Consider the following 576716-nt stretch of genomic DNA (forward strand, 5'->3'; position numbering starts at 1 on the left):
ACTGGACTTGTGTTGCTATTGCACTTTGGTTGCTCGGGGACAGTCCACCAATCGGCAGTTAGGGTCAATTTATGTAAAGTTAGAGCCGGACAGGCAGATTTTATTTTGACTAGAGAAGCACAAAAAGTGTATTTTGATTTAGAAGTGGACTCAGTCCACAACTATGCCACCTTGAAGGCTGAGGTCATGGTTTGTTTAGGTGGTGATAGGAGCGGTTAGAGCCCAGTGTGTTTACCAGTAGACCTACTGATCAAACAGACCACCACATTCATAAATGTACTACCTCACCCATCTGGCGAAAAAATGGCTACCGGAAGCTTTTATGGCCACCGAAATTATGCCAAGAGTAATCCTCAATCGATACCTGAGAGCAGTACCGCCGGCGCTGAAAAAGTGTGTCAGTCATGCAGACCCTAAAATGGCAGTATTCAGCGTCTGAAGGACTGATAGGGAACCCACTTAGCAGTTTTTCTCTGGCCCCCACAAGATTAGGACCTTGAGTTGATAAGTCTTTAAGTGATGAGGATGAGATTGGCGGCTCAGTAAGGCCTCAAAGACATACCACTATGCCAAATAAGAGTCCAATCAGGTGTTACTATTGCCAGGACTTCAGCTCTATGGTGACAGAATGTCCTATCTCTGCTCAGAGAGAGTACTAGATCTATATACCATCATGTGTACATTGTGATGCTCACCAATACCTTACTGCCATTGTGTGTATTCAATTTCCCAGGGGACTGTACATCATAAAATGGGATTGGTACTAGTTCTGAAGTATGGTGTTATCCTGGAAATAAACTTTTCACATTTTTGGGACTTATGGGAGAGCAATGATGGAATAAAGAATAAGGCTACTGTGACATCCCGAATAAACCTGGAATAATCTGAAATATCTTCTTGACGAGGGAGATAGACATGTCAGAGAAAGAAATAGATCCTCTTCCCATGTCTATTACATTTGAAGAAACTTACATACATATTGAATCAGTTTATGAGCTTGATATTTAAATTGCGGAGGGTGGTCCTGCAGTAGGAATACTGTAGAGGATTTGGGAATCGGACCCACAAACAGTTGGTTGAGAAGGTTGTGAACCTGTGACCATAGCCTGTCAACCACCGAGCATGTCCACCATGTGAGAAGCATATACCCTCCTTTCTTGGCATCCCCAGAAGCATAATGGGTAGGAGGATGGGTAGAGATGGTGCAATCTCTGTGGAACTAAATGTGTCCTATGTAGAATTTTAATTGAAGTTTCTATAAGGGAGACTTAGTGTCTACCTTTGGAGATCGTGGTACAGCAATGCTGCCATCTGTCAGAAGTCATCCCAAGCTGTAGGTCTGCTTCCCATCTCCTCATAAACGTAAGCTTCTCCCCAGGCAGAGGTTGGTTTAGCGTATTATATACATACGAAAGCGATCCCCTCTGAGAAGGGTTGCTGGCACAGGTGGCTTCAAATGAGGTGGGTATAAGTGGCATGGAGGGGGGAGCTATGGAGTGGATAAAGTGGAATATTTAATTGATTCTCAGGTATTCCTGCATAGGTGGTTTAAATGTAGCTATAAACTGCTGTATAGTTTTGATTTATTATAGAAGTGTTGTAGGGTGGTTATCCGGTTTCAACTCCACCATTTAAAGCAAGATAAGTCTTGGCTTGGTGGAAATTGCAGGCAGGGGAGTATTGGTAGCATTGAAGAGATCCTGGAGGACAAATTGTACTTAAACCGGGCGCTTCTCCATAGCAGGAGGGAGTAGTACGAGAGTGGGCTCATTTGCTGTAACCCTGGGGTGAGTGGCCCTGCAGACCAAATTAGATAGGGTATGTTGTGTGGATAAATGCAATTTTTCTCTATAGCTATCCATAGACTGCCTTTTGAGTCATCAGACCCCACTACCCATTGGGCTATCAGGGCTGCCTTATAGTATTTGACTATATTGGGCACTGACAGGCCTCCCAGTCGTTTATGATTAAAGTTTAGTGCATTACTGTGTGTTTAATCCTCGCTCTTTTGTTGGCCCATATAACTCTAAATATGTTGCGCTGTAAGCCTCTGTCTTTACCAAAGATGGAGGTCAGAAAGGATGGTTTCCAGTCAGAGCAACTGAGGGACCCTACCCTTTCTTCCATGGCAAGGAATAATATAAAAGAGTAATTAATGGTGTACCTGTAGAATTTAAGGTAACTAGAGATGAGCGAACGTACGCGGATAAGCACTACTCGCTCGAGTAATTGGCTTTATCCGAGTATCGCTGTGCTCGGGTCTAAAGATTCGGGTGCCGGCACGGAGCGGGGAGCTGCAGGGGAGAGCGGGGAGGAACGGAGGTAAGATCTTTCTCTCCTTCTCTCCCGCCCGCTCTCCCCTGCTCCCCGCTGCTACTCACCTGTCAGCCGCAGCGGCACCCGAATCTTTAGACCTGAGCACAGCGATACTCGGATAAAGCCAATTACTCGAGCGAGTAGTGCTTATCCGAGTACGCTCGCTCATCTCTAATGTTAACCCCTTGAGTGGCACGCCCGGAAATTTTCCGGGACGAGGTCCTCTGCCATATGTATCACTATGGGAGCTGCAGAGCACAATGCCACAAGCTGTGGCAGTGTGCTCTGCCTGCACAGACCCACAGAGAACAAAGCAGGACATTGAGAAGCAGGAAGATATTGCCGATATGCCGGCAATCTCCTGCTTCTAAGTCTCCTGCTTTGTTTACAGGTTGCTATAGAGACCATCGGCTTGTCAGAAGCAAGCCGATGATCTCTGTGGCAGGGAGAGCTGGTGCTTGGCTGTCAGAGGACATCTAGGCACCAGCTCTTACAGCAGAGATCAGAGAAAACCTCTGATCTCTGCTGTGTTAACCCTTTACATGCTGCAGTCTATGTGACTGCAGCATGTAAAGGGCTATCACTGTAGCATGTAAAGGGCTGTCACCATCAGACCCCCGGAAAGTGATCAGGGGGTCCTGATAGGTCCCTGTGGAAGTCCCCTAAAGGGACAAAAATTAAAAAAAAAGTAAAAAAAAAAAAAAAAAGTAAAAAAATTATAAAAAAATAAAAATAAAAACACTTGTCTCCCTTTACTTTGTAAAAAATGTAAAATAAAATCACACATGTGGTATCCCTGCATCGTAATGACCCAGAGAAGGAAGTTGGTACATTATTTAACCCCTTAATGACATGGCCCTTTTTTTTCTTTTTTCCCCATTTCTTTTTTTCCTCCCCGAAACATAAAAACTGCATAAACTTGGTGTCGCCAGAATTGTACTGACTCAGAGAATAATGATATCACATTATTTATTCTGCATGTTGAACGCCGTAAAAATTAAATCCAAAAAACAAATAGCAGAATTTCTTTTTTTCCCCCCAATCTCCCTACAAATGTTTTTACAAAAGTTATGCAATACATTACATATACCCAAAAATGATGCCATCAAAAAGTACAACTTGTCCCACAAAAAACAAGCCCTCATATGGCCATGTCAATGGAAAAATGAAAAAGTTATGGCTCTTGGAACGCAATTGCAAAATTAGTTGAAATTCAATGATTAGACCATTTAAAAAACCTGCCCTGGTGGGTACGACAGGGTGGTAGGAAACCCGCCACTCAAGGGGTTAAAGGGGTTCTGTCACTAAAAAAAAAAAATGCTCTACTTATCTATTCCTCCCCCATCAGTCTACTTACAAGATCTTCACCTCACCTATCTTCTCCTGTCTCCTGCAGTCCAGGGTTTCACTTTACCTCCAGCTGCCTGATTCTTCTCCTTCCTGTGAGATTACGTACATTAGATTGGCAGTCTGCCAATGTACATTACGTCACAGCTCACAGGCCAGCAGGAGGAGTGCCTATCTTCTGCAGAGATTGCTCATGCGAGCTATCTCTGAAATAGATTACAATTCCTTCCCATGCAGTGAAGCTACAGCACAGGGATGTGACCTTCACTGACCCAGCAGAAAGGAGTTTGTGATGAGCAGCCTTCATAACAAGCTGGGCCCAGCCTGCAGTGAGCTGATCTGGGGCACTGGAGAAGCTCAACCAGGAGAAGATGTGATAAGGAGAATGACAGGGAAGGAATAGGTAAGTTTAGATAATTTTTTTTTTTAATGACAAAACCCCTTTAATCTGGCTTTCCCGTATATAATATTTGAAGATGATTTTCTCTATCATGTGAATAACAAAGTGGATGACTCAGTACAACAATTAATTGTCCCAAGATCCTATCAGAAAACCATTCTGAATCTGGCTCATGGTCATATTTTAAGTATCTATTTGGAGGTCCAGAAAACCTCCAAGAGGATATTACAGATACTCTTTTCACCAGGTGTACATGAGGATGTCAAGAAATATTGTAAGTCATGCCCAGAGTGTCAAATTTTAGGCCCAAAGCCTCATTATCGTAGTGCCCTGATACCAGCCAATCACAGCCGGCACTCGATGAACCAGTCACAGCCATTCATTGATGTCATTCACTGAATTGCTGCGAATGATCGAGAGTCAGCTGTGATTGGCTGGCACTCGATCTAATCACAGCGCTTACTTGCTGAAGGCGGGGGAATTCAAAGCCCTGTTTGCCAGAGAGAGACGACAGTGGTGAGGATTACAAAGCAGCCTGCCACACCGCCGGGGACACAGATGCCGGCTGCGAGGTGAGTATTGCCTTTTGGTTTTTTTTACCTAGTGTGGCTAAAGCTTATTTTCCAGAGAGGGCTTATATTTCAAGCACGTTACAGCTGCAACCAATCAGTGGCTCACGTCTGCCAGTGATCAGCTGCATTGGTCACATATCCTGTAGTTGGGATGTTGGTGCCGCTGTAGCAGGAGTTGGAGAGCAGTGGGGAACTTGGCACCATCAGAACTGGAGCAACAAAGGATTGCATGAGATGTCTAGGACTTCTTGTTTGTTTTTCCACCCTCTTCAACAGGTTTGGGGTGACCAAATAACCCCTTTAATAAGTTGGCCTAGGTAAAGGCATCATATGACAACTACAGGTCCATATTGCGAATAGCCAAAACTACAGAAAAAATGATAAAGTCAATTGGGAGAAGAAGTCCTGTGATTTGTGGGAGAGCCTGCAGATAATACACAGAGATAAAGGAGGCGAGTACTGATTACTTGATGAAACGGTTTGTGAAGTCACTTAAATGAGGATGTAATTCTTTATAAAAAGATGAAGAATGTGACAAAAATCTTTTACACTGCTCTGTATAATTATCCAGTGTTCAGAAAATGTGAACTTACTCTTGAATTCTCTTCAGCGTTAAAGAGATGGACGAGCTCAGATAATTCCGGAAAGCACAAATCATCTGTCACAATGAAACAATCTGACTTGTTGGTCTGGTTATCAACATGCAGTGCGGGCGGCTGTGCAAATGTAATGTACAGATGGGACACATTTTATCTTGCATGTGATAGCACAGTGCAGAAAGTTACCTTATCTTAACCCCATAAAAAGCCTTTGTTCTCTCATGTTCACACAACAGAACCCATGGTAAAGTAATTCAAAGTATAAATACCCCCCCCTAATAGAACACCATCACATTACCTTAAAAGCCCATTTACATGCAACGATTATCGCTTTTTGTTTGTGGATTCATTTATTCATTGTGAGTAGCTTATTACTTATCTAGGGACACTGGCATCACGACAATAATCCAGGACTGATCTGTGGTTATGAAGTCTGCTAAAATCTTATCTCCCTTGCTAGGGACTGAGTTAGGGCATACATCAGCCTATGGGAAAGGAAACTGTAGTGCCACCGTGAACGGCTGCCATCATGTACCCCGCTGTCTCCTCGGCTGAAGGCCTGGTTCCTGGTCGCTGCACAAGACATACAGCCATTTTGTTGGATTAAATGGAAAGGTTTTCTGTGGCTTCGTCCCCTTCGGTTGGCTACATCAGTCCTGGGCAAATCTCCTAACTGGTGGCTTCACTTATGCTTTTAACTTGAGCTCTGGTTGCCGTTCTGCTCAGTTTTTGCTGCGTGGATTGCTGGCCGTTCCTTGGGACTTTGCCTCTTTTCTTTTACCTTATCCACTCTTATTCTCTTTTTCTCCTATCTCTCTTTTCCCCATTCCTCTCTTCTCATTTCTATTTTTTCTTCTATTCTTAATTTTCTCCTCCTAATGTGGAGGGGACCTCTTTACGGGATGCAACATGTGAGGTTATTTTATTTAATTTTTTTTTGCATCTTGTGGCTGGCTAAGTAGGAAGGGGAAATTTTTTAACTATATTTGTGATGATATGATAACTGCAAGGATGATTGTAAAAAGGAACTTGATCCCGGCACTTGCCAATCCTTGCCTGCCCCAAGGCAGTCCTTCCCCCCGAAGTGCTTTCTTGAGCTGCTCCACAATCCCTCCCCTCTCAGTGAAGGCTATATGAGTCTACTGATTGGATGCTTCATTCCATGACCAACACATAGTCCATGTTATCAGAGACATCCCAACCCATATGTAGCCTATACAATAATATAACGTGTAGGTCCTGTATTACGCAATTCCTAATTTAGAATTCTTAGGCTTAGTCATTAAACAATTCCCTTTTCCTGCTCTGTAGATATTATTAGAATCTGTAGCTAAACAAGCCAATCTGGAAATGCTACGGAAAAGTAGATGGTAGGCAGACTGACTGTAATCTGAAACAAGTGAATAATCTTGTGCTGTCAATGTGACATTATCACCTTCATTATTTCTCTCATGTAATCATATAAAAGTCACTGAATGTTTGACATTTTAAAAAGTAAAGCATTTCAGATCTGCAAGTTTATTGAAACTATGCAAAAATAGAAAATACAGTGACATTTTATGTCTTGTTTCTGGATATATTTGCTCAAGCAACTTTAGAGGAACTTTTAATATTGCCATGGAACCCTTAGCCTGGTATTAATTGGAGACATCTCACATATCAGGCATTAAAGTAGGAAAGGCAGAGGTTGGTTCATCTGGAGTTGTTCCTTGAGTCCCCAGAATTGCAGTATATTCTCTTGCTAGGAAACACAAATATCTGAAGAGGATGGCCAAGGTGGTGGTTGGGGTATGTCCTTTGCCACCAAGAGGGCCAATGGTATGGAGACTCCTGACTCATCTTGGATGTTTCTAACTTTTATTAATAAGTGAGTCCATGAAAATTAAAGCGCTTCCGTGCTAAATTGGAGTCCTAGAATAATCATTAGTCCGTTTCCCACCAGGTTATAAAGCCTCACTTTAGCCTCCAATCAAGTACCTGAAGATTGTGCTAAGTCGCATTGTTACCTTCACAGGGCTCTCAAAATATATTCTGACTGAAGTCCTTTCCTTTTCAGCAAGATATCCACAACCACGCAGTTCAATCCAGAGGTGAATGAAGGTATTTAGGAAGCCAAGCTACCAGCCAAGCGAGAGAAGAGATGCTGTAAGTGGGTGCCACTTAGAAGATCATGCCAGAAGCGTAATCACAACTGGGCAGGTGGCACTGGTGTCCTGTAGAGGTCAGGCCGTAGCAGCAGAATCCCAGTCTGCATTCTCACTAACTGACCGCTCAACTCACTCTAGCCTGTGGCCGGAAACCGCCCAGAGAAATCAGGCCACTCACAGCAACCTCTACTGTTTTCCAGTCCGCCACACTCTCTGGTATTCTTAAAGTCACACCTCTAATTGGTCCCCCCCCCCCCCCTCCTACACATCCATCAAGAACTTTGTAGGGTTTTTCCTATTCCTTATAAACATTGATCTGTCTTTATCTTGCGTGTTGCAAAAACAAGGTGCACCTAGAGCATTTGCTGAGAAATGTGGCCCAGGCCTCAATCCTCCAATGGGCAATGTACCAGACTGGAAGCCAGCTGGAAGTTCCCTAGATAGGCTCCCACGTGGCATTGAATTAATGGGTTTATGTCAGGATTTAACCCCCTAGAGAGCTTGATCTCTTGGCACTGCTGGGTGAAAGGGGAGTTACAGAATATCCTGAAGCAGGACCAATGTAGTGACCCAGAGGCATCACTACATAATAATATTGACATTTCTGGTACAGTATAGTATGTTGGTGTCTTTAAAAATGTTATGCACTTTATTGCTGGTTTGGCTTCTGCCTCATTGTTTTTTGTTTTTTTTTTGCCTTCCTCTGGATCAACAAGGGGGGTGGAAACAGGCTGAAATAGGTGGAAATGGTCTTTTTTCAGCCTAACATACTATGGTACGAAGGTGGTGACCTGACAGTGTACAGTACAAAGAGAGATAGTCTCAGTTCCTCCGTTAAAGCCAATCGGCATTGAGCTTCTATTCTAAATTCTAAAAAGTTTATGTATTTATCTAGAGAGTTGTAAAGAAAATAGAATTTAAACAAGTAAGCTGATTTAAGGAACAGTAGATCTCAGCCATTTCTACACCCAGTCCTCGAGGAGAAGTGGTATACAGTGGGAGCTGCAGTCTCCAGGGTCATATTAAAAAACCCACATCAGCAGCATGGAGCTACAGCCAGGCTACAGTCTCCATGGCTGTGGTGAGAAACTCATATAAACAGTATGAAGCAGCATAGCAGGGACTAAGGACACCATCCTCAGTACAGGGCACTGACTTGGACTGTAAAGCTTTGTGCCTTCATTGTTTGGATGTTTACTCTACAGGCTTCTGAACTAAGCAAAACTTAAGTTGGACTGGTTCCCCCTGTCTCCTTGGTATTTTTTATTGGGGTATGCACCACACTTCACTATCATGCCAGAAGCAGAGACCAACCTTCACCATTACCCCCATATGACTCGTGCAGCAGGCAAGGAGCGGGCCCACGGTCGAGGAGATGGCGGGGATAAAGATGTCACTTGTCACGGTGGCTCTACCATCTCCTCCCCTACAAGGGAAGAACGAGACCCGTCCAGGCCACCGCTAGGGAAGACGTCAAGGGTAGAACAACTCAAGGGGTGATGGAGAACTTACAGTTCAATGTCACGTGACGCCACCATTTCTTCCTCTGTGGTGAAGCTGGTTGATATAAATGAGAGTCCACACACACAGAGTATACTTGAAAAAAAGCCGGGAATGGATGGCAATGTTGCTTTACTGGAAAACCTCCAACAAAGTAGGTAGTGAAACAGGGAGGCAGAACACAGGATGAATATCGGGCCCACAGTCCAAGTTATCTGTGTAGCTCCGCTCCTGGACAAATACCACACTCTTCTAATCTCCGGACTCTCAACCTGTTGACACACACTCTTTCCAGCCGCCTCGCAGTGCTGCTTGCCAATCTCCTCTCCTTGGCTTAGTGGGAAGCACCCCTGGGGGAAGTAGACCCAGGGAAACTCTCAAGAAACTGCTCAGCTTCTTCCATTCTCCAACTCCTCTTTCAGACTCACTCTGACTGAATGCACGAACTGAAAAAGACTCTGACCAAGACTCACTTGCAGACACCTTGCAAACACATATAACAAGCATGGTCAGGTGACCACCAACTCACAACATAAAAAGATACATTCGTCAGACAGTCATCTCACATACCAGACAGTTAACCCTTTCAGTGCTGCAGCTATGCAAGTCACATCACTCATGCAACACAGAAGACACTGACAATACAGTTAGACAAATGTATGAACACTTATATGGAGGGGCCCCATTGTTCTGGGCCACTACACTCACTCTATAACGGCCACCCTGGCTTACTATAACAAGATGCTGTTGTAACCATGAATCAAGCCTTAGGGCCATAGCTCCATCTGTTAAGTCATTGACCAAGAACAACCACTCCTGATATACTGTCACGTAAAATTATAATACTATGTCAATATGAGGAAAAGGGTTAAAACAACCAAAATGGTTCATTTATTGTATCAGGACATGAATGTAGAGAGCATAAGCAAAGTTTTAAGAGTCGTCTACTATACTGCTCACATATTGTTTATGAATCAATTATGCTGATCCATGAACCATACCCAGCAATCTATTTGGGACCAATTTGTGCATCTCAGGTTATTGCTCAGAAGACAATAACTTTACCTGAGTGCACGGGAGACTCAGCAACACTGCCCCAGCTGGTATCCACTGAGATATTGAAGGGAATATGGTAATTACATGATATTTGATAAAATTCTATTTTAATTTAAATTAGTATACAGAACAAATACATCTCATCCCGTGAGAAAACTGGATATTCTGCTAATACGACCATGTTGCTACAGATACTAATGTTAGAAATACTGTACTTTCTTGTTATAAATCACCATGGCTATGCTGAGTCTGCAGCCTGCAACTCTAAATAAAGACACTGTGTCTCAAGGATAATATATTGTCGGCTATACCTATAATACAGTATCGACTATATCTTAGCAGTTCAAGCTGTGACTCTTCTTCTGTCTTTTATCTGTTAAATTATACGACAGCGCTCCATTATTGGGAAAAATACACCTCTTTTTAATTTTTGGCACGGCCCTATCCTACAGATTTGCTTTGAGTTCTTCGTGGCTGCATTCGGTCTCAAGATACTCCTGAAAAAGATCATAAAAAACACCGCTTCCACTTTGTGATTGCAGAAATACTTGGCGCTGCAGCACTTACTTATACATAAGTGCAACACTTTTATGGGTACCCAGATATGGAAAGTCAATGTTAGCAACAGCAAGAGGTACTTGAATAATGGGCTTCCATTTTTATATCATTTTAGGGTGTTTTATTAGTATTTAATAGTTTAAAGCAATAGTACCATTTTGTTTATGGGATGTCTTTTTAAAGAAAGCTGGAAACTGATGTGTATTATCAGTACTCCCAACTAGACATTTCTGTATCCTTAAACTGTTGGCATGCTTGTTCACTGTGTATTGCACTGCTATGGGCAGGGGCATAGCTGAAGGCTCATTGGCCCAGGTTTATCTTGGGGCCCCCCAACTTCTCTTAAACCCTTAACGCAGAGGCGTAACTTGAAGCTTCTGGGCCCAAATGCAAAACCTGTAACAGGGCCCTCAACTATAATGCTTTATTCATAGTACTGGGCTCTCTAAATGGAGAAGAGAGGCCTCATGGGCCCCCTAAGTCTCCTGGACCCGGGTGCAACTGTATCCTCTGAATCCCCTATAGTTACACCAGTGGCTATGGGCCTTTTACACGGGCCAATCATCAGGCCCAAATGTTTCTCCAAACACTTGTTCACCTGAAAATTGGACCATGTAACTAGACCAACGATCAGCCAAAGAATGAGCAAATGTTCATTGGCTGATCATGCAGTTTCAGGGAGCATGAAATACTCACTGATCGGCGATACATCTTCCCCTTTGGGAACGGGGAGATATATTGCCGGCCTATGGGGATAAATAATAACAGTAGTAATCATGTATTCCCATAAGCCGATTTCCGGACCATGTAAAAGACAATGAAATGACCACTGTTTGACATGCATGGTGATTGGCACTCCTTACATCATGCTGCGAACTCAACCCATCTAAAAGGACTTTTTAAGTTGTCGTTGCTATCAAACTTCTACTTTATTCACGGGCTGTTGGAAGAAAAATGCATATTTGATATAGACTGCAATAATTATTGTCGTACACTGTGACTTTAATGTGTTCGGTGAGCATCCTGGCTGGGTAGTTGTTGATACGTGCTGTTTTATGGTGAGTTCCACAGCAAGAACAAATAGGCTCACATACAGGGGCTAAATATTAATAAAGTTTTCTTCAGTGATAAAAAGTGGATATACATACAAGATAATATAAAAACATTCAAGATTTCAAGAAAGATATTAGCAAAAGAGACCTATAAGATCAAAGAATACAAACAGCATATACAAATTATATATCAGCAAGATACGGAAAAGCAAAGCAATATCATACTCAGCATCCATGACCTGCGGTGAGCAATCTGGGGTAGAGCTGCTTTGATTTCTATCAACCACCGAGGTGAAGAGTAGACTTCACCAACACCAGTTCATGGTGACCCTTCTTTGTCTGAAGCAGATTTATATACCATGGATGATGCTACATGATAGTGTTATAAATTATCCAATGAGGGATTATGCAGCCATTCTCTCATCACTTGTCAGGTGAAGTCTCTTCTTATCTGTTAGAGAGGCACAGTGTATGTCCAAATATCTTATTCTTAAGGAATATGAGCAATGTTCAAGTTAGGCTCCTTTTAGGTCGGTCTCACACGAATGAGTTGGATTCCGCATGCGGGGAATCTGGCTTTGACTTTGGCCGGCGACCCCGCGTACCTGTGTTTCCTGTACTGCAGATGAGCGTGGATGCTCATCGTTGGTCATGCGCAGTACAGACGTAAAACAAAAAATTTGTATTCCCTGTACTGTCACAGGCTGTACAGAGTAAATGAACATCCAGAACCTGCGGTTGGCATAGCAACACAGCTCACATGAGCTGGATCCGGTCATGGGATCTGCGTTACTATGCCAACCACGGGTCCTGGACATTAATTTCCTCAGTACAGCCTATCGAGAGACCGCTACAGTGGTGAATAGAGCGGGGACCAATGACGGATTATAATAGGCGAGATTGGTGTAACCGCCCTGGGCCCAAGACTCTAACAGGGCTCACAGCCGTCCCAATCATCCCTATTGTAATCTGCACTGCTAAACCTCAAACTTCAGATAGATGAAGGGGTCAGCAGTGCAGCAGAGACAGGAAAGGCTGTGTGTAGTAAGTAATTTAACCCCTTCCTCTTCCTGCATTTGAAGATCATAGCAACAATGGGGGACCCTATCACTACTGGGGCGGCAATGGGGGAACCTAATACTACCAGGGCAGCAATGGGGAGTGCTATAACTATTGGGGCTTCAGTGGGGGAGCCTATTACTACTGGAGCCACAATTGGGAACATTATTACTACTGGGGCCCCTATAGGGCGTCACTATTACTACTGGGGCCAATATAGGGGATGCTATTACTACTGGAGCCACCATTAAGGGAGTCACTATTACTACTGGGGCCACCAGCATAGAGGTTAACTATTACTACATGGGGCGGATTTGATTTGGAATTTACAGTAGCACTAGCAGCAAAGTGGATGAGATTTTGAAAATCTCATCTACACACTGTGGAAAAATTCTGCAGAAAACCCGTGTGGATATTGACATGTGGTGCGGGATTTAATTCTGCAGCATGTTAATTTCAAATATAATGTATATCAGTAGCCCATTCAGTGCTACAGTGTTCCTCCCTGTCTTTTTTAACTGCAACCACTACTATCCGTGTACCAACCTCCTGACTACAGGCTTCCCCTGACTACACTATCTGCCTGCTCCTCTGTACTGCAACAGATACAACCCATGTACCGACCCTAGCTTCCCTTGACCATGCTGTGCCCGCATTTGGTACAATATTAAGGCTCCAAACCCGAACCGGACTGTTACATATGCTGTTGTTGGTGTTTAGCGTGTATGTACATTACCCTAACTCCTTCCTTTTCCCCCAGCCCTTATTTGTATTGTGTCCATATAGGTCGTTGTCCCCATGGTCTGCTTGGATGTGACACCCATCCTACTGTGGATGAGTAGCACACAGAAAACTGCTGCACCACTGTAAACAAGTTATAGTGAGCTACAAGAAGGCCTTTGAGACTGTGAAAATTAGGCACGTTTTACTGAGCAGGGGCCCTGGAAAGTGCAACTTGTGGGAGACCAAATCATTTGAAAAGAGACAGATCAAGGGACCCACACCCAGAAGGGTTTCTGTGAGTGGTTGTGGACTACCACCTAGAGAGTTCTTGGGTGATCTATCAAAGATGGCCTTTAAGTTTGACCTGAATTGCTTAATAGCCTATTTGGTGCTCTGAAAACACCTGTGGGGCTGAACTGCATGGAACAACAGACTGTGTTCTGTGGGGAGTATACCGAGGCCTGCTGGATTGCAAAGACTAGAGAAAAATCGTCAGACACACATGAGAGTGAAAAAGACTTGCACTAAGATAAAACCACATCAGAGTGTGTACGAGACTCTGTAGCTAACCACTAGTTAGCCTAAAGTGTTAGAGAATGTGTTGCTACAAACTGTCAAGTAGTGTTTTCTCTATAAAGAAACATAACTGCCAAGTTATTTGCCTCTGCAAAGATGTGTAACTGCCAAGTAGTGTTCCTTTGTAAAGAACTGTAACTTCAAAGCTATTTGACTATGTTAAAATATGTAACCATTATACCTGTTACCCTCATTTAGAGATCCTAACCACTATGCTCATTGATGCTAGGGTCCTAGGTTCAAATCTGACCATGGACGACATTTGCATGGAGTTTCTATTATCTCCCTGTGTTTTTGTGTGTTTCCTCCCACACTTCAAAAACATACTAAATGGGTGAATTTAAAAGTTGTGAGCCCCAATGGGGGCAGAACCTATAATGTCAAGTGATGTAAAGTGCTCGTTATATAAATAAAGACTTGCTATTATTATAAAATGAATAATGATATTTTTGATTGAATTTGGGTCTGTTTGGTGCATTGTAGACAAGAATCAGGTATTAGACCGCATCAGGTATTAAAATAGAATTTTTCAGCAAGTGACACTATTGTGACAATGACAAGAAATAAAGTGGCTGTGGAAAAATAGTTCTCTTCGTTTTCAATACGAATGATACCTAGCCATGTGGCTTTATAGCAATTACTTTATGTGTGAGGCTCACTGTGCATAATAATAAGCTATTCAAAGTGGATATCAAAGAACAGTATCCCAGTGGGTGATCAGACATGAAAAGGTAGTGGGGGCTCCTGGCGTGAGCCATGCCCAGAGTCCACAGAGGTTTTAATTTGCCAGTCTTCACAACAAAAAATTATATGGACCAAAATAACTACCTTCTGTTAGTTATATACTGATGTAGCGGAGCTGAAATTTCTCAAACCAGTAATATTGGGTTTGTTTTTTGTTTTTTTTGCATAACTCAGTGTGCTATCTGTGGTTCTTCATACCTCAAAGCACTGAGATACCACAAAAAGAAATGTACTGTAGTTAATTAACATTCTTACTTCTGCTACATCTCTATATACCCAGCTGGTGGGAGTAGTTTTCTGTATATGGATGACTTGGCATGGGTTATACATTGTGAGTATGCTATGATACTCCATGTAGTGATGTTTAATAAAGTATCAAAGTGATGCATTTCTGATAAATGGGAAGGTAGCGGGATAATCAATGATACATGAAATGGTTATCCTTTCTGTAGCCAATTAATTGAATACTGGAAAGAGGTTCTGCTTGAAAATGTAGATTAAAAAAATATCAGTTTACAGGTTACATTCATTACAACAAGGATTCAAGAAAATTACAGCCCCGGGCAGTGGCATAGCTATAGAGGTCACAGGGGTCGCATTGCAACCTGAACCCCAAGCCAGGGGGGTTTAGAGGTCTCCTTTGCCACAATAACTGAAGCTGGAAGTTCCAGTTCATCCCAAAAATGTTCAGTAGGGTTCAGGTCAGGACTTTGTGCAGGCCAGTCCAATCGTGGAACATCCTTATCCTCAAACCAACGTAAAACGGTGTTGGATTAGTAACAAGGCATGTTGTCCTATTGGAAGCATTGCTGACCACTTCCAGAGTATTGCCACATTGTCTGCAGCACATTATTGTCTAGGATGTCATGGTATACCTTTTTGTTCATGGTTCATGCCACTACAACCAACAGACTGAGACCATGCCCTGTAAAACATCCCCAGACCATAATGGGAGCCTCTGCCGTACTTAACTGTTGGCGTTCCCCAAGATCCTCCACACCCGGTACATCCATCTGATTTGAAGGTTAGAGTAGTGTGATTTGTCACTCCACAGAACATTCTTTCATTGCTCAACTGTGAATGACAACTTTCCTTGCACCATTGTAGATGAGCTGATGGATCTTCTTTGAGAGAAGACATTTGTAAGATGAATGGAGGGAAATGCCAGCTTAAGTGTATCAGACATTAGTAGAAAGTATTCCATGGAGAGTATTCAATGTTATTAGGGTTAAAGGACACTCCACTAAGAATTAACATGTAAATAAATACTACTTTTTAGTCTTGCTCAGAAGTCCAATTTCTTTTGGTAGGATAGTGTATGCACCCATGCCTGATTGTCAGGTTGAAATTTTTGTCATCCTTGCAGAAATGCGTTCAGTTTAATATTTCTTTCTCGCTATATTAACACTGTTCTGTGTAAAGTGCTATAAGCCGAGCAGCTTGTGGGTTTACACATGAGGAATACTTTAGAAAAAGCCAAATTTTAGCATGAACTTCTTATTGACCTCATTGATGCAATATACGAGACTCCTACATTCTTTATGGACCTTCTGTTCTCGTTTGCATCTTTTTCTTAGTTTTGGATACTTATTGTCATCTACATCTATTGTTGAATTGGATGAATCATAACTTGCGCCTTTACTGTTTTAAATGTGGTATATAGTAAGCATGACTATTGAAATAGAAATATAATTTAATTTGGTACTACATAGGGAATATATAGCATCCGGTCTCATCTTGCAGCCAGAAGCATGTTCTATCTGTCGAATGTTAGTATAGGGGATATAAACTATGGGCTATAGTAACATCACTATGACCTGAGGGCACGATTTCTGTGGTTTTGCAAGCCGTTTGCTACCATAAAAACCTCACCAGAGGATTCCTTTTAGAATCTCTTAGCTAAATGGAAGCGTCATTTCTTCCTATTGTGTAATCCACTGTTTTGTGGGGTTTGTAGAAGGAAATCTTGCCTGTTATACTCTAATATTAAAGCTATCTGTCTTTATTCATTTAGACCCTTTATGGATCAGCCCTCTCGACGCGGTTCTGTCTTATACGGCTCCTTTCAGTTTGATCATTTGCTTGTTGGTGTCAGCTTTGATAGTGTCAACCCAGCCCGTTCTTTGGCAGCCAGGTCTTTTGCAGCTGATCACTCCAAGCACGATCAATGTTTCTAATGAATTAGTGAGCATTATGTGAGTATGAGAGTCTTTATTTCGTAATTTTGCCCTCCAATGAAAACTGGGTTTGATGTGGTCTAGGACTGTTTTGTTCAAGATCTTAGTGGTCCAAGGATTTCATAGGAGTTTCCTCCAGCACCAATGTTCGAAGGCATCAATCTTCCTCCGATCTGTTTTCTTCAGTGTCCAACTTTTGCCGCCATAAGTTGTGATTGGGAAGATGATTGTGTTGTATTGCAATGCTTAGGTCTTGGTTCTTCCAGATCTTATCCATACCTAACATTGCGCTGCGACCTAACACGATTATTATTTCAGGCCCTGATTCTTCATTGTGGTTGATTTTCAATCTGAGGAAGATGAAGTGTTGAACTGCTTCGATTTCTTCATTGTTGACTTTGATTTTTCCTGTACCGTTACTGGCTGTGGTCATGATCTTAGTTTTTTTGATATTCAAGTATAGGCCTGCTTTTTCACTTCCCTCTTTAAGTTAACGTATCAGTTGTTCAAGATCTTTCTGACTTTCTGCCAGCAAGCTTGTACCATCTGCATATCTGAGCTTGTTGATGTTTCTTCCACCGATCTTGACTCTGATGTTGGAATCGTCTAAATCGCATTGCCTGAAGATCGCCTCTGCATACAGATTGAACAATGCAGGGGATATGATGCAGCCTTGGTGTATGCCTTTCCCAATCTTGAATCATTCCACGTTACCGTTCAAGGTCCTGACTGTAGCCTCTTGGTTCGCATATGATCATTGTATGAGTTGCCCCAGATGTCCCAGGACTCCCATTTGTCTTAAGTATGGCCACAGCTTGCCATTTTAAATGCAATTGAAGGCTTTGCTATAAACGATAAAGCATACATATACCTTCTTCTGGTGTTACCGGGTCTTTTCCATGATCCATCGGAGATTTGCAATTTGACCTCTTGTTCCTTCTCCTTTGTGAAAACCAGCTTTTGCATCAGGGAATTCCTATTCCACTATCACGGTCATGCATTTTTGTATCATCTTCAGTAGGATTTGCTTGCATGCGAGATCAGGGCTTGCATGAGATAGTTTAAGCATGTACTCTCGTTGCATTTTTTGGGAAGCGGCACACAAACTGACCTTGCCCAATCTTTTGGCCACGATTGGGTTTCCCAAATCTTGCCACAGAGTGCTGTTAGCCTCTGAACTAGCAGGGGCATTAGCAGCTCATCAGTTATGCAATTGATTCCAGGGGCTTTCCAACTTGGTAGATAATTCAATACCCACTCAACTTCATCCTCTAGGATATCTGTTAGTTCTTCTGTTTGTAATTCGTGGTTTCTGTGATTGTTTGCGTACAGTTCTTCTGTATATTCCTGCCATCTATGCTTGATTTTTTCAGGATCATGTAATTCTTTGCCATTCTGGTCAAAAAATGAGGTTGCATTGCACGTTTTTCTTGTTGCTTTTTTGCATGGTATATTTGAAGCAACTTTCCAGTCCTAGACAAACAAGGATGACCACACGGCTTCTCTGACTACCTGATACACACTGTGTATTAGTATGCATCATTAGTCCAAGTCAATACACATTGCTGTGATTGGCCAGCGCTGCCCACGTGAGCTGGCCAGTCAGAGCAGCATCTGGTGTCTTAGACTACCCATGCATATTAATGTACAGCGTGCACCAGGTAGTCAGAGAAGCCGTGTGGTCATCCTTGTTTGTCCAGAACTAGATGGTCACTTTTAGATGAAGTTTACTGTTTTTATATTAGCGTATAACAGGCAAGGCTTCCTTCTACAACCATATGAAACAGAGAATTAGATTACACAATGGGAAATAATCAAGTATCTATCTTGCTATGCTTTATATATAAGTTATGAGATCAAAAAATTTTTTAAAAATCACCAAAAATTCTTAAAAACTATGTTTAACATAAAACTTGATTTATACAATAGGCGTTTTCTGATAACAAAATCTCTTTAAATCGATACTTGACAACTTTTATCTAATATGTATACTCAACGTAAAGGGAAGCTGTCATGACCTTTGAGCCCCATAAACTATCTTATGGGGCTCAGAGGTGAGGGAATGGGGGGTCTAGGGAGCTGTGTTACATACTCTTTGAGCACACCGTTCCAACGCTGTGTCCCCTTGAAATTGGCAAGAACCAGTGACTCTTTCTGTGTGTGCATCTCCCATTCTTCTCTATGGGAGGTATGCATGCAGAGAGAGTCAAGCTGCTACTGCACACCAACTTCCAGGGTACACAGTGCTGAAATGAGGAGCCTAGTGAGTACAAAGCAGAGTTCTGCAAACTTCATGTTCCCTCACCCTTGAGCCCCATGATGTACTTTATGGGGCTCAAAGGTTATGACAGGTTCCCTTTAATACTAATGGACAGCTCTTCAAAGTGACCATACCTTCAAGTTGAACAAAGAGATGAGATTTTGTCAGCACAGCCTGATAATCTCAGTAAGATCTGTGGAGAATCGCATGTATATGATGACCAGCAGACCTCCTACTAATGTCTGATATTGGAGTATACAGGAATCAAGCTTAACCTTGCTCCTACCATAGAAATCAGGTACCAGATCAGAGGAAATGAACAAGTTTATGCTGGAGTCAGAAGAGATTTCTGTCTATTGCAGCTTTATGTTCTAAGTATAAAAGCCCGGCGGTGGTGATTAATGGCTGGATGCTGTATGGTATATCTACATATACAACAGCCCTTCAATCACTGTGAGGAGAGCAAGCAAAGTTGGAGAGATGTGGAGAGGGGTTCATATACAGCGGATTCATAAAATGTGTGTCTGGTGTACTCTCTGGTCTCTCCCATTACCCAAAAAATACAATGTATTTTTGTGCCCTTTTAGTTAATAAGAGAGCTCACCTGTCTTTATACTATGCTGCTCATACATAGGGCAGCAAAGTCTGATGACAGATTTACTTTAAGGATCTATGTTACGATAGTCAATTTGGGATTTCTGTTGCAAAGAAATCCAAAATCAAGAAAGCACATTATGAAATCAACTGAAATGGCTTTCTTTCTTTTTGCAGCAAACATGAGCACCTGTAATTATCACATCGCTACAGCCATGCTGCCTTCTGTTGGGCTCCTAGTTCTTGCTAGGTTCCCGCTCTCATATGGCAGATTTCGCAGTTGATGTGGAGGCTGTGTAGATTCTGCAACAGATCCATAGCGAAATCCAAGAAAAAAAGTGTCCCATTCAGTTGACTACGATTCTGCACTGTAATATAAACATCATGGATTTTACCATGCGTGGATTTGAAATCCGCGTCATAAAAAAAAAAAATTGACATCATTTAACATAGTAGCATAGTATGTAAGGCTGAAAAAAGACATACCGTATATACTCGAGTATTAGCCGACCTGAGTATAAGCCGAGTCAATACGTTTTACCACAAAAAAACTGGTAAAACTTATTGACTCGAATATAAGCCTAGCTACACTCGAGTATATACTAGGTAAAGAAAAAATGCACTACTCACCTCCCAGCTGGCGTCTGTGTCCCGGGTGCAATGGTCTCCCCGGCGGTGTGGCAAGCTGCTTGAGAATTCTCCCCGCTGTCATCTCCCTGCTCGGTTTTAAATTTCCCGCTGTCAGCGCTGTGTAAGTAAGCGCTTTGATTGGATCGAGCGCCAGCCAATCACAGCCGGCGCTCGATAAACCAATCACAACCATTCAGTGATGTCATTCACTGAATGGCTGTGAATGACCGAGCGCCAGTTGTGATTGGCTGGTCCTCAATCCAATCACAGCGCTGACGGCGGGGGAATTCAAAGCTGAGCATGGAGATGACAGCGGGAAGAATTCTCAAGCAGCTTGCCGCATCGCGGGGAGGCCATCGCGCCAGTGACACAGACGCAGGCTGAGAGATGAGTGTTGCGGGGGGGAGGGGGTTGTTGTTGTTTTTTTTACCTCACTCGAGTATAAGCCGAGGGGGGCTTTTTCAGCATAAAAAATGTGCTGAAAAACTAGGCTTATACTCGAGTATATATGGTATGTCCATCCAGTTCATCCTATAAATCCCCAATGTTGATCCAGAGGAAGGCAAATAAAACCAATGAGGTAGAAGCCAATTTTCCCTGTTTAAGGAAAAAAATTCCTTTCCGACTCCAATCTGGCAATTGGAATAATCTCTGGATCACCGCCCCTTTTGAGGTTATTAATGATTATAACATATAATGATTAGAACATATAATATTGTATCACTGAAGAGAGATGTCCAGACCCCTCTTGAACTCTTTTAGTGAATTCACCATCAGCACGTCCTCAGGCAGAAAGTTCCATCTTTCCTCTAGATATATAGGGCGCCCCCTTGTTACAGTTCTGGGTATAAATAGATTGTGGGAGAGATCTCTGTATTGTCTCCTGATTTCTTGATATGTAATCCACTTTGAGCAATCTTCACCCAGATTTACTCCATTGAACTTGGCTAAAGCCACGTGCAGATCCACGGCGGATATCCACAGTTCATGTGAGCTGGTCAGTCTGAAGGCAGTGTGATGTGTGTCAGACTACTGATGCATAGTGTGCATTGGGTAGTGAGAGGAGCCCTGCGGCAATCTTGGAAGACTGAAAAGGGGCTTGGGAACCATTGTATCTACAGGCTGAAGGCTACAAACAGGGGATGTCATCTAATAGTATTGCCCTCTGCATTCCTGGGACAATGTTTTTCCAGAGGACCGAAGGGCCACTTTATATTATTAGATGTAGTCTACAATCAACTTGCCATCAGACCAGTACTAAAAAGAATTCAGAGCTCTGGGTTTATTCTGCATGTTCATAGTCTAATCTGCTGAGATTTACCACGGCTATTTATATGGGGAGGAAATAGATGCGTCTGAGAGCTAACAGCAGACTATGATGGCTATTGGTTTTCACATAGATGAGATTTATTTACTTGTAATATAATTGACAAGATGTATTACCATGCAATTTACTACGATGGAAGTAGGAATAAACTCCGAAAACTGTTTAACGTGTAATAATAGAGAATAGGATATTTTGTTTTACCTCTCCTAGATTGGAATTCCTACTTACTAATTAGGTAGGGCTTGGATGAATTAATGTTCTGCGTTTTTTAAAGTCATCAGTTAGGAAACATTAAAACACAAAAAGTGATTTTACAGATATTAAATAATTGTATTGTGGTATATTATGTTAGGGCCTGTTTCACACAAGCGACAAAGTTGCGTGATTTCCTCACTTTGCGACAATGCTAAAAATCACATGTGTGTGAAGCCTATGCTTTCCTATTGGTTAATCCACATGTGGGATGTTTTGTAGCCTGCGACATCCCGACACAAAAACCTTGCAGGTCCCACGATATGCACGCGACTTGTGATGTTTTATAGTCCATGTTTCCCTATGAAACCTTCCTCTCTGTTGCATCGCATCACACGAAAATGAGATTATCGTGCGGTGCGATGCAACTTTGCCAGTAGGAAATCCTACTGTCAAAGCCCTAAACTAGGACAAAAATGAAAAAAAAAAAAAGAATACATAACCTCTCCGTGAGTCTCCCCTGAAGCTCCCCGACACTTGCTTGAAGTTCTCTGGCAGAGCTTCCTGGCCAGGATTTCGAAAATCCCCGCCTCCAGTATGCTCTGCCTCTGATTGGTTCCCGAGTTCGCAGCTCAACCAATCAGAGCCAGCGCTCAAGGAACCAATCACAGCCATTCATTGAATCGCTGTGATTGGTTCCTCAAGCACTGGCTCTGATTGGCTGATCCATCATTTTTGGGCCCATATGCACCTTGCATTAACTTCTATGGGGACCTTTACTATGCAAATACGCACAAAAAAAAAACAGAAAATGTGTACAAACCCATTGATATCAATAGGTTCTCTTCTCTGCATATTGTGTGTGCAAATCAGTTGCAATACCCATGGAGTGTGTGACATTCGGTAGTTTCTATGTGTGCTTCACTGTATATGTCATCATCCAGCTCTCTCTCAACCCCAAGGATGAAAAAGAAACTAATATATATATATTGTGGGGGGTCTCAAACAGGAATATGGGAAATACACCTTTAATATTCCATAAACAGGTGTAGTGCACTGTGGATTAAAGATTGCATCAACTACCTTGGACAGCTTAAAACAGGACCTGAAACCAGAAGATCAGAGGGGCGTCATAGAAGACCAAGTGCAGGTAACAGAACTATACTCCAGGCGATGTTATTGATAGCTCTGATCTAAAAGTAGAAATCTGTCATCAGTCCCCCACGTTTCATTGGCTAATTGATAGTGTGGTCGTGTTGCCAAAAGGGAAACAAACAAGCATTGGCTGTATGTTTGGGGTTCTTGTCTTGTTGCGGAAAAATTTTGGAGTCAGACACCTTCTAGTTTTGAAAAAAAAAACAGCAACTTACTTTACAGCATTTTTTCCACATCTGCCTAAAACTTTTGCACAGTACTGTAGTGTCCAATCCACCTGACCATAAGATGCCTCCATAGCGCTGCCCATTTAGGAACTGTAATTAGATCCAGTGCAGTGGTCTCTCCGTGGTTTCAGACATTACATTTAAGATCAGGAGTGCAAGGTCTGGGTACCAAGGCCATTAAGGCCCTTTAAGACCCCTAATTTTGGATATACACCTGAGTAGAAGTTGTAGTGCTTTTTCCCATAAAAGAGTAAGCCACAGAAAGTTCTCGCTTGCACAGTGGTTTACTCAGAAGATTCCACAATACTTAAATGTTCCAAACTAGTAAATAATTTGACCATGGTGGCTGTAGTGGTTTCCTGTCAATTTAGCATTGTCTCATTGTACACAGTTTCCACCCTGCTCTGCAACTTGTTCTATCTACCTCCCATTGTAGGTGAATAACTGCCCCTTGCTTCCTCACCATTCCCACAAGTGCTTTCTCAACTGTGTCACAACTCTTGACCTGGTCCTTAATGGAGAATCCTCTCAACTACCACATGCATAGGTATACCCAATGGCGTTTGGCACCAAATACACTTACTTGTGTTCCCATCTTAACTCCACCATGAAAAGGTCCTCACACCTCTATATTCTCACGTGAGCCTACATGACTCCATTATGGAGAAGGCCCATAACTACCTTGACCATCCCCCTTCAGCACCCAGTAGCGTAACTATAGGTGATGCAGTGGACCCTGGCCCAGCAGCTATAGTGGGCCCATAAGGCCTCTCTTCTCTATATAGGGAGCCTAGTACTATGAATAAACCATTATAGTTGGTGGCCCTGTTACAGGTTTTGCCGAGGAGCTTCAAGTTACGCCTCTTCAGTAATGGTGCCTGGGACCATCCATTCCTGTCGGAACTGCTAGCCAAAATATCACCAAGCCGAACTATGAAGGAAAACCACCATGTGCCAACCACACAATAAGTGCAATAACAGCTCTGTAAATGCTCTACATGAACAAAATAAAGTGAATCCGAAATCTTGTGGAACAAGTGACCTTCATAAAACCCTAATAGCATACACAGAATCACAAGGAACTTCCATAACATTCAGCAAGCCTAAAAGTGCAATAAAGCCTTCAGCTACAAAAAAAGCCCAATAATTACAAGTAACTATAAGGTAAAACACAACACAAAGTATGCTGTAGAAGGTTTCATAACCTTACCCCCTTCAGTAGTGACAAGTCATGCACCTTGTGAGACTCCACAGGTCACGCACTCCAAGGACAGCCACCAGCCACACATTTATAGCGGAACCATAATGAAGTCGATATATAAGACAGGGTGATTCAAAAAGAATGATGCAAAAGTAACGCTGACTTATTCAAACATGAATTGACATACAACAGATGGAATGACACGAAAAGACAGGTTCCGAGCTTGGTGACATGGCAGATGTCAAGTCAGTAGCCCTGCTCTGCCCTAACATATCCCATCATATTCCCTGTTATCTATTCCACTGCATCGGAGATGCCTTGTTTTAGGTCATGTAGTGTCACCCACGGAGCCCTCATCAAACATTTGCATTGAAAACTCGAAGAGTTCTTCTATTTTTCATGTAACACTGGCTGTTGTATGCTAATTCATGTATGAATAAATCAGTTTTACTTTTGCATCATTCTTTTTGAATCACCCTGTAGTGTATAGTCAGTAGAGTGACAAGAGTGAACCCTTCTTGATAGATAGGAGGGGAGTACCGGGCCAGCATGAAGAAAGACCCTTTGAGAGGAGCATGTGAGCCTCGGGCTGCTGGTTGCCCACTACTGGGATAAAGAACTGTTTATCTATGCATCCCCATTATGACACAGAGTGCTTTTGGGGGGTTTTGTTAAGCTTTATGGCTCACTAGTACTTTGACAACCCCTTCAAATGACTATCTCTCAGCCAGAGGCGCAATTTGAAGCTCCTGGGCCCCAATGCAAAACCTGTAACAGGGCCCCCAACTATAATGCTTTATTCATAGTACTGGGCTCCCTATCTGGAGAAGAGTTGCCTTATGGGCTCCCCAAGGCTCCTGGGCCCGGGTGCAACCGCATCCCCTGCATCCTCTATAGTTATGCCCCTGCTCTCAGCATCGTCCCCAATCCAGCAATACGCAATGTATGACTAGAAAGGGTAGAGAGAAGGTTACCTTGTAAACGAACATTATTCTGTCTTATTTTAGGTTGAATGTGCGTAATAAAAAGACATACACAGAAAATAAGTGCAGATGGTGCTTGAAAAATGTGCAATATTTCTTTCCACAACTCACTCTTATGTGCTCATTTGCAATCTTCTAATATTTATTAGAGCAATCACTGAATCTGTGGGAGCAGCCATTGTGCTTGATTATAAACCGCAATAAGAAGATGGCTTATTTGTTGTAAGTGAAGAATACATTTAATAATTAATTTTCTTGTTTACAAATACAGTATATTACAAATGCAACCATCATTATATAAACTATTGTACCAATTATTTCTTTGTTTATGCAGCAGTTTAAAAATCGCAATTTACGTCTGCAATGAAGTGAAAATAAAAGAGCTTTACAACAGGGATTTTGGTAATAAATAGCCCCCCTGTTTATACCACCTGCTGTATGGCTCCTAAATGCAATGCAATCAGATGTGTTTATTGGCTGTGTGCATTGCTGTCTAATACAAACACATTTTGGGGGGATTTAGAAGAATCATATGTCTCACTAATTGCATTGTGACTATGAAAATTAAAAGAGATCCCTTGTGGAGGGGGAGATGACTCCTCATTGCACTAGGAAAAGAGATGGCTCTGATTAACTTAAAGGTCCCTCGCTGAACAAAACTACAGGAGTCAATGTTGTTTTCAACTTAGACAAGAAATGGATCATTTTAAATCTCTGTACACTCAATGACAAAAGAAAATGCACCCAGAAGTTGTTGGAATGGAATGAAACGCCATATGGGTGATTGTAATGATGATATATGGAAGTGATTACAGGATTAGAGCGAAAGGATAATGTTTATTGAGGGAAACTCTACAATTCAAAGGAAGCTCTAGTACCCTGTTGGGCCGCCTCTAGCTTGGACACAAGATGTGATACAGGTGGACATGGAAGCTCTAGTACCCTGTTGGGCCGCCTCTAGCCTGGATACATGATTATATACAGTCTGGTAAGGATATATACAGGCTCCGTATGTTATCCTGCAGCACATTTATCCATGGAAGTTGCAACTGGGCTTCTAGATCTGCAGGCTGCTGAAGCTGGAGTCCTAGCTGGCTCCATAAAAGCTTGATTCATGATAAGTCTACTGACCTGTCAGGCTAAGGAAGTCTGTCAACATGACAGAGACATACCTGGGAAACCCTTTCTGTGTGTGAGGGAGCATTATCCTACTGAAAAATGTCTGTTGGAAGCCCCGCCATGAGAGGAACACACGTGGCCGTAGGATTTCCGGCATATATCGCTGAGCTGTCATGGTCCCTTGTGCCACTGCCAGGGGTGACTGACTGTTATATGCGATGGCCTCCCACACCAGCAGTTGGGCAGTGTGTTACTCCACAGCAAAGGCAGGATTGAAATGCTTACTACAAGACCGCCATACTCGAACACAACCGTCGTCAGCTCCCAAACAGAATTTGGATAGATTGCTAAAAACAATATGGTTCCAGTCTGCACCAGTCCACATTTGTCATTCACGACACCTCCTCAAATTAAGGCAATGGTGTTGGGGTGCTAATGGGCGCTGTGATGCCAAATTTGCTTCTGCTAAGTATCTTGAAATGGTCTGGGCAGTGACGGGGTTCTGTAATGACGTTGCCACCTGTGTCTAGATTGTGGACAATGGAACTGTTGGACCTGCTTATGCTTGTTAGTGGAACAAATGATCCTCTCTACTAGTGGTCTGTCTGGACTGTCCAGTCTGTTTGTCTATGCCCACACGTAACCACATCTCTCAATATCTCCTAACAGCTTGGTCAGAATGGCCTAAGTGGAAGGCAATTAGTCTAAACAACCATCCTATATAGTAACATAGTATGTTAGGCTGAATGAAGACAATGTCCAATGATGCGCCCCCTCTCAAAGTTTGTTAACGGGGTAAATTGAGTCTCTCAGAGACAAGTCTAGCAGTCAATGATCTCTCCACAAGAGGTATTCTACACAGAAGTAGCCTCCGATAGCCATTTTATAGGGAAACACTTTTACAGCATCTGGCGTCAAGACCCAGTGTCCAATCAGACCACAACTGTAATCACATATTTGTCCGAAATATAACTGCAAGCCGAGTTATACAGCAATCCGACTGTTCTATCTGGGTGCATTATTTTTTTGTCAATGAGTATATTATCTAAATACATAGACTTATATGTGTACAGCTCGTCCATAGACCTACACTCAACCAAAGATGTAACATGGAGGAGAGAATCTCTTTTCTGCACTTTCCATGCTCACACTAAGAAAAACTATTTCTATGTCCAGTGAACTTTTTACATACACATAACATGATCCCGCTACAGTCACAAAAACTAATATTAATCGTAATGTTAATACGTGTACACTGTATAGGTTGAAAGGCTTGTCCAGTTCAGACAACTCCTTTTTTCATTGTGGTTTAATCAAGACTCTCCGATTTAGCACTTGGTCTTATCGGTTTTGTACAAAGCCATCATAGGGCTTCTATAGAGGTGCATCAACCCTCTACTGTACCGTTATATGTTCTGATTTTTCATACTCATTTTTTCCTGTCACATTTCCTACATGTTGGACACAAAAATATTATCCCATGCTCCATTTGACTATATATGTATGGAGGTATCGTCCTGTAGAAGATTGCTTCTGGGAGAGAATGTTTCCATACAGAGGAAGTTTGATGAAGACTATACGGCAGCGCATGGAGGCTGTACGGCTCCAAACTAATGGAAGTCCACAGTTTCTTTCCATTGCATGCCCCCCCACCCCTGGCCTTGACTTCTATGGGAACTTTTGGTTTGCAAATATGCAGAAAAAAAAAAAAGAGTATGTTCTATTTATTTATTTTTTTGTTTGACCGAAATGTGCGTGCAAAATATGAACAAACCCATTGTGATCAGCTAGGTCTATTCTCTGTGTACTGCGCTCACAAATACACATCTAAATATGTCCGCGTGAAGCTGGCCTAAGGCCTCATGTCCATGGGGAAAATCAGGCCCGCCGCGGATTCTTCATGCAGAATCTCGCAGCGGCTCCCTCTTTTCCACGGGGACAGATCAGCAGCAGGTCACCCGCACGCGTGATCCGCACCCCATAGGGATGCATTGGACACCCGCAGGTAATTAAATACATGCGGATGTCATTTTTCCCTGAGGCGCGGAATGCGTGTGCGGGAAAACACCCGCAGCATGCTCCATTTTAGTGCGGGTCTCCCGCGGGGATGGCTCCCGCAGGCTTCTATTGAAGCCTATGGAAGCCATCCAGATCCGCGGCACACCCGCAGCTAAATTCCTGCGGGAGCGCGGGAGAGCAGGAGTTAAAAAAAAAATGGAGTGCACGGCACATGCGCGCGGCACACTGCCGGCGTGCCGAGCACACCCGCCAGGCCGAAGAAAGAAGATCCGTCCGCGACGGAGGGAAGATCCGCAGCATCCGGACAGGTAGATAATGCTTACTTTTTAGCCTCATGTCCGCGGGAAAGGAGGGACCCGCTGCGGGATTCTGCATGAAGAATCTGCAGCGGGCCTGATTTTCCCCGTGGACATCAGGCCTAAGGATGCATTTGCATCTGATTTGACAGCTGTGATAAAATACAACCATTGCCTGAACCGGAGTTTCCATATATAGCGGCTGATATATTCTCATGGTATGCAACAGATAGTGCTTGGATAGAGGTACCTGATAAAGTTCCGATCTACTATGTGTCATGATTCTTTATTCTGTGGTTGTATACATGGAGGACTGCATACTATGGCGCGTTTTACCCTGCTAGGTCTCCAAGTCTCTGGGACACTCTCAGTAATATGTTCTCTGATAACCAAGCAGAGTGATGTCATTTATCATTGTATTTGCCAAAGTGACCTCGTTAAAAGGCGAGGAAATGAAGGCCTGTGCTCGGTCTCCGATGCTGGACGTGTGCCATAGAAGTTACTAATTACTGGCAGTGAGAGGATGGCACACAGTTGGATCTTGTGTTACACACAGGGAGATGGTTTATCTCAGTCTGTGCTGGAGAGACTGGCACAGGCAGGATGGATGCTTCAATCTGTACTGGCATCACACATACTGGGAAGGAGGGTCCCTTGGAGTAGAATGATATTTGTATAATGATGATGTTTACAGCGGCCGGTATAGCTTTGTTATGTGTGATGCATCACAATACACCGTAGCATATTCTGACCATCAGATACAGTATTAAGGTCAACAAGGAGCAGAAATGGAACTGGTGCAGATTTTCCAACATGCTCCACTAAAAGAACACAGATTCCGAGTTGGACTCTAAAACACTCTGCCCGGATCGGATGTAATAGTTGTTCTAAGAGGATGAACACATGCAATTTATAACACGGAGAACAAAAGGTATCAATAACAAAACTAAAGAGGGGAATAGGGGAAACCAATCCTACCGTACTAATATTAGGAGACACTAATTAAACGCCCCCCGATGACGGCAGCCCCACATAAAGAACCTGGGGCAGCCTTGACTGATGACAAGGGGGGTGGCAGATGGTAAACATGATTGAAACAACAGTTCAAGATAAGGGTGCATTGAGACAACCTATATCGGCCGGGTATTCACGCCGGCTGATATATGACGTCTCTCTCTGTGGGGGGAGGAGACTGGAAGAGGCGGGAGCAGTGCTCTGAGCTCCCTCCCCCTCTCTGCCTCCTCTCCGCCCCTCTGCACTATTTGCAATGAGAGGAGGTGGGATGGGGGTGGGGCTAAGTTTTGGGAATTAGCTCCGCCCCATACCGCCTCTCCTCTTTGAAAATAGTGCAGGGGGGTGGAGGGGAGGCAGAGAGGGTGCGGGAGCTCAGAGCACTGCTCCTGGCTCTTCCCCCTGCAGAGAGAGACGCCGTATATAAGCCGGAGTGAATACCTGGCCGATATACGGTCGTCTGAATGCACCCTAAAGATGTTACAATGCAAACCAGTAAATAAAAGCACCAAAAACTTATTTGATAGTATAAAGTGACCATGAAGCAAGCTGGGTACTCATTTTACTGACCTCAGAAGGATGAGTCAACCATGAGCCGCTACCTGAACCATGTGTGGATTGAACTTGCACCTCTGAAAGGAGGGGCTTGAATACATACACTACAATAAGGATTGATTGGAAGGCTGGAGACACCACCTCTCCACCGATCAATCAAGGCCACGTGAGCAGATAATGCTGTCATGTCAGCGCCTAGCGCAGAACGACTCGGCGCGCCCGTGCATGGTCTCTGGGTCAAGGTTGGCATGACACAAAACTCTAATAGTCTGGATGAAAAATATTGTTATTAAAGGGTTTAGAAAAGGGTCTTTTGAGGAACAGACAAACATCTGTCTATGTGTCTGGCATTGCAGTTCATTCACATTCACATAAATGGAGCTAAACTACAATACCAGACATAACTTATGGAATTATGAAAGATGATAACATTTCAGCCACTAGGTTACCCACCTGCATTAAAGTATATACAGATAGTCTCAGTTGTGGATTTTGTTTCTATTTTTCTTTAGGCTTCCAACATTACTGTGCCCCACAGTCACCTAGCTTGCAGGCAACAGATGATGAATACGGACTGTCACAGCAGCACCTTGTATGTAAAAGCAGCAGGCCAAATGACAGCTCTGATCCTGACGCTTCTGTATGTGTAGTAAAATATAAGCACTGTTCAAGTGTTGTGCTCTACATAATATATGCTGACCTCAGGAACTCCAAGGCACCATCATAATAGAGTAAACATTTTCCGTCACACTGCTGCACCTAGACGTTCACCTCCTTAAAGTGATCCATGAAGCAAGATGGGGCTCCACCATTGCAACCAAGTTTTTGAAAATGGCATCAGAATTTTTCAGTCTTTTTGCCATTTGCATCTATTCCCGCCGCTGCACAGCTAGGCTGCAAGTTAAGAAAAATTCACTAGCAGACGTTCCACACACTAGACACATCTGGTAGAGGACCATACTCCCTGATGCACACAATGCCTGGCAGGAGCTATAAAGCCTATATCTCAGTGCTGCCTGTTGATGTGTCTGCCTCAGTGCTCCTTACCTGCTTAATAACAAACATATAATATAAATCGCACCACCAGCAGCTCTTGTGAATATGATTACTGCGGGCCAGGGTGAGTAAATGTAGCTCCTGCGAATGTCAATATAAAGAGGGGCATGTGTGCAGCTGGGAGGTGGAATCACCTGCCTCCTGTAAATGTGATTAGGTAAAGGCTCATTGGTCCTGGTGCAAAAGTTAATCTTGGGGCTCCCCAACTTCTCTCACTCCCTCAACGCAGAGGTGTAACTTTAAGATCCTGGGCCCCAAAGCAAAACCTGTAACAGGGCCCCCAACTATAATGCTTTATTCATAGTACTGGGCTCCCTATATGGAGAAGAGAGGCCTTATGGGATCCCTAAGGCTCCGGGGCCCGGGTGCAACCGCATCACCTATAGTTACGCCAGTGGGGGATAATTGAGAAGACACATCTGCCATGAATGAAGGGGGGAGCTCTTAGTATGACTATAGAGCAGGGGGAGGAGAAGAAGCTCTGGATGTAATTATTATACTATGAGGGGGGCTCTGAATATGATTATTATAGTACAATACAGTATAATACTTAAGTCTTTTTATTTCAACATTAATTATATATGTATTTAAATTTGACGACTAAAAATTTGTCAGTTTAGGAGCCAAAGCCTTCTAGATCATTTTTGGAGTGGAACACTGCGATATCTGGAAATCCAAGTTTTTTGCCTGAAGTGAAGGCAACTACCCCACCCACAAAGTTATAGTTAGATGGTTCCCTTTGATTTGGAGATGCATGGGGTCTACTTGCAGGCTGCTTCTTAAACTTACTAACCAGCTCAGTTCCCCGGCATTGGCTGTCATAACCTGCCCAGGAATCTGTACAAGAAATAACCCATTGCCTATGCAATAAGTAAAGTGTAGAATGCATAAAGGATTTCAGGTACAGAAGTCACTTTTGATGTAGAGACATTAGTTTTGTGACATTTAGATGATGAAGGCTTAGACACAGGATTTAGCTTTAAGGAGGTTTCCACACGTTTTTATGGTTCAAAGAAGGAAATGAAAAATAAACAGGAAAATAAGTTTTTCTTTTCTCCTTAATTCTCTCAATTACAGCTGCTCCTAAAGTTGAAATATAAAGCACTTGTGTAAGGCTTCACAGACTCAAAAACTCCGTTTTTATATTTTGTCTGCTGCTGAAATTTTTCAAAATGTCATCAGAGGGACTCCAGCTGGCAAACCCAGAGTCTTCACTGTGAGTGATGACATTATTGTATATGAGACCGCTCAAAAGGAACACAATAACACAGAACAAGTTTTTTGAAGATTACGAAACTGTTACCTTAATGGAGTAAAAAGTCTTTGAATTTCTTTGACTATATTTCCTCTGAATGCAAGTGACTGGCAGACCTTCCACAATATAAGACATCCCATCAGCCCAGAAACCACAGACTATTTCAGATATACACAATCATCCAGAAACCCATTATCCAGAAGGTGATGAAAAGTGGAAACAAAATGAGAGGGCATTTTTGCTGCTACTTAGTGATAATGTCATACATAGAAATATGAGCCCCAGACTAAAAGCAACTTGGCTATACAGTAGAATTCAACAAGGAGATTAATTATTGTTTTTATGACTGTTTAATACATTAAATATAAAAATAGGGCTTCTTTTTTATCTTCTCTCTGTATGTAAAAAAACTGTTTTCTTAGACCAGTGTCTCCTCATCCAAGGAAGCCTTCATGGTCCTGTTTTGAGGATATCCTTTTACAGCAAACCATTGGGCCAATTATATAGAGAAACCAATTAAATCGCCTTTGTAGTATTAAGGAAATCCTTTTGGTGTTCCTTAAGGACTGGATTTAAGAAACACGGTCTTAGACGCAATGAGTTTGTAGGTGAAAAGCAGGGTGGATTTGGAGGTCAATGCAGTTTCCATCCTTTTCATCGCTCTAAACAAATGTTTAATACAAAGCATGTGCGGGTAATACCAATCCCATTTTGGGTCAATACTTCTAGAAAGTGTGATGTGCACATTTTGAGCTCTCAAGCAGCTGAGATAATAGATCATATACAAGTTTGACTCTTTATGTGTTCTGTATGCTTTACCATAAACCTCCCTTAACTGTTACATTCGTGCAGATGCAACTACAGCGCCTCTTAGAGACATCGCCAATACGTCAGATTAGGCGTAATTTATATCCACCATGGACCAATATACGTATTTATGTATTTTATCACAAACATGAGGGAAACAAAATGGGGTAAATAGCTGTAACATAAACACAGGAGAATGAACGTTATCCCTAACCAACTTTGGTGTGGTAGACCCTCAAGCGGGGAGATTGTCCTAATAGGGATGGCCCCACGTTTCGAACCTAAGGGGTCTAGTCTGTTTTTAGATGGATGATAAAGAAGAAATTTAAAGAGAATAGGCCCCATACAGAGACTATAGACACAGGAAATTAGCAGACAGGAGTATGATGCTCAACCAAACACCACAGACAGAGCAACATTCAGATTATGATTATGATTCCAGTGTGCTACAACCAATTGGACGTAGGGTTCAGGCATCTGAATACCCAATAGACGGATGGTTCAGGTTACCAACAGCCCATTGCACGGTGGATACAGGTATCTCACAAACCTTCGGATGGAGGGAACAGACAAGACAAGACTGAAACATGGACAAAACCTCCCTGTTGGCCAATTAGTCTGTAAGCCATAGGAGTAGCTGAAGCCGGGTAGAGAAGAAGGGAGCATTAAACACTAAGGGATTCCTGACAGACAACATCTAAGTGCCTTCTGCAGTGACCATTGCCCAGCACTGAATGACAGCACACATGCATTGAAGGCACAATCACATGGACCAATCACTGTTTCAGTCTCACCTAAACACTGCAGTCTGAGGTTCTGTTCCTATCTGCATAGGGGGGTCCATGCAGAGCCTCCATCGCAGATACCATCAAATTTGACAGGCAAAATAGTGCTGTCTAGAGCCCTATTTTTCCTGTCGAAACAACAGACAATAGAGTTTATCGGGCGTCACTGGTGTCCATCCTGCAACTGATCCATGTCACCATTATGGCTTCTATTATACATGGAAGCTACAATGCAAATGTAAACAAAGCCTTAAAAAAAAAAGGTTGACCCTTATGTTCTTCTTTTAGAAAATTTGGGACTTATCTTTGATATGTGTAATCATCCATATATCGGTTATGATGTCTATTACTACAAGAGATGCATTCAGTAATGGTAACGATTCCGGCACTTCCTAAAATTATTCCAACCACTTTAAACAGTCTATACAGTTGCTTCTCCTGGAATATCCACGTTAGAGAACATCAGTCTCATCTGGCTTCCGTCTCTTCATTTTATACATAATCCTGAAGTATATAACAATTCTAAAAGTATATAAAAAGAAAACAAATGATTATACAACGTGTGAACAATTAGTTTCGCTTTAGCGCCAATCTGATTGTTGTTTTTTTAATTAATCTGGAAAATGACAGAATCTATTTGGTTGTTATCAACTTAATTCATGATTATTTTCTTTTGTATGAACTAGTGGTTTCTGAAAATCAGTAGAATCGATTTCTTTTAATCACAAAGAAAAAATATAATATAGAAATTCTTGGGCCTGGCTCCCACACTTCCGGCCATCTTGCTTTTTATCCTCTGGCATTATAGCAAAATTTTGTAGGGAAACTGATGCCAAAACTCATCTCATTGTTTTCCAAGGGATTATTCTTTGCATCCAATGCATCGGTTCTGATGTTGGATGCCTTCTTGCACCCAACAGAAAAATGTTGCATGTCGTCTATGTTTGTGTTACATTCGTGTGGGCAAATACCCAGGGTATCCACATGAACGTGCCCAAACAGAGGTTAGGGACCACAAACAATGGAACCTAAAACGGTTTTCAGACTGGACAAGCTGACGGAAACACCAACTGGACAGAGAACTGCATACTGCGGACTGGACTGATGGACAGACATAACATAGTGACTGACAAATGACCAAAACACTCACCTTGCATACCTGTACATATAAACAGATGTTATAGCTATAAAAGTACGAGGTATTGGTTCGCACATTGGCCAATGAACTTAAGCCGCAAGGCCACGACAAGGCTCCTTGTGTCTTGTGGTCCCTACACTAGCAAGACACATCTACTAGAGGACCCTAAGGGACACCCTAGCCCAGAAATGGGAAATGACTCAGCAGGACAAACCAGAGACAAACTGACAAAAAAAATGTCAGAAAATAAGCAAAGGAACAGACATGAACCAACAAGATACCAAACACAGCAAGCTGCAATGGACAAGGATGACTGCTCACCCTGAACACCAAACAGACACTGACAGGCGCTGGGTATATATGTGAGCAAAGACCGGGGGATTGGCTAGCAGGAGATCACCACACCCAGCGAGATTAAATCATTCCACACCTGTGGGGCTGTGCTGCTAGAAACCATAGTACTACAGGTCCCAGCAGTACAACCTAATGATTTGGCTATGGATTCTGGACCAGTGAACAAAGTGTACCAATATATCATCAATTCTGGCCTGCTCCACTGACTGGACATAAGTGATAGATTAGAACCCAGCCTAAGTTTCATGTGTGTTTAAGGAGGCAATGATCAGATGACCGTTCATGTAAGATAGTCATCTTCTTTTCTCCATCGCCATGTTTGCTTAGCTCAGCTAAACATGGATGTTACCTTTATGGAGGGACGAGAGGACCAACAGCCAAATCTCTCTGGTGCTATTCATTTTGGAAGAGAACGAATGATCATCAAGTCAAAAACTCAACAGTCTCTTTTATCTCAAGAATGAGTGATCAGTGGGATATGCTGTGACAAAAACGACACCACCTGATGGCAAAACCCTGATATGTATGGACTAGAGATGAGCGAACGCGTTCGTCCGAGCTTGATATTCGTGCGAATATTAGGGTGTTCGGGATGTTCGTTATTCGTGACGAACACCATGCGGTGTTCTGGTTACTTTCACTTCCTTCCCTGAGACGTTAGCGCGCTTTTCTGGCCAATTGAAAGACAGGGAAGGCATTACAACTTCCCCCTGCAACGTTTAAGCCCTATACCACCCCCCTGCTGTGAGTGGCTGGCGAGATCAGGTGTTCGCCTAATATAAAAGTCGGCCCCTCCCGCGGCTCGCCTCAGATGCGGTGTGAGTTAGATGAGGGACAGTGCTGTTTATACCGGAGCTGCTGTAGGGAAAGAATTGGTAGTTAGTGTAGGCTTCAAGACCCCCCAAAGGTCCTTATTAGGGCCACTGATAGCTGTGTGTTGGCTGCTGTTAGCAGTGGGATTTTTTTTTTTCTCAAAATCGCCTCTGCAGACCGTTGCACCTGGCATTAGGGACAGAAGTGCTGCATAGGCAGGGAGAGTGTTAGGAGTGAGTGTAGCCTTCAAGAACCTCAACGGTCCTTTCTAGGGCCATATTTATCCGTGTGCAGTACTGTCCAGAGTAGTAATACGTAGATATAACTCGTCAAACTGAAAAGTGACAGGTACCACGCCCCCTGTCACTTTCCGCCCCTTATGTTGCTGTGTCAGCTGTGCTCCTTCTGGTGTATAACAGTGTATAACTCGTCAAAATCAGCCTAAGTTATTATGCCGTCCCTTTCGTTCAGTGAAACTTAGATTTCTGTCCCTTATCTTAATGCGGTATCAGCTTCCCTTCTGGAAGCTGGGAGCTGAACTTTCGTTCAGTGAAACTTAGCATGGGGTAGCAGAATTGTCAGGTACTTGTTACTTTCCGCCCCGTATGTTGCTGTGTCAGCTGTGCTCCTTCTGGTTCAGTCTAAGTTATTATGCCGTCCCTTTCGTTCAGTGAAACTTAGATTTCTGTCCCTTATCTTAATGCGGTATCAGCTTCCCTTCTGGAAGCTGGGAGCTGAACTTTCGTTCAGTGAAACTTAGCATGGGGTAGCAGAATTGTCAGGTACTTGTTACTTTCCGCCCCGTATGTTGCTGTGTCAGCTGTGCTCCTTCTGGTTCAGTCTAAGTTATTATGCCGTCCCTTTCGTTCAGTGAAACTTAGATTTCTGTCCCTTATCTTAATGCGGTATCAGCTTCCCTTCTGGAAGCTGGGAGCTGAACTTTCGTTCAGTGAAACTTAGCATGGGATAGCAGAATTGTCAGTCCTATGACGTGTCAATCATGATATACTCTGCGGAGCAGAGTATATTCTGAATATGTCCGGATTTATCTACATCCGAAGCCTATTACGATTATGTCCGGCTTTACCTACAGCTGATATTGAGTATATTATGAGACTTTATCTACAGTCTCTTATTTCATGAAGTTATCTATCTCCATACATCCCCAGCCTTTTAGCCCCCCACCTTTTTTTGTTTTCACAACAAGAGAGAGAGAACGCAGGAGACTGATGCAAAGTTTTAAAAAGCTTTATTGAGTACACGTGCGAATACATAAAATATTATAACTGCAATGTACAGAGTCCTCAGCCAGCAAGGCTCCTTTTTCATCAAATAATGCATGTATGAAGTAAAAGTATCTTTTTTCTTACAATTTCAGAGCGGCCAAAGCAGTGATCAAATAATCCATTTTTAATTCATCCAGGTCCTCTCGTAGTCGGGGGTCAACAATGACCGTAGAAGGCATATTAATCTCAGCCAAAGCGTGCATGAAGGTGGTCCACCCCAGAGGGTGACTTTTCTTGGTAGTACTGTGGTTTTGCGTAGCATGACGGATCAAACTCTGGATACTGGACCCTCTGATAGCGTTTTCTTTGTAGACGAACTCCCCTTTAGTGTTCCACGCTATAACTTTCCTGTTCAGCGTGAGTCTGTGTAGCAAAAGCACAGCGCCATGCTTGAATCCTGGGGTCAAATCACTTCGCTGTAAAATAACAGCCACATCAGCATCGTGGCGCTCTTTATCCGCCTTTCGCGGTGCGGTGTCCATAGCTTCATACATCATGGCTTAGTAGTTGTGAGCTCGTCAGAGTTGCGAAGCAGGCTGACATATTCTTACTGCGCTGGAAGCCAGCGAAAAGCGATGGGCTTTCTCATCATCACACAAGATAATTAGTACCCAGTGACGACCTGGATGGCTGGAATCGTCTGTGTTTACAACATAGGCGGCCGGTTTTTGAGATACAACATCACGGGGTAAGAAGTCACAGGGATATACACCCGCAAATAGCTGATCGGTATAAGGATCTGCCTTGAGAAGATTTGTAATCTGTAGAGTGTTCATGATTAGTTGTGATCATACAGGACTTCTCTTCTGTGGTTTATCTCCAGAATAGCTGGGTTGAGGGCGTACACTATCATGTTTATAGTGTGCGGCGTAGGGATGGCAAATCTGATTTCTGCCCGCAGGTTCCCCGTTTTAATGAGGGAGTAGTGTAATCCTGGTTCCTGATCCGGAGAAAGATCAAAAGAAAAAAATGTATAACCGCGAATGTATTCTTCTCGGTCAATAGCGATCGCGCTGTCTGATTTGTCCTTTCCGGAAATATGCACAAGAGCCATGTACTCTCTAATGGCTAATTCGGCATCGAAATTAGGCTGAAAAGGCCTGGCGGGTATCTGTTGTCCGTCCAGATACAGAGAAGCAAAATTGATGTCGTAATGATTAAAGCAGATAGGATTCTTCTGATACGATCCGCTAAAGGCCTCATTATCGACAAATCCTAATATCACTGTTTTAGGAATCTGCCCGAGGAACAGATTTTCATGGTTCGTAATTCGGGCCCCTGCAGGCACGCTATAGACTTTTAGGCAGGCTCTTTCTAGTCCATATTTAGCCGTGGATGAAAGAAGTGCTTGGCTGTGACCTATTCTGACAGCCGGTGACACTTGCACGCGTTTTATGAACAGGGACGCTCGCGTGATTTGAACTTTATACGGCTCGGGATCGGAAGACATCAGGCAGAAAGAGTCTTTATTTCTAGTCATTTTAACCTTAAGATCCAATCCATTTAATATGAGCTTTGGCTGGTTAAATATATCCCCATAAATAGGCCCCAAAAGTTCCACAGATTTAGAACGGCGTGAGGCCTGGGCTCTTTTGATGAAGCCTAAGTTGGGGCCATCAAGAGTCCTATCATGATGATGACCAGACGTGTCTTTGTAGAACAGTCCAGCCGTAAGCTGTGATGCCAGCGCTTGAGAACCATAATTCAAAATAGTTTCAATATACGCTCTATAGCTATAAAGATTATCTGATTGCGAGATAATACGATCCCCCAGCGTGATGTCCACTTGGTTGAAAAGCGTCGCTATAGGATAATTAATAAATGCAACGCGAGCACCGTCTGGGATGTCCGAGTTATCTTGTTTAACTATACGGCAGGTTAGATGTAGGAGGGTATTATTTAAGTCATAATAATATTCACCGCTGCCCGATATGAAGAATTCCAATGGTGCGTTCTCGGTGAGTGCCGCTATAGGCTGTACTTCAACAAATAGCGATTTTTCAATACTCGTTTGTGTGGGCGGTATGGCGAAAATATCCAATTCAGATTTGGTGCATTCTATGGACCCGTCGTGTATGAAAGCCATGTTGGAGAGTTAGAAGATGTCGTCCGCTGAGCGTCTAACCTGTTTCTGACGTCGTCGTCTTTTACGCAAAGCGCTCTTATCCATGAGCATCGGGGGCATTGCGAGACGCCTTTTTCTTTTACGAGTATTTTTGGTGACATAAACAAGGCCTGAACCGCTTTGAGCTTGCTGGGGCTGATTGATCCGATCCATAACAGCTGTGGAGATAGTTGTGACTGCGTCTTTAGCGATGTTTTTGACAGCCGTCTTTACATGCGGTTTTACTAATTCTAGGCCTTTTCTGAAAAGAGGAACGGCTCTTCTAAAAAGCCCACGGAACAATCCAGCAAGCCCCGCCCCATACATATACTCATCACCCCGGAAGCTTTCCAGGCCACGACCCGACTGAGCCACGTAATAATTCACGTACACTTGGGGGTCGCCATACAACCTCTGAGACAGCATTTTAACGTGACGATTCGTTGCGCGGCCTAAAGTGTAATCGTACTAAGCTTTTTCCGTACTTGAATTTAACAGGACTGCCCTGATCGGATAAAATTGTAATTGTGATAGAGTCAAAATGATGTTTGCACAAGGGTATGTAATCCGGGCGGACGTAGTGCAACGTGACAATATCGGCATTTTTACCGCTGATTTCAACGTTTTTTAATAATTGGACATAGCTATCTCCCACAATCTGATGCTGAACAATATCTGAGTAAATAAATAATGTATAAAATCCTGCGTTTATATCGGCGTATTGTTTTCGTCTTTCAGGTATAGTACCGGCAGATGCTTCGCTATATTCTGGCAGGCCTAACAGAACCGACAACTTATGTCCCGGGGCAAACTGTATGGTTGGCGAATCGGAAACTGTGACAATTCTTCTCACAGCGTCATAACGCAGTTTAAATACGTCGTTTGTTATCTTCAAGACTTCAATTCGTTCGTTGATGGCTCTTACCAAATCCGCAATGTTAGAATAAAATCCAGGCTTCATATAATACTCGTTAAAGATACCCCCCTGTTTAGCGATGAAAAAGTTGCCTTCGTACGGATCAAGCGTGTCCCACGTATGGGGGTACTGTATCTCCGTTAATGCCACTTCATAAGGTCCCGAGAGATGAACAGGCTTAGCCAATTTCGTAGTATAAGTAGAAATTGTGTTTTCAGGGTAAATTTTAGAGGACGCGTTACTAGGGAGAGTTATATAAAACGAGCCAGACTCCATGATCTATGCGGTCGTCAACTGATTTTCAGTGATCCAGCTGTTAAATTTTGAAGGGTATCCGAGCCACTTTACAAAATAATGCGTAGTACCGCGTCGCCGTCTTTTCTTCAGTATTTTTTCAATTCTGTAAATACGGTTAGCGTCAGCCGGTACGCGCTGTATCTCCTCTTTATAAAATGTTCCCTCTATAGGATCACCGCTCAGGTCGGCTAGTTTATAGAGTGGTTTTTGAAACCGCGTATTAATAGATTTGACTACAAAAATTTCATCCGTGAATGATTGCTCATAACCTTTCGCAAATGTTCCTTTATATTGAGAAATTCGTACATGATCTCCAATATTTAATGAAGGGTTGTCATGCCTCGAGTTCAGAATATCGCTGTAGACATTTCGCCATATTCTTAAAGAGTTATTTTTCGTTACATCCACTGGACGGCACTGAATAGTACGATGATAAGTTCGGTTATAACTGAATACAAGATCAGGTAATATGTCGATATAACGAAAAGTGTTACGCTGTGTGAGGTATCGCCACATTCGTGTTTTTAAAGTCCGGTTAAAACGTTCAATCAATGCGGCCTTTACGGAGTTAGTCGTATAGAAATGATGTATACTGTAGGAACTACAAAGCTGTTTCATGGGGCGGTTCACAAATTCCCTTCCGAGGTCTGTATGAAGTTTTTGGGGGACACGGCCATCATTTTCAAATATCAGCTCGAAGGCTTTCGCGACACTGCTTCCTGATTTGTCTGATAAACCTACGCACCACGCATATTTTGATAGCGCATCTATAACTGTTAAAATATATTTTAAGCCATTGTTTTCTTTAGAATATTGTATTAAGCTTACGAGGTCAGCTTGCCACTGATAGTCGATATCTGATACAATTATTTTATTTCTTACAAATTTCTTTCTGGCCGCTCTATGAAGACTGTAAGTATTTTGCGCTGTTAGCCACTGGGCAACATGTCGGCGTTTCACACCATTAATATGCTTGCATAGCTTATCAATTCCACCGAATGAGCCAGGCTTTGTGGGATTAAAATATCTTCTGCGTAAAATGTCTTCAGAGCTTCTAGAATCCATACTGGTTTAGGGTAATAAATCTAAAGAAAGTCCAGCTTTTCAAAAGTCCAGGGAAAAACACAGGGTCAGAGGAAAAAAACAGATGCCCTGTGTGTGATAAACATCAAGAGGAACTTTACCACATGAATTGGAAGTTAATCAAGCTACACCAAAGAAGGCTTCTATGAAATCCTCCTCTACAAATGTCTTTAGTGGATAAAAACGAATAACATAGCAGGTTACTGATAGCTAACAAGTCGAGTCTACAAATGTCATTAGTGGCTAAAAACGAATGACATAGCAGGTTTTTGGCAGCTAACAACTCGACTCTACAAATTTCTTTAGTGGCTAAAAACTAATGACATAGCAGGTTTTTGGCAGATTGACACAGCTGTTACTAGTTAGCATAGATAGCTAGGTGGTTGACCATTTTCCCGCGCGAAGCTCTTTAAAAGGACAATTGAAACAGCGATGTCATAACAGCATCTAACAGCCTCACACAGAAGCTCTCTGATATCTCTCTCTCTCCCTCAGCTCAAAGGTAAATATCTCCTGTATTTTTTTATTTGTTTATATTTCTTTTATTTTAATATAACTAAAGAGATTTTGACGTGCATTATAGAAATATTCACAGAAAGTTCTTTTTTAATTTCAGATGGACGCTCAAGGTAACGATACGCAACATCTTCTGGCAAATCTGTATACTGAAGCCGAACAAGGTAAAACTGTATTTAATTTTTTCTTTTTATAAATCACGTTATTTATACGCATTTCTGATCATTTTCACTTTTTTTTTTTTTCAATGTTTAAGCGGATCTATACGATATCCAGAATTTGGGCGCTGACGTTCTGGCTGAACTGTTTCCTACGAGTTCTGAAGAATGTTCTGCAGTTGCTGACATTCTAGATATCACACTCGGGGGTATGATTTATATAATTAAGGCCTTTGTCCATATTTGCAAACGTGTAGATGTAGAAACTAAATTGCTTTTTTCTACAGAGATGTCAATTGCACCAGAAGATGCTAAAGACACCCAAGTCTCTAAAGCCTGTGAAATGTCGGACCATGTGAAAAATTGGATGAATCCTGGAACGCAGGCGAATAAAGAAAATATCCCGGCAAAAAAGCACAGGCCTGACGCCCCTAGCATTATACCGCAATGGCGTAAGTTAAGCGATTAAACATATTTAAATACTTGTAAATACACACGTTAATACGCATAGATGTAGTCTGATTAGCTTTTTAGTACATCGCTGCGTAAATATACATGCTGCCATGCATTGCTGTAGTCTGGGTAACTTTTAGTACGCGTTAGCTGTGTTAAGCGGCATCAAACATGGCTCTGCTGCGCATTATTAACCCTTGTTTAGCGATGTAATCTATGGCGTTGAGTCAGGCTATACGCTTGTTGCTAATACGCTGCGTAATAGGTAACTTAGAACGTATATTGACGGATTATGTTTTACTCATTCCGACACTTTTTCTTTTTTTTTTTTATATATAGATACTGCATCGCTGATGAACTATAATCCAACACCCGCATCTGAGTTAATACAGCCAGTGCCTAGATATGCCAATCCTTCAGCGACGCGTGTCAACCCGGAGCTCAGCGTGTTTAAGCCTCAAAATGGCCGGCCAAGATACGACTCGCTATTACCGATTTCAGAGCTAGATGAAGACCAATCTCTATCTGTGGAATACAACACAACTTCTGCTGGTCGCTGCAAACCGAGACCACCTCCATTAAAGCCGCAAAATGGAGGTGTCAGAGAGGATTATAATACAGCTTCTTTTGCACGCATAAATCTTGGACTAGGACCGTTAACCCGTCAAGATGGGAGTGGTGGATACGAAGCTCTCTCAGCAGTTTCTGCGATGGTTGAATGCCCGAATAGCGACAGAAGCGTTGGTAAGCCGCATGCCTTAAATTCAAACGATATACGGGACTGTCATAGCATACCTACATGTGATACACAACAAACACTAGACACAGCACCCACTGCCCCTAAAACACGTAGAAAGAGAAGCATAGCTCCCAAAAACATCACAGCAATAGGTGCAAATATGCTGCCCGGTCATAGCGCTGTGGGGCCTGATACACCGCAAAATCTATCTGGATCACTCACTAACACTGTTAGTCGTAGAAAGAGGGGGGCAGCTCTTGAAAACACAGAGGGTAAAAGACAAAAAACGCACGATGATAAAACCATTGTCAATTCAGAGAGGTATTGGTCTGCAGCTATAGGGAATGAATTTGCTAGCATACACCATATGGCCTTTCAGATTGGTGGGATAGCAGCATCCTTGAAAGCTGTACACGAAAGGGCTCAGAAGCTTTTGACCTCCGAGCCAGACTCTCGCAGAGGTCCAGAAATATTTGCTTTAAAGCGAGAATTGACTGAATTAGTGAGAAAGCACGCAAGTGGCTCCTCATGACTGTCAATGACAGGCTCTGGATTGAAAAAATGTAACAAAAACAAACGTCTTGGCTTTCACAGATCACGGGTTGTTAAAAAAGCTATAAAAATGCTCCACACAGCTAGGATGTCCATAGACCGTAGAAAAAGTAGAAAGTCTACACGACACAACACAACACAGAGACAGGATGCAGACACTCTGCAACATTCACAACTGCCTGAACATCATGAGCCCGATGTAGTTGTTGATCAGCCTGGTGCTGCGTCGGTTTTTTTAGAGTCTTTTTTTCATAGACGCCGCGAACTTTCAAGGTTCAGGGGCATTGAGCATGTAGAGCATTTCAGGTTTGTGAATTTAGACCGTATACAGTCATTTACCGATGCTATGAGGGCCATTCATGGTGCTGTTGAGTCTTTGTTCAATAGAATACGGACTGATATTCAGCCCGGCGACTACATACATCTAAGTCTGAATGGTGGCAGTTCTCTGGATACGGTTTATTCCAAAAAGCAGCTCAGGGATGATTTTAATGTGGAGAGCTTTTTAAGCGCTGTGGCTTCAGCACTTCAAAGTAATGCAGAATGTTTATCCGGCGATTGTTTGCATCTGGTTGTCACAATAATAAAAAATAGGAGAGGTGGTGTGACTCGTCGCAGGCGCTTGAATTCGATACTTTACACAAAGATCATCAAACAGAAAAAGCGCTGGTTGTATGACTTTAACAATTATGATTCAAACCTATGTTTGGCTGCTAGTCTGTACGCAATGCTGGAGGTGGGGGCAGCTGCTCCTGCTGCTGATGGTGATTTATTGGCACGTGCTAAGCAGCTACACGCTGCTCTTGGAATCCCTGAAAACCAGCTGGTCAGTTTTAGTGATGTAGATGCTTTTGAGAGATACCTGAACATATCTATCAAAATTCTGTATCATAGCGATGGTGATTGGCGCTATTATCACACAGGCTCCGTGTCCGCGGGTAAAACTGTGTATATTTTGTATCATGATAAACATTACTACGGAATTACAAACATCAAAAGCTTTATTGGGGAACAATATTTTTGTGATCATTGTAATTCAGTTTACCACCACAAGAATAACCATTCTTGCCAGCATTTTTGTACAGCATGCCAAAAAAATGATTGCGCTGACAGTATCGGGCAACAGTATCGCTGTCCCAACTGTCGTGTATTTTGTCGCTCGAGCGAATGTTTATTACGGCATGAGAAGTTGGCCGCGATTGATTTTACGTTTTGCAGAGTTAAAACATTTTGTGATCGTTGTTATCGATTTGTGCCCAACAGTGATGATGGTCATAAATGTAAGGGGCTGTGCTGCCACGTTTGTCGTGCCCCGTTGCAAAAATTTGATAGACATCTGTGCTACATGCAGCGCTACAAACCGCCTAAGAAAAACGAACGGTATATTTTTTACGATTTTGAATGTTCACAGGATACGGGTTTGCATATAGCGAATTTCATTTTTGCGACGACCTTGTACGGTCAGAACTCTTGGGAGTTCGAGGGTAAAACGTGCACTCGTGACTTTGTCCAGTTCTTTGCCAGTGGCAAGTTTGCAGGCTACACCTTTATCGCCCACAATGCTGGTAGATATGATGCATATTTTATCGTTAAGCAGTTGATCCGAGAACGAATACGTGTAAAGCTGATTAGTCAAGGAGGTCGGCTTTTGTGTGTGACAGTGCCTGATATGAACTTGAGGTTCATAGACTCGCTGAGTTTCATACCCATGAAACTTAGCAAGTTGCCGCAAGCTATGGGCTTTTCTGATTCCAAGGGACACTTCCCACACTTTTTCAACACTGAGGAAAATCAAAATTATGTCGGACCCCTACCTGGTGTTAAATATTATGGGGTAGAATACATGATGTCTGATGAGAAAAAGGAGTTTATGGAATGGTATGAGTCGCAAAAAGATGTTGTTTTTGATTTTAAAGCAGAGCTAAAGAATTATTGCAAAAAAGATGTTGCTGTTTTGAGACAAGCATGCGAACTTTTCAGAGATCGAGTCATGGAAATGACTAAAAAGACTGTTTTAAAATACTGTACGGAGCGGCGCAAAAAGGTTCCGACGACGATATGTGTTGATCCTTTTCAGCTCATCACTCTGGCATCTGTGTGTATGGCTATGTACATGTTTAAATTCCTTCCAAAAGACACTATAGCCATTGTACCTGCTGATAATTATCACAAAACAAAAAAACGTTACTCGACACCCGCTATTCAGTGGCTCATGTACGTGTCTCACACAGAAAACATTGACATTCAACACGCTCTGAGAGGAGGTGAAAAACAGGTGGGCCGCTATTTTTTGGACGGCTATGCGTTTGTTAACGGTCAGCACGTCGCTTTTGAATTTGAGGGGTGTCATTTTCACGGATGCCCCTCTTGTTACAATGAAAAGGATGTAAACAAACTCACTAAGACCACATACAGCCAGCTGTATCACACTTTTCTAGCCAAGAAACGTTTCTTACAACAATGCGGTTTTACAGTGCGCGTCTTGTGGGAGCATGAGTGGAAGGAAATGGTTGAAAAGGAACCACAGCTTCAATCATTTCTTCTCAAAATGCAGTTCCCAGTTCCGCTAGAACCGCGTGATGCCCTCTATGGCGGGAGAACTAACGCCATAAAGCTCTATCACAAGCAGGCTGCTGGGGAGATGATAAATTACTACGATTTCACCAGTCTGTACCCCTTTGTCAACAAAACAAAAACATATCCTGTAGGACACCCTGAGATCATTTATAAAGATTTTGGTTACATCAAAAATTACTTTGGCCTTGCAAAAGTTAAAGTATATCCGCCCAGAGATTTATTTTTCCCGGTATTGCCTGTGAAAATGAACAAGAAGTTGATGTTCCCCCTCTGTTACAGATGCGCTCTAAACACACAGGTAGAACCCTGCACACACAGTGAGGAGGACCGCGCTATTGTCGGTACTTGGTGTACGATAGAGCTAGAGATGGCCGTAGAGAAAGGGTACAGGATAGTACACATCTACGAAATCTGGCATTTTCCTAGAACCTCGGATGATCTGTTTGCACCCTACATTAAGTTACATCTTAGGGACAAACAGGAGGCCTCTGGTTACCCAAGCTGGTGTACGGATGATGTCAAGAAAAGCGAATACATCGCCGCCTTTCTTGAAAAAGAAGGTGTACAATTACAGCCTGACAATGTGGTTGTGAATTCCGCTAAAAGGCAAATCTCCAAACTTTTCCTTAACTCCTTGTGGGGTAAATTTGCCCAGAAACCTGACCTTCCGTGTACCAGCATCGTGACTAATCCCAACGAGCTTTTTGAGTACGTGTTTCTCCCCTACTATGAGATTTCAGGTTTGAATTTTATTGATGACGAGACAGCCAACATCACCTGGAAATACACAAAAGAACATCACAAAATCAACAAAAACACAAACATTTTTATAGCTTGTTTCACAACCGCTTACGCCAGACTAGAATTGTACTCTATTCTGGACCGACTGCAGGAGAGGTGTCTTTATCACGACACAGACTCGGTCATTTTTGTGCATCGAGAAGGCGAGTGGAATCCGCCGTTAGGCGATTACCTGGGTGAGCTAACCAGCGAGATACCCGATGACACATACATCACAGAGTTTGTGTCTGCGGGGCCTAAAACCTACGGCTACAAGCTGAACACGGGTAAAACCGTCTTAAAAGTTAAAGGCATAACTCTAAACGTTGCTAACACGCAACATGTAAATTTTGACAGCCTAAAAGATCTAGTTTTGGATTATCAGCACAATTCCTCCCCTGAAACGCAGAAATCTATTCACATAGAACAGCCTGGGATTGTGAGAAATAAGAAATACTGGGATATTGAAACAAGGCCGTTGCGCAAAACACAAAGATGTGTTTACACAAAGAGATACTTGTTAGATGATTTTACGACATTGCCTTTCGGCTATTAGCTCATATGTCAGACGGACGTCTGACACATTCTATTCAGTTCCTGTAATATCGTTTGAATTTATGTATGTTGGCTGAATCTGTATCATGACTCGTCTGCTTCTTTTCCTGACCAGGCTTTGTAAGAAATAAGAAGCATCGGGTCTCTGGCGCAGGTGCACTACACAAAGTACAAAACCGAGTGAGGAGGCGATTATTAGACGAATTTACAATATAACATCTCGGTTATTAGCGCTGAAATAATGGATACACGTTTGCAACACCCCTTCTCGTGTATTTTAGCCGGACCCTCTAACTCTGGGAAAAGTTACTTTGTAAAGCAGTTGTTACATAATGCCGAAACACATATATCACACAAGCCCCAAAACATTGTGTGGTATTACTCCTGCTGGCAAAAACTGTATGATGAACTGTCTGCTTCTTTCCCTATCATCAGATTTATCGAGGGCCTTCCGAAGACATTTATAGATGATGACTTATTTCCGCCCGACAAGGTAAATTTGACCGTTGTTGATGATCTTATGGAGATCGCTAGTGAAAACAGCGAAATAGAAAAAGCATTTACCAAGTATGTACATCACAGAAATCTCAGCATTTTATATCTTGTGCAGAATGTGTTCTGTCAAGGTAAGAAAAGCCGAACGATAAATTTAAATGCAAAGTATTTGATTCTCTTCAGATCCCCTCGTGATGTATTGCAAATTGTCACACTAGCGAGACAGATGTACCCCGGAAAGACGCGCTTCTTCTTAGAAGCCTTTGAGGATGCGACACGCGAGCCTTATGGGTATTTGCTGGTAGATTTAAGGGGTAATACGCCGGAGGAGCTGCGCTTGAGAACGGGCTTGTTTCCACCAGCCTTACCAGCTGTGTATATTCACAAAAAAATCACCTCTAAAAAGTGAGTACACCGTCTTGCACCCTATTTTATCCCCCGTGCATTCTGGTGAAAAGATGTCTGAGAGAATCCGTCGTAATTGGAGTCTCTTAAAAAGGCTGGTGAAAGCTAAACCCAACGTCAGAAAATCTATTTTACGCAACGCTAGCAATGATTTAGTTACAGCCATAGCGGAGATCGCTTTAAACATTTTAAAAGGTCGTATACCCCTAAAAGAACGCCAAAGAAGCGCGTTAAAAAAATGGCGCAGCGCTATAAGACGTTTGGGTGATAAAACCCTGACCGTAAAGAAAAAGAGGCGTATAGTCAATCAGGCCGGCGGTTTTATAGGTTCACTCTTGGGTTTTGCAATACCGATAATTACGAGTCTACTTGCCAACCGATAATGGAGCATGCGGAGAAAATGTATTTGGTTCCTAAACACGAACTGAACAAAATAAGGCAAAGTGTTCCTACAACCCCTGACATACGACAGGCTGCTATTCATCGCCTTGATGACGAGATTAACTCAGTTTTACAGCGTAGCGACCTACCGGATGATGTGAAAATTAAAAAATACACCGCTGTTTTACAAAGATACTTGGTTCATGCTAAACAGGCTGCAAAAGAGCTAACAACGTTAAACATTGTAACTCCGAGTGATACTGGTCATCAGCAATTGTCAAATGCCGAACCTGTTAATAGAAATGCTGTTCATGAAATTGTAAATCATGTCAATCCCCGTTTCAGAAAAAATGCAGAACTTTTGCTAAACAGGTTATCGCAGAATGGCGATATTACAGCGTGGAATGCTAAGGAGGAGTTCGTATACAAAGGGCAACCCGTTCAAGGGTCCAACATATTGGACCTGATCCGTCATGCTACGCAGAGCCATAGCGCTACCAAGAAAAATCACCCTCTGGGTTGGGACGCTTTTATGCGATCGATGGCCGAGATTAATATGCCTTCTACGGTCATTGGCAGCCACGGCACTAGAGAAATTCTCCAGGCGCTGAAAATGGACCTGAACGTCGATTCCCCACACGCTACCCTGCAGAGGAAAAGCCTCCCTTATCCTTCCACACCGCCAAGTGGGACACAGGCCACCTTGCTGCCTAAAAAGAGGAGTCTACCAATGCTTCAAACTGCTTGGTTAAATTTGTAAATCACTGTAAAAAATGCGACTATATCCGTGTTAAAGCTCATTGTGTAATAATTATATATATTATTTCTATAACTTTTTTTCATTTATGTATTCGCACGTGTACTCAATAAAGCTTTTTAAAACTTTGCATCAGTCTCCTGCGTTCTCTCTCTCTTGTTGTGAAAACAAAAAAAGGTGGGGGGCTAAAAGGCTGGGGATGTAGGTGGGGGGCTAAAAGGCTGGGGATGTATGGAGATAGATAACTTCATGAAATAAGAGACTGTAGATAAAGTCTCATAATATACTCAATATCAGCTGTAGGTAAAGCCGGACATAATCGTAATAGGCTTCGGATGTAGATAAATCCGGACATATTCAGAATATACTCTGCTCCGCAGAGTATATCATGATTGACACGTCATAGGACTGACAATTCTGCTATCCCATGCTAAGTTTCACTGAACGAAAGTTCAGCTCCCAGCTTCCAGAAGGGAAGCTGATACCGCATTAAGATAAGGGACAGAAATCTAAGTTTCACTGAACGAAAGGGACGGCATAATAACTTAGGCTGATTTTGACGAGTTATACACTGTTATACACCAGAAGGAGCACAGCTGACACAGCAACATAAGGGGCGGAAAGTGACAGGGGGCGTGGTACCTGTCACTTTTCAGTTTGACGAGTTATATCTACGTATTACTACTGTCCAGGCTGCTGTTGGCTGTGCTGCATTTTTTTTGGGCTTCTCAAAATCGCCTCTGCAGAGCATTCCACCCTCCATTGATACTGCAGGGAAAGAATTGTATAGGCAGGGCCACAACACAGTTATTATTCATAGAATATACGCAGTGCTGCCTGTTGGTGGGAAAAAACTGAAAACAAATCTATTTGTCCAGCCTGTGTCCGTCCTTACGCCTGTGGAGACGTGTGAGCTGCGTGAAAAACATTGCTAAATCATACGCAGCCAGCTACGCTTTACTGCTGGGTTCGCCATTTGCTTTCCTTAATTGGGAAAAAAAATACCTGCTCTCCAAGAGTTATAATAACTCTGCTACCCTCACGTTCTGTGACACATAAGCAGGGACACAGCACAGTTATTAAACTTCTCAGGTTCATTGAATATACGCAGTGCTGCCTGTTGGTGGGAAAAAACTGAAAACAAATCTATTTGTCCAGCCTGTGTCCGTCCTTACGCCTGTGGAGACGTGTGAGCTGCGTGAAAAACATTGCTAAATCATACGCAGCCAGCTACGCTTTACTGCTGGGTTCGCCATTTGCTTTCCTTAATTGGGAAAAAAAATACCTGCTCTCCAAGAGTTATAATAACTCTGCTACCCTCACGTTCTGTGACACATAAGCAGGGACACAGCACAGTTATTAAACTTAGATAATTCATTCACTAGAGGCAGTGGGGCCTTTCGTTTTCCAAAAAGGGCAAAAATTATATTTGGCCTGCAGTCTTGCGCCAATTTATTTCCTGCCTGTGAAATCAAATCACTGGTAATACAGCATGCTGAGGGGTAGGGGTAGGCCTAGAGGACGTGGACGCGGCCGAGGACGCGGAGGGCCAAGTCAGGGTGTGGGCACAGGCCAAGCTCCTGATCCAGGTGTGTCGCAGCCGACTGCTGCGCGATTAGGAGAGAGGCACATTTCTGGCGTCCCCACATTCATCGCCCAATTAATGGGTCCACGCGGGAGACGGTTATTAGAAAATGAGCAGTGTGAGCAGGTCCTGTCCTGGATGGCAGAAAGTGCTTCGAGCAACCTATCGTCTACCCGCAGTTCTGCGCCGTCCACTGCTGCCAATCCGAATCCTCTGTCTGCTGCTCCTCCTTCCTCCCAGCCTCCTCACTCCACTACAATGACACCTGCTCAGGAGCGGGAACACTCCCAGGAACTGTTCTCGGGCCCCTGCTTAGATTGGGCAGCAGCGGTTCCTCTCCCACCAGAGGAGTTTATCGTCACTGATGCCCAACCATTCGAAAGTTCCCGGGGTCCGGGGGAAGAGGCTGGGGACTTCCGCCAACTGTCTCAACAACTTTCTGTGGGTGAGGAGGACGATGACGATCAGACACAGTTGTCTTGCAGTGAGGTAGTAGTAAGGGCAGTAAGTCCCAGGGAGCAGCGCACAGAGGATTCGGAGGAAGAGCAGCAGGACGATGAGGTGACTGACCCCACCTGGTGTGCAACGCTTACTCAGGAGGACAGGTCTTCAGAGGGGGAGTCAAGGGCATCAGCAGGGCAGGTTGCAAGAGGCAGTGCAGTGGCCAGGGGTAGAGGCAGGGCCAGACCGAATAATCCACCAAGTGTTTCCCAAAGCGCCCCCTCGCGCCATGCCACCCTGCGGAGGCCGAGGTGCTCTAAGGTCTGGCAGTTTTTCACAGAGACGCCTGACGACCGACGAACAGTGGTGTGCAACCTTTGTCGCGCAAAGCTCAGCCGGGGAGCCAACACCAACAGCCTCACCACCATGCGCAGACATATGATGGCCAAGCACCCCGCAAGGTGGGACAAAGGCCGTTCACCGCCTCCGGTTTGCACCCCTGCCTCTCCCCCTGTGCCCCAACCTGCCACTGAGATGCAACCCCCCTCTCAGGACACAGGCACTACCGCCTCATGGCCTGCACCCACACCCTCATCTCCGCTGTCCTCGGCCCCATCCAGCAGTGTAGTTCAGCGCACCGTTCAGCCGTCGCTTGCGCAAGTGTTCGAGCGCAAGCGCAAGTACGCCGCCACGCACCCGCACGCTCAAACGTTAACCGTCCGCATCGCAAAATTCATCAGCCTTGAGATGCTGCCGTATAGGGTTGTGGAAACGGAGTCCTTCAAAAGTATCATGGAGGCGGCGGCCCCGCGCTACTCAGTTCCCAGTCGCCACTACTTTTCCCGATGTGCCGTCCCAGCCCTGCACGACCACGTCTCCCGCAACATTGTGCGCGCCCTCACCAACGCGGTTACTGCCACGGTCCACTTAACTACGGACACGTGGACAAGCACAGGCGGGCAGGGCCACTACATCTCCCTGACGGCACATTGGGTGAATTTAGTGGAGGCTGGGACAGAGTCAGAGCCTGGGACCGCTCACGTCCTACCCACCCCCAGAATTGCGGGCCCCAGCTCGGTGCTGGTATCTGCGGAGGTGTATGCTTCCTCCACTAAAGCACCCTCCTCCTCCTCCTCCTCCTCTGTCTCACAATCAAGATGTGTTAGCAGCAGCATGTCGCCAGCAGTCGGTGTCGCGCGGTGTGGCAGCACAGCGGTGGGCAAGCGTCAGCAGGCCGTGCTGAAACTACTCAGCTTAGGCGATAAGAGGCACACGGCCCACGAACTGCTGCAGGGTCTGACACAGCAGACCGACCGCTGGCTTGCGCCGCTGAGCCTCCAACCGGGCATGGTCGTGTGTGACAACGGCCGTAACCTGGTGGCGGCTCTGCAGCTCGGCAGCCTCACGCACGTGCCATGCCTGGCCCACGTCTTTAATTTGGTGGTTCAGCGGTTTCTGAAAAGCTACCCACGCTTGTCAGACCTGCTCGTAAAGGCGCGCCGGCTCTGCGCACATTTCCGCAAGTCCCACACGGACGCTGCCACCCTGCGCACCCTGCAACATCACTTTAAGCTGCCAGTGCACCGACTGCTGTGCGACGTGCCCACACGGTGGAACTCTACGCTCCACATGTTGGCCAGGCTCTATGAACAGCGTAGAGCTATAGTCGAATACCAACTCCAACATGGGCGGCGCAGTGGGAGTCAGCCTCCTCAATTCCTTTCAGAAGAGTGGGCCTGGTTGGCAGACATCTGCCATGTCCTTGGTAATTTTGAGGAGTCTACCCAGGTGGTGAGCGGCGATGCTACAATCATTAGCGTCACCATTCCTCTGCTATGCATCTTGAGAAATTCCCTGCAAACCATAAAGGCAGCTGCTTTGCGCTCGGAAACGGGGGCGGGGGAAGACAGTATGCCGCTGGATAGTCAGGGCACCCTCCTGTCTATTTCTCAGCGCGTACAGGAGGAGGAGGAGGAGCATGAGGAGGATGAGGAGGAGGGGGAAGAGACAGCTTGGCCCGCTGCTGACGGTACACCGGCTGATTGCCTGTCATCCTTTCAGCGTGTATGGCCTGAGGAGGAGGAGGAGGAGGAGGAGGAGGAGGATCCTGATAGTGATCTTCCTAGTGAAGACAGCCATGTGTTGCGTACAGGTACCCTGGCACACATGGCTGACTTCATGTTAGGATGCCTTTCTCGTGACCCTCGCGTTGCACGCATTCTGGCCACTACGGATTACTGGGTGTACACACTGCTCGATCCACGGTATAAGGAGAACCTGCCCACTCTGATTCCCGAAGAGGAAAGGGGTTCGAGAGTGTTGCTATACCACAGGACCCTTGCGGACAAGCTGATGGTAAAATTCCCAGCCGACAGCGCTAGTGGCAGAAGGCGCAGTACCGAGGGCAAGGTAGCAGGGGATGTGCGTAGATCGAGCAGCATGTACATCCCAGGCAGTGCAACAGTCTTTAAGGGCCTGGCCAGCTTTATGGCTCCCCACCAAGACTGTGTCACCGCTCCCCAGTCACGGCTGAGTCGGCGGGAGCACTGCAAAAGGATGGTGAGGGAGTACGTAGCGGATCGCACGACCATCCTTGGTGACGCCTCTGCCCCCTACAACTACTGGGTGTCGAAGCTGGACACGTGGCCTGAACTAGCCCTGTATGCCCTTGAGGTGCTTGCTTGTCCTGCGGCTAGCGTCTTGTCGGAGAGGGTGTTTAGTGCGGCTGGGGGAATCATCACAGATAAGCGTAGCCGCTTGTCAACCGACAGTGCCGACAGGCTAACACTCATCAAGATGAACAAAGGCTGGATTTCCCCAGACTTCTGTTCTCCACCAGCGGACAGCAGCGATACGTAAGCAATACGTAGGCTGCACCCGCGGATGGAAGCTACGTTCTCTCTCACCATCCAAAACGGGGACATTTCTGCTTCATCAATCTGTGTCTAATATTCCTCCTCCTCCTCCTCCTGCTCCACCTCCTGAAACCTCACGTAATCACGCTGAACGGGCAATTTTTCTTAGGGCCACAAGGCTCACTCAAATAATTTTTCAGAACAATTTTTATAAGTTTCAATGCGCTTAAAAGCATTGGAACTTTAACTTGAACCAATTTTTCGTTACACTGGGCTGCCTCCAGGCCTAGTTACCACTTAAGCCACATTAACCAAAGCGATTAATGGGTTTCACCTGCCCTCTTGGCTGGCCATGGCCAATTTTTGGGATGTACATTAGTACTGTTGATACAGCAATTTTTGTGGGCCCTCGCCTACAGTGTAATCAAATTAATTTTTAGCCCACCTGCATTACAGCTGACGTTACCTCAGCTGTGTTGGGCAATGCAATGGGATATTTCTATGTACCGCCGGTGGCTTCCTGGCACCCACCCAGGCAGTGGGTCCACAGGGAGTTAAACCTACATGTGTCCACTTGTAAAGAATCCCAGTCTGACTGGGGCATGCAGTGTGGGCCGAAGCCCACCTGTATTACGCACGACATTACTACCTCAGCTGTGTTGGGCAATGCAATGGGATATTTTTGTGTACCGCCGGTGGGTTCCAGGGAGCCACCCATGCTGTAGGTGCACACTGAGTTTTTAATACATCTGTACACTTCTAAAGAACCCGTCTGACTGGGGCATGCAGTGTGGGCCGAAGCCCACCTGTATTACGCACGACATTACTACCTCAGCTGTGTTGGGCAATGCAATGGGATATTTCTATGTACCGCCGGTGGCTTCCTGGCACCCACCCAGGCAGTGGGTCCACAGGGAGTTAAACCTACATGTGTCCACTTGTAAAGAACCCCAGTCTGACTGGGGCATGCAGTGTGGGCCGAAGCCCACCTGCATTAAGCACGACATTACTACCTCAGCTGTGTTGGGCAATGCAATGGGATATTTCTGTGTACCGCCGGTGGGTTCCAGGGAGCCACCCATGCTGTGGGTCGACAGGGACTTCACAATAGGGAGTTGTACCTGCCTGTGTCTATGAATTAAAAAGCCCGGTCTGACTGGGGCATGCAGACACCTTGACAGAATGAATAGTGTGTCGCACATAGGTTCCCCATTGCTATGCCCACGTGTGCAGCTCCTGATGGCGGTGGCACAGGATTCTATTTCTCATTGCTTCTGTACAGCATTGTGGGCTATCGCTCCGCCACTTTTAAAGAGGGTCGCTGCCTAGCCGTGCCAACCTCTGCAGTGTATGCCTGCGGTCCCTCGTCATGGCAGACGCAATTCTAAATAGACATGAGGGTGGTGTGGCATGAGGGCAGCTGAAGGCTGCGCAGGGACACTTTGGTGTGCGCTGTGGGGGGGAGGGGGTGCGGTTGGGCAGCATGTAACTCAGGAGAAGTGGCAGTGGAGTGTCATGCAGGCAGTGATTGTGCTTTGTTGGAGGTAGTGTGGTGCTTAGCAAAGGTATGCCATGCTAATGAGCGCTTTTCAGAAGTAAAAGTTGTTGGGAGGGGGGGGGGGCCCACTCTTGCCGCTATTGTGGCTTAATAGTGGGACCTGTGAACTTAGGATGCAGCCCAACATGTAGCCCCTCGCCTGCCCTATCCGTCACTGTGTCATTCCCATCACTTTCCTGAATTGCCCAGATTTTCACACATGAAAACCTTAGCGAGCATCGGCGAAATACAAAAATGTTCTGGTCGCCCATTGACTTCAATGGGGTTCGTTGTTCGAAACGAACCCTCGAGCATCACGGGAAGTTCGTTACGAATAACGAACACCCGAACATTTTGGTGTTCGCTCATCTCTAGTATGGACTTAATGTATAGACCAATAAGTCAGAACATTAAAACCGCAGATGGATGAAATGAATGACAGTTTATCTCATAATAATGGATATTGGACAGAAAGTGAAAAGTCAGTTCTTGAAGTTGATTTCTCTTTTGCTCATTCACTTTGCATTTTGGTAATGGACAAAAATGAAATATTAACACTACTATTTTTGAAAGTATTTTTCCACACTTTCTAAACTTTTGCACAGTGCTGTATATTGGGTATATGCTCCCTCACATCATGTATTATTTATGCGGGCATAACCCTGTAAGATTTTGAAAAAAGTATTCAATTTGTAGCCTCTGTAATTTTTTGACTAAGGCCAGGCTTATACTACTGACTTTTTGTTGCATATTATGCCTGCAATGTTCTGTTTTATGGAAGAGCCCTATTGTTGTCTATTGGTGTGTACAGAATGCAGTGCAAATGCAACTACTATGCGTATTTGCCACACTTTTTTGCGCATTTGGAAGAAGTTAACCCTTTGCAATTCAATTTTGGATACAGGGTTTCCTAGGGGTTTTTCTCTTTCTGCCATTATACAATTGCGCCATCTGCTGGCTGGAGCCAGTACTGCGGTATGTGACATACTGGAGAGGCCCCCGACAATAGAGAGGCCTTCGATCAGAATGTCTTTAGACGTCAGACACTGGATTGGAAAGGGTTAAAAAAGAAACCAGAAAATTGTAAGCAGACAATGAAGGACCTCTTCTAAGGACCCCCATACCCATCCAACCTCTTCTGTGGTAATATTATAAAGCCCTGAAAATGCCAACATTTGACTTTGGGAAACTGATTGCCTTAATGCAAGACCACCCTGTGATCTTGGACACAAGTCATCCTGATTACCAGGAAAGAAATGCAAAGGATAGGATTTGGGATGTGCTGGTGTCACGTCCGTGCGACACACAAGCACCAGGCTCAGCACGGATGCAGGGTGACGTTCACAACAACTGCAGTTGACAATACCATGCGCTGTAGAACAGTGTGCACTACACTATGCTGAATAGTAGCATCACTCCAGGGAGAAGGAAGCCAGGCCATAACTTAGCAGGGGGGGTGAACGGTCCCTGCCTAGAAGTGGAGTAATCACCTCGATAGAGGCGGACCCCCAGTCTTCATGCTGGACCCTGATTGTCCCTATAGAGGCCCCTGGAGAGACAAAACGAACAGCAAAGCAAAACAGAAATGAAAACAAAAATACAACTGAAAAGTAAACCACAGCAACTTATCTGGACATAGCAGTACACCCAGCACAGAAGAACTCCAATCTCCACTGCTCCTCTATGGAGCAGAATAAGCAGCATTTAGCAGGGGGAGAGGTTAGAATATAAAGCTACTCCACACCTGAGGACTGGCAGAGCAATTAGAGAACCCCACCTTCAACCTTCTATGACTAATCAAGCATGCATCCATGCAGCAAAGAGAGACAGCACCCAAGAGTCTCTGCACATGGTGTATAACAAGGAGACAGGTCTTGGCCTGCATCGAGGCCACCATGCCACAACGCTGTCACAACTGACAAGCCGTGACACTTGGCATCCCAAAAGATACAGGCAGCAATCGATGTCCGCCTCCACTCTGCAGAAAAATGGTGTGAGTATTGTTTTCCTTTATTTTTGTGCATAAAACACTGTATGCGGGCTGTGTTGTCAGTACTGTTACGTTTTTTTGTTGGAGACATGAAATGGAAATAAGAGTGAAAAACATTTTTTATCTTTACATTATTTAAATTGTAATAGTTTGGGAAATAAAGGAAAGGGTTACGTATACTTTTGTTCTGTTATCTTTTACCAGAACAAATATTACACTTTGTTGCACTATTTCTTTTGTTCAAAGAATGGAAGCAAACGGGAACCTTTCTGTGTTGTTACAGCCTATAGATTTGGGGGAAAAGCAAACTTTTTCGATTTTCTGCCACCAAAACAAAACAGACAGGTTGTAGCAATACTGCGAGCAGAGCCTACATACGAGACTTTATGTATAAAAGTAAGAAGCAACATGAAAAAATATAGGTCTGATTTTGTTTGTTATATTGCACTAGATGAACTTAAAACAAAGTGGCGCGGAACACAGGACCAGTACACAGCTAAGGGGAAGAGCGGAGCCAGAGGAAGAAGAAAGAGATCCTATATCTTCAGCAGCTGATGTACTTAGCGCCAACCATGGACCCGCATCCCGGAGTAGGATTTTACATAACAAATGCGCCAGGAAATATGACGGCCTGCAGTTTTAAAGAAAATTACGCCTGCCATAGAGACATGCCACAAGCAGTGGGGTGCTGCTGCTCAGATACACGCAGTTCAGTACAAAAATGAGGCAAAATTGAATGTGCAAAATTAAACATTTTTGCTCGTTGTTAACAGGACTCGTGAAAACACGGACAGTTTACAGCAGGTGGAGGAAGAGGCAGATGTATCAGTGGGAAATCTGCTGAGCTTGTCGTCAACTCCTGTTACCATCCGTTCACAGATGACAGATGAAGGCCCAAGCCCTAATCATGGCCACTGCACAAGGGTCTCTGCACATGGACCCTGCACACCCACCACCCCGAAAAAGGCGCAGGGCAGCAGCTGCTCAAATGCAGCACTCAGCTGCAGAGATGGGTGCTAGAAGTTACAGAACAAAGACCAAGGACTGAGCGAAAAGTTTTTGGTTGCATTATCTCACGCAATATCTGGTGGGTTCCGGATCAACTGCGATGACAACATAAACATACACGATGTGTGTTGGAGGCCTCAATACTATCATTCACACTACATGATTTGCATGCATTGATAGATCAAAGGCGATACTTTCGCCACCAACACCACATCCCCCACCCCAAAGAAGCCATCTTGATAGACCCATGTATAGTTATGGGCTTCCTGAGCAGTCCACTATGGGGTACAATGACTCTATCTATATGTTTAAAATTCCAGAATATATACTCCCCCCCATCCCGTATTCTCCACCTCTACTTTATCGCAGGGTCCCCATTCCATGCTGGCTTTTACTGCTATGTGTCGGGAGCTGGTGATGACATCGCCAACAAAAGGCACATGTGAATGGTGCAGCTAATCGACAGCTATCTTCAGCGGGTGAATAGTTGCAATGTTCATGTAAACGCTTGTCATGTCATCAACAATGGTCTCCTGGAAGTGTAGTTTAGGGGTGAACAGAGATACACCAGAGGTGGCGGAGCTACTAAAGTTCACACTATTTCACACTACAGTTCACACTATTTTTTCTTTAAAGACTTTCTTTTTCTGAGTGCCCCAAAAGAGGTAATGAGGTATTAGTTTATAATATGGCCAAATTATGTGAAAAAAAATTTAAAAAAAGGCTTTCAAATAACATTATTAAGAAAAATTCAGAGCAATTAGGCCACATTATACATATAAGCTTGCAACTCACGTCAAGGGTCCTCATTGTTTAGGGAAATGCACAAATACGCAAGGGGATCCGTGAAATACTGCTCAAAACCACGAAAAAAACAAATCTGGAACTCATTGGACTAATAGCCTTTTATTCCATGGAAAGGGTGTGTCTGGCCCTGCATGTGCAAAAAGTACAGTACTATGCGCAAAAAAGCGTGTGAATGTACTTCATCCAACTTCGTTCATGTGCAACTATATTGCCCTGCGCGAGGGTAATTGCGCATACAGGTGTCTGAAGAAGCCCTTAGAAGTTTGAACTGCCGGCGAAGGGGAAGGAATTCCCTTCATTGTAGTGCAACTACGTTCAGTGCCGCCGAGCGTAGTTTTACCTATGGCAGTCTGCATTAGCCCTTGGTTTGTTGAATTCCTTGCTTTCTTAGGACTCATTCACACGTACATATTTTTTATGCATGTAATACGGACAGCATAGACCCCATTGCCTCATGTTGGGGTATTCAGACGTGCGTTTTTCACATGCATATTTTGCACACATGGCGTACCGGACAGTTTGCACTATTGCCTTATGTGTGCTCCGCATTGAAGTGTATGACATCTTCCAAGGTGTCGATCATTCTTTCTCACCAGATAGGTTCTATTTATAAAGCAGTTAGACTTTTTTCCCCAATCATTTTCTTTTATGTAAAGATGACATTGTTTTTGTAGCAGAACTTTATAACATTACTTTAGACAATGAAATGTTTTATGTCTGGCGGCTCCCTGTGTCCAGGCCTTTGTGAGTTAGGTATTTCATAGTATCTAATTATATCATGCAGAGATCATAAATGTCTAATAAAATATGATGTTGCACTGAAACTTCTGTCATGAAACTGAGATTAATTTGACAGGGTTTTGACAAGGTAAGAAAATGTTGCTATTGTTATTTTACAATATCACAGATGCCATAAAGTGCGGATATTTATCTCTCTATGAGGACAACACTTCACGGCAAGAGATCATCAGGCACATCTAGAGGACACAGCCAGATACAATTGGACAGATTTACTATTTCTGTTACACCAGAATTCGACCATTAATTAAACCACAATTTTGGTGCAAATCATTTTAGACAAATTTATGAAACAATTGCACCAAGAAGAACGGGTGTTGACCCCTTGCCAGACCCTTTAAGGCCTCATGTCCACGGGGGAAAATCAGGCCCGCTACGGATTCTCCATGGAGAATCTGTAGCGGGTCCCTCCTGCCCCGCGGACATAAGGGCTGAAAATAAGAATAAACTTACCCGCAGCGGACCGTGCAGGTCTTCTCTTTTTCGCAGCTGGATCTTCTTTCTTCGGTCGGCAGATGTGCTCGGCACGCCGGCTGAGTGCCGTGCGCATGCGCCGGGGACATCCGCCGGACCGAAGAAAGAAGATCCTGCCGCGAAGGAAGGAAAATCTGCACCGCCCGGAGGAGGTGAGTTTAATTTAGGCGCTGGTCTCCTGCGGATCCGGACGGCTTCCACAGGCTTCAATAGACGCCTGCGGGAGACCCGCGCCTGAATGGAGCATGTCCATTTTTTTTCATGCTCCTGGATTTTTTAAATTCACTTTTATTGACCATCCGCAGGTATTTATCTACCCGCGGGTGGTCAATGCATCCCTATGGGATGCGGATCCGAGTGCGGGTGATCTGCTGCGGATTTAAAATCTTCTTTTCCCCGTGGACATGAGGCCTAAGGCCTAAGGCCTCATGTCCACTTGAAAAATACAATCCGCGCAAAATCTGCTGCGGATTCCGCGCGGATTTACTTTAAATGGTATTTTTTTTGCCTGCAGATATCCGCACACATTGCTATCAATGTGATAGCAATGTTGCCGATCCGCGTGGAATCCGCGGCAGAATGGAGCATGCCGAGTTTTTTCTCCCGCGTGTGAAAAATGTAATTCTTTTAAAATGCCATCCGCGGGTGCAAAAATCAATTTAATGGACCGCGGATGGCCAATGATTCCCTATGTGCAAAATCCGCTGTGGATTCTGCGGCGGAATCCGCAATTCCATGTAGCTAGTGGACATGAGGCCTTAGTTGCAAAAACTGGTCAAAACTATTCCGCCCGAGAGGTGGTATAACATAGGAAACCGAGTCAGATGTGTGCCAAAAATGCATCAAATCTGCCAAACGTAGTGCGCCATTGATAGATTTTGCACATCTTTGGACTGCCTTACTACCTTTACATTGCTCACAGCATGTATTAGGCAGACTTAAAGGGGTTTTATCACTTAAAAAAATAACAACTGGGTATGGCATAAAATAACAAAAGAAGCAATACTTCTCTTCAGCCCCCTTTGGAAACAGCTGAGCTGCTCCAGATCCCAGTATGTACATCCGGCGGAAGTCATTCTGCTGCTGCAGCCAATCAGAGGCCGCAGCATCATCACCCATTATCCTGGCATCAGCACTCACATCTTGGGCGCCATGATGCCAGGAGTTTGGGTGCAGCGATCGCGTGATTTCTACCAGATGTACATACTGGCAGCTGGAGACGCTCAGTTGTTTCCTGGGAGTATAGGGGTGGGGAGGGGGGCAGGAATGAACTGAGGTGAATATTGCCTCTTTTGTTATTTTATGCCATGCCCAGCTGTTAATTTTTTTTAAAGTCGGAAAACCCCTTTAATGAATCTGTTCACATATGTTTTATCAAGTAACATATAAAAACATATCAACCGATTTATGTGTTTTAGGCACCTTGAATTTTGCTTTCATGATACTGGTGGTTTAATAGTTAAAAAACCCCATGCCTAGAGCACAGCTGCCTCTCCACCTATGAGGCATATCACACTTCCCCCACCCCCTTCAGTACAATAGATATGGACTCACATTGCATGACAGAAAGATATGGCTGTGACAAAAAGAATGCCTCCACAATATGTATGGGACCATCTCGGACACCAGCTTTGGCAGCCTACGATTTTGCAGGATCTAGAGGCTCAGTTATAGCAACTATGAACCAATATGCTGCATGATACCATACAGAACCTATATGCCTCCATACCCACCCGTATCACATCTTGCATCCAGGCTAGAGGCGGTACAACAGAGTACTAGAACCTCCATGCCTGCCTATATCACACCTTGCATCTAAGCTAGAGGCAGTACAACAGGGTACTAGAGCCTCCATGCTCGCTTGTATCACACCTTGCATCCAAGCTAGAGGCGGTACAACAGGGTACTAGAACCTCCATGCCTGCCTGTATCACATCTTGTATCCAAGCTAGAGGTGGTACAACAGGGTACTAGAGCCTCCATGCCTGCCTGTACTACACCTTGCATCCAAGCTAGAGGCGGTACAACAGGGTACTAGAGCCTCCATGCCTGCCTGTATCACACCTTGCATCCAAGCTAGAGGCGGTACAACAGGGTACTAGAGCCTCCATGCCTGCCTGTATCACATCTTGTATCCAAGCTAGAGGTGGTACAACAGGGTACTAGAGCCTCCATACCTGCCTGTATCACATCTTGTATCCAAGCTAGAGGCAGAACAACAGGGTACTAGAGCCTCCATGCCTGCCTGTATCACATCTTGTATCCAAGCTAAAGGTGGTACAACAGGGTCCTAGAGCCTCCCTTCAAGTGTTCAGTTTTTCTGCAATAAATTCTCCTTTTGCTCTGATATTGTAATCACTTACTGATATCAACCTTATAATCACACAGAGAAAGTTTCATTCGATTCCGACAACTCCTTCTAGGGGGCTCAATGTTTTCGACAATGAGTGTGAGATATATATATATAGATATATATATTTTGGAATGAAATACATAAATGCATGCTGAGAGGACCTTGCCTAATACATGGCCATCGTGTCTTGGAAGGGGGCCCACTCCATGACGCCTTTGCATTGGGCCCACCAATATGTTAAAATGACTCTCGCTGGAATCACTTTGTTGGATATTCTTGTATGGGTACTCTAGCTCTCACCTTTATTAGGTAATTGAGTTTATCGCTCTGGGCTCAGTGGCTAGAACTGTAACAGAACATCACGGTTGGCACTTCTCTGTCAGCAGTGTGACGGGTATTGTGATGAGCTACAAGATTTCTGTTGACAGTTTGACTGCAGGGACCCCCCAATGATGCAAAACACATGGGTGCCTGGGTAAAGAACATGCACCACTACTTCTCCAGGAGAACAAGACTAGACAGCTCTCAAGATTGGTGGGTTTTTCATTGGTTGGACACCCACTGATGTTTCTATATATAGTTGATGTGCCATTAAAGTCTACTGTAGGAAAACTTTTTTAATGACAGGGGTGTATTGCTGGCAGCCAGCACTAATGTGACAACTCTTTCCATTTGCATAAATGTTCATTGAGGGGAATATTACTGGGTGATAGGACAGTTTGACCCATAAATGTGTTAGTCATGTCAGTATTGTTGCAAGTATGAACAATTTAGAAGAAAGGCATAGTAGTTGTGTCATTTCTTCCTGCACTACTTCTAGATGCACACAAATGTGTTTTATCACCCAGAAATAGGTCTTCTTTATAAGATAACATAAAAGGAAATATAAACACATGCATATCTTTGCTCTAAGCGCCTCGCAATTCAGCAGACACCGGTTAAAGAGCTGCATAAGACTGTTATAAAAATATGTTTCCTGTGAAATCTGGAGCTAAATAGCAATTACACTTTGGCCTTCTATTATGTGATGTTATTACAATATACAATTATCATATCTTGTACTGTAGCAGAGCTGAAAGTACCTATTTGCATTATTTCTGCACACTAGTATCTCTCCAATACAGGGGCGTAAGTAAAGGCTCAGGGGCCCTGATGCAAAAGGTGAGCTGCCCCCCCCCCCCCCTATCTGTATCTGTACCCGTACCCATACCTAGACCATGCTGCCCAGAGGCGTAACTGGAAGCTTCTGAGCCCCAATGCAAAACGTGTAACAGGGCCCCCAACTATAATGCTTTATTCATAGTACTGGGTTCCCTATATGGAGAAGAGAGGCCTTATGGGCCCCAAAAGGCTCCTGGGCCCGGGTGCAACTGCAACCCCTGCACCCTCTATAGTTTCGCCCCTGCTCCAATATTAGATAACGTAGTACATAACTTGCAGTTCTGTCTGAAGCCTTTGCATTGAGGACTACTTTTCAGTAATTTTATTTGAAACACCCGACTATTTTATGATTGAGGCTTCCCCGTGTGGAAATTAAACACGTGACCCTGAAATGCAGCATAAATTCAAGTGAGGGAATTTTACGTAAATAATTTTCAGTATGAATTTACATTAGATTGGGAAAATTGAGTAATCTGATTGATTTTCAACGAAGCATGGTCATCGGTGCTAGACTACTCGAGGCCATTGTTTGAAAAACTGCCAACCAAGTGGGGTTTTCTCATATAACAGTGTTGAGATTGTAATAGAATGGTGGACTAACGTCCAGCGAAATTTAATCCTGTAGAAGTAAGCAACTTGTCGCCAAAAGGAGTCAAAGGAGGATGTCAAGAATCATTCTTACGAAAAGACGGTCAAGCAAACTGCGCCAATGAATGTGTCCGAACACACAACTCGTCCTTCCTTAGTGTGGATGGGGTAAAACAGTAGGCAACTAGTTTGAATGCCATTGCTGTCTAAGAGAAACAAAAAGGCAAGACTCCAATGGGTAAAAGAGCACAAAAATGTGATTACTTAACAGTAGAAAAACAGATTAATCCAAGTTTCTGTTGCACCATATTAATGGAAGGGTCAAAATTTAGTGCAAGCAGCATAAATCGATGAACTCTTCCTGTAAGGTGTCGAAAGTTCCGGCTGGTGAAGGTGGAGGAATGGTGTGGGGAATGTGTTCTTGGCACATTCCGAGTCCTCTGATACCTGTGGATGGATGCTATGACAAATTTTTGCAGTTCTGAAGGTATGGGTGTCACGGCGCAGCAGGATCTGATTGGCGGACATGGGTCTGGGGTGATGTCACCGCATCGGCCCTGGCACATGTGACGTGCCTGCTGGTGCATGATTGGTGTTGTTCGGCACTGCATGTCGAGTAAGTAATTTTTACCTTTAGTCTTTAGGCTGCCTGTCTGGTTGGAGTAATGGGCAGCCCAGGGAGCCAGTGAGTAACTTTCTTTGGAGATTTATCCCGATTCCTCTGAGCAGATGATGCTGGTTATACTAATTTGTTTCCTGGTTCTTTGTGGTCAGCAGTGAAATGCTTATTCTGGTCAGAGTGTTGTGCAGTGTTTATTTAGTGTCAGTATGTATTGTTATCCACTTGTTCGGTTTAGCTCCTTTCATGTATCTTCTATCAAGTGTTTCCCGTTTGCTACTGGATATTTCCTATTTGGCCATATTTGGAAACTATCTCCATCACTTACTCCATCTAGGGACAATTCAGGGAAGCCCCGTGTTCCTGTTGCGGGGTTGCCCTTTTCAGGGCAGGTGCTCCACTTGTTAAGCGGGTTCAGCCACTTTTAGTTCAGGGATAGGACTCGACCTCTCCTTGTTTTTTGCCCAAGTGTACATCCTATCCTCCTGGCCCTTTTAGTGACTGTGGACTCTGTGTTAACTTTCTTGGACGTAACAATGACGCACCATACATTATTATGGGTGAAACAGATAAAATAAATGAGGTGAGTTTTCAATATAACAGCCTATGATAGCAAAAGAAGAATTCCTTTTCAAAATCACAAAATAAATTGAGTTTATAAAGGTAGTGAGTGAGAGACTTGTCATAATGTATGACGCGCTTCAAGTCGTGTGTGGCTATGATTCCCAAACACACCGGGAAACCTTCCAATGCAAGCTACAGCCTGCAACGTCGTTCTGTAACTTAACACCCCCTGCATGGTGCACAGAGGAGAGAGAGATAAGCAGGTACATCAGTGAAGGAGAGAATACAAGATCCTGGGAATATGTCCCATTTATGGACCTAGTGGGATCTGGGGTGAATATTACTCAAGGGATGATTAATGTGTGCCAAGGAAACAGATTTTGTGGGGTGCGCTGAGCATCTGTGTGTGGGGGATACAGTGACGCTCCTTTAATTAGCTGGCAATAAAATGTCACTAGAGAAAGGTCCTATTGCAGAAACCCGTGCGTACGAGATTTTCTATTTCAGTGCGTCTGTTTATAAATGTGTGAGCTCACAGGATATATATATATATATATATCTTTTTTTTTTAAACAGATTTTCAATGCAGATATTCACTTACTGTAAACTACATAGGGGACACAAGATGCACTGGTGGAATGAACTGGTTAATCTCTGTTTGTTTCCATGGTTAATGTTTCCAGGAATAATATCTTTCGGAATGTAGCCAAATGGTCATTGCTCTTAGATTTCACTAGTTAATAAGCAATTAGCAGATATTATGTAGCAGAGAAACTATTTCACATGTATTCTGCCAAACTATAAAGCTATAAAGCATTAAACAAACCCGAAAAACATTATGTACGAAGCCCAGAATGACGTATTCTCGCTGTATCAGGGCGGCTTACAGGACCCCTGTCTGTCTGAACTGGGAAAGTTTGTGTTCTACTTCTTGGCTGTATCCCTGGCAATGAGCTGCTCTAGCTTTCTGCTATGCTATAGATAGTGTAAAAATAGATAACAAGTTCTTTGGGTCACCCAAGCAGAAAGAGATGGGAATAAAAATGACTGTTTTACAAGTTAAAGTATTAAACACCGATAGTTAAGGCAGAATAGTTGTCAGAATGTGGTTGCTATGTCGCGGGTGGTGGTATGACAACAGGTTCAGGATGGCGCAGCAGCTGGCAGACGGTGGGCAAACTTTTACTGAACTAAAACTGGTATACTATTTTCGCTCCATAGGAGGGCTTGGTACTTGAGCGTTGCGTACGTTTTTAACCAGCATTCCCCATAAATAAAATATTTCAGCTCTTGTAAAGGCAAGGCACTTCCATCTCTCTGGTTATTCATAATAATATTCGTTATTTATATAGCGCCAACATATTCCGCAGCGCTTACAAAAACGGGAATACAGAATGACAAATGTAGAAAAATACAAAAACCACAGTTATATGTAGTAATCCGTTGATGGAAACAAAAGGGGTGAGGGTCCTGCTCCAATGAGCTTACATACTACAAATAATGGGGTGATATAGAAGGTAAAGGGGCTGGAGATAGGCACAGGATGGCGAGGTGGAAAGTGAGGGATGCTATACTTGTAGATAATGGTCAGACATAAGCAGTGTGGTGGCTGAATCGATATGGCTGCAGGGGTGGTTGATGGCGGCTAGCAAGGATTGCAGTCAGTAGGACAGGAAGCATGTTATTAGGCAGAGTACAGAGGGGTTTGGTTTAGGAGATGTGGTATGCCTCGCTGAAGAAGTGCTTTTTTAGAGCACACCTGAAGTTTTGTGTGTCAGGGATTGCCGAGTAGTTTGGGGTAGTGCGTTCCAGAGGACTGGTGCTGCTCTGGAGAAGTCTTGGAGGTGGGAATGAGAGGTTCAAATTGAAAAGGTACTCAGTCTAATTTCGTTAGCGGAGCAGAGGGCATGGGCTGGGTGATGGATTGAGATGAGGGAGGCAATGTAGAGAGCTTTGTGGGTGAAGGTAATGAGTTTAAATTGAATTCTGTATTTGATGGGCAGCCAGTGCAGTGACTGGCACAGGGCAGAGGCGTCCAAGAAAGTAGCTGGACAGGTTGATAAGCCTGGCTGACGCATTCAGCATGGATTGGACAGGGGAGAGTCTGGTGCAGGGGAGGCCAATCAGCAGCGAGTGGCAGCAATCGAGTCGACAGTGGATGAGGGTAACTGAGCATTTTTAGTGTCTCCACAGTGAGAAAAGGGCAGATTCTTGTTCTTGAGGTGCAGGTGGCATGTTCGGGCCAGAGATTGGATGTAGGGGGTAAAGGAGAGATTATATAACCCCAAAGGCAGTGGGCGTGCTGTCTGGGAGTTATGGTGGTGCCACACACTGAGATGGAGATGTCAGGATGAGGTCTGTTAGTAAAGGGGGGAAACACCAGTAGGTCAGTTTTTGAGAGGTTCCGTTTTAGGTAGAGAGAGGACATAGTGTTAGAGACAATGGACAGACAGTCAGTGATGTTTTGGAGGAAAGGTGCAGAGTAGAGATGAGCGAACGTACTCGTAATGAGTACTTACGCACCCGAGTACCGCCATTTTCGAGTACTTCAGTAATCGGGCGTAAAGATTCGGGGGGCGCCGGGGGGCGGGGAGAGGCGCGGCGGTGCGGGGGGTAGCAGCGGGGAACAGGGGGGAGCCCTCTCTCTCTCCCTCCCCCCCCCCCACTCCCCACTGCTACCCCCCGTGCCGCCACGGCGCCCCCCGAATCTTTACGCGCGAGTACCGCTGTACTCGAAAATGGCGGTGCTCGGGTGCGTAAGTACTCGTAACGAGTACGTTCGCTCATCTTTAGTGCAGAGATGTCATGGGAAGAGATGAATAACTGGGTGTCGTCAACAAAGAGATGGTATTGGAGGGCAAATCTCTTGATGGTTTGTTCAATAGAGGCTGTGTAGATGGAGAAAAGGAGGGGGCCGAGGACCGAGCCCTGGGGGACCCCAATAGCAAGGGGAAGAGGAGGGGAGGTAGAGCCAGCAAAGGAGACACTGAATGAGCATACTGAGGAGGAGTTTATGGTCAGCAGTGTCAAATGCTGTGGAGAAGTCGACGAGGATCAGTAAGGAGTAGTTGCCCCTCGATTTGGCAGTCAGGAGGTTGTTTGACACCTTTGTAAGGGCGGTTTCTGTCGAGTGTAGGGGGCGGAAGCTGGACTGTAGGGGGTCGAGTAGAGAGTTTTCTGATAGACAGCTCATAAGGCGGGACTAAACCAGGCGTTCTAGTAGTTTGGAGATGAAGGGTAGATTTGAGATGGGTCGTAGTTGGCGGCATCATTCGAGTCAAGAGTCGGTTTCTTCATCAGTGGGGATATGATAGCATGTTTAAAAGAGGAGGGGGAGATGCCAAAGGTCAGAGAGAGGTTGAATATAGTGGTGAGATGGGAGATAACTACTGGGGAAAGGGATCGGAGAAGGTGTGAGGGGAACGGGTTGCTAGCGCAGGTGGTGGGGGCAAGCAGAGGCAAGCAATCTGGAAACTTCTTCCTCTGTTGTTGCAACAATATGAAAACAGCGCTCACCTTCACCTTAGGTATATACTGTCCCCTGTGTTCCTTGGCAATGATTATACTCCTTCAGATACGAAAGTTTTCTTCTGTCCACCGCCATTCGGTCCAGCTGGCTTTTCACTTAAGAATAAACAATTCCAGGGAGCTTGGACTGCGTGAAAAACTTCTGTGCTTTATTAAAACTTGTGCTTAATACATCATGGCTCGCAGAGTACGCGTTTCAACCTTGATACAGGAGCTAGATGCAGTACTGAAGAGACTAGGGTCGGGGCTAGTCTGGGATTGGAAGGTTATTTCCTGATGGATGTCGTTGATCTTCTTTTTCAAGTAAGCAGCCAATCATCACAGGGGCTGCAGTTTAAGGCTGAGAAGGGAGTGAAATGTATCAAAGAGTCATTTAGAGTTGTGAGATAGTAAGGAGACGAGATAGGTGAAGTAGACTTGTTTGATATGGTGGAGGACTAGGTTGTAGGTTCTGAACATGAATTTGTAGTGGAGAAAGTCTACAGACGTTTGCATCTTTCTTCATAGCCATACAGCACACCCAGAGCACTGCTGGATGAAGCACTTTTGAGGCGTGAGCCAGGGTTTCCGAGGTCTGCATCGGATGACTTGGGTCAGGGGGGGGGGGCGCCACTTCATTCAGGGCATGTTTGTCAGTGGTGTTGTAGTTTACTGCAGCCAGGTTGGGGCAGGAGAAGAGAGAGATAGGAGACAGAGAAGACTATAGGGACTCAGCAAAGTTTTGGGTGTGAATGTCCTCAAGGTTCCTGTATGTACAATAGGTAGGAGGGTCTGGGGAGATGCTAGGAAGATTGACAGAGAAAGAGAGGAGGTTATGATCTGAGAGTGGGAGAGGGGAGTTAGTGAAGTGGGAAGCAGAGCAGAGATGGAGGAAGATCACATCAAGAGTATTGCCATCCTTGAGAGTGGGAGAGGCTGTGAGTTGTGAGAGACCAAGGGAGGATGTGGACGATAGAACTGAGAGGCAGATGAGGAGATGGGGTCAATTGTGGGGATGTTAAAATCACCTAAGATGAGGGTTGGAATTTTGCAGGACAGTTAGTGGGGGAGCCAGGCAGCAAAGTGGTCCAAAAACAGGCGAGGAGAACCTGGGGGGGGGGGGGTGGTAGATGACTGCTACTCGCATGTACAGTGGACGGAAAAAATGTAGCATATGTATCTTAAATGATGGAAAAGTGAGTGAGGGGACGGGGGGGAATGACCTGGTAGGTACATTTCAGGGGGAGAAGAGCTTTTACTCCTCCACCACACCTGTTTACCGGTTTTGGGATATGGGAGAACTGCAGGCCATTGTAAGACATCACTTTCAAATTATAGCTTCTCTATTGCGTGAAGCGCTTTCACAAAGTGCCTTGCATACCAGTAAATACACAGCATTAACTCCCGCATAGCCTCCACATTACCAGTGTACTTGTCAACACCTAATCACTAGTCAAGTTCATCTGTCACAGTCCATAAAGTCTATCAAGTATGCACAGACTTAGTCACTGTAGGCCTGCCTCACATATCTGGCAGCTTTCGATGCTGCGGATCCATTTTGCTGTCATCTACTTTGAGATCTAGTCCCTGTGCGAATAATCCTCTTCTACTGGGACCCTCTCTGTGAGATATGGCTTAGGGATCCCAGAGCAAAGACCAAATCCCAATTGGAGTGTCAAAAGTGAAAACTGGGGTTCCCCAAGTGCTGTCTCTTTAGAAAACAAATACGTGGCAAGGCGGATCCACATCAGTCTGCCTGACAAATATAAATTAAATCCTGAAATCCTGCAGTTTACCTTCTGCCCACTGAGCCTCATAAAGGACAGAAACTTCCTGGTCTACATAGAATACTTCCCAGTAGTCATCTCATTATCATCATAGGCAAGATTACAATGAAAGGTAACACCCAAGGGTGTACATATCATAGAGGCAGACGTTATGACTGCTAAGGGCCCATGGAGAGAGGAGGCCCCAGCTCTGATTGCACCATCCTTTTTGCTAGAGGGTAGCAAGGATATATATACGGTATATAGGACCTGGACCTTGCTCCAAAGTAGAACTATATTATTAGCAAACAGGAGGTAAATTTGAAAATTTAGCCCAAGAGTCATTTTAAAGGGCATGGAATGGAAAACAAACCTCAGGCCCTTCTATCCTAGGTGGGCGGGCAAAAATGGGCATCGTAATGGGGGGAGGTCTATTTAAGTTTTTGCTATGGGCCCCCAACTCAATGTCAATGGTAACACCTATATAGCTAACACAGGACAAGTTATGCCTCTGACTTGTTTAGTAGGTTGGAGATGAACTACCAAAGGACGATGGGCTGTAAATAACATTTTTTTAGCTTTTCCTTAATTTTGCACTAACTGTCCAACTTGGAAGGTTACTATGTATGCAATTCTGTCATTGCATTAACATTAAAGGGGTTTTCCAACATATAACATCATTGGTGCACTGTGAGAAAATAAGGTATGAAAAAAAAAATACTGACCTGCTGCTGCTCCAGTCCAGTTCTCCGGTGATTTGCTTATACTTGCAGAGGTCATGTGATTGTTTATCCACATAACTGTTACAGCCAATAGGAGGCCGGACACGGACGTCATTAGTGATGTTCCTTAAACAACCTCAAGGTTTCTACAATATAAGCTAACATGACATCTTTATGGGATGTTCCTGGGCCAGAAGACTCAGTGGCGTAACCAGTTATACACCGAAAAAAGGCACTCCGGCACCACAATACGTATATTAATCAAACACAGCTTGGGGCGGGGGTGTGGGGAGTTTAAAAGTAAAATAAAGAATTTACTCCAATAACCCTTTTAACAGTTCATAAATGCATAAAAATGTATGGGATGCCTTCTATAATTTAGGCGTGAGGCCCAGAGTGCAAAAGATGCAATATACTGCAGAGATTCCGATCAATACAGTCCTTTTAAAACCTGAACCTGTTACTAAAAAAATTATGGCCAGTCAGCAATGAGTTGTGCTGCGAAGACATGACATCTTGTATAAATAAGGCAGCAGATTCTGTTTAATTTCTCAGAAGAAATATATTATACTCTTCCAAACACGAAGGGCTTATTTCTAATGCCTGAGCTGAGAGCGCTGACATTCACTCTTCCATAACTATCTCTCAGCCTCTCCTCTAGAATTCGTGACCTAGTTTTGTGCTTGGAAGGTGCAGGGACCTGGATTCTGAGTTCACCTGGCACATCTGCTCAGTGCCTTTCCTTGAAGCTGTATGGAGAAGTATTGGATGAAAGCTTCACACATTATCACTCGCACACACCCTGCCCCCTACATAATGCCATCACTATTTCAGAGAGCATTCTCTGCAACCTATTCACCACAGTGGAAAGGATAAGAAACGGTTAAACAACCTTAGATCAGAAAACACAAGGTATCCAAAAAAAATCACTCGGTGCACATGAATCAGTATGAGAAGGTAATGTAATGTAAGGTCTATGGGTTAGAGTCATAATATCATGTACAAAGGCCTCCGGTTGTAGAATACAATGTCTATTGTTATGCTGTCATTGCTCTCAGTGAGAGAAACTAAATAGTCTTGGAGATATGATACCTTTCCGATGGCTAACAAAGAGAAATGATGTTACAGCAAGTTTTTGGGGCTACTTAGGGTTCTTCATCAGGGCTGATGAAGAGGCCTAAGTAGCTATTAGAAGGTATCACAGCTACAGATTATTTTGTTTCTCTTACTGGGAACAAATCACATATTTTGTTCTGCTGGGTAACACAGTACCAAACTTTCTTCTTAATGTTTTACTGCAGCATCAATTAACTAGAAAATCACACAACCCCCGCAGAAATGCAACATAACAGCAGGACCACATGTATATATCACTGTATATATATATATAATATATGTGTGTATATATATATATATATATATATATATATATATATATATATAATTTATTTACATGTATATAAATATATATATTTATCTATTGATAGAGATATCGTGAAAGTATTGAATTATATTTTACGCAGTAGTGTCTTGTGGTTAATATGTGTGCCGTGTGCATAGCAAGAAGTATATGTGCAAAAGATGCGCTTTGTAGGTGAAGTTTTACTAACAGGATTTCAGATGCTGAGCATGCAGCTTTGTCATAATTAACCTTTGTAATGTTTTACTAAGAGATGTATCCCACATGTTGTAGACTTTGAATTGTTTACTCTGTGGGGGTTGTTACACTACATAACTACTTGCATTGAAACAATAACATAGAAGAGCTTGGAAACATCACTTGAGGGTTTTTCATTGCATTCTTCTCTGAAGCATTGAATAATAATTAGGCATATCTGATTGATAAGGCCATGATTCGCCTTGAGTATCTCCTACATTTAGTAATTACTTCAACATTTATCTATCTAGCTATGTTTACTAACATTTTTTCATTATTAAAAAATAAAAATTTTTTTTAAATAATAAAAAAAATATATATAAGTGGCATCATCACGTCTATAAAAGTCAAGACTATTAAAACTATCCCAGGGAAGTCCCGGGACACAACAGGAGTGGGGAGAGGTGAGTATATCACTGTTACTTTACTGCATGTGGGGCTGGATTTACAGAAATTGTAGTACTTGGAAAACCCCTTTAATATTGGCATACCGTATACACAGTATTTGGGGAGCGGACTTGTCAAGAATTGCACCTAATCTATTAAAAAGAGCCGCCTGCTGATAAATTTGCTCTCGTCTGTTTGAATTTCTTTTTACGCTGCTATGATACAACTTCTATCAAGCTTATGAGCAGCGATACTTTTGTGCTACTAATTTGTGCAACTTTTGCTTTTTGATGAAGGAGTCTAAAAAGTACATTTACAGCTTGATCATGCCCACTTCTGTCATTTGGTTTTGGGGAGAAGAGAAGTATCAAAAGTATTTGCACAAACATAGCACTATTTTAAGTGTAGCTTTCTTTTACCTGTGTAATTTCTGACCAAATCAGTTGTCATCTGAATAATAGCTATGTGACAAATATTTTTACCGCGTTTCCGGTCATATTCTTCAGAGTTCAGGTGGCTCAGAATACACAATAGGATATATAAATAATTAGTAATCTTCTCACTATTAACCTTAGAAAATACAGTGAATTATAATGATCAATTACATACTTCTAGGCAACAGCGTTGTTTCTAAACTCCTAATTATGAAGAGTTGAGCACCAGTGATGTCTCTGCCAGGAAGTCAGGGCATCACTCCAGGCAGGCATGAACAAATTTCCAGTAGTGAAATCAGCATTTGGGAGAGGGGTGCTTTTAAGGGTGCTTTTACATGGGGCGACTATTGGGCGCTTAAGCACCTAACTGCTATCCCAACCATTATCTCTACTGTGCTTTTACACAGGAGCGATAATCGCTTACTGAATGGAAATGAAGCATGGCGGAGATGTCTTCAGGCCACCCACCTTCATTCAGAGGAAACAGGCAGTCGTTCATAGATGAACAACTGCTTCTTTACGCGGACTGATAATCGCTTGGTTTTTAGGTGAGCTAAAAACCAAATGACTCCGACAAGTGAGCAATTCTCTGTTACTTGCCCTGCTGGGTCCCGTGTTTACACGGGATGACAGTCATCTGTAATCACTGTGAACTGATAAAGGAGTTATCCCCAAAATGCATTTTCATATGCTGATCACGTATTTTATTAAATAAAAGGAAAAGTTTTCCACAACTTTGGTCACTTCCTACATGCTTTAACCTGGAGTGTTGCGCCTTTTTCACTGCCAGTTTTTAGTCCTATTCTCTTGTACTATTACTACTGGGGCCTCTGTGGGGAGGTCACTATTACTGCTGGGGCTGCTGAGGGGGTCACTATTACTGCTGAGGCTGCTGTTGGGGACACTATCACTACTGTGGCAAGTGTGGGGGTCACTATTACTAATGGAGCCACTGTGGAGGACACTATTTCTACTGAGGCCGCTATGGGGGGTCACTATTAGTACTGAGGCAAGTGTGGGGGTCACTATTACTACTGGGGCCAGTGTGGAGGACACTATTACTACTGAGGCCACTGTGGGGGATCACTATTACTACTGAGGCTACTGTGGGGGGTCACTATTACTACTGAGGGTTCTGTGGAGGTTAATATTACTACTGAGAGGGATCACTTATTATTGAGGCCACTGTGGAGGGCACTATTACTACTGAAGCCACTGTGGGGGTCACTATTACTACTGAGGCCACTGTGGGGGTCACTATTACTATTGAGGCCACTGTGGTGTCACTATTACTACTGAGGCCACTGTGGGGGACGCTATTACTACTGGGGCTAATATAGGAGTCACTATTACTACTGAGGCCACTGTGGGGGACGCTATTACTACTGGGGCCACTGTGGGAGTCACTATTACTACTGAGGCCACTGTGGCGGTCACTGCTATTACTGAGGCTAATGTGGGGGTCACTATTACTGCTGGGGTATGTTTACACATGGCAGAAATGCCTTCAGAATGTCCTCAGCAGAAATTTCTGTGGCAAATTCCACCGCATTTCCGCATCCAAAAAAGCAGTCAAAATCTGCTCCTTGTCTATTTTGAAACAGCCCTGTCCTTTTTATAAGGACGGAGGTAAAAATCATACATTATGATAAGCCCTGCCCCCTGGCGTGTTGGCACTTTGCAATAAATAAGTGGGTTTTTGGTTGCAGTTTGGGCACTCAGTCTCTAAAAGATTCATATTATTGTCCTATAGCCTTATTATTAAAAAGAACTCTGCTCTATGGTCAATACCCCACGGTCAACCCTAATATTTAAGCACTCATTTAATCATTGCCACTGTATCGCCCAACATGGTGACCCCAATATTTACTGCTCATCCTGTTTACTGGACCAGAGGAGACACTCATCACCACTAGAGTAAATGGGGCAGAATGGCTCTAACAGATACAACTCATAACCAAGAGTGGCTTTTTTTCTGTAAACAAGTTTCTTGCAGGAACAAACCCACGTAATCTCATTTGCATAACTAAATCTGAGGTCTAGATTCCCCTTTGAAGGTATTTATTTAAAAACAAAAGTATTGGACACATGCAAGTAGAAAATTGTCGTCTTTATCGCTTCACCAAAACCAATATGTACTTTTAGATGCAGAAGTTTATGAGCCTCAAAATGAATCTGTAGGCTCGTATCTCAATAGGATAATAACTTTTAGCAAAAAAAAAAAAAAACCTGAAGTCTGTACTGCACGGAGGCAAGTGAGTACGATTTGTGAAGATTGTTTGTGTTTCAGACAGGTGTCCGGTGGTAATTGTATGCAGACGCTCCGCGCTCCATTTCAACAATGGCAACATAACATTTACATCGGAAATAAATATATGGAACATTTCCTTCATTGTAGTTCTGCTGAATGTAACACTCAGGAGATCCTGTATCTCCGCAAACATAAAAGCATCTGAAATGATTCGTGATTGTGGGTTTGAAGTAAAGGTGACTTGCACAGTATCACATACGCTAGGTTTCAGAAGATGGAAAGTGTTCAGGCCAGGCAACAATCTTTGTAGTATTTCAGAACTGTAATTCCATCGAGATAGTATGGAATTTGTGTCTCATCGCTGCTTTGTATAAAAACTGGTAATGATAAGGTCTTAAAGTACACAAAGTACACTGGTCGCCTTATTAAAGACACCTAATTAGTAGTGCGTTGGACCTCTCTTGGCCTTTCTGTAGCATTTCGTAATGGCATAGGTTCCCCCAATTGTTTTGCAGGAATATTGGTCCATGTGGACAGAACAACTTCTTGCAGTTGTTGCAGATTACATTGAGGCACTGACTATAGATGAGCGAGCATACTCGCTAAGGACAATTACTCGATCGAGCATTGTCCTTAGCGAGTATCTCCCCGCTCAGGAAAAAAGGTTCGGCTGCCGACACAGGTGAGAGGTGAGTTGCGGCAGTCAGCAGGGGGGAGAGAGAGATCTCCCTTCCGTTCCTCCCCGCTTTCCCCCGCAACTCCCTGCTCACCGCCAGCAGCCGAATGTTTGCTCCCAAGCGGGCAGGTACTCGCTAAGGGCAATGCTCAATCAAACAATTGCCCTTAGCGAGTATGCTTGCTCATCACTAGTACTGACATGTTCTAAACAGCTGAAGTACCAAAAAAACATGTATAGTGGAGGAATAAAGATGATTTTTATTAAAGAAAATACACCTAGGATGCTGTCTTGGAGAGTTTTCTGGACTCTGCTCTGACCAGCTGACAGGAAGGGTTCATCGATTCCTGCTGCTTGTGCCAAATTGTGACCCTCCCATCTGCATGGTGCAGCCAAAAATTGGATTTATCTGACCAGACAATGTTTTTCCACTGCTCAATGATATAATTTTTGTGCTTATTTTTTTTCTACTGGAGTTTTGCCTTTCTGCTTCTCTTACACGGGAATAGTACTCAAGTTATCGCACATCCATGCTAAGGAACGAAGAGTTTTGTGTTAAGGTCCATTTACACGGAACGATGATCATTCAAAATTTGAGTGACAGTTTTGAGCGATCAATTTGCATAACTCTAAGTAGCTAATTAGCTACTTAACAGTAAATGCAGGTGGAGCGGGGTACCATTGTGATAGCTCGGAGAACAATGCAGCTGTTTTGTATATGCAAACAGCTGCTTTGTTCTTGGTGCTTTCAGCTGGTGTGCTGCTGAGAACTCGCAGAGGGATACCAGCTGAAAAAAGGCTATCAGCACCGCCCTCTGAGATATCAGTGTGTGGCGCTAATAAGGCTCATTGCTCATTTCTAGCTGGCTAGAAATGAGCGATTAACAAATAGTGCACCAATAGTGCGCAATGGCCGCACGTTTAGACACAACGATTATCGGTCAAAAGATGGCTTTTGAGCAATAATCGTTGTATCTAAATGGGCTTTTAGTTGAAGCATCTGTATTGTATTCGGCTGCAATGAACATGACTGCAACACACAATACAGCATTTGGGCGAATTTTTCACAGTTCCCAATTTAACACATTAAAGCAAACCTGTCATGTCCCCATATCACCATAAATTAAGTTATAGCACTGTTAGGGAAGCCAAGTGATATTTTTTTTTTATCCTGTGCTGTCATCACCAAAGATTGTGCATCGCTCGAAAATCTAAGTCTTTTCAGATTTCCGTGCGCATGCTCTCTCACGGACTTGCATAGGAGGGTGCGCACAAGAACTTGAAAAGAGTCCGATTTTCGAGGGCCATGTGGGTGACAGAGCTGGATCGCGGCAGCGGGTGAGTATAAAAAAAATACAACACCCGGCTCCCTGTCACCTCCTCTGACAGCACTATAACTTAGTTTATGGTGCTGCAGGGACCTGAGAAGTTCCCTTTAACTGCCATGTGAGCTGTATGTAACTCACACTAGTTTTGAACTCTTGTGAAACATATAACTCACACTCCACAATGTAGGAAAAAAATAAATAAAAAAGCTATGTTACATTAAAGGGGTTGTCTCGCGGCAGCAAGTTGGGTTATGCACTTCTGTATGGCCATATTAATGCACTTTGTAATGTACATCGTGCATTAATTATGAGCCATACAGAAGTTATTCACTTACCTGCTCTGTTGCTAGCGTCCCCGTCTCCATGGCTCCGTCTAATTTCGCTGGCTTCTTGCTTTTTTAGACGCGCTTGCGCTGTGCGGTCTTCTGCCTGGTGAATGGGGCCGCTTGTGCCGGAGAGCTGCTCCTCGTAGCTCCGCCCGTCACGTGTGCCGATTCCAGCCAATCAGGAGGCTGGAATCGGCAATGGACCGCACAGAGCCCACGGTGCACCATGGGAGAAGACCCGCGGTGCACCATGGGAGAAAACCGCAGTGCATCCCTGGGAAAGGACTTCATATTTCGTCGGATCGGTGAGTAGCAAGCGGTTTAAAAACCGCTTTAAATTGCTATTTTATGCCAGGGGGGTGACAGGGGGAATGGGGTAAAGTAAAATTTTGATGTTTGCCGCGAGACAACCCCTTTAATGTATTAATTGGTTGAAGGAAGGGGGGTGCCAAACAGCCGTTACACTTCCTGCTACTCTGAAGTTTCTGCAGCGGCCCCACTAAGTAGTAACATATGTAAATAAGTACCACTTCTGATTCTTGCTCAGGTGTCCAGTTACCTTTGAGATAGTGTAGAAGAGAGAAGGCCTCATAGGTGCTCGGTTTTGTTTTACACCTCCGCACCTTTCCAGGACCCGTGGGCTAATCCTTCACCTTTTTGATTGCAGTTCCTCTGGAGAAAGGAGTTCTTCACAGGTTCTTTCCACCTGGTAACAAACAGGGTTGGACCACCTGTCTTTATGGGTCCAATAGAAGCCAATGCTCTGCGTCTATGGTATGATTATGCTTTAGCAAAAATTGCAGCAGAACGCACCCTTAGGGCTAAAAGGAAAATATTCCTTTTCTCTTAATATGCAGTGGATAGGATGTTTTTTTTCAGCTTTTTCTCAGACGTCCAGTAAAGTCATAAGACTTGAGATATACAGACGTAGACCCATTATATCCTGCATCAAATGGCATATTTAGTTATAAATACTACAGTTACATTGAGTTCCTGTATTACAAAGAGTCATCTTGAATAATCCCACATAAAGAGAAATGTGCATGAGCCAATAGGTCAGACATCATGAAATGGTTTGCCCAGATTAACTGAGCAAGTTCTAAATTATGTTTACCATCTTCAAAAGCAATATACCTCTAACCCGCTTCTTAAACTCATCAAGAGTCAGGGCGCCGATAATACAAAATGAGACCAGTTTATATTGCAAAACATATGCTTCACTAGCTACTTTCATTAGAAGCTGCTTATTGGGCTTATGTTGAACTGAATAGAGATGAGAGACCAATTTCAATGTGGTCATAAAACACTTAATAGTCAAGATGTCAGCCAGTATTAAGGTCTCCAAACAATATACAGCAGCAACCTTTACCATTAGTGTAGCGCTAAATATACCCATGTTATCTACCTCATCTATTCCTCTAATGCTGGGACCCAGTCCAGGAGAAGAAGTTAAAGAGGTATTCCAGGGAAAATACTATTGATGACCTATCCTCAGGATACGTTATCAATTGTTGATTAGCTGATTGTGCGCCCACTAGCAGCGCCGCAATTTACACAAGTCTCTGCTGCGAGCCGTGTGTAGTGGCCGGTGCTGTCAGCAGGCGCATAATCAGCTGACTGGTCGGGTATCCCAAGTAATGGACACCAGCTCATCCTGAGGATGTCATTAATAGTATTTTCCTTTGAATACCCCTTTAATGCAGTTATGTGATCAGTCCATGTCTGTTAAGAGAAACTTCATTAAATGTTTTACTCTATAACCGTTGTGAAAAGATCATTGATGCTGTTTCGTCTTACCAATACTGGATTGAAGCCACAAGTGTAGTTGCCAAGCCGGTCACTGGAGAGTAGTCAGAATAGCCAGGAGTCGTTATCGGGATGTCACGGTATGCAGTACAAATGGATTAGACAGAAGTGTAGTTAATGGAAGCCAAAGGTTAACAGCAGGAGGTATCGGCATGCAGTACAAATGGATAAGACAGAAGCGTAGTCAATGGAAGCCAAAGGTCAGCAGCAGTAGGTATCAGTATGCTTGTAGAGGAGCCGGGGATAGAGGAGCTTGATCAAGGTGGTGGAACACAATAATCATGCACTGAAGGAGTGGCAGGGCCAGGCTTATATAGGATGCGCAATCAAGAACAGGGGTGGGGTCAGGACCAGGAGGCAGGAACTAGGCAACAGAGCACAAGAGGTTGTGGGTTCGAGCCCTGACATATGCCTTAATTCATTATGGAGGAATGCAGAATTTTTCAATCATGTACAGTGAAATTTCTTTAATCCGACACATCATCAGAAAGTCTTATAATTTGGCACTTGTTTCTAGAATAGATCTGCAACATAATGTGGAATTGTCAAACATCATAAGCATTATACCAGTGATTCCCAACTGGGGTGCTGCAAGAACATGCTAGGGGTGCTGTGGCAGCCCTCTAGCTAGAGAGTCAGTATGAGTCACATTAGGGGTTAATTAGCCGCTGGCCATTAGCTATGTAAGTGGGATAAGAGAAAGCACTGCAGGCAAGCATTGCTCATGCCACACAGTCATGCTGCCTTGCCTACTGCCATGCTCGAGAGGAGCGCTCCCACTCAGGAAGCTGCATGTTGGACACCTACAGACATACTCAAAAATAAGTGTAAAAGTAAGTTCAAACCTCTCTCTGGGCGGTGAGAGAGGTTTTAACAAACTATATTATGACAGGGGTGTCGCAGGTAGTGATATTGGGATGCATATTCAAGATACAGAAGAAGGAGTTACAAAAATATGCAATATTTATTTAAGAACACAGTAATGCAAGTGAATAATGGTGTGATAACAAATAAGCAATTATCTATTATTGTAGACTTCCCTGATGCTAGCTATGGCTAACTAAATCCTAGATTACTAATTTTGAATGTAACATCAATGAACAGCAATGACAGGACAATAGTAACAAAGATGCTATACAGTGATCAGTCCCATTGCAGAAGCACAGATGAGTAACATAACACTACTTTCAAACATTAACACTCCAATAAGGTATGCTTCTACAATGTCCCTTTAAGAAATGAGCCATGTTTGTGTACCTGAAAATAGTAATGTCAGGCTTAATACCTATAGCAGGCCTGCTTACTAACAACTGTGTCCCTTACTGGTGTGCACACCTAGTGTCTGTGTTAAGGCCAGCCTCACTTACGGTTCTATTGTGCAGAAGTCAACACTAGAGATGAGCGAATATACTCGTTTCGAGTAATTACTCGATCGAGCACCGCGATTTCTGAGTACTTCCGTACTCGGGTGAAAAGATTCGGGGGGCGGGGGGAGGCGTGGCGGAGCGGGGGTAGCAGCGGGGAACAGGGGGGAACCCTCTCTCCCTCCCTCTCCCCCCCACTCCCCGCTGCAACCCCCCACTCACCCACAGCGCCCCCTGAATCTTTTCGCCCGAGTACGGAAGTACTCAAAAATCGCAGCGCTCTGGTGAAAAAGGGGCGTGGCCGAGTAGGTTCGCTCATCTCTAGTCAACACTACTACTGATCTTGGATCAAGAGAGTTACTCTACTGCAGTTTCCTTTGCTTAGTCTTCCCACTGTATAAAAGTCAGCTCTCTCCAATTAGACAGACCAATTTGGTTCCTAAGCACAGCGTCCCAGATTCTGTCATAATGGTACCTTCATCCACCACACTGTTCTGTGGGGTGGGAGAGGCTTGAGGGATGTTGAATTACTGGATGTGATTGAACTGTGATAAGGCGGAATGGTGAAGCTCTGGATGTGATTAAACTGTGATGGGGAGGGATGGTGAAGCTCTGGATGTGATTATACTGCAATAGAGGAAAAAAAATATTTGGTGGGGGTCCCCTAAGATAAGAGAAATTTCCAGTGTTGCTCCAAGGCTTGAAAGGTTAGGCAACACTGCATTATACCTTTTGAAACAGGATGCAAAAGGTAACAAAATGATGTAGACTGCTCTTTCCTGCCCTGCTGAAAAGCAAGATCCAGACAGAGATCCAGCTACTTACAATAGAAGTCAGTGGCAATGAATAAGATGCAACTGTATAGCCATCCTGTTGCATCTTGCTTTAAAGGTGCAGTACCCATTGACATAATGCAAAAATGTGGCGTAAACCTTGCCTTTATACAGAGTGGCCAAATAACATGATTTATTGCAGTGTGGATATAAGGAATTACTACTATCACTTGGGTCCATGATTTGTCTCATGGTCCAAGTTGTACAAGGAGTTAACACAGCCCAGCATTCTAGCAAAGCATTGTGCGCGGGATGCTATATAAAATGCATAAGAAATTAATGTATAAACATCAGTCTTCGTTCAAGGGGGGGTGACGCTGGCATTTTCTTTGTCTCTATAGCGTGAGATGTTGCCCTACTTTGCTTGTAACTGGAGGGATGGTGTTTGTGGTGAATGTAATTGGTGTTGGCACCTGTCTTATGTCTTGTTCTGCATACAGTTGTGCCTTGGTGAAGACACGCAAGCATGCATGAGAAAAGCAGCATTCGTGTATCTCCTGCTGCGATTCTGCAATGTGTGGCATGTCACGCTTTCAGAGGGAGATCTACCATACATGCCCCACACATGTCATTGTCTAAGAGACAAGGCTTCATCCTTGTACCCCCTCCAAGTTCAAGGATCACTATACAGTTGTCATCCGAGAACATGCGTCATGGATGGATCCATCATGAGCATCACTTTTCTCAGCAGACACATTTAGGATGCTGTTATTTAGGCTCCATCTCGGTAGGAATGCTTATAGAACTCTTCCTCCCCAGAATTCACTTACTCGGAGACAGATGTGTCTGCTTTTTTGTTTTACCAGATAGACATTTAGTTCTCTTTATGTGCTCCCCAAATAGTCAACAATCACCTGAAGCATCACTCTTGCTCTGCGGCTCGGTATTGCAAGGAGATGGAAGATCGCTGACAGCTCAAGCATTTATTTTATTGAATGGGTCAAGCTATAGCAGCCAACTGATGGAGTGAATTTTCTTGCAAAGCAGCCGAGTTGTTTTACTTATCATCAAGGCGATATTATGTTGGAATCAGTAGGGGGTCATTTCTGAACAGCAAGGTAGACCAGCAAAGCGAAGGTAGTTAGGCAGTGCTTTATGAGGAAAAGGCCTTTTATGCATCATTGTCTCTGGTTTTACAAACACACTGATGACTTACTATAAAAAATATCCATTAAGAGATAAGCACACAGGAAGATGAGTGCATCTGAATTGACCCAATAGCATTAGTGCTGTCTGGAGGTAATTTGATGTCTTTGAATCTTGTACCCCTTTTGTAAGAAATGCCCATTTGTTTACTTCCATGCCATCCTTTAAGCTTATGATCTAATATTTACATGCTTACCACATTTCACTGACTGTCACTATGAAATACTGAATTGCATTTACCTCTATTGCATCATTTACGTGATTTATACTGGCCATGTTAAAGATGTCACTACTGCGGGTAGTAATAATGCCCTACCCACAGAATAGGGGATAAGTAGCTGATAGGTTGGGGTCTGACTACTAGGACCCCCACCATTCACAAAAACTGTAGTTTCGAATGCCATCGAATGAATGCAGTGCTATGAATGGATTAGATGGGGATAGGTTTAGGGAGCCCGCAGTGGCCTTTTAACCCTTTGCAATCCATTTTTGGCTTCAGGGTTTCCTAGGGGGTTTTCTCTTTCTGCCATTATACAATAGCGCCATCTGCTGGCTGGAGCCAGTACTGCGGTATGGGACATGTTGGAGAGGCCCCCCGACAACAAAGCGGCCAGTAATCTACAGTAAAAATACCCTGCCAGACAGCTTCCGACATTGGAGCTGTACAGCTTTCAATCAGAATGTCTTTAGATGTCAGACAGTGGATTGGAAAGGGTTAAGAGAGTGGGTGGGAGCCAGCAGAGCCCGACCGCAGCCCCAGCAGCAGGTAAGCAAGGTGGGCAACATTAGGGTGCCATGACACATGCTCAACCTCTGTTGATCAATTATACATAATTAATAAAGCAAGATTTAGGGTATCTGGACATGGAACATATCGTCCACAATGGAAAATCTGCAAAAAACATGGATTTTGGAGCAGATATGCAGCAGACTTCACCCCTCGTTTAAAGGGGTAAAATCTGTAGAGAAACTTTGCAGCATAAATTGACTGGTTAATTGACATTGTGGATTTATTCTGCAGCATGTAAATGGGATTTTTTAAAATATCATCCAATCAACCTGTTTGTGACTGTAAGGCCTCATGTCCACGGGGAAAATCAGGCCTGCCGCGGATTCTCCATGCAGAATCCCGCAGCGGGTCCATCCTTTCCCACGGACATGAGGCCTAAAAAGAAGATTAAACTTACCTGTCCGGACACTGCGGATCTTCCCTCCATCGCAGCCGGATCTTCTTTCTTCGGCCCGGCGAATGTACTCAGCACGCCGGCAGCGTGCCACGCGCATGCGCCGGGCACTCCAATTTTTTTTTTAAACTCCTGCTCTCCCGCGCTACCACGCCAGAGAGCAGAAATTCTGGTACGGGTGTTCCGCAAATCCGGGCAGCTTCCATAGGCTTCAATAGAAGCCTGCGGGAGCCGACCCGTACTAAAAATGGAGCATGCCGCGGGAAAATGACATCCGCAGGTATTTAACTACCTACAATGCATCCCTATGGGGCGCGGATCATGCTGCAGGAAAAACGCTGCGGATTCTTAATTTTATTTTACCAGTGGACATGAGGCCTAAGAATTAGGCCTCGTTCACATGGGCGACAAAGTCGCACGATTTTATCGCATTGCTACAATGCTACAAATCGCATGTATGAGAAGCCCATGCTTTCCTATGGGTTCCTTCACACATGAAATGTTTTGTAGCATGCGTCAACTCGACACAAAAACCTTGCGGGTGCCACGATATGCACGTAGCTCGTGAGGTTTTGTAACCCATGTTTCCCTATGGAGCCTTCCTCTCTGTTGCATCGCATTGCACGAAAACGCGATTTTAATGCGGTGTGATGCAACTTTGACAGTAGGAAATCCTACTGTCAAAGCCATAATCTAAGCCCTAGCTGCAGAAATAAAATACACATACAGTACCTAAGAAGCGCTGTCAGAGCGGCCGCGTCTTCTTCCCAGGTCCCTGACACTTGTCTTCTTCTTTTCTTCTGGCCAAAGATTGAAAATTCCCCGCCTCCTGTAAGCTCCTGTTGGCTAAGCGTCAGGTATATTGGCTGATGCTTAGCCAATCACAGCCAGTGCTCAATGAACCAATCACAGCCGTTCATAGAGTGCTGGCTCTGATTGGCTAAGCGTCAGAAACATTAGGAGGATCTTATAATTAAGCGACCGCGGTGTGAGTTATTCTTGGGGCTGTAAATTGGCGCAGTAATGTATATACGGCATTATAAGACCTGAGGAGCGCTACGACTTTATTTATTATATGGAGCCCCATAAATACTTTATCAAATGTCCGAGTGTCCAATCTGCAGCTGGGGTATGAGAGGTTGTGTACGAGATATAGCGGGTTTATAGTTGGGTTTTATCCATATGGCGGACCATGCGGCTGCAGCGTCACTGGTTTCCATGCTGCAGAATGTAACTTGTAGCTGCTGGACCCTAATGCAAAACCTGCCACAGGGCCCCCTAAGGGCTGCTACCCTCTAGTGTTTTATTAATACACGGGTGAGGGCGATATCAGTCCGAGAAACTCTGTCCATTATCGCACTCTTAAACCGGCGATTTATATGCAAGTGCGATGTGTTTTTGTTAGAAAATTGCATTGTATTTCATACAGTCTTCTCTCTCGTAAGAATATCGCATGTACATGCAAGTGAGATGCAATTTTTGGCCTCCTATATAGAGAATAATCTGAGATTTTTAGGCCGGAATCACCAAAAAATGGAACATTCTCCAGTTTTTCTGCTTGAAACGAAACCGCCATGTAAATGAACCTACTGGAAACAATGGGTTAATACATCGCATGAGTTCTGTGCAGCGTGCAAAAACACAGAATGAGTAAGAATTTCTCGCTAGTGTAAATAAGCCCTCCAGCGGAGAAATACTGCAATTTTTAGATGATTTTTTTCTATTTTATTGACTATAAATGAAAAAAATATAATTTCCATAATAATAATTTCCAGTAAAGGCCGGCTGCCCACGACCGAGTCGGATTCTGCATGCAGGTGCCCGCAGTGGAATCTGACCCGGTGCCCGGCCGGCGTTCCAACGTACCTGTTATTTCTCCTTAGTACTGCGGAAGGTCCATACGGCACAGTACACTTTTTTTTAAATTAAACGCCAGCTTTTCCCACGCTGATTCTGCAATTCAAACCCGGTGGTGTGCAGCCGGCCTAAGTGTCCCCAGCCTAGTGCAGGAGCCGCAGTCGTCGCTGTGCTGATCCCAGCTATGGTGGTCACGTGCCGTTCTTCATACAAGCCTGTTGCTTCAGTGGTCATAGTGTCATGAATGGAACGGGACCCCTGAAGCCCATGATTGGCTGAATGGTCACATGTACAATAAATGCCACGTGACTACTGCAGATTCTTTTGGGACTGGATTAGCGGGTTCCAGGACTACTGTGCTGGACCCGGTGGGCACCTAACAAGTATTACGTAATTTTTTAAAAATTTTAGCCCGTTTCCTGCCTAGAATTTTGTCAGTCTGAGAGTTCTGCATCACTGGAAGAGGCTCATCTTGTCTTCAGATATACACACTGGGCCCTCCAGCCAATCACTGGTTTTGTTTGGCTTGTAAAAGAAAAAACCCTTAAAATTCATGTTTTGATTTGTGGCATTTTTTGGTTCACAGATTTTTTCATGTTTTTTGTATTTTTTCTTCCTATAGAGCGGCATGTGGAAAAAAAAGCCTAAAATAGACAGCGCACATACAGTCTGCTATGTTTACAAAAAAATTACGCTGACCCAAAAAAACGCAAGTGGAGAAAAAAAACAGCACCAAAAAAACTTAGGGGTATATTTACTTAGAGCAGCATTTCATATGTTTGTCTAGGTAAACTTTGCAGTTAATAATACATTTGTCGCGTCTGACATTTCCACGAGCTGATCAACTGTGTTCCCCCGAAAATAGGTCCTACCCCGATAGTAAGACCTACCGGGTTTTCGTGGGAGGCTTGAAATATAAGGCCTCCCCCGAAAATAGGACCTAGCTAACATGCCCCCCCCCCTTCCCCCGCAAAAAAATCAATACTTACCTGGTCCGTGGCGCCCCGATGGTCTCCGGCGACGCTGCAGCAAACTGATGGTCTCCCCGTCTACTATCTCAGCTTCTGCTGGTGACGGCTTTGAATACCCCGCCTCCAGCAAATCGAACACTGTGATTGGCCAATCGAGCACCAGCAGCCAATCACAGCCATTGGAAAATAAGACGCTGTGTCCTTTTTGGGACAAAAATTAATATAAGTCCGTGTCTTATTTTCGGTGGAACACGGTAGGTATCGGTTATAATTTATGCCAGTTTCTAGAGTGAATTATAGTAAATCTGATGAGGCATACAGGGCGTAACTAAAGGCTCGGGAGCCCGGGTGCAAAAGTTCAGCTGGGGCCCCCGCTTCATCTGTACCCGTACCCATACCTAAACCATGCTAATTTACATACATGATCTAGCCCCTTGGTGCAGGGCTTTAAGTATGGCCTGATATCAGACTGCCTGTGTGAAATTCTCCTTAGGCCGGCTGCACACTGCCAGATTTGCATCACGGAATCTACAGCGGGCATCTGCCTTCTGATTCCGCAGCAAATACCACCCATAGCATACAATGGAAAAACAGGTTTTTCCTGCGGACGAGTGGAAATCAAGTGCGATTTTCTATTCTCAAAGGAAAAATCGCAGCATACTCTATTTTAGTTCGGATTCTGCATGGACGGCCTCCATTCAAGTCAATGTAAGCTGCCCGACCCATGACCCACTCGCAATGACATTGCTGAAAGGTCGCGGGCACCCGTGTCACTGCCTAGCAGCGGTGCGGGAGGCCCTTCCACACAAGCGAATGTGCCACAATCCTCACATAAACAATGCATTTGTGTGCGCATTACTGTACTTTTTGTGCTCACGGGTCCAGTTCACATGGGCGCAGGGCACACCCCCACTATGATTTTAAAGGTTATTTACCCTAATGAGCTCCAGATGTGGTGTTTTTCCAGCAGAACTGAGCAGCATATTGCGCAATTGTACACGTATTTTGTGTGCATTTGCGTACTTCCCATAGACTTCTATGGGGGCCTTTGGTGTGCAAATGTGCATAAAAATAGAGCATGCTGCATCCATGGCGACGGGGACGCTAGCAACGGAGCAGGTAAGTGAATAACTTCTGTATGGCTCATATTTAATGCACGATGTACATTACAAAGTGCATTAATATGGCCATACAGAAGTGTATAACCCCACTTGCTGCCGCGAGACAACCCCTTTAACCCCTTAGTGACCAAGCCTATTTTGTTTGCACCTTAATGACCAGGCCAAATTTTAGAAATCTGACATGAGTCACTTTAACATAGAATAACTCCATAAAGGTTTTGCATATCCAAGTGATTCTGACATAGTTTTTCGCCACATGTTGTACCTCACTTAGGAGGTAAAAATAGACCGATAGAATTTGTAAATATTTATTAAAAGCGCCAAAATTGGGAACATTTTTTAAAAAATGTCATTTTTTTCACATTTTCAATTGTAATATATCAAATATGTGCAAACCTATTGTACACATTTTTGAGACAATATATATTTCCATCTGTTTAGTTTATTCTTGGCGCACATTTGAAAAGCTTTTGTTTTTTGTTTTTTTTTAACCATTTAGGAGACGTACAAATTTAACATCATTTTGAGGAACACTTTGTTTTCTCACACCAAGCCAAGATTGCAAAGGCTCATACATGTCATAATGATAGATAGCCCCACAAATGATCCCATTTTAAAAACTACACCCCTTAATATATCCACTGAGGGAGGTCAGGAGTATTTTGACCGCACAGTTTTTTCTTTCATGAATTAATGCAATTGAGATGAGAAAAAACAAAATTTCATATTTTTGCAAATATGTCATTTTAATGGCCGTTTTTTTTTTTTTTCAAGATTGCACATGAAAATGAGAATTTACACCCCAAAATGGTTCCCCTGGTTTGTACCGTGTTCAGAAACATACCCGTTAAGGCCCTAATTTTATGTCTGTATGCACAACGGGGTCCAAAATAAAAGGAGCAGCCGGTGGCTTTCAGAAAAGAGATTTTACTTGAAGGTGTTTTAGGCCCCATTGCACATTGGTAGAGCCCTTGAGCGGCCAAAGCGATGGAGAACCCCACAAATGACCCCCATCTTGAAAACTAGACCCCTTATCAAATTCATCTAGGAGTGTACTGTGTATGTTGATTCTATGTAAATTCAGTGTATTTTGAATCTAAGCAAAGCATAAGGAAATAATTACGATTTTCATTTTTTGTGCATTATGTCAATTTAAAAGACTTGCACCCCAAAATGGATCTCCCTGTTTGTCCCGTGTTCAGAAACATAACCATTGTGGCCCTAGTCTACTTACAGGACCCATGGCAAGGCCTATAATGGAGGGAACACCTGTTGGATTTCAGGGCACAACTGAATAATTTCCAGGCCCCATTGCACAAAAAATTGACTCCCTAAAAGTTCACTGAGGTGCAGCGGTCTCACACAGAAGGCGCTCAACAAGCTGCTCCTGGAACTGCAGGAAGGCGAGCGTTCCTGGGGCTTCTTGTAAATTACGTATTACAGGTATCAGTCTGAATAATGCCGGGCTCACACGGCCGTATGTGGGATCCGCTTGTGGAGGCCCGCAGCATATCCCAGCTATGGTCCTGCATACGGCTGTGTACTGCGCATAACTTCATACTCACACAGGCGGTCATGCGCATATATTTCCCCCGCCGTTGTTTAGCGATTACACGAGTACCTGCAGCCCGTACACAATGTGGTTGCATATGGGCTGTGGGTATATCTGTAACCATGGAGCACAATAGGTTCTATGCTGTGGATATCCGCGGTAAAATAGAACATGCTGCGCTCTGTTTTCTGCGAGTGGATTACGTAATTCCAACCCACTAATGTGAGCAGAATTGTGTAATCCATGCATTTGATTGATCTGTGTATTACCGCAGATCAAACGCATGCGGAATCCGTAATTCCGATCCGGTCATGTAAGACAGGCCTAAGGTAGAGAGCTACCTTTTTATCATGTGACTAGGGACCGTTTATCAAGGCCACCGGTCGCTGCTCCAGGCTCTCAGCGACTGTTGGTCACAGGGTGCAAGGAGAGCTTAAATTTCCTGGACTCCCTGGCTCCAGCGAAGGTGTCCGGCATTTTTCTGGTGAACGCATGCGCAGAAGCTGGAATGGTCCATGGAGGATGATTGCATCAGGGTTCAAATACGGAGGCCTCCGGGAAGATGTTTCATTCTCTCTCACATTGGTGAGGGGAGATGAAACTTCCACTTTTTAAAAAACTTTTACGTGATCGCAATTATCCATTGGATAACAGCAATCATGTGACCAGTAACCGCATACCGCGGGCCTTCGTGACATCTCCAGACTCTTGGCCACCTTTGGTCACTGGTAGCAGGGAGATTTTAAATTTCCCGGGCAATCCTTGACTTTTGCGCATGTGTCTGCCATTATGCTGACGGGCGCATGCACCAAAGCCGGGGTAAGGTCCACGAATAAAGATCCCCTCGGGGGACAAATCCGGAGACCCTAGATATGTAATTTTATCTTCCCTCATGCATACGAAAGGGATTAAATTTTAATTCTTAAACTTTTTTTTTTACACCTTCAACTTTCCATCATGACTGTTATACAGCACTGCCCGGTCACATCTCCCTGCACCCAGCTATCCTTGACAGCTGTGTGCAGGGGAATTTTAAATTTGGCGGGCTCACCAGCCTTCTGTGCATGCGCACCACATCGGCGCATACGCAGAAGCCTGCGGCAGCTGCACATCGCTGTCGGAGATCATGGAGGATGGGGGTGAGTATTTTCACCTCCCCTTATGGATCCGATCCATGAGGTGAGGTGAAAATAACTTTTTTTCAATTTTTTTTTCACTTTTACGTGATTGCAATCACGGGCCAGGACCCGGTCACCGTGGTCCCCGGTGACATCTCCTGCCACCGCAGCTCTGGGCCTTCTGCGCATGCAGCTCACATAATGCCGCCTGGCGTGCATGCGCAGAAGCCCAGCGTCTGGTTTCAGAGTACCAGATCACCGTGCGACAGCGCAGAGGACTGGAGTGAGTAATTTTAGCTGCCCCCAAGGATCCCATCTGTGAGGGCAGCCAAATCTCTAACTTTTTAAAAACTTTTTTTCACTTTAATGCGATCGGCGCTATACATTGGATAGGGCGGAGTGCATTGCTGGGGAGGGGGCTCTCCACAGCTCGGGATGACAGTTCCATGTTGTCAGCTACTTCGGGGCACCGACAGCATGGAGCTGTCACGTCAAGAACCAACAGGGCCTTCATCCCTGTACAAAGCATGTTTTTATGTCCTCATGGATTAAAGTCCACTTGGGCGGGACGTAAACTTGGTCACCAAGGGGTTAAGGCTGCATCTCCAAATGGAGAACGTCCTAGTTAGGTGTTAACAGAGTGTCGCTCTGAAGTCAATCACTGATTGCTGGCTGTACCCAACTCTACTTGTTGTAGGGCTCACAAATATATTTGACTGACACCCTCTGTAGGGACCCTCTATAGTGGGGTTCTCTATATGTTGCTAGGACCTAAGCATCCACCAGTGAGCTCTGAGTGTAACTCGAGGGGCGCCTCCTACATATATATATTTCCTGTGACCGCCCAGCGCCGCACACGGGGACACGTTTAGTATTTTCTGTTGCCTGTTTATTTGTTCTGTTCTGTTAGTTCGCAGCCTAATGATAACAATTTATTAATAAAGAATATATGCTTTTAGGATATTTAGCTGTGAAAGGCCTTTAATTATTAATGTTCCCTCTGCCTCGGTGAATTAGAGTTGTAGTGTGAGAACATCTGGGTGCTGCAGGTTGGGCTCTGCTACTACATTGTGTAGAGTGAACCAGTCCCTACAGACCCTAGAAAATCCTGGCAAAAGTACAATATGTGAATATACCATAAGAAGTAACCAAGTTCACCTTCTAAAAAGAGTCGGCGCCCAGGGAGCGTGACCCATTCATGGGGAAACTACATAGACAACCGGGGGAAATAAAGACACGGACACAAAGATATAAGGGGGAGAAAGAACATTTTATTTGTAGTTATAGGCAATGGTGTGTTTTATGTTGGGGAATTTTAAGGCTGAGTTCATCCAGAAAAGGCAAAAAAAAAACCTTGAGGTACAAGCCAAAACCTCAGAGATATGTTCACATGGGACAGAAAAATCCATGGAAAATGTGCAGCATTTCCCCATCAGAAAACCACATCACAATCTGCAGCATTGGTTCAGTCTGCAACGCCGACCCTCTCACCTCCGAATACTGAGCCCATTCGGTAACCGCTACTGAGCGCCGCTGCCATTGGCCGGGTGATGTGGAAGTGGGCGCATAACCTGACCAGCGGCAGCGGTGGCCACGGGCTCAGTAGCGGTTGCCAGGTGAAGGATGTGCGCTGCAGTGATGGCGCAGTATTCCGAGGTGAGGGTCATCACTACAGATCTGGTCAAAATGCCACCAATTAAGGGGATTTTAATGCAGAAATACTACAAATTTTTCCACTGCGTAAAAACCACAGTATTTTCTCTACGTGTCAATGTACCCAAGGGGGGAAAATACATTCCTGATGCCAATCAGCAAGTCCAAGGACTTTTGAAAGTACCCTATATACCCGAGTATTAGCCGACCCGAGTATAAGCCGAGTCAATAAGTTTTACCACAAAAAACTGGTAAAACCTATTGACTCGAGTATAAGCCTAGCTAGACTGAAGTATATACTAGGTTAAAAAAAATGCAATACTCATCTCCCAGCCTGCATGATGGTCTCCCCGGCGGTGCGGCAAGCTCCCTGCTCAATTTTCAATTCCCCCGCCATCAGCGCTGTGATTGCATTGAGCGCCAGCCAATCACAGCCGGAGCTTGATAAACCAATCACTGATGCTATTCACTGAATGGCTGTGAATGATGGAGAGCCGGCTGTGATTGGCTGGCCCTCAATCTAATCACAGTGTTACCTACACAGCGCTGATGGCGGGGAATTCAAAGCTGAGCAGGGAGATGACAGCGGGGAGAATTCTCAAGCAGCTTGCCGCACGGCAGGGGAGACCATCACGCCGGGGACAGAGACGCCGGCTGGGAGGTGAGTATTGCGGGGGTTTTGTTGCTGTTTCTTTTTTTATCTCACTCGAGTATAAGCCGAGTGGGGCTTTTTGAGCATAAAAAAATGTGCTGAAAAACTGGGCGTATACTTGAGTATATATGGTATATTGTTTTCTATTTATAAATCTGAATATATCATATATTATTTACTATATGTGTGAAATGTAAAGTGTATCAAGCTAAACCTATTTATAGACTGTGTTGATCCAGAGGAAGGTGAAAACCCCCTTGAGGAAAGAGCCAATTATCCTGTTTTAAGGGGGAAAACTTCCTTCCTGATCCCAAATATGGCGACCAGAATAAATCTCAGGACCATACGGCAGCCGCTCCCCTCCCTGGTGTATGTGATGTCAGCTAGAGAGTCTACAAAGCTAAAGATGTTTATACGTGTGTTTATATTGTGTTATTTATGTGGCTACTTCCCTATAAATAAGACCTAACACTATTTAAGGCTGTGAGTTGATCCAGAGGAAGGCAAAAACCTCCTTGGGGTACGAGCCAATTGTCCCCAAGTTGGAAAAATTCCTTCCTGACCCCAAAAATGGCGATCGGAACAAGTGCCAGGATCAAAGCCGACATCTACTCCTATCAGTGTGTGTATACTTGTGTCTATATGTGTGTGTCTAACCTTCATGTATGTGGTGTGTGCTACTTACCTGGCCTGTGCCAAGGTCTTACTAGTAACCAGGAGTTCAGGGATTATAGTCACTCGGGCTATTCTTCCTGAACTCCCCAGTTACCAATCAAGCACAGGCCGCTCCGGGGGGTGAAGAGGGTCTTCAGGAGAGGATGTTGTCTGATGTCAGCTGGAGGATGTCAAGGTTTCTGTCGCTGATGGTCTTACGCAGCATACAGATGGTGGAGAGAGGATGTTGGTGGCAAGCCGGGGTCTTCTACAGCAGCAGAGTCGCTGGTTCAGAAGACAGTTGGCGCGGGCCGAGCCTACAAGACATAAGAGAGGAAATGTTTGTTTAGTAAACCTTTTAAGATATGTGAAGATTAGTTACAATGTATGGCTATAATGGTAGGTGTCCTGTGTGCATAGGTATGTATGCGTAGGTGTGTATAGCGGGGACTTACCAGATGGTTGTGGCTTCCTTCACAATTGGATTCTTCTCGTTATCCTTAGAAGAAGCAGAGACATAGTAATCACAGGAGCAATAATAACAAAGTCAAAAAGAAAGAAGACTGCGGACCTGACATGGTGACATGAAGCAGTTTTATTATATGACCTCATGTTCTGTCTGACACCAGAGGAACACAGCCTGAAGAACATCATCCCTAGAGGAGGAAGATCTTACTGGGTCCAGCTTGGTGAAGTGTACGAGAATCCATCCGCGGGGTGAAGGGGTGTCTTATCCTCCAGCCACTCCAGGTTGTCATTCTCCACAACTCTCCAGAATGGCTTGAATGGCGGCTGTTCTCTCTTCAGTTCCAAGTTCTTCCAATCTATGGTGGTAAAGAACGGGTGATCTCTGATGTCCTCATCCACACCCAGCCTCTTCTCAGGATTCTTGTGCAGCAGTCTCTCCAGAAGATGTTTTACGTCTGCAGTGAGCCATGATGGAAGTTCTGGCTGCTTTGTGAGGATAGATTTGAAGATCTCTCTCTTGATGGGGCCGTAGCAGAAAGGGGACTGTCCTGTGGCCATCTGGGATACAACAATCCCCAGGCTCCACCAGTCGACTGCTGCGTCGTAGTCCTTGCCAAGAATCATCTCTGGGGCCATATATTGAACTGTGCCCCTCATTCCGCTGATCTTAGTAGACGAGGTGACGCCATCTTGGGCCACCCCCAGGTCGATGAGGCGGATGTGTCCAGATCCATCCACCATGATATTTTCTGGCTTTATGTCTCTGCAATGAAGAAAGAAAAGGAAAATGCAAATCAGTGCAATGAAACAGGAGCCTTAGGGATGTAGGGCAGTAAAACTAGGTCTAATGCAGGACTCCGAGAAAGCTGGGACACTCTTACAAGGAAGCAGAGGAATGTGGGAAAGTGCTGCTTACCGGTGGACGATGGTGCGTGGGTGCAGGAACTGAAGGCCGCATACAATCTCCGCTGTGTAGAATCTGAGAGAAGAGTGTAGTATCAATGACATATCAGTCCCCTGACATCATGTCATTATCACTGTGTCCATCACCCCCAGAAGGGAAGAAATGCTGGTTATGGCATCCTATATGCCAGCCATTCTTCTATATCTCACCTGTCATGTCACCCTCAGTATCTCCCACCCGTCTCCCGATCAGTCATTTACTTACCTCACATTGCTGATGTCCAAGCGGCCGCACATTTCGATCATTGTCGCCAGGCTTCCTCCGGACAGATACTCCATGACGAAGTAGAATCAGTCGGCAGACTGCTGTGCGGCGTACAGATGGCAGATGAAGGGGCAGTCTTGGGCCCTCTGGAGTATCCGTCGCTCTCTCAGTGTATTTGCGTTGTTCCTTCCTTTGTCGATAACCTTGATGGCCATGAAGGGGTTTCTTCCAGGGAACGATGCCAGGACCACCTCAAGAAAACAAGGAGGAAATGATCACTGACAGTGGCTAGGGGAGACAATCCTATCTATCTATTTATGTATGGCCGCCTGCAGATGGGCGGAAATTCCACGGCGGGATTCCCTGCAGAATTTCGGCCCGTACACGCCTGCGTAGGATTGCATTAGAATACGCAGTCCTATGCAGACGGCCGTGATTTGGCCACGCGAAATCCCGCGCAGAAAACAAACCGCGGCATGCTCTAACCCTGTGCGGGGCTCGCAGAGCCCCGGACAGAAACGTCACTGCCCGGCCGCCCGGGAGCGGGTGAGTTCCGCGCTGCTCTCTGCAGGCGCTCAGGTCGGATCCTGCTGCGAGAATTATCGCAGCCGGATCCGACCCGGCCATCTGCAGGCGGCCTGTCCATCTATCTATCATATCTACCTACCTACCTACTATATCTATCCTGACCGAATACAATGAATGTAATAAAAAAAAGAACTGCTCAGACAATACCGCCACGATGTTCCCATATAATGCTGCTATATTGTTACCTAATACCATCATACATGCCTAAACACAATCATATACATAGTATCCATTCCTCACATAATGCCACAACATATTTTTCTAATACCACTATTACAGCCGAAGTCTATCATCATACTGTATATTACCGACATAATACCTCAGCCAAACAGTATTGCCATTCTATAACCCAATAAGGCTGATTTCAGATTACATTTTGGAGATCCACTCTCGAATATTTTTTTTTCCCCAAAGTCAAGTGAGAACGGACAAGGAAGATGGGAAAAGAAGATCTTACAAAGATGATATAAAACTGGCTAAAAACCACCAAACAGAGCCAAAATGATAGATAGGTGAACAGATACTATTATATACACTGTAATCCTGTCATACGGGCCTAAAGACAACATATAGACATACATTCTGACATACACGGTATATGGTAATCATATACAGTAACTGCCAGCGAGCTGTGATGTTTGCTGTCTGGATACAATATAAGTGGCCTCAGTGGTGCTTATACCATAAGGGCTCCTTTCCACTGGCGAGGTAATCGCAGGTTTTCAGTGCGATGCGAGAGTGCGAGCTCTCGCAGGAACGTCCCACACATGTTGTTCTAGGACAACCTTTCCACTAGCGATGTTTAAGGGCAAGCTGCTATGCGAGGATTAAAAATCGCAGCCGGAGGATTGTTTCAGTGATTTGCATTTTTCTGTCCCCCATACAGTGCAATGGCAAAACAGATCCTCGCATCGCAACTGATCTGCACCAACATTTACAACGTGTGAACGTATCCTAAGCCTTTTATGTGGGTTGAATGGCTGATAAAAGAAAACAATAGCTTTATTCAATAACAGCAAATGGAAATGCAATATAATTAGGGTTCCTGCGCTTTTACCAGAAAATAAGAAGTTCTAAAACTTACCTTGCTGAAGGTTCCTTCACCCAATATCTGAAGGCTGGTGAAGTGATTGATGTACAGTCCGGGGTCCTGGCTGGGGCCCGGTGTTGGCTCATCATCCTCTAGATTATGACATTCTCTCCGCTCCTCCTCCTCCTCTTTATCGCCGTGAGTACGCTCACGCTATCCTCTTCTCTTTTCCGCTTCTCTCGCTCTCCTCTTTGTCCATTGGACGTCATCTTTGGCAATCCTGTAGCCGTCGATCCAATCGCTGCCATTGACAGTTGAAAGGAAATGGCAGTTGGCCGAGTGGAGGTCAAAGGTCATGGATGATGCTGCTAGCATATGCATGGCAGTGCCCTGCTCTGCCATATACACAGTGATGTGTGCACCATGAGGAATGGTCCAGTACCCAGACATGGAGAAATTCATGGCTGGTTCTTCTAGTGCCACATTTGTAGATGGGGCAGAGTTGGCACTTCATGTCTTGGTTGGCAGCAGTGCCCATAGTTCATCAGAAGCTGCAGGAGTTCTGTGGACATTGAAATGAACCCAATGGAGGAAAAAACTATAAATTGTACTGATACCAGGAATAATAAAGCCTTGTGAGGGTCATTTTCTGCTCCATTCAAGAAGGGTCCATCCAGATACCTGATGTGTATTTCCATGGGGTACAATGGGCAGCGCCCTCGCCAGTGCAGATTTGGGTATACCGGGCGGAGATGCTTCTATGGAGGTCATCCACAATGATGGATTATTCTGAGGTGTGAAATGTTAGAAAGAGGTCATTTAGAAACATTAGGAGGATCTTATAATTAAGCGACCGCGGTGTGAGTTATTCTTAGGGCTGTAAATTGGCGCAGTAATGTGTATACAGCATTATAAGGCCTGAGGAGCACTAAGACTTTATTTATTAGATGGAGACCCATACATACTTTATCAAATATCCGAGTGTCCAATCTGCAGTCGGGGATGAGAGGTTGTGTACGAGATATAGCGGGTTTATAGTTGGGTTTTATCTATATGGCGGACTATGCGGCTGCAGCGTCACTGGTTTCCATGCTGCAGAATGTAACTTGTAGCTGCTGGACCCCAATGCAAAACCTGCCACAGGGCCTCCTAAGGGCTGCTACCCACTAGTATTTTATTAATGCTCCGTTTTTTTAATGCTAATGTCAATGGGACTTTCTGATGTTAATCACATCGCACAAAAATCACAAAGCACAAATTTGCGATTTTAACATTAGAAAGTTCCATTAACATTTGTATTAAAAAACGCAACAATATTGCAGCATTAAAAAACGCTAGTGGGTAGCAGCCCTAACTAATACTTCATTTATAGTACTGGCCTCCTCATGTAGAGAAGAGACCTTATGGGCCCCCTAAGGCTCTAGGGCCCAGGTGCCAGCGCACTCTCTGCACTCCTGTAGTTATGCCCCTGCCCCTAATACTAGGACAGCCCACTTGGTCTGGAGTAAGAATCCAAAAAGTCACAATTTTGGCCCATGAATGTAGCTGTCAGTCACTGATGGGACCGTCCATTGGGCTCTTCAGCTCAGGATAAACTTCAAGTGAGGGATCTCTCATATGATCGTATTGTAATTGTGTAATACCCACACGTACTTCATGCGCATAATACGCTGGAGCCGGGGCCCGTAGACTTACATTGTGCCGCTCACACATATTGTGCCAAATACACGGGAAAGATAAATGGCAGTATGTTCTATCTTGGTGAATATTGCGCGGGTTTACATGCCATGATAGTTCATGCTCATTGTGTACTTCCTGTAGCCTGCACATGTATCTCGCGGGTGGCACGCTGCATAATACAGCCGTCTGAGCCCGGCCTTATACTAAATGTCTCCCCATAAATCTACATATCCATCTGCTGGCCCCTCCGGCTCTATAATATGAGGCCAGCAGTTCGGACACCAGGGTCCGGCTGATACTCCTTTTTTCACGAAAATGTAAATCCCTGTACGACTGAATTTACACAGGCTAGGGTGATATCAGTCCGAGAAACTGTCTGTTATCGCACTTGCAAGAAAATCGCCTGTACATGCGAGTGCGATGCAATTTTTGGCCTTCCATATAAAAAATAATGGGAGATTTTCGTCCGGAATCACCCAAAAATGGAACATGCTCTAGTTTTTCTGCAAAAGGAGAAACTCCTATGTAAATTAACCTACTGGAAACAATGGGTTAATACATCGCATGAGTTCTGAGCATCGTGCAAAAACACAGAACGAGTGATATTTTCTCGCCCGTGTAAATAAGCGCTCCAGCAGAGAAATACTGCAATTTTTAGATGATTTTATGCTATTTTATTGACTAAAAATGAAAACAATGTAAGCAATAATTTCCAGTTAAGGCCGGCTGCACACGACCGGGTTGGATCCACATGTAGGAGCCCGCAGCGGAATCCGACCCTGTGCACGTCCGGCATCCGTGTGTACTTGTCATTTCATCTTCTCTTCTGTACTGCGGATGGTCCGCATGGCGAGCCGTCGAACATGCACAGTGCAGATTGCGGACCTCGGAATTCAAACCCGGTCGTGTGCAGCCGGCCTAAGTGTCACCCAGCCTAGTGCAGTAAACTCTGTCCTCGCTGCACAGATCTCAGAAGCAGCTTCGGTGGTTATGTGCCATTCTTCATTCAAGTGATGATTCAGCCTGTTGCTTCAGTGGTGATACAATGAATGGAACGCGACCCCTGAAGCCCGTGATTGGATTAATGGTCACATGTACAATGAATTCCATGTGACTACTGCAGCTTCCTTTTGGGCTGGTTTGCCCCATCCACTACCCTATTTTTTTTTTTTTGGGGGGGGGGGGGGGGTCGCAAAATATAAGCCCTACCCTGGAGAAAAGCACCAGCACCACCACATTTTTTTTGTTAAATTCTTTATTTATAAGTTTTCCATATAAAACTGCAATTCATCATTTACCAAGTACAAAAACAAAATATATGTGTACACACATCTTCAACATTCCAAAATATCAGTCACAATATGGGACCAGGTAGGTTCTGACCATATGTACCTTAACTTGCAGCAAGGGTAGGGAAAGGGAACATAGAAGGTTTGAGGGGGAGGGAAAAGCAAGAAGACAGACAGATAAGACAAAAAAAAGGGGGGGGGGGGGGAACAAATACAGGTCCTTATGTTCCGTAAGGGAAAGCATATAAGGCGTGGAGGTGGGGCATTTAATAACTGTCTGAAAACCCCTGTTGGAAAAGCTACCTAACGTTCTGTCCAGAGAGATTCTTATATTCATCAGAGTTTTGGAACTCCAGCCAATGATGCCACGTTTTGGCAAATTTTTCATGAGCGTCTTTGAGTGATGCTGTGAGCTCTTCCATCTCTCTGATCTCACATATAAGATGAAACCACAATGAAATGGAGGGCGGTAATGTTTGTCTCCAAAGATTGGGGACACAGGCCCTTGCTGCGTTTACCAGGTGTCTCACCACCGAGCGCCTGTAGTTATACTCCGGGATGTCACTGAGATGCAGGAGGAAGAATGCGGGCAATTTTGGCAGAGTGAAGTCCGTGAATTTGGAGGCAATACGCCACACCTCGGACCAAAAACCCGTCAGCACTGGGCAGTCCCAGAAAATGTGTAATAAAGTCCCCTGGCCAGCACCGCATCTCCAACAAAGTGGGGATACTGCAGGGAACATTTTATGTAACCGGGAGGGCACCCTGTACCAGCAAGAGAGAATTTTGAATCCTGTTTCCTGAATCTTGCTTGAAATGGAGGACTTATGCTTGTAAGTGTAGATTTTTATTAACTGTTCAGGTGTAAATGACATCCCTAACTCCCTATCCCAGGCCAAGACATATGGAGGTGTGGAGTTCTCTGCATCCAATGATAGAATATTATACATGCATGAGAGGGTATGGCGTGAGGGACCCGCCCCACTACAAAGTTGCTTAAATAGGGTCTTTGCTCGTGAAAATCCCGTGGTTGAGGGTAGAGAAAGGAGAAAATGCCTAATCTGATGAATTTGCCAGAAGTTCAGCGGCACTGGGTCTGTGATGTTGGTCAACTCATCTACTGACAACCAATGTCCCTCTGAGATAAAATGGAACGCTCTAAACCTGCCGTTACGAAGCCAGGCTTGAAACCCACCAACCTCTAGACTAGGAGGGAAAGCTGGGTTACCTAGGATAGGAAACAGTGGTGAGGGACTCTGTGAAACTGCAGGCCTGTGGAGTACCCGAGATAGCACTCTAAGAGAAGCTAGCGCTTCCAGGAGGTGGGGATTTTTCAATCCCCGGCCAGATGAGAAGAAAAAGACCAGTGAGAGAAGCTGCAACGGAACCACGGACTGTGCCTCTAGGTGATGTATGCTTTTTTAGATTTTTTTTCTTCAGCTACGGCTGATTTTCAGGGTAAGGCTTATATTTCAAGCCCCCCCTGAAAATCCTTGCATGTGGTGCTACAAAGTTGCAATATCACTGCGAGAAAACACAGCAATATTGCATGGACCAACAATGCGATATCACTGTAATTTTTGCGCAGCCATGTCGCCCGTGTGAACGAGGCCTTAAACAGACAAGCTCATGTGCAAATGCGCTCGCCTCTATGGTGCGTATTTGTGAATGAATAAGTCGAAATTCTTTTCTTTTTACCATTCAAATTCCACGCGGTAAAAAAAATGGTATTGTGTGCGGTTAAAAAAAACCCGAAAGATAGAGCAGGACCTATCTTTTCACGCCCATAGTATTATCGCATGAGAATCACTCTAGTGAAAACAAAACCATTGAAATCACGTTCATCTGTTTAAGCCCTGAGGTGCAGGAAAAGTTGCAGGTATATGCAGCTCCCACTTCCATCTCTAGTGTCTCGGACAATATTGCATCTAGAACCACGATATTGGCTTTAAAACAAGACCAAAATCAAAGCTCTATCTGCAATACAGCCATAGACTACAGATATAAATACTTGAAGCATGGAATATACTCTGAAAATACAGTGTAAACAACTCCTACAGTTAGTTCCATTATTCTATTAGATTTATAATTGATAGTATTGGAAAATACACAAATATAGAGCCCATTTGTTAATTTAGGGTAGAGACATACCAGGACAGCACCTCGACTTATTGATAGCAGACATCAAGGTGAGTTAAGATTATATCATTCAACGTTTATATGGTCCAGCTACAATAGTCTGGGATGGCATGAAGTAAAGTGTGGGTACCCTCGCAAATGTGGCAGCATGGGGCCAATGCTTTGTAAAGAGCTACAGGCATCAATCTGTGTAACTCCATATAAACCCTAATGTCATCCTACAGGGAAGTGCTCAGCACAATGGTTTTCCTCTGGTTGTTTAAGCATAATATATCCTAACCCCTGTCATTCCTGATAGAAATAGAACTACCTTTAAAGGGAATACTAGTAAAAGATATGATTTTAATTTAAAATATTCCCCACTAGTGGCTCTGAAATTGAAGAATTATAATACACTGCATGATACATTTCTGGTAAAAGGCAGCTTTTGTCAGCATTGTGCATTTCTATTAAGAGGGCTGCTTGGCCTCATATATAGTTCACATTAGGAATTACTATACAGCGTGGTGTTACCTTGTATTATAAGAGGATATGAATTAAGCCTCTAGTTATGGAAATTTGTATTAAACACCATGTAAATGCTATGCTCTTATGTACCATGAGAAGCTTGATTAAAAAGAAAAGCATCCTTTATCCACTGCGTATCGCAGCAAATCGATTCAAATCGTATTCACTAGTATGGCATAGGAAGTGTTTTGGGTAGTGTATGGGGTTTAACACTTTGTGGCATTGGGTTATTGCAATATCTTATGGAGCAGTCTCTTCCTATATCGCTGGGGCTGATATTGCAAGGCAAGTTCATGATACAATACGGACAAAAAAGTTCAAAAACTACACAATATTCATTTAATAAGTAACATCATAGGCTAAATATAATAATGGCAGATAAACAGTTAAACAGTCTAACTAACTCTCCGAACTTCAAGCACTTTACATAGAATATGAAAAGATTAGCAGTGACCAAGAAAACTAATAATGAAAAATGAGCGAATGACACACAGTTCCTTATAAGAAGTTTAGCGCTGTATTAGTTTGAAAATGTAACACCCGCAGGTTTGGACTGACCCACAGGGGAATAGGTGAATCCCCTAGTGGGCCTTAAGCCAGGGTGTGCCCCCAGCACCCCACCCCTGCATAAGCTGTGCCACAATTTTGCACATATTGGATAAATTGGAGTCAAAAATTCATGCCGGCTGCATTCTCCATATACTTCACTGGATACAGGGGTACGTGCGAATGCAACCACTAGTGTTGAGTGATCTGAATCAGTCGAACCTTGTTTCAGGTCGAACTTTGCTAAAAGTTTGGTTTGGCACAAACTCAAACCGATCTTTTAGCAAAGTTCTACCCAAAACAGGATTCTACTGGTTCTATTCGCTCAGCACTAGTCCTGAGCACTGGTGTATAGCACTGTCTTAGGGCCAAAAAGCACTTTATAACATTCTGCAAGTGTTATACAGGGCTTTCATAGCTCTTACACAGTGTTATACACCGGTATTAGGAGTTTGGGGGAATTTCCAGTTCGGCTAAAACTAATGCGGACCAAACTTTTTTGCAAAAGTTTAATTGCAGCGTCTGAGGAGCGGGCCCCAGCCTAGGAGACAGCGGGGTAGAGTTTGGGCCTTGTCATGGAGCTTTACCGTTTCCCATCTGGAGAGACACATCCAAGGGGCCGAGGCCAGGCTATTAAATAGGGGTAACCCAACTGGGGTTTACCTTAGACTCTTCTCAGGGTGACGCCACCGTTCTGTCCTCTGCGGTGAATTCCAGAAGATGTCATTTAGAGTCCACACACACAGAGTTGACTTTTAAAGGCTGAACCGGGAACAGTCAGTGAAGCCATTTACTTAAAGGGGTTCTGTCATTACAATCTGTATTTTTTTTCTACAGTAAATCCGCCCTGCCGGCACAGGCTGTGGTAAATAACACATACAAAACGTTTTTTTCAGAAGTAGTACTTACCTAGGCTCCATTTTTCACCTCCATGCTCTGTTTACATGTTCAGCCCCTCCTGCTAGGTCATCTCCCAGCACCCCTTGCTGTGCTGACCACTTCCGCCCTCACAAAGCTACTTCCGCCCATCCAGTGATCCAGTGCAGTGATTGGAGCTGTGCAGCCCACCAAAATCTGATAGTGCTTCTCCCTGCCTCTGTCCCTGAACACCCAACACTTCCCAAGGGCTTCCAGATCTTTGGCTGATTTTACATAAGTGAGCACTATTTCAGTCCAAGTAACTCAGACCAACATTTCGCAAGGCAAATATGCAAGTGCATATATACATATATACAAACACACATAGATATATGTATGTATATGCTTGTATATACACAAGCAGAGAGATGGGTAGCCGCAGAGACGCAGATAGAGATACACACACACACTAGATATTTATAAAACACACATATATATATATATATATATATATATATATATACACATATACACACATACACATACATATATGCTGTCCTTGTCTGCAGGGGGGGGAGAATGGAAGAGCCAGGAGCAGGAACTGAGCTCCCGCCCCCTCACCACTATTTGCAATGGGAGGGGAGGGGCGGGGGCGGGGCTAAGCGGCGCGACTTAGCTCCACCCCCGTCTCGCCCCCTCCTATTGCAAATAGTGCAGAGGGGCGGAGAGGAGGCAGAGAGGGGGCGGGAGCTCAGTTCCTGCTCCTGGCTCTTCCATCCTCCCCCCCGCAGACAAGGATCTGCTCTGCTGATGCTCTGCTCTCCGTCCCCTGTTGTCATGCTCCCCTGCGGTGCTGAAGCCTCCGCTATTGGTCCACTGCTCCGGCTGTGTCGTTCCCCCGCTGTGAGCCTCCGCTGTTGTACCGCTGCTCTGCCTTCTCCCCTGATGCTCTGGCGCTGAAGGACCCCCACTCTGAAGCTCCTGTGTCGCAGGAGCCTTTGCTGCTGGCCCGCTGTTCTGCCTTGTCCCTTGATGCTCCTCTGCGCTGCCGCTGCTGTGCCTTCAGGTCCCCCCCTATCACTGCGCCCAGCCAATGAGGAAGTGGGGGCGTCACCTGGCTGTCAAGCAGCCCAACAGTGGTGTACACCCACTACTTCCCATGGCGAAAGGGACACCAGCCGTGCATACCGCACTTCCTGCCTGGGCAATGAACGCTACGTCAGTAGTGACGTATGCGTACATTGACCTGCAGGAAGCAGAATGTAGCGCAATGTACGTTACATCACCGGATCCAGCTAAATCAGGCAGCTGCAGGTCACGTGACACAAGCTGCTAGACGATCCAGGAGAAGATTTGGGAGGAGAAGAGGAGAGGTAAGGTTGCCTGGGGAGCAATAGGTAAGTATATAGTTTTTTGTTTTTAATGACAGAACCCCTTTAAGGAAGAACTTGAACAATCTTGGAAAACAGTCCATAACAATTTACATCCACCGGCAAGACACTGGTGCAGGAGGACTTGGGATGTGACAGGGAGGAATCACGAGAGGACAGAGGGATTTCACAGGCCTAGTTACCTGTGGGTCTCTGCTCCCAACCACTCTTCGTCTCACTCTCTACCAGTAGACATTCATGGGCTAGAACATGCACTCAGCACTGCACGGTGGCTCTCGCAGACTTGCGGCTTGTCTCTTGCTCCTTAATGACGAAGCCTGAGTAAAAGTGACCCAGGATACACACACACCATCCTCTCAGCTTCCTCCATCTTCCCTACACACAGACTAAATGTGTCTGTGTGCAGACAGGCTCCTGCCTTAAGTATTCCAAACAGAAGACTGATAGAAAGACATCACTCATACCTTAGGTCACATGACATACAAACGATACATTTCTGTCAGGTTTGTGCTTCTGGAGCCTGTTCTATGGGGTTCCTGCAGCACACCTTCACAGCTGAGGGATAGTTTAGCTGGCTGGGTGTGGTTTGCTCTTGCCAGCCAATCCCCAGGGTCTGAGCTCATATATAAATACAGGCCTCCTTCAGTGTCTGTTTGGTGTCCAGAGTGAGCAGTCATGTTTCCTTCTGTGTGTGGCTTGTGTTCTGTTACCGTTATGTGCAGCTTGCTGTGTGGCTTGTGTTCTGTGCGCAGCTTGCTGTGTGACTTGTGTCCTGTTACCTTGGTGTTGCAGCTTGCTGTGTGAACTGTGTTCTGTGCTGCTGGATCACGTGTCTCATTAGAGTAGGGACCGTGAGACACGAGGACCCTTGATTGCTGGGCTTGCGACTTAAGTGACCTGGCCAATTCATGAACTAATCCCTCGTATTTATATTATGTGGTATGTTAGGTATGCATTATGTTGGTATGCATTGGAGGAGTTGCATTATGCATTATGTTGGCATGCATAATGTTGGCATGCATAATGTTGGCATGCATAATGTTGGCATGCATAATGTTGGCATGCATAATGTCTCAGTTTATGCCTGGTTCTGTTAACCTCCTTTGCAGGGTTTTTCAGGTCCGAGGTTCCAGTGCATGGCTGCCTTTATTGAGGCGATCGCTCCGCCTATACGTAAGACCTTGCCATTCTCCCTGCAACCTAGGGTCAGTCTCCCGTCCTGCATCTAGCCACCGTAATTCCTAGTTCTGGTGTCCGTGCTGTGGTGAGCCCAACGGACGTAACATGACTAGCCTTACCTTTTGCTGCAGACCCCTTTACAGAATGTACCTGTGTTCTATCCCTTCTCCTGCTGACTGGCTGGCATCTTCCATAGGTCCGTATGGATAAGTCCTGTGCATGCTTTGTCAGTAGGGAGGGTTGCTATTTTTTCCCTCTGGATTGGTGCATTTTCTATGCGGGCTACCGTTCCGTGGCCTTTTGTATAAAGCACAGTGGTACTGCTTAGTTGTACACAATATGTGTTGCGTCCTTGTCGGACGTGCAATATACAAAAACAAAAGAAAGGCACAACTGTGCAATGTAAATCCAAGCTAAGGGAAAGCCTTTCCCTGCAAACCCCTAACCCGGGAGGAAGCCCTGCCTACTCGGCGAGCTGATCGCTTCCGACAGGTGGGGACCCACAACACGTGCCTGGGCCACTAAATATTCCCTACCAGGGAGCCCTGATACAAAAAAGGGAACAGAACACCATGAACGCAAAGATACTTAGCTTAACATGGAGGAGCTCCAGTGCTGGCTGTGTTCATCAGCAGCAATCCAGGTATCAACTGAAAATTGACCAGCACTGAGGTCAATTCTAGCCTGGCTTAAATAGGAGCAGAGCTACTCAGACACAGGTGAGGACTGACATCACTCATCCAACCACCACACCCCTCAGCTCCAGGAAAGGGAGAGACACTGCTAAACTCTGGTTCGGCCTGAAAGCCAGGTGAAGACTTCAGAACAGCTACAACAATATGTTACTCTCTCCTGTACGGGGTGCATGTGTTGATGTCAGGCCCGTAGGATAAGTCCTGTATTACATGTGCATGGTTGGAGGAGTTTCATAATTTTTTTTTTAACTTAAGGGTCCAGAGCCCCCTTTTTTTAAGGGGAGGTACTGTTGGGTTTGTGCTGCTGGAGTCTGTTGTTCTACAGGGTTCCAGAAGCACACCTTCACAGGCGAGGGATAGTTTAGCAGGCTGCGTGTGGTTTGCTCTTGCCAGCCAATCCCCAGGGTCTGAACACATATGTAAATAAAGGCCTCTTTCAGTGTCTGTTTGGTGTCCAGGGTGAGCAGTTGTGTTTCCTTCTGTGTGGCTTGTGTTTCGTTACCATTGTGTGCAGCTTGCTGTGTGGGTTGTGTTCTGTGTGCAGCTTGCTGTGTGACTTGTGTCCTGTTACCTTGGTGTTGCAGCTTGCTGTGTGAACTGTGTCCTGTGCTGCTGGATCATGTGTCTTGTTAGAGTAAGGACCACAAGGCACGAGGACCCTTGATCGCTGGGCTCGCGGCTTAAGTGACCTGGCCAATTCACGAACGAATCCCTCGTATTTATATTCAGCTATTCCATCTGCTTTAGCATGCGGGAATGTTTGGCAAGTATGTTGGCTGTTTGTCATTTGTTATGGCTGTCTGTAAGTCCAGTCTGCAGTATGCTATTTTCTGTCTAGTCTCTGTTCGTTTTCAGTCCCTTGGTCCTAGCGCATGTCTTTGGGTCACATTCGTGTGGGCCCGTTGCCTATTTGCCCACACAAACAGAACAATTTCCAGACATAATCCAGACAGTAACCCATTTAGTGCTGCAGCTATGCAATACACATCAAATTAAATCACATAGAAGATACTGACAATACAGAGGCACAAGACATGCATAGATCATTCAGAAGCATCTAGAAAGTTCTGTACATTGACTTCTGTACACTACATAATGAACCGGCTAAGTTGAACTTTTCAAGCGTTCGCACATCACTAGCAGCCACCTTTATATTGAAGTATATAAAGACTGCAATTGTGAGGAGTTTTTGAATGTGAATCAGGTAATATTTACATGTAGCCATACAGGGGCCCCAAGAATGAACTTTAGTGGAGGGTCATGGGCCGACAATACCTTACTACTCTGTGATCGATGTGGATAACACTTAATAATTAATGTTACTGGATGATGGAAAGCAATGCACAACTGCACTTGTGAAGATCAATGCCCAACTCAGTCTTCAAGAAAAGTCTATAAAATTACACCTCCAGCAGACCCTTGCTCCTCAGCTCTGCAAACTATCACACGCCCCTGAGCTCACAGGCAACACCTCTGAATAGTCACTCAGCCCCTGAGCTCTTCTGAAGGTGCAACAGAAAATACTCTTTCTATATTAGCAGTCCCAGCTCATCAAATACCAGTTCTTTAGGCATGCTCAATTCTATAGTACAGAAATTTGGTGCAGTTTTTGGTTCACGTGGCATTTTGGTTCAATTTCTTGGTGCATCTCTGTCCAAGGCAGCCCCTTATACCCGAACAAATAAAAAGTTAACCCCTTAACGACCAGCCCATAGTGTTTTTACGTCCTCCCGAAGTGGGCTTTATTCTCTGAGGACGTAAAAACATGTGTCCTGCAGAGAATAAAGCCCCTCGGGCTGTGGACGTGACAGCTCCATGCTGTCGGTGTCCGCAGGTAGCTGACAGCATGGAGCTGTCATCCCGGGCTGTTCGGACCCCCCACCCACCCCGGCATTGCGATCGGCGCTATCCAATTGATAGCGCCGATCGCAAAAAAGTAAATAAAACTGCAATAAAAGTTAAAGATTCAGCTGCTCTGATGGATCGGATCCATCGGAGCAGCTGAAATTACTCACCGAGGTCCGCCGCACGGCTCCCCGCTGTCCCGATGCTTCGGGCCCCGTAGCCGTCCTTCTGCGCATGCGCGCCAGGCGGCATTACGTCAGCCGCATGCGCAGAAGGCCTCCCGACTCCTGTAGGTAGCCGGGAGGCAGGAGATGTCAGCGGGGACCGCGGTGAGCGGTCCCCGGTGTCGCGATCGTCGTTATTCAATGGATAACGGCGATCACGGAAAAGTGAAAAAAAGTGTAAAAAATGAAAAGTTTCACCTCCCCTCATGGATCGGATCCATGAGGAGAGGTAAAAATACTCACCTCAGGTCCGCTGATGTCCTCCGGCCGGTGTCGGGACCCCCCGCTGGCTTCTGCGATGTGCCGATGTGGAGCGCATGCGCAGAAGCCGGCGAGCCCGGCAAATTCAAAATCTCCCTGCACCTGGCTGTCACAGATAGCCGAGTGCAGGGAGATATGACTGGGGACCGCTGTATGCGGTTTCCAGTCATATGATCACCGTTATCCATCAGATAATGGTGATCATATAAAGTTAAAAAGTAAAAAAAAAAAAAAAAAAGGTAAAAGTTAAAAAAAGTTAAAAAAGTTAAAGTTTCATCTTCCCTTACGGATCGTATCCGTAAGGGGGGATGAAATTACGTACCCAAGGTCCCGGATTTGTTCCCTGGTGGGATGTTGATCCGTGGACCTTACCCCAGCTTCGGCGCATGCGCCCGTCAGCATGATGGCGGACGCATGCGCAAAAGTGAAAGATTGCCCAAGAAATTTAAAATCTCCCTGCTGCTGGCTACAAAAGGTAGCCAAGAGCCTGGAGATGTCACGGGGGGCCGCGGTATGCGGTTACTGGTCACGTGATCGCCGTTATCCAATGCATAATGGCGATCACGTAAAAGTTCTTTAAAAAGTGGCAGTTTCATCTCCCCTCACCGATGCGATCGGTGGGGGGAGATGAAACATCTTCTCAGAGGCTTCCGCATTTGAATCCAGATGCGATTATCCATGGATCCTGCCAGCTACTGGGTATGTGCCCGCCGGCAAAATGCCGGACACATTCGCAGGAGTCGGGGAGCCCAGGAAATATTAAATCTCCTTGCTCCCAGCGACCAACGGTCGCTGAGTGCTTGGAGCAGTGACCGGTGGCCTTGCTGAGCGGTCCCCGGTCACGTGATAAAGTAGCGAACTAACCTTAGGCCAGTCACACATGACCGGAGAGGAATTACGGGTTCTGCATGCGCTTGATCAGCGGTAATCCACGGATCAATCGCATGCATTGGATTACACAATTACCCCCAATTAGCGGGTCGGAATTACGTAATCCACTCGCAGAAACAGAACACGGCATGCTATATTTTACCGCGGATATCCGCGACCTAGAGCCCATTGTGCTCTATGACCGCAGATATACCCGCAGCCCATATGCAAACACATTGTGTACGGGTTGCGGGTACCTGGGTCATCTCTAAGCGACGGCACGGGAAATATAAACAAAAAAATGCCTGTGTGAGTAGGCAGTTATGCGCAGTACATTACACGGCCGTACGCAGTGTCACAGCCAGGCTCACAGCTCGGATCCGCTCCAGGCCTCCGCAAGCAGATTCCGCCTACGGCTACGTGAGCCCGGCATTATTCAGACCGCTACCTGTAATCCGTAATTTACAAGAAGCCCCTGGAACGCTCGCCTTCCTGCAGTTCCAGGAGCAGCTTGTTGAGCGCCTTCTCTGTGAGACCGCCGCACCGCAGCAAAATTACAAAGCCTCACAGAGCGCCACTTTTTACACCCCATACCCACCTCTGAGGTTACGGAAAAAAAAACAAAATACATGAGAGGAGGGGGGGGATACCCGGTTTTCTTGCCCCATGTGCCTATCCCAAGCAGCCTCCGTAATTACCCCTGTCTTCGGACATAAAACGCAGTTTATATTATTACCTTTATCTAATATTTAGGGAATGCCAAAAAAATGGGGATGGCGGGGGGGAGGGGGGAGGGATTATTTTTAGGAAGTCAATTCTTTTTCCGTATAAGTGGGCAATGGGGCCTGGAATTTATTCAGTTCTGCCCTGAGATCCAGCGGGCATTCCCTCCATTATGAGCCTAGCCATGTGTCCTGTAAGTAGATTAGGGCCACAATGGGTATGTTTCTGAACACGGGACAAATGGGGGTATCCATTTTGGGGTGAACGTCTTCATTCCTATGTACACTGTAAAAAAAAAACAGTTTTTAAATTGACAAAATTAACAAACAAATGAAAATCGTAATTTTTTCCTTTTGCTTTGCTTAGATTCATTCAAATACTTTGGGGTCAAAATATGCAGTACACCCCTAGATGAATTTGCTAAGGGGTCTAGTTTTCAAAATGGGGTCATTTGTGGGGGTTCTCTATCGTTTTGGCCGCTCAATGGCTCTACAAGTGGGCAATGGGGGCTGGAATTTATTCTGTTGTACCCTGAAATCCAGTGGGTGCTCCTTCCATTATAGGCCTAGCTATGTTTCCTTTAAGTAGATTAGGGCCACAATGGGTATGTTTCTGAACACGGGACAAACGGGGGTATCTATTTTGGGGTGAACGTCTTCATTCCTATGTACACTGTCCAAAAAAAACTGTTTTTAAATTGACACAATTGCTAAAAAAATGAAAATCATAATTTTTTCCTTCTGCTTGGCTTAGATTCATTCAAAAACTGTGAAGTCAAAAAAGTAATCATACCCCTAGATAAATTCGTTAGGGGGTCTACTTTTCAAAATGGGGTCACTTGTGGGCGTTCTCCATCGTTTTTGTCACTCAATGGCTCTACAAGTGGGCAATGGGGACTAAATCTCCTTCAAGCAAAATTTCTGCTCCGAAAGCCACCGGTTCCTCCTTTCATTTTGGGCCCCATTGTGCATCCAGACATATGATTAGGGCCACAATGGGTATGTTTCTGAGCACGGGAGAAACAGGGGTATCCATTTTGGGGATGCAAGTCTTCATTCATATATGTGCTGTACAAAAAAACTGCTTTTAAAATGACAGAATTACCAAAAAAATGAAAATCGTAATTTTTTTCCTTCGGCTTGGCTTAGATTCATTCAAAAACTGTGAAGTCAAAAAAGTCATCGTACCCCTAGATAAATTCGTTAAGGGGTCTACTTTTCGAAATGGGGTCACTTGTGGGCGTTCTCCATCGTTTTAGTCACTCTATGGCTCTACAAGTGTGCAATAGGGCCTAAATCTCCTTCAAGCAAAATTTCTGTTCTGAAAGCCACCGGTTGCTCCTTTCATTTTGGGCCCCATTGTGCATCCAGACGTAAGATTAGGGCCACAATGGGTATGTTTCTGAGCAGGGGACAAACAGGGGTATCCATTCTGGGGTGCAAATCCTAATTTTCATGTATATTATAGAAAAAAGTCCTGTCTTTAAAATGACATATTTGCAAAAATATGAAATTTTAGTTTTTCTCTTCTAAATTGCATTGACTCCGGAAAAAAAACTGTGGGGTTAAAATACTCATGACACCCCTCAGTGAATATGTTAAAGGGTGTAGTTTTTAAAATGGGGTCACTTGTGGGGGTATCTATCATTTTGACTCCTATGAGCCTTTCCAATCTTGGATTGGTGTAGGAAAACAAAGTGTTCCTCAAAATGCTGAAAAGTAATGTTACATTTGTACGTCTCCTAAATGGTTAAAAAAAAACACAAAGTTTTTCCAATGTGTGCCCAAAATAAAGTAAACGGATGGAAATATAAATCTTAGCAAAAATTTCTATATTATGTTTGCATATATTTGAGATATTGCAGTTGGAAATGTGAAAAAATGATGATTTTTTTCAAAATTTTCCCAATTTTGGCGCTTTTAATGAATAAACACAAATTCTATCGGTCTTTTTTTTCCACCTAAATGAAGTACAACATGTGGCGAAAAAACAATGTCAGAATCACTTGGATATGCAAAACCTTTCTGGTGTTTTTCCATGCTAAAGTGACACGTGTCAGATTTGCAAAATGTGGCCTGGTCATTAAGGCGCAAACAGGCTTGGTCACTAAGGGGTTAAATAATTGTACTGGGCTTATTCTTGTCAATTTCTAGGCAATTTTTCCATGGCCAGTATAGATAAAGCAGTGGTTGGACTGATGACTGATAATAAACAGGAACATTTTAGGTACCCTATTAATATATATATCATGTTGATTTAAAAGCTGAATTTTTAAAAGGCGCCATACAAATAAAGCTTCCAATAAATAAAATTGTAACTTTTTCACTAATGCTCTGGCCCAACAAATGACCATGTTCAATTCTGAACTAAGTCTAAACAGTTCTCAAAGCTCTATACTGATATACTGTAATTGGTGTATCTCAAGATGTTGCACACTATGCTGTGCTTGTGTATATCACACATCTAGGTCAAGAAAATTACATTGATCTGACTTAGTAGACCTCATTCTATTACTGTTACAAATTGCTGTAGTCCATCAGGTGGAAACTGGGACAGCGTGATTATCCCTCTGACAACCTGAGGTGAATTAGCAGGTGTTTCCTATGAAATATCATCAAAGTAACAGAATATATTCACCATGTTTAAACAGGTTTTCCGGTTATACACTTTTATGGTGAATTTGAGATCAGACTACTACTGAGCCGGAGAACAAGGGAGCCCACGTTGCTGATTTTGGTAGAGAAGTGGCCATATATTCAGAGTCTCTCTTCCATATATCCTTTAAATTTCACAGGATTGTAAACTGGAAGGTAGTGTTGGGACTTTTAAGGGGGTTGTCTGAGTTACGGAATCTCTTATCACTGGGTCCCTCATGCATTATAATAGCAAAGTAGTGGTTTCTCACCTCTCTCCGCTCTTCTTTCGTCCAGTCTCCCTGTGACATCACTTTGCAGGCTGACGTCAGCCTGAGCCTGTCTATAAACAAGCTGCAATAGCCAATAACATGGCTGAGTATCGTGATTGGCTGCTGCAGCAGATTTATGGGACACCCCAGCAGCCTGTAAGCAAAGATAGTGGAGAACAGAGTCGGCGGCAGGGGATGAGTGGGAGCGAAGAGAGGTGAGTTACTGTTGATTTGTAATTTTAATGCATGAAAGAGCTAAGTTACATTGAACATAGTGATTGTTGTCCTTTTGCACTTTGAAAAGTTATGTTAAAGCATACCTAACTGATCAGATGACTTTTCACAATAAGCTACAGTGTGCACATGAGGAATAACACTATTTCTCCCCATTATATGACTTGTATCCTGTATTTTTCCATAATTTCCCTCTCTACAGAGTGTATAACTGATTTTCAATTCTCACAGAACTGGTGGGAGGAACCTGGCTGCTGTACTGTGTTCTATAGACTCTGCACTTGGCTCTGTCTGTAAAGGCTGTTTCAGAAGAGTGTATGAAAACACTACAGTAATACAAATCCAAAATACAGACTGATCTGTATTTCCAGCATAGAAAAAAATACAAATACAAAGGCAAATACGCAAAAAAAAGGTTTATTGCTGCGTTTTTGAAAAACAACCCTAAAACATATGGCCATGTGATTAGCCCTACAGATTTATATTAGCTCTGTTTATGGTTTCCTCAATAATGACCTAATATGAAGCAAAAATGTGCTTGTCTGAAAGCAGCCTAACACATACACATAACATTATCACGTACGAAAGTCTACAGAAGTACTAAGCAGTGAAGATGTGAATAAATAGCAGTACATAACTCACCATTAGCTCTAACAGCATGTCTATGTGAGTCTCTGCCTTCTCCACCTAAATAAGAGATTATGAAAACTAGGACCACCAATTGGACTGTTCAGCTCACAATGAGCAAAGTTAGAATGAATAAAATACAAGTCATACTGAATCTTTCTCCATAAAACTATATATCATCCTGCTCAGCTCCTCCGGCTCTATAACATGGTGCCTGCATAACATGTTAACAAGCTGAAAGATTCCCTTTGACACTCAGCACTGTGTGGGCAAACAGGTGACTGGTTCCTCCACACTGTTCTGAGTGTTATGCAATTTTTGACGAAAAACATAGTAACATAGTATGTTAGGCCGAATGAAGACAATGTCCATCTAGTCCAGCCTGTTTATCCTCCTTGTTGATCCAGAGGAAGGCAAAAAAAAACCAAGAGGCAGAAGCCAATTAGCCCTGTTGGGGGAAAAATTCCTTCCCGACTCCCTAATGGCAATTAGACTAATCCCTGGATCAACCTCTAATAGTTTTTACCTGCCTGTATACCCGGATCAAGAACCCGCTGGTCACCTAAAATTTATATCCTGTAATATCCTTCCCCTCTAGAAAGACATCAAGTTCCCTTTTAAACTCCTCTATGGATTTTGTTATCACCACCTCCTCAGGCAGAGAGTTCCACAGTTTCAGTGCTCTTACAGTAAAGAACCCTTTTCTGTGTTGGCGATGAAACCTGCTTTCTTCTAGACGCAGCGGATGCCCTCTTGTTACCGACGCAGTCCTGGGTATAAAACAGATCATGGGAGATATCCTTGTATTGTCCCCTCATGTATTTATACATAGTTATCATTTTTCTAGGGTGAATAATTCCAATTTTTATAGTCTCTCTGGGTATTCCAGTCCCTTCATTCCATGTATTAGTTTAGTTGCCCTTCTTTGAAACCCTTCAAGCACTGTAACATCTTTCCAGAGCACCGGTGTCCAGAGCTGTATACAGTATTCCATGTGGAACCTGACAAGTGCCTTATATAGTGGGAGGATAATGTTCTCATCCCTCGCCCCTATAGCTCTTTTAATGCACCCCAAGACTTTATTAGCTTTTGCAGCAGCTGACTGGCATTGGTTACTCCAGTTTAGTCTACAATTCACTAGTACCCCCAGGTCTTTTTCCATATCACTTTTCCCTAGCAGTACCTTATTTAGTGTATATTGGTGACATCCGTTTCTCCTGCCCATGTGTATAACCTTACATTTATCAATATTGAACTTCATTTGCCATTTTTCTGCCGAAGCCCCCAGCTTATCCAGGTCCGTTTGTAGCCACACATTGTCCTCCGTTGCATTGATTACCTTGTATAATTTTGTGTCATCTGCAAATATTGATAGTTTTTACTGTGCAGCCCCTCTATCAGGTCGTTGATAAATATGTTGAACAGAATGGGGCCTAGTACTGAACCCTGTGGCACCCCGCTAGCAACGGTCGCCCAGTCAGAGTATGAACCGTTTATTACCACCCTCAGCCCCATCCTCCGACCTCCCGGCTGCCAGTAACTTATATCCGCTCTCACGCCAAACTTCCCAGCGCCGGCAGGCAGCCACCAGGGATGAACAACACAGACTTGGGAGCTCCGGGGACTGCATGACGGACGGGGAAAGTGACTGGATCCTGGCTCTGCTAGTACGCTCCACACCTGCCGGAGTCCTGAGAAAGTGAGAACTGAGGCGGAGGAGGGGGTGGAAAATCACGGCCGAGACTCAGGAGCTGCAAAGCGAGGGGGAAGACTGGCCCCTGCCGGAAGAACAGGAGCTAGCAGCAGAGGAAGAGGCGGGCACAGGGACGAAGAGGGGTACAGACACAGGACGGGGGAACGGGCCATAGTGGTAAACAGGGGCACAGGAGAAGGATATACACAGAGGAAGGAGGCGGCACAGAAGAGGTACTGGCAGCCAATCGGGAGCTAGGGGTGTGACAGGAGCGTTCCTCCATTGGAGGGCTGTCAAACCCCTAGCTTCCGGTGGCGTCAAGGTACAATAATACCCTGTCTATGCCCACCCACTTCCTCCCTATCCTTTTACAATACTTTTTTCCAGCTCTCATTCCTTTGTGTCACATCATTCTATTATTCATCCTTCAATCCCATACACTCCTCCATGGGTGGGAATGGGATGAAATGGTGCTATGCCCATTCTTTGTGTTCCCTACCTGCCATGTGGCATTTACAATATTTATGTGGAAAATGAGCCTTTGGGTCCCCTTACACAAGTGCTAGGAGTGATTGATATTTCTACAGCCCCTATAGCTGCTCCTCTAGCAAGAACTCTTGCATGACTCTTTTAACTAAGCAAAGTGCTTGGACTGGTGGTTGTGATGGAAACAAACACCCGGCTCAATAATATCCTGCAATGCTTGCATGTGTCTATTATTCAGTTAACTAAATCCTATGCCAAATCATATCCAAATGACAAATGTACCCTCTGCAATGCAATTCCGATGTGCAATGACCTTGTAGATAAAGCTCTCTGCCAACAAGCCTTTCACAAACTTGTCATCACTTTATACTCATCTATCTAGGAAAACACATCTCTGTTTATATATTACATACATGCACACATTTTGGATGATGATTCACTGTTGCACATTCTATTTTCATGTATTCAGACAATCACATTCCTAAACATTTAGTATAAGGCCGGCTGCACACCAGCGGATTTGCATTGCGTCCACCTCTGCATTCCGCAGCAAATACCGCCCATAGCATGCTATGCAAAACGCATTTTCCTCTACACGAGTGGAAATCATCTTAAAATAATTTGTATAGCAATATTTTTAGACATTGTATAACACTGCTATTAGATTACTTCGTGCTTTATTTCATCACTTTATTTGATCACTGTAGCATTTACTTGTTATGACTTATTCTGATTATATACTGTACTGAACACTGTATGCTGCCACTTACCTAGGCAACCATATGGGAATTTGGACAACATACGCATTGTTATTTAGGTATGTTAGACCTAAATTTAAGTGATATATATATATATATATATATATGCATGCGTGTATGATGCAACACAGAAGCATGAGAAGCAACACTGGTGTCTCTATCAATTCTTCTGTTTTATTGTTGCAATGCAAGAGGTAAATAGTTTGACAAAGTTTATGGCATGTGTGACACTTCTATCTTAGTAAAACATTACAAAGGTTGATTATGACAAAGCTGCATGGTCAGCGTCTGAGACCCTCTTAGTAAAACTACAATACGCGTCTTTTATACAAATATGTCTTGCTATGCAAACAACAATTGTGAAATTCAATACTCACAATATAATTCTTTCACAGATACAAAGGCAAACATGCCATATGTGTAACTGTCAGATAGCATAGATTAGGAGTGTAGATTCTTGTGGCTGCAACCAGTGTGGCACTGAATAGATTGCGATTGATCTCAGTAAGAGAAACCAAGAAATCTTGTAGATATGATACGTTTTAATGGCTAACAAAAATACATAATGTTACAGCAAGCCTTCAGGTTCTTATCGACCCTTCATCAGGCTAAAGAAACTAGTTTGGATGCCACACAAATATAACATACAGATGCAGAGGGGGGGGGGGTGGACACCCATCTTGATCTAAATAAATGTTCACACACAGAAATTTTAGACTTAAAATAGCACAAGACAATCTGAGCAAAGAGATAAATGCCAAATCAGTCCACTGAGCTGAGGAATGTGACAGGTTTATGATGTCTGTTATCTCTATCATAGAAGAAGATGGAAGCATCTGATGGGAGTATACGTTTATGGCCATGTTTGATACTTCAAGAATGGAATGAACCTCAGCCCAGGATACTTGCATAAGTAGAGAATATGAAAGGTCTGAAGGAGGTCAAGACAGGTGTCTACTTCCCAATGATTGTTTGTTTGATTCTTCTTTTTGTTTTTTTTTATAAAAATTCAGAAATTGATTGTAAGAATGTTGCCATCCAATAGGTGGTGCTGCAGAGGTAGTGTTTTACATCTTCTTCTATGTGCAGTCTATTTCCATCCCCTTATTTATCATACATGCAGTAAAGCATTGAACTGGTGTAAAGCCTCTCCAAAATGGCGTCATGTTATCTGTTATGGTGACATCAATAACACACACCAAGCCTAGAGACGTGGCATTACGTCTGTGGGGACATAAGAAAGACGTGCTGGAAGCTATGACTTGTTAGGCAACTTGCAGCATCTGCTATATGATGTATTACAGAAATAATTATTTGGATTACTTACAACTAGAGATGAGCGAGCACGCTCGGATAAGGCAGTTACTTGAGCAAGCATCGCTCTTCTCGAGTAACTGCATTCTCATCCGAGAAGGCTCGGGCGGCGGCAGGGGTGGGCGGGGGGAGAGAGAGAGATCTCTCTCACTCCCCCCCTCCCCCGCTCCCTCCCTCTCCCCCGAGCCTGCTCGGATGAGAATGCAGTTACTCAAGAAGAGCAGGTTCACTCATCTCTACTTACAACCTGATCTTATCAATGTGAATAAATGCTGAGAATGGTAAGACTCATAATAAAAAACACATCCTATAAACACATCTATCACGGGATCATGAGATTTTCTGGAACCCTTTTGTAACATATGTGACACATAGACCAGAAAGAATAAAAAAATGCAATCTGATATAAGTGAGATGTAAGTATTTTTGTATTTTGTAACCCACTCCAGATGATTTTTGTAATGACAGCAAGTATTTACAAAGCACAATGCTCCAAATTACCATCAAATAAACAGTTAGTATATTGTTTATACATCACTTTGCAATTAATGAGCTGCTGTGACTGAACTCTGCTCCTTCCAGCATTTATTACTGTGGTTTTGTATCACAAGGTTGTAATTATGCAAATCAGAAAAAATGGTTGTACGTAATTTAAAGCCAATTATGACTCTTATTTTAGGGGTGAAGCTAGTTTCCATATAGATGCTTTCTAAATGGTTTGTTTCTTGGTTAGAACAAAAGATTAGCAAAACTTAGAAATTTTGCTGTGCTTGCATGCTGATCCATGGAAAAAATGGGCCAGCCAGAGGTGAGTCCTTGTTTGTCCTGTTGGTCCATCGAAGAGCCTTAAGGAGGCAATGGGTTCTTCTACATTGGCAGATAAATTGTCCATAATGAACAATAGTCACCAATATAGCAAGTCATATAGCCTTGCATTTATACAGTTGCAATCAAAATTATTCAACCCCACTGCAAATTTAGGTTTATTTGTAAAATTTACAAACTATCAGATGTTTGCAAAAAAAAACAACCAAGCCAAATCAAAAATCAATCATAATGCCACTTTTAATGCCTACTGCAGAACTACTTAACCCCTTCATGACAAACATCTTTAAAACTTAAAGGGGTTTTCCGGTTTTCCCCCATGCCAAAAACTGTATAAAAGCAATATTCTCACCCTGGTCCTAGACCGCTGTTTCGCGGTCTGGTTTGGAGGCATCTGTCAGGTGATGTGACCTGGCCAAAAGACCTGGTGATATCCCATAGTATACCAGTGATGTGCCCGAAGCAGGTTTATGGGACGTCACTGATTACATCCCTGCTGGCCTCCTATTGGCTGCAGCAGTCATGTAGGTAAATGAATCATATCACTGCTGCAACCCAAAGAAAACAGAGACCGGAGCAGCAGCCAATTGAGGTATTATTTTTATATATATATATATATATATATATATATATATATATATATATATATATAAATAAGTATAGTATTTTTTTTTATATAAGCTTTGTCTTTCCACTGCTACCAATGTCTATAAAATTTGAAAATCCCTTTACTAGAGCACCCTTTTTGCTGTTTTTTTGGGATGTATGGCCAGGCACCTGATTCTGGCAGGGTTGCTGAAGAATCATAGCTGACTTCTCATGAGCAATGCTTTCCAGCTCATTAATATTCTTGGGTTTGCAGGCTGAAACCACCTTTTTTCAATCCCACCAAAGATTTTCTATGGGAAGTCAGTTGGTTGTGATGGCCACTTTACAGTCTTCCAGGACTACTTTTGAAACTAAACCTTGGTAGACTTTGAGGAGTGCTTGGGATTATTTTCCTTTTGGAAAGTCCAATGGCATTCAACCTTCAACTTCCTCACAGAAGGCATGATGTTTTCTCCTAGGACTTTCTGTTACTTGATTCAATCCACTTTTCTCTCCAGACACAGCAGGTTTCCAGTGCCAGAGGACGCAGCCCCAGAGCATCACCAAGCCACCGCCATGCCTCACTGTAGGCAGGGGGTTCTTTTCATCACATGCTTCATTCTTTCTCCTCCACACATACCGCTGATCTATAGGCCTAAAAAGGACCAGTTTTGTTTCATTCCTCCGCTGAACATAATCCTAAAACTTCTGTGACTCATTCATGTAGTTTTGAGCATATTGGGGCCATCTTTTTTGTGCTTTTTGGTCAATAGAAGTGTACATCTTGGAGTTCGGACATAAAGACCTTTAGTGTTGAGTATATGCCTAAGACTTTATTCACATGAGCGTTTTATCGCAGCAATTTTGCCGCGATAAAATGTTGGCCAAAAATATTGACCATCTGATGCATTGGATTCCAATGCATCAGTTCAGATGGGTGATTCTCTGGTGCGTAAAAGCGGCCGGCCGGAAAAGATAGCGCATACGGTGCGCATTTCGGCGGTCTGTTTTTGCACTAGCTCCCGCCCTGTCCCGCCCCCTCCCATTGCTGTCAGCTGGCAAGAGGTGGAGAGGGGGAGGGAGTTTAACAGAGTTTAAACTCTCTCTCCCCAGCAGACGATATTCCGGGTTGTGGCGTATACTTGCTGCACCGAGGCTGTCTGAATGGCGCTCAAATGGGAGATGAAGCCGTGACTTGGTTATCACTGCCTCTCGACCATGCAATTTTCACCCGCGTTGCGGCCATGATGCAGCCCGCCAGAGATGGCAGCACTCGTGTGAGAGAGCCCTTACTGTGTAAACGGAAACCTCAGGGCCTGCTGCCATCAAATCTTGCTGAAGGTCTAATGCAGTCACTTGAAGCTTTTTGATTACCTGCCTTCTCAGGAATTATTGGTAGCTGTTGATATCTTTCTCTTTCTGCTAGGTCCAGGTAGTATAGTCAGTGATCTTAAAATTTTGAACTTTCAAACTTTGTTTGCAATTGTATCTCTAGGAACATCCAGTGCCTTTGTCATATTTTTGTATCCTTTTTCTTATTTGTGCAAGACAATCATCTTTTTTCTTAACTTTTTTGACCATGTTCCAAACTTAGCCATATTTTTAACATGCAATCAAATGTCACAGACAACAAAACCACAGCCAATCCAGATGTCTGATGTGTTTTATCTAAAGCACACCTGATGTAACTAATGAAGCTCTTAATTAGTTGCATCAGGTATGTTTGAGACAACAGCTGATTTACACATATATGCTTTTATGAGGAATTCTGTTCATGGGATGGAATAATTCTGAGACTGCAGTAGTCATTAAAAGTGGCATTTTGTGTTGAATTTGGAGAAACTACTTGTTATATTATTTAGCTTAAGCCATTTAAATTGTTCTTCTTTGATTGTTTTTTGCAAACAGTTGAAAGTTTGTACGTTTTACAGATAAATCTAATTTGTAGTGGGGAGATGAATAATTTTGATTGCAATTGTAGGTTACAATAATCGTGATTTTTTTTTCATTCCTGCAATCAATTGTGCAGTCCCCTTTTTTTCATAGATTGCATTGTACAGGGCAGGCATCAGCCTGTTTACATGAGGGAATGTTCTGCCCATGGATGATGATGTTTAGGTCGCCTAAAAGATGACATCAATGACAAAATGGCAAATTATCATTTGTCGTGGGTTTGCTGCACACGTTTACCTAAATAGTGATTGGGAACTAACCATCTAATGAAGAATCATTCGGGCAATTATCACTTTCTGCATAAAGGCGATTATCATCCCATGTAATTAAGTGTAGCTTTAAGAATATCTCTTGAAAATAGGGTATTAGAACCTCCCAATAACTGACAGCACAGTAAGTTATGCCTAAAACAGATATGGAGAATGGTTTACAGCATTAACCATGGAGAATGTTTGTGTTTATTACATCTGTACCTGAAAGGGTATTTCCATCACAGCCAATCATGGCTGAGATTGGAATACTGCCTATGCGCTTCGTTAATATACATGAACCAAAGTTATGGAAACAGTTCGACTGTTTCCATAATTCTGGCCACCTCAGACAGTGGAAGTGATTGGGGACAGAAATCACAGGGTCCAGTTTCCGAGATAGGTGCAGGTCCCAGAGGTAACACCCCCATTTATCAGACATTAAGGCATATCCTGTGAATGGGAAAACCCTCTTCTATGAAATCCATTAGAAATGGACCAAAATGACATTATTTGTCTATTTGTTAGCATGCTCTATGTCACAGATGTCAGAGCTCCATCCCACACCAAGGTCAGCACGGAACAGTATGTTTAATTTCTCTGGCTTTCTATGCTCCTTGCAAGATGGCTAATGAAGTCACGTCTAACTACTTAATTCAGGATTCAATAGCTGAACTGGCCAGCCTCCCATCTGTTGAGAACAGCCAAGCGCATATGGAATGTATGGGAGAAATGTTTGCTGAATCGGATTGCTGACACTCCAGACATTATGGAACTGAACATTTCTATGGCACAGTTTAGTAATATGCTCTACAAAGAAACACACACACAGTGGGATTTGTCAACTTTGAATAACTATATTACCTAAAATATAATATATAGGAGTTACAGATGAGCCAGCATACTCGCTAAGGACAATTGCTCGAGCGAGCATTGTCCTTAGCGAGTATCTCCCCGCTCGGAAGAAAAGGTTCGGCTGCTGGCGCAGGTGACAGGTGAGTTGCGGTGGTGAGTAGGGGGGAGCAGGGGGTAGAGAGGGAGAGAGAGATCTCCCCTCCGTTCCTCCCCGCTATCCCCTGCAGCTCCCCGCCTGCCACCGGCACCCGAATCTTTTCTTCTGAGCAGGCAGGTACTCGCTAAGGACAATGCTCGCTCGAGTAATTGCCCTTAGCGTGTATGCTCGCTCATCTCTAATAGGGGTCTTTGATCCAAAAGTATTCCACCCCTATTTACTCCTCTGATTATGTTTAATAGTGCAACAGCATACTTTTTGAATGTTTGTTCGCATTGAAGCGTTTGATTGTTAAATATGAGCAGTATACATTGAATCAAGTGAGACTTAAAATCATACAAACCCAGGAGTCTATTTGTAAGTTCTCTAGGTTGCAACAATTCAAAGATCTTCCCAGTAAACAAAAGAATAATATTGCTAAACTTGGGTTTCAAATATCTGAAACTAACAAAAATGAAATATATTAGAGATCTACGGGATTACCGCAACCACAGGGTTTATATATGGACAAATAAACAAAATTGTGTTTCAACATCACGTTCTATTTAGAAAAAAAGCCTGAAAAAAATCATAAATCCAGCAGGTCTAGAGATAATTTTAGCTCTACTGACGTGGATTCATCTGACATCCCTTCTGAAATGTTTTCTACTAATATATCTGCTGGGCATACTGATCATGCGGATATTGATACTAGAAGATCTGGATCTTCAAAAAACACAGAGCCTTGCTGCGAATATATGCGAGGTCAGCGGTATCCCATGCGTACTCACAAGGAAATCAAGTCACCAATTTATCAGCTCTTAGGATCAGGTGACTGTGTTATCCTGTGGTCTGTTCTCTGCTCCCACCTATCATTTCAATTTGTATAAAACTATCTATATCTATCTTTATCCGTTTAGTCGAGGCCGACTCTCGGACACTTTATGGATCAACCCCCCCATGCGGTTTTGTTTTTTATGGCTTCTTTCAGTTGGATGATTTGCATGTTAGTGTTGGCTTTGATAGTATCAAGTCAGTGCATTCTTTGATGGCCAACTCTTCTTTTGCCGCTGCCCTTCCAAGCATTATATCAATGTTTCTAATGGATTAGCTTGTATTATGTTGCCAAAGTATGAGACTCTCTGTTTTATAATTTTGCCTACCAATGAACACTTTGTTTTGATGTGGTCTAGGACTGTTTTGTTTGTGATCTTGGTGGTCCAAGGAATTCATAGGGGTTTTCTCTAGCGGCAAAGTTTGAAGACATCAATCTTCCTCCAGTTCGTTTTTGTTACGTATGCAAATGATGCGCTGGACTAGCACTTGCAATTATGGACAATAATAGCCCAAAGTGCAACAACTGGAATAAACAACACAAAATAAACGGGAAGTCTTTCCCTAAATACGTGACGATGAGGGAGAGGGCCCTGCCTAGCATGGCAAACTGATCGCTTCGACACATGCGGGCCTGCACTCGTTCCTGGGACCTAAGTAACCCTACTTGGCCAACAAAATAAAGGACAAAGAAAACCCCAAAAGGAAACTTAAATGAAACACCACACTTAGCTAGTGGTGAAGCCGCAGCACACGGAGCCGTCCACTGTTCAAGTCACAGAGACCACACTGTCCATGGGAGCCAATTACTACCAGCTCAGACAGTGAGCAACTGGCAATTCACAGCACCATAGCTCAGTATCCAGCCCCGTGTAAATATCCAGCTAATTACCCACAGATGTGACTACATCACGCCACACCTACTGAGCTAGAAGGTGCAGAACCGAGTCTAAATCCCACACTGGACTTAGTCAATCCGGCAGCGATCTCAGCACTGCTGCAACAGTTTTTTTAAGTGTACAACTTTTGCAGCCATAAGTTGTGATTGTGAAGATTATTGCGCTGACTATCCGACATTTCTTGCAATGTTTATGACCATATTTTTCCAAATCTTAGCCATACTTAACATTATGCTTCCACTAGCACAATTTTTCATTTTATTTCGAGTCCTGATGTTCCATTGTGGTTGATTTTAAAACTATATTGGATGGACAGGAGAGTCTGTTAAAAACATTGCATAAATTGATGAGTTTCAATACGAATTAAGGCAGAAATTGGCTTGTGTGAATGTTATCCTTTATTGCAGTTTTATGGTCATTCTGTAAACATTGTCATGATGCATTTTGACATGATACTTCTGAACCATAAAACTATATTGGATGTAAATTGGTTTGCTAGAAATCTCATTGTCAACAAACATTTTTTCTCTATTGATTCCAGTGGAGGATATCCCCGATGTGTCTTCTGGGCTTACCTTTCAGAATTTAGTAACTTTGTCTGAATTACAACTTGCAATTCAAAGATGCATCTGCAGAAGTAACTACAGATTTTTTATCCAATACAATCCTGCTCAGCTACTTTTGGTCAATTTCAAGAATTGGTTGAATGGGATTTAAATACTCTATATTCTAAAATTTCACATAATCAGCTCAGTAATTTAAAAGGGAAACCAGGCTGTTTCTTAGCTAAGGCTTATTTATGCCTGATGTTGTGTTTCGTCAGGCAGACAAAAGACAATTTTTGATGCAGGGTTATATGCTAAACAAAATATTGCTGTTAAGCGACAGTGCTACTGTAGTTCAGCACTACCCTATGGAAGTATATCCCAATAGAAATGTATAGGTGCACGTTAAACCACGGCTGCAACATACAGTAGAAGCAGAAACCAAAAATGGCAACAGCACGCAAAATACATTTACTATCAGGGGTATACATACCTATAATCAATACTCCAACCACATTAAATAATGCAAGGTTCTTCAGCGGGAAATTGATAATACTGTTGATCATTTGGCGGATTGCAATTATCCTAACTGGATGATAAACAAAACTAAATTGATAGCAGCCAATAAGTTTAAAGGTGTGAGTCAGACGCCACATTTCAGACATTGCGCATGGTGCAGTTAACAGCATTTTTGCAGTCTCCTCTCATTTTCATTATGTCCATGCAGGTGACTTCACCTCCATGCACGTTTCTTATTTGATGACCCTGGATTGTATTTATAAATATCCTATTTGTGTTCGCATGTCAATATCTGTGTAATTTAAACATAGCACACATATAAGTGGAATAGTGGGAATAAATGTATTCCACTTACTTGTAGATGATTTTGGATGTTTTTGTATTTCCTTTTTTTTAAATCACATATAGGTTTAATCCAGTCATCATAATCATATGTGGATGTCTTAATTTTTAGATACAGGACATATGAACCTAGAACATACCAGGGCTTATAGGGAGAGGTTCGAGTAGGCGGCCACACTTTTTAGGGCACCAACCCTGTCTAAGTGCAGGCACATGGAATGGGACCTATTGGGGTCATGCAAGAAAACATTTGTCTGCACATCCAACAAATAAATTAAGCTTCTCTACTTACTCTTGCATCGTACAATTTTGTCGCCTGTGTGAAAGCGGCCTAATGGCAGGGATTGGATTTTTCTCTGTCCAATAAATCAGAAGTCGAATAAGATGGAGTTGCTTTTTTCATTGTACTCATTGGAGAATGGGCACAAATGGAAATTATTCAATTCGTATCCATCTGGTTTCTATTTACTGTCATTGTTAAATCACACTGTGCCTGTGCAGGTGTAAAAGTAAGGCAAAAAAGGAGAAAAAAATGACTTAAAAACTGGTCATAATGGATAAGAAATTGATGCAAATGGGCCATATTTAGAGTTCATGCTGCCCTAGGCACTTGTAGTGCTGATGCCAGTATCAGTACAGTTAGCTGCTCCCCACATACTTTAGCTAGCTGTGAGCCAAACACTCATTAGGCCACCAGTTATCCTTCCTGACCCCATAGACATGCACTGTCAGCAGAGGCTTATCTCCCATGGGCAACAAGAAATGCTGCATTCCCCCTACACCAGCTATTGCGGTAGAGTCTGGAGACTCCCATATACATTAGGGCTTATTCACACTTTTGTGGTTTTTGTCCATGTTTGCAGCCGGCTGCACATGGACCGCATCTAGACCTTTTTCAGGCATCCTTTCTTTTCACAGACCTGCGGTAAAAATTGCAGTATGTTCTATTTCCATTCGCATCATGTTTGAGAGTAGGACATGCAATGTCCACTGCCCCCCGCTGTTTAGACAGCGCTGGAGAATCTCAGGTGCAACTCGCATAGAGAAGTGGGAATAACCCCTTACACAGGCACAACTAGAAGCGCTGAATTTTATCACTGACACAACCGTATGGGGGTTTGTTTTTTGTGCAGCAATTAAGTTTTTTTTATTGGTACTATATAATGTGCTTTTAGTGAAATCGAAAAAATGTCATTGTGACATTTTAGGATTCCATTTTTATAGTATTCGTGGTTGCGGTAAAAATATCTTACGGACTGTATTCTGTGAGACGGTACAATTACAGTGATACCAAACTTATACAGTTCTTTTATGTTTTACTACTTTCAAGAAAATTAAAGAAAAAAAAAACATTTAAAATGTTTTCTGTTTGCCATCCTATTTTTTCCTTCGATGCAGGTGTTTGAAGGCTTTTTTTTCCTTTTGCAGGATGAGCTGCAGTTTCTATTGGTACCATATTAGAGTATGTATAACTTTTTGATCACTTCTTATTAAATCTTTTTGCAGAGGCAGGATGAGAAAAAAAACACAACAACTCTCCAGCCTGCACCAAACCCCGGCAATACAAGGTGTATGTCAGAGATATATATCTGCTGTATGGTTTATATATATTTTTTACTGCAGGAAATGGTCAATAAAGTAATAAAATAATCTACACTCTCTATCTGGCTCCAGAGCCCTGCCGCTCTCGCACACTATACAGGTGTTACTGCTGCAGCCAATCAATGGCCTCAGTGATGTACCTTGATTGGCTACTGCAGTCACACCTGTATAGTGGCTCTGGAGTGATGGTAGTCTGGAACCAAGCAGTGAATATGGCTAATGTTATTATTTTATATGCTATTGACTGTAGTAAAAATTAAACAGTAGATATATAGTTCTGTTTCTTTGAATAGGGCATGTCAAAGGTTTTCCGAAAGTGAAGGTAGGGTAGTCTTTAAGGTTACATTCACACGGCCGAGAAACCCAGCCGAATATCGCGCTTGTCAACATGCGTTTTACACATGGATATGAGGCGTTCTTCATGCAAAAATGCCTCGCATCACTTCTCTGTCATTCCGTTCCTCCGGTGCTTGTTTTAGGTGCGTCGGAGGATTAGCAAGTGTTTCCCATTGTTTTCAATGAGAGACATCAAATCACACTTGTATGCACATCGCACAGCATGTGATATGTTTTTTACTGTCTCATTGAAAACAAAAGGCAGTGCGTTCTGAGGGATGCAAAATAATAGGATATGTAGCGATTTTTTACCTCGCAGCATCGCTGCTCATGTGGATGACTCCATTCAAATGAATAAAGTTTATATTCACATGTGTTCTGTGCATCTCACAGCGCACAAATAAGGGAGATGGAACTATATCTCTGCAGCGCCACCTATTGAAAGGCAGCATTCCTGCAAGTCAATGTTAGAATCTTTATACAAGCCTTATAACAATTACTGGGAATTGAAAGCCAAGCCAGAATCCATACACAGACAGCTGTTTCGGGGGGGGTTTGCCCATCATCAGCGTATAGTAAGTTTCTGGCTTGGCTGGCAAGAGGCCTGTGATGTGGGTCAGGAATGCTATCTTTTTTCCTTAGGGAGAGCACATAGAAGGTGAATGAGGAGACTTTGCAGAGGTATTGTTCCATCTCCCTTATTTGCATATTACCCAGAGCATCATGAATGGCTTTATAAGTCTCCTCACTCACTCACCTTCTAGGTGCTCTTCCTAAGGAGAAAATATAGTGTTCCTGACCCACAACACAGGCCTCTCGCTAGTCAATCCAGAAACCTACTGCACAATGATGAGGGACAAACACTCTGCAGCAGCTGTCTGTGTATGGTATTTTGGCTTGGCTTTCAATTTCGAGTCATTGTTATAAGGCTTGTATAAAGAGTCTAACATTGACTTGCAGGAATGCTGCCTTTTAATAGGTGGCGCTGCAGAGGTATTGTTCCATCTCTCTTATTTGCATATTACCCAGAGGAGCACGAATGGCTCTATAAGTCTTCTTACTCCCTCACCTTCTAGGTGCTCTCCCTAAGGAGAAAAGATAGCGTTCCTGACTCACAACACACAAAATATGCGCAGGATTCATGCCCGTCTAAGTGTAGCCTAAGGGCTATTTCAGACGACCGTATATCGACACAGTTTTCATGCCGAGCCGATATACGGTGTCCTTGTCTGCAGGGGGAGGAGGATGGAAGAGCCAGGAGCAGGAACTGAGCTCCCGCCCCTTCTCCACTCCTCTCAATTATTTACAATAGGAGGGGGTGAGCTGGGGTGGAGCTAAGTACTGGTACTTAGCTCTGCCCCCATTCCACCCCTCCCATTGCAAATAGTGGTGAGGGGTGGGAGCTCAGTTCCTGCTCCTGGCTCTTCCATCCTCCTCCCCCCGCAGACAAGGCCACCGTATATCGGCTCAGCGTGAAAACCGAGCCGATATACAGTTGTCTAAATAAGCCCTATGTGTGCTCACTATTAATGTCAATAAAATGCCTAAAACCATGCGGCCATTAATAGTAAACACGGAGTTGCCCCTTAAGTCATTAATGAGGAACAGCGATCTGAAACTTGTTGCTGCAGCTCAGTCACGTGGCAGCCGTGGACTGAACACTGTAGGGAAGCTCACTCTTAAACATATTAAAATTGTGTTAAACTGATTGGTTTAATTGATTAAAATAAATTAAGTTATATTAAAAAGTACAAAAAGTAGTCCTTTACATGACTATACACAGTAACTATCTCTGAAATTCAATAACTATACAAGAAGAAATAGACAAAGTGGAAATAGGGCCGCTCAATAGACAAGCAAAGAGGGGGAGGCAGTACACAAACATAGCAAATGGTTTACAACTTTAATAATACTCGTATTGATCGATATAAATTAAAACCCAAGATAAACAATGGTTCTTGATTATTGCAACTGCTAAGGAATCACACTGTACCCACTAAAATAATATGTATATGGATTTTTACGTTACACTCAGTTGGAACTACTTTTAAATACCAATTCCCTTATACGTCTGGCCAGCTCTTGTTAGAGGGGGAATCTCTTGCACTTACTTTTCTTCTTTAAGCAGCATTCTTTTGTGCCTTTGTTTTCCTATTGGACCAATTCTTATAGCATAAAGTAGAACGAGGTAATGGGAAATATTGGAGGTGCACTCCACCTAATCTAGGGGGTCACTTATAGCAAGTATGCACTGGTTAAGGGTAAAATTCTGGTGGTCAAGTTGTACAGAAAATACAACATTTTACACAAACATTTAAAAACAAATTATTCATTCATGTAGCGTTTATACATTTCCTCCTGAGAATGAGAGAATTGAGATGCTGAGCATCCCTCCTGGCAAGCTGATGGAATGTGGACGGCTGTATTCCCATTGCACAAAAGTTAGGTTTATATAAGTTGTTGCTAAAACTTTTACTTCAGCTCACAAGTTCTCCACTAATTAGGCTATTTTCACTATATGATTTGGCCAACAGCATTTAATAATCCTATATCACAATGATTACATATGGGTGTGCCCAAACAATGTAGATATATCCACACCACATCCCTGGCATATTAAAGCTCTCTGTGCAGTATTAGAATATACTTGCCTGTGTTTCTATTGCCTACAGTGTACAGGCAAAATGACATACTTATTGGACATAATTCCCTAACTTCAAAAAAGGGAGATGCAATAATACCTCCACAGTGCCACCTATTGGAAAACAGCATTCCTTCAAGCCAAAGCCAGACTCCATGCACAGACAGCTGTTTCAGGATATTTGCCGTTCAGTGTATAGTAAGAGTCTGGCTTTGCTAGTGAGAGGCCTGGGATGGGGACCAGAAACTCTATCTTTTCTGCTTAGGGAGAGCACCTAGACAGTCAGTGAGGAGACTCAAAAGGCCATTCATGCTCCTCTGGGTAATATGCAAATAAGGGAGATGGAATAATACCTCCACAGTGCCACTTATGGGAAGGCAGTATTCCTTCAAGCCAAAGTTAGACTGTTTATACAAGCCGTGTAACAATGACTGGGAATTAAAAGCAAAGCCTCCCAATTTCAGACACAGAAGTAAACTAAACTTTATTTTCTTATCTAATATCATTTGTTGTGCCAAAGGTAGACACTTTTCACTCTACACAACCCAGAAGGTCCAAATGTAGAGACCAAAGGTTAGCACCAGCCAATGGCATTGGTGATGCACTGGATAGGCAAGTTGGTAGCTTCATAATCCAATCTGCTATGGAGGACCATACTTTTGTCCTCCATAGCAGATCAGGTTATGAAGCTACTAACATGTATTTTGTCGCACTCTGTCCACCCACATACGCTAAGTGCATGATGACCTAAGTGAAAGGCCTTGAGCGTGGTATTCTAGCCCTTAAGAGAATAAGTCCTTGGCCCTGTATCATCTAATAGACCCTTTTCATGGTCCATCTGCTGGACATCTCTCTAGACCGCCTGTTGGACCAAGAATTGATGCTGGTCAGAGCTGAAACTGGCCTTCTAGACATACAAGTAGCTCAGGAATTCTTACTTGTTCAGCCCCAACAATGTAACATGCTGCATTTACAATTTGGTCTCAAACGAGGCACTTGGAGGTCACATCTTGGCTTATATCATATTCTTCCAAAAATCAACACTACTTAGACTATTCCTCTTCTTGGCCATCTCAGAACCTTTACCCTTCTTAGCCTCTTAGGCCGGGCTCACACAGCCGTAAGCGTAAAATGCTGCAGGGGTCGCGCAGTGTTTTACAGTGTTTGTACAGCTGTGGAGTCAGCGGTGACCTGACGTACTGCTGCGTATTGCGGCAGAATTGTACTGCGCATTACAGTGTATCTCAGTTTTTTTCTGGTTGATATTTCCCGTGCCGTTACAGCTTATATTCAGGTTTGCAGATTGTGTGTGGAGCATATGCAGGGGAAAGTGTGTGTATGTTTGCAGGAACTGGTACAATATCCCCTGCTTGTCTAGTGATATTTGTCTTGTCGGGTGAATTGTGTGTCATCAGTGTAATATGAATGTACATTCAACAACTATCATGCTAAATTGAAGGGGAGGAGGGGGCATTTTAACGCTTTTGCCTAGGGCACCAAAAGTGCTTGTCCTACCACTGTTTCTTGGATTTAAGATGAACTTGTCAGCTTGAGCATGCTGCCCAAACTGCAGCCATCGTGTTCTAGAACTGGAGTAGCTGAGTAGGATAAAATATACCAGTGTGGCCAAATATTTAGTATGACTTAAATTTTATTCATTAATGCCTATGCTTATTGTGCGCTCTGAGGTCCAGTAGGGGATCTCATCAGTGGTCAACAACTATCTATAAATGACTGTATGAAGAAATAGCTGTCAATCATTGATAGGACCGCCCTCTTGACTTCTAAGCTCAGAATAAGCAGATGTGTAGCTGGATACATTACAAGGTATACTGAATCTTTTCAGCTAAAACTAAGTATCAATCTGCTCAGCTCCTCCTGCTCTGTAACATCATGCTTGCAGTTTGGATACTTTGTTCGAACTGACAGGTTCCCTTTAACAGAAGCCCATTGGTTTGGTTACTAACACAAACATGCATCTTCACATATCTAGCCATAAAATAATGTACTTTTTCTAATGAGCTAATATATAATACATAGAGATGAGCGAACGTACTCGTTTCAAGTACTTACGCACCCGAGTACCGCCATTTTCGAGTACTTCAGTACTCGGGTGAAAAGATTCGGGGGGCGCCGGGGGGCGGGGAGAGGCGTGGCGGTGCGGGGGGGAGCAGCGGGGAACAGGGGGGAGCCCTCTCTCTCTCCCTCTCCCCCCCACTACCCACTGCTACCCCCCGTGCCGCCACGGCGGCCCCCGAATTTTTTCGCCCGAGTACGGAAGTACTCGGAATTCGCGGTATTCGGGCGAAAAAGGGGCGTGGCCGAGCACGTTCGCTCATCTCTAATAATACATTAACATGGGAGACCATTTTTTTTAAAGGAAATGTTTTATTCACATATAATAGATAAATGACAGAAAAACTAAACAACATCCATTTGTATGTGGAGAAACAAAATAGTTGGCAAATTCTTCTCTAACATTAATTCCAGACATTGGTACCCTATAATGTCCCGTCTGAATACCACAATGAGTAGCACTTCCAACATCTTCTAGGTCGCATCCTTCCATAGTAATTCCATAATTGTGGAGGATGAAGCATGCCTTTATTATGGCATCAAAAGGGCCAACATTAAGCTGGATGGATGATTAGGAAATCCTTGATTTAGCTGGCAGCCTGTCAAAGGCACATTCTACATAGCGATGGGCTCTTCCAAGACAATAGTCATAGATGTGTCTCCTGGCATCAAGACCTCGCTTGGGAAAAGGCTTCACAAGGTTGGTGGAAAGTGCAAAAGCCTCATGAGCCACAATCACATAGGGAATGTCTGAGCTCTGCGTCCCAGAAAGAGTGGTTGGAGGCAAACCACAGAGAATAGAATCCACTCATTTCAATGGTTTCGCTCTCATTCCAATATATTGTGCATTCATTTCACACGCACAGAAAAAAATGGGACCTGCTTTATTTTCCTGCGTATTTGCGCCATAGAAATTTATGAGAGGTGTGAAAATGTGCATGCATGGAAGATGCGCATATGCTCTTCCGTGAAGAAGCGAACACGTCTGGAACTCATTAGGCTAAATAGTCTTTTAATTCAGGACAGGAATGTTTTGCACGCGCATGCGAACAGGCCCTGCATGCACAAGAAGCACAGTACTATGCACCAATACAAGTCCTTCACTATGCAAATACGTTATGCTGTTGTTTGAAGCTACCCTTAGGGACCTTTCACATGGGCCCAGAATTAGGATCCATAATGCACTGTAAGCCATTGTAAATTATGCGCCGAAATCTGCAGGCTACCTTCAGACTAATGCGGTATTGAAAATGGCTTAAAACCTCCCTGCACTTCCACATCAAAATCCACAGCTAGACCTGCAGATATTGGCATGGAATTCTTTAGCTGCAGATTTGAGTGTGTTGTGTGTCCTAATTCTGGCTCATGGGGAGGACCTACCATATTTCCCCCCAAAATAATACACTGTCTTATATTAATTTTTCCCCCAAAAGAGGCACGGTGTCTTATTTTCAGGGGGGCTTATACTCACCTGGTTCGTGGCATCCCGGTGCCTCTCGCTGCTGGTCTCCAGCGGCGATGCGGAAGTCTGCAGTGTCGTCTGTGCTGAAATATCCTCTTCTTTCCGGTGACAGGGCTTTGAATACCCCACCTCCAGCAAAGTGAGTGCTGTGATTGGATTGAGCGCCAGCCAATCACAGCCTGCGCTCGATGAGCCAATCACAGCCATTCAGTGATCAGTCAATATTGTTTGGTGATGTCATACACTGAATGGCTGTGAATGATCAAGCGCCAGCTCTGATTGGCTGGTGCTTGATCCAATCACAGCGTTCGCTTTCCTGGAGGTGGGGTACTCAAAGCTCCGTCACCAAATAGAAGAGGATTTCACAAAGCCGGGGACCATCGTGAGGGACTCAGAGGCTGCGGGCCAGGTGAGAATTGATGTTTTTTCCCCCCCATGTACTTTAGCTAGGGCTTATTTTCAGGGGGGTTATATTTCAAGCCTCCTTCGAAAAACAAGGTAGGTCTTACTTTCAGGGGACAATGGTATCTTACCACTGTTTTTTTCAAACTCTTGCACTATAGTTCATGCACAACTACGCTCCGCAGTAGTGAGTATAGTTGTGCCACCTTCAATCTGCTGCTGTGGATTTCCACTCCATAACCTAGATCAGAGGCATAACTATAGGGGATACAGGAGATGCGATTGCACCCGGGCCCAGGGCCCAACTATTATGCGCAGTGAACGAGCGTATTTTGCATGTGTGCCTGTGCACGATACTGTGTGTATTTGAGCAGGCACCGCTAATTTGCATGGGGGAAGAAGCCCTTAGGTGCAGATTGTGAAAATATTCTGCTCATGTGACCCATAATTGACAAACATCAAGAAAAGTTGCAGGCAGAAAATATACAAGCATCATCTGCACTCCCGTAAGATTCTGTATCCACCATAATAACCCTGTAGTGGATGTCTGCAACAGCCAACAAAACCTAGAATTAAAAAAACTGATGAGAAATGGATTCAGATGTCCGAACTCTAATGTGTTTACCATCTAATACTCCCAAACAGTTTTGAAAATGAGCAATAAAGGCAAACTGTCCAGCCATCCCTGATTGGTATAGGCAAATAGCTTGATTTCAAACCATCCCGTATGGAATCACAGGTGTGCAGACAATGGTGGATACTCCAAGGAGCAGGTCAAAATGTCAAAATGAAGAGAATTGCATGAATTCCCGGCCACTAGAAATTAGCAATTCTAATCTTGAAAAACTAATTTTACATGCATAAATATTTTAGACTTTGTTTGCATATGCTATATAAGAATTTCTGCTGACTGATATACACATAGGGGCCCACGGACTGATTATCGCTGTGGAATTCACAGCCAGACGCCCGCCGCGAATTCCGCGGCAATGTCCGTCCATAGACATGCTGTGGTAATCGATTCTCCCCTTCCCATGAGCAGAAATCAACTGCGATTTTCTGGTCATGGGGGAGAATCGCAGCATGTTCTAATTTGTGCGGAAAATTGCAGCCAATGGAAGCCATCCGTTCTGCGATACTTCCATTGTGAGCACAGCAGAAGTATCGCAGGAAATTGCGTCACCGCCCAGCGCAGGCGCATCATGCGCTGCACTGCGCATGCACGTCGGCTTGCCGGCTGGGACTCTCGGCGTGGATCCGTAGCGGTGAGTATAAGGTCTCTGGGGGCACTGGGTCTGGTTCCGCTGCGATATTTCGCAGTCGCAATCCAACCCGGCTGTGGGCATGAGGACTAAGTTGCACCTCTTTTGGCACAAATCAGTTTAGTCAAACTTACTAGTGACTTGTGCCAAAAAGAACACTCCACTTTTCCACAAGTCTCAAAAATTGAGTATGGCTTACGCTTGACCAGGATTTAGAGACATTTATGACATGCAACTTTTTAAAAAGTCGCTAAACTTGTCACAGCCTCACTGCAGGAACTGGCTAGCACATAGAGTAACTGCACACCTCCAGACAGATTTAAAGATGCAACAAATTTATCAACATTTGATACATTTGTCATATTTTAAACTGGAGAATGGAAAAAGTATGCCAGAAAAGTAGTATCAAAACTTCCCTCGTAGTTTCTACATTTCCCCATATTTACTACATTGTAGGATGGCTATAGTGTTAAAAAAATGAATTCCGTGGCAAAATAGAGCATGCTGTGATTTTTGTTCCACTCGCAGAATACGCAACTCATATCTCCAAGTGTGAAGGAAAAATTGAAACTACATGCCTTTCAATGCCTGCATTTTGCCACGGGAAGTCCGCACGGACGCTGTTCATGGCATCTGTGATAGGGGTCAATCAATATTTTTAATAACCTAACATAAGAAGGATAAGGAAACAGCATAATAAATGTGACATTAGTTATTTGGTTATATAATGTAATGTATTATATGTAAAACATTCCGGAAGTTGCTAGTAGAATTTGGATGTAGAATCATATGTAAAAAGGTATATTCAAGCGTTTATTTGAATATTGATTTTAGAATACTAAATGTATGATTAATTAGATTTTATTCAGCTATCTTACTGAATACCAACTTATCAACTTTATGCTGACTCCCGAGTAGGTGGCTGAACCAGTTTTGTCTATGTGTAAACTAAAAACAATGCCCTCTCTTTTGATGTGCAAATTGTTGATGTACTTTGAAGATTACACTTCTAGTCAAACAAGAAATGTAATTAACAAAAGTACTCAGCCAGTAGACAGCCAAGAGTCAATCTTTATTATCACACTGTAACTGTTTCTATGTCTACTTCAAACAGTTTTGTTGATACCTTTTGTTTAGAAAAGCTTGTTTATTTACAGTCGCCAAAAGTACTTTGTAACCAGGCATCAGGTAACATTTGGAAACGCCTTCTTTACAACTTGCATATAAACTAGTAATGTACAACAACAAACAGAATTCATACTGATATCACTAGACGGTCTTATGTGTAGTGGCTTATTATGGTTCTCTATGAGTACTCTATATAATATTTCCTTTTAATTTGGACACAGGCAACATTCGCATTACGGTCTGCGTTCCAGACCCCCCACAGTTTATTTGGCACCCGACAAGTGGGGCAGAAGCTAACTCCTTACCTGCAGCCGATACCTGACGACACTACCTGCCGACCAGCCGGACGAGAGGCCACGGGACCCCAGATCTACAAAACACCGGTGTACGGTAAGCCCTTGACTTGCCACTCAAGCTCTGGGCTCTCCTGACTTCATTCAGTCCTCGTGTCGACAGGGGGTGAGTTGCTGTATGTTATATAGGACGCTTCTGCCTGTTATTTACGGTGTTCTTAGTAACCGTGCTAGACGGAAGAACCCTTGTGTGTATATTGCCATGTTGCCTGTAGTAATTGTTGAAATCTGTACGTTGATAGTCTGTGTCATGTTAGCCATAATTTGCTTTTACTGAGTCTGTTATAATATCACCAGAAGTCCCCTAAACCCCCCCTTAAGGAGTCCGTAAAACTATTCCAGGACCAGGGACCAGGGGTCCTTAGTTTACTAGGTGATATCAGGTCCTGTTTACTTAGTGATGAATAGTGGGAAATAAAAATAAATAGTTATCCTGCCAGTTTCGGACTTGGCAGAAGGGACCGCCAGATTTATCTGAGGAAAGCCGTATGCATCCTCAATGCTGTGTAACAGTGGTAAATCAAGAGGTAAGTCCATAAGAGAAAGGGAAGGGGGAGACGTACGCAGACAAGTGTATAAAATATAGAAAGATAGGACTTAGAAAAGCGGGAACCTTTAACTATGGGTTCTGGCAATAGTACGGGAAAAAGCATGAAAGATATCAGAAACGCCGGTCTAGAAAAAGGAGTAGAGGCCATAATAAGATATAGCAAAAAGGTAAATGTAGAACAATGGGATTGTGCACCGAGGGATGACGGCATACTTGTGTACTCACCCCCGGTGCCAAACCCGGCTAGGATGTACCCGGTCCTACCAACCGCGGACAGCTCTGACATTCTTCTTGACTGTCGGGATTGTCCCAGGTGCGGACAACAAAACCCTTTACGAAGACAAATGGCTTTAACTATGTGTAGACGGGAAAAGAATGAAACTATTGAATGTTATTTTGGTAGGCTGGGAACGAAGGCTAGGGACATTGGTTTCACCCTCTGTGCAGATGAAGTGTACTACCCAATGATGTGTGAGGTGTTCATGCAAGGCATCGGCCCATCATTGGCAGATAAAGTAAAGGCATGTACCCCCGGCTGGCGACAAGCCAAGCCCATAGACTTGTATAAAAAGGCAGTAGGGTTTGCTATGGATGAGAAACGCCCTGTAGCGGCGGTTAAATACTATAGCAACCAAGGGGGGAAGGTGCAGTTCCAGGACAGACCCAACAGAGGAATACGTAAGTGTTATAATTGCCGCAAGAATGGCCACCTGGCCAAGAATTGCCTTTGTCCCAAGAAACCTCATGATCAGGAGACAGATCAGGGCACCACTCCCAGCGGCGACAACGCACCGCATCGCCCGAATCTGTCCCAATGAAAACCACTATTGTTTGTCTTGTAAGTCTTGTTGTTATGTAAACTAATCTTTGTTGTACGTCTTAGTCTTCTTCATGTAAGTGTAAGAAAGTTATACCCCACTCACATCTGTGGGGGTTCAAAAGAACAATGAAGTATATATACTGTGTGGTTTTTTTTTTCCTGAGTGTAAAGTTGATATAAGCAATTTTAGCTGAAGGTTATAGTAAGGAAAAAGCAAGTCAATGAGTTAAGGAAAGGTAGAAGGTTTAACAATGCACGGTAATAATAGTTGCTATCTGGAGTGGTGAATATAAGTATGTAGGTGGAAATGGGCATAAGTTGTATTATGTTTGTCATTGGATAGCCTATTCTGAACAAAATATGTAAAAACCGCGGTACATAAGAGTTTTTCTTATATATATACTTTGTTCAACATGGGAAGTTCTATGAACAGTAAATACAATCCCAGTTTCTACTTCACATGAGATACTTGTGTTATATGGTATATACTGTCCGGTGGCTAGAAACTAAATGAGGCAAGAAAGACCAAACGCTGAGCCAGACCACAGGGGGTGGAGCTAGGTGATGTAAGGAGATAGGAGGGAAGAACAATAGGAAGAGGTCTTCCACCCTCAACACAGACCAGCCTAGGAGAGAAGTATACGTCTTGTAATTACTAATAATTAATGCTGTTTAAAGTCTGAATGTTTTAGTTGCTTATTAATATCTTAGCTATTGTTCTGTTTCATAGAGATAAAATTCAGTGTCATAGAAAGGAAGACAGACGCTGATGAAATAAGAAACTTGTAATGAATTATGTGAATTACACGGTCTTAAAAATAGAGAACATATAGGGATTTTTAAGATATATTTTAGTTTTTTTTGCTTTTTGTGTAAATGTCAGTTCTGTGATTGGTTGGACGTCTATATCACTGCTAAATGCTGTTAGTACTGCACTGTCTCTGAAAGAATGTTCTGTAGGAGAGACATGCAAACGACCAGCATCGAAGGGGTGGAGCTAGATAATGTAAAAGTAGGTAATGTTTCATCCTTCTTTTGTCTACAAAGGAGGGGGTGAGGAGCTTGGGCAGTTAGGAAGTTGTTTTTTTTCCCTTCTCAAATTTGATGAGACATTGCAGGCAGGATCAGATTAATAATGAATTTGCTTAAAGAATATCATATTCCAATATGAATACATGTTTGTGGATTATTCTGCCTTGTTGTAATTCATGTCTGTTATTTGTACTAATATCTTACAAGCCTTATCTGCATCCATCAAATTTTCACCGGATGGATCGATACGGGTTGAGACCTCAAGTTACAGTTCAGAGGAGGTTTGTAAACTAACTGCTCTCTTGGTAGATCCGGCTCATGTATTTGTCTTGATAGCCACTGCAGAAACTCAGCTTTCCGCAGGTCCTGACAAATAGTAAGTCACCTCCAAGACAAACTCCAATTCCTGAGTCATTGCTTAGCCCAAGGAACTGGATATCTGACATAGGTGATCCAGGTATTGCAGGTCAGCAATTTCTAAATTTTTAATTTTTAATTTTTTTTGCTACAAGGTTCTGATCTATTTTAAATAGAATACCAGCCTGATTGTCTAGCAGTAATTGGTGCAAGGGGTTTCAGGAGTGCCGATTCAGCTGGCAGAAACTGAACCACTAGAGGTAATGTTTAAAGGGTCACGATGCCTCATGCGCTTCCTTGTGCTGGAAAGTCCTGAAAGCATATTGGGAACCGAAATGATGGGATCCTTGGGATCTTGTATCGAATTTCACCCGTCCGGTGAGACTCGTATACACCCCAGGTCTGAAAGTCACCCGACCTTCGGTCGGATGGCAGCAGACCTAGCGACACCTCTACCTGTCTTCACTCTTACGCACGCAGAGAAACAAGTTCTTAGTGTCGTTCCTTCGAGCCTTTGGGCTACCAGTCAGACGGACCTCGACAGACTGTCTGTATTTGTTTGTATTTAATTTCAGAGGAAAGCAGTACTGTTGGATAGTGCTGCCACAAGGGGCACAGTATAGCCCAATACCAGTTCACCAGATTCATGAAACTGGTATTAGACGCCTGGCCAATTCGCGAGGGCACCGCCCTCTTGTAATATGTTGATGATTTGTTTTTAATTTACTTTTATGTACTGCTGACACAAATAGTTACCTCAATGCATCACTAAGCCTTTTGTGTTTCCTCCATCAGAGTCGAATGGCTGCAAAGCCAGCAAAGAGAAACTTCAGTTCTGCAAGTCTCACGTAGTGTTCCTGGGCCACTGCCTAGGTCCAGGTACTAAGCACCTGACGCCGGAACGCACGAAGGTGGTAAGTGACATGCAACTTCCCACCTCCCATGCCCAGTTGCGTACCTTCTTGGGACTGGTTTCATACTATTGGCAATGGACGCTCTGCCTCCATGACCATGCAGCCTCTGTACGACTGTTTGGGTTCACGGCCATTTGCCCTGACCCCGCAGGCCAAGTCAGCCTTCTATCAGCTGAAAGTACAGGTAACCGGGTGCACTGGGGCTGCCAGACTATGACAACCCTTTCCAAATGTACGTCACTGAGATGGAGGGACACGCCACCGCTGTACTGACACAAAAAGCGACCTGTAGCATACTACAGTGCCCATCTTGACGCGGTGGCTAGAGGGTCTCCATCCTGCGTCCGAGCGGTTCTAGCAGTTCAGGCACTAATGAACAAAAGTTCTGACGTTGTCCTAGATCACACCATGGTGATCTACACCCCACATGACATACATGGTATCCTGACACAGGTAAGCCATAGACATCTGTCCCGTGCTAGACAGATCAAAATGGAACTTGCAGTACACTCTTCATCCAATGTCTCATTTCAACGTTGCACCACTTTGAATCCGGCCACCTTATTGTCATTAGGTGACACTGATTCAAATGGGGGAGTAAGTACAGAGGACCAGCTTTTTGCAAATTCTCTGACTGATGAAGAGGAGGCCTTTGACGCAAAACACCAGCATGATTGTGACAGCTGGGTTCGCACATGTCACTGACAAACCCCTCCTAAACCCTCACCTTGAAATGTTTGTGGATGGATCTAGATACCTGAATGACGAAGGAAGGTTTGTAACAGGTTTTGAAGTAGTCACACTGAATGAGATACTTGTACAAAAACCACTGCCGCCACACATGTCAGCGCAGGAACTGAGGCCTGTACGATTGAAAAATATACCACTACTAATATCTACACTGATTCCAGGTACGCCTTTGGTACTGCACACGATTATGGACCCATCTGGCGGTCCAGGAGCTTTCTCACGGCACAAGGCAAGCCCATTAAGCTATCATGTTGCCAGGACAGGTGGCCATAATAAAGGTTAAAGCACACACGCAGGGGCAGTCACCAGAGAGCAAGGGATAGGGCAGCCAAGGCTGCAGCCCTCCTGGACAGGACGCAAGACCCCTTGTGCTGTAAGTTGGATCTTGGTCCCACCACTCTTGTTGATTTGGGATTTGGCGTCCTACGGGACGTAGATGATGTACCAGCAGCTGCCTACCCCCACCTCGCCGTCCTAGCTCACGGGAAAGTGCATGCCTCTCGGAATGCCATGGTTTCTGTTATGGACAAGGTATGGTATGCTCCAGGGTTCGACAGGTTGGCAAAGGCATATGTGAAGGCATGTGAAGTGCACACCCAGACCACTGTATCCTATTCAGAGATTACAAATCGATTACATCCAGCTTCCCAAATCAGGCAGGTATGAGTACGTCCTTGTGTACGTGGACCTGTTCGAAGCCACCACACAATGTACAGTGACTAAACTTGTGTCAGAACTTGTATATAGATTTGGGATACCAGAGACAATTGAGAGTGACGGAGGTACACAATTTACAGGTTAAGTGATGCGAGAGGTGATGTCAGCCTTGGGGTGGAACAAGCGTTTTACACTCCATACCACCCGCAGAGTTTAACAGAGTTGAAAGAACTAAAATGATATGCTTAAGTTAAAAGAAGTGTTTGGCTCTATGCCAAGATTAGGCCTGTACCATCCACAGGCCCTACAGCAGGGGTGTGATAAGGTTATTGAATATGTACAAGAACTATGTCGTAAACTGAAAATAACACCCGATCTAGTGTTTTCCCCAATTCCAGACCCTGACAATCTAGAGGGGACTCATTTCTTGCAGCCTGGAGACTAGGTGGTCGCAAAAAAGACACGTAATAAAGGCCTTGGACCCAAGGTTTGACGACCATACCAAGTTCTGTTGTCAACGCCTACTTCTGTAAAAGTGGATACATGCCTCCCACTGCAAGAAAGTTCCCGAGCCAGATGAAAAGTGATGGGTGGGATCCCGGCGTTGTTTGGGTGGGGGAGGTAATGGACATTTTGATTTTGACTTTTTGCATTTGTCTTATTGGACTGTCTTCTTATTGGGGAACACCACTACGAACGATCCACATGGAGAAGCGATGGACTGGATGGGCAAATATTTCCCACACGTGTATGCCCAACCTCAGGAGTGGAGAGGACATTTTGCGGACTTGTCTATTATCTGTCCCCACTCCTGTAGAGACTCTTTGAGACATACTCAAAAATACACCCCTTTAAGTGTCTAATATGACGATGACGATATTGATGTTGATAAATCTAAGATTACTGTATTGTAAACTTGATTGACTTGCAATATTTGATATTATGTCTTCATATCCTAGATGGACATAGAGTGCACCATTCCTACCTAGGGACCCAGCACCTATGGGTGACAGAACCAGGAGATAATGGTGGCTCTGATGTCCAAATGGGGGAATGATAGGGGTCAATCAATATTTTTAATAACCTAACATAAGAAGGATAAGGAAACAGCATAATAAATGTGACATTAGTTATTTGGTTATATAATGTAATGTATTATATGTAAAACATTCCGGAAGTTGCTAGTAGAATTTGGATGTAGAATCATATGTAAAAAGGTATATTCAAGCGTTTATTTGAATATTGATTTTAGAATACTAAATGTATGATTAATTAGATTTTATTCAGCTATCTTACTGAATACCAACTTATCAACTTTATGCTGACTCCCGAGTAGGTGGCTGAACCAGTTTTGTCTATGTGTAAACTAAAAACAATGCCCTCTCTTTTGATGTGCAAATTGTTGATGTACTTTGAAGATTACACTTCTAGTCAAACAAGAAATGTAATTAACAAAAGTACTCAGCCAGTAGACAGCCAAGAGTCAATCTTTATTATCACACTGTAACTGTTTCTATGTCTACTTCAAACAGTTTTGTTGATACCTTTTGTTTAGAAAAGCTTGTTTATTTACAGTCGCCAAAAGTACTTTGTAACCAGGCATCAGGAACATTTGGAAACGCCTTCTTTACAACTTGCATATAAACTAGTAATGTACAACAATAAACAGAATTCATACTGATATCACTAGACGGTCTGTGTAGTGGCTTATTATGGTTCTCTATGAGTACTCTATATAATATTTCCTTTTAATTTGGACACAGGCAACATTCGCATTACGGTCTGTGTTCCAGACCCCCCACATCTGCAATAAAAATTTTGTCATATGAGCCCGGCCTAAGACTGTTTCCATAATCTCTGGTGTGTATTCCGATTTCAACCATTAAAGGCCAAGATGGAATACCCCTTTAAGATCTCGGTCACACAAGCGTTTTTTTTGTGCACCAATAGGCGCGCAAAAAAATATCGCTACTCGCATGTGTCAAAATCGTATGAATGGGCAATGTTTCATGCGCAGAAGCCCCAAGCTTCATGCGCATGAAAATCACCCATTCACTGGAGTAGCTATGCTTCAAAAAGCACAGCTACTCCAAGAGAAGAGAGGGCTTCGGGATTAACCCGTATCAGGGAGAGAAAGCGGAGCTATGGGGGGATTAACCCATAGCAGTGAGAGACAGAGCAGGGCTATGGGTTAATCCCCCACAACTCCGCTTTCTCTCCCTGCTATCGGAATCCCCGAGGGATATCCCAGTAGTGCAGGGAGAGTGGGCAGGGCTATAGGGCTTCTCACAGAGAATCGCTATAGCAAATATAGAGGACGTGGGGCTAGAGGGGTGGATCTATCTACCCCAGCCCCTCTTTTCACGCTCTCAGGGGAAGCCCTCGGGGAAAGCCCTGTAACCCTGCCACCCTCTCTCTCCCTGCTACAGGGAAATCCCCTGGGGAGAGAGGGGGAGGGAGTCCCCTACTGCCCCCTCACTGCTGGGGAATTGCCCAGCAGGGGGGCAGGAGGAATACCCTGCTGTTTACAGCAGGGCATTTAAAAGGTGCTGCCCAGAGGCACATTTTAAATGTCCAATTGAAAATTGTTGTTAGTCCCCGTAGGGATTAAGGGAACCCTTGGGGAGTCCCCTCCTCCCCGCGGTGACTAACAGGAGTTTACAGCAGGAGATTTAAAATGTGCTTCCCAGCAGCATGTTTTAAATGTCCTGCTGTAAGCTTTAGGGCTTATTAACAGGAGCGTATATCAGCCACCATTTTCACGGCTGGCCAATATACACTACCATCTGAGCTGTCTTCCTCCTTGCCTCTCCCTCACCGACTCTGCCTCTCTCCTCCCCTCTGGCTGTTTGCAATGGGAGAGGGCGGAGCTAAGCTCCTGTGAATAAGCCCGTATTTCTATAGCATGTACATTTATAGAGCAGGAAGCAGATGTTTTACTTGGCCAGATTTGAACCTAGGACTCCAGCGCTGCAAGGCAACAATGCAAAAGGAGGAGGAGGTGCTGGAGATCATTGTTTTGGTGGATTTGCCAAGACAAACTCTTCGAGGTTCAGGTTTGTACTAGAACCAAAGTTTGACCCGAAACAGTTTGTCTCAGCTCACTCAACACAAATTAAGTCATATTAACTTGGTACATAGCTACAAAGAAACAAGAGACAACTCAATTGGAGTTTAAGGGTGGAAACAGGGAAGAACCCTGATGACCCACAGTCCAGAGATCAGTATTTCTCAATTCCAATCTTCAAGTCCCCCGATTGGTGATAATTTGAGGGTGTCTGGTAGAAAGACAGTGAGTAGCAATTCCTGATCCACTCACATGTGCAAACTAAGCAAATCCTGAACACATGACCTGTTGGGGCACCTGAGGACAGGTGTGTATAGGCGTATAATAAAGACTTTAAAAGTAGAGAAAATTCATCCTTCCTAAATATTTCCTCTTTTGCATGCTATGTGAACGATTCCTGAGTTTCTGTAAAAAATATTTTTGGAACATCAATCTCAATATGCACTTTGTTTGTATCTTTCTCTTGCCTGATTACATAGAACCCAGCTCCATTTAAATGCAAAGTGACCGGCTTTCCATTTCATTCCAAAGCAAGGAAAACACACGTTAAGGATTCATATCTGTCAGACTCCGAAATAAAGATACACTTGTTTTCTTTCTATTACAATGTGTCAGTGTCATTTTTATTGTGTACTGTACCTCTTACTGTCATACTGCCACTGCCAGGGTCTAGCGTTCCCTCGGATAGCATTGTATAGACAGATCTCATACTTGTACGTTAGCTAGAACTAAACAATAAATGATCATTATCGAGGCATGATGGCAGATGATACTCATTTCAGAGTTAAAAGGTCAAAGCATAGGTTGAAGCGTGATTCATAGAAAGATGCACTTTACACGGAAAAGGTTAGCAAATTCAACACATATCATAGTCAAATCAGAAAGAATACTGGCAGGCGATGTAGACTACAGCAAATCTCTGCTCAACTGTACTTCATGGACTTCACTTGTCACTGAAAGGGCGAGTTCACATGCGGCAAATTAGTTGCCGAAATGTCTGTGAATATACCATTCATATGAATGGGGCCGGTAAAAATCCATTTGCTTGCCACCAAAATAACCCATTCACGTGAATCAGGAACTGCAACAAATCTGCTGTAAGTGAATATACCCAAATTATCCAGCTGAGATGGCTGTTTACACTTAAAGGGGTTTTCCAGTAGAAAACCATTGATCAGCTGCCCCGGAGAAAAGTCATGAATAGCAGATCGGCAGGGGTCCAACACCTGGCACCTGCTTTTAGGGAATAAAAAGATCTTTTTTTGACACTGCACTTCTACTAGCTGCCTTCTACTTTTTGATGATACATATGGATGGGTAATCAGAATTATTCCCACAAAGGAGGCGTACATCCATGCTTTACATATCTTTGGAGTGCTGTTCGGCTTTGTTGATGGATAATACATGAATAGAAGATTGGTGGAGGTTCAACACCTGGCACCTTCGCTGATCATCTAATGCGAAAGAGTTGTGGCCAGCTGGAAGACTCAGTATGCCATTCATAGTGAAGTGGTCCCGTATAGTACTGCAGCTTTATCCCATTCACTTAAATGGAAGAGATCAGCAGAACTATACTGGGCCATTGCACTATGAACAGCGTTTTTAGTCTTCCAGCTGGCTGCAGTCTTTTCGTGACAGCAGCTCAGTGGCAAACACCTGTCGATCTCCTATTGATGACCTGAGGATAAGTCCAGAAAAAACTCTTAATGGAGGGGGTCACTAAAAACAGATCCAAACAGGCGGTACTTAAAACATTACATTTTCTTCAAGGGAAATAAAGGATTCCACTATACCAAATCATTTTCCTGCCTTTGTCATTTTCTCCAATAAACTGTTTTAGTCATTGGAAAATTAATACTAAAGAAATAGATTGAAAAGCCGACATACTGTACTGACTACTAAAAACAGAATATTTTGTGAAACCATATCCAAGTATCTACATTACATTAAGATATCACAGGACAAATCTACTAGTACTGACACACTTTCAAGCAGGGTCGTAACCACTGGCGTAACTATAGGGAATGCAGCTGCACCCCGGCCCTGGAGCCTTAGGCGTCCCATAAGGTCTCTCTTCTCCATATAGAGAGCCCAGTACTATGAATAAAGCATTATAGTTGGGGCCTCTGTTATAGGTTTTGCATTGGGGCTCAGGAGCTTCAAGTTACGCCTCTGCGTTAAGGGGTTAAGAGAAGTTAGGAACTCCAAAATAAACTTTTGCACCCATAAGCCTTTAGCTACATCCCTGGCCATAACTATAAGGGATTGAGAGGATGCGATCGCATCCAGGCCCAGGAGCCTTAGGCCTCATGTCCACTGGACAATTAGAATTACAAAATCCGTGTAGGTGTCCCGCACACGTGATCCGCGACCATAGGGATGCATTGGACACCCACAGGTAAGTAAATACATGCGGATGTCATTTTTCCCTGCCACGTAGATCGCACGTGTGGGAAATCACCCGCAGCATGCTCCATTTTCTGCGGGGCTCCCGCAGGCTTCCGTTGCAGCCTATGGAAGTTGTCCGGATCCGCGGTACACCCGCAGCTAAATTTCTGCTCTGCCACGGGAGCGCGGGAGAGCAGGAGTTAAAAAAAAAAGAGTGCACAGCGCATGCTCGCGGCATGCTGCCGGCATGCCGAGCTCATCCTCTGGGCAGAAGGAAAGAAGATCCGGCCACGACGGACGGGAACCCGCAGCATCCGGTCAGGTAAGTAAAATCAATTTTCAGGCCTCATGTGTGCGGGAGAGGAGGGACACGCTGCCGGGTTCTGCATGGAGAATCCGTGCGGGCTCGACTTTCCTAGTGGACAGGAGGCCTTAGGGGGCCCATAAGGCCTCTCTTCTCCATATAGGGAGTCCGGTACTATTAATAAGGCATTATAGTTGGGGGCCCTGTTACAGGTTTTGCAATGGGGCCCAGAAGCTTCAAGTTACGCCTCTGCTTTCAAGCATTATGCTAGTAGATAACCTTAGTGTACCTTGGTACTAATCATCATAACGCCTGCTGTTTGGTGAATATGGTGCAAATACTGAGTGGCAGCCATTCCCGGTAAATAAGTTGTACAGTTTGCAACATGAAAGCCACATCTCCTTCTACAGACAATTGCAAGCATTAGAAAAAGTACTTGATAAAAATAGCTATGGAGTTTCATAACTGACCTGGTGCTGAAAATCAATCTCTACATGCAGCACTGTGATGCAGTTTTCAGAGAAGCACTCTTAGGAACATTTCTAACAAAGAGAACATAGCGCTTACTAACATGCAGCTTTACCCAAGTTTTTGCTCTGCAATTGTCTGAAAACTCACAATTTTAGTTTCCTTTATTTAAAGCAAATTGCATGCACTCTGGTACACATTTTATCGATGGCTGCGTCGGGGTTTCTTGCTTCATTCGGGGAGCAGGAAAGGGGAATCCCCTGGGCAAACAGATTTGTCTTATGATGGAACCAAACAAAGCAAAACGGACACCATTGTCTATAATGGGGTCCTTTTGGCTTCCACTCAGCTGCCTGCCATTTTACTGGAAGAAAAAGCTCTGCATGCAGCGCTATGTCTTTCAGTATTTTGTGCCGGATCTGCAACTGAACCTCTGAACAGAGGTCCCAGTGCAGATGTGAACCCACCCTTCGAAAACTGTAGACTACATAAAAGCCTGCTCTGAAAAGTGTTGATACAATTGTAACAAGATGTTAACATATGATACACTTCTTGCTCTTCAACTTAGGCCCAATGTCCACGGGCGGATCGGTCTTGTAAAATCCACGCAGGTCACCCGCGTAGAAAATGTACAAATCAAGCCGCCAATATGGAACAATGGGCGTCCGCACATGAATTAATGCATGCAGATTTGTTTTGTGGACCTTTTGGTTCCGCACGGATGGCTTCCATTAAAGTCGATGTAAGCTGTCCGATCCGCTGCATGTCTGTAATTGAATTGAAAGCAGGAGTTTAAACAAAAGCAAAACTCTACTGCGCATGTGCGGCGGCGCAACGGCTGGTGCTTCCGCTCACATGAAGAAAATAGAAGGCCCAGACAGGCAAGCAGATGACCCAGATAGGTCAGCAGTGTACTCGGCCGGAGGCAGGGTCAGATTCCGCTGCGGGCTCCCACATTCGGAATTTGATCCACCCGTGGACATTGGGCCTTAAGTGGACGGTGTACAGCCTTCTTTGGTCATGCCTATTATTCTATTACTCTTGCATAGGTCGAAGGTTAATTGAATCGTACAATCCTCCACTTTGTACATCTAATTTGACCACTCGTATTGTGCTCTTCTCTGTTATCTCCTTCTCACACAGATATTTTTCTTGATGAGATCTAGATGAGCCGCAGTCTTCTGCCTTTTTTACGGGGGAAGGTAAAGGTCCATCTTATCTTAATTTTCTTGTTTAATTAAAAATTGTTAAAACAATCACTACTACATTAATAATGCCAAAAAGGTATCATGTGAGGGAAATTTACTGATATACTATTTCCACAAATGAATCAATATTTTGGGCATTGGGAAATATCAAGTTCCTATACAAAATGATAACATCTAACATGAAAAATTGTGCTGAAAGTGTAGCAATTAAAAACATGTCTTCACAAGGTTTTTTTTTTAAAATAAATCTTTTTAAAATCAGCTTTCCCATGTGTAAAAATAATAAAACATCTGATACTCCCCATACCCTGTTTCCTGTTTGTCTCCCACTATCAGCCTGGTCTCTGTTGAGGAGTGTTGCTTACAGCCTGCAGCAGCCTGTTTACAGGACTTCGCAGGCTGCTGCAGCCAGTTACAGAGCTCAGCTGTTGATCACTGAGCTCTGCCATTGGCTGCAGCAACCTGTGACATCCCGTACAAAGGCTGCTTCAACCTGTAAACAGCACATCACAGTGGAGAGCCATAGCCGCTGGTGGGGGACAAGTGGGGAGTCTATGCTGCTTTATTATTTTTACACATGGAATATCTGATTTAAAAAATATATATCTAAAAGCCCCTTTATGTTTTCCCTTAACTTGACATATCCAAAGATTTGTGGCATGAGTTAAAGAAAAAAACCACATGGCTAACGGATGACATCCATTGGTCACCCATCACCTTAGGCTTCAATGTTAAAAAAAGAGTACAAGTTTGTTTACCTTTTTTGACTGCGTATCTGCGATGGATGCCATTCATCTTTCATACTCCTATGTTAAAAAATGTATACATTTATTTACTGGATGGCATGAGGTAGTATCAATTTATATCCTGGGAAACTTATGCCCTTAATAAGATTTGAGTAACATTAAGGACAAATACAATAACCAACACTTATAAACATCTGAAATATCTCTTCACCAGCACTTTCAATGGGTGGATCATGGGAGCGGGAGCGTATAAGAAATACATCCCCCAGCTACCTGTCACCTCCCCTAACAGCACCATGACTTAGTTTATGATGCTATGGGGACGTGACAGGTTCTCTTTAAGTTGCTGAAAATCTATATACTTTATAGATACAGTATATGATTTCCAGAAAAGCCTCCATTACTTATCCAATAGCGGTTGTCATCCACATTTTCCACATCCCTGAACTTACAAATTATGGAGTGCTACATATCCCACCTCTGTATCACTGTAAAACGAGGTAAATTTGGCATTCAGAACTGTAGAACAGTTGGGTGATTCATATTCTCCTTTTTCGTTTTCTTCTTCTTCCCATTCATTCACATTTAGATAAAAGAGCAGATTTATTAATGGTGTCTAATAGTTTCACAGTGGAAACTTAGACTAGGCAGTCTTAGGCCAGGTGCACACTAGCTGTAAGATGCTTGGACCCAACTTGAATCTGACAGTACATGGAAACCATTGTCCAATATACATGGCCATAACACATTGATTTGTTATCTCCCTTCATCTCCCTTATTTGCATATAACCCAGAGGCACATGAATGGCCTTTTGAGTCTACTCACTCACTGTCTAGGTTTCCTAAAGGTGAAAAGATAGCGTTTCTGACCCCCATCTCAGGCCTCTCACTAGCAAAGCAAGACTCCTACTGTACACTGATGAAGGGCAAATATCCTGAAACAGCTGTCTGTGCATGGAGTCTGGCTTTGCTTTTAATTCCCAATCATTGTTACAAGACTTGTTTAAAGAGTCTAACTTTGTCTTGAAGGAACGCTGCCTTCCAATAGGTGGCACTGTGGAGGTATTATTCTATCTCCCTTATTTGCACCATAAGAAATAAACCCCTCAAAAATGGCGCATTTGCATTTTTTTCATTTCTCAACATTTAAAAATGTTTACATTCTCTAGTAGATCATGTTTTATGTTAAATGGTATCATTAAAAAATACCATTTGTTTTGCAAAAAACAAGCCCTCATACAGCTATGTCGATAGACGAATAAAAAAAAATTACTCTTTAAAGGTTGGGATAGGAAAAAATTAAAATAGAGAAACAAAAAATCTCTGGTCTTGAAGGGGTTAAAAAAGTTTGGATTTTATGTTAGTCTTGTAAGTTATTGCGCAAATAGACTCTTGTCAAAATCTATTAAGAACCAAAGTACTGTATGTGAAGTTTCGAACGCTCATTAAATTCCATAAACAAACTTTTTGCTTGAGTTTTGATGTGTTGAGCAAAATACAATGTCCAGATGTTGGCTTGTAACATATTTGTAAAGCCACAACAGAGGTGTAACTTTAAGCTGTTGAGCTCCAATCCAAAATATGTAACAAAGTCTTTTAACATCCCATAATTTATAATATCGATGGTTACAAAGGGGAGCTTGGTCCTCCTCTGGTGTCATGTCTGACCAGGATGTACCAAAACCGGTCCCCCGAACAGTTTCCTGGCTATGTTCACACAGTGGAACAAAGAACATAACCCACCACAGGTTACACATGGAAAAACAGATAGAGAGGAGAATTTTCTCTATATTACTCTGAATATGAGACCGTACCTCCCTATAGCAGATGTCCCGTCCTGATAAGAATGTACCCAACTCACATTCCTTGGCCACTCACTATCCCTACCTGGGACAGAAGTAAACTACTAATTATGAATACAACTACCACCAATAACCATAGTACTTTGCTTGAGATGAGCAGGAAAAAACAGGAGACCAAGATTCACCTCTAATTCCAACAACCATTAGATGAAGACTGAGAATAATCAGAACAGCTCTACAGCCAAGACAGGAATAAAATCCCTCTCTAATTACTAGGCAGGTTCAACAGGTAGCAGAACACTCCAACATACATTCTCACTAGTGGTAGAGAAAGCTGAGAGGAAAATGCAAAACAGAACTAACATAAACCAGATATCCATGAACGAAAACCAGCATTCAAGTGTGGTTGCTACTTCTGCACCCCCTATATCTATGGCCCTCACCCACAGCATACCCTGTGTCTTATATGTACAGGAGATCTATGAGTAGAATGGAACTCACAAGCAGATTAACATAAACAGCTGCTTATAGTCTGCTTACAGATCTACCGCGAAGATCAGTTTCAAATAAAACTTCAAATCATGTAAAATAGCAAGACTGTTATTTTTTATTACATATTGAAACGTAGAATGCAAATACATTTATTTAGCTCTGTTCGGATGCCTAAAATAGCTAGTTTTACAATTTTCCAAGAATTATGTAACAAAAATGTAACATACACAATTATGTGTCAGACCACAGAAAGTCATGGAGAAATGTGGGTCACTACAAAGCATATGCCAGTAATTTCCACTTCTCTGAACCAGCCTCCACTAGACAACAGCTGCTCTCCTGAACATAATAGGAGCTCTGGAAAGTTTCATGTAAAATATCTATATATATACAATTGTACTTTATGGATGAAGCTGATTCTGTTCCCTTGAATATTGTGTTTTTCCTTAAATATACTTAAAGGGGTTATCCCAAGATTTAAAGTTATCTACAATGCATAAGATAGGGGATAAATGGCTGATTGATGGAAGTCTGACTGCTGGGAACCCACCGATCACGAAAAAAGAGGTTCTATGCCCCCACATATGAATGGAGAGGTAGCCAAGCCATTGCGCTACTGCTTCATTCATCTATATAGAACTACTGAAGAAAGTAAAGTGCTCAGCAATCTCCGGAAGTCCAATAGAGATCAGCAAAGTAGTAGTGCACATGGTTGGCTGCCATTCTAATCATATAAAGGACATGGTTCCACACTCATGATTGGTGAGGGTCCCAGCAGTTGAACACCCACTGATCACACACTTGCGTAGACAGGAGATAACTGTAAATCTTTGGACAAGTACTTTAGTAGATGTATTTTAGAGCCAAAACGGAAAGGAGAAGAGCAGCACTCCAGGGAATTATATCAAAGAGATATCTTTATTGTGCCCACAGACAACGTTTCAACCCCAAGTTACAAGGGTCTTTGTCAACAGACCACTTAGTAGATGTATTTAATATATAAATTAGCAAAAATTCAGTCCTTGTGCAAATTTATTGCAAGTTTCCATATTCAACAAACTTTTGAACTACTGAAGGAAGGAAGTCTATGGGGAATTCCATCTCAAGCAACTCTGCCCAATGGCTTGGCGGAAGGGAGACCGCAGGACTTTCCAAGAGGTAGCATCTCTGGCACAGGGAATTGTTGGGCAAATGCTTTGCTGCAGACCTAATAGGAATAGTACAACGCAGGTTTCAGGCAGAACGAAAAGATGACTTTGTCACGTGAATGCTCCAACACAAAGTTTAATGACGGCAATAGCGAACCAATTCTGCATGACTCAATCCAACTAGTCTCTTCCAGAGACCAAGCTTCAGGAGTAGGATGGCAGGATATAGTAGCAGTATACTTTCCGAACTGATACCGGAATCTGCACACCTCCGGTATGTCCGGGCTGAGAAGCCAGAACAAACCTTACATGAAGCTTCTTTCAATACAGCTTAGTTGCACAACACTCTTGCATAGTGTCACGTCTGTCGGACACCGACTTCTTATCTGAACTGGAACTTCTTTCTTCGAAGCACTACATCCATCCCGCCATCCCTTGTCTTTTCCTTTGGTCCATGGAGGCACTCAAACTTAAACAAAAATGTTAGGAACTAGTGCAACAATTAAACAGTAGGAACCCCCTCTTACACTGCAGCGTATTTGGAAGATTTTTGGTGGAGCATTAAGAACCTACCTATTGGATAACTTTCTTCAACACAGATGACAAGACCATTTGACCCTGACAGTGACAAGTAATCCAGAAAGGCGGTAAGTTAATCGAATATATACTGCTTTCTAAAGTGGAGTAAGTAAACCATTATATCAATTTTATAACCGCATTTTATGGTATCTTGGCTTCATTTTACCCCACCAAAACCAAACATCCTTTGGAATTGGGCTTTTACTGACCATTTCCAGATGGCATTTCTTGAGCTGAGATAGTTTTTATTGGACTGTTTAAAGCTAACCTGGCCCATAGGTGTAATGGTCAATGTCCAGTGATCTGGGACAACCTCCTTATACCCCTTGGAGCTATTTTGAGAGCACCGTCCACATTTTTTAACCTTCCATTGCTCATGCCATGATAGGGGAAGTGGTGCAGACAACAGATAGTTCGGAACGCACCACATAGCTCATGAGAGACATAATTTACACTTACAAAAAGCAGCAGAGGGAATGTAAAAGACCAAAAATACGAAGGTTAGACACATTTATGGCTGCGCTACATCTAATATACGTCTACAGCTGCCTAAGGAGGAATTGTGATTTTATTCTTGTAATGATAAGCACTGTTTTAAGTAAATATATTTTGGCACAGGCTGAGGCTAAGGTGTGTGAATGATGCATTCTTACCTGGAGTTGCTTTGGCCCTGTTGGAAGTAATTTGTTAGAAGTTACTACTACAAAATGTTGACATTTAGTTTTGACATGTCAGCTATTTCTGCAAAGAATTGGAGAAAAAGTAAATCTAGTTGCTCTGCAGTTGTTGTTTTTTTTCTACTTTGGTCAAAATAAGGCCCAAAATATAGTATACAATATATTCCTGCTCCTCAAACTATAAGCAAGAGGAGGCAGTTTTGAAAAAAGTAATCATATTCTTTGTAGGCTTTTCTCTGATGTCACCAATGCAACTTTTTGTGATTTTTTTATTGATATACAAGTTCAGTAAAAACATACCTTTCATCTTGGTACGGATTTTGAGGACCAAATATCACCATATATTGGCAGGTAAGGACCCAGTAGAAAAAGGTTGAGAAGCCCTGCTGTATATTGCCAACTACAACTTGCATGTCATATAATGACATATTTCATCATTTGCCATCATTCATCATTTATAGCACTGCTGATAGTATTTGGGTCAATGTGCTAAATTCCCTCCACTATCTTTTGTTACTAAATCAACTTCCATTCAACCGTTTTTATAACATTTCAATCAGAGGGTTAGAATGGTCCCAGCTCCCATTTTCAGCAGAAGGAATTTAATGTGAGATAGGGAAGCCCTATAGTCAGAGCTCTCACGGGTTTCTGAAATGCTGATGATTTTAATGGCCTTGGCAAATGGACCCATTAGAACACTGGTGGAAATTACAGATCCAGGACCTCGTGAATGTGACCCTCTGACATGACTGATTGACGCATCAGAAAAAAAACTTCTAAGATCTAGCAAATGCATGATAACATTTTAAAGGTTTCAACCAAACCTAAAACGACTCAGACCGGCATTTCATAACCTGTGTGCCCAGCTACAAGGGAGAAATGTATTACGATGTGTAAGCTTCTTAATACATTTGTCTCATTTGGCAGCACTACCCAGTGCCAGATGGAAACCTATGCCAACTCCGAGCTGAAGTAGGTTTTTGCTATAATCTGCGTCAGTTTCGGGCATAGCTTAAAGTAAATGTGGTGGGCCGTGCATGTCTTTTGGATGCCAGAATTCTCTCATTGAGGGGTAAAAGAGGTTGTCCATTTATCAGGAAACATTCCTTTAAGGGCGAAGTCCAATAAGCGTTTTTTTGCGCGCTCCTATGTGCACAAAAAAAAAAGCGTGTCCATTGGAACCATTGGTTTCCTATGCATTGTTGATATGTCCTTTTTATATAGGCACAAAATCTTTTCACCTGCAAAAGATAGAACATGCATGCATCAGCAAGGTCCGTGCTGCATGTACGGATTCCCCATTGGGAGTCCCCTCATCAGTGAACACTGTGACAGCACTGTCACAGTGTTCAGTGATGATAGGACTCCCTGCGGGGACAAAAGAATCCCCTGCCACAGCTGTCACAGCTGTGGCAAAGGATCGCGATCGCAACAATTCCGCCCGTTGCTCCTAATCCCAGGATCAGCCAACCATGTGGACCATGTGGCCAATCTGTTGCGGCAAAGGACATGTGGTGCGGAATTCAATTCTTTTTTTTTTACAACTGCGGCCTCACTCCTCTCTATGGGGAGAGAAAGCTGTAGTAGAATGCTGGCAGCCGAACCGCTCCAAAACCCGTAGTGGAAATCTCGCAGCTTTTCGGTGCGGCCAAGCTGCAAGATTTTTGCGGGATTTCCGTCCTGTGGGAACCCAGCCTTAAGCTTACAGTTAACTAAAATCCCCAAGTCCTTTTCCATGTCAGTGTTCCCATTGGTTTCCCATTTAGTGTGTAATGGTGACATGTATTTTCTCTACCCATGTGCAGAACCTTACATTTAGCAGTATTAACCCTCTCCAATCCACTGTCTGACCTCTGAAGACATTATGATTTAAGGCTGTACAGCTCCGATGTTGGAAGACGTCCGTCGGGGTTCTCTTACTGTATATTGCCAGCCTCTCTGCTGTTGGAACCTATCCAACGTGTCACCTCATGCAGTACTGGCTTTAGCCAGAAGATAGACCGCTGTATGACAGCAGAAAAAGAGTAAGCCCCCTAGGAAAACCAGGATACAAATTGGATTGGAAAGGGTTAAATCTTATTTGCCACTTTTCTGCCCCCAACTTATCCAGATCCTCTTGCATCCTCTTTTGTGTTAATGTTTACATAGTTTTGTGTCATCTGCAAATATTGATATTTTACTGCACAATTCTTCTACCAGGTCATCAACCCCTTAAGGACATAGCCTATTTTGGGCTTAATGACATAACAATTTTTGGGGATTTTCATTTCATTTATGCGGCACAGTATGAAACACTTTGGAAAAGTCCAGATACACAAGATCCAGTGACTCTAGTCCAGTCTAGAACTTAACTCCTCACCAAAGCTGATCAGCTTGGTTTGACAGCAGCTATCACCAGAAGTCAGGTAAATGCTGCAGCGTCACCTTCCTGAGTTCCTGGCATAGGCTTATGTACCTGCCATTCGTCTCATGTAAAGGTGCCTTTACTCCTGAGCACACATTGCTCCTGAACATTCATGAGCACATATAAGTCTTGTTATTTAGGTGGGGATCTTAAATAGCCCAAATTTGGATTCACCATTCATCCACGTTTCTCTACATTAAAATAAAGTCATATAAAGCAAAATTGAAAGTCTTAAAGTATAAAAATATATATTCTGGTTTTACATTTGAGGACATGCTATGCTATATATTTTAAAAATAGGATTTTCATTTTTCCTTCATTGTTCCATTGATAGTTGTTAAACCGGCAGCCGTCCTTTTATTACCTTCCCCTCTACAGTATATGAATCCTCCAATCTGAGAATTACACATTTCTGGTACCCTTGATACTAAAGCCAGTTACACAAACCTAGTTTTATACCTCAGCAGAGGGATCCAAAATCATCACTGACCTCTTATGTACTAACCTCTGCTTTCTATTACAGATAGAAGACAAAGACGGCTGGACATTTATGTGCAGTCAATAGCAATTGGAGAAAGGTTGGCTGCAGACCAATCATATTCCGTTCTATAATGTCTCTTCCATTACAAGTTTATTTGGTTCTACAACTCATGTCCTTAATTTTAGCAACTCACTGGTACAGAGCTGCCCTTGGATCATCAGATCATATACCTTCAATGTGCAGAATGCAATGCTGAAGAGTATTTTAACCCCTAGCTGCCACAGACAGTTTGGGTGGTCATTTTCAGTTTCTTCATCCAAACCTCTCCAAAGCCATAACATTAGAGATGAGCCAGCATACTCGCTAAGGACAATTACTCGATCGAGCATCGTCCTTAGCGAGTACCTGCCCGCTCGGAAGAAAAGATTCGGGTGCTGGCGCTGGTGAGAGGTGAGTTGCGGCAGTGAGCAGGCGGAGCGGGGGGAGAGAGGGAGAGAGAATCTCCCCTCCGTCCCTCCCCGCTCTCCCCTGCCGCTCCCCGCCCGCCGCCGGCAGCCGAATCTTTTCTTCCGAGTGGGCAGGTACTCACTAAGGACAATGCTCGATCGAGTAATTGTCCTTAGCAAGTATGCTCGCTCATCTTTACATAACATATTTATTTTTTAGTCAACATAGACGCATTGTCGCGGCACAGAAGCCATGACACAGAAGTGGTGCATGTTAACACCATCTGCTGTTGTGTGGGTTTGATTGGAAGGCAAAGAAATGGTTTCCCCAGCTGGCCAATCAGCCATTAATATAATATATAAATAAATATAAATTATACCAGCCCCTCCCCTCAAGGGGCACCGGTTATTCCTTTGTATGGTGGAGTTCTAGTCCGCTCCACGTCTTGATACTATCTCATAATCAGTTACATTTCTTGTGTTCTTACTTGCTGATACATCTGCTTCCTAGTACTGCTATTGTTATGGACGTCTGTTGGACTGATTCTGTTCAAAGCCTACCCCTAGCAGAAGGGTTTAGTAAAAACACCAAAAGGGATACAATTAGAGATGAGCGAGCATACTCGCTAAGGGCAAATACTCGAGCGAGTATTGCGTTTTGCGAGTACCTGCCCGCTCGTCTCAAAAGATTCAGGTGCCGGCGGGGGTGAGCGGTGAGTTGCGGCAGTGAGCAGGGGGGGCGGGGGGGGGAGAGATCTCCTCCCCGCTCTCCCCCGCCTCTCCCCGCCGGCACCCGAATCTTTTGAGACAAGCGAACAGGTACTCGCAAAAGGCAATACTCGCTCGAGTATTTGCCCTTAGCGAGTACACTCGCTCATCTCTAGATACGATGCCAAATAGAATCTGGAGAATAGAATCAGATATAATACAGCTCAACTGGTGTACACTGAAAAGATGGATTGTAAAGTAAAAAGAGACCATATTGTAAGCTGCCAGAGGGAGAAGGAGGCTAATTCTTTTCAGCGCCTACCCCCATTAGCAAAGTTTAGAAGGAGCACCAAGGGAGACACATGGAAGCAAAAGATGATTAAAATCGTATTTTTATGCTAGAAACATTGCAAATTACTTAATAACAGCTATTAACAGCATTTCAGGACTTTTGGAATGAAAATGATTCATGAGATAAACCCGTTAATAATGGAATTATGGAAATGTTCCAAAAAATGTTTATGATCTGCCCTTCTCTTCTATGGGTTCAGCTTTTCTTTCACTCAACCTGCAACATAATTTAAAGGATCTGTTCTGCAATGATATTTTATTACATACTGCAGACCAATCTTCACTGACTCATGCAAACAACTCTTCTCTACAGTTAATCTCTGAGTATTTTTCACAGCATGCCTCTTTGTATTTCCATTTTCACTACATTGCTTCTCACTAAGAAAGCTTATAAACTTGTTTTGCTTCAATTACCGATATGGTGATATTATTACTATGCACCTTTCCATTCTCTCACTATAGGACCAAGGCTTAGAAGCCAGAACGCCTCCTGGCAGTACTTTCTCAGATGGTCCTATGAATTTAAAACAAGATACTGTACTCTGCAGAGGGAACTGTGCCATTAAATAAGATGCGCAAATAAAATTATACTGCAACATGATAATAGGAACAAGAAATACATTACAAAATATCTTAGGCCGCCTGCAGACGAGCGGGTCGGATCCGGCAGCGAGAATTCTCGCCGCGGGACCCGACCCGAGAGCCTGCAGGGACGAGTGCGTACTCACCCGCGCCTGGCGGCTCTGGCCCTTTCATGTGCCGGCTGCGGCGCAGCCGGCGCATGCGCAGACCGGAGCCGGCGGCTGGGTGAGTGCGAGCCCCGCACAAAAATAGGACATGCCGCGGTCTGTTTGCATAGGAGTGCGTATTGTAATGCACTCCTATGCAAACTTTCAGTGGCGGAAATCCCGCGGGAAATACCGCCGCGGGATTTCCGCCCGTGTGCAGGCAGCCTTACTGTATTTCTGCACAATGATATCGCAATAAAAGATGATCATCAACACACCAAAATAATGAGATTCCAGTTAGAGGACCTGTCATGTTATCTGACAAGGGGAACAGGCTTCATATCTTTGCAAACACATCCCTGTTGATTTCATGGTTTTCATTTTTGTTGCCCCACACGCCACCCATTCCCATTCCTTTTGTCCACAATGGCTCTCCCTACTTTTGGAGCCCAACACTAATCTACTGTCAAGTGAGTGGTCTCCACCTCCCATTGTCAAAAGCCATTGTGATACTGGGTGGTGGAAATCGCCCAGTCAACAGTGGGCTAGTATCTGACGTTCTGCCCTATTTACAATGGGGCAACTGTTGGCTAAACGAGCGCACGAGCAGATGATGTCACCTATCCTCTAGTTAGGTCATCAGTAGTTGATGGATGGGGGTGCGCCAGTGCAGTGAGCCAAATGTTGTCATCAGCGATCAACACAGGAAGTTGTAGAGTTGGCTTCACTCCCATTGAACTCAATGGGAGTGTCATGTTGCTACTCCACTTCCTGCTTCTCTACTGGTCAGGACTGGATGTCTCCTGAACATGTTCTATATTTCTGCGTATTTGCGCACCAAAGGTCCCCAAAGAAGTCAATGGAGGGTGTGCAAATGCACAAGTAATACACAAGGAGATGCGTGAAACACTGCATAATTCTGCTGCAAACATCTAGAACTAATTAGCCATTTAAATCGGTGCATCAAATTGCCACACGCAAGTCAATATGCATTGTGGGGGCAAAAACTACAGTAAAATACACCGATGCGCATACAAAAAGTATTGTCCATTCCGCAAAAACGCAGTACTCAGGCATGCAAATACGCTTACACACATGTGATGCTGGCCTGAAGGTGGCTGCACACTTTTTATAGCAGTTCTTCATGTAGCTTTTTGATCCAAAACCAGAAGTAGTCTCAAGGAATGGGAATGATAAAGGAAGGTTTTAGACTTCTCCTTCTGGCTGGATCTGTTTCTAGCTTTAGCTCAAAAAACCATATCCAATACTGCAGCTTCCATATAAGCTATGCGTGAAACCGTCCTTAAAGGGATTTTCAAAGCTTAGAATACTTCTACATTATATACTGTAACTCTAAAAATATGTGACTACGAGCTCCAGCCCTCGGCCGGTTATTTGCTGTGGAATCGCGGTGGCGTCTGCACTACAGATCCGCAGAAAATAGCGCCCATAGCAAGCTATGGGAAATGGATTCTTCTTCCACACTTGTGGAAACTAATTACGGTTTCCGCAAATGGAGGAAAAATCACAGCATGCTCCATTTTTCCACGGATTCCGTGCAGACAGCTTCCGTTGAAGTCAATGAAAGCCTTCCGACCTGCAGCCCATCCGCAATGAACATTGTGGACTGATGGCGGATTCCACTTCGTCACCTAGCGACAGCGCGGGGAAAAAAAAATTAAAAGAGGAAAACCTGTACTACAAATGTGCAACGGCGATTCGCCGGGTCCATCCGCAGTACAGACCAGGTACATGCAGATGCCGCTGCTGGCATAGACGGATTCCACTAAGGGATTCCGCATGCGGAATACGGCTCTGCAGTGTGCAAGAAGCCTACTTTGTGTAACATCAGTGCAGATAATGCCTCATTGTTAACCTACAGAGATATCTTTTGTTGCAGAATTGGTGGATGGTGGGCTCGTTCACATAAGCATATTTGCGCAATGTATTAAGCACGCAATTTTTGTCTCAATGGGTCCGTTCACATGAGTGTATATTTTTATGCGATGCACGATCATGTGAAAAAATATGCAGCATGACATATTTTGGTGCGTTTTACGCACTGCAATAGTTCATTTCAGTCAATGGGCTGGCGCAAATGTGCAGAAAGCCTGTGTATTCACTGCATACTTGTGCACCATTTCAATGGGCCCGTCTGCATCCTTTTTTACGTGCGCAAAAAAACACAGTGTACTTGGGCGCATAAAAACATGCCGGAGCATCCGGTCCTGCACATTTGAAACGTATTTGTCCAACCAAAATGCGCTTACACCCGTGTGAACGAAACCTAACAGTGACGCCTATAGTGTCAGCAGTTGTAATAGTGGCCCCAGTAGCAAAAGTGACCCCCATAGGGGTCCCAGTAGTAATAGTGACGCCCATAGTGGCCTTAGTAGAAATTGTGTTCCCCATAGTGGCCCCAGTAGTAGTAGTGACCCCCAAAGTAGCCCCAGTAATAATAGTGACCCTAGTAGTGGCCACAGTAGTAATAGGATCCCCTATAGTCTCCCCAGGAGTAATAGTGACCAGCATAGTGGCTTTAGTAGTAAGTGTCCTTATATTGATGGTCCCGTAGTAATAGTGAATCCCTATAGTGGCCCCAGTAATAATAGTGACCCTCATAGTGGCCCTAGTAGTAATTGTGTTCCCCATAGTGGCCCCAGTAGCAGTAGTGACTCCCATAGTAGCCCCAGTAATAATAGTGACCCCCATAGTGGCCCCAGTAGTAATAGGATCCCCTGTAGTCTCCCCAGTAGTAATAGTGACCCACATAGGGGCTTCAGTAGTAAGTGTCCCTTATATTGATGGTCCCAGCATTAATAGTGAAACCCTATAGTGGCTCCAGTAGTAATAAGTGACCCCCATAGTATTCTCAATAGTAATAGAGACCTCCCTATTGGCCTCAGGCCGGGCAACATCCCTACAGGAATTCCACTCACCCAGCCTGCGATTGCTGACTGCTCCCCCTGGCGTCTGTGCTGCGTAGAGGTCAGCATACTCTGACGACGGGGAAGAGAGGTCAGTGGTCAGACTGCACTGCCACTGCAGGATCGGACCTATAGGCTTGGTATGTAGAATGGTGCATGGCCGTCAGGCCACATAAAATAGGGTGGCAGGCCTTGTGTTTGCCATGTGTTCCTGCGTAAAAGCACAGGAGTGATAGTCATTGGGACATCTTTTGGGCACCTATGCACCAGCAGTTATTCCTTTAGTGCACACTGCTTCTGCACTTTAAAACTATTTAGGAAAGCGCAGCAGACTGCACTTTCCTATACACAGGGGTAGCGCAAAAATATTATGCAGTATACTTTTATTTTTACAATGGATCTCTATGGATGATGGACGCCACTATATAGCTGTCCCAAGCCTCTATTGGACATATATGTCCTGAGTGAATACGCCCAATGGTACCGCAAGTACAACATAAATAGAAAGCCCAAGTTACATATTTTTAACTATATGATACATTATGTGAAAAAAATATATATTTCTAGACTCGGAAAATCCGTTTAGCACAGGTTTTGTGACAAATACACTTTAATAACGGCACATGTGTTACTTTTCTGGGAAAAGAGCTTTTGATTATATTACTCGGCATTGGCCACTTTGGAGCTACAATCTTCACCATGTATTTTACAGCAATTTTCTATAATACCTTGTAATACGTAGCAAATATAGCCCTCCGGAATAGGAGCATTCACCTCAAAGCCGCTGCTTTCCACAATTCCCTGTTTCACCCTTATCCAGCCACATGCACATTGCCAGCTCCATTCTCTGAGATCAGAGGTGAGTGCACAGCTATTACCTAATAAATGGCGAGGAGAGGAGCCGCGCAGCGCAACCCGTTACAGTACATTCTTATAGGCAGGGTTCACCTGCCATTCATTGCAATGGAGAGGTGACTGTGCATGTCACAAGGTTATGTTCAGATGTTGGAGGCTCCGTTCGACGACTCTACTGCATATTGAGCGCCATGAAATGCTGGTGGGCGTAAAGGAAACCCAACAGACCCCATTATAGTTAATAGAGTCTATCGGGGTCCATTTGTGCCGGATCCGGCACTTCCGTTTTTTTCACTGTTCGGCTGCTATGATGCAGCTGGACAATGGATAACATTGGCGCTATGAAGCCGTATTTGTGTGTGTGTCATTGGGAAACTAATGTCCAAAGTAACAGTATTCAAATAGCCAATCAAAACCCCCCACAAAGGTGACATTTTCAGAATACTACTATGAGGGTAAATAATACTAAAAAGTGGAACTGCTGTTCAGTTACCGCAGTGGTTCTCAAAGTGGGGTTCACGGATTAGCATGCTTTTACACCTGTGCCCGGGGTGTCTGCTTTCCTGTCCTTTTTGGGGAGCAGGAAAGGGGAATCCCTGCAGCGAATGGCTCCGTCACAGGATGGAACTGAACAGAGTGGGGCGGACCATATTGATTATAATGGGTCCGTTTGGTTTCAACCCAGCTGTCCGACTTTTAGGCAGAAGAAAAAGCCCTGCATGCTGTGCTTTTTGTTCCGGTATTTTGAGTCGGATCTACAACAGAACCTGCGACCGGAGGTTCCAACCCTGATGTGAAACCAGATTTAGTGGTCCCGGTGGATTTCTCAGATAGGTAACGACAGGAATATCCCTTAGGCTTTATTCACATAGGCACATAAATTGTTTTTACGCCCGGCCGATATACGCGACCACCTGAGCCATTGGTTTCCAATGCATCCGTTCACATGGGAGAATATACAAAGCGTCAAAATGTCAAAAATAGAACATACGCAACCGAAATATGCGCCACACATTCAGGAACAATCTTTTGTCCATTATGCATCAGCAGCTCCCAGAGACTCCTATGGCAGCTGGACAAAGAAAGGGGGGGAGGCATTTTAGCAGCGTCCAACGCTGCAAAAAACGTACAGGTGCCTCCTGAGGAGTTTTGCAGAGCGAGGGGTTTCTGTGGTTCACGGTCATGTCAATGGGCGCAAAAACGCTGGCTGTGATCGCGGGAAAAATGATAAACCATGCCAATAAACGATGTGGACGTGAAAACGTAAAAACGCCTATGCTTGTGTGAAAGAGCACTTAGGCTGGTATCACATGGCCGAGAATCTTGCGCGAGATTTGTGCGTTGTGAGACTCACAAAGCTCATCCAAGTATTAACTTTATTCTTTTGAATGGAATCATATACATGAACGTGCGATGCGTCAAAAAATGTGTTTTATCTTTTTGCCTCCCCCAGAACGCATCGCCCAATGGAGCAGCAAACACATTGCACAAGTGTGATGCACAGGTTTCCCATTGAAAACAATAGGAAACACTTGCCAATCCTCTAACACACCTGGAGGCCGCGCCGGAGGATGGATGTCACAGGTGGCTCTGCGATCTCTCCCGCCAGCGGCACCAGCTTGGCCTAGCTCAATCGCTCGCAGTGAACAGAAACGTAGCATTAAAGGATATGTATGTTACGTGACGCCAGCACCTCTTCTAGTTTGCTATTCACAGGGCGCAAAATAAAGAGTCCACAGTCCAATAATGAGTTTTCCAGAAAAATAATCGGAGGTGCATGGTTTTGTCGCAGCAGGAGACCCGTTACTATACGCCTAGTTCAGCGCAGGAACGTCCACCACCTCCAACTACATTTTCTTAAATCCCGCTTACTAAACTTCGCCTCTCAACTACCCAAGTCGTTCAATCACATCACTCACACAGTTAAAGGGCCACACACACAAGAATCACTCACAACAGTCCTCCACATAGATCCACAGCTTCAGCCATGACAGAAATGCGCAGAGAATAGAACCCATTGATGCGATAGGTTCGTTATCAGGAGCTTGTTTTGTACACTTATATGCGTGCAAAAAATAGGTCCTGCTCTATTTTCTATTTGCACACCAATGGCTGCATAGAAGTCTATGGGAGATGCGCAAATATGCACTCGACATGCGCGCAAATGCGCAATGCGATGCACATTGCACATTTTAAAAGAATACATCTCAGCCTCATCAGGCTAAATAGCCTTTTAAACCACAGAAGCGGCGTGTTATGCGTATGTGTGAACTATGTGCTGATAGATGCGCAAATCAACCTCGTTTATAGCGCAAATGTGTTGCGCTGAGGTGAGCGTATTTACACATATGCTCATGTGAAGCTGCCCTCATTCTGCAAAATCGTTGCGCTCATGTGCATGCAAATACAAATATGCTTGTGTGAACGTTTTTGCGCGTGTATTCACATAGGAAAGAGGTGATTTCTGCAGAAAGCAAACAGTTCTATTCTCACTGCAGTGGCCAGGCATGGTATTACAGCATAGTTGCCACTGGGGCATATCTACTATTCATGACCTGTCCTAAGGTTATAGTAATAAATACTAGTATAGGCCAGTATAGTTTACAGCTGGACAACCCCTTTAACTGTGTCCCTTGTTGGTCAGTTTAGTCTGACATGTTGGTTGTGGGATCGTTCATTTTTGCTAAATTTATTTACTTAGTTTAGCAAAAAACGCTTCAGTAAGATACTAGGTGGAAGTCAATAAAGACATCTTAAAAGAGTTGTCCATCTGTGAACTATTAATGGCTTGTCCTCATGATAGATCATCAATAGTTGATTAGTGTGGGTCCTCTGAAAAAGACCCCCCCATGATAATCTGTTCTTTTCCGACATGTGTGTGCACTCAGCTTATTTTTGTAGAAAGCAGACAGCTCTGTTCCCACTGCAGTGGCCAGGCTTGGTATTGCAGGTCAAGTTTCTATTGAAATAAATGGGAACTAGGCCTGCAATACCATAGCACAATGACACCAGCCTGCCAAACTGCTGATCGCAGGGGTCCCGGATGACAGACCCCTGCCAATCTACTTTCGATGACAAATTCTGAGGACAGGCCATCAATAGTTTTAGCTAGACCACCCTTTAATTGTGCCACAAACACTGCATTTTTTGTGTGTGTGTGTGGGGGGGGGGGGGGTTCACTACTCCTGTTTTTTGGGTCAGTCGCTATTTTTGCAGTTGCAGCAAGCTGATGGTTTGGCTTTATTTCTGGTATTTTCACCTACATTTCTCTGGAAGACATGAAAATGTCAGAAATAATTGTATGTCAAAAATGTGTGATTGAAAAACAACACAAACCCCAAAAAACTTGTAAAAAATGCATGCACTTGTTGAAATCTCATGGCTTTTTTTACATGCGTATTTTGGAATAAAAAAGTAGCACAAAAAAGTGTTCGTGAAGGATGCGTCGGGCTGCGTTCACACTGCGCCGCAGCCGCATCATTTACTGCAGAGTTTGACAGGCAAGGAATTCACCTTCCCATCTGAAGAGATGGAATCCACATTGAATCGCCGCTTCCACGAGGGCTTATATAGACGAATGTGAATTCATCCAGTCTTGCATGCGTGAAAATCACGCCCACAAAACGTGATGAAACAAAACTAGAGATGAGCGAGTATACTCGCTAAGGGCAATTGCTCAAGCGAGCATTGCCCTTAGCGAGTACCTGCCCGCTCGAGACAAAAGGTTCGGGTGCCAGCGGCGGGCAGGGAACTGGGGGGGGGGGGGGGAACAGCGGGGAGATCTCTCTCTCCCTCTCCCCCCCCCACTCCCCCCTGCTGACTGCCGCTACTCACCCGAACCTTTTGTCTTGAGCGGGCAGGTACTCGCTAAGGGCAATGCTCGCTCGAGCAATTGCCCTTAGCGCGTATGCTCGCTCATCACTAAACAAAACCTTTGATTTCAATGGTTTGTTTTGACTAACGTGATTCTGGCGCCATCTTTCTCACACGTAGTTTTTCTTTCTACCGCGTGCAGTAGTCTGCAAATAGGCATCATTTGTTCTGCAAAAACGCTGTGTTCCTGCGCACGCAAATACGCATACACTTGTATGATTACGGCCTAAGGCCTCCTTCAGACGGGTGCGCTTTCGCACATTTTTGTGCATATAAAATTTGCATGCGCAAAACACGGGAAATAGAAGCCATTGATTTCAAAGGGTTCCTTCTCATAAACGTGTTTTGCACATGCAAAAAAAAAAAAAAATTGGACCTGTTCTATTTTCCTGCGTTGTGCACAGCGAAACTGCCCTGGAAGGCTATGGCAGGGGCGAAATTACGCGGTAGAAGAAGACAGCTGCACCTCATTAGGCTTTAATAGCCAATCAATTTCACGGAAAAGGAGTGCCACGCGTGTGTGAACTGTCCCTGCGCACGCAAAAAGTACAGTAATGAGCGCTGACACACGTGCAACCCCCTTATTACCGGGCTCTTCAAGCATCATTCATGCGCAAATATGCTGCACTGCGGAGAGAATTTGCGCCAACGCTTGTCTGAATCTGCCCTGATGGACATGCTGCCATCTTGTCCACTTTGCCGCTGCTGATGGTCCATGGAAAACCAGCCCCATGTGAACACGGCCTACGGGCGCATTCACACAAGCATATGCACTTTACGTCCGTGAAAAATGCCTTTAATGTGCCTGTATGTGTGTCGCGGTGCGTGTGTGCTATTTTCCACACCGTCTCCTAGCAACGTGTAAATAGCGCAGCGAATAAACCCGTCACATCCATATCGACTGCACTTTGTTATACTTCCATAGACTTTCATGGCCTCTTTTGGTACGTGAATATGGACCAAAATAGAACGCGGCGCCATTTTTTTTTTTTTTACACACGTAAATGCGTAACACCAATTTAGTTAAATGGATATGTATTCAGTCAGTAGGAAATACGGACAGGAAATATGTTGGTACTCATGGGCCTACAGGGTTCTGGCTCTTGGACCGAGTTATATGGATGTCAAACAGAGACTTGAAGGAAAACAGACTGAGAAAGCTGTTCAGTAAATGATGAGATAGAGACGGTGACACACGCTGTCCACTAGGGGCGCTCATCTAGCTGGACGGATAGTGCGCATCAATTGCTCGGCCTGCAGCTTTTGCTGTCCGTGCCGGGATCGATTCATGCTGCCTTTTCGTACACACGTGTGTTTCCAGCTGTGATGGCGGAACTGACAGGACGGGAAGGGGCAGCAGGAGGAGGAGGGGGCCGTCATGTAGAGGAGCGGGATGGAGCTGGGACCGCGGCTGGGGCGCTGACACCGGCGGGGACCGGCAAGGCAGGTGAGGAGCCGCAGCTGTATGTGTGTTGTGGCCGCATGGCTCCTTCCAGGGTATACATGGCTGACTCGTCCCACTGTGCCAGTTACACTTCCGTGCTGTACTGTATGGGGGGGAATTAGCAGCTTAACCCCTTGGTGGCCGCCCATACTCCTTCCCACTGCCCTCACTAATGCGCATATGTCTTTTTTAGGGCGTGTTGGTGCGTACAATACGCAGAGAATAGAACCCATTGATTTCAATGGCTTTGTTCATATTTACGTATTTTGGTTGCGCAAAAACACAAAAAAGCAGTAGTTTCATGTTTTGGGTTTTTTTGCGCACTAAAGGTCCCCATAGAAGTCTATGTTGGGTGCGCAAATGCGTGATGTGCTGCGTAATTCTGCAGGAAAAAGACATCCGGGACTAATGAGCCATTTCAATTGGTGCATACTGTTTGCTGAGGGTAAATGAACATGCCCCCCGGGGGCGGAAGAAGTACACCAATACATACGCAAAAACGCAGCTCCAAGGCACGCGAAAACACGCATGCGATTGTGTGCAGGAGTCCTTAAAGGGGTTGTCCCACGGCGAAATCAAAAAATGTTTTTTCTACATACCCCCACATTGTGTTCCGTTAAAAACAATCCCTTTATTTAAAAAAAAAAAATCGCTTACCTGCATCCCCGTTCGGGCAGTTTCTTTTAAACATGGCCGCCGGTCCTTTCCCAAGGTACACCGCGGTTTTTTCCCATGGTGCACCGCGGGTCTTCTCCCATGGTGCACCGTGGATTATCTTCTCCTGTCTTGCGTTCCACTGCCGATTACAGCCACCTAATTGGCTGATCGGCACCACGTGACGGAGGCGGAGCTACGATGGCGATGCGCAGACCAGCTCTCCGGCGCGAGCACGCCGGAGCGGCCCCATTCAACAGAGCAGAAGACCGGACAGCGCAAGCGCGTCTAAAGAAGCCAGAAGATGCAGAAATTAGTCGGAGCCATGGAGACGGGGACGCTAGCAACGGAACAGGTAAGTGAATAACTTCTGTATGGCTCATAATTAATGCACGATGTATATTACAAAGTGCATTAATATGGCCATACAGAAGTGTATAACCCCACTTGCTTTCACGGGACAACCCCTTTAAGCCGGCTTCACACAGACGTATTTGCGTGCAATATACATTAAGGGTTCACGCTTTCCGCTCGCACTGTATTTTATGCACGCATTTCGCTTGTGCAAAAACATGTTCTGTTTTTCTGCATATTTGTGCACCAAAGGCCCCCATAGAAGTCAATGCAGGGCGTGCATGTCACAGGTACCTGAAAATGGTTCCAATGAAAACTACAACTCTTGCTGCAAAGACCACTCCCTCACAGAGATCCGTTGCCAGAAAAAGGAATATGTTCTCAGTCTTCAGCCCGACGTCCACGGGCAGATTTGATTTGCAGGTGTCCCGTGATAAGATTCGCAATCAAAGCCGCCCGTAGGAAAGCATGGGCGTGCGCACCTGAATTAAAACATGCAGATTTGTCTTCAGGATTCCGTATGCGGAAAACAAATCGCAGCATGCTCCATTTTAGGGCGGATTGCGTGCGAATGGCTTCCATTGAAGTCAATGGAAGCAGTCTGATCCGCAGCCTGTCTGCAGTTGACACTGCGAACGGGTTGCGGATTCCACAGGAGTGCATGTTCACCTGCCAGCACTTCTGCACACATCCGCAGTACAGAAAAAAAACCACCCAGACAGGTATGTGTGTTCGTCGTCTGCGGTCGGATTCTGCTGCAGGCTCTCGCCCGTGGACAGGCCCCCTGTCCATGAGCGTGGTTTTGCCGGCGGTAAATCACCGGCGAATCACGCTGTCTGAAGCTCTCCATAGCGTTGCTATGGAAAGCGCCGTCCCCGTGTCCACAAGCAGAGGATCATTGCGATTCTCCACTCGCGGCTGGCAATTTGCACCATGCTGCAAATTGCCGCGATTCTCCGCGGTCAGCCTGTCAAACAGGTTGACAGCGAAGATCCGCCGTGGGATACCGCAACGCCCATGGGCAAGGGGCCTTAGAATGCGCCGATGCAAAGTCAATAGTTTTTCTTAAAAATTTGTTTTGATTTTACACAAGTAGTAAAAAAAATAAATAAATCTACAGTATCTGCTGGTATATAAATATATTATCACACTAAGGCTAGCTGCACACGGCCATGAAGGGCTCCGCCGCAGAATTCCGCGGCGGAGCCCGTCACGGCGTCCCCCCAGAGAACCCCAAACTTACCTGCAGATCTGGCGTCTGCACTCCCGCATGACGCTTCGGCGTGACGCGCCCGCCGTGTCACATGACGCGGCGGCGGTAGGCGGGGAAGCGGTTTCACGCTATCTTCCGCTGTGCTACAGTGGAAGATAGCGTGACGGATGGGCTTCCATTGACTGCAATGGAAGCCATCCGCGCGTACACCCGCTGAAAAAAAAGAGCCGCGGGTGAGGACAGATGATTTCACGGTGCGGAATTCCACAATGGAATTCCGCACCGTGAGCACTGAGCTGTTAGGTTAAATGGAACCTAATAGCTGCAGGCAACGCGGCGGATTTTTGCTGCGTATTACGCGGTGGAAATCCGTCCGTGTGCAGCCGGCCTAATCATGGTGATCCAGGCAGGAAAGTCAGCATGATGTTTTTACCGATGGGTAAACACCATGAGAATAAGGGCTCCTTCCCACGGACGGATTTCCGCCGCGTAATTCCGCTGCGTTGCCCGCAGCTATTAGGTTCTATTGAACCTAATAGCTCAGTGCTGTAGAGAAAAGTATGGCAGCAAACCAGGTGCAGATAAATGATGCAGAGCTTTATTCCTCCTCAAGTCACAGATACATGACATTTCGACACAAAGTCTTTTTCAAATGCAATGAAAGCAATGGTACAACAGGGTATATATGCAGTCAAACAGCCAATCAGTTGTTAATTGCAAATTAGTACCTCATGTGGAGGGTTTAGAATCAATGCATGGATACTTGTGGGCACTTCTGGCATCAGGCGTCGTCATGGAGAAAGTCATGTGATAGAACGTCATGATGTCACGACGTACCACGCATAGGGGCCTCATACAGCGTATCTACACTGTCACGTGAACACACGTCATTGAATGTGCCACATGTGCGCATCACAATAAGCGCTTCCAAATAGGGCGCATAAATTAATCGCAAGCTTGCGAAAAAAGGCCTGCGTGTCAAAATGTGCGTTCCAAAGCGGGACGCATAAATACTACGTATTCAATGCGAAAAAAGGTCAAAAAAAGCCCAAAGTGTCAACAAAAGTCCATGCATTAATTAGTCAAATACAAAAAATAATTCATACAATACAGGAGGAACAAGGGCAAAACACAGAGCAAACATCCAAATATCGCAATGTATAGAAACATAACAAATATAACAGCTGGGATTAGTAGCACCAAGGAAAAAGGTGCATAATGTACAAATCGCTACAAAAACGCAGCAGAAACCGCTGTATATGCATATGTACAAAATGTGTTTGCAAATAAAGGATGTAAGTCTCCATGTGTGGCTCCAAGTTCACTCCGGTAGATTCCAATATCTCAAACGCATATATATTTCACCACTATAACAAAAGAAAAAAGTATAAATAAGCAAAAATATGACAAACATATCAAAATAAATACCAAATACAAAAAATGCACAAATAAAAGTAAGACAGATACAGTGAGGTTCAACAGCACTATAGATATTGCGTGATATTGTAATCTATATTGAGGCCACGTGGCGTCAAAGTGTCTAAAATATAGATCCAGCGGAGTTCTTTTTTAAGGAGAATTTTTTCACGATCGCCACCACGTGAGAGCGGGGGCACACAGTCGATCACCCTAAATCGTAGTTGACCGACCGTGTGACCACTCTCCACAAAATGGCGCGAAACAGGTAATGACAGGTTCTTAGTACGAATAGAGCTTTTATGTCCATTAATTCTAGTACGAACTTCAAGCGTTGTTTCTCCTACGTACTGCAGTCCACATGGACAACACAAAAGGTAAATTACGTAAGAAGAGGAACACGTGAAGAAACCTTTAATCGAGAAAGCAGCACCCGTTGATGAATGGTGAAATTTATCACCCTTAAGCATATTATTGCAGCAAGAGCACCCTAGGCACGGGAAATTTCCCGAGCGGCGGGGTGCTAATAATGTTTGCTGTAATCCTGATTTCTTTTCATACAATGAGTGTACCAAGATGTCTCGCAAGTTCTTACCCCTTTTGTAGGACATCATGGGGGGATTAACAAACTCCTCAATGTTATTGTCGGCCATGCGTAGCAATGACCAATGTTTTCTGAGAACAGCAGATAATCGTGTACTTACAGGATTGTATACCGATACAAAAGGGATCCGTTTTGGACCCTCCACCCTGGATCTAGGGGACAACAAATCAACACGTTGAACATTAGTCAGTCTTTGTGTGGCCATAGTGATTACATTTTGAGGATATCCACGTGATAGAAATTTAGTGCACATCTGTGACAAACGAATATCAAGTTTGTGGTCAATGGTAACTCGTTTAACCCTAATTAACTGGCTCCACGGTAAAGACCTTACCATGGAGCGAGGGTGAAAGCTATTGTATTCTAGTAAACTATTACGGTCCGTTTCTTTAACATAAAGATCGGTTTCCAATCTACCGCCAACATTGGTTACTAGAACGTCCAAAAACGCAATTTTGTTTCTTGAATATTTCAAAGTGAATTGGAGTTCTGGCCAAATGCCATTTAACTCCGAGTGGAATGACATCAAGTCACTCTCATTGCCACGCCACACCAAAAATATGTCATCAATATACCGGTGCCAGGAGACCACCATGGGCCAGAACGCAGACGCATACACAAACTCTTCCTCAAATCTGTTCATGTAAATATTTGCGTAGGTAGGCGCTACGTTCGAACCCATGGCGGTCCCCTGGCACTGCCTGTAGTATTTGCCTGCAAAAAGAAAATAATTTTTTGACAGAATAAGTTCAAGTAATGATAGAACAACATGTTCGCATTCGAGAGATATGTCAGACGATGCTAGTTTGTATCTCACTGCCTCTAATCCCTTCTCATGGGTAATTGAGGTGTACAACGATGTCACGTCAAATGAGGCCAGAATCACATCGCCTGAAATAGTCATTTTACTCAGGATCGTTAAAAAATCACTGGTGTCTTTAACATAAGAGGCACCCGAGGTAGCAAACCTACGCAGTACCTTATCCAAAAAAATTGATGTGTGATTAAATAATGATCCCCTCCCCGAGACGATCGGGCGTCCGGGGGGGTTGGAACGCACATTTTGACACGCAGGCCTTTTTTCGCAAGCTTGCGATTAATTTATGCGCCCTATTTGGAAGCGCTTTTTGTGATGCGCACATGTGGCACATTCAATGACGTGTGTTCACGTGACAGTGTAGATACGCTGTATGAGGCCCCTATGCGTGGTACGTCGTGACATCATGACGTTCTATCACATGACTTTCTCCATGACGACGCCTGATGCCAGAAGTGCCCACAAGTATCCATGCATTGATTCTAAACCCTCCACATGAGGTACTAATTTGCAATTAACAACTGATTGGCTGTTTGACTGCATATATACCCTGTTGTACCATTGCTTTCATTGCATTTGAAAAAGACTTTGTGTCGAAACGTCATGTATCTGTGACTTGAGGAGGAATAAAGCTCTGCATCATTTATCTGCACCTGGTTTGCTGCCATACTTTTCTCTACATACTTGGATTACTTTGGAAATTATTTGGATCAATTTCCTTGTGGCGATTGCAAGTTACCAGTTCATCCCTTATTGGGTTAAGGTTGTGCTGTCTGCAACTCTGCTTCTCTTTAATAGCTCAGTGCTCACGGTGCGGAATTCCGCACCGTGAAATCACCCAACCTCACCCGTGGCATGCTCTATTTGCCGCGGGTGTACGCGCGGACGGCTTACATTGCAGTCAATGGAAGCCGTCCGTCACGCTATCTTCCGCTGTAGCACATGTGACGCAGTGGGCATGCCATGTTACATGGCCGGCGCGTCACGCCGAAGTGTCATGTGGGAGCGAGGACGCCGAATCCGCAGGTAAGTTTGGGGGTCTCTGGGGGGGTGCCGCGATGGGCTCCGCCGCGGAATTCCGCGGCGGAGCCCGTCACGGCCGTGTGCAGCCGGCCTAAAACCTCGAGACAATGGTGGAAGTTCTGAGGGGTTTTCCATCCCCAAAAAACGTAATAAAAGTTACACAACACATTAAATGTACCGCTGACTGGTGCCATTGGAAAATGTAACTTAAGAGACCCCTCCCCCCCTCACCCCCAAACCTCTCATGTGGCTTTGTCAACAGTTTATGGCTCTTGCAGTGCGACAATGACAATTGCTCAGTCCGTAGAGCAAAAAATAGGCTCATCATTAAGGGGTTAAGATCGGAGTACAAAAGTTGCAAATTTTGGCGCAAGCTTCTTTTGTCAAGAAAAAAAAAGACTTTTTTTATTTTAATGTAATTCCCCGCTCCTGGAGAAACAAAGATGGCCGCTGTGCCCCAGTAGTCTAAGTGCTCGTATACACCGGCGTATGCAGGTGTCAGTCACATAATGCGCAGCATATTTAAGCAACTGAAAATCGCATATCTCCTGTGTATTTCTGTTCTTTTGCGTGGAAGACGAACGCAGAATGGTCCATTGTTTAGTTGTGCAGATCCGCAGTGAACAGTCCCGTCCTCCACTGATCTCCGAGGGCCGGCAGCCATTTTTCCTGTAGTCTAATTTCTTAATGTTTGTCTCTTGATATTTTCCAGCTTGCGAGAAAATCACTTTTTTTTTTGAGTGATGCAAGAGTCAAAACGCACAATAATTTTCTATGGTTTTATTCCCGTTTGCAACGGTTTCACTCGTGCGATGTGGAGTGAAAAAAATAAAATGAACGCTGCCTGCCCTATCATTCTGCGTCTTGCTTTTTTTTTTTATCTCCCATGATTCCCTATGGAACCTCCTTTTTAAAATTGCAAGGAGCAGCGATGTTTTTGCAAGAAGCCTCGCTGGCGCTCAGACATCTTGTGAGCAAAATTACGATATTTTTTTTGGACGTGTTTTTTTCCCGGTGATATCGCGATCGCCACTGTGAAGGAGCCCTTAAAGAGATGCTGTTTGTATGGCTGATAGTGTGAAGTCCCAAGAGAATTAAAGGGGTTTTCTGGATGTGCAAAAAGACAAGGAAATTTAAATGAACCCATTGAAATGAATGGGATCTATTCCCTGCGTATTGCGCACACAAATACGCTTGTGTGAAGGAGCCCTTACGGTAACGCATGCTTGACTGTTTTCTGGCACAATTTGCACCAAAAAACTTGCATTTTCCATAGTAAACTTGCGCATTGTGCGGTTCACGTAATGGCGCCTAGTAACGAAAACCGCAGAGTTGTAGTTATCAGTCATTGCATCCTTCAGAGAAGCTTCTCTCGACCTCCTCCTATACAACACAGCCCGTCCGTGACTGTAACCGTCCTGATATATCATGCCATGTACATACGCGATATGACATAATGACCGCGGCCCTTTAAGGCGTTCTCGCTAAGCAGCACAGATGGAAGACCTTTGCCACCGGTGTGATGGTTTCCTGGCGCCGGTTCATCATCTGGAAGTGCAGATCCCCGGCTTCCCTTTAAACACCGATGCGCTTGTATTGTAGTGAATGGTTTTTATTGATATACTTGTCTAATAAAAGTGGACTTGGCAAATGTTCACATCCGCTGGACTATCGAAGGATAGGAAAGAAATTAATACAAGTGGCCTCTGGTACGTAGGGGCCATGTCTCCCAAGGCCCTCTGTACCGGCAGTGCGCTGCCGCTCCTGCTACTCCAGTTATTACCTTTCCCATCAAGGAGCACCAAACATTGAGAAATGCTTGGAAATTCTTACAAAAAAGGATAAAATAGGGTAGCACCTCCCAATAGAAGTCTATAGGCGCACGTCAAACTATGGCTGCAACATACATAGAAGCAGAAACCAGAAATGGCAACAGCACTCATAATATATTTACTATCAGAGGTATACATGTAATCAGTACTCTAACCACATTAAATAATGCAAGGTTCTTGGTATATAATGTGATCAAATCATATTGGCCCATCTACCAGTGTCCAGGTGACCAAGCTCTCAGATGGGTCCTAACTAAAGAGGTGGAACGGAATGGTGGCAGTAACTTTTAGTTTGCCATTTTTAACCATTTTCTGCCCCCTTGCCTAATTAGAAACCCCTTTCAACAACTTGACAAGGACGCGTAAAGAATTAATTTCCAGAAACCAAAGATTAAACCACCTGGTATTAGCGTTAGGACTAGAGGTGAGCGAGCATGCTCGGTTAAGGAAATTACTCGAGCGAGCATCGGCATTTTCGAGTAACTGCCTGCTTGCCGAAAAGATTCGGGGGGTGGCGGGGGATCTTTCCCCTCCACTTCCCCCGCAGCCCACAGCTCACCTCCGCCACCCCCCGAATCTTTTCGCTGCTCTGGTTTTTGGAGCTGATGTAACCGCTGCAGCCAACCACCGGCTTTAGTGGTCTCAAGCCATATACGACTAAGACCAGTGATTGGCTGTGGTAATCATGTGCGTATACAGAACGTCACCACTGCCGCCATGGTAGACCCAGACCAGTGAAAGGAACGGAAGCGGGGCATAGGTCATGGGGCAGAACGGAGCAGAGAGTACAACTTAGTTTGTTAGTCTTTAAAGGGGTTCTACTAAGATTACCATTCATCCTCCATCCACAGGATAAGGGATAACGTACTGATTAGTGGGGGTCTCACCATTGAGACCTCAGCCGATCTGAAGAATGGGGTTCCCGTGTCCCCCTCTACCTGTCACTGCCAAACTGCCTATTCCCCTTCAGTGACATGGCTGAGCATGTGCAGTCAACACTCCATTCCTTTCGAGTGCCACTCGGTTATCTCCGCCGTCCCATTGAAAGCGAATGACACATTAGCGCACTTTTGTATATTTCTGTAGTAATAGTATTACAAAACTAATCCGTTTCCGGCAGCGATTCCATATCTCTGCCTGCATGACGGAACAGGAATCTTGGTGGCGGATGTTGGGACACGTCATGTAGATCATTGAGCGTTTGGTAACTACGTATGTGACTACGCTAAAGCTGCTGTTCCGTGAGCGCTTGCATCATCCTGGCGGTTCCTAGTATAGTGCCGCCCAGCAATAACTCGCGTAATAACGGTCTAAGGGAGCTGTTACATGATGACCCGTAGACCAACCGCGCACATGCGCTTTTTACCGCAATTACCGCGGCGGTAACGCTCACATTGATTTCAATGGGGCCTCGCAGAAATGCGCTTGATCACAGCGTTTTCTAACTCTATTTACTGCTCTATTTTACCGCATTTGGCGCACCTCATCAATGATGGCGTACGCTAAGACCCGCTCTTGGAGGCCTTTCAAAAGGAAAGTAAAAACACGTCAAAGCGCCGCAATCGAAATCCCGGTGTTTTGCCAACATCACGTGTGCGAGCGGCTTTAACCCTTGTGTAAGACCTCATGTCCACGGGCAGTTTTTCACCGCTTGTTATGTATGCGCTGCACGGCCACGGGATACGCAGTGAATGGAGTCAATGAAAGTCAATGGATTTTAAAATGATCAATGGCGACGCGCTCTAGTCTACCGCGTATTACACGCGTGTCTACCGCATATTACACGCGTGGAGCCCTATTGATCTCTATGGGTGCTTGTGAATACGCAATGCAAATCGAGAGCTTACACAACCGGTTGCGTAAACCCTGTGCGTGAAACGCATGTTGCTAGGATACATGTACGAAAATGGAGAAAAATGCAGGAAGAAGTTGTTGCGGTTTATTTGCGCATGTTTTTAAAGATGGTTCCTACTCAGTAAATACACAGCCAAACGTGCGCAAAACAACGAAAAGATATACAATCCGCAGCAATTTCCGCATACGCCCGCGGACATAATGCCTAGTAGTGCTAATTCTGAGGCTACAAGTATAGCTTGGAAGTCATCGGTAACCGCGTTCGCTACTGGCGGCCTCTAGCGCGCACGTAATGGCGGCCAATGATGATCCGGACAGTCCGTCATGTGGGTGGTTGGTGTTTTGTAAATCACATCCACTTCCAGCCGTACTTTTTTATACAAGTTTTTCCCCTTAATTAAATCTTCCGTCTCCTCCACAAATGATTGCTAGACTGGCAGGCGTTGTCTGCTGCTCCTCCAGAGCGTTAACAGACCGGAGCCCCCTATAATGCGGCTGTTCTCGCAGACCGCCAGCCTCCAGGGGGATCAATGTGGGCGCATTGATTTCAGTTGTGCTTCATTTTCTACAGGGAAAATGAGCAATTGCTTGTGATTCCCACAGGGATAACGGCTGATTGCGGAGGGTCCCAGCGTGGCGCCGAGGCACCTGTGAGAATAAGGCTCATCCCAATCAGGCAAGTCAATATTACTGTTGTCGATATAACGAAGTGCCTGTCTTCATTATCTAAATGCTCCAAATCACGTCCCCAAGTTCTCACTGGGAACGACAAAAATAACCGCTTAAATACGGCGGCGTTCGCCATAGTATTTGGGGGACGTTTAGTGGTGAGAATAGTGCAGCGTCATTCTTGCCTTTAGGCCTTGTTCACACGGGCGACACTGCATCGCTGCGAGAAAATCGCAGCGCTGGTCTGTACGATATATCTGCGGTTTCTCACGATGATACCGTGACTTTGTAGCAATGTACAATGTCACGTCTGGTGCTACAAAGCTCTACCCCAAAAATCAGCCATAGCTGAGGGGGGGAAAAAAAAAAGCATACATCACCTAGAAGTGCTGTCCGTGGCTTCGCAGCAGCTTCTTTCTGGTACCCGGCACTGATCCTCCTCTTCTCTTCTGGCCGGGGATTGAAAAATCACCGCCTCTTGGAAGCGCTGCCTCTGATTGGCTGACGGCCAGAAGAGGAGAAGAAGACAAGTGTTGGGGTTCGGGAAGAAGATGCGGTGATGTATGTGTATTTTTTTTTTATTTTTTCCCTGCAGCCAGGGATTAGGCTATGGCTTTGACAGTAGGATTTGCTACTGTCAAAGTTGCATCGCACGAAAATCGCGTTTTCGTGCGATGCAACAGAGAGGAAGGCTCCGTAGGAAAGCATGGGCTACAAAACTTTGCGTGTTGCGGGCATATCGCTGGACCCGCGTGGTTTTTGTGTCGGGGTTGTTGCATGCTACAAAACATCGCATATGTGATGGAACCCATAGGAAAGCATGGGCTTCACATACATGCGATTTGTAGCAACACGACAAAATCACGCGACTTTGTCGCCCGTGTGAACAAGGCCTTAACCCTTTCCAATCCACAGTCTGACATCTGAAGACATTCTGATTGAAGCCTGTACGGCTCCGATGTTGGAAGACGTCCGGCAGGGTATTCTTACTGTTTATTACTGGCCGCTCTGTTGTCGGGGGCCTCTCCAGCATGTCCCATATCCCAATACTGGCTCTAGCCAGCAGATGGCACCATTGTATGATGGCAGAAATAGAAAGCCCCCTAGGAAACCCTGAATCAAAAATTGGATTGCAAAGGGTTAAAATGACGAAAGCCTCATTAAGATCAGTCGGAAGGTCAGGACTTCCGGTGTAAGCTGAAGCCGGGGCGCTGGGGTATACATAGCCGGGAAGTTGGATACCAGTGCAGGCTGCGGGCGAGGATTCGGCATGTGCCACCCAAGTTTTGGTTTAACTTTGCCGATTTCAAAGTCTGGAAAGTTGTGTGAAGACGAGAGACGGACGTACACAGGAGATGGCTTCCAGCTGGATGCAGGAGTAGGCTACGTTCACACGGGTGAGAATCTCACGTGTTGCCACATTCACGGATATGAACTCCAGGAAAAAAATCACAGCATGTTGTATCTTTTGATGCGCCCTCGGCGCACCTCACCTATTGTCTTCAATGGGACCTTTACAGACATCACATGGCCCTCGCATACCTTGCGATGTGATGTTTCCCATTGTAATCAATGGGAAAACGCTTGGGATCCTCTGACGCACGCCTGAGGATCGCAGTTTTACAGAAGTGATGCAAGGCCGTTTTTTTCACACATTGGTGGGAAAAATGCACGTTGGCAAGCATGATATCAGGCCGAGTCTCTTGGCCCAATATCACGCTTGTTTGTGTGAATCTGGTCTTATGCTGCTTTCACACAGCTGAGAAAATTGTGCGATATTTGTGCTTTGCGAGACATGCACATGAGCGTTTTTTTTGCTGGTCCACAAAGAAATTGCATCTATATTTCGGCGTTCCCTCAGACAGCACTGCCCATGGTTTTCCATGCGGCCGGCAAAAGTCTGAGGTGCATGCGAGTGCGATGTGAGGTTTCCCGTTGAAAACAATGGGAAACACTTGCTGATCATTACTTTGGGATCGCTGCTTTCCCTAGTTCTTGTGTCAAAAAAGCCTCACATCCGTGGGGAAATCGCACGTTGGCGAGTCTGTACCAACTCTGTCTGCTGGGAGGACATTCTGATTATTATATTCATCTAAATAAGCTATAAACCTATAAATATATAGTTGGGAAGCTGAACTATCATCTTCATTATAACTGTGATAGGAGCCCCTAATCATCAGCAGTAACAGGAGTTTCTGTGTCGCCCTCTAATGAGCTTGTGTGGTAGGGTCCATCACAGTGACTTATGGTGAATGAAAAACGGACTTTTTGAGATCACAGACTTTTGGGAAGTCTGTGTATCAATTTCCCTTCCTCAGGAGGGCAATGAATAAACAGTTGAAACGGTTAACGGACACATGACTTTGTGTATCAGTTAACTGTTCTAACTGTTTCTGCATAAGAATGCTTGTCGTGATAAAATCGGCACAATTTTTGCTAAATCGGATCAACCAGTTCCAATTTTTATCAAAAATCTCCAACAAAACAGCCGTTTTATACTTGGAGCGGAAAGAACAAGTGTGCTGACTTGGCACTGCTTCCTTGCCGTGTTGGGAGTTGTAGGTTCGAGTCTGATCTTGATGGCTGTTTGAGCCTGGGACCCTACCGCTGTAGGGCAGCAGTGCAAATCAGGTTTGAGATTACAGGCAATGAAGTGCAATACCATACCTGGTCAACTACATCTGGAGAGGAGCTGTCTGCTTCCTACAGAAATCGGCTCAGTGTCTGAGTGCATTAGCCCAAAGAAGAGCTGACCAGTTGGGCCCCCTGCACACGGGCGGAGATTCCGTGGCGGGATTTCCCGCAGAATTTCCGCCCGTACACGCCTGCATAGGATTGCATTACAATACGCAATCCTATGAACACGGCCGCGATTTGTCTGCGCGAAATTATGCGCAGAAAACAAATCGCGGCATGCTCTATTTCTGTGCAGAGCCCCGCACAGAAATGTCACTCCCCGGCCGCCGGCTCCGGTCTGCGCATGCGCCGGCTTCCCGGCAGCCAGCACATAAAAAGATCCTGAGCCGCGGGAGCAGGTGAATGTCGCGTTGCTCTCTATAGGGGCTCGGGTCGGGTCCCGCTGTGAGAATTCTCGCAGCCCGATCCGACCCGGCCGTCTGCATGCGGCCTAGGTAGACCCCTTCTGATCTATTACTGATGGCCTCTTCTGTGGATAGACCATCAATCGTTTACAAGTGGGCAAGCCCTTTAACAAAGCGAGTCTGGCTTACCAAGCAGATATGGAAACGCGTTAGTAAGAGGTAAACATTAGTGTGTTCCTATATGCCCAAGAAACATTGCATTGTAGCCATGATATTAGACATTCCATAAAACTGAGGAGAGTGGGATCATCGGCACTTGTGGGGCGCCCGTTGGACTGGGCCATGAAGAAATGTGGAGGTAATTCTTATTCCGCTCGCAGGTGGATTCCCGATAACATCAGTCATATTCACCAAAGCGTGTTGTAAATAATTATGTGCAAATATCAATGCAAATTGTGACAAGGAGACGCGGCACCTGTAGATACATCTGGCATGCCAATGTGCTTGTGGATGTGGGGATTAAACACCGCATGGAGGATTCACATTGGCAAAAGGCAAGTTCTTCATGGAAGCTGCTGTTTTTGCATATCTTTTCCTCTGTATGTCAAAAGGACATTAAATTAATAGAAGCAGTTATCATAATAACCGGCTCTGTTTACTGCTGTCCCATGTTATAACCCCCGTGGTCAAAAATAGTTGACTAATACAGTATGTCCCAAGAGCCATCTGTGGGGTCTTCTCTTCTCACAGATCTGCCTATGGTTTAGGGCTTACGCGCATGGCCTTGTTACAGCTTAACGTCATCAGAGCTTCCATAGAGTTAGGTACTTAGGGCCTCTATTGTACCTCCTCATTGTGGTTGAAGCCAGAAGTGAAACAGAAGGCATCAATCCCATTGATTTTAATGGGGGTGATGCCTTTTATTACAGTTCTTGTTCCGACCCCAATGGGAGTGTCTGGCCGCACTGTACTGACTGATAGGACATCAATAGTTGATCGTCTGGGCTTCTGCATTCCGACTGATTGGGTGCCTCCTGTCAGTGGAAAGCCACTGCTCTGGCGCCTCTGTTGGTGGAGCTTGTAACTGCAGGCGCAGCTGTCTTTTAATTTAATGATTTGCAGCAGCATTAAACAGGTTATAGCAGCAGCGGCTGTTGCTCCAACTACTGTGTATTGCGGTGCTGACAACTGATCGGTCGGGATCCTAAACATTTATATTTAAAGTTTCTTTATTTTCTGTATTCCCCATCCACAGGTGAGAGTATGACCCCTGGGGATGTGACCTTTGGATCATGAGAACAGCGCACTCCGGGTCCCCCTAGTGAATGGAGCAGCGGTGCACATGTGTGTCCACCACTCCAAATAGGAGGTTTTTACAACACATCGGTGGCGCCATCTTATTAGAAGGTAGCTTTTCTGCAAGACAGTGTCTAACCTCTTAACATGACTGGCAAGATAAGCCAAAGCCAGAGTCTCCTCTAGGGGTAATGGATCACCATGTACGAACAGGCTGTTTCCTGCATTGCATAGCCTTTTAACGCTCCTCACACCTACTAAGTGATCTGCACATGGAGAATCTGTACCCCTCCCAATCTGACCAACCAGCAGGAAGTCTATAGTATACTAATGAGGGGTAAAATCCCTAAACTGTCTGGCTATACATGGTGATCTTTTCCTTCTGAAGACTCTGGATTTTGCTTCCATTCCCAGTCATGTTACGAGGCCTGTTAGGTCGGAAATTGACTTGTGGGAAAGTTACCTTTTATTAGGTGGCATTGCACCATCTCCCATTTTCAAACAAAGTTTTCCAGAGGAGTATGCCTACTTGGTCAAGGGTGTCAAACTCACTTTCACGAAGGGCCACATCAGCATTATTGTTGCCCTCCAAGGGCCGTTAGTAGTAGTGTCCTCCATAGTGGCCCCAGTAGTAGTACTGTCCCCTGGTATCATTGTTTCTTGACGCCACCAGAAGCTAGGGGTCTGACAGCCCTTGTATGGAAAGAAAGCCATGTCACACCCCTAGCTCCCAATTGGCTGCCAGTACATCTCCTGGCCCCCTCTTTCCTCAGTGTCCCCTTTCTCCTGTACCTGCTCCTTTGTCTTATCTCGCCCCCCTTCTCCTGTGGCCCTGTGTACCAGTATGGACAGTGCCCCCCTCCGCTGTCTGTACTCCTCTTCCTCTGTTTTCGGGGCTGGGGGCAGTCTTTACCCCCGCGTTGCAGCTTGTAAGTGTCGGCCCTGTTTTCCATGGGCCTCCTCCGCCTCTGCTCTCTGGTTCCCCCAGGAGTCCAGCAGTTGTGCAGCCTTGGATGTGCTCACTTTCAGCCCTCCGTTGCGTGCTCCCCGGAGCCCCCGTAGCGTCTCCTTTTCAGCCCCGGCTACCGCAGAAAAGTGTGGGGTGAGAGCCGACACACTGTTCTGTCACCCGGGAGGTCGGAGGATGCGGAAGGGGGCGGGGAGAGCTGCATTATCGTCCTCTGCTTTGTGTGTGGACACCTGGGCAGCGTGCTGCGGGTACACTGATATGACCTCCAGCGTCGGCAGTGATTGTGGCCTCTGCTGGAGGGTTAGGAGTCGTTTTCCTGTTAGGTTTACAATATTACCTGTAAATGCTGCCATGTTACATGTGTAACATGGAAGCATGTACATCTAATAATGTAAGCCTAGCAGAAAAAACGACCCCTAACCCTCCAGCAGAGGCTACAATCACTGCAGACGCTGCTAGGACCTTCAGAAATCCGCCTATCGGGAGCTAGGGGTGTGACAGGGGCGTCCCTCCATTGAAGGGCTGTCACAGCCCTAGATTCCGGTGGTGTCAAGATACAATAATACTGTGTCCCCCCCCATAGTGGCCCCAGTAGTGGTAGTGGTGTCCCCCCCCCATAGTGGCCCCAGTAGTGGTAGTCCCCGTAGTAGTAGTGCCCCATATTGGCTGCTGGCCAGGCAGCATCCCTACAGGCATTCTACTCACCCAACCTGCAGCTCCAGTCCGGCTGCAGCAGCCGCTGCTGAGTCTGTCACTGCTGACTTCTCCCCTTGGCGTCTGCGCTCATACAGAACGGCACACACAAGACACGGATGGGAAGAGGTCAGCCCTCACAGACTCTGCACTGCCGCTGGACCACAGCTGCAGGTTGGGTGAGTGGAATGCCTGTTAGATTGTTGCATGGCTCGCAAGCCACATAAAATGAGGTGGTGGGCCGGATTCGTTCTTCGGACTTTGTTTTTTGATGTGTATACTAGGTGATCTCCACAAGGAAAAGCTACCCCTGCAACCAGCACTCCAAGTGCATCACTCGGCCATCGCCATAGACTGTAAGTGGAGCAGCGGTCACACATTATTTACTAGAGGGGCTTTAGGGGTGTGCCATTTTTGTTCTGCAAGCAATAGTAAAAAAAAACATTTCTGGTGAGATAGCCCTTTTAAGGAATACTGTAAAGCGGCATCTGTGTACAGAGGACCATGTAGAAACGCTCTACAGGTACAAGACAAGCACTGGTGGAAAGGAGAACTAGTTTTGAAGCGTAGAATACTTCCCAACTGACCTTAGTACCCCTCCTGACCACCACATGGGGGTCCGCGGCCCTCACCCAGTACCATGCACTACTACTGTCTGACTTTCCAGTGTGCTCAGTAGAATTGCTAATTCCATCAGTAATTCTATGCAATCCTAAGTCGGTTATTGATCTACCGATCTGAACCGAAAGAAGGATACAGTAGGCTTTGTAAGGAGTTCTGCGAGTAACACAAAGCACCGCGTCCTCCCGTAGCCTCTCCTCGTTCCGTGCAACTCATTACAGCTGGATTTTGTGTGAGGGAAATTGTAATATATTAATGGCGCTAAGAGGATTAACCATATTCTTGGAAGGTAAGTACATAAATGGGTGTTTAGTAAGGCGGATGGAAACTCTTCGCTGAGTCTACAAGTGCTGAAAACATGCAGGTAATAACTAAGTCGCTCTCTCTTGTGTCTCCCCCCCCCCCCCCCCACTTCCCGCACCCCACCCAATCGAAATGAAAGCTCTCCAACCTTTTCCCTACGGAGGAGAAAGGGTTAATTAATTAGGATTTTGAGCTTTTAATTGGAGCTTAGCGAGTCCCGTCTGACAGCTGTCTGTCCCCCTTCCCCTCCCAACTAAATTCATTTGTTTAAATTCATTTTGTACAATAGTGAAATTAATTATGCAGATTTCCTTTTGGAGGTAATGTTGTTTTGCAGCTCCAATATTAGTTTGTTGCAATTGTGCTCTGGGGGTCTCCGCATATTGTCTGTGATATTATCAGGCATTGGGCCGCTCTCATTTCAGGTTATTGACAGTTTGTGAGACGAGAGGAACATAATTATTAAGCATTTGTTGTAGAGGGGAGGAGGCCGGCTGCACCGCGGAAAGAGAATGCGTACCAGCCGCGCCGTTTCCCTCCTTTTTTCATCTAATTGTTCTCCCATGTGAACGATGTTATTTATATATTTTTGCTCTTTATTACTGAATGGATTGTTGTTTAGGAGGGTTTTTTTCCCTTTTAGGCGGCTGACATTTTAATTGCATTTCACGCGGATGTTATTGCGTTACAAGTTGGTTGGGAATTAATAAATGCGGTGGTTGTATGGAAATGGGGGAGGGGGGGGTAGGACGTGTGGCCATTTCCAATCAGGGCTGTGATACTGAAATGGCGCAGTTGTTTTTCAGATATTGAACTTGGATTATTTAAATTGCGCAGCTGATCCCGTTGGAGCCGTCCAACATGGAGATAATTGGCTCTGCAACCATTAAAAACGTCGGAAGGCATGCAGCCATGACCATGGGTTTCCATTTGGCAATGAAAAAGGGTGTATATATAATTTATTATAGACTTCTTCTCTTTTGGTATAATTTTAGATACGGTCTAAGATAACAGGGTCAATGAGGAACTACTAATATTTCCAATGATTATCTTCTGGCCTAACGTGCTATATTGTCGTCTTTTCTAGAATAGTAGTTTTGTTGACATGGGAATGGAACGGAAAATGGGATACTGTAAGCTGAATGGCTGTTTTGTTAGACATCAGCCCTTTCATGATTGGAGGTTAACTGTATGAAAATTATTGTTCCCTCGAAAAATTAGACCCTGTCTTATATTAATTTTTGCCCACCAAAAGTCACTAGGTCTTATTTTTTGGGGATGTCTTATTTTACTTTCCTAGCAGTCTCGTCCAGGTCCCTCCTGCTGCGCTCCAGAGCCCCGGTGTGGTTTCTGCAGTCCTCAGCTGCCCACAGAAGATCACTTTCTGGTTACGGGATTTATAAATCCCGTCTCCAGGATGTGATGGCTGTGTGATTGGTTCTTTGAGCAATGCATTGATTGTTTCTTTGAGCACTGCGGCTCAGCCTATCAGTGCATCGCTCAAAGAACCAATGACAGCCATCATATCCTGGAGGCGGGATTTATAAATCCCGTAACCAGAAAGTGACCTTTTATGGGTAACTGAGGACTGTGGGAACCACGTTAGGGCTGTGAAGAGCAGCGGGAGGAACTTGGACTGAGCCTGCTGGGTAATGTACGCCTATTTTTTTTTATGTAATGTAACTAGGGCTTATTTTCAGGGTAGAGCTTATATTTCAAGCCTCCCTGAAAATCCAGAAAAATCAGGCTAGGGCTTATTTTCGGGGAAACCCTGTAGATGCATAACCTTAAAGTGTTGCATAAAATCAAGTGAGAAATTTTCTGTGGATCTAGGCAGCTTTTAATGAGGCATAGTCATTGGTGCTAGACCAGCCGAGGCCGGCACATCAAAAGCTATCAACCTTGTGAGGGTTTTCTTGTGCCGCAAGATGATGTTGGGATTGTGGAAAACCACCCAGGGGATCTTATGGACAAAAAACAACTCGGACAAAAATGGGGTCACAGGTAGATATCAAGAATCCTGATGTACATTGTGAAAGAGCCCTAGTATGCGGCTCACGGTTTCCTTGGTCATCTGGGACAGTGTCTGCAGCACGGAGGCATCGGCAATAGCTCACATAGGGTTTTGGAAGCTAACATGTATACTTTAAGTAAAGCCCCATTTGCATGCAAAGATGAACGCTCAAAATTCGTTTAAAAGATAGCTTGAATGACAGTTTGAGCGATCATTTTGCATATGAGCCTCTCTTTGCTGTAAGTAGATTACAGCGGGTGGTTTGTTATTTTCCTACAGCTCCATTGTTCTCCCGCGGGACAGCAGCTGAAAACAATGTTATCAGCACTCCCGTGGTGAATCAAAGCATGCAGTCCCTGCTATCAGCTGGCTGGCTGAACAATGGTTTTTATGCTGAACTAAAAATCATCGTGTGGCCAGAAAACAAACTATGGTAGCATCTACATGCAACTATTATCTCTCAAAAGACATCGTTTGAACAACTTTTGAGCGATAATCGTTGTGTGTAAGTGGGGCTTAACAAAGAAATGGATAAGCAATTTAAGTTCTGTTCCATGGTGACTCACGACTGTAAACTGGTCAGCTATAACACAGGGTCTGCATTAAAGTCCAGTCCCATTATATCCGGTTTCTCAAAATCCTCCCCCCATAACCAGTGCTTCTGACGAAGTCCTCTTCTCCCTGTGTAATGTGATTTTCAAGTCCTTACTGCTCCCCGGTAATGTAGTTTCCTACCGCTGTTTCACATCAACTTTGTCGGGGAGGAGGGAAATGAGGAAACGGAAGTATCTCCAATGCTTGTATTTGGCTCAGCCTTTATCCAAAAGAAACATCTGTTTCACTGAGAAGCTCATTCCCGTAGTAGGGCTAATCCTGCATACCACAGTTTCTCTCACACCAGGGAGTATCCCTTATTCCAAAGCATAGCTGTACAGACTCGGGAGTATCCCCAGCTCCCCACACTGCGGCATAGCTGCACACACCACTCCCTGTCTCTTCTTCCTGCTTCTCATGCATTCCCCTCTTTAAAGTCCTAGTCCTTTTACAAATCACTGATACAGCAGAACATCAGATGAACTATAAAACAGTCGGCAACAACTATACCCCCTTGCATACAGATGGTGCACAGTCAAGCAAATTGCTGAATAGAGTGCCGATACTCCAACTAACATGTCCGAAGCCACAACTCATTGTTCCTTAGCACAGATGAGCTAGAACAGCAGACAATCACTTCAAGTGGTATTGCTGTCTACAAGAAGGGGGAAGAATGCTCTAGTGCTCTAACTTATATGTTTTGCTCTTTTTATGATCTTGTGCTACATCTGTTCTTTAACCCTCTTGCGGTACCATGGGATCTGTTTTACCCCAGCCTTGTTCATTACAGTCTGGATACCACACAAGGGTTAAAAGCTGCAAGCTACATGAGAGAAGAGAACACAATGTAGCTTGTAAGTAGCTTGCCACTCGGCATCCTGCTTATGTTATCTGTTTTACTAAAATGTTTTCAGACTGATCCCTTCTGCCAAGGTCTCACCTTCTTGTCTCGGGACAGCGGCCACAAATGGTCCTGCTGGAAGCTTGGGAGGTCTTTAACTACTTAGTGACCAAGCCTGTTTGCGCCTTAATGACAAGGCCAAATTTTGCAAATCTGACACGTGTCACTTTAGCATGGAAAAACACCAGAAAGGTTTTGCATATCCAAGCGATTCTGACACTGTTTTTTCGCCACATGTTGTACTTCATTTAGGCGGAAAAAAAAGACCGATAGAATGTGTTTATTTATTAAAAGCGCCAAAATTGGGAAAATTGTGAAAAAATCGTCATTTTTTTCACATTTCCAACTGCAATATCTCAAATATGTGCAAACATAATCTAGAAATTTTTGGTAAGATATATATTTCCATCCGTTTACTTTATTTTTGGCGCACATTGGAAAAACTTTCGTTTTTTTTTTTTTTTAACCATTTAGGAGACGTACAAATGTAACATTACTTTTCAGCATTTTGAGGAACACTTTGTTTTCCTACACCAAGCCAAGATTGGAAAGGCTCATAGGAGTCAAAATGATACCCCCACAAATGACCCCATTTTAAAAACTACACCCCTTAACGTATTCACTGAGGGGTGTCATGAGTATTTTAACCCCACAGGTTTTTTTAGGAGTCAATGCAATTTAGAAGAGAAAAACTAAAATTTCATATTTTTACAAATATGTCATTTTAAAGACAGGACTTTTTTCTATAGTACACAGGAAAATTAGGATTTGCACCCCAGAATGGATACCCCTGTTTGTCCCGTGCTCAGAAACATACCCATTGTGGCCCTAATCTTACGTTTGGATGCACAATGGGGCCCAAAATGAAAAGAGCAACCGGTGGCTTTCGGAACAGAAATTTTGCTTGAAGGAGATTTAGTCCCTGTTGCCCACTTGTAGAGCCATTGAGTGACCAAAACGATGGAGAACCCCCACAAGTGACCCCATTTTGAAAAGTAGACCCCTTAATGAATTTATCTAGGGGTACGATGACTTTTTTGACTTCACAGTTTTTGAATGAATCTAAGCCAAGCAGAAGGAAAAAATTATGATTTTCATTTTTTTGGTAATTGTGTCAATTTAAAAAGTTTTTTTTGTACCACGTACATAGGAATGAAGACGTTCACCCCAAAATGGATACCCCTGTTTGTCCCGTGTTCAGAAACATACCCCTTGTGGCCCTAATCTACTTAAAGAAAACATGGCTAGGCCTATAATGGAAGGAGCACCCATTGGATTTCAGGGCAGAACAGAATAAATTCCAGTCCCCATTGCCCACTTGTAGAGCCATTGAGCGGCCAAAACGATAGAGAACCCCCACAAATGACCCCATTTTGAAAACTAGACCCCTTAACAAATTCATCTAGGGGTGTACTGCGAATTTTGACCCCACAGTATTTGAATGAATCTAAGCAAAGCAAAAGGAAAAAATTACGATTTTCATTATTTTGTCAATTTAAAAACTGTTTTTTTTGTATATTGTACATAGGAATGAAGACGTTCACCCCAAAATGGATTCCCCCGTTTGTCCCGTGTTCAGAAACATACCCCTTGTGGCCCTAATCTACTTACAGGACACATGGCTAGGCCCATAATGGAGGGAATGCCCGCTGAATTTCAGGACAGAACTGAATAAATTCCAGGACCCATTGCCCACTTATACGGAAAAAAATTGACTGCCTAAAAATAATATATCCCCCCCGCCATCCCCATTTTTTGGCATTCCCTAAATATTAGATAAAGGTAATAATATAAACTGCGTTTTATGTCCGAAGACAGGGGTAATTACGGAGGCTGCTTGGGATGGGCACATGGGGCAAGAAAACCGGGTATCCCCCCTCCTCTCATGTATTTTGGGGGGTATTTCGTAACCTCAGCGGCGGGGATGGGGTGTAAAAAGTGGCGCTCTGTGAGGCTTCGTAATCTTGCTGCGGTGCGGCGGTCTCTCAGAGAAGGCGCTCAACAATCTGCTCCTGGAACTGCATGAAGGCGAGCGTTCCCGGGGCTTCTTGTAAATTACGTATTACAGGTAGCGGTGTGAATAACGCCGGGCTCACACGGCTGTATGCAGAATCCGCTTGCGGAGGCCCGCAGCGAATCTCATCTGTGAGCGCAGCTGTGACCCTGCGTACGGCCGCGTAATGTACTGCGCATAACAGCCTACTCACACAGCCTACTTTTTTTTTTTTGTTTGTTTGCTTTTCCCGCGCCGTCGCTTAGAGATGACCCGAGTACCCGCAGCCCGTACACAATGTATTTGCATATGGGCTAGGAGTATATCCGCGGTCCGATCCATGAGAGGAGGTGAAACTTTTCTTTTTTTACACTTTTTTTTTCACTTTTCCGCGATCGTCGTTATCCATTGGATAACGACGATCGCGGTACCGGGGACCGGTCCCCGCTGACATCTCCTGCCTCCCGGCTACCTACAGGAGCCGGGAGCCAGGAGATTTTAAGTCTCCCGCGCCTCCGGGCCTTCTGCGCACGTGGCTGACGTAATGCCGCCTAGCGCGCATGTGCAGAAGGACTGCTACGGCGCCCAGAACATCGGGACTGCGGGGAGTCGTGCGGCGGACCTCGGTGAGTAATTTCAGCTGCCCCCATGGATCCGATCCATCAGGGCAGCTGAATATGTAACTTTTTTTGCAGTTTTGTTTACTTTTTTGCGATCGGCGCTATCCATTGGATAGTGCCGATTGCAATGCCGGGGGGGGGGGGGGGTCCGAACAGCCCGGGATGACAGCTCCATGCTGTCGGCTACCTGCGGACACCGACAGCATGGAGCTGTCACGTCCACAGCCCGAGGGGCATTATTCTCTGCAGGACACATGTTTTTGCGTCCTCAGAGAATAAAGCCCACTTCAGGAGAACGTAAAAACACTATGGGCTGGTCGTTAAGGGGTTAATAGATCTTCCACAGAAATCAAGATAAGTTGGCACAAACGGGCACTAGTAACCCGTTTTAAGACTGTACTAGCCTCTTCATGAGGTCACTTGTTGCCAATAGAAGACGTGCGCACATTTATTGAAACCTGGTGCCAATTGAATTCTGTCCCCTCTGAACCCTGGTGGCTCGAAGGAAGCCTTTTGGAGCATCTTTATTGCATCCACTAGAGTTATGTCTATTATACCACAACTATAAAAGCTGAGCAAGAGGCTTGTTAATATTCACTATTTATAGCCGGTGCTCAACATGCTGCCTTACAGGAGTGTTATTGATTATTGACTGTTACTGACTCTCGGCCACCTTGGAAAGCTTCAAAAAGAACCTGAAAACCCACCTCTTCAGAAAAGTCTACAACCTACAGAAACCCTGCTGCATCCACATCATGAGCCGCTTATACCCTTCACATGACGAACACATTGTTCATCCTCTCTACAAGTCACTGGTCAGACCACACATGGAATACTGTAGACCGTTTTGGGCATCGATACTCAAGAAGGACATATCAGAACTTGAGCAGGTACAAAGGCGGGCAACTAAAGTAATAAATGGAATGGGCGGACTACAATACCCAGAGAGCTTATCAAAATTGGGGTTATTTAGTTTAGAAAAAAGACGCATGAAGGGCGACCTAATAACTATATATGGATATATCAGGGGACAATACAGAGATCTCTCCATCATCTCTATTTATACCCAGGATTGTGACTGTAACAAGGGGGCGTCCTCTACATTTAGAGGACAGAAGGTTTCTACACCGACATAGAAGGGGGTTCTTTACTGTAAGAGCAGTGAGACTATGGAACTCTCTGCCTGCGGACGTGGTGATGGGGAACTCACTAAAAGGGTTAAGAGGGGCCTGGACGCCTTTCTGGAGCATTACAATATCACATGTTATAATCACTGATTACTTCAGAAGGGTCAGTGATCCGGGAATTATTCTGACTGCCAGACTTGGAGTCGGGAAGGGATTTTTTTTACCCTTAAATAAGGAAAATTGGCTTCAATTTCATTATTATTATTTTTTTTGCCTTAATCAGGATGAACATTGGGTGGGGAAGGGGGCGGGGGTGGTGGTAATTGGTTGAACTACATGGACATATATCTTTTTTCAGCCTAATGTTACCCCCATTTATTGTCTCCTTTGTATCAGTTTTAGCCATTTAATAGAGGTTTATTGCTCTTGTCATATATATATATAGATATAGATATATATAGAATAGATATATATACACCACCGTTCTCATATGTGCAGTGCCCTGAAACCTATGGCGCTATAAAGAAATATTTTTTTTAATTAACTATAATGGCTCTGGTCAGCCTTAGGCCTCATGCACACGGGGAAAAATTGAATTGCGGATCCTGCGCTTGCTATCGGCACGGGCGATCCACTGCTTAGTTTGCCCATAGATGTGTGTGGAGAGTCCTCTCTCCATGCACACAAGTAGATTTTGTTTGATGCAACGTGCTGAAAATAAAATCGCAGCATGCTCTATTTTAGAGCGGGATATGCAGAAGCGTCGCGGGAACCGCGTCATCACCTAGCTAAAGCATGGGGAAATCTGTTCTGCGCATGTGTGGAGGCGGTACATCCACAGTACAGAAGAAATGACAGGTAAGCAGGGTCGCCGGCAGCGGGGATGGGCGGATTCCATGCGGGATTCCCCATTTGGATTCTGTGCGTGCCGTGTGCATGAGGCCTTAGTAAGCTGTTGTTGCTGACGGGAAGGTAAATCTATTTGTTTGCAGCAAGCATCTCCGTTTTCTAGAACATGGCCCCCGTGGACCATCTATTCTGGTAGGAACAAGGATTAATGGGGCCAGTTGTTTCTCGTGACATTCTTAATTGTTTTGGAAAAGAAAATCTACTCTAAATGTTCCATAAATATAGCTGTATGTGATTTCTCTTCAGGACGCACGCCGGTTCGTCGGGTTGCCAACCAAATCCCAGATGAAATCTCTCAGAATGCCTTACTCTTGGAAGCCATCTCCGTGCTGCCTCAAAACTACAACTTTGAAATTCCCAAGACTATATGGAGAATTCAACAAGCTGTGGCCAAAAGAGGTGCGTGTACCCGGTGCCACCCGTGTAAAAAGGTCTAGTTATTTATAGTAGGTACTTTTTCTATGTCCTCCAGGAAAAAACTACTAAAACACACACAAACGCCACTTAAAATCAGTAAATTAAAAGAAGTGAAAGACGTTGAGATAAACTTGTTAGGTGAGCTATTCCCCCTCACACAGCGGAATGTAACTACCCTTCCAACATAATAGTCGACCAAAAAATGTATAGACACCCTGATTATAAAGTCATTTATTAACATGCAGGTCATTGATTCATACATGAATAAATAATGATTTTTGTCTTAATTGTTTTTGTTGATGCTTGTATTTAAACTGCTGACCGTTCTGGTCCCGGCGCTGCAGGTAACGGGAAGCAATGGGATTGCAAACCTTGAGACTCATTTCCTTTGGTATATGTGTGCAGTCTTGGTCAATCACTGCCCTTAACCATTTCCAATCCACTGGCTGACGTCTTCCAACATTCTGATTGAAGCCTGTACAGCTCCGATGTCAGCAGACATCCGGCAGGGTATTCTTACTGTATACTACTGGCCGCTCTGTTGTCAGGGGCCTCTCTGGCATGTCACATACTGCAGTACTGGCTCTAGCCCAAAGATGGCAGCATTGTAAAATAGCAGAAAGAGAAATCCCCCTAGGAAACCCTGAATCCAAAATTGGATTGCAAAGGGTTAATTCATTGACTGTTGCTTTTTTGCCATAAACTTTATATTTTAAGTATCTCCATTAAAAAAAAGTCTATTGGTGTGAGGTCTGGTGAACATGGGGGTATTCTACTGAACCTCCTCTAATCCATGTGTTTGGCAGATTGACATCAAGGTAGGCCCTCATGTCATGATGGTAGTGTAGGGGTGCTCCGTCTTGTTGAGAATAAAACTCCTCATCCTCAAGACTGCACCATCACTCGCAAAGCTGCACTCTCTGGTCTGGATCATCGTCATTGAGAGCGTGGACTATTCCTGGAATGTAAGTTTTCCAATGACAGCACTCTAAAATGTGATGGACGCTCTATTTTGAAATTCTTGTCTGCTTGCCACACACATTTCCTTAGACTTGGGAGATACTTTTCTATAAACCTTTCTTGCTTTGTGAGGCTCGTTGCTGTCTGTGGTCTTCCGGAACCTTTCTTTTGGACAATGGGAACTATTCCATCTGCTTCAAACTTATCTCTAATTCGAGTGATAGAATCATAGAATGGTAGAGTTGAAAGGGACCTTCAGGGTCATCGGTCCAACCCCATGCTCAGTGCAGGATCACTAAATCATCCCAGATAGATATTTGTCCAGCCTTTGTTTGAACATTTGCATTGAAGGAGAACTCACCACCTCCTATGACAACCTGTTCCACTTGTTGAAACGGGTTACCACCAAAACTGATTGAAACTATGTCCGAAGCTATGTTTGCACTTCAACCTTGTTTTCAAACTTCTACTTTTCCTTTGTTCTAAGCCTAATCTGGCTTCAGCCATTATTTTTAATTGGTTAAGCCTAAAAAGGAGTGAACAAAGAAGGCAACATAAATCAAAAATGGTGCATAAATAGGAAAACTGGCTTAGGGTGATTTTGCTTCCCCAAACAGAGCAGAGAAGGGGAATCCCCACAGCTGAACGGTTCTGTCAATTGACTATAATGGGCCCCACCTGCTTTCCAGCCTTTGGACAGAAGAACAAGTGCTTGCTGTATTTTCAGCCAGATCTGTGATGGAACCTACGACCCGGAGGTTCCAAATAGCAAAGAAGAGTAGATAAGAGCAGCACTCGGGTTAATTCCAGAGAAACTTTATTGCCCACAACGTTTCAACTCAGAAGAGTCTTTGTCAAGTGCTGGGTTACATACACACATGCCAACATTAAATAGTTACCATAACTCCGCCTCCACCAATCACATACATAGAAACAACATCACATTACATCATGTCCACCTCCATTGGGTGAATCAGTTTCACATCACCGGTGCAGCATAATCAAAATCAATACAACCATAGTGTTTTATTTACCCTCACATGTGTTTCTGACGGGTACTGGAGAGGTCGCACATTGATGACGTCACTTCTGTCCGGGACTCCTGTCTTTAACATCACAGAGTTCAATCTGTGTGTTTCCCATGCATACGTCAGAGTCAGCTGACAGAGCACATGATCGGAGCTCACGCCCGGCTCCTCCCACGCAATCCGGCCGCTGAACCCAGCAGTATCAAGGGACTCCTTCAGTCTGTACGTCACTCGCAACTGGCAGAACACGTGATCGGAGCCTCCATCGGACCTCCCCCACATGCATCAGTCGCTGGAAAGTGCCTGACATGTTCTATACTACTCATTACTAGTTATCACTTATGTTTATACACTATCTTTACCCAAATCTGGCTCAGGATCAATGATCCCGCCGTAAAAACCGGGAGGGATATCATCAAGCCATAGCCATTGATGGTGTGACCTTCCACCTGTAGTCGCATGACCACATGTGTAGGTGCACAAACAGGGCTTAACCCTAAGAGACAGTGTCAATTATATGTCATATATACACCTTACAGCAAGTACATGTGGAATCATATAACTAGCGCTAGTCAATACCTGGACCCATCTTGATATACTATTGGCACTATATACCTATGGCAATCAATTGAACACCATGAGACCTCAAAAGATCAACAACGCATAATATGTCATGCTAGTATGTTTTTATTCATTTATTCTGTTATTTTATACAATGTAGCACCGGACATGGGAAACTGCATCACCCAAAGGAACCTACAAAAAAACAAACAAGTGTTAAAAAAGGAAGGGTAAAAACAATACACAAAGAATCAATGCTAAACCAGTTCATCAAAAACAAGTCAATCTACAAATAATAAAGGGTTATACTCCACATTAAGGCCCCTGGGGGTTAGGGAATCTAACCTGAAAATCCATTTGGCCTCCAATAGCTTCAACCTCCGTTCCCTGTCTCCCCCCCTCTCGTCTCTCTCAACCGAATCGATAACCATAAATCGAAACTGACTAATCGAATGGTTGTGATCTTCAAAATGTCGGGGAATGGGGAGGTCGAGTTTTCTGGTCCTGATATTGCTTTTGTGGTTTGACATGCATTTCCGAACCTCCGTGGTTGTTTGTCCCACGTATTGAAGGCCGCATGGACAACTGATTAGATACACCACAAACGCAGACCAGCAACTGTACCATCCACGAATCCGAAATCTTTTACCTGTCCTTGGATGTGCAAAACTATCCCCCTTAACCATGTTGTGGCATGACGCACAACCAAGGCAAGGAAAGTTACCGTTTTTTATAGGTGCCAATGTTCTCTGTATTGAGCCACTGGGACCAGGGGAAGACGTGCAAACAAGACGGTCTTTCAAGTTCCGTGCCCGCCTATACGCCATCATGGGTGGATCAGTGAACTCCACGATGTCCGGGTGGCTCCTCGCCAAAACATGCCAGTGTTTGTTCAATATAGAACAGATTTCCCCACTGTGGGCTCCATAGGTGGACACAAACGGGATGCGTTTCATGGTGGCCTTGTTACTTTTTGAAAGACTAAGAATCGACGTCCGAGCTATCTGCTTCACCCTGTGCGTCTGTTTACTTAACAGATCCTGTGGATATCCCCTAGCAGCGAATTTTCTACACATAGCCTCCAATCTGTCATCGAAAAATTCGTCACTAACCACCCGCCGGACCCTGAGCATCTGACTCCAGGGTAGAGATCTCATCATGGCCGGCGGGTGGCAGCTCGAGTATTGTAATAAATTATTACGGTCAGTGGGCTTAGTGTATAAATCCGTTACTAGACCGGATCCTTGTTTTATAATCAGAACATCCAAGAACTGGATAGATTTATCCGATGCAGAAAGGGTGAACTTCAATTCAGGAAGAAGATTATTTATTTCTTCATGGAACGCTTTTAGTTGTTCCATTGAGCCATTCCAAATGAGGAACACGTCGTCAATGTACCTCCACCAGACCTGGGCAAAGGCCCAGGCTGGGGAGGTACAAAGACGCGTTTCCTCAATGTACCGCATGTATATGTTTGCATACGAAGGGGCCATGTTAGACCCCATTGCAGTCCCTTGTAACTGCCGGTACAGCTTGCCACAGTACAGAAAAAAGTTGTTAGACAACACCATCAATAACAGTGTACGCACCAAATTAACACATTCCTCAGGTAAAGTTGACCGAGACAGAAAAAATTCCACTGCCGCTATGCCGACCTCATGCTGAATAATTGTGTATAACGATGATACATCAAAAGAGGCCAAAATGGCCTCCTCTCTGACAGTAATACGTTCAAGTTTACACAAAAAGTCAGATGTGTCCTTAATGTATGATGTAGCCTCTGTGGCATGCTGTCTCAATATAACATCAAGAAAACGGGAGACATTATTGAACAGAGACCCCCTCCCTGATACAATGGGTCGACCTGGAGGGCGTTGTATGTCCTTGTGGACTTTCGGTATTGTATAAATTTTGGCCAAAATAGGATATTCAGGATACATAAATTCAAGCAATTGTTGATCGATTAACCCATCACTCCTCGCCTGATCTAAGACCAACTTCAATTGAGATCGAACTGTACTGGTTGGATCCGACGTTAACACTTCATAAACCAGAGTGTCTGACAGTTGGGTACTCAATTCTTGGTGGTAATACTGGGAGTCCATGATAATAATGGCCCCTCCCTTGTCCGCCGGGCGGATCGTTATTGAATCATCACTGCTCAATGAATTTATCGCCAGCCACTCTGCTTTACTCATATTAGGTCGGATCCGCCGTCTATTCGATCGATCACGTAACCTAGTAATATCATGATTTACCAGATTCTTATAGACATCAACCGCAGCATCACTTACTGGTGGCGGAGGTTCCATCACAGATAGAAACCTTGTAATGAAGTGGGGGAGATAAGCCAAAAGTAGTACATAAATAGAAAAACTGGTTTAGTTGCCCATAGTAACCAACCTGGTCTCTCTTATTCTCCAAAGGTGTGATCTTTGGGCAACTAAGCCAGTTTTTTGTAAATTTATGTACTATGTTTGGCTTATCTCCCCCACTTAATTATAAGTTGTTAATGTGTATACGTATTTTTAGGACACCTTATGTATATGTAGTTCATTGGGGCAGCTGTTGGATATCACTGATCTAGAACATTAGTTTGTTCTTGGCTGTACCCGAAGTGGTTATACATTGTACAGTATTTTTGTGAACTCTATTTATACCCTAGTTGTTACCTTTTTTATTGTTACTAAGGCAACTTGTGGTTTAAGGTTGTTGGATGCTGAATTTTTATAGTAGATACACTACACCAAGAAATAATACGTGATTTACTGTAACACCTGCCTCTTCAGAGATGTATTTGTAACTTAATAACAAAAAATGCCTGAAAAAGTGAAAAACAATGAAAAACATGTATTTTCGTGCAGTTCATATTTACAGCTTAAATTGACATAAAAACTGCAGTAGCTCATACTCTGCAATCTCTGGCACTGTCATTGAACGGAGCAGCAGTGTGCATGTATGACCCCCACTGATCATAAATGTATCCTGTGGACAGGCGGTAACTGTATCTGTTGGTCCAATCACTTTCAGAACATTCTGGAGGAATTATGCTAAAACCTATGGGAGGACATAAGGGAGGATGTGCCGCGATCTTATTTCCCATATCACACCGTGATGCGGGGGAAAAAAACGCTCGTGTGTAAACCCGTTTGAAAGAATGGGGTTCATATTCGTGCATCTCATAATGTACAAATCTCGCATGAGAATCTCGCCCGTGTGAAGCCGGCCTTAGGAAGGAATTGTAAAATGAACATAGATATTTATTGGAAGGACACATTACTATTCTGTGACAGCGCAGGTCATCTCCTGAAAGGCACGCTTAAGGCCTCATGTCCACGGGCGGACCGGATTTTGCATGCAGGAGCCCGCAGCGGAATCCTGCCCGTGGCTGAGGACATTGGGGACTTCTTACCCGTTCTGTGGGTCTTCTCATTTCTTCACTGCGGATTTGTGTGGAAGCGCCGTCCAGCGTGCCGCCACAATTGCGCAGTGGTGTGTTATTGTTTTTTTAAACTCCTGCTTTCCCGTATAATTCGCAGCCCATCTGCAATTCAACTGCCGACGGGCCGTGGATCTGTGCTGGATCTGCAGTAAAATGGGGCATGCTGTATTTTTTTATTTTTTTTCCCCCCGAATGCTTTATTTCATTTGCGGACCCCCATGTATCCTTATGGGCGGCTTGATTTGCAGACCACCCGCAAATCAGATCTCTTGCCCCCTGCTTTCCCTGCCCTCCCACAGGACAAGAGATAAAATCCAACTTCTCCTTTGTTTTAAAGAAGCCAGTAAAACGGTGTTTCGAGGCACAGGACTCCATCAGTTGTTCGTGTGTTGTTCATGCCCATGTTGGTGTAGCGTGCATCTGGTAGGCAACGCCTTTATACGCTACCCCACCCTGACCCTCTACTGCTGACCACATTAAAGCTTCAATACTAAAGTTTAGGCCCTAATCATACCTCATGGGCTCGCCACCCTTTTTTTTTGTTCTACACCTAATCTACTGGAAGGGTTGAGACTCGAGCCGGTATTCTACTCGAAGCAGGTCCGTTCTATAGGTTTGTCATGGATCATAACGTTGTGAGCCCTTCTGCTGTAACACCTTTGCAATTGTTTGTGATGACTTAGTTGTTGGGACAACGAGGTACCGGAGAGATGGCTGCATGGCCCTGGCAGGCCAATATCTCCCCGTTGCTCTCGGCGTATATAGATAGCTCCGTCGTTCAGTATTCCGATGCTCAGAGTGCATCTAATCCCATTAGGTCCTGAATGTCCTGTGTCCATTTCCTCTTCCCCTCCGATCATTTCCTCTCCCGTTTCTCCTCTGCGGGTCTCCGATACAATGCTCTATTTGTCTATACAATAACCTGTTTATTCGCTCTTCGTGGCAGCCTGTCTCCTGTGCAGTCAGCTTTTTTTATTGTTTGAGCCATTTGTAATTCTAAAGCTTATCTCTTCCTGTCTTGCCTTAGTTGTCCCTCATCCTTGTATTTGTCTTCCTCTCCAGCATTACATCTCCCACGCGTGCTATACGTTTTCTCAAGTGTTCCTCTCTTGCATGTGCTCAAGATCTCCAAATGTCACATTTGCATGCTTCCTACCGGACGCCTAATCCTGTTATTTAGCTTCGTTTGCTATTATTTCTATGATGTTTGGTGCCATTGATCCCTTTCCAGCCCCCCATTGTACGTGTTTTTATGACTCTCCATCATGGGAGTGTAGGCGAGGATAATGTATATCTGATTTTAGGATCCGTTGCATTTTGGCACCTATTTCACTCAGATTTTCTCTTTTTTTCAGTTGCTTTACAGATGCCAGAAGGGCTGCTGATGTTTGCCTGCACGATCGCAGATATCATAGAGAGGTGAGGAGCGGGAAGGCCAGAACATTTATCTATTTTAGCCACATATAAATAGTCATTTTTATTTAAAGGGAACCTGTCACAGTGAAAACGCGGTCTGATCTGCAGGCCGCATGTTATAGAGTTGGAGGAGCCGATCGGATTTATGGGAAAAACATTCCGTACATTTGACACTTATTGATCTAGAACTCTGTTCTTTCTATGTTTGGGTCCAGTGGGCGGTCCTATAACTAGCACTATGTACACATGCAAACTATTCTACCAAAAGTAATTGGACACCTGTAAAGAATCAAAAGTAGTATTTATTTACATGTTAATCCGTAGTTGGGCTTCCTTTTGGCCCTATTGACATTGGATACTCTCTATGGAGTACTTTCTACTAACGTCTGATACACTTCAGCTGGTGTTTCCCTCCATTCATCCTGCAAATGTCTGGCAAGTTATCTCAAAGAAGATGCATTGGCCAATCTACCATAATGAATCGTGCTACTCCATCTTCAAATCAGATGGATGTACCTGGGTGTGGAGGATGACTGGGGAATGCCTTTTGTCTGAGTGTGTTGTGCCAACAGTTAAGTATGGTGGAGATTCCGTTATGGTCTGGGGATGTTTTACATGGCATGGCCTAGGTCCATTGTTTTTAGTGGCAAGAATCAGGAACACTGAGGTGTACCTTGTCATTCTAGACAATACTGTGTTGCTAACAATGTAACAATACTCTGGGAATACTTAGCAATACTTCCAACAAGATAATGTAACTTGTCACAAATCCACCACTGTTTAATGATGGTTTGAGGATATGGATGTTCCACGATTGGACTGGCTGCACAGAGTCCCCACCTGAACCCTACTGAACGTCTTTGGAACGTCGGGTCAGAAAATATAAACAGCATTCATCATCTTTGAGAGAATTTGCTAGACCTTCACAGGATGCATGGAGGGAAATACCAGCTGAAGTGTATCAGATGTTATAGGAAAGTATGCCACGGAGAGTATAGATGTCTTTAGGACCAAAGGAGCCCCATTAAGTATAAACATATGGAAATAAATACTATTTCCCTCGTCATCCTGACAGCATACACATGGAGGATGTCCACTGGACCCCTGTTGGGACAGGAAGCGAAAAAACATACAAAAGGCACCTCCCGCCACCGGCTCACCAGTGTCTTCCTGTCCCTACAGGACAGTCCAAGCGGAAGCCTCCAGGTGTATACTGGAGGCAGGAAAAAAGAAGGAAGAAAAACTCCCATGCAGCCTGCCCGCCCGTGGGGGGACGACTCTCTGGTCGGGCTGGCAGAGCTTGCACGGGTGAGACCCTACGTGGGGACCCTCACCCGCAGGATCCCAAAAACCAGCACCACGTTCCCTGCGGGGAACCCTTCCCCAGTGCGCTGCCCAGTGGGGTTGTCGCACTGGAAAGAGGCAGCCCCGTACCTGCGGGGCTTGGAAGCCGCCCTCCGGACATCAGGCACCCGCTCCGGACATCAGGCACCCGCTCCGGACATCAGGCACCCGCTCCGGACATCAGGCACCCGGGCTCCGTTATCCTGGCTTCCAGAGATCCTCCGTCGGGCAGAGCGGCTGAGCAGGTATGCCAGCGAGGGGGGGGGAAAGAGAGCGCGCGGCGCGGGCCGACCGACGCGCTCGATCCGACATCCCCGGACATCAATGCGTCCTCCTCAGAGCCCCGACGTAGAGTGTATTCCCCGGGTCCGGCGCGGCGGCATGACGTCAGCACGGCCGCGTCACGGGGGGCGGGGCCTCGAGAAAAAGGCGCCAAATTTGAAAATCTCAAAAAAAAAAAAAAGAGTAGAAAAGCAGGATATTCCCCACATGTCTTCGGTCTGCACCTAAGTAAAGATATCGGCAGAGAAGACACGGAGAGCAGCCTGCTGGTGAGTAGACCTCCGGGGGTCTCACACCAGGGGTAAGGAAGGGATCAGGTGCTGGAAAACCCCCCTTTTTGCTGTCTCCGTCTCTTAGGACAGAGAAGCACAAAAGGGCAGAGAGGCCAAGAAGCGCGTGCGCAAGTGCCCAGTCTGCCTGCGGCGACTGGACGAGGGACACACCAAACCCTTATGCGCAGACTGCACGGAGAAAGTGGTCCGTGAGGAAGGCCCCTCGGGCATATCGGACATCCGAGCTATGATCCGCGAGGAGATCGAGGCCTCTCTCTCGTCTCTTTCCATTCCGCCCCCCACGAAAAGGGTAAGGCGGTCACGGATAGAAGAATCAGACTCTGAGGAAGGGCTCTTAGAAGATTCCCCCTGAGAATCCATACCGCCCATGGAAGACACGAGGAAGTACTTCTTCTCATCGGCGGATCTGGGGCAGCTACTAACAGCGGTCCGTCACACCATGCAGGTGGAGGAACAGACGCCGCAGCAGCCATCCTTCCAGGATAGCCTGTTCCGGGGACTCCTACCGCAGCCCAAACCATCATTCCCGGTCAATGATATCTTAAAACAGCTTATCTTGACCGAGTGGAAACAGGCAGAACATAAGTTTTTCCTGTCTAAGGAATTTAAAGATCGTATGGTCTTCACCCCGGAAGACATTGAGTTCCTGGACACCGTCCCGAAAGTGGATTTGGCGGTCGCCAGGGTCTCAAAGAAGGCTGCCCTCCCCTTTGAGGACATCTCCCAATTGCGGGACCCACTGGATACACGAGTGGATTCGGCAATGAAGAGGGCCTGGGAGTCGGCGGCCCTCACCATGAAAACCAACATTATGGCCACGTCGGTAGTGAGATCCATGACTGTCTGGTTAGACCAACTCCAGGCACTGGTCTCGCAAAGGGGTTCGAGGGAAGATATCTCCAACTGCCTTCCCCTCCTCCAACAGGCCACCGGCTTCCTGGCGGACGCCTCGATGGAGTCAGTAATGTTCGGGGCCCGTTCGGCGGCACTTTCGAACACAGCCAGGAGGGCCGTCTGGGTAAAAGCCTGGACAGGGGACAATGCCTCAAAGAACAGGCTTTGCTCCTTGCCCTTCCAAGGACGCCGCATCTTCGGGCCTTCCCTGGATACACTCCTGGAGAAGGCTTCAGACAAAAGTCAGGGACTACCAGCAGAGAGACCCGTCAAGCGGCCTTCCTCCTCCTACCCTCCTCCCTTTGTTCCCCCGAGAACATACAGGGGGAAGGGGAAAACCGGACGCTGGTCTTACCCCAAAGGCGGAAAGGGTGAGAATCCGCCCATCGGGATCCGGCAGGTGGGGGGCAGACTTAGGGGGTTCGCCAATAAATGGAGCGAAATAACCTCCAATCCCTGGGCCCTACGCCTGGTCTCAGAGGGCTATAGAATTGAATTTTCCGCCCCTCCTCCCCGGAGGTTCGTGGTTACCCCCTGCCAGTCACCCGCGTCGGCCCGGGCCCTCCAGTCGGGGGTACGGGACTTACTGTCCCTGGGGGCCATTATCCCGGTTCCCGCAGAAGAACGGTTCAAAGGGTGCTACTCCCCCTTGTTTCTTATTAAGAAGCCTAACGGGGCCTACAGAATTATAATCAACCTGAAATACCTGAATAAATCTAACATACCGAAGATTTAAAATGGAATCCGTAAGATCAGCGATCCCCCTAATCGCACCAGATAGCATCATGGCCACGGTGGACTTAAAAGACGCCTATTATCATATTCCCATACACTCAGACTCCCAACAGTTTCTTCGATTCGCCCTGGTGATAGAGGGGTCAGCCTCGCATTACCAATTCACATGCCTGCCGTTCGGGATTTCCTCCGCACCTCGGGTATTCTCCAAACTAGTATTGGAGATGGTAGCAACACTAAGGACGGACAAAGTACTAATTGTCCCATACCTCGACGATTTCCTGCTTATAGCAGGATCATCTTCGGAACTCCAGCACCAGGTCAACCTCACCCTCCACCTGTTCGAGTCGCTAGGTTGGATCATTAACTTCGACAAATCCAGTCTTCGGCCCGAACAAAGGAAAAAGTTCCTGGGGGTTATCCTGGACTCACACCACCAGTGCTCTTCCCTTCCGCTAGAAAAGCAAAAAACGATCCAAGACAAAAGCCGGGCACTTTCGTTAGCCTCCCAAGTCTCCCTTAGGAGAGGCATGAGGGTCCTCGGTCTCATGACAGACTGTATTGGAGTAGTCCCGTGGGCCCAGTTACATGGTAGAACTCTCCAGGACTTTATCCTGAGCAACTGGGACAAATCACCAGCTTCCCTGGATCAAAAAGTCACCCTTACTCATAAAGTAAGGTCCTCCTTGGGGTGGTGGACGTCTATCTCCAACCTCGCCAGGTCCACAAGTTGGGACCCGGCATCCCCAGTATCCATCTTCACTGACGCGAGCGCAACTGGCTGGGGGGCCCACTTAGGCTGTCATTATGTCCAGGGGGGCTGGAACCAGAAAGAAGCCACTCAATCCTCCAATTACAAGGAGCTTTGCGCGGTCTGGGGGGCCATCCGTGGCCTCGAGGCAGAGATCGGGGGTAGACCCATTAAGATATTTTCGGATAACATAACTGTGTCCCTCATTCGCCACCAGGGATCCACGCGGAACCCCCGACTACAAGACCTGGCGGCGAAAGTGCTCGGGTGGATAGAGCAGCGGATGCCTTCCGTTTCAGCGTTCCACGTAAGGGGCCCAGAGAATTCCATGGCAGACTACCTCAGCCGCAGGAGGATAGACCCTGGGGAGTGGGCGCTACATCCAGAGGCATTCCAATTAATTACGGAAAGATGGGGGACTCCAAAGGTGGACTTGTTTGCCTCTCGGGAGAACAACAAGTGTCCCCGGTTCTTTTCCAGGGGGGCAGACGGGGGCTCCCTGGGAATAGACGCACTATCCCAAGCGTGGGAATGGGACCTGGCATACGCCTTCCCACCTATCCCCCTGATCCCTCGGGTTCTAAAGAAGATCCAGGGGTTCCCGGGCTCCGTTATCCTGGTGGCCCCGTTCTGGCCCAAGAGACCTTGGTTCCCGCTCCTGGCCGCTCTATCAACACAGGAGCCCCTACATCTGCCGTGGAGAGACGGCCTCCTACAACAAGGTCCCCTGATTTGCCCAAAAGCCCGACAGTTCAGACTAGCGGCCTGGAAGCTGTGCGGGTAAAATACCTGAACCAGGGCCTATCAGGGAGGGTGACCACCACCTTATGTGAGAGCCTCAAAGAGTCCACCAGGAACATATACACCAGGGTGTGGGACGCCTTCTCTAGGTGGTTGGGGCACAGTATTCACGACCTCCAACAACCAGACATTAATAAGATTCTAGAGTTCCTTCAGGATGGACTGGACATGGGGCTAAAACCTGGTACCCTTAAGGTCCAGGTGGCCGCCCTGGGAGCCTTCTTTGACTTCCCTTTAGGCGACCATAGGCTAGTCAAAAAATACCTTAAAGGAGCAGTCAGACTCCACCCCTTTATAAGAAAAACCATGCCCCCATGGGACCTGAATCTTGTTTTACAGGCCCTTTGCGCGCACCCCTTCGAGCCCCTGGAAGAACTCTCAGTTAAGACCCTCTCATATAAGGTTGCCTTCCTAGTGGCCATTACATCCGCCAGGCGGATCGGGGAAATCCAAGCCCCCTCTATAAAAACCCCATATATGACCATCTTCCCGGACAAGATAGAGTTTAGGCCCGACCCCTTCTTTCAACCGAAAGTCCTCACAGACTTTCACAGAGAGCAAAGAATAGTACTTCCCTCCTTCTGCCAGGAACCCCGTAACACTACGGAACAGAGGTTCCATAACCTAGACGTGAGACGAGCAGTCCTGAAGTACTTAGAGGTCTTACATACCTTTAGGAAATCTAATAACCTGTTTATTCAATTTCAGGGTCCACGCAGAGGAGGGGCCGCTACTAAGGACTCCCTAGCGCGGTGGGTCAGGAGGGCCATAGAAGAGGCATACAGATCCCAAGGGATCCCACTCCCGGGCGAAGTTATGCCCATTCTACTAGGGCGGTCGCCTGTTCCTGGGCGGAGAGAGCCCAGGCGACAACCGACCAGATCTGCAGAGCCGCCACATGGTCAAGCACCCATACTTTTGTAAAACACTATCGTCTGGACGTGGGGGCCAGCCGGGACACGGCCTTTGGGCGGAAAGTTCTGCAGGCAGTGGTCCCTCCCTAAAGCCCTTGGTTGTTGGTATTCCTCCATGTGTATGCTGTCAGGATGACGAGGGGAAGACAGGAATTAGGTTTACCTGTTAATTCCTTTTCTGGAGTCATCCTGACAGCATAGGGGCTTTTCCCTCCCCTTCAGTTATTCTCTACGTGAAGTAACGTATTGTACTATGATTTCGGTATTAAAAATGAGTGATTAAGCAAAGCCGGGTCACTGTAATTATTTGGTACACACTGGTGAGCCGGTGGCGGGAGGTGCCTTTTGTATGTTTTTCCGCTTCCTGTCCCAACAGGGGTCCAGTGGACATCCTCCATGTGTATGCTGTCAGGATGACTTCAAGAAAAGGAATTAACAGGTAAACCTAATTCCTGTCTTTTGATTCATGATCAGGTATTTAATTACTTTTCGTAGGTTAGTGTTCAGGGAATGTTGCCAGTTTTTGACTAGGACCTACCTACTGTACAGTTAGGATCATATGCAAAGCTGAAAAAACAGGTCATGCATGCTTTGTATGCAGTGCTGAAAGTTTACCTTCAGGCAAAGTAATACATTGGATCATAGGGAGCTTTATGTGACCCACATAGCTTCACTTACCCAGTAGCAGTATGTCCTGTAAATACTGCCCATGACAACTTGGCTACTGTTAGCCACTATTAGGTTTAAAGAAATACTCCAAATGTCCCATCTGACCTCAAACGCCATCATGATAGCGCTGCATGTTTGCATCTCTACTGGCCATGACAGACAGCAGGGGATCTCCAAAATGGTGCCTTTTAGGTAAGTAGATAACCCTAGATTTTTAGAGTATTGTGAAAAGCTGAAACTTCTGTGTTTTTTTTTTTTTTTCTTGTTATGTACCCTTTAAAGAGACAGATATTGGCCCTTATATCCACTCCCAGTACTGTACACCCGTTAAGTTACAAAAGATTGGGGAAGGTTGCTGACCTCTGGAGCTTGTGTTCTTGGTTGGACCTTCCCCTAGGTTGTGTCTTGGTGATAGTGAAATGCATGAGGGTGCTTTGTGACTAGGAACGATCTGCGGCTTTGCCTTGGAGTGTGGCTCCACTTCGCCACTATAGGAGCCCCTTTTTGGTAGAATCTTTTTGGAAAAGCATATGTCTTGCATTATATTTGCAGTGAGACATTTGTGCTGTGCTCCTTGAAGTTCTCTGAGCTACCAGCGCTACGCTGAGTGTATAGCCTTGTATAGCCTTGTATAGCCTTGTATAGCCTTGTATAGCCTTGTATAGCCTTGTATAGCCTTGTATAGCCTTGTATAGCCTTGTATAGCCTTGTATAGCCTTGTATAGCCTTGCACCTACAAGTTGGATGGTAATGCACCAGTGCTCTGTGCTATTGCGGCATGGTTAATGTGCATACTTAGTGCTTTTGGGCGCGCTGTGCTTATATTATGTCTCTCAGTCAACAATAAAAGTAGCTCAATTACTTTTTAAAGGCTGGGATGTGCAGACGTACGTAGAAAATTAAAATGTCTGTCGGCATTGTCCTGAAAGTTTGGTCATGGGAAGGAAAAAGTATTTTGTGTAGCCCGGTGTACTTGCCAAGCTAAGGTCCTGTCCGGCTCTCCTTGTGTAACGACCTGGACTTTTGTAAGGACCCAGTTCAATCCCCCACTATGTGATCATCGTTGTGTATCTGACATTGTGACACTTTCCGATCTTCGTTATATGCTTGCCTAATGGAATTTGTCCTTCCTTTCGTAGCTGCATTGTTTTTCAGCTGCTGATGATACATTTCTGCTTTGTCCTCTAATTGGGATCTTTCAATTAGACGGTAGTGGTTGTGGTATTGGACAGTGAATTAGTGGTTGTTTCTTGATTGACTGTAAAATGCTTCTTCTTCCTCCTTTTCCTCTTTCTCTCCCTTTCTTTATCTCTGTGCTGTACTGATCTGGAGGTAGCTGCAGCCAAGCACTTAATGTCAGAAGGAGTTATGTCTTTGTAATGGATCTCGCTATATATGATGTTTACTTTCCTTTAGACATGGACCGCTGTTTGTTACCAGCAAACTCTGGTGTAAGGTGCAGGAGGGTTTTTCAATGTCTTATTTTCCAACAACTGTTTTCTTTTTAGTTCGACACCTCTAGTTTTGTATATTCTTTAAAGGGGTTGTCCCGAGGCAGCAAGTGGGTCTATACACTTCTGCATGGCCATAATAATGCACTTTGTAATGTACATTGTGCATTAATTATGAGCCATACAGAAGTTATAAAAAGTTTTATACTTACCTGCTCCGTTGCTAGCGTCCTCGTCTCCATGGAGCCGACTAATTTTTGGCCTCCGATGGCCAAATTAGCCGCGCTTGCGCAGTCCGGGTCTTCAGCAGTCTTCTATGGAGCCGCTCGTGCCAGAGAGCGGCTCCGTGTAGCTCCGCCCCGTCACGTGCCGATTCCAGCCAATCAGGAGGCTGGAATCGGCAGTGGACCGCACAGAAGAGCTGCGGTCCACGAAGGTAGAAGATCCCGGCGGCCATCTTCAGCAGGTGAGTATGAAGACGCCGGACCGCCGGGATTCAGGTAAGCGCTGTGCGGGTGGTTTTTTTAACCCCTGCATCGGGGTTGTCTCGCGCCGAACGGGGGGGGGGGTTAAAAAAAAAAAAAACCCGTTTCGGCGCGGGACATCTCCTTTAATGTATTTAAAGGGGTTTTGTCATAAAAAAAAATCTATACTCTATTTCTTCCCTGTCAGTCTTTTTACCACATCGTCTCCTGGCTGAGCTTCTGCAGTGCCCCAGGGTGACCTAACCACACGCTGGCCGGCTTGTTATGAAGCTGGCATTCCTCACATTCCTTCCGGCCGGATCAGTGAAGGTCAGGTCCCTGTGACGTAGCATTCACTGCCTAGGAAGGAATTCTGATCTGTTTCAGAGACAGCTCGCATGAGCAATCTCTGAAGTAGATCGGCACTCCCCTTGCCGGCCTGTGAGCTGTGAGGTTGAAGACTGCCAGCCGATGTACGTAACCTCACAGGAAAGAGGAGAATCAGCTAGCTGGAGGTGAAGTGACCCCCCGGACTACAGTAGACAGGGAGAAGATGGGTGAGGTGAAGATCTGGTAAGTAGACTGATGGGGAAGGAATAGGCAAATATAGAATTTTTTTAATGACATAACTCCTTTAATGCTATCAATGGCACCTATGAGAAGAATGCCTCATGCACATTGCAGAGTTTTGACCAAGTGTTTGTTGCCTACGTCTAGGCAGTAGTGCCTCTGAACTATGGTATCTGATGGAGCATGCCACAATTGAATCCAATGCAAGAACCAACCATGTACATCATATCGAAAGCTTCAGGACGTACAATAGAGCGCTATATAGGCCTATGCCTTTCTGTGTTACGGTTCTGTATAACTTGATGCTTGTACTGAGCTGCGATACGCTTATGTCGAGGAGCCTAACGTATCAGTTATAACGGTTCTCCTTTTTAACCCGTTCCAATCCAATTTGTATCCTGGTTTTTCTAGGGGCCTTACTTTTTTTCTGTCGTTATACAATGGCGCTATATGCCGGCTAAAGCCAGTACTGCATGAGGTGACACGTTGGATAGGCTCTGACAGCAGAGAGGCTGGCAATATACAGTAAGAGAACCCCAATGAATGTCTTCCAACATCAGAGCTGTACAGCCTTAAATCATTATGTCTTCAGAGGTCAGACAGTAGATTGGAAAGGGTTAAACACTGAATAATTGTTTCACAATGCTATTAAAAGCCTAATAAGTGTGATATACGTATATTAAAAGGGTCCTAGAATTAGAACATTTTGTGATCCTAATCGTCACTAAAGACACAATAAAATACGTTTTAGTTAATGAACATGTGAGAGATGTCGGTACTGTGGCAAACACGGTTAATTACGTGATTCATTTCTATGTGTAGTAAACATGCATTAAGATGACTGCACCTAACTTGCATTTCATCTTCTGTTATAAAATGGCTAAATCACTGCAATCTTGTATTAAATGCACCAAAGCAGCAGAGAGGAAAATAACATCTGTGCATTTCCTATAGATCACGTTAAATGCCTGCCTCCGCAATGTTTTTTATCATCCGTCATGGGCACGTGTTTTAATGGCTTCAGGCCATCTTGTGATGCTGATATGGCACACATATAATCCGACTTCTGCAACTATAGGTGCAAACACAGTTCTGCTCAGGTTTTTTTGTTTTATTTGATGTCCCACAAATACCACTGCCTTTTTTTGAGTATAGCTGCAGTGAAACGTTTGCATTCTCAATGTTTAAAGGGACAGTAACACTAGAAAGGAATAAAAAAAAAAAAACTGAGTCTTCAGTGTTTCTACAGCACTACCACAGGGGATATTAAGTATTACACCGTGTTTTTTTTTTGTTTTTTTTAAAATCTATTGGCTGTCTAGGTAAAGTATGGATGTGCCCCTTTTCTAATTAGTCTGGGTGTTAGATGAGCACCCTAAACAGGAGACTCCATTCTGTTTAGTCAGAATCCTCTGATAAGACATTTAACATTCAGGACATTTACTTCTTTTGACCTGATCACTAAGATTGTGAATGTGTAACCATGTCTTGGGAAAAACAAGTTCTATCATTCGAAATAGCAGTATGTCATTTTACTAGAAGGAATTGTCATTTTACTGCAAAACTCGGCATGCAGTTACATCTCAGGTAGATAAGCAAATTATTAGACTTGTGGTGTGATTAGGTGAACGGTCTTGTCACCTGAGGCCATGAAAGTGGTTCTCCCCTTGGCCTATAAAAGGCTCTCAGAGGCTCCTTGTGTGTAGGGACCTCTTCTTCCGCTTGTTTAGAGCTTGTTGACCCCTAGTCGCCTCTACGACGCAGAGAAGAGATTTCATCCAGTTTGGGAGGGGGAAAATTATTGGCATGCTAGAAACTAGATGGTCATATTGACAAATTATCTGCCACCTGGTCTGTTCGGATGAGACTGTTAAACAAGGTGATCAGGCTCAGGATGCCCTCAGTAGACCAGCTCCAACTGCTTCATTGTCCACCAGCCAGAGACAGGTTGCACGATCATTAAATGCCCCTGGGTCTGTCGGAACCATTTGCAGATGCTTAGCTAAAGGACATTTGGTCTCACGGTGTCCATTGCATGTTCTACCATGACCTCCGTTGCAATGGTGTCGTGAATGATGAAACTGGACTGCCACGGAGTGGAACCGGGTTGTTTTCAGTGATGAATCCAGATTTAGTTTTGGCACTGACGGCAGCTGTGTTCATGCTTAGATAACCTAGGGTTGAGGGCTTCAATCCTGCCTTTGCTGTGCAGCAGCACATTGCCCCCTGCTGGTGTGATGGTCTGGGGGGCATCGCATGCAAGAGTTGGTCACCTCTAGTAGTGGTACAAGCCACAATGACAGCTCAGCAATATGTTCAGGATCTCCTATGACCACATAGTATGTTAGGTTGAAAAAAGTCAATGTTCATCCTATTACCCCCAATGTTAATCCAGAGGAAGGCACAAAAACAAAGCAAGGAGGAAGAAGCCAATTTTTATCATTTAAGGGAAAAAAATTCCTTCCTGACTTCAAGTCTGGCAATCTAAATAATCTCTGGATCACCGAGCCTTCTAAAGTGATTAGTGATTGTAACATGTAATATTGTAATGTGTTCCTCTGATAGCGGCTTCCAAGAGGCTTTTTACAGCAAGATAATGCTTAACCGCACATGAGGGGATCACGGGAATGACTCAACAACATTGCCGCACTTCCGTGACTGCCTGGTCAACACACTTATCACCAATAGAACATGTATGGGATCACCTGGGACACCAACGATAGCCTACGAATTTGCACGATCTAGAGGCTCCATTACAACAAATGTGGAGTGATATGCCGCTGAATACCATTCAGAGCCTGTATGTCTCCATGCTCGCCGGTATGACGTCTTGTATCCAAGCTAGTGGCGGTAGAACAGGGTACTAGAGCCTCCATGCCCGCCCGTATCACATCTTGTATCCAAGCTAGAGGCGGTACCACAGGGGTACTAGAGCCTCCATGTCTGCCCGTATCACATCTTGTATCCAAGCTAGAGGCGGTACAACAGGGTACTAGAGCCTCCATGCCCACCTATATCACATCTTGTATCCAAGCTAGAGGTGGTAAAACAGGGTACTAGAGCCTCCATGCTTGCCCATATCACATCTTACATCCAAGCTAGTGGTGGTACAACAAGGTACTAGAGCCTCCGTGCTTGCCCATATGACATCTAGTATCCAAGCTAGAGTATATACAGCAGGGTACTAGAGCCTTCATGCCTGCCTGTATCACATCTTATATCCAAGCTAGAGATGGTACAACAGGGTACTAGAGCCTCCATGCCCGTCCGGATCACATCTTGTACCCCCTCTAGTTTGGGCCCAGTACCCTGTTGTACTGGGCCCAAGCTACAGGCGGTACAACAGGGTGCTAGAGCTTCCATGCCTGCCCATATCACATCTTGTATACAAGCTAGAGGTGGTACAACAGGGTACTAGAGCTTCCATGCCTACCCATATCACATCTTGTATCCAAGCTGGAGGCAGTACAACAGGGTACTAGAGCCTTCATGCCTACCTGTATCACATATTGGGCCCAAGCTACAGGCGGTACAACAGAGTACTAGAGCCTCCATGACCGCCCGTATCACATCTTGTATCCAAGCTAGAGGGGGTACAACAGGGTACTGTAGCCTTCATGCCCACCCATATCACATCTTGTATCCAAGCTAGAGGTGGTACAACAGGGTACTAGAGTCTCCGTGCTTGCCCATATCACATCTAGTATCCAAGCTAGAGTATATACAGCAGAGTACTAGAGCCTTCATGCCTGCCTGTATCACATCTTATATCCAAACTAGAGGTGGGACAACAGGGTACTAGAGCCTCCATGCCCACCCATATCACATCTTGTATCCAAGCTAGTGTATATACAGCAGGGTACTAGAGCCTCCATCCCTGCTTGGATCACATCTTGTACCCCCTCTAGCTTGATATGCCCCTGAATACCATTCAGAGCCTGTATGCCTCAATGCCTGCCGGTATGACATCTTGTATCCAAGCTAGTGGCGGTAGACCAGAGTACTAGAGCCTCCATGCCCGCCCGTATCACATCTTGTATCCAAGCTAGAGGCGGTACAATAGAGTACTAGAGCCTCCGTGCTTGCCCATATTACGTCTTACATCCAAGCTAGAGGCGGTACAACAGGGTACTAGAGCCTTCGTGCTTGCCCATATCACATCTTACATCCAAGCTAGAGGTGGTACAACAGGGTACTAGAGCCTCCGTACTTGCCCATATTACATCTTACATCCAAGCTAGAGGTGGTACAACAGGGTACTAGAGCCTCCGTACTTGCCCATATGACATCTGGTATCCAAGCTAGAGTATATACAGCAGGGTACTAGAGCCTCCATGGCTGCCCGTATCACATCTTATATCCAAGCTAGAGGGGGTACAACAGGGTACTAGAGCCAACATGCCTGCCCGTATCACATCTTGGGCCCAAGCTACAGGCGGTACATCTTCTTCTGAGATTTCTGGAAATGACTGCAGTGCCCAGGTTTTCATCAATCCTCCTTTCCACTTTTCTTTGCAGTTATGGATTTTTACACATTTTACCTTTTATACTACAGATCTTTGTTTTTTTTTTAAGAGACTAAATGGGGTATATTCTAAACTGCCTTGAAACCTCATCCTACATGGTTTTCTACATAACTGTAGCCTCATTTCTTTGCTTATCCATAACTAACCCCTTATGACCAACTTTGTTGGTGCTGTAATACCGGTTCCCTCCTGCAGTGGAAGAGGTTGAAGGTCTCGGATCTGTGCCGCAGACTATATTTACACACCGTATGTTATCCGATTCAGCCGTCAGTATAAGATGACCTAAGGATGTGTTCACTGAACAGCCGCAATATTAAACCAGATCTGGCTTTGGCTCACAATTCCCAGTCATTGTTATAAGGCTTATTTAAATAGTCTGACATTGAGTTGCAGGAATGCTGCCTTACAACAGGTGGCGCTGCAGAGGTATTGTTCCATCTTACCATTTGCATATTTCCCAGAGGAGCATGGATGGCCTTATAAGTCTCCTTGCAAACTATACCCTTCCTGACCCCCTGGCCGGTGGATGTAGACTAGCTGCTATGTTTCCCATGCACTGCACCTAGTAAACAGGAGATCCTGCTCCTCTAGCACTATCTGTCATAAACAGAACCAGCGTTGAGGACTTTTTAAGAGTACTGAACAGAGTAGATGTGATTCCAGAAGCTGTGAGATAGTAAGGGCTTTCTCCTAGGCCGCCTTCACACGGGCACGCAGCGATATTGCATCAACTTCTCGCGGCAATACTGCGATTTTGTGGCATCACATGCAAGGATTTTCGGGGGGGGGGGGGGAGGGTCTTTAAATATAAGTCCTACCCCGAAAATAAGCTGTAGCTCAAGAAAAAAATAAGTATACATCACCTCTCTCGCGCTGTCCGGGGCGCCGCAGCAGCTTCTTCTCGGTCCCCGTCACTTTCTCTTCATCTTCTGGCCAGGGATTGAAAAATCCCTGCCTCCTTGAAGCACTGGCTGTGATTGGCTAACACTTAGCCAATCAAAGCCAGCACTCAATAAATGGCTGTGATTGGTTCAATCTCAGCCATTCATCAAGCACTAGCTGGGATTGGCTAAGCGTCAGCCAATCACAGCCAGCGCTTTCAGGAGGTGGGGATTTTTGAATCCCCAGCTAGAAGATGATGAAGAGAAGCTATGGTAGAGAGCACTTCTAAGGCTATGTATGTGTTTTTTGTTTTTACATTTTTTTTTCTGCAGCTAGGGCTTAGATTAAGCTTTGACAGTAGGATTTCTTACTGTCAAAGTTGCATCGCACCGCACGAAAAATTGCATTTTCATGTGATGCAACAGAGAGGAAGGCTCCATAGGGAAACATGGGCTAGAAAACCTCATGAGTCGCGTGTATATCGCTGGACCCGCAAAGTTTTCATGTCGGGTTATTGCATGCTACAAAACATCGCATATGTGAAGTAACCCATAGGAAAGCATAGGCTTCACATACATGCGATTTGTAGCAACGTCACAAAATCATGCGACTTTGTCGCCCGTGTAAAGGAGGCCTTAAGAGCGTGTTTGTTTTTTTTGCAGTGCACCACACACATGCGTACTTGCTGCGTGCTGACAATCCACATATACTATCTTTGTATGTATGTGCACTTCAATGCATGCCAAGATAGTGCATGCAGCAATCTTTTTTGTGCGCGCTGTGAGAGGCATAATTGAAAGTGAATGTGAGAATGGTGCTGCGTATTACGTATGGTGTGCGTAATACCTGGTAGTATGTACTCGTGTGACAGAGCCCTTGGTTGCAGCAGCATCTGTCTCCCTACTTTTCTATTACTAGGTACCTTCTCTCTCCTCTGGTCTCTCCTCTCCATAGATGTCTATGGGCAGCCTGGAATCTGATCGGTTAGTGAGCTGTTAATCTGTCTCGTTTGTCAGTGAATTCACAATAAGTGAACATTTTTAGGAGGGAGGTGGGAAAAAGAAAGGAGCCTGATAAGAAATATATTACAAAGTTTATGTTCTCCTCTGGTATTGATTTATGCAAAGTTTGTTGAAAGTTTATAAAATATAAAAGATCTTGCAGATAACCTGTTAACGGGAACTTGTCCCACCCCCATAACATCATAAACTAAATTACAGTGCTGTCAGGGAAGCTGACGGGGAGCTGGGTGATGTCATTTTTTTTTTTATACTTAAGCACTCCCATTGTCGAGTGGTCTCCCGCACCCTCACCCTCATCCCCCTTTTCTCCTCTCTGAAGTTGGTGCACAGCCCGAAAATCTCGCTGCTTTCAGAGAGTCCTGTGCGCTGCTCTCCTATACCAGTTAGATTTTTGTGCCACTTGCTTACTTCCCAAGGGGACACCACTGGATTGTAGGAGTGCGTTAGTAAAAAAAAAAATCACTTTTACTAACCGCGCCATAGCTTAATTTATGGTTCCGTGGAGACGTAACAGGTTCCCTTTTAAAGATCATTTCTTTAAATAAAAAACATTAAATATTTCTTGTAAATATGTCCTTGAAATGTCCTCTTTTGACAAATTAGGAAAGTAATCCTTTTCACACTTTTCTCGGAAAGTGCCAATATGGCAGCCACTACGGGTCGCTTTTGAATAACTTTAATGTGGCTCATATTGGACCTGGCATTGTTACTGTGTAATATAGCCATTGAGGAGTCTGGGAAGACTTGGTTGACAACCCCCGTGGGACCAATTTTGTTGGTCACCCTGTTCTCCCAGTATCTAATGACTTCACCGGAAAGGACGTGTGAAGGACTTGTAGTCCTGGGTGGTGATCCTTCATATTGGGGCGGTATACAGGTATGCAGCATGTGTACTGCTGATCTTCCTACACTTTACGGAATGCTTAATAATACAATGAGTCCTTCACGTTGCTTACCTTGGCACCACATGAATAATTAATGATCAGTCTTAATGATTTACTATTTTGTACTGTTGAATGTGTGTGTGGCCAAGTCTTTTTCCGGCAAGGTAATAGTATTTGGTTTATGAAAGCTTGCCCAATATATGGGAGACACATGAGGCTGTAATTGGTGATCACGTTGGCAGGAGCTGTAAATTGTACTCACCTTCAGATAGGAGCAGACTGCATATCTCACTTCATTCCCCGCACCGTAGTTCATCTTATACTTTGCACCGCATTAACCAGTAAATTTAGAATTAGAAGAACACACCGCTATCAATAAATAAAATATAGGAGGAATATGATGACTTTTAATGGATGACCCAATAGGAAAAGATAAGCAGCAAGTTAAGGGTGGTAAGAACACGTATCAATGCAGTGCTGCCGTTTGTGGAAAGACCTATTTTCGAATGATATTGCGTGTATAGGCAGAAAAAGGTGAAGTATAATATCAGTAAAACCTAGAACATACAGCAATAAATTGTATATTATGATACACCAACAAGAAATGTCTATACTTGAAGATACAAGTCTGGTATTTCTGCCAAGTGCAGTACTGTCATGCAAAGCCTTGTGGGAATTCCTCTCCTCAATATATGCCATTACTCAAGCTAATAAGCTAATATGAATTTACACAGGGCATCTCTGACAACACCGCACCTGAGAATAACCACCGGGGGTACGTGTTGTGGTGAGGATATGGCAGCACAGCTTCAGGCTCTCCTCCTGTGCTTACAAGTCCTGATGTCTCAGCATAGAAGTAAGGGTCATTGTAGATGGGCCGATTGACAAAGCGTATAGATCGGCACTCGTTCACTGCCATCCACACATGGAATGATCGTTAATACGATCTTAGGACCCCACTCAGCTGTCATTGGTCAGTTGCAAACCTCCATGTTTACACAAGGAGATGGTCAATCAAAAAACATGTGATCAGCTGACGGACGAGCCTTTGCACTTTCACACGGCCTGAATGGTTGAGCCAGTTATCAGGTCATGAAGAAGGACCTTAAGATCAATAGAAGGAAAAAAATGGTACAAATGTTGCTGCAGATCTAGGTTTGCCCGTATAGATGTAGGTTAAATTTCCTGAATGTTAGGTAAAAATGGGTCAAATGTTCTGAGGCCAGTCATGGTAAATGAACTTTTTGAACCTTTTCGAAATCTTCGATGAAGAAACTATTCTTCCCACGTAAATTGATGTTTCGGAGACTGGGCAAAATTTTCAGAATTACCTAACATTTCCACTTAGTACCATTATTTCAAACGCCCATCTGCAAGGATGTACTTATCAAGTAAGTATAAAGCCAGTTTTCAGTGGGATTTACGGTGTGATCTGGGTGGCCTGTGCTGAGCAGGTTAGATTGGAGTGGCTTGGAGGAGATCTACAGGCTGTTCATGATTGCAACAGCTGGAGCATGAGCACTGTGCACTCCAGCAGGTCACATGATTCACTCGATCATGTCATGGATTCCTCTGGGAGTAATCCAACGATGCAAAAATATAACTTATATAGTCTTAACAGAATCTGAAAGCCTTGAGCATGCCTGACCAGGAAAAGGGCTGAGCCTACAGGTCGTAACAACTGGATACCAATGGAGAACTAAGCAAACTTGGGGGTGGGAGGAACAGGTACAGCAATATCTCTGCAGCTTTATTAAACAAGTTGTAACATTATATTACAAATTGATCACTTTCTGAATCATATAACTTTCAATTTGAATTGCCAGAATACCCCTTTAATGATACCCATCGGATGATCTCTGCGTGTACCTCTGCCCAAAGGGTTTGAGGACAAGTATACGTGTCAGCATACTTAGATGTTCCCTGCTGCCCACACACAGTCAGCCGTGGTGCTTTTGCTCATAAATGTTTAGAAATGTCTAAAAGTTATTTCAGATTCAGTACAGCGTATAAAACACAAGATCTGTAGTTTTCTGTAGAACTCACTTATTCAGCATGACAGTGGTGCTATTGTTCTCAAAGATGGGTTTTCATGCCTAATTACTGTACAAAGCTGGATGTCCTAGCTAGCAGATCTCAGACAGCTTGCCTGCATTATTAAAGAGCAATAATAATGTTATTATTGCTAAACCCACTCCACAAAGAATATTCTATTCCAATTCCACCTTTACCAGCTGGAGGCTGATGACCTTGTACACCCTTAGCAGCTGCGTTCTGCTCTTACATGGGCTGCCCGACTGACCTCCTTTTGGTTCCTGCCCACCATCCCTTTGTCCCATGTTTAGGGAAGGGTGGGGGGTTTATTATGTAATCAATTTACTACATATGATTACATTTGTGTAGCCTGTTTAAAAATTCCTTAATGAGCATGAGAGCAGAAGTATACCATTCATGAGTTATGAGAATTTCAATTTTAGTTACACCTCTCTTTGACGCTTGTGTGGAGGCAACAGTTCAATAGCCATACCAAACCCTGCAATGTTCACTTTCTGGCTTAGGCAGGAAAAAAGGTCACAGTAATTTAACCCATGTTCACCTAATACCAACTCTTGAAGACATAGTTTTGTGCCTTTTCCCTTGTCTGTGGATCATTTCAGCAGCGATTTAGTTTTACTGTGTAGACTGGGACAAATTCAGCAGAGTCATCTCATAATTAATAGATGGTGGGGATTTAATGAGATGACATAACTGTTTTTTACACAGCTCCTAGAGGATAACTGAGTGGATTTCCAGCTCTTCTTGGCAAGACTGTATTAGTCTGACACTTTTCTGTCCATTAAAGGAATATTCTGGATAGTGGCTGTAAGTGCAAGTTTTTACCCATCCAGTGGATGTGTTAAAAACAATAGATTAATGTTTGGGAGTCTGACTTTTTTAAAATTCTTTCCCATGGCAGAAAACAGAGAGCAGTGTCAATGGGACTGCTGGAAATAGCAGAAAACGGCTCACGGCTATCTCCAGCAGTCCCATTCATTGCAGGGGGGAAAGAGAGAAGAAATGAGGAAGTCGGGCAAGCAGAGCCCCCATATCCACCCCACCCCCACCACCTTTCTCTCGTTCTCAGGATTGCTGGAGGTTCCAGGGTTCGGAGACTCGCCGATTTTATTCGTTTTAACCCAATCGGTCACATAAAACTACAATTTTAGATTTAGATGTACGCTTTTATTTACCCCGCATGCTGAAGTTTAGCGATCAGTTATCAGGAATTCACAGCAGGATACAGCTGGTACTATTATTTCAGCTGTATCCCGCTCCCTGAAGGCAGGCGGGATATAAAGAACACAGTGGCCCCACTTGTCTTCTGCATCCTCCACTCGGAGCACTCGGCTGTATAACAGCCGGGCGCTCTGAGCGGGGAACAGCTGGATGCAGAAAACAAGCGGCCCCACTTGTCGTCTTTATCCACCACTCAGAGCGCAAGGTGATCGCTCAACGTTTGAGCGATCACCCTGCGCTGTAAAAGCACACAACAATTATCGCTCAAGATTTTTTTGAACGATAATCGTTGCGTCTGAACCAGGGTTAAGGCCCTTTTAAACGTGGGGCACAGTCTTTTGGACAACTGCAGGAGCGCTCACATCACCGCTAGGTTCGTCAGCGCTCATGCAGAGCATTTAAATAGAAAAACTTGCTACAAGTTCGCTGGCTTTTTGTCCACTTCTCGCTCATTGCTTCACCTCCTATGGGAAGCACTGAGCGGGGGAGCATTTACACGGAACGACAAGCCAGCGAGCTAACGAGGATTTTTTTTAAGCTAACTGAAAAGTCAGCTCAAGCAACCGCTTGAGCAATTTTTTTTTTCCCGCCCACATTCACACTGAACGATTATTGCTCAAATTCGTTTGTTGTAACGCATTTTGAGCGATTATCGTTACATGTAAATGGGCCTTTACTCTCTACCTGCAGAATGTTGCCCTTATCAGTAAATGGTTAACAGGGCAGTGTCGCAGAACATCTGCTTTGGCTGGAATAGCATAGGGCTCCCTTTCATTTATTTTTGCAGAGTGCTGGAAATACATTTATTTTACATGAAAACATTGCATGTGAAGAGAAGATAAGCTGTATGAACAGCTGATGGAAAGGACTGACAGTCGGCGGAGTAATGTCACTCGCACTGATGTAGTAAACCCTTTGGCAAATATTTTTTTTTTCTTTATTTAAATCCCTTGTCGCTTTGAAAGCCGGGTGGATGACAATCTAGAAAGCCATCTCCCTGGTCAATGCCAGCGGATATATTCCGGATTGTGTACTTTTAACTTTTGGTTAATTTGTACCTTGCTAGAAGAGTGAAAATTGGATGATAAGGCGGCTTGTAGTATAACTAACTTCCGTTTTTATAGATCATCTTCTGCTAGAGATGGGAATAATGGTGATTGCCGTTGCAGCTTAATCGCACAATAGAGTTGTAATTGCCGTCAGATAAATACATACCAAGCACAAGATATTAATGTAGCGCATCTTCATGCTAACGATCATCTTTAAATAATAGTTATTGGGATGAAAGTTTTGCTGTTAACCAGAGAAGCTTCACTACGATACTAATGGGATTCTTCAAATTCTCCCCAAAACTTTGTAGTTAGGAGTTTTGTGACATTTAAAAGAAATTACTCCAGGTAGGTAATGGTAGCTTAAAAAAAAAATGCCTTTAATCATCCCTCCATTTCAGCGTCAAAGCCCCTCCACTTTGGTCTGCATGGGTTAAGGAAGCGATGACTTCATCGCTTTCAGGACCGCTACAGTCAGTTGCGGGGTTCTTGCCAAAGTTTTGACAAAGTATATGTTGGGTGTACTGGGCAAACCTTGTATTTTACACTAAATGGCCACTTGATTGGGCATGCAGGTGACAATACATCCGAAATGTCTATCTGCATATTTGCTGGAGCTGTCATTTTAATGCATTGAATGAAGTTTGGAATGTTCTCCATCACTTGCACGCTGGACATGTAACTTTTGGTTGGCTGCTTTTACCATCATTGGAGTGGTGTTCCTGTGGGCTTGTCTAGTGGATCTTTCCTGTCGCGATTGGAGCTTCCCTGTATAAAAATTAGACATGTGACCCCCCCCCCCCCCCCCCCTCCTTTCCTTTCACCCCAAATTGAGAAAGTTGGTGAAATCGGATTATATATTTTTATCTCCTGGTCTGGCAATAACTGGAGGACTTATTGTCAGGCAGAAGCAAGCAGCATGGTAGACCTAACCATTGGCTATTAATTATGGTATAGCAAAAAAATAAACATTCTTTAAAACAACTGTAGCAAACACAAAGCACAAATATCGAACTATATCTAGTGGTCCCAGAAGTTTCAATATTGGATCCCTTATGACCATAGTATGTTGAATCTATTCTAACTCTAGTCCATAACTCTATGGAAAACTGGTAATTGGTTTTGAAGCCTGAAAATTTTTACCGTGATTAGCATGGCACTAATTGCTTTTCCAACGCTCTCGTTGCCTTTTCAATGGGACAGGTCACACAGGCGCCGACAGACGCTTGATTTTGCTGGTAACAGGGTTGAAAACCCAGACTCCAGCAAGAGATTGCTCTGATTGGCTCTCGAGCACCGCGCTCAGCCTATCACAGCCATTCAATGAAGTTGAAGGCTGAAAACTTCACTGAAGCCTGCAGGAACGCCAGAGGGCAGCGCCAGGGGCCTGGACGGCACTTGCTAGGTAAGTATTCCTTTTTTTTTTCCAGCTTCCTTGGCTGGGTTATTAGCTCTGCCGAAAATGTAGCCAAAACGCTGGCAAAATGCATGCCAACGCAGCTGTAAACGCAGCGTTGAAAAACCACGCCTGTGTGAGGGAGGCCTAATACAGATAAAGCAAGTCCTTGCGGTCAGAGAGAAGCTCTCCCACTCCGCCCCCGCCGGCCCCCGAATCTTTTGGCAGGAGCGGGCATGTACTCGAAAATGGCAATGCTCTCGAGTAATTTGCCTTAGCAAGTACGCTCGCTCATCTCTAGAGGGCAACATCTGCCAGCAAAGAAATAAGTCCTTTGTGAGATCACCTCCCCCTCCCCCGCCGTACGCAGAACCGAAATAATTAAAAGAAATAGAGAAATCGTTAGTGAGGTATATTTGCAGTAATGGGCATCATATGCCATCTTGTTAACCATTTTGTTAATAAGGAAAAAAAAAATGGGCATATTGCCAATTTATGGGTTTATCTTTTTTTTTAATATGGGAAAAAAAAAAAGACACTAAGGATGTTTTTACACCTGCGCTAGGGATTCTGTTTTCCTGCTTCATTCGGGGAGCAGGAAAGGGGAATCCTCTGAGGCTGAACTGCTCCGCCCCTGGGCGGAACCAAACCATGCCAGATGAACCCCAAAAGCCGAGAGCCCCACCCTCCCACACACTCATAGAACACATGTGAAAAACGCAAATCTATGAGGATTAAGCTGTCCGTATTACTTGCATAAAAAAAAAATACGCCTGTGTGAATGAGCCCTTATAAATGGCCCCTTGACGGCAACCCTAATACTGATGTGGCCCTCAGTGAAAATGAGTTTGACACCCCGGCTCTAGATTATACTTATTGCTCACGTAATTACAGTTCATTATACAAAAAGGAAACTTGATAAGTTTTTCTAAAAAGAGATGACAATAGAAGGAGGCAGCGTTTCATACCGTTTACCTTTTGGTGGAAACTACAGTTAATGACAAAGGATCTAGCAGTCAAGGAATATGACAGACGGAGACTTGAGAGAACAAGGATGAAAGACCTAGAGAAAACAAATCAAATGTAATGATGTGACTATAAAACACAAGATCAGAATGGTCCGGGCTGCCGTATTTTTATGGTATTGATTTGCCTTTGAACTTTTGGTGTTGGCTAAAACTTTGCGAAATTATTAGTCTTCCACCAATAACCAGACTAAAAAGCGTGTCGGTCACTGATACAATCACAAAAACTGACCTTGAGGAGCTTGAAGACTCAAGCAGAACACAAGGACGTTCTAGGTACGAGGCAGACACAATTCCTTTTATGGTTTTATTAATAGCACATTTTTCACCTACTGAATTGGAAATGGTAGTTGCATATCCTAAATGAGGCCCAAGAGCCGTATGGTCACACGTAGCGCAATTGGTGCGGATCTGCCGCAGACGTCACCTGTTCAGTTGGTAGGGTGAAATTTGTTGTGGATCTGTGTCAAAAACCAGACCGTATGTTGCGGATTTGTAGCAAAATCTGCTATATATAAACATTCACCCTTAGGCCTCATGTCCACGGGCAAAAGAAGAATTAAAATCCGCAGCGGATTTTAACTCTTCTCCTGCCCGCGGATCCGCACCCCATAGGGATGCATTGACCACCCGCGGGTAGATAAATACCCGCGGATGGTCAATAAAAGTGATTTTAAAAAAAAAATGGAGCATGAAAAAATCTGGACCATGCTCCATTTTCGTGCGGGTCTCCCGCGGGGACGGCTCCCGCGGGCTTCTGTTGAAGCCTATGGAAGCCGTCCGGATCCGCGGGAGACAAAAATCGGAATTTACTCACCCGCTCCGTTTCTTCTCTTCGCCGCGGCGCCATCTTCTCTCCGTCGCGGCCGGATCTTTTTTGTTCGGGCCGGCGCATGCGCGGGGCACGTCACCGACGTCATCCTGCGCATCCGCCGGGCCGAAGAAAGAAGATCCGGCCGCGACGCAGAGAAGATGACGCCACAGCGAAGGAAGGATCCGGAGCGGGCGGGAGGTGAGTTTATTCTTATTTATTCTTATTTTCAGCGCTCATGTCCGCGGGGCAAGAGGGACCCGCTGCAGATTCTCCATGGAGAATCCGGAGCGGGCCTGATTTTCCCCGTGGACATGAGGCCTTAAACAGAGTCCTTTTCTTCTAACATGGATTCTGTATTGCAGTCCGAGCTGTAATTCATACACTACTGATTTGAAATGCTTCACATGAACAATATGTTTATGCTCATTCTTGACATGTATTCTGCGTTGGAATATCTGCTTGTGGATCTCTGGCAGCATCAAATGACAATTCACGCAATAATCGACATTAATGTGGATTTTTGCAGTGAATTTTAACTGAGATTTTTCAATTGTGTATTTCTAATCATGCGAACAAGACCTTTCACAGTTGTGAGGTTTTTTTTTTTAATTTTTTTAATGCCACTGCGGTGTGTTTGGTGCAATTTTGTAAGCCGTTGAGCCACACCCGGAATTAGATCCAGCAGGAAGAAGTAGAATTCTTGTCTTTATACTTTCCAGTCCTGGTTTTGGCTCAAAATTAGCTTTATTTTTTTAATGCGTTATGTGAAATCAAACGTAATAAATCTTTATTTGTTCGCGATTTTCTGACCCCTTGAAATTGTCAATAATGTGCGCCTTTTTAACCTTTGCCTTGGTAAATGAGCCTGAAAGTACATTTTATTTTTACAACCATTTGACTCAGGATGACAAATGTTGCAAATTTGGCACAATATTAGCATGAACGGAATCGGCTGTGGACCAATCCTGCTGAAGTTCTGTCAACCTTTATAAATGGTGTATGGCCAATTTTAGAAGTCGGTACAAAGTGGAACTTTACCGATGGCTCCTCATGTTGTACTGGACTTCTTTAGTTAGGCTACTTTCACACATCCTCTTCACCCCCATTCAGAGGTTTCCTCCGAGGGCTGGTGGAAAACGGAACCCTGGGTGGCTCCATAGGCTACTACAATGTATTACTAAAGCGGATGCCAAAGCTGCAAGCGTTGATCTCTGTTTTAGCATTCAGTTTCAGTTTCCATTCGATTTTGGCCAAAGAATATTGTATTCGACGCAGTGGAGTCGTTCAGTATGTTTTTTTGGATGCTGTTATCAGGCATCCAGATGGAGCATTAGGACAACAGGACTCTAGAATGGGGATAAAGACTGTGTTAATTGGCCATATATGGGAACCAATGTATTTTATGTAAATCCACCTACAATATTAGGAAATGAATATATAGGGATAAATTAACGAACTCTTTGCATTTGCTGCCCAAGAGACCTTTCCTACCTTGCTGCTTTTTTTTTTTTTTTTTTAATGGGTTATCCCAAAATCTAAAGTTATCTTCTTTCCTGTGGATTAGGGATAACTTTATGATAAATAGGGATCTCACTGCTGAGACCCCAATGAGCGTGAAAACAGAGTACCCATTTACCCTTCCCGTCACTGCGGGGATGGCTTCTCTCATCCACAGTGACTTCACATTGAATGGAGCGATCGCTGAACATGCGTGCCCGCCGTTCCATAAATTCAATTGGGCTGATGGAAAACAAGACTTCTATTGTCTGGATCGAGAGGTGTTTTTAAAGTGAGACCCCACCCACCATAAAGTTATCCTCTATCCTCCAGGTAGGGAATAACTTGTTTAACTTTTCACCATTGTGTTAGTAAAACTTCTATATATAAACAAGGGAATATGACTGCATGATCAGACTACCCAGAGTTTCTTTGTAGTCTGTTACCATGGAGACACACATCTCTGCACATTCACTGTAGAATGATGATCATTTTAATAGAAACCTATTTACCAAGTTGCTTTTTTCATATTGGGTGATGGCACTAAAATAAAGTGGTTGTCAAGGCGGACCTTCCCTTTAAGCCATGAACACATAGCATAGCTTTCTGCTTAGTATGGTCTAAAATGAAAGCAGAAAGAATAGGATTCTGCCAGATGCTAGGATGCTGTCTAGGCTGGATGGGAGAAACCGAGTGAGATCTCTGCAGCACTTTTCACACGCCAGCCTTGAGGGCCAAATTACAAAGCAGCCCTGAGAAAATGCAGAACGGCAGCCATAATTAACGAGCCCTGCAAATATTATTTTACAACAATTTTTCTCCTAAATAGATAACTACTGAAGGATTTCATAATGAAGTATGTGATCCGAATGCACAAGGAAAAGTTTGAAGTCATTTGTAACATTTTCATGATTTTTTTTTTTTTCTTTCAGCGGGCCAAGTTGTACTGCTGATTTAATCATTTTTGATATCTGCTATATAAAAAGGCGAATGGGCTGAAGTCTTTGAAGTGGGAGATGTCTTTGTCTACTTAGATAATCGGCTTTCAGAGACTTTCCTCTTGTCATCCGGTATGGTTTGTTGCGTTAACTCGTGTTTTTGGGGGTTTTTTTTTGGTGGAAGGATCTTTTTCGAGCATTTTATTAACTTCCGGACGAGAAAGGGTGAATGAAGGGATGGAAAAAAAAGGCAGAGGAAGTTGGAGGTTTTTTTTTTTTTTATTTATGTTGCAGGTTTCTAATATTATTTAAAGGGATGTGAAGTGTGAATTCTATTACGATTGCTGGGTCCAGGGATGGAGAAATGTCTTCGATTGGTGGCAAGGAAGGGCCGGTTGTGAAAGGAAATGAGACTAGAGCGCTGATGGATAGTCGCTGATCTGGAAAAGGGAGGCAGCAAGCTCATATGATGATTCCTGCCGTCAAGGATGATTGCGTTGTGTGTGCATGGACCCGTCGTGGGCCTTTAAAAGGTCAAAGCCTTCAATAGCTACCGATGCACCCAGCATGCCGGTCTGGTATGCTCGCAAGCTGATAGAACAAAGTGGTCTGTAGGGACTCGTGGAACCAGACAGAGAAAACCGAAGTTCATCACGTCACTGTCCACCGGTGAAGCTGAAGGAAGGCTGGTTTGAAAGAAAGCAGATTATCAGACCCCTGTCTGTGCGCCTTTAAGAAGCATATAAGAGCATCTTTTCCCCTGGATGAGCACCATCCTCTTTCATGTCTCACACTTCAAAGGCTGCAGATTACGGCTCCTTTTATCTGAATGGAGCAGTCTTCCACCAGAGTCGGTGACAGAATCAGAATGTCAGCTACCTGGCCTTACGTTTTTCCTGTGCCCAAGTATTGACGTAACCTTTGCAAACAGGTTCATTCACTTGATTCATTTTGCCAATTGGCCTCTCGAAGAAGAGAATGGAAGGAAGCGATGGGAAAGTGATCTCAGTCGCCTCGTGAAATCCGTACGGCTTGTTTCTTTCTTTCCTTTTTTTGACGTATAAATTATCAGCGCGATTATTCATCGCGGCCTTACAGCTATAACGGCTGGAGCGTTGGGTGTCTATTTCGAGTGCCATATACAGAATTAGAGAGGGGAAAAAAAAATGAGTGTTGTTGTTTTGTTTGTTTCCCGCAGAGAGGAATGGAAGGACTTGTTCTCGACTCTGTGGCAGGCACATTATGCCCAAATGACCGGGCTGATCTCTTTGCACTATGTTCAGGTGAACAAAAAGACAACGCTGTCACGGATGAATAGTTTTATCACTGGCTACAGGCGAAGGGATGGGGCCTGCAGCAATATGCCAAAAGGAAACTGATCAGACATTGTATAAGACCCCACTGATGGGCAAAGTGAATAACTGATAATATTGTCGAAATGGTACTTTGTCAGGGGTGGGAGATAGTAAGGTGCTTGTACACAGTACAGCCCTGGCCATGGGTAGTGCACGTCTTACCGTGAATTGTCGGGCTGTTCTTGTATTGGCCATTGTTTCCTGTTGCAAGTACAAATGCAGCCCAGCTGGGACACACCATGTATGGGCACCCTTGGGCAGCACATATACAGTTAATTTTTGTAGCTGATGTGTTGGAAGCTTGAATAATGAGCAAGCGTAATAATCTGAGCGAGATTGACTTGAGCTAAATTGTGATGACTAGATGACTTGTGTCAGAACATCCCCAAAACAGCAGGCCTTGTGGGATGTTCTCAATATATCATTAATACCTACCAATTGTGTTCCAACGAACTGCAACCCGTGACAGGGTTATAGGTACCCAACAATCATTGCTGTATATGGATCTCCTTAGCCACAAGCCAGGTAGTGTGCCTATGCTGACTGCCATCCTCCACCTACAACGAGCATGTAAGCATCAAAACTATGGAGCAATAGAAACCAAGAGCCCTCCCATGAGTATACCTCCGACGTCTACAAAAATGAGATCTAAACAGTGCCTAGCATTTTATCTGTACAGTAGACTTTCAAGGAATTCAATGAATTACAGCACTGCCTGTGATTGGCTGAGCGCTGTGACCAATCACAGGCAGCGCTCAGCTTTCATTCATTGAATGGCTGAGCGCTACCTGTGATTGGCTGAGCACTCAGCCAATCAAATACAGCTCTTTCAGCAGGCGGGGATTTTAAAACCGGATAAAACTGCCTGTGGATTTTGCTTGATCTGTTGTCAACCATATTTCCCAGAAATGAACAAAACAAAAGAGTTAATTGGAAAGAGTGTTCAACAAGTTGACAGGAAGCGACCAACCCAAGGACGTTTGTAAATGGGTATGAATTTGGATTATTTTGATAGGTTTTTTTATGTGCATAAAGAATCTCTAGATTGTTGCCTATCATAAAACCTCTCTTGAGTGTAAAGGAACAGTGCGGATGAACAGCATACATGGCTCAGTTTGGACAAGCGTTCTTACAGAAAATTGGAGAACGCTTAAATTGTGTCGTTTTAACCTCTTTCCAAACTCCAATTGGAATTCTAGTTTTTGTTCTGTGCGTCAGTAAAGGAAAAGCTGAGGATTCCCCCTCCCTCCTATTCTCTTCCACTACTGGTAAATCTTCTGGAACTGGATTAAATTGCATTAGGTGAGGGGGTTAGATAGACAGCACAGTGTTCCTGGCCTCGTTAGTGGCTGCCTGGATCTGCCATTAATATTTATAGCTCCGTGTTAATATGAAATCTTAGTTTGACTGCATGGTGCGTGGCCTTTTCACCCAGCTGAATCGCTGAACGTGAGAAGAATCTCCCCAGCTGCCAAATACAAGGGCAGTTACATGTCCCATGCGTGTCCTCCGATGCCCACCCTCTTACACATGGGCATAGCTCATGATCAATCATACTGTATCGGAACAACTGCTGCAGCACTAGAGGAGACTTGACATTGATACATGTATTTGCTCCAGTGAAGGAGGCTTGAAGGTGCAAGCTCTGCTCTACTACGCCAATAGATTTTTGTAAGGGAAAGCCATGGCAACCACCGCGTTCTGCCCAAGTGTTCCGCTGATTGATCAAAGATATTTTTTTTTAGGTTTGGCATCCGTGTGCATAATTTACAATAGGATAGTTCAGAAGTCTAGAGAATGAACTTGGTGGACCCAGACCCCTTTAAGTACACAGTTTTAATATGTATGATGCATTGCTACATTGCAAATGAGGTCAGCACACTAAAGCTGGCTGAACAATCTCAGTCCTTGAAGGCCGCAAACAGGCCAGGCTTTTAGAAGTCTCTAATTACCTCGCAATTAGCCCGGCTGTAATTATCGCTAGAACCAGCCGCTGTTTGCCTTGAAAAGAGTGGTGTAGCTCTCGATTTTACTCTAGCCGAATGGTGAAAAACAATGATCTCATTGTGTGTTTGATACATACCGTACATGGCTCATATGATGAATAAAAAGCTGAAATTCTCGGTTTGCTTATGTGTTGAAATTCCTCCCACTTTGAATCTTTTTAAATATTGTTTAGTGGAAACTGTTAAGCTCATACTTAATTAAATAGAGAGGAAATAATTCAAACCACATCAAAAGTGGTCCTTACAACCTAATTTCCCTGCATACGCAAATGCCTGTGCCACTTTAATTGGAAACCAAATAACCTTGTAACTTTGTCTTTTAGCACCATCTTTTGCTGAAGCTGAATTGAACCAAATCTTAAGTTTTATAGCAAATTAGCTTAGAAATAGATACACAGTAGAATACGTGAAATAAAGATCTATATTTTTGAATAGGAATGCCCAGGATTAGCCAGAAGAAAATAGACAAAAAATGAATGCAAGCTCCTTCTGTCTAGGCTATATTAAGGGGTTAATATCTTGTTCCATGGTCGTCTAGTGTAAAATATTGCCTGGTGGTTTACTTGCCTTCCCAGAATCTAGAAATATGTCAGAAAACTGAACACCACCTTCTTTTTTTTTTTTGTATCACATTCAGCGCTATTGAAGGAATAAAAGAATCCAGGCGATCAATAAACGGGAAGTTGGTGAGGGAATACTTAGCTAACTTAAGGCTGATTTAGACACAACAAAAATCGCTCAAAGCCGTCTTTTGAGCGATATTCGTTGTGTCGAACTGCACTGACATCGTGCAGTTTTCGTTAAGGAATCGCTGATCGTTGTGTTTCAGAATGCTGAAAGACATCAATCAGCCTTATAAGCTATTCACATCTGATACTATTGTTTCAGCTGTATCCCACTCCCTGAACACAAGCGGGGTATGAAGAACATAGAGGTTCAGCTGTGTTCTGCATCCCCTGCTCGGAGCTCTCAGCTGTATAACAGCCGGGCACTCCGAGCAGAGAACAGCTGGATGCTGAAGGCAAGCGGCCCCACTTGTCTTCTGTATAACCCGCTCGGAGCGCAAAGTGATCACTCAGCGTTTGAGCAATCACCTTGCGCTGTAAAGGCACACAAAGATTATCGGTCAAAAGACCTTTTGACCGATAATTGTTGTCTAAACCAGACTTAACATGAATTCAAGTCTCCAGGTTTCGATGAATTACATCCTAGGGTACTGAAGGAAGCAGCAGAGGTCATTGCTGAACCACTCACTGTAATCTTTGAAAATTCCCGAAGAATAGGAGAAGTCCCATAAGATTGGAGGACAGCAAATGTTGTACCGATCTTCAAAAAAGGGAAGAAGGTGGACCCAGCAAACTGCAAACCTGTGAGTCTGACTTCTATACCAGGAACGATCTTTAAATAAATTAGTAAACCGCATGTATGCAAGTACTTAAAGAGAATGGAGTAATTAACCAGAGCCAGCATAGGTTTGTAACAGGTCATGCCAAACTAATCTAATTTCCTTCTATGCTAGAATCACCGACTGGGTTGATCAGTGAAATGTGCTAGTAATAGTATATGTTGACTTTAGTAAACCATTTGACAAAGTATCTTGTATGATACTTGGTGAAAAAATAGCCAAGGCAACTGTTAGGTGGATTTACAACTGATTGAGCGCATTCAGAGTTGTCATAAATGGCTACTTGTGCCATTGGAAGAATGTCTAAAGTGGGGTACCACAAGGCTCTGTCCTGGGCCAAGTGGTTATCAACATTTTTATAAATCATCTGGAAGAGGGAATTGAGGGGAAACTGATGAAGTTTGCTGATAACACAAACCAAAGAGGAATAGCTAACACTAGAGAGGAGATAGAGGATTCAATAAGAACTTGACAATCTTGAACAGTAAGTGGTGACCAACAGAATGGTGTTAACAGGAAGAAATGCAAAGTCCTACATCTGGGCAAGAAAAATAAAGAAAGCGCATACAGAATGAGAGGAATATGGCCAAGCAGCACATGTGAAAAAGACTTGGGTATACTAATGGATCACAAGCTGAACATGAATCAACAGTGTGATGCAGTAGAAAATAGTCAAACACAATTCTGGGATGTATTAAGGGAAGCATGAAGTCTAGATCACGTGAGGTAATTATCCCCCTATACTCTTCCCTAGTCAGACCTCATCTGGAATATTCTGTCCAGTTCTGTGTACCCAAAGTTAAAAAAAAAGTCATGGACAAACTGCAGCAAGCTCAGAGAAGAGTTACCAAGATGGTGAGCAGTCTGCAAACCATGTCCTATGAGCAACGGTTAAAGGATCTGGGAATGTTTTACCTTGCAAAACCAAAGGCTGAGAGGAGACTTCATAGCGGTCTACAAATATCTGAACGGCTGTCACACTGCAGACGATCAGCCCAATTCTCCTTTGCACAAGGAAAGACTAGAAGCAATGGGATGAAACTAAAAAGGGAGGAGACACAAATTAGATATTAGAAAAACTTTCTGACAGTGAGGGTGATCAATGAGTGGATCAGGTTACCACGGGAGGTGGTGAGTTTCCCTTCAATGGAAGTCTTTAAACAGAGGCTGAATAAACATCTGTCTCTGAGTATTTAGTGAATCTTGCACTGAGCAGGGAGTTGGACCCAATGACTCTGGAGGTCCCTTCCAACTCTACCATTCTATTCCTTGCTGCCCTGCACTGATACAGGAAAGTACTGAGCAATGTGATTATCGCATTACCAAATATCTAATGGAATTTTTTTTTTATTTACCTTTATGTAACTTTTTCAAAACTAAACTTTACTTTTGTACTCTTGGGATTTATGATAACGTGGGGGCTGCCAGTGAAGGGGATACATCTTTTAGATACCTGGGTTAATACGGAGCATATACTTGATATTTTTAACCACAGTGCAAATTTAAAAAGAAAACCGCGAGCTTGGAAAAATAAAAGTGAAAACCAGATCCTTTATAAATCTTGTGTGTGTCCTATTTTCTACTGCCTATTCCGAATACTGCCAATATTTATAAAACGAAGTGCCCATTTTGTGTTTAAAGCGCAGCATCTGAAATATTAGTAAGAATCCTGAGCCCTAAAGAGATGTTAATAGGATAATCCTGTAGATTGTAAGCTTTTACCGCAGGGTCTTCTCTCCTTTTTTTTGTTGATCTTTTGTTTTAATTCAATTTTTTAATGGTTTTAGTCCTTGTTGTAAACCACCGTGGAATTTGTTGGCACTGCATATACATTAAGATTCTCATCATCCCGCAGTTACGGTATTTGGATTGCCTTATCTTCCCACCTGTATCGAAGCATTTGTATCCCTGCTGGTTACCTCCTGTTGTATATGCTTAGTGATTTTTAAAGGGAACCTGTCAGCAGTTTGGAAACAATTAAGCCACTTGCAGCTAGGCAACAAAAAAGTAGAGCTTGCTATACATAGTCTCTTGACTTCATAGTGCCCAATGCAGGCACTGACTTATAATGTTTCCTGCATGTATGTTAATTATGTCCAAATGGTGCAGTGAGCAGACCTGGACCATCTCTGCTGCCGCCAGTGCACCCAATAATCTGCCCCCTTCCTAGATGAATGGTGTTCAAGACATCGCCATCTACAGGCTCATCTAAATATTATGCATGCACGGAGCAGCCCATGTGCAGATCGCTTAGCCCTAATGTGGGCTTATTCACCTGCGCCTTTGCTGCTCACTGGACCATTTGGGCATAATTAACATTCCGTGCCGGAAATATTAAGGCCTCATGTCCACGGGGAAAATCAGGCCCGCTACGGATTCTCCATGGAGAATCCGTAGCGGGTCCCTCCTGCCCCGCGGAATAAGAATTAACTCACCTCTCGCCCGCTCCGGATCTTCCCTTCGCCGCGGCTTCATCTTCTCTCCGTCGCGGCCGGATCTTTTTTCTTTGGCCCGGCGGATGCGCAGGGCACGTCGGTTGCATGCCTCGCACATGCGCCGGCCCAAAGAAAAAATATCCGGCCGCGACGGAGAGAAGATGAAGCCGTGGCGAAGGGAAAATCCGGAGCAGGTGAGTAAATTCCGATTTTGGTCTCCCGCGGATCCGGACGTCTTCCATAGGCTTCAATAGAAGCCCGCGGGAGACCCGCACGAAAATGGAGCATGGTCCAGATTTTTTCATGCTCCATTTTTAAAAAAAATCACTTTTATTGACCATCCGCGGATATTTATCTACCCGCGGGTGGTCAATGCATCCCTATGGGATGCGGATCCGCGGGCAGGAGAAGAGTTAAAATCCGCTGCGGATTTTAATTCTTCTTTTGCCCGTGGACATGAGGCCTAAGAGTACCTTCACGCACAGCGGGTTATGAGGGGCCTCGTGTGGCACAGAGTGTTAAGGCAGCAGAATGCAGTCCTAAATTCTCATTCTTGACCTGAAGGTTGCCAGTTCAATCCCCAAATGGTTCAGGTAGCTGGCTCTAGGTTGACTCAGCCTTCCATCCTTCCGAGGCCTGTAAAATGAATACCCAGCTTGCTGCGTAAAGATTACTGGGGAATGCAATGGCAAACCACCCCGCAGCAACAGTCATGATGTGATGTCACCCTCAGAGTCGGTCATGACTCGGTACTTGCACCAGGGGACTTTTACCTCTTTACCTCATGATGCAGATTCGCAGCAGACTTCAACTTCCAATTGAAAAGGTGAAATCTGCTGTACACATTGAGCTGTGGATTTTGGTGCAGATCCACGCCAAATTCCGCTGTGTGTGACTGTACCCTATAAGTCAGTTTATCAGGGTATTCTGGGATTAGGCAGTCCAACATAAGATGATGTGGAATGATCTCGTACTTTTTGTAGCTGAAAGTGGTTTAATCATAATCAAACTGCTGCCAGGTTTCTTCTAAAGAGCCTCTGTCATTACCTTGGAACCCCAAGGGGGCTTACTCTTTTTCTGCTAACATACAATGGCGCTATATGCTGGCTAAAGCCAGTACTGCATGAGGTGACACGTTGGATAGGCTCCGACAGCAGAGAGGCTGGCAATATACAGTAAGAGAACCCCGTTAGACGTCTTCCAACATCGGAGCTGTACAGCCTTAAATCATAATGTCTTAAGACGTCAGACAGTGGATTGGAAAGCGTTAACGGGGTCCCTTATTCCAGCGCTGTGCCCTCACGAAATCCGTGCGCACACAGAAGATCTCTTCACAATGCGGTGTGCGCAACTTTGTGAAGAGTCGCACTGTGTGCGCGGACTGACGTCTCAGGGGGAGGGGACTGGAATAGGGGAGCTGGTGAGAATAAAAAGTGGTTTCTCAGATCCCCTTTCCCTCACTTTTGAGCCCCTAGGCGTGGTTTATGGGGGCTCGAATGTAATGATGGCGTCCCTTTAAATGTTTCACTAGTAGAATGGTCGAAAGGATAGTTGCAAGATAATCTCCCATGGTGGATGATTAATTTTTTGCTCTTTATTTTTGATGTATGCAACAATTTCTAAAGGATATGAAGAGGCCCTTTTACACGGAACGATTAGCATTTAAACAAGCGAAAATTAACTAAACCAAGGATCGGATGATAATTAAGCTGATCGTTTGTTTCATGCTTGCTTGAAAATCATTGTTGACTCCTTCCTGAATTGGGTTAAATACCGATCGTTCAGTCATTCTTTCACTTATACAGTGAATGTGAACGATTAAGCTAACGAACAATTAATCGAGCTGTATAAACGGGCTGATCGGCTGAGCCCGGACCTCGTTCACTCAAGCCAACGTTAACGCACCCTAATAGGACTCCTGGATGTTGGCTATTTGACCTATCCTTATCTGAACACACCAAGATGAGGTTCGTGTTGACTTTTAGCCTCGGAATATAGCATACATGCTTCCATCCACTGACTGCAAAGAGAGATTTCAAAAATTGTATCGGCGTCTTTCTATCCTCCATCCTTTTTTCCGCCGACATAGCACCTAATCGTGTTCAATGTTTTGTGCAAAATAAGAGAACCCCTCTTAAGCTTATGCAAATGAACCTGCCTGACTTAATTCCTTCAGTAAATACTTAATATTTTCGCTATGTAAATGATTGAATAAATGTATTAAATATTTATTTGCAGGATTTTCTATCAGCCATAACATCAACGTCGTGAAGGTAGAGCAAGCCAAAATCTTCAGCGGTGTATGCGGCTAGAAGCTCCTTCCCATCGTGTTACTGTGTGCTTGTCTATGTAGTAGTCAGGTGCTTTATGTGTTCATTTGCATTTAGATTTTTTTTCATATTCTTGTGCCCATCATGTGTAAAATATGATTCACATAATCCAGGAATATTGCTTGTAGTATAAAGACTTTTAATTAAATAGAGCTTTGCATAGATCATTAAAAGGACATCTTACATGGAGCATTTTATCTTCTGTAAGTTGTAAAGAAGCGTGGTCAATCTCAAAAGTTCTAGTGTTTAGTTTCAAGGACTCTATTGGGGTTTTGGTAAATGAAACAGGGAAGCGTTGCTAATGCAAGGCAAGAATAAACAAAGAGAAACAATGTGTATAATAAACCAGCAATGCTAAATAGACAACCATGAGTAAAGGCCCATTTACACGCAAAGACGTTCTTTCAAATGATTGAACGATTGACAATTTTAACGATTGTTTTGCATAAAGTGTTAAGACACTAATGTCCATTAACACTTTATCAGCTTCATTTGTGCGTAAAAGGGTCTCCGGGAACTGTTTGCAGAACACAGCATGGGGGCTGTGCTCTGCGCACAACTCCATTGTTTATGCACGGGCTGTCGGCAGAATACAATGTGATCTCCGACTCCCTTGCAGATACAGCGTGCGGTCATTCTTATCTCTCTCCGGCTGAGCAATGGATTTTAAGCTCAGCTTAAAATCATCGTTCAGCCGAAGAGTGAACAGTGGTAGCATTTACACGCAACAAATATCGCTCCTATGCCATCAGTTAAACGAATTCTGCACAATAATCGTTGCGTGTAAATGGGCCTTAATTATGTTGCTTTATGTGAAAATGGACTATGTGCACCGAACAGGAGGAAGAGACAAAAGAGGCAGTCCACGAAAGAGTAGGGCATCAAATGCATCCCTGGTGTCCGTTCTTGTAGCCCACATTTTGTCATAGAGCACTATAGATGAAACCCTATTCTTGGCTACTTCTACGGACAAGTAGACAGAATTCCACCTGGAAGTGATATGAATTTTCGCTGCCATGACTATAAATTGAAGTGAGTTGTATAATTAGTATGAGGATAACTATCGCTCAGTAGGACTTGGGGACAGAGGTGAAACTGTATATTGAAGATTACGTTCAGTAAATGTTGAATCGGTTTCCAGAACGTATTAATCGGACGCGTCCACCAAATACGCATGTGGTGTCCTGTGGCATTACAACCCTGAAAGCAGGAGTTGGGACACTTCAGATACATAGCGTAATTTGCTTGGAATATAGTAGGTCTGATGGAGGACCTTTGACTGTTTTCTCTACTAGGGTAACTTGGTAACAAAGTTCTAGTGTTTTAAAGGATATCCCATCTTTCAAATAAGCCAGCTCAATGTTCAGGTGATCACCACGGTTCCCAACGATCACCAGGTTGGTACATGCCTTTAAATAAATAATGACCATTAGTGCATGGGCTTGTCGTGGCAATACGTTTAGCCACGAACAGGCCATATAGATAGGGGTGTTCCTTATGAGATGACCGCTTTAATATTTGCCCTTGGAGCAAGTCTTATCATTTCTTCACCTACAGTTTGCTCTTGAGGCACAGGAGCAGTAGAGGGCCACGGGGGCCATTCACTAGTTCTCTATAGTGTAGAGACATTTTACGTTCTGAACTTATAGAGAATCGGTATGGTTTTCAGAGTGAGCAAAGAGCTCAACAGGTCCTCCTGTGGAAGAATGGAAATGAGGGCTTGTGGCAGGCTTGAACTGTTGCAGTACCGGCTGCCTTGGAGGGTTAATGGAGATACTTTGCAAGGTTTAGAGTGAGTATATTGAGCCGCTAGTACTTGTAATGTAAGCTCGCTCTACTCTTTCTGACTCCTGATTACGATTCCGCGATGTGCTCCTGGAAGAAAGCCGATTCCCCAAGCCATGCTTTTTATTCTACTCTCTCACTTCTCCTTTTTCCCCTCCATCGCCTACTCCTCCAGTCAGCCCCCCGCCCCTTAGCTCGTTGTTGTTTAATATTTATTCCTGTTACGGTTATGAATTTCTATAAAATATTCACAACCAACCCCCCCCCCCCCCCCACTCTTCGAGAAGAAGAGGGGAATAAGACAGATACACAAAAACATACTGATTTAATTAATACAAAGCTGTCTGAAGACCTTAAGGTGGAGTTGTCAGTTCCCGGAGGCCTATTTATTCCAAGCCTGTGTCTGTCAGGCACACACTCATCCCTGTAGTGCAAGCCTCTTTGCTCTGGTGCTAGCGAGGGCAACCATGTCTCTGTTCTTCCATTTACCCAAGGCACAGACCAATGGTGGAAACAGTCAGAAAGTCTTACTGTTTATCTTTCTACAGCGAATAATAAAATGTAAGCGTCTCTGTAGTTACAAACCCGTAATCATAGATACGTGTATAATTAATAATGTGTTCGCACATAGAGTTCTGCAGTGCACCTCTTGCTAGCACATTGCTTTAGGACATACCGTCGTTTGCAGTTTAGTCATAAGTTCAGAAATAGAAGTGGTAAAATTTGTAGTGATTTGTCAAAGCTATTTTTGTGCCAGAGTTTGTCTCTGACCCCCACAGTTTCCAATGGGATACACAATGTAATTAGTTTACGTAAATACGCTGGGCAATCATTATTCAATAACTGGTTGGTCCACCTTTTTGGGCAATTGTGGCGTTCAGACATTATGGAACAGATGCCACAAGGTGGCAAATATCCTCCATACTCCACTCCGTCCATGCACATTGCTGCAGTTCCATCAGGTGATGGACATTTTGTGGATAAGTGGGATCAAATCTCACAGCTCTTTCCAGCATATCCCATACATGTTCAATGGGGTTACAGTTTGAGTTTGGGGGTCAAGGTTTGGGGTTCATTGTCATGTTTCTCCAACCACTCCCTAGTGATCTAAGCTCGATGACATGGATCGTTGTTCTGTTGAGACATGGCGCTGGGATCAGAAAAGATTTCCTGAAGACATGGGTGCAGATAGCTAAAAGGTCCCTATAGTGTTCACTATTCAAAGATTGAGGTATGAAGATCAGTGGTCCTAGACCATGTCAGGAAAACTCTCCTGAGACTATGAAACAACCACCACCGGCTTGTTTCTAAACTCCAATGGTGCACCCATGGAGTATGGCTTCATGTTTATGCCAGCTGCTGACCTGGCCATCCGTATGGTTCAGCAGCAAATGGGGCTCGTCACTCGATGCCACCTTCTGACGTGTCAAAGGTCCATTGACCTCTTTCCTGGGCCATGTGGGGCATTGTTGGTGTTGTCCACGGGTCATCAGGAGCACAATTGTCGGTCTTCAACTATTGAACACCAATTGATGCAAGTTATGCTGTATTGTCATTGTGGAAGTTTGTCTAACTTCCGTGCTGTCAGTTGGCACACTGTGGCACATCATTGCTGAGGTACTAGATGTGCCAGCTGATGCTTGCCTCTAGGATCAACCTGTCGCTGTGTGATCATCTCTCAGATATCTGTCCTTTGCTTGACCAGTCTTGGTACACTCTTGATACAATATTTAAGGAACAGCAACAAATGCAACTGTTTCAGAAATACTGGCACCACTCCGGCCATGAACATGAACAATCTGTCCACAGTCAATCACCCAAGTCACCACATTTTACCCATGACTGCCAAATTTTGTTGTCTGCTGCAGAGAGTAGAGGTCAGCATATTATATGAGAATAGATCATGACATAGCCATAACATGGTACCGCTTTACTGATCACAAGATGCCATACACTAGCCATTCCTAATACAGCGATCATTCAATGTATAGTGCTACACATGTAGTCACACTTCTTTATCCATATACCAGTCCGAAAATACCCCCATGAACATGCTTGGATAAAATATTGTGGAAATCATTCCTATATCATGTATGTTGGTATGGAGAATGGAAAGCAAATGCTTTTTAAAGAATTACTTTGGGATGTAATATGATTTCCTAACCAGAGTTGCAAGTGGTTGGACAATCCTCACTCTCTGAGGATACCTTCTTGTTATGCCAGCAGTCCACCATCAGGGCTGTACATCTGTCATTTATTTTTTTCATTAGTTTTCTTTTCTTTTATATAGTTGTGAGATCGCTTCCTAGGCAGGACTACTATACTTGCTGCTACTAGGAACTTACGCTAGGGATTGCAAGTATCTTTTGGCTGTATTTTAGCCAGTTGATCATTGGTAACAGATTTAGGATGCTCTATATCTATTAGCCTCCTATCGCTCCCTATGTCAGAGCGAACTAGATGAGTTCCTTTCTATCAAGAGAGACCTATAGTGGGAGTTCATTTCTATCGGAGATATCTAGAGTTCTATTAGAGAGATTAATGTGAGTTCTTTTTTTACCAGAGAGATTGATATGTCCATTAGAGAGATTTATATGGGTTCCTGATGAACTAAGATCTCCAGGGAAACGCGTAGGACCTTCTTAACCTAACTTAATCTAGAACATACCTTAGCTTACTATATTCTCATACCAGAACTAAACTGAAGCGGATTTACTCAATCTAACTCTATCCAGCACGTACCTTAAGGCTCATTTACATGCAAAGAAAATCTTTCAAAAGATTGACAGTTTTAGTGATCATTTTGCATAAAGTGCTAATGGACACTATTATGTTCATTAGCACTTTATCAGTTTCATTTGTGTGTAAATGAGTTTCCTGGGGCTGTTTGCAGAACGCAGCAGGTGGTCTAAGCTCTGCACACAGCTTCTTTTGTTCTTGCGCGGGCTGTCCGCTGAATACAATGTAATCTCTGACAGCCTGTGGAGAATACAGAGTGCAGTCCTTGTTATCTACTCTCTAGCTGAATGATGGATTTTAAGCTCACCTTAAAATCATCGTTCAGCCAAAAAGTAAACGTTGGTAGCATTTAAATGCCATAAGCCATCATTTCAATGAATTTTGAGTGATTTATCGTTGCATGTAAATGGGGCTTTAGCCTACTATATAAACTCATTCTAGAATAGAATTTCTTGTATCTAATGTAATACAGGAAGTACCCTGTTTGCATACCGTAACAATATAGTAGTGGTTATCTCATGCTTCTATGTTTGGAAGTAAGTCTACTCTGTGAAGGGCTATGAGGACACCTTTATTCGAACTATCTATAGTTCTAGGAGATTTTAAATACTCTAAAATAAAGGGCCAACTTTGTAAGGTGGATTCTTCAGCATAAAGAATCCTAATACTAAGGGTCTGATTTCGCATAGTGGCTTCATGTGGCTAAAAGCCATTTGGTGGGGCTTTCATATAGATTAAATGACCCCAATGATTTTGCTGGTAATGGGTACATGGTTTCGCAGGTTAAACTGTGGTATTACCAGCAAAATCGCCTGGCCAGTAAACAACCTTTTTGAAAACCCCCACCACATGTTTCTTTTTTCTTTTGGATGCTGCTATGTGGAGTCATACACACCCTGAGTAACTGATCTAATACTAAATACGGCTGTGGCCAAACGTTTGAGACTGACACAACTTATCGTTTTTACGAAGTTTGCTGCTTCAGTGTTTTTAGATCTTTTAGTCAGATGTTTCTATGGTTACTGAAGCTCAGTTATAAGCATTTCATAAGTTTAGAACTTTTATTGACAAATACATCAAGTTAGGCAAAGACTCAATATTTGTAACGTTAACCCTTTTTCCTTTTTTTTTTTTTTTTGTTTGCCTTTGAGGTTTTTTAAAAACTTTTTCAAGACTACTTCACTTTGCTCTGGCTTGCTGGATATCGGCTTCTGCGTCAACTCTTCGCTGATGCCAACCCATTCTTGCCTAATCAGTTCTTGGAGTTTATCACAATTTCTGAGTTTTCTGTTTGTCCACCCACTTTATAATAATAATAATAATCTTTATTTGTATAGCGCCAACTTATTCCGCAGTGCTTTCAGGCATGGATAAATGCAAAACAATACAATTACAATATGAGGTACATTGGGTTAGACACAAATGGGTTGGGGGTGGTACAGGAGGTGCAAGGGGTGGGGAACACAGGCAGTAGGAAATTTCATGTGCAGATCAGATTTGGTATGCTTCCCTGAAGAGGTGCGTTTTTAAGGCACGTCTGAAATTTCGTGCATCGGGAATTGTCCGGATGCCTTGGGGTAGAGCATTCCAGAGGATGGGTGCTGCTCTGGTGAAGTCCTGTAGGCGAGCATGAGAGGTTCGTATTACAGGGGTGTTTACTCTGAGGGTGTTAGCCGATCAGAGTGAGTGGGCTGGGTGGTGTACTGACAGGAGGGAGGCGATGTATGGTGGTGCAGCACCATGCAGAGCTTTGTGAGTGAGGTAGAGGAGTTTAAATTTAGTTCTGCAGTGGATGGGCAGCCAATGCAGCGACTGGCATAATGCAGAGGCGTCTGAGTAATGGCTGGATAGAAAAATGAGCCCCCATTTAGTATGCATTGGAGTGGAGCGAGTCGAGTACGGGGGAGGCCGATGAGTAGCGAGTTGCAGTGGTCAAGCCGGGAGTTGATGAGGGCGACCACAAGTGTCTTTAGCGTGTCTGTGGTTAGGAACGGACGTATTTTAGCAATATTTCTGAGGTGCATGTGGCATGTTTGGGCCAGAGATTGGATATGGGGGTAAAGGAGAGGTCAGAGTCCAGTGTGACCCCAAGTCATCGGGCATGCCATCTAGGGGTTATGATTGTGCCAGACACTGGAATAGAGATGTTGAGGGGAGGTCAGTTAGAAGGTGGAAAGACAAGGAGGTCAGTTTTAGAGAGATTTAGTTTGAGAAAAAGGGAGGAAATAATGTTAGAGACAGTAGACAGACAGTCAGTGATATTTTGGAGGAATGGTCCAGAGATCTCACGAGAGGAGGTGTATAGTTGGGTGTCGTTAGCGCAGAGATGGTATTGGAGGCCAAATTTGTGGATGGTTTGTCCAATTGGGGCAGTATAGATAGAGAAGAGAAGGGGACCAAGGACCGAGCTCTGGGGTACCCCAACAGCAAAAGGAAGTGGAGCAGAGATAGAACCAGCAAAGGAAACACTGAAAGAGCGGTGAGAGAGGTAGGAAGAGAACCAGGAGAGCACAATGTCCTTTAGGCCAATAGAGCGGAGCATAGTGAGAAGAAGGTTATGGTCAACCGTGTCAAATGCAGCAGGCAGGTTAAGGAGGATTAGTAGGGAGTACTCACCTCTCGACTTAGCAGTCATCAGGTCATTTGTTACTTTTGTAAGGGCAGTTTCGGTCGAGTGTAGAGAGCGGAAACCAGACTGGAAGGGGTCAAGGAGTGAGTTGTCAGAGAGAAAGCGGGTAAAGCGGGAGTAGGCCAGGCGTTCCAGTAATTTGGAGATGAAGGGGAGGTTTGAGACGGGTCGGTAGTTGGCAGCATCAGTTGGGTCCAGGGTACCACAGGATGTCAATCGGATTGAGATCTGGGTAGGTTCCTGGCAATGGACCCAAAATTTTAATGTTTTGTTCACAAAACCACTTGGTTATCACTTTTGCTTTGTGGTATGGCGCTCCATCATGCTGGAAAAAGTATTGTTCAGCACCAAATTGCTCACAATTGTGAGTGAGCCCACTCCCTTGGATATACAACAACTCCATACTTGAATGGTCTCAGGATGTGACACAGGACTCATGGGAGCACTCCCTTTTGTTCTTCTCCAGACGTTCATTCTGTACAGGGATTGGACTGCAGAAAACCTGGGGAAAAGCAAAGAAACATCTGTAGCAGCAAAACCAAAATTTATGTCCGTCTCATAACATTTGGCCATGACTATTTAGTAAAAAAAAAAGTGGACATACTATTCTCCATAAGTCAAGATGGTAATGAACACAGGTTGATCTACTGATCACATTAGCTTTTTTTGTGACACACACATGGCTATATATGCCCCAGCTGCACAAACCGTGTGCAGTTAGCACGCATATAGTCAGTCATTCACTGCATATGCTGTGTATGTAGCAGGCTCGGGAGCCAAACCTGCTCCATACATGGTAGACGGTAACTGTCCGACAGCCAGGAACATCTGCGATCAGAGAGAACTCTGATTGTGGCTGTTAACCCTTTAAATGCCGCTGTCAGTTCTGACAATGGCATTTAAATGTACTGATTGGGATATAAATCTGAACGCTCCTCTGCGATAACAGCACATGGGTGTCACCTGGGTATAATGGCAGTCTGGGGAATTTTAAAGAGCCCATGGGCTGCCATGATCATTTACTTATTAAAGATGTACCTATGGCAGGTCTTTTAATAGGCAGGCTGTTTAAAATACAGTATAATGCAATGCCATAGTATTGCATTATACTGTATTATCGATCAAACTATCGCAAAACCAAGCCCGCTATGGGGAGTAATTAAAAAAAAAAGTAAGATAAAGATTTTTTTCAATTAAAAAATAAACCTTTTCCCAGTCATTACATCAAAAAAAATGCAAAAAAAAGTTAAACCTAAAAATTGGTATCTCTAAATCTGTTAATGTGCAGTTTATTAAAATGACATAATAAATCCAACAAAAATTCAAATTTTTGAGCTTCTTGCCAGCTTTAAAGTACGCAGGGCTTGGTACAAAGAGGCTTGGGCCATTCACATTTTACTGTAATTTCTAAATTGTAGTGTAAATCTGCAACAGCTCTTGGCTCACGGAGATTTCGTCTTTTGGCACATTGGCATCCTGAACTGTACCTAATATCTTAACCCTTTGCAATCCAATTTTGGATTCAGGGTTTCCTAGGGAAATTTCTTTCTGCCATTATACAATGGCGCTGTCTGCTGGCTAGAGCCAGTACTGCGGTATGGGACATGCTGGAGAGGCCCTCGACAACAGAGCGGCCAGTAACCTACAGTAAGAATACCCTGCCGGACATCGGAGCTGTACAGCCTTCAATCAGACTGTCTTTAGATGTCAGACAGTGGATTGGAAATGGTTAAGAGAAGTACTGCTCTCACCCTATTAGGGGCATCTTCCAACGGCTGGGCTGCATATATTAAGACTGGCATACGCAATGCTGTTTTTAATAGATCAGGCCCTGTATGACATTCTGCAATTGTGTATGTGACTTTGCTGGAGTTTTCTGCCTGCATAGGACTTCCATTCTTCACACGTTATCAATGTGTTAAAACAACTCACTCTCAGCCAGATGAAAGTAAGTAAAAACATAGTAAAGCTTTTGTACTCTGGAGAATAAAGCAAAGATAATCTATCAGCAGGCAAGAAGTGCTTTGGTCTTTCTGAACATACCTCTTAAACTGAGAGTGAAATTCAGTTTGCTTAAAACTATAATATTGCTCCAATATTTTTCCTATTTTATACATTTAAAAGTCTAGAACCGCTTTATACTGAATTTCTTTTTTCACTGTTGATTTGCTTCCTCAGTGTTAAATTTAAGGGGGTATTCCAGTAATATCAAGGTATCACCTATCCGCAGGATAGGGCAAAACTGATCAGTAGGGGATTCAATCACTGGAACCCCCATCTATTGCCAGAATGGGAGTCCCATGTTTCGTTTGTGACTGGCAATGAATTGAGCAACAGTGTATATCTTTGGCCATTGATCCATTCATTTCAGGGACTGCTGGATATAGAGCGCTTGAACTGTCTCTTCAGTAGGCCCATTGAAATGAATGGAACAGTGGCCAAGCATTTGTGTTGCCTCTCCATATTTTGCTAGTCATACAAGGGGTCAGTGAACCCCAATTGTGACAATCAGTGATGACCCCAGTTGTTGGACCTTACTGATCAGATGGTTCTCCCCTATCCTGTGGTTATGGAATAAAGTGATATAACCAGTATATCCCTTTAAAGGAGTTTTCTGGAACTACACTATTGATGACCTATCCTCAGGATAGGTATCAATACTTTATTAGTGGGGATCAGCCGCCCAAAATCTTCGCTGATCAGCTGATTGAAATAACAGTGGTGCGTGGGTAAGCACCGCTGTCACTTCAGTCCAAATCAGGCACATCGCCTTACATTGCATTACGTTGCATAGCAGTTGTGCCTGATATTGCAGCTCAGTCCCACTCTGTTGGTGGGGACTGAGCTGCTTTCCGACCATGTGACCAATAAATATGATCTCACATGACTGAGAAGAGGTCGCAGCACTAACCCGAATACTATGATCTTTTCAATCAGTTGATCTTTAGGGATCCTGAGCTGCTGACCCTCACAATCAATTATTGATCTATCCCAAGAATAGGTAATCAATATTGTAGTCCTGGAAAACCTTTGAAAGAAACTTTCTAAATTTGTCTTCTCGAAAAACTTTACAACTGTTACCCGCTGCAAAGTGTGTGCAACTCCTTCACGTAGCTGGCTGCGCTGCTGAATCTGAGGTAGAATCAGTGCTCCTGCCTCTGTAGGCCATCTCCGACTTCCCCCTCACTTCTCTGTGTCAGAGGGCAGCAGGGGTGAGGTTGTACATGGCAGAACAGAATATGGAGAAGGAGAAGAGAAGCAAATCATTCAAATGGTAGATGGGGAGGAGAGAACTTGGAAGATCACACATTCCTCAAGGTCTGTTAGCACAAGTGAGCAAAGACCGTTTATGAGCTATAGATGGGTGTTTCGTTAGATCTTCATCTGGGGGGTACTTAGGTAAGTTCAGTGCAAACCTTAAATAGCAGAATGCTCAGTGTAGCCCACCAATTCAATACTAACTACATTAAACACCTGTGAACATACCAAGGTGCCAACTGCAATTGTTCTACTTCCGTGCATATCAGTTGGTCATATGACATGCGCAAGGCAATTTATGGTTATACATAATATATATGAGAGAATTGGGGTGTTTGCAATTATTTTGTATGAATTTCTGTAGGCATCCTTTGTATTGTGTATGATTTGGGGGCTTTACTTGTCGTGTCTCATGTAGTTTTCCTTATATGCTGAGCGTTGTGGTGAGACCCATCTTGTATGATGGTTTATAATGTTTTTAATGTCCTCTACGTATGTCTAACTTTTTTTTTAGATAATTTATAATAAACTTTTTTTTTTTTTGTTTGGTATTGTCTTGAGTCTTGCACCCCCTTCTCGTTTGTAGGTGTATACAGTTGTGGTTGGTGCTTTTATGACTCCGTAAATTGGAGTGGTGTAAAGATTTGGATGAACACTACCGCTGAAGGTGAGCTGGAACATTACCTCTGCAGCGCCACCTGTTAAAAGGCAGCATTCCAACAGGTGGCGCTGCAGAGGTATTGTTCCATCTTCCAATTTGCATATTTCCCAGAGAAACATAGATGGCCTTATAAATCACCTCCTAGGAGCTCTCCTTAAGAAGAAACGATCCCCTTCCTGAAGGTGAGATACGCCTGCCCTCGGCTCCACTCCAATAAGCATCGCTGACAATCCTCTTGGCTATTCTGATTGCAGGACAGTTGCTTGTTATGGCAGCCGTGGAGAGTTGAAGTTCCCCTTGGCTGCCCTTCTAGTGCCATTTACAGTATACAGGCCCATTTTATGGCGCCTTTATTGTGTGACTGGGAAAGCAGAAGAGCTGTCAGGATGCTGTCAGCACATTGCAAAAGCCGCTGTCCATTCACAGAATTCAAGTGCCAGGAGGGCAGCCACAAGGAGTTGGAATTTTAATCAGCTTTGCCTGTTCCTTCACTTCCACTCATAGCGAGTCGGCTAATGAATATTTACTGGGGAATTGCTGATAATGCACTTCCCTACTGTCCTTTAGACCGCAGCTTTGAAGCACAGCACTGAAAAACTGGAGCATTGAGATTTTTAACTAGCAGCCGTAGAGTATATAAACTAGTAGGACGCCTCCATCCTTCCAGCACCTTACGAGTGTCATTTCTTAAGATGTTACATCTTTTTGTACTTGGAATTATATTGCCGCCTTTGTCACAGCAGGATGCATCTGCCTTTTTAGTTGACCCATCTGTATTTGGCTCCTTGGAAGGATAGAATCCTGTGCAGGGAGTAATGCATTAGAGCATGCAGGGGGAAGGGGGGGGGGGGGTATATATAATATATTGCACACATACATACATAAGCATAAAGGGTAAATTGATGCAGAGCTCACCCAGCAAGTGCAGCATGTGCCAAAGTCCCTCTAGACACAGACACTGTATGTCCCTGGAGGAGACGGCAGGACAGAGATAGATGAGCCGTGTTCCCCTGGTCTCTGATTAATGGCTCAGAAGATGCTGCCTTGATGGGACCTCTGGGGAATGACAATGAGGAGGTTGGTAGGGTATTGCTGGCACAATGACCCTCTCTATGCCATGCCTGTTTTTGACATGTATCTCTGAACACCATGTCTTCTCGGGCATCGGAGCTGCACTGTGGCATTACCAACGTAGGCCAAGATATTACACGTACTGCCATAGTCCGGTCACTAATGTGATGGATAGAGAAACAGGATCTTTTGCATCTTGAGTGTAATTTATGCAAATAATACAATTTATGTAGATGTTGGAATATAAAACGCACTTCGAGTTCCTCGGTCAGAATTATAGGGCAACGGCGGAAGCGTCGTGTATTTCTTTTGCCATCTTTTCAGGCTCTTCTGTCATTTTTGTTACCAATTCTATGTTTGTGAATTTTAATGATTATTTTAAGGAACTGCATTATCAGCAAGTTGGCGCTTTCCGATAATAACCCAGAGAGTTGTGCAGTAAGGCTGAAATTCGTTCTGCTGCATTAAGGAGCGAGCAGCTGAAGACCCGCACTGTGTATAGCAGTCTGTATTTGGTCTATGGACTGAACAGATGTTCATTCAATGCTTGCAGAACACCTTGCAGTGTCCCGTAGGCTGACCCCAGACACGGGGCGTATGTTAAGGAGCTGGGAGGGCAAGATGGCGGTTTGTCACGGTGGCAGTTGCTATGCTCCCTTCCGGAGTGATGCATGTAGCCTCAGGCAGGGCAGCACTGGGCCTCTTCCAGACACTTCTCGGAGAGGGATGCCCAATAAACTTGTGAGCAGGTATAGGGGTTGTCATGAGTGATGCCACTGTTCTGTTACCCACCAGAAAGACCCTCGGCGGTAAATAAATGAGCCACAGACTTGTATAATGTACCTCAGGTCCATGGGAACAGTCAGGGCCTGTTAAGCTTTACTTCTCGTCAAACACTGGGTGAAAGGCATGAATTACACAAGACAGATGTGCAGGACAACAAGAATCTTCTTTAGTACCTCTACACGGTGGTCCCAGGGCACAGGACGTCAGTGTAGGACAGCATAATTTTAGTACCTCTATGCGGTGATCCCAAAGTACTGGACGGCCGCATAGGAAAGTAGAATTTTAGTACATCTACGTGGTGATCCCAAAGTATAGGACAGCTATGTAGGAAAGCAGCCCAAGAGTACCACTGCACAGGGGCTAGGCCTTGACTCCCCACCAGCACGCTCACGCGCTCTCTCTCTCTCTCTCTCTTTTGGGACTCTCACTCCTCCACGGTCACTGGCACACAGAAGATCAGGAATCGCTCTTCCTCCTCCGTTCTTCACCACATGGGAGTTAAAGGTACCCCTATGTGGCTGGAACTCTCTATAACCGAATCTCTTACTCCATGATAGACTAACTACCACACCCAAAACACATGTTATAATCTGAATCACACCACGTGAAAGGACATAAATGATACATTGCAAGCATCTCCCAGGCTCAAGCAGCACTTAACTCCTCACTTGCTGTAGCTGTGCAATACACTAAACAAAATGACTAGGCAATTTGCACAGACATGACATGCATGACATTATGGCGAGGGCCAGAAATAGATGTAGTGGGCCACTACAACCTGATATCCGAACATTGAGGGATTATTGACTGATGCAAGAAACTGAGAATTTTGCTCCATGGGATTATAATTTTAATTACTCCTGCATGAAAGGAGTCTGACAATAACCGTACATTAGGAAATCATACAGTTCCTGCATTGTGGCGGAGCTTCACGTTGAGGTCATTATTGGTTGCTAGTAGATCATAAGATGTGGTCTTATATCAAAACTAAAGTAGCAGCCAAATGCAAAAATTGTGAACTAACCATGGCATTTTGCGGGGGCACTGTGCTGGAAGGGAGTGGTAGGTGAGTATGAAACACAACTTCCCGGACTCCACATTCCCTCAACCTTTGAGCCTCATAACGTAGTGGATTGGGCTCAAATGTGATTACAGGTTCCATTATTTAAGGCCCAGAACACTCTGGAACTTGTTGTAATTTGTTCTTCTGATTTGTAATACATTATATTACTATCTAATATAATGAAGCAGATCTCAGCTGACTTCAATGTGAGGGTTGTATTGGCATTCTAAAGACTTCCTATGTCGCTCGTAGCCCTCACCACCATTCCTTGGGTTGCCCAGGAGGATGAAGCAGAGGACCACAAAGGTTTCTGGTCTTGCATAACTATATAAAAAAAATCTCTTTTCAGTCTTATGTAACAACCTTACAAAGGAATCGGACTTGAATGTTGTCAGCACAATGAGCGACTGTGGTGGTCAGGGCCACAAGCCCATCTGTGATCTCATCACTGGCATCTTTCGAGTTGCTAGTCACATTATCATTGTACTGTATGTCCTGTCATTTGCTTCCTCTCTCTATTCCCTCTTGCCAACAGTTCTACTCATTCTGCTTTCGATCTCGGTATCAGCCAACCTTGGCAACAAAGAATGTCTGATATTACCACCCTGCAAACACCACAGTACTAATTAATTCTTGGCTGTCCCTCAGGCCTGCCATGATCCTGGCGCAGCACTCGGGAGAGTCAAGGGGCACGTCAGCTTGTCAGCACAGTGGGTGCAGAGTTCCCCATGCTGTTTTCTTGTTTCCTAAACATATAATTAAGCCATTAAGATCTGTGTCTTGGTTGCATTGCCCTCTCAGGCTGAACTGTTGCCTTAACCCACTTTTACAATTTTTGGTTTGCCGGCGAATGTAATAACTGTCATTAAAGAGAAGAGAGATCATTAGTTGAAAGATGGTGTTTAATTAGAGGCACTCGAAACATAAGCCTATACGCTGCATAGAAGTCTGCCCCAAGCAGTGTCTGAGCTATAGAGGAGTGCAGACCTGATCACGCTGTGTGTAATGGAGATGTGTTTATATGCATTCTCGGATAAATTGGCCTTCGCTCGTCTTACAGTTTTGTTTTACTTATTTGATATTATAGAGGGCATCTTATTGATATGTAGGGTTTATAGTGAAAACACAAGCCAAGCAAATTGTTTCTATGAGCAAAGGATACTTTTTAAATCCTTTTTCTATGCTTTTCTCTCTTTAAATGATACATTTAAAGGGGTTTTCCTACAATGTCCACAGGATAGGTGCTGAAGGTTTGATCACTGTTGACCCCACCAGTCATGAGAACAGGGGTTCCTATACACCACTGCTGGCACTGTTTGAATAGTCGATCATGCATCCTACCACTCTAGTCAATGTTTATGAACCTGACAAAGAGCCAAGTAGGGCTCAAACGTTTCCATCAGCCCCTTAAGGCCCATTTACACGCAAAGATAATCTTTCAAACGGTTGGAAGTTTTAGTGATCTTTTTGCATAAAGTGTTAATGGACACTAATGTCCATTAACACTTTATCATCTTCGATTACATGTAAATGGGCCTCCACAAGCTTTTTGCAGAGCCCAGCATGTGACTAATCACACACCCTGCTGTGCAAACAGCTTCACTCTTCTCGCATGGACTATTGGCAGAATACAATGTAATCTCCCGGCTCTCACGGAGAACACAGCATGCGGTCTGTTAAGAGATACTTTATCTCTCTGTGGCTGAATTATGGATTTTAAGTTTACCTTAAAATAATCGTTCAGGCAAAAAGTGCTTGATGGCTGCGTTTTACAATTAAACGAGTATTGCTTATTTTCGGTCTTTTGAACTTATTTTAAGCGATAATTGTTGTGTAAGTGATCCTTTAGAGATTGGAGGAGATTTAGGCCTCATGTCCATGGGAAAAATCAGGCCCGCCGCGGATTCTACATGCAGAATCCCGCAGAAGGTCCCTCCTGCCCCACAGACATGAGGCTGAAAATAAAATAAAACTCGCCTGTCCGGACGCTGCGGATCTTCCTTCTGTCGCGGTCGGAACTTCTTTCTTCGCCCGGCGCACATCCACCGGGCCGAAGAAAGAAGATCCTGCCGCAACGGAGGGAAGATCCGCAGCGTCCGGACAAGTGAATTCTGGTACTGGTGTTCCGCGGAACCAGACGGCTTCCATAGGCTTCAAGAGAAGCCTGCGGGGCCGTCCCCGCAGGAGACCCGCACTAAAATGGAGCATGTCGCGTTTTTTTTCCTGCACACGGATCCGCGCCTGAAGGGAAAAATGACATCCGCAGGTATTAAAAGGGGTTGTCTCGCGGCAGCAAGTGGGGTTATACACTTCAGTATGGCCATATTAATGCACTTTGTAATATACATCGTGCATTAAATATGAGCCATACAGAAGTTATTCACTTACCCCCTCCGGTGCTGGCGTCCCCGTCTCCATGGCTCCGTCTAATTTCGGTGTCTAATGGCCCGATTAGACGCGCTTGCGCAGAAGGGTCTTCTCCCTTCTGGTCGGTCCGGGCACGAGCGGCGTTCTGGCTCCGCCCCCTTCTACGCATCATCGCGTAGCTCCGCCCCGTCACGTGTGCCGATTCCAGCCAATCAGGAGGCTGGAATCGGCAATGGACCGCACAGAGCCCACGGTGCATCGTGGGAGAAGATCCCGGTTGCCATCTTGGAGGAAAAGAAGGAAGAAGTTGCAGAGAGGGGATTTGGGTAAGTAAAATGTTTTTTTTTATTTCAACACATCCCTTGGGTTTGTCCTGTGCTGAACGGGGGGGCCTATGCAAAAAAAAAAAAAAACCATTTCGGCGCGGGACAACCCCTGCGGGTGTCCAATGCATGCCTATGGGCGCGCGGATCCGCGTGCGGGAGAAACGCTGCGTATTTTTTTCCCGTGGGCATGAGGCCTAAGGCAGCTTAAAACTAGACCAGACCAGATGTGCAAAATTTATCAGTGTGGCACATGCTCAGCGACTTAGCGCATCTTACTTGACATGTTAGATGGTTTTCTTTACTTTGTCACATCTTGGCTGGCTACCTTTGCACCCGATTTTGCACTAAATTGTGGTGCATGTTCAATAATTTGGCAAATTTTAGGACTTCTTCACCACACCCTCTTTTCTGCCATCTAAACATACCCTAAAATATAGCAAATCTAGACTATGGCATCTAACTTCTCCGCACTGGTTTTGTGCAATCAGAAGGATCAGGTCTCTGTACCGCTATTCTACTGACTGTCAGTCTGACTAGTGGGCCCCCAGCAATCAAGACCATACATTTAAAATGACCAGGGTTGATCAGATAATGAAGTAGGGTGGCTGTCTTATGAGGCCCATATAAATGATGAAGGCCTGAGGGTAGGTAGGTCATGGACAAACCCTTGAATGTCACCAAAGATATAACTGCATGTCAAAGTGGTGGTCCTTCTTTTAATCTACAAATCAGAGAATTCCCAAATTAGTTGAGAACAATATACATAATGTTACATGGGATCTCGTTATCTGCTCCACCATCACGGATGGTTTTTAATTCCCTGCAGTTTTCCTTTTCCCTTAACAGACTACAAGCTGAGTTATGGCAGCCTGTAATCCGGATCTTATTTACAGACTATAGATCATAAATTGTAGAGGCGCAACGAATCTGAGAGTAATTTTAAATTTGCCTTTACGGTAATTTTGGGCCCTCCCGTACCTAAAGGGAGTGTTTCTGGTAATAACATTTTATCTGCCAATTGCTACTTGAACTAGTCACTAGTATAATTTCTACATTGTCTCTCTCTTCCCATCTTCATTTTACCCCTTGAATGAAGCAATTATTACAACAAATTGGCTAATTTGCAGAAGGCTAATCTTGGATTTTTCAGTATTTAGTCTTAGTACTTGTTAGGTGTGTGTAATCTTGTCTGTAGCATATACTTTGAAGAATAATGGAGGCATTAGTGTATTACTTGCAGTTCCAAAAAATGTATTCTTGCTGTGGCTAATTGCCTATAATTTCTGTACATTTTGGTTGCCTAACTAACTTTTAGAGTGCCCACACATGCTGTGTCCTAGATACAAGTAGCGGCCGTGTTTTTTTTTTTTGTTTTTTACTGCAAATTTCCCAATTGCACCTGTACTTGCAACTAGAAATAATGGAAAGTACAGGTGAAGCCTGCCAATGAACAGTAAAATGTGTCTACTACCCATGGCTCGGCCGCACCGTGTAGGGCACCCTTAGGCTGTGTCCGAATCACATTTGGACCGTTCATCTGATCTCTTTTGGGCCAAGGTCCTTTTGGCATATCCTTTTTATAGTTTTAGATCTGGATAGCCTACTACTTTATTTGACATTGCGTGTGCGTAGCCTAGTGACAGGGCAGATGGAACCAGACAGAAGACATCCAACTTGCATCTGATATATATAATTTGATCCATCCACTTCTTGAAGTGTAGAGAAAGCAGGTCGCCAGCAGCACAAATTGTACATCCCTCCAAGGGCTGGGCATAGATTATGCAGTAGCCAAAGAAACAGGTGAATGGATCCTTATAACCAAAATCACATGCAGCAATGAAAAAAGACTTCGACAGCATCCAGGGTGCAAATTGATAGCCAAAGTTTTATTCCCCCATCACAGAAAAACAGGCAACGTTTCGGCCATGTTGGCCTCAAGCTTGACAAAGGCCAACATGGCCGAAACGTTGCCTGTTTTTCTGTGATGGGGGAATAAAACTTTGGATATCAATTTGCACCCTGGATGCTGCCAAAGTCTTTTTTCATCACTTCTTGAAGTGTGATATATTTGGAGTAGCTAGAAAGTGAACATTGAATTATATTGAAATAAAGATGTGAAGATCATATTCATAGCATACTAGAAACTTTTCATAGTGACCGTAGACCGAATGTGAAAAGTTATACTGAGGTTAAAAGTTAATAGAAAGGCTATCATTCTTAAGATTTACCATGGCTGATGAATATGGAAAAGGGGACACTTTACGGTGCTATAGGGACGTAGGAGGTTCCCTTTAACCTCTCGGATGTGTGGATGGAAGAGAAAGCTTAACTTCTAAGCGGACCATACATATAATATTAAAGTTGGCTAAACACACCAAGTTCTGTGGGATTGGCCGAACAGCTAATGTGTATGGGGGCTTCAACTCTCCCTAAATGTTTGGGAGAGAAGGATCAGGCAGTTGGATTCTAACATACCCGATCTCTTTCTTGGAGAGATAAGCCTCTATAAGACAGCTGATCCCTATTCAGAACACATGCTTGCTCTGCCAATAATGGGTGCCTAGGCCTGACATAAGCCAGTTTTGTGACAATTAGTCTTCCTCATTTCTGCACTCATTGCAAGATGCACTGTAAATCGCACCCAAACACAGTCCTCTGTGTCCAAAAATACTTTTTGCCATGTTCACACACCCAGAAAAGTTACAGAAATAAAAGGGAAGAAAAGTTGACTACCAGACCTTTCTGATTTTAGATTGGTTTGAGTGTGGATGCATGGGTACGGCTTAGGTAGTCCTGAACAGTGGATGCAACCTCCTGGGGTCTGACACTGATCATCTCGGAGCTACACCTCCATAACCCTGCTCCTAACCATGTGATAGGGGCTGGCTAAGTACATGCGAGATCACCCACTTTTCAACCACAATTCTTATTTTAATCTTGTTATCGCATAGGAAGCTCCTAGGGAGAAACTATGACCATTCTATTCCAGTACTGAAATGTAATATTCTATCAACACCAAACATGGATGTCCTATCTTGGTCAAGCAGATGTTGAGTTTTTGGGTTCCTGGCGTCCTGTGATCCCCCTGTTTGCACCATAAGAAACGGCTAGATTCCCTGAGCACAACCATATTAGTGACGTTACCCAGAAAATAATTTTTGCAGAGGAAATCTTGCATTAGATTTCCTTTGTATTGGAGATGACTTTGTTAGTTGCTGAGACTAGTGCCTATGCACTTGCCTTCAGGCCATTTAAGCTGCCTATGTTACTAAAGAGTTCTATTCGGCTTCACAGGAGGTACAGAACCACTGAGGATACCAGTACTGAACTGGCTGATTCTTTACCCCAAACGATGGAACTTTAGACAAAGGTCACATTGTCCCAAGTCCAGCAGTTCACACCGGATTTGCATGACTCGTAAGAAGTAGCATCTAAAACGGGCAAAATCTAAACGCTTCCATTCGCAGAAAATCTAGTTTGGGTATCCATCCTTAACACCTCCCGTTTTAGAGATGGTATGGGAGATTGACCAGTAGGCCGTCCATTCAGCCTTTGCTGAAGACGCCTAGTTGGATGCTCGTTGCATGAAGCCAGACTTCCAATTTCAAGTTATTGGCCTGATGTAAGGGGGCTAACCTGAAAGCTTTCGCACGGTCTTGAGGGAATGGCTGGGTGTTCTAAGCTGTATATATATATGAAGGGATGGAGTAGAAATGTTTCATCTCAAGAAATGGAGAAACACAAGCACTGCTTTAATGCAAGACTGTATCCGGGCTGCAAGATGCTTATTTGCTTTTTCACCAATTTTTACTACATTTCTTTGTTGTTTTTTTTTTTAAATCCTTTTTAAAACAGTTTGCAGTAAAAGCAAAAACTCATTATTTTAATTACATGCGGTCGCCCCATGCTAATGAAGTTTGCAACTTGCTAATGTGGGTTTCTGACTCCCTCCCCCTGTTAATTAAACTTGCTCTGCTCCATGAAAGCAGGAGGTCCCAGCCAGCAGAGCATTACCCTGCCTGGAGCCTGGACTCAGTGTGTGTGTTAAGAGCATGCCAATTTAACTCCTTCAGTGCCAGAGGCGTTTTGTTTCCTTGGCGTGGAAGCTTAATGGCTGCCTATGTAGCTCGGTTGGCTTACAGCCTTGTTTCCTTGGTTTGTTTCATCTGAGTAATCAAAGTGCACTAATAAAACTTCTATTACAGGGTAGGAATCTGTGAACCAAATATGATTATGAAATATGGGCTTATGTAGACTTGTAGACGATATGACTTTTATGATATGACAAACCTATTACTGCTTTTTTTTAAATTGTAAATTGGCCATTTTACTTACCCGGCTTACTATATAAATTGGTGTTGGAACATAATGGGTACAATATGTGACCATTAAGCCCCGGGTGTCGTTAGAACCAACTTTTTCAATGGTTCCTCCTAGCTGAATCCCGCTCAGCTTATCCCCTTGACACAACATCTTACTGTTAGGCCAGTCTCACACGGGAATTTTTAACACACCCCATTATTGCAATGGGTGATGAGGTGTGTTAAAAAGCGTTGCAACGCACTAAAATAAAGCAGACAACCTTTGATTAGCGCTAGTCTAAGAAGCCCCATTGACATTAATGGAGGCTCAGCACAGCATTTTTAGAGGCAGTTTCAAATGTGTGTGAGAGTGCCTACCTGTTGCTATGAAAACACCCTTATACATTGTTACGTTCTCCCTTTTCCTTCCGCCCACCCCATGCACTATTTTTGGAAGCCCGAATTTCCTGCCTGGCATGGTAGCCCCATGTGTTCACAACATTGGTTGTGGCCAATCAGTATAGGGTTCTTCATTTGGGTGATGGGAGTAGTCTGGCCTTCCATGGATGAATAAGCTTCTTTGTCCTACCCTCTCTCTTTGAGATCCTGGAGAGTGTTAGTTACATCACTTTTTCAGCTCCTTACCTCCCAGGTCCACGTTTCTTTGTCTCAAGACTGCTTTTGAGGACTTTTTCCTGGGTGCCAGATCAGTCCGTTCTACTCTCTCTCTTATATTCTCCTCCAATCCCCCACCCCATCCCTGTTGTTATTGCAGTGGGAGGTCGATCTGGCATTGTACTTTATTTTCGGATCAGCGTCGCTGAATTTGTGTCCTAACATGTAGATTGTTCATTAACACCCGCCTCCTAGGAGGCCAATTCTAAGATGATATAACCTATTGGTATAGGGTCCCAGCCCGTCTCCACAAGCTCAAACCCTCAGTAAGCCTGCTATTTTGGAGGTGTGGTGCCGAGGAGGGCTCCTTCCTCTATATTTCCTGGTTATGTAGAGTCCTTTCTTCCTTTTGGGATAAAGTCCAATAAGTTATTCATTTGGTCGCAGGTCAGCCAATCCAGCTGGGACCTGCACTACTTCTCAATCACTACAAGACTCCTTTGGTGGTATATAAACGCTCCGTATTGCACCATTTAGTGATGTTGGCCAGAGCATGCATCCCTTGATTTTGGCAAAAAGGAGATCACCAAAATGAAGGATGTTATATTGAGGACCTTCCTTTTGCTTTCTGTAGGATTCCTATGATAATTTCTATAAAACATGTTTTTTCTTTATGGAGTTTTAGCTCTTAGTGGATTATGTTGACGTCCTTTGGGATTCGGAGCCCTTAGCTTGGCTTGGAGTTTTTGTTTTCCTTCCCTCACTTTTTCTTATTTTTCTTTTCCCTTTCTCTACTTATCTTCACTCTCCACTCCCTTCTTCTCAGCCTTCTTTGCCTTGTTCGTGTTCTTGTTTGGTTCTGTTGTTAAAAATCCTGGGGTGGATCTGAAGGCTTGGTTGGGTTCCACCCTTTTTGTCCTACTTGTCCTATCCTACCTATAGTTAAGCTCAATGAATGCTTGTGGGTTGTAGATTTTATTTCTTGATGTTTGTTTTATGTCTTTTTACACTCTTTATAGGACTTGGGGTTCCCCCTCTTCTCCCTGCTGTTCTACTCAGCTTTGGGCGTTAAGATAACCAAAAGAAGAGGCTTGAAGTAGGCAAAATATATTGTTCTTCCTTTATATGTGTTCCGAGCTCCCAATACTAGAATCCTCATTGAGGTGATGTCTAGCAACACTCCCAAAATCCCTCAGAAATGCCAACTTCGTTTGCAAAAGCCAATCCCTTTTAGGGTCCCTTTCATGGGGTAATCCCTCCCAAAATATGGATGTTCGGGAGGTATGTAGCTCTGTACTATTACCACCATAGTTTGGAGGATGCTGTGGATTTTGGGCAGAATTTCCGCAGCTGACCCGCTGCAAAACCGTGTGTTAAGTTACGGTACAGTTACATCAAAAAAATCTGTAGCATGTGGATCGGTAGATTTGCTTTAATTCTATTCACTTTAATAGTAAACATCTCTACTGTTTTTTTTTTCTTTCTGCAGCCTTTCCGCAAGGTGCGAACGCAACCTAGAAGTATCTCACATTTGGTACGGTGGTTTGCCACCTACTAATAGATTCTGTTTACACAGTAGCTAATAGCGTTGAACAGCAAGCGAGAAATATGTGAAAGATATCTGCTCTATCACCTATTAACAAGAGGAATCCCTTGTGAAATCTTTTTGTTATCACACTCAACAGTCTTCTAATATATTTCCTGTTGTATAATACCAACTGGGTTTTCGGCATGATTACTTTTATCGGCTGCGCCCTCCTCCCCCACTGTTTCCTCGGGACTGTTATGATGAGATGTTGAGTAAAGGATTTTAAGCTAGCCATAAACTTTGGAGGAGCTTCTGTTACATCACTGGTCATTCATTTAGCTCTTATTGTGTTATCTATGGAAGTCTATTTATGTATGATACCTTGCATAAATGGGTTCAACCAAATAGTTTAGGTTTAGAGAAACGAGCATACACCAATTTTTAATGAGCCAGCACTTGATAACCCCTGACAAAGGCTTTTAACGATTTAATGTAGCCAATCAATGTGTGATTGTACATTTAGTCACTTTTTAGCACCCCAAAAATATGTACCACACTGTAGAGCTGGATTCTTGATGATCTCTTTGATGATTGCTTAGATCTGATTTCTCAGCTGTATAACAGCCAGGCGCTTTGAGCAGAAAACAGCTGGATGCAGAAGAAAAGTTGCCCCGCTTGTCTTCTGCATGCCACGCTCAGAGCGCTCGGCTATATAATAGCTGAGCAGAAAACAGCTGGATGAAGAAGACAAGCTGCCCCGCTTGTCTTCTGCATTCCCCACTCAACGCTCGGCTGTATAACAGCCAGGCTCTCCGAGCAAAGAACAGCTGGATGCAGAAGACAAGCGGCCCCGCTTGTCTTCTGCATCCCCCACTCAGAGCGTAAGGTGATCACTCAACGTTTGAGTGATCATCTTGCCGTGTAATGCAGACAATCATTATCGCTCAGATGTGTCTAAATGGGCCTTTAGGTATGATGGCCCACACTTATTCAATTACTAAATTGTCTGGGCTCTTCAGTATGTTGTTTTTATGGTATTGCACTATTATTGAAATTAGTAACTTAAAATTAAAGATGTGGTCAAAAACTAGAAAAATCTGGCTTGTGCCACTCCTATCTACAGGTTGTGTGCGGAATTGCGGCTCAGCCGTATTCACTTCAAAACAGCTGAGCTGAAATACCAGACACAACCCATGGACTGGTGGGGCGCTGTCTCTGGAAGGAACCAGCCATGTTTTCCTCATTCTAAACATCTCTCCTAATTATAAGGGCCCATTCCCATGGTTGTATTTGGGGGCCATGTACTGCCCATATATTCTTTGGACACCATATGTCCTCAAAATAGTTTGAGGCTATTCAGAAGGCTTCAGATGGTCCATTTGAGAAAAATCACTGTGTGTCCCATTGTCGTCCATTTTCTTGGACAACGGTGGGACATGCAGCGATAGAGTCCATGAATACCACATAAACTACGGATGGTGTCCGTGTTGTTTGCAGTGTTCTTGTTGCTGTTCTGTATGAGCGCATCTCTCACGACCGCGTGAATACAGCTTAAGGCTGGGTTTTCGCACTGCAACTATTACATGCATTTGAAACCCACCTACCTGCAGCAGCCAATGACTGTGTGATCTTGCCAGCATGATCAGCCATTGGCTGTTGCAGGTAGCTGGGGGTTTCAAATGCCTGTCGTAAACGAAATGTGTAAACCAAGGCGTCTGAAGACTATTTATTGGCCAGGTATGTGACCTCTACGCCATTACTTATTATAGTTAAAGAATTTACTTATTGTCTGCTGGATTCTTCTATTTCATTAATACCTTCACATGGCCGATCCGGCTAGAGCTGAGGTTCACGGGGTGCTTCACTTGCAGGAGTTATAGTCCTATTCAAGCTTCAGGGGCTAAAACTATAAAAACAAAGCAATTGGTAGGTGTGGGAAAAAAAAAACCCTGAATACAATTATTAAAGCCTGTATTAGTTTCGATCAGGACGCAGTGGCTTAATATTGGACATTAATCACTGTTGGCTGAGAGTTGCTGGCCCTGAGTGAGCGCCGGCTCCATACCTCGCCGGTGTCACATAGAGGCTTCCTAATGCTTCATTTAAAACCTCTCTTCTCTAATTCATCAAAGGCCGGCAGATTCACTCGGAAGACAGCAGGCAAATTACTTCTGCTTCAGTTCCGCTAACCTTGGCCACACCAAAAGGACCGTTGCTGGTCCGAGTCTGCATTAGCTGTGAAGGTTAAACGGTCCAGGAGTTGGTGGTGTTAGGTTACACATTTATGTCTACTGATGCTGTGAATCTGTGTTCTTGACTAAAGTGTGTGGGGAATGTCAGCTGTATCACATCCTGTTTAAAACTATTTCGTCTTTTTTACTGTTACGTGAAATTATGCATTTTGTTTCTAATTCATGATTGCTTTCATCCATTCAAACAGAGGTGCAAGTATAGGCATGAAATAGGGCTTTCCTAGTATCCCGAAGCCCACCGCTCAACCACTCTTGAGAATCGGAGTCTTAAGAAGCTTTCTGAGACTAGAATATTGATGACCGGTGGCGGCACCTCTGCCGATCAGCTGCTGTATATCAGAACTTGGACATCTCTGTACGTTGTATAGCACCCTGGAATTGGAATGCAAACTTGCTCGCATTAACTTGAAAAACACCGGTGGCATCTGAATTTACCCTTAGAAACCAAGCTATGCTGATGGAAGCCAAAATCTTGAGTTTCCCTATAAGTATGCACTGACTGCCTTTTCGACTCCATGCTGGATTATATAGCTTGATTTCCAAGGATCTTGAGGTTCTAGTGGTGTCACACTAGACTTCTTCGGGTAATGCCTAATCAATACAGTACTTACAAAAATGTAGCAAACAGATTTTAGAATATGACCCAATATAATAGAAGTCCTATAGTCCTATACAACTCAACATACATTTCACTGGGAATAAAGGCAAATCACAAGGGTCCTTTTACGCCAGATTATTCTTGATGCGTGCCAATCAATGATATTGGCGCTCATTTGAATGGCCTTTTACATAGGTTCATACAGGCTGTATGGGGTGCAAATGATAGTTCATTCGATTGTTTATCCTCCGTCCGTCAGGGAGATGCGCTGCCGTCCACAGTCATCTTTGTTACTACAGCACAAATGATCCAGTCCGCCAACGAAGAAGCGATTGCTCGTATTACAATATCACTGTAGGCTTGCTACAGAGCCTTAGTCTCCAATCCAATGCTACACACCCTTCTGGCAGAATACATCTGCCAAGTAATCGGCAAATCATAATTCACCGATCACCTCTGGCGCTCACGGATATAGATGCATGGACCAAAGCAATGACGTTAAAGGGGTATTCCCATTTTAGTATTTCATGGCTAAGGTGAGAAACCCACAGCGGTTACATGATCTTCTTACCTGGTGTTACGGAAACAGCCGAGGCGACAGACTTATGCTGTTTCCGTAACACTCATTGACGTAAATGGGAGTTACGGAAATGGCGTAGCAGAGTGCGTTATGTTTCCATAGCAGCCATTCACATCAATGGAAGATACGGAAACCGAGTAAGGCTGTCACCTTGGCTGTTTCCATTACACCAGGCAATGATTGGAAAACAGCCACAGGTTTCTCATCTCAACCATGAAGTACTATGATGGTACCAGCCCTATAAACCTTTTATTGCTTATGACATATTGTAGCTCGAAACTGGCACCTTCATCAGGTAGAAACCGTCCCCAAAATACAGGCGTTTACATAAATGTGTGAGCAGGAAAGCAAAAAAATTGGGGATTGAAGGTCAAAAGGAAGAACATCCGAAAGGACGTTGACTTCATATGACCAATTTTCTTCTGTCCTTGGAAGCTAATATGAAAGGGAAGAAGATCAGAAGAAAGGTGATCTCAAGGGACCCTAAACCCCTATTTTTACAGGATGTGTATACCTGATAATGACGATTCGGTGCTGCAACACTTGGTAATCGATGTGGGTATTAACTTCACCTGTATTTATATTGAACAACACTTTATTTAAGCCGCACCTTCACCATTGGAGCTTCCCTGTATGGACATGTGACACCGGAGAGCAGCATAAAATCGTGTGAGCAAATTTATTGCAGAACAGTTTCGGTGTGAATCCACATTAGAATGGGAAAATTGAATGATCAGGGTTTTTTTGAATGAGGTATGGTCATTGACGCTAAACTATGCACAGCCATTATTTCAAAAACTGACAGCCTTCTTGAGTTTTTTTTGTGCAACCATGTTGAGAGTATACAGAGAATTGTGTGAACAAGGAAAACCGTCCAGTGAAAGGGGATCCTATTAACATAAAGAACAAAAAAGGGTCAAGGGAGGATATCCAGAATCTTTCTGACAAGCAGGCGGTGCACAGTCAAGCAAATTGCAGCTGAATACAATGCTGGTGCTTCAACTAACCATTCTGAACACACAACTAGATTTTCCTTAGCATTTTCAGGACCAAACATGTAAAATTTATGGCACTTGGTCCTGGGCTTTAATCCCAGCTGATAGTACTATGCGGGATTAAAGCTTCTGCAATCAAGCAGGAGCAGGTCAGGTCCTCATGTGAGGACCCAGAGGAGAAGGTACAAGTGGTTTTTAACTGTTCCTGCCTTCTCCTTTACATGCTACATGCGCTCAATGAGCGCTATGCAGTGTAGAGAGAAAGCGGTAGTGATACTTTCGCTATTTGACCTGGCCATCACGTGACCGCTGGGTGTTCCCTGTTACAGCAGAGCTGCAGGGTCCTAGCAGACCCTGATCAGTGGTATTAGTGTATCTTGACGCCACCAGGTTAACCTGCTGGAGGCAAGATTGACGGGGATGACTCCATTGGACAATAGACCGCAAAAATTGGAACACTGATCAGCGGGAAAACATCGGGTTTTTTTTAGAAGAGTCCAGTTTTCTTTTGCACCATGCTGATGGGAGGTCAGAAATTGGCACCAGCAGCATGAATTGATGACCCCCTCCTGGCAGCTCTTCAGAGCGCATCAGTACCTTCATCTAATCTATCCGCATAGGCTAATATCCCTGCAAAATGATTTCGACACCAAGCGGAATCTATACCGCGTTACATTTCTGCGGTCCTATAGGCCAAAGGAACCCAAGGTGCTACTTGATAGGTGTCTCTAATAAAGTGGCCATTCAGTGTTGAGAAGTGATCGGTGAATTTTGATTTCCTGTATTTTTTTAATAAGTCAAGCATTCTGTGCAGAGATTGGCGCTGGGTGTTTTTTTTTCTCCTGCGATTTTTGCCCAGCGTTCTCTTGTCTGCTTCTCCTGAGCGAAACAGGTTGCAGCATTTTACAGCTGACAGAAATGAGTGAGAAGGTGATAAAACAGAAAGTGTATAAATATTAATAGTGTGTTAAATTGGATGTATGTATACAGCAGATTTGTTTTTCTTTTTAATTAGCAAGACATTACCACCAGCATCACTTTACATATGCAGGCTCTCATTTACCGAGCGGATGACGAACTGAACCTTGTATGCATTTACTGTGCGCTCACCGCCAGGTCCAGCTCCACTGTTACTGCTGACCAGCACCGAGCTGTACCTGTTACCGCCCGGCTACTAAAACTTGGTCCTCTCTGTCTAATTAATTATGGGGAAAAACTCTATTCGTACACGGATCTCCATTATATTTTATGCAGCTGAACACCGTGGATATGTTTCCGCTGAGGTGTTACAGATGTAGAGATGACAAGTATGTGAACAGTATTTATCACGATAGCGACCCAGCCTAATAAGTCACCTAGGTTTGATGGGTACTGGCGTCACGCTTTCTGTTAAATTCCTTATAATGGATCTGTTTTATTTTTACCCGCCTACCTATTTTTACACAAGCTCTTTATTGAATGCAGGGGGGCAAGTCCTGAGTTTTTTCCAGCGTGTCTCATTCGGATAGCGGTGACAATAATGATTGTGACATGGCAGTACGGCGCAAACCTAACGCCGCTATTTGACTGAGAGCACTATTCAAGGGTTGTGTGTGTATGTATGTACACCAATCAGCTGGGCTCATACGATCATAAGCGTAAAACGCCCTGGGGCTCCTGCAGCATTTTACATAGTTTTTAGACGTGAACCCAGCCGTGACCGTACCGCATACTCACGCAGGTGATGATGCGCAGTACTTTTTTTTTTTTTTTTTGTGGTTCATATCTCCCGTGCCGTCACTTAGTGATGACGCGTATTCCCGCAGACTGTACGAAATTGTGTATGAGCTGTGACTATATACGTAACAATAGAGAATAAGGGGCTGCGTTCTATTTTGCGCTTGTGGATTACGCAATTTCGACATGCTAATGTGAGTGGAACTTCATACGGTAATTTAATTAATTGCCTGTGAGCTACAGCGCATCACATGGGTGTACAGAGCCAGTATACGTCATTCCTATATGGTCTTGTGAGCCCTTAAAGGGGTTTTCTGGGCATTTACTATTGATAAACTTATCTCAGGATAGGTCCTCGTTAGTCAACCAATGAGGGGGGTACACTGTGCGGGATGATCCCGCTGACGGTGCAGCAGAGCCAGACATGCGCATTGGAGTCGGAGCCGGAATTCACTAGAAAACATCGCTCCTATTGACGTCAATGGGAGCAAAGCCTTCGATTACACTTCTGGCTCTGCATTGGGTCGGAGCAAGGACTATAATCAAAGGCTTTGCTTCCATTGATTGTAATAGGAGCAATGACTTCTATCACGCGTCTGGCTCTCACCCCAATAAGGAGTCAGAAGTATAATTGAAGGCTTCACTGCCATTGCTTTCTAGTGGACTTCCGGCTCCGACCCCAATGCAGATGTCTATGATGAGCACTTTTATGGACATTTAATGGATGCAGTCTTAGACCCTTGTATAGATGCTCATATGTAAAAGCAGTATATTGTGCCGACAGGTTTGATGTATTTTCCCTCGCTGTATTTTCATCCTTTTTGCATGTTTTTAGTTTCTGTCATGTTCTGGAATGCGTCCTATTGATTCCTGATAAATACATTCTTCTGCTGACAGATGCTTCCTCCAGGTAACCACCTGTCATTCTGTACAGACGTCTCTAGATGGGGCGTACTTATCAGCGCGGTTGAGTCATGTACTGCCTCATTCACACCTCTTCCACGTTGAGACACTTAATCTGCAGCCTCCTGGTAAACGAAGCTCTCTGAGTCAGATGGGTGGCTGACATAATGTAGGCTTCTGTGGCATTTTATTGTACACTTGTGATTGCCGACTCCGCGAGATGACGTCCCACTTCTGCCTGCGTGCATCTGTCACTCAGCCCCGGTGTGACAATAACTCACCGCACCTTTTTACAAGCTGCTACTGAAGCTCTAAGCCCTAAATTACTGGAATGATACGGAGGAGCGCGGATTCAGAATCAGTGCTGCTCTCTGCAAGCAAACCACATATCTATCGTCGTATAGCTAGCACTCCCGAGGAAAGATTGCTGCCTTTACACGAACACTACACCCAAGAAGAACACCTTAAATGGGACCCTTCCCTATAATTACCAATGGACATCCTTTAAGGCATCTGTATTCTGCAATGACCATTTATTTGTTCAGATCTCAAACTGCAGAGACGGCGAAACTTTTCACTAATGCATTCATTTGGTGGTCAACCAAGTCGATTAATTTGATGGCCGGATCAATTACTCCCTCTCACTGTTCAGTTTATCCTTTAAGGGGTTGTCTGGTTGTGATGGGTTTTTTTTTAAGTGGATCCAAATCTGGGATCCACAAAGCAAGGGTCCTCTCCCGCAATGATCCAGCACTGAAACTCTGTGGTCCTCCCAGTCTTTGTTTTGGAATGGCTGACACATGACTCTTATGGCCAATCAGAGGTGGCAGCAGTCACGTGCCATTCTCCTGGCATCAACGCTCAGATGCTGGGAGCCATGATGCCAGGAGAACAGCACTGGACGACTACAACTTCTGATTGGCTGCAGCGGGCAGGTGGTAGCCGTTCCTAAGCAAAGATTGGGAGAACCACGGGGCTGCAGAGCTGGAGGGCAGGATGGGAAGAAGCCCTATAACACGCAAAGATAATCGCTCAAACTGCCGAAAGATTGAAAGATTTAGCGATGGTTTTGCATACAATTACACACACAGATCACTCCACTTCCCTCATTCCTTAAAGGGGTTGTCTCGCGAAAGCAAGTGGGGTTCAGCACTTCTGTATGGCCATATTAATGCACTTTGTAATATACATCGTGCATTAAATATGAGCCATACAGAAGTTATTCACTTACCTTTCCTGCGCTGGCGTCCCCGTCTCCATGGCTCCGTCTAAATTCAGCGTCTAATCGCCCGATTAGACGTGCTTGCGCAGAAGGGTCTTCTGCCTTCGGCTTGGTTCGGCAGCAGCGGCGTTCTGGCTCCGCCCCCTTCTGCGCGTCATTGCATAGCTCCGCCCCGTTACGTGTGCCGATTCCAGCCAATCAGGAGGCTGGAATCGGCACACATGATGGGGCGGAGCTACGTGATGACGCGTAGAAGGGGCGGAGCCAGAATGCCGCTGCTGCCGGGCAGACCCGAAGGCAGAAGACCCTTCTGCGCAAGCGCGTCTAATCGGGCGATTAGACGCTGAAGTTAGACGGAGCTATGGAGACGGGGACGCCAGCGCAGGAAAGGTAAGTGAATAACTTCTGTATGGCTCATATTTAATGCACGATGTATATTACAAAGTGCATTAATATGGCCATACAGAAGTGCTGAACCCTACTTGCTTTCGCGAGACAACCCCTTTAAGTTAACTCAGTAGCAGCGCGGGCATGTTTAGTGCAGAGGTTTATCTGCCCAGTGGGATTCCATTGTTCTCTCCATCTGTTTGCCTTTCATAATCAATGAACTCATTGTATATGCAAAGTAAGCGAGTTTTTTGAAAGACCAAGCGTAATGCATTTAAATGAAGGCATTCGCTCAGTCTATCATTGGCTTCAACTATGGATTTTGTTCGGGCTGAAATCCATCGTTAAAAGAAAAGTGCATGACTGCCCTGGATTTACATGTAACGATTATCATTCATTTTTGGCCGTTTGAATGAATTATGAGTGATCATTGCGTGTAATAGGGCCTTTAGTAACCCCTGCTTTTATTATTTTAACAGATTTGGATCCATTTTTAAAAAATGCAATTACACCCAGACAATGGGTTGTGGTCAGAGTGGTGAGATGGCTAGCTAGTCCCCAAAAGATTAACATACTGGTATTCAGGAATTGTAGAGGGTTTCTGAGAGATGCATTCTTGAGCCTGGGGCAGGTTTGGTACAGCCAAAACAGGAGAAACAAGTTTTTGTTTGACTTCTTTTGTGTGCCATCCAGTAAATCCAGGTCTTGTGGAAGACATGGCAGGTCAACTAATAGTTGGTAAAAGCTTCCAAAGGGGAAGAGTCAGGTGACTTCTGGCATTGCTTGAATACAGATGTTGATCAGAGCTTGGATTTCACAGTTGTGAATTAATCAGGATATTTTAGTTTAAAGACATCTTCTGGGAGTTTTTAATTTTGATGGCCTACCCTAAGGATGGGCCATCAAAATCAGATCAATGGGGTCCGACTCTCCACACCTCTACCCATCAGCTATTTGGAAAGGCCCTGGCACTCGGCATTATTTATCAGGCATAGGGTCGTACATTTTGTAGCGGCTGTGCCTTGTACTGCAGCTCAGGGTATTTTGGTGAAAGAGTCTGAACTGTAGTACCATGCACAGCCACTAATGGTTGCAACAAGCTTCTCAATAAGGTTCCCAGAAGCTAGACCTCCATCGTATTAATATCAGTAGTCATCAATGCTAAAGTCTCTGAAAAGCCCTTCAAGAAAAAAAGAGCAAAATTACGTTAAAAACCCCGTAACTGAATGAAGTCTGATGCAACATTAATATCTTCTAGTTTTACTTGGATATTTATTATAGAGATTTAAGGGTGTGACATGAACCTGTACATTTTTTATAGGTTTCATATTCAGCCAGCCATATATAATGCAAATACTTATTGCTATGCTGATTTACCATCAGAATAAAGTATACTATTTTCCCCAAGCACTTGCATAGACTTTAATGAAAATAGTGATTCTTAATAGAAGTAAAAAAGAAAAGTCTGCAATAGCCAGTAGAACAAAACTTTGAAGCTCTGGTAAGAGGAACAAAATAATTCTGCAATTATCACAGCTTTTAATGTCTAGCAAAAAGAAATTATGGTAATAAAGCAAGCTTTTGAGACTACTTAGGTGTTTTCATCAGGCTAGTATAGCATGTATCCTCTGGATAGGCCATCTGATCAATCTGGGTCCACCTCTCGGGATGTACTTATAGTGGCAAATCTGAGTACTACAGCCTCCTCCCGTTAAAGTGAATGAGACAAGGCTGTAGTACTCAGAACAACCACTATAAAGAATGCAGTGTTCTGACTATGAACAGGTTGGTGCTCAGATGTAAGCCTTTAAGAAGCGGTGGTACAGCAGCCTCTTCAATTGGCTGACTGGTGGGGATCCCCATCCACTGACCCTTACGGATCAGATATTAGCCTATCTTGGGGATAGGCGGTCAGTTTTAAAAGGCTGGATAACCCCTTTAATGAGTCCACAGATAAGTGTGAGAGTTTTGTTGTCTCTAAATTGATGTAGGATCAGGGACCTGGTGCCTCCACTATCTCTGGACCAGATCTCTCAGATGCTGTAACCTGCCATAAATCCTTTGGGGAAATTTATGCCCTTTTTAGACGAGCCAATTCTAGTTTGAATGAGCAAGTGTGTACAATATCACTTCCTGGTTATGGGATTCCTAAATCCCACCTCCAGGAAGTGATGGCTGTGATTGGACGTGGCTCTACCAATTCATAAATCTCATCCCAAATCTACAACGCGATGGCTGTTGATTAGGTTATTCAGCGCTGCATTGGCTGAGCAGCGGTGGAAGAACTAATCACAGCCATCACATTGGTTCTTTGATCGCTGCTCATTCAATCAATGCAGCACTGGATGAACCAATCATAGCCATCGCTTCCTGGAGACAGGATTTATGAATCCATAGCCAGGTAGTGATGTCTGAGCATCCGAGGACTGTGTGAAGCACGTTAGAGTTGTGGAGAGCAGCAGGAGGGACCTGGACCGAGCCTGCCAGGTAAGTATAAGGCTGGGTTCACACAAGGCGGATTTGCCGTGGAAATTCCATGCGGAATTTCACCGCGGAAATTCCGCATGTGGCCATAATCCCGGGGTTAGCCAGCCATGTGTTTCTCAGAAATTTCGTCCACATGGGACGGCAAATCTGCTGCGGCTAAGCTTGCAGAAGCCACCGCTGCGGCGTGGATTTGCCGACCGCAGCATGTCCGTTTTTTTTTCCCTGCTGCGGCCGCGCTCTCCTTTATGGGAGCGCCGGCCGCAGCGGAAGAGCGAGCGGCCGGGCCGCTTCAAAGCCGCCGCGGGTTTTGCGGCGGCGGTTCTCCCAGCGGAAATCTCGGGTTTTTTCGCTGCGGTCAAACCGCGAGATTTCCGCTGAGAATCCGCCCTGTGAGAACCCAGCCTAAGACGACCTCCCTCGAAAATAAGAGCTAGTGCCTTTTTTAGTCAAAAATTAATATAAGACTGGGTCTTATTTTCAGGAAAACATGGTGGGTGCCGATCCCAGTAAAGAAAGCCTTATCTGTCAGACGTTTATTCAATACCCTTTGAATATGCCATAAAAGTCTAAGATGGGGGAATACCCCTTTAAGAAACGAAAGTAAAGGCACACTTTGTTTCTTTTGTCACATTTGCTGCACGTCTTTGCAGATCTACAGCACTCCATACTAACTGTCTGAAACATATTAAAAAAACTATTTATTGATTTGTATAAAAGTAAAGATTAGCCCTTTCAAATAAAATAAACCTAAGCCGCGAAGCGTGAATGATTGTTACATACAGGAGCTGTTTATGTATGCATTCATTTAGATGTATCGATGTGCCAGTAAGCTCGCGGAGTGTGGAAAATACAATAAAACAGGTACGCAGGGCATATCTCCCCGAGTGTGAAGGCCTATCTAGGAGATATCGCTTATTATGTAGACATGAGTTTATTTTATGTAAATCATCGTTGCCTACACCAGTATCTTCTTCTCTTGGAGCGTTGCCCCTTGCAGTCACAGTGCAGAGGCGCATTGTCACCATGTGCGCGGAGCTTAACACCCCTCACTGTAACCGCTCGTGCTCCAGCTCTAAAGGTTTCTTTTTTTGGCGTCATCTTGAGATGTGCTAAGTCTGGAACAGATCACTGCTCTTTAATGAAGGGCGTGAATATATTTTCTTCAAATGCTATTGAAGTCGATTGAAATCAAAAGCGAAAAAAGTCAAAGTCGGGTTTAATAACTGCGCAGATACTATACATTTGCCACATGCAATAAGCTTCCTTCACAGCCAACAGAAATTCCCGTATAACATGCCTCTATTATAATAGGAGCGGCTCCACAAGGTTCTGTATTTAGATTCTTTTGACAGCAGAGGCTGACACTTTTGTTTCGAGACACATTACCATCATGTGGGATTTATTTTTTTAAGGGTTTATTATAGACCAATGTTATACCTACCGGGTGAGGAATACTGTACAAGTTAATTAATATCCGATAATCTGTGGCAGGCATCGGGAATACACTAATTTATGCTAATGGAAGGGTGTGAAGTACAATATTTCGACAATTTTAATTGCCAGAAATGGTCATCCGGTGAGTGAAATCTACATTAAGTGCAAGAACATTAAACCCACCAGCCTAATGTTAAATCCCCCACTGCCACCAGAGAGCTCTTACTCATCGAGGCTTGTTATAGGTGTGAAAGAAAAAATTGGGCTGAACAAAAAGTAGGGCCTAAAATGTAGTGTAAAGGCCTCGAAGAAAGAGGAGGTAATATGTGAGATGGTGTGGAGGTGCTGCCAACCAGATAGATGCTCCACCAAGTGGGTGTAAGTAGAAACGGCTGCAATGAGTAACCAAAAAAAACTGACATCGTGCCGCAGCCTTCCAAAGACTAGAAGAAGAGTGGGAAAGATATTTAATTTCTATTATTTTAAAAGCCAGCAGTATATACGTTTCGGGGGCATAAAGACCCTTAACCTGAGATAGGCTACAGCCGAAATCTGAAATCTAGTTCAGCAGGAGCATCAGTGTGTGCTATCCAGCCATGTGGACAGCGCGCACACTTAACACATTGTTGCTTCTGTCTTTAAACCCCTGCAGCTAAACCCAGTTTTGGACTTTTACTATACCTATCCCAGCTAAACTGTAGGGGCTTTATGCCCGGAAATGTTTTTTACTGCTGATTTTCAAAAGGAATGGGAATGTGGATTATATTCCTAGTCATCTTCTAGTCCTCTTTTGGAAGGTTGTGCCTTATCATCAAGGCGTGTCAAAATCATTTTGACTTGAAATCAGCTGCGTATCTGCAGCTGATTCCAGGATATACGGCGCTACCTCTGGTGTTCTCTGATATCTTTCTCAAGACATTAGCAGAGGATCCTTTTAACTTAAGTTGCAAGATGGGAGTCCATGGAACAGACTTTTTTTCTTTTTTTTTTCCAGTACTGTCTTTTCCCTTCGACATCATGACAGCATACATCTGGAGGTTGCTCACCTGCTGACCTGATGGGACAGGAAAAGGCAGAGCATAAAAGAAACCTCCCCTCCACCAAACACCAGTGCTTTTCCTGTCCCTTCAGGACAGCAGCGGCAGAGCTCCTGCGATGCTGTCCCATGCCGGAGGTTCCAGGGCTTACCAGTGAGCGGCGGTATCTCTCCTGGCAGCCCCGGTTGCCCCAGTGGGAAGTACCTCATCTGGGAGCTAACCGGGGACTGCGTGGGCCTGGGTCCAAATACAGGCCTTCCGGCACCACTGCGGCCGTCATTTAGGTGGCGGCCGCCGTCTCCGGGTCCAGGGCCGAGCAGCAGCATTCCTCAAGGGGGTGTGGCCTCGGCGGAGCTCCGGGAGTGACGCAGTGACGTCAGACGCTCCGCAAGGGGGCGTGGCCTAGCGCGGCTGGCGCCGGATTCAATTTTTATAGCTCCTCTGCACCAGGGAAGACGGCTGGTGTTTCTTCACGCCGGGGAATCGATCCTAAGTACAGGAGTTGATCCCACAAGCGCATGATGTCGACCAGAGAGGACCCAGAGAATCTCCAAACTGTAAGTGGTCCAGTGGGCCAACTTACAGACACCTGCACTACATACACTTCCTGACAGAGTTCTCCCTTGTCATTTCAGGACAGGGCTACTCAAGTACCTAGGGAGGCTAGGAGGAGGAGTAAAAAGTGTCCAGTGTGCTTGGCCAAACTCCACGACTCCTACACCAAAACATTATGTGCCGTTTGTTCTGCAAAAGTTCTGCAGGAGGAAAAATCTTCCCTTATGTCCGAAATTCGGTCGGTTGTCCGGAAAGAAGTTCAGTCCTCCCTCTCGGACCTCCAACCTGGGCCCTCAGGGGTTACACGAAGGTCTGCTCCGGCTGTGTCAGAGTCCGACTCTGACGTGGCGGAAGATTTGGAGTTTGATAATCTTGGGGAAGTGTTGCAGGAGGAGAAAAAGTACCTTTTTTCCACCGCTGACATGGATCAACTTTTAAAAGCTGTACGTAGAACCATGCAGGTGGAGGAAGATGTGCAGCAACCCCGCACGGCACAAGACGATATGTTTGCGGGATTGCTTCCACAACGGAAATCTTCATTTCCTGTAAATGCCACACTCAAACAACTAATCCTGAACGAGTGGGATTGTGTGGATCAGACTCCGCTAATCCCTAGGGAGTTCAAGGAGCGCCTTTTATTTGCGGTGACGAGGTGGCGTTTCTGGACGAAATGCCGAAAGTAGATGCGGCTATCGCTATGGTGTCCAGGAAGTCTGGATTACCATTTGAAGATACGTCCCACTTAAAGGACTCCTTGGACAATAAAGTGGACATGACCATGCTTAAGGCCTGGTCCACGTCCAGCCTTATTATAAAATCCAATATCGCGGCCACTTCTGTGGCTCCGCTCCATGGCGGTCTGGCTGGATCAGCTCACGTCCCTAATTGACCAAAAAGCCTCCAGGGAAGAGTTTGCGAGCGGCATCCCTCTGCTACAGATGGCAACGGGGTTTCTGGCGGATGCCTCTATGGAAACGGTCCTCTTCGGAGCTCGCATGGCAGCCCTATCCAACACCGCCAGAAGGGCAGTCTGGGTAAAGGAGTGGTCGGGGGACTTAACATCCAAATACAAGCTGTGTACCCTACCCTTTCGGGGCGCACACATTTTTGGACCGGACCTGGATCGCCTGCTGGAAAAAGCAGCTGACAAGAACCAGGGACTGCCAGCCATCAGACCGCCCAAGAGACCCTTCACTCCACATCCCTCGTCTACATACGCTGGGAAAGGGAAGACCGGAAGATGGTCTTATCTGAAGGGTGGAAGGGGTAAGACTCTTATTATTGTCCCTTAGCCTGCATCTTCGTGCCCGGTGGGCGGTAGACTGGCTCGTTTTGCCACTAGTTGGCGTAACATAACGACTAACGAGTGGGTGCTACACCTGGTGGCGGAGGGGTACAAGATCGAACTAGAATCTCGCCCCCCTGACAGATTTATTGTAACCTCAATCCAGTCTCCAGCCCTAGAGCAGGCTCTGTTGAGAGGTGTACAGAACCTGCTGGATCTTGGCGCGGTTATCCCCGTCCCCAAGAAGGAACAGGGGAAGGGATTTTATTCCCCCCTTTTTCTGGTTCCCAAGCCAGATGGCTCCCACAGCACAATAATTAACCTCAAAGAACTGAATAAATTCATTGAGTATAGGAAATTTAAAATGGAGACTATCAGAACTGCAACTCCCCTAATTGCCAGGGATAATGTAATGGCTACAATTGACCTAAAGGATGCTTACTTTCACATCCCTATTTACGCCAACTCGCAAAAGTTCCTGAGGTTTGCGCTGAGAATGGAAGGGGAAATCTGTCACTTTCAGTTTATTTGCCTCCCATTTGGAATTTCCTCTGCTCCGTGGATTTTTTCCAAGGTGGTGATAGAAATGGTTGCCTTTTTGCGCAATCGTGGGATTATTATCGTCCCCTACTTGGACGACTTCCTGTTGGTGGCAGATTCCCCGACTATTCTGAGGTCACACTTGGGTTCCACGCTTCAACTGTTTAAGGACCTGGGTTGGATTATTAATGATCTAAAATCCAACATGGAACCAGAAACCAGGGAAAAATTCCTGGGAGTCATTCTGGATTCCAGTCTCCAAAATTCGTCCCTTCCTCCTCTAAGGAAACAGCTTATTTTAGAGGAATGTTCCACTCTCTATAAAAAATCTAGAGTAACAGTAAGAGATGCAATGCGGGTCCTGGGGCTAATGACTTCGTGTATTGATGTGGTTCCCTGGGCCCAGTTCCATAGTTGCGGTCTCCAGTCACTAATCCTTCAGAATTGGGACAAGTTACAGTCCTCACTCGACCAGACAATCTCTATTTCTGCTAAAGCCAGATCTTCACTCCGCTGGTGGTTGTCATCGGACAACCTGTCACGGGCATCCGAATGGAACTTGGACCCTGCAATAATAATCACAACAGATGCCAGCGCCAAAGGGTGGGGGGCCCACTTTGAAGGCGGTCATATACAGGGTACTTGGGACGCTCATGAGAGATCTGGTTCGTCTAACTTTAGAGAACTTAATGCGATGTGGAAATCCCTACGTAGCCTGCAATTGCTCTTAGGGATGAAGCATGTGAGGATCTTTTCAGATAATATGACGACAGTGTCACTCATTCGCCACCAGGGTACCACCAGGAATCCTCTACTGCAGCAGATGGCGGGAAGGATCCTTCAGTGGGCGGAACTCACAACCAAGTCACTGTCGGCCTTTCACATAAAAGGAGCCGAGAATTCAGCCGCGGACTTTCTAAGCAGGAAGAAAGTGGACCCAGGAGAGTGGGAACTCCATCCCGAGGTGTTCAGCCTGCTTGTGACGAAATGGGGGTTACCAGAAATAGACCTATTTGCGTCAGACGCAAATACCAAGTGCCGGCTTTTCTTTTCCCGAGGCGCGGAGAAACAGGCCTTGGGCACGGACGCTCTCTCTCACCCCTGGGTTTGGGACTTGGCGTACGCTTTTCCCCCTTTACCATTAATTCCGCTCCTACTAAGGAAATTACTGCGGTCAAGCCTGTCAGTAATTCTGGTAGCACCTTATTGGCCCAAAAGACCTTGGTTTCCCCTCCTGAGATCTCTGTCAGTAGGAGAGCCTTTCCACCTTCCACCAAGACCGGACCTATTGCTGCAGGGCCCTCTTCTTTACCCGGAGGTTCACAAGTTCAGGCTTACGGCCTGGATCTTGAACGGGTAAAATTATTGGGGAAGGGTCTTTCGCCTAACGTAATTTCCACTATTAGCGAGAGCCTTAAACCCTCGACAAAAAAATCTATTCCAAAGTCTGGAAAAAATTCTCAGAGTGGATGGGCCAGGACATCCAGCAGTTAGATCAGCCAGACATCCGTAAAATCCTAGATTTTCTCCAGGCGGGCCTGGATAAAGGGTTGAGTCCGAATACCCTCAAAGTCCAAGTTGCGGCTTTGGGGGCATTCTTTGATCTCGCGCTTGCGGAGCACAGGTGGATTAGGAGATTTCTTAGAGGGGCAAGTAGATTGTATCCATTTACAAGGCTTACGGCACCCCCCTGGGATCTGACCATAGTCCTTCAGGCCTTCTGCGATCCCCCATTTGAACCTATTAGAGATCTATCCATCGCCTTGCTGACGTATAAGATAGCCCTCCTTGTGGCAGTCACGTCGGCTAGACGCGTGGGTGAAATCTAGGCCCTCTCAGGAAGGGCCCCATATATGACTATTCACCCAGACAAAATAGTATTTTCTTTAGACCCGTCCTTTCAGCCTAAAGTCTTGTCAGATTTTCACAGAGGCCAGTCAATAGTCATTCCAGCCTTCTGCCAAGATTTCAAAAACGAAAAGGAGCAGAAGCTCCATAATCTAGATGTCAAAAGAGCTGTACTAGCGTACCTTGAGGCAACGGAAAGTTTCAGAAAGACTGATAAACTTTTCGTTCAATTTTAGGGGCAGGCCAAAGGAAGGGCCGCTTCTAAAGATGCGATCGCCCGGTGGCTCAGGAGAGCTGTCCAGGAGGCTTACAAGGCCAAGGGCATCCCTCCTCCACATGGATTGAAGGCCCACTCGACGAGAGCGGTGGCATCTTCTTGGGCAGAAAGAGCGCACGCGTCAATCGAGCAGATTTGTAACGCAGCCACGTGGACTTCTGGCCATACTTTTATTAAACACTACAGGCTGGACTTTAAATGTAGTCAGGACGCAACCTTCGGTAGGAAGGTGCTCCAAGCGGTAATCCCTCCCTAAAAAAGCCCATGCCAGTTATTTGGTATTCCTCCCAGATGTATGCTGTCATGATGTCGGAGGGAAAACGGGAATTTTTCTTACCGATAATTCCCTTTCTTGAAGGCATCATGACAGCATACGGGCTTTTTCCCCCCCTACCGACATGGTTACCCTTGTTTTGTCCAACACATGAGGTAATGTGTATGCTTATGTTTCTTTGAGGTGTGTGATGTCAATAAAAACACACCTTCTGGTTAAGTATTCTGTCACTGTGGTTATTTGGAACGCACTGGTGTTTGGTGGAGGGGAGGTTTCTTTTATGCTCTGCCTTTTCCTGTCCCATCAGGTCAGCAGGTGAGCAACCTCCAGATGTATGCTGTCATGATGCCTTCAAGAAAGGGAATTATCGGTAAGAAAAATTCCCGTTTTCCTTCGAACCATTCCTGAACAGGTATTGCAGTGTAGCATGGCGTATAATCCTGCTGAAGGAGGCTACCGCTATTAGGGTACACTGTTAGGATGTGGTCACACGTTGGAATGTTGACATGGATTTGATGCTGAATCCACACGGATTCCGTGGCAGATCTGCATCCCATTACTTTCAATGGAAATCCACGTTGTATAGACTTTCAGATCTGCATGCAGGGAAAAAAAGGGACATCATTTGATACGGATTCTACTTTGGGAATTCTGCATGCAGATTTGCCAATTGACAAGAGCTTAATCCATATACAGATCTGCGAACATGCATCTTTTAGAGGCAGAAGCTACACTAAAAAATCCATGTCTAATTTGGTCTTGTGGACATACCCTTTACCATAAGAGGAGGAAGCTTTGATTTGGAACAATATTTAGCTAGATGGTATCTTCCCTGGTTTGTTGGCTTCTCATGGTGCATCATGGTCCTATCTCTTCCATAGGTAAGTAGCATACCTGTCCACGTGATGCAAAAGAAGACCTGGTTCCTCAGGCCAGGTCACCATCTCCCATTGCTTTGTGTTCTAGTCTTGATGAGTGCCCATTATATGCAATTATCACTGACAACAAAGCAACTCTTAGGGCGCATGCACATGGCCATATTATGTATCAATGTTATATGAATTCACAATGTGGCACCCATAAGGATACTTTTGGCTCAAATTCTACTTGCAGATTTTTATAGGTTTTGCTTTTGGATGAATTTTTTATATTTTTTTTATATTCTCCATAGACCCTTTGCTGCACCATATGGCAGGTCATGGAGTGCCTATAGCTCTGTAATATGGAACTACAGGGACTGCGTGTGCTCCTGTACAGGCTCTGCACAAGACTATATAACCGCTGTGACTATAAAGTTCTATAAAAGCCAAGTTCTTTACCATCTAATGAATCTGAGCATCAGTCTCGTTTAGACACCTTGCACGCACAATGATTTTATAGCATTTGTGATCAGCAAGATTACATCCAGAAGCACTTAATAAGCTCCAGGTAAATATTTCCCTGACATATTTGCACACATTGTTAGTGTCAAATGCTAAACCATGGAATGCAATTATCTTTACACCATTCAAGATCCTTTTGCAGCCCAGTTTCTGTAGTCCGTGCGATTGCCAATATTATACTTCCTATGGAGATTTTAGTGTTAGTATTCATGTTTTGAAGTGTTCACTCTGGAAAAGAAAGAAGTCGCAATTAAGTTTTTGGTACTGGTTTATGAATTGTATAGTATTTAGTAATTGGTATATTATTTATTGTAGCCATCTCCAATTGCCTAAACCCCAAGCATTATTCTTTCCCTAGCCAATAGTTAAGTGCACTATTTTTATGGAAAGCTGACATATGTTTGGGCTTGTACTTTCTGCTGTACGCACTTTCACATAAATGACCTGGGTAGGCATTCCCTCCTCTTCCTTTTTCTTCCTCACACACCACATGTCTCTGGAAACCTTTTAGCAAAATTGTTGCCTTAAAACTTGTAATAAAACTTAATGGTCTGTCCTCAGCATGAAATGAGGGAAGGGGTGAATGGAGAATTCCTTCTGTGAGGAGACCGAACAGGGAGAGCCAACAGACTCTGCATACATTGTATAGGGGAAATGTGAAAATCAACACTATCTCTCTGAGGTTTAAACTCCCTAAGCAGCTCTTTACACTTCTGTGTTGGCATGATTTTCTTACTCAACGCAAAAAAAGCTTTTTTTTTATTTCTATCTTTGAGAACAATGTTTGATTATCTATGAAGACTGCTCTTATTTGCACTGCGCTGTCTTCCCCCTCTTGCCCCATTGGCCCCAGGTCCTTCCCGCTCTTGCCCCGTTAGTGCCAGATCCTTCCCCCTCTTGAAGGTCCCATCCTCCTCCTTTCCTTCCTCTTGACGGCCCCATCCTCCTCCTTTCCTTCGTCTTGACAGCCCCATCCTCCTCCTTTCCCCCCTCTTGATGGCCCCATCCTCCTCCTTTCCTCCCTCTTGATGGCCCCATTCTCCTCCTTTCCTCCCTCTTGACGGCCCCATCCTCCTCCTCCTTTGCTCCCTCTTGACGGCCCCATCCTCCTCTTCCCCCCCTCTTGACGGCCCCATCCTCCTCTTCCCCCCCCCCCTCTTGACGGCCCCATCCTCCTCCCCCCCCCCCCTCTTGACGGCCCATCCTCCTCTTCCCCCCCCCTTGACGGCCCCATCCTCCTCTTTCCCCCCTCTTGACGGCCCCATCCTCCTCTTTCCCCCCTCTTGACGGCCCCATCCTCCTCCTTTCCCCCCTCTTGATGGCCCCATCCTCCTCCTTTCCCCCCCTCTTGACGGCCCCATCCTCCTCCTTTTCCCCCCCTCTTGACGGCCCCATCCTCCTCCTTTTCCCCCCCTCTTGACGGCCCCATCCTCCTCCTTTTCCCCCCCCTCTTGACGGCCCCATCCTCCTCCTTTTCCCCCCCTCTTGACGGCCCCATCCTCCTCCTTTCCCCCCCTCTTGACGGCCCCATCCTCCTCCTTTTCCCCCCTTCTTGACGGCCCCATCCTCCTCCTTTCCCCCCCCCCTCTTGACGGCCCCATCCTCCTCCTTTCCCCCCCCCTCTTGACGGCCCCATCCTCCTCCTTTCCCCCCTCTTGATGGCCCCATCCTCCTCCTTTCCTCCCTCTTGACGGCCCCATCCTCCTCCTCCTTTCCTCCCTCTTGACGGCCCCATCCTCCTCTTCCCCCCCCTCTTGACGGCCCCATCCTCCTCTTCCCCCCCCCCTTGACGGCCCCATCCTCCTCTTTTCCCCCCTCTTGACGGCCCCATCCTCCTCTTTCCCCCCTCTTGACGGCCCCATCCTCCTCTTTCCCCCCTCTTGACGGCCCCATCCTCCTCTTTCCCCCCTCCTGACGGCCCCATCCTCCTCCTTTCCCCCCTCTTGACGGCCACATCCTCCTCCTTTCCCCCCCCCCTCTTGACGGCCCCATCCTCCTCCTTTCCCCCCCCCCTCTTGACGGCCCCATCCTCCTCCTTCCCCCCCCCCTCTTGACGGCCCCATCCTCCTCCTTTTCCCCCCCTCTTGACGGCCCCATCCTCCTCCTTTCCCCCCCCTCTTGACGGCCCCATCCTCCTCCTTTTCCCCCCCTCTTGACGGCCCCATCCTCCTCCTTCCCCCCCCCCTCTTGACGGCCCCATCCTCCTCCTTTCCCCCCCCCTCTTGACGGCCCCATCCTCCTCCTTTCCCCCCTCTTGATGGCCCCATCCTCCTCCTTTCCTCCCTCTTGACGGCCCCATCCTCCTCCTCCTTTCCTCCCTCTTGACGGCCCCATCCTCCTCTTCCCCCCCCTCTTGACGGCCCCATCCTCCTCTTCCCCCCCCCCCCCTTGACGGCCCCATCCTCCTCTTTTCCCCCCTCTTGACGGCCCCATCCTCCTCTTTCCCCCCTCTTGACGGCCCCATCCTCCTCTTTCCCCCCTCTTGACGGCCCCATCCTCCTCCTTTCCCCCCTCTTGACGGCCACATCCTCCTCCTTTCCCCCCCCCTCTTGACGGCCCCATCCTCCTCCTTTCCCCCCCCCTCTTGACGGCCCCATCCTCCTCCTTCCCCCCCCCCCTCTTGACGGCCCCATCCTCCTCCTTTTCCCCCCCTCTTGACGGCCCCATCCTCCTCCTTTTCCCCCCCTCTTGACGGCCCCATCCTCCTCCTTTTCCCCCCCTCTTGACGGCCCCATCCTCCTCCTTTTCCCCCCCTCTTGACGGCCCCATCCTCCTCCCTTTTCCCCCCCTCTTGACGGCCCCATCCTCCTCCTTTTCCCCCCCTCTTGACGGCCCCATCCTACTCCTTTTCCCCCCCTCTTGACGTCCCCATCCTCCTCCTCCCCCCCCCTCTTGACGTCCCCATCCTCCTCCTTTCCCCCCCCCTCTTGACGGCCCCATCCTCCTCCTTTCCCCCCCCCTCTTGACGGCCCCATCCTCCTCCTTTTCCCCCACTCTTGACAGCCCCATCCTCCTCCTTTCCCCCCCCTCTTGACGGCCCCATCCTCCTCTTTTTCCCCCACTCTTGACGGCCCCATCCTCCTCCTTTTCCCCCCTCTTGACGGCCCCATCCTCCTCCTTTCCTTCATCTTGACAGCCCCATCCTCCTCCTTTCCCCCCTCTTGATGGCCCCATCCTCCTCCTTTCCTCCCTCTTGACGGCCCCATCCTCCTCCTCTTTTCCTCCCTCTTGACGGCCCCATCCTCCTCTTCCCCCCCCTCTTGACGGCCCCATCCTCCTCTTCCCCCCCCCCCTCTTGACGGCCCCATCCTCCTCTTCCCCCCCCCTCTTGACGGCCCCATCCTCCTCTTCCCCGCCCCCTCTTGACGGCCCCATCCTCCTCTTCCCCGCCCCCTCTTGACGGCCCCATCCTCCTCTTCCCCGCCCCCTCTTGACGGCCCCATCCTCCTCTCCCCCCCCCCCTTGACGGCCCCATCCTCCTCTTTCCCCCCTCTTGACGGCCCCATCCTCCTCCTTTCCCCCCTCTTGACGGCCCCATCCTCCTCCTTTTCCCCCCCTCTTGACGGCCCCATCCTCCTCCTTTTCCCCCCCCTCTTGACGGCACCATCCTCCTCCTTTTCCCCCCCTCTTGACGGCCCCATCCTCCTCCTTTTCCCCCCCTCTTGACGGCCCCATCCTCCTCCTTTTCCCCCCCTCTTGACGGCCCCATCCTCCTCCTTTCCCCCCCCCCCTCTTGACGGCCCCATCCTCCTCCTTTCCTTCATCTTGACGGCCCCATCCTCCTCCTTTCCCCCCCTCTTGACGGCCCCATCCTCCTCCTTTCCCCCCCCTCTTGACGGCCCCATCCTCCTCCTTTCCTTCATCTTGACAGCCCCATCCTCCTCCTTTCCTCCCTCTTGACGGCCCCATCCTCCTCCCCCCCCCCCCTCTTGACGGCCCCATCCTCCTCTCCCCCCCCTCTTGACGGCCCCATCCTCCTCTTTCCCCCCTCTTGACGGCCCCATCCTCCTCCTTTCCCCCCTCTTGACGGCCACATCCTCCTCCTTTTCCCCCCCTCTTGACGGCCCCATCCTCCTCCTTTCCCCCCCCTCTTGACGGCCCCATCCTCCTCCTTTCCCCCCCCCTCTTGACGGCCCCATCCTCCTCCTTTTCCCCCCCTCTTGACGGCCCCATCCTCCTCCTTTTCCCCCCCTCTTGACGGCCCCATCCTCCTCCTTTTCCCCCCCTCTTGACGGCCCCATCCTCCTCCTTTTCCCCCCCTCTTGACGGCCCCATCCTACTCCTTTCCCCCCCCCCTCTTGACGGCCCCATCCTCCTCCTTCCCCCCCCCTCTTGACGGCCCCATCCTCCTCCTTTCCCCCCCCCCCCCTCTTGACGGCCCCATCCTACTCCTTTCCCCCCCCCTCTTGACGGCCCCATCCTCCTCCTTTCCCCCCCCCCCTCTTGACGGCCCCATCCTCCTCCTTTCCCCCCCCTCTTGACGGCCCCATCCTCCCCCTTTCCCCCCCCTCTTGACGGCCCCATCCTCCTCTTTTTCCCCCACTCTTGACGGCCCCATCCTCCTCCTTTTCCCCCACCCTTGACGGCCCCATCCTCCTTCCCCCCCCCTCTTGACGGCCCCATCCTCCTCCCCCCCCCCTTGACGGCCCCATCCTCCTCCTCCCCCCCCCCTTGGCGGCCCCATCCTCCTCCTTTTCCTCCCCTCTTGACGGCCCCATCCTCCTCCTTCCCCCCCCCCCCTCTTGACGGCCCCATCCTCCTCCTCCCCCCCCCTCTTGACGGCCCCATACTCCTCCTCCCCCCGCTTGACGGCCCCATCCTCCTCCTTTCCCCCCCCTCTTGACGGCCCCATCCTCCTCCTTTCCCCCCCCTCTTGACGGCCCCATCCTCCTCCTTTCCCCCCCCCTCTTGACGGCCCCATCCTCCTCCCTTCCCCCCCTCTTGACGGCCCCATCCTCCTCCTTTCCCCCCCCCTCTTGACGGCTACATCCTCCTCCTTTCCCCCCCTCTTGACGGCCCCATCCTCCTCCTTTCCCCCCCCTCTTGACGGCCCCATCCTCCTCCTTTCCCCCCCCTCTTGACGGCCCCATCCTCCTCCTTTTCCCCCCCTCTTGACGGCCCCATCCTCCTCCTTTTCCCCCCCTCTTGACGGCCCCATCCTCCTCCTTTCCCCCCCCTCTTGACGGCCCCATCCTCCTCCTTTCCCCCCCCTCTTGACGGCCCCATCCTCCTCCTTTCCCCCCCCTCTTGACGGCCCCATCCTCCTCCTTTCCCCCCCCCCCTCTTGACGGCCCCATCCTCCTCCTTTTCCCCCACTCTTGACGGCCCCATCCTCGTCCTTCCCCCCCCCCCCCCTCTTGACGGCCCCATCCTCCTCTTTTTCCCCCACTCTTGACGGCCCCATCCTCCTCTTTTTCCCCCACTCTTGACGGCCCCATCCTCCTCTTTTTCCCCCACTCTTGACGGCCCCATCCTCCTTCCCCCCCCCTCTTGACGGCCCCATCCTCCTTCCCCCCCCCCCCTCTTGACGGCCCCATCCTCCTCCTTCCCCCCCCTCTTGGCGGCCCCATCCTCCTCCTTTTCCTCCCCTCCCACTTGACGGCCCCATCCTCCTCCTCCCCCCCCCTCTTGACGGCCCCATCCTCCTTTTCCCCCCCTCTTGATGGCCCCATCCTCCTTTCCCCCCCCTCTTGATGGCCCCATCCTCCTTTTCCCCCCCCTCTTGACGGCCCCATCCTCCTTTTCTCCCCCTCTTGACGGCCCCATCCTCCTCCTTTTCCCCCCCTCTTGACGGCCCCATCCTCCTCCTTCCCCCCCCCCTCTTGACGGCCCCATCCTCCTCCTTCCCCCCCCCCTCTTGACGGCCCCATCCTCCTCCTTCCCCTCCCCCTCTTGACGGCCCCATCCTCCTCCTTTCCCCCCCCTCTTGACGGCCCCATCCTCCTCCTTCCCCCCCCCCTCTTGACGGCCCCATCCTCCTCCTTTCCCCCCCCTCTTGACGGCCCCATCCTCCTCCTTCCCCCCCCCCTCTTGACGGCCCCATCCTCCTCCTTCCCCCCCCCTCTTGACGGCCCCATCCTCCTCCTTTTCCCCCCCTCTTGACGGCCCCATTCTCCTCCTTTTCCCCCCCTCTTGACGGCCCCATCCTCCTCCTCCCCCCCCCTCTTGACGGCCCCATCCTCCTCCTTCCCCCCCCCTCTTGACGGCCCCATCCTCCTCCTTTTCCCCCCCTCTTGATGGCCCCATCCTCCTCCTTCCCCCCCCCTTTTGACGGCCCCATCCTCCTCCTTTCCCCCCCCCTTTTGACGGCCCCATCCTCCTCCTTTCCCCCCCCCTCTTGACGGCCCCATCCTCCTCCTTTCCCCCCCTCTTGACGGCCCCATCCTCCTCCTTCCCCCCCCCCACTTGACGGCCCCATCCTCCTCCCCCCCCCCCCCTCTTGACGGCACCATCCTCCTCCTTTTCCCCCTCTCTTGACGGCCCCATCGTCCTCCTTTTCCCCCCCTCTTGACGGCCCCATCCTCCTCCTTTTCCCCCCCTCTTGACGGCCCCATCCTCCTCCTTTCCCCACCCTCTTGACGGCCCCATCCTCCTCCTTTCCCCCCCCCCCCCTCTTGACGGCCCCATCCTCCTCCTTTCCCCCCCCCCCCCCTCTTGACGGCCCCATCCTCCTCCTTTCCCCCCCCCCCCCTCTTGACGGCCCCATCCTCCTCCTTTTTCCCCCCTCTTGACGGCCCCATCCTCCTGCTTTCCCTCCCCCCCTCTTGACGGCCCCATCCTCCTGCTTTCCCTCCCCCCCTCTTGACGGCCCCATCCTCCTGCTTTCCCTCCCCCCCTCTTGACGGCCCCATCCTCCTCCTTTTCCCCCCCTCTTGACGGCCCCATCCTCCTCCTTTTCCCCCCCTCTTGACGGCCCCATCCTCCTCCTTTCCCCCCCCTCTTCAAGGCCCCATCCTCCTCCTTTTCCTCCCCCCCTCTTGACGGCCCCATCCTCCTCCTTTTCCCCTCTCCGTCTTGACGGCCCCATCCTCCTCCTTTTCCCCTCTCCGTCTTGACGGCCCCATCCCCCCCTTGCCCCAGTAATGTTAAAGGATCCTGTGTAGTTGAACATGCTGTTCAATCTGGGGACAGAATGTCATACAACAGGATGAGCTGAGCAGATTAATATACATATGGTTGGGAAGAGATCCTACTAGTAATTAGTAATTAACTAGTGATTTATTCATTTCCACTCCTGCTCATTTTATGCTTCAGAGTCCAGTGGGTGGCAGCCTTGCCTTAATGAGTGTGAATATAAAGATGGCTGTCAATCTCTTCATAGGACCACCCACGAACACCGAAGCCCAGAGTGAGCAGAGGTGGGAATGAATATTTACTAGTTCTGCTGAATCTTTTCCCACAAATGTGTATATCTGTCTGCTCAGCTCCTCTGCTGACTAACATGCTGCCTGCGGATTACCATAGGCTGCGTTTTCAATGTTAGATTGGTGGAATCTTAAGGCAACTTTAGGCAAATTTGTGCCTACAAGCTCCTGATTCTGGTACTGCTCCTAGCACTTATATTGCATTTGGCTGGGATTCCGACATTACTTTTGAATATGCATAAGATACAACATTATGCTCCTCTGAACCTCGCACTAGTGTATATGGCTCTGTTCCTTATTGCATGGCGCATTGTTCTTTAAAAAAAAAAAAATCTTGCTACATTTTTATAAAGCTTGCGTCATCCAGGTTTATACTCGTCATATATAATATACCCCCTTATATTTAGTAAGGGATTCAATAGAGATGCTAACATCAGTCCCATGTCACCCTATATGCAAATTCTGGATGCTTTTAGATAGTCCCAAAACGTATCCTTTATGAAGAGACCATTAGGGGAATAGTTTGTGTGTTTTCTAAAGCCAACTGGGCCATTCCAGGAGGCATTTGGATTTTTGTGTAGCCTTAAAATACCATTCATAAACCCCATTAGAAGAAAACCCAAACGGTAGTCCCATTGGCACCTTCATAGGCACGTTGGCTATCCGGCTCCTGGTATTTGCACAGTTCTGCCTGGACAGAATTTTTTTTTTTTTTTAAACGCCCAAATAATAATTTACCGTGAATGTCATCAGTGAACGTCCGAGACCATGATTATAATTACGGTATATATGTCCAAATATATGTGGCTTATAATCTACTTGTCTCATCAGACATACTAATGGTCTGACTGCAGTTTTACCATTTCCACTTAATTAACTTGAGAGCACCATGATTAAACTTCGAAATCCCTGCGCTCAGAATCCTCAAAGTAGATCACAATTTAGCCCGTAATTAGTTATTAAACATAGGTAAACCGAGTGTCTAGGGACGACATTGGGGTCAATAGGCACAACTGATAATGAGGAAGGAGAAGAGATAAATGCCAAGTGGTGCCAACATGGTACTAATGAAGAGTGGAAAGGGTCTATTGCGCTGGTAGGATGTGACCCTCAGTAAATGTTAGTGAAAGTAGCTACACTAAACGGCAAATAAATGTTCTTTACTAGATTCAACAGACTACAGTATCGGAATAAGTTCTGTGATTATTAGGCAGTACAAGGGCTGGTCCACAGGAAGTTCATCATTCGGTCCTGAAAATAGCTGTGTTTAACCCATGAACTCCCATCAATGAATAATTGTTTTTTGATCGTTGCGCTAAAGGGATGTTTTTAAGTAATACACCCCCTGAGCTGTAGTGTTTTTCAGGGACGTACTTTACAGGAATTGCTTTCACGCACTTTCACAATCGCCACTGGACAATACTTCGTATGGGTAAAAATGTAAGCCGATGCAGAGGTCAATTGATCAAGCGATCAATGAAGGTCTGACCATTGGGAGCCTCACCAGTCACGAAGACAAAGGGGTCCTAGCTCCTTAAACCGGCCATACAGATGAGCTACATGTTAGCAGAGTAGATATTGGTCAGCAGTTGTTCCTCACAAATTCACCATAAAATCCACTAAGCCAAGCACACGTGGTGATTATAACAATTACTCTAGAATAAGTGGAAACTGGACACCCCCCCCCCCCCCTTCCCATCTTCCAATAAGAACAAAGGGCCAGGCCAATAAAATTCCTTGTAGGTACATTAAAAGGGTTGTCCAAGGTAAAAAGTAAGAGATACGAACTGTTTCCCCCTACTGGGATTTGTTTGCACGCTAGAGGCCATCACTGGCCTCAGCAGTGTGTGATACAGGACAGCTATTTTGTCCAACATATCCCCCATATGTATGCACGCTTGGCCCAGCTAAACTTCCATCCGTCCCTGCATTCTGGGCAGGTGAAAGCCACTGCCCAAAACCCCTGGCTGCAGCTTATCTCTTGAGAATAAAAGGATAGGGCTGTTGAAATCGAACTTGCCTGATCATCTGCTGTCGAAAAGCTACCGTTTACATTCGATGATCAGCCAAAAACGGCATTTTAGGCCTATCTACATTTGGTGTACCACCCTATGTGGCAAAGTAAGGCTGGTTTCACATCTTCATCAGAACCTCCAGCCGGAGGTTCCGCTGCAAATACCGGAAGAAAAAGCACTGCACACAGCTGCCAAAACCGGGCAAGTGGAGGGGGAAGCGGGTCGACCCTATTGTAATAAATGGGGTCCGACCAACGCTGTTCAGTTCCATCCAGAGACTGAACTGTTAAGCCACGGGATTCCCCTTTCCTGTACCCTGAAGTGTGAAAGCATCCTAAGGCTGGGTTTCTATGGGACGGAAATCCCGTGAAAATCTTGCATCTTGGCCACACCGAAAAGTCACGAGATTTCCACGGGAGAGCCGCAGCTTCAAAACCCGCTGCATTTGGCCGCGGGTTTTGGAGCGGTTCGGCCGCCAGCATTCCGTTGCAGTTTTCTCTCCCCTTAGAGATGTGTGAGGCCGCAATGGAAAAAAAAAAGAATTGACATGCTGCAGCTGTCAATTCCACACTGCATCGTCGGTTCTACCCGGCTTTGCCGCAACGGATTGGCCGCCCCGTGTGGACGAAAGTTTTGCAAAATCTCGTCCACATGGCTGGCTAATTCCAGGATTCAGAGCCGCGGGCGGATTTGACGCACAGAAATTCCGCACTGAATTTCCGCGGAGAATCCGTCCCCTGTGAACCCAGCCTAAGAGCTTATTTTAGCGGCGCTAACTGATTAATTCAGAAGTGTTGTCCTCCCCTGCACATACGTCTCCTCTGGAATTATTGTCGCTTTATAGCTTGAGATATAAATGCATTCTTAGACTTTGGAGTGGAAGGTATCCGTTGATGCTGTTGCAGCGCATTTCCATAATGTTCCAAATGTGAACGGTGGTCGTAATCCGAACGCACTTCTGCAGCTGCTGGCGCTTTACTCTGTTACGTAATTAGCATTTTTTTTATGTACTGATTTGCATACGAGGACACATAACACTAGCGCCTTTCTAATTAATGATCCAATGAGCTTGTAGTACACTTGTAAAAAGACTGCGCTTGTCCTCGTCTCCCTTTAATCAGGATTAACCGTCCTATTTCCCGTGTCCAGACGTACTATTATATTCTTACCCTCGGTTTATGCCGGATTATTTTCCCAACCCCCGTGACATGAGGTTTTCTTATGTCTTATTCCTGCTCACCCTTTACGAGAAAATGCTTTTCATGTCTACAATTTTTTTTCTTTTCCATCTTTGTGTTTTTCTGTTCTGCAAAATCTCATGACCATTCATTGCCTCGGGGGTTCCAGTCTTCATCATCCCCGTAAACTCCAGATTACAACCTATTGTGGCACCTTAGGCACGTTGGTAAGCCTTATTGTAGGTAGGTGGATACATACGCCACAGTTGACTCACGGGAGTGAGCTGTGGGTGAAAAGGGTTAAACTGGAAATCAATAGTTGCTGACTTTTTGTCATTTTCGATCACTTTTAATGTCACCTGTTAAGTGCCCGTTGGGCTTCATCACTCCTCGCTTTGCCCATCAGCCTCACCTCTCGCACATGGGAATGGAAGGGATAATTGCTAAACATAGCATCTAATGCTTGAGGCACCGATCCAAGATTATTCCAGCCTGATTATAGGGCTGCGGGTTGTCTTTTAAGAGCAGTCAATTTAAAGGCACAACCTGTTACTTCGCAGACTCTTCATAAATTGCCTCTGTTTCCAACTTCTCACCTCTACAGTAAAATGATAAAATAAAACCCTGTGCCGGATTTTGTGTTCCGATATATAAATAATTCTGGATTTATTTCTTTGCCCTTATCTATGAAATTTCAATGAACCGCTTTATGACTCAGCCACGCTAACCGGACGCTAGAATATCGGTGACATTAATTTCTCGCTTTCAGAGAAGTACAACGGTGGCACAGTAATAAAAACGTCTCTTGCTCTCAGCGGATTGGATGCGATTGAGTTCAGCTCCGAGGGCAAGATTTTTTTTTTTTTTAAAGCTTCCTATATTAAAAGGGAAGTTAACATGCATGACTACTATAGAGCAGCCTGCTCTTAGCATGTTGCAGAGGGAGTTGGCGTTCTGTAACCTATAGAAGGAAAGCAGTGTTTGACATTTTCCTTCGATGCAGCTGCATGAACTTATGAAACATTAAATCGGTCACCCTGCTCAGACCCCGCTGCAAAAACCTGGATATACGCAGCGAAGAAAATTATCGGTAATATGCAAGTTACAGCTGTTAGGCAACAGCATTATCACAGAGTCGAAAATATGTTTCGGCTGAAAGCACCTGAAGAACAAAGACTTGGCTGCAGCAACGGATTCCAGTAGGATGTGCCACAAGCACACGGGCAATTGTGTCTTTCTCGGAAGTCAAAAATAAAACTGGATAATGTGTATACTTGCGTGGGGACAACCTGGCGCATCAAGATCTATGCACTCTGCCCACTTAAAGGGGTCGTCCGGTTCACCGCAAAGCTGCCATTGTGTTAAAATAATTAAAAGAGCTGTACTTACCCTTCTTTTGTAATGGGTCTCCCATGCTGTGGCCCCAAGATCTTCCCAGTGATTGTTGTAGAAGATGTTGTCACAGGAAGTCAACTGACCGCTACAGCCACTATGCGGCTCCGGGGTCGCCGGTCTGAACTCCTGACATCATGGTGCACGGGGTGTGAGCGCTGATGCCAGCAGAACGGCTGGTGGTGATGCAGCCTCTGACTTCAGCGGTTGGGTTAACTTCCTGTGATGACATGTTCCACAACAGACACTGGGAGGACAGCGGGGATACAGCGCTGGATCCCCGTGGTAGAGGACGGCAGGGTGAGGCAGTTGCAGCTATTGGGGAAATGTTCGGTAATCAGACAACCCCTTTAAATGGAGAGCTAGATAGTGCTGATTATTGGTGGAGCAGTATATATATATTGTGGTAACCTGGGGGTTACACTTACAGGATCGCCATCTTTTCCACTCAGGGTGGTTGGCACCACGTGCATAAAGGCTCAGGAGACTCGGATCTCTTTAAACTCTGGCCTCCACTAGCTTTATTTCACATCACAGCAAATACTTGTGGTACATATGATTTCAGGTTTCACAACCAACCCACAGGGTCTCCGTCACTATCCCCCACCCGGGGCATCTTAAGGGGAATCTTTTCCTGCTAGACCTTGTGACAGGCTCAGACTGGTCCCTGCTAGACATCGGGTTCCAAATTTTTTGATACTGCCTCTGCAGTCTCTCACTTTGGCTGGCAGCCAGCTTCCCCCCTGAGTGTGGCCAGAACTGATACTTTTATCTTCCTGCCACACTCACAGGTGTTCTCTCTCATCTCTGGTACAAGAATGCCTGTCTATAGCCTCCTACAGGCCATCCTGTGTACTGCCTATCTACAATATTGTATATAAAATATATAATAATCTCACAAGCCTTGCTCTTTCCTGTTATTATTTTTTTTTACATATTTACACGAGGAGGTTCTTTTTTGCAAAGATTTTAATAATTCAAAGACATTGTGTATTTCTGGGAAAAAAAAAGTTTGGGGCTTTGCCAGGATTGTGAAAAACACATTGTTAGAAAGATATTGCAAACCTCACTCCTAAAGTATGTGGCTGAAAATATTACTGTTGGATCAATGGGTGGATTTAAGGCTGGCCATACACATTGGATAGAAGTACACTCCTTGTGAAAAAAATAGTCGGATTAAACGTTCTCTGTGTAATATGATACGGGTGGGCATGGAGGTTCCAGCTTGGATACAAGTTGTGATAGGGGTGTCATGGAGGCATACCGGCTCTATATGCTATCCTGCAGCATATCGCTCCACATTTGCTGTACATACAAATCTGTAGGCCGTTGAAGTTGGCATCCCAGATGGTCCCATACATGTTCTAATGGCAATGAATCTGGCAACCGGGCTGGCCATGGAAGTGTGGCAATGTTGTGGAGGCATTCCTGTTACCCCCTTGTGTGTGCAGTGGAGCATTATCCTTCTGGAAAATGACTCCTGGAAGCCGTCATGAGAGGCACACGTGGCTGCAGGATGTCCTGAACATACCGCTGAGCTGTCATTGTCCTTTGTAACAGTATTTGGTGCATCCCGTCAAACATCCACTGGTTCCAACACCTCTTAACAGTCTGGTCAGAACAGCCCGGGACAATCTTATCGATACGACCGTCTAGCTTCTTGTATTTCAATAATGCACCACCTCTCAAACTGCATTAACTGGGCGAAATCTCTCTTGATTGCGTCATAGAGGCGTCAACAAGTTCTACACATGTGCAAAAAGAGGTCCATTACACACAAGGAGCCTCTGAGAGCCTTTTTATAGGTCAATGGAGCCACTTTCAGGGCCTCAGATAGCAAACCATTCATCTGGTCACCCCACAGCCCTAATCATTTTGAATATCTGTCTGAGATGTAATCATTTGTATATCTCTCTGAGTGTGCAGCAAAACTCCTCCTCCTAGATATATATATAGTGCGTGCGCGTGTGTATGACACTATTTATGGTCTCCCATACACAGCTCAAATAGGAATAGACCTTTCTCTGCTGTGTCTTTGTAGCACCTCTTCAGAAGCAGCAGCATGAAGGACATTATACAGCAGTACTGAGCAGTGTAGCTGTGAATCTATCACTGATTGAGATAAAACACTGGTCTTCTGTAGCATCATTTCTGCGTGTCTCCCTGTGCCTTTCTCACTCTGTAGCTGTTTCCTTCTCCCTCTCACCTCCCCATAGATTTGTCAGCAGCAAGTAGAATCATAGAATGGGAGAGTTGGAAGGGACCTCCAGGATCCCTTCCAACAGTCTGGATTTTAGTAGTGACTTGAGTGAATGTCCCACAGCTAGTTCCTTATGGTGATACATCCCAGATCTTTAAAAAAATTGCAGTAATATTTTTGATCCATATTTGAGTTAAAAACTGCCCGATGACCTCTAATATATTTTATTATGCTTAATTACCATTAGTACCCATTTAATGCTCCAAAATCTAGAGTTGACAAATCTATCTTAAAATACAGCAATCGATTGGCTGTAAAATAAAAAAAAACATTCCGGTGCCGGAAAGGCAGAGACTTTTCAGTGACACTCTGTGCAGGTGCCTTTTGAATGGAGCTGATAAGAGTCAGAGTACATCAAGGAGAGGAGAACAAACATATTTGTGTTTTGTCTAATCTGTTTTGTACTTTTCATCCTTATCTGCTTAGCATAAAAGCACTTGTTTTCCTCGAGACTCACTTGTGTTTGCAATCCTGAGATCTGTTTGTCAGCAGATTTCTCCGTGATCATAGCCCTCATAATGAATCCGGTATGTTCTGTGACTTTTGGTAGCAGGCTAATAACAGGTCTGTCTGCCATATGTTGCATGTTGCACTGTTATAGTTTGACTATATCACGATTTCAGAATTACGTTGTCCTATTGTATAACTTGTATAGAAGGGCTGTAACACATTTCCAAGCAGTGATGATGGAATTAACAGTTTTGTGGGATTATTAAGTAATTTACTTGACAAAATTAACATTTGGATTCTTCACAATCTACGGTTTAATTAAAAAAAATATATATATGGCGCATCAAGTTCCTGCCAGTACTGTATGTACTTTATGTAATAAGTTAGACGGATAGAAAATTTTCGGTTTCCCCACATAGCTGAACCATTGGATGGGCCTTTATTCATTGATCTCCATGCACAATGCCCATTCTTGGTTCATCCGTAGATTGAGTTGGTTGTACAGAGATGAATGTATCGCTGCCTTCCATAAGCTTCACCATAGAACATATGAATAACCAGAGTCTGCCCATACAGCACCCAAGTTCCGGTAAGGAAGTCTGCAACGTACAACTGATTTTGTGGGCACTGACCCATTATGATAACTCAACTCAACTTACAGCATTGTAGTACATTGTAGTTATCTTACACAACTGTATGTTTAAAGGACCACTAGCAACAGGACATTTTTCTCATCCCTACACCCCTTCTCTGATTACCTGTCGCACTTTGGATATCTGGTGTGTACATTGCAGTCACTTCCATGCAGCGCGTCCTCCTGTCTGATACTTATCAGGTACCATCTTGATGCTAAGATTTCTCCCTGCTTTATCTCATCTATGCTATACTAGCTTTCCCATGATGGATCAGCACAGAATCCCATGACCGACTAGAGCCAGTATCATCTTTGCCTGCAGGGAGGGCAGTGTGATTATCACTACTTTGTAATTTTCATCTTAGTAAGCAAAGTATACAGTCAGAAAAATGATCTTTATTTTAACTGTGTGACAGGAGCCTCAGCTTAACAGTGATAGTAGTTTCTGTATCCCTGTCTAAAAAGCATGTGTGTGTGTATAATCCATCACACAGGAAGTAGGCTAAAAAACTGACTTTTTTGAGAGGAACATAAAACCAAGTAATCTTCAGTCAGAATAAGATCACATGACCATCTGAGCAGGAGGACCCCAGAAAGTTTCAGATAGTAAGGAATAAATAAAGTAATAGTAGTCGACTTATATGTACGGGGGGGGGGGGGGGGGGGGGCTAGTTACATAATGAGTTACTACTATTTCAAGGGGTAAGGCTGGACGAAGGGCTTAGGATTGATACCCAAATTTAAACTGCCATAGATTAATACATTAGTAGTACAAAAGCCTTACCTCCCAAGTGCCCCTAGGGGACAGTCCCTATTGTTGATCCAAGTTTCTCTTTGGGCCCTCTTACACAGAACAATTATTGTTCATTCAAATTTGCACGATCCAACGATTTTTTGATTTTTCGTATCTAGAGATGAGCGAGTATACTCGCTAAGGCTAACAACTCGAGCGAGTAGTGCCTTAGTCTATATCTGCCCGCTCGTCTCTAAAGATTCGGCTGCCGGCGCGGGTGACAGGTGAGTTGCGGCGGTGGGCAGGGAGGAGCGCGGGGGGGGGGAGGGTGAGAGATCTCTCCTCTATTCCTCCCCGCTCTCCCCCGCCCCCCGTCGGCAGCCGAATCTTTAGAGACGAGTGGGCAGATACTCGACTAAGGCACTACTCGCTCATCTCTAATCGTTTCATGTAAACCCGCCCAGTGACTGAACGATGAACTGCCTGTGAGATGCCACTTTGTATATTAGTCCATCATATAGTGCAATTTGAATTGTAAGCATCTCTATATTCTGATTTTTTTTTTTCTATACAAATTTTAAAATTAAAGGCATCTAAGTGTATAGCTATGGATGGAAAAATGGATCTCAAGTGAACCATGGCTGTCCATTTTTGACCGTCTAAAAAGTTGTAGGGTTTGCAGAAGCCAATGTTTGGTAATTTAATAGATTTTTTTTTTTTCTTTTTAGTTACAAAAATCTTGTCATGTTTTGTTACAACGGCCGTTTTTGAAAAAGTGTCAAGTGTAACCGTATTGATTGTCCCTTTGAATTCACTGACAATTTTCATTCTGTCAGCTTGTTGAATTAATAACAAAGTATCAATAGTGTGTGAGAAGCTCAATTAAAGGTGACAACCACTTCCTGTTGGCACTTTTGCAAAAATGATTGCCACGTCCAAGAATAAATGTTTCAGTCTTTTCTGTAGGTAGAGAAAACCTCATTTCCAAATTTGACGACTGCTAGAACTTCTGATTTTACTAATATTTGGGCTAATTTAACATCCGGGTAAAAGTCCTCTTTCAACCCATAGGGAAGACCAAACCCATTCACTTGTTAAAGGAGTTTCCCACAGGTGATAAATGTTTCATCACTAGGGGTGTACATTAATCATTAGAATGGATGACCCGAGTCCCCCCCATTCCTTCTTGCTCATCCAACTGTTTGTATGGAGTGCTGGTCAGGCATCCATGCTACTGCTCCATTCAAACTATGGGAGGTTCCAGATCCTCAATTCCTCATACAACTATGGTCAGGAGGAGTTTGTATGAAGGTTTCTGCTTAGTTTAAACTCTATAAAGAGTTATAGAAAGAGTTGAGTGGTGAAGTGGCTGAATGACTTGGATCTGAGTTCTCTCCTGTCCTGACCATTGCTCATGAGTGTTGCTATCAATCACTTACGCTCTCCTGTGGCTGAGCTCGTGGACCCAACCCCACGTGCCCGCAATCACATAATATACTACCCCCTCTGCCTACATATATGTGACGATGCAGGAAGGGGTCAGGGTCTGGGTGGTAATTCTAGAAGCCTCAAAAGTAGTAAGTTTTATTAGTAGGAACAAGTGAATGTGGCAACTGAAGAAACATCAGAAACTTTGTGTAAAGGTAGCCATATTTGTGCTTCTCTCCAGAAGGATCTAGTGTTGAATTTCAATGCACCTGAGCCTTCTTTCTCTTGGCATCGGTGGGGAGGAAGTCCGGAGGCCCCCATATGTATATGAGGGGCTAACCGCACTGTCTTTAGCTCTATCTATTTCACGTATGGAGTTTAAAGTGCGTCCTGGCCTGACCGTGGCTCTCTGGCCCCAAACTCGGAGCATCACACCCGTTACAGTGTGGCTAGCCCAGGAGAGTTAAACGGTCCCACCAAAACTGGTGAGTTCGGATGACTTTTGTCTAGTGTGTATGTGGGCCTTTTAAATTGTATGACCATCTCCACATATACAGTTACTTTTAGGCTGGGCTAGTCAACAGTAACAGTGGCCTAGCACCCCAATAGTCTCATGCTAGGCGCTGTTTTACTCTACGATTACAAAGGCTTGCTCCGACACTTTCCAGTATGCGGCTCTGCACCACATAAGTTCATTTAAAGTTACAACCGATGTTTTCAGAGGGAAAATGGATTGTATGATGCAAGAAGCTTGCGTTTCGGCATCACATGGCACCTTCGCCATCTACCTGGGCTTGCATACATTTAATTTCTTGTTGTAATATTGTGAGACTTTTATTAGAATATATATATATATACATATATTTTTTTTTTTATTATTTACAAAAACTTCTCAAATTGTACATCTTCCTGTTTTTTTTACTTTTTTTTTTTTTTTTTCTTCCTTTGATCTTGCAGTGGGAGTTTGGACAAATATATTTTCTGCAATGTCTCATGCCCTTTTAATACACATCATTTATCATGTGTTCTTCAGTCGACAATGAATATTCCCTGCTGGTCTCATGTCCCTGTTTCTTGGCCATAGATTTACGTCGGCAGAGACCGTGGTGATGGGAGATGTGACATACGGAGCGTGCTGCGTGGATGATTACACTGCACGGGCGCTAGGAGCAGACTTCCTGGTGCATTATGGGCACAGCTGCCTCAGTAAGTTTCTATGTCTTTCTATATTCCATTGTTCATAAGTGAAGAAATGTAGGGTAACAATTCTAGAAGTATCGCTGTGTGAGAGATGAAATTAGGAGACGGGATATTTGTTGTTGGGCTGAATATGGAACTAGGTCTGTTTTTTTACACGGGATATACTGATAATAAAGGGAGATGCGTTATTAGGGGGACTGTTTACTACAAATTCGTTATTTCTAGAATAACTTGTACGTTGGGGAAAGATTTGAGACTCAAAAAGCAATTTACAGTATTTAGAGGCAGTATGGCTGGGTTTGAACCCACACATACCGTGTTTCCCCGAAAATAAGACAGTGTCTTATATTAATTTTTGTTCAAAAAGGTTTAACCTTTTTACATGTATAGCTTCCTGGATACTATTTAAATTGACTTTTTAATTAACTGTTAGCAGGGCTTAATTTTGGAGTACGGCTTATATTTCAAGCATCCTCAAAAAGCCTGAAAAATCATTTTGCATCCTCAAAAATTCAGGAAAATTATGCTATGTCTTATTTTCAGGGAAACGGGGTAGTAATATAATGTTTAAGGTGGAAAGAAAGACATCCAGTTCAGTCTATTATTTAAAATGTGATTGTTCCCAGCAAGAGGAACCAAGTAATCTTGTGGATATGATAGCTTTTAATGGCTAACAAAAATACATTATGTTAATGCGAGCTTTTGAACTAACGCAGGGTTCTGCTTCAGGCTTAAATGAAATAGATCCGAAGAGGCATGCATATTTACACACACATACGTATGACAAGGCACAGACATGGAGTTTCACTTAAAAGAATACTACCACAGAAATCTAAACCTCCTTTAAATAGTCACTGACAAGCAAGTGAAGGTTTTATGGTCCTTAAATTAGTGTTAGGGGGGTCACCAGGCCAGCAGTGTTATCTGTGCTATAGATTTCTCATAATTACCTGTGGCACAGCACTTTTCTAGTCACGGACACGACATAGAAGATATGAAAGTTATGATACTGAAAGGCAGTTTCAAGTCACAAAGCCATAGAAGAATTTAGGAATATAGATTTATAACAACTTTTGACACTTTCAATAGGGGGCTAAATTCTTCACGAGGATTCAAGTGTAAATGGGAAGTATGAGAAATCTATAGCTTGCCTGGTGCCCCCCTCCCTCTCCCCCTCAAACACACTAATTTAGGAACCATAAAACCTTCATTCCCTTATCAGTGACTATTTAACCCCTTAATGACGCGGCCCCCTTTTTTTTTCCATTTTCGTTTTTTCCTCCCTCCTTTAAAAAAAATCATAACTCCTTTATTTATCCATCGACGTCGCTGTATGAGAGATTGTTTTTTGCGGGACAAGTTGTATTTTTCAACGGTGCTATTTAATATACCATATAATGTACTGAAAAACTTTTTAAAAATTCTAAGTGGAGTAAAATGGAAATAAAAACGACATTCCGCCATCTTTCAGTTCGTTTTGTTTTTACGGCGCACAAACTGCAACAAAAACAACATAACAGCTGTAGTAAACAGCTGACGCCCGCGCTGTATGCAGAGAGGTCGCCCCACGACCTCTCTGCATTCATACCCCGACGCTCCAGGATGTAAATGTACGTCCTGGAGTGGGAAGGGGTTAAAGATGTTTGTATTTCCGTTGTAGTAGTCTTTTAAGTGCTAATTATTCACATCCATGAATGTGCCGTGTCATAAGTATGTTTGTATAAATATGCATGCCTCTTCGGATCTATTTCATTTAAGCCTGAGGAAGAACCCTGCATTGCTTACATTAACATCATGTGTTTTTGTTAGGCATTCAGAGCTATCATATCTACAAGATTACTTGGTTTCTCTTACTGGAAACAATCACATATTGCTCTACTGGCTAACACCGTACCAAACCTTTGTCATTTATTCTATTACTCTGCACTGTTGATCCAGAGGACCATCCCCGACCCTTTCCCCGACTCCAAAGCTGGCAATCAGGATAAGGATGGTTACTTATCTCCGCTGGAAACTCTGTCGTAGATCCAGCACAAGAGCCAAGCAGCTGAGTGGATAGCGAACGGACCCTATTATGGTCAATGGGGTCTGTTCGGTGCTGTTCAGTTTCATCATACGACGGAGCCGTTCGGCCAGGGGATTCCCATTTCCTGCTCTCTAGCCGGCGCAGGAAAACGGAACCCCCACCGCAGATGTAAAACCATCCTAACTCTGTGGATCAACAACCCTTATGAAGTAATTGGTGGCTATAACCTGTAGTAGTGTTAGACTCAGGAAATGGCATCCAGGCCCCTCTTGTACTGCGAGTTCACCATCATCAAATCTCTAATTTTTGCATCAAAACTTCTTACTGTCCGGGGTGCAGGGTCCCACCAATCATCTGTTAAAGGGGTTGTCTCGCGAAAGCAAGTGGGGTTAAGCACTTCTGTATGGCCATATTAATGCACCTTGTAATATACATCGTGCATTAAATATGAGCCATACAGAAGTTATTCACTTACCTTCCCTGCGCTGGCGTCCCCGTCTCCATGGCTCCGTCTAATTTCAGCGTCTAATCTGCCGATTAAACGCGCTTGCGCAGAAGGGTCTTCTCCCATCTGTTCGGTCCGGCACGAGCGTAGCTCTGCCCCCGTCAATGTGCCGATTCCAGCCAATCAGGAGGCTGGAATCGGCACGTGACGGGGGAGGAGCTACGTGATGACGCGTAGAAGGGGGTGGAGCCAGAATGCCGCTCGTGCCGGTTCGAACAGATGGGAGAAGACCCTTCTGCGCAAGCGCGTCTAATCGGAAGATTAGGCGCTGAAGTTAGACGGAGACGGGGACGCCAGCGCAGGGAAGATAAGTGAATAACTTCTGTATGGCTCATATTTAATGCACGATGTATATTACAAGGTGCATTAATATGGCCATACAGAAGTACTTAACCCCACTTGCTTTCGCGAGACAACCCCTTTAATGAGCTTTTCTGAAGATGGGTTGTCTATACTTTAGTCCCAGAAAACCCCTTGAAACACCAATTTTTACCTGTATAGTCATATGCAGAAAACTGCTGCTAACGATGGCTGCGGGCAGGCAAAGGTTAATCATTAATCTCTGCAGAGATTTGGAGTTTTATGGGCTTTCTATGATGGCTAATTTTTTCACAAAAAGAGGTTGCCCAAAGATCACGACCCTTTTTATGAATCAATACCATATTTATAGGTGTAAAGGAAAAACAATTGCTAGGTGTATTTCTTTTATACTACGGGGGTTTGGTTGGTAAATGTTCTACTTACCTTGACATCTAATTTACTGCTGCCATGTGCACCTGCATGATGTATGATATATACTTGTATACTAGTTACAGCTATATAGCAGTATATGTCTTACCCATAATGCAGGACAAGGTGGGGGGGTGCATTTCGTAGGCGGAGGTAGCGCTTGTGTTGTGATTTTAGCCAATTATGTTACCCAGGTGGGAGTGGGCAGTGTGCAGATACCGTGGGCTTTATCTTTTTGCAGTAAACCCCGAGCAGCTCTTTAATCAAGGCAGTTCAGAATCCTACATCTTGACATGATTGATTCAGAACCTTTTTTTTTCAAACGCGATATAGCATTCTGTGAGCTTTAGAGGAAACCTCCTGACACCACCTGCAGAAATACACGGAAAACCAAATGGTGAGCGCAAAAGAAGATGCTATGAGCAAGGACAAAACAAAGTTCCAAGCGTTGTCAGAAATGATGGCGCAGAAGCAAAGAGTAGAAAAAACTCAAAATATTTAACCTATTCACTGTTGACGCTGAGGGAGAATGAATTTCCGCTTCTAACTTTGCTTATTCACGCTCAATGGACACTGTAAGGGTTAACCGTTATCTACCTGAGCTCTGCACTGCCCTCTACTGCAGGCACAGAAAAGAGCAGGCTTATTTCTATCCTGGGACGGAGAACGTCTTTTGGGTCAATAGCTTTGATTCAGTAAGCTGATCGATATGTCAGCTGGAGGAATGCAGCTTCTTTTCTTTCACTATTCCTCTTCATTACTTGCCCCCATGGGTAAGATCTATCACCGGCATAAAGCTCGTGTCACAGCGGAATAAACTTGGCTTTCATCCATCTGCTGTCCAACTGTCCTCGTTCTTTGTCCGTCATGAAATGTCTCTTCTACACCCGGGGATCTGGCAAAGGAGCACATTGCGTATGGATCTTTTCGTACACGTAGGGGGCACATTTATGAAATGTGCAAAAAAGTGATAAATGCCTGGGATAGAAATGGCGCAGTGGGCCGTAGTTAGGAAAACCTTTAAACGTATCCACAGATTTGAAAAAAGAGGCATGAGGTTACTGAACTAGCAACTTTTTGACTTTTTTACCGTTTTATGTCCAAACTTCTGGTGTATATGTGCAGAATCACTGATATAGGCAAACAGTGGCTTCACTGAGAAGAACTAGATAAAAACTAACTCTAATAGTAAGAATTAAAAGATAATCTCAGCATTGAATAGTTCTATCATATTATATTGGGCATGTTCAAAAGTAAAGAACAAAAAGCCAGTTGTTTATCCACTTCTGGGGAGAGAGAAGGTACTAGAGAAATAGCGGAAAAAAAGAGGCAAATAACCGAAATGATTGAATTAGCATAGGACTGACCCTAACAGAATACCCAACACGTTTCTTCCAGATATGGCTTTATCAGGGGACTTAGAATAAAGTTATAATTGTATACTAATACAGGTCTCCCTCTTATGCGATGTTCGACTGCAAGGAGGTCAATCACCTGTAAATGCTGACGGAAGGCAATCTCAGCCCTATACAGTAATAGAATGTGCGCAAATGGAGGCTTTGGGTATTCTTTTAGGGTCAACCCTATGCTAATTCAATCATTTAGGGTCAACCCTATGCAAATTCAATCATTTAGGGTCAACCCTATGCTAATTTAATCATTTAGGTTATTCCCATCTTAAAAGGTTTTTTCCACTTTTTCTCTAGTACCTTCAGTCTTCCCAGTCTTTGTAAACCACGGCTGGCATGATAGAAGTGGATAAACATCTGGCTTTTTGTTCTTTACTTTGGAACATGTCCAATATAATATGATAGAAGTATTCAATGCTGAGTTTGTCTATTTTCGTTACTAATAAAGTTTAGTTTTTTTAGATCTATTTCTTCTTGGTGTTTGTGCAGCTGCCATGAGGTGGCACAGGACTTGTGTGTAATGCACCAATCAGCCATAACATTAAAGAGTTGTCCTGCTGATCCAAATCTGTTACAACAATAAGAGCAGCGGTACTTACCTGTTCTCTCCACCAGCGAATCAGTGCTACACCCCATTGTCCTCACGGTCTTTGTTTTGGAAAGCTACAACCTGAGCGCTGCAGCCACTCGGAGGCCGCAGTATTCAGGTACCATCCTCCTGGCATTATGGCTCCAAGCATTTGAGTGGTGATGCCAGGAGAACAGCATGCGGCTTCTGATTGGCTGCGGTGGTCAAGTGATAGCCGTTTCTAAACAAAGACTGGGTTGACAATAGGGCCGCTGCTGGATCACAGGGGGATAGGACAGGTAAGTACCCTTACTTTTATTGTTTTAACATCTTTCGATCCATTTTTTTGGTTCTATCATACCCAGACAACCCCCTTTAAATCTACCATGAAATTCTATATTGATAAATGGAGGATTCTTGCCCAGATACACCCAGTATACCGGAGTCCAGGGGTTGATACCATATGAACACACACATCTCAGATGTATTGTGCAATGCACAATTTTGGATAAATGGAGAAATTCAAGGGAGCCTGTCTTGTCCTGTGAACACCATACACTAAGTTTATGTGCTCATAGGACCGGTGATCTGGAGTTCAGGAGTGTTGTGCTTTATGCACTCTGCTTTCTGTTCCTTTACAGATTCCTCTCTGCTTTTAGTATTTGCATGCCCACACTGTGTTCTCTAAGTGTGCGTGCGTGTGTGCACTGAATGTAGAGGTGAGTCAGCTCGGTGTAGTGCCAGCTTCCTGGGTGGATAGCGAAGGAATGGGTAGCCAGGTAACTATATGAAGCAAACCCCTGGACTCGGCGGCACCTGTCCTGTGAGCCTATAAACTTAGTCTACGTGCTGTCTCTGGTATTGCTGCACAGGCCCATCCTACCGTATTATGATGAAGATTGGCATCCTTGCTTCACTCAGATATGAGAGAATAGAAAATCATAAATGCACAAACATGGACATGTCAAAAGTCAAGGGACAGGAATTAACATTGTGTAGGACCCCTCTAACCCAACGAAATACAGCAACTTAAGTGGATGGAAGACATCTGGAGGGATGTTCAGTCATGCCACTGCAGCGCCATTGTATTTGTAGATGCAGGTTCTCGGTGGGAATGGACCTCTCCATCACATTCCATAAATGCTCTATTGGGCTCATGTCAGGCCAACGTTCACGTCGTATCATTTGTAGGAACTCTCCAGAATGCTCCTCAGACCAATTCTGGCCAACTCGGGCCCAATAACACTGGTCATTGTCCTACTGTAATATCTGATCATTATTGTGGTATATGAAGGGCCGCCTAGCGGCTAATGTATTTAGGTGGACCACTGGACCCAATCCATGCCATGAGAACACATCCCACATCAGTATGCACAGTGCCTTATTGACAACAAGGGCCCATGACTTTATGGGGTCTGCGCGACATACGCACCTTACCATCAGCCCAAAATCATTAGCACCGTGGCTCCTCAAACCATGCCACATGTTTCCAGTCCTTTAGGGTCCAGTTACCAACCACACGAGCCAGGGTGAGGCGCTGTGTCCATTGTGGTGGTCTTAAGAGACACTTTGGACACTTCTCCAATATCCCATGTGCATTGAGGTCTGTTCAGGATACGGTCAGCTACTTTTAGTTCTATAAGCTAAGCTTCTGGGCACAAAGTATATGACTCTGAGTCCGGGGATGTAAGTTTTATACTCTCCTCCCCTAGGTTGAGCGCTGGAATTTGTCGCTCAGTGTATTGATTAGCGCTGTTAAGTAGTCCACCCATTCACACGGGTAACGACAGAGCAGGTAATTATAACACTTACATACTTGAACTCAGCAGATTACCCACTTTCAGCACATAAACTTAGTTTATAGGGGTAAGAGTCGATGACAGGGTCTCTTTAAATGTCCTATCCCACTATCGGGCCTTGTTCGAACTCCTAATTCATGTCGCCTTTCCATGAGCATTCAGGCTATTGTTCATCCTCACTCACAACTTATACAGGGCATTCTCAAGCAGTCTCCTGAGATTACACCACTTCATAATCCATTTCCATACTGCTATCCCATGACTTTTGGCATGTAAGTGTAATGTATATTCATGGAACTTTGCACTAAGGAGTTTGCACGCTTTTATATGAAATGTGAGACATGGGAAGATGACTAAAGGGCAGAAATCTAAGAAATAATTGGCCGCAGCTCTTACATGGGTGTATTTGTCAACAAGCAGCGAGAACAAGAGAAAGTGCTGAGTCCTCATAGCCTGGCGTTATTCTCCAGGGGGCCCTGTCTTTATTGTACGGATACCAGAATATGTGTCACTGACTGATGCATTAGCTGCTGCTTCAGCACTCATCATTTGCTTCTTAAAATCTAGGTTTTAGGTGGCCGTAAACCAGCTAGACCCAGGTATAGATTAGATGGAGCCCCCCAATCATGTAGTAATGTCAGCAATGCGGTATTGTATGCTGACATGATTGGAAGTCTCATTCAACACAAACTAGCATTAATTTTACTATGGAAGTGCTTTTTTTAATCTTTCCTCTAAAATTCAACACACTGCAGCTCTCTCCTATTTGGCAAGGACCTTTTAAAGCATTGTTCATCCTGAGCTTGCTGATTCATCTATAAAATGCTAAAACTAGAGAGATGGCTTTGAGTGGTTCTTGATACGCTACATAACGAAATAATTTTTTTCCCCCAGCCCAGAATTGTTAAGCAGCTCATTTTATGTGCGAATTACCCTTTAGGTAGTCATGTGATCTCGTAGTTGCGTTAATTCCGTGTTTTCAGTATAATCGCCACATTCGTGAAATACAGTTAGGTTTATTTTGTTTATAAAAGTTACAATTTAACCATAGTATTAGAAGTGGACCCTTCTCCATAATGCCACAGTATGCTGTAGAATTAAAGGGGTTTTCAGGTACTAAAATACTAATGACTTCTCAGATTGTTGTGGGTCTGAATCCTGGCACGCCTGTTGATCGGAGGTTGGCACATGCCCCAGCGTTTTGGTGAGTGCCGTGGCTTCTTTTCTGGGCTGTCATGTCCATCTGTCACATGGCTTTTGTGCAGTGCAGAACCATTCAAGTGAATGGGATTGAGCTGTAGTACCAGGCACAGCCACTACAAAATGAATGGTGCTGTGCATGGCGAGCAGTGAACAGGCGCAACACTCACCTAAAATCTGCAAAGTCTTTAAGCTGCCGATTAGTAGAGGTCCAGCATTGCTTGAAAAAGATCTTTTAGGGGCCGAAACACGTTGTTGTAACCCTGCTACACCACTGATAAATACTTGGTTGACGCTTTTGGATTCAAAAGATACCTTCCTTCCCGCTGCAACACGCTGGAGGGGGGCCTCATGGGGAGATCTTCCCCCACCCCCAAATCAGTAAGTGTTTTTCCAATATCTCTTATACACCATGTGTGCACCATTTCAGATGACCCACTGAGCATCCTTTTCCTTTCATTTCACATTCCACATCCTAGTTATCAATGTTTTTGATAAATAGGGGCCTAGATAAATAGAACATATATTTATAGGTCAGTACCAAACTTTCCTAAATTCCTATGAAAGGAAATATCAACAATTTCTGCACTGAATTAGATATAGATATATATAATTTTTTACTTATTTTTTTTAAGTCTGAGTTTGTACTTTTTGACTGAGACTGTCTCTGACTCCACAGGCTTAGCGCACACTCTTGAAATCTGACTCATTTCAGACCGCCTTGTGCGCGCTCTCTTATAGCGATCTGAAACAAGTTAGTTTTTCAGACCGCACATAGACATCACCAAGTAACAGCGCAGGAACTGGGGAGCGGCTGGATGTAGCCCCTCCCCCCCCTAACCCCCTTTACCCCGGCTCCCCATAGCCTCCCTGAACAGCACTATAACTTAGTTGATGATGCTCTTTGGAGGTGACAGGTTCCCTTTAAGGTTTCTCTTCACTACTAAATAGGCTGAGCCTGACCCATGATTTATAGCCCCTGACCATTATTCCTCATCCGCCACGTATATTTAAGACCTTTAGGCCGCATGTCCACGGGGAAAATCAGGCCCGCCGCGGATTCTTCATGCAGAATCCCGTGACGGGTCCCTCCTTTCCCGTGGACATGAGGCCTAAAAAGATGATTTACTTACCTGTCCAGGCACTGCGGATCTGCCCTCTGTCGTGGCCGGATCTTCTTTCTTCGGCCCGGCGGATGTGCTCGGCACGTCGGCAGTGTGCCGTGCACATGCGCCGTGCACTTTTTTTTAAACTCCTGCTCTCCCGTGCTCCTGCTCCGGAGAGCAGGTATTCAGCTGCGGGTGTGCCGCGTATCCGGACAGCTTCCATAGGCTTCAATAGAAGCCTGCGGGAGCCGTCCCCGAGGGAGACCCGCACTAAAGTGGAGCATGCTGCGGGTGTTTTCACGCACACGCAATCCGCACCTCAGGTATTTAACCACCTGCGGGTGTCCAATGCATCCCTATGGGGCGCGGATCACGCGTGCGGGTGACCCGCTGCGGATCTAAGTTTCTTCAGATAACCCAGATTAGGTTTAGTTCACATTAGTGTTTATGTTCCATCAGTCCCAGTATTTTTCCCGTGTCAATTAAAAGTGTTATGTAGAGCGCTATTGTTGTCAAGAATACCGCAGGCCAGACTGAAACTTGCTAGACCCCCATCATCGTTTGGGCAGCTATGATCGATAATTCCTTGGGTTTGAAGGAATCAGCTTGCTAGATGAAGACGCTGGGGTTGGTACTATTGATATGTGAATATTGTATGGGCATGCTGTATAAAACGATATATTAGACTGTCTGTCACCCCTTCTGTGGACTATGTATGTATGTTTATTAACCCTTTGCTTGTGTACTCTAGTAGTGCCGGACGCCTTGTCTTATTGATGCGACGCTCTCGCACATGTTGCCTGGCCTTTGTCTCTGCGGTGCCCCTGAGGGTACGTTGGGCAGGGCTCCCAGGCTGGCTCTACATGACGGCTCTCTACTCGGTAGATGCTGAGTGGTAGCCGGGTTCTGCCGAAGAACTATTCTGTTCTCGAGGAGTTCCTGAGTTCAGTATTCTGTTGCCATGGAAACTGTCAGCATTTCCCAGATGTGGCGAACTTTGAAGTCCAAACATGATGGAATCTGCCCAAAAATAACCAAAACAAAACACTGGTGTGGAAGTAAATGTGGTGATGTAGGAGACGTATGGCGCAGCGGTCGTATTCTGTGCCTTGTGTATATTTTATGAACAAGGGGCGTTTCTCTTAATAGCCATGTTCTGATTAACTATTTCTATGCATTTTAACAGTTTTTCTAATTTTAGACAGGATCATCCTCACCGTCTTTTCAGATGTTTTCTGAACCAGTAAAGAGACTAGTTATCATTTTTGTAGTTTATACGCTGCTTTAATTTAATAGAAGGGACCGGGTAAATGATATAGATTAGGTAGGCGGATAAAGGCACTTTAAAGGGGTTGTACCAGGGTCACAAGTTATCCACTGGATAAGGAATAACTTGCTGATTGGTGCTTAGACCCCCACCAATCCTGGGAACAGGGGTCCAGAGTCCCCCATGCTCTTCACTGCAGATTGATGGTGGGGCCGGACGGGGTTGAACTGGATTGATGGTGGGGTCGGACGGGGTTGAACTGGATTGATGGTGGGGTCGGACGGGGTTGAACTGGATTGATGGTGGGGTCGGACGGGGTTGAACTAGATTGATGATGGGGTCGGACGGGGTTGAACTGGATTGATGGTGGGGCCGGACGGGGTTGAACTGGATTGATGGTGGGGCCGGACGGGGGTTGAACGGGATTGATGGTGGGGGCCGGACGGGGTTGAACGGGATTGATGGTGGGGGCGGACGGGGGTTGAACGGAATTGATGGTGGGGGCGGACGGGGGTTGAACGGGATTGATGGTGGGGGCGGACGGGGGTTGAACGGGATTGATGGTGGGGGCGGACGGCGGTTGAACGGGATTGATGGTGGTGGCGGCGGCGGACGGGGGTTGAATGGGATTGATGGTGGTGGCGGCGGCGGACGGGGGTTGAACGGGATTGACGGCGGCGGCGGACGGGGGTTGAACGGGATTGGCGGCGGCGGACGGGGTTGAACGGGATTGACGGCGGCGGCGGACGGGGGTTGAACGGGATTGACGGCGGCGGCGGACGGGGGTTGAACGGGATTGACGGCGGCGGCGGACGGGGGTTGAACGGGATTGGCGGCGGACGGGGGTTGAACGGGATTGGCGGCGGACGGGGGTTGAACGGGATTGACGGCGGCGGCGGACGGGGGTTGAACGGGATTGACGGCGGCGGCGGACGGGGGTTGAACGGGATTGACGGCGGCGGCGGCAGCGGATGGGGGTTGAACGGGATTGATGGTGGCGGCGGCGGACGGGGGTTGAACGTCGCTCCTTTGACTGCCCTGAGCCCTCACTGCAGCTCACATCCCTCACCCGGCAATCGCTATGATTTATCACTGATCATTCGTTGCTGATGCGTGATTTTACACCTAACAATTATTCTGCAGACGACTCAAGCTAACAATTATTCACAGGATAGTCATGCTTTATGAAAGTGCTCCAAGCCGCATGCACATGGAAAAGCCATATTTACTAAGCCTATATGGCAACACATGAAGTACGTTGGGTTATGTATTATGGAGTATAGGCATACCGCTCGGGGGGTCTCCACACCACACTGTATTCTCCTCTGTAATACGACACATAATGGAACTCCAGAGCACAAGTCAGAAAGGTATTTACTCAAGAGCCGTCCTCCTTTTCAGTTTCTAATACAGTACATTATACATTAGAAAAACAGATTGGAAAGAACTGTTGACGATTACCCTTTAACAGCTAGTGAGGTTAATGCGTATCATCACAAAACAGTGAGTGAGATCAACTAATTAATTATTGCAGCACATTCAGACCCCTAGCATAATGCGATCCTTTGCAATTATTTTAGTGGCGCTATTGATTTGTTATTCTGATCATAAGAATCTTGACTTCCAGCTGGGTAATTGGCAGAGGAGTGCATCAAGAATTACAGATTCTTCCAAAAATAATCATTTTGCTTAGGGCTTGTGTCACATCTGCATTGAGGAAGAATTGCTCTAGTATTCTGTTCATAAGGGCTTTAGCGACACCCCCACAAATGCTTCTTGTTATGTTTTAACATAGGTGATTAAAATCCTATAAAATCTAAAAGCTCCATAGCTGTAATGAGTAACAAACAGAGAACGCCCCTACATAAAGCGCTCGCTTTTTTTCACAGTAGCCCATTGCCTTTTATAATACTGTACACCGGTGTGACAATTGTTTGATGATCTGAATTGTAACATTGTAGCTTTGTTGTTACGGCAACATCTATTGTGTCTTTAAAGCAAGAGCTATAAAGACAGAGGGAATTAATTCAGCCCCCCGGATCTGATAATGTTATGAGCACTGATGATACATGCTAGATAAATATCCAGCACATGCCAACATTTTCATTGCTTTGGGCATTGTTGGCTCTTCTTGAGCGCTCCTAGTGTGCCATGTTCGGTATGGTGCTTTTAGAATGTATTTGTTTTGGTGGCACTACTCTTATATCTTACTTTCTTGGGTCAAGTGGCACTGGAGGCTACTGTGTTAAGATACTACTTGCCCTTTGAGAGATTATCTTATTAATGCCAAAAGACAGCTAGACGCCATTCATTTCTTGGTCCAGTACCAAAAGACAGAGGAAAAGTGAATCGCTACACCCTTTTTAATATTAATGTGATGGGGTTTTACGTAGTACATGTAAAAGTGAACAAAGACCAAGCACCGTGGGTGGTGATCAGGGGTTGGCTTGCTCTCTGCAAGCCAACCCTTCTTGGCTACATTGACAACAAATGGTAAAATCTGCATCATCCGTCCTCTAAAGTGCCCCTCTTTGTAGGCAATTATAGGGGCAAAAAGCCAAAATTCAAGGGGTTTGTAAAGGGACCTGTAAAAAAAAAATGAGGGTTGAAACCTGCTTGCAATGGGTATCTACTCCAATTTTCCCTTGATGGTATTTGAGATGATGTGGCCATCCTTCTTAGAGCGATTTTCCTGCATGCTTTCTGTCCTAAGCGAGATGCACGGGGCAAGAATCCATTTTTTTTTTTTGCAGCCCTGCAAGAGAAAAATGGCAGCATGTCCTATTTTTGGGCAATTCCGTTGGAGAATCACCGGTTCTTTCCTAAGGCTAATTACACACAGGCCGTGAAACGCTGCCCGATATCACGCTTGTCACCATGCGATTTTTCCAGCGGATGAAATGCGTTTCTGTATTAAAATCATCTGGCATCACTTTGGGGAAGTAGCGATCCTCCGATGCGACTGACAGCCGCAGAGGAGGATCACAGAGTGTTTCCCATTGATTTCAATGGGAAACCTTGCATCGCACTCGCATGCACCTAACATTGTGGGCGATGCTTTGCCGGCCCCATTGAAAACAATGAGCGATGGAAGGGCATACCCAAAGATAGGACATGCCACGATTTTCTTCGCTCATGTGTATGACCACATTCAAAAAGAATAGGGTTCATATACATGCAAGATTTGTGCGTCTCACAACGCTCAAATGTCTCGCGAGTTTCTCGTCCGTTTGGAACCGGCCTAGTAGAAAAACACAAACACAAAAAACCATGGTTTCATGCGAGTGCAGTGCAATGCGTTTTTGCTTCCATGGGGAAGTAATGAGCAATTTTTGCGCACTAGAAAATTGCAAGTGCATTGATGTTATAGAGTTTGCACTGGGACCCAGAAGCTTCAAGTTACGCCTCTGGACAGGAGGTAGATGAGCGGGAGTGTACGACTAGGTGCTAGGTGCTGCCAACCATAACTCCACCACCATAATAGCCGTAAAAGCCAAAAAAAGAAATGTCAGCACTTCCCAAATAAAAATCTATAGGTGCACATTATATTTCACTTTCTTTGGTTTTATTTGTAGACTTACTCCAAGAGAGATGTATGCTTAACGGTAGGAACCCATCTTTCCTGGGTTATAATTAAACCACCTGCTATTCGTGTTAGGACCCATCCGAAAGCATAATCACCTGGATGGACTGATATACTTTAATCAAACTATATACTAAGAACCTTGCATTATTTAGTGTGGCTAGTGTATGTATTACAGTTATGTATTTTTCTGATAGAACCTTTTGAGTGCGGTTTCCATTTGTTTCTGCTTGCACAGTTAGTCGCGGCCACTGTTGAGTGTGCACCTATCCATTCACTTCTCGGATGCCTCTGCACTCTGCCAGTCGCTGCATTAGCTGCCCATCCACTATAGAACTCAATTCAAACTCGTCAACTTCATCCACAAAATTCTCCATGGCACCGCACCACCGTACATCGCTACCTGTCCATACACCACCCAGCCCTCACACTCCGATCTGCCAACACATTCAGACTAAATGCCCCTCTAATACAAACCTCTAATTCCCACCTTCAAGACCTCTTCAAAGCTGCACCAGTCCTGTGGAACGCACTACCCCTAAACATCCAGACAATCCCTGATGCACGGAACTTCAGATGTGCCTTAAAAACACACCTCTTCAAAGATGCATATCAAATCTCCTGAACAGATCTCCCCTCTTACCACCTACAACATGCCTTCGCCCCTCCCACTGCACGCCTGGACTTTTGTCTTCCTACGGCACCCCACATTCTCCACTTTGCCTACTTTGTACATCCCATTCCCCTGTACCTCCTGCATCACTTCCTCCTTACTATATGTAAGCTCGTTGGCACAGGCCCCCCACCCCTATAGTCTCCCATTAGTTGAATAGTACATTTAACTGTTGTATCGTATGTGTTTTGAAAGCGCTGTGGAATAAGTTTGCGCCATACAAGTAAAGACAATTCTATATGGAAAATGCAGACTTATTTATTTTTTGTTTGTAGCTTTTACAAAGAGCATCTCTTGTTCTGGAGAACCTAGCTTGTCGTGTGCAGGCAACCCACTGATTTCAGTGAACACAATGTAATACTTATTTTAGCCTCTGGGGGTGCTGCAGGGAAATCAAACACTTACTGCCAGGGTTCCCAGCAGATGATTGCAAAGGGCATACTCTGTGATCTGCTTATTTCCCAAGAATCTTTGGACTTGTCCAAAGCCAAATTTACTATCTTGTATGACACAAAGGGGTATATACCCTTAAAGTCAACACAGAGGGGTGTTGTTTTTCCCATTTCATCTGAATCCATCCAGATCTTTGAAACCTTTATAGGGATTATAATGGAGCCATCCTTTGTGCAGGCGTTTTGGAGAAATGTGTTTCTGGAGGACAGAATGCAGATTACATTTCCCCCACTTGAGTAATTAAAGACTTTTCTTCATGAAGAATGATCCAATCTCCTGCTATACACAGTTCAGGGATTCCATGACAGATTATAGCTGTCCGGGAAGGCTGGCCCTACTGCTTATTAGAGACCTGATACTTTTCTGTTAGGCCTTCCCTTATTTTGCCCACTCTGGAATGCCTTGTTATCCGGCCGGGTAGGTAATTTACTGTATGTGCGGGGCACCCTCCAGCTGTATGCAAACACAAGTGATGAAATTGGTCCAAAATCCGGATCCTGATAATACTCATTGATCATCGTTTTGGCTCTGTGAATGGGCTCTAAGTAATTATGAGCAAATCACAGAGATTAATGTGCTTTCAACCTTTTGCTCGAAACAAAGTTGAAGAATGTTTTTTTTTCTTCTTTCCTATTATAGTAAAGTATTTAGTTACCATTTTCTAATTTATCAAGGATTTTTTTTCCTGCACTGTTAAGGAGAAATTTTCGTCTTCTAAGTACTGTTGATTAACAACACTTAAGATGGCAGGTGCATACTGGAGCGCTGTCTGCCAGTTGTCAAAGGCAGTTGCGAGTGGAGGACATTAAAATGCATGTAATTGAGTGCTATGTATTTAAGGCTTCAGCACTTGCAAATATTCAAAGGAGGTAATCATAGATATTTGCTTGTGGAATGGCTGGAACAGTAAACTAACTTCGCTCTATAGATTTTTTTTCCTTCTCTACAACAATAAAGGACTTTGGTGGCTTTTTAAAGTACGAAAGCAGTTTTGTAAATACTTTTAGATACAATCTGAATAAAAAGTTGAATAACTTTTGAAATTTCATTCTGTTACTTGGCTTACTCTGGACATGAGTTACGGGCTGAATTATAGGCCACAGTTACAATTGTACTCAATGCTACAGGAAATATTCAGCATGATTCTTATACACATCTCTATATATGCAATCACCATGTAGTTACCTACTTACCCAGGACTGCGACGGTAACAAGAGGACATACTCTATGTCTAGAAGAAAGCAGGTTTCATCACCAATACAGAAGGGGTTCTTTACTGTAAGAGCAGTGAGACTGTGGGACTCTCTGCCTGAGGACGTGGTGATGGTAAAATCCATAGAGGAGTTTAAGAGGGGACTAGACTCCTTTTTAGAGCACTATGACATTACAGGATTTAGACATTAACCAGCGGGTTGTTGATTCGGGTCTTGGAGTCAGGTAGGAACTCAAACGTTGATGCAGGATTATTCTGACTGCCATATGGAGCCGGGAAAGAATTTTTTTTCTTCCAAATGAGCTAAATTGGGTTGTTGGTTTTTTGCCGCGGATCCTGCGGGGACGGCTTCCATTGAAGTCAATGGAAACCGTCTGTTCTGCGGCAAACCAGGAATTGTCATTACGGGAAAGCGGGAGATTTATTTTTAAAAAATCTCCACTGCACATGTGCGAGGGGCGTGCCCGCCCACATGCACAGAGGAGAAGACTGAGGACCCGCACGCATCCGTACTGGTAAGTATTGTCCTCATGCGGTGGGCAGGATGTGATCCCGCGGTAGGTCTCCTGCCCACAGAACCCGACCCGCCTGTGGATATGAGGCCTTATATTATATTTCCACGGGAAGACTGTTGGTTAAACAACTGCACCAACGCTGATGGCATCGCTAAGTTCATTAGTGCTCGTGCAGAGCATTGGGACAGGTAGATCACCGCTGACTTTCGCTGATTGGAAGGGGGGGGGGCTTACATGCAGCGTGTAGTCGTCAGTCCAGGTATGACTTTTATGCTGGTTGAAAGAGAGTGATAAAAAGTAAACTTAATACCCTGTTTCCCCGAAAATAAGACGCGTCTTATATTAATTTTTGCTCCCAAATATGCGCTACGTCTTATTTTCAGGGGGTGTCTTATTTCGCCGCGGCAAATCCGCCTGTGGCCGCTAATCCCTCAATTGGCCAGCTTTCTGGACGAAATTTCTCAGAAATCTCGTCCACATGGGACAGCAAATCTGTCACGGCAAAGCTGGGAGAAGCCGGTGTTGTGGTGCGGATTCACCGGCCACAGAAACGGAAAAGCGTGCAGCCAGGTCGCTTCAAAACAAGCGGCTGAGTGCCGTGGGTTTTGAAGCAGCGCTTTCCCGGCGGAAATCTCACTGTTTATCGCTATGGCCGAACCGCGAGATTTCCGCTGGAAATATGCTCTGTGAGAACCCAGCCTTAAGAATCACACACAGGTTGCCTGACTCACACACAGAGCCATAAAAAAAAATAAGGGCTGTAAAGTAACATACCTGTCTGCAGACAGAAGTTCCTGTACCACTTGTAAGTAGGGATGGTATTGCAGCTTCCGGCCACCAGGGGGAGCTCATCACAGCAGACGTGTACAGCAGGAACAGAACGTACAGTATGGACTTTTCCGGCCAGCAAGGGGAGCTCACAACAGCACACTCGTACAGCATAGCAGGGACAGGATAACAGCAGACTGTCTGCAGATCTACCTATACATCTGGAGGTAGGAGACAACGGGGATTGCAGCAGGGGACAGGCCTCTTGACTTGCCTGCACACTTTACTATGCCTTACTATCGGGGGGGGGGGGGGGGGCCTTATATTTGGGACTTCTGCAAATGTATTCTGTCTTACTTTCAGGGGGTGCCTTATTTTCGGGGAAACACGGTAGTAAACAATGTTTTTGCATTTAGACCTAACGATTATCGCGCATTTTCGATAATTGTCCCGTAAAAATGGCCCTTTAGTGATATTTCCCGCAACACAAATCATTAAAGCAAACGCTGTACAGATGTTGGCCGATTACTGCTCTGAAGCCTGTAGAATTGTGAATGCAACTCTAGGTTATAATACTGGATGTAACTCGAGCAGTACAAGATACACAACGTGTTCACAAATAATTTGTTTTAATGTATATTACTTTTATATGTAAACTGTAAAGTTGTGTTCACGGGTGGACATGTTATTTTAAAGCGGAGTTCACCCCACAGTATGTTCCCATCATGACTTTGTCTGGCCAAAAACGGGATTCAGACAGAACCATGAGCATCTATTGCTGATACTGAGACCAGTATGGTTGCTGCTTCAGTAGGTTTATGGCATTTGTCCTGGGAAGAATAATGTAGTGGACCACTGGAAGCTTATGGTTCTGCCTGAATCCTGTTTTGAGGGGTTCAGATGTAGACCCTTGACAGAAGCCTAGGGACATTGCTATACTGGGGAGCGCTGTCATCTGCATACAGCTGCTTTGTTCTCTGAGCCATCGCTGAGAGCTCCGAGTGGGATACCAGCTGAAAGAATAGTATCAGCTGGTATCCCGCTTAAAACTCAGCGTGCAGCGCTGATAAGAGTCATCGATGACTTTTAGCTTGCTAAAAGTTAGCAATGAACGAATAGTGCAGGATGGCCGCGCGTTTAGACATGATTATAGCTCAAAAGATGGCTTTTGAGCGAATTTTGAGCAATAATCGTTGTCTAAATGGGCCTTAAAGGTATATGAGATTCCTACCTGTTGTGTGCCTTTAATTAGAAACTGAGGGCTAATAGTTATAGACCCAATGACCTACAAACGAACTATTGTGCTATTTGGCTAAGAGAAGCTGTGAAAAGCTATGTCAGAGTTATGCGTCTTCTGTATGCCCGAGGGTGGCGGTCTCGCCATCTCCTCTGCTTTTGGGCTAATGGGAGAGTGAATCATAGAATGGCAGAGTTGGAAGGGACCTCCAGGGTAATCTGGTCCAACCCCCTGTGCAGGATTCACTAAATCATCCCAGACAGATGTTTGTACAGCCGCTGTTTGAAGACTTCCATGGAAGGAGAACTCCCCACCTCCCGTGGTAACCTGTTCCACTCATTGATCACCCTCACTGTCAAAGTTTTTTTCTAATATGGACCTGTCCATGTTATATTCTGCCCTTACACAGTGAAACATTATTAGGTGACAGATCTGCTGTAACTGAAGTCCCATATTTGGATATCTTAGCAGCATTGCTTTCCTGTGGAGTCATCAACAGTGCAAATGCAGTTGTCTGATAGTAACCGTTGGCTCAGTCATATTTTGACAGCACTAACAAGCCTCGAAATGATCCATTCATGGGAAATGAAGTTGGTGCTCGAGCATATTGAGGTCTTAAACTGTCAAAATCAAAATTGTTACATTATGCATCAGCCGCACTGATATGAGCAAGGTGTATGTGAGCTTTTACTCATCCTGTTTCAGAAGAGTTACAAAACAAATTGCTAGATATTAGCATGACATGATATAATAGGACAGATCTAACAAAGTATTGTGGGTATGCAATTGTAGATGACAAAGGTTGAATGGATGACTTTTTCCTGCCAAACACAACATATCTGAATGGAATTATAATCCTGCTCTTTTCTGTTTCTGTTCTTTACATATCCAAATGTATCCAAGGTTTACAATATTGTAACCTTAAACGGCTTTCTTACCAACTCTGCAGAAATTACTGTTGCCACTTGCATAAACGATTTAATGGCAAATGCATATTTTGGAAGAAGACCTCCTGGGATTGAGGACCTCCGCGTTACTTCTGTGAACAGATTTTGTGCGCAGGCATCATCTAGTCACATGACTCCCACAATGCGCCTGCACTCCTCCGCCGTCAACCGTGCACCCACAGCTCCGCCCAACCTACAACATAAACTTCACAGGCATCTGCAAAAGGCAGAACCTGGCTAGGATCCACTAACTGGTCATTTACGGTAGCCTGAGCAATACTTGGAACAAGTACATATAGGGTTTAAAGGGGTTTTCCAGGGAAATGCTATTGGCTACTTATTGCTGCCATAGCCGCTTGGCTCTTCCATTGATTTCAATAGGAGTGAAGCTAGCGCCTGCTGCATTGGGAGATACGGCAAACCGCCTTAAAACAGAATGTATGGGTGTCCTATCCTGGAGCAGCGGGGCTACCTGTACAACCTTATTGCATTGCAGATACTGCCTCATGCTACCAGTAGTGACTTGAACACTAGCAAAACTGGAGAAGAATCAGGAAGGATAAGGAAAGAGTAATTGGTCTTCACCTGTAAAACTATTCCCTTTTTGGGGGTGTCTTGCTGTTGCCCCTTTGGCGCACCCATTGTCACTTTCATTTGCACCAAAGCAGATGAGCTACATTCACAATCACTTCTGCTTCCTAACTGATCAGATTTCATTTTAATGTTATACTAGGGAGCTTCAGAGTTCCCTTAATTTTTTTCGTATATGAGATATATCAATATTTTCGTATACTCGATCTTCTATATGGAAGCTCGCCTACAGAATTCTGAAAGCTACAAAGCAAGTATTTAATAGGAAAATAGTAGGTTGGGAAAGTGGGCAGAAAATCTGTGAAATCTCAATTATTCAGTTTTGTGACAGACCTCTATTATGTCACACCAAACTAGATGTAATAAAAAGAAACTTTTTTTTTTCTTTTTGCTGTACAAAAAACGTACATCTGACAGTTCTGTGATCATGGTTAGCACATTCCGTTAAATTCAAGAAAATTTTTACTGAAAAGGCTCAGATAACATCAGTCATACTTTCCTTGTCTATTATCAACACAATGCGCGGCTTTCCATTCTAGGAGATGGAATTCCAGCACCTCTGCTCAGTCCCACCAGTGACAATGGTGACTCGACCACTGCCAATATATTCTCCCTGAAGAGGATTGAAAAAAACACCGCTTTATTTTGGTGCTCAGATTATCGTATAGATTTGCAGGCGTCTGTATAACTACCTATAATGAGGCTATTAGATAGATAACGGCCGTGCTGAAAACGCCAATAAAGGATTGTAGGCAATTAATGAGAGCGAAGACTTTCTACTAAAATTTGGTCATTATTCGGTTGTCTTTTTTTTATTCTTGACTGGTTACATAGTTACATTGCTACAAGTCACGGGTCCATTAAATTCAACCACCTTTGATCCAAATAAAGATTTATACATTTTTGTTAACTAATTAATTATAACTCTCAATGGCATTAGCTGTTAGATAAGCATCTAGCCCTTTTTTAAATGCTGTCATTGTCCATGACTGTAGGGGTTTCGGGCACTGGGTTGAAGCCACGGATGTAGTAGCCTGCAGGATAATCAGGGACGAGGCAGGAGTCCGCAACGGGAGGTCTCTTAACAGTACAGATGAAGGATGCGGGTAACGTAGTCAGATAGAAAGCCAGAAGTCGGCAACAGGAAGTCTTGATTTGTATTATAAATGGATGAGGCAGGTAGCATAGTCAGATGGAAAGCCAGGGGTCAGCAAGGGAAAGTCACAGTTTGCAGTACAAATGGATGAGGCAGGTAACGTAGTCAGATGAAAAGCCAGGTGTCAGCAACGGGAATTCTCAGTTTGCAGTACAAATGGATGAGATGAGTAATGTAGTCAGATAAAATCCAGAAGTTGGTATCAGGAGGCCTTGTCACAATAGCAGAGGAGCAGGCAGAAGTGCCGCTTGATCAATAAGTGCTGGGGAGCAGAATAATCACACACTGAGGGAGCGGCAGGGCCAGACTTTTATAGGAAGTGCAATCAAGGAACAGGGAGGGGCCAATCGGGAACCAGGAGCTAGAGACAAGAACAAGGTTTTGCAGGGCAGCTCATTGGGGAGAGCCACCAACTGGAGTACAGGAGGTCGTGGTTTCGAGCCCTGTCAATGACATTACTACCTCTTGGGGTCAGGCATTCCATAGTTTGTCTACTTTTAATTGTAGAGAACCCTTTTCTATATAGATTTCTAAATTGCCATTTGTCCATATTCCCTCCCACTTTGTGAGGTCCTTTGGAAAGATAAATCCTGTACCAGTTCAATGCAGATCGCAGCAATGAAGTGCTCACAGAGTATGTGTGCTCCCTCTGTGACATCATCGGCCCTCTGCTATGTAATCGCGGAGGGCTGATCTGTTGCCATGACTTGTGATTACTATTGTAAGCCATAATGCTTTACAGTACAGAAGTGCTGCAATGCATTATCAAAGCTTTTCTGATTCAAATCCCCTACAGAAGCATAAAAAAAGTAAAAAAAAAAAAAATCATAAAGAAGCCCTATTTTGCACACTTTCTCCCGCTTTATATAATCCAGCCCCCCCCCCATGTATTTGGTATCATTGTACCCCTAATGACCTGTACAGTCAATTGAATGCGCAACGTATCCTGCACAATAAATACTAAAAAACTGAGCCAAAATGCTTATTTTGTTCATTTCGCCTCCCAAAAAAAAGCAATGTAAGTGATCGAAAAAGCCATACATACCCCAATGTGGTACCAATAAAAACTACAGCTCGTCACACAATAAACAAGCCTTCACAGAGCTCCATCAATGGAAAAATTAGAGTTACGGGACTTTGAATCCAGCAATGCAAAAAAAAAATGTAAATTGTTTTTTATTGTGCAAAAGTGGACAAACCTAAAAATATATATAATTTTGGTATCGTCGTAATCGTACCAACGCAATGAAAAATATTTGGCATTTATGCTGTATGATTAACACTGTCAAATCATTCAGAAGATGGACATCTGAAATTGCAAACGTATGGTCAGCTTTACCTTAACAGGATGGCCCGAACCGGAGATAGCAGTGTACAATTAACAGCCACCGGCCACCAAACTGCTGACTTAACGATGGTTGTAGTGGCCTGAAAAAAGGCACTACATAGTGCTGTCTAGCTGTTAGGACCGGAAATATCATAACCTGCCCTAGGGGTTAATCTGAGTCATTTTACACAGCTGGTGCAGGTAACCTAGCAACCAGTTAGTCCCTTTTATTCAGCTGCACAAGATAGAAAAAATGCATAGAGACTCAGATGATGCCAGTACCCTAGCAACCAGATAGGCTGTGATTGGCTGCAGACAAACTTGTCAGGTGACAGAGACGCTAAATAGCCGGACAAAAGTCGCCAGAGGCAGAGTAGTGCCAAGGAGAGAATAGCCAGAAGGAGAAGCCAGCCAGGCAGAGAAATGCCAGGGAGGAGAAGGGAAGCGCCAAACAAGAGAGACCAGCAGTTACAGAGAGAGAACAACAAGCAGGACTAGGAGAAAAAGAGAGTTCAGATGAAAGAGAAAGCAGAGGAACAGGGAGAAACAAGAAAAATCAGAGAAACCGTGAGTAACCGAGAAGGAGAGTCAGCTTTGACAGTGAGTAGAGCAACAATAAAAGAGATGTAAGTATGAAGAGAGGGAGATAAAGAGATGTAAATACGAAGCGAGATAGAGAAAAGAAATCCAGAGTAAGCTCCCAGCATATAGATGTGTTAGACACAGCTGTCGTCTTTGGTGCAATTTGTGTATAATATCCTATTCACTGAGTGTGTTGAAAATTTCCTCATCTCCCTGCTTTATTCAATATCGGGTTTACAACAAGTTAAGCAAAATATCGGTCTCCGTGTATTATTCAGCACCTCACCACTCACAACTACAAATTGTGCCCAAGGGCACTGGCGTCCAAACTAAAACAAAAAGAGAAAACAAATCAAAACTAATCGCCTACTACAAAAAATAGCCCTCGCCATACACTTTGTAGATTTGACGGGGGGTAAAGTCTAGTATGTAAGCAGTGTGTTTCTACGTCTAACCATTCACTTTTCATCTTACAGTTCCCATTGATGCCACACATGGAATGCGGATGTTGTACGTGTTCGTCGACATAAAGATTGACATTTCGCACTTTGTGGACACGGTTCGTTTCAACTTTGCGAGTGGAGCATCACTGGCCTTTGTCAGCACTATCCAGTTTGTATCGGCACTTCAGGTAACTCTTAATCCGTGCCTTGTTTCTTATTGCTGAAAGCCAAGGATCAGAGAATGTCTTAAAGGAATGGAGCTTCACTTTCTGACAATAGACACGAGTCGCGCTGTTTTAGGGAAAATTGCAGCTACTAAATGGGAATTCATAAATTCCCATTCAGTAACGTTGCATATATCTCACCGGTGAGTGCTTAACGGACTGTGACAGATATAGCCATCACTGGGATCTTGTGGGTACTGCCTAGTGTATCCATGAGATTGCGGCCAGAGCACGGATACAATGCACAGCCAGGACCTGCTGGAATCAAAGAAGACTCTGAACCCATTGTTGAACCCCTTGCATGCCAGTCAATAGCAATAGTCAATGGGTTTTGGACAAAGGAAGTTGACTCACTCTATCAATCCATTAGGGCCCTGCAACACCAGAGCCATGGCCTAATAGGTTGCATGTCAGTGAAACCCTGGCAGACAATAATGCGTTGAAATACTATGTATTCTGAAGCATTATACAAGTGATTAAAGGATCATTTCTTCAAGTCCACTTGTGGGACAAAAAATACATTTAGTTTAATCAAGTTTCATACGGACCCCCCCCCCCCCCCCCCCAAAAAAAAATTATTTGATTAGACATTTTTTTTAATCACCATAAAACAGTACATATTTGGTACCTCTGCAATCATAGTAACCCATAAAAGAAAGAACTGCCGTTAATTAATTTCTTCCACCTGGTGAAAAAAAGAAAAAAAAAAGTGAATTAACGATTTTCTGTTTTGTTTCATTGTTATCCACCTTCCCAAAAAATGTATACGTACTGTGGTTGGTTAATTACATATACCTGAAAATGGTACCAATAAAAGCTATCCCTTGTTCCGCGAAAAAGCAAACCTTCATACAGCTATGTCGATAGAAAATGTAAAAAGTTACGGCTTATATAATGCACTGACACAAAAATGACACTTTACCATAAAATAGTTTTTTATTGTGCAAAAGTACTAAAATGGGAAAGAAAACCCTCTAAACAATGTTTGGCATCGCTGCATTCGTGCCAGACTGCAGAATAAATTTGACATATTATTTTTACCAACCGGTAAACAGCCGGAAAAAAAACTAAACAATAAACAATGGCAGATTTATTTTTTGTCTTTTTTTACACTTTCTTTACCCAAAATAAGTACCGTATATACCGGCGTATAAGGCGACGGGGCGTATAAGACGACCCCCCAACTGTCACCTTATACGCCGGTATTCAGTGGAGAAAAAAAAAAAATTTTATTACTCACCTCCCCCGGCGTTCTGTCGCGCTCCGGCAGGATGTCGCTCGCTCCGGCAGGCTGTCGCTGGCTCCTCGTCCCCGCCGCAGCATAGCTTTCTGAATGTGGGGCTTGAAATCCCCGCTTCCAGAAAGCTAATACACACGCCGGCAGCCATGACATCATTGAATGGCTGTGATTGGCTAAAGCACACGTGGCTTCAGCCAATCACACTATTCAATGACATCATTGAATGGGTGTGATTGCTAACACGTGCGCCTTCAGCCAATCACAGCCATTCAATGATGTCATTGAATAGTGTGATTGGCTGAAGCCACGTGTGCTTTAGCCAATCACAGCCATTCAATGCTGTCATGGCTGCCGGCGTGTGTATTAGCTTTCTGGAAGCGGGGATTTCAAGCCCCGCATTCAGAAAGCTATGCTGCGGCGGGGACGAGGAGCCAGCGACAGCCTGCCGGAGCGAGCGACATCCTGCCGGAGCGCGACAGAACGCCGTGGGAGGTGAGTAATAAAATTTTTTTTTTTTACACTTTTTTTTTTTTTGTATTACCGGCGCATAAGACGACCCCCGACTGCAGAGCAGATTTTTCGGGGTTCAAAAGTCGTCTTATACGCCGGTATATACGGTAATAAAAGCTTATTAATAAATATATCCACACAAATATAGTGCCATGGTAAAATATACAACTCGTCATACAAAAATCAAGTCCTCAAGCATCTGCTTTGAAGAAAAATGAAATAACTATGGCTTTTGGAGTGTCAGGATGAAAAAATGAAACCCGAATTTGTTGGACAATAAGGGCCTAACAAATCTAGTTATTAAAGGGGTTGTGTGATTGCAAAACAAATGTAACCATGGCCATGGGTTAAAACAAACAAAAAAGGCATGTTCACCTGTCTACGGCCCCTCAGGATCTAGCTGGGTGACTCCTTTGGCTATGTTCCCAACACCTGGTCGCCAATCGGAGGATACACTATCACCATCCCGAACTCCTGGCATCTTGGCATCCAGGTCTGGTTAATTAATTAATTTTTTTATTGCACAACCCCTTTAAGCTCCCTACTGATTACCGAGAGCTCTGTTAATTCAACAGGAAAAGGACATTACAGTTTTGCATGATCAGAGCTAAGCTCTACTTTAAATGGCTGTAGCTCCACTTCTATCGCGGATACAGCAATGCTCTTGGTCTTATTTTTAAGCCAAGTTTCTTGCTTTTACAATGACACCAAAGCACATCTGTAGCCAACAATCTAACCAGAGTCACAGCTGTTGAAAATGAGAGGGGGAATAAAAATCAGTGATAAGAAAGTAAAACCCTGAACAACAGGTGAGCGCAAACCACGCGATTCTCAACAAGAATGACATCACCAGCTCGAGCAAAGGTCAATTGTCCTTTGTAGAAGGGGCATAACACTGTTGTCTGTAGGATTTCTAATGGTCCATTTAGACCTGCCGATTTGTCGTTTCAATGACCAAACAGTGTCATAGTTCGCTTAGATAGCCTGTCTATATCGGCAGTTACGTTGTTGGCGCGTTCAAACGAGAAATCGTTCAGTCGTTCACATTCACTGTATAAGTGAACGAGAATGACTGAACGAGCGCTGTTTAAACTGAGCGATTACGAATTTTATGCCTGGATAAAATGTACAATTAACGAAAAGCTAACGACTTCTCTGATGTATACAGGTGTCTTTAGTAGCGCGAGGGTTAAAGCAGAAGCCTCGGCAGTATACGGCAGATACTTTACAGAGACATGAAGGAGAGAACATACAGACCTTCACATCTGAGCTTGCTATGCAGTCAGCGTTTAGTGATTAATGTGCTTTTGTAGAATATTTGTTCAAGCCTTTGGAAGCGGCACAAAACCAAATAAAAGGGCCGACAAAGACATGAACAAATGAAGCAGGAGACGTTCGGGGCCATGTATTGTCAAGATACGTAAGCCCCATAGCATGCAATAGCTTTGCTGCCCAATCACACGCATGCCTTCAAGGTGGCTTCTGACACTGTTAGATGTTTAATGCCTCCGCGCTGTTTAGTAAATAAGGCCCTCGGTCTCCAGATATAAAAGCTAATTTATCAAATCGAGTCTCTTTCCGGCATCGAGTCTTCTTCATCAGGGAGGCGTCCACTTTGATATACCACAGAACAAATCAAGCAGCCACATGGTCTATCATAACACAAAGGTCACAAATTTCCTCTATTTTTATTGTATATCTAGAGAAATAATCAGTCCTCTCCGAGACGTATGTCATAAAGTCCAGGAGAAGAAAGATTGTCTGGAGAAAATACGACCTTTCTAGGTAGTTATTGCAAAATTACAAGAGAGCAGCCAACAAAAGTAACTGCAAGGAAAAGCCACCAGTTCTTCCTTATACCTGGGGTACAAAATGCCACGTCACAAAATGCATTGTGGAGAACTGGCTGTCGACCGAGTAGTTGGCCAACACCAGCTTCAGATAGCTCTTGTCTATAAACTCTTCGCCTTAAGGGTACAGTTGTAAGAAAAAGTAAGTGAACCATTCAAAATTACTGGATTTTTGCATTGCTTACTGATCAAAAGTGGTGTGATTGTTGTCCAAGTCACAATTGTAGGCAAAGACAATGTATCTAAACTAATACACAGACTGTACTAACATTAAGAATTCACTGGTCAACACTGAAATTGTTACTGACTTTAAAAGGTCCTAATCTGTAGTATCTTGGTGCGCTGAACACGAATGTGACCATGAAACATTTTTATTGGCTCTCATTTTGAAGATATTTGATATAGTTCATTTTCTACATTTCACCCTGTAAATATATCCAGTAGGACTGTAACAACATCCTTAGTTACAGTTTGAGCCTTTCTTCAGAAAGGAAGGTAATTTGGTATTCTGTTCTGATATTGAGGGCCTTATGAATGCCTTAGAAATCACTCGTGAACCACAAGGATTGAGACTATTTGTAGACTCTTCGAAACGGAGTCTTAAGGTTGTGCTTTTGCACAATGGAAACCGTCTTCCATCTATTCCAGTAGCACATTCTGTCCACATGAAAGAGATATATGATAACTTAAAACGGCTACTGAATTCCATTGAGTATAACAAGTACAGCTGGCACCTCTGTCGTGATATGAAGGTAGTTGCCCTTTTAATGGGACTGCAGCAGGGATATACAAAATACATGTGTTTTTTATGTGAGTGGGATAGCTGAGCAAGGGAATTGCACTACTTGCAGAAGGAACGGTAGCAGTTGGAGAGAAGAATATACAGCACTCAGCTCTGGTCGAGGCTCACAAAATCCTGCTACCACTCCTTCACATCAAACTAGGTTTGATAAAGAACTTGGTGAAAGCCATGGACCGGACTGCGCCAGCTTTCCGATACCTTCATTAAAAATTCCCTCAACTACGCGAGGCAAAGATTAAAGAGGGAGTTTTTGTGGATCATCAGATTCGAGAGCTCTTCAAAGATGACCGGTTCAACAACTTGCTGCAGGGTGATGCGAAACAAGCATGGAATGCTTTTTGTCTGGTGTCTACAAACTTTCTCGGGAATGTTAGGGCAGCAAACTAAAAGGAACTTGTAAAAGACATGCTGATGCAGAAACTTGGCTGCAATATGTCTCTAAAGATCCATTTCCTTCATTCCCATCTGGATTTCTTTCCAGACATCTGCGGTATGGTTAGTGATGAACATGGTGAACGTTTCATCAAGATATCGCAACAATGGCACAAAGATACCAGGGAAAATGGTCCACTACCATGCTGGCTGACTACTGCTGGACACTCCACTACCATGCTGGCTGACTACTGCTGGACACTCCACTACCATGCTGGCTGACTATTGCTGGACACTCCACTACCATGCTGGCTGACTACTGCTGGACACTCCACTACCATGCTGGCTGACTACTGCTGGACACTCCACTACCATGCTGGCTGACTATTGCTGGACACTCCACTACCATGCTGGCTGACTATTGCTGGACACTCCACTACCATGCTGGCTGACTACTGCTGGACACTCCACTCCCATGCGGGCTGACTATTGCTGGACACTCCACTACCATGCTGGCTGACTACTGCTGGACACTCCACTACCATGCTGGCTGACTACTGCTGGACACTCCACTACCATGCGGGCTGACTATTGCTGGACACTCCACTACCATGCGGGCTGACTATTGCTGGACACTCCACTACCATGCGGGCTGACTACTGCTGGACACTCCACTACCATGCTGGCTGACTACTGCTGGACACTCCACTACCATGCTGGCTGACTACTGCTGGACACTCCACTACCATGCTGGCTGACTACTGCTGGACACTCCACTACCATGCTGGCTGACTACTGCTGGACACTCCACTACCATGCTGGCTGACTATTGCTGGACACTCCACTACCATGCTGGCTGACTATTGCTGGACACTCCACTACCATGCTGGCTGACTATTGCTGGACACTCCACTACCATGCTGGCTGACTATTGCTGGACACTCCACTACCATGCTGGCTGACTACTGCTGGACACTCCACAGAGATGCTGGCTGACTACTGCTGGACACTCCACTACCATGCTGGCTGGCTACTGCTGGACACTCCACAGAGATGTTCCTGAAGAAGCTGGACAAGAGACAGGCAAAGAAAGACGTCTATAACTTGATTATTTACAGGTATTAACCAGAGGCCTATTACTATTGGCATGCAATTCGTGATGTAAACAATTATTGCAGATTACAAATAAAATAGAGCCAGTTCTGCATTTTGGCTGTCATATTCGTGTTGAGCACATAAAATAAGTCATTCGTTATCAATTTTTATTTCAGTAACATGACTTTAGTAAAAATTTGTTGATCAGTGGCACATTCACAGTGCAAGGAGAAAAAATGAATCTCCTGAGGTAACTATTTCTCCTAGCTCTAACTGGAGAAAGTTGTTCTTGCTCACCTGCTTCAAAAAACCTCTCTTACGTTAGCGAAAAGACTATTTTTTTTTTCCCATACATGTGCATTTGCATGTGGCCTCCATATTTGGTCCGTGTGTACGTTTCTTTTTTTTCTTCTGTGTGCCGTCTGTTTTTCACATCTGCAAGAATTAAAAAAAAAAAACGAAACAAGCCTAATTCTTTTATTTCTTCATCTTTAAAAAAAAAACGGACAGCACGCAGATGATGTCTAAGTGCAGTCCGTTTTTTTTCTATCCACATTGAGTTGAATGAATTGGATCAGAATTGTGAAAAAAAAAGATTTGGTACAGTGTTAGCTAGTAGAGCAAAATGTGATTGTTCCCAGCAAGAGAAACCAAGTCATCTTGTAGATATGATACCTTTTAATGGCTAACAAAAATACATGATGTTAATGCGAGCTTCAGAATTGTGCATGAGTTACGAGTTATGAGTTTTTCCACACAGTCCATGTCTGCAAAAAAAAAAAAAAAGATTGGTGCAAGATTCACAGGCGCTTTGCCCATTAACTAATGGCACACAAAGCCTGGTAATTGACAAATCTGTTCTTCTCATGAAAGATTGGTTAATTCGTGAAGCATCCACTTACTTTTCCTCGCAGCTGTATATGTTTATAAGATTGTGAATAAACCCTGATACTCATGTTTGCAAGAACATAAAATCACTTAAGTACTTTCGGAGCCTCCGCTGCCAGTAAAAGGTTCTCCTTGGCGCATCGCTCATGCTTTTATATATCTGCAACTTTCATAAACTGTTTTATTGCTATTTTCACAGCACAGCGGAGTCGTGCCTTCATTCCAATAATTTGCAAAATAATAATTTAATATTAGCCGTGAAGAGTTATGTCCTATATCAGCGAGGCTGCCCAACGTACCAATGAAAACTACAAAGCTAGAAAACAAACCGATGCAGACAAAACGGGCAACATACAATGAATCCATCTTACCTTGTGTCTGTACATTTGGATATTTGCCCTATTTCTTTATTTTTTACTTTATCGAGTAGCATGTGGCTGAAGTGTTCCAATTAAAGGATATGATTTAGTGTTTGGGCTATCAAATACACATTTCTTGTAACTCCGGTATGACTAATAAGCTCTGGTTATAACCCTCTTGACGGTTGGCGTGCATCAGCAAAGGTTGCAGACTGATATTTTCATGTGCGTTCCCTCATTCTGGCCATAGACTTTAGCTTTCACTGTTTGCGGAAGTAGTCCTGCATCCGTTGGCGGCAGTAGTCTTTGCCTGTAGTATAGAGTGAGGGACACTGATCATCTTCTTTATTTCCCTGTCCGCTCTGTCCTCAACCATCTGTTTTAAAATGGATGTTGACAAATTCTATCCGCCAAACAGTAATCGCTCCAACATCGTTCTATAACTCTTTCATTTTTCATAGCGCAGAAGAGAAGGAAGAGGAAATTGTTTACTCGCTTAATCACACAGGGAAAACAGAATCCTTTGATCTCTCATTACGCCGTCCTACACAGCGATACCAGCCACAGTAAACAGACTAGTTAAGTCCCCAATCTCTGCCACTCACAAAATTAGCAGTCCCCTTGGAACAATTAAGGATCTACTGGAGAAGATGGCCCAATCATGTCAGGATTCCCCTCTCCTATCAATCCTAGTCTAACTGTTTATTCAGTTTTCTCTGTCTTTTTCCACTTCATCATCCTCTACTGTCTTCAAATAACCATCTGGCTGTAGGGATGTTTATTACAAGAGCTTCATCATGCCTGCACCGCGGCCTTCGAACGTTCTATATCTTACCAGTCTGAGCGCCTCCATTATCCTTTTATTTTGTCCTCTGAAATCAACGGATGAGTCCCGTTATCTGTTTTGAACAGCAATTGCAGAACTATCACAACAAGTTGATGGATGCTTCTTAGATTCGCAGGGCTACCGCGGGAACGACAATGATCAAGAGGAAGAAATATGGCCGAGTTTAGGGTCAGAGTTAAATTTAGAAGTATGGTATAGCAAGACACTTTTCAATATAGACAGAAGCATCTTATGAGTTCCCAACGAGGTGTTTGTAATCACGGTACTTCTGGCTGGAGAGTACAAATAATAGCAAATCACAAAATAGACGTTACTAGTCTAAAGTAACTCGCCAATTATTCCAGGTCCCTTCGTTATTAGTGATGGCCGCCATTAACCAAACTACTTTACGTTGACAGAAAGTGTAGAGCTATTTTTGGGATAGATGGTAGAGATAAAAGGTCTATCTTGGCGCTCTGGGCACGGAATTCTGATTTATATCACTAGTCATGTTGCAAGGACTATTTAAAGGGGTGGTCTCGCGAAACCAAGTGGGGTTCAGCACTTCCGTATGGCCATATTAATGCACTTTGTAATGTACATTGTGCATTAAATATGAGCCATACAGAAGTTATTCCACTTACCTGCTCCGTTGCTAGCGTCCTCGTCTCCATGGTTCCGTCTAAATTCGCTGGCAGCTTGCTTTTTTAGACGCGCTTGCGCAGTCCGGTCTTCTCCATTCAGCACGAGCCGCTTCAGTGTGCTCCCCGCTACAGCTCTTCTGCGCATGCGCAGACGAGCTGTCACTGCTCGGGAGCGCGCTGAAGCGGCCATTCTGCACCATCCTCTGTTAGAGGAAGGTGCAGAAACTGGAGCTGCCCAGCGGAGAAGACCAGCCCAGCCCAGCCCAGCAGCCCCGAGAAGCCTCCCAGGTAAGTGATGGGTCGGGGGGGGCTGCCGCTGCGCCGGGCTGCGCCGGGGGGGCTAGCGCTAGGCCGGGGGGGGCTGTCGCTGCGCCGGGGGGGCTAGCGCTAGGCCGGGGGGGGCTGTCGCTGCGATGGGGGGGGGCTGTCGCTAGGCCGGGGGAGCTAGCGCTAGGCCGGGGGGGCTGTCGCTGCGCCGGGGGAGCTAGCGCTAGGCCGGGGGGGGCTGTCGCTGCGATGGGGGGGGGCTGTCGCTAGGCCGGGGGAGCTAGCGCTAGGCCGGGGGGGCTGTCGCTGCGCCGGGGGAGCTAGCGCTAGGCCGGGGGGGGCTGTCGCTGCGATGGGGGGGGGGCTGTCGCTAGGCCGGGGGAGCTAGCGCTAGGCCGGGGGGGCTGTCGCTGCGCCGGGGGAGCTAGCGCTAGGCCGGGGGGGCTGTCGCTGCGATGGGGGGGGCTGTCGCTGCGCCGGGGGGGCTGTCGCTAGGCCGGGGGGGCTGTCGCTAGGCCGGGGGGGCTGTCGCTAGGCCGGGGGGGCTGTCGCTGCGCCGGGGGAGCTAGCGCTAGGCCGGGGGGGCTGTCGCTAGGCCGGGGGAGCTAGCGCTAGGCCGGGGGGGCTGTCGCTGCGCCGGGGGAGCTAGCGCTAGGCCGGGGGGGCTGTCGCTGCGATGGGGGGGGCTGTCGCTGCGCCGGGGGAGCTAGCGCTGGGGAGCCGGGGGCTAGCGCCGGTTACCTGCTGTCTGGTCGGCGGCTGCGGGGCGTCTGGTCGGCGGCTGCGATGCGTCCGGTTGCCATGGAGACACAGCTGGCGGCGTCTCGGGAGCGCGCACGTCGGGCTGCAGCGAGCGACTGGGAAAGAGCCGGCGGCCATCTTGAGGAAACTTTTATAACTTGCTGAAACGCTGGAACGGTAAGTACGAACCAGCTAGAAATGTCATTTACAGGGGGGCTTAGTAATGTGTGTTTAATGGGGGGGACTGGGCAAAAAAAAAAATTAACTGCTTCCTCGAGACATCTCCTTTAAGGGTCGTACATTGCCCTATAGGGAAGCTAACTTCCAATAGATGTCACTCCAGAAATGGTTTTCCTTCTTCCTAGAAGGAAAGTTAATTTGCTTACTATTTTCCCAAGGGCGATCTCCACAAGGGGGAATTTTTCCATAAGATGCTTAGGATAGCCCACCAAAAAGGTGTTTTGTTATTTTGTTGGGTATCTTTTTTTTTTTTTTTTTTTACAGCAAGTCAAGTCTAGAAACTTTTTTTGTATGATATACTGATGTAGTAAAATGCAGCCTGTCCTATAAAGCCATAGAACCATAGATAACCATTTAGGTTTTATATTACTCCATTTATTAAATTGAAAGGACATGCCCTTTATTAATTTTTAAAAAATAATTAAATATTACTAAATAGTGATATAATTTACTTAAAGGGAACCGGTCATGTCCCTACAGCACTGTAGACTAAGCTATGGTGCTCTAAGGGGAGATAACCGAGTCGGAGTGAGTGCTTGGGTGGGGGGTGTTTATACCCGCCCGCGATCCAGTGCTTTCGCTTTCCAAAATCCATTTTGGGTATCAAGAAGGGCTGTGCACCACAATTGTGGTATATAGAAAAGCTACACATTTTTGTGCAAGCCATGTTAATTTTTGTCATTCATCTGCACACTTGGCACTTTTTTTATTATCAAAAAAAAAATTGGGTGGTGCCATTAAATTCTGACAAATTTACTATAATTTAGACCAGAATAGTCTAAATTACAACACAAATTTGATGCTTTGGTGCATGAACGGCTAGAGATGGGTCTAATTTATTGTGTCTTGTGCCTCTTAATAAAATCGTTGCATCTTACTGCACTTAGATTTGTATATGAAACAATAGTAACAATTGTGCTCCTCTCTGTAAAGCTACCTACACACGGGCGAGCGCAATATTGGGCCGAGTTGCTCGACCCAAGATCGCACTCACTAACATGCATTTCATAGCAATGCGAGGTGTTTTTATGGCAGAAACACCTCCCATCACTTCAGTTAAGTAGCGATCCTCCGGCGTGGCTTTCAGCCGTGCCGGAGCTTTGGCAAGTGATTACAGTTGCTTTCAATGGGTAACCGCGCATTGCACCCGCTTGCACACTGCGCGACGTGCGATGTGTTTCACTGTTCCATTGAAAACAATTGGAAATGCGTTCCAAGGGACGCAAAAAGATAGGACATGCAACGTAAAACCTCACTCACGTATGACTTCATTTAAAAGAGTGGGGTTCATATCCGTGCAAGATTTGTGCGTCTTGCAGTGCACAAGTCTTGCTCGAGTTTCTCATCCTTGTGAAACCGGCCTAACATTTATATAAAACTTTACAACTTTAAGGGTACTCTAGAGCTCTGTGATGTGGCCCTTCTAACTATGTCTGGTGTAATAACTGGATTTCCTAACCATAATGCTACCAATACCAGATACTCATTACAATTGCCTCCACTACCTTGATCAAAGTTGAACATCGATTAAATGTTGCCCACCTACTACATAATACACATTATATAAATTTGATAATTGCAAGAACAGTTGAAGCCATAAGGCTCATCAGTTTTAGTCTATGCAAGCGAGAAGTGCTACATGCCGCTCTCTTCAGGGCATCTCAGTGACGTCTCAAGTTTCTACAAGACTACCTTACTAGTTTTCCAAGAAGTAGGTATTCCAACAGAGTGTCGTCATTATATGGTATTGCATCTATGCATCCCACACATCTCATCCTAATCTAATTGTAGATGGATAGAACTCGCCACTTCTCCATCCCTTGATTGTTTGTGAATTGTGACCATTCTGAAGTAGGCCATCATATGCTACTGCAATATGCTTCTTGCGGGCATCAAAAACATTAAGCCATATAACATATTAATATAAAGCCTAGCGATTGCCAGGCTGCATTTGCTTCCACCATACGAGAGCAGGATAATTCACAAACAGCTGAATGAAATATTAATAGGCCTTACGCAGAAGGACAACTCGGGCTCTTATGTTTCTAGTGTGATTTTAATAGTATCTAATAATGGGTCTAACTTGTTTGGCTAATGTAACTTTAATTTCCTGCATATGACCTTAAAAATCCAGCATTTACGGACAAAGCCTTCACTTTTGTTTTCTTATTTTTGTGTCTATCTTAGGCTGCCGCTCAAGATCTTCGCCCTGAGTATAAAGTACTCATCCCCCAGAGTAAGCCATTATCACCGGGGGAAATACTGGGCTGCACGTCCCCGCGTCTTGAGTCTTCTGTAGATGCTGTTGTGTAAGTAGAGTCTTGTCAGCATTGCGACATATAACACATTTTATTGTAATGTTACAAAGTATTGATATATTAGGTCAACAAGGTGGCAACAGTTATTTGCTCAGCTGGCATGTTCCATTGTTCTCCTCATGGCAGAGTACACCGTGTACTTATTATGTATGTAAAGCGAGCACAATCAGAACACGGTTATTGTGCAGTCTTTTGAAAGATGAGCAAAGTTCATTCAAATGGAATAAATACGCTCAGTCTTTCAGCGGCTGTACGATGGGTTTTATGCGGGCTAAAATCCATCATTCAAACGAAAAGTGCGCGATGCCCGCATTTACATGTAAGGATTATTGCTAATTTCCCCTCATTTAGATGAATTTTGAGCGATAATCGTTCGTAAAAGGGCCTAGTCAGTGTAAACAGAATATCTGCAAAGAGGTTAATGGATCTTTTGCATGGGACGATCATCGTTCAGAATCCTTCATAGTCCCACGAGATGATTGTCCCAAGTGAACACAAGCAATGACTGAATCAGAAATGTTCAGTTTCTGCCTGCAGAAAACTGACCGACATGATGTTCAGTTTAAGCTGTCTGCTTACTGTTAATGGAATCAGGCGGGAGGAGACGCTGTCCGCTCTGCCTCCATTCCGGCAGTGTTGTGAGTAATCCCAACAATACTTGCTCCTGTGTAATGGCACAGGAGCAAGCATCACTGGGATGAGCTGTCAGGCATCATTTGCCGACAGCTTGTCCCTTGTAAAGGACCTTGAGGCTAGCATGGGATCTGCCAACGTGAACTCATCGAATGTTTGGATTTTCGCGAATAGCAATGGCCATGGGTTCCGTCCCCACTGCAGACAGCGCTGGAGATGGAGGACATCCTTGCCTTGTGCCCCTTAGCTATATGTATTGGAGTCGGGTGTATAGTGGGGATTTTCCTGAAAAGCTATCCTCCGTTTTTGTGGAGAATTAAATCCTGTTACATTGTAACTCAAAATATGATACATTGTAATGGGAAGAGAACAACTAAGTGGAAACTGTTATTTAGAGTTTACCAGTAAGAGAATAGAAGAGTAGCTGAGCCCATAATTAGTAGCACTGGAGAGCATGTAGATAACGCGAAACAATTAAGCAAGGTCGTGTGCCTGTACCAAGTATATGTTTTGAAGAACATGTGAAGAAATTGAAGAAGAGACATAACAAAATCTATTAGGTCATCCCCACACTATGGTTTCTAACAACATGGTCATTCAAATCTCCATAAGACTGCCTGGAAAACACGAAAGCGAGATGGCGATGGTGACGATGATCTGATTATGATTTTGTGTAACCTAGAGCTAGAAGTATAACCGGTATAAAATACATTGTGCCGGGCTCAAAAATTTTTAGGGGTCACTCCATGCCTTGTCACACACCACCCCTTCAACTAATTATGGAACTGTATTGTACAGATAAAGGAAGATAAAGTGAAACCCTTCTAAAGATATTGAGTGTGCGCATATTAATTCCTCGTGTTAGGCAAAAATAACTTTAGGGAAACAACATTGCAGTCAATATAGAGGAGTATGATAATGCTCCCAGTAATCTTCAAACAGGACATCGGGCAGAAACATCACAGGATCCCTGTCGTCAATTCTCCCATAATCTTGCTGGATGTTGCTGGAGAGGAGCAGAGGCATTGCACTCAGATGGTGGGTCTATTGCAATGTTGGCAGGTCCTAGACTTTTCCTGAGCCTTCGATCAGGAGCAAACGGAGAGCTCTCAGCCCTCCACCCAAAAAGAGCCCCATCGGTAGCGAATCTGAGCTTGCTGTCGTGCCAGGGTAATTGGTCGTAGCTGCCGCCTGCGTTCTAGTGTGGAGGAGGCTACGTCTGCAAAGAGTTGAACACCGGTCTCTGTTCCCGGGAGAGGCGAGAAGTTCCTCGCATCAGAAAGAATCATGTCTCTAGCTTCAGGACAATGTCTCTGGGAGTGTTTGTGTTGCGCAGTTTAGTCAGGGCTAGATGTCTGCAATCAATACGAAAGGTTCCCGGCTTAGCCTGAGGAACTAAGGCTTGGAAGACATTCACAGCTACATCTTTAAGCGTATTCACATGTTAGCCTGTCTCGGACTATTTTCTAGATCTTCTCATTTTAATTCAAATACCACAATTTTTGCTTCATAATCCTCAATCCTAGTCTTATCGGCATCTAGCGCCTCCATAACTTTATCCGTTTTATTTTCCACTTGATCGGTTCTTTGGCCCAGCTCTTCCACTTGTTTTGAAAACTCGGAGACGGATGACTGAAGTTCTGGTTTTAACAGAGGTTTTGATATTTTCGTAAGGTTCTGCAGGAATACTATTCTGCAACGGAGATTAATTGAGCGATGTCGCTGGCGATGGATCTCCATGTTTGAAGATTGGAGGAGAGGGACTTGAGTCTAGGAGGATTGTATACAAAATAGATCTGTGATCATCTGGGAAGAGTTTGATGCTTTATGCGGTTTTCCATTTTTTGGCATTCTGTTGTGTATGTAAGAGTATCACAAGTCACCGTGGAGGTGGAGCATAAGGCCTAGACGTAACACAACCGCACGTGTCAGCAGTAAGTCTCGTTAAAGAAGTAGGCGGTTATTTTCTTACATCCACTTCACACACATCCAATTAAGATGAATAGTAGATACTTTACACCGATAGGACTTTCTAGTGGTAGCAATATTTTATGGCTATGCAAATGTAATAAGGGTTCAGTGTAGATCGGTGGTTGTTGAGCAAACTGAAAATTACACTGGGGTGTTGTAATATTGCCTAAGTAAGCCTAAATTATCAGTTTACTGGAAATATGTTAGTTTTTGCATAAAAATCATCAGGCCTAGGCCCTGATAACAGTTCTAAAAATAAGACCCTGAACCTTATTGTTATAGTGCGGGGGAAGGGAGGGTGTCAGGAGTTAAGCGGAGGCAGAGCCCTAGTATGATTGTAGTAAAGAGTATCTGAGATAGAATATCACTTCCACAATATATTCCTTACCATGCTATGGATAGATGCACCTAGTGGATACATGTGCAGTGTCCCAAGCAGGGAGTTGCACAGTCGGGGCTCCAGGAGCACTGCAGTGCAACAAGAGTAGTGGGTAGTGCGCATTCTGCAGTGGATCTCCATAGCAGATGAAAATTTTTGAGAGATGGTAGGCAAATATGCTCCTGGGAAATGTAGAAAAATTCGATAGCATGCTAGTGCGGCAGGTTGGAACCCCTCAGTATCCGGACAGCTGGCCAGGGAGCCACAGAGTGCTCCATCCTCTGCTACAAGTCCACAACGGCCACTGTCGCGAGACTGGGTTTCCCCCAGGTTCACTGAGCGACCTGCATCAAGAGCCACACACCCGGGCAGGGGCTCTAGGCACCAATGCAGTCACCCACTAGAGCTGGAGAGAGCGGACATCACCCACCGAGGAACTACAAGCCAGTGAATCCCAGGTGAAAAGCACATCAGGTGGAGCAGCTAGGAAAGCTCTGGTTGGTGAGCAGGCTGTCGCCGTTACACCAGTTCAGGACCACTGAGAAACATAAGTTACTCCTCAAAATTCTCTGCTCCTTACAGGGAGGACAGCCAGGATGGGTAGGGATATCCTAGACCTTGGGATTTAGCAGGATGTTGGAGGATAACCAAACACTTCCCGATGCTTGCCAATTAGACATCTGCTCGCTTTGTTGGCTAACCAGGCCCCCTTCCCATTTTCATTTTAGCATAATAAGGATTCAATGCATTATACTTCCATTACTTCAGACTTAAAGGGATTCTGTCACCTGGTACATGTATTTTTAATTGGAGCTGAGCTCTGAGTCATGAGAAGGGCTGTGGCCGCCTCTCACTATCTGTAGCTTGCAGAATTACAGCTCTTTTCATATGCACAAAAGGGGAGAGAGCTGTCGGTGTGCGCGGCCCACCTCCATGACTCAGAGTGAATTTGGACTCGTGTGAGCTCCGAGTCATGGTGGCGGTCCATGTCCGCTTATCTCCACCATGCATCAAGCAGACTGACGGCGCTCACCCTTTTTGTGTAACGGCAGAGAGCTGTCACTTTGCATGCTACAAGCGGGGAGAGACCGGAACGATGCGTCTCTATGACTTGGCGTTCAGTCAAACTTCATGGACCTGATGACAGAATTTCTTTAAATGGACAACCCCATTTTAATAGGGCCCCCTGTATAAAATAAACTGAACTATACTTTCCTCTCCGCTGGGATCCAGCACTGCAGCCCCACACCGGTCCCAGCATTTGTTGGGACAGATGATGTCACAGGAAATCAGATGACTGCCGCAGCCAATGAGAGGCTGAACTCCTGGCATCATGGCACTCAGGATGTGAGCACCGATACAATCTGTCACAACAAAGGCCGGCACCAGAGCAGGGCTACCGCTCTAGATCCTGGCGGAAGGGTATGAACTCCTCAGATAATTTAATACAGGGAGCCCTAATGAAGCAGGGTGGTCCGGTAACCGGACAACCCCTTCAACAATGTGTTTCCCTGCCCACTGTGACACCATCCAGTCTGCACACGCGATTGTCAAGAGGAATAGTCACACCAAGTTTTCATGACATTAAAAATAATATAAATTTGGTATCACTGCATCAGTTCGTTACAATGTATTTAGGCTGGGCTCACAGGACCATGAGCGCCGGCGTGACGTGCGTACTTACTGTGTACCGCTAATCCCTATAGACTATCTTGGCATGTGTGCGCGTAATACAAGTCAAAATAGAGTAGTCTGTAATTTTTTTTCATGCGAGTAATTGCTGTGAGTGGCCAATGCAGATCCGAAAATAAGACAGTGTCTTATATTAAATTTTGTTCAAAAAGGTTTAACTTTTTTACATGTATAGGTGCCTGGACACCATTTAAATTGACTTTTTTAATTAACTGTTAGCAGGGCTTAATTTTGGAGTAGGGCTTATATTTCAAGCATCCTCAAAAAGCCTGAAATATCATTTTGGATCCTCAAAAATTCTGGAAAATCATGCTATGTCTTATTTTCAGGGTATGTCTTATTTTCAGGGAAACAGGGTAGCATTGCATGTCACGCAATGACAATACGCCTATGTGAGAGCAGCTTTATGCTATAAGTTCTATGATGGAAAGTTTTAAAAGTTATGTTTCTAAAAGCGGTGCCATTTAAAAACAACTCTCACAAATAACATGCCCTCATAAAAATCCGTGCAAAAATCCCCAAAATTGTGGTCCTTGAGAAAAACAAAAACCACTTGGCCCTGTAGGGCGAATCTAGGCCTTGAGGGGTTAACGGCAGTAAAGCTTTGCGGAGCGGGTCACAGCGCACTTTTACTGATGTTTTCTTGTGCTGCGTAAAATAATGTGTTCCTGCCCTGTTATTAAGCCTTTCATCTCCTGTTGCATTTAATGCTCATGTTTATTAACGTAATGTTCCGTAAGTGTAGCTTTTGCATTTTTGACTTTTTAATGCTTTTCAAATATTAGTTTTGGCTTATTGTGCTTTGCCCTATCCAGTCATTTTCATTTATATTTATTTGTGGTTGGAATCTCATTAGAATTTTGAGAGTGACAATATATTCCACGGAGCTGTACAATGGGGTATGAAGACAATGCAAATAATTATGGCGCTGGAGTGTGGAACAATAGTAAGTAATGCGTTTCCCATCGCTTCGGATCCCTTCTTAGAATGGAAGGTGCAGCCTCGGGGGAATGAGATTTGCGGTTGTTCTCCTGTAAAATCTGGAGGTTGCACTCTTTTCTTTTTGAACTTTTTATTTAACAGGTACAGCAAATTGTGATCAAAATGACACCGTATGCATTTAAAGGGGCTGTTTTTCTGAAATGGGCTTGCAGACATGGCTGCAAACAATTCTTCAACCTGAGGCACTTACACAATTGGGAATATTGAAGAGAAATCTTGATACGAACAGTGGAGTCCAAGGGAGTCTAGAGGTCATTAACCATTTTCAATCTAATTTTGGATTCAGGGTTTCCTAGGGGGCTTTCTATTTCTGCTATTTTACAATGGCGCCATCTGCTGGCTAGAGCCAGTACTACGGTATGAGATATGCTGGAAAGGCCCCCGGCCAACAGAGTGGCCAGTAATATACAGTAAGAATACCCTGCCGGATGTCTTCCGACATCAGAGCTGTACAGCCTTCAGTCAGACATCAGACAGTGGATTGGAAAGGGTTTTGAAGGGGTATTCTTGCCATTATTAGTAACACCTTGAAAATTTGTCAGGGGGTTTATATAAGGGTAAATGGAATAAAGGGAAAAAATAAATAAAACCTACTTGCCTTTTAAATGTCCCGTCAGTCCAATCCTGGAAGCTCCTAATCTATGTGGCCATTGCAGCCAATTACTGCCCCCAGTGGTCATGTGTGTTATGAGCGGCACATGACTGCTGCAGGAGCTTCATGGACCAGCGAGGCTGCACTGGGCTAGTGGGACCTTCAGCAGATGAGTGTAGGTTTCTTCTTTAGATTATGCTTTTTTTTAGGCCTCTGCCAAATTTTAAAATGTCTTGGAAAACCACTTTAAGAGTGTGAGAGCTATTGCAAGAAATCATATGTGCAGAGCCAAGAATTACCAAAAATAAAGTGGTCTTCTGAAGAGAATGAAACAACTTGGACAGATGACATGCATGAATAAACATTAGTCAGTTTCTCAAAGTTATGAGGGTTGGTAAAGTGCCCCATGGTGGGACAACTCGTTAAACTAATACATTAAATTGATAAATTAATATAAAGTTTCTGTGTATTCTGCAGTCCCTCGAGGCGCACAACACCGGCCCGTATAAGAATTCCACTGCACATGTACTACTTGCATGCCTGCTTTGCTTAAGACAGTGCAGTAATAAGTGTTCCCAATGTGGCAGGCGGTATCCATCTAACGCCTGTATGTTTCCTTGTAAGGAATAGTAATACCCTTCAAAAATGTCTTTATAGGATGAGGAAAACTTCAGGAAGTTGTGGAAGAAATGCATGTACCAGTGAGAACTTCCTTCTAGGGCAGGTCCAGACTGAAACGGGCTTCTAAGGCCTCCTGTACATGGCAGGTCCGGATTCCCACGGCGGAATCCTGTACGGAGTCCAGCCCTGACCGCGGCCGGTGACCCCTGCACTTTTCTTCTTTTTCTGTACTGCAGATGGGCCAGCCGGCGCACATGCGCACTACAGATTTCCCTGTGCTGTCGCTAGGTGATGACGCGTAATCCATGGCAATTCCGGATGGCTACAGGTTGGATGGCTTCCATTGACTTCATTGGAAGCCGTCCGTGCAGGTCCCGCTTGAAAATGGAGCATAATGCGATTTTTTTTTTATTTTTGAGAAGTTTGGAGATTTAGCTGGAGGTTACATATGTGTCTTGCAGGCTCTCATGTTACTGGTGGGAGCCTGAATGGCAGTGTGCTAGACAACAGTTATGCAGTAGGCTGCGCTTTCCATAGTTATCCTATGGAAAGTGTGTTACGCGAGCTCCACGTGTGATTTATGGCCACGAATCTCGCAATGACACCTCGCATGTGGACAGCCGGCCTAGGTCCGATACTCCATTCCTTCTTTTTGTTTTGTTTTTGAAAGTATGCACTTTTGTATGAGCCTGCATATTGGCGAAGACATCTGTAATGGCATGAGATAAATATACAACATTGCTGCGAGGCCTCTTGGCCAGAGGGTTGTATCTACCATGGCATCTGAATTCTGTGGCATGTGTATTGCAGCCACTTCCATGAAAAGCAGTCTCCTGTCTGATGCTCATCAGCACCATATTGATGGGGAGACTTTTTTGGTTTCACTTTCACATCAATCTCGTGATGCATTGGCTACCATTCTGCCTGCTGGGGTGACAGTTTAATTATTATTGCTTTCTATGTTCACCCAAATGAGCTACAGTCTGGAGTATGAGCTGTGATCACCTTCATTATAGCTGTGTGACAGGAGCTGTGTGATCATCATCAGTAACTGTGATAGGAGTGTCTCTGTCCCCCTATAGGCAATTTCTGAGGTAGGGTCCATGTAACAGTATCGCATAGACTGAGAAACCGACTAGTTGCAGACAACATAACCCCAAGTAGACCTCAGCTGGTCAGAACTGAGATCACATGACCATCTGAAGAAAAAAAAGGTCAGGAGCTTCAGATAGAAGGAAATAACTAACCAAGGGAACACTGGCTCACTTATATACTGGGGGAAAAATTACTGGCGTGGCCCTTTAACTGTACTAAAAGCATATTGCACAAGGATAAAGAGCAGCCTGCACTAAACAGTTGATGTACTGCCTCTCCTTGAAGCACATAAAGAATGACTTCAAAGCTGTGTTTTATTGATATTGTATTAATGGGATGGACGCTTTGGCTACACTGTAAAGGAGCACATATTGTACTTCCAGTATATTTATTGGTCTTTAGTTAGTCAAGTTTAGATTAATTTCAGAATTGACTGAATGCGATTATTCATTTTCTTGCGTAGTGGGAGCGCCGTGATGGCACCCAGCCGAAGAAAAAAGGTTCTTGTATTGTGTGGGACTGATTGTGCATGAGTATTACTAATACTGCTAGGCTGGCATATTTATACCTCGCATTATAGAGGAACTGGAATCCAGAGGCCTTTATAGACCACCGCTTCACATGTAGGTAACTACAAAGAAAAAAGTTAAGGAAAAATACACTTTTTTGTGTCCACTCACAATTCTGTAGGGAATCGCAGAAGTCAAGTCTGCAGACTAATGCATATTAACCCCCAGATTTGACTAGCCTTCCAAGTTGTCCCCCATAAAATCAGGGAGATCCTCTGGACTGTCAGCAGAGCAGGAAGCCTCCCACAAAGGCTGCTGATAGCAACTACTAGGGGGGGCATTAAAGCAGACATGTCAGCTTACCCTGTTCTGCAGGGAGTTGCCCTATTTTCAGCCTTCCTCACCCAGTCATTCTTTGATATATAGAAGGGGAAGCTAAAAATATGGCGCATACGGAGCAAAAATAACCAAAAAACAAAATCGGCCACTATCTATTGGATTAACCTTTTGCAATCCAGTTTTGGATTCAGGGCTTCCTAGGGGGCTTTCTCTTTCAGCCGTTATAAAATGGCGCCATCTTCTGGTAGGGCCGCTACTGCGGTATGGGACATACTGGAGAGGTCTCTGACAATAGAGCGCCCAGTAATATACAGTAAGAATACCCTGCTGGACGTGTTTCGACATTGAAAGCTGTACAGCCTTTAATCAGAATGTCTTCAGACATCGGACAGTGGATTGGAAAGGGTTAATTTGATGAGTAGTGACCGGTTTACTTACCCTCCTGGCTTGTTCAGCTGTGGCACTGGGGGTTTGATATTAACATAGGGGGTCTAAATATATTTAACCCCTTCCTTTTATACAAGGCACAACCCTTGAAAAGTTAACTCCTTTACTGCGATCTGCTGCTCAAGTATCACCCATTTAAACGCTCCCCTCGGTTAACCCCTCAGCGCCCCAGAACATATGTACGTCTTATATGCATGGCGTTTGCATGGAGCACGATTTGGAGCTAAGCCCATTCCATACACGGCCAGTGTTGGCTGTTCTTGACAAATGACGTCTGGCTGTGACAGCCACAATCGGCATGGCTGTTAACCATTTAAATGCTCCGATCCGCAACCGGGAGTCCCGAATGGTCTCGTCATCAGTGGGCATTCTACCGCCACTATTGTCTATGGGGATGCACTCTGCTAGCACGATCATTTTAGTGGGCACTCTGCTGGATATTGGTAATTGTGATGGTGTGGTTAATAGAGGCGCGGAGTTGCAGTACTCAAAACGCACCACGTCGGGTCACCATGAAAATCATCCAAGACAAAAATAAATAGAATATTTTTACAAGTAGCTGAGTATGTTTAACCCCTGAGCCTCTGTAATAGCAACCATTAACCCCTTAAGGACACGGCCAATTTTGGCCATAAGAAGGCAACCGGTTTGCCGGGAGTTTCATCTCCACTTTTCAAAAGCTATAAATTTTTAATTCTCCCGTCGACATGGCCGTATGAGGGCTTGTTTTTTTTTGGCATGGCAAGCTGTAGTATATTTTGGTATCATTTTTGGGTTGATATAATGGATTGTAAAACATTTTATAAATCTTCTTTTTGAGGGCAGGGAGAGAAAAGACATCAATTCTGCCATTTTTTTTCTTAAATTATCACGTCATTTATGCTGAATGATTCTGTGATTCTTTTTATTTTTATTTTTTATATTGTTCCATAACTTTTAAACTTTTCCATAAATGGACCTCTGTGAGGGCTTGTTTTTTTGGGTGAAGAGCTGTTGGTTTTACTGGTATCATTTTGGGGGACATGCATCATTTTTTATCACATTTATTGGGAGGTGAAATGAACAAAATAAACATTTTTTGCCTATTTTGTATGTTTTTATTTTTTTTATTCATGGTTTTTGCCGAGCAGGGTAAATAGTGTTTTCAATTTATTGTACAGGGCATTACAGATACGATAATATGTGGGATTTTTTAAAGTTTTTTTTTTTAAACAATTGGGGGAAGTATGCAATTATTTTTAGTTTTTTTCATTTTCTTTACATCTTTTATGTTCCTATAGGGAACTTGAACCACAAAATCTATGATCACTATGGTGATGCATTGAAGTACTCCTGTACTGCAATGCATTATCGCTCATATCATGGCAGGCCCGGATACAAGTTTATGGCATCCAGTTACCACTGCAACCCATCGGCCTTCCACGATGAAATCTCTGGGGGGGGCGATGATGTCACAGAGGCTCCCTCTGTGAACCCTTTACATACCGCAATGTACATCACTCCAGGCATATAAGGGGTTAAGAGTGGGGATAGCTGCTCTCATCGATCCCCGTCGTTGCAGAGGGAGGCTGGCTATCAGTCACAGACCTCTCCCTCTGCGAATAGCATGGGCTTACTTCTGACTATCCACAGGACGTAGGTTTACGTCCTGTTGCATGACGTGCCCCTCAGCCAGGATTTAAACTTTATGTCCTGTGGCATTAAGGGGTTAATAGTTGTCACATTTACAAACCCAGCACGCAGCAGCCCTTATGTCGCCGTAACGCAGCTCTGTAGAAAATCTTAAAACTTTGTTTCTTTTGTTGATTTAAATATTTAGTGCCATTGGATGGATACAGGCGATGTCTCATCTGCCCCGCGATATCTATAAATCCCTTCTAATGGTGATGTCATGCCAGCTGGCTGACTGGTCTATAGATAGATTGTCCTTTTTGTTGATACTGTCAGCTCCTCTCATCACAGATCCCCGTATCTTCATTGGGTTGTCATCACATTTCCATGACAACTTTCTCCGTGTGTACTGTGTTCCACCGAACATGTGACCGCGGGAGTTATGGAGCCGTCGGGGGCCCGGGGCTAGCAATTAAAAGTCTTACAGCATTGATTTATTTTTAAAATGAAAGTATATGTCACCTAGCATCCCAAAATGTAACCATTATGTAACTAATTGGCAACGCTTGTACATCAGAACTCTTCGTATTACAGGGAATTGTGCCAAGAGACAAACTCGGCTCTCCTACATCAGTAACATGAGCATTCTGATAATACACATTGTGGGCTGGAACGAATCCTCAATCCTCGGAGCTGCAGTGTGACGACACTTCTGGTTGGCAAAGAGCGATGCTTCCACGAAGGAGGCATATAAGCACGGAAAACGGCACAATTCTGTTATCTCATTATGACCCTTTATATAACGTGTCCCGCCCCGTAGTGAGAACATGTTACAAGTATGGTCACACATGTTTTTGTATCTATTATGTCACGGGATGATATGACAATAGGTATAGATGGGGTTGTATGGTAATGGAGGGCTCCTCCTGGGGTTGCCGTTACAGTTCTTTGTGTGTAAAGTTTATTACTTGGTTGTAGTTGACACTTTTTATATACGGTAAAGCCCCATTTACACACAACGATTGTCCTTTGATCGAACTAACGAATTAAGGACCTTTTTTGCATACAAATGCTGAGCATTTACACTTAAAGATAATCGTTTGAAATCCTCTCCATTACCCTCCTTAGCTATGTAAACACTGTATATGTTTGCTCAGGTTGGCATGTGTTTATGCGAGGAATCTCTGGCCAGCAGGTTTTTAATTAGTGTGAAGAAAAGCCATTGTCTTCTGCTGGCATGAGTAAACAAGTAGTCATTGTGTTTAGCAAGGCAAACAATCACCCCCTCCTCAAGTCTTTTAGTCTTTCAAACGACTAAAGAATGTCATTTAAACCAAACAAGAAGTGAACGAACTAACGACTATTTTTATGCAGGCTGAAACTCAGCGATAAACGACAAGTGAACGAATACTGTATGATGGCTTCGCATTTACATTTAACAGTTATCACGCAAATTTGTTTGAATGCATTTTGAGCAGTAACCGTTGCGTGTAAATGGACCTTAAGGCATTGTAGTATCCAACTGGGGTACAATCCTGTAGAAAATGTTGAAGCTTGTGGCCCAGTTGTCATGGTTGACGAAAGGAAGACTTCTAGATGGCAGGACTGCATGAGCATGCAAAGATGCAAGTGTGTCGTGTGTGTCACATTTATTGAGGGGTGATCTAAATAGCGGGCTCAGTTCCTGCCATCGTAGTTGGAGATGGATGTAGTGTTAGTGACTTGCTGACAAGTGTCTGGAATGTGCTAGCCTATGGATGGGCTTTGGCCACCAGACCCGAGATAGATACCTACACAGGTGTAGCTGAAGAGGGAGTCCAGTATGCAAGCAGAGGGAGCGACAAAGGCATCATGTAAACTCTCGTATATAGGTTTTCAGAGTCAGAGAGAGAAGACCAAGTGTGTTGCTATACACCAGTACTGCCAGCTGACTGCCTTGTTGCTGTGGCCCCTGTGGACAGTTTCTACACTCAGTGGATGACAACCGTTGCATTTGCCAGACATTTGTTGTTGTTCCACGACAACTCTCTATTCGACCGAGTCCTTGGCTTACGGGATTATCAGAAGTCTCATTCGCACTATATCCTATCCTTGGCATCTTATTTTTATGTGTTGCTCTTTGTGATAACGACATGCTCTTTTTAATAGGATCTTGACTGTGGATTTGTGACGCACCACTGTGTGATCTCGGTAGGCATGCTCTGTTGGGGATCTGTGTCAGTCCTCATTCACACAGATTTAGAATAAACTGCTTTTTTAAGGGATGGGGTCACAGAGTAAGATGAGCAATTTAATCTATCCTATCCGGTGGTTCCCAGAAACCATCAGGATACCTTTTTTCTCACTAATTAAAGAGGAATTCTGTTGCATTATTTTAAAGGGGTTGTGAATTATTGTTGGCCTAACCATAGGGTAGGCCATCAATAGTAGATCAGTGAGTGGTTTGTTCAGTGGGACCTCTGCCAATCAGCTCTTCATCGGGCTTCATCTTTTTCATGGAGCTTATTTTGGAACTAAGCAGACAGCTCTGTTCCCACTGCAGTGGTCAACCTTGGTATTGCAGGCATTCAAGGTAATTGGAACTTTTCTACACAATATAATACATCGGCCCGAAAACAGCGGATCAGCAGTGATTCCCAGGTGGCAGACCCTCACTGATCTACTATTGATGATCTACCCTGAGGATAGGCCATTAATAGTTAAGAACTGGACAACCGTTTTAAGCGTTGCATCCTATTGATTGCTGACTTGACAGCTTCAGCATACCATCCAAAATAAGGTATTTGTCAAATTGCAAAGTATTTTTCATAGGCTGCCACAAAAATATGTAAATAATAGAGAACTGATGCTACATGGGAATATGCCCCCAGAGAAGTAATACAATGATAAAGATATATGCTACTCACTTGGGTTGCTTGGAATACCACATTATATAGACATGATCAACAAAGCTCGCTCCGCTGCCGACTTCACAGATGCCAGACGCCTGAGGTTCAGGTAAAGGGATCACAATCCGGTTCCACAGCTAGGTTGGAGTACAATCTGGCACAGATCCTAATAGAAGTTGCTGAAAAACAGCTTTTCGGTTAGTTAACCTTTATTAATAAGAGTTTCTTCCACTAGGCGTTTCAAATCCCTACCAGATTCTTCCTCAGGTATACATCCGTTTTTGACGACTTCTTTTAGGACCTGCCAGACTTTTCTCCATCCTAGCTGTAGAATGTCACAAAATAATCACGAAGTATAGTGCCTTACAAACGGGAAGGCAGACCCCACTGTTGAGACCCCTCCTAAGTCGTTGATGATACACAGGCCGTAGGTCTTCATGTACTGGATGCTCAGTCTGCACAGGGATTTCTTTGGCTGCAGCAATCTCTGTTTTAGTAAGAGACCAGGATAAATCAATCAATATATTCAATGCTGGGAGGAATTTGATTTCAACCACCGGTGAGGATCCAGGCAATTACTATTTTCTAGCAAGTTGGGCCTTCAGCCGAAGTCTTGGTGCCAACCCTGCCTTAGCCGTTGTGTATGGACCTGTAGGTACATACAAATGTCTATATTATGTAGTCACTCAGGAAAAAAAGGACCAGCTGGTGTGTGCAGAGGCCAAGGTTCTGCGCTCCGCAATAATCATCAAATAGCAAAAATATCTAAGCAAAGTATTCTTTAACAACACACAAGAGGCAGAAAACATTCAAAATAAATATTTTTAACGACCTTTGCCTCTTTTTGTGTTGTTGAATAAAGAATACCGCTTAGCCTATATATTTTTGTTGTTTGATGATTATCATGTAAGTGCAGAACTTTGGCCTCCACACACTTTGGCCTCTTTGTATTACATCTTGGTGTGTGGTCTTTTTTGCGCCTGGTCTATTATGTTTTGGTTTTGGAGCCTGCCTTCCCTTTTTACATATTGTTACATGTAGTCACTCAAATTGCCGTCGCATGTTACCTCAATAAAGGGGTTTAACAGGAAAATACGATCGACTATTAGAGTTGAGCGAACATACTCTGCCGAGCTTGATGCTTGTTCGAGTATTAGCGTACTCGTTACTCGAACGAGCATCAAGCCATGTTCGACCCCGCCCCAGAGAGAGAGAGAGAAAAAAACGAAAATAGAAAAAAAAAAAGGCTCAGCACCCGGCGTCCCACATACAAAAATGCCCGAGTCTCCCATTGTAGTCAATGGGGTTCGTTACTCGAGTAGAGCTCTCGAATTTTACGAAAAGCTCGACTCGAATAACGCGGACCCGAGCATTTGGGTGCTCGCTCACCTCTAATGATTATCCATCCTCAGGATTGGTCAGCTATAGTTGATCGGTTCAGTCCACTGCATGGGACCTTGGCCATTCGGCTGATCTCACAGAATCCATATAATAAATAGAGCACCTCCATGTAAGGATGTATTCAGACCCGATGAAGATCTGATCAAATCCTTTATGAAAGCGACCATCTGGTCTTGTAAGAACAAGGATGGCTGCACCGCTTCTCTGACTACTTCATGCATACTGTGGACTAGTATGCATTGGTAGTCTAAGACACTACACACTGCTCTGATAGGCCAGGGCTGTTCACATGGGCAGCACTGTTTAAGCAAAGCAGGTGTAGTGTCTTACACAGTGTGCATTAAAATGCATCATTAGTCTATCAGGTAGTCAGAGACGCCGGTGCGGTCAGCTCATAGCTGACGTATATTTGACGTATATACCCTTAGCCATAAATGTGACAAGTCTATTGAGGCATGCACTTTTTAATAAATTTGGAGCATTTCACTAATGCACACTTTGGATTTAGCCCTGCACATAAAACTTGAGTAAGTTACCCCCTTATGGTTGGGCAATACGTCAAAGAAATAGCCATGATGTAGCCACTAAAGCTAAAGCCTCTGATGTACCGTATGGCCTAATTCATCTTATTGGGATTGCTTTATTTGCCGGATTTATAAGTTGGCTTAGAATAAGGACCGTGACCGTTTTGTCGCTGTCGAAGGAGCCGCGATCTTGAGAGAAAAAGTTAAATTTTTTAGGCAGAGGTAAACTGCAAGCCAGTAGCAAATGGTTAACATTGAATGTAGAACATGTGCTGAATTGATGCCTCCAACCTTTAGCTGGACCGAGCACTAATAATGTACCGAAAAGCAAGGATCTCAGTGATTCACAACACAACTGCAGGAGACGTAATACATAATTTCATATACGTCTTGAGCCTTAAAAGCATAACTATTTCTCTAAGTTGAAGTGCCAGCTCTACTCCCTCAAACGTATTCTGCGTACTTGTATGCCATTAATGGAAAAAAAAACATCATTTCAGTGCTGTCAAATAATGCTATAATTGCTGGATACAGATACGGTGGCTTTCTTTCCTGTTTTATCTGTACAAACTGTTATGGCTTGGAACAGATACTGCGTGTAAGCCGCTATCTCTCAGTACGGTATTATTATTTTATTTGCATTAATATTTAGTACCATCGATTACTGTGCACTGGGAAGATATTCTGTATCTCGCACATAACCCGCTCGGATGAGAGATTGCGGCAGCTAATCCAGCGACTTTATTTTCTCATTATCGGGGATGCACTAGGTGCTATATTATCATATGTTCTGGATTATTAGGCTATCATGGAAAAGTATACAAAAAGTACAAACTTCTGGGAAAACAGTACAAAAAAAGTCTAATATTACACTCCCGTCCTCTTGCTTTTCAGAGGAGTCTTGTAATTGGTGATCTTCTCAGCCATCGGTTTTTAGTCTTAATTCCGTATCCGAATGTCCGGACTTTTAGTCATTTTACTCTTTATAAACCACATATAGTCATTTTTTTTTTTTTTTTTTTTTTAATTGGTGCTAAATTATTCCAGTTCTTGGATGGCTTACTGCAACTCTATCAGGAAGTACCAATTCACAGCTAATGCAGCATTTCCAGCTATGTATATTCAATGAGAGACGGAAAATTCTATAATGTTATTTTAATAAGTTATTGAAGAATTTCCAGCTCTGTTCCTCTGTCATATCATGTAGCTCATCCTTGGGAGGTATTGAAAATACTGAATTACACTGCACAAAGCAGAGAATATGTAGATGGGGGTTTTCCATAGAGACTGTTCCCAGTAAATTAAATATCTGTTGTTTTTTTAAATCACTATTCAGTTATTTATTAGTTCTGGGGGTTTTCAACCAACGAGCTGATAACCAATATGGCTGTCATCACTGCTCTAATGGAGTTTGTCACTCCGTTTTCGTACTGTAGCTTAAAGAGGTTATCTCATAATGGAATGTTATCCCCGGTTATCTCATAATGGAATGTTATCCCCAATCCTGTGAACAGGGAATAACTTTTATGAGCTGTGAGGGTTTCATTCCTGAGACCACCAATGATCCTGAGAATTGGAGGTCCAGCGTGTCCCTCTTCTTGTCACTGTAAGATCGCCTCTCCTACCTTCCGTGACTTCAAACTGAATGCAGCACTAGACATGCATGCAATGTCAGTATTTAGTTTCAATGGGTCTGATGGAAATTGCCCAAAGCTTGTACTCTATCTCCAGAGTCCAACTGGAAGTGAATGGGTGAATGGCGCAGCACCGTTCACATGTGACTGGCTCCTCACTACGGGGTGGGTGGGGGGGACGTAGTGAGTAGGATGGGGAACAGCGGACCCCTATTCTCGGGATTGGTGGTGTCTCAGTGTTGAGACCCCCGCCAATTATAAAGTTATACCCTTTGGATAGGGGATAAGTTTAGATTTTGGGATAACCCCTTCAGTTATATAGTGATGCATCCTGCATCTCAAAACAGGAAGTAATATAAGGAAAATATAAAAACTTTACTTTGGAAATGTTACTTATTCCTGCTTTTGCCACAAATTATTTCTGGTGGAGGTTACGGGAACTGTTTAAGAGAAAGCTGTTACCCAGGTAAACTTGCAGCGTCCAAATACACTGCTCAAAAATATTAACACTTATAACACTTAAGCTACATATAACCCCCAAATCACGTAAAGCTCAGGGATATAAATCTGTCCAGATTAGGAAACATTGTGAATCCATTTCACCTACAAATGAAAGTGACATCGGAGAGACAACAGCAAGATAGCCCCAAAAAGAGCAGGTGGCGACCACTATCTTCTTGATCAATTCTTCTCTAGTAATACGAGAAGAGTTCTCATATTAACTTGCAGTCCAGTTAGGCTGTACAGGCATTAATGTGAGGAGGAGCACTGCCAGAGCCCTACAGATTCACCTCCAAAGGACTACCGGTCTGCATGAACTCCATGAGGGTGGCATGAGGGCCAAATATCCTGTAGTGAAATGGACTTATTTGTATAGTGCCAACTTAATCCTCAACTCTTTCAGGTAATTTATTTATTAACCCCACCACCCCCACCAAGCTGGGTACTCATTTTACCGACCTCGGAAGGATGTCTACCTGTACCAAGCGGAAATCAAACTTCCAACCTTCAGGCTATGAGCGAGAGCTCATTTTGCTGCCTTAACACTCTGCGCCACATGAGGCCCTGTAGTGGGACTTGCCACTCACCACCTAGCACCATGCCGCTCGATTGGCATTTGCCAGAGAACACCAGAATTGGCAGGTCCATAACTGCCCCATTCTCTTCACTGATGAGAGCAGGTTCACGCTGAGCCATGTGACAGACGGAAAGGAGTCTGGAAACGCCGTGGTGAACGTTATGCTGCCTGCAACATTAACAAAAGGTTATTTTTTTCACAAAGTGTTCCTTCAATTCTTTTGAGCAGTGTAATTTCAGAAATGTTTCTTCACGAGACAAACCTTTAGTTATATCTTATTTCAGCTGCGCTTGCAACCCAAGAATATGAGCGAGAAGACATTGGGGATGGATTTAAAGGTTAACTCCTAAAAACTGTGTGAAATTATGTTAATTGATATCCTTGTCCTCTTATCTGGTGCAATGGCTCTCCTGGTAACTATCGCACGTCTGTTCTGTCTTATAATAGAGATGCACAGTGGCACCCTTTGAAAATAACCCTAAAAGGAGCCCTATGGCAACTGTGCCAAAGCAAAGAACAAAAGCCCTATTGGCACTTTCAGTCTTGAATTGCATATATGTGTGCTGCCCTAAAAATGCACCGCAGACCAGCTTCTGTGTAGTTAAATGCCACTCCAGTGAAATTAGTTGTTCATTATGTAACTGCCTCTCCCCAGTATATACGTCGGCTAGTATTACCTTGGTTAGTTGTTCCTTTCTATCTGAAAGTTGTGGCCTGTTTCTCAGGTGAGTCATGTGATCTCTGTTCTGACCAGCTCAGATTTACTTGGGTTTATGTATTCTCTAACTAGTCAGGTTCTCAGTCAGCATAACACTTGTGTAATAATATTGCATGAACGCTACCACACAAGCTCTTCAGAGAAGGACACAGGCACTCCTATAGCTAGTCTCACATGACCGGATTTGAGTTGCGGATTCCACAAGCATTTGATCCGCAGTAATACGCGGTTCAGTCAAATGCATTGAATTAGACAGCTCTGCTCACATTAGCGTGTCAGAATTGCGTAATCCAATCATGGAAAATAGACCGCAGGGTGCTATATTTTACTGTGGATATCCACGACTTTGTTCTCTATGGCTGCGGATAAACTTGCAGCCCATTCGCTATTACATTGCATATGTTATAACAGTGTTTTCCCTGCAGCAGAAATGGTACAGCCTCTAGCTGCTCATGTACTGCTGTGCTGTGATGAAATCTCAGCATTGTGATAGTGCCTATTAAGTATCAGACAGGAGGCTGCACTGCATGGAAGTGATTGCACTAGACAGAGGAGACCTCCAGAGTGTGATAGGCAATCAAGTGAGGGGGGTGCAGGGATGGAAAAAAAATATTTTTGCCAGAGTCTCTCTTTAAATCATGGCCAGTTCATAGTGAGACAACCCCTTTAATCAGAATACTTAAAGCTGACCAACCACTCTCATAGGTTCATTGGGAATCCAGTCCACCACTTACATCACAGTTATGAGTTTGTGTACACTGATGTGAATAGAGCTGGGGATATTACAATATCCTTATGACAAGGCGGAGTAGGACTGGTGTTATAAGGATGTCTATGAGGATCGGCAGGCTTCCCTTCCGTGACTTCAAGCAGTGATAGCTCTGCATAGAAGCAGTTTTTATATAAAGCTTCTTGTCGTTCTCCTCTAACGTACTTAGAAATTAATCTCGGATCTTCCCATGATTGACAGACGAAAGATGCCGATTGTTACACGCGTTAATGGTATCTCGCCCTATAGGTTCACCCTGCTACTGCTGTTTTACTGGCAGCAATTACTATTTTTGCAAGACGGATTTCTTTAGATTTGCTTTTAAAAACCCATTTAATTAGAAACTAAGAATTTTTTAGCAATTTTTTTTTCTTCAAGATTTTTCGTTTAATGATTTCCCCCGTAATGAGAACATGTTGGTCGTGATGTATTTGGTTGATTGTGTTACCTTCTCTGTTTTTCCTTTTGTCTCATTTTCTTGTTCTTTATATTTGGGAGGAAGGGAGGGGATTACAGCATGATTCCACATAGAAACCATTCGAAATTTCTGCAGAAAAAAACAAGAAATGGCCAGAAAACTATATTTACGGACAAGTAACCATGGTGATCACTGGATGCATACGGACCACTGACCTCCCACCAGATAGTTATATATAGTCCACCAGGAGTAGGGGGCCTATTTCCGGCTTTAATTGAGCCTTTTAGACACTCTTACAATTTTAATGTGTGGTGAGTCTGATTTAGAGGAAGAGTCTGGCATTCTAATGGGAGGGGAGGTGGGGGGGAGAGGTGTGCGTGGAAAGTTTAAAAGGATAATGTCCGATCCAAGCACATTATGTGTGACCACAGGCGTCAGGGGGGCAAGAGAGGATGGGAGATGATGAAGAGAAATTGCGTTTCCCTGCTCCTCATTTATTTTCTCATTCTTCTTTTCTCATTACCCTTTACGTTCGTTTTTTCTCCTTCCTCTCGTCCTTGTTGACTTTTTTTTTTTCAGCCATGACCAACACTTTTTTTTCCGCCGTGCTGATTGTTTCATCTGTAATGTTTTTGTTACAAAGACTCCTCCAGCCTATAAACTAGAAATGTAGCAGAGCTCAATCTGTTACTTCGTTGCTTTCTGCTGCATTATTTGTACACAATGCAATTCTATGTATAAAAATGGGGGAAAAAACACTCATTTTGACATTGTCTTGTCAGCAAGAGCTAATTCTACTCTGCTTCATCTGTGTTTGTCATGCCCTTTTAGAAAAATTAGTTTTTCTATGCCAGAGGGGAGAAATGAATAAAGAGCCGCAGACGGTGGCACCTGAAGGGTTACCATTCAGAAGCTCTATGGTCAGGATTCCTTATCCGAGCGGCTACTTACCGACAAGAACGTCACTATCCTATTAGATCAAGGCGCGCCCAGATAATGTAGTATCATGGCTTTGTGAATCACTGCTAACAAGCCAGCTTCTGTTAAGTATTTCCTTAACAAAGGGTATAATCAAAGGCTTGTCATACTGAAAGAGTGTACACCATACCTTCCTATAATGTGCAATAATGCCGTCATGTTTTCAGCCAGATAATATCCGTGTAGCAAAAAAATAAGTCTGGGCAGCGGGAGCGAATAGACGCCTTTTGTGCGCTGAGAATTGTTAATTTAATTGTGGTTTGAGCAGAAGAAAGAGCTGCGCACTTACAAAACTACCACATAAAAGTCTCCCTCTTATCTGAACACTAGAAAGGCAGACTTTTTTGAGTGGTGTACTAATAATGGTAAGCAGGCCGTCAACTCCATTAGGATCTAGTGACCTGTTCATGATAATAGTAGCCGTTATAATGGGCTGCCATAGAATTCAAGAACATTAAGATGGACAGCATCGCTGTTAAAGACCCTTGCCTTGTCAACACGGTGGCTCAGGGGTTAGCGCTGCTGCCTTGCAGTACTGGGATCCTAGGTTCTAATCGAAGGACAACATCTGCATTGAGTTTGTATGTTCTTACATGGGTTTCCTTTCAAGGACTCCAATTTCCTCCCATACTCCCAAAAAAATGCTAATGGGCAAATTTTAAATTCGGGAGTCCCAATGGGGATCGGACCCATAATATAAAGTCATGTAAAGTGCTGCATGCATTATATAATTGGGAGGATTATTACCGTTTTGGCAGGCTGAGGTCTTCAGAACACTAGTAATCAATACAGGTTTGTGTGAGGTACAGATTAGGATTAGGTGGTATGGAAGGGCGCTATTCGCTACACTAATGGGTGGTTCTAAAGCAATGATGGATGCAGAGGGCACAGATCTTGCTACAGTAAGGTTCCCTTCATCTGCTTCTCGTCAGAGTGCCTAGAGAAGCGGATCTCACTTGTGTTAATGGTGTTTGTGAAATGCTTCTTCTAGCACCTTTAGGTGTTTGTGGGCCATAAACTGGAGCTGGATTTAGGGCTTTTTTACACAAGCGTATGCAGTTTCGATCTGTAAAACAATGTATTGCATGTGTACGTGCGTGTTATGTGCTTTTTTGCGACGTGTACGTATTTTTTATGTCCGTGTTGTATCCATGTATCATCTGTTTGTTTTTTTTCACATTTGCAAAAAAAAAATAAAGATCGCCTAAGTGAGGTCAGTTTTGTCCAAACCTACAAAAAACTGTGCACAAAAAAATTACATTCAACATAGATGCTAATGCGAGTTCATGGAGTGTTGTTTTTTTTTGGGGGGGGGGGGGGGGTTTATGCACGTGGGTGATTTTGCTCCATGAATACCACTCAAAATAGGACATGCTGCAATTTTTCTCTTTTTTTTACACAAATCGGTTCACCTAAAAGTCGCATGTCTGAAAACAGCATTTTAATTGAGTGGGTCCGTGTGTTGCCTAGTAAAAAATGTGGACAGAAAGTACGTCTGTGTGAAGGGGCCATAACGGGGATCTACAGGATTAGAAAAATATGGGTGATTACTGAATTGACTAGAGCTGACCTGTAATACCACATACAATCAGTGGCACTGTTTTTGAAAGAGAGCAGTCATGCTTTTCTAATCCTGTACAATCCCTTTAAAGGGGTTATCCCACCAAAAATGTTGCATCTGGGATCATGAGATCGGTGCTTCCCAGTGGTGCACATTCATGGCCACTGCTCCATTTACTTCTATGTGACTAAAGAAGCTCTGTGGTTACACATGCATACCGGGGGGGGGGGGGGGGGGGGGTGTTCTCATGATCCCTGGTGTCCCATCAGGTAGACCCCCAACAATTAACCCTTTACAATCCAATTTTGGATTCAGGGTTTCCTAAAAGGCTTTCTCTTTTTGCGTTTATACAACGGTGCCATCTGCTGGGTAAAGCCAGTGTGTGTGCGCCAGAGAGGCTTCGACAGCAGAGTGGCTGGCAATAGACGGTAAGGATACCCTGTCGGACGTCTTCTGACACTGGAGCTGTACAAGCTTCAATCAGAATGTAGGAAGACGTCAGAGAGTGGATTGGAAAGGGTTAACATTTATCACCTATCCTGAAGATGGGTGATAAATGTTTTGGTGGGACAATTCCCTTTTGGCATTCTGATATACAATATGGTCCTGTCCAGTGCATTTGGCTCTAAAGAATCATACCAGCCCCTAGTATCTAACAGTTCATCGCATCGATGGTCGATTCTTTTAGCATAAAGATCTCTTATTGGGGTTTTATGCTATAAGAAGTGTTCTGATTTGCTACCGGTAGTATATGCCGTCTCTTTCTAATCCGCGGGTCCAACTACAAGAATCACTGTGGTCCTCACAATGGAGCACCAATGCGAGTGGCTGTTATTGCACCGACGACAGTTGCCTGAAAACCCAAAGGTAGTGAGTGGTCTTTGTGTACTCGCCGGTGGCTCGAACATGCAAAATTAGTGTATTCCAAGTATTTCCATATAGAGCCTCGTGCTTTACCATCCACGCTTATCTCTGGATGTACTATAATGTTCCTGAGCCTGTGAACCAGAGGTCATCGCTTACTGGCGATCCTTCTTATGGGAGATGTTTCTACAGAGAACTACATTTATTTCTAAGTCAATTTTGATTTCATCTGTAAAAATAGCAACTGTCTGTTCTCAGAAGTAAAAGTGTTGCAAGGACGGCTCGCGTGCCTATGTAAATATATTCATGAATTCCATTCTGGGAGCGCTGCAGATATTACGGTTCCTGCTTCTCCTCGAACAGTTCTCAGGATGCAACAGTAAACACATGTTTTCCCTATTTACCTAACTGTGTAAATATATAACTCTTCTAGACCGCAGGTTTCTGAGCTTTTATAGTTCTATCCAGAAAATATCCAATAATCTGACACTCATCACCTGCTGTATGAGGTGCCTGAGAATTGCAAATTGGGTCCTGCAGTCCCTCTGCTGAATATTAGCTATCCCAGTGTTTCCAGATTTTTGACCTGGTATTTCCACTCTATAACCTGACTTTGGGAACTAAAACTATAATTTTTTTTTTCTTACACGATTTCTAGTACAAACTCATTACAATTACAGATCGTTAGGTGATTAGAATCTTTCTTGCTTGTTTTGCATTGCAATAGAGGTGAAGTAAGTAATCTGTTTTTCTTTTGCTTTGTTTGAAGTGCCTCTTTTGGTTCCCAACTGTAGTTTTCTCTTATAAAGGCGTGATAAATAGGATTTAAAGGGGTTTTCTAGGTAAAAATTATTGATGACCTATCCTCAGGGGACGGTCGCAGAGCCAGCTAGAATACTTGTGATGCTGTCCCCCTGACTCATATACTGTCAGTGCAGTGGGCCGGGCCATGAGCTCATCACTGGGGATCCCAAGTGGCGGGGGTCCAGTGGTTAATTATTGAGGACATATGCTGAGGATAGTTTTTACCTAGAAAACCCCTTTAATACTGCATCATATTAAAATGGTATTCAGAATTTGCACGTATTATCACGCTGTCTTCTTTCATAGTCACCTGTTTAAAAGACATTGTGGAGATGCAGTGACAGCGATTGCCGTTAACAAGCCTTCACTCTGTTCATGTCCCATCTGTTGACAAACGGTACGCCCACTTAGTGGAGTCACTATAGCTTCATGCTGTTATTTTCTGGTATGCTCATTGTATTGCTGGTGTAAGGTGTATATGCCAGGAGAACTCTGCTGAAGTAGTGCATGACAGTTGGCCATCTCCATCAGGAGGCATCTCTTCTATATTGTGCTGACAGACGGTGATGCGAAGAAGTGCGTGATCCCAGTACAGCCTGTGTGGTCTTCCCTTCCTTGGATGCTTTCGTCCCTTTACGAACTCTGCTTTGCTGTGTACAACTTTCCTTGCTGGTATCTTGAACACTGATTTACTGTAAGAGGAGAGAAGGGTAGAGCAGAGAAAGCCAACAGGAGCAGCAATACAGCCAGCTATGTAAAAAGTTGCACAGACTCTACAGCAACAAAATGGTAGGACCTTTTATTGAAGACTATTTAGAAAGTTATTTATTCTTTAATTTAGGAATCAGATGAGCAATTAATAAAAAAAAAAAAATTATCAGAGCAAAAGTGTCAATAGCCTTCATGTGACAAAATTCTTCCTGTCTACAGTCAACTGTACAGAGATTTTACGGTTTACTGTCTTATTAAATGTAGTGTATAAACTGTTTCTAGTCGGCTCTTAAGCGCCCCTACTGGTGGCTACAGGTAGACAGTATGCTATCGTTTTAAGAGGTTGTCTGGTTAAAATTAACTTTTCAAATATAGAGCCAAATGGGTTAACACAACAAAATAAATGCTACTTTCCTGTTGTCAGTGCTGGCGATTTAGCCCTGCAGCTCACCCGATCTCTGACAGTAGAAGTCAGGTGACTGCCGCCTGCCAATCAGAGGCTGCAGCGTCACTGCCCATTCTTCTGGAATTCTAGGCTCCATGATGCTAGGAGTTCTGAATGATGCTGCCGCCTCTGGTTGGCTGGTGGCTGTCACATGCTGTCAGCAGAGACTGAGTGAATCACAAGGCTGTAGCGCTGGATCGCTAGCACTGAGGATGGGTGAATACTGATTGTCTTGTTGTTTTTAACTCATTTGGCTCAATTTTCAAAAAGTTAATTTCATCTGGACAAGCCCTTTAATCTTTGTCTATATAGGGGATTATAGGCTTTGTATTAGAAAAAATGGACCTCCAACTCTTGTCTTAAGAAATGAATTGACATATGAATAAAACCTTTATCGATGCTTCATTGACAGGTAATATAAAAAAATGTTGGAGTTCAGTTTTTTTCCTCTTTAAACATTTTTTTCACCTGATGAATCTGGTTTAAATATATTCTCATATTTTTGGGGGCTTGTCTAGAAAACAAAACATGATGCATATTGTCTGGCTTCAAATTCCAATGAACCAGGACTGCCTGTCTTGTATATGCAGTATTATAGATTCTACATGTCTGGTCACATAACTATTGACTATATGCGTAAAGTTATAAAAAAAACAAAAAAACTTTGATTGTCAGTTTGGAAAAGTACTGTGTACATTTGCTGTAAGAGAATGAATGGCTGCCTGCAGCAGGGAAATAATCGCACATTTTAAATGATGCTACAGGTGCAGATAGATGGAGTTTGCAAATATTCTCATTATTTTCAGCACCACTTATGCCTTCATTACATTTGTTCCTTCCAAATAGTCCTAATTACTAAAAAGCCAAGCCAAGTGACTGTTGTTCTTAAGAGATTTTGCAGTGCTAGTTGTAGGATGTCAGCCATGTGCCTGAAGATAAAGAATAATTGAGACATTGGCACCTGGCACCATCACTGGTTTCCAGGCTCTATTATGCTGTTACATTTACCACTAACTGCTTATTTACGCATGAATGTGGTAAAGATTGCGAAACATCGATGTGTTGTAGGTGGTTTACAAAGAACACCCCTTTTTGCAGGCCTGAAAAAGTCCTTTAGGCTAGTAGTCGGGCAGAGTTTTCAGGAACTGTGAGATAGTTTGTAAAGTCATCCGACTAGAAGCACGTGACAACTGTTCTCACGCAGGATGGTAGTCATTCAGTGAATGGAGGCGGAATGTGACGGAGGTCTCTTCCGGCCGCCTGCCTGAATTCACTACAAACAGGCAGTTCATAGTTTGAATGACTCCTGTTTACACTGAGCAAGAAGTCGCTCGCTAGTCGCTCCCATCCAGTGAGTTGAAATGAAGCTATAGCGTTCTGTTTATTTTTGCTCAGTTCCCTGTCACAGTACAGGACAAGTGCTGTGACTACTGCGGGGAGGCGGGAGCACTGCTGTGACTACTGCGGGGAGGCGGGAGCACGGCTGGGACTGCTGCGGGGAGGCGGGAGCACGGCTGGGACTGCTGCGGGGAGGCGGGAGCACGGCTGGGACTGCTGCGGGGAGGCGGGAGCACGGCTGGGACTGCTGCGGGGAGGCGGGAGCACGGCTGGGACTACTGCGGGGAGGCGGGAGCACTGCTGGGACTACTGCGGGGAGGCGGGAGCACTGCTGGGACTACTGCGGGGAGGCGGGAGCACTGCTGTGACTGCTGCGGGGAGGCGGGAGCACTGCTGTGACTGCTGCGGGGAGGCGGGAGCACTGCTGTGACTGCTGCGGGGAGGCGGGAGCACTGCTGTGACTGCTGCGGGGAGGCGGGAGCACTGCTGTGACTGCTGCGGGGAGGCGGGAGCACTGCTGTGACTGCTGCGGGGAGGCAGGAGCACTGCAGTGACTGCTGCGGGGAGGCGGGAGCACGGCTGGGACTGCTGCGGGGAGGCGGGAGCACGGCTGGGACTGCTGCGGGGAGGCGGGAGCACGGCTGGGACTGCTGCGGGGAGGCGGGAGCACGGCTGGGACTGCTGCGGGGAGGCGGGAGCACGGCTGGGACTGCTGCGGGGAGGCGGGAGCACGGCTGGGACTGCTGCGGGGAGGCGGGAGCACGGCTGGGACTGCTGCGGGGAGGCGGGAGCACGGCTGGGACTGCTGCGGGGAGGCGGGAGCACGGCTGGGACTGCTACGGGGAGGCGCTCCCAGACATTCACCTGACATCTGAAATTGGTTTTTCTCCTGCTTGTTTCTATTTATGCATGAGTATTTAGATGTGGGTGACACTAGATACAATCCACACAGTTGGGCTCTGATGAAATATCAAACACCTAGGACAGCCATAACAAGGTACCGGCATTGCCGTTGTGGTTGTCTGCTTATAGTCTACGGCACCGACTCTTGTATATCTGTAGCATTTTTTTTCTGTAAATGTTATTTGGCAGCTGTATTTTTCCACGCCGTGTAAAGTTTTCTTCAGTATTAACCCCGTGTTTGTGGAGTTATGTTGTTTAGGACTTGTTTAATTCTTGTTCACAAGAAATCTATGTGCTTCGATCCTGTAGTTTCTCATTTTATTTAGTTTTAATTTAAAAGCTTCCCTTGCACTTTTAAGTGTCAGTGTTATTTGTCTTCTCTGTACACACCAGAATGCACTTAATGCATTTAGGAAAGCATGAATCTCCCTATCTTCTCCTCGCTGCCAACTCTTGGCTCTCGATTTTGGCTAATGAATCCTTCTTAGTATGTACTAGTGCTGAATATATTAACCACACATTTAAATTTAATGCAGAAATTTAATGTACAGTAGTATATTGTTTGATATTAATATTACCGCAAGTAACTGCCTTATTTTTTTTTTCAGTTTATGCCGAAGGGTATTCTGAGTTTAACATAAAGCTGCCTCACCCAACTATTTAACAACCAGGAGTACTGCTAGAATCCCGAGATACTTGGGGGTACCTTGATAGAAGTTAGTCACACTCCAAATTTGAGTTCTAGTTATAATATAGGAGTGATCTTGTACGAGTAGGTTAGCACTTATTACAATAAATGAGGTTTTTGCAATTCTCTTGAGATCAGGCAGTGTATTGGAGGCAGTCTGTATACAGCTCTGCAGAATTTGATGCAACTATATAAATAACAGGAAATAACATTAAACTTAGTTTACTTTTACATCCTTGTCATCTTGTATAAAGTTAATGCTCAGTCAAGTACAGACGGAGTTAAAGGGGATGATGGAATAAACACCACTTGTAATATGTCCTGTTAAAGGGATTTGTCCAGAACTAGTAAAAGTCTGCTGTTGTACAAAAAGCACCACCCCGTCTGTCCATGGGCTGTCTGTTATTGCCTCCTATTACCATTTAAGTCAAGAGAGCTAAACTGCAATGCCAGGCACAATCCATAGACGGACGTGGCGCTATTTCTAGACTAGCACCTTGGGGGGGTGGGGGGTGTATAACTTTCGACTGTCTGGCAGCACCTCCACACATGCACATTTATTACTAATCTATCATGGACATTAGTCCACCTTTTCCTCTATCCCCCCCACCCTCTTTTGTTCTGGGACAGAAGTTTGTCCTAAAACCGTAGGGTCTCTTAACCCTTTCCAATCCAATTTGTATCCTGGTTTTCCTAGGGGGATTACACTTTCTCTGTCGTTATACAACTGCGTTGTATGCTGGCTAAACCCAGTACTGCATGAGGTGACACGTTGGATAGGCTCCAACAGCAGAGAGGCTGGCAATATACAGTAAGAGAACCCCGACGGACGTCTTCCAACATCGGAGCTGTACAGATTTAAATCATAATCATAGAATGGTAGAGTTGGAAGGGACCTCCAAGGTCATCTGGTCTAACCCCCTGCTCAATGCAGGATTTACTAAATCATCCCAGACAGATGTCTGTCCAGCCTTTGTTTAAACACTTCCATTGATGGAGAACTCACCACCTCCCATGGTAACCTGTTCCACTCATTGATCACCCTCACTGTCAGAAAGTTTTTTCTAATATCTAATCTGTGTCTCCTCCTTTTCAGTTTCATCCCATTACTTCTAGTCTTTCCTTGTGCTAATGCGAATAGGACTGATTCCTCTGCACTGTGACAGCCCTTCAGATATTTGTAGACGGCTATTAAGTCTCCTCTCAGCCTTCTTTTTTGCAAGCTAAACATTCCCAGGTCCTTTAACCGTTCCTCATAGGACATGATTTGCAGATCGCTCACATCTTGGTAACTCTTCTCTGAACTTGCTCCAGTTTGTCGATGTCTTTTTTTAAATTGGGGTGCCCAGAACTGGACACAGTATTCCAGATAAGGTCTGACTAAGGAAGAGTAGAGGGGGGATAATTACCTCATGTGATCTAGACTTTATGCTTCTCGTAATACATCCCAGAATTGTGTTTGTTTTTTTGGCTGCTGCATCACATTGTTGACTCATGTTCAGTCTATGATCTATTAGTATACCCAAGTCTTTTTCACATGTGCTGCTGCTTAGCTCATAATATCTTAAGACATCAGACAGTGGATTGGAAAGGGTTTAGACGTGTAACTAATAGAGCAAGAAACATACTGCTTTGGGGGGGAAAAAAGAAAAGTACATCAAATGATGTGAACGAGACCATTCGATTTACATCCATAGGCATACCGTACTAAGTTGTACATTCTATCCTTAATGTGGCATGCTCAATCGTGTAAACCGGCGCTCTTTGCTCTACGTAACACCCCTTTAAGAGTTGCTTTCCGCCTCCATAGCTCACATACGAAGAGTTTAATTGAATGTTCCGATGACTTTTATCACAGCGTGGTTGAATAATATTATTTCGGCAATCTATACTTTTCTCCCCCACAGTAAATGTACCACCATAGAAGCTAATTGAAAATGACTTGGGAAAATGAAAATGATGAGAACTCCATTACATGGAAGCGTTTCTCTCCAGCTTGTAATAATTGTGTTATTCCTCATCTGGATGAGTTGAGTGATTTGTGCTTTACCGTTTCGCTAGGAAGCGTAATAATAATTCTCCGTAACATATGCGTTCATGTGATGTCACGAATACTCGGAGAAGGTATACTAGAATATTTATGGGGAAGTCGTGGAGTATAGCTGAGAGCTAGAAACAAGATTGACAATGGTAGGCCTCTCGGGTATTACTGATTTCATTTATTTAGGAGGATAATATGTTTTTCACTCCAGTACCTGCTGATGGTAAAACAAAGAACGGCGTGTTGTACGATTAGCATTGACAAAATAAGTATATGCATAATTTATGTATGATCTGCTCGATTAGCGCGGTGTATTCGGAGAGTAATGCACCGCCACTGCGCTGTTGATATATAAAAATAGCACGGTTAAGTAGCTCTCGGCGATGGAGGAGGCTGCGGATGGGAAAATGTTTTTAAGCTTGCACACTTTTTTCATGTCTGGATCATCTCTCCGCTGCTTTTCTCTGCTGCCATGCGCTCCTCTCATCTTGCGTTTGTCTGTTTCCTGCAGCTTCTCTCCTGGGATCTGTTGCTCTCTGTTCCTACCATTATTTATCGGAGCGCTCCCTGGTTTTCTCGCACTTCTTTCTCCTTCAGCAGATATTTATTTATTTTGTTTGTAATTCAGAGAATTCACACCACATTAAGCATTTTCATTACCTAAAATAATTAGGTGATGGGAGAGGGACGCGCTCTAATTTGCTGTCCTTAAATAAAATTAATGCTCCTGTGATGCTGGCTTTGGACATTTTTCTTCCCCAATTACATTCTGGCCTCCCATCTATTATCTGTCCTGATATACGACTCAATTACTGGCAGCAAACTGCGGGCAGAGGTAGTTACGGCGGAGCACGGAGGGAGAGACGTGGGGTGATGGACAGAGAATGGGGAAGGAGAGCGCCGGGCCCGGAGAGATCCTGATATATACAAAGATACTTGTTTGTAAATATGCAACAATGTTTGTGATGCAATTACGTTATGTTGTCTCCAAAAGAAGGCGCTGAGAAATGGGGCTGTTAATTTGTAATTTGTCATTTATTAGGGCTTTTTCACACGATCGCATTTGTGCTGCATGTTAGGTGTGCGAAGTTAGTTATACACAGTGAATAGAACTCGTTGATTACAGGCGTTTTTTGCGTGCACATTTCGGTTGCATAAAAGAGGCAGAATGTCCTATTTTGGTGTGTGTTACTCCCCAATTGGCCCTTATTACACTTAATTAGCCATTGAATTCCAAAGGAGCATGCCTGTGTTTTTTGTTTTTTTTATGCACGCAAAAGATACTGTAAAATACGCTGACGCGTGCTGAAACGCAACGCCCATTGTGCAAATATGGGCGTAAGTCAGTCTCTTTTGAAAAAACCTAAATACTGAAACGAGGGGGGGCACATTTGGAGATTAGTTGGGGATAAATCAGAAGCGACATCACCAAATTTTAGTTTCCTAAAAAGTAGTAGATGCTTAGCACTAATTTACAGCAGATGTGATTTAGAAAATTAACAGTAAGTAGGGGATTTTACACTGACATGCCAAAAGTCATGGGACAGGAGCTAATAGGAACGCCTCTAGCCCAGTGAAGTGTAGCAACTCATTGATTCCACAATTGGATTGCTGACTTCTGGAGGGATGTTTCGCCGTGCCATCTGGATAGCCACCTACAGCTTTGTAGTATTTGTAGATGCAGGATCTCAGTTGCAAATGGACCTTTCCACCACATCCCATAGATGCTCATGTCGGGCGAATGTGCAGGTCGCACCATTCGTAGGAACTCTAGAATGCTGTCAAACCAATTCTGGACAATTTGAGCCTGATGGCAAAGTGCATTATTCAGTTAGAATCTCCCATTATTTTAAGGGTACAGGAAGTCCATGAAGGGCTGCAAATGGTCACTAAGCAGTGAAACATAGTGGGCACCAATCAATGACATGATTACACACCTCACATCATTATGGAACCCCCACCCACCTGCACAAAGCCTTGTTAACAACTGAGGCCCCTGACTGCATGGGGTCAGCACCAGACATGAACCCTACCATGAGCTTGAAACACTTGGTACTGTGACTCATCAGACCACACATTACCAGTCCCTTGAGGTCCAGTTAATGACCTCAGAAGTTCAGGTGAGGCACTATGTCCAATGTGGTGGTGTTAACAGAGGCACTCTGGTGGGTCTTCTGCTCCCATATCCCATGGAGGCTAACAAATGCCGCAAGATATGCATGTGGAGTCTCCTGCATTGTGTGTGGATGTGAATTGTGCCAAAGTCACTTGTCTTTTTTTACAGGTATTTCTAGCTAGCACCAGTTACAGTCATTAAAGGGGTTTTGTCATTACAACAAAACCCCATCCACTTGCTCGGCCCCACCTAAAATAAAATAAGGCATACTTGCCTGTTCTGGAGCCCCAGGGCACAGCCGAGAGCCGCCGCCGGTATCATCGGCGAGTTCCGGGTTGACGAACCAGCGGAAGTCAGGTGTCGTCTGCTGCCAATCAGAGGCCACAGCATAACTCTACATATGTCACCATACATGCTCCTGGTAAGCATGTACCGTGACTCTGTATCCTCTGATTGGCAGTAGACAACACCTGACTTCCACCGGGCCGTCAACTTGGAAGTTTCTGCCGATTCCGGTGGCGGCTCTTAGCTCCTTCCCGGGCTCCAGGACAGGTGAGTATCCCCTTTTTTTTAATTTTAGGTGGGGGCCGAGCAAGTGGACGGGGTTTCGTTGTAATGACAAAACCCCTTTATGCACCAGTATATGCATGTCTGGGATGATGCGGAATGATGCCATCCTCTGTGAAAGCTCCCTAAGAAACAATTTGAGTTTTAGTATTTTTGAAGGTGCATTAAAAAATGTGCTTCGGCACAATAGTACGTTCTAAAATTAAAATCTACAGCAAGGTCAAAGATACCTGGACTATTCTACTATTAAACACTAATAAAAGGGCTTTTATTAATCAGACGGTGTAACATGATATGAACCCCGGTAAAGCCATTTAGCAGGCATTGATCTGTGCTTGTGAATGGGCTGTAGTGGGTAGGCACCTTTCTCCGCTATAGAGGGCAGACGCTGCCCTTGGATTATTGCACCGATTATCTGAAATTGATTTTTAAATGTGGAATCTTAAAGCTGAATGTCTTCTACCGTGTTCAGAGACTTTGGTGCGGCACAAATAAATGACCTGACTGCTTACATAGAAATAGAAGAAAGTACAATTGCTGTTCTATTCCGCCTATTTTTGGCCTAATGCGGTCATAAATAAAAATGAATAAAAGCCTTGTTTCTGAGTATTCTCTGCTTTTCAGTTACAAAGCTTCAGTCTCATTCTTCACACCTGTAAACACTGTATAAATCAAACTTTCAAGCAGCCGGCTGTTTGTTTGCATGGGCATTATCACTGTGTATGATCGAATGATCCATAGAAGATAATTGGCAACCAATGCAGGCGGGTTATTGACAATTGTGGAGGATCAGAAGGCCACTGTAGAGACCATGACCATAAACACAGTCACATCTATCCTATTGTCAGACTGAGCTGGTGCTAGAACAGATCGATGACTGACATGTCTGACCCCAGCATGTTATATGCAACAGCTGGAATTCGTGATGCCACACGCTTCTGTTATACACCTTAGACATCTAGGATTCTGAAATGTCATGTTATGTTACAGTGATGTGTAGAATATTGTTGAAATACACTTCTAGTTGCACAGTGGTCTTAATCATATCTCCTACTACTTGCATAACACCAGATCCAGGGGTCAGCCTTATAAGTGGTTGCGTAGTCTCTCTGGAGCTGATTGTGTTTACTTCCACATTCCAGAAGCATGCTCCTTGATTATTTGACTTCCTATGAATTGGCTTTTACAGTTGGTGAGTTTCTAAGGTAGAAAAATACACTATCCTGCCAAAAGTAATTCATCACCTGAGCAAGAATCAAAAGTAGTATTTATTTACACATGTTAATACTTAGTGGGACTCCTTTGGCCCTAATGACATTGGATACTCTCCGTGGGATACCTTCTACTAACATCTGATACACTTCAGCTGGTATTTCCCTCCATTCACCCTGCAAATGTCTGTCAAGTTCTCTCAAAGAAAATGGACTCTGTTGATATTTGCTGACCTGATGTTCCTGCTCATCCCAAAGATGTTCAGTGGGTTCAGGTCAGGGCTCTCTGCAGAGAAGTCCAATCATGGAACATTCATATTCTGAAACCAACATATAATGGCGTTGGATTTATGACAATGTAGATGTCTTGTTGGAAGTGTTTTTGACTATTTCCAGAGTATTACCACATTTTCGGAGGGACAGTATTGTCTGGAATGTCCCAATACACTACCATGTTCGTTTCTTGCCACTACAACTGACTAATGCCATGCTACGTAAAACATCCCCAGACCATAACAGAGCCTTCACCATACTCAACTATTGGCACAGCACACACAAGCAAAATGTGTTCCCCAGGCATCCTCCACACCCCGGTACATCCATCTCATGTTCAGATGGCGTTGCTCGATTCGTTATTCCGTAGAATGCCCTTCCATTGCTCAACTGTCCAATGACTACTCTCCATGTACCATTGTTGATTGGCTGATGCACTGTTTTCCAGAGCCTTGTGTGGTGCAGAATGTTAAGGCAGTAGAATGCAGTCCTAAGCTCTTCTCACGACCTGAAGGTTGCAGGTTTAATTCCCATGTGGTTCAGGTAGCCAGCTCAAGGTTGACTCAGCCTTCCATCCTTCCAAGGTTGGTAAAATGAGTACCCAGCTTACTGGGGAGTAAAAAGATGACTGGGGAAGACTATGGCAAACCACCCTGCAAAAACAGTCTGCCAAGAAGATGTCATAATGTGACATCACCCGAGGAGTCAGTCATGCTTGCACCAGGGGACTTTACCTTTACTGCATTCAATGATGGACGACTTGTATGCAGGAGCGTAACCCGTATATCAAATATTGTGTAATTCCTATGGCTGACACCTCCAAGGGTCTCCATCTTATGTAGCATGGTTCAGGACACGACATTCTACCGATAGTAGTGCCCAAATGTGTAAGACTTGTGTGAGTGCATTCCCTGAACAGTGCTGTAAAATGAATTGGCACCATATGAACATTAGGTAATACATCAGAGTAATTTGTTTTGGTAGTGTTGCTGGGAAAGGGGTCTCAATAGGAACTGAAAACTTGCTATAGATATTTGATTTCTATTAGCAGATCTAGCCTAGTTCAGCAGGATCCATTGGCAATCTGTTATTAAGGGGTAGGAAGTATCGGACAGGCTGGATTTGTACCTAACCCATTTCTACCATTTTCCCTTAAAGGGGTTGTCCCGCGCCGAAACGGTTTTTTTTTTTTTTCAACAGCCCCCCCGTTCGGCGCGAGACAAACCCGATGCAGGGGTTAAAAAAGAACACCGCACAGCGCTTACCTGAATCCCCGCGCTCCGGTGACTTCTTACTTACCTGCTGAAGATGGCCGCCGGGATCTTCTCCCTCGGTGGACCGCAGGGCTTCTGTGCGGTCCATTGCCGATTCCAGCCTCCTGATTGGCTGGAATCGGAACGTGACGGGGCGGAGCTACCAGGAGGCGGTCTCCGGCACGAGCGGCCCCATTCAGAAAACAAGACGACCGGACTGCGCAAGCGCGTCTAATCTAGCGATTAGACGCTGAAAATTAGACGGCTCCATGGAAACGAGGACGCTAGCAACGGAGCAGGTAAGTGAAAAACTTCTGATAACTTCTGTATGGCTCATAATTAATGCACAATGTACATTACAAAGTGCATTAATATGGCCATACAGAAGTGTATAGACCCACTTGCTTTCGCGGGACAACCCCTTTAAGCAATAAGCAATAATAGTGGTGTGTTGTAACCGCTTATCCCCTTCCACTCCATTGGAATAACATCCATGTTCATTTGAGCGGACATTGCATGCTATTTGGGTTGTTGAACCAATCAGACCTATTGGAACAACTAAGTGCACTGTATGCTTTAGCAACAAAGACATTGTAACATAGGAAGTTCAGCCATACACTTCTGCTTCTTTAAGGATAATTGGGACACAACCACATTGGTGGTCCAGGTTATAGTTTATATACCCCCAGGTTATAGTTTATATACCCCCATCTCGCATGTGTATGTTAAGGGGGTTTCTAAGTATGTCTTTTTGCAAAGAACGAAGGTTAAATAAATGCTTGTCCATGGATGACTGGACATCACTATGTATAGTGGTCCTTGGATACTATATATGTGTTCGACATAGAGAGGACATTGGAGTTTATACAGAGGCCAGTCAAGGTGACGTTTGTAACAGAGCTCATTATTAGAAGGGAGAAATAGTTTTAGTGAAGAGGCTACAGGAATACCTCATTATTTCTGACATTGTCTATCCAAGGATGCTTAAGGGAAGGAAGATCAGCATCTGATCCTTAATCCTGTATTATACCCGTCTACCTCAATTCAACACTTATTAGTGCTCCGTGATCTTTCCTGCACACAGAACAGAGAGAGAAGGATTAACTGCAGCAGTTCTCCATTGAGGAGATGACTGAATACAGTTCTCCATTAAAAAGAAAGGAACTTAAGATATTTCCACACATTATTTGTATAACATTGGCACCCATGCTAGGGGTGTATGATCGCTGCCAGTCGCCAGAATAAAGAAAATTACAGAAGGCCGTGACTGAAATTTGTGGGGTCCAAAAATATATTTGTATAACATTGGCACCCATGCTAGGGGTGTATGATCGCTGCCAGTCGCCAGAATAAAGAAAATTACAGAAGGCCGTGACTGAAATTTGTGGGGTCCAAAAATATTTCTATGTACGTAAGAACCTCTGGCATGTTGCCTATGTAGAGCGATCTATACTGCAAGAAAGCATAACCGATACTGTATACATGATCTACATCCTAAAGGCTCTTTAGCTTTGAAAGTACATTTTATATAATTTTTCTTAAAGGGGTCATCCCATCAAAAACTATTGATTGTAGTTAAATCCAGGCCAGTTTTTCTGTTTACACTTATGAAAGAGATCCAGTCACCAGTTCTGAGGACGTTAAACCACTGGCGAGTATAGAACCAAAAAGTGGAGCTAATTTCAAAGGTTCCAAATCTTTTCATAGTGGCTAAAGGCAGCATACCTTGAAATATAGTTTTAAAATTCCCCTTGCTGTATGGTAAAAGCCACCAAATGCTCCAATGGGTTGTGCCGGACCATCTCCTTTGCTTGCGGTTTGTGCCATAATCCTGCCCATCTCATTTCTGAGTAACATCTCCTACATCATCTATAGGTTGGTCCAATGTGCCGGTGCTTGGTCACGCTATGCATCCAAGAGAATTTCACTGTCCCATGGATGACGTAGGAGATACTATCGACTTCACTCAGCGAGACAGGATTATGGAGCGAACTATGGACAAGAGATGTGGTCCAGAACCACCATCAGACCATTTGGTAGCTATTACCATACAACGTGGGAAATTTTAAGTCTGTTTTAAAAGATATGCTCCGGTAATCAGCTCCAGTATCGCATCACTAGGACAGACAGGTGTTTTACTTGCTTTTTTCCTCCTAGGCTCCACCTTCCAAAAAACTTCCCATCTCGGGAATTCCATTCCAATGTGTCCTATATATATCAATAAAGCACTCGCCTTTTACACTCATATTTCAAAAATTCCCCATTGTCTTGAAATGCTTTATTCTTCTTTCCAGTTTTATACAGCTTGTTGCCAGGGCAACTGACCATCTCTGCTATGGAGCGGTGGTGGCCAGTGCTTGTACACTTGTAACTCCCTCTGTGTTCATCTTCTGGGTGGCTGGGATCCCAGGCATGGTGCACTAGATCCCACCCCAACACGACCACCACTGTGTTCTATCCTTAGAAGGGCTTCTGAGCAGCATGAAGAACAGCCATCTTGAAGATGGCCACAAGGGGAGTTACAAGCGTGCAAGCATCGGCCACCTCCACTCCATAGCTGGAAGAATGACTCTCCAAGAGAATGGAGCATTTTCGAAATGTGAATGTTATGGGTGGGTGCTTTATTTTCCCACTTAGAAAGCATTGGAATGGAATTCCTGGAGATACAATTACCCAACTAACATCTGATGCACTAGAACAACCCTCAATTCTCCAAGTCACTTTTAGTTACTCAGTGATTTCGCCACCTAGTGATATGACATCACACAATATCCACTTTACATAAACTGGCTTTCTGGTCATAATAAACTTAAGTGTGTACTGGTCTACAGATCTCACTGTTCTCATATGTATAGATATTCTCACATTTTATGACTTTAATATATCTGGTTTGTTTGTAGGTATCTGGGAGATGGACGATTTCACTTGGAGTCGGTAATGATTGCCAACCCAGACACGAAAGCTTTCAGGTATTGGTATTAGGAGTTCATTATCTGTTCCTTTACTGTTTCAGAGATGTCCATACAGAAAATTAAAGCTTAAGCTGTCAGAAAACTTCTGACGTGTCATAGTCATATGTCAGATATTTTGGCTGATGGGTTTCTGAGTGCTGAGGGCCTGCACCAATCGGTAAAAGAAAGGAACAGAAGTACTTATCTTGTTTTATCATGGGAAAACCCATTTTTCTTCCCCAGCACTTTAAGACCAGCTCTGTTAGTTTTGAGGGAAAAGGACAGTACAATTTTGGATGAACAGAGCTTGTTTTACTTTTAATGACCAAGTTTCTTGGCTTTAAAATAACACCAAAAGCATGTCCATAGCCCTTATAGAACTGGAGATACAGCCACTTGAAGCTCAGTCAGGAATACTGAGTTTACAGCCGTCCGTTTCAGTCAGTGTCTGCAGAGAAAAGTCTGCTCTGACCATGTTATTCCCTCCCTCACCCCCTTCAATCAGAGAGCGTATTTGCTCTCTGATTGTCACATATGGGGTTTTCTCCTGAAAAGAAGTGAAATGATGAGGGCTTGCTCATCTAATCACTTCTTTATATAATTTAACCCTGCAGATGCTGCATTAATTGCTGACCATGGCATATAAATGGTTTTACAGAAAAATAATTTAAAAACTCCCCCCCCCCCCCCCCCCACACACACACACACAAAACTTTAAATATTGAAAAAATTGAACCAAAAAAACTACATGTAATTGGTATCACCACATCCATAACAACCCATACTATAAAATATTACATTATTTATCCAGCACGGTAAATTTTGTAAAAAGAAAAAATAACCAAAATAGCAATTTTCTAATCATCTCACTGTCCCAAAACAGGGGATGGGCTGCAGGTCAGACGGCCTCCATTGATTTCAATGAGGCCGTCGACAGCAAAATCTTGCGATTTTTTTTTTTTTTTTTTTTTTTTTTTTTTTTCCTCTGCTCACAGAATACGCAATTACTTTCTGCGAGTGTTAAGTAAAAAGCAATTCTTACATACCTTTCGATGCATGCCATGTGTTGCAGACCCCGACAGTGGATTCCACAATAGAAATCCGCCCGTGTGAGACTGGCCTTATACTAATCGTTTTCGTGGTTCTGCAAATTTTACGTTTGAAACTGGGCTGGAGGTAAGTCCAGAGAGGGTCATGTATATTTATACTCCCCACCTTCCTCCTCCTTCCAGATGCTGATTGGTAGGTCCTTCTGTGTTACTGTGCACATGGAGAGATCTGTCAATCAATGGGTTGGTACAGTACTGTGGTTCACATTTTTAGTAGTTTTCTGGATTTGAAGTAAAGCCACTGTACACCACCTCCCTCCTGTCCAAACATCACTCCGTCCGCGGACTTTGCTCTGCCAACACAGTCAGACTAGACGTCCCCCTAATACGAACCTTACATGCTCGCCTCCAGACTTCACCAGAGCAGCAATAACCCTCTACAACCCTCTACCCCAAGACATCCAGACAATCCATGATGCACGGAATTTCAGACGTGCCCTTAAGACTCTCCTCTTCAAAGAAGCATACCAACTCTAACGACTTGGTCCCCGCCCTCAAACGACGCCCTCCTGTACACTCCCTGCCACATATCTCCTTTAAAACCCCGTCCTGATTGAGCTCGCCATGCATAAAAGTGCTGCGGAGTAAGTTGGCGCTATACAAATAAAGACTATTATTAAAGCAAACTTGTAAAATTGAATTTTATATGGAGATGCCAGGACATTACACAGCCCAGAAGACCACTCGTCTAGCCAGAACCCTCGTAGATCGGCAGTACATAAAGCACTTCGTTTGAGATACATATACAAGTACCAGCTTTATTCTGCACCATCTGTAGGTTACATACTAAACCTACTATTGTTCCATTTAAATATACCGTATGTTCTAGGAACATACTGAACATTATATGGCTTTTTGAACAGTGTTGGATATGACCCTGAAAATGTATACTTGTGGCTGTATTTTACAGGTTTCTATAACTTTACCTCAAGCATCTCTTTATTTTTCATTTTTCTACTAGCAGGGTGAATAGATTTACTCACTTTTGTGCATTTCCTGTCCTTGATGACGAGGATCGGCTACCGATACATCTGTTTATATCCTTGCCTCACATTTCCAGAATAACTCCGAGATGCTTTTTTAAATATTCCACATTTTATCCTCCATAAATAATGTTTATACTGTACCGGACTTGTTTTATGCTCATTCTCAGGGTTTAAAGCATTATACACCAGACTTGTGATATACGGAACATTTCTGATTGGTGCAGGGAACCTGAAGAAATCTTTCTAGGTTTCTGCACCGATTCGCAGTCCGTGTTGGGCCCACCATGAAGAGATATTTTGCCGAGTTCTCTGTATCCGCTTTGTCCTTACTTCATAGCCAGTCAGTATTTGGGTTGGTGTTCCTAAAGTGACTAACTCCTATTCAGATTACACTAAAGATGGATTTGTATTTGGTATATTGAATGCATTGTTAATCTGGGGCTCAGGTAAAGAACACTTAGTTCAGTCTGGTGTACTAAGCACATGGATATTCCGAAATCTAGATTAAGTCTTGTGTGTAAAAGCCCTAGAATCATCTAAAAATGTGCTCAGAAACTTGGATCAAGACACGTTGATGGAGGGATAAGGGTTGAGACATTGGGCCCGTGCTTAGAATCTGCGTCATTCGTAAGTCATGAATTTTCAGGCTTAGTTTTAATTTGTTTTAGAAGATGAGGTGGTGTGAAATTCGAGGATCAGTCGGAAAGGTTTATGTTGTGTCCTACTGTGTAAAATGTACAAGGAAATCGAAGGCTGACTGAGGGCTTTATCTGAGATTTCTCAAAATTGGACAAAGAGCAGATACATGGAGGGAAAAAAAACCACTCTCCTTTTAAATGGCCCGCCGCTCCAGTCCTGTACTGTTCAGCATTTATATAACTGCTACAGCCAATCATTGGCCTCAGCGGTAATGTGTACATGAGCGATATATAACTGCTGAGACCAGGCATTGGCTGCATCAGTCACATGAATATGATGCTATGGCTGCAAGAGCTTCTGGGACCTGAGTGGTGGGACATTTAAAGTGACCCAATGGACTGGAGGGAGGGGGACAATATTACCTGACTATTTGCCACATTTTGCCTTGGATTTGCTGGGGGGGGGGGGGGGGGTTTGGCCCTTCTTCAGACTTGAAAGATCACTGCAGCCCTTTTGGAATACACGATGAACACACTGCATTGGTAGTGCATCGGTAGTCTAGGATACTACACCTGTTCTGATTGGCCGGCTATTTTCAAGTGTGCAGTGCTAGCCAATCAAAGAGCAGTGTGACATGATTGACGACTGATGCACAGTGTGCACCAGGTAGTAAAGGGAGTGCATTGACCATCTTGGAAGGCTGTAGAGGGGATCAGAGAACTGACATATCCACGTCATAGCACCGCAAAGGGAGTTTAAGGTAATATTACTCCCTCCGGTCCTCGGACAAATTTTTTCCCCAAGGTTTTGAGGGTCAACTTAAAATGTGAGTACATTACCGCTGCAGAAAACTTTCAGAACTGGAACAGCAGGACATTTAAAAGGTGAGTTGTTTGGTTTTTTTTTGTTCTTTTAGGTTGTATTCCGATGGGAAGTTGCAATTTTGGTCAGTAACAAACTGACATTTTTTCATGTGATTTTCTTGTGAATGTTACACACGTCTTGCATCTGTTTTCACATTTGGTTTTCAAACGTGTTTTTCACTGCTGTGCACTTTTTTGTCATGTGATCCCCATAGTAGCATTTAAAAAAGAATCGCACTCATATCACATGGAATACAATCGCAGTCTGTTTTTTTTGGGGGGGGGTAACATCCCATAGAAAATAATGGGTGATTCTTGAACAAGAATGGCGCAAAAAAGGAGACATTCAGCAATTTTTCAAACTCAGCCTTATTGATCCAACTGATCCAACTTGATTGACTGGATTCTTTTCCCGTGAGAGTTCTGTCGATCTCCAAATCAGATGGAAATTTTGATTTGTTTATTTTTTAAAAATAGTATATTTATGTTTTTAAAAAAAGTACAAGAATCAGGGTCTGCGAGGACCATGCAGTTCTGCCTTCGCAGGGGGCAACCGGCAGTCACTTGATCGTCGAATTGAATAACGGTAGTAACAGTTCCGCTTTCTCTCTTCACTATATAGCGCTCATTGAGAGATGGCAGAAGTGGTTAAAAACCACTCCTGCCTCCTCCGGGTCCTCAGCTGTGACTAACGATCAAGGATCGGGCCTGTTCCTGCTTGGTTGCAGGAGCTTTAATCCCATGTATTTTTACTATTGGTCGGGATTAAATCCCAGGACCAAGCAACATAAATTTACTGTGCTTGGTCCTTAAGGGGTTAAAAGGAAACTTAAGGAAACTTATTTAACACCCAAAAAATTGTATACATTTTTTTTTTTAAAGTCATTTTTTTTTTGTCCAGTGCCATTTGCTGCACGCTGACCCAAACTTGTTTTGAGCTGATTTCAGAAGGGTGAGGAGATGGCAGACTCTCCTCCTCTTGTACAGATATAGCATCCTCGCCCTGTACTAGTGACAGCTGACGCATTTTGATCAGCACTAATGGTACTTCTGGACTGCCGGTTGGCGGCATTGGGGATTCCATCCACAGACTTGAGTTCTTTTCAGTTGCTGTCGATGTAAAGTGCAGACAAGTCAAGTCCTCCGTAGGAAGAGCTGCTCTTTGTCCGTCTAAACCAGAATTCCATTAATGGCTGATGAATACTAGACATGTAAGGTTTTTGTTTGCAGATCTCATATATTTCAATAGGAACTGCCAACAATCTATATGTATGGACATGCCCAATTGGTTGTATAGTTTGCATGTTAACCATTTTTCCTCCTTTTGTGCACCCCTTCAGAGGTATCTGACTGCCACCTATGCCTTCCTCCATGGAAAGCTGTTAGTCAAGTCGAGATGTTCATGCGGTGTACGGGGTGAAAGCTATACCTATCTTGTATCTATAACCGTCTCGAGGCTTCATGTATATTGTTATTTCATTATTTGGAGAATAGACAGTTTCACCAAAATCTAGTGTTTAAGGTTTTCTTTAGGTCTTTATGTTATGATCCATAGACTGCATGCACACGGGCGGGTCGGATCCAGCAGCGGAATCCGGCCCTGGCAGTAGTGGCGTCCGCTCGTACCTGCTTTCTTTTTCACGGCTCGCTGATGGACATGCACAGTACAGATTTCTTTTTTTAACTCCTGCTTTTCCCGCGGAATCTGAGGCCCGTCCGCAGTGTCAATTTTGGACAGGCCGTGAGTCAGACGGCTTCCATTGACTTCAATGGAAGCCGTCCATGCAGAATCTGCAGGATAATAAGGCATGCTGCAATTTTTTTCATCCGTGAGCGGAAACCGCAAGTGGTTTCCACTTGTGTGCATGCAGAATCACTCTTGCATAGGATGCCATGGGTGGTATTTGCAGCGGAATCCGGAGGCGATCTCCCACTCCGGATTCCGCAATTCAAATCTGCCCGTCTGCATGCACCCATATAGTAAGATTTATCGCCTTAATGTCTTTACATGGGTATGAGCCATATAATGCATAAATCTGTCCTGCTGTCTTCTTTGTCGTTACATAGGTGTGATCTATACTATAGTAACACGGTCTCCCTTTCTGCCTTCTCATAGGTATGACCCCTACAGTAAGGTTTTCTCGCGTGAGTACTACGATCACACCACCATGCAGAAGAATCGCAGTGATGCCATTTCATCTGCCGCTGGAGCGAAAACATGGGGGCTCATTCTTGGTACTTTAGGGAGACAAGGATCCCCCAAAATCCTTGAGGTAAGCACTTTCCTATGTTCTCCCCTGCTATCAACAATCCTGTGTCTCCTCTCTTTATTATTATGCGCACACCTGGCTCTATTTCTTTAAGATGTGCAGGATTCATCTTTATTTAAAATGTGGTTTCTCATTAATTAAAAATCGCTAGAGGATTTGACACTGAAGTGTGTGGTGATGATGACTGAAGTTTGAGAACAAGTTGATTATTTTAAAAAAAAATGCTATTTTTTTGCAACCCTTTCACTGCCAGAGGGCACTACATCGCGCCATTCTACGGGCCTCGGATAACAGTTTAAAAAAAAAAAAAAGCCCCCCTTGCAGGACGGATCATCACTTGTGCATCCCTCTCCTCCTCTCTTTCTTAACGTGAACATAATCCGCTTCCATGAACCTACCTCCCCTCCTCCAGGGAGATACATTTTTAGTCCTTGTTAATCTCAGCAAGGAATTTTTTTTTTCCTTCTCATTTACATATTTCCTTTGCAAATCAGTAGCAGCGGGTCATTTTATCCCCCCCCCCCCCCCATATGCAGATCATTAAACTGGACACATGCACCCGTTTTAATTAATCCTTGCGTGGCATGTAAGTCTCTATCAGAGTGCCAGAGATTACTGGGCGCACTGACTGATGCCAGGGGGGTAGAAGGTGTAGTTGTGTTGGTGTCACGATTTGTGCCGTGGGTTCTGCGAGCAGAGCATATGTGAATGGCGACGAGATGAGAGGTGTTCAGTATGATGGTGCGGGGTATTGGCAGATGGGGTCCGGACTGTGAAGATGATGATGATGATGGTATGAGTATACTTGTCTGTGTAGGTTTGTGGGATGGGGGGGTGGATGGTGGCAGAGGGAATAGTCGCGCCTCTGTATTGGGAATAAGATTAGGTCTGTGTCTATTGCCAGGGTCTTTTGTTTTAGCTCCCAGCAGCACCCTGTCGCGTTCCTGCTAATGAGTATTCCTCTGTCTATCCTGTGTAACGAGGACAGGCCTCATTAATCTATTGGCTGCAATTACAGAACCGCAATTATTATTTGCACTTCTCATTAAATGAACTTGGAATGGTTATTGTTGGTTATTTATCCATCCACTCCCATCCCGGATGGAAAACAGAGGGGCTTAATTAATTTCCAGCCTGGGAATCAAGACGGGGTCTCAACCAGCGGCTCACGCAGAAGGGGCGTTAGACGGGGAGTCATTGTGCAAGCCATAATCTGTCATCCTGGCGCATCCCAGGTAGACGGAGAGGCACATTCTCCTAAATAAAACGTTCTCTCGTCATGCGTATAGAAAGATCTAGCGAAAGATATAGCTCCATTAACCGCTTACTAGCCGGCGATCTCCGCTGGACGCGATGCCACCGGCTGTGAACCCTTTACGACATTAGCACTGGAGGCTCAAGTGAGCTCAGGCGGCACTAAACACAAAGGGAAACCAAGGTGAATGTATGTCTGCCAGAGGCCTGAAGGGGAAACTAAATAAAAAATGTGCTAAAGTACAATTCCCTTCCTGCCAAAAATCAAATTATTTCCATCTAAAGTTATGCAGAACAACAGCGCGAGGACAGATTGTGCGCCGGGTCACAGGGCTATTACTCTTTCTTTGTGCTCGAAATGAGACGCCGTCATTAGAATCATTTACTAAGCGCTACAATCACATCCGAGTACAAAGACCCTAATGGTGCCTGATTGACTGCAGCGCCTGCCTGTGTGCCCACGGTAACATGTGCTTCCACAGTCGCTATGATGGGCATCTCTATTGTACTCAATAGGTAGGACTGGCATTATTTTTCACCATTCCGAGAGACTGCGCTCTACAGATCTATTAACCCTTTTAAGTTGAGGCCAATGTTGGCTTTAAAAAGTCCGAGAACTTCTTCATTTTTAGCCTCCTGCATTACAAATCTCTTCTACGTGCCGTCAAAACTTTTTGCAGAAATTGACCCGTTTTATAGATTTTAAAATCCGCCGCGTGTCAATTTTGTTGCAAATTTCACTCCTTTCAGTGTAGCAGGGATGAAGTCGGTGGTGAATTCTTAGTGAAATCTGCATGTTTCATGTGCAGATTTTTCTGCGGACTCACGATAAGTTTACGGTGGGAAATCCCAGACCCCTAGGTTGTCCAGGATTAGAAAAATAGCAGTTTTTTTTCCCAAAAACAGTGTAGCACCTGTAAACAGGTTGTGTGAGATATTGCATTCACTTCAATGCGGCTGAGCTGCAATATCGGACGCAACCAATGGAGAGGTGCGGTGGGGATTCTGAAAGATAGCAGCCGTGTTTTCGTAATACTGAACAACCACTGTAGGCCTCTTTCACACTGGCGACGGTGATTTTTGCCGCAAGAAAATCGCGGCAAAATCTTGTCTTTGTTCCCGCTGTTTCTCAGCGATATTGCGTTAAAATCACAGTTTTTTTTTTGCAAAAGTCAATAGGAGTTTCTAATGTTATAAAACGCATTGCACCAAAATCACGCTCATGTGATTCGATAAACAAGGGGAAATGTGGGCTACAGAAAATCGCAAATCGCGGCAACATGGAGGATGCCGTGATTTTTTTATTGCAAGATGGCATCAGAGAAAACATCGCTAATGTGAAGGAACCCATTGGAAACCGTGGGCTTCACATACACGCACTTTCTTGCGCTATTGCATCGCAGGAAAATTGTACAACTTTGTCGCCTGTGTTAAAGGGACCTTCATAGGGGCCTTGTGTGGCGCAGAGTGTTAAGGAAGCAGTATGCAGTCCTAAGCTCTAGCTCACAACCTGAAGGTTGCGAGTTCAATCCCTGCATGGTTCAGGTCGCCGGCTCGAGGTTGACTCCGCCTTCATCCTTCCTAATGTGTCTTTTAGTAACCCAGTGCTGACTGCTGACAGGGAATGATAGGAGTTGTTGATTTGCTCCTGTAAGCAGAGTAGAGGGCTATAAAGGCCATGGAGATGTGACCCTCACAGTTCCCATATTATGAAACAAGCAGTGGCACGACTTTGCCTGGCACATTGTATGGGAGCTGTTGTAGCAGTAACTGGTTTGTGGACTCTGCTACAGTAGGTTATTGAAGCTATTTTTGGACACGACTACAGATGCTGCTAAATTTAACTTGACTCTTAATTTGTTACAAGGGTTGACTATTGATAGTCTATCCTGAGGTTATGCCATCACTAGTAGATTGAATGGTGATGACACCCGGGACCCCCACTGATAAGTTGTGTCAGGCTAGTATGCTTTTTGCAGGAAGAAGTGTGTAAGAAGCAGACAGCTCTGTTCCCACTGCAGTGGCCAGGCTTGGTATTACATACAACGTTTCCATTCACTTTAGTTGGAACCTTGCCTGCAATACCAAGTCTACCCATTACAGTGGGAACAGAGCTGTCTGCTTCCTACAGGTACTTGATGTGTTTTATATTAAGCACACCTGATGCAACTAATGAAGCTCTTGATTAATTACATCAGGTGTGCTTGAGAATTCAATACATGATTGACAAATCTGTGGTCTTATGAAGGTTTCTTCAGAAGTCATTAACAGGGGCATTGTGTGCTGAATTTGGAGAAACCACTTGTTATATTAGTTGTGTTGAGCTATTTAAATTGTTATAGTTTGTTTTGTTTTTTTTGCAAATGGCTGAAAGTTTGTAAATTTGGTAAATGTAATTTGCAATAGGAGTTGAATAACTTTGATTGCAACTGTAAGTGATTGTGTGTGGTGAGCACAATTTTATGAACAATTCCATCTGGATTACTACTTTTTGATATTCAGTCCTTTACAGGCACAAGAGTTGGGGAAGGCTGCAAGCTGGCATTTTGTTTAGGTACTTTAGTGACTTAATTGTAGGGACTCCAGACTCTAGGCATTACTACTTGGAATAATTCAGGGGTGTCTTTGACATCACTAGCTCTAGTCGCTCAGAGCGAGCATAAAGGATTGTCTTGAGATTATAACTAGCGGCCACAATGTCCTTCTGAGTCATCTGTTCAGGAGAGACAGAGGCAGTATATAGACCCATCCTAAAGTTTTCAGTTTGTACATTCCTGATACAGTCTGGTAGGAATTTTGTGAAGTACATAGGGGAATTTCCTCCTTAGCCCTTTCATCTGGCAGGGATTTGAGTGTTGGGCTTATCTAATAGGTGTCCTTTATAACTTCTCCTATTGCAGACAGCAGTGATGAGAGACGACTTTTGTAACCAGTTTTGTTACAGTCAAAAACAAGGTGATGTCTGTGGTTGGTGGGCAAGAGGGAATTCGCTGATCGCCTCTGACACACATGAGAAAACAGCACCACATATGCCCACAGGTCAGGCTTGGTGTTGCAGCCTAGCTCAATTAAGTTTAAGCTGCAATACCATGCACAACCTACTAACAAGGGTGGCACTGGTTTTGAAAGTATCATTCATCTGTATCAATAGTTGTCCCTTTTCCATGTAAAAAAAAAACAACTTGTACCTAAAAGCTGTAAGAAGGAGACTTGTCTATCAGAGTTTTTATGCATAAGGCTCTCTAGTGTAATGTTTGTACAGAAATCCACCAAGTTACAATAGTCTCATGATACAATATTCTGAACATACAGTGGGCTTTACTGGGTCATTGTAAAGGTGCTCAAACACAGAAGTGAAAAGTTGACTGAAGCCGCCAATTTCAAGGGGACTAGCCAACTATTTTATGTAGGTATGCTAACTCTCAAAATGCCTGAACCTTTATCTCATGGCAGATATGCTGCCACCAGTGGTGTCTGGCTTTTGGTTATCCCTTCCTCCCAAGAAAATACACAATGAGCTACATTCAACATGCAATGCTACAGACCCTGCTGATCTGCGTGGTTGACTGGAAGATCAACTAATGAGCATGAGCATTTCACTGGTAAAACTGCATGCACTAATTGGCTGTCTAGTAGCGCCCCTGTACAGTACAGTGCAGTACTACATGCCCTGTACTGCTCGTTACCTGTGCTTGGATGAGGGCGGTGGTCCTATGCCATGTCTTTGGTGCATTGTGCTCTGCACATAACCTGAAGAAGCTCCTGTCCTCTACGTAGAAAGTGATTTACCCCCTCTATATTTTTACTCATTTTGGGATGACATTTTGGAGGCTTCAGAACCAATTGCTAGTTTTTCCAAAAACTTATGGACTCAAGTTATGTTTTCAGCTTAGCCTATGTCCAAATCTGCATAGGAGGCTCCATCTGTAGCCCCCGGCATTGAGCAAGCACAAAATGACACAGTATGCTGCGCTATTGTGCCCACAAAAATGCCAGAGGGTAGATCGGAAGCCAGACGAGCCCAATTATAGTCAGTGGGGTTCATATTTCGCAGTTCTTTTCCATCAAACGACAAGTTCATTTTTCTATTTTCTTCTGTTCTCCATGACAACAGGAAAATCAAAAGCCAAATGCTGGTGTGAACCCAGCCTTACAATTGTCATACTAAGAGCCAATTAACATTGTGAATTAAGGGACCGCTGCATCTACTTTGCCATAAATTTTAAACTCCTTGCAGGTTCAGCTGGAAGAAATGATAATATAAGATTTCTTCCTTAAAGTATTTATAAATATCTACTACATGGCAAAAAAAACCTAAAATCGGTTCTTGATGGAGCCATGATGGGTATGTCAGATTCGATTCCAACTCAATCCAGATGGATCACAATCACTTGCAGTGGGATCTAGCAGGATTTCGATAAAACACAGAGCGATCAGAGCCTTAATTATATCTTGTGGTTCTTGTTTTTTTTTTTGTTTTTTTTTAAGGCGGGTGACAACGAATGAGGCCGGTTTTATAGCTCCCTTGTGTCCTCTAAATATCCCAGACATCTGAAAGGAAATAGCTAGACGGACCTGTCTTGGAAAGTGGTGTAACGTCGGCCATTTTTTTTTCTCATCCATTTGGACATGTATATAAAAAATATTTGTCCTCAAGTGGCCCTCTTCTGTAAAACAAAAAATAAAAATGTTAAAAAATTATATCATAATTTTATAAATGATCATAAATTTATTTTTTTTTGTTTTTTTTTACAGAAGAGGGCCACTTCAGGACAAATATTTTTTTGTATTTGGAAACTGCATTTGTGTTGTAATACGTAAACACCATGTAATGTGTATACGATAAATTCCCAATCATATTGGGAATTTGTGGTATAAGGGTCAACCTTTAAAAAAAATGCAGAGAACTCATATTGATTTGAAGAAAAACAGTACTTCCACTGCTGAAATCCGTAGGAAATTTGGGGAATATGAAAGTGTAGAGTCTATTCTCACCTGGGCAATGATAGTGAGAGCCAGACACAGGGAGCTGTGGGTAGCTACAGCCCTCCACCCGCCGAACCGCGGAGCACAAGCCGGATACGTAGAGAAAACAAGGGGAGGATCGGTGATGCTGTGAAGACGACCAGGAGGGAAAGACTTCAGAATCTTTTTTTGGGCTACATGTTTTACTGACTTAGAAATGCATAGCCCAATAACGGTTCTGAAGCCTCTCCTGTCCTGGCGGTCTTCACAGCATCACCGATCTAGCCCTTGTTTGCTCCAGAGAACCCATATCGGCATTCCTACCTAAAAGCATTCAGAAGTTCTACCTTATTCTGGCCAGGATTTGCCTGCTCTTTGCCAAGCATGTAAGACCAGACTGAAAAAGTGACCGTTGTAGTTGTGTTCTGGGAAACCCCTGACCAGTTTTTCAAAGAAGCCCAGAAACCTGGGTTGGAATCACTGTGATGTCTACAAAATAAAAAAATCAGTTTTATAATGTATAATGTGCATGTTTTAGCCTCATACATTGTGTCCGCATGTATAATTTTCTATATATTTGTTAATGTCTGTCTGTTGGAGCATCACGCACAAACTGTACGACCGACTGACATGAGATTTTGCCCATAGTATAATCGCGAGCCAGAGAAGATTATAGGCTAAAAAAAATCGAAAATGTTGTCTTGGCAACCTAATTTGCATATTTTTGCCTTTGCTTGAATTTTAATGCAGTAACCCCCAAATTTGCTTTCACCAATGGATTCTACGGACTCTATTTAGTATTCCTGGTTATTTCCAACAAGTAATTCCCACTAGAAGGGTGCATTCAGACAACCATAAAAACCCAGCCGATATACGGCGTCTTTCTCTGCAGGGGGAGGAGGCTGGAAGAGCTGGGACCAGTGCTCTGAGCTCCCGCCCCCTCTCTGTCTCCTCTCCACCCCCCTGCACTATTTTCAATGAGGAGAGGCGGGACGGGGGCAGAGCTAATTCATGAAACTTAGCCCCGCCCCCGTTTCACCGCCTCTCATTGCAAATAGTGCAGAGGGGCTGAGAGGGGGTGGAGAGGTGGCAGAGAGGGGTTCGGGAGCTCAGAGCACTGCTCCTGGCTCTTCCAGCCTCCTCCCCCTGCAGAGAGAGACTCCATATATCGGCTGGGTGTGAAAACCCAGCCGATATATGGTCGTCTGAATGCACCCGAAGAGTCAGACTGAGTGCTGACAATTGGAGTTTCAGTACTGTCTTTTGGCCCCAGTCTAACCCTGATGAAGCCACCAATCGTTGGCCCATTTTGTCCTTCCTAATTCCGCCTTGGATGTCTGTGTGGATAATGATTTGTCCCCAGACAGGAATACCTGGTGCAAATTTATGAACACCGACCCTCATTTATCAACACTGTCTAACAGGAAAAAACAGTTTTTGGCGCATATAGCAACCTATCACAGAGCAGCTTTCATTCTATCTCAGCACTAAGAGGATTAACTACTGTTGCCCATAGCAACCAATCACAGAGCAGCTTTCATTTTATCTCGACACTGAGGATTGAAAACTGTTGCTCGTAGCAACCCATCACAGCACAGCTTTTATTTTACCTCAGCAGTATAATATATAGCAACCAATGATGGTGCAGCTTTCGTTTTACTTCAGCAGAATAACAAATGAAAGCTGAGCTATGATTGGTTGCTGTTGGCAACAAAAAATGCCAAATTTTACTCAAATCGGACCAGAACTGGGGATTTGTATACGACACAAACAGATTCTGTGTTTCAGATGTGACGTTTTGTATTGCACACGTTCTGTATGATGTACCCGGGTTATATATACATACTTTTCCCACACATATAAGTAATTTGAGTATTTCTCTCTAGTTCTGTGTAGATGTTTCATTTCATCTTTATTCTCCAGCTCCTGACTTAATTAATTAGTAAGGTTATTCACTGAAGGATAAGGCTTGGATGGCTGCCTTACCCCCAAATGCTCTTCTCTCCTTTTTTTGTGTAACACACTGAGGCTCTCTCTCTCTCTCCTCTCAGCACCTGGAGTCACGTCTACAGGCTCTCGGCTGTCGTTACGTGCGGCTTCTGCTGTCGGAAATCTTCCCTAATAAACTCAAGCTGTTCCCAGAGGTGGAAGCGTGAGTACAGAGAGCAGAGCGGTACACATACACACCGCCGCAGCCCTCAGCATGGGGGGGATATTTTGGCAATCTGGCTCAGCCACTTCACAACTGGCACTGGATAAACTGTGAGATTTAAAGCTGTAGAACATATCTTGTTGGCAACTCTTACAGAAAAACATAGCTTTCTCCACTTAAAATGCAACTTTCCTGTCTAGACCTACAGCCACTTTCCCTGAGGACAGGCCATCAGGAGGTCTGATCATATCATATGCACTTTATTTTCTACAACATAACCCCTTAAATAGCAGTAAATGTCATATACTGTGGCTAACAATGTTTGTATCGCTGTGTGTCCAGTCTATTCTTGCATCTATTTAAACCTTCCAACTATCATATATATATAATAATCAGTGTATGTATCTATCTTGCGGGTGTCTTTGCAACTAGCTACCTATTTTGGCATTCCAACTATCACTACCTACATAGTTATGTTTTCAACTATCAGTCCTGCAGTATTTCTATCTCGCATTTCTATCTTTGTCTATCTGTCATGTCTGCCTATCTCTCTACTGTAGTTGTGTGTCCTATATCTCTCATGTCTGTCGTTCTAGCTTTGACTGTATGTCAGTCCACCTCTGTCCATCTTGCAGATATCCTTGAGGATAGCTACCTGTATGTCTACCCGTCTGCCCTTGTCCATTTATCCGATAGGCTGTCTTTCTGTCTCTTGGTATATTAATCTTTGTCTGTTTGTTGGTATATCTATTTGTATATCCCTCCTACCTTTCTGTCTGTCTTGTGTCTGCCTTATGACTACATATGTTTATCTATGCTATCTCTCATATCAAGTTACAGTGAATCTTCTGCATTGAAAAGTAATCTTCTAGGAGTGTGTTTCTTTGTTTCATTTGCCAGTATGTGTAGTGTATGATCATACTGAAAGCTGGTTTAGTTAAAAAGGTGATTGCCTCAAAAAGGGAGTCTATTGAAGAGGTTTAACTCCTATCTATCGTAGTATATTAGTCTATTTTGTTTTTGTCTCCCCTGCCGTCCTGTCCCTTCTCGCCCGTCCCGTCCCCTCTCGCCTGTCCCGTCTCGCCCGCCCCGTCCCTTCTCGCCCGTCCCGTCCCTCCTCGCCCGTTCCGTCCCTCCTCGCCCGTTCCGTCCCTCCTCGCCCGTCCCGTCCCTCCTCGCCCGTCCCGTCCCTCCTCGCCCGTCCCGTCCCTCCTCGCCCGTCCCGTCCCTCCTCGCCCGTCCCGTCCCTCCTCGCCCGTCCCGTCCCTCCTCGCCCGTCCCGTCCCTCCTCGCCCGTCCCTCCTCGCCCGTCCCTCCTCGCCCGTCCCTCCTCGCCCGTCCCGTCCCTCCTCGCCCGTCCCTCCTCGCCCGTCCCTCCTCGCCCGTCCCTCCTCGCCCGTCCCTCCTCGCCCGTCCCTCCTCGCCCGTCCCTCCTCGCCCGTCCCTCCTCGCCCGTCCCTCCTCGCCCGTCCCTCCTCGCCCGTCCCGTCCCTCCTCGCCCGTCCCTCCTCGCCCGTCCCGTCCCTCCTCGCCCGTCCCTCCTCGCCCGTCCCTCCTCGCCCGTCCCTCCTCGCCCGTCCCTCCTCGCCCGTCCCTCCTCGCCCGTCCCTCCTCGCCCGTCCCTCCTCGCCCGTCCCTCCTCGCCCGTCCCTCCTCGCCCGTCCCTCCTCGCCCGTCCCTCCTCGCCCGTCCCGTCCCTCCTCGCCCGTCCCGTCCCTCCTCGCCCGTCCCGTCCCTCCACGCCCGTCCCGTCCCTCCTCGCCCGTCCCGTCCCTCCACGCCCGTCCCGTCCCTCCACGCCCGTCCCGTCCCTCCACGCCCGTCCCGTCCCTCCCCGCCCGTCCCGTCCCTCCCCGCCCGTCCCGTCCCTCCCCGCCCGTCCCGTCCCTCCCCGCCCGTCCCGTCCCTCCCCGCCCGTCCCGTCCCTCCCCGCCCGTCCCGTCCCTCCCCGCCCGTCCCGTCCCTCCCCGCCCGTCCCGTCCCTCCCCGCCCGGCCCGTCCCTCCCCGCCCGGCCCGTCCCTCCCCAACCGGCCCGTCCCTCCCCTCCCGTCACTCCCCTCCCCGTCACTCCCCTCCCCGTCCCTCCCCTCCCGTCACTCCCCTCCCCGTCCCTCCCCTCGTGTCCCTCCCCTCCCCGTCCCTCCCCTCGTGTCCCTTCTCTCCCCTCCCGTGTCCCTTCTCTCCCCTCCCGTGTCCCTTCTCTCCCCTCCCGTGTCCCTTCTCTCCCCTCCCGTGTCCCTTCTCTCCCCTCCCGTGTCCCTTCTCTCCCCTCCCGTGTCCCTTCTCTCCCCTCCCGTGTCCCTTCTCTCCCCTCCCGTGTCCCTTCTCTCCCCTCCCGTGTCCCTTCTCTCCCCTCCCGTGTCCCTTCTCTCCCCTCCCGTGTCCCTTCTCTCCCCTCCCGTGTCCCTTCTCTCCCCTCCCGTGTCCCTTCTCTCCCCTCCCGTGTCCCTTCTCTCCCCTCCCGTGTCCCTTCTCCTCCGCCCCGTCCCCCTCCCCCGCCTCTCCTTTCCCTTCTGTCCCCTATAAATCATAAAACTTTCTATTGGTGAGATGTAACTGAAACATATGAGATAATTTGATGACATCCGATGTTGTATTTTTTCTTTAATAGACTAACTGCATTATCCCTCGAAAAGCTTTTAGGTGAAAACTGCTTATAGAAATGAACAGATGTGGGAAATGTTGTTCAATTTCATGTTTCAAAAAAAAAGGTAGAGACGAGTACAAGAGAAAGAAAGAAAACCAGCGTCATGGAAATCTCTTTAACTGTTTATATTTAACTAGAGCAGTAAAGTTAAGAGCATTAATGAGATGCCTATTATTTCTGACCTGATGAAAAGAAGAGGTTAGCTCCCGAAAGCTTGTTAAGAGAGAATGCAGGCAGTCCATTAAAAAAGTATCATAAACCACAAATGTGCTGGAACGTCATCCTTCACCGGACTGAACTGGATACTACATTAATTTATAAAGAGAATATTTCATGACCGATTTTAGAGGCCACACTAGCTTCTTAGCTTTTAACTAGTTTTAGATCTCACTTGACTTAACCCTTTCAGAGCCTGTTGTTTGTTGGCCCTTGGAAGCTGTAAGCACTGTGATTTTGCTCTGCTTTCTGGAGATTGAATGAATTTCCATTGTCTAGTAGACTACCATCCTATAGGAGTCCTCTATGGACAATCCCTACTAATTAACAGGATCTCTTGAGAGTAAGCTGACCCCAAAGTGTTGCCCCGCTGTGGAACCCAGCGATCAGGTGTAAGCTGTGGGGTATCGGGCAGTAAGTGCTCAATTTCCCTGCAGCGCCACTACAGGAGAAATTAAGTATTACATAGTGCCCATTCAAATCAATGGTTTATCTGTGTAAGACAGGACAACTCCTCCAGAGTGAGAGACGTTCTCTGTAACTGCTCATACTCTGGCCAAGAAATGAGGATCCTGAACAGAAGAGCCCCTCTATTAAAGGGGTTATCCCACAATAGAAAGTTATCCCCTTATCCTGTGGAGAGGGGATTATTTTAGGAGAATCACACTGATCCTGACAACGGGGTCCCATGTCCCCCACTTATCGTTAATTCAGGCTTGCTTCTCCCACCTTCAGTGATGTCCGACTAAATGGAGCTGTCGGAAATTGCTGAACACTTTGTACTCTGCTATCTCTGGCAGTCCCATTGAAAGTATATGGAGCGGCACAACCTCCGCTCCATTCAATCTCTTCCTTACTGCAGGGGGTACAGGAAACCCGATGTGAGGAGAACGGGGGCCCTGATTCTTGGGATTGGTGGGAGTCTCGATTCTATCTGTGGATAGGGAATAACGTTACATTTTGGGATACCCTCTTTAACTCAGAATTCCTTAAGAGGATGTATAAAAATAGGTTTTCTAAACTGGATGACTGCTAGAAGACAATTGTTTAGTTCTCAAGACATGTCACCATTTCACATTAGCTAACTGTAAATTGTTTTTTTTCTTCTTACTTTCAGATGGATACAGGTCGCCTGCCCAAGACTTTCTATAGATTGGGGAACCGCCTTCTCCAAGCCTTTGCTGACTCCATATGAGGTACAAAATTGTCCATCCTTTCTCGAATTGCATTAAGTTATGCAATTTATGCTAATACCAATTCAATACAACTTGCTGGAATCTATGCCCGACAAATGGAAACATAGAAGATTTATGGCAGAATTCTGTTATGTTCCTCTGTTGTTCCTCCTGGAAATGTAGGAATAAATTGACAACTAGGAGTTACCAACCACCTTGTCAATAATGTGTCCACTGCCAGCACTGCTTGGATAGTGTCAGACTGTGCAGGATATGCCCCATATTCAGAAGGGGAATGGTAACATACATTTCCAAGAGGAATAACGGAAGAACAACAGAGACTTATAAGGAAAGTTGCTTTCGTCGAATACAAGAAAACAGACGTGATTTTAAAGGAACGTTAAAACTAAATAATATTTTTCCTCCATTTACTTGAATCAATTCTAATTCTCTTCTAAGCAGCCATTCAAGGCTGAGGGACGGCTAATCATGGTGACTTTCAATTGGTTTACTAACAAGAAATCAATAAATAAGTCTTCTCCCGTATCTCCAGCTCTGAGCGCCTCCGCACACAATTATATACAGTACATAATGTTTGGGTAATACTAGGCGCTTGTTTGTAAACTGCATTTTCATAAGCTGCTGACTTTACGTCTAGTGCGCCCTTAAAATATATTACCCCATAAATTGAAAGCACTGTGCATCTGCAAAGTGGTGATATCTTCGGTGTAAAGTATGTGAACCATTTAATAGTGGACCTGAAAGGTAATATTTAATGATTTGTATACAGTTGAGCCACTGAATTGTGTAGTCTTAAGAACATGTTGCTACACGATTTCATCCTTATTAGCCGTTGTAGAGGTCTGAATTTTTGCAGCAATACTGAATTTACCCTGCCATTTCATCCCGTACTACCTATTGGTTACTGAGGGGGGGGGGGGGGGGTCAATATATGACTATGTTGCCCACATTATTATTGTATTGGTGTTTGTCTCTCTGGGACTTTGGCTGTTTCACTGATGATATGTTCCTTAAGACATCACTGAATGCGGAAGTCACAACATAGGCATCCAGTAGGCACATCCTCGCAATTTCATCCTTGGCCACATCACAGTGGGAAAACTCTTCAGATCTCATAGGCAACTAAATTGGGCTAGTAAGAAGAGGAGAAACCGCTTTGTGTTTTTTTAAATTGACGTTCTCCAGCAGCTGAGGAAAAGGTCATCGGAATGAACACTGCGAAGAAATAACATTCACTGCTCATGTTCTACCTGTGAGGGACTGTCGAGCGCTTGGGCACCCAAGGATCGTCCCAAGGATCGTCCCAAGGATCGTCCCAAGGATCGTCCCAAGGATCGTCCCAAGGATCGTCCCAAGGATCGTCCCAAGGATCGTCCCAAGGATCGTCCCAAGGATCGTCCCAGGGATCGTCCCAGGGATCGTCCCAGGGATCGTCCCAGGGATCGTCCCAGGGATCGTCCCAGGGATCGTCCCAGGGATCGTCCCAGGGATCGTCCCAGGGATCGTCCCAGGGATCGTCCCAGGGATCGTCCCAGGGATCGTCCCAGGGATCGTCCCAGGGATCGTCCCAGGGATCGTCCCAGGGATCGTCCCAGGGATCGTCCCAGGGATCGTCCCAGGGATCGTCCCAGGGATCGTCCCCAGGATCGTCCCTCCTGTGCTTTCACAGAGGAGCGATAATCATTAACTGATTGGAGGAGAAGCAGTCCGGAAATCTCTTCCTGCCTCCATTCAGAGTAAACAGGCAGTTGCTCATGGGGCATATGACTAGGCACAGGCTGGCAAAGAAGCCGCAGCACTCGCCCAAGGAATGCAACCTCTTTTGAGCTTCTGATTGGCAGGGGTGCTGGGAGTCGTATCCCTGCCCTTCTGATATTAATGACCTATCCAGACGATAGGTCATCCGTATCCAAGTGCTGGAGAACCTGTCATCATTACATTTTCTAATTAACCCCTTCAGTGGCAGGTTTATAGCTTTTTGCTGTAAATTTGCTGGAGATTTTCCGGGCGTGCCACTGAAGGTGAGCAAAATAACCTTGTCCCTTTATACTTGCAATGCAATCATCCACCAAGATTACTTTTACTCCTCTTATCAGTATTGTTGTTGAGGTTTTGTTTTATGCAAAAATGGCGGCTTGAAAATTTTTGCTGAGAAAATAAGTGGTGTCTTGGAAAAATTGTGAAGGTAGGATCACTACCCCTCATTTACCTGCGCCGAGAGCCTCTCATTGTGTATGCAACTGAGCAGAATCCTACGTTGAAAAAGGAATTGACAGTCTTGGCTGTTGCTGAGCTACATCTCCCGTGACGTACCGCTGGTCATAGCGGATACCTATCCCTGGAGGAGCGCTCGTTGCACCCGTAATAGACCAAGGCAAAGGTCAGCTATGTAACAAATGTCAGACTAGTGTAATTCGTACTGCAGTGCTTCTCGGGGATCAATGGAATAAGTAGACAATGTACTTTATTTTAGGCGATTTCATTCCAGGACTGGGATTGTTACGATTTGAGATCTTCTGCTTTTTACAGGCCTGTGTGGCTCTAAAAGAAGCCGAATGGCAGAAGACTTATCCCATGGATTTCTATTCTAATCAGTCTTTGGGTCCTTGGACTGTGAACCACGAGTCTCATCGTCCTCCACGCCCAACGACTAGACAAACAAAGGTGAGGACCGGTAGAAGGGACTGGATGCCGCCACTTATTCAGCATTGGGCCACTTTCAGACGAGTGTATTGTAATGTGTCCGTAATACGCACGTGTTACAGATGATATCACAACTGTGTCATCAGTATTTGATCTATATTGCTGCCATTGGGTTTATTTTCTAATGGACATGTATTGATCCGCTTTCGCCCTCGTGAATAGATACATAGATTTACATTAGCTCCATATTACGGTCCCTAAAACACACGTGCCGAATATGAAGGTAAAATACGCTCATTTGAAAGCAGCCTTAGTCTGTATGGTCATTTAGATTGGATGAATATTTTAATATAACTCTTCATACAGTCTTTGTATTACCTTTTGTATTCATTCTGCATCGAACACACTTTTTTTATCCATTTTTGTCAGTCATATTTATTGATATACTTTGGCACTATGAATTTGCGCTGGCTTTAAATTGTTCCCAACTTTTGTGCACCAATTCTGCCACCTAGTGGTGATCAATAAGCTTAACTTGTCTCCAATACACTTTCATTATAATACAACCGAAAGGCAGTTCTCTATGGACCTAGGGGCATTCAAAGAAGGACGTGCTGTGCACAGATAGTCATGTTCATGTTTTGTGTGTGTATATATACAATGCCGATTCCAAAAAAGTTGGGACGCTGTGTAAAATGTAAATGGATGATAAGAAAAAAAGAAGGCAATGATTCTGAAATCTCATATAACCATATTTTATTCACAAGAGAACAAAAGTCATCAGAGGGGGGAAGGGAGACACTTTTCCATTTATTAAAAAAATTAACTCCTTTAGAAATGGATGGCAGCAACACATCTCCAAAACCAGTTGGGCCGGCGCCGTGTTTACCGTTGTGTAGCATCCCCTCCTCTTACAACAGTCTGTAAATGTCTGGGAAGTGAGGATACAGATTGCATTAGTTATGGAAGAAGAATGTTGTCCCATTCTTGTCTGATGTAGGATTCTTGCTGGTCAACAGTCCATGGTGGTCTTTACTGGATTGGACTTTGCTTCTTGGTTATATGAGACTTCCAAGTCCTTGCATCACTCTTTTGTTTCTTTAAACCTCTTTAAATTTTACACAGCGTCCCAACTGTTTTGGAATTGGGGCTGTATATATGCGTAGGTGCGTGTGTGTGTGTGTATATATATATATATATATATATATATTATATTCTCCTGTTTCCCTGAAAATAAGACAGGCTCTCTCATTATTTTTTGCTCCAAAAGATTCCCCTTTTTTACATGAATAGACAGCTATTTAAAGTAGCTTTTTAATTAACTGTATCTAGGATACAGTTAATAAAAATTGTGGATTAGGGCTTATAGTTCAAGCATCCTGAAAAGTCATGCTAGGGCTTATTTTTGGGGTAGGTCTTGCAGTCTTATTTTCAGGGAAACAAGATGTGCGTGTGTCTGTGGAGAGAGAGAGAGATATGTATGTGTGTATAGTGTTATATGAAGGATGCTTTGTTCAGAGTATAAGAATAAATGAAGAGCGTGCATTCCTTTTTATACTGAGAGGCGAGAGTAGGTTCTTAATAAAAGTGCCGGAGCCTTGCGCCAGCAGCAGTCTTTACATTGAGGGGGTAGAGGTCATTGTAAGATAGAGAGGATATCTCCGCGGCTTTTGCTTGGAGCCACTTAATGTTGCCCGTTTATCATGTTCCCTAACGCAGTTGTCCGTTTTAAGGTCTTTAAGCAGCATTTTATAGTGGTGTTTTTGCCCTTGTGTTCCTTTTATCATCTATAATGGAACCACGGCACAATTAGGGATTGATACAAATCACATGAGATAACAAAAGGGGGACTTCATGAAATGAATACCAATAGCCCGCTAGCAATCATGTAGACACATTTACATTACTCCTTTTTTTTTAGCTTCTTTACGATCATTAAACAGGGTGGAATTAAGGAGGAGTATGAACATGATGCAAGGGTGCAGAATAGATTCCAAACGGCAGGCTTCTGGGACTTGTCATTTAATAGTGATGCAATGGTCAGTGGTGACACTCGCATTGGCTAATATACTGTAAAGTGCGTTCTGCTCTTCCAAACAGACTCCTCAATATGCCTGACTGGTTAGGTTTCCTATTCCCACATATGAAAAGGGGTGATGCCGATCTTGTCTCATCTCATAGGATTCCGATAGGATCTAAAAAGCACACGCGTTCCACATCTTCTTGCATAGGGGGTATGCACATTAGAAGTAAACCTCTAAAACCGACCCCATCCTACTCCGTTTGGGTACATGCACATGGAAGATATGTCTGTTTGGGTTTCTGGCTCAAAATCGGACAGAAGTAGCACCCATTCATGTGAATCAGTGAATCAGTGTATACACTGATAGTCCGAGTAAAACTAAAAGTTGCAGCATTTCTCGTTCTTGTACAATTTTTGAACGCGAATAGTCTGTATCGGAGTGTTATCTTCAGCACACGGATGGGATGTCCGATGCAAGTGGCGCCCAAAGGTCTTGCATGCAACTTTTTAATCCCCTGTGTGCATGTACCCTTAGGCTAACTTCACACTGGCGAGGCCATGAATCACAGTCTGATATCGCACTCGCCAACATGCGATTTCCCTGTGGGTGTGAGGCGGTTTTATATTACTTTGGGGGTGTAGCAGCCGACAGCCACAGCAGAGGATGGCGGAATGTTTCCCATTGTTTTCAATGAGGAGACATCACATCGCACTTGCGTGTACTTAGCATGCAGTGCGATGCTAACACCGGCCCCATTAACAGTAATGGCAATGCAAAACGGGTGCCGAATTCCCCACTCTTGTGCGCTGGGTTGGATCTTCCCCAATAATAGGGTCCCCATTTGATTCTTATTATTAGACCCCTCTTTTTTGTACACAATCCTGACTGATGCACACATAACCTGTATCTATTATAAACCCCCTGCAGCCGGTAACCCAGTGATGGCAGTAAATCTATATAATGCTATCCGTTATCACAGCGATGTTCTGGTCCCCGCTGTGCATATCGCCATCCTCCATAGACATGTTTTTTCCCTTTATCTATCCCAGGATTTAGAGTGCAATGTCACTTTCCTTGTATTGGGCTATTATAGATGTGCTTGTACCCCTCCGTACTCTTATGTAACTGTCTATGTACCGTGTGAAGTCATTTAGGAAGCATAATAAACTGGCAGTGTGCAGCACACAGAGCTGTTTTCTCCCTTGCTGCTTCCTAAATGGCAGTCAGGAGTTTCTCTTGCTCATTTATTATGGTACAAAGCGGAAATTGCTGTACCTGGAGATAGTTGGTTGTACGCAAAGGTCACTGACTAGCAACTCCTGACATTGAAATTATCCTCGCTCCTTAACTCCTTTGTGGATGAACACATTTCAGACGCAGTCCTGGAGAGAGCCTGGATTGTGGCTGTACTGTACCCGCGTGCTGCCTCTTTACAACATTGAGGACTCGCTGCTCCTAAAAGCCCTCGTCGGTTTATTTTAGGAAGTGTCATCAAGATCGGCTCCAATTAGCTTATACGACAGTTACGGCACCGATTCGGTCTGTAAACCTGATGTGTACTAGTTACAGAAGGATATTGACAAAAGTACAAAAAGGCCCGTCCTCACCTACACACAGTGCTTTTCATCACAAGCCATGGTCCTTGTAGTTTCTGCGTGGTATTACATGCTTCACTTTCCCATCTTCCCCATCTCTTTTTCCCTCCTGCAATGTCACTTTATTCTTTAACACTAGAAAGACCATTTCAAAATTGAAACGCCCTTTTTGGGGGGGAAAAGTGGAGTTTTCTGACTTTTAACATTTCTTTAATTATTTTTGAGGCACAGTTTAAAAAAAAAAAACATCGAAATACCTAAAACGGCTGATGGCACATTTTTGTTCCATATAGACAAAGATGAAGCTTGCCCTGGTGCTGATATGTCTGTCGTATCGTGGTTTTTACTGCGGGGTCTCTTCTCACTATAGGGAGAGATTTCCGCAGCGAAATACAGGCGGAGAAGCTGCTTTAAATCTGCGCTCAATGGCGCGGATTCTGCTGTGGAAGTCTTGTGGAATTTCCGTGAGGTCCCGCTGCAGACATTCCGTGAGATCTCCGCCAGCCTAAGTGTCTGCCCCCATCATCCACACCATGATTCACTAGTGTCCTCATCATAGAGCCCTTTTACACTGGATGATCTGTTAGGTGCAGATGCCAGACAGGTCCTCCCAGCGATACTCATTCCTGTGCTTTTAGTAGTGAACGGAAGCAGAGCGGATACTAGTGAACAGAGGCGGAGCGGGCCGGCTATCGTTCCAGCTTGCCCGCCTCCATTTACAGTAAGCAGGTAGTCCTTCATAAGTGAATGACTGCTTGTTTACATGGCCCAACCTGTAGTTCGTTTTTCAACACGCAGAAACTCAAGCACGAACGAGAAGCAAACAAGTTCTCATTCGGCGTTCAGTCGGTGCGTGCATTTGAACTGAACAATAATCTTTCAGAGATCAGCAGGATCCGCTGCCAAGGACCCCCTCCAATCAGCTGTTCTCTAGGCTGGTGCACTGATTTGTTCTCTGCAGGAAGCAGACAGCTTTGTCCTTAATCAGGCTTGGTATTATAGGCAGAGTTTTCATTCACTTCAATGCCTGTAATATCAAGCCTGGCCACTGCAGTGCGAACGGAGCTGTCTGCTTTCTGCAGAAATCCGTTCAGTGCACAAACGCAGCAGCCCAGCGAACAGCTGATCAGCAGGAGTCCCATGCGGCAGATCGCCACTGATGGATTACAATCTAAGGATAGGCCATCAGTAGTTTACAACTGGAAAACCCATTTATCAACTATTTAGATGGATTGGCTATTTCCGTTCCACCCCACATTCCCTTCTACTCTATGTCCAATGACCACCTATGTCTGTTGGATGATAAAAGCTTATGTTGCTGTGTGTGAGTTCGGTCCTCACTGCCCACAGACATTCAGTAATGTCAATCGCACAAAAAAATGAACCGCATTACAAACGTTGCAGTGTATACAAGATCAGCTTTTATTTAGACAATCAGTTTTTCACAGAGAACTGCAGTGTTGCAACGTTGTAGACAATCCTCCTTCAGGAATTTGCTGGAGCAGTGACTTAAGAAACCCCATGGAAGGTGGACCTTGGGTATGGCCAAGGGTGGTTTTACACAGGCAGATAATCTCCCTGTGGTAACAAGCGGCGACCGACAACGAGCATATCGATCAGTGTCCATTAATTATGGTTACACTGGCAGATGATCGACAGCATGGATATGTTCGCCTCCATATGGAATGCATTTGCCAGCACCATTGAGATTGAGGGTTGTGCTGCCGTAGAGTAATTTTATGCCTATGTGTTAGCCCAGCATATTCAGATGAGCCGATGATTGGGCAAACAAATGTTCGCACCCAACCGTCGGCCCATGTCAAAGGGTCTTTACTTGTAGTTACCTCCCCTTCTCCTTGTAAGTCAATGTCCTCCATCTTCTATCTTTCGCAGAGTATATCTAACTTTTTTCTCTACTTCTCTAGAGTTCTCAACCAAGAAAGGAGCCAACCTTAGAAAAGAGTACAAACACAGCAAGCCTGCCAATGTCTGGAAGAGGTACAGAGCCAAGCTAAGTGACCGTGATGAGGATTGTGTTCCCTCCGCACCCCTCAGGCCTACTTCTGTACTGATTATTGGAGATACCGAAGTCAACTGCAAACTCCAGGAAGCTGGTGTGAAGAAACCACGCAAAACCCATTATGTCTGCTCAGTAGACCTAGAAATCATCAGGATTCCACTAATAACCTCGTAGACCTGGACAGCAGTTTTTATTAACCCTTTCATGTTAGAAAACTGACAAAGTGTTGCTTCATCAATTACATTTTTTTTGTTGTTTTTTTTTTTTTTAAAAGCCCTGAAATACATGGACCGTTGACTGAGGTCAGGTTGCACCCAGCTGCACCCTCCTTTTTTATCTTGGGGTTTCTCGAGCCATGCAGTGTCTGCTGCTAATTAAAAGCTCTGTTTAATAAGTGCCGATGAGCTCCCCCCCCTCCTCCTGCTGTTGCCTGGGCGATGAGGAATCCGAACCCGTGAAGCCCCCACTACTGGCACAGACTGCAGCATCCCCTCCTGCGAGAGCCAATCACCTCCTGTGTGGAGACCCACAGCAAGCAGCTCTGTAATGTCTGTGATGGGATCACGGGCTTTAATGTTCCTTGGAAGGGGCCCAGCAATCACTGCGCCTGCAGCTTCTATCCTGGGAAGCGCTGAACTCGAGGGGTGTTACATTGATTGAAGTAAGAGAGTGAATAAACAACAAACAGCAGATGCAGAATAAAAGCTTGAAACGGGTCGCAGTTCCAGTCATGTGAAGTTACAAGCACTTCATTTTCCTAAACAATAAATTGAAAAAATATTGTTCCTTTTCCCATATAAAAAAGTGAGTAAATTCTTTTTTTCCCCGAACGTTTGTGTTTTTGCGATAGATCGTTCACTTTTTTTTTTTAGCACTAAAGCAAATCCAAGAGGCTGTACATGTACGGAAAAGAGTCTGCCTTAAACTATGCGGCTGTGTGATATTCTCCACTGTCAGAACAGAACTCCGTTGTCTGATCATATAAACCGCTCGGGAAATTATAGGAACACTTAAATTGCACATGGGATCTTGATGTGTGAACGGTTTCTCTAGGCTCTTACACGTCTGTCACATGTGCTTTGTGTGACCCGGCTCTCATCTGTGAAGAGAACGGGGCGCCTAGAACCATTTAGGGGTGTCTGGCTGTTGCCCCTCCAGCGTACCTATTATCACTTTCATTTGAACCAAAGCAGGTGAAATTGATACACTTAGTCTTTCTAAGGGACCTTTCACACTGGCCAGAAATAAGACAGAGCAAGCTGCAATCGGATTTTGCTACAGAATTAAAAATGGCTTAAAACCTATCGCAATTCCGCATCAAAATCTGCACTTAGACGTATGGATTTTAGAATTGGCTGCATCCTGCGTCCTACTTCCGGCCCGCGTAAAAGGTTCCTGACTAGACAAATTGACATCCCTGAAGTCTAAGCTTTTCCAATCCAATTTTGGATTCAGAGTTTCCTAAAAGGCTTTCTCTTTCTGCTGTTATACAACAGTGCCATCTGCTGGCTAAAGCCTGTGTGCGCGCGCCAGAGAGGATCCGACAGCGGAGTGGCTGGCCATAGACAGTAAGAATACCCTGTCGGACGTCTTCTGACATTGGAGCTGTACAAGCTTCAATCAGAATGTAGGAAGACGTCAGACAGTGGATTGGAAAGGGTTAAAGGATGCTAATACACTAGTGCTTTTAGCAGTCATAAAACAGTGTTTATTGCCAGGCTGCAGCCTGATGGTCATCGGGGAAACGCGTATCTTAGTGGTAGCCCCCAGCGCACATGTAATAGCATCCTAAGTGACTTGGAGTTCTTCTGTGATGCTTGTGTTTCCCCCATTTTTGAGCAGCATACATGAGCCTCTGGTATATATGTCACTCAAGCTCGATATACAGCAATGGTATCGGACTTGTAAGGCCACTTGCACAAAGCCGAAAAAATCGTAAGAGATTTGTCCATATGCACGAATATGAACCCTATTCTTTTAAATGGAATCATGTACAACAGGGATTCCCCCCCACCCGCCCCCTGCATCCCTTACACTGACACATGTATTATTTCTCTATACTAAGGCGTAAGGCATGCTCTACATGGGCAATATTGTGGCGTTCAGATATACTGAAGCTATATGGTTGGCTGCAATGGGTAACTTATGCTTTGGGTATTTTAAATGAGGTCCAATGTTATTTCAAATGCAATGCATCTTTGACCAATAGCCTTGGTGATGTCATATAACCCGTTAAGCATGCAGAGTGCAGTATCCATAAGCTAATGTGGCATATAGATGTGCTCAGTGTTGGCAAATCCAAAAACAATGTGTAGTTGAATATAGAGTGTTACCCTGGACATAAGACCTACCCAGATTTTTGTGGGATGGGAGGGGCTTGAAATATAAGCCCTAGCTACACTACATGCAAAAAAAACATACATAGCAGGCACCGCTCAGGTCCCTCCTGCTGGGCTGCGGCGCACCGGCAGGCTTTCGTGCTGTCCTGAATGCCAACGGAGGATCTCTTGCTGGTTACAGGCCTTGAATACTCCGCCTCCAGCAAGCAATTGCTCTGATTGGTTTAGGAGCACCGCCTCAGCCAATCAGAAGCTGCGCTCGATGAACCAATTACCGGTACAACCATTCATTAAATGACATAATTGAATGGCTGTGATTTGTTCCTTGAGCACCGGCTTTCATTGGTTGAAGAGCACTGCCTTAGCCAATCAGACCAATCCCTTCCTGGAGGCGGGTATTCAAGCCCCGTCGCCAGCAAGAGATGCTCCATCAGCATTGAGGACAACACGGAAGCCTGCAGGAGCGCCGCAGCCCAGCGGGAGGGACACGAACAGCACCTGCTAGGGGAGTATAGACACTGTGCCTCCTTTGGGGCAAAAATTAATATAAGACAGGGTCTTATTTTGTGGGAAATACAGTATTTTACACTGGCCGGAAATGTTGTGGAATTTCTGTATAAACCACGTGAAGGAGATTTTCTACAGCAAATCTGCAGTGGTTTTTAAAAAGTTTCCAAATAAAATTAAAAGATTGTAAATGTCGATTTCTGCTGCGAATGTCAACCTTGGAAATACAAGGGTTAAAATCTGCAGCATTTCTGCAAGTCAACGCACTGCCAAATAGGCCCCATTTAGATGCAGATTTGGCCACTACGTAATTATTGCGAGTTTTCCGTCGCGGAATGGCCGCAGAGATTACGCTTCGTGTGAAGGCAGCCCACTAGTTTGTGTCATTCACTTTTCATCTGCTGGTCCGAGACTGTAGAATTTCTTCATAGAAAAATTTTGCGACGTTTACGAAAATCGTGGAAGAAGAGTCTCCAGTAATTACACCCAGCTAAGGAAAATAACTTTTAATTAAGAACCCAGCAAAATGTATACATGTATCTTTATCTGTATGTCCCAGAGGTGAACAAGACCTGGCAAGAGAATTACATTTTACAGCTTCATTAAATGTTTTTTTATCTGATCAGGCAGCAGAGAAGATGTCGTGTTTTTCAGATCATCATTAGTGGATGGCGGACAATCTTTTCTAAAAACATCCATCTGATCATGCGTTACTTGTAAACAAACCACCTACAAACTTCATGACACGGTAATTAACGGTTTCTGCTTCTCCGCAGACGAGACACAAAACAGAGTACCATTACTGAGGGAGTGCTGTGTGGCATATGCAAGTAGGCGCTTTGATCTGTCATGGGCTTAACCAGAGGTGTAATTACAATTTACATGTGGCGCCAGTTTTTGGTTCTCGTACAAAACGAAGCATTTAGAAAAAAAAAGTTAGACCGTAATTTGAAAACCAATCAAGAATGTAACAACAAACATGTAACATAGAAATGGAGAGATACTGTCCTTTGTATCTGTGTAGATGATTTGTTGCAGAAAATCTACACTAAATCCACCTCCTCGTTTCAGGAGGTGGAATCTGTGCGGAAAATAGGCAGCAGAAGTTAACGAAAACGTGAAGTTTAAAATGAAAAACGTTTGGTACGGTAATCTTGTAGATATGATGCCTTTTAATGACTAACAAAAATACATGATGTTATAGCCAGCTTTCGAACCTCTCAGATATGCCTGAGGAAGGACCCTGAGAGGTTAGAAAGCTTGCTATAACATCATGTATTTTTGTTAGCCATTGAAAGTTATCATATCTACACAATTACCTGATTTCTCTTACTGACGACAAGATATAAAACCTCTCATCCACGTGGAACCAAAAAGTTCCACATTAAATTCGCAGCAGAATTGACGTGGGGTGCGGATTTTATATCCTCAGCATGTTAATTTATGCTGCATATTTTCAGTGCAGATTCCACCTCTTCAAACGAGGGGGTGGAAACTGCATCAAAATCCACACCACATTTGCTGCTGATTTCCTGCTGTGAAATATCCACCAAGTGTGAACTACCACAAATGCTGCAAATTTTCTGTACGCAAAATACAGAGCGCTTCCGCCCCATGTGGATGTACCCATAGGGACTTTTCACATATCTAGAATTGTTCCGCAACATACAGTGAAATTTGCCATTTTGTGGGAAAATCTGCATCAAAATCTGCAAGTCTAAAGGTGCTTTCGTACTGGCGATGAAATCGCACCATTTCCCAGTGCTGTGAGGCTGAGTAATCACAACATTATGAAGCTTTCCAATGGCTCCCTTCACATGTGCGATGTTTTAACGCTCGCGATGCAGCATGTCCTCTCTTTTTGCGATCTTGCTCATTGTTTCTAATGGGGCCAGTGGCAGCAGCGTCAGCCCCATTTAAAGCAATGGGAGATGTTCGCCACTCCAATCATCACCAAACACTGTGACAGCACTGTCAGTGTTCCTTGATGAGGGGACTCTCCGCGGCGAGGACTTTCGGGGGGACTTCCCGCAGGGATGACAGAATCCCCTCTCACAGCAGTGGCAGAGGATTGCGATCATCTCCCATTGATTCCTGGAGATGCTGCCACTGGCCCCATTGAGAAGAATGGGAGAACATCACAATCCCCTGCTATTAACCAATCACAGCCATTCAATGAATGGCTGTGATTGGTTAATCGAGTGCTGGCTCTGATTGCCTGATGCGGCGCTCGATAAACCAATCAGAGCAATCGCTTACTGGAGCCGGATTATTCAAGCCCTGCTACCAGGAAGAAATGCTCTGTCGACGTTCAGGAGAAAACTGAAGCCTGCAGCAGCGCCAGAGACCAGCGCAAAGGAGCCAAATGCAGGCTACTAGGTAAGTATTAAAAGACCCCTCCCAAAAATAAGACACCGTGCCTCTTTTGGGGCAAAAATTAATATGGCAGTGTCTTATTTTGAGGGAAACAACGGTATGTGCAGTGATGAATGTATGGACCCCATCTACATAGAGTAAGCTGTTCTATATATATATATATACACCCCCTGTCCATTCAGCTTGGGGACTACATTTTTAAACCATGTACATTGCAAAAGTGACCCCTTAATGTTCATTTTATAGGATGACCTGATATAAGAAGGAGCTTTATGAAGTCATGGGAGGCAAAGAGTTAAGTTGTTTGTGTCTGAACAGGGCACTAGTGCTTAAAAGACTTAAATTGTGCCCATCTGTCCTCGCTACTTTTCACCAAAGTGAGGATGATCGCCTACTCAAGTGTCTGCCCTTTCCAATCTGTCTTTGTCTCCAATCTGCATCAGGAGATTAATGCGCTTTATAGAACATATTTCAAGGTGTTTCAGCACGGAGAAGGTTCAACCCGACTCTCGATGGGAAAGAAGAGGAAAACTCCACGCAACAGTGATTCTTATTAATTTGGGCAGCCAGTCTGCACCTCGCTAGGTAAAATCGCTGGTAATTAAAGAAATCATTCCAGGTTCTGCTCAAATTCACAGGGGGATGTTTATGTGCGCCAGAACAGTTAGTGGAATGGGGTTTTAACAATCACGTTCATTGTATAAACTCAGAATCTGTAACACAAGGGCTGTGCTGGTTACATGCGGCTGCTTGTATAGTATACATGGGCTACAGCGCTGCGCAGTGAGCAGATGATCGTCAGAGGCCGTGACCGAAGTACATGTGCTGCTTTACGGGTATGTTCACAGGGAGTAGAATTGGGCAACGGTCTACAGTACCAGCAGTGTGGGCGAGGCTGCAAGAAATCTCACCATTTATGTTAACCTTTTCCAATCCACTGTCTGACGTCTTAAGACATTAGGATTTAAGGCTGTACAGCTCCAATGTTGGAAGACAGCCGTTGGGGTTCTCTTACTGTATATTGCCAGCCACTCTGCTATCGGAGCCTATCCAATGTGTCACCTCATGCAGTACTGGCTTTAGCCAGCAGATAGCGCAGTTGTATAACAGCAGAAAAAGAGTAAGCCCCTAGGAAAACCAGGATACAAATTGGATTGGAAAGGGTTAAATCTGCAGTATGCCGATTTTGGCGAGGATCCACAGCAGAAAATCTGCAACATGAGGGCATAGGCTAAGGATGCAGCCACACAGGATGGATGAACTGCAGTTTTTCTGCCACGGAAAATCCACAGCGTTTCGGCTAGCATCACATGGGCGAGCGAGATATGAGGCAGTGAATCCCACGCCCATATCATCATGAATGCGAGGCGTTTTCATGGTAAAACAGCCTCTCATCACTTCGGGGATGCAGGGATCCTTCGGTGGAGGATCGCTGAGTTGCTGTCAATGTTAGACCTTGCGGAAATGTGGAATGTCTGCAATGGAAATTCTGTGGCAAATTCTGCATCTTTCCGCATCCAAAATAGTCAAAATCTGCATCATTGGTGCAGATTTCGACTCAAAATCAGCTGCTTACCCCCAGCAGCTGAAGATACAGCGCTCACCTCCGAAGTCATTGGCGGTCAGCGCTTCCTTCACCTGACAGCCTCTAGTGAGCGCAGTGCCACTGTTCAGGTGATATGGAAGTGACCAGTGGCACTGCGCTCCCTAGAGGGTGTAGGAAGCGCTGACACCCAAAGACTCCGGAGGTGAGCACTGTCTCTTCTGAAATCAGCTGCAGGTACTTGTCACTCAGGACCTAAGGAAATCTATGTGAAAACTGCATTGTGCCCCGGTAGACGCCTTTCACACGGTACGGAATTACGCCGCAGGATGTAGCCAAATCCGCAGCTGCAGAATTCCACGCTGAAATCCACAGGTATAAGGGTGAATTTAGATGCGGATTTACAGGCAAGTTTTAAACCATTTTCAATTCCACATCAAAATCCACGGGTAGCCTGCGGAATTTGCCGCGGCTTGCGGTGTGTCCTGCGGTGTAATTCCGTCCCAGGTGACACAGCTCTGTAATGTCGCACTCACCGAAGCCTATGTGGAAGTGGCTTTTAAAGAGGACCTGTCAGCCATGTGGAAATATACTTGGTGTCCTTCCTTGGCTATTCTTTCCGAAAATGAATGACCTATGTTGTTGTGGTCACCAAAAAAATGGAATACAAGCTATGATGGATCCGCCGCTGACTATTTATGGGGTCTGCAGCTTCTGTCATGGTGTCCGGCATCTTACTAGTTTATATAGCGCTACTGTTCTATTTGTTCCATCGAATGTGATGGAATCTAAAAGCCTCCATCGCAGGTGTGAACGGAGCCTGAATGGACAGCTTGGCGTTACCTTGTATCCCGTGTCAGTATATCATGTCCCTACACCATCTAAGGCCAGTTGTGTTACAGATACTACTGCAACCATACGGCATCAGTATTTGGCTTCGTATTTGCTGTCACTGGTTTTAGTTCCTACTTGGTAAATATGAATCCATGTTTGCTCGATAGAAAATATTACCAATGACTGCAAAGTACGGAGCCAATTACAGATCAAACGCTACTAATATACAGTGCATCTGTATTTTAACACTTTCCAATCCACTGTCTGGCGTCTTCCTACATTCTGATTGATGCTTGTACAGCTCCAATGTCAGAAGACGTCCGACAGGGTATTCTTACCATCTATTGCCAGCCACTCCGCTGCCGAAGCCTCTCTGGTGCACACACTGGTTTTAGCCAGCAGATGGCACCGTTGTATAACGGCAAAAAGAGAAAGCCTTTTAGGAAACCCTGAATCCAAAACTGGATTGAAAAGGGTTAATCACTATCCATAAACCACGATAGGCTATTTTTTAATGCAATAAGGACAAAAGAGGGGCATGCGGTGCTCTTAAAGCAAAGCCGTAAAAAAAATCCCATATGTAAATAGCTTTACATCAGCCCCGTATTATGGCCTGCAAAGTTAATACAAACTAAAAATGCCCTCGTGTGACTACATACTGTCCAATCAGTGCTAGCAGAGACGCTGAGAAGAGGAATGTAACGACCAGTTTATTTAACCCCTTGATGGCATGGCAATACGAGGGCTGCTGTTGTAGTTTTCATTGATGGCATATTTTGATACTTATAGTGCACGGTATAACGTTTATTACATTTTTTTTTTTTGGCGGGAAGAAAGAGAAAACCCCTCAGTTCTGCCATTAAAGTTTCTGTTTTTATATAGCATAAATGACAGGATAATTTATTTTACGTGTTGGTATTACAATACCCAAATTATATATTTTTTTGTTGTCATTTTTGCACAATAAAAAATGTTTTTTGGGGAAATTTTTTATTTTTTTTATTTTTGAAGTCCTATAACTTGTTTTATTTTTCCATCAATGGAGCTTGGTGAGGGCTTGCTTTTTGTGTGACAAGGTGTAGTTTTTATTGGTACCTATAAAAGTTTTTGTTTCTTTTTTTTACACCGTTCTTTTTATGTCCCTGTAGGGGACTTGAACCCCATAATTGTACGATTGCTACGGTAGTATATTGCAGTCTACTATTTCTAGCGATCATATGCCATGGCAGACCCTTATCGCCTGGCAATAGCTTCCGGTTGCCATGGCACCATTGCATGCAAACTCCCCTGGGAAATAAGCAAATAAGAAAGATGGAACAATACTGAGTATCCAATAGGTGGCGCTGCAGAGGTAGTCAGCTGCTTGTATCGTTTATGCAGCATAAGCTTGTTTTTTTGTTGGCAACATATCTGGTGTACACTGTGATGTGCTGCTAATGGATGCTATCTGTATGGGGACGAATTGTCTTATTGTTTGTCCGCATACTACTGAGCCACTGCCACGTGAATGGCAGGAACGAGTGCTGATTGACATGCCGTTATAATGGGCAGAGAAGGATCAGCCCATAAAAAGGGCCCTTAGTTGTTTTTTTTTTTTTCTTTTCCACATCACTAATGTATTTTTGAGAGTAAAGTTTGACAACTCTTGACAGTCTCTGATAAAGTACATTGAGTCAAACTCTTTAATAGCAGGTTATATGGGAGACTGGTGCCTTGGATGGGGGTACGGATTGCCAAAGTGGTTAGCCCTGTTGCCTTGCAGCTCTGGGGTCCTGGGTTCAAATTCAACTAAGGACGACATCTGCATGGAGTTTATATGTTCTCTCCATGTTTGCTCGGATTTCTTCCAGGTACTCCAGTTTCCTCTCACACCCCAAAAACATACAGATGGCTAAATTTATTAAATGGGGGAAGAACTCCTAATATCAAGTAATGTAATTTGCAGTGGAATATGGATATGGATGCACTATATAAATAAGAATACACTACCGAAGCCTGAGGGAACATACAGACAGATGGGAGAAGGCTCTGGTCACATGACTCATACGTATTTTACTGCAAAACAAATGGGATGAATTCTTGGCACACATTTCTGTGATGTCCCATTATGACAGATCCATGAAGCAGAAGGTATGTACGTGCCAGCCTAGTGCTGTCAGAAAAACTGGATCCACGCATAGACCTGCACAGAACAATCTTGATCCACTGTTGCCACTATGCGAATGTTACCGTATATGTTTCTATACCAACCACTACGTTAGATATACTTATGTGAACTTTGCCTTCTCCTGTGAGCGGTGGGGTCACCATGCATGCTGGAGCATGAGCTGTCCGTGGTGCTAACAGTACATGCCCCCACTACCCTGTGCACCCTACATTCACTGCCTAGAACAGGGCGTAGATGTACCACCACAACACATAAGCTGCTAGCCTAGCGCTCACTTAAAGACTCTGTCACCATCTTTTTGCACCCCTATCTGAGGGCAGCAGGAGCCCTGATTACAGTGTGGATCTGTGCAGTATCTTAGAATGGTAGAGTTGGAAAGGACCTCCAGGGTCATCAAGTAGCTTTGGAGAAATTTGCATTTTAGCAGTGGGCAGCAAAGGCATAGAGGACTACCTGAAGTAGTCCTGGATCTTCATCAGCTCCAGGCTAGCCACACCCACCCTGCCCTTCAGACACTAATTGACTGCTCTCTGCTTATTACTCTAATTGGCTGGAGGGTGGGGTGGGTGTGGCTAGCTGCAGCTCATGAATATGCAGGACGAGTCCTGTGTCTGGCTTCTACTAATAAAATGCAAGTTTCTCCTAAACTACTGCACAGATACATACAGTAGACATATTAGTGTGACAGGTTATACTGTATGGGGCTCTCATTGAGGGATGCAAAAGGATGGTGACAGAGCCTCTTTAATGGGGTCTCCTACTTTATAATGTGATGACATATCGCTAAGATATTACATCACTGATTAGGGGGGTTGGGTGTCTGACCTCTAAGACCCTAGCAATCCTGAGATTAAAGAGGCAGCAGCATTTGGGTAGTACTGCATCCCCTTGTAAGTCACTCCCAGCCACATGGCTTTGCAGGGTTTAAGGACTGACAGCACATAAGGTGCACTACAGTTCTTTCAGGAACGCCTTTATTTCTTTGCCAAGGTATAAACCAACAGAGAGCTGCAATGCCTCAACTCTACATGAGGCTTCGTCAAGCTAGTGCTACACACAAATGACACAATTTATATACAAGACACATCTGATGGAAATATGCGAGTAACCAATCACAACACATACCCACAATTACATCTATAACATACAGGTGATGTGGGGGATTGCAGTCCTCATCAGGTTCTATTCCCTGGCCATAGATTGCCGGAGTCCTATAGACATCATTGCGCATGTCTAATAATTTATTGCGCATGCCCAATAGTTATGTCACAACCCCGCCAGTCTCTCAGACCAGAGCACTCTACCACGCATGCGCCCTATCTCATACAGATCTAGCGTAACTACGGCATCGGCCTCCACTGTATCATGTAATGGTCAGCTGGTCATGGCTTCACCTTCCCTTGCACACGTCTGAGGCTAGCATTACCATGGATCCCTATGTCACTCACCATTGATTAAATGTGTATATTACTCTGAACCTTTCCACATGTCCAAATGGAATCTAAATCTCCTCTGCTGGTATACTTTCACATATGTGCGGGATCTCATACCGATCACCCACAACCACGGTGTTACTCTCCACCATATCACGTGATTAGCAGCTGATGGTGTCTCCATCCCCTTGGATAGGTCCGGAGCCAGCGTTGTCATGAAAACCTATTTTATTTATCATTCATTTTCTGTATATATTACTCAAAGTGCTCGGCAGTAACTAAATATGGCTATGTGTTACACCTCCGTATCAGACTCTGATGTCTGCCACTAATCCAATAACCATATGGAACTCCCGCATGTAACTAAAATTACTCATGTCCCATACTAAAGTGGGCACCAACCGCAGATTATCATAGGAGGACATGACCCTCCCCCAGTAAATAGATTATCAAACGTTCATATTTATAAAGGAAAGGTAATGCAACATAACAGCTAGTTCATTGTAGAGAAAGACGTCTTTTTGTCTAAACTGGCATTCTAATGTACTGTCATGAGGTGTCCTATCCAGAGGCGTAACTTAAAAGCTCCTGGGCCCTGATGCAAAATGTGTAGCAGGGCCCCTAATTATAATGTTTTATTAATAGTATTGGGCTCTCTATATGGAGAAGAGAGGCCTTATGGGCCCCCTAAAGCTCTTGGGCCCGGGTGCGACCGCATCCCCTGCATCCTCTATAGTTACACCCCTGGTCCTATCTACTCCCAATAATAATGGATCTCACTTTGTAATCAAAAGAAAGCTTAAATTGTATCATCTCCAAGATCAGGCAAAAATATAATTTGGTTAATTCACAAATGACTGTATATAGGACGTGCTGTGAAGTAGGAACCCCAGGCGGACCGCGCCATTTGGTTATTCGCAATCTAAAACCTAAAACGTTCATATTAGAACAATAGCTAAAAACAATACATAAATAAAAATAGTCACAAGAAGATGCACATCTATTAGGAGAAGTATCTAGATGAACCAATTAACATTGTATTCAAGGTTCAAGCCATTAGGTGACAATGTATCTAATTGGAATATCCACTGTGCCTCCTTTCTTTTTAACATGGGCTCACAGTCGCCACCTCTGATGCGTTTAGGTACATTAGCGATTACATGGAATTTGAGTTGGCTGATCATGTGGCCCCTGTCTAGAAATGGTTGATGAATTGGTAAATCCTTTTTAGCAGTATGTATAGCATTTTTGTGGTTGATTCGTAGTTGCCTCTCCTATGTAATAAAGGCCACAAGGGAGCTAGATAATGTATATCACATAAGAAGACCTACAGGTGTATCTGCTACGTATGTGAAACGTTTCTCCAGTATGCAGGTGAAAAAACCTGTCTCCTTTTGCCACATTGTTGCATCATGCTTGGGAAAGTACCTTTCCTTGCTTGTTTTAGTAAACACGGTCCAGATGTATCTGGCAGTTGTTCATATGCATGTACAAAACTATCCCAAAGGTTATGTCCCTGTCTGTACGCCATGATAGGTGGAACGCAGGGTCCCAGCAGTCAGAGCCCGCATGATCATAGTGATGGCATATCCTAGAGACTTAGGGTGCGGGCAGACGAGCGTAGGCGTATTTACGTTCGCACGAGCGCAACGTATAATCGCCCGAGCGATCGTTTTTCACCGATCACGACCAGAGCTAGAAAGCGTATTTTCGTTTGTTCCTACTTTGCAAACGGTCTTTTCGGCGATCGAATATGCGTTGGCGCGTATTTCGGTCGCATATGTTCCGTTTTTTTTCGAATTTCCGTTTTTACGCGCCGTAAAATCGCCCATGTGAACGAATACATTCGAAACCATTGCCTCAGATGGTCACGTATATACGTTTGGTCGCAAAAATGCGCCGTTTATGCGCTCGTCTGCCCACACCCTTAGTGCTACTTTAATGATAACCATGTGTAAATGGGCTTTAAAAACAAGATGCTGCAGCATTGAGCTGTTCATAGTCAATATGAGACACTTGGGATCCTCTCATGATCTACTTGAACGCTCCAGAATAGTGAATACTATGTGACCGATTTAGTCAATAATGTTGTTTTTCATAGCTGATATTTTTCTGCAGCATCATGGGCAATCACATTAACCCTGCAACATACAAGTACCTCCAAAGCAGGGAAAGCAGCCATAACGACTCCTATAGAACACAGCAGTCGTGAGGACACCCTGCCCCCTAATGCTACAAGATGGTGGATCCCCATACGCCATAAAGAGATTGTTCCCCCACTTGGGACCTCTCTATATTAGCCACCATGGAGAGCCACTGTAGAATGCTGCGGATGGTCTCTATTAGCCACCATGGATAGCCACTGTAGAATGCTGCGGATGGTCTCTCCTCTGGCTCCTTTCAAGCCGCTTCACCCTTATTGCCCCATCCTACTGTCTGTCCTTCTCAGAACTGAATGTGTTGCCGGAGGAGAGTGCTGGAGAGTGGGAATGAGCTAACCACGCAAACAAAGAATGCAGCAATAGGCCATTTCATTATTCAGTGTGTTTCATGTATTTTCTCCATTCTTATACATATACTTTAGCGACTGGTTTATCTCTAAGACATTAGATATGAAGGGCAAAGGAACCTGCAAACTGACCTCTAACTCCAAAGCGATAAGTGCCTAAGAAGTTACTCGACGCTTCAATAAGAGTTTAACTTATAAATGTTTCAAAAGCAAAGAACTTGTGATAACGAGGTGTAAACTTTTAGGGATTTGTGACAGTTGAGTGACCAACTGGAATTGTGTGCAGCAGCCTCATTAGTTCTAGCCAAAGGCGTATGGATGATGCTACATGCACAGGAGCCTGGTCTACGTATTCTGACAAGAAGGCCACCGAACCATCAAGAAGTGAGAAACTATTTCGCTCATCAGGTGCCCAATATGGATTGGGCAATAGCTGTACCACTGGCCTCAGGTGCTGGGACAAGGTATTGGGTACTGAGCATATGACTGATGATCTGGGTGGGAGATGCTAATGGAGGATAACTAGTTGCCCGTTAGTACGTGTTTATGATGCTACCCCTACTTTCCTTCTTGTAGGAGGCCTCAAATTGCAGGAACAGATAAGAATGGAGGATGGATCCGAATAATGAGCAATAACCTGATTGGGCGGCTGTTGCAGTGTTAACCCTTTCCAATCCACTGTCTGACCTCTGAAGACATTATGATTTAAGGCTGTATAGCTCCGATGTTGGAAGACGACCGTCGGGGTTCTCTTACTGTATATTGCCAGCCTCTCTGCTGTCGGAGCCTATCCAACGTGTCACCTCATGCAGTACTGGCTTTAGCCAGCATATAGCGCCGTTGTATAACAGCAGAAAAAGAGTAAGCCCCCTAGGAAAACCAGGATGCAAATTGGATTGCAGGTCACTGATACTTTTTGCAAAAGCATACAGGAATAAAATAAGATTGCCCACTTTGCCTTAGTATAAGCTACAATCACACCAGGACCTAGGTGGAGTATTTGCCCTGAGAAAGGCAACCCTGAACAGAAACATATCCCTCATATGGCCTATAAGTATAATCTAATCACAAAAATGCAAGGTGACATAAGGGTTTAATACCGCGTTTCCCTGAGAATAAGTCCCTGTCATATAAATTTTTGCCTCAAAAAAGGCAGTAGGTCTTATTTCGGGGGGAAAATCTTATTTTACTTACCTAGCAGACTCCGTCCACATCCTTCCGCTGCTTGTCAGAGCTTCACCGTGTGTCCTGCAGTCCTCGTTTACCCACAGAAGATCATTTCCTGGTTACAGGATTTATAAATCCTGCCTCCAGGAAGCGATAGCCCTGATTGGTTCTCAAGCGCTGCTCAGCCAATCAATGCAGCACTCGATGAGCCAATGCATACAGTGTTGCATTGATTGGCAGAGCAGCGCTCGAGAACCAATCATAGCCGTTGCGTTGTGGAGGTGGGGTTTATAAATTGGCTAATCGATGCTGCGGCTCAGTTACATTATACAGAGGTTGCCACTTCCACATTACTTATCTATGTATGTTACAACATAGAATATCATTAACCTGTTTAGGACAAAGTGCCGTAAATATAAAGCGCTTGGTGCTGGGCTTTAATCCCGGGCCAATAGTAAAAATACAGCATAAGATTAAAGCTCTTGCAATCTAGGTGGAACAGGTCAGTTGCTTGGTTGTCAGAGACAGCCAAGGACCCGTTGGGGAAGATAGAAGCGGTTTTTAACATTGCTATGCAGTCTACATAGCGTTCAATGAGCACTATGTAGTGAATAGAGAAAGTGGAAGTGCTGTTTCCCTGGCACGCCAGAGCTGTTGGGTCCTAGCAGACCCAGATCAACTCTCCCTGTAACTGGGGCTCCTATGGATGTGGCTTCTATGGATGCCCCTGTTACAGTGGAAAACTGTGAAGTTGGAAAAAAAAAAAAAGATCGTGAATGTCCTCCGGAGATCTTATATGACTGCATGGTGGACATATATGTATAAAAAGAAATAATTACAAAAATAAGTTTAAAAAAAAATACAAAATAAAATATAAATCTATATATTAAGAAAAAAAACACCCTCCACCCTGCTAACCTAAACCACCACCACAGCCACCCTGTAACCTGAGGCTATACAAATTATATACCAAAAAAGCTGAGACAAATTGGGAAGGCCATTCCTGGACTTTTTTATTTTAGTGCAAATATGCAAATTTTAAAAATTAAGTATAAATTTTAAAAAAAAGTTTTCTCTTTTTTAAACTTTTTGTACATAACGGTAATAAAAAAAAAAAAGACAGCAATTCAAAATTGCCCCATACGTCGCAAAATTATGCAGCAAAAAATAATTTTGGTAGTCTAAGAAAAAAAAGACATAAAACTGCTAAAAAGGACCACCGAGGGACTCTGCGTCTGCTGTGGAAATACTACAGATTGTGCCGTGTAATTTTCCGCAGCGGAAAATCCACAGCATTCCCGCTACGTGTAGACATACCCTAAGACCTCACTCAAACAGGTGCTTTATACCTCGTTTAATGCGGCGTTTTTAGCGCCGCGTTAATCACGGTATAACACTAATTGTTTTCAATGGAGCCTCTCGGACAGCCGCTCGATCGCAGCAGAATCAGACCTGGCGCCCCCTAAAGACCCTGTACTCACCTCCCCGGATCTGCAGCAAGAGTCTCACAGCCCCCCGGAAGCAGAAAATCAGTTGATTTCCACTCATGGGCGGGGAGAATAGTTGAACATGGCATGTCTATGGACGGATATTGCTGGGGAATTTGGCTACCAGACTCTGTGGAAGGCGGGGCCTAATAGGCTGAGTTACATGGCCGACATGGAGTCCTTTGTCAGGCGTCTGTCTGCCATGGGAACCCATTGGCACCCTGCTACCAATGTGGGAGAAGGATCCTCCTTTCCCTGTCGTCCGCCTACATGCAGCAGTTGCTTTTGATTCTGGCATGTAAGGGGTTAAACTGCCAGGATCTGAGGTTTACCCGCTCCTGGCAGTTTGGCTAATTTTACAGGGGCGAGAGTGATACCAGGCCGTGAAACTCAGCCCAATATTGCGCTCGCCAACATGCAGTTTTGTTGCGGATGCCGCTGGCCACCTTGAAAACAATGGGCGATGCGGTACGAGGGCACAACCAAAGATAGGGCTTGCCGCGACTTTTCGAGTTCATATTTGTGCGTCTCGCACTGCACAACTTTTGCGCAATAATCTCGGCTGTGTGAAACCAGCCTCAGAGCAGGAGCCTGGCTGTCAGTACTCAGTCAAGCCACGCCCTAAGGCCGCTTTCACGCGGCCAAGAACATTGCGCAAAATTTGTGAGTTGTGAGACGCACAAGTATGAGCCCCATTCTTGTGAACGGAGTCATATACATGAGCGATTTTTTATTTATTTATTTTTTGCCCGACATTGCGGTCCGGGAAAACATCTTGCCACGCCCACCTTGGGGCGTCTCGCCCCTTGTTTTCCATGGAGCCGGCAAAAGCATCGAGTGCGCTGCCAGGTTTCCTGTGAAAACAATGATAAACACGTGCTGAGAGCCGCGCCGGAGGAGCGCTACCGCACTGAAGTGATGCGAGGCGTCAGACACAAAAACGTCCCGCATCCGCCAGGACATTGCATGTTGGCGAACCCGATATCGGGCTGCGTTTTGCAGCCTGCTGTCGCACTTAGCCTTAGGCCAGTTTCACACGGCTGAGAAATTTGCACAAGATTTGTGCGATGTGATGCGAATATGAAGCCCGCTCTTTTGAGTGGAGCCCCCTACGCCGCTGCATGTCCTGTTTTTTCGTGTTTCTCGGAGTGTGTCGCCATTGTTTCCAGCGGGACGGTAAAACATGGCGCACCACGAGCCGTGAGAGGTTTCCCATTGAAAACAACAGCAAACACTTGCCGATCCTCCACATGCTGGAGAAACGCGATGGGAGGCGGTTTTGCCAGAAAAACACTACATTGGCGTAAAAATGCACGTTGGCGAGCGCGATATTGGATGTAGCCATAAGAAGACCTATGTAGGTGTACAGTATGGGTGAGGTCAGTAACCAGCTGCACTGCGGTCACTAAGGGGTTACACTGCTATTTCAGGTGGGCACTGTATATAATGTCACCCCATGTGACCGCCTACAACTCCCAGAGGCACCTTGTGCAGTGACCTCTGACCTCCTCTAGGCAGCCAATCAGCGGCCCCGGTGCAGGAAGATGGCGGCGGCCGGTAGTCCTCGTGTCCTGCGGCTGCTGGCGCTGCACGGTTACCGGCAGGATGAGAGCAGCTTCCGGGAGAGGACCGGCTCCCTGAGGAAGAATCTGAGGAAGCGGGCAGAGCTGGTCGTCATCAGCGCCCCCCTCAGCGTCCCAGAGCCGGGTGAGCAACATGGCGGCGGGTGTCGTCACCGGCTCGGTGCTGCCTGGGACGCCAGGGAGGGGCTGCTCTCTAGCGCCTTCATGTCCATGTGGTACATACACAGTACTGCATGGGACCTGTAGTCCTTGTCTGATTCCCAGATCCCCATTCAGGGGGGGTTACATTTATATGAGACCCCCGCAGATTTCAGAATTTGGCTATTTTGGGGGCTTCATTGAAATGAAAGCTGACATGGCCGAAGGTGCGCTGCCGCTTTGTCCACTGTGCCAGTCTCGGGGTACAAGGGACCCCCGTAGTCAGCTAGTTATTCCGTTCTGTGTATATAGGATACCTGAATGTCCCCGGAGTACCCCTGGGGGTCACTTGTAGTGGAAACTCTGCCGATTTTGGTGCAGATTTTCCACCCCGTATCCGCTCCGCGTGAACGTACCCTAAGGCTGGGTTCACATGGGGCGATTCTGGGCGGAGATCTTGTGGTTTGGCTGCAGCGAGATTTCCCCCGGGAATCCGCTGCTTCAAAACCCGCGGCACTTAGCCGCGGGTTTTGAAGCGGCCTGGCCGCACGCTGTTCCGCTGCGGCCGGCGCTCCCATTAAGGAGAGCGTGCCCACAGCGGAAGAAGAAAAAAAATGAACATGCTGCGAATCCACGCCGCAGCGCCGGCTTTACTGCGGCAGATTCGCATCCCAAGCGGACGAGATTTCTGAGAAATCTCGTCCACATGGCTGGCTAATCCCAGGATTAGCGGCCGCAAGCGGATTTGCCACGGTGAAGTTCCGGGCGGAATTTCCGCGGCAAATCTGCCCTGTGTGAACCCAGCCTAAGGACTCAGGCACACGGGCGGATTCTGTACAGTATTTCCATAATTGGTTCCACATGCAGATCCGAGTCTTCTATTTCCTGCACAGCGGATGTGTGCAGCAGCGCCAGCCGGCGCACATGCGCGGTACAGTTTTTTTTTTAAATTCCAGCCTTCCTGTGGAATCCATGGCCCGTCCATAATGTCAGTTGTGGACGGGCCGCGGATCGGACGGGTTCTATTGACCTGAATGGAAGCATCCACGCAGAATCCACCCAGAGATAAAAAACATTACCTGAAAACAAGATGTGGTTTATTACCCGCCAAAGACATCCGGCACCCACAGTGTATCCAGCTCTATACAAACCCCGAACCCCCATGACAACTGTACATCCTGGGGCACTGAGGGGTTAATGACCAGTGTGTTTCAGCCCTAAATTACCAGACCCTTGTTAGCTATTTAATGCATGTGGTAGCTTACTGCTCCTATAAACCGCCTCTGTCCTCTCGGGGGTCCCAGCATGCTCCTGCTAGATTACAGAAGCTTTAGGCCCGCTCCATATATTTGCAGTGTCAGGACTACATGGAATATCTTCTGGACAAAAAGAGATACAAGTAGGAAACTTTCTACAACGCTCGCCTGGGTTGGGGAAACATTTTGGCGTTATGGTGGTGCCTGTTGGCCATCTTCATGGCAGCCATCTTGAATTCAAGCCAATAAACGTCAATGAAAAGGGGGTCATGTGATACATGACTCAAGGGTGGAATCTGATCAGAAATCGATAGAGGCAGTCATTTTTTCAACACCTGCAAGAATTTTCGAGTTAAGTCATAATGATTATTAATGAAGTTGTGTTGAATTATGTTGTATGGAAAGCACTCATCGCATGTCTGTTCAGGTACCAGAAGATCCCGTTAACAATCCAGGGCAGAACTGAGATCTTCCTGATGGTCAGAAGTTCATGTTCAAACTGCAGCTGCGTGAAGGCGAAGGTGAAGTTGCGTGAAGGCGACCCAGAAAGACGCTTGGAATTCTGTCAGTGGGCATTATAAACGCCTGAATCATCAGGATGATCTCGGTTCTGTCCTGGATTGTTAATGGCATCTTATGGTACCTGGAGAGACGTGTGATCAGTGTTTCCAAACTACATAATGCAACATAACTTTATTAATACTCAGCATGACATCATCCATATCTCGAACGTGGTTGCAAGTATTTTGAGAAATGGCTGCACTTATTCATTTCTGGTGAAATTCTACCCTTAAATTATATATCCCATGACCTGTTTTCCATTGACGTTCCTTGGCCTGAATCCAAGATGGCTGCCACCATGATGACCAACAGGCACCACCATAGTGGCAAAAAGTTTTTCCCCTCCCATGTAAGTGTTCTACAAAGTTTCCTACTTGTATCTCCGTTCAGAAAATATTTACACTGGCCCTGACTTTTGAATCACCCTGTAGTTCGTCGTGAATTCTGTTGGGTTTTGACTTTTATAAGAAACTAGTTAACTGGACCAGTATTTGTTTTCTCCTCTGTGTAACCAATGTTACCTTTCCTTACATGTTCACTCCAAAGAAGAAGAAGGAAGAGGAGGAGGAGATGGTCAAAGAGAAGACCCCAGAGGCTGGTGGTTCTCCAACCGTGAGAAGAGTAGTTTCAATGCCATGGATGAGACGGCGTCATGCGCCGGATTAGAGGAATCTCTGGACGCCGTGGCTAAGGCTTTTTCTGAACTTGGACCCTTTGATGGCCTTTTAGGTTTTAGTCAAGGTGCTGCCTTTGTGGCCATGCTGTGCTCCTTAAAGCAGCAAGGAGATCCCCGCTTCCAGTTTGACTTTGCTATACTTGTTGCCGGTTTCAAAAGCCGCGCGTCTGAACACGTGGACTTCTACAAAGAGCCCATCGCCGTCCCTTCGCTTCATGTTTTTGGTGACACCGATCGTGTAATCCCCAGAGTTATGAGCCAAGAACTAGCCGGCAGTTTCGTGAACCCAGTCCTGCTCACGCACTCAGGAGGACACTATATCCCGGTGGGCAGCGCAGAGAAGAAAGTCTACTTTCCATTTTTGGACTCTTTCAGAAAATCGGGTGACGTTTAGGTGTTCAGTTCAGCATCTGGAGGACTTCATGGTCCTCTATGATGCTTTATGGAGTAACACTGGCACCGTGCACTAGGTTGTTAACCTGTTCAGTGCTGTAAGTAGCTTTGGTAATGTACTATGAGGCCTTCTAATCATTAAATTCACCCATGGTGGTTATTATGTACTCCAGGCATTTCCTTCTTTCTGTTTTTGGCTTTTTTCTTTTGCGTTTCACATTGTTCCACAACCGTCCCTATGGCCCCAGGATCCCTAGTTTCACGTACGAGGATGCTTCAAACATTATCACATCTATCATAGGGACGGCCTCACTAGTAACTGCAATGCTTGCCTCCATCCCCTCCTCTTTAAAAGCTTATTTAAAGGTTCATTTCCCCATGGCAATTAAAAAACTGAATGTTAAATGTCAGCTGTGTACGGAGCGCTGATGTGAAAAATGATAGTTCATTCGTGATGGACCGCTGCTTTAACCCGTTCAGCACCATAGGGTCAGGTAACAGTTTTAATTCCCTTCAGGAAAGTCAGTTTTCCAGGTTTTTATTTTTTTTTCTCCTTGCACAGAATTAACCAAAAATGTAGGACGAAAAAAATTATAATTTTATTGTAAGGTAAAGATGTTTTTTTTGTTAGTCAAACATATAGAGGTGACATCAATAGGTCTCTATTATGGCCCATCAACTCAGTAACCCATAATGGTGTATACATACACCCTCTGTGTACAGAGATTGTAGCGAGCCAACCCCGCTCCATACACGGCAAGTGCCGGCGGAGTATGACAGCTGACACCAACCCTCAACAGCTGCAATCAGTGTTCATGCTGCTCACGGCTGGTAATCCGTTAATTTAAATGCCCTGAAAGCACCCCCCCCCCCCCTCCACGATAAGATTGTAGGGTGCCGTTTGGGTGTTATGACTTCTGAAGAAGTCCTTGGGCTGCCTGTCGGAATACAGTATAACGCAATATTATGGGAATGTATTACACTGTATGAGTGATCAAACATTGGCAAGTAAGTCACCTTAGGTTAACTTTACACGGGCGAGCGTGATATCGGGCCGTGAATCGCAAGCCGATATCAACATGTGAATTCCCCGCCAGATGCGAGGCGTTTTGTTAACAAAACCGATTCTCATCACTTCGGGGAAGAATCGATCCTGCGGTGCAACTGACAGCTGCGGTGGAAGATCACGGAGTTTCTCCTATTGTCTTCAATGAGGAAACCTTGCATCACACTTCGTGTTCCTAGCACGTGGAGTCATGCTGCCGCCGGCCCAATTGTAAACAATGGGAGATGCGATGCAAGAGCATGCACAAAGATAGACTATACGGCGATTTGTTTCCTGCGTCGTGGAGCGAGACAGGAAAACATCGCTCATGTGTATGACCCCATTCAAAAAAATGGGGTTCATAATCGTGCGTCTTGCCATGAACAAACCTCCAGTGATTTTTTTTTTTTTTTTTTTTTTCGCCATGCCGAGGGAGAGCTACTTCACAGAAATGATGGGTGGCATTTTTGCCTGAAAAACACCTCACAAGAGCATGAAAACACATGCTGGCGCGCACGATATCGGGCCGAGAAACTCGCCCATGAGTAGGTAGCCTAATGTGGATACACACTAAAACTGATCCACTCAAAACATGTCACTTAATTTTATGCTGCACTCTGGGGTCACAACCCTTAACTTCCATACAGGAGAATTCCAGTAGTAAAAAGGGTCGGTGTCTCTAATAAAATAGTTAACTTGTGTGTTCCTGGCATGGGAAGGGGGACAGGACTTGTTATTTGTATAGCGCCAACTTATTCCGCAGTGCTTTCAGGTAATTTGTTTTTTTTTTACCGATCTCGGAAGGATGGAAGGCTGAGTCAACCTTGAGCCGGCTCCCTGAACCAAGCGGGGATTGAACACACAACCTTCAGGTTATGAGTGAGAGCTTAGGACTGCATTCTGCTGCCTTAACACTCTGTGCCACACGAGGCCCTTATGGGTTGTAGGAGTAAGTACGTTGATACCTACGTATTCATTAAATGTCCATCCAACACTCCCAATTAGAGATGAGCGAGAATACTTGCTAAGGCACATTACTCAAGCGAGTAGTGCCTTAGCCGAGTATCTCCCCGCTCGTCTCTAAAGATTCGGGGGGCGGGGAAGAGTGGGGAGGAACGGAGGGGAGATCTCTCCCTCTCCCCCCCGCTCCCCACCGCAACTCACCTGTCACCCGCGCCGGCCCCCGAATCTTTAGAGACGAGCGGGGAGATACTCAGCTAAGGCACTACTCGCTCGAAAAATGTACCTTAGCGAGTATACTCGCTCATCTCTACTCCCCCTCTCACCTTCCTGCAACAGTGCCTTTCAAGATTGACACTCAGGGCTTATTCATGGATGCCACATGCATGCCATGTGATTTGCATGTGAGTGCGATTCAATTCTTACTATTGAAATCTGTGGGAAGCACTTGCAATCTTTTCACGTGTGTTAAAGTCACAAGTACATAGATGCAAGGCGATGCGTTTTTTTAAGCAGAAACACATTGTGCTTGCCTCCAGAATACCAAGTTTACAAGTGCGATGTCAATCTTTCAGACCGATACCATGCTCGCCCGTGTGAATGCTCCCTCAGGGATAGAACTCCAGGCCGAACCGTAGTAGAAAAATAACAAGCTCTGCTGTGTTATGTACACTTTATTTACCGGTACTGGAAATCTCATATCATGCATATGTTCTATGTGCCTCATGTTTAGAACTCATGCACATCTAGGTATCCTACCAAAACTATTTGGACACCCCTATCAGTAGAATAGGCATGTATTAATAACATGTCCGGAACCATGCTACATAAGATGCAGACCCTTGGAGGTGTCAGCCATAGTTTGTAACAGGATGTACACGCTATTGAATACACAAGTTATGCTTCTGCATACAAGCCGACCATCGTGAAGCACAATGCTGAACATCTTTGGGACAAACTGAAACATCAGGTCAGGAGACATAAACCACATCCATCTTCTTTGAAAGAACTCGCCAGACATTTTCAGGAGGAATGAAGGGAAATGACAGCTGAAGTGTATCAGATCATAGTAGAAATGATACCACAGAGAATGTCAATGTCCTTAGGGCCAAAGGAGCCCCAGTAAGTATTAACATATGGAAATAAATGATGCATGTTCAGGTGTCTGATTACTTTTGGTAGCTCATGTATGATGGCTGTTATGTACAGAGCTGTAATTAGACTTCCATTGTGGTGCATTGGGCCTCTTCTTCCATAGGAATAGGACGCTGTGGGGGAGAAGTGTTCTTATCTAAATGATACCAATTCTAATCCTATTTGCCACTCCTGCAGTACATTTGGTGTACATGACTTTTGAGTTTACTAATCAAGCAGATCTTGACCTGCCTGATAAGTCTCCACCCTGACAAACTGCACCAATATGACAACTGGCTGGGTTCACTTATTACTTTATGGCAACTTTTTAATTGCACAGGTGTCACAACAAGTTATTGTAGAACAGGGTTATTGCAGCGCATTGACTTTAAAAGTAGCTTAGTCACTAAATGCCTTTCCCGTAGTAATGATTGGAGATGCAATGCGAGTGGTCATAGCAAGAGTAAATGCTAGATCCCAGTCTTCATTCATTAATCTGGAGAAGGTTTCCTGACGTTACACTTTATATTACACTATTACTCTTTCCCTGGGTAATTAACTCTGTCAAAGAGATACCAACTGGAAATCATTTGTGAGGAGCAGTATTGTGTGCTGAGGAGGAACCGGCTCGTTCGGTACAGTCTCCGACAAAATAAGCATATCTCGGTGCATCTCAGATTTTCCAAGTTAGCACTATTACAGATGGACTTTAGAACCTAAAATTGAGGTTGTTGCTTGTTACTAGTGATTGCAATCTGATTTCTGCACTAATGTGCTAAAATACTATTTATGCTCACAGTTAAAGGGCTTCTTGACATATGTACTACCAGGCTCACAACATTCAGGGCTATGTATGTACATCTTTGGCTGGTTCAAAAATTGCGCAAATAAGAATGACCCCGATGTATGAACAGGAATTCTAGGTATGAGCCCTGTGAAGAAATCAGTTTAGGGACATTTATAAACAGGAACATAGCTATAGGGGGTGCAAAGGTAGCCGTCACAGCTAAAATATAGGTTTTTAGGCGGTCCAAAGACATTAAAAGAAACGGTAAGGGCCATGTTATGAGAGGGTGCTAGTAAGTCCTTGGCTTTGGCCACAAAAAAAATGACATTGAACAATTCAATTTTAGTTATTCTACATAGTCCCCTTGGATATCAATACACTTCTGACTGCGGTGTCACAACTTCTACAACCCATCCAGAAAGAATTACTTTGGTTCAACTGCAAAACGGCATCAACCATTGCAATTGCGTCTAACATGGTGGCAAATTTTGTTCCTTGAGGTGTTTCTTCAAATTAGGAAACAGATAATGTTCCAAGAGTGCTACATCAGGAAAATAAGGAGGATGGTCCAGGACCTCGAACCCCAGGTCAGCCGGTTTGCTCAGGGTGATGGCCACTGTGTGCGACAAGGCCTCGTTGTGCAAGAACTCAACACCTTGGGTCAACTTTCTGTGCCTTTTAGACTTCAATGCATTCTTCAATTTATCCCGATTTGTTATATAATACACATCTGCGATAGTAGACCCCTTGGAAGGTAGTCCACAAGCAGTGTCCAGTATTTATACCAGAAGACAGAAGCCATCATCTTGGGTGACAACTTCTGCACTCTGAACTTCTTTGGGTGTGGGAAACCACCGTGTCTGCATTGTTTTGACTGCTCTTTTGACTCAGGATCATAGATAAAAATCTACATCTCGTCTATCGTCACTAGATGAGACAGCAAAGCATCCAGCATTGCAGAATTTCCCAGGACGCTTGCATTCGGGCACGCTTATGATGTACTGACAAACATTTCATGACCCACTCAGTAGATACCTACCTCATGTCCAGTAGATTGCGAATTATGGACTAAATCATTTTCTGGAAATATGCAAAGTCTAGGCTATTCTCTTACCGGAACTTTGCTGGCCTAGAATCATACCATGGATTGTGTATGGTTTCTGGTCTGGTCACCACTGAAGGTCTCTCAAAATGCGCTTCATAGTCAGTGTTAAATTTGCTGGTTTTAAATGTGGCAATCCAATTTTTCATTGTGGAGAACAAAGGGCACTTGTCGCCTAATGTTAGCACCATGCCACCATGAATGTCTTTGGCGGACTTCCCTTTCAGAAATAGTGCTCTCCTTTGCAGTGAAATCTGCTGCAGGCTCACCATGTTGTCTTCAAACCTGCATAACGTAAGAATGGTACATGAGATTGTACCCAAATTTGCTCGCAATATTTTCATTTTAGCCCCACTATTTAGCTGCGGTGGCTCTATTGCTTTTGGAGGCTAACATTAGTCCACTTTCAAGCGGGCAGTCTCCACCGCTTAGTGTCAGTAATCTATATTCTTAACGGTGTTGTCCTACTTTCAAGATTGATGGCCAATCCTCAGGATAAGTCTATAGTCAATTGGTGGGGGTCCGCTACGGTCTGACCTTCTGCTTTCCTGTTCCTATGAAGAAACAGGAAAATGAAATATCATAATACTAGTTTGAAGTCAGTCTAATCAGTAATTTTGACATTGTCTTAGTGAAAGAACTAAAGGGAATGTCTGGGATTATTACTATTGATGACTTATTCTCAGGATAGGTGGTCATCAGTAGTTGATTCGCAAGGATCTGCCGCTCAGGATTCCCACCAATCATATGATCACTGAGCCCACTCTCATAGCTGACAGCGCTGAAAGCAGATAGTGCTGTCCATATTTCAGTGGTCTGGTTTGGTATTGCAGGCACAGCTCCCATTAAATTCAATGCAATAAAAAACCAAGCCAATGCTATGTTGACTGTGCTATCTACTTCCAGCGCATTCCATGCTTACAGCGAGCTTAGCAATCAGCTAATTGCTGGGGATCTCAAGTGGTTGACCCCCATGGAAAAAATATTGATGACCTATCTTGAGGAAAATAGAAAAAGCCTTGAGCAACCACAGTAACGTCATTCTAGGCGTAAAGAACGTGGTGTGTGCTGCAGTATTTACCCCATGGTATATCCCAGGAGGGCTTCTGAGTATAGCTGTATCCATAATGAGTGCTTTGGAATATGATAACCATTGATCTCATTCCAATGGTTTGGCAGAACACAATATATCAGTTTTAATTTCTTAACCTTTTCCAATCCACTGTCTGACATCTTCCGACATTCTGATTGAAGGCTGTGCAGCTCTGATGTCAGAAGACGTCCGTCAGGGTATTCTTACCTTATATTGCCAGCCGCTCTGCTGTCGGGGGCCTCTCCGGCATGTCACATACTGCAGTACTGACTCTAGCCAGCAGATGGTGCCATTGTATAATGGCAGAAAGAGAAAGCCCCCTAGGAAACCCTGAATCCAAAATTAGATTGCAAAGGGTTAAAATGGACACTAAATCGCTTTGGGAACTCTATAGCTGCAAACTGGAAGGTGTTGGTTTTCCTATGTATCCCCCTTAAATAACAGATAACATAATGCAGATGGTTCCTGAATTTAGTATCTCTAAAATGTCTGCACAGTGAAGGGAACAGGAAACATTTCTGCAGATTTCTACTGAGAGCAAGAAATGCTCATGGGGTAATATCACATAATTGCTGCTTTTATGGAATAGGTTATTTTATCATAATGGATCATTAGTATATGATTTGCATCTCATTTTCACTAACGTCTCTTATTTGCAATATGTACATTTAGCTCAATGGTAACCTCGTTATGTCTTTTTTTAGCAGAACGTTACATTGCCATTGACAGAGCATTAACTAAGGTTAACGACAGCTAAGATGTGTGATCACCTTAGGGCTTGCGTTTCTGAAAAGAAAGCTATCATTAAGAATCAATTACATCTTAATCTGCTGCAACATTTCATGCTGTGGGATATGACAGGTCGTGGGGGTTCCCTTTTAAAATCGTTGAAAAAGTTTTGAGCTTTTTTTTTTTTTTACCCTAGACTTCTGTTCACCTTCTGAATCTGAGCAACTGCTACGGCATACGGAAAAACTAGAATACAAATCATCAGACTTGAAAACATTGTTGATTCCTTTTGGTTTTCACGAATCTGTAGAAAATGGTTTACAGATTATTACAGTGGGTATTTACTGAGAATCATGTCATTTTCTTGGTTGTGTTTTTTTTTTACTGAATGGGGTAGATTATAGTAAAGCTGTGTTTGAAGCCACTCATCTGGATGACTACGGGCGGACAGCGTGATTATAATCACATTCACAGCACATTGCGGACATTTGGTTATTTTCCATTTTCCACACTGCCTCAATTTTGAGACAATTATCAGGAATAGGAAAACAAACTTCTGTAATCAAGCCCATTTTATGGCACTGATTTTGTTGGCACCTTAAACCCAACATCAGATAAAAATAAGCATTCATTGCATTTATAACGTATATGTTCAGTATGAGCCATACATTCCCTACACTCAGCGCTGTGTTGCCAGGTGCGCTGTCATTATGGAAAAAACAGTCATCTGTTTGTCCACACAGCGCGTTGAATGTTGAGCTATTTTTGATGAAAAACAGCATGACGGTTGCAACACCCCAGAGGGGTACCCCCGACACTTAACTAACATGCAGAGCTGGGAGGGTTAAGTGTTGGCTTGTCACGGCACCGGCTCTGGTCCCAGAGGGATATCACATAGCCAAGGCCAGAGCCTAGTATAGGTAATTGCAATAAACGGGTTGATGGGGGTAGTAGTAGTTATCACTCGTGACGCCACCGTTCCCACACACTGGTATGATACGCGGCGGAAAAATAACACAGAGACTTGTGCATAGAACCTTGTGTCCCCAGGAACGGTTAAGGCCCGGTATTAGTTTACTTAAAGAATAAACTTTTACAAACAGGTATTCAAGGCAATGCAGGGACAATTCTTTTCAAGTGTTAGCAGGCTAGAGGTCAGAGAGGATACACAGGATGAAACCGGTCCTACAGTCCACGTCATCTGTACTGAGAGCACTCCGGAGGAGGAAGGGGGGTAGGGTTCACTCCACAGACACTCTGGCAAACAATTATTGACAGGAAGGCTTACACAGTAAACACCCTCCCCCCCCCCCCCCCGTGGGTGTGACTCAGTAGCGTACCTCTGTGCGGTGATTCTGACTTTGGACAGCCGCACAGGAAAAGCCTGTAGTGTGAATTGGTATCTGTACTGTAGGTTACTCTATACAAAATTATTTGGAATGTCTCTCTCTCTCTGATGGTGGGTCTCACTCCATTCACATCCAGACTTCACTCGCTACGGGATATCTCTCCGCTTCCTCCATTTTCACCTACATGAAAGCTGAAGATGCTTTCATGTGGCTCTGTGTTAGCACTCTCTTTCCCAGAATATGGACTCCTTTGCCGCACTCAAGCACTCCTATTTATCCCTTCACTCACACCACATGACAAACTGATACATCCACATGCAGGCAATGATTTTATTAGAGTTAACCTCTCACTCGCAGCAGCTGTGCAACACACACACTGGATATGACGGGACACGCATTGCACAGTGCATCTACAAAGGACAAACGTAGATTGTAGATACATTTATGGAGTGGACCAGGATGGTGTTGTGGGCCACTGCACCCCTTCCTTCATCCTCCATATTTTTTATGAGTGCTTTGATCATTGACAACTGAAACAAGATTCCCCATCTGCTCGTTGTTCATATGAATCGGCCATCACAAAATAGGCGAAAACTGAACAACTTGTTGAAAAAAAACCCACTGGAGCCGAACGCAACCTTCTCCAAGGTTGGCCCGCATACCGCCTCAGGAGGGTTCGACAGACATTCACCTAGCAGCGGAAGTCTGTACTAGTAACAACCCGACCACCAGAAGAAGATTCCTGGTTCTTTTGGGTACCCCCTTGTATATCAGGTGTAGCAGAAGACAACCCTATTTGGTGCTGACTCTGGAGCCAATAATGGGGGGACTACATCCTATCAATTCATTCACAAGCGACCTATTAGACCTTATTGATATGTTGTGCGAGGGCACTGAAATAATTGTGTCCCCGTCATTAAGCCAGTAAAAATGGTCGGTTCCCAAATTAAAAAATAAACCACAAAATCAATTCTCCACACTTTGCAATCTAGGCACATATTTATTGTGCATCCTCTAGAACAGTGTTCCCCAACTCCAGTCCTCAGGGACCGCCAACAGGTCATGTTTTCTGGATTTCCTCAGTGTTGCACAGGTGATGTAATTATTGTCGGTGCCTCAGACATTGCCACAGGTGTTCTTACTATAGGAGATCCTGAAGTGGTCCCTGAGGACTGGAGTTGGGGACCTCTACTCTAGAAGGTGGATGATGCCCTCCATATTTGCACTCACTGCCCTGTTTTTATCCATTTTTACACTTAGCCACAAACATGCCAAGTGAAGCGGGCAAACAGATCCTTAAAGAGCTTAGTCATTTTCTAGTAAATTTCTGCTATAATAAACAATTATGTTTTATTCCGTGCTTACCACATTCCTACTTCAAGGCTCCTTACTGACTGTGTAAGCATTGGACGCATTGCTCTCCACATCCATAGGAATGAAGATGGCAGTGGTGATGTTTTCCCACGAGTGCTTCCCCTGCTGCTCCCTAGGTTCCATCCATTTCTGCGCTGTTCATTCCTCTTTGTCTACTCACAGTCTTGGCATCTTCGTTCTGGGAAGGTAAAGGAAGCTTAAAACGGCTGTCCCACTTCTAACTGTTTTGGTGCAGGAAGCAGACAGCTCCATACTTTGCATAGTAGCTTGAGGTGGTACTGAAGGCTGAGTCCTATTGAAATGAATGGGACTCAGCCTGCAGTACCAACCTGGGCCACTGAACAATGTATGGAGCTGTCTGCTTCCTGCAGCAAAACAGCTAGAAGTTGGACAACCTGTGTTCAGCTTCCTGTCACGGATGATGCTGGCTGCTTGTAGAGGTGACTAACCAACTGGACAACAGGTGTATAACAGTCTATTCTCAGCTTTAGACCACCAGGGATTCTGAAATTAACCAGCATCCTAGAGCCCTAGGTTATTGGCATTGACCCCTTCTGTACCCTAGAATTTTGGACATTAATCACTTCAGTATCCTAGACCATCCTGAATGTTTTAACTTAAGGGATATTCCCTGTATTGATAGCTATGTGTGTAGCTGGGTTACTGGGAGTGCACATTAGTTGCACATGCACAGTAGCTGCCTCCTGTGCAGTAGCCTGAGAGTCGTCCTATTCATCACCTCACTGCCTACACTAGTACAGGAGATGTTTGAGTTACTAGTAATGTAATTCTGATGGTGCTAATACAGGTCTATACAGCAGCATCATAAGTGCAGAAATGTACCTAAGCCTGAAGCTTCACAGGTTGTGCGGCGAGTAACGGAAAAATCAATCGGAGGGGTTTAGGAGGTTTATTTTTGAATACATTAGTACCGGCCTAGAACCGTATCAGCACAGTATTAGACTCTGTTCACACGCGGAGATGAGGAGCTAATCAGCTAATACTGAACGATCATGCTACGATCGTGTGGACAGGCAAAGCACGGGACCCACACGATCGTGACCAAGGGGGGACACACACAGGTTTCATGAAAATGGCCCTGGCTATAAAGAGGTAGACCTGGCCCTACCTAAGCAGGGACATTGCCCCAATAAGGGCAGCCCAGCGGTCTTCGGATCTGGGCCCTAGCTGCTCCTAGGAGCCACGCACCAGAACAGGATGCATTCACATGCCACATGACAGACCCAGAATACACCACATACAACATGCAACCACTAGTAAGAGATAGGAAGCTGAATATAAATACCAGGTATTGGTTGACATTTTGTACAAGATGTTGAAAGCTAGCAGGCCACTTCACGGCTCTTGGTTATACTGCTAGTCCCTACACTAACCAGGAGTCCAGCAGAACCGGACACAGTTCACCACACGCTGCAACAGGACAGGACACAGATTGCAGGACATACAGCACGCTAACACAAAACTGACAGAATTAAAACGTACAAACGGACATAAACCAGGTCACACTGCAAACCTCACCAGACAAGCATTCATGACTGCTCACCTGAGGGCCATACAGAGACTAACCAGGAGCTGGGTTTATATGTGAGCACAAATCCAGGGGATTGGCTAGCAGGAGGTACCACACCCAGCCAGCTCAATCATTAACCCTGAAAGTGCTGTGCTGCTGGAATCACAATAGTACCAACATGTCTCAGCAGCACACGTAACAGATCAACTGTTGAATGAGTATTTGTTTATTCGTCAGCTGATCGTTGGTCCTTTTACTCGGCCAAGTTCTCAGGCGAATGAATGTTCTGAGGAAGGTTCAAGCCGATAATCAGAACCTTAAAGGGGTAATTCGGCTTTTAAAAATTGAAAGCCTATTCTCAGGATAGGTCATCAATATCTGATCAGTAGGGGCCACGCCACCCAGGAGCCCCACTTATCAGATGAGTGTAGAGTCTGTGGAACTCATGTGAGTTCTGCAGCCTCGTCAAAGTTTATATGTGAGTCCAGTCCTGTATGTACTCAGAGCGCCATACTATTTTGTAGAGGCTGTTCCGAGTTCTGCAGTGTTGAAGTGAATATCATTGAACGTGTTTCAAATATGAACTAAGAGGATTTGGCATTTTACTTTTATATACTGCAACAATATTAAATTAAATTTAACCCTTTCCAATCCAATTTCCCTGCCACCCGCACACTCCCCAGCTCTTATTTATTTTGGCTGGGAAAGCGCGTTGTGGATTTCTTGGAATTACTCAACAGAAACACCTAAAAATGACCCATCATGATGATTTTAATAGCAATTTTTTGAAAATAACAATTTCCAATCCAGTGTCAGCCCTAGTCTAATATTAAGATTTTTCTGCATAGCTCCGATGTCCGCCCCAAAATCAATACCATTTTTGGTGTATTTTGGTGTGATCCACAGCTTATTTCATCCCTTCAATTCAAGGGGTGCAGATCCACACCAAAATTTGTATCATTTAGTGTGGATTTTGACACGGGTCCGCAGCAGATTTCATCCTTTCAACTGAAGGAGTAGAGTCTACTGCAGATCCATGTCAAGATCCGCAGCAATGGTGCCAACTCTACCGCAAAATTTAACAAGGGTTTTGGTATTGATTTTCTACTGTGGAAAATCCACAATCAATTCACTAAGCGGAAGGGCATGCTTAGGATGGAAGCATAGTGCGGCTAGCTGCACCCGAGAAATGTTACCAATTTTCATTAAAAGTTATATTTTAGGGCACCCAATATAGGGTTGTTATTGCCTTTGGCGTAGGTTTTTGGCCTTTGATTACAATCTAACCCTTTAGTTTTTGTTTAGAAAGTAATAGAAACTCAACAGTGACTATCTGTATTCTTCCCTCCATGATGCAGGTGGGGATAACTAAAGGAGCTCTGAGAGGGCAGCGCTAAACAACTCACTGCATCTCAGCTTCCCAGACTATGATAAGTTTGACACCTGAAGAAGAGGGTTTTAGGGTTAACTTGCATTTCCATAATTTTTTTGTTTTAACCATTGAGGAGAGCTATGGGGAGGTGAGTGAATCATATTTTCGAAACTAACTAGCGGTTGAAGAAATTCTACATTAAATCAGGATTTACATAAATCAGTATTTATTGACATGCTTCTCCGTTGAGATGTAGAGCCTCGGTGCAGAAAAAAAGGAAGGTCACTCCATAGAGCGTACCTGTAGTATGCAAACAGCTCCAAGCTCCAAATACGCAAACCTGTTGTATACTTCAGTGGGAGGAGATTGCTACAAACTGCATATATTGTTCATTGCAGTTGGACTAATCAATAGCACATAGGCAGTTGTTCTCTTTCATGTTTCCAGATTCATAGCTTATTGATCCTATCAGATGTGTTCATGCAGAACTTCAAATACTTAGCTCAGCAATCACGTCTTCATTTACACTATTGCTGGTGCTTGATCTACACAGGTTTCTAGTTGTTTCTTTACTGGAGAACAATGGCTCTATCCCTGGTGATAGGCAATTTGGCACAAGATGCTATAGCTTGGCACTGCCCATACAAATAGCCTGGGTACAGCCGCTGACCTCTGCACTTCTGTCTGCTGTAGATAAACAGTAGCAGCATGGAGGTATACTTATCTCCAGGAAAAAGCTGCTGAAGGTCCAAACTACAAGACTGCTCCAAGTTTGCAGGTTTTTGTAGCTTGGTTCCTGTTTAGATAATCACATCAAGATGTTTGCAGTTTGCATACAAATCTTGCCATAATTTACGAATGTGTGGCCTTAAAGCATTTTTTATATGTTCTGTTTTGTCCAATTAGATCAAATACTCAGAACCGCCATTTCATGTGATTTACTGTATGTACTTAGATAATAATGTTGTAACATAGGAAGCCAAATAAAAACTCTACATTGCCCATGTAGCTTTCTTCTCTCCTTCTTCTACCATCATCTCAGTAAAGTATGTAGTATAATAACCATTGTTTGAATGCCTCTTGAAGAAGAACCACACTTTTCATATACAGTCTTGACCAGTGGAGTAACTAAAGGTTCAGGGGCCGAGTGCAAACGCTCAGCTCACCCCCCCCCCCCCCCCCGCCCCTCTGTACCGGTAGCCATACCTGAACCGTGCTGCCTACAGCTGCAAAACGAATTTACATACATGATCTAGCCCCTTGGCATAAGCGTTCCAAACATGAATCATTTCCTGGGCTACATAAAAATTTGTTTGTAGCCCCTTAGGCTAATTTCACATAGATGAGTTGGATATGGGGCAGTGAATCACACCCCGATATTGCGCTCGCCAGCCTGAGATCAAAAAACGTCTCACATCACTCCAGGGAAGTAGCAATCCTCCGCCGTGGCTGACAATGGGAAAACCTTGCATCATGTACTGCTGGCCCCATTGAAAGCAATGGGAGATGTAATGCAAGAGCTCGCTCCAAGACTGCAGAAATTTCATATCTCCTGTATATAATTATATATGTACAGCTGGTATAAGTTATACATCTCCCTGTATATTGTCCAGCAGGATAATGCTCGGCTACACACACAAGGGTGTCACAGGAATGTCTCCACAACATTGTCACACTTCCGTGGCTGCCTGGTCGCCAGATTTATCACCAATAGAACATGTATGAGACCATCTGGGACACCAACTTCCATAGTCTACGAGTTTGCATGATCTAGAGGCTCAGTTACAGCAAATGTGGAGCAATGTGTGAAGGATACCATACCGAACCTGTGTGCATCCATGTCTGCTTGTATCACATCTTGCATCCAAGCTAGAGGAGGCCCAACAGGGTAGTAGAGCCTCCATGTCCATCTGTATCACATCTTGTATCCAAGCTAGAGGCACTACAACAGGGTACTAGAGCCTCCATGCCTGCCTGTATCACATCTTGTGTCCAAGATAGAGGCGGCCCAACAGGGTACTAGAGCCTCTATGCCCAGCAATATCACATCTTGGATCCAATCTAGAGGCAGTAAAACAGGGTACTACAGCCTCCATGCCCACCTGTATCACATCTTGTATCCAAGCTAGAGGTGGTACAACAGAGTACTAGAGCCTCAATGCCCAGCAGTAGAAATAGGAACTCCTATATTGTACCCAGTAGTAATAGTGACCCCCTATTGTGGCGCCAGTAGTAATAGTGGCCCCTATATTGTCGCCAGTAGTAATAGTGAGCCCCATAATGTCCCCTGTAGCAATAGTGACCCGTATTGTGTCCCCAGTAGTAATAGTGAACCCCCCAGTAGTAATAGTGAACCCCCAACTATAGCTCTGGCTCAGTGTTTAACTGGCAGAAATCTGGGAATGCCCCCTACTTCTGGAATCCAGGGTGGTTCCAGAAGTAGTGGACACCCTAGAAATCAACGTAACAGGCGACAGAAATGCACATTTTTTTCTTCTAATGGCTCTCTTCCACAGACGACTCCTCTAAAGGACAATCGGCCAGTGGCTCTTCTTCTTTTTTAGGCCAGAACATAATAATGAAACCTCCTATCAGAGATGGCAGTGGTTCAAGAGGAGGAGAAGAGGGGTCAAACATGACCGAAAACGGAAAAAGAGGAGGAATATCAATGAAGACCAGATCCACGAGCAAACAACTACCACTGATGTTCATGAGGAAATAGAAGTAGAGCATAATTTAGTGGTTAACATCTCGTCTAGACCTCTTTCTGCAAGTGAGACATTGCTATTATCCAAGCGATTATCCTTTTGGCCCTTCAGTGACATGTATTGGTTTCAACTAGACTTGGATCTGAAGAGGTTCTTTAGAAACCTCCGTCTGAGGGCAATGTTTTCTGACAAATTGGAGGTGGGTGCTCCTGGTGCGCAGTCCGCCCCCGTGAGGGTTTCTCCTTGGTGGGGGTCGGACTGTGTAACAGGAGTTCTTTCCAACCACCCCTTATGAATCATACTGTAGAAACCTACATTGATTTTGCTAAGAAAGATATTTAAAAATTCAGAATGTCACATCAGTCTAAAAGAACCCTAAGACATGAGAATCTAAGTAGAAATGAAAAGATGGCCCTGAAATATCTATCTGAGGATAAAAATATTGTTATTAAACCTGCTGATAAAGGGGGAGAAGTGGTGATTTTTGATAAAGAGTGTCTACTATACGGAAGTAATGAGACAGTTGAATAATGAAGATGTTTATGAGAAGCTTACCTCTGATCCGACGACCAGATTCCAGACTGGTCTATGGATCATGCTTCATGAGGCTCTCATGGATGGAGTCATTGATGTAGATTTACGTAGATATCTTGATATTGAATTTCCCAGAATACCAACAATGTATATTTTTCCAAAAACTCACAAAAGTCTATCAAATCCACCCGGCAGACCAATTGTCTCCAGGTGTGATTCATTGTTCAGTCACATCTCAATTTTTTGGGACAAAATCTTATGCACACATGCCACTAATGCAACATCTTATGTCCGAGACATAAGCCATTTTTTGAATATAATATCTACTTTGGAGGTTGATGAATCCATGCTATTGGTCACATTTGACGTGGTAACATTATACACATTCATTAAACACAGTTTGGGTTTGGAAGCTGTTTACCATTATCTATCGCATTCTGACATGCCCTCTGGGTGCATCGTCTTTGCCCTGTTGCTGCTGAAGTACATCCTCACCAGTAACTACTTTGTTTTTTGGGGGGTGTACTACCGGCAGTGGCAGGGCACTGCGATGGGATCCAACGTGGCGCCGACATACGCCAACACATTTATGAGACGGTTTGAGGAAAGTCAGATTTACCCCTCGGAATATCATGGCAAGATTGAAACATGGCTCAGATACATAGATGACGTTTTTATGCTGTGGGATGGTACTGAGAATGAACTTTTGGAGTTTGGTAATTATCTGAAGAATATTGGCAGAGATATCCAATTTACATTGAACTTTGTCAAAAAGACAGATAAGAATAATTTGCTTCTATACTGAAGCAATCACCTAAGGAAAATGGTGGAATCATTGCCCATTAGTCAATTACTTAAAGTTAAGAGGATTGTAGAAGAGGATAAGGTAGAGTTGCATCTAACACAAATGTGTAGGAAGTTTGAAACAAGAGGATACCCAGACACATTGACTAATCATGCCAAAAATTTGGTTAGGTCTAAAAAACGTGAGGATTTATTAAAACCACGAAATGATAAAAAGGAATTGAAAAGAGTCCCATTCGTTTCCACATTTGGCCATTTTAGTGGGAGAATTGGGGGCATATTGAGGCGTCATTGGCCAATTCTTGCTCGGGGGAATCCGAACACTACAGAAGTTAAGAACAACCCTCTGATGTCTTTCCGTAGGAGCTCCAATATATGAGATAAATTAGTCAGTCACCTGTACGAACCTACAGTTTGTATTCACAGTGCCTGCATAAGACATTCAAACATGGTAATTTTGCCTGTTTGAATTGTTCGTGCTGCGGCAATCTGATTAAGGGCAATACTTTTAGACATCCCCATACGGGCAAGATATTCCACATCAACGGTAGATATACCTGCACTACGTCATTTGTCGTCTATCTCGTCATATGCCCCTGTGGCTTGGTGTATGTGGGAGAGACGATGATGCAGGTTTGCTCGCGGATGATTAGCCATAAGAGTACGATCAGAACCAAGAAGACAGACTTACCTATTCCAAAACATTTTAGAGATATGAGCCACTCCATTAGCCAATTCAGATTTAAAATAATCGACAATGTTCCGCCACTGACTTGAGGAGGTGACCATGGAAAAATGCTGAAGAAAAAGGAGCTTTAATGGATTTATACTCTAGATACGCCGACTCCGAAAGGTCTGAATGTGGACTACGAGAGAGAGAGAGATTAGGGAAAAAATTTTTAAAAAGCTCGGCACCCGGCATCCCACATACAAAAATGCTCGAGTAGAGCTCTCGAATTTCACGAAAAGCTCGACTCAAATAACGCGGACTCTAGCATCATCTCTAATAACCATGCTTTCATCATTTGTTTATGGCTTTAAATTGTTAGATGTATTTATGATTTTTGCTTTTACATTGGCCATATTGTCCTTGTTGTATATTATAGAGAAAGATACTGAATCTTATTATATACTCCCACATATATCTGTTTTTATATATCAGACATTGCCACGGGAGGTATGATATGTATAGGGTATCCTAGGTGAACTATTAGATTTAATGTACATAATGCACATTTATTGTGGGTGATTATGTTTGCCTTCCACTAACAATATTTATATAATGTCCATAAAATGTGTTAGACCATGGATACTATTTAACTCTATGTTGATTACTTTGATGTGAACATCTAAGCCTCCTTTATAGTAATGTTAGCAAAATCTATCCATGAAAGTAAACTGTTGCTTATGAGATCATCCCTTAGCTTGTTCCTCAGAATGAGCATGCTGTAAGGGAGGAGGCAAATTATATAGTAAGGGATTTCTGAGAAACATCCACTTATGGACTTTTTTGCATTGACATGAAGAAGGCAGTACATCAGGAAGTAGCTGAGGGGCAGGTGGGGCATTTGCCCCAGGCGCAACAAGAAGAAATGGCGGGAAGGGCCAGCTTTACACTGCCTGCTGGAGGAAAAAAGGAAAGCTCTGCAGCAGCCCTTCTCTAACCTGCAGTGCCAGAGTCAGTGTAATCATGACACACAGAAGCAGCACTGTGCTGCCCCAGTCCTCCAACACTTAATAACAGCTGATTGCCACAATTAAGGCTCCTTAGGCATCACCAACCATTAGGGCCATCTTGAAAAATAGTGATGTAGGTAAACATCAGAAATGGAGGACAGTATAAGAAGAGAATGGCTGGGCGATTTATACCCATAACCAGCTGTGCATAAACATGGTGCAAATACCTTTCATATCTAGAAGTTTTGAAAATTTGCTTCACAACTGGAATACCCCTTTAAAGTTCAGATCATAAGAGGGGGGAAGCACCAAACTGAATCTTTTCCCTGGGTGCAGGAAAACCTAGCTAAACCTCTGCAGAACATTGTCATTTGTAAGGTCATATGAGGCTTCGACACAGGGAAGTGCTGTCTATGGAAAGCTTATATGTCTTTGTTTATTATAGTCACTCCAAGTTATAACTAATAAAAGGCTCAGTTTTTAGTGAAGCTCACCTCCCACCACCTTGTCATTTTATGTATAGATAGCATTATATTGTAATCAACTACATAGAGCTTGTCTATTCCACCACCACCAGTTTATCCCCACTAGTAAATAGAAAAGGAGATACACAGAGAGCCTTATGTAGTATGGAGTAGGTGTGGAACATAGCCTCTGAAAAAGAAGAGGAAAAGGGAGCTGAGCTTGTGTGCATTCATGAGAGAGACCAGCTAATTAGTGTTGAGAACGCACACAGACAGAAATTTCAATGGCAATGTACTATGATGCTTTTTAAATGCATGGGAAGAAAAACTTAGTGCCAAAACTCTGATAAGTGCATCATTTTTTTCTTAGCCTTTAAGGTCTTGTCTTCTTGAGGGGTAGAATCGATGGTGCCAAACCATCTGTGCCTAGAGGCTACTTAGATATAAATCAGATACTCCTTACTTTTGTATGCTTTGGCTGCTGAGTCAGGGTGTGGACACTGATGAGGATGGAGACTTAGATCCATACATAGCAAATCTAAACTTCTGGAGCATGCAGCCAGTGTGGCAAAGGAAGACCTGTACTGGCACAAGGCTTGTGACATAACTAATTATACTGCACAGGAGTAACTTACTTTTGTACAGTATGACTGTCAAGTGCTTAAGTGCCCAACAGCCGTCCCAGTGATTATTTTTCCTGTGCTTTCACACAGGAGTGATGATTGTTCGGAGGTCTTTTCTGGCCGCCCATCTCCATTCACAGTAAATAAGCAGTTGCTCGGTTTTTAGGTGATCTGAAAACAGAGTGGCTCTGACAAGTTAGCAATTCTCCCTCACTTGCCCTGTCATGATTCGTGTTTACATGGGCCAATAGTCATCCATAATCATTGGTTTGAGTGATTATTTGGGCAACTGTCGGCATGCGTAAAAGTACCCTTAGGTATTAAAACCCCAACATGTTTCACCAACAAACTGGAATCATTAGGGAAATCGGGCTTACTCACTGATCTCCATAAACATATTCAATTACATTGTCCCGTGCCTCCCGTCTTCCTCACTGCGGGGTTACTGCACTTCCCATAATAAGGAGGAGGTTGAATGAAGTGTTGGTCGCCAAAGTGCACTAGCGCTCCATTCACTTTCAAAGGGACTGCGTGAGATTGAAAGCGGCAAGCGCTCGAGTGTTTCTGTCAATGCTATTGAAATGAATGGAGTATTTACTGCTCATGCTCAGCCAGCGCTCCATTCATTTTGATGTCACTAAGGGGCGAGAAGTGACGCCCATTCTTGAGATTGGTGGATTCTCAATAGTGAGACCTCCACTGATTAGCAAGTTATCCTCTATCCTGTGGGTAGGAGATAACTCGTTATCTTGGTACAACCCCTTTAGTGTATGTGGAGCCAACTGGGTTTTAGTGGCCGTCCTATAATGTTGTTTTAAAGCATATTAATATTAGGGATAGTTTATGTTGGTATTTATTACCAGGCACATTTTTCAGTATTCTAGTATTTCTGCCCTGGTTCTCTCTAGGGTCTTGATTTTTTTGTTTTAGTTTTTGGGATAGAATCTAGGACCCCTCGGCTAGATGACAAAGGCCCTAATTTTTAAGACAGCTGTTACCTATACAAGTCTTAATATCAAGAGCATTAGAGCAAGATCTGCATACGTCTTAATAAATTTGGAACACTGGAAAATCAAGTCTATGCCAGCTATGAACTGGTGTACATTTAGGCTATAATTAGTGCCCGCTGCTGGCATAAACTGTTTGTAAATCTGCTGGCCTCGGAGGGCTACACTCCTTTTTGTTAAGTCTCGCCCTCTTTTGGTAAAGTGGCAAGTATGGCATTGAAATTTAAAAGTTGTGCATTGTCCTCCAAAGGCATGCACCAAACTTTGTGACTTTCTAACTCTAGAAAACTGGGGCAAGTGCCTTGTTAAATGCCCCCAAAATGTTAAAAACCTTACTATTCAGTTGATTTCTAAGGAATAAAGCAGAATTGGTTATATAGTATGCTTTTTTAGTTGATATCTAGTTACCAAGTTCCTTCTCATGTTTCTTCCAAAAATAAAGAAACACCACATCATAAAGTCCATGTGGTGTTTCTTTATGAACTACTGTCAGCTTTTGACTGCTGTGTGTTTTTGACACTTATGATCTTTTTATTTTCTCCCCCTTCTATATCCCTAGCTCACTCTCCATGTCGTTTAGCATTCCCCTTCGACTAACCATTTCCCTTTATATATTGTACCAATCATCCCAGTGGGAAAATACTAAGTAGACTGCACGGTGCCGGTCCTGGAGGACTCAACCACTTTAACCATAACTTACTATATTTATGTCCTGCTTTCCATTTAAGATATATCACTTTTTCCCATGGAAATAATCTGTTAACCTTGTCTCTAAACTCTTCCAATGCGGGAGGGGACTCATCTAACCAATGCTGTGCTGTCAACTTCCTGGCAAGATATAGGAGTCTCAGTATTGCCATTTGCTCTTAAACTGGTAGATCACTCACATATCCAAGGATACACACTACCATGGTGAGTTCCAAGTTGACACCATACACAGCATTGATCACAGAGTGGGCTTCAGCCCAATATCTATGTAGTTTTGGATATCGCCACATCATGTGTTTTAGACCTGCAGTATGAATTTTACATTGCATACACAAAGGGTTGTAGGAAAGCGGGGGTATGAAAAACTCTATGCAGTAAGTACAATTGTGATAGTCTGTGCGACTCACTCAGCAATAATTTGGGGATCATCTGGATAATTTAGCTCCACTGCGAGTCTTCTATAGGTCCTATATCCAAAGAGCTGAAATTAAATAGCAGAAAGAGCAGCATACCCCAACAGTTCAGTACTGTGATGCAAATCATCCGGCAGCATGGCATTAAGACTGGGCAGTCAAGGACGCCTTCGACACCTGCCAATCGGTCAGGTTAAAAAGAAGGTAAAACTGTACCAGGGTGCAAGCATGTTAGTTTGCTACTGTAGGTGCTGGTGTCAGACCTGGTAACAAAGAATAGAATGCATATCAAAATTTAATTAGTTTGTTGCCTTAACTTACAAACATTATTGATAGCCCATTGTATTTTGTCCAAGGTAAATCAAGCGAGTAGTGCCTTATTCGATTACCTGCCTGCTCGTCTCTAAAGATTCGGCTTCCGGCGCAGGTGACAGGTGAGTTGCGGCAGTGAGCAGTGGGGAGCGGGGGGGAGAGATCTCCCCTCCGTTCGTCCCCGCTCTTCCCCGCCCCCTGCCGGCACCCGAATCTTTAGAGACGAGCGGGCAGGTACTCGAATAAGGCACTACTCGCTCGAGTAGTTTGCCTTATCGAGTATGCTCGCTCATCTCTAATGAGAATATGTAAAGAGATATCAAATGTAGACCAGCAGCAGGATTAGTCCTTTAAGGATGACTATTTCAGATGGTATTTCATAATAATGATGATGTCTACATAGTGTTGGCTCTGCTATCATCATCATCAATTTATTATTACTACAAATGTTGTAATGTGAAGATTATGTTGTAGAATGCTGTTTATTATCTCAGTATAATTACACTATTTTGATTATTACTCTTAGTAGTATTACAGCAATTGCACAATTTCTAACTACTTTTTAGCAGACCGTAAATGTAGATAACGAATATTAGAAAATGCTCAAATAAAGTCAAACCTATTGGAGTCCCCAAAGCCTCGGTCTGGTCAATGATGTGTAATCATAAAATATACTTGATTCTACTTTATGTTGTTAACTTAAAAGTACCAGTAATGACTGGGAAATGGTAATGGGAATGTATAAATCCTTCATTTAATTTTTTTTTATTACTAAAGATTTCTTTTTAGTGCTCAATTACCTCCTTTTTATGCAAACTTTACTTAGACTTTTTAATTTCTTCATCTTCATCAAGTTTAAGCTGCTAAAACAAGACAAACCACACTATGACTATCTGATGGAGTAGTGCAATGTATAGATTACACAGCAACGCATACACATGTCCTGACTACCTGGAAAGTGCATTGCACAAAAATATAGACATTATCAAGTTTTAAAAAAATACCCATGCACTACTTACTCACAAGCTTCTCTTCAGCTTCATCATAGTCTTCCCAGTTAGGATTCATGGTCTTCACTATCTCCTCCCATGCAGCTTCCTTACATGGCCCCTCAGAATAGCCAGTAGATGCAGTATCCTAAAAGTCTGGGCTGAGACGGCTGTAATTCGCTGCGCGCCACCCATGGGAATCACACGACATTGCATACTTGCTGTGCCCCGTCAATCGCCATGTACCATCTTGGCGTGTATGAGCATGTAATGAGCGCCAAGATAGAGCATGCTGTGATTTTTCCTGCAACATGGCCGCCTATGGGAGATTGGTACAGCGTATTCTGCACGTAAAACCTGCACATGGAATATGCTTACAGTGGGGAAAAAAGTATTTAGTCAGATACCAATTGTACAAGTTCTCCCATTTAAAAAGACGAGAGAGGCCTGTAATTGACATCATAGGTAGACCTCAACTATGAGAGACAACATGAGAAAACACATCCAGAAAATCACATTGTCTGATTTTTAACAAATTGATTTGCAAATTATGGTGAAAAATAAGTTTTTGGTCAATAACAAAAGTTCATCTCAATACTTTGTTATATATCATTTATTGGCAATGACAGAGGTCCTCACAAGGTTGGCACACACTGCTGCTGGTATGTTGGCCCATTCCTACATGCAGATCTCCTCAAGAGCAGTGATGTTTTGGGGCTGTCGCTGGCCAACATGGATTTTCAACTCCCTCCAAAGGTTTTCTATAGGGTGGAGATCTGGAGACTGGCTAGGCCACTCCAGGACCTTGAAATGCTTCTTACGAAGCCACTTCTTCGTTGCCCCGGCGGTGTGCTTGGGATCATTATCATGATGAAAGACACAGCCACGTTTCATCTTCAGTGCCCTTGCTGATGGAAGGAGGTTTGCACTCAAAATCTCACGATACATGGCCCCATTCATTCTTTCATGTATACGGATCAGTCGTCCTGGTAGCTTTGCAGAGAAACAGCCCCAAAGCATGATGTTGCCACCCCCATGCTTCACAATAGGTATGGTGTTCTTTGGATGCAACTCGGCATTCTTTCTCCTCCAAACACGACGAGTTGTGTTTCTGCCAAACAGTTCTACTTTGGTTTCATCTGATCATATGACATTCTCCCAATACTCTTCTGGATCATCCAAATGCTCTCTAGCAAACTTCAGTCGGCCCTGGACATGTACTGTCTTAAGCAGGGGGACATGTCTGCCACTGCAGGATCTGAGTCCCTGGTGGCGTAGTGTGTTACTGATGGTAGCCTTTGTTACATTGGTCCCAGCTCTCTGCAGGTCATTCACCAGGTTCCCCGTGTGGTTCTGGGATTTTTGCTCCCCGTTCTTGTGATCATTTTGACCCCATGGGGTGAGATCTTGCATGGAGCCCCAGATCGAGGGAGATTATCAGTGGTCTTGTATCTCTTCCATTCTCTAATTAATGCTCCCACAGTTGATTTCTTCACACCAAGCTGCTTGCCTATTGCAGATTCAGTCTTCCCAGTCTGGTGCAGGGCTACAATTTTGTTTCTGGTGTCCTTCGACAGCTCTTTGGTCTCCACCATAGCGGAGTTTGGAGTGGGACTGCTTGAGGTTGTGGACAGGTGTCTTCTATACTGATAACAAGTTCAAACAGGTACAGATGACAAATGGATGACATGCGCATGTATCCATATATTTTATAGTTCCATAGCCTATAATAGGCAAATTTGTTATGAAAAACAAACAAAAGTAATGCTTGCTGCATATTTCAAACATGGCTGCGAAGAGCCCTATAGATTTTCATTAACTCCATATTATGGTCTGCAAAGCACGGATTGAATATGGATTTGAAATACAAAGCAGCCTAAAGGAAAATAGCTTTTGGAGAATTCACAGACGTATCACATTTATAAGCTGTTTGTGGAAAGTTAAGTCTCCTTCACACGGGTGAGAATCTCGCACAAATATGAACCCCATTCTTTTGAATGGGGTTATACACATGAGCGATGTTTTCCTGCATGCCACCGCAATTCGATGCGGGAACAAATCGCAGCATGTTTTTATCTTTCTGCGTGCTCCCGCATCGCAGCATCCAATGTCTTCAATTGGGGCCGGCGGCAGCATCACACCACGTGCTTGGTGCACACAATGCGATGCAAGATCTCCCATTGAAAACAAAGGAAGAAACTCTGCGATCCTCTTCATCCCCAAAGTGATGTGAGGCTGTTTTGCTATGAAAAATCCTCGCATCCTCAGGGATTTCATATGGGTGGCCAACGGAATATGGGGGCGGGATTCACAGCCCTATATCACACTCGCCCGTATAAAGTTAGTCTAATTCACATGGGTGATTTTTTTTTTTCTGCGAGGATAATCTTCTGGCGTGCCCTCGGAACACATCGCCCGTTGCTTTTAATGGGACTTTAAAAAACATTACACGGCACTCGCATGCCGTGTGATGTTCATGTAAGTGCGCTGCAATGTTTCCTTGTCTTCCATTTAAGGAAACACTTACGATCCTCTGATGAGCGTGAAACGTGTGCCTGAGGATCGCAACTTCATAGAAGTAATGCGGGGCATTTTTAAATAAAAACGCCTCATATCAGAGTGAAAATGCACATTTGCAAGCATGATATCCGGCCAAGTTTCTCGGCCCCATATATCGTGCTCACCTGTGTGAATCTAGCCTTAAAAGGTGATGACTTAGGGTGCATTTAGACACAAAGATGATCGCTTAAAAGATGGCTTTTGTGCGACCATTTTGTATAAAACAACTATTTGGTACTAATGCCTACTAGGTATTAGTGTATCTTGACGCCACCGGAAGCTAGGGGTTTGACAGGGCTTCCATGGAGGAACGCTCCTGTCCTACCCCTAGCTCCCGATTGGCATAATAGGGCAAGGTCCAGGAAGGTGCTGCGCTCCCTGTGTTAGGTGCTAATACACCACTAAAAGCCGTCAATGTATGACAGTACCAAGTGTCCCGCGGCACTGTGGGATCCCTACAGTGTGCGGCCGCCGGCTGTCAGTGAAATTACCTCCACCCACTGCACTCTACTCACTGTTCTGCACTGCTGTGAAATGCCAGTAGTGTGCGGGCGCCAGCTGTGAGAGTATTTTCTTCCGGCACTGTGGGCTCCATGCTGGTGGGCGTGATGTGCCATTTACATGGGGGTTGCTGCGCGTTGTGGCCATCTGCCACTGCAGTCATCCTAGTGTCCCGATCCCTTCAGTCTCCAGGCGCCGCCTGTCAGTGTCTGTGGCCCCAGCACTGTGTTATCCATGCTGCCGGCCGCGATGCCTTGCAGCCCTCTGCAATAAAACATGCTTCAGGACGCTGTGGTCTCCCTGCTGCCGAGGCCACTTACCGCTTCCCCAGTGAGGGGTTTGCTGCATTGTGGGATGCTGGCACAGAAGGCACTTTCACCTGGTGATGTGCGGGGGCTGCAGCATGCATGTCTTATAGATACTTAGTGGCCTGGCAGGACCTGCCGACAAGCCATGTATGCAGTCAATCAGGTACAGGGGGCGTCACCCCCTGTCAATCTTGGCTCCACCAGGAGTTCCTGGTGGCATCAAGATACACTAATACCTGCCTATTAGTAGCATGTTAGCCACCAGGAGCTATATGCAGGGAACAGACCACCCGCTGTTCGCTGAATACATTCCCTTTGTTCTGCTGTGGGGCTGACAGCTGAAATGTTATCAGCTGCAATTAGCGCTCCCTGAGCAGAACACAGCATGCGGTCCTACTCATCAGCTGATGAGCGAGCACGCTCGGATAAGGCAGTTACTGAAGCGAGCATCGCTCTTTTCGAGTAACTGCATTCTTGTCCGAGCAGGCCTGGGGGGGGGCGGCGGAGGGTAGCGGGGGAGATCTCTCTCACTATACCCCCGGCTCCCCCCCACCCCCACCGCCCCTCCGAGCCTGCTCGGACGAGAATGCAGTTACTCGAGAAGAGCAATACTCGCTCGAGTAACTGCCTTATCTGAGTGTGCTCACTCATCTCTAATGGGCACATTTACACCCAACGTTTATCGCTCAAAAGATGGCTTGTGAGCGAATTTTGACCAATAATAGTTGTATCTAAAGGGGTACATAGCAGAAGCTGCTGCTCCAACCCCTCTGAGGTGTCCGGCGCTCATAACTGTAGACAAAGCTCTCATTAAAATCATTGACAATTGTGCCTGCAATTGCAAGCACCGGCCACTACACAGGGGTCAGAGCTGTTTCTGCTCGGTACCCTTTGAATTATGGCTCTGACAGTAGGTGCCCAATCAACTGGTCAGCTGGGGTCCTGAGTGGTGGACCCCAGCCCATCAACTATTGATGATCTATTAATATTTTCCAAAGCAAACGTTTTTTCTATGTAGAGTGTGGATTCAGCCACTTGTAGTCAGCAGAATATTATAAGCAGCTCTGATTGTTTTGGATAAGCACATATAATATCTGAAAATCTAAAAGGCAAATATAGAAACTGTTTTGAACAATACAAATTGTAATAATGATGCTTGACTAGATTGTGGAAAATTACTGTCATCTGCATACTGCTTTGAAATGTGTTTCCTCTCTGTGTCTTCTGTATTTTACATGGGTTTGTAGTTTTGTTGTTTTAATTTTCTGCTTTAATTCTGTGAGTCATTGTATATTTGCTTATTTAAATAGCCATTACCTTTTCTTAAAGGGGTATTTCCATCTTATATGTATTGCTAGGATATACCTTCACTTTCTGATTGTAGGGGTCCGAATGACGGGACACCCATCAATCCTGGGATAGGCGAGAAAGATTGCACATAAGTGCAAAAAAGTACACCAGCGCTACTTACAGAGGTCTGTAATAGCACAAAGAATCCACCAGGTAGTGATAACAGAAAAAAGGATTCTTTATTAGGACACACGGGTCCTCCTAGTGCAACGCGTTTCGTCTGAGCAGACTTTATCAAGCACAAAAAAACATAGTATAAAATGCACACAAAGACATAGACATAGATACTATGTCTTTGTGTGCATTTTATACTATGTTTTTTTGTGCTTGATAAAGTCTGCTCAGACGAAACGCGTTGCACTAGGAGGACCCGTGTGTCCTAATAAAGAATCCTTTTTTCTGTTATCACTACCTGGTGGATTCTTTGTGCTATTACAGACCTCTGTAAGTAGCGCTGGTGTATTTTTTTGCACTTATGTGCAATCTTTCTCGCTCATCCATAGTGGGTACTATTTGCCAATAGCACCCACCATCATCAGCAGCTCTCCGGACCTAGCCCCCCTGGATTGGCGCAACGAATTCCCACCGCCCATCTATATATATACTGGAGTATATATAAAATTACTATAGGCTCGCTTGGATTTGGAGGTGATAGGGAGGCCATTGTAAGTCCTCACTCATCACCGGGTAAGTCACATACATTTACCGGTTTACTTACCCTTCTCATTTTACTTTATTGGTTTCCGGCTGAAGCGCCCTCCTAATCTCCTTTATCTTCAATCCTGGGATAGAAGGGGCCAGAGCATTGCTTTAGCACTGCATACCCTTCAGAGTTTATTTGCTATACCATGCCGCTTCCATCCACCAACTGTGCCGGAGACTGGAGTTGACGGGAATGCGACTGCATTGCAGCTCCCTGCGTATCTGGTGACTACAGCCTGCTATGCTATGAAGGATTGTGTTTTGGACCCTTATTTCTCAGAATTGTTGGAGATCTGGAGTCAGACCCCACCAATCAGACAGTGATGGCACAGTCTTTCAATATACAATCACTTTCTGTGAATTATCCAGAATTACTGGGTTACAAGTTGCCCATCCCTTGTTCTACAGTCAATAAACCTGTTGCTTGTCCTGCAATGACGACTTCTGAAAAGTATGTCAGCTACCCATGAAGTCTCCGGGCCATGGCCACTGATTGGGCCTACTTCAGAGCAGGCCTTCACCCAAACCAATGATTGGGCCACAAGTCTCCGATGTCACAGCCGGCAGAAGCTGTGGAGAAGGAGACTGTGACCTCCATAGTGGAGCTTGGCCTGGTTCTCTCTGCCATGGAATCAGACTGCCCCTATGTCCACCAGGCTGTCACCGGCCCGGCTAACCTGGAGAGCCTGTAATTCACTGCCTGTGATCTCTAAACACATATTCACGAACACAGGTAGTGGATTGAATGTGCAAAGTCTGTGGAGATCTGACAGCACATGGGTGGGTGTCCATGTTGTGTCCACTCTGAGTTGCGCCTGAGTGTCTTGGATACAACTCGCATTACAGCTGTGTAACTCTACCCTAAGCAAGCTTTCACAGCCCCTCAAGTTCAAAGGTGAATGTACAGTGAGCATTCTTCCATTCTAACTTCTTAAAGGCATTGTCATGGGGGTCAGGTGTTGCCTAGCAGTTGGCGCTGCTCCGGTAGGACATCACAGCATCAACGGCAGACCATACGATACGTCTGGCGGCACGGGTGCAGAGTCATTATGCTTGTAACGCTATGGGAAAAATATCTCCTCAACTGTGTAGTTGTTTGATAAACTAGCTGGATTTTTAAAGCCGCCCTGGGATCATACAGGTGCCAGTTATACTCTTTGTATGTGCACCAGTCTTCTAGGCTCAGTGCTCAGTGTTCTTTGCATTCACTTTCATTATTTTCCACATGTCAGTCTTGTCTTGTTACTTGTCTCCACCTCAGGGTATCTAGGGTGTCTGGACATGGAGTAGCCCATGTCAGGGTCCGTGTGTTCACCATCATCCGTGGACAGGTCAGACAGTCTTTTAGATGCCTAAAGTGCGAATGTCTCATGCAGAGAAATGTGAGCTTTATACATTTCATTTTATAATTATAAACCCTTTAGTTATTTTGTGTACATCACTTAGTAAAATTATTTAACGTAAATTGCTGGCTTCAATTACTCTCTAATATCTTTTAATTGCAACTTTCACAACAACACATGTCAGATGGTAAATGAACAGCTCATAAATACATCACATTCACTGGAAGTCATTCACTCTGCACCATGGATATCAAATAGGTATGGTCTACATAAATAGGGGGTTGTAAAAACGGCAACAGACAGTCATAGAAAATCAGCTTCCTAGTCAGCAGACTATGGACTACTGGTGGCACATTGACTTATGTTTGGAACAATGGTGGATATAAATGGCCCTATCATGTACATCAGAAGTGGAGGAATGCACCTGAATTGAATAACATCACATATCAGTGCCTCACCCCACTCCTTTAGGACATCATTACTTGGACCATGTAACCATTAAAGTGTACCTATCTTTTTAGATGATTTTTCAGAATGGGCTGCCATGTGTTTACAGGAGGAATAACACTTTCTGGCTATTATATGATTTGTATTGTGTGGTTTTTCCCATTTTCCCCCTGCATCTGATTCTTAGTTCTCTCAGAACTGGTGGGAAGAGCTGGCTGCTACACTGTGTTCTATAAACTGTGCACAGAGAACAACATATGCCGCTGTCTAACTCTCTAACACACGGAGACATAACATCACCATGTAGGACATTGTACAACAGTGCTGAGTAGTGTAGAGTGGTAGCTCTTCTCTAAACTTGCTCCAGTTTGTCAGTGTTTTTTTTTTGTTTTTTTTAATTGGGGTGCCCCGAACTGGACACAGTATTCCAGATGAAGTCTGACCAGGGAAGAGTAAAGGGGAATAATTACCTAACATGATATAGACTCTGCTTCTCTTTATAGATCCCAGAATTGTGTTTGGCTTTTTTTGCTGCTGCATCACATTGCTGACTCATGTTCAATCTGTGATCTCATTAGTATATCCAAGTCTTTTACGTGTGTGCCGCTATTTAGCACAATTCTTCAATAAGAATAATGACTCATCTCCTTCCTACACTTCCTGTTCTGCCAATCCTTCAGTAACAGAGATAACATGACTTGACAACAAGTTAGAAGGAAGGGAGACCTCTATTGGTCAGCATTTTAGATGGATTTTTAGTGAAAAAGAAACTTTTTTCATTTTGCATAAATAAATAGCACTTTTGCTAGTTATGACATTATCATATAAGTGCGAGATGTTTAAAAAGTTTGTGACCCTTTAAGGCTAAATATAAATGCTAGGTATGCAAGTCAAGTCATTGGATCCATTTTACATTTACTCTACAGATGCCCCAGTGTTATCCTGAGTACAATGTATTGAATGTCTTTTATTGTATTTTTTATAATAAAAAGTCTGTAATTTTTTTATTTCCTTCAATGATTCATTCAAGTTGCTGTCAAAAGGGAATTGGGAATTCTTTAGAAATTCTTGACCTAATGTCCCAATGATAATACTGCATATAATAGTTCTCATCTCTTTATGAGAAATCTAGACAGAAATCTAGGACACTCTTCCTTTTAGACCGCCTGTTCTAATACAGTATAGTCCTTTCAAAAGAGGAAAAAGACAGAGTGTAATTAACCCTTTCCAATCCAATTTGTATCCCGGTTTTCCTAGGGGGCTTACTCTTTTTCTGCCTTTATACAACAGCGCTATATGCTGGCTAATGCCAGCACTGCATGAGGTGACACGTTGGGTAGGCTCCGACAGCAGAGAGGCAGGCAATATACAGTAAGAGAACCCCGACGGACGTCTTCCAACATCCAAGCTGCACAGCCTTAAATAATCATGTCTTCAGATGTCAGATAGCGGATTGGAAAGGGTTAACAGCTGTGATCGCTATTGATTCTACAGAAATACCACATTTGAAAAACTTGCTGCTAATTCTAATTAAAGGGGTTTTCCCATGACTTAAAATCGCTACACAACCATTCTGCATTTCCTGGTTTCCGCTGAACCAGGACAAGTGACTGCTGCAGCCAATCACTAACCACTGCAGTGACCTTCTCTAGCCAGTGATTGGCTACAGCAGTCACATGTCATGGTCAGCAGCAACCAGGAAGAACAGAGTGGCTGTGAAGCAATTTTATGTTGTGGGAAAACTCTTGTAAGTAAGTTGCATGTAAGCAAGTCTGCTGTGCGAGATTGCAGAAAGTGCTTACATGCACAAACATATACGGTGCCATGACGGATGATTTAACCCTTTTTTCTTCGGCATTTTTTATACTTCTGAAGTAATTCCCTGCCTGGAAATTTCAAAGGCTCATATATAATAAATGGAATAAACTGTCATTTTCTGCAATCATATATTTATTAGCAGAATTATCCAACACAGAACATTGTTTTGCATTGACAAGGCAGATCCATGCATGTTTAATGGAAATCAATTATTTCTATGTTGCAGTAAGCTGAAGGCTTTACAACATACAAATAAGCGTGCCCATACAGCCAAGAACCGTGCAGCTAAACCAGACGTGGCTTTATTGTCACAACTCGCAATGTATTTTTTGGTTGTGTGACATTTACAGAAAAATGATGTGCTTCAACTGTACTTGGTATGTGGCCAAACACCATGACCATTCATGGTAAAACTGCATGCAGAAATGTGCGTCACAAGAATACTATGGATGCTGATGAATGAGCACTTGAAATGTTTGGTTCAGCCAGTTCGCTGATTTGGGGCAAAAAGTTCAGTTTGGTATGAATTAGTTTGAACCGAACTTCACCAATACCCTTAAAACTGCTCTATACGGCTGCTTTCACACCTGCATTAGGGCTCAGTTCAGAGTTTCCGTTTGAAACTGAAATAAAACAGAAAAAAAATTATCCATTTTTTTCCCATTGACTTCAATGGGGATTCTAAAAAATGGAAAATAAACAGAAAGGCTTCCATTTGCTTCTATTCCATCAGGTTTCCATTTTTATACAGCAAAATAACTAACACTAGTCACTAACATTTCCAACAACTTGTGCTCATATGATATTCAGTGTGATAGCTAGCAGAAGTGATGGGTTTTGTTTGCTGAAAAATCCCACTAAACTGCTGGCCACTAGGGGTCTCCCTTCTTCCTAATTTGCCTGTTGTCAACTGATGTTATCTCTGTTACATGTTTTGGCAAAACAGAGAACAGCAAGTGAAGAAAGAGGATAAGTTATCTTGCTCATTGAAGTCTCTGAGAGCAGAGGGAAGGGGTGAGGAGGAAGAAAGACATCATGACAGCTAAGACTGTTCCCACCAGTTCTAAGAAACTGAGAATCAGATTTACATTATGCAGAGAGGGGAAATAGGGAAAATGCAGGACACAAGTCATATAATGGTCAGAAGTAGTAGTGTTCCTCACTTACACACGCATGGTAGCTTATTCTAAAAAGCCACCAGAAAGTGTTGGTACGCCTTATAAACTGACTGTTTACTTGCTGCCTATTATACGGTATCCTACCTCTTGACAGGTACAGTTGGCATGAGATGATCAATATTATTAACTTCGTTTGTCAGACGCATTACCGAAGCAGAATTATATTGAATAAAGTTTAATGTAAAAATAAAATGTTGCAAAAATCTTCCCCCCACAATAAATAAGGCTTTCATCCTATTTTCAATAAAAAAATTATCTTATTTTTTAAACAAATTACCATGAAAACTTATATATTTCGTATCGCTGTGATTAAAATAACAAGTAGATTATAATTAATTTTTTTTATTTTTACTGAATAGTGAACAGCAATAAAAAGAAAAAGTAAAAAGAAAACAACCCCCCCCCCCCCCGTGCAATTTAAAGGTTTTTTTTCATCCCCATAAAAAAGGTCTATTATTAGAATCAATAAATAATATATATCCCAGAATCATACCAATAAAAACTACAACTCCAACAAGAAATGAGCCCTCATACGGCTATGCCAGAGAAAAATTTAAAATTTAGCGCTAAATTGCGCTTTTTGTGCGTTACAATTTTAACATTAAAAGTGTCCCATTGACCTTTGAAAAAAAAAAATGCAGCAAATTTGCAGCAAAAAAGAAAAAAAATCAGTAGTGGGTAGGCACCCTAAGTGTGTGACTTTGGATTCAGGGATTTTGGAGTCGCTTATATATTTTTTACTGCTTATCTATTTTAATTTATGCATATATTACCTTTATTTCACCTATCTGTATGATCCCCATTAAATGCCCATTTACACTGGACAAATGCCGGACAAACAATGCCCGACACTCGTCCCCACACATACTCGCTCTTATGCTGCTGCACAGGTGCGAGTATCGCTGGCTCACTCAGCAGGGAGGTGGGGCGGCTAGAGGAGATTGTTATCCTTGCTCTCCCCCGCCCCTCTCCATTCACTTAACACACTCAGTATTGAACAGCTGCTGTGTTAAGTGAATGGAGAGGGGCGGGGGAGAGTGAGGAGTGAAATCTCCTCCAGCCCCCCGACCCCACAATGCTGCTCTGTCAGAGAGCCAGCGACACTCGCTCCTGTGTGACATCACAGAAGCGAGTATGTGTGGGAATGAGTGTCGGACATCGTTTGCCCGACATTCGTGCACTGTAAATGGGCCTTTAGGATGGGCTTCATGATTGACAATGCTGTCCAGTGTACATCCAGTGCCATGTATGTGTAGCATCCGAGGAGCGGGCCCACAGCCAAGGAGACAGCGAGGTAGAGAAAGGCCTTGTCACAGGGGCTCTACCATCTCGTCCCCTGGGGGTAGCTCGGGACCTGACCATGTTACTGCTGAGGGAGATCACAAGGGTTGTAACCTCCTCCTGCACATTATCATAATAATGTTTCTTTTTTAACTCCATGCAATTAACTAGACATTATGACATTTGCATGACCTTATTAAAAAGACTGGGGAATAAAATAACTTTAGAGTCCTTTGGGGCAAATAAGGGGCAAAAAGAGAAAAACAAAATAGAGTCCAAAAACAACAATTGAGTCCCTTTAGCACCAAGTCACTCTCTGTATCCACGGTACCATAAGCTCTTCTGCTTCAGAGTCCATGGTGCAGCCTGCGGGTGTTGCATTGCTCCCCCAGGATCGAATCCCAAGGGATAAACACAATGAGGGACTTGCACTCATGAAGTTACTTACTTCAATGTCTATGGATGCGCTGTCCTCTTCCTCTGATGATGGCTTAGAACAGTCCGATGACTGCCGCCGCAATGCAGATAAGTCCATCGGCAAGAGTCCTCTTGTTCCGGACTCCAATGCGGGACAAAGTATGACGGCTGCCGTCTTACTCCTGAAGTAATCCAGGGAAAAACAAAGGGTCTACTTCGGGGTCTTTCAGCAGGAACATAGTATGGCGGTCCTTTTGGTCCGTCCTCTCGGTCATCGGTGAAAACAAATGTACAGTTAGTATCCCCATACTCAACAATGTATGGCTGGAGATGGCATCCTTGGTGGCCTGATGATCTTGGTGAACTAAGATCCATGGCAGCTGCGGAGCAGTGATAAATCCGTCATAAGTCCTGTAGATCTTTGACGTTGAATCCACCTTTCTGGATGTGGAAAAGTGTTTCTCCTCACTATCCGTCCTTCTAGCGGGTCTCTGGTTACTGGTCAGGGAGTAGAAGGTGACCTTGTGAGCCCGGTGAAGGTAGAGGCAAAGGTGGAGGTAGAGGCACAGCAATGGTCTGTGTGGTGAATTCCTTTTCCATTGCAGGGTCAGGCTCTGATATTTTCTTTTCAGGTGGAGGTGAAGTGGGAGAAGTTTGTGGCACCAAGTCCAATAGTTCTAGCTCGTCACCCCAGCAGAATCTGTCCCTTGGCGGTGGGTAGCCAACTGGAACTCCCATCGGAACTCTGGTTGCCATCTCGCCTATAGAGGAGCTCTCACTGGTCTGCTGGGTGTTGTCTGGCATCTCACTCACCAGCACGTGTAGCTCCTTCCCTGGGCGGTCTACAGTACTCTGCTGCTGTTCCGCAGGGTGGTGTCCCCCCTACTTTTCCCACAACCATGGTGGGAACTTCATGGTGGGAACTTTCGCAGGCTGGACTGTCTCTTAAGATGAAGAAGGATGAGTACCATTTCGATAGTTCATGGAGCCTATCATATTTTCTGATGTAAATTGCAAACTTGGCAATTCCACCTTGTCCAACAATAACAGACAGTCTTTTTCCAGACTATAACGCATCTGGGAGGCATACAACTTTTGATCAATTAAAGAATCCTTACTTTTACTCTGCATCTTTGCAGGTGACTTGGCTTTGCCTCTCTGGTTCGTCTTCAGGCTCAGAGGAACTGTGCTGGATCATATTTTCCTCTAGCAGGTTTCAGGGTATTCTGTAGCTTCCTAATTGTATAGTGTGCACACATAATGAAAGAAACCAATCGGACACAAGTCATCAGCCTTGAATCTCAACCAGCTCTTCTGAGTTATAATCCCCAGAGCCACACACACTAATGAATACAAGTATACATATAATATTGTGACCTTAACTCTTAGAGGCTGCTGCGGAACTTTGTATTAGGCTGAAGTTATAAAACACACATCTTTCACCATGCCATTGTCCAGCAATTACCATAATGAAATTATGCAGCCATTAGCCTCTATAGAGTTAAATCACTACAGCTGCGTAATACTTCTAGTTTATTATTACAAATCAATAGACATTTTACGCTAACTAATCATCATGTCTACTACAGAACCACAACCTTGTTCTTCTAATTCCGGTAGTCTCAGAGGAACTGCAACCTTGTTCTTCTAATTCCTGTAGGTTCAGAGGAACCACAACCTTGTCCTTTTTACTTTCCTTTAGGCTCAGAGGGTTGAAGGGATCATGTCCTAGACTTTTTAGAAGACTCAGAGGGCTGGAGTGTTCTTGTCCTGGACTTTCTCAAGAGCTCAGAGGGTTTGAAACCGGAAGCAACCTCACTTTCAATTTCTCAGGCACCGGTATTTCTTTTCCATTTTTAGACAAAGGCGCGGAGGAATCATCCTGTTCGTAACTGCCAAAGCTCTGCCCTACAGTGTCCGAGGAGCAGGCCCACAGCCAAGGAGACAGCAGGGTAGAGAAAGGCCTTGTCACGGGCTCTACCATTTCCTCCCCTGGGGGTAGCTCGGGACCCGACCACATTACTGCTGAGGGAGATCACAGGGGCTGTAACCGGGGGTTACCTTAAGTCCAGTTGTCACTCATGACACCACTGTTCCGTCCTCTGCAGCGAATCTGTCAGTTGTAATAAAGTAGTCCACGCACAGGGTAACTTTCTGAACAAGAACCAGGAATGGTCAGTTCGGCTCGTTTACTGTAAACTCATGAACTCAAATCCACAAAAACAGTCTTGGTACAGAAACAATAAGTCAGAGTGGTGCAACAGGGAGGATACTCGGGGTATCTGGATAATCCACAGTCCAAGTTATTTGTGAAATTCTTCCCCCAGCAAACTTTCTCTCTCTACTGGTCAAAACTCACTCTCATTCTTTCTTCTTCTCGCCATGAAGCGGTTTGTCCTTCTCTCAGCGCTTAGCAGAACCACTAAGTTCTCCTGGGTAGAATGGGCCCAGGCTGAGTGTAAAGAAGTCACTCGGCTTTCTCCATATTTCTCCACACACCCGCCGATCTCACGGACTGTCTGCCAGACTTCTTCCACTGACTGACTTACTGACCTACTGCTTTACTTTGCATTCTTGCAAACACATATACATAGCATGTTCACATGACCACAAAGATACACATAAAACGATACATTTACCAGACAGGACTAGACATACCAGACATGAACCCTCTGAGTTCTGCAACCAACCATTCAATACATATAAATCAAATGCATGCCACAGACAAGACACAGACAAGCCATTGACACAAGGCAGACATAGAACATTATGGAGGGGCCCTACTAACTCTGGGCCACTACATATGCAGTCCTTGAACAGCTATTTGAGGTTGCATGCCACTCAATGAAATGTGAGCATGTTGTGCATTTGGAAGTCAGATCCTGGTTCTAAATGTGCGACTTGCAACACTGAGATCCACTGGCAATCTGAAAAGGGGTTTGCTGCTCACTGAGCAGGCACTCGCTGGGGTAGATGTGAGATGGATGGTAGTTGGGTGACAGAAGAAAAGGTATAGAGGGAAGAGATCTGGGGAGATTAGTCCTGAACTGGCACACGCCAACAAGTTTGCAAAGTTGGCAGATGAGGGGGATGCCATTACAGAATTAGCACTGCTGCAGCATGACATGGCCTCTGACCGCCAGGGAGATATCTGCTCCAGTAAGAAAAGGAATATGAGCGCAGGGCAGGCTGGACAGGTCCTAGTAGTGGGGGACTCAAGTATTAGGGAGACAGACAGAGCAATCTGCCACAAACACCAGAGTTGTCGAGTAGTGTTTTGTCTTCCTGGCGCTCGAGTTCAACACCTTGCGGATTGGGTTGACAGATTACTGGGAAGGGCTGGTGATGATCTAGTGGTCATGGTACACATTGGCACCAAAGACAAAATTAGAGGTAGGTGAAAGGTCCCTAAAAACGATTTCAGGGAACTAGGATGTAAGCTTAGAGCAAGGATCTCCAAGGTAGTATTTTCTACTAAAAATGTAAAATTTGCACATGAGCAGAGGAAATACATGTCACCATTACATACTAAATGGGAAACCACTGGGGAACACTGATATGGAAAAGGACTTGGGGATTTTAGTTAACTGTAAGTTAAACTGGAGCAACCAGTGTCAGGCAGATGCTGCCAAAGCAAATAGGGTCATGGTGTGCATCAAAAGAGGTCTAGAGGAGCATAACAAGCACATTGTTCTTCCTCTTTACAAGTCACTGGTCAGACCACACATGGAATATTGTGGACAGTTTTGGGCACCAGTACTCAAGAAGGACATATCAGAGCTGGAGCGGGTACAAAGACGGGCAACTAAAGTAATTAATGGAATACGCGGACTACAATACCCAGAGAGGCTATCAAAATTGGGGTTATATAGTTTAGAAAAAAAGATGGCTGTGGGGCGCTCTAATAACTATGCTTAAATATATCAGAGGACAATACAGAGATCTCCCCCATCATCTATTTATACCTAGGACTGTGACAGTAACAAGGGGGCGCCCTTTATTTCCAGACATTAAAAGGTTTCTATACCAACATAGAAGGGGGTTCTTTACTATAAGAGCAGTGAGGACATGGTGATGACGAACTTGCTAAAAGGGTTCAGGAAGGGCCTGAGCGCCTCTCTTGAGCGATATTACTAGCGGATATACCCGGCTTCGCCCGAGTTACTTTGGTACTGGTGTTTATCTGGTGTTCACACAGAAAATCTTATGACGTCGTGGTTACTTTAGAGATATCGAGGAAAAAGATATGTTCACTATTTTACATGATTCTTTGCGTTACCCAGGAAACACCACGCGGAGGTAACCATGCAATAATTCCTTTATATAAAATGACATCAGGAAGTGAGGGAATTAGATTATGCACGTAAAGTTTGGACGCTAATTCTTTTGCGCTTAGAATTGAATAATCGAGATGGAACCCATTAGCTTTTCCTATTTATGACACAATCAATGCCCGTGCTAAATTTCAAATTTCTATGACATCGGGAAGTGAGAGAATTAGATTACGTATGTAAAATTTGAACGCTAATTCCTTAGCGCTTAGAATTGAATAATCGAGTTGGGACCCATTAACTTTTCCTACTTATGACATAATCAATGCCCGTGCCAAATTTCAAATTTCGATGACATCGGGAAGTGAGAGAATTAGATTACGTACGTAAAATTTGGATGCTTATTCTTTTGCGCTTAGAATTTAATAATCAAGTTGGGACCCATTAACTTTTCCTATTTATGACATAATCAATGCCCGTGCCAAATTTTAAATTTCTATGACATTGAGAGTGAGAGAATTAGATTCCATACGTAAAATTTGGATGCTAATTCTTTTGTACTTAGAATTGAATAATCGAGTTTGGACCCATTAACTTTTCCTATTTATGACATAATCAATGCCCGTGCCAAATTTCAAATGTCTATGACATCGGGAAGTGAGAGAATTAGATTGCGTACGTAAAATTTGGACGCTAATTATTTTGCGCTTAGAATTGAATAATCGAGTTACGACCCATTAGCGTTTCCTATTTATGACATAATCTATGCTCATGTCAAATTTCAAGTTTCTATGACATCAAGAAGTGAGAGAATTAGATTCCGTATGTAAAATTTGGATGCTTATTCTTTTGCGCTTAGAATTTAATAATCAAGTTGGGACCCATTAACTTTTCCTATATATGACATAATCAATGCCTGTGCCAAATTTCATGTTTCTATGACATCGGGAAGTGAGAGTATTAGATTCCGTACGTAAAATTTGACACTAATTCTTTTGCGCTAGAATTGAATAATCGAGTTGGGACCCATTAACTTTTTCTATTTATAACATAATCAATGCTCGTGCCGAATTTCATGTTTCTGTGACATCGGGAAGTGAGAGAATTAGATTATGTATGTAAAATTTTGACGCTAGTTCTTTTGCGCTAGAATTAAATAATTGAGTTGGGACCCCTTTACTTTTCCTATTTTGGAGATAATCTACGCTTGTGCCAAATTTCATGTTTCTACGACATCGGGAAGTTGGAGAATTAGTGGCGAGTCAGTCAGTCAGTGAGTCAGTCAGTGAGGGCTTTCGTCTTTATATATATAGATATGTTATAATTACCGGCTACTTCAGAATGGTCAGTGATCCCAGGATTATTCTGATTGCCAGATTGGAGTTAGGAAGGAATTTTTCTTCATATTTTTTTTTGCCTTTGGTCTTAGTCACACGGGCGCATCCGGGCGTCAATGCGCCTGTCTTCCTGCATGAAGAAGACGGCCGCACTGCAGGTGCGGACGTCTCTCCGCAGCGCCAAAAGAAAGAACACATGACCGGCAATGGGGCCGGTCATGTGTTCTTTCTCCGCACCTGCAGTGCGGCTGTCTTATCCTGCAGGAAGACGAGCGCATCGGCACCCGGATGCACCCGTGTGAATAAGCCTTTCCTCTGTATCCACATTGTCTGTATCCACTTCTGTATCCACTGTCTTTTTTCAGCCTATGCTATGTTACTATGTTATGGGTCTCAGAATGAGGTGATACAAAAATAAAATTTTTCCAACGAACACGTTTTATTTGTGCAAAAATATTATAAATAAAAAAACCTCTGCTTAGTTGGTGTTACTGTATTTGTATCGACCCATAAAATAAGATAACTTGTTGTTTTTGCCATAGTATTAGGAGCAGAAAAAAAGAAAGAAAAACAAGCTGTCACACAGCTCCATTCATGGAAAATAAATGTTATGGTTCTTGGAATGCCACAATGAAAAAACAAGCTGATCCTGAAGGGCACAAGTGATTTGCCATTCCATTATACAAATATCCCCATTATTGTGTGCTGACCAAAAAAGAACAAAAACATCAATTGTTGACTTGTTAAAATTAGACTAAAAAAACACATAAGATGCTATTTATATTTTAAAAGGGAATGTATGGCAGCGCCACTTGTACAGAAAACTTTGCTCTCAATTGTTCAAACAACGATTATTACCGGTACTGGTACTCTTTAAAAAAACATTTTTCTTCAGCTGTCAGATACTGCCACCTAGTGGTTTTCTGTCATAATTTCAAATTTATATTTGACTTTTATTTAAACTCTGTAGAAAACAAACACAACAGATTTCTAGTTCCCTATTTTTTTTCCTCTACAGCGCCTTGAGAAAATTTTCAGGTCCCCTTCTTGTTGTTTTTTTTCAGTTTTGTTGCTGTATGGATTATACGTGGATTTTAATGGACTTGATTAATCATGCAAATTGACCGATTGTTATAGTGAAATAAAAAGTATACCTTTTTTAATTAATCAAATACTTTTTGTTAAACAGATTTTTTAAAAACAAGACAATAACAAAAAAAAACACCTTAGCCAAACACGCCCCCCCCCCCAAAAAAGTGCACAGCTTACAAACAATAGTACAAGTCCTGAGTACAGAAAAATACAAATAAAGAGATGACTAGTTGTGGATGAGGACACACATTTTGTGTGTAAATAGGCAATGTACACATTCAATTCAAGCAGCCAGAGTGTTAGCACATAATAGATATAGCATTAACCAATATCATGGTCTTAATGAATAATACAGTGTTGCATAACAAAAGATGCCATTTCCGCCTCTCATTAGTCCATCAAAGTCCTAGTCATCATTAGCAACATACCAAGATCCAAACAAGGATATCAGCCTACACAGAATGAGATAAAGTATTTAACCCTTTCCAATCCACTGTCTGACGTCACAAGACATTAGGATTTAAGGCTGTACAGCTCTGATGTTTGAAGACATCCGTCAGGGTTCTCTTACTGTATACTGCCAGCCTCTCTGCTGTCGGAGCCTATCCAATGTGTCATCTCATGCAGTACTGGCTTCAGCTAGCATATAGCGCTGTTGTATAATGGCAGAAAAAGAGTAAGCCCCTTGGTAACCCAGGGTACAAATTGGATTGGAAAGGGTTAAATGTCCTAACATACGGCTATTTGCCAATGATGCTTAAACCAAACCAGGAGCGTCTAGCCAGGGCACCCATAGTTTTTGAAAACACCAAAAAGTGTATCTTTTAAGCACTTTTTTCCAGCTGCAGAGTATAGTTTAATTTATTGATAACTCATTCGTGGATGAAGGAACATCAGACAGCCAATTAAATGCCAACAGTTTCCTAGCTAAGTACAACAGCCTTCCAATCAATATTTTTCTATTTTATCAACTTGTAGGTCCATAGTACATTCCAACACACATATCAAGGGTTCGGATGGAACCACCATATGGAATACAGTAGATTTAATATCAAGCACTAGAGATGAGCGAACGTGCTCGGCCACGCCCCTTTTTCGCCCGAATACCGCGATTTTCAAGTACTTCCGTACTCGGGCGAAAAAATTCGGGGGTCGCCGTGGCGGCGCGGGGGGTTGCAGCGGGGAGTGGGGGGGGAGAGGGAGAGAGAGAGGGCTCCCCCCTGTTCCCCGCTGCTACCCCCCACGCCGCCACGCCTCTCCCCGCCCCCCGGCGCACCCGAGTACTTTTCACCCGAGTAGTGAAGTACTCGGAAATTGCGGTATTCGGGCGAAAAAGGGGCGTGGCCGAGCACATTCGCTCATCTCTATCAAGCACCATAAACCAAAAGGTGTGAAGGCAAGAAAAGCTCCAGAACACATGGAGAGTACTCACAGGTTCTATTGCACACCTAGGGCATCTAGAATCTATGCGGATTCACGACAAAAATATGGAAACACCGTATGAAATGCATGCCTTAAGTTACATAGGGTTATAAATCATATTTCACAATACTACTAGCCAGCCAAGCAGTGGTCAAAAGGACAGCTCAGTGCTAAAGATTAAAAACCCATGCAGATCCCTCATAATAGTCTGGGATCCATACAAGTGTACTACAGCGGAGTTAGTAGGCGGTGCTAAAGTTGTTGCGTGATGCAACACATGGTAAGCGTCATTTGTCTTTGAGACATTGTTTTGCGCAGTTGCGAGAGAATCATGCCACAACTGATGGAATTCCAACACTGTCAAATTGTTGGGGCGCGTATGGTAGGTGCCGCTGTAACAAAGGTAGCGGAAGTTTTTGCTGTGTCACTAGGTACAGTATTCAAGATTATGCAGTAAGACTGTAAAAATCGCATCTGACAAATCCGACAGAAATGTGTGCTGAGTGACAGAGACAGATGATCATTGCATGGGGTGTGATGAAAAAGAAGCAGAGTACAGCTTTGGTGTTTCCATATTTCTGTCCACCCCCTGAAAGTGATGCCCTATATATTCTATGTAAGATGCACGTTTAACCCTTTCCAATCCACTATCTGACCTCTGAAGACATTATGATTTAAGGCTGTACAGCTTCGATGTTGGAAGACATCCATCGGGGTTCCCTTACTGTATATTGCCAGCCTCTCTGCTGTTGGAGCCTATCCAATGTGTCACCTCATGCAGTACTGGCTTTAGCAGGCAGATAGCGCCATTTTATAATAGAAAAAGAATAAGCCCCCTAGGAAAACCAAGATACAAATTGGATTGGAAAGGGTTAAGATAACCTTTTAACTTCACTGCCCTCTCTATAGAAAAAAAAACGAGAGCGCTGTCAGTCTTCATGAAACAGACAGGGAGAGGCTGGCTCGGCCCACCTCTATGACTCGGAGCTCAGCTCCAAGTCAAACTTCAAAGTGCATTTATTCTGAAACACTACTGCGTTTCAATATAAAACACCCATGAAGGTAACAGCCATCCCTGACGGAAGTTCATGCTACCTGTGGTTCTCACTGCTTTGGCAGATCCGGTGAGAAGCAGTAAAGCTCAATTTTGTGCTGGTTTAAAAGAAAGTGTGTACTCACCTGCTGCACACTCCTTTGGACTGCGCCAATTTTTTCCGATCAGCACTAGAACATCTACGTGCCGTGACACAATCCTTGTAGTAGAGAGTTCTCTTAGTCCAAGCAGCGCAGTGGAAATTGACCAGAGCTACTACAACTACTACAGTTCAACCGTCCGGGAACTCCAACTTCCGGTCAGGAGACTCCATGGAATTCATACAATTCTGCTGCCAACCTCTCTACGCGGATAACCAGGGCCCGCTCAAGGCACCAGACCTGACCACACCAGACTTACACTGCCTGCTCACTCTTCCTTGCGTTCTTCACCACCACGGCTATACAATTATATCTTGTATGCCACACCCTACCTTTTATACCTTACTAAACAATACCCCGCAGGGCACAAAGTGTCGCTTCATTTGCCCACCGATGCACAAGCCATGTCCAGCATGTTATACACCTGGTCACCAGGTCTGGGTTTGAGGCCAAGCAAGCATGATGGCACGGGCCATGACAGGGACTGTGGCAACTATCCAACTGTACAGCATGTTATACTTGAACCTTTAGTGACTCGATAAACAGTTACAATATACTGTACCCTCCGCAGCTACATCACAGCGATCTATCTCAGCGATATTTATGTAATACATCTCGCTTATTTATGGCATTTCCCCTAATAATACTGACATTTATAATACCTTCCTCCTGCTCATACTGACCTGATGTTGGCAGGCTGAGCAGGGGAAGAAATCTGATAGTTTGGGCAGCAGCATGAGCAGTGAATGAGTTATCTCCGACAGGCATCAGCTCCTCTTGTACAAAGTATGAAACCGGCTGACATAAGGGTCCTTTTAGACAAGTTGATTCTCGTTTCGATGAGCGAGTGACATCACCACTAACTCGTTCGCTCATCAAATGAGTTGGCCCATTCAAATGAGAATCGTACAATCTTTCTTATTCGCTGTATGAGCGAATGAGAGGGACTGCGTGATTGCTGTTTAAGCCGATAGATAAGCGAATGAGCCAACAAGGCTTGCATAAAATAAACAATAAACAAAAAGCGAACAATTCTTGTTAGGCTATCAGTTTTTCGCTCGTAGTTATTGTTCAAAATGTTTTTATTGGGTTTTCAAATTGCAATAACATTAACAGTAAATCGTCTGCTTCTCACTGGCTCAATTTCCATTAAATGTAAACAAGGTAACCTTTTGTGAGAAAAGATAGGATAAACTTAGATAAATCTTAATATCAGAACTTAGAGGTGAAAGATAGAAAAAAAGTAAAGTTAAGTGAAGGGGAGACAAGAGGGTCAGTAGGTGGGGTGGCGAGGGGTTGGGGGGGAGTTGGGCAGAGTCCCCAGCATCGCAAGAGCAGCTCTCAATTAACGCAGTATGGACAATGGGTGTTGTAGATATTACTGTGTTTCCCCGAAAATAAGGCACTCCCTGAAAATAAGGCACCCCCTGAAAGTTGCAGAAGTCCCAAATATAAGGCACCCCCTGATAGTAAGGCATAGTAAAGTGTGCAGGCAAGTCAAGAGGCCTGTCCCTTGCTGCCATCCCCGTTGTCTCCTACCTCCAGATGTATAGGTAGATCTGCAGACAGTCTGCTGTTATCCTGTCCCTGCTGTGCTGTACGAGTGTGCTGTTGTGAGATCCCCTTGCTGGCTGGAAAAGTCCATACTGTATGTTCTGTTCCTGCTGTACATGTCTGCTGTGATGAGCTCCCCCTGGTGGCCGGAAGCTGCAATACCATCCCTGCTTACAAGTGGTAGAGGAACTTCTGTCTGCAGACAGGTACGTTACTTTACAGCCCTTATTTTTTTATGGCTCTGTGTGTGAGTCAGGCAACCTGTGTTGCCTGACTCACACACTTAAGGCTGGGTTCTCACAGAGCGTATTTCCAGCGGAAATCTCGCAGTTTGGCCACAGCGATAAACAGTAAGATTTCCGCCGGGAAAGCACTGCTTCAAAACCCACCAATTTCGTCCACAAAGCTTGCCAATTGAGGGATTAGCGGCCACAGACAGATTTGCCGTGGCGAAATAAGACACCCCCTGAAAATATAAGACGCGTCTTATTTTCGGGGAAACAGGGTAGTTTGGGACAACGCCTGATTGGAGCCATATTGTCAGAACCGGCAACTCTCGGGGCCCCCGTGCCCGCACCACCGGTCCGGCCACCCGGGGTACAGGAGCGCGGCGCAGAGGTACCCCGGTTCTTGTGATCTCCCCGGGCCGCTGTAAGACTGGTCGCCGCCGGGTTGCTAGGGAGGCAGCTGGTGCTTCTAGTGTCCTGACTACCAGGCTGGCTTCCCTAGTAACTGTCTGTGCAGCTAGACTGGGGGCGTGTCCCCAGCACCGCCCTGATTAGCCCTGCTGCTGTCAGGCTCCCCGCCCCAATCAGCTTCTGGGGCGGGAGCGCTGACAGCATTTAAATAGGTGTGTTTTCCTCTCAGGCCTCGCCAGTGTTAGTTTGGTTCTCCAGCTGCACCCGCGTTTATCCTGACTGCTCTTGTGACCTCGGCTTTTCTGACACCTGCTTTTGGACTTGACTACGTTTTTGCCTGACCCCTCCGTACTGCGTACCCTCTTGTTGCCTACCCGGATTGTCTGACCATTCTACCGTTGCTTGTCTCAGTGTCTGTTTGTCTCCCGTGTTCCCGCTTCCCTAGTGAGGGTAGGGACCGTCGCCCAGTTGTCGCCCTGGGGGTTAGCCCAGGGGGGCAAGTAGGCAGGGACAGGGGTTGCGGGATATCTCAGGGACCCCCATATCCCGGACACTGTCCTGACAGTAACACTGGCCGAACTAAGGTCAGACCCTTGCATCCGCCCGGCAACTTTGAGCCCCTCGATGGAGGCCGTGGCGGCTGTAGCGAACCAGGTCCAGGTCCTTACGACCCTTGCCCAGGACCTAACAGCCCGCTTGCAGCCACGGGAACAAGTGGCAGCTGCAGGTCCCATGCAGCCCTCGTCCGCTCCAGGAACGATGTCAGAACCTCGAGCCACGCTTCCGGATTGCTTCTCCGGAGAGAGAGATCAGTTTTTTGCATTTAGAGAGAGCTGCAAGCTCTACTTTGATCTCCGCCCCCACTCCTCTGGTACTGAATACCAGAAAGTGGGAATCGTAATTACCCGCCTGAGGGGAGAGCCCCAGAATTGGGCTTTCTCGCTACCAGCTGGCTCTCCAGCCCGACTATCCCTTGACGCCTTTTTTTTCGCCCTGGGTCAAATTTATGACGAACCCGACCGGGCGGGCTACGCAGTCTCCAAACTTCTGGCCCTGCGCCAGGGTTGTAAGATGGCGGAGGACTACTGTTCCCAATTCCGTCAACATTGTACGGAATCCCGGTGGAACGATGCCGCCCTAAAAGACTTATTTTTGACCGGTCTGTCTGAGGGTCTCAAGGACCTACTTGTGGCCCACCCAGAGCCTAAAACCCTGGAGCAAGCCATGTCGCTGGCTATTCGAGCCGACCGACGTTTGAGGGCCAGACACGCCGCTCGGACCACCCCACTCCCCACGTCTACTTCTTCGACTGACCCGACCGTTTACCCTCCCACCACCGAGGCCATGGAGCTGGGAGCCGTGAACCCCGAGCAACGACGGGAACACCGCCTGAAGAAGAACCTCTGCTTCTACTGTGGGGAGCCGGGTCACCGCATTGCTACCTGCGCTAAGAAGCCACGGCAGGAAGAACTCCCGCTCCTAGGCAGTTATCGGGGGGACTGTCTAGGAGCCAAGGTACTCCCTGTGTTGTCCAAAATGTTAGTGCCTTGCACCCTAGAATTTCATGCTTTCCACCGTACTGGGCAAGCCTTTGTTGATTCGGGGGCTGCGGCTAATTTCGTTAACTTTAATTTCGTTGCTCAACTGTCCGGGGTTTTGTTACGTTTAGAAACTCCGATTCTGGTTTCAGGAGTGGACTCCACTCCCTTGCAAGCAGGGGTGGTTAATCTGGTAACCCCTGAAGTAAGGTTTACTATAGGAGCCTTACACGTGGAAACCTGCACCTTTCTAGTGATGAGAGATTTGTCTGTGGACGTCGTTCTAGGCCTCCCCTGGCTCCGGGAGCACAACCCGGTAGTAAATTGGGACACGTTGGAACTGGTAAAGTGGGGTCCCCGCTGTGCCAACCACCTTTGTGCGGTGAAGGTGGGAATCTCCACCTGCGAGGGGAGCCCCCTACCAGAATACCTCTCCGAGTTTTCTGACGTGTTCTCCAAACAATTATCTGAAGCTCTGCCCCCTCATAGGGAATGGGACTGTAAAATAGACTTGATTCCTGGGGCCAAACTTCCTAAGGGCCGCATTTATAACGTTACGGTTCCAGAGAGAGAATCCATGAAGGACTACATCCAGGACAGCCTGGCCAAGGGGCACATCCGGCCCTCAGAATCCCCGGTGGGTGCCGGGTTTTTCTTCGTTGAGAAGAAGGATGGGGGTCTCCGGCCCTGTATTGACTATAGAGAGCTAAATAAAATCACAGTCCGAAACCAGTATGCTCTTCCACTCATTCCTGACCTCCTCAACCAGGTCGCTGGTGCCCGATGGTTTTCTAAACTTGATCTCAGGGGAGCATACAACCTCATCCGCATTCGGGAGGGGGATGAGTGGAAAACCGCCTTCAATACGCCCCTCGGGCATTTTGAATACCTAGTTATGCCTTTTGGATTGTGTAACGCCCCCGCCATTTTTCAGGGGTACATGAACTCAGTGTTTCAGGATATCATGGGGGTGTTCGTGGTTGTATATCTAGACGACATTTTGATTTTTTCCTCCGACTTGCCGAGTCACCATACTCACGTTCAGACTGTGCTAGCTCGACTCAGACATAACAAGCTGTTTGCTAAACTCGAGAAATGTGTTTTCGGGGTACAAAAGATATCATTTTTGGGGTATATCATCACGCCATGCGACTTCCAGATGGATCCTGAAAAGGTGAAGGCCATCACGGAGTGGGCTCAGCCAGGGTCGTTGAAAGCCCTTCAACGCTTCCTCGGCTTCGCCAACTACTATCGCAAATTCATTAAAGACTTCTCCGTGGTGGCTAAACCTCTAACGGACCTCACCAGAAAGGGGGCAGATGTGAGGACCTGGTCTTCTGAGGCTCTGAGGGCCTTCAATACCCTAAAGGCGGCGTTCTCGTCTGCACCTGTCCTAGTACAACCGGATCTGTCCAGTCCTTTTGTGGTGGAGGTAGATGCCTCTGAGTTTGGTGTGGGAGCGGTACTGTCCCAAGGTCCCTCCACTCTCACCAACCTTAGACCGTGTGCCTATTTTTCTAGGAAGTTTTCGTCCACCGAACGGAACTATGATATAGGCAACCGGGAATTGCTGGCGATTAAGTGGGCTTTCGAAGAGTGGAGGCATTTTTTGGAAGGAGCCCATCACCAGATTACGGTACTCACTGACCATAAAAACCTCACTTATCTAGATTCCGCTAAGAGGTTAAATGCTCGGCAAGCCCGCTGGGCCTTGTTTTTCTCTCGGTTCAATTTTGTTGTTACCTATAGACCCGGTTCTAAGAATGTCAAGGCTGATGCCCTGTCTAGGAGTTTTGGTTCTCCGGAACCTTCCGAGCCGGAGCCTGAGAGCATTCTCTCCCCCGGGGTGGTCCTCGCTGCTGTCTCCTCCGACCTTTCACCTCTCATTCACGCCGCTCAACAATCTGCTCCTGAAGCCCTTCCGGAAGGCAAATTATTTGTCCCGTTGTCACTGAGATTGAAAGTGTTAGAGGAGACACATGCTTCAGTCCTAGCTGGACACCCCGGTATCAGGGGTACTCTGGAGTTAGCGGCCAGACTCTATTGGTGGCCGCACATGGCCAAGGATGTACGGGTATTTGTGTCCGCGTGCCCGGTTTGCGCAAGGGGGAAGAACCTCAGGAGACGTCCTGAGGGGCCTCTTCTGCCCTTGCCCATTCCGTCCAGGCCATGGTCCCATTTGTCCATGGATTTTATTACTGATCTGCCATCCTCGCTGGGGAATACGGTCATTTGGGTAATAGTTGACCGTTTCTCCAAAATGTCTCATTTTGTTCCACTTGGCAAGTTGCCTAACGCCAAACTTTTGTCTGAGATGTTCATCAAGGAGATTGTTCGGTTACATGGCATCCCCGAGGATATTGTGTCTGATAGAGGGGTTCAGTTCGTCGCTCGCTTCTGGCGAGCCTTCTGTAAAAATCTAAACGTTAATTTGTCCTTTTCCTCCGCGTTCCATCCCGAGAGTAACGGACAAACGGAACGGATGAACCAAGAACTTATCCAGTATCTGCGACTGTTTGTCTCTGATAACCAGCATCAGTGGGCCAACTACTTACCTCTCGCCGAATTTGCTATTAACAACCATGGTAACTCGTCGACCCAACTGTCACCTTTTTTTTGTAACTATGGGTTCCATCCCCGGTTCTCGCTTTCTACTCCTTTGGTCTCGAACAATCCGGCCGCCGACATATCCGCCGAAGAACTGTGCACAGTTTGGGCCCAGGTTCGTAAGAACCTTCAGGGTTCCCAAGAGAAACTGCGTAAATACGCAAATAAAAGACGTACTATCTCTGCACCTTTTGTGGTCGGGGAGCAGGTTTTATTATCATCTAAGAATCTGAGACTTAAGGTTCCCTCCCTGAAACTTGCTCCTCGGTTCATTGGCCCATTTACGGTTTCTCAGGTTATCAACCCGGTGTCATATAAGTTGGCACTTCCTGACCCCTGGAAGGTCCACAAGGTTTTTCACAAGAACTTGCTTAAGAAGTATGTGACTCCAGTTCTCCCCACCCAGAACCCGCCTCCTCCCTCTCTGGTACAGGGGGAACTGGAGTATGAAGTAGAAAGGCTTGTGGATGCCCGACGGGTTAGAGGTGGGCTGCAGTACCTGGTCCACTGGAGAGGATTTGGCCCTGAGGATAGGACGTGGGTCCCTGCCAGGGACGTTCATGCGCCACGCCTAGTCCAGGCATTCCACAGGGCTTTCCCGCTTAAGCCCGCACCTGGCCATGGGGGTCCGGTGTACCCCCGTAGAAGGGGGGGTACTGTCAGAACCGGCAACTCTCGGGGCCCCCGTGCCCGCACCACCGGTCCGGCCACCCGGGGTACAGGAGCGCGGCGCAGAGGTACCCCGGTTCTTGTGATCTCCCCGGGCCGCTGTAAGACTGGTCGCCGCCGGGTTGCTAGGGAGGCAGCTGGTGCTTCTAGTGTCCTGACTACCAGGCTGGCTTCCCTAGTAACTGTCTGTGCAGCTAGACTGGGGGCGTGTCCCCAGCACCGCCCTGATTAGCCCTGCTGCTGTCAGGCTCCCCGCCCCAATCAGCTTCTGGGGCGGGAGCGCTGACAGCATTTAAATAGGTGTGTTTTCCTCTCAGGCCTCGCCAGTGTTAGTTTGGTTCTCCAGCTGCACCCGCGTTTATCCTGACTGCTCTTGTGACCTCGGCTTTTCTGACACCTGCTTTTGGACTTGACTACGTTTTTGCCTGACCCCTCCGTACTGCGTACCCTCTTGTTGCCTACCCGGATTGTCTGACCATTCTACCGTTGCTTGTCTCAGTGTCTGTTTGTCTCCCGTGTTCCCGCTTCCCTAGTGAGGGTAGGGACCGTCGCCCAGTTGTCGCCCTGGGGGTTAGCCCAGGGGGGCAAGTAGGCAGGGACAGGGGTTGCGGGATATCTCAGGGACCCCCATATCCCGGACACTGTCCTGACACATATCTTCAGATCCTTTGAATTGCGGAAAAGTATCCAGGCTGACCAGGTTGAATAGTATTTTCCTCTTTTATTCTCATCGTTTGCGATTATTTCTTCCATTTGAGCTATATCGTCCATGGTTTCCAGCCATAAGATTCTCGTGGGGGGTGAGGAGGATTTCCAGAGCCTTGGGATGATTTGTCTCATGGCTAGTAGGAAGAATTTAAGTGTTTTTTTTTTATTTTTGGCTATGGAACCAGGTAGTATAGATAACAGGGCCGCTTCCGGTGTGAGGACCACCGAATCTCTAAAGATCGCGTTATAGAGGCTTATTATATCGTACCAGAGGGGAGATATCAGGGGGCAGTCCCACCAGATATGAAGGAAGCTACCTTTTCCCTGGGAACAGCGCCAGCAGGTGTCTGGCGTCTGGGGGTGTATTTTGGCCACACTTATGGGCGTTCTATACCACTGGGATAGTAGCTTGTAGTTAGTTTCTTGGAATTTGGATGAAATTGTAAGAGTGTGTGTTAATGTATAGGATCAAAGCCAGTCCTCCTCTGAGAAAGATTTCCCCAGTTCCCTCTCCCAATTCCCCACATATCTAATTGTATCATTGTGAGTCTCTGCCCGCACAAGGAGGTTGTAGATCACTGAGGCCCCGTGATTTAATTGGCGTGCGGGACACACATAGTTGTTCGAACTGGGAGAGAGGAGACCGGAGAGCATCCAGAGTTCCCTGGGATTGAATGAAGTGCCTAATCTGAAGGTATTGTAGCCATGCCCCAGGTCTGGTAGCCCCACTGCCGAGAATCTCGTTCATAGGGCGAACTCCTGAGGAGGAGATGACGTCTCTGACCCGCAGTACAGAGCTGGTCTCCCCGGGTTGCAGGTGGGACCCCTCGAACATCAGGGGGAAATCTGGGTTTCCGGTTACAGGAGTGAGAGGGCCTGGTCTAGATATCAGGCCAAGGCGAGCCGCAAAACCATTCCAGATGTCCAGAAGCCGACTTATAAAGGGTGACGTTAGTGGAATTTTGCGGAGCGCTGTTGGTGGGAGCCAAAATGAGCCCGGTAGTTATAAGGGGGTGCTCTCATATTCGAGTTCGACCCAGAGCTTGGATGATCTGTTATGTAGAATATCTAGGATGCAGTTGCAAATGGAGGCCTTGTGGTATAAAGCGAAACTGGGGAGACCTGCTCCTCCAGCTTTCTTTTGACGTATAAGGGTCTTGAATTTCACTCGAGGTCTAGAACCCCCCCATACAAAGTCTCGGGATATCTGGCGAATCCTGTCAAAGTAGGTTTTGGGTAATTTTAGTGGTAGGGTTGTGAAGAGATATAAAAATTTGGGAAGTGAGTCCATTTTTAGGGCGTTAATTCTCCCAAACTAAGAAATGGTGAGGGGGCGCCATTTTTAAAAATCTTTCCTGAGATTAGTCAGGATCGGTTTGTAATTTAAGTCGAAGAGGTTATTGGGGTCACTGGCCAGGTTACTCCCTAGGTATTTGATGCAATTGTCTTTCCACTTTAGGGCAAAGGAAGCTTCAAGATTTGAAACATCGTCTGGTGGAATAGTTATGTTTAAGATCTCCGATTTATGTGTATTAATTTTAAAGTTGCTAACCCGGCCAAAGCACCTAAGCTCTGACAAAGCTACTGTGAGTGCGACCCTCGGATTAGTAAGGTATATCAGAAGGTTGTCCGCAAACAAAGCAAGTTTATGCTCTGATGTGCCAATTTTATATCCTTGGATATCGGGGTTGTTCCTGAGGGCGTTGGCCAGAGATTCTATCACCAGGACATATAGGAAGGGGGACAGCGGGCAGCCCTGTCTTGTTCCATTGTTAATCTTTAGGGGGGTAGAGAGAGAGCCATTTATTCTGATGTACGCTGTGGGGTTGTGGTAGAGAGCCATAATGCAGTTTAAGAGTCTAGGCCCTATTCCTATTTTCCGGAGGGTTGCCTCCAGGAAGCCCCAGTGCACCCTATCAAACGCTTTCTCAGCGTCTATTGACAGGAGGCACAGGAGGTCCCCCGCAAGACGGGCTTGCGAAATCAAAAAGATCGATCTTATTGTGTTGTCTTTCGCTTCCCGTCCTGGGACAAACCCAGTTTGTAGCTTGTTAATTAAAGCTGGAATAAGTGGTTTTAGACGGGATGCTATTATTTTGGCGAATATTTTAGTGTCTATGTTTAATAGGGAAATGGGGCGGTAATTGTTACAGGAGGAAGGGTCTTTCCCTGGCTTGGGGATAACTGTTATTATGGCTTGCAAGGCCTGGTGTGAGAACGCGCAGGTCCCTAAAATAGAATTGAAGGACTTCAGTAGGAGGGGGGCCAGTAGGTCTCCGTATGTTTTATAAAATCTGGGAGTGAACCCATCTGGTCCCGGACTTTTGCCTATCTTAATATCTCTGATCACTTCTTGGATCTCGCGTTCAGTGAAATTTCCTTCAAGACTATCAGAGTCCTCCTCTGAAATGGTTCTCGGTGCAAACCTGTCAAGATAGTCCTCTATAGTTGAAGGATCCCTCTGGGACTCTGTACCCTGATTCCCTGATAGATTGTAAAGGTCATGGTAATATGCTCTGAAACACTCCAGGATGTCCCCTGTAGAGTGTATCTGTCCTTTACGGGGAGAATTTAAGGAGGCTATGTAGGGAGTGGATGTCCTGGGATGGAGGGCTCTGGCCAACCACCTCCCACTCTTGTTGCCAAACTCATAGAAACCTCCCCTCCTTCTGTCTCTGGAGCAAAGGGTGTATTGGTCTAAAATAGAGAGAATTTTCTTCCGGATGTCTGATATATCTGCTCTGAGTTCGGCTGATGGGGCTTTTTTATTCAAGGTTTCAAGGGTGTCAAGCTTCGCTAGTAAAAGTCTTAAATTCTGGACCCTTTCTCTTTTTAATCTGGCCCCGTGGGAGATGAAGATTCCTCTAATTACACATTTGAGAGCTTCCCACTGAGTGGGGGAGGGTGTGGGGTCGGCCTCATGAACACTGGAAAAGTCCCGTATCGCCTGCCCGATTGCTTCTGCGCATGATGGGTCATTAAGAAGGTTGTCATTAAGGCGCCATGTGTGGTTCTCCCTTTTTCCGACAGCACCTCTCAGGGAACCATACACTGGGGCATGGTCGGACCACAAAAATATCCCTATTGAACTAGTGGGGGACAGGTCAAGTAGATCCTGCGAGATGAATATGTAGTCTAATCTATTATAGCTATTATGTGTAACTGAGTGGTAACTGTAATCTTTGGTGTTTGGGTGTAGGATTCGCCACATGTCTACTAGTTTCAGAGAGACTAGGGCCTTTTTAAATTTTCTTAAAAGTAGTGTGGAGACCCCAGACCTACCCGCTGACGAGTCAAGCTCAGGGCCGAGGCAGAGATTGAAGTCGCTTCCGAGGATTATTTGGGAGCCAGCGGCGAACCTTGAGAGTTTTTCAATGAGCCAGACACCAAACGACACCTGGAGATGGTTAGGGAAGTAAACATTGGCAATTGTTAGGATTTTGTTATTGAATGATATCTTAAGAAAAATGTATCGCCCTTCCGCGTCAGCTTCAGTCGATATAATTTGGTGTGGGAATTGTTTATGGAAAGCAATTGAGGTCCCCCGCGATTTTTTCTCGGGATGTGGACTATGGTACCATGCGTTATAAAATTTGGAAGTGCAGTTAGGAATACTGCCTATGAGGAAATGGGTCTCCTGAAACATAGCGATCATCACCTTCTGCTTATGGAGATGATGGAGAATCTGGCCTCTCTTGGCTGGCATATTTAGGCCCCTGGCGTTGTAGGAGCTAAAAGTCAGATTGTCCATTTTTGTCTGTTCGAGATAGCGATTGCCGGGGGCCGTGGGAATGGGAAAGGGATGTGGAGGGATGGAGGAGTGGAGAGAGATAGAAAGAACACGTACAATGAAGGTAAGAAGAATAGGGAGTGAAGAACGGAAAAGAAAAAGAATAAGATAAGAAAAGGAATAGCAGAGAGAGACATAACAAAGTGTCCGGAGCTATTCCAGAGTTGTTCTAGGCTGACACTGGTCGAGCACCAGGTAACGGACCACACTAAATGTCGTCCCGCCTAAATGGAAGCGAAGAAGGAAGCGGCAGGGTAGGTGCCCCCACCGATCCCCACGGATAGTAAAGGAATCCCAAAAGGATTGTAAACTTAAACTTAAAGGCCTGAGCGTTTTCTATACAGAAAATGGTTATTAGTCAGAGGAGGAGGAGACTAATTGTGACGAGAGGAGGAACAGAGAAAAATCTCTGGTAAGGGATTAATGCAACAAGGTCCAGGGACCAGAGAAAAAAGGAATAAAAAAAGGATAAACACGTGTACATGTTGGGGCCCGTCTATGGGGGAAATCGCCCCTGCTTGAGCCCGGGTAGGGATCAGGAGACGGATGAGCCCACGTGTACACCTCAGTCAAATAGAAATGTGGATTCTTTGGCAGACGTCATGTCGTCAGTGTCAGAACCGGCAACTCTCGGGGCCGCCGTGCCCGCACCACCGGTCCGGCCACCCGGGGTACAGGAGCGCGGCGCAGAGGTACCCCGGTTCTTGTGATCTCCCCGGGCCGCTGTAAGACTGGTCGCCGCCGGGTTGCTAGGGAGGCAGCTGGTGCTTCTAGTGTCCTGACTACCAGGCTGGCTTCCCTAGTAACTGTCTGTGCAGCTAGACTGGGGGCGTGTCCCCAGCACCGCCCTGATTAGCCCTGCTGCTGTCAGGCTCCCCGCCCCAATCAGCTTCTGGGGCGGGAGCGCTGACAGCATTTAAATAGGTGTGTTTTCCTCTCAGGCCTCGCCAGTGTTAGTTTGGTTCTCCAGCTGCACCCGCGTTTATCCTGACTGCTCTTGTGACCTCGGCTTTTCTGACACCTGCTTTTGGACTTGACTACGTTTTTGCCTGACCCCTCCGTACTGCGTACCCTCTTGTTGCCTACCCGGATTGTCTGACCATTCTACCGTTGCTTGTCTCAGTGTCTGTTTGTCTCCCGTGTCCCGCTTCCCTAGTGAGGGTAGGGACCGTCGCCCAGTTGTCGCCCTGGGGGTTAGCCCAGGGGGGCAAGTAGGCAGGGACAGGGGTTGCGGGATATCTCAGGGACCCCCATATCCCGGACACTGCCCTGACAGTAACACTGGCCGAACTAAGGTCAGACCCTTGCATCCGCCCGGCAACTTTGAGCCCCTCGATGGAGGCCGTGGCGGCTGTAGCGAACCAGGTCCAGGTCCTTACGACCCTTGCCCAGGACCTAACAGCCCGCTTGCAGCCACGGGAACAAGTGGCAGCTGCAGGTCCCATGCAGCCCTCGTCCGCTCCAGGAACGATGTCAGAACCTCGAGCCACGCTTCCGGATTGCTTCTCCGGAGAGAGAGATCAGTTTTTTGCATTTAGAGAGAGCTGCAAGCTCTACTTTGATCTCCGCCCCCACTCCTCTGGTACTGAATACCAGAAAGTGGGAATCGTAATTACCCGCCTGAGGGGAGAGCCCCAGAATTGGGCTTTCTCGCTACCAGCTGGCTCTCCAGCCCGACTATCCCTTGACGCCTTTTTTTTCGCCCTGGGTCAAATTTATGACGAACCCGACCGGGCGGGCTACGCAGTCTCCAAACTTCTGGCCCTGCGCCAGGGTTGTAAGATGGCGGAGGACTACTGTTCCCAATTCCGTCAACATTGTACGGAATCCCGGTGGAACGAGGCCGCCCTAAAAGACTTATTTTTGACCGGTCTGTCTGAGGGTCTCAAGGACCTACTTGTGGCCCACCCAGAGCCTAAAACCCTGGAGCAAGCCATGTCGCTGGCTATTCGAGCCGACCGACGTTTGAGGGCCAGACACGCCGCTCGGACCACCCCACTCCCCACGTCTACTTCTTCGACTGACCCGACCGTTTACCCTCCCACCACCGAGGCCATGGAGCTGGGAGCCGTGAACCCCGAGCAACGACGGGAACACCGCCTGAAGAAGAACCTCTGCTTCTACTGTGGGGAGCCGGGTCACCGCATTGCTACCTGCGCTAAGAAGCCACGGCAGGAAGAACTCCCGCTCCTAGGCAGTTATCGGGGGGACTGTCTAGGAGCCAAGGTACTCCCTGTGTTGTCCAAAATGTTAGTGCCTTGCACCCTAGAATTTCATGCTTTCCACCGTACTGGGCAAGCCTTTGTTGATTCGGGGGCTGCGGCTAATTTCGTTAACTTTAATTTCGTTGCTCAACTGTCCGGGGTTTTGTTACGTTTAGAAACTCCGATTCTGGTTTCAGGAGTGGACTCCACTCCTTTGCAAGCAGGGGTGGTTAATCTGGTAACCCCTGAAGTAAGGTTTACTATAGGAGCCTTACACGTGGAAACCTGCACCTTTCTAGTGATGAGAGATTTGTCTGTGGACGTCGTCCTAGGCCTTCCCATGGCCTCGGGAGCACAACCCGGTAGTAAATTGGGACACGTTGGAACTGGTAAAGTGGGGTCCCCGCTGTGCCAACCACCTTTGTGCGGTGAAGGTGGGAATCTCCACCTGCGAGGGGAGCCCCCTACCAGAATACCTCTCCGAGTTTTCTGACGTGTTCTCCAAACAATTATCTGAAGCTCTGCCCCCTCATAGGGAATGGGACTGTAAAATAGACTTGATTCCTGGGGCCAAACTTCCTAAGGGCCGCATTTATAACGTTACGGTTCCAGAGAGAGAATCCATGAGGGACTACATCCAGGACAGCCTGGCCAAGGGGCACATCCGGCCCTCAGAATCCCCGGTGGGTGCCGGGTTTTTCTTCGTTGAGAAGAAGGATGGGGGTCTCCGGCCCTGTATTGACTATAGAGAGCTAAATAAAATCACAGTCCGAAACCAGTATGCTCTTCCACTCATTCCTGACCTCCTCAACCAGGTCGCTGGTGCCCGATGGTTTTCTAAACTTGATCTCAGGGGAGCATACAACCTCATCCGCATTCGGGAGGGGGATGAGTGGAAAACCGCCTTCAATACGCCCCTCGGGCATTTTGAATACCTAGTTATGCCTTTTGGATTGTGTAACGCCCCCGCCATTTTTCAGGGGTACATGAACTCAGTGTTTCAGGATATCATGGGGGTGTTCGTGGTTGTATATCTAGACGACATTTTGATTTTTTCCTCCGACTTGCCGAGTCACCATACTCACGTTCAGACTGTGCTAGCTCGACTCAGACATAACAAGCTGTTTGCTAAACTCGAGAAATGTGTTTTCGGGGTACAAAAGATATCATTTTTGGGGTATATCATCACGCCATGCGACTTCCAGATGGATCCTGAAAAGGTGAAGGCCATCACGGAGTGGGCTCAGCCAGGGTCGTTGAAAGCCCTTCAACGCTTCCTCGGCTTCGCCAACTACTATCGCAAATTCATTAAAGACTTCTCCGTGGTGGCTAAACCTCTAACGGACCTCACCAGAAAGGGGGCAGATGTGAGGACCTGGTCTTCTGAGGCTCTGAGGGCCTTCAATACCCTAAAGGCGGCGTTCTCGTCTGCACCTGTCCTAGTACAACCGGATCTGTCCAGTCCTTTTGTGGTGGAGGTAGATGCCTCTGAGTTTGGTGTGGGAGCGGTACTGTCCCAAGGTCCCTCCACTCTCACCAACCTTAGACCGTGTGCCTATTTTTCTAGGAAGTTTTCGTCCACCGAACGGAACTATGATATAGGCAACCGGGAATTGCTGGCGATTAAGTGGGCTTTCGAAGAGTGGAGGCATTTTTTGGAAGGAGCCCATCACCAGATTACGGTACTCACTGACCATAAAAACCTCACTTATCTAGATTCCGCTAAGAGGTTAAATGCTCGGCAAGCCCGCTGGGCCTTGTTTTTCTCTCGGTTCAATTTTGTTGTTACCTATAGACCCGGTTCTAAGAATGTCAAGGCTGATGCCCTGTCTAGGAGTTTTGGTTCTCCGGAACCTTCCGAGCCGGAGCCTGAGAGCATTCTCTCCCCCGGGGTGGTCCTCGCTGCTGTCTCCTCCGACCTTTCACCTCTCATTCACGCCGCTCAACAATCTGCTCCTGAAGCCCTTCCGGAAGGCAAATTATTTGTCCCGTTGTCACTGAGATTGAAAGTGTTAGAGGAGACACATGCTTCAGTCCTAGCTGGACACCCCGGTATCAGGGGTACTCTGGAGTTAGCGGCCAGACTCTATTGGTGGCCGCACATGGCCAAGGATGTACGGGTATTTGTGTCCGCGTGCCCGGTTTGCGCAAGGGGGAAGAACCTCAGGAGACGTCCTGAGGGGCCTCTTCTGCCCTTGCCCATTCCGTCCAGGCCATGGTCCCATTTGTCCATGGATTTTATTACTGATCTGCCATCCTCGCTGGGGAATACGGTCATTTGGGTAATAGTTGACCGTTTCTCCAAAATGTCTCATTTTGTTCCACTTGGCAAGTTGCCTAACGCCAAACTTTTGTCTGAGATGTTCATCAAGGAGATTGTTCGGTTACATGGCATCCCCGAGGATATTGTGTCTGATAGAGGGGTTCAGTTCGTCGCTCGCTTCTGGCGAGCCTTCTGTAAAAATCTAAACGTTAATTTGTCCTTTTCCTCCGCTTTCCATCCCGAGAGTAACGGACAAACGGAACGGATGAACCAAGAACTTATCCAGTATCTGCGACTGTTTGTCTCTGATAACCAGCATCAGTGGGCCAACTACTTACCTCTCGCCGAATTTGCTATTAACAACCATGGTAACTCGTCGACCCAACTGTCACCTTTTTTTTGTAACTATGGGTTCCATCCCCGGTTCTCGCTTTCTACTCCTTTGGTCTCGAACAATCCGGCCGCCGACATATCCGCCGAAGAACTGTGCACAGTTTGGGCCCAGGTTCGTAAGAACCTTCAGGGTTCCCAAGAGAAACTGCGTAAATACGCAAATAAAAGACGTACTATCTCTGCACCTTTTGTGGTCGGGGAGCAGGTTTTATTATCATCTAAGAATCTGAGACTTAAGGTTCCCTCCCTGAAACTTGCTCCTCGGTTCATTGGCCCATTTACGGTTTCTCAGGTTATCAACCCGGTGTCATATAAGTTGGCACTTCCTGACCCCTGGAAGGTCCACAAGGTTTTTCACAAGAACTTGCTTAAGAAGTATGTGACTCCAGTTCTCCCCACCCAGAACCCGCCTCCTCCCTCTCTGGTACAGGGGGAACTGGAGTATGAAGTAGAAAGGCTTGTGGATGCCCGACGGGTTAGAGGTGGGCTGCAGTACCTGGTCCACTGGAGAGGATTTGGCCCTGAGGATAGGACGTGGGTCCCTGCCAGGGACGTTCATGCGCCACGCCTAGTCCAGGCATTCCACAGGGCTTTCCCGCTTAAGCCCGCACCTGGCCATGGGGGTCCGGTGTACCCCCGTAGAAGGGGGGGTACTGTCAGAACCGGCAACTCTCGGGGCCGCCGTGCCCGCACCACCGGTCCGGCCACCCGGGGTACAGGAGCGCGGCGCAGAGGTACCCCGGTTCTTGTGATCTCCCCGGGCCGCTGTAAGACTGGTCGCCGCCGGGTTGCTAGGGAGGCAGCTGGTGCTTCTAGTGTCCTGACTACCAGGCTGGCTTCCCTAGTAACTGTCTGTGCAGCTAGACTGGGGGCGTGTCCCCAGCACCGCCCTGATTAGCCCTGCTGCTGTCAGGCTCCCCGCCCCAATCAGCTTCTGGGGCGGGAGCGCTGACAGCATTTAAATAGGTGTGTTTTCCTCTCAGGCCTCGCCAGTGTTAGTTTGGTTCTCCAGCTGCACCCGCGTTTATCCTGACTGCTCTTGTGACCTCGGCTTTTCTGACACCTGCTTTTGGACTTGACTACGTTTTTGCCTGACCCCTCCGTACTGCGTACCCTCTTGTTGCCTACCCGGATTGTCTGACCATTCTACCGTTGCTTGTCTCAGTGTCTGTTTGTCTCCCGTGTCCCGCTTCCCTAGTGAGGGTAGGGACCGTCGCCCAGTTGTCGCCCTGGGGGTTAGCCCAGGGGGGCAAGTAGGCAGGGACAGGGGTTGCGGGATATCTCAGGGACCCCCATATCCCGGACACTGCCCTGACAGTCAGGTCTGTGTTTTTCGGGATCCATGCTTTTCTCTCTGTCGCTTTGGGGTGACCGTTTGCCATTCGTCCCTGGGGTCGGGAGCCAAGAGAGATGGGAGGGACGGTCAGTCCGGTAGGGATATCATAGGAAGTTTGAAAGTCCCTAGAAAATTTGGGAGATCGCCTGGGGTGCGAAAGACTGCCGATATGCCATCCTTCCATGCCACGAGTTGAAAGGGGTATCCCCAGCGATAAGGAATCTCTTTGCCCCTTAAAGAATCTAGTAGTGGTTTCAGGGCTCTACGTAGCTGGAGTGTCCTTTTGGCAAGATCCTGGAGTAGCATTATTGGAGATTCATTGAATGACAGGTTTTCGGTAGTTCTAGCTCTTTTTAGAATGTCCTCTTTGTCTTTAAAGAAGTGGATGCGGCATACAATATCACGTGGCCGCTTGGGGTCAAGTGACTTGGGGCCCAAGGTTCTGTGGATCCGGTCAATTTCTATCGGTTTGTCGTGGGGTGTCTGTAGTAAGGATCCGAAGAAATTCTGGGCCCATTGTTCTAACTGAACATTCGTGATTTCTTCTGACAGGCCTCGTAAACGGATATTGTTGCGTCTGTGTCTGTTTTTGAGATCGTCAATCTGGGATAAAATATTGGACAGCTGTGTGGAATGAGCCGTTATGACCTGCCGATGTGATTCGAGTGTGGACAAGGTGTGTTCGTGCGCCTCCTGCACTGCATTTACTCTGTGACCAATTTGCTGTACTTCTTTCTGAATTTGGACCACAGCTTGCTTGTGATTGTATTCAAGGTGTTGGAATAGCGAATCTATTTCAGACTTGGTGGGAAGAGATTTTAGGTGGGTTTTCCAGTCCCAATCACTGGTGTCGGAGATCGCACTTCCTGAGGGGGAGCAAGGGGTCTCTGTGCGGTTAGCTTTATATGCTGGAGACGAGTTCCAGGAGAGAGAGCTGTCGGTCTCTGCAGGGGGCGGTGAGTGCCGTTGCAGTGTGTGAGCATAATTCAGATTGGGGGGGAGTCCTCCTGAATGCTTCCCTCTGGTCTCTGTGTCGGGTCCCACCCTGTATTGAGGTGCTGAGTCTCTTTTGCGGGGCCCAGTGGGTGTCATGTGGAGAGGAGCCAGGTAGCCACCTGGTCCTGGTTCTGATATCTCTCGTTGGTCTTGGCAGTGTGGGAGCTGTATACTTGTGCCTCTCCTGTGGAGCGCGGGGGAGGGGGAGGCCGGGTCGCTGCATACTTGCCGACTCTGCAGTGTCTGGTCGGCGCAGATTTCTCCTCTCCCTGCCTTCTCTGTGAGCGCTGGCTTCTGGAGCTTCTCCAGGGGAATGAGCGCACATGTTGTCTGTCATCTCTGAGGGAGGGGGAGCTCCGCGCTCCTCTCTCTCATGGTCTGGCGGCTCCCGGTCTGCTGCAGCTGCGGCGCTGAAGAAGCGGCCAATGCCGGTGTTTTCTGCCTCACCCGCTCCCGGGCCCCTGAACTGGGTTCTCCTCTTACCCATCGTGGTGTGTATGTCTTCCTTTATTTAGTGGAAACGGCCAAATTGTTGGAGATCTGTGGGGAACTGCAGGAGCTGTGCTTAGGTGCGTCCTAGCCCGCCATTAGCAAGCCACGCCCCCTTCGCTCGTATTTAGACCGAACGTATCGTTCACTTTCGCTTGTTTGAATGGTGTGTTGAACAATTGTTCCATCTTAAAGCACCTTAACTTGTAATCACACACAGCAGCTGGGGACCACTTGCACTGTGAGGTTATCTAGGGCAGTTTTCCCCAACTCCAGTCCTCAGGGACCGCCAACAGGTCATGTTTTCAGGATTTCCTCAGTGTTGTGCAGGTGATGTAATTATCGTCAGTGCCTCAGACATCACCACAGGTGTTCTTACTATAGGATATCCTAAAAACATGACCTGTTGGTGGTCCCTGAGGACTGGAGTTGGGGACCCCTGATCTAGGGTCATAATATTATAATTTAAAAAGTGTCCAACAAGTTTCTTTTCCTCAACCTCCACTTGTGTAGCAGCAAGGGCTCATTCACAGCAGCGTTGCGATTTTACACCTGACACATTGCAGACGAAAATCACATCAATGAAGAATAGCCGCCATCGAGTCCCGAGATTAATTAGCGTTTTCATAATTATTAACACGCGCTTATCACATGAAATATTTGCTGCAGCACAGAATTCCGTCGGTCAGCAGAAATCCTCTGAATGACTTACAATGCTTAAACAGAACCAGCTGTCTTAGTTTCCGAGCACCGGATGCAGGTAAACTCCCTCCCCCTCCCTTTTTTTTCAGCTCCCATTGGAGTTCATGGGAGCTTTCTGCGATTTTCACCAAAAGATAGATCAAGACCTATCTTTTGACGCAGCATGAAAAATTGGTGACCAAAACCAGTCGCCGATTTGCCATTTTAACAATGCAATTTTTTCACGTGCTGGAAAACCACCCATGTAAATGAATGCACTGGAGTCCAATGCTTCACACGGTCGTGATTTTCAGCGAATGTTTTATCGTGGCTAAATAGCCGCATGAGATCGCCCATGTGCATAAGGCCTAAATGACACATCTACTGATATACATATCTATTCCTTCCTCCATTAGATCTACAGTTCGTCAGCCTGCCTGACTGGTTGTATAAGAGTCTCAGCTATCACTGTAATTGGACACAGGACAAGCCTAGAAAGTGAATAATTGAAACTTTTTAAAAACAGTCAATTACACATATTATTTTTATGTAATAGTAGTAGTATGTGGTCCTTGATCAGCCAGTCGAGGGTGCATACTGTTGCGCAAGACGCATGCACGTCGCAGATTTGGAACCCGAAATCCTGGATCTAAATGAGAGACTGGCAACACTGAGATACATTGACAACCTGGAAAGGAGTTTGCTGCTCACTGAGCAGGCACTCACTGGGGTAGATGCGAGGGAGGATGGTAGTTCGGAAGAGCAGGACAAGCAGGCAGCTAGCTGGGTGAAAGTTAGAAAGGGTAAAGGGAAGTAACCAGGGAGACTAGTACTGAACTGGCACACCCCAATAAATTGCAAACCGCTGCAGCACGACAAGGCCTCTGACCACCAGGGATGACTGCTCCAGTAAGAAACACATGGGGAACGAGGGCTGGCTAGATAGGTCCTAGTGGTGGGGGACTCAATTATAAGGGGGACAGATAGGGCGATCTGCCACAAAGACCGGGATTGTCAAACGATATGTTGTCTTCCTGGCACTCAAGTTCAACACATCACAGATCAGGCTGACATTACTGGGAGGCGCCAGTGAGAATCCAGTGGTCATGGTGCACATTGGCACCAGCGACAAAGTTAGTGGTCAATGGTGGACCCTCAAGAATTATTTCAGGAACCTAGGATCGAAGCATAGGGCGAGGACCTCCAAGATAGTTTTCTCGGAAATACTAGCTGTACCATGAGCCACCCGGAAAGGCAGCAGGAGCTTTGGGAGGTAAACAAGTGGCTCCAGAGTTGGTCGAAGAAAGAGGGCTTTGGGTTCCTGGAGAACTGGGCTGACTTTGCTGTCGGTTACAGGCTCTGCAGTAGGGACAGGCTGCATCTCAATGGGGAGGGTGCAGCTGTGCTGGGGGAGAAGATGGCTAGAAGGTTGGAGGAGTATTTAAATTAGGGACTAGGGGGAGGGCAAAAAGAATAATAGGGCAGAAGACAGTGTAGACAGTAACCTGGGACCAAGTATTAGGAATGGTGGTCGAGTGGGGGAGAGGATAGTACAGTTAGAACTGATAGGACAGCTAATAGGACCATAGGTAGCATAATGAATACAGAGAATAACAACAACTATATAAATTGTAATGAATTCGAGAAGTCTGATCAGTAAAGTGGGTGAGCTTGAAGCAAGAATGTCTGAAGAAAATTATGACATAGTAGGAATAACTGAAACATGGCTCGAAGATAAGTGCAATTGGGCGGTGAATTTACAGTGTTACAATCTCTTCAGAAGAGACAGTGAAAAACAGAAAGGGGGAGGGGTATATCTGTATGTTAAATCCTATTTAATGCCAAGGCTACGAGAAGATATAGGAGTAGGAGATGTACACGTGGAATCTCTTTGGGTAGAAATACAGGGAGGGAAAAATAACAAAATCCTGATAGGGGTTTTATATAGGCCACCAAAAATAACAGAAGAAACTGAAAACTTATTATTAATAAGGCAAATAGAAGAGGTGTCAAACCACATCGAAGTAATTATTATGGGAGATTTTAATTATCCAGATATAATATTGGAAGACAAAACATGTGTCTCACAAGGATGATAAGTTCTTGAGAACAATTAAAGATAACTACCTTATCCAACTTGTGCGGGAGCCAACGAGAGAGAGGGCCACTCTAGACTTAGTACTAACTAACAAACCGGACTGAATAATGGGGGTACAGGTTGAGTGACCACAATACAGTTAATTTCCAGCTGTCATTCAATAGGAAGCCTTAGGGAGGGAGCGACAAAAAACTAAATTTTAGTTAAGCAAAATTTGATCAGCTTAGAACTGCTATCCACAACATTACCTGGGACAACATCCTCAAAAATATTAGTACAGACAACAAATGGGAGAAGTTGAAAAACATCCTAATTACCTCATGTGAGCAGTTCATGCCCTTTAAAAATAAAAGAACTGCAAGTAAAAGGAAACCAATGTGGCTCAACAAGACTGTAAGGCCGGCTTCACACGAGCGTGACGGGCTCCGCTGCGGAATATTCCGCGGCGAAGCCAAGTCACGGCGCCCCCCAGAGACCCCATACTTACCAGCGGAAGATAGCGTGAAGACGCTTCCCCGCCCACCGCCGTCGCGTCATGTGACACGCCCACCGCGTCACATGACGCGGCTGGCCGTGTCACGTGACGTGCCGGCCGCGTCATATGACGCGGCAGCGGTAGGCGGGATAGCGTTTTCACGCTATCTTCCACTGTGTTACAGCGGGAGATAGCGTGAACAGACGGCTTCCATTGACTGCAATGGAAGCGCTCAGCGCGTACACCCGCGGCAAATAGAGCATGCCGCAGGTGAGGACGGGAGATTTCACGGTGCGAAATTCCGCGGTGGAATTCTGCATCATGAGCATTGTGCTATTAGGTTCAATAGAACCTAATAGCAGCGGGCAATGTAGCGGATTTTCGCCGCGAATTAAGCGGCGTAAATCCGTTCGTGGGAAGGAGGCCTAAGAGGGGCAATAAGCGGAAAAAAAAGAAAGTGTTTAAACTACTAAAACAAGAAGGCAATGAAGAAGCGCTAAAAACATACAGGGAAAAAAAACAAATTATGTAAGGAAAGGATAAAAACTGCAAAGGAGAAGGCAGAAAGACTGATCACCAAAGAGAGCAAAAATAACCCTAAACTATTTTTCAATTATATAAACAGTAAAAGGATTTGCACTGAGAGCACTGGCCCTTTAACAAATAATGCAGGAGAAATCATAGAAGATAATATAGGGGAAAGGCGAATCTAAATAGTTTTTTCTCAAGTTTATTCACGAAGGAAAAAAACATGTCACAAAAGATGTAGGGGGGTAAAACGAACCCCCCACAAAATATCACCTACCTAACTCAGAAGGCAGTGCAGAGACAGTTAAAAAAGATTAATATCGACAAATCACTGGCCCAGATGGAATACACCCAAGGGTTCTAAGGCAACTAAGTGACGTGATAGACAAACCGCTATTTCTTATATTTGGGGACACTATTGAGACTGGGGTTGTACCACTGGATTGGCGTATTGTCAATGTGGTTCCAATATACAAAAAGAGGTCAAGAAGAGAGCCTGGTAACTATAGGCTTGTAAGTCTCACTTCACTGGAAAAATATTCGAGGGGTTTCTGAGAGACGCCATCCAGGAATACCTCAAGGAAAACAATCGTATAACTCCTCATCAGCATGGGTTCATGAGGGGTTGATCATGTCAGACCAATTTGATCAGCTTCTACAATGAAGTAAGTTCTAGGCTGGATCTGGGAGAGTCTATTGATCTTGTATTTCTGGATTTTTCTAAAGCATTTGACACCGTGCCGCTTAATAGGTTGATATATAAAATGAGACAGCTCGGTCTGCATGAAAACGTGTGTATCTGGGTAAAGAACTGGCTCAGAGATAGAAAGCAGAGGGTGGTAAAATATGGATCGTGCTCAGATTGGGCCACCATCGCTAGTGGGGTGCCACGGGGTTCAATACTAGACCCCATTCTGTTCAATATATTTATCAATGACCTGATAGAGGGACTGCACAGTACAATATAAATATTTGAAGATGATACAAAATTATACAAGACAATTGATAAAAGCGAAGGACAATGTGCGGCTACAAAAGGACCTAAATAAGCTTGGGGCTTGGGCAGAAAAATGGCAAATGAAGTTTAATATTGACAAATGTAAGGTTATGCACATGGGCAAGAGAAACGGATGTCACCAATATACACTAAATGGGGTACTGCTATGGAAAAGTGATATGGAAAAAGACCTGTCGATACTGGTTGACTGTAGACTTAACTGGGGCAATCAATACCAGTCAACTGCTGCAAAAGCAAACAAAGTCTTGGGGCGCATTAAAAGAGGTATAGGGGTGATGGATGAGAACATTATTCTTCCACTATATAAGGCACTTGTCAGGCCTCACATGGAATACTCTATACAGTTCTGGACACCGCTGCTCAGGAAAGATGTTGAAGTGCTTGAGGGGGTTCAAAGAAGGGCAACTAAATTAAAACATGGAATGGGAGGACTGGAATACCCAGAGAGGCTATCAAAATTGGTGTTGTTCACCCTGGAAATAAGATGGTTAAGGGTTGACCAAATAACTATGTATAAGTACATTAGCGGACAATACAAGGATCTCTCCCATGATCTGTTTATTCCTAGAATTGTGACGGTAACAAGAGGGCATCCTCTACGGTTAGAGGAAAGAAGGTTTCATCACCAACACAGAAGGGGGTTCTTTACTGTAAGAGCGGTGAGACTGTGAAACTCTCTGCCTGAGGACGTGGTGATGGCAAAATCGCTAGAGAACTTTAAGATGGGACTAGATATCTTTCTAGAGCACTACAATATTACAGAATATAGACATTAGGTGACCAGCGGGGTTGTTGATCTCAAATTTTGATCCAGGGATTACTCTGGCTGCCATTATGGAGTCAGAAGGAAAATGCTTCCTCCATAGGAGCTAATTCGCTCACAGTTTTTTTTGCCTTCCTCTGCACCAATAAGGGAGTGAGGGGGGGGGGGTAAAACAGGGTGAACTAGATGGACATTGTCTTCATTCAGCCTTACATACTATGTTACTATGAAGGAAAGAAAATGTACGTGAAAACTAAAAGGTTAAATTACCAGCAGGGTTGTTGATCCGGGTCTTGGGGTTAGGTAGGAACCTTCAACTTCCAGGGAGTATTCTGACTGCCATTATGGAGTCGGGAAGGAATTTTTTCCCCCAAACGGGTGTTATTGACTCCAGCCTCATTGATGCTTTCTCCTTTCAGCCTAACATGCTATGTTACTATGTTTAAAGAAAAAAGCCCACAAAGGTGTCCACAGCCTTTACTGCTATAGGATATAAGGATATTTTAAGCAGCTGTATGTCTCTAGCTTTGTTGCAACACTTTAGAGAGACCTGAGTGGCCTGTACAGAAAGAACCCTGACGCCAACCCCATCAGACACATTTTGAATGAATTGGAATGTGTTTTACAGACAATCATCATTGGCTGACCTCACAAATACTGTTTTGGATGAATGGATAAACGTTCTCAAACGCACTCGAAAATCATGTGGAAATCCCTTGTTATAGCTGCAAAATAGGAATCCCACAAATATTAACTCTCATGGCCTTTGAGTGAGATGTCCAACAAGCTTATATAGATGTGATGGAGGATGCAATAATTGTTTAATGGGTAAAGGAGGACACCCGCACGATCATCACAATGGTTACGTTTTTTTTAACAGTGGCCACAGCAGGCTTTCCTTTTCTTATATAGGACAAAAGGTAACGTAACCAGACTTCCCGATTTAGGTGGGACAGTCCCGCTTTGGGACCCTGTGTCCTGCTTTCTGCCGGAACCCCAGTGGGACAGCCATTTGTCCTGCTCTTGAGACATTTGTCTCACTTTTGTCCCGCTTTCGGGACATCGGGTCACCATTAAAGGGATTACGGGGTGCCGCAGCTTCCTGCTCAGTAATCACTCTGCTGCGCCGTGGCTGGATGCATACACTGACAGCAGTGTGTTCATCTGGGATCTTCCTCTCCTCACCTCTCCTCTTTGGTTCCAAGAGAGGAGAGGGGAGGAGGTGTTGCGGTACGTGCACACACTGTGAAGACCGGGAGGAGGGTAAGAATATGGGTCACAGGGGACCACAATACTGTTAGGGCTAAAGTGGGGGGTCACTATTATTACTAAGGTTACTGTGGGGGGGTCACTATTATTGCTGGGACTACTGTGGGGGTCACTATTATGCTGGGGCTTTTGTGTGGGTCACTATTACTACTTGGGCTACTGTGGGGGTCAATATTATTGCTAGGGCTACTGTGGGGGTAACTATTATTGCTGGGTCTACTGTGGGGGGTCACTATTACTACTGGGGCTGCTGTGGGGGTCACTATTATTCCTGGGGCTGGTATAGGGGAGCAATATTACTACTGTGGCTTCTGTGGGGGGGGGGGGTCACTATTATTGCTGTGGCTGGTATAGAGGAGCACTATAACTACTGGGGCTACAGTGGGGGTCATTATTATTTCTGGGGCTGGTATAGGAGAGTAATAATACTATTTGGGCTACTATGGGGGTGGGGGGGGGGTAACTACTATTGCTGGGGCTGGTATAGGGAACACTTTTACTCCTGAGGCCACTCTGCATATGGCAGCTTACCTCATGCTGATTTAGGGTATTGCTACTGTGGGGGTCACTATCATTGCTGGGGCTACTCTGCGGGGCACTATCATTCCTGGGACCGGCATAAGGGAGCGATAATACTATTGCGGCTACTTTGAGGGTCACTATTATTGATGGGGCTGCTATAGGGCAGTGATAATAATATTGGAGCTACAGTGGGGGACACTAATATTGCTTGGGCTGGTATAGGGGAGCACTAGTACTACTGGACCACTATGGGGGTCACTTATTGCTGGGGCTGGTTTAGAGGGGCACTACAGGCCATTAGAAATCGGAAGCCGGAGAGCGCTGACAGCGTGAAGCCTATGGAGCAGCTGAGGGGGGCGCCGAATAGCATGAAATCAGCTGCAGATACGCGTCTGATTTCCAGTCAAAATCTGCAGCAATGATATGTATTTTGACTGTTTTTTGGATGCAGAAATACTGCAGAATTTGCTCCCTGTCTTTTTTTGAACCGACCCTGTATTTTTTGTAATGACAGAGGGCAAAATCATGTTGTGATAAGCCCCGCCCCTGACCATACCCCTTTGCCCTGCTTTAACCCTAGGAAAATCTGGTCACCTTACAAAAAGTTATGTTGACATATATCTATCTGGTTGATGTCTAAGGGATATTCTTTTGGTAATTCAACAAGTCTATAGGGATCTGTACACAAGCTTAGCGTACTGTATACAAGCTTAGCGTACTGTATAACCTGGGCGCATTTCATAGCACATCTGCTGAGTGTATTACATACCGCTCCTCCCTCCAGCGCTACCCTTCTGCCTCATGTCATCAAATTCACTGCATTGGCATGGCAACCAGCATGCAGCCATCACATTGCCAGTCAGCACATCCGGTTGCCATTGCAACCAGATGCTATTCAATTCTGACTGTCTATTTAAACAGACAATGGCCCCGACTATTGTCTGACCATCAGTGCTTCTAGCCTGTTATATATCCCATTCTGACACTGCTCTTCCCTGAATTTTGCTTATTACCTTGCCTTTTGGATTGTCGCTGACCTGTGTATTTCCTATCCTGAGCTCTGACTCTATCTTTGTTTCTTCTTCTGAATTATCACTCTGATTGATCCTCTGGTTCCGACACATACGTTGGTCTGACTATGCTGCGTCCCATTGCCAATCGAAGAATACCAAGAAACTCCTGGAACTTGACAGAGAAGATCATTTTAGGCCTGATTTAAAGATCCTCAAAAGTTCTGAAATCTGCAGTACCGTTGAAGCTTTCATTGACTCTGGAGATGCCGAGAACTAGGATTATGCTTTAACCTAATAGTTGCAAGCCTCTTTGTTGCCCATAGGTCAGACACTGCATCTAACATCTGGCAATGACTGTTTCATTCAAGAAAGACTAGTACAGTATCAAACCTCATCTATGTAATTGCAGGTTGGCCTAGTACAGTTGTGGCGAACCTATAGCACGCGCCGCCATCGACCACTCACCACTTGTGAATACCGGCAGGGGCGGCGGCTCCCCTGCCTGCATTCAATCAGCTGTGCTGTCAGTGTGCAGCTGGTATCCTCCCCCCCCCTTCACTATTACACTGGGAGCCACTGTAGGGTGTCAATATTACACTGGGGGCCACTGTGGGATGTCACTATTATACTGGGGGCTGCTGTGGGGTGTCACTATTATACTGGGGGCCGCTGTAGGGGGGTCACTATTATCACTAGGACCGCTGGGGGGGGTCACTGCTATCACTGGGGCCACTGTGGGATGTCACTGTTATACTTGAGGCCGCTGTGGGGTGTCACTATTACACTGGGGGCTGCTGTGGGGTGTCACTATTATACTGGGGGCCGCTGTGGGATGTCACTATTATACTGGGGGCCGCTGTGGGATGTCACTATTACACTGGGGCCGCTGTGTAGCGTTACTATTATACTGAGGGCCGCTGTAGGGGGGTAACTATTATCACTAGGACCACTGGGTGGGGTCACTATTATCACTGGGGCCACTGTGGGGTGTCACTATTACACTAGGGGCCACTGTGGGGTGTCACTATTATACTGCTTTGCCTTTTAGATTTTTGCCTAGTTTTGGCCCTTCAACTGAACTTTCACTCTATTTTCATTTGATTCTTCTGGAATGTTCCTCCTGGATCTTCTGGTTCTGAACCACAGCTACATCTGACTATACTCCAATTCTGTCATTGCTGCTGCATGCCTTTCCCAACTAGTCACTGTAACCTGAAAATCCAACTGGTTAAGTTCAAAATTTCTTGCTAGGTTCCCTTATGAAAAACAGGAGGATCCCTCAGACATTGCACCTCATTGTAGTCAACGCCAGACTTGTTGGAGCCTCAAGGTTCCATATTGAAGTTACGCTGGCCTAACAGGGTGTACATGTTAAGCATGGCATTTAAAGTGTTTGATTATTTAGTAAAACTTACAAAATTTTGATTATCATTAGAGATGAGCGAACACCAAAATGTTCGGGTGTTCGTTATTCGTAACGAACTTCCCGTGATGCTCGAGGGTTCGTTTCGAACAACGAACCCCATTGAAGTCAATGGGCGACCAGAACATTTTTGTATTTCGCCGATGCTCGCTAAGGTTTTCATGTGTGAAAATCTGGGCAATTCAGGAAAGTGATGGGAATGACACAGTGACGGATAGGGCAGGCGAGGGGCTACATGTTGGGCTGCATCTCAAGTTCCCAGGTCCCACTATTAAGCCACAATACCGGCAAGAGTGGGCCCCCCCCCCTCCCAACAACTTTTACTTCTGAAAAGCCCTCATTAGCATGGCATACCTTTGCTAAGCACCACACTACCTCCAACAAAGCACAATCACTGCCTGCATGACACTCCACTGACACTTCTCCTGGGTTACATGCTGCCCAACCGCCCCCCCTCCCCCCCACAGCGCACACCAAAGTGTCCCTGCGCAGCCTTCAGCTGCCCTCATGCCACACCACGCTCATGTCTATTTAGAATTGCGTCTGCCATGACGAGGGACCGCAGGCACACACTGCAGAGGTTGGCACGGCTAGGCAGCGACCCTCTTTAAAAGTGGCGGAGCGATAGCCCACAATGCTGTACAGAAGCAATGAGAAATAGAATCCTGTGCCACCGCCATCAGGAGCTGCACACGTGGGCATAGCAATGGGGAACCTATGTGCCACACACTATTCATTCTGTCAAGGTGTCTGCATGCCCCAGTCAGACCGGGCTTTTTAATTCATAGACACAGGCAGGTACAACTCCCTATTGTGAAGTCCCTGTCGACCCACAGCATGGGTGGCTCCCTGGAACCCACCGGCGCTACACAGAAATATCCCATTGCATTGCCCAACACAGCTGAGGTAGTAATGTCGTGCTTAATGCAGGTGGGCTTCGGCCCACACTGCATGCCCCAGTCTGACTGGGGTTCTTTATAAGTGTACAGATGTAGTAAAAACTCCGTGTGCACCTACAGCATGGGTGGGTGCCAGGAAGCCACCGGCGGTACATAGAAATATCCCATTGCATTGCCCAACACAGCTGAGGTAGTAATGTTGTGCTTAACCCTTTCCAATCCAATTTGTATATGGTTTTCCTAGGGGGCTTACTCTTTTTCTGCTGTTATACAACGGCGCTATATGCTGGCTAAAGCCAGTACTGCATGAGCTGACACGTAGGATAGGCTCCGACAGCAGAGAGGCTGGCAATATACAGTAAGAGAACCCCGACGGACGTCTACCAACAACGGAGCTGTACAGCCTTAAACCCTAATGTCTTCACAGGTCACACAGTGGACTGGAAAGGGTTAATGCAGGTGGGTTTCGGCCCACACTGCATGCCCCAGTCAGACTGGGGTTCTTTACAAGTGGACACATGTAGGTTTAACTCCCTGTGGACCCACTGCCTGGGTGGGTGCCAGGAAGCCACCGGCGGTACATAGAAATATCCCATTGCATTGCCCAACACAGCTGAGGTAACGTCAGCTGTAATGCAGGTGGGCTAAAAATTAATTTGATTACACTGTAGGCGAGGGCCCACAAAAATTGCTGTATCAACAGTACTAATGTACATCCCAAAAATTGGCCATGGCCAGCCAAGAGGGCAGGTGAAACCCATTAATCGCTTTGGTTAATGTGGCTTAAGTGGTAACTAGGCCTGGAGGCAGCCCAGTGTAACGAAAAATTGGTTCAAGTTAAAGTTCCAATGCTTTTAAGCGCATTGAAACTTATAAAAATTGTTCTGAAAAATTATTTGAGTGAGCCTTGTGGCCCTAAGAAAAATTGCCCGTTCAGCGTGATTACGTGAGGTTTCAGGAGGAGGAGCAGGAGGAGGAGGAGGAGGAATATTAGACACAGATTGATGAAGCAGAAATGTCCCCGTTTTGGATGGTGAGAGAGAACGTAGCTTCCATCCGCGGGTGCAGCCTACGTATTGCTTACGTATCGCTGCTGTCCGCTGGTGGAGAACAGAAGTCTGGGGAAATCCAGCCTTTGTTCATCTTGATGAGTGTTAGCCTGTCGGCACTGTCGGTTGACAAGCGGCTACGCTTATCTGTGATGATTCCCCCAGCCGCACTAAACACCCTTTCCGACAAGACGCTAGCCGCAGGACAAGCAAGCACCTCAAGGGCATACAGGGCTAGTTCAGGCCACGTGTCCAGCTTCGACACCCAGTAGTTGTAGGGGGCAGAGGCGTCACCAAGGATGGTCGTGCGATCCGCTACGTACTCCCTCACCATCCTTTTGCAGTGCTCCCGCCGACTCAGCCGTGACTGGGGAGCGGTGACACAGTCTTGGTGGGGAGCCATAAAGCTGGCCAGGCCCTTAAAGACTGTTGCACTGCCTGGGATGTACATGCTGCTCGATCTACGCACATCCCCTGCAACATGGCCCTCGGAACTGCGCCTTCTGCCACTAGCGCTGTCGGCTGGGAATTTTACCATCAGCTTGTCCGCAAGGGTCCTGTGGTATAGCAACACTCTCGAACCCCTTTCCTCTTCGGGAATCAGAGTGGGCAGGTTCTCCTTATACCGTGGATCGAGCAGTGTGTACACCCAGTAATCCGTAGTGGCCAGAATGCGTGCAACGCGAGGGTCACGAGAAAGGCATCCTAACATGAAGTCAGCCATGTGTGCCAGGGTACCTGTACGCAACACATGGCTGTCTTCACTAGGAAGATCACTTTCAGGATCCTCCTCCTCCTCCTCCTCCTCAGACCATACACGCTGAAAGGATGACAGGCAATCAGCCGGTGTACCGTCAGCAGCGGGCCAAGCTGTCTCTTCCCCCTCCTCCTCATCCTCCTCATGCTCCTCCTCCTCCTGTACGCGCTGAGAAATAGACAGGTGGGTGCCCTGACTATCCAGCGGCATACTGTCTTCCACCGCCCCCGTTTCCGAGCGCAAAGCAGCTGCCTTTATGGTTTGCAGGGAATTTCTCAAGATGCATAGCAGAGGAATGGTGACGCTAATGATTGTAGCATCGCCGCTCACCACCTGGGTAGACTCCTCAAAATTACCAAGGACATGGCAGATGTCTGCCAACCAGGCCCACTCTTCTGAAAGGAATTGAGGAGGCTGACTCCCACTGCGCCGCCCATGTTGGAGTTGGTATTCGACTATAGCTCTACGCTGTTCATAGAGCCTGGCCAACATGTGGAGCGTAGAGTTCCACCGTGTGGGCACGTCGCACAGCAGTCGGTGCACTGGCAGCTTAAAGTGATGTTGCAGGGTGCGCAGGGTGGCAGCGTCCGTGTGGGACTTGCGGAAATGTGCGCAGAGCCGGCGCGCCTTTACGAGCAGGTCTGACAAGCGTGGGTAGCTTTTCAGAAAGCGCTGAACCACCAAATTAAAGACGTGGGCCAGGCATGGCACGTGCGTGAGGCTGCCGAGCTGCAGAGCCGCCACCAGGTTACGGCCGTTGTCACACACGACCATGCCCGGTTGGAGGCTCAGCGGCGCAAGCCAGCGGTCGGTCTGCTGTGTCAGACCCTGCAGCAGTTCGTGGGCCGTGTGCCTCTTATCGCCTAAGCTGAGTAGTTTCAGCACGGCCTGCTGACGCTTGCCCACCGCTGTGCTGCCACACCGCGCGACACCGACTGCTGGCGACATGCTGCTGCTAACACATCTTGATTGTGAGACAGAGGAGGAGGAGGAGGAGGAGGAGGGTGCTTTAGTGGAGGAAGCATACACCTCCGCAGATACCAGCACCGAGCTGGGGCCCGCAATTCTGGGGGTGGGTAGGACGTGAGCGGTCCCAGGCTCTGACTCTGTCCCAGCCTCCACTAAATTCACCCAATGTGCCGTCAGGGAGATGTAGTGGCCCTGCCCGCCTGTGCTTGTCCACGTGTCCGTAGTTAAGTGGACCGTGGCAGTAACCGCGTTGGTGAGGGCGCGCACAATGTTGCGGGAGACGTGGTCGTGCAGGGCTGGGACGGCACATCGGGAAAAGTAGTGGCGACTGGGAACTGAGTAGCACGGGGCCGCCGCCTCCATGATACTTTTGAAGGACTCCGTTTCCACAACCCTATACGGCAGCATCTCAAGGCTGATGAATTTTGCGATGCGGACGGTTAACGTTTGAGCGTGCGGGTGCGTGGCGGCGTACTTGCGCTTGCGCTCGAACACTTGCGCAAGCGACGGCTGAACGGTGCGCTGAACTACACTGCTGGATGGGGCCGAGGACAGCGGAGATGAGGGTGTGGGTGCAGGCCATGAGGCGGTAGTGCCTGTGTCCTGAGAGGGGGGTTGCATCTCAGTGGCAGGTTGGGGCACAGGGGGAGAGGCAGGGGTGCAAACCGGAGGCGGTGAACGGCCTTTGTCCCACCTTGCGGGGTGCTTGGCCATCATATGTCTGCGCATGGTGGTGGTGGTGAGGCTGTTGGTGTTGGCTCCCCGGCTGAGCTTTGCGCGACAAAGGTTGCACACCACTGTTCGTCGGTCGTCAGGCGTCTCTGTGAAAAACTGCCAGACCTTAGAGCACCTCGGCCTCCGCAGGGTGGCATGGCGCGAGGGGGCGCTTTGGGAAACACTTGGTGGATTATTCGGTCTGGCCCTGCCTCTACCCCTGGCCCTGGACACCGCACTGCCTCTTGCAACCTGCCCTGCTGATGCCCTTGACTCCCCCTCTGAAGACCTGTCCTCCTGAGTAAGCGTTGCACACCAGGTGGGGTCAGTCACCTCATCGTCCTGCTGCTCTTCCTCCGAATCCTCTGTGCGCTGCTCCCTGGGACTTACTGCCCTTACTACTACCTCACTGCAAGACAACTGTGTCTGATCGTCATCGTCCTCCTGACCCACAGAAAGTTGTTGAGACAGTTGGCGGAAGTCCCCAGCCTCTTCCCCCGGACCCCGGGAACTTTCGAATGGTTGGGCATCAGTGACGATAAACTCCTCTGGTGGGAGAGGAACCGCTGCTGCCCAATCTAAGCAGGGGCCCGAGAACAGTTCCTGGGAGTGCTCCCGCTCCTGAGCAGGTGTTATTGTAGTGGAGTGAGGAGGCTGGGAGGAAGGAGGAGCAGCAGACAGAGGATTCGGATTGGCAGCAGTGGACGGCGCAGAACTGCGGGTAGACGATAGGTTGCTCGAAGCACTTTCTGCCATCCAGGACAGGACCTGCTCACACTGCTCATTTTCTAATAACCGTCTCCCGCGTGGACCCATTAATTGGGCGATGAATGTGGGGACGCCAGAAACGTGCCTCTCTCCTAATCGCGCAGCAGTCGGCTGCGACACACCTGGATCAGGAGCTTGGCCTGTGCCCACACCCTGACTTGGCCCTCCGCGTCCTCGGCCGCGTCCACGTCCTCTAGGCCTACCCCTACCCCTCAGCATGCTGTATTACCAGTGATTTGATTTCACAGGCAGGAAATAAATTGGCGCAAGACTGCAGGCCAAATATAATTTTTGCCCTTTTTGGAAAACGAAAGGCCCCACTGCCTCTAGTGAATGAATTATCTAAGTTTAATAACTGTGCTGTGTCCCTGCTTATGTGTCACAGAACGTGAGGGTAGCAGAGTTATTATAACTCTGGCAGAGCAGGTATTTTTTTCCCAATTAAGGAAAGCAAATGGCGAAGCCAGCAGTAAAGCGTAGCTGGGTGCGTATGATTTAGCAATGTTTTTCACGCAGCTCACACGTCTCCACAGGCGTAAGGACGGACAGAGGCTGGACAAATAGATTTGTTTTCAGTTTTTTCCCACCAACAGGCAGCACTGCGTATATTCAATGAACATGAGAAGTTTAATAACTGTGCTGTGTCCCTGCTTATGTGTCACAGAACGTGAGGGTAGCAGAGTTATTATAACTCTGGCAGAGCAGGTATTTTTTTCCCAATTAAGGAAAGCAAATGGCGAAGCCAGCTGTAAAGCGTAGCTGGGTGCGTATGATTTAGCAATGTTTTTCACGCAGCTCACCCGTCTCCACAGGCGTAAGGACGGACAGAGGCTGGACAAATAGATTTGTTTTCAGTTTTTTCCCACCAACAGGCAGCACTGCGTATATTCAATGAACATGAGAAGTTTAATAACTGTGCTGTGTCCCTGCTTATGTGTCACAGAACGTGAGGGTAGCAGAGTTATTATAACTCTGGCAGAGCAGGTATTTTTTTCCCAATTAAGGAAAGCAAATGGCGAAGCCAGCTGTAAAGCGTAGCTGGGTGCGTATGATTTAGCAATGTTTTTCACGCAGCTCACACGTCTCCACAGGCGTAAGGACGGACAGAGGCTGGACAAATAGATTTGTTTTCAGTTTTTTCCCACCAACAGGCAGCACTGCGTATATTCAATGAACATGAGAAGTTTAATAACTGTGCTGTGTCCCTGCTTATGTGTCACAGAACGTGAGGGTAGCAGAGTTATTATAACTCTGGCAGAGCAGGTATTTTTTTCCCAATTAAGGAAAGCAAATGGCGAAGCCAGCAGTAAAGCGTAGCTGGCTGCGTATGATTTAGCAATGTTTTTCACGCAGCTCACACGTCTCCACAGGCGTAAGGACGGACAGAGGCTGGACAAATAGATTTGTTTTCAGTTTTTTCCCACCAACAGGCAGCACTGCGTATATTCAATGAACATGAGAAGTTTAATAACTGTGCTGTGTCCCTGCTTATGTGTCACAGAACGTGAGGGTAGCAGAGTTATTATAACTCTGGCAGAGCAGGTATTTTTTTCCCAATTAAGGAAAGCAAATGGCGAAGCCAGCAGTAAAGCGTAGCTGGGTGCGTATGATTTAGCAATGTTTTTCACGCAGCTCACACGTCTCCACAGGCGTAAGGACGGACAGAGGCTGGACAAATAGATTTGTTTTCAGTTTTTTCCCACCAACAGGCAGCACTGCGTATATTCAATGAACATGAGAAGTTTAATAACTGTGCTGTGTCCCTGCTTATGTGTCACAGAACGTGAGGGTAGCAGAGTTATTATAACTCTGGCAGAGCAGGTATTTTTTTCCCAATTAAGGAAAGCAAATGGCGAAGCCAGCAGTAAAGCGTAGCTGGGTGCGTATGATTTAGCAATGTTTTTCACGCAGCTCACACGTCTCCACAGGCGTTAGGACGGACAGAGGCTGGACAAATAGATTTGTTTTCAGTTTTTTCCCACCAACAGGCAGCACTGCGTATATTCTATGAATAATAACTGTGTTGTGGCCCTGCCTATACAATTCTTTCCCTGCAGTATCAATGGAGGGTGGAATGCTCTGCAGAGGCGATTTTGAGAAGCCCAAAAAAAATGCAGCACAGCCAACAGCAGCCTGGACAGTACTGCACACGGATAAATATGGCCCTAGAAAGGACCGTTGAGGTTCTTGAAGGCTACACTCACTCCTAACACTCTCCCTGCCTATGCAGCACTTCTGTCCCTAATGCCAGGTGCAACGGTCTGCAGAGGCGATTTTGAGAAAGAAAAAAATCCCACTGCTAACAGCAGCCAACACACAGCTATCAGTGGCCCTAATAAGGACCTTTGGGGGGTCTTGAAGCCTACACTAACTACCAATTCTTTCCCTACAGCAGCTCCGGTATAAACAGCACTGTCCCTCATCTAACTCACACGGCATCTGAGGCGAGCCGCGGGAGGGGCCGACTTTTATATTAGGCGAACACCTGATCTCGCCAGCCACTCACAGCAGGGGGGTGGTATAGGGCTTAAACGTTGCAGGGGGAAGTTGTAATGCCTTCCCTGTCTTTCAATTGGCCAGAAAAGCGCGCTAACGTCTCAGGGAAGGAAGTGAAAGTAACCAGAACACCGCATGGTGTTCGTTACGAATAACGAACATCCCGAACACCCTAATATTCGCACGAATATCAAGCTCGGACGAACGCGTTCGCTCATCTCTAATTATCATGCATGAACTATCGGTAGTCTACTCAAACAACATAGCTCAGACATTGAAAAACTCAAGAATTCAATTTATCATCAACACCACAAGATGACTGAAAAACATTGCAATATAAATTTGCCGAAGAAGAGGATTGTTGACCCCAAAATGTTTATATCCCTGCTGGGCTATAATCTCCTTTCTTTTGTTACCACTTTATTGGGATATCTTCATTGAACAACCTACCACAGCTTTGAATGTTATTACAGGTATACAACTTTCATCTAATTGCTCCTGGATCCCTTTTGTATCTCATGTGCTTTGTACATAGTTCAACATAAAAAATGTAAACATTAGGTATTTTTCTGATGCTTACACGGGGGATTATGAACTCTGTTACAAAAAATGGTGCTCCAGCCCTTGAAATGAAGACTAGCTACTTGATCATGGCAAGCCACTATTCAGGCAGGCAGGGTTTTTTCAAACCAGACAACCCATTTCTGTAGGGTCTATAGATGTCAGGACCCCACCCAATGAGTCAGGGCTATCACTCTGGCCAAGTTGGCCCTTCCATAGAATAAAAATGATTTATTTATTTCCTGTTGCTTATATAGCACTGACATATTCTGTGGTGTTGTACAGAGACTGTCCCCATTTACATCAGTCCCTGTCTCTAATGGCACAATCTAATCAGCAAACTACTGTGCTGTCCAACGCTGGCATATAATACTGCAAACTGCTGACCTGCAACTGTTTTCATTGGTGAGCTTCTATTCAAAGGGGTTCAACCAAGATTACAAATTATTCCCTATTCACAGGATAGGGGATATTTTGCTGATCGGTGATGGTATCACCATTGCGACGCCTGCTAATTTTGAGAATGAGGGTTCTGTATTCCCCTTTGCCTGTTACTGCAGGAGTCACTTCTACCCCCGCAGTGATGTCAGAATTAATGGAGTGCTGGCCGAGCGTGCATGATTGGCATTCCATTGATTATATTGGTGCTGATGGAAATACCCAAACGCTTGCCGCTCGGCTATCTCTTCAGTCCCATTTAAAGTGAAAGGAGCGCCAGCATGCTTACCCAATCAGCACTCTATTTAGTCTTTTTTTCACTGTGAGGAGTGCGGTAGCCCCGCAGTAAGGAGGACAGGAGACACTGGTCCCCTGTCCTCAAGATTAAGGGTTTAGGGGAAAGACCTCCACCAATCAGCAAGTTCTCCTGTGGATAGGGGATAATTTGTAATCTTGGTACTATACCTTTAAATAGGAGTGGTCTTCTTGAGATAACCTACTTTAAAGTTTTTATCATACACACTTTTTTTGTGCTTTTGGGGGAGGCTTGAAAAATGAATAATTTTTTGGGATGGATTTTTTTATACAGACATTTTTGTCATGGATTTTTTCCCAAGCCTATTGAAAATTGCTTGAAAAAAAACACCATATCTAGAACATTCTACATTTCATAAAAACACGCCACTGACCAAAAGAAATGCACCAAAAGTAAGAAAAACCATCATAAAAACCCCGAACTGTCTGCTGAATGAAGGAAAAGTCAAGAAAAAAAATGCTACAAAGAATGCAACATTTTTCCCAAAAATGTGTGAAGCCGCCCTAAAAAAAAGTTTATATGTATTACTTGGGCTAACATTATTTTAACATATGGCTAACTGATAGAATCCTCACTTTTCTGAGTTACCTAAGTACATATCTTTAAAAAAAGCATTTCAGAGAACACATAACACGGAGAATATTCCAGCTCTGCATAACAATACCATTAAGTTAGTTTTCAAAAGTTCTATGGAAGTGCTTTACCTCGTTTCATCTCAGACCTTGAATACAAATTTTCTGTTTTGCTTTCTTTATGTAAGGTCACAAAAAAAAGGAAAATTCTAAAAATATACTGGCATTTAATGACTATTGAAATGTAGAGACACAGCACACTCTACAGTGATGCTAGGTAACAGTTATTCCACTATAGCAATTCCATTGCCTTGATTATGAGAGAATAATTGTATACTGCAGAGGATTGCTCATAGACAGCTACATGCAAATCACTGCAGAGCATGTATAAACTATGTAGGGCACCCAATTCAATAATGAGTGTGCCTCCTGACTTATGGGCTGTCAACGGAGTAGCTGTAGCAATTCCACTGGAAATCCGCAGTGGCCAAATCCGCACCTAAGTGGTGCCAAATTGGCCATGTTTTAAATTGCGGAGCAGCTGCAGAATTTAGCCTTTTGTATTTCAAGGGTCGAATTCTGCAGCACATGACGTGCTGCCGATTTAGAATCCGCAATGTTCCGCCAGGGGAAATTCCACAACCTTTATTGCCCGTGTGAAGAGAGCCTAAATGTTTGGAAGGTGGTCCAGGACATCAGAAACACCAGAAACCTTAGGCAGGGGGTCCTTTAAATTGCCAACCCTCCCTTCTGCCCCCACCTCCCTTGTCCCCTTAGGAAAGCTGCGAGATGGTACCTCCAATATGGATGCTATTTATTAATGAAGTTGTTCAGCTTGGAACTGTTAGCCTATCCTCAGGATAGGTCATCAATAGCTAATCAGTAGTGGTCCGCAGCTCAGGCACAGTGTACGGACCCCTGCCAATAAGCTATTTGCTGGGCAGCTGTCACTATTTGTGACAGCTCCTATTTCTTGCATCATTCCAGGTTGGTATTGCAATAGCAGACACTGTAGGCACTATTCACATTGAATTCAATGGGAAAAGTGATTATAATACCAACTCTGGATACTATGAAATGTACAAAGCTGTCTGTCTCCAGCTCCGTACAGAGTGACAGTGGTCTGCAGAACAGCTGATCGGTGGGGGTCCGAAGCGGCAGCCTGTCAACTACTGATCACCTATCCTGAGAAAAAAATCATCAATAATTCAAAGCTGGACAACCCCTTTAAAGGTAGACTTTCCCCGCATGAGATCCCACAGAATCTCTTTGCCCCCCCCCCCCTCTAAGTGATGTTATCAATGATGATTGTATATGTTTATTTGATGATCTGTATATATCTCCGGTACAACTATTTAATGGCAGTTGGTCAGTTATTAATGAATCTAAAGCCTCCATGGCCCAGTCCATGTACTGGCATACTGCTCCTGGCACAAGTTTTGAGATATTGAACATGGTGAGTTACATGTTAAAATAAAGATGGTAATTTTGGTAATAAAATTTTTAAATAAAAGCTGTGGCCGACGCTCATCCAACTAAGAGAATGTTTCCATGTATTTTATTTCAGGTTAAGTCCAAAGATGACTAAAATGCTTAAAGAGGTTTCCAGGGTTAGAAAAACATGGCTGCTTTCTTCTGAAAATAGCACCACCCCTGTCCACAGGTTGTGTCTAGTATTGCAGCTCTGCTCCAGTAAAGTGAATGGGACCGAGCTGCAATACCCCACACAACCTGTGGACAGCCTTGGCACTATATTTTGGATGAAAGCAGCCATTATTTTCTAATCCTGGACAACTCCTATAAGCTGCCTTCACTTGGGCGTCAAAATCGCTTTTTCCCTAAAGTGATTTGAGCCCGTTTTGGTATGAAAAAGCCTCTCATCCTTGGGGAATGGTTCAAGGCCATGCCAGAAAAATGCTCCTGACACCATGACATCGCCGCCATTGGCGTGTTGAAGTCCGGAACAACCATGGGATATGGCTTCAAGCTCTCTACGCCAGATACGGACCTGGCCATCTGTATGGACTCATTACTCCAGATAACTTTATGCCATGTGTCCAAAGCATGGCATGGCATGGAGTCATCTGGGATACCTTTGTCAATCTCCAGCGCTCCATTCAGGCTGACATTATTGCAGGTGCATTTAGCGACCTTGCAGTGACAAAAAGGCGGGGACATTGGGCCCCCATTCTCAGAATCGGTGGGAGTCTCAATAGTGAGACTCCCCACCCATCGTAAAGTTAACCTCTGTCCTATAGATTTTGGGATATTCCAGTTAAGAATAAACATAAACCATCTTTTTCGTTTGCATATATAAGCTAGTTGTGAAATAGTCCCCGATGTAAGGACAGAAAAGTACAAATTGCAGTGTTTCCTCTTCTAGATATTTACATATCGCCTCTGTCACTTCGGAACATCTCCCATGTTGATTCATTACACGGTATCACTACCTACAAAGGACTTACAGAATATATAATAGGCCATGAAATCTCAAGACACCAACACCATTACTGCAAATTAATTTCACTAACTCGATATACATATGCATAAAAATGTTATTTGCAGAATTAGAAAAGCATGGAAAAGGAGGGGAGATATAACTATGTAATCAAATTTCTTGCATCCTAGTCTTAAATTAATGAAGAGGCGCGAGTATTTACCCAGTTACACAAGGAGATTGATTGCAGCTCAACCTCTGGGGTCTTGATAATAAATGAGGGGCTCATCAAAGAGCCAATCAAGTCATTGTGTGATACTTCACAGAGCTGCAAATCTTAGGATCCTTATGATGAGAAAGAGATTAGGGATATGTAGGAGTGGGTGAATTTCGTATGACATAAGGGTACATGCACACGGGATTTTTTTTTCCATCCAGACTGAAGAAATGATCCGTAAATCCGATGGAAATAGCATCCAATTGTTGCATACTGGCTTTTTTTTTTTACGCGTCTCCCCGACTTTTTATCCAGCTGTTATCCTGAGCCTAAGTGTCCTCTCCCTGAGGTGTTTTCCGGGAGTAAAAAAAGTAAATTTTTTGTTTTTCAGCGGGCATGCAGACTGTATTTCCGGATGCGGCCCGGATTCTCCGGTTCAGAGTCCCAGAAGGTGGGATTGATTATGTCCCTACTGCAGGGTCCCCCCCAGACATGGGCCTACTCCTTGCTCAAGAGTTCGGCTTGCCTGCAGTCTGTTGATTCATTTTTTCGGAAACTGGGAGGTATTTTTGATGAGCCAGACCAGGCGGGGTTAGCAGTATCTCATCTCATGGCATTACGTCAGGGGCAGCAATGTGCTGAAGACTATTGCTCTAAGTTTAGACAGTATGCCAGTCAAACCTCCTGGAACAATAGTGCCCGTAAAGATGTCTTTTTGTTGGGCCTTTCTGATGCTGTCAAGGATCTCCTTCTTTCCCATCCCACTTCCACAACACTTAGTGAGGTGATGGAATTGGCAGTAAAAGCTGACAGGAGGTTGAGATCTAGACAAAAGGAACAACAGGCCTATAAAACTAGTGAGTCCTACGGACCTGCTCCTACCTCTCCTATGCTATCTCCTGGAGCCGAGCCTATGGAAGTGGACCAGCTAAGTCCAAAGGAACGGCGACACTTCCGTATAACTCACCGTCTTTGTCTCTACTGTGGGGAAGCCAGACACCGGGTAGCAACCTGTCCACGGAAGCAATGGCAACATCAGTCTGAACTGGCAGAAAACTACAGATCCTAGGCGATTGTCTGGAGGATCGCCTAGAATCACAGGTGCTCTCTAAGTTGTTGGTGCCTTGTCGGGATAGCTCCGGTCAAGCATTTATTGATTTGGGTGTTGCCACCAATCTAAATAATTTAAATTTTGTCCGACCCCTGATAACCGATTTCTCCACGCTAAAGTCCCCCATACACTTTACCAGTATTGATTCAACTCCTTTATCTGCAGGTGTTGATGTGGTGCTTGGTATGCCCTGGTTTGCACAGCACAACCGCCAGATTTGATTTGTTCACCCGGGAATTGACACATTGGGGGCCGTCTTGTCATAATCACTTAACTACCATATTCCTGTGCTCAGCAAATACCGTGTTTGTCCCGGAGTATTTGTCTGATTTCCAGGACATATTCTCCAAGAAACTGTCTGAGACTTTGCCTCCCCATAGGGAGTGGGACTGTGGGATTGACTTAATTCCCGACAGTCCCATCCCTAAGGGAGCCATTTTCAATTTGTTGGGGCGTGAGCACGAAGCCCTTAAGTCCTATATCTCAGAGTCTCTGGCCAAACGACATATCCGGATGTCCAGGTCCCCTGCCGGGGCGGGTCTCTTCTTTGTAGAGAAAAAGGATGGGACATTGAGGCCTTGTGTGGATTATCGGGCTCTGAATAAAATTACTGTGAAGAACCAGTGCTCCTTACCTCTGATTTCGGACTTGTTGGGTCAGGTGGTGGGGGCCCACTGGTTTTCCAAACTGGACTTAAGGGGGGCTTATAATTTAATTCGCATTTGAGAAGAAGATGAATGGAAGACCATGTTCAACATCCTGTTAGGACATTTTGAATGTCTGGTTATGCCCTTCGGACTCTGTAACGCCCCTGCTGTGTTTTAGGATTTTATGAACGCGGTCTTCCATGACTTCTTGAGGGTATTTCTGGTCATATATCTTGATGACATTCTGGTGTATTCCCCAGACTGGGATTCACATGTGCGGCACTTGAAGTTGGTTCTGACCTGTTTGCGCGAGTACTAACTGTTTGTCAAGTTGGAGAAATGCATATTTGGTACCAGATGAGTATCTTTCCTGGGCTATGTGATTTCACCCACGGAGATTTAGATGGAGTCTGATAAAGTAACTGCAATTTCTTAATGGGTCAGACCAGATAACCTTAAGGCTCTCCAGCGGTTTTTGGGTTTCGCAAATTTTTACCGAAAGTTCATTAAGAATTACTCGGTTATTGCTCAACCTATCTTACTGTAAAAGGCGCCGACTTGGTGAGATGGTCGTCTGAGGCCCTATAGGCTTTTAGTCGTCTAAAAAGAGCATTTACTACTGCCCCGGTGTTGGTACAGCCAGATGCGCGGCGGCCATTTTTCATTGAGGTAGATGTGTCTGAGGTAGGAGCAGGAGCTGTTTTGTCTCAGGAAGTCAGTGGGAGATCCGGGTATTGCCCATGTGCTTTCTTTTCACGGAAGTTTAACTCGGCAGAACGTAACTATAATGTGGGTAACCGTGAATTGCTGGCGATCAAATGGGCCCTTGAAGAGTGGCGGCACCATCTTGAGGGGACTAGACACCCCATTACCGTGTATACCAATCACAAAAACTTGGTATATCTTGCCAATCCTAAACAACTCACCGCTTGTCAAGCCAGGTGGGCGTTGTTTTTCGCCAGGTTTAATTTCGTTGTGACATATTCCGGGCGAAAAGAATGTGAAGTGGACGCCCTGTCACTGAGTTTCGGGTCGCCGGAAAGTGAGACAGTTACTCCTGAGAATATCTTGGCACCTGCGGTGTTGGTGGCAGCAGTAGAAACCAACCTCATCCCCCAAACTACAGAACTGTCAGCAGGACGCCCTTTCGGGAGTATTGAAGGGCAGATGGTTTGTGCCAGAGACCTTACGTCTCAGAGTCATTGAAGAATCTCACTCTTCGGTTTTCGCAGGCCACCCGGGGTTCCAGGGGACTCTGGATCTTTGTTCCAGACACTTCTGGTGGCCAGGCATGGCTCAGGAGATCCGCGACTTTGTTAAGGGATGCTCTGTCTGTGCATGCAATAAAAGTCGTTGGCGTCCTCCGGAGGGGCCTCTGAGACCGTTACCGCTACCGTCTCGTCCGTGGTCGCAGTTATCGGTAGATTTTATCACCGATCTACCGCAATCCCAGAAGTTCACCACTATCTTAGTGGTTGTCGACCGATTCTCAAAGGTGGCACATTTTGTGGCGTTAAAGAAGCTACCTTTGGGAATAGAATTTTCTAGGATTTTTATAAAAGAAATCATTCACCTACATGGGGTTCCTGAAAACATTGTATCTGATCACGGGGTTCAGTTTTTTGCGCAGTTTTAGCGAGCCTTCTGCAGAAATTTAGGAACATCGCTTTCCTTCTCGTCAGCATTTCACCCGCAAACTAATGGTCAGACTGAGCGAAAGAACCAAGATTTAGTGCAATATCTACGGTTGTTTGCTAGCGAGAGGGCTCATCAGTGGGCAGAGTTCCTGTCGTTGGCGGAGTTTGCACTGAACAACCGCATTTGTTCTTCCACTGAGGTGTCCCCATTTTTTTGTGTATACGGGCAGCATCCTCGCTTTCATACAGCGATTCCTACTCCGTCTACCTGCCCTGCAGCTGACGTCGACACAGATACTCTGCAGGGGGTATGGAAAGAAGTACAGAAAAACTTTGAAGCAACGGGGGCTCATATGCAGTTGCGTACTGGGAGGAGGCTATTAGTGCCTGGACTTTACAGCGTAGGGCAGAAGGTATACCTACCTTCCAAAAATCTCAAATTAAAGGTCCCGTCCTTGAAGCTGGCGCTACGTTACGTGGGTCCCTTTGTTGTCACACGGGTAGTGAATCCTCTCGCCTATGAACTGGACTTACCAGCTACATGGAAGGTTCACAGGGTCTTTCATAAGTCTTTATTGAAACCGTTTGATTAAGGCCTCCTACACACGAGTGTGAGATTTTATGCTCCGCAATTCGCACCATAAAATCACATGAACAAAGAATTATTCGCAATTTTTTCATCCATTCACACGGCCGGCTGTGGCGTAATGCAGGGAAATTAAGCTGCAGCCCCGAAATCCCTCGGTTGGCAGAACTACTAGTAAACACTTTGAAATGCCTTACGAAAGGCACCTGTTCATGTTTAGCACCTCTCCCTATCTTCTACAAAGGAAGATAACCAAGGACCTACATGAGCGGGGACGTCACTCCAATAGGGGGCAGCCTAGTGTTCTTCGGATCTAGGCCCTTGCTGCCCCTAGGAGCCCATGCACCCAGGCTAGGATGCATACACATGCCACCACCAACAGGGACAACAGGACAGGATAAGAAAACACACAGAGCCATAATCACACCATACAGCAGCCAATACGCAAACACTAGTAGCAGATGTTATAAATGCCAGGTATTTGTTGACATTTTGGCCAAAATATGGCCAAAGTTAGCGGCCCACGTCATGGCTACTGGCAAAGTCGCTAGTCCCTACACTAACCAGGACTCCAGTGACACAACCAAACAAAACCCAAAACACAAACCTTTCTTGCAGCACCACACACAGAACCTGCTCACACAACACAGAGAGAGAAATAAGAACAGAGAAAGCTGCCCATACCCACACCTGGGAAGACATCGTATATGTGTACTGACCCGGAGTGATTGGCTGACTGGAGATACACACATGCCCAGCCAGCACAATCCCCAACACTTGAGCAAGAAAGCTCCAGACCACAGGTCTCAGAAGACAGATGTGACGCCAGGATTTTCCAATCAAGGGTCCAGGCATATTCCCTACTATAAATCGATGCCCCCCATAATAATAATCAATGTAAGGTTACTCCAACATTTAATGTCAATACGAAAACAAAAAGGAGTATAATACAAACAATTAATTTATTAAAGACATACATAAAATGTGTATCACAAACAATAAGAGGCCTAGAATAAATCCATGGATCCACTGAATGGAGAATTAAAGTATATGACAGGTCCCAGTATAAGGCCACCTTCACATGACTGTATACATTTTTATGCTCTCTGCCAAAAATCACGTGAAAGGAAAGAAGGTTCGATCAAGTCCCGATCCTGATTAAAGTTTGCTCATCTATTCACATGGGCGGCTGCAGCATATCGTCCAAAAGATACACTGCAGTGCAGAAATCCCTCGATCGGCAGAAATCCTCAGAATGCCTACTAATGCTTAAATAGAGCAATCTGTCTTCTTTTCCCAGCGTTGGACGCAGCTAAATTCCCTCCCTCCTTTTTTTTAGCTGCTATAGAAGTCTATAGGAGCCTCCAGCGTATCTCTGCAAAAGATAGGGCAAGACCTATCTTTTCACGCACCGTATAAAGTCAGTCGCCTTTTTCGGTCGCCGATGACGTATTATTCCTGGCACAATGTTTTTTACGCGACTAAAACTCGCTCATCTGAATAAATACATTGGAATCCAATGCTTCAGATAGTCTAAATTAGCTGCGCATATGTGGTTGTGTGAATAAGCCATAACAAAGAGATTTCACGTCCCAAAGACTCTGATTAGTTGTTCGCATGCATATGGTAAAAATAACTTTACAAGAAATCAAGTATCTTTAAATATTAATAAAGTAAACTAAATACACAGTCCATGCTGGAAAGATACCCACCAATGAAGCCAAAAGGCACCCGGACACACATTTCGTTTTCCTTTCTCAAAGGGTGACAAACAAAACGCTCCCGCACCTCCTGATTGTCATGTGACAAGAACATGGTACAGGAGACAATACAGCGCATACGTGGGAATTCACAAGCGAAAGGGCGGCTGAAACCCGTCAGAGCAAGCACAGACCATAAAAGATCAAACGTGTACGCCGAGACACAAATAAGGTCAGACAATGAATACCCAAGCAATTGCCATCCTGCGCATGCACACAATCATACAGCGAATGTCTATGGAAATAACACCAAATAAATAAAACTTAATTGTGTATATATTCACAATCTAATCCACACCAATGATTATATACATATACTCGAGAGAAATATATAAGAACAACAATGATCGCACTAGTGGTAATAAAATAAAGTGAGATGAGGAAAAGTGGTCCAAGAAGATGCAACAAAACAATAGGTGCAAGAAGTGAAGAATTAAGATCCCTTAAGGTGAAAAGTGGTGGAAAAAAAATATATTTTAAACAATTATACCAAAGTAACAATAAACAAGAATATTAATGATGATTGCCGCCACACTACCACTTCTCATATTAGTTTCACTGATTATACAGAAGTGCTTCTGAGAATACGTAGTAGAGATGTAATAATCAAGAAGGTTTCCAATCCACTTCCCAAATACATGACAGACACAAAGGGCGGGACACAAAACATGGCGAATGAAGGAGACACAAACTGTAAAGAAACAAAATTAGTCCATACAAAGCATGGGGATTGGAACGTGGGGATCTATAAGAAGGAGGCAAAACTGACCACCTCGTCTCATCCTACAGGAACCATGGTCCCAATTCTGCCAATCCACTCTACATTCCCCTCCAACACGACAATGCACAGCCTCAATGCAAAGGCATCATCACATCGTCACGCTGCCAGAATATCCCGCACATGTTCGGTTTATCAGCCCCCGAGATGTGAACCCTATATAAATACGGACATGTAGCAAAGTAAATGACATTAATAGTACTACATGAAATATATTGTAAGAGTTCAAGCTTCCTACCACTGTCAGATGATTCAAAAGAGCTAGAGCGTGATAGATTTTTGCAAGCAACGCAGTCACCGCATCCCCTGCGAGGGGGGTTAGAGGTGAATAATTTTCTGAATCTGGGTACATTGTGGCTCCTAACAAGTTTATCACTTAGATTGCGTCTCCGTCTCGCCGCCATCAGGGGTCTATCAGAAAGTGCAGTGGACAGTACTGAATCAATATTTAGTTAAAATGGAGGACATAGCACCCCATTTATTGTTAAAGGCTGAAATAAACCTCATGTGACCCTCTAATGTCTTTGGCTGTTAATCAGATTGTAATAAGAGTCATTTCGGCATGTCTGTATCCCCTGCATATAGACCTCCAACTGTATCCTCGTTCCAAAAACCTGTCCCGAGATCTGCTGACTGCTGTTCAAATTTGGCTTCTGAAGAGCAAATCAACCTCATCCTAAGGAATTGACCAACTGGGACAGACGTAATCCTGGAAGAGGTATGAAAGGAAGAAGCCTTTGATATGACATTTGAAATTTAGCTCTGGGGGCCTCCCATTTCTCTTGATCATCTTTGTGAGGTCTGTACACTATTATTGGAGCCCATATGTGGTAAATTCAGTTGATTGGACACAATTTTAAAAGACACACCCCTGTCTATATAAGGTCTCAAAGCTCATAATGCATATCAGAGCTAAAACCAAGCCATGAGGAGGAAAGAACTACCTTAGGTTGGAGACAGGATTATGTGGAGACACAGGCTAGGACAAAAATTTCTACTGCACTGAAAGTTCCCAGATGCCTCTATAAGTTTGTCACAACTAGGACTCTTCCTAGAGCAGGCCAACCCACCAAACTAAATAATTTGGGAGAAGGGCCTTGGTAAGAGAGGTGATCAAGAAATGAATGGTCACTCTGGCTGAGCTCTAAAGATCCTGTGTGCAGATAGGAGAAACTCCAGAAGGTCATCCATCACTGCAGTACTTCACCAATCTGGGCTTTATGGCAGAGTGACCAGAAAGAAGCCTCTCCTCAGTAAAAGACACGTGAAAGCCTGCCTGGAGTTTGCCAAAACCCCAAAAGACTCCCAGGCTGTGAGAAACAAGATTCTCTTGTCTGATGATTCACCAAGAGTAAACTTTTTTACCTCAAATCTAGCTTTATGTCTGAAAGAAACCACCTGCCCAATGCCATCTCTACAGTGAAAAATGCAGTAAAAAAAACTCAGCACTCCAGGGTATATGACCATATATATGCAATTAGTGGGAGTAAGGAGCATTTAATTACTTCACAGTGGGGTCTCAGATGAGAACAGCCCCTAATGGGCTTTTTTCAACTAGCCTAAGGACACTGTTGCAGCTGTGCTGGTATCATCCCCTTGCATTGAGGCCAGGCCAGGTTTTAGCTGTGTCCTTGCCTTTCCTGATTCTAAGAGGCGTGGTGTCAGGTGAGTGATGTCAGTTCTCACCTGGTTCTAGTTGTCCGGCCCTGTATAGTCTGGCTTTGGCTTGACTAAAGTGCAGGTCAGTTTAGTATCCTCCTGGAGTTGCTGAGGAGCCTGCCTGTTCCTGGAGCTCCTGTTCATTCCTGTGGACTGCTGTCAATTTAAGTACCACCGTTGCTATTCTTTGCTACTGTTCTTATTTCGTTCAGGGACTTCTTAGTGGCCAAGGTTTTCATGCGGGTCCACTCTTTATCAGAGCGATCGGCCTACTGATTAGGTAGTAGCCCCTCCTGGGTAAGGGGGTTTTGTTTAGGGATAGATTTTTCCTTTTGGTTTGGTTACATTAGTTATGCACGGTCGTGCTTCATTGTGTTTGTTTGCCCTGTGCGTCCAGTTTTGATGTAACAGCCACAACACAACAAAATGTAAAAAAAAAAATGAAAGGGTCTGAAGACTATCCAAATGTCTAATTTATGTGTCTGGCTTTTTTAAAATTGAGTTTAAGTGTGCATGGGGAAAACGCCATTTACCTAATTTGTCTGAGGCACCAAAATATCTCGTCCTGGCCCTGATGGATGATATTAGAGATAAATAATTTGTATGCTAAGACAATTATCAGCATAAAGTATATAATAAATCACTAAGCATGACCATAGTTGAAACAGAAATATTCACTGTTTATTGGCTGTTCTCAGAGCATCACTCTAGTCAGTCACCTTACAATGGGAAGACTGAGAGAGATATCTATTACAGAGCATCAAAAAGTTCTTCATTGATGAATGAAGTCATCACCTATGTCATTGTTGATGTCAAACTAATCACATCAAAGTTACAGGTATAACTATTGGAAGTAATAAAATAGATATTCTTCTCGTACCTCTGCTTCCATTGCCTATTGTTCCTCTTCCGGTATAAGGAGGGATAAGGAAAGCAGGTAGCTATGAGTTCACCAACTGTGACTTCCCGTTTCATTGACATGACATAGTAACATAGTAATATAATATGTAAGGCTGAAAAAAGATATATGTCACCTAATATCAGGTATAAGTACATCTCAGACTCATAAAAATGGTGGACTTAATATAAGAAATTAAGAGGCTTAAACAATTGGTGAAAACGTCACTGCGCTCCACAATCCTTATGTGCAGCATGTGCGCAAAATTTCTCGTATGCTTTAGGTTCAGCTGTTTCTGCTCCAGCGTTCTTGTTTTCAGCTTATGGGACAAAAAAGAAGCTTTCTGATCACCACTATTATTGCCCATATTAGCTCTCATTGGCATGCTCTTGTTTGTTACCCACAGGGGGTCCTCCTTTTCCCTCTGTCAGGTCTTTCTGTCAGTCAATCACAGTGAGATAACCCTCCCAGACATGTAAAGTAAAGCTACTAGGACCAAATGCAAAAACTGTAAAGGTCACCTTCCACCAGGTGCCATTTGTAATACTGCCTTTTTTATGTGCTACTGACAGAGGGACTTTTGAGCACCAGGTAGGGTTGCCACCCAGCCGGTAACTCTCCAGCCTGGCTGGTAATTGAGTCTAAAGGCTGGTTCTGGTATCTCATTTTTAGTGTCAATATTAATGGGCAGTAAAAAAAATTGTCAGCTGTGAGCACCTGAGTGAAATATTTGATGGTGTGGGGTTACTGCCTAGCCAGGTATTATCCATAGGAAGGGCACAACGATGGGGCCCTACCGGTACACTATTATTACTGGGGCTACTATGGAGGTAAATATTAACCCCTTAACGACCAGCCAATAGCCTTTTTACGTCCTGCCCAAGTGGGCTTTATTCTTTGAGGATGTAAAAACATGCGTCCTACAGAAAATAAAGCCCAGTGGGCTATGGATGTGACAGCTCCATGCTGTTGGTGCCCGCAGGTAGCCGAAAGCATGGAGCTGTCATCCTGGGCTGCGGGCAGTCCCCCAGCAATGCGATCGGAGCTATCCCATTCCAACCAGCCTTCGTAATTACCCCTGTCTTCGGAAATACCACACAGTTCACATTATTACTTTTATCTAAAATTTGGGGCACGCCGAAAAGGGCGCGAAGGGGGGGGGGGAATATTTTTAGGAAGTCAATTTTTATTCCATACAAATGAGCAATGGGGCCTTGACTTTATTCAGTTGTGCCCTTCAATCCAACGGGTGTTCCCTCCATTATAGGCCTTGCCATGGGCCCTGTAAGTAGATTAGGGCTACAATGGGTATGTTTCTGAACTCGGGACAAACGGGGGTATCCATTTTGGGGTGAACATCTTCATTCCTATGTATGCTGTACAAAAAAAACTGTTTTTAAATTGAAAAAATTGCCAAAAAAATTGAAAATCTAATTTTTTTCCTTCTGCTTTGCTTAGATTCATTCAAATACTGTGGGGTCAAAATACGCATTACACTCCTATATGAATTTGGTAAGGGGTCTAGTTTTCAAAATGGGGTCATTTGAGGGGTTCCTTATCGTTTTGGCCACTCAATGGCTCTATAAGTGGGCGATGGGACCTGGAATTTATTCAGAAATATTGCTAAAATACGTCCGTTCCTAACCATGGACACGCTAAAGACGCTCGTGGTTGCCCTCATCCACTCCCGGCTTGACTACTGCAACTTGCTACTCATTGGCCTCCCCCGCACTAGACTCGCTCCACTCCAATCTATACTAAATGCAGCAGCTAGACTCATTTTTCTATCCAGTCGTTATTCAGATGCCTCTGCATTATGCCAGTCGCTGCTTTGGCTGCCCATCCACTGCAGAACTAAATTTAAACTCCTCTACCTCACTCACAAAGCTCTGCATGGTGCTGCACCACCATACATTGCCTCCCTACTGTCAGTACACCACCCAGCCCGCTCACTCCGATCGGCTAACACACTCAGCCAAAACACCCCTGTAATACGAACCTCACATGCTCGCCTACAGGACTTCACCAGAGCAGCACCCATCCTCTGGAATGCTCTACCCCAAGGCATCCGGACAATTACCGATGCACGAAATTTCAGACGTGCCTTAAAAACGCACCTCTTCAGGGAAGCATACCAAATCCCCTGACCTAGTCCCTCGCCCCTCCCTATGGTGCCCCACCCTGTTTGCCTTCTGATAAATGATCTGTACATGAAATTTCCTATTGCCTGTGTTCCCCAACCCCTGCACCTCCTGTACCACCCCCAACCCATTTGTGTCTAACCTAATGTATCTCACATTGTAATTGTTGCAATTGTTGTATTGTTTTGCATTTATCCATGCCTGAAAGCGCTGCGGAATAAGTTGGCGCTATACAAATAAAGATTATTATTATTATTATTATTAGTTGTACCCTGAAATCCAACTGGTGTTCCTTTCATTATAGGCCTAGCCATGCGTCCTGTAAGTAGATTAGGGTCACAATGGGTATGTTTCTGAACACGGGACAAACAGGGGTATCTATTTTGGGGTAAAAGTCTTCATTTATATGTGTGCTGTAAAAACAAAACTGTTCTTAAATTGACGCGATTGCCCAAAAAATGAAAATCGTAGTTTTTTCCTACTGCTTTGCTTAGATCTATTCAAAAATTGTATGGTTAAAATACACAGTACATCCCTAGATGAATGCGTTAAGGGGTCTAGTTTTCAAAATGGGGTCACTTGTGGGGGTTCTCTATTGTTTTGGGCGCTCAAGAACTCTACAAGTGTGCTATGGAGCATAAAAGGTCTTCAAGCAAATTCTATGTTCTGAAAACCACCGATTACTCCTTTCATTTTGGGACCCGTTGCGCATGCGGACATAAGATTAGGGCCACAATAGGTATATTTCTGAAAACAGCACAAACAGGGGTATCCATTTTGGGGTGCAAGTCTTCATTCACATGTGTGCTGTGCAAAAAAAGCTGTTTTTAAAGTGACAGAATTGCCAAAAAAATGAAAATCACAATTTTTTCCTTTTGCTTTGGTTGAATTCATTCAAAAACTGTGAGGTCAAAATGGGCAGTACACCCCTATATAAATTTGTTAAGGGATCTAGTTTTCAAAATTGGGTCATTTGTGGGGGGTTTCTATGGTTTTGGGCGCTCAAGAACTCTACATGTGCGCTATGGGGCCTAAAACGCCTTCAAGCAAAATTTCTGTTCTGAAAGACACTGACTACTCCTTTCATTTTGGGCCCCGTTGTGCACTCAGATATAAGATTAGGGCCACATTGGGTATATTTTTGAACACAGGACAAACATGGGGATCCATTTTGGGGTGTAAATCCTCATTTTCATGTAAACTATAGAAAAAAAATATGTATTTAAAATGACATATTTGCAAAAATACGAAATTTAAATTTTTCTCCTCTAATTTGAATTAATTCCTAAAAAAAAACTGTGGGGTCAAAATCCTCATGACATCCCTCAGTGAATACATTAAGGGGTGCAGTTTTTAAAATAGGGTCATTTGTGGGGGTGTCTATTATTCTGACACCTATAAGCCTTTGCTATCTTGGCTTGGTGCAGGAAAATAAAGTGTTCCTCAAAATGCTGAAAAGTAATGTTAAATTTGTACGTCTCCTAAATGGTTAAAAAAACATAAAAGTTTTTCAAATGTGCTTCCAGAATAAAGTAAATAGATGGAAATATATCTTAGAAAAAGTTTGTACAGTATGTTTGCACATATTTGATATATTATAATTGAAAATGTGAACAAAAGATATTTTTTTCAAAATTTTCCCAATATTGGCACTTTTAATAAATATACACAAATTATATTGGACTATTTTCACCACCTAAATGAAGTACAACATGTGGTGAAAAAACAATGTCAGAATCACTTGGATATGCAAAACGTTTACGGAGCTATTCTATGTTAAAGTACACATGTCAGATTTCCAAAATTTGGCCTGGTCATTAAGGCGCAAACAGGCTTGGTCACTAAGGGGTTAATACTGGTGGGGCCAATAAAGGGGACACTATTACTACACTGGGGCCATAAAGGGGGCCACTATTACTACTGGGGTCACTAAGGAGTTAAATATTAATACTAGGGCCACTAAGGGGGCAATTACTGCTTTTTTTGTGTTACTGGCAGAGGGACTTTTGGGCAGAAGGTAAGGTAGCCACATAGTTGGTAACTCTCCAGCCCGGGTTGGTAATTGAGTCTAAAGGCTGGTTCCGGTATTTCATTTTTAGCGGCCATATTAATGGCCAGTAAAAAATAATTGTCAGCTGTTAGCACCTCTGGCCAAGCAGCAACCTCACACCATCAAGTATTTCATTCACCCCATCGCTCCAGTCCAGGCACCACTGATGTAATCAGAGACTCTGATGCTTGACCTAACCCCACCCCCCTCCCTCAAGGAGGTCAGGCATCATGGTGTGGGGTTGCTGCCTAGCCGGGTGTAAGAAGTAGGAAGGGCACAAAGAGTTGGCCCTATTATTGCTGGGGCCACTGAGGTAAATATTAACCCTTTGCAATCCACTGTCTGACGTCTGAATATACTATAATTTAAGTCTGTACAGCTCTGATGTTGGAAGACGTCCATTGGGGTTCTCTTATTGTATATTGCCAGCTCTGTCGGAGCCTATCCAATGTGTCACCTCATGCAGTACTGGCTTTAGCCAGCATATAGCACTGTTGTGTAACAGCAGAAAAAGAGTAAGCCCCATAGGGAAACCAGGATACAAATTGGATTGGAAAGGGTTAATACTAGGACCACTAAGGGGGGCACTTACTGCTGTTGCCAATAAAGGGGACACTATTAGGGGTAACTATAACTACACTGGGGCCACAATGGGGACCACTATTACTACTAGGGTCACTAAGGAGTTAAATATTAATACTAGGGCCACTAAGGGGCCATTACTGTTTGGGCCATTAAAGGGGTCACTATTACTACTGGGGCCACTAGAATAATGGAGATAAAAGTAAATGCTGTGATAAGCCATACCCCTAACCATGACCCTTTTAACCTTGGTTGCTATTTCTTTGTGGCAAAGGTGGCAGCCCTAGAACCAGGGCCCACGTACAGGTGCTGGTATTAACTTTATCCTCCTTCTTGGATTCTCATAGTAATATCTGGCAGTTTTGGACACAATGTAACTGCATCATGGAAAGAAAAGTAAGACATGGATTCATAATAAACAAATGGGCCGGTTTTATTGCACAAACTGAGAAAACAGATCCTGTAAACCTTTTCTTTAAATTTCTGCAATGACTATTTAAAAAAAAAAAATCCCTGGCTTGTGACTGCAGCAGGGTTATAAAAAACACTGGCTTACATAATGTCGTTACATAAAACATCTTGAGACCAGATCGTTTGTTCACTTTAGGATTTAACCATTTTCCCCCATATTATTCAGTTTCCTTTCAGCAGTTGGACCCCTGCTCCATTACATTAACCTACCACATGCAAACGGCCACATGTATCTGCTGGCAGACAATAGCGCACCACATAGATTTCAGCCGCACCCAAACTTTTTGTTGGTTTGGAAGTGTTGCCAGACCAACCACTTAGGCGAAAAATATGAGCTGGTATATTTCTTGAGGCCCGCACAACGCCAGGAGTTAAATAATGACACTTCTATAAATAATCGAGAAAACATAAACCAAATCCTCTAGTTTGAGTTCTCGTATATAACCACGTATGAGCTGGTGGTTCTGTCGTATGCAGTACAGTGACAGTGCTTGGTGCATTGCAACGCTTACTGCTTTATGTATAGATGGAAGTAATACGGAGTTGGCACTTGGTTTTGCAATGCTTTTAATAGAACATATCTTCTTCATACCTTCTCTAGTCTTGGGGCTCATCATGTGCCTTATCGAAACTTCCTAACAAAAGTAAACTTTGTTTCCCACAGCAAACTGGAAAACCGATTGGTTATGCTATGTGGTTAAATTACTTCTCAATGCTCAGAACTGTGAGTGAAAGAGTACAGTAATCCCAACTACCCCTGTATTAATTACTGCTATTTGTGCACAAAAATTACTGATAAGCTGGCCCAATGAGAATAAAAATAAAAATCTTGAGAATAGGTCTAGAATACCCTGTTTCCCTGAAAATAAGTAGAGATGAGCGAGCACCAAAATGCTCGGGTGCTCGTTACTCGGGACAAAATTTTCGCGATGCTCGAGGGTTCGTTTCGAGTAACGAACCCCATTGAAGTCAATGGGCGACCCGAGCATTTTTGTATTTCGCTGATGCTCGCTAAGGTTTTCATGTGTGAAAATCTGGGCAATTCAAGAAAGTGATGGGAACGACACAGCAACGGATAGGGCAGGTGAGGGGCTACATGTTGGGCTGCATCTCAAGTTCACAGGTCCCACTATTAAGCCACAATACCGGCAAGAGTGGGCCCCCCCCCCCTCCCAACAACTTTTACTTCTGAAAAGCCCTAATTAGCAATGGATACCTTAGCTAAGCACCACACTACCTCCAACAAAGCACAATCACTGCCTGCATGACACTCCGCTGCCACTTCTCCTGGGTTACATGCTGCCCAACCCCCCCGCACGACCCAGTGTCCACAGCGCACACAAAAGTGTCCCTGCGCAGCCTTCAGCTGCCCTCATAGCCACACCACCCTCATGTCTATTTATAAGTGCGTCTGCCATGACGAGGAACCGCAGGCACACACTGTAGAGGGTTGGCACGGCTAGGCAGCGACCCTCTTTAAAAGGGGCGGGGCGATAGCCCACAATGCTGTACAGAAGCAATGAGAAATATAATCCTGTGCCACCCATCAGGAGTTGCACACGTGGGCATAGCAATGGGGAACCTATGTGCCACACACTATTCATTCTGTCAAGGTGTCTGCATGCCCCAGTCAGACCGCGGTTTTTAATTCATAGACACAGGCAGGTACAACTCCCTATTGTGAAGTCCCTGTGGACCGACAGCATGGGTGGCTCCCTGGAACCCACCGGCGGTACATAAAAATATCCCATTGCATTGCCCAACACAGCTGAGGTAGTAATGGCGTGCTTAATGCAGGTGGGCTTCGGCCCACACTGCATGCCCCAGTCTGACTGGGGTTCTTTAGAAGTGGAAACAGATGCATTTATAATTCTCTGTGGACCCACAGCATGGGTGGGTGCCAGGAAGCCACCGGCGGTACATAAATATATCCCATTGCATTGCCCAACACAGCGGATGTAACGTCAGCTGTAATGCAGGTGGGATAAAAATTCATTTGATTACACTGTAGGCGAGGGCCCACAAAAATTGCTGTATCAACAGTACTAATGTACATCCAAAAAATTGGCCATGGCCAACCAAGAGGGCAGGTGAAACCCATTGATCGCTTTGGTTAATGTGGCTTAAGTGGTAACTATGCCTGGAGGCAGCCCAGTTGAACGAAAAATTGGTTCAAGTTAAAGTTTCAACGCTTTTAAGAGCATTGAAACGTATAAAAATTGTTTAGAAAAATTATATGACTGAGCCTTGTGGCCCTAAGAAAAATTGCCCGTTCGGCGTGATTACGTGAGGTTTCAGGAGGAGGAGCAGAAGGAGGAGGAATATTATACACAGATTGATGAAGCAGAAATGTCCCCGTTTTGGATGGTGAGAGAGAACGATGCTTCCATCCGCGGGTGCAGCCTACGTATTGCTTAGGTATCGCTGCTGTCCGCTGGTGGAGAAGAGAAGTCTGGGGAAATCCAGGCTTTGTTCATCTTGATGAGTGTAAGCCTGTCGGCACTGTCGGTTGACAGGTGGGTACGCTTATCCGTGATGATTCCCCCAGCCACACTAAACACCCTCTCTGACAAGACGCTAGCCGCAGGACAAGCAAGCACCTCCAGGGCATACAGCGCGAGTTCAGGCCACGTGTCCAGCTTCGACACCCAGTAGTTGTAGGGGGCAGAGGCGTCACCGAGGACGGTGCTGCAATCGGCTACGTACTCCCTCACCATCCTTTTACAGTGCTCCCGCCAACTCAGCCTTGACTGGGGACCGGTGACACAGTCTTGCTGGGGAGCCATAAAGCTGGCAAAGGCCTTGGAGAATGTTCCCCTGCCTGCGCTGTACATGCTGCCTGATCTCTGCGCCTCCCCTGCTACCTGGCCCTCGGAACTGCGCCTTCTGCCACTAGCGCTGTCGGATGGGAAGTTTACCATCAGTTTGTCCACCAGCGCCCTGTGGTATAGCATCATTCTCGAACCTCTTTCCTCTTCGGGAATGAGAGTGCAAAGGCTCTCCTTATACCGTGGATCGAGCAGTGTGTACACCCAGTAATCCGTAGTGGCCAGAATGCGTGTAACGCGAGGGTCACGAGAAAGGCATCCTAACATGAAGTCAGCCATGTGTGCCAGGGTACCTGTACGCAACACATGGCTGTCCTCACTAGGAAGATCACTTTCAGGATCCTCCTCCTCCTCCTCCTCAGGCCATACACGCTGAAAGGATGACAGGCAAGCAGCATGGGTACCGTCAGCAGTGGGCCAAGCTGTCTCTTCCCCCTCCTCCTCATCCTCCTCATGTTCCTCCTCCTCCACCTGAATGCGCTGAGATATAGACAGGAGGGTGCTCTGACTATCCAGCGACATACTGTCTTCCCCCGGCTCTGTTTCCGAGCGCAAAGCGTCTGCCTTTATGCTTTGCAGGGAACTTCTCAAGATGCATAGCAGAGGAATGGTGACGCTAATGATTGCAGCATCGCCGCTCACCATCTGGGTAGACTCCTCAAACTTTCCAAGGACCTGGCAGATGGCTGCCAACCAGGCCCACTCTTCTGTAAATAATTGAGGAGGCTGACTCCCACTGCGCCGCGCAAGTTGGAGTTGGTATTCCACTATAGCTCTACGCTGCTCATAGAGTCTGGCCAACATGTGGAGCGTAGAGTTCCACTGTGTGGGCACGTCGCACAGCAGTCGGTGCACTGGCAGATTAAACCGATGTTGCAGGGTCCGCAGGGTGGCAGCGTGCATGTGTGATTTGCGGAAATGTGCGCAGAGCTGGCGCACCTTTCCGAGCAGGTATGACAAGTGGGGGTAGCTTTTCAGAAAGCGCTGAACCACCAAATTAAACACATGGGCCAGGCATGGCACGTGCGCGAGGCTGCCGAGCTGCAGAGCCAACACCAGCTTACGGCCGTTGTCACACATGACCAAGCCCGGTTGGAGGCTCAGCGGCGCAAGCCAGCGGTCGGTCTGCTCTGTCAGACCCTGCAGCAGTTCGTGGGCCGTGTGCCTCTTATCCCCTAAGCTGAGTAGTTTCAGCACGGCCTGCTGACGCTTGCCCACCGCTGTGCTGCCACGCCGCGTGACACCGACTGCTGGCGACGTGCTGCTGCTGACACATCTTGATTGCGAGACAGAGGTTGCGTAGGAGGAGGAGGAGGGTGGTTTAGTAGAGGAAGCATACACCCCCCGCAGATACCACCACCGAGCTGGGGCACGCAATTCGGGGGGTGGGTAGGACGTGAGCGGTCCCAGGCTGTGACTCTGTCCCAGCCTCCACTAAATTCACCCAATGTGCCGTCAGGGAGATATAGTGGCCCTGCCCGCCTGTGCTTGTCCACGTGTCTGTTGTTAAGTGGACCTTGGCAGTAACCGCGTTGGTGAGGGCGCGTACAATGTTGCGGGAGACGTGGTCATGCAGGCCTGGGACGGCACATCGGGAAAAGTAGTGGCGACTGGGAACCGAGTAGCGCGGGGCCGCCGCCATCATGCTTTTGAAAGCCTCCGTTTCCACAAGCCTATACGGCAGCATCTCTAGGCTGATCAATTTTGCAATGTGCACGTTTAACGCTTGAGCGTGCATGTGCGTGGCGTCGTACTTGCGCTTGCGCTCAAACTGTGGCGCTAGCGACATCTGGACGCTACGCTGAGAGACATTGCTGGATGGGGCCGAGGACAGCGGAGGTGAGGGTGTGGGTGCAGGCCAGGAGACGTTAGTGCCTGTGTCCTCAGAGGGGGGTTGGATCTCAGTGGCAGGTTGGGGCACAGGGGGAGAGGCAGTGGTGCAAACCGGAGGCGGTGAACGGGCATCGTCCCACCTTGTGGGGTGCTTGGCCATCATATGCCTGCGCATGCTGTTGGTGGTGTCTCCCCAGCTGATCTTGGTGCGACAAAGGTTGCACACCACTGTTCGTCGGTCGTCAGGCATCTCTGTAAAAAACTGCCACACCGTAGAGCACCTTGACCTGTGCAGGGTGGCATGGCGCGAGGGGGCGCTTTGGGAAACAGTTGGTGGATTATTCGGTCTGGCCCTGCCTCTACCCCTGGCCACCGCACTGGCTCGGCCTGTGCCCACACCCTGACTTGGGCCTCCGCGTCCTCGCCGGCGTCCACGTCCTATAGGCCTACCCCTACCCCTCAGCATGGTGTATTACCAGTGATTTGATTTCCCAGGCAGGAAAGAAATTGGCGCAAGCCTGCTGCTAAACGTAGCTGGCTGCGTATGATTTCTGTTTACGTTCTGCACCCACCACACACGCACCCAGAACGCTGAGGACTGTCAGAGGCAGGCCAAATAGAATGTTTCCCTTTTTTTGGTAAAGAAAAGGCCCACTGCGTATATTCAATCAATAATATATGTCTTCTGGCCCTGCAAATATGTCACAGAACTGCAGGGTTGCAGAGTTATTAACTACAGCAGAGCGGTGATTTTTCCCAGGCAGGAAAGAAATTGTCGCAAGCCTGCTGTTAAACGTAGCTGGCTGCGTATGTTTTTTGTTTACGTTCTGCACCCACCACACACGCACCCAGAACGCTGAGGACTGTCAGAGGCAGGCCAAATAGAATGTTTCCCTTTTTTTGGTAAAGAAAAGGCCCACTGCGTATATTCAATCAATAATATATGTCTTCTGGCCCTGCCTACACAATTCTGTCCCTGTAGTATTACTGCAGGGCGCAATGCTCTGCACAGCCGATTTAAAAAAAAAAAATGCAACACTGCTAACAGCAGCCTGCACAGTACTGCACATGGTTAAATGTGGCCCTAAGAAGGACCGTTGGGGTTCTTGAAGCCTACACTCACTCCTAACACTCTCCCTGCCTAAACACCACTTCTGTCCCTGTAGTATTACTGCAGGGCGCAATGCTCTGCACAGCCGATTTTGAAAAAAAAAAAAAGGGCAACACTGCTAACAGCAGCCTCCACACGGATAGATGTGGCCCTAAGAAGGACCGTTGGGGTTCTTGAAGCCTACACTAACTCCTAACACTCTCCCTACAGCAGCTCCGGCACCAGCATCACTGTCCCTCAGCTAACTCACAAGGCATCTGAGGCGAGCCGCGGGAGGGGCCGACTTTTATACTCGGGTGACATCTGATCGCCCCAGCCACTCACAGCAGGGGGGTGGTATAGGGCTTGAACGTCACAGGGGGAAGTTGTAATGCCTTCCCTGTCTTTCAATTGGCCAGAAAAGCGCGCTAACGTCTCAGAGAGGAAACTGAAAGTAACCCGAACATCGCGTGGTACTCGTTAAGAGTAACGAGCATCCCGAACACGCTAATATTCGCCCGAGCATCAAGCTCGGACGAGTACGTTCGCTCATCTCTAAAAATAAGACATACTCTAAAAATAAGACATAGCATGATTTTCCAAAATTTTTGAGGATGCAAAATGATTTTTCAGGCTTTTTGAGGATGCTTGAAATATAAGCCCTACTCCAAAATTAAGCCCTGCTATCAGTTAATTAAAAAAGTCAATTAAAATAGTGTCCAGGCAGCTATACATGTAAAAAAGTTAAACCTTTTTGAACAAAAATTAATATAAGACACTGTCTTATTTTTGGGGAAACACGGTAGTATTTGACTAGAAAATCCCCTTTAATTTATGTGTATATCTGGGCATACTTCTGTGTGCCAGATGAAGGCCTATACCAGCTACGAGCTGGAGTAAGCTTTTTCTGTAATTTATACCGGTTTCTGTTGTCAATTTTAGTATATGTAGAGGGGGCATCTGCAGCCACACCCCCTAAAGGCGGGCCCTGCCCACTTTTTGAAAAAGTGGCAATGTGCAGTGCAAATGCCTGAAAAGTTGCAGTTGCTAGTAGAAAGAGACAGCTGCATGAGCTGAAAGAATACTGCTGAGAGAGAGGAAGAAGCAGGCTAAAATCATAGGGGCGAGCCCGATATCGGGCTAAGATACTCGGTCGCCAATCGAGTTGCCAATGTGCATTTTTCAAGTGTATGCAAGGCGGTTTTCATTTTAAAACGCCTCTCATCACGTCTATGAAATTGCAATTCTCAGGCGTGTTTCACGTCGTTAGATAATCACAACTGGTTCCCATTATTTTAAGTGGGAAACATTACATCGTAATCACATGTACAGCGCACAGCTCAGTTATGTAGTGGCTGAACTTAAACAACAAGTGAAAGTAGAGACTGGTCTCTAAGGTAGGACTATAGTGTGCGCATTTAAAGGGGTTGCCTGCCCATTTTTTCACTGATGACCTATTTCCTGGATAGGTCATCAGTAGAGATGAGCGAACCTACTCGTTTCGAGTAATTACTCGATCGAGCACTGTGATTTTTCGAGTACTTCAGTACTCGGGTGAAAAGATTCGAGGGGAGGCGTGGCGGCGCGGGGGGTAGCAGCGGTGAACAGGGGGGAGCCCTGTCTCTCTCCCTCTCCCCCCCACTCCCCGCTGCAACCCCCCACTCACCCACGACGCCCCCCCGAATCTCTTCGCCCGAGTACGGAAGTACTCGAAAATCGCGGTACTCGGGCGAAAAAGGGGCGTGGCCGAGTAGGCTCGCTCATTTCTAGTCATCAGTAGTTGATGGATGGGGTCTGCTGCTTGGGACCCCCATCCATCGCTCGTTGTCATGAGCAGACAGGTGAGGAAGTGCTGGCACCCTGGCTTCCCTCCCATTAACATCAATGGGAGAGCCACACTACTATGGCACTCCTGTTTCTCTGCTGGTCAGGACATTATATCTAGTCCTGAGAGCTTATATTGTCCTTTTCGAGCAGTGTACTATTATGTTATTACAATTACTAGACGGTAGTGTGTGCCCTCGTTTAGGCCATATTTCGGTTGTGTCAACCATCAGGTTTGATAACTCGCTGTTAAATCGCACTGATTACAGTATATGCTGTCAGAGTCTTTGTTCCAAATGTATTTATTACTAAACAAGAAATACTGCAAACTGTCTTCTTGCCTCCAGTTTCTCTGTTGTCCTTGTGTACTACCACAGTAACACTACATGAACATATCTGGAATAGAAAAAAGTGGCATAGTTAAGATCAGGCCATTACCTTCTGAGACATTTATGGCATATTAAAAGTATACTGCATGCCATAAGTGTCCTAGGTGCAGGATCTACTTCCAGGACTCCCACATATTATGAGAATGGGGTCTTCTCCCCTAATCAGCACTCCAGAGAGTGGTTAAAGTAAAGTTTGTTTAAAAAAAAAAAGTGTTGCCTCCACCTCTCTATGTCCCTGCCACGCCATAACACCACCACCACCTGCTACGCTAACACAACCACATAAATACACAGGTCATTGCCTCCTGCCAGATCAGCAATGTAAGAAGTGTTCTATTTCCGATGCCATTAACACCTTAACGCTTTTTGGACGCAATGAGATTGCAGGGTGTGATTTGGTTGCCATGGCAGCTGGGGGCCTTCTAACAGATTGTCAGATAGCGGTAGATGTAATACTATCTTAAGGTCATGTTGCCTATTGGGGACTAAAAAAAAGTGTAAAAAATCAGTTTAAAAAAGTTTTAGTAATTATTAACAAAAATAAAAGGTAAAAGTTTTTTTTTTTTAAACCCTTTTCCCATTTTTATAATAAAAAAATGTAACCCTCAAAAAATAACAAAAACATATTTGGCATCATTGCATTCATAAAAGTGCAATCTATCAAAGTAATTCATTATTTCCCGCACACGGTGAACGTTGTCGGTAAAAAAATACACCACATAACAATTGGGATTTTGTTTTTTTTGGTCACCCCGTCTTCAAGTGGGCTTATACACACGGGCGTATATCGGCCCCGGACGATATACGCTGCCTCTCTGATGCATTGGCTTACAATGCATCAGTGCACAGGGGCGTATTTCCGCAGTGTAAAAGCATCAGACCGGGCGCTCCCATGCTCCTATGCTAGCTGCCGAAGGGAGGTGGGAGGAAGTTTAGCAGTGTAACTGTGTAAACTCCCTCCCCATTCTCTTTTCCTCTTCTTTCCTTGCCGCTGTTTGCAATGGGGGGGCAGGATGGGGTGGAGCTCCGCCCTACCCACCCCCTCCCATTGCTGGCTGCAGACAAGGGGAGGGGGTGGGAGCTTAGCTCCACACGTGTCCGCCTCCTCCCATTGCAAACGTCCAGAGAGGAGGTGAGCCGACGAGGGGAAGGGAAGGTCGAATGTCTTCCCAGGCCCCAAGGCATTGGGGCATCGGCATATATGCCCCGGGCCCTTTGCCATTCAGGTGTTTTTACGGTGTCGCCGGGCGCACATAAAACACTTACGGCCATGTAAATGGGCCCTAAGAATGTAATTAAAAGTGATCAAAAAGTTATATGTACTCCAAAATGGTACCAATAGAAACTACAAGACATCCCTTAAAAAACAAGCCCTCACACAACTATACTGATGGAAAAATAAAAAGTCATGGCTGTCAAAAGATGGTGGCAAAAAATAATTTTAGTTTTTCCCAAAAATATATTTTTTTAAAGTAGTATAGCACGAAAAAAAAACCATATAAATTTGTTATCGTCATAATCGTACTGACCCATAGAATAAAGTTATGGGATTTTTGCTGCAATGTATGCACCGTAGAAACAAGACCCCTCCCCCCAAAGATGGCGGAGCTATGTTTTTTTTCCATTTCACTCTACTTGAAATTTTTAAACGTTTCAGTACATTATATGGTACATTAATTGGTAGCATTGGAAAATACAACTTGTCCTGCAAAAAACAAGCCCTCATACAACGACGTTGATGGATAAATAAAAGAGTTATGATTTTTTAAGGGTGAGGAGAAAAAAACGAAAATTAAAAAAATGTCCTTAAGGGGTTGAAGTTTACTTGTCTGAACTCTACCTTCCCCTTCAATGTATTAATTGCATAGTTTGACCCAAACATAAGCGAGAGATGATGGCAGATTCATAACCTTCACAATGGCAAAAAATATCTGCACTACATAAGACTCCAGGAGGCTGTTGATGCATCGACTGTAATATGCAGTGTGTAGGAAATGATACATAACGATTCCTCTGCAACACTGACAAGCTGTCATGACATCTAAAAGCTGCTGCGCTGTTTATTATACAGACATCCTGGATCTGTTACACTTTTCTAGGCTCACCAAACTGTGAGAGTAAAAATCACATCATGTATGTACATAACTACTAGAGATGAGCGAACGTACTCGTCCGTGCTTGATGCTTGTTCGAGTATTAGCGTGTTCGAGATGCTCGTTATTAGAGGCGAGCACCACGCGATGTTCGAGTTACTTTCACTTTCATCTCTGAGACGTTAGCGCGCTTTTCTGGCCAATAGAAAGACAGGGAAGGCATTACAACTTCCCCCTGCGACGTTCAAGCCCTATACCACCCCCCTGCAGTGAGTGGCTGGCGAGATCAGGTGTCACCCGAGTATATAAATCGGCCCCTCCTGCGGCTCGCCACAGATGCATTCTGACAGAGATCAGGGAAAGTGCTGCTGGTGCCGGAGCTGCTATAGGGGGAGCGTTAGGATTGATTTTAGGCTTCAAGAACCCCAACGGTCCTTCTTAGGGCCACATCTGACCGTGTGCAGTACTGTTGAGGCTGCTTTTAGCAGTGTTGCACAATTTTATTTTTTGTATATCGGGCGTGCAGAGCATTGCGTCCGCAGTCTGCAGTCATTGTACAGAGTATAGGGCCAGTACTGGTGAGGCAGGGAAAGAGATATTCAGGCTATATAGTCAGTGGGCTTTTTCCAAAAAATTGGGGAAAAATACTATATTTGGGCTGCCTGTGACCGACTTCAGTTTACTGCGTGGCTGCTGGGGGTAGTAGTCCTAATTAATACGCAGCTGAGCGTTACAGCAGGCTTGCGCAAAATTGTTTCCTGGATCTGCTGTCTCTGTTACATCAGCGCCGTCATCCCGCCAGAGGGAAACAGTATACATAATATTATACGCTGCCTACAGTATCTATCTGCTGGGGGTAGTAGTCCTAATTAATACGCAGCTAAGCGTTACAGCAGGCTTGCGCAAAATTGTTTCCTGGATCTGCTGTCTCTGTTACATCAGCGCCGTCATCCCGCCAGAGGGAAACAGTATACATAATATTATACGCTGCCTACAGTATCTATCTGCTGGGGGTAGTAGTCCTAATTAATACGCAGCTAAGCGTTACAGCAGGCTTGCGCAAAATTGTTTCCTGGATCTGCTGTCTCTGTTACATCAGCGCCGTCATCCCACCAGAGGGAAACAGTATACATAATATTATACGCTGCCTACAGTATCTATCTGCTGGGGGTAGTAGTCCTAATTAATACGCAGCTAAGCGTTACAGCAGGCTTGCGCAAAATTGTTTCCTGGATCTGCTGTCTCTGTTACATCAGCGTCGTCATCCCGCCAGAGGGAAACAGTATACATAATATTATACGCTGCCTACAGTATCTGTCTGCTGTATCAGCTCAGCATTTTAAAAAAATAGAAGCAAAATACTTAAGGCCTACTACTGGCCTTTGGCCACTTGACTGCTTCTGCGCTGTGAATTCCACTAGCTCAGTCATACGCACCTACGTCTTACTACAGGCGTGCGCAAAATTGTTTCCTGGCTCTGCTGTGCGTTCCGTAAGGGAAGTCAGCCTTCAACCACAGGCCAATAAGCGGCACATTTAATTACAGCATTCTGTTTCTGCACTACTGGTAATACAGCATGCTGAGGGGTAGGGGTAGGCCTAGAGGACGTGGACGCGGGCGAGGACGCGGAGGCCCAAGTCGGTGTGGGCACAGGCCGAGCTCCTGATCCAGGTGTATCGCAGCCGATTGCTGCGGGATTAGGAGAGAGGCACATTTCTGGCGTCCCCACATTCATCTCACAATTAATGGGTCCACGCGGTAGACCTTTATTAGAAAATGAGCAGTGTGAGCAGGTCCTGTCGTGGATGGCAGAAAGTGCATCCAGCAATCTATCGACCACCCAGAATTCTGCGCCGTCCACTGCTGCAACTCTGAATCCTCTGGCTGCTGCTCCTCCTTCCTCCCAGCTTCCTCACTCCATTACAATGACACATTCTGAGGAGCAGGCAGACTCCCAGGAACTGTTCCCGGGCCCCTGCCCAGAATGGCCAGCAATGGTTCCTCTCCCACCGGAGGAGTTTGTCGTGACCAATGCCCAACCTTTGGAAAGTTCCCGGGGTCCGGGGGATGAGGCTGGGGACTTCCGGCAACTGTCTCAAGAGCTTTCAGTGGGTGAGGAGGACGATGACGATGAGACACAGTTGTCTATCACTCAGGTAGTAGTAATTGGAGTAAGTCCGAGGGAGGAGCGCACAGAGGATTGGGAGGAAGAGCAGCAGGACGATGAGGTGACTGACCCCACCTGGTTTGCTACGCCTACTGAGGACAGGTCTTCAGAGGGGGAGGCAAGTGCAGCAGCAGGGCAGGTTGGAAGAGGCAGTGCGGTGGCCAGGGGTAGAGGCAGGGCCAGACCGAATAATCCACCAACTGTTTCCCAAAGCGCCCCCTCGCGCCATGCCACCCTGCAGAGGCCGAGGTGCTCAAAGGTCTGGCAGTTTTTCACTGAGAGTGCAGACGACCGACGAACAGTGGTGTGCAACCTTTGTCGTGCCAAGATCAGCCGGGGAGCCACCATCACCAGCCTCACCACCACCAGCATGCGCAGACATATGATGGCCAAGCACCCCACAAGGTGGGACGAAGGCCGTTCACCGCCTCCGGTTTGCACCGCTGCCTCTCCCCCTGTGCCCCAACCTGCCACTGAGATCCAACCCCCCTCTCAGGACACAGGCACTACCGTCTCCTGGCCTGCACCCACACCCTCACCTCCGCTGTCCTCGGCCCCATCCACCAATGTCTCTCAGCGCACCGTCCAGCCGTCGCTAGCGCAAGTCTTGGAGCGCAAGCGCAAGTACGCCGCCACGCACCCGCACGCTCAAGCGTTAAACGTCCACATAGCCAAATTTATCAGCCTGGAGATGCTGCCGTATAGGGTTGTGGAAACTGAGGCTTTCAAAGGTATGATGGCGGCCGCGGCCCCGCGCTACTCAGTTCCCAGTCGCCACAACTTTTCCCGATGTGCCATCCCAGCCCTGCACGACCACGTCTCCCGCAACATTGTACGCGCTGTCAACAACGCGGTTACTGGCAAGGTCCACTTAACAACGGACACGTGGACAAGCACAGGCGGGCAGGGCCACTATATCTCCCTGACGGCACATTGGGTGAATTTAGTGGAGGCTGGGACAGAGTCAGAGCCTGGGACCGCTCACGTCCTACCCACCCCCAGAATTGCGGGCCCCAGCTCGGTGGTGGTATCTGCGGCGGTGTATGCTTCCTCCACTAAACCACCCTCCTCCTCCTCCGCAACCTCTGTCTCGCAATCAAGATGTGTCAGCAGCAGCACGTCGCCAGCAGTCGGTGTCGCACGGCGTGGCAGCACAGCGGTGGGCAAGCGTCAGCAGGCCGTGCTGAAACTACTCAGCTTAGGAGAGAAGAGGCACACGGCCCACGAACTGCTGCAGGGTCTGACAGAGCAGACCGGCCGCTGGCTTGCACCGCTGAGCCTCCAACCGGGCATGGTCGTGTGTGACAACGGCTGTAACCTGGTGGCGGCTTTGCAGCTCGGCAGCCTCACGCACGTGGCATGCCTGGCCCACGTCTTTAATTTGGTGGTTCAGCGCTTTCTGAAAAGCTACCCATGCTTGTCAGACCTGCTCGGAAAGGTGCGCCGGCTCTGCGCACATTTCCGCAAGTCCCACACGGACGCTGCCACCCTGCGCACCCTGCAACATCGGTTTCATCTGCCAGCGCACCGACTGCTGTGCGACATGCCCACACGGTGGAACTCTATGCTCTATGAGCAGCCAGGCTCTATGAGTAGCGTAGAGCTATAGTGGAATACCAACTCCAACATGGGCGGCGCAGTGGGAGTCAGCCTCCTCAATTCTTTACAGAAGAGTGGGCCCGGTTGGCAGACATCTGCCAGGTCCTTGGAAACTTTGAGGAGTCTACCCAGATGGTGAGCGGTGATGCTGCAATCATTAGCGTCACCATTCCTCTGCTATGCCTCTTGAGAAGTTCCCTGCAAAGCATAAAGGCAGACGCTTTGCGCTCGGAAACAGAGGTGGGGGAAGACAGTATGTCGCTGGATAGTCAGAGCACCCTCCTGTCTATATCTCAGCGCGTTGAGGAGGAGGAGCATGAGGAGCAGGGGGAAGAGACAGCTTGGCCCACTGCTGAGGGTACCCATGCTGCTTGCCTGTCATCCTTTCAGCGTGTATGGCCTGAGGAGGAGGAGGATCCTGAAAGTGATCTTCCTAGTGAGGACAGCCATGTGTTGCGTACAGGTACCCTGGCACACATGGCTGACTTCATGTTAGGATGCCTTTCTCGTGACCCTCGCATTACACGCATTCTGGCCACTACGGATTACTGGGTGTACACACTGCTCGACCCACGGTATAAGGAGAACCTTTCCACTCTCATACCCGAAGAGGAAAGGGGTTCGAGAGTGATGCTATACCACAGGACCCTGGCGGACAAACTGATGGTAAAATTGCCATCCGACAGCGCTAGTGGCCGAAGGCGCAGTTCCGAGGGCCAGGTAGCAGGGGAGGCGCAGAGATCAGGCAGCATGTACAGCACAGGCAGGGGAACACTCTCTAAGGCCTTTGACAGCTTTCTGGCTCCCCAGCAAGACTGTGTCACCGCTCCCCAGTCAAGGCTGAGTCGGCGGGAGCACTGTAAAAGGATGGTGAGGGAGTACGTAGCCGATCGCACGACCGTCCTCCGTGACGCCTCTGCCCCCTACAACTACTGGGTGTCGAAGCTGGACACGTGGCCTGAACTCGCGCTGTATGCCCTGGAGGTGCTTGCTTGTCCTGCGGCTAGCGTCTTGTCAGAGAGGGTGTTTAGTGTGGCTGGGGGAATCATCACAGATAAGCGTACCCGCCTGTCAACCGACAGTGCCGACAGGCTTACACTCATCAAGATGAACAAAGCCTGGATTTCCCCAGACTTTTCTTCTCCACCAGCGGACAGCAGCGATACCTAAACAATACGTAGGCTGCACCCGCGGATGGAAGCATTGTTCTCTATCACCATCAAAAACATGGACCTTTTAGCTTCATCAATCTGTGTATAATATTCATCCTCCTCCTCCTGCTCCTCCTCCTGAAACCTGACGTAATCACGCCGAATGGGCAATTTTTCTTAGGCCCACAAGGCTCAGTCATATAATTTTTGTAAACAATTTTTATACGTGTCAATGCTCATTAAAGCGTTGAAACTTGCACCTGAACCGATTTTTATTTTAACTGGGCTGCCTCCAGGCCTAGCTACAAATTAAGCTACATTAACCAAAGCGATTAATGGGTTTCACCTGCCCTCTTGGTTGGGCATGGGCAATTTTTCTGAGGTACATTAGTACTGTTGGTACACCAATTTTTTGGGGCCCTCGCCTACAGTGTAATCCAATTAATTTTTTGCCCACCTGCATTAAGGCTGACGTTACATCGGCTGTGCTGGGCACTGCAATTGGTAATATTTATGTACCGCCGGTGGCTTCCTGGGAGCCACCCATGCTGTGGGTCTACACGGAGTTGTAACTGCATGTGTCCACTTCTAAAGAACCCCAGTCTGACTGGGGCATGCAGTGTGGGCCGAAGCCCACCTGCATTAAACATGACATTACCTCAGCTGTGATGGGCAATGCAATGGGATATATTTATGTACCGCTGGTGGCTTCCTGGCACCCACCCATGCTGTCGGTCCACAGGGACTTCACAATAGGGAGTTGTACCTGCCTGTGTCTATGAATTAAAAACCCCGGTCAGGTTGGGGCATGCAGTGTGGGCCGAAGCCCACCTGCATTTAATCTGACGTTAGCTCTGCTGTCCAGGGCACTGCAATGGGATACATTTATGTACAGCCGGTGGGTTCCAGGGAGCCACCCATGCTGTGGGTGCACACGGAATTCTCATTGCGGAGTTGTACCTGCCTGTGGCTATTTATAAAAAACCGTGGTCTGACTGGGGCATGCAGACACCTTGACAGAATGAATAGTGTGTGGCACATAGGTTCCCCATTGCTATGCCCACGTGTGCAGCTCCTGATGGCGGTGGCACACGATTATATTTCTCATTGCTTCTGTACAGCATTGTGGGCTATCGCCCCGCCCCTTTTAAAGAGAGTCGCTGCCTAGCCGTGCCAACCCTCTACAGTGTGTGCCTGCGGTTCCTCCTCATGGCAGACGCACTTATAAATAGACATGAGGGTGGTGTGGCTATGAGGCCAGCGTGTGGCATGAGTGCAGCTGCAGGCTGCGCAGGGACACTTTGGTGTGCGCTGTGGACACTGCGTCGTGCGGGGGGGGGGGGGGGGGGGTTGGGCAGCATGTAACCCAGGAGAAGTGGCAGCGGAGTGTCATGCAGGCAGTGATTGTGCTTTGTTGGAGGCAGTGTGGTGCTTAGCTAAGGTATGCATTGCTAATGAGGGCTTTTCAGAAGTAAAAGTTGTTGGGAGGGGGGGCCCACTCTTGCCGCTATTGTGGCTTACTAGTGGGACCTGGGAACTTGAGATGCAGCCCAACATGCAGCCCCTTGCCTGCCCTATCCGTTGCTGTGTCGTTCCCATCACTTTCTTGAATTGCCCAGATTTTCACAAATGAAAACCTTAGCGAGCATCGGCGATATACAAAAATGCTTGGGTCGCCCATTGACTTCAATGGGGTTCGTTACTCGAAACGAACCCTCGAGCATCACAAAAATTTCATCCCGAGTAACGAGCACCCGAGCATTTTGGTGCTCGCTCATCTCTAATAACTACTATTAGGTCCCCTGCACACGAGCGGGTCAGACCCTGCATGCAGGATTCCCTCAGCGGAGTTCGACCCATTGCCTGGCCGGTGACCCCCTGCATGACCGCCTGCATACGGGTGGGTCAGACTCCACATGTGGGATTCCCGTAGCGGAATTTGACTCTGTGCCCGGCCTGCTTACTTGTACGGTGCCTTCTTCATCTTCTGCGCAGTTTAGAGGATGCCACGCCGTTTCCATAGCGATGACGCGACTCCTGCAGCCATTCTGCAATGATGATTGCGGAATGGCCGCAGCACAGACAGCTTCCATTGACCTTTTGTGGCAAATCGCAGCATGCTGCGATTTCTTTCGCACGAGGGGAAAGTCGCAATCGGTTGCCGCTCTTGGGAAGGAAATCGCTTTTTTCCATAGCATGCTATGGGCTAGATTTGCTGCGAAATCCGGAGGCTGAATCCCACTCTGGATTTCGCAATGCAAATCTGTCTGTGGACAGGTGGCCTTACTGTCGAATTCCCCCTAAATCGCAGTACACTGTTTAGGCTGACACCTACAGACTCAATATTCAGTTAGCTGGAGGTAGACGAAGTGTAGAAGGGGCATTACATTTTCAGACAACTTCTGCTCCTCTACTAGCTTGTGTTAGCCTCATCAGTTCTGTAATACACTTGCATTAAAAAATGTATTGCTTTATCACTGTAAATCATATTTGAAGTGGCTGCCACTAGGGGTCTCCCTTCAAGCTTCTCTGCAATCAACTCTCTGTTGTTAGGTACAGAGCTTCTATAGCAAGAAGGACACAGGTGTTTCCATAGCAGCAGGGGGAGGAGCTATCTTCACAGACGACTTTCCTGCACTTACAGGCTGACAGATCTGCAGACACTGTAATAACAATCTCAACAGTGAATTGTAAATAGCAGAGAAACCGAAAAATAGGGAAGACTACCTGAAAATCAGAACTGACAGACATGAAAAAGGGTGCAAACAGCAGCAAATGAGAGGACACAGTGTATTTTAGTAAACTCGTTGAAAACTCCGGTACGCTATAACCTTTGTTTAAAAAAGTTAAAAACTATGAAAAATCTCCATATTACACTAAAACTACACATACATGTAGATAAACAAACTATGAACCCCAAAGGTTACTATACACCACCCTATGTTATACTACCTAAAGTGAAATAGTCGCCCTGGTAATGGAAATCCCACACTGGAACCTAGATCACCGCCCCTAATTTACCCTGCTAAGTATAATAAATAGAGGGCATTAATAGTTAGCTTCAGATGGGTAGAGTTATGAGGGGTGCCCTAACATCTCAACAGGAAACGTATAAATATTTGAGATGATGGTGACTGTGAAAATGAATGCAATTATGCCCAACAAAATAGAATCAAAACGCTAGTATGTATCAGTTCGACCATTTCCCTAAAGTTTCATGAGTGAACAGTAGGAGTCTGGAGAAAATATAGCGTTTCTGATCCCCGTCCCAGACCTCTCACTAGCAAAGCCAGACTCCTACTGTACACTAATGAAGGGCAAAAACCCTGAAACAGCTGTCTGCACATGGAGTCTGGCTTTGCTTTTAATTCCCAGTCATTGTTACAAGGCTTGTTTAAAAAGTCTGACTTTGGCTTGAAGGAATGCTGCCTTTCAATAGGTGGCACTGTGGAGGATTTATTCCATCTCCCTTATTTGCATATTACCCAGAGGAGCATGCATGGCCATTTGAGTCTCCTCACTCACCGTCTAGGTGCTCTCCCTAAGGAGGAAAGATAGCGTTTTTATTTTTAGGTACACTAGTCTCTGTGTAGGTGGAAACATTTCTGGTATCAGAAATAAACTACATTATCATGTTCATTACTGGAAGAAGATGTGCATTCCTTTTATACATAAGAGATGGGGTCATCAGTACAGAGTCAGTGGAAGGACGGGGCAGCCTGCAGTGCAAAGGAAGCAAGAAAAAAAACATCCAAATCTGCCAGCATGGATATTCTTGTGATAATATTCTGCTGCTCCGTTTCCTGATGGGGTGAAAGGTATTTACCGTCACTTGATTTAGTTCATGGTAACACAGTTGAGTGGGAAAAGCAGAAAGTTTTGATCACACTCAGAAGCAGGACGCGTGAGGTGAGCTGACAGAACTGATCAACTGTAGAGTGCAAGGGTAAGCTTCTAGAAAACCTCCACTAATATAATAGGCCGCTCTCAGATGAGTGTATTTTAGCTCCGTATTTGGTCCGTTTTTGAGGACCGTAATACGGAGCTAATATAAATCTATGTATCTATTCCCATGGCCATATTTTTTACAGCCATTTTTTTTTAAATGCCACATGATCTACTTTTTGCATTTCTGCCTTCATATTGCTATTATTTTCTATGGCCAAATACGGAACCGTATTTGGCCAGTAGGAAGTAGAAACAGCGGCAGAAAATACTGCAGATATTCGGTTGTAATGTCATCTGCAACATATCTGTAATACGAATCCATATTACAGATATGCAATATGGATTCGTATTTAAACACGCTTGTCTGAAACCAGCCTAAAGGCCTCCTGTCCATGGGAATCTGACCCTGTCCGAGGCCGAGGACAGTGCTTACCTGTCCAGGTCTTTACTGCAGATGTGTGCGAAAGCGCCGGACGGTGCACCGGCATACATGCGCAGTAGTTTTTTTTTCTCTAAATCTCCTGCTTTTCCACGGCCCGTCCGCAATGCAATTGACTTCAATGGAAGCCATCCGTGCGGGAGCTGCAGCAAAATGGATCATGCTGCAATTTGTTTTCTGGACCAAGAGGTGTCTGCAAAACAAATCCTCATGCTTTAGTTCAGCTGCGGATGACCATGTCTTCCTATGGGCGGTTTGAACTGCGGATCACCCGCAATTCAGATTTGCCCATGGACATTGGGCCTTGGGGCTTATTCACGCCTGGCCGATATGTGGTGTCTCTCTTTGCAGGGGGAGGAGGCTGGAAGAGCTGGGAGCAGTGCACTGAGCTCCCTCCCCCTCTCCACTATTTGCAATGGGAGGGGGCAGGGCAGAGTGGAGGTAAGTTCTGCCCAGCCGATATAGGGTCGTCTGAAGCCGCCCTTAAGAAGGGATTTGCATAAAAGGCAACTCCTTAATAATGATTTATTATTGCAATCTCATCCTTAGGGCTTATTCAGACGACCGTATATCTGCCGCGTATTCACGCCGGCCGATATACGGCGTCCCTCTCTGCAGGGAGAGGAGGCTGGAAGAGCTGGGAGCAGTGCTCTGAGCTCCTGCCCCCTCTCCGCCAACTCTTCACCCTCTCTCCACCCCTCTGCACTATTTGCAATGTGGGGAGGTGGGATGGGGGCGGAGCTAATTCATGTAGCCCCGCCCCACCTCCTCTCATAGTGCAGAGGGGCGGAGAGGAGGCAGGGGGGGGGGGCAGGAACTCAGTGCACTGCTCCTGGCTCTTCCAGCCTCCTCCCCGTGCAGAGAGAGACGCGTATATCGGCCGGCGTGAATACCCGGCCGATATATGGTCATCTGAATAAGCCCTTACAAACCTTGAGTAATTCAATTTAGAGTGCACACCCACTTGTGTTTTTTAGACAGTACCCATTGATTATAATGCCGTTTGTCCAGCTTCTAGTAAGCAGCCTAAAATTTTCCCAAACAAAACAGTGTAGCATGCTGCGCTATTTCATCTAGAATTTTGTGTTGGCGGATGTGAACAGAGTCTTGGGGCAGTTTCAGATGATGGTAGATCCCTATGATAAAGCGAGTTCAGGTCAGTAGTCCTGCAGTCCGGCGAGGACACTCATCCATAATACCGAAGGAAAAATATTCTCGTTCTTGTAAAACCTGCTTAAGTGACACATCTGTAAACTTTTTAGGGGTTTAAATACTTTTCAAAGCGCTGTATCTGTGACAGCATCTACTGACAATCTGAATGGTAGATATATAATGCCATAATAGCATTGACTGCTTAGGCTGGAGGATTGGGGATTTTCTCCATCTGGAGAACTGTTCTTATGGGTGGGACTGGATATAAAAGGAACTTGTGCCAGTCACTTGGAAAATTACTACTCACATTACTTCATTTGACTGTTATTGTTTAAAGCTGGTTTATTTTTCTTATTTTTTTATGAAAAGTTGAAAAATACAGACATGTCACTGCTATTTTCTCCTCCTCCAACCACGCTAAGGGCTAAACAAGTCAAAAAAGAAACTAATGCAGAAAGATAGTTTAAATGGGTTTTACTTTTTATCGTGAAATGTTTTGCAACTTTTAAATTGTTTCAATTTCCCGTCAGTTTCAAGATTTTTTCTTCCTGTCAAGAAATTAGAACATTCTTGTTTGCATCCCGAGAGTGAAAAGCTGCGCAGAACTAATACTTCTTATGATTTCGTTTATGTTCAGTCTAGGCAATCCCTTAATGAAGCGAACAGCCTGAATTCCACTCTCATACATAGGCTCCCACTGTGCAAAGGGTGTAGCTAGAGGCTTGTGAGCCCGGGTGCAGAAGTTCAGTTTAGGGCCCCCCTGAATACACCACCACCCCCAGTGATCATAGGGTTAATGCTAAGTGCCAGTTCACATCTGTATTTTCCTTTTCTATCTAGCTGTTCCTTGGTTTCAATTTGTTTGCTTGTTTTCAGTTTTCATTTCGTTTTTTTTTTTTTAATGGAGCAAAAGCGCAGTTGCTCGGCTTTTGTTTCCAGTTTTAAAAAAAACGGAACCAACATGGAATGATTGCTTACCGTTTTTTTTAACATTGTGGTCAATGGGGGATGGAAAGGTACCTGTTTCCGTTTTTTCTTATGTGTATTACAGGCGTATTTAACTGTGTACTGCATATTACGGGTGTGAACAATAGGTGTATAATACGCAGCCCCCATACAGCCATGTCGGTGAGCCCTAACATTCAATGGCCACTGAGCCCTGTAGCAGGTATAGTACATATAGCCCTGAGGACACACTGAGCCCAATGAGGGATTTCTGACAGACAAGACAGACAACAGCTTAGGGTCTTTCCGCAGTGACAGGAAGAAGGCAACATATTGTCATTTGTAAGTTCCTTTTAGTCTTCTACTCAGAGGAGTGCAGTCTATGGAAAGTTTATATGTCATGTATTACATTTACTCTTAGCTATAAGTTGTAAAAGAGGATAAAAATTCACCCTAGCAATGTTCGAGGTGATGGGGCCCTTGGACTCTCCTAAGTTATGGGCTTAGTTGCAATTGCGACCCCTATTGCTACTCCACTGCACAGTAAGCCCCATGTGGCTGAAATACCGCCCACTCACAGCAGCCAACAGTCAGAGTGTCTTGCCGGTAACACTGCCCTTTCACTAGCAAAGTCTTGAAAGCAATGGCTGTCACAAGGTTTATACAGCGTCGTGCCTACGCTTAGCTATACTGACACACTGTAGCAAACTCAGCACAGGAGCGAGGTCTTTGCTACTGATCTGTTAATGTTGCACTCATTTGCATGTTATGTGTAACTACTGTTCCATGATAAATGCGCAAACAACAAAGGTCACTTCTCATCCGGACACATGTCATGCACATGGATCCCACAATCCACAGTCCATATTAAACCACAAAAGCATAGACATTAAACTTGCCGTATAGCAAATTGCTTTTCATGTATTTCAATTCTCAAAATACAGTGGTGCCTTGGGTTAGGAGTTTAATTTGTTTCGTGATGATGCTCTTAACCCAAAACACTTGTATGTCAAAACCCCCTTAGTAACCAGCCCATTGCCTTTTTACGTCCTAGCTTGCTTGGCCTTAATCCCTGTGGATGTAGAAACATGTTTTCTGCAGGGATTAAGGCCCTGCAAACTGAGGACGTAACAGCTTCATGCTGCCGGCTCCCGGAGGTAGCTGGCAACCTGGAGCTGCCATTCTGGGCTGCGGGACACCCCCCCCCCCCCCCCCCCCCCGGTTACATGATCGTCGGCATTTACCGAATGCCGGCGATCATATAAAAGTCAACCAAAAAGTTAAAGATTCAGCTGCCCTGATGGATTGCATCTATCAGATCAGCTGAAAGTACTCACCCGCCTGCTCCGCGATGTCCTCGACGGGTCTCGACAGCGCCTTCTACCCATGCGCGCCAGGCGTCATACGTCAGGTGCGTGTACAGAAGGGAGCACGGCCCGGGAAATTTAAAAACTCTCTGGCTCCCGGCTCCCATGTGTAGCAGGGAGATGTCACCGGGAGCCGTTGTATGCAGTTCCCGGTCATGTGATTGCTGTTATCCATTGGTCATGTGATTGCTGTTAGCCCTAATATGGATATCAGATGGATAACAGCAATCATGTAAAGTAAAAAAAAATGTTTTAAAAAAAAGTTTTAAAAAAAGTTTACGTTTCATCTCCCCTCACGGATCATATCAGTGAGGAGAGATGAAATTACGTACCTAACGCTCCGGATTTCTCAGTGGACCTCACCACGGTTTCTGCGCACGCCGCCAAGATGGCGGACGCATGTGCAAAAGCTGCAGATTGCCAGGGTAATTTAAAATCTCCCTGCTCCTGGCTACCAAACATAGCCAACAGCCTGGAGATTTTACGGGGGCATGCAGTTCGCGGCCCCTGGTCACGTGATCGCCATTTTCCAATAGAAAATAGCGATTGCATAAAAATAAAAAAAGTTAAAGTTTCACCTCCCATCACGGATCCGATCCATGAGGGGAAGTGAAATTACTTGCCTAAAGCCTCTGGCAATGTTCCCCGACGGGATCATTATTCGCAGACCTTTCCCCAGCTTTGGCACATGTGCCCATCAGCAAAATGGCGGTCGCAAGTACAGAAGCTTTGGAGGGCCTGGGAAATTTAAAGTCTCCTTGCTCCTGGCTGCTAAAGGTAGCCAAGAGCCTGGAGCAGTGACTGAGGGCCGCAGTGAGTGGTCTCCGGTCACGTGATTGCCATTATCCAATGGATAATGACGATTACATAAAAGGTAAGACACAGTTGAAGTTTGATGCACCTTTCTGTTTGAGCCCTGTTGTGCATATGGACATAGCATTATGGCCACAACAGGTAAATTTCTGAACACGGGACAAGCGGCAGGATCCATTTTGGGGTGAAAGTCTTTATGCATATGTGTGCTGTACAAAAAAAATGTTTTTAAAATGACACAATTGCCAAAAAAATTTTAATTTTATTTTTTTCCTTCTGCTTTGCTCAGATTCATTCAAAAACTGTGGGGTAAAAATATGCATTGCACCCCTAGATGAACGTGTTAAGGGATCTAGTTTTCAAAATGGGGTCATTTGTGGGGGTTCTATATCGTTTTGGCCACTCAAGGGCTCTACAAGTGTGCAATGTGGCCTAAAACACCTTCAAGCAAAATGTCTGTTCTAAAAGCCACTGGCTGCTCCTTTTGTTTTGGGCCCCGTTGTGAATACGGACATAATATTAGGGCCAGAATGGGTATGGTTCTGAACACCGGACAAACAGGGGTATCCATTTTGTGGTACAAGTCTTCATTCCTATGTACGCTGTACAAAAAAACTGTTTCAAAAGTGACATAATTGCCAAAAAAATATGGGGTCAAAATGCGTAGTACACCCCTAGTTGAATTTGTTATGGGGTGTAGTTTTCAAAATGCGGTCATTTGGGGGCGTTCTCCATTTTTTGGCCCCTCAAGGGCTCTACAAGTGGGCAATGGGGTCTAAATCACCTTCAAGCGAAATGTCTGTTCTGGAAGCCACCGACTGCTCCTTTCAGTTTGGGCCCTGTTGTGCATATGGACACAGGATTAGGGCCACAATGGTTATGCCTCTGAACACCGTACAAACATGGGTATCCATTTTGGGTGCAAATCCTCATTTTATGTGCACTATGTGTCTTTTAAATGGCATATTTGAAAAAATATGAAATTTTATTTTTTCTCCTCTAAATTGCATTAATTCCTGAAAAAAAACAGTGGGGTCAAAATACTCATGACCCCCCTCGGTGAATACGTTAACGGGTGTAGTTTTTAAAATGGGGTCATTTGTTCGGGTAACTATCATTTTGACACCTGTGAGCCTTTATAATCTTGGCTGGGTGTAGGAAAAGAAAATGTTCCTCAAAATGTTAAAAATCAATGTTAAATTTGTACATCTCCTAAATGGTTTAAAAAAAAATGAAGTTTTTCCAATGTGTGTCCAGAATAAACGGATGGAAATATATATCTTATCAAAAATTTGTACAGTATGTTTGCACATATTTGAGATATTGCAGTTGAAAATGGGGAAACAATAACAATTTCTTCAAATGTTTCCCAATTTTGGCGCTTTTAAAAAATATACACAAATTCTATCAGCCTATTTTTACAGCCTCAATAAAGTACAATATGTCATGAAAAAACAATGTCAGAATCAGTGGGATATGCAAAACCTTTACGGAGTTATTCTATGTCAAAGTGACACATGTCAGATTTCAAAAATTTGGCCTGGTCATTAAGGCGAAAACAGCTTTGGTCACTAAGGGGTTAATCCGTTTTGCCATTCCGTCCAATGGGGCTGCCTGTGGCACCATTGAATGCAATGGGCTGCAACCCCACAGTGATTTTCAGGGAAGGGCTTTAAATATAAGCCCTTCCCCGAAAATCATTTATAGCATGTGTAAAAAATAAAAAAATATATATACTCACCTCTCCGCCTCTACCGGGGCTCAGCCGTGTGTAGCCATGTCTTATTCCTGCACTGCTCTGAAGTTCTTTCATCAAGCTGGGATTTAAAATCCCCGCCTGCTGAAAGAGCTGTATTTGATTGGCTGAGCGCTCAGCCAATCACAGGCAGCGCTCGGCCATTCATTGAATTCGCCTGATGAAAGAACGTTAGAGCAGTGCAGGGAAAAGACGTGGCTACACGTGGCTGAGCCCCAACAGCGGCGGAGAGGTGAGTATATATATATATATATATATTTTTTTTTTTTTACTACAGCTAGGGATGATTTTTCAGGGAAGAGCTTATATTTAAAGTCTTTCCCTGAAAATCACTGCTGGGGTACCGGCATCCTATTGCTTTCAATGAAGCTGCCGGCAGCCCCATTAAAATCAATAGGAGAACTTCACGATCCTCTGCCACAGCTGTCACTCATTGATCACCCTCACTGTCATAAAGTTTTTTCTAATATCTAATTTGTGTCTCCTCCCTTTCACTTTCATCCCATTGCTTCTAGTCTTTTCTTCCGTAAATGAGAATAGGGCTGATCACTCTGCAATATGACAGCCCTTCAGATATTTGTAGACAGCTATTAAGTCTCCTCTCAGTCTTCTTTATTGCAAGCTAAACATGCCCAAATACTTTAACCGTTCCTCATAGGACATGATTTGCAGGCCGCTCAACATCTTGGTAACTCTTCTCTGAACTTGCTCCAGTTTGTCTATGTCTTTTTTAAAGGGGGGTGCCCAGAACTGGACACAGTATTCCAGGTGAGGTCTGACTAAGGAAAAGTAGAGGGGGATAATGACCTCACGTGATCTAGACTCTATATCTAATACATCTCCAAATTGTGTTTACTTTTTTGGCTGCTGCATCACATTGTTGACTCCTGTTCAGTCTATGATCTATTAGTATACCCAAGTCTTTTTCACATGCGCTGCTTAGCCCAATTCCTCCCATTCTGTATGTGTTTTTTTAATTTTTTGCTCAGATCTAGGACTTTGCATTTCTCCTTGTTAAATACCATTCTGTTAGTCGCCACCCATTGTTCAAGCTTTTCTAGATCTTTTTGAATACTCTCTCTCTCTCTTCCCTAGTGTTAGCTATCCCCCTTAGCTTTCTGATCACTTTCCCATCAATTCCCTCCTCCAGATCATTTATAAAAATGTTGAACAGCACTGGGCCTAGGACACACCCATGTGGTACCCCACTTGATACATTCTTCCACTTGGATCTGCAGCCATTTATGACCACTCTTTGAATACGGGCACTCAGCCAGTTGTGAATCCACCTAACAGTTGCCTTGTCAATCCCACATTTGGTCATTTTTTTTCAATAAGTATGGTATGAGATACTTTGTGAAATGCTCTACTAAAGTCAAAATAAACTATATCCACTGCATTTCCCCGATCAACCCAGTTGGTAATTCTGTCATAGAAGGAAATGAGATTCCTCTGGCACAACTTGTTTGTAACAAACCTATGCTGGCTCTGGTTAATTACTCAATTTCTTATCCAAGTACTTGCATACATGCTGTTTAATAATTTGTTCAAAGATCTTTCCTGGTATAGAAGTCGGGCTCACAGGCCCGTAGTTTCCTTTTTTTGAAGATAGGGACAACATTTGCCTTTTCTAATCTTCTGGAACTTCTCCTGTTCTCCAGGAATTTTCAAAGAATATGGCGAGTGGTTCAGCAATTACCTCTGCTGCTTTCTTTAGTATCCTGGGATGTAATTCATCTGGACCTGGAGATTTGAATTCATTTAAGTTAGCTAAGTGTTCCCTCATCATCTCTCTGCTTATAGATAGCCTGCATTCTTTTATTCCCCCAATAGCTCAGGGAAGATCAGTTGATGTTCCATCTACTTTCTGGGAGAAAACAGATACAAAATAGGAATTTAAAAGTTCGGCCTTCTCAACATTATTCTTAACCAATTCACCATTTTCATCTTGTAAGCATCCAATAGCATCTTTGACTTTTCTATTGCTTTTGCATACCCCCAAAATTCTTTTTTATTGCTTTTGACCTCTGTTGCAAGCCTCAATTCAAAATTTAGCTTTAGCTTTTCTGACACTTGCCCTACAGTTTCTGCAGACCACATTATATTCTTCTTTAGATATTCCCCCCTCTTTCCATTTGCTAAACATATTTTTCTTCGCTTTTAACATGTGTGCAAGTTCTGTGTTCATCCATCCTGGTCTCTTTAAATGCTTCCCATTTTTCCTTCTTTTCGGGATTGATAACAATTGTGCTTTGAGAATCTCATTTTGCAATATTTCCCAATTTTCATCTGGGGGAAGTAGAAGGGGTAAACATGGTGGAAGCAGTAAAAGGAGGGCACAGTGTGGTCTTCAATATAAATCTATGCTGTCATCTGTGATTTAAAATTGCCAGCGTGCTAACTAATCAGTGGAATCTGCCATGGTGGTGCAGAATTCTGGTAAAATCCATGTCTGGTTCAGTTTTATAAACGTCAGGTGATCTACATTGTCTGTGGACAGGCAGATGCGTCTGTCAGTTATTACACCTCAAGTTGCACTGAAGTAAACACCCTTTCTGATAGCACACTGGCAACAGGGTAGGCAAGCCCGTGTAAAGCATGTTGGGTAAGATCTGGCCACTAGTCCAGCTTGAACAGCCAGAAGTCAAAGGGGCCAATGCCATGTCTTAGTGCATGCACAAGAAGTTAACATTCTCTTAGACCATCATGGATAAGTGCTGCCTGTGACTGAAAGTGCTACCCTCTGCTGTCGCTGCAGGCTGCAATGAGCTAAAAAAATGATGCCATACCTTTTGTTAGACTTCCACTGCCACCGGTGGTGGTGCTGCTACGGTGGCTTTCTGCTTGTCCATTAGCTGCAGATTTGCAATCCTTTGTAGATGCATTACTGCTGCAGGGAAATGCTGTGCTCAAGCTGCTTAACAGCCTGTCCTACTAGTGATGCATTTTGAGGGAATGAGATTTGTCATTTTGGCCTTGTAGCGAGGATCAAGGATGGTAACCACTCAGTAATGATCTGATGTTTTAATGTGGACTATGTGGAGGTCCTTCTGCAAGCACTGCAGCATAAAAGCAATCATATGCAGCAAAGTGCCTAAGGGTGGTGGCCCACATTCCTGGGGGTCAGGCCTAAAAGTGTCCTCTGGCTGGTGCCACCATCCGCGTAGAATAGCTGCCGTTAGTGGTGGATGGAAGTAACTTTTTAAACCTCCTTCCCTGCATCTGGATCTATATTCTCCCATCCTTTTCCTCCTCTTCTTGCTCCTCCTGCTCTACCTCCTCTATACTTCTCTCATGGGTGGAGAAACATGTTGGAGAGGATGCCTCCTTTTCTTTCCCAAAGCCACCCTCTCTGTGTTCAGTAATGGCAGACTGGTCAGACAGTTGGGAGATTAGTTTCCCTTTCTTCTTCAGTGATGTTAGGCCAGCTACTCGTGCCTGCCGCCCTCTGACTATTCCTGGCAGATGCGGGCGTCACCCTGCTCCTTCTGAGTGAATGAATTGCTGTTTACTTTCTGACAGCTGCAGGGTAATCAGCTATTACCTCCCTATGTAGCTGAGCTGGGGATCCTCCTTCTTTGCCTGAGTGTTCATTTGTTCCTGCTTCCAGCATAGCTATTCTGTTTCTGATTCCCGTGCACTGAACCTTGGACCTGTTATTTGGATTTTACTTGAATTCTGCCTACCCTCAGTCTTGTAATTGTTACCTGTACTTGCTTGAACTCTGCCTGCCCTGACCCTCAGACCTGCGACCCAGATCTTGCTTATATGCCACCAGTGTACTGTATCCAGACTGTACGCTTTTGCCTGTCACGTGGTGCATTGCACCAGTATCAACGACTCCTGTGGGTCAGCCACCAACTACACAGGGACTACTCCAGGAGGTAGCGGCCTGCTTGGTTCCTCGCAGCAAAAGTCCAGATCCCTGTACAGAAGTTAAAGGGTGAATACTGAGGTACCGGCAGGACAATGCCCTTAGGATAAGCCCAAAGTCAAATCAGTTAGTTGGCACAGTGGGTCCACACCCGCTGGTCGTAACAAGTGACAACAAATGTCATTGTCCATGCAGCCCTGTAGAATCTGTTCCAGCAGGCAGACAACAGGGATGGTCATACTGATTATCATCACAATTGACTATTTTGGTGGCTTCCTCAAAACAGGCTGAAACGGCATAGACCTCTTTTGATGTACAGCCACTTCACAGGTGTCAAGTAACTGACCTCAATACAGCGTCTGCTAAAGGCATACACCATTTTCAACTTTGCGATCCCTCTCTACTGCTGGCTTAGCCTTTGCAAAATATGCAACATGTAATTCCACTGTGTAGGCACATTACAGATGGGGCAGTTGGGTGGTAGCCCGAACTGTCACTTCACCTCCACCAGAGAGGGTGTGAGAAGTAAAAGTGCAAGCAGTTTCTTGGCCTTTTCCAGCATTGGATGTAAACTTGGGTAATCGTTTATTAAGTGCTAGACTACCAGGTTCATCACATGGGCTAGGCTAAGTATGTGTGTGAGATTTCTGAGGCAAGGGCTGCCAGTAGGTTGGCCCCATTTTCACACATAACCTTGCTTGGCTTCAGATTGTTCAGGGTCAGCCACGTGTCATCCTGGGCCTGCAGAGCCATTAACAGCTCTTCAGCGATTTGGCTGTGCTCCCCTAGACATATGGGTTTTAGCACAGGGTAGTGGCATTTCCTGCATGCAGCGCTGTATGGAGACTGGGTCTTGTCACATACGGATATCTGTGATAATGAGGAGGGTGTTAAAAGGTGGTAGGAAGAGGTTGAGGAAGAGGAGGAGTAGGGGACAGACAGATGAATGTCCTGTAAGTCTTGGGGGTACCATGAAACATGGGCCACCAGTTTCATCTTCATGCCCCATCTGCAGGACATTAACCCAGTGTGATCTTAAGGATATATAATTTTCTGGTCATACTTGCTGGACCACGTATCCGTGGCCAAGTGCACTATGCCACTGAAAGTGTTCTGTAATGCCACAGACACATCATCACTCATATGGCGGTGCAGCTATAGGGTAGCTGGGCAACTGGTACTGTGGGTTAGCACAGAGCATCACATTGTCGAAGGCATCTCTGCCCACTAGCCTAAAGGGCAGCATTTTCCTTGCCAGCAGCTGTGCATAGCTGGAGGATGAGGTGCTGGCTGCCGACCTGTGACACACTGGAATATAAGGTATATGTCAATGTCAGTGAAGGTGGTGGTGATCCGGTAGCTCAACTTCTGCTCTCCATTTCCCACTTCCGGCTCTGAAACCTTCAAAGCCTGCAACCTGATCATCAATTGTGGAGAAGAGGCCTGAAGTAGGTGTGCTACTGGCTCTTGACAAAATTGCCTCTCTGTGCTCAGAGGCTACTGCATGAACAGGGGGGGAGATGGAGGAGGCAACTACAGCAGCGGAAGAGGGAGCAGGAAAAGGCTGGCTCTTTGCTCCCCGGCTCGTTTTGTGTTTATGTATAATGTTCATGCAGCTTCTTTCTATGGCCCCTCCAATAAAACCCACTTTATCCTTTGTGCTGGTATACGTAGTTTTTCACACCAGCAGCAATATATCTTCTGCAGACTTTTGGTCCCTAAGTGCAGACCACATGTTATATGGGCAAAGCTAAGGGGGAAACGTGCACATCGGGGCACAGGGAGGTTCACAACCTCGGTCAAGTGGTAACAATTTACTATGTCATTGAGCTTGGTTGCATCTATTGTAGGTTGATATGAGCACGATTTTCTTTAGGAACTTCTCGTATATGTCTGACCTTGGTAATGTATTTCCCTATTTATTGATGCTGCATTTCCGTCGTGTTCTGTTTTTGTAAATGTTTTTATTATATATGTACTTTTCAATAAACCATTTTTTAATGATAATTTCTGCAATCCTGTCTTTGACATTGATTCTGGGGTTGTCACATGTTATATAAGCATATAAAGGTGTTGCAGCTGCTCTGTCCTGTGCTCAGATGTAAAATAGCTGCTGGTAATACAATTCCTATGTTATATATGGCTAGGTCATGTGATGCAAGCATCCTATGAAACTTCTGCCTATATGCAAGATCAAGGACACATTTGGTGATATAATCAAGGCACCCTGGCTCTGATTGGCTACACGCTAACCTCTATAAAATGTGTTATAGGAAATTCGACTTTCCTGTGATTTTTGACAAAAATCATGTCGGACTCCCCCAATTTGATTTAGCAAAAATTGGGGTGATTTTACCACCTGCTTCATTATGACGAGCCACACTAGCAATGACATGAATATTTATGATTGCTTTTTTGCTTTCAAGATTTATAATCTGTAGTTTTCAATTTTATTTGCTTATTTTTACAGTCATTGAATACTATAGAGCTGTACTTATGCCATGTCAGTATCATTATAGGAGTATGACAGAAAGACAAAGAAATGGCCAGGAAGAGAAGAAAAGTAGCAGCAACGAAAGCCCTAAGGGCAGCCGCTGCTGAGTCTGTTCTTGGGAAAGTCCTCTCCCTCTGTCTTAACTGTGTAAACAGGAAAGGATGTAACTGTGTAAGAATGCAGTTAGTGTCTCAGACTCACACAAACATTTACTGGGTACAGTCTGCACATCAGATGCCAACTTCTCTAACCTCTTCAGATCTCCTCGATGTGTGCATGAATCAACAATATATGCCAAAGTGAAAAGAACACTTTGATTTATTGCAAAACCATAGAATAAAGTTTATACTTAGGTATCAAATCTTCATAATGACTTAGAGACTAAAGGCAAGTTTAGGCCATGCATTGCTAAAGATGTCTTCAGTATCTCTAGTCATTTAGAGCCTTATTAAAGTATGGATTGATTGAATCAGAACATGTTTGGTCTGTAGAAATAACCACGGATCGTTATTACTATAGACATATTTGTACGGTCTGGAATCTTGTACTGTTATACATAATCTGGTCATTATGTGTTATGCCTAAGCAGATATTTCTGTATATTGTGCTTTTAGGCTTCATGCCCACGGACGGACCAGGATACCGCATTGAAAAACGCAAGTGCCAGCAAGCAATCCCGTAATTCCGCTGCAGAAATCCCGAGGTCTCCATTAATACTATATTAATGGAGAACTCCTGCGGCAGAAAAATGCGGTGAATTAGAACATGCCGCCATTTTTTTCCAGCAGCGGAACTCCGCAGCAAGATCACGCATGTGAGCATTAAGCTAAACTTTTTTTTTTACGTCTTTGCTTATCATACATTGTGCAAATGCTGAAGTTAATTTGGTTTTCAAGTTCCTATATAGCCCTATATTACATATATTTCTGTAGTAGAAACATTCTATAGGACACTGCATTGTACACTAAGTAACAAATACCTTAATTGTTACAGACCAATAAAACTGTAGAGGCATCCTGCCAATACAAGAAAGTCTGGGCCCACAACAATGACTATCTCCAAAAGCCTTGTCTAAATGAACATTGTGCAGAAATACACTTCTGCAGAATGTTCATCTGTTCTATAAGTTAATTTCTTCATTGAAGACTGAAGTATTCTTGAAGTAGTGACCCAAGTTGTATGGTAAATAAGGGCCCATCCACACTGTCTTCGGCACCACCCGTTTTACAGATGGAGTGCAACAGCATGTCCCATCTTGACCGCGGGTTTAAGGCTGGGTTCACACAGGGCAGATTTGCCGTGGAAATTCCGTGCGGAATTTCGCCACGGCAAATCCGCATGCGGCCACTAATTTCGGGATTAGCCAGCCATGTGGACGAGATTTCTCAGAAATCTCGTCCACACGGGACGGCAAATCCGCTGCGGCTAAGCAGGCAGAAGCCGCGGCTGTGGCACGGATATGACAACCACAGCATGTCCATTTTTTTTTTCCGCTGCGGCCGCGCTCTTCTCTGTGGGAGTGCTGGCCGCAGCGGCAGAGCGAACGGCCAGGCCGCTTCAAAGCTGCCGCGGGTTTTGCAGCAGCGGTTCTCCCGGCGGAAATCTCGTGGTTTTTCGCTGCGGCTAAACCGCGGGATTTCCGCCGAGAATCCGCCCGGTGAGAACCCAGCCTAAGTGTTACCACCTTATGCATTGCAGCTTAAGTGCTAATGCACACTGGCAAGCAGCCTATACAGCAATGCATGGAGCCTGTATGACTTCTTTTAGTCAGTGTGGGACTAAGGTACCTAGGGCCCACTAATAAAATTCATTTGTGGGGTCCCTGTACAGCTACTTGCAAATATTGGAAACAAAAAAGTATAGAAGAATAAGACAAAAATAATATACTACACTTTATAATAGAAAATTAATATACTTTATTAGTGTCTAATAAAGTAGATTAATTTTCTATGGTATGGTATAGTATATTATTTTTGCCTTATTCCTGTATATTTTGTGATTTTCAATGTGCTATAGGAGGTTTGGAGGTTTTTATAGGTTACTTTTACAGATCCCGATTCACAAATTCCTAGCCACTGCATTCCCCATATACATCAATAGAAAGGTGGATGCGTTTGCATGTGGTCCTGTCTCCAGTGAAGTATAAGGAGAAAGCAACAGGCTGGAATTGATGGACCTTATTCATCCAATATGTATAAATCCTGTGTGGGGAGCCAGTCGGACTCATGGCCCACCCTTGCTAAGAGCCCACCGGAGAATTCACCTGTTCCCCTATGAGCCTGCCTCAAGTACAAAGCCACACAGTACAGTCTCTATACGCTGCTGTACAGGCTCCATCGGACTCCTTTTATACAGGTATATTGTAAACTAGAAGAACTGCCCTGATTTTCCTTTTTTGTCAGATTTCTAAGCCTCTTTATGAAATTGGAGTTAAATGGAGGCAGTAGAGGTTACCTGTTTTGTAGAAAATGGATCAAAGCTCTAGCGGGGAATGTAAGAATTTAATGAACTATTTTGATATTTTTGCTTCGTCAGTTACCGGATTTTATGAACTGTGCTGTTGTCAGAGAAGAATTTACAGCCTGGCACCCTACTGCATTTGTTGTTTATACTATGTTCTATATTAATGATTGGAGTGTATGTGAAAAGATACCCGGTACAATTACACAATGCGGCATGTTGGTCTGCGACAAAAGAAGGAGAAAACATTCCTCTTATATACAAAAATTGCTTCTTTAATGTGAAACCTTTCTATTGCCAGTCCTCTCTGACTCACTCTCTGCCTTGTTTTTAATGGATTTTTTCCATGGAAACCCACACAGAGCAGCACCAGGAACTGCTTTAAATGTTCTGAATCATTCAGACACTCAGCCAAATGCTGGCAGATGGCAAAAATAACTGATGTGACTTAGTCACATCTAAAAAGCTTCTGACAGATGAAACACGGGGCTCTTAACATCTTGGCTGCCAAGTTGTTCCCTTGCCCGCTAGTACCCTCTGGCTGCTTATTGGTTAAAACACGGAGAATTTAAAATGTAGTAACATAGCAACACAAGTCCAAGGTCTAATTCTTTCAGCTTCGAAGTTCAGCCCCATAGTTCTGGAGTCAGTCCATGCGTTGGAGTTTGGATATATTCCCAGCTTTGAGGAAGTCAAACATGTATATTAAGATCTGAAGCACTTGGTGTACTCTGAATGGGAAGAAGGGGTGTATGTATCTGTCTGTCCATCAACTACCTGCTACGAAGACATAGTCCTTATGACTTTGGGTTCTGGATGTGTCATGCAAAAACAATGATACTTTTGACAAGTTGTAATAGTTTGCATGTGGCTACTATTTTCATAGCAAACTCGCGTGGAGACTGTTTGTTTTTATGTTGCAAGTTCCGGTTCATTTAAGTGGGTGTATGTTTATGGAGAGAACAACTGGATAATATTAGGGTTTCAAAGTAAACTGTAGTCAACAACCTTAACTCCAAAATAGTAGAATTGTAGATTTAATATCTCCTGGGCTTTTGTGGTCGTAAACAACATTTCCACCCAAAATATCAAACTGACCATATATTAGTAAATTAGAGCAGCATCCAAAGTTTGGTAATTATGTTTCATTTATTTATTGAAACATTTACATTTTTGGTGTTTTGCGGCCATTTTTGCAGAAGTAATAACAGGAAGTGTAATTTTTTTAATACTTTTTTAAAACTGAGGACAAATATTTTACAAAGACACACTTAAAGGCTATGTGCACCTTTGCACTTTTTTTTTAGTTTTAACCATTTTTTTATGTAGACTTTTTGTTTTTTATGAAAAGTTTCTGATTGTTTCGTTTCTATGCTTGTATTGTTTTTCAAGGCACTGTAGGCTGTAGATTTCTGACACTCGTCCTTGTGATGCTTGCTCTGCACAGGAGCAAGTATCACTGGATCGCTCATAGAGCCAGCAGGGAGGCAGGGCGGCTGGAGAAGAGTTCACTCCCCACTCTCCCCCGCCCCTCTCCATTCACTGTAAGCAGCGGCCGTTCAGTACTGAATGACTGCTGTTCACACTGAATGATGTGTCGTTCGGATTTTAAACTGCTTAAAAGTGAATAACTGGATGATTCTCATCCAGTTTCTGCATGCTTTAACACAGGACGATTATTGTTCAAAACCCCATTGGAGCATGAGATTTTGAATGCCCAGAATGATGATCGTCTTGTGTAAAAAGGGACTTTGGCAAATTCTAACTGATTCCTCCCCTAGCCTGCTTCCCAGTTGTGATCATGCATCCACTGCTTTTCCACTGAGCTATTACAGAGGGCCCAATAACCGTGTTGGAGGATGGTAGAGGAGAGCAGAAAATTGAAAGCTACTATTACAAAGGGCAGTAATTCACTCCAGGTGAATTTTCTGCTCCTGTCAGCAGTAAGGGGGAATGGCACCAACAACTACTCAGAGAGAGGATGTGATAGAGGAGAAATAGCTGTGTAGTATTGAGTGGGTATGGTTATGCTACACAGCCTTTGAAAGAGGATTGGGGAAGGGGAGCTAAACTTGCACATGTTCATGAGAGAGAGCAGCTGATCAGTGCTGAGAAGGCCCCAGGCCAGAAACGTGAATGTAGCAAAGCCTGCAAGCCAAGTATTAAACTTTCTAAATACATGAGAAGGAAAACTTAATAAAAAAATATAAATGCATCATGTTTTTCTGTAGGGACTTAGTAAAATGTGTCTATTGATTTTTCATACTTAAATGTTTTCATAGCCAATAAGTAAAAATGGACACCAAAACAAAAGCAAAAATAGCTGATATGTCTGTAAGTAAAAGAAAGAAACATCACAATAAACTTTTTCTACTACTGTAACACCGAATTACTAACATATGGTCATACTTATTTTTGGGTTGGAAATCACTTTTAATAAAGACAATGCTGCTTTCATAGTATTCATTTATTTTGGAGCATAAATCATGGAGAAGTTTGAGTAAATCAGCATCTTCACTGGCTATAGCTCATTAGCTAACATTTTCCTTAGTAGCTTGTTTCTTTTCTTTAGGCTTACTTTTTTATTTGGTTTTCATCTTGATAATATAAAATCCATCTAAAGCTGAAAGTGACCCCATAACTGTTATAACTATTGCTATTCTGAGTGGAAAAAAGACTGACATTTGCAGTTAGTTATAAATATATACCCGTAATGAAATAAGTGGTCAATGAAACTAAGACATGACTATTAACCAAACCAAATCTTGGGTTCGCCAGAGAAACTCAAGTCCTTCTGTTGATGCGAGGTGTAATGTTGCATAAAGTATGAAAATCTATAAACCGAACAGCATTGCTGTTCCATAGGGGATTTTGTATTTGAGATTGTCTTCTGCACATCATGACAATGCTACTGTCAGACTGTTTACCTTGAGATTAACAAACTCCTCAGCAAACATATAACATATTCACAGCCATGAGATGGTAGCACTTTAAGTAAGATGTCCATGAAGAGTTAACAGCGGACATTGAGGTTGCACTGCGCTAGAACAAAAGTGTGGCATGCTGTTTGTTGCTTCTCCAGTCCTTCTAAAAAAGAAGGATGTGTGGCCAAAGCCGTCAATCATCAGTTCCCATCCAATTAGTGTAGCCTAACGTTCTGGCCCTTCATTCGCTGTTTACCAATTCCTTTATTTAAAGAGCTAATGTCTTTTGACAGTATGCTATAGCCTGCAAAAACTCACGAACTCAAAAACATGCATTATAATGTTCTGCTGATGTGTCGTCACAGATTTCCACTTGAAGACTTATTTTGAGTCTCTTAAATTACTTTGTCAGATGTTTTACTTAGCTGGAAGACAGGAAATGAAAACATACTGCTCAGGTTAAAAATCGAAAAGACTTCCTGATGGCGAATCCCAAACCACTGCTGTAGACCCTCATGGATATATCCTTCTGCGAAAATATTATATATGTACACATAGGGTACATATACACACAAGCAGGTGACCCTTCATATAAACATGCATATCATGTAGAAAAGTTGCAATAATTGCATTGCTACATCATCCTTACACATTTGTGGATACTAATAACTGCGATGTGACTAATGTGGGGGTTAACTGGTCTTTACAATGAGCTTATAGTACATGTGAGAAAATGTTAATCCACTCTACTGCTCATTGAATGTGTCCTGCAACTAAGCTAGCATTTGAGAAGTGATTCCTCTTCAGCTTCTCATTGATTTTCTATGTGCCTGTGATATGCAGACAAGCTCTTTTCGAAGCCTGTTTATTAGTAATCATAGCTAGAACAATATCAGTGTGGTTAATTACTTTATGTATGGAGAAGGTTTTAAACCATTAGGTTTTCTCTTGAGCTGAAAGGCACTCCAAAACATTTTTCTATCTGAACACTCATTTGGGTAATTGTTCCCACAGTTGCATATATCAAGCATCTGTATTGCTATTCGTGTATTTAATATGCTGATACTGGGTTAACCTCTATATTTCGGGTATTATTTACTAATGTCCGATATAAATTTTGAGGCAGATCCAATAATTGTTTACATTAATGGAGTTGATCACTTTTGCATTGGAGAATATAAGGACTCCTGTCCGTTTCCCGTGGCGATAATCTGACCATGGGGAATGCAATGCATGCTTTCCATAGCGTTGCTATGGAAAGCGCAGCCCCCCTGTCCACGAGCAGAGAATCATTGCGATACTCCGCTCGCGGCCGGCAATTTGCAGCATGCTGCGAATTGACGCGATTCTCCGTAGTCAGCCTATCTGTCAGATAGGCTGACCGCTGAGATCCGCCTGCAGGCTCCTACGGCGGAGATCCGCACTGCCCGTTGACAGGCAGCCTAAGGCATGAAATGGGACTTTCTGGTTCAAAACTATTGATGACCTATCTTCAGGCTAGATCATCATTGGCAGATTGGCTGGGATCCGATACCTGGCACCCTTGCCCATCAGCTGAAATGAAGAAGCTGTGGCATGCTGCAAGAATCAAAACACTTACCGTTGTGCAGTGGCCTGATATGGTACTGCAGCGCTCTCTCCATTGAAGTGTTTTCAATCTTCCTGCCCCTTCACATCAACATCAGCTGATCGGTGGAAGTGCCGGGTGTCAGACCCTGCTAATCTTTTGTACTAATAGCTTTGTACTAAAGACCCCTTTAATATATACATTTGTGGTCAGCTTATTTGAAAGTAACTTGTACCAGAATTACAAGTTATTCCCTCACTGGAGACACCCCCACCGATCCCAAGAATGGGGGTTCCGTTGCTCTTTGTTTCCCCTAACTGCAGGCTTGCTGCACTACCCACAGTGCGGAGCAGACTCAATGGCACACTGGTCACACACACTGCCGCTCCATTAATTTTCAATGGAATTATAGAAATAGCCCAGCGGAAAGCACTCGGGTATTTCTGTCAGCCACACTAAAATGAATGGAGCAGCAGTGCGTATGCTTGGCCAGTGCTCCATTCATTTTGATGTCACTGCGGGGTAAGAAGCATCCTCGCAGTGACAGGCACAGTGGGACACTGGACCATGGGCAACAGTGAGACTCCCATGAATCAGCAAGTTAATTCCTGTCATGTGGATAGGAAATACCCTGTAATTCTGGTACAACCCCTTTAATCTCCAAGAGTTGACTCATTCTCACTGAACACAGAACCATGTAAAGGCGTGCATACATATGTAACATACACTGACACTTCTTGAGATAATCACCCACAACTGTATTGAAACAAGTTCTTCTAGAAGTGTGGTCCTCTAAAGGAAGATGGCCATTATTGTACATTGAATCAAAAGCCATGAAAAATCTGTTAGAGTAAATCTGGTCTCTTTAGAGGGATGGTCTTTTCAAAGAGGTTGTCTTTTGGAGGGAATTTACAGTCCTATATACCATTGCTCTAGAATCTGTTGCATACTTATGGACATGGGACGGTTCACAGAGTTGTTGCAATTGGCTGTAGGAGTCTATGAGAGATCTAGCATGTCCTCCATCCGCCATGTACATATGTAGCAATGACTTAACTATGCCATCTGTGCTGTTTTAGGGCTGTTGGTGGTAAAAAAAAGTGTAGTTTTTTAATAAGTCTAGTATTCAAACTATCTGCCTTATTTATTGATATATTGTTTTTTAGCCATCAAAGGCTTCACACGCATTCCACAGATTCAAGGCAATTATACCATACAGTATATATGAATTCCAGATAAATAGAACTGCGTTAATATACTTCTCATTCCTCAAAGAGCAAAATGCTATCTTCTTCTCTGTGACAGATTTCTTTTATTGGCATTTCTAGCCCTTTAATGAAGTAAAGGCCTCCCAATTTAGTGCAATATACAATTCTGCCAGTTAAAAAAACACGCACATACAGTTTGCGGTGTATTTATCCAACCCGAAAGCCTCTGGCTAAGAAGAGGTTAAACAAATAGCTGCGTTCCAGAACACGGTGATATATGACAAAGGATGAACCTAAATACATAACCCTGGTATGAACCATAACAGGAGCCTCGGGAATAGACTGGGTTAACTGTCTAACTTCCTGCACTTCATCAATGGGACTCTCAGAGGTAGTGAAGCTAAAGAGGTGGGGCGAGGAGGACCTCTGCCAGATGGCAAAAAAATCACTCTGTCCCTTGGCACAGCTCTGCTACACATGGTTTTCATAAGTGCAAATAGATCCCAGAAACTTCCTGGACAGCTTTTCTTCTTGAAATCCATGCTCCTGACTCCTCTTCTATGGAATTTATTTTTTTTATATCATTATTTCACAACAGGGTGAATTGTGCAACCTTGTTGACAAAGGGATGTTGGGCGTATAATTCTTTTTTTTTTTATCCGATCTGCAGCCTGAGTTAGTGCAGCCTCTTCTCTAAATCAGGAAGCCAGAGAAGCTCTCAGCTGAGAGGTGAAATAGGAGGGGGCTCTCTGGTGGTACCTGGAAGTGACAGCTACAGAAAGTGGACATCAGGGACTGGAGAAGAAACAGCTGGATATCAATGAGTGGACATCAAACCTCTACGATAGAACTGAATGTTCTGTGATGCAGAGCCCCTGGGCAAGCGATTATTGGCTGTAAATGTGTTTTTTAGTAGACTGAACTGTTCTAGGGGGAGCCAGAGGTTTATCCCTGTTTGTATCCAGATGTTGTTTCTCCAGTAAGAACACAACACAGAACTTTGGCCTTGCTTTTCAATGCAGTTCCTGCTCAGTTTGATCAACGTATGTGATGTGCCATTAAAAAAAGAAGATTGTAGCATTAAGATATTCTTTGTTTTCTAATCTACAGGAGAAGAACTTTGGAAAAATGCGCAGAAGAACAGGACAGCTGGAGCTCACATGTCCATCATTCATCTCCGCAGGTAACCTAGTGATTATATTGTAGGTCAGAGGTAGAGACTATACAGACTATACCTCTCCAGATACCAGCACTACAAATCCATAGCTTGGAATGTGCCCAAACTTTGGCTGGTGGAGCATGCTGAGGCTCCTATGTCTCTTGTAAGTAAATATATGGCTTAAACTACTTTTTATGTTGCTTTTCCTTTATCTATTACATTTTACTATAACGCTTTTATCCAATTGCTATTTTCACCATATGTAGAGGTCCAGAAGAGAATATCGGTATCATGCCAGGTCTCTTATGAAAACAATACAGCTGTGAGAGTGTTATGTGATGTTTTCTGATTGGTTAAGACTAAGCCATAAAAATTACTCAACTTCAAGTGTAATTGAAGTTATCCCCAGGATACCTCCCCACCGCCAAGTCACATTCACAAGGGTCCAGAAAGTTATGATATGGGCATTGTATGGGCAGCTATGATATGCGATCATAATAAATTAGTGACTCTTTAATGTTAAGGAGTCAAAAATAGTCACTATTTTGTCAGCGAAAATCCCCACTAATCTCCAATATATAGAAAGCGCCACATAAATCTCCATATCGCAGCTAGACCCTGTACATGTGACATAGGGGGCAGCACATGTGACATAGGGGGCAGAATTTCTGCTTGCACAGTACAATTGTGCAAGCAGAAATCCCCCTGTAGCTTTCTCTACTTGCACAATTTTATAACATGTGCATGCTATATTCCCACATTGTATATTTCCTATGTACGTGTATGTTCAAGTATCCACACATTCGCAAGGGAAGTTAGAGGTTTACCTTCAATCATGTGCAGTAGGGCTGAATGTGAATTCGTATAATTGGTTTATTTTCAGAAAGTAATAGAACTGCATATAAAAATTGCTTCCATATCATGATATAATAAACCTGTATCCAGAATATTCTCCATCTTCCGCATGCAATTATGACTCTTAGAGCTCATATAGTAAATGTTGTAGCCTATGGACAGCATGCATCATTTAATTCTGTACAACTGCATCAATTGTTGACTGTCCGTTCAGATAATGTAGTAGATTTACATACAATCTGATGCTACTAGCAACATGATTTGTGCCAGAATGCTAAATCATCGCTGCTACATCCGTATATAACTCTGTATAGGATATACAACTGAGTGCAGATAGCCTGGAACATCCAGTCATGAATGCAGCGGTAGTGATCAGCATGTCATATTAATATGCGATACAGTGTTTGTACTGGATTTATTACAAAATACCTAGGATTCAGTAATACTGCTGCCAACAATCCGTCTACAGCGACCTGTATGGAAAATCCCAATTTTTTCCAAACAAGCAGGAATCACTGTTTTGTAGCATTGAACAGATGATGTTTGCTTTTTCAGCAGGCTTGACCTGGAGTTATCAGCTTAAAATGTAATCATTTGCAAAGATCCTAGATAGCCCCACACTTTTAACCCTCTACAATCTGAAAGGAGAGCCAAGACAACAGGTACTGTTTTGCAACGCTGAAACAATGTAGCAAGTAGCTGTGACTCGTGTTCTCTTTATCCAAGAAGTTTATAGTTTAGAACAAAACTAATAACAGACAACACAAAATGGTTACAATATACATTCTAAATGTAAAACAAAACTTCTGGAATTTTATTTTAGTTTGTACTGTTTGCTTCAGGAAAATCTACTACTTAGGCCGAATGCCCACGGACGGATTATCGCTGTGGAATTCGCGGTCAGACACCCGTAGCGAATTCTGCAGCAATGTCCGTCCATAGACATGCTGTGGTGAACGATTCTCCCCTACCCATGAACATAAATCAACTGCGATTCTGCTCGCAGGGAGAATCACAGCATGTTCTATTCTCTGCGGAAAATAGCATGGAGGGCTTCTGTTGCAGTCAATGGAAGCTGTCCGTCCCGCAATACTTCCGCAGTGAGCACCACGGAAGTACCACGAGAGCGTCACAGCCCAGCGCCGGCGCGTCATGCACGGCATTGCGCATGCACGCCGGGCAAGACACTTGCGGTGGATCTGGAGAGGTCTCTGGAGGGCGCTGGGTCTGATTCCGCTGCGATATTTCGCAGACGGAATACGACCCAGCTGTGGGCATGAGGCCTCTAGGCCTCATGTTCACGTGCAGGTCAGATTCTGCGGGCGAAAGCCCGCTGAGGAATCCCACCCTGCCAGGGGCCGAGGACACTGCTTACCTGCTCGGTTCTTCTGTTTTTTTCTACCACGGTTGTGTGCGGAAGCGCTGACCAGTGTGCCGCCGCATGCGTTGTGGAGTTTTTTTATTTATTTAATCTCCTGCTTTTCTGCTTTGACTTCAATGGAAACCGTCTGTGTGGGATCCGCAGAAAAATGGAGCATGCTGCAATTTGTTTTCTGGACCAAAAGGTTCGCAAAACAAATCCGCATGCTTTAATTGAGCTGCGGACGCCCATGTCTCCCTGTGGGCGGCTTAACCACGGATCATCTACGCAGGTGCCTCGTGTGGATTTTTATGAGTCAATGTACTGTAGCAAAGATAAAGAGAGTTGATAAGTGCAATTGTGAATGAGTTGTACAGGTATGGAAAAATATGTCTGCTTTCTTCCAAAAACAGTGCCACACCTGTCCACGGGTTCTGTACGGTATTGCAGTTCAGCCCCATGTACATCACTGGAGCTAAGCTTCAATACCAGACACAGTTCATGGACAGGCGGGTTGCTGTTTTTGGAAAAAAAAGAAGCCATGTTTTTTCTAATCCTGTAGAACTCCTTTATCCCCTTCCTTCAGTTGTGTATGTGCTTTTTGAAGATTGTCTCCTTATGCATCTGCCCCAATCCATACAATCCATATGTTTATCCTTCTAATAGGTGGCGCTGTAGAGATTGTTCTATCTTACAACTGGCTTAAATGTCCCAGAGGAACATGCAGGGCCCCATAGGTTCCTCACACCTACTGGGTGCTTCCTAAGGGGAAACTGTCCTTCTCCCAACCTATATCATAGGCCTCTCACTGAGCCAGCCAGCAACCTACTTACATTGACGAGGGGCAAAAACCCTGAAACCGTCTGGTTATATTATCTTTCTGGAGAAGACTCAAGCTTATATTCCCAGTCATTATTACAAAGCCTCTTGAAAGGTCAGACATTGACTTGCAGGAATGCGGTCTTTCATCTTGCCTTTTGCATAAATTTCCCAAAGAAGCATTGCAGGCCTTATAAGTTTCTTCACACCTACTAGGTGCTCTTCCTAAGTAGAAATGACCCTTCCCGATCCAGAAATAGTGAGATTCCCTCTTTGTCAGTACCAGGCATTAAACAATGGACTTGAGGACGGAGGAAGCAACACTCATCTTGCCATTGTTTAAACAGGGTTTAGCATTGTATTTCCTTGAGCTCGTTATGGATTAAAGTTCCTCCTTTGAAATGACCATTGAAGGAATGTCCTAAATGTAGATGCTATGACTCCATGCAGTTGGAGGAGACTCCATACCTAAAATCAAAATGGAGCGTCCTTCCGGTCATTGCCACCACACCGTGTTCCCTACCTTGAGACAGAAGTGTTCGGCTCTTGCTCTCCCTTCTCATGCCTTGTAGTCTAGGAAGAAGCATGTTTCCTAAAATGATAGTGTTTATGGACAAAATTGAACTAGCATTCATATAACCTCAGCTGGGGTTCTATCATGGGCCTCAGAGCAGCTACATGAGTTGCCTGTATGATGCATATGCTGATGGTTGTACAGCCTTATGTAAATAACACTTTATTACTGTATTATGAAAAATATGTTACTTTCTAAATCACAGTACTTTGTGTTTCAATTACTCAATGTTACATTAGGAAAATGTGATCTCCCGCTCACTGTTGATTAGCTTTTCGCAATGTCATTTCAATTCATTGACAGCAAGCTGAGATATTGTAAGTTGTATGGATTTGAACCACTTGTTTTTTTACAAATGTACATAATATTTCATTACTCAAATATTACATCCTGTCACTAAATACCTGCACATATAAAAAAGGTTGCCTAGGAGTCCAGGTTATTGTTGTCAAGAAGTAGTATCGTACTTCTCCATGAGCTGTCTGTTATTGCAGGTCACCCTGATTGAAGTTAATGGGTTTAAAGTGCTATTCTGGTCTTTTAGTATTGATGACCTACCTTCAGAATAGGTAATCAGTAGTTGATTGGCATGGATCTGCCATTTGGGATCCCTGCCGATAAGATGATCCTCCGGCCCCCTGTGAGTGTAGCGGGGGTTAGACACCATTATGAATGGTCAGGGCCAAAAATGTAATGGATGGCTTGACTTCCATTGGAATTAATGAGAGTGATGCCTCCTATTAGACTTCAGGCTCCTCACTGTGGTCAGAGGTAAAAGCAGGGGCGTACCTAAAGGCTAAGGGGCCCGGGTGCAAAAATTCAGCTTGCCCCCCCCCCCCCCCTCCATCTGTACCCGTACCTATACCTAAACCGTGCTAATTTACAAACATGATCTAGCCCCTTGCTAAGCCTTCTCATCAGGACTTATTTCCTTGACTACGTAAAAATCTGTTGGTAATGTCTTAGGCTGCTTTCACAAGGTCGCAAAAATTGCGCAAGATTTATTCGTTGCAAGACGTACAGATCGCACATGAATATGAACCCCATTCTTTTGAATGCGATCATATACATGAGCGATTTTATTTTATTTTTTCTGCATCGCGCGAGAATATGATGATGTGATGTGAGCTGGTTTTAACACAACAACCCCTCACATCCGTGGGGACCGCACACGTTGGCGAGTGTGATACGGGGCATAGTTTCACGGCCCAATATCAGACTCACCCGTGTGAAATTAGCCTAAGAACGGCTGTACACGGTTGGATTTACATTGCGGAATATGGAGCGGGCATCCGCCTACGGATTCCGCAGCATGTACCGCCCATAGCATTCTATGGAAAAGCGTTTTTTCCTCTACATGAGCAGAAATGAATTGCGGTTTTCCGCTCACGGAGGAAAAATCATGGCATGCTCTATTTTAGTGCAGATTCTGCACAGATGGCCTCCATTGAACTCAATGCAAGCCATGCGACCCGCCGCCCTGACATTGCGGAAAAGTCACCCGGGCACCCGCGTCATCTCCTAGCGACGGCGATGGAAAGTCAGTGATTAAAATAAAAAAAAACTGTACTGCACAGGTCCGACGGCTCGCCTTGCGGACCATCTCAGTACAGAAAAAAAAGAAATTACAGGTACATGCAGATGCCAGCGGGGCACAGGGTTGGACTCCACTCCGGGCTCACGCATGCAGAATCCGACCCAGTTGTGTGCAGCCGCCTAACACTGTGTTCATGGATTTTGTTGCATTTTTGAACCACAATTAAAATCACATCCATAACTGCATGCACTATTAAAGACCGGACGTGGATTCAAAGAATACATGCGGGTTTTAAACTGCATGCAGGTTTCTGATGCGTTTTTCAGTTGTGTGTAAAGTGTTCAAATATACAGTATATACCCAGGTTATACCAGCTGTACATATATAATTATATACAGTATATACCCAGGTTGTACCAGCTGTACATATATAATTATATACAGTATTTATCCAGGTTATAGCAGCTGTACATATAGAATTATATACAGTATATATCCAGTTTATACCAACTGTACATATAGAATTATATACGGTATATATACAGGTCATACCAGCTGTACATATATAATTATATACAATATATACCCAGGTTATACCAGCTGTGCATATATAATTATATACAGGAGATCTCCTGGTTACACCAGCATGGTACATACAGGAGATGTATAAGTATATACATCTCCTGTATACAGTGATATCGGCCATGCTGGTGTAAGGCCGGTCTCACATCTGCGTCGGGACCTCTGGCCGTAGATCCCATCACAGATACGGCACCAAATACCAGAAAAAAAGTGCTGCGTGCCACGTTTTTTTTCCGTCCAAAAGCCGGGCTGAAATCAGATGGACCCCATTATAGTCAAAGGAGTCCTTCTGACGCTATTTGGTTCCGTCCACAGATGGATTGTTCGTCCGCAGGGCTTCCCCTTTCCTGCTCCCCAAACGGAATAGGAAAGCGGACTTCCCCAGTGCAGGTGTTAAACCTCCCAAAATTGCATATCTTCTGTATAAATTTATACATGTACAGCTGATATAAGTTATACAGCTTGTATATAGCAATATAGAGCATGCTGAAAAAAACTGGGCCAGGTTACACCAGCGTGGTCCATATCACTATATACAGGCTGTAGAGCTTCTACCAGCTATACATACGTACTTATATACAGGAGATACACAGGTTACACCAGCATGGTACATATCACTATATACAGGATGTATATCCTCCTGTATATAGTGGTATGTCCCATGCTGGCGTAACCTGGAGGTCTCCTGTATATAATTATACATGTACAGCTGTTATAAACTATACATTCAGTATATAATGATATGGAGCAAGCTGATATAAACTGGGCCAGGTTACACCAGCATGGTCTATATTATTATATACAGGATGTATAAGTTATACCAGCTGTACATATATAATTATATACAGGAGATACACAGGTTACACCAGTATGGTGCATATCACTATATACAGGATGTATATCCCCCTGTATCCCTGTATATAGTGGTATGTCCCGTGCTGGTGTAACCTGTAGCTCTGTATATAAATGTATATGTACAGCTGGTATAACTTATACAAGCTATACATATATAATTACACTCCTTCCTCTACTCATCTCTGCAGCAGTGTCTGGGCAGCCTGTAAGTGAAAGTCCCGGTCCTTGGATCATATGACCAGAGCCTGGTCATGTGATCTGCAACCACAGGTCCTCCTGCACTTTCATGTACCTGTTGTGCATCCAGCGCTCCGGACATGAGTAGAGCCATACTAGCCCCTCCCCCGGGTAATCGCTGGATGACAGAGTCTGATAGACTGCAGCTGTGACCACTCACAGCTGCAGCCTATCAGTGGGAGGGCCACGCGCCGTGGGAGTCTGCAGCCTGTAATTGTCTGCCGACTCCACATGTAACAAACCTCACCTCTGCGAGGGCTAACCTGCCACGCTGCCTCCCGTCTCTCTCCTCTTCTCTCCCTCCGCCTCCCGCTACAAACACACTGTCGGCCGCAGCGATCATTAAGCCGACAGTGCCGGTAATGCACGCACTGTGCATTTTGAATATGGCGGGGCCTCTGGGCCCCCTCAGCGCAGGGGCCGGGTCGCTGTTCCGAGCCCTGCTTTCCCTCACGGTACACTAGTGGGTAAAAGGGTAATAGAAGGCACCACTCCCATTAATTTCAATGGTTGTAAGCCCATCTATTACACTTCTGGCCTTGGCCACCAATGACAAAGTGACAAGTTCGGCCATACTGCACTGACAGTGGGTTGAGTATCAGATGATTGTTAGGGATCTTGAGTGGAACCCCCTCGAGCATCTGTTGATGACCTATAATGAAGATAAGTATCAATAGTTAAAGTCTGGAATACCCCTTTAAGCTACACTACCATACACAGCCAAAGGTTAAATTTTGCATTGATTCTAGAGAACAGAGACCCTAATCAGAATTGTACATGCATTGTACAACTTAACTTTTTTTAGGGGGATTGGGAAAAAATAAATTCTGCATTTGTTTTTGAATTTCATCTTTACAGAGGCAAAATAAATAAAGTGATGACATTATTCTCTGGCTCAGCACGATTGCGGCGATACCAAGTTTAGGCTGGCCTCACACAATCAGATTTGAATTGCGGATTCCACAATCGGTGTCCACGTGGACAATCCACGGTAAAACTCGGGCATTGAAAGGCATGCATTTTCAAATTTTCCTTCACACTCGCGGGTACAAATTGCGTATTCCACAAGCGGAAGAAAAATCACAGCATGCTCTATTTTAACGCAGAATCCACGCGGACAGTCTAAATTGATGTCAATGGAAGCGTACAACCCACAGCATGGACTGCAGGTACCCATGTACGGTGCGGGAAATTAACAAACTCTCGAATTTTGGCAAGTTTTCAGTTTTTAATGGCGTTCACCGTGCACTATACATAAATGTTAGTATGGTTATGTGAATACCAAACTTATGTAGTTTTTTTTTTTTTTTTGCAACTTCTTCACAATTTTAAAAAAAATTTGCATTTCTTTTATCACTGCATACAAAAACACCTAACATTTTTCATCAATGGTGCTATGTGAGTTTTTTTCTTGAAGGGATGAGTTGTACTTTTTAATGGTATAATTTGTCGATTCATATGATGTTTTGTTCCGTTTCTATTTTTTGTAAGGCAAGATGGGCAAAAATAGCTCCTTTTGCCACTTTTTTGTATTTTATTTTCATGTCGTGCATCACGGTTAAATGTACTAACATTTTTTTCTCTAGGTGGCAACAACAGATTTGTGGGGGTTTTTTTCTACATATTGAAGGGCGATTTGAGGTTTTTTTTATACTTTAACTTTTTATTTTTGTCCCAATATGGGACTAGATTATCACAACCTTTTATCCTTCTTATAGTACACTGCTATACTTCAGTATAGAAGTGTATTAAAAAGCCTATGAAGCTCATCCAGAGGCTTAGCCTCATAGACTACTGTACATGGCATACCTGGAGGATGTGTTCAAGCCTCTGGGTGCCATAGAAACCCATTGGGACCCTGCAATAACATTACGGGGTTTCGAAAGGTGACAGAGGAAGCCCCTTCCCACTGTCAGCCCTTTCCATGCAGTACTTGCATTGACCATGACATGTGAAGGGTTATACAGCAGAGATCAGTGGTTTCTGCGGTCTCTGCTGTGTGAGCAAGGGCCAGGCTGTTATCCAACAACCGAGCACCCACTCCCCTGACATGGGAGACCTGTACAGGCTTCTGATGCAATGCCATAAAAGAGGATTGCATCAGAATAAAGCCCCTTAACAGCCACTGTCAAAAGATGTGTGAGTGGTCATTAATGGGTTTGGGAGGACCAGTTAGCTTTCCTGACATATCTATTTTAGTGAATATTTGTATTCCTAATGACAAGGCATTCTGAAGAACACATTCTTTGAACTGCCCATTGTTCTTTTATTATTCCTCCTGGAATTGCGGAAATAAATTGACTATTGGGCATTATGCTTGTCAATGGGACATGTGTCTACACAGTCTTTGCATGTACTGTTTCTTCTTGTGGAGACTGCCA

At 44.9% G+C, this 576716-nt stretch overlaps 4 protein-coding genes and 2 long non-coding RNA genes across 10 annotated transcripts in view; 4 read left to right on the forward strand and 2 right to left on the reverse strand.

The window, feature by feature from the left end:
• Positions 1 to 38667: 38667 nt before the first annotated feature.
• On the reverse strand, positions 38668 to 39975 carry LOC136626494 (uncharacterized protein F54H12.2-like). The gene has a single exon (XM_066601552.1). The coding sequence runs from the start codon at positions 39973 to 39975 to the stop codon at positions 38668 to 38670; it is 1308 nt and encodes a 435-aa protein (XP_066457649.1).
• Positions 39976 to 42887: 2912 nt separating this feature from the next.
• Positions 42888 to 49523, forward strand: LOC136626495 (uncharacterized). Its single transcript, XM_066601553.1, has 7 exons — positions 42888 to 42969; positions 43062 to 43172; positions 43251 to 43415; positions 43756 to 44160; positions 48735 to 48807; positions 49055 to 49245; positions 49333 to 49523. Exons 1-7 carry the CDS (start codon positions 42906 to 42908, stop codon positions 49521 to 49523), a joined length of 1200 nt encoding a protein of 399 aa, XP_066457650.1. The 5' UTR covers positions 42888 to 42905.
• Positions 49524 to 172877: 123354 nt separating this feature from the next.
• Positions 172878 to 406875, forward strand: DPH1 (diphthamide biosynthesis 1). The gene is made up of 12 exons (XM_066599694.1): positions 172878 to 173065; positions 198827 to 198979; positions 206344 to 206407; positions 303852 to 303973; positions 328098 to 328252; positions 340310 to 340431; positions 379415 to 379483; positions 385179 to 385335; positions 393603 to 393703; positions 397685 to 397763; positions 400293 to 400427; positions 405951 to 406875. The coding sequence occupies exons 1-12, from the start codon at positions 172945 to 172947 to the stop codon at positions 406038 to 406040; spliced, it is 1368 nt and encodes a 455-aa protein (XP_066455791.1). The 5' UTR covers positions 172878 to 172944; the 3' UTR covers positions 406041 to 406875.
• LOC136624658 (uncharacterized) lies at positions 201655 to 202049 on the reverse strand. The gene is made up of 2 exons (XR_010792373.1): positions 201892 to 202049; positions 201655 to 201741 (listed from the first exon to the last, which is right to left on the reverse strand). It is a non-coding gene; the product is annotated as an uncharacterized lncRNA (long non-coding RNA).
• Positions 406876 to 423925: 17050 nt separating the features above from the next.
• Positions 423926 to 427184, forward strand: OVCA2 (OVCA2 serine hydrolase domain containing). 2 transcript variants are annotated; one of them, XM_066599696.1, is made up of 2 exons: positions 423926 to 424114; positions 426492 to 427184. In XM_066599696.1, the coding sequence occupies exons 1-2, from the start codon at positions 423952 to 423954 to the stop codon at positions 427013 to 427015; spliced, it is 687 nt and encodes a 228-aa protein (XP_066455793.1). In that variant the 5' UTR covers positions 423926 to 423951; the 3' UTR covers positions 427016 to 427184. The 2 variants fall into 2 exon arrangements, with proteins under 2 accessions (XP_066455793.1, XP_066455794.1); XM_066599697.1 differs by having other exon boundaries at positions 426495 to 427184.
• Positions 427185 to 567027: 139843 nt separating this feature from the next.
• The window catches only part of LOC136625492 (uncharacterized), a 14273-nt gene continuing 4584 nt past the window's right edge, over positions 567028 to 576716 (forward strand). Inside the window, exons 1-2 of one of the 4 annotated variants that reach the window (XR_010792556.1) lie at positions 567028 to 567087; positions 567469 to 567541. This is a non-coding gene — a long non-coding RNA (uncharacterized lncRNA). Of the gene's footprint in view, positions 567338 to 567468; positions 567542 to 576716 lie in introns of all 4 variants that reach the window. The other 3 variants (XR_010792553.1, XR_010792555.1, XR_010792554.1) reach the window with 3 other exon arrangements.

This window comes from Eleutherodactylus coqui, chromosome 4 (genome assembly GCF_035609145.1).
Source record: "Eleutherodactylus coqui strain aEleCoq1 chromosome 4, aEleCoq1.hap1, whole genome shotgun sequence".
Classification (NCBI taxonomy): domain Eukaryota; kingdom Metazoa; phylum Chordata; class Amphibia; order Anura; family Eleutherodactylidae; genus Eleutherodactylus; species Eleutherodactylus coqui.

Bases quoted from the DNA above. Each gene is read 5' to 3' on its own strand.
- LOC136626495 (XM_066601553.1), top strand. From the start codon at position 42,906: ATGGACGCTCAAGGTAACGATACGCAACATCTTCTGGCAAATCTGTAT. The intron at 44,161-48,734 runs GTAAGCCGCATG...TTTCCTGACCAG, and splicing joins GAATAGCGACAGAAGCGTTG to GCTTTGTAAGAAATAAGAAG. The intron at 49,246-49,332 runs GTAAGAAAAGCC...TTGTCACACTAG, and splicing joins GCAGAATGTGTTCTGTCAAG to CGAGACAGATGTACCCCGGA.
- OVCA2 (XM_066599696.1), top strand. From the start codon at position 423,952: ATGGCGGCGGCCGGTAGTCCTCGTGTCCTGCGGCTGCTGGCGCTGCAC. The intron at 424,115-426,491 runs GTGAGCAACATG...TTCACTCCAAAG, and splicing joins CCTCAGCGTCCCAGAGCCGG to AAGAAGAAGGAAGAGGAGGA.
- DPH1 (XM_066599694.1), top strand. From the start codon at position 172,945: ATGGCGGAACTGACAGGACGGGAAGGGGCAGCAGGAGGAGGAGGGGGC. The intron at 206,408-303,851 runs GTGAGGAGCGGG...TCTTGGCCATAG, and splicing joins ATCGCAGATATCATAGAGAG to ATTTACGTCGGCAGAGACCG. The intron at 303,974-328,097 runs GTAAGTTTCTAT...TTCATCTTACAG, and splicing joins TTATGGGCACAGCTGCCTCA to TTCCCATTGATGCCACACAT.
- LOC136626494 (XM_066601552.1), bottom strand. From the start codon at position 39,975: ATGGCTTTCATACACGACGGGTCCATAGAATGCACCAAATCTGAATTG.